We start from the raw sequence: 576,716 nt of genomic DNA on the forward strand, positions 1-576,716 counted from the left end.
CTTATTTGGGGGTCTATGCAGTTTGGGTGGTGCTGAAGAGGTTGGCAGCATTGGCAGAGTCTGTCAGGGGAAAGAACTTTTCTGGATTTGATCTCTGCCTGCTTTGATTTCTGGGTTTGATCTCTGCCTGCCTCTGGGACGTGGGGCAGGCCCGAAGCCCGGCCCGGTAGCATGGGCAAAGCATTAGGCTGGCGCTTTGCTCGGTAAAAGGCGTGGACGCTGGGCCGCTTCCTTCCCCGGCTCGGGGCGGGCCTGGGAGGCCCATCGCCCTGTGCAGGGGGCGGGGTGCTGAAGCCGCCGGTCCTGTGCTGGGGGCGGTGCCGCCGCCGGCCAGTTCCTGGTTGAGCGGCGGGGAAGGCGGGCAGCATGCTGAGGCGGCCGGGTCCGGGGCTGGGCTCAGCGCGGCTCTCGCTGCTTCTGTGCTGGCTGCGCCTCTGCCTGGCCGGCAGCGCGGCGGCCCCGCACCTGGTGGTGGTGCTGGCCGATGACCTGGGCTGGCACGACGTGGGCTGGCACGACTCCCTCATCCGCACCCCGCAGCTGGATGCGCTGGGGGCGGGCGGGGTGCGGCTGGAGCGCTACTACACGCAGCCCCTGTGCACCCCGTCCCGCAGCCAGTTGCTCACCGGCAGGTACCAGGTAGGGCAGCAAACCCGGTCCTAGCGCCGCCTGGGCGGCCCCCAAGCCTAGCGGGGCTCCGGGGGCGGACAGGGGCTCCCCGGAGTTGGGGGGGGGGGTTCCCCGCAGTTGGCGGCGTGTGGCACTGGCTTGTCCCTCCGCTACCTGGGTGGGAAGGCCTCTCCCGGCCCCTCTGAGCCCTCCCCAGTCTCAGCAGGGAGGCTGCAAGTCTGTACAAAGCTCTCGCCGAGGGCCGTGCTGCTGCCGCCCCCGGCTGGCAGTGTGAGGCGCTTCTCTCCGGCGGCGGTGCCTTCCCCCGTCCCAACCAAGGGTGACCCTTTCCTAAGCTCCATTGGTTGTAGGGCTATGTTGCTAAAGGTATTTAGGCAGCTAAAGATGCAGGGAGGCACCTCATGGGGGTTTTGAAAGGCCCAAATGATTTTTAGACCATGGGATTTAGGCTCCTGGAAAAATTTACCCCGAGTTCTCTGCATACCTTAGCTAAGTCCAACAGAATTAGTGGAAATTATTATTTTTAGAGCCAAGTACAGAGGAAGAAATAACAAACCCTCACAGGAATTTGGGCTCTTTTAATAAAGATGACAGCGTATAGTGACAGATCATATAGACTCATTTGGGTGGGAGAGCCCTCTAGTGGGTTCTTGTAGTGTCTCCCTCTGCATGGTGGCAGGATTGTATTCTAGTAGACTAGGATGGGCAATAATTTTTGCGGGGGGCCACTCCATGAATTTTAGTAAGTTGTCATGGGCCACATATTTCTACTATATTAATAGCAAGGGTGTGGGGTCTGGATGCAGGGGGGAGCTCTGGGCTGGTGCAGAGTGTTGGGGTGCAGGAGAGGGTGAGGAGTGTGGGCTCTGGGAAGGAGTTTGGTGCAGGAGGAGACTCCGGGCAGGGGATTGGGGTGTAGGAGGGGGTACAGGGTCTGGGAGGGAATTTGGGTGCAGGAGGGGGTTCTGATCTGGGGCAGGGGGTTGAGGTGTGGGAGGGGGTGCAAGGTGCAGGCTCTGGCCTGGAGGCGCTTACCACAGTCAGCGATACAGCAGGACTCAGGCAGGCTGCCTGCCTGCCTGCCACAGCCCCATGCTGCTCCTGGAAGTGGCTGCAGCCAGCTGCTGCTGGCACTTCTCTACGGTGCGCCCCTTGGGGGGATGGGAGCAGCAGGTCTCTATGAGCTGCCTGCCCCGCAAGCGCTGCCCCAGCAGCTCCCGTTGGCCAGTTTCTCACCAATGGGAGCTGTGAGGACAATGCTGGGGGTGGGGGCAGAACGTGGAGCCCTCTTCCCCCGCCCCCTACTCCAGGAGCATGCAGATTTGTGCCAGCAGTAGCTGGCCGCTTCCAGGAGCGGCATGGGGCCACAGCAGGCAGGCAGCTTGCCTGAACACCCTGCTGTACCATGGGACTTTTAGTGGCCTGGACTCGGAGACGCGAAGGGCCAGAAATGTTAGTCATGGCAGGCCAGACAGAAATGCTAGATGGGCCGGATCCAGCCCACGGGCCGTATTTTGCCCACCCGTATAGTAGACACTTGTTAGTAGCAACATATCAGTGCCTTTTGCTATCTACTCGTAAGTGGCTATTGCTATTATGGGGAGTGTCGACAATTCAAAGGGAAAAGTGTTTCATTATATGGGTTAAACTTGTCAGGTGTGTTTCTAGCCTATTGCGTATCATCAGTGGTGGTGGTGATGCCCAATCAAGAGAACTTAACTTCTTGCTTGTCAGGAAGACCATACCATAGTAGCTTCCTGTAAATTCCCCAAGCAAAAACATTCTGTAATGTAAAAGCTCTGAGCTCTTCAGATTGTATATAAACTTGAGTACATTTTCTGATACCTTCTTACACTAGGACTGAAAACTGTTTTGTCAGAATTACTTGTCCTTTCAAATATCAAATCTAGTTAACTTCTACAGTGCTCCATCACTGTATAAAAAAACCTTAAGTGCCTTTGAAACTTTAAAAGAAACACAAAGATAGTGCAAATATTTGATTTAGTGATGTGATCCCTACTGACATTTTTAGAATGGTGAAATTTGTGTGTTTGGTTTTCATTTTGTAACTCACCTTGAGAGAGGGCTATAGGTGTTTAATATACATTAGTTACCTAGCCTATAAACAATCATCTGCACACTGGCTAATTCTCTGTTGGCTTAGCTATGTTAGAAGAATGGACTAATGGTAGTGAACACACCCATTTAGCTTTGACCTTTTTTCTAATGTGGATGGTACAACACATTTTACTTCAACTGAGTAGTTCAAACTATACCCTATATACTGAATTTTGGTAAAAGATGTTGCATCATGTCTGTATAAGGAAAAAGGTCAAGACTAGCCCTGACCTATTCCTGAACTGTTAGTGTAACAAAAACCAAACTACAACAGTCGTCTTCCACCCAGATCCATCACATTGTCCTACCTGGGAATTTGAATATGTGATGGTGTGGAGCAGGCAGGGAGAAGAACAGAGAAAAGGCAGGTTGGAGAGGAGCAAAGGTGATCCCATGGTTCTTTAGCATCCCTGGCCTGGACTCTGGATTTATGTTCACCTCTACCTTCCAAAGCACTGGGATAGGTAGTGTGGTGCCATTGGCTGCCCCAGCCTATCATGCGCACAAACCTCCTTTGTAACATGGACATGCTATCCTAATGAGGGTACATGCTGCATAGAGAGGCTGATCCCTGACTGAAGTGAGCTGTAGCTCACGAAAGCTTATGCTCAAATAAATCTGTTAGTCTCTAAGGTGCCACAAGTACTCCTTTTCTTTTTCCTTCCCCCTGTCTCCCAACTAGGAGTCAAGCCACACATTGCTTTGTGCTTCATTTTCACCCCTTAATGTAAATATTTTGGAAGTGCTTGTGACTTTGTACAGACTTGCAAAGGAGGGATGCTATCTCATAGTGTTCTCTTCCTTCTGTGTGGCTCCTGGCTCACTCTTTGAGGGATTTTTTTTTATTTTTTTTTTTAATTCCTCTGCATTGTACAGTGGCATAGAGCATTTATCTTAAATGCAAGAATAACTTTAATTTTAAAATCAAGGTGTTTGTTACATCAGGTATTAAAAATAAAATAAAAATTGGACTAACACAAAAATGACTTTAGAACCAAGCCATAAATAGTGATAACATTCTCTTGTCTAGGTATCTTTGTAGAAGCCAAGTCATAGTTTGATTTACCCTTCTATAAAATGTCAGAAATCCACTTCTGTATCTGTACCCTAGACACATGACAAATTAAAAAATAAATAGGAAAGTCTTCTTTAATGCAGGACTAGACTTTATATTGAGGTCATAATAAACCTTCTTCCTCCCTCTTTCCCTGACTCTTCAGACTTAAAGGTCCTGTTCATAGCTTGACTCAAATATACAGCCACATTTTGATTACTCAGATTCACCTAAATGGGGGGAGTGTGTGTGTGTGAAAACACTTCTATGGAGCCTTGCATCATCCATCTGATTTACAGAAAAATGGGCATAGCCATGTGGGATTAGAGCAGTGGTCCATCTAGTCCAGTGGTCTCTTATCTTTTTACGCACAAGATCACTCTTTGAATTTAAGATCAACCCAGAATCTACCCCACCCCTTGCCTGAGGCCCTGCCCTGCTCACTCCATTCCCCCCTCCCCATTGCTCGCTCACTCACTTTCACAAGGCTGGGAGAGGAGATTGGGGTGCAGGAGGGAGTGCAGGCTCTGGGCTTAGGCCTAGGGGTTCGGAGTGTTGAAGGGGGCTCTGAGCTGGGGGCAGAGGGTTGGGGTGCAGGAGTAAGGGGTGCAAGCTCGGGGGGGGAGTTTGGGTGCAGGAGGGGGCTCCAGGCTGGGTCAGAGTTGGGGTGCAGGAGAGGGTGAGGTGTGTGGACTCTGGCAGGGAGTGCTTTAACGTGGCTTGTGTAGTCACAGCATAACGCTCAGAGCTCTTAAAAAAACCAAGAAACAAACGAACAACCCACCTCCACGAGGGGAATAGCTACCAGCGCTGGGAGTGCGGCTACACTGGCACTTTACAGCGCTGAAACTTGCAGTGCTCAGGGGTGTGTTTTTTCACACTCTGAGCAAGAAATTTGTAGTGCTGTAAAGTGAGTGTAGACAAGCCCCTCGGCAATGCCCACCGAGACATGCCTGGACTTGTGTTTTCCAAGCACGTGGACTGAGTATAAAACAGACGCAGTGGCCACATGCTGGGCCTTTCTCCTTCACCCAGCTATGCTGCAAGCAAAAAGGACGCTCTGAAGACCCCAGCTGAGGGGACTGACTCAGATTTCAAGGGTGAAATCTGTATATTAAGGACTGCAATATCCAGTAGGGTGAGAGAAACTGCTTAGTCATTGCCTAGTCTAATAGGGTTGAGAGTTTAGACTGCATGCTTATATTTTATTTCTTTTGATAACTAACTCTGACTTTTTGCCTATCACCTGATATCACTTAAAATCTACCTATTATAGTCAATAAATTTGTTTAACTGTTTATCTTTATCAGTGAGTTTGTATGAAGTTTGGGGAAAATCTGCTCAGGTTTTGCAAAGGCTGGTGTATATCCACTTTCCATTGATGAAGTGGTGAACCAATTAATAAATCTGCACTACCCATCTTCAGCAGTGCAAGATGATATATTCCTGAGGTACAGTGCTGGGGGGGATTTGGCTTTGGTGCCTTTCTCTTTGTGATTCACGAGTGGCTCTGGGAGCACTCATGCAATCTTGCTGGGTCTCCACATGTGGTTGTGCTGAGTGATCACAGCGCCTGGAGGGGTTTGCTTGTGGTCACTAGCATGGCATTGTGAGAGACAGCCCAGGCTGGAGAGAGTTCAGGATTCACAGTGGTCCCACAGTCCCAGGCTGCACCCTAGGGATCCCATCAGTCACCATACTGAGTTTTTGGTTGGCTAAATAAACGTGCTTTCTTTACTAATGATGGCTTGCCATCGTACAATTGTAAGCCAACAAGTAGTACAAAAATTGTATAGTCTTTCTTTGGAAGAAAGCTGGGGTTTTATCTGATTCCTGTGCAGGCAGTCTGTAAAGTACTTCTGGAGTCTTCTAGCAAATGCTTTATGTAAGATGGAATTGTGAGACTCCAGACTCCTCTTATGTGTATATTTTTAAATATTGATACAATGCTTTCATAGCATACATTGCCATCATGCTGTAACTAATACCTGCATTGGGTTTATTTTTCCAAGATCCATACAGGTTTACAACACCAAATAATTTGGCCTTGCCAGCCCAGCTGTGTCCCATTGAATGAGAAACTCCTGCCTGAACTGCTGAAGGAAGCAGGATATGTTACCCACATGGTAGGGAAGTGGCATCTAGGCATGTACAAAAAAGAGTGCCTCCCAATCCACAGAGGATTTGATACTTACTTTGGTAATGGCCAGATTTACTTTTTTTTTTTTAAGTACTTTTACTAACCATATTGAAAGGGGAAATATTTTTTAACAACAAACTCAAAATTAACATATAGCCAGTAAAACAATGTTTTAGTTATTTCAGCACATGATACAAAATACAGTTTTCTAATTTAGCAGACTACACTTGATAGATAAACGTTGATATCCAAAAGCCTATTGCTGAAAATCATCTGATTTTTTTTAAACCCACAGAAGCAAATATGTTTATTTTAAGCTCCACATTTAACTTGTCCCATTGTGCTCAGTTACTCCACATGTTGCATGAGTGTGCTCTTAGAGGAAGCTTTAAACTGAAATTTTCATATGTCTAGGTTTAGGTCAGACTTCTAACTTTATTGTAGTTTGTGTATTGCGTTTTTTTTAATAGCAGTGTCTTAACTAGAAAAGCAATAGGCATTTTACCAGACTCGGTCATTTTTCTAAATACAATATATATTTCTTGAATTCATTAGGAACTCAGATACTACCATGGTCAAGGTGTTGCAAGAACCTAGATTAAATTACATTTAAAACAAACTGTTAAAGGAACTTTAGAGTTGCAAAGTTAAGCACTCAAAACTTTGGCACTGCCAGAATTAGGATACCTGTGTAACTTTAATTTGGCCCTGTTATGAGTGTGCATTACAATACAGTCTTTAATTGCATGAGCTCATACTGTTTTTTCACAGGAGTCCTGCCTCATTAAGTTACTGGTTAGTTATTAAATGTTTCCTTTTTATCGTCCACATTTCATATGTGACTCCAGGCCTTAATGTACACCATACAAGCACTGCACTGAATACAAAACTATTTACTTTCTCCTGGGCTTTCTGTGATGCTCTCACTGAAGTATCTGAGTGCTTCATGAACATTAATGAATTTATCTTCGCAACACCTGTCGTCACCTTACGTCCCGTTACCTGTGAGGTGGGGACCTGAAGCACAGAGATTAGACACTTGCCAATTTTTGTTGTTAATAATTTTGGGTGCTCGGTATGGGAGGGAGGCAATTTATTTTTTGGAGTTCTTAGCTCTTTATATGTTCAAACCATGATTCCAGTTGAGCTGTGAATGTTCAATGCTTCTGCAAATCTGGCCCCATCTGTCTCAGGCTGGGCATTGAGAGAAACTGTCAGCTAGTGGTCCAAATCACTAATGCTCTTTTTAAAAACAAAACCTAAAAACCCCATAATTTATTTCTGGTTTTCAAGAGCATATTTTTGATCTTTCCTTTAGAAAGCTCTTCCACTTCTTTCTTTGACATTCTCTGCATCTGTGGAGTTTTGAACATACACAATATGGTATAGTTGGAAGTTGTTTTGCTAGACCTTTAGTTTTTTGTTTTGTGATGGGGTGGGTTAGCAGAATAAATGTTTCTGCTCAAAGTCCTGGATTGTGAAACTGAATCTGTCCCCCCACACTGAGCCTAAATTTGATTGCCTTTAGGGTATGCTTTGCAACGTTCCCCTATTATTCTGGAGAATTTTTGGGTGGTGAAGTTGGGGCTGATTTAGGGATGAGATTGCAAAGGGTTTTTGAGACAATTTCATTGCTTCCAGTCAATGGGAGTTAAAGCTGTGCAGTACTTAATAAGATTGGACCCTTGATGGAAGCAAAATTTGTAGGAGAGCCTTATTTTTGATTCTTAAGATCAATAATTTATTCTGTAAAGAAGGATTTGTTTCTTTCACCAGTTGGTGTCAGCAGTAGATCAGAAATCATCTCACAGATTACAGGAATGCCTTCCATGTGAACTATCTGTTACCAATCTATAAACGTAAACGGTACAATAATTCCAGTATTCATAGTATCTATTTAGATATAAGTGTTCTGTACTAACAAATACAGTTTACAAAACCATAACTAAGAGTTATTTTAGTTAGCTACAGGCTCATGACATGTGCATCATTTTAATGCTAGTATCTTTGATTTATATGCATGCCAATTTATATGTAAAGTTATTGAACTACTTTTAAAAATTTTCTGGGTTTGTATAATTGTTGCATAGAATTAGATTTTGTGCTTTATTTTCAAATAAATACAAGATGAGAAATGTTAAGGAATGTTGGACTGATTAGCCTTGTTTTTTAAAAAAAGTGAAACTGATGGTGTAATTTTTCTAAGGCACAAAGGGCAATTTGCCACTCAACTCCCTTTGTGCCCTTTGAAAGTCCTCTACTGATGTATTAGTTTATATATAGGAAATTATATATTGGGTTGCTCACTTGGTCATCTTTTTCCTGTTCTAGGTTATCTTCTGGGAAGTGAAGATTATTATTCCCATGAACGTTGTGTATTCATCAGTGCAAAGAATGCAACACGCTGTGCTCTTGATTTTCGAGATGGAGAAGAAGTTGCAGTTGGATTTGGAAACATGTATTCCACTAATGTATTTACGAAAAGAGCTGTAGATCTTATAGCCAGCCATAAAACTGAGAAGGTACAGTAACAGCAGTTGCTTTTTTGAGAACTTACTTTACAAGTTTCTTAATATTTTCATACAATTATTTATTTATAAGACTTGAGCTTGCTTTGTAAACAATAGCTGATAAATATCTAGATACAGAGCTGCATTTATGATAACTCTCACTGTCTTATCAGCGTAGCTGGCCTTGTACTGCTTTCTCACAGGAACAAAGATCTACACTAAACCTAGAGTTAAATAGGACTTACTCTCTTATGAGTGCAGGTTTTGCAAAATAGAGATTACTGATTTGGGCCTATTTTCTAGTGGATCAAAGTGCACTTAACTAAAAAGTTCAGCAAATAGAAATAGACAGTATTGCATTGACGCTTTAATGTTCAAAGCCCTTATAGAGTAGAACCTCAGTGTTGTGAACACCAAAGTTATGAACTGACCAGTCAACCTCATTTGGATCCAGAAGTATGCAATCAGGCAGCAGCAGAGACCATTTTAAAAAAAAAAGGCCAGTACAGTACTGTGTTAAGTGTAAACTGCAACAAAAAAAAAAATGACGAGGTAAGGCAACTGTTTCTGTGCTTGTTTCATTTGAATTAAGATGGTTAAAAGCAGCATTTTTCTTCTACATAGTAAAGTTTTCAAAACTGTATTAAGTCAATGTTCAGTTGTAAACTTTTGAAAGAACAACCATAATGTTTTTTGTGCAGAGTTATGAACAACTTCCATTCTCAAGGTATTTGTAACTTTGAGGTTCTACTGTATTGTATAACTTGGTGCACATAATAGTTGAAAAGACTTCTACAGGAGATACACAGTGTAGGATGGGGCTGGATGTGAATGAAGAAGATCTTAATCATTTCACAGAAAAATAATTAACAACATAGCTTTACTTCATAAAAGGGACATTCTTTATACAATGTTCAAACTCACAAGCCAGGAAAGTTTCCCTCATTAGAATCATCTTCCTTATTAAGATGAAAACAGAAAAGGAGGACTTGTGGCACCTTAGAGACTAACCAATTTATTTGAGCATAAGCTTTCGTGAGCTACAGCTCACTTCATCGGATGCTAGCTCACAAAAGCTTATGCTCAAATAAATTGGTTAGTCTCTAAGGTGCCACAAGTACTCCTTTTTCTTTTTGAAAATACAGACTAACATGGCTGCTACTCTGAAATTTATTAAGAAGCAGTGTGCTAAATGTAAAATATCTTAACCTGTATTATAAAAAGAAGCAAAGTTGAAGTTTTTAATTTAAAGATCCCAGAAAAAATCCAGAATCTCTCCTTCACTCCTCTAATATAAAGACCTTAGACCATGACATAATAAACTTTTGTATTAAACACTGCAGTTAAGTTAACCCTCCACCCCCAAACTAACTTTGTTTAGAAGGCACAACAAGATAGTACAAATAGACTACCTTGATTTGGACAAGAACACATAAATTGCTAGTACGTGGGGCTAATTGACCTATTTGTAACACAGGCATTATTTTGTTTTACTGCAATCTGACATATTACATTGTTAACTTAGTTTCCCTTTTAGTATGTGCATTTATAAGTGAAGGCATGACAATTTTCAGAACTGAAATGTGTTTAAGGCTGAAATTTTTTTGGCAAAACTTCAGCCAAAGTGGTTCAGCTGTTTTCAGAATGAGTCTAGGGGGAAAATGTTTTGTTAGTACTAAAAAAAAAATAAACAAAAATAAACCAATTTTAAAAAAAATCTGACTTTTTCTTTTGAGGAGTTCTAGTGGCCCAATGCTTGAAATTTGGCAGAAGGGGTGGACTTTGTCTGGGAAGTGCCTTTGTCATCTTTGTGAAAATCCACACAAATTTTGGCCAATTTATAAACCTTTGAAAAATCTCAGTTTACACATGCTCAGTAGAGACTTGCTGGAGCTTGTCTGACTGCACTAGGCATGCTCAAGCCTGGGTTGAGCAGGATGTTCCCTGCAATGGCACCAGAACTAAGAACAGGTAGCCTGTCTTTCCTGTGTTTATCAATGATACCCCTCCGGACCTTGTCCCTGCCTGTTTGGGCCCAGGCAGCATGGAGGAGAAAACTGCCTCATTCAAATGCGGAGGAGGGAACAAGAGCTGGGGAGTAGATTGGAACTGAAGGCTGGCAGGGTGAATGGACTAGGATGGTCTAGGTGAGCAGACTGGAGGTAGAGGAGGAACCAGGTGGGATGGGGGGACTGAGATGTGATGAGACTGGGAACCAGTGGGGTGGAACTGGAGGCAGGGAGGTAGATATGAAAAGGAGCCAGAGAGCAAAGGGAGAACTGGGACTGGTTGGGCAAAGAGACTGGGACAAGGATGAGGCGGGGAGACAGAACATTGAGCTTGGATGAGGAGCTCTGGGAGTCAGGTGGCATAGGAAATGTGGGGCGAGAAACAGATTGGATGAAGATCCTGGAAGGGGTGATTGGGACTGGATGGAGTCACAAGGTGAATCTGCCCTTTAAAGGGAGATGGGGCTGCAGCAGCTGTGCACTATTAATTAGCTGCTTCCCAGCCTGAGAGGGTGGGACTAAGAAGCATCGGGTGATAGTTCTTCTATAAGGTCCAGGTATCCATTACACTGAGCAAGATCATTCTGGGGGTTAGAATCACAGTAAGTGGGAAGGTTCTGAGCCAGGTTTTATGGGAGGCTTGGTACCACAGGGGAGCCAGCCTAGGGACCCAGGGTCCTATACTGGCATAGAGAAACCACCGGGAGAAAGCAGCCTTCTATGGAAAGCTCTGAGTCAGGATCTGAGAATGGTATTCTAGGGGAGCTAGTCTGAGGACAGAGTGCTCCATACCAGAGCAGGACTAACAGAACCAATTGCAAGAAGACGCTTAGTGAAATGAAATGATCTGTCATTGGTTTAAAAATAAAAAACCTAAAAGCCCCACTTTCCATGGTGAATTGGGCTCCTCATAAGCTCTGTAACAGGGATGTAAAAAGAAAATGCAATGGAGATTTTCATAACCAATGACACTACCCCTAACCAAGATGTTTTGCACATGAAATATGACTTTATTTTGTATAATGAATCTGGGATTCAGACTTTCTACCCAAATCCTGTTTACAACTTGCTATTTGACTTACAGATTTGTGAGACTTTGCTGTAGTAGGAGAAACAGTACTGTGTGTAATTTGGTCTTCCTTTTAGAAAAAGGATAGGAAGCCAAGTTGAGTGGCAGGAAGATCATAAAATCAACTGGCTTTGCTACCATTAAAATGAAAATATTCATTAATATTTCAGTGCCTTTCATAAGAATCTTTCCCAGAATTGTGTATATCTTATGCTTAGAGAAATCAGGAGGAAAACCAGACAACTGCTGTATGTTCATGTGACTTTTTTCTTTTTTTTTTTTTTCCATTTAATGCTTGGGTACTCTCTCATCTGGCTTGCATACTGCTCCCCCCCCCAGCCTCTCTTTCTCTATCTTGCTCTCCAATCTGTCCATGAACCCCTTCAGGTCCCTGGGGAATACGTGAAACCATATGCTTTCATCAAAGATGAGAAGAGACGTCATTATGCAGGAATGGTATCCATTATGGATGAAGCTGTAGGAAATGTCACTGCAGCCCTGAAGAGATATGGGCTTTGGGACAACACAGTTCTCATCTTCTCTACTGGTAAGACTGTTTAGTCAAGTATTCTTCTGGTGACTCATTGAATGTAATGTCCAGTAAGCTGAAGAGAGACCAATCTAACCATGAAGTAATCCATTTCAGAATAGATTTTAAATGCACAGGAGCTATAAAAATAAAAAAATTTTCCTAAAGGAGGATAAATCTGTTTTTCCCTCTTTAAACATAAACAGTTTTGAGGGAGTGTTTCTGAAAACAAAGGATTAATTGTCAAGAACCATATGCAATGAAAGGCACTGTACAAACTTACTGAGAGCCTTGTGTGAGGTTCTGGGGGACTTCAATTTCCTTTAACTTCACTTGCTTTTGAGATTACAGTAGCTCTCAAGATTGAGCCTTTATTCACACAGCTCTACCAATTCATCTCAGTCCTGATTTCTGGTACCCATTATTCTAGGCAATATTCAAACTCTCCCTTTTTGGTGTGTGATACAAACATCCAGCAGGGACTTGAGCACACTGGGTAGCGACAGATGCCCTGTGACACAACTGCCTGGACAATTTGTGTGGCCTCATGGTCAGAAACACACACCAAGCTGTTATCTTTCACCAAGGTACATATTTATTCTTTTCTTACAAAGTAACACAGGGTAATGCAGGATTAGAGCAAGGGGAGGCTTCCCTGCAGCCCTCACTCCTCAGCCCAGGTTCAGCTGCTGAACTTCCTTCTTAGTATCCCCTTTGCTTCCTGTTCCTTCCACTTATATCCTTCCAATTACATCATTAGCCCAGTAATTACCATGCAGGTGCTCATAGTCCCCACAGTGTATAACTGGCTTCAGTTAAGCCTGTACTTTCCCTAGTGCTGCAGCAAACTCAGTGACCAGGGTGCTATTAAGTCCCCTGTCACACTTCACCTGTGGCAGAGGCCTCCTTTGCTGCCTGTGCCCTACCCTCTTTATGAGGCTGGGCTTCTATGGACCACCAGTGGTGATCTCCTGCCTTCCACCCACAGAAGGTCCACTTTGAGGGTGGAGGTTTTCCCCGCAGCTCTATCTCCACCAGTTGGTCATCAGGCCAATCACATCCCATGGATCTTTCCTCCAGTTTACTGGCTTATATCTACTCACACTAATTGTCTCTGTAGATCCACCATCTCAGGATCTCCCTCTTCCCTTGACATATTTTGCCTCTGGCTTGGGACTGTCAGGGTAGGTTCACCCACCCTGATTTCTTTATCAGGACTCTTTTTTTTTTCTTCTTTTTTTCCCCCCTCTCTCTTTCTGGCTTGGTCTCCATCCTGTGCCTTGCCTAGGGCTTGCTCCTCCTAGAAGTCAGTCAAGCCTCTTCCCCCTTAAGTGTCCCTAAACTAGCACTCCCTGATTCACTGCCCCTTCTTGCTTTTTTTTTCTCCTCCTCCCCCAAGTCCTCCAGTATGTCTCATCCTTTCTGAAATGGTTACCATATGTCTAGGGTTATCACACACTGGACCTGGAGGGTCTAAACTCATGGGCTTTTTACGCAGACCTACCAGTTGGGGTCCCTTCCCCCATTGTCTACCCTTTTGACATAAGAGGAATGGGGTCCAGTCAGTTCCTATCATTACTGAGTAAGGCAGTGACTTCACTGTCCCTACTTGTTGTCCCCTGGGAAGTAGAAGGGAAGTTTTAGTTGGCAACTACCACAGGATAAGTGCTCTTTCCGAACCATGTATAGATTAAATAGTTATTGTCACCCCCTCCTGTCCCCACTGTGGCCTAACCAGGATGCTCTGTACAAGGGAACATGCTGTTGCTGAATCCACAACACCCTTTGTCATTCTTTGGCCTGCTGTGACAGGAATCATCCTTATCCCAGGTTCCCCTTTCACACCTGTCCACCGATAGAACTCTGCGATTCTGCAGGCAAAGTCTCTATGTGCCTTTGCCCTGCAATGGAAGAAAACTACTGTGTGGGTGACTGAGGCCGTCTTATTCATCCCTTGAACTCCCTTCCCAGGCTTCACTGCATGAGGTTCTTCAACCTTATTTTCCCCCATCTTTGGTCACTGGGTACAGAGCTCTTTCCATGGAAAATCCACCTCCACATACTCCTCTGTTAATATTATTGCTGCCTCTAGCAAGTCTGTCTGGTGCCTCTGAATCAGACCCTTGTCTTGGGGAGGCTCTGTGTAAACTGTTCCAGAATAGTGGAGTCCATTAGGGTCTCAATGTCCTGTCTATCCAGTTGCAACCACTGAGTGGCCCAGTCCAACAACTTCTATCCAAAGGTCCTGGGACATATCCTGCCATTCCAACTGTCTGCCCTGAATGTTTGGTAGTATTTCTCCAGTGACCGGCCCACCCTGTCTAAAATAGTGGCCTTCACTGTATTATAATCTTTGGCCTGGTACTAGCTCAGGGCAATATAGGTCTCCTGAACCTCAATGGCCAGATAGGAGGCTAGCTGGAGCGCCCATGCACCCTTGTCCCATCCAGTGTTAGTAGCCACCTGCTCAAAGGAGAGTAAAAAGGCATTGGGGCCATCCCCCAGAGCCATTTTACATAGCCCCAGGCCCACCATTCGATTTCCAGTCCCCCTCAGTGGAACTCACCAGCCCCTGCAGGAGACATTGCTGTACCTGGGCCTGCTCCTTGATAAACTCCTGTAATGTTCATTGCTCTTCCACCTAGGATGACTGCCCCTCCTGGATTGGGTGGGACAGTCCTGAAATGCAGAATTCAGGTTCCAATCTGGGCTGAATGGCTCTGGGACAGTATTTGTCCCAGATTCCCTGTAGCGCTGCCCGAGGCTCGGGGTGATGTCAACCTCTTCCAGGGGTGGGGGAGTGAGAGGTGGGCCTTAGCTGGCCCAGCCCCCTACTCCTTCTTTTCCCTCCTGAGGCCCTGCACCTTGGCCAGGCCAGAAGCTGGAGCTGGGCAGTAGTAAGAGCACCCCAGACCCTCCACCTGCTCTGGGTGGCATGCCCTGGGGGTGTGAGGACATAGGCTGTGGGCTGCTCTCAGACACCCTGGCCCTCTGCCCAGGGTAGGTAGATGGTCCCCACAGCAGCCTAGACTCCCTGGGTGATTCTTACAATGGCTCAGCTCCAGCTTCTGGCCTGGCCCTTGAGCAGGGGCAAGACTCCTGCATGTGTCCCGCCTTTTGTCTTTTGAAAAAGTGGTCACCCTAATTTCACATGCCAATGCAGAAGTGCTTGCCTCTCCACCTGCTAGGTCTCTATCTCCTTTTGTTCCACCAGCTAGTGCAGCATCTCGTTTGTTGTGCCTGGATCTCCTGCCCTCATGCAGGTCTCCCTCCAGTTTCTTCCTCTCGGCTAAAGCAACCACCTTTTCAAAAGACAAAAGTGGGACACCTGTAGGAGCCCTGTTCCCTGGGGCCCCACTCCCTGACCAGGCCAGAAGCTGCTGTAAGAATTCCTTCAAGGGTAGGAACATGGGCCAGGGGCTACTCTTGTGCACCCCAGCTCACCACCCAGGGCAGGTGGAGGGTCTGGGACTCCCCACAGCCACCCGGACTTCTTGGGTGGCTCTTACTATTGCCTGGCTTCTGGCCTGGCCAAGCAGCAGCGTCTGAGGAGGAGCATGGGGCATAGCCTTGTGCGTGGGGAATAAAATCTGCCTCCGCCCCCCTCCCCAGCCCCAGCTGGTGCCACCACTGAGCCTTGGGCAGGCGTAGAGTGGCACTGCAGGGAATCTGGGACAAATGCTGTCCTGGAGTCATTCAGCCTGGGACCAGGCCTTGAACTCTGTATTTTGGAACTACCCAATTCAGGAAAGGTGGTCATGCTACTCTCAGCTGAGAGAGCTACAGCTCGCAGACAAGCCCCCACATGTCAGGAGGGGTCTCTGTCACTACCCAGTGTACTCAACTACCTGGCCAGTTTGTGTGGCGTCCTGGTCACAAACCCACACTGAGCTGTTATCTTTTCTCAAGGTGTATATTTATTCTCTTCTTACAAAGTAATACAGTGCACTGGAGGTTTACAGCAAGGGCGGGTGGGGGACTTCCCCACAGTGTTTACTCCACTGCACAGGCTCAGCCTCTGAGCTTCCTTCTGAGCTCCCTCTTGCTTTCTGGTCCTCCCAATTACATCCATTAGCCCTGTGATTTGCACCAGGTGCTCATAGTCCCCCCAACAGAGTGTAAAATTGGCTTCAATTAAGCCTGCACTCTTCCCAATGCTGCAGCAAACTCAGTGACCAAGGTGTCACCACTAGTATCCTATCAAAAATTGGTTGAGGCAAAACATCTGTGTGTTTGTGTATACTCTTTGGCTTGACGGTAATATTACTTTGGGCCCTGAGCCTCCTGAAGCAAATTTCCACTAATAAAACCAGCTTTGATACTTCTGATGGATTTTTAATCTATCAGATTTAGACTGAAAGCTCTTCAGGGCAAGAACTGTTTCCTACTGTATGTTTAGCACACTGGGGACCCAATCTTGGTTAAAACTTCTAGGCTACTACTGTAATATTAAAAATAAATATACTTCTGCACTGAGTGGAACTGAATTTAGCTGAAATCTAGAAGCCTTCACAGGATTCAGGGGAATAATGCAATATCCTGCATCCTTCAAAATGTCTTTCCCCCTCCCACTTTGTCTGATTTGGGAGTGGGAATAGCCCTTCAAAGCTTCCAACCTCTACTATACCCAGGTTTTACTTAATAGGGTTTGCTTGAGGGTAGGGCAGGAATTCCTGAACATCTCACTTTGTATTCATTTAAATATTTTGAATTTAACAGCTTTGGTGCACAGCTTTGAGGCCAAAACCTGCCTACTCAGTGGGTTTGTATACATATTCTGATACCTGTACTATGTAAACATATTTGTTCTGGGAGGAACCCCCCATTATAAGATATATTCATATTTGGAACTTTGTATAAGCAAAGCTGTATGGAATCTGATATAATACTTACTGCATATGGTAAAATTGCAGCCTCCACTCTTGACCCCAGTACAGCTATTTTCAGTATAATTCTTTCAGTGGATTATGGACTAAAACTAAAGACATCTGAGGTGGAAACATCATAGTTACACTTAAACTAAGTTGTCAGTCAGTTAGCTTATGCTTTATAAAATCTAATTTTTCATACTGTTGCAGTATACTTTTAATGACAGCTATCTAAATCAACTACAGATACGTTTAGACAAGTGTCGGGCTGTCAGGAGAATTCTAAGTAACAGTCTTATCCAATGGGACTTGAACTGTATTGACAATTTAAACTGCCAGAAATGGAACTTCATGATTGAAACCCAAGGAAATTGAGCCTAGATCAGGCAAATCATAGGACAGTTATTCATTTTTTTCCAAGTCTTCCTACTTCACTTCACACAGCTATTCTCTACAATAAACCATTGCATGCATTAAAGGCACAGCTTCCAAAAAACACATGTTGAAACTATTAAACCTATTCAGCTTCTTTGTAAAACACTTAAAACCTTTTAAGTTAGGTCTTTGAAAAGACCATAAGAAAATATTTGAAAAGAGAAGCGCAAAGTCATGCAGCTTGGTGTCATATGGGGACTTTGTGCTGTTGTATCCTTGCAGGTTATTTACACAGCTTCAGTCTCCCAAAGGTGCTCCCCATAATTGGGAGTGTAAATACCTATTTGCAGCTATAACATCAGTAAAGGTAGATGTTTAATGGGGGAAATGGAAACCCAGAATTAAGGAGGGGATGAGCCCCACAAACAGGGTGGAGCTGACTTAAGTTTAATTATGGAGATTAAACTCCTACTGTACCCAAAATCTCAGTTCTCATCCCAACTCCCCCTTAATGCTTTCTCCAATGTAAGGCATGCTCTCCCTTACAAGTCCCAGCCTGCTCAATCTTTCACATGGTGCAGCTTACCTCCCAGTAAGAAGAGATCCCTTTCCTTCCTGATCTTTCTCACTTTGCTTATCTTCTGAATTTACACCTTCTCTTCAGCCCCCAAAGACCTGACTTCTCAGGGGAGTACATCTTATTATCCTCCTTACTGATGGACTAGGGTAGAGGTGGGCAAACTACGGCGGCCCGCAGGACCGTCCTGCCCAGCCCTTGAGCTCCTGGCCAGGGAGGCCAGCACCCACTCCCTCCTCTGCTGTTCCCCTCCCCTGCAGCCTCCGCTTGCCGCATGGGTGGCTCCGTCCAGGCAGAGGGGCTGCAAGCTCATGCTGCTCTGAGTGGTATGGTAAGGGAGCGGTAGTGGGGGGCAGGATTGGATAAGGGGTAGGGAGTCCCAAGGGGCAGTCAGGGAACAGGGAGAGGTTGGATGGGGCAGAGGTTTGGGCAGGGGATGGGGAATGGGATGGTTGGATAGGGCATGGGAGTCGGGGTGGGGGTGTGGATAGGGGTCAGGGCAGTCTGGGGATGGGGAGGGGGGTTGGATAGGAGGCAGGAGTCAAGGGGCAGGGGTGTGAATCGGGGTCAGGGGGTAGTCTTTGGAGGGTGGGGTGGATGGGTCAGGATTCTGAGGGGGCAAATAGGGGGGTGGGGCCAGGCTGTTTAGGGGGCACAGCCTTCCCTGCCTGGCCCTCCATACAGTTTCACACCCCGATGTGGCCCTCAGGCCAAAAAGTTTGCCCACCCCTGGTCTAGGAGCTTAAACCATAGACCCTTTCCCCCCCTTACTCCCCACCCCCAGTCCAGGGCAAGGGACAGATCCACCATAGCACTGGGAATTCCATCCAAGATGCCTCTTCCCGTGCTGCAGAGACTGATTTTACTAACTTGCCTCCCAGTTTTCTCTGACCCTGGCTAATCTGCTCTGGGTTCCTCACAACCTGAAGAATTTAAGTAGCGCTTGGGACAGAGAATATAATAGCAATTATTGTGTAAATTGGGCCTGTCTTGCCATAGTTGTAATGTAAAGGTGATAACCTGGGGCACTCAAATTGGTGAGGGAGTAAGGAGTCTTAAAATGGTGACTACAGCCCTGATGAACATCAATTTTGTCCATACTTCCCATTTAAACTGGAAATTCCTGAAGTCCCTTCTTCAAGGAGGTAAGTTCACTGGCTGTAATTATGTAAATATAGTAAAGCCCACATTTGGATATCTGCCCCTCATTGCTACAAATCCCAGCACAAAATTCGGTATTGATACTGTTCCCTACTGATTTGCTGTTGCTAGCTATGCTGATTGGTGTTACTGCTACAAATGTACAGTTGTTGACTCCTTTAATTATGGACTCTAATATAAAGAACACTTTCACTGGAGTCTCACTGAATTATTTCAGAAGTTGATTTGATCTTCACTCCCAAAGAGAATAGTAGAGAGTTCAATAAAAATTCTTTCTGTTTCTTCCTCTTTCTGCATGATACGGCCTAACCAGAATTCCCTTGAAAACATGCCAGTTGGCAAATGGAACTACTGCACATTTTAAAAGGGCCTTGTAAAATTTATATAGGGACTCCAAATCCTCTTTAAAGAGGTCTAATGGAAACCTCAGGCCAGAAATGAAGTAATCTGACCATTAATACAGTCTGTCTCCATAAGTGCATCACGTAAGTCCACACTTCTGCTTTTTTTTTTTTTTTTTTTTTGGTACAGATGAACTTTTTGCACAAGTAAATAGGCAAGAGTAAGCCAGGGAACTACAGTGTTACCCAACATTATTTTATAATGCAAGCATTTCCACCATTGCTTTGTTAATCTGAAACCAGAAACAAATGAGCTAACTATTAATTATTAAATGATTAAAATATCAGAAGTACAATGATATCAAGAACTACCAAGTGGTTAGAAAATTATGCTGATATATCATGCAGTAAACTTGGTTTTACAGAGCATCATACATACTCTGCTTCCTTAATGAAATGGGTAGTGTCAGTGAAACGACTGTGTACAAACAAAGCAGACATTATTATGTATGCAGCAATAACTCTTTGACAGCCTTGGGCATTAAATATATGTAGCTGAAAAGAACAGGACATTGGGGTTACTCCCTTTTGAAAAGTGCCAGGGAGTCTAACTTTCAATACCTTTGAAGGGGACCTTCCTTTAAAATCATAAATAAAGGATGTAATCTCCACCAGTTCAGCAGTCTCCTAGCTCTGTAGTCCAAGTCTTGTTTTGGAACATGGACCATGACTACAGGTGAGAATGCTACAAGTTGAAATCTGGCATCACTATGTGTAGCACATATAATACCTTGGATGGAAACTTGCCAGCATTATAGCAAGCTAGTCTCCTTGAGTTCGGCATCCATTATTTTTTCGTTAAAACAGGTAAGTTATTTAACATTTAAACTTATTCCTAAATGATAAGATGGTCATAATTGCCAAAACAAAATCATAACTTTCCCTTAGAACCCTGCATGGGAGAACTGTACAGCCCTGCAGCAGGACTGGGATCTCATGGGTACCAGAGGATCTGCTGCCATAGTAGCAGGAGAGAGATTAAAGAATAGTCCTGTATAGGGGTCTGCTTTTCCCTCCCTCCCAGCCTCTCCTTCACCTCTGTTAACTGTTTCATTTTGCAAAATGTTGCAGTATATGTTAATTACCATAAGAGTCCTGTAAGATGTAATGTACAGCTTTTCCTTTCAAAACTTAGTTTACATTGCTAAAAGAAAACTGACATGTTATAAAACCTTTCCATAACAGAACACGTGACCGACTATTATTTTCCCTCTAGAGATGCTCTTATATCATTTTACATGTGATTGATAAAGTTAAGGGCAAAATTGCATTATATATGCCTGTGTATGTGTTCCAGGAAACGTTTTTTTCCCCAAAACTTAACTATTCTTGTTTTTTTGACACTTCGAAAGACTACATTGCTTATATGAATATGAGAAATCTGTAAATGCTGTTTAAGGATTAGGATAGTTGCAGTTGTACAGAACTGATTACATATAGTAATCATATTACATATTACATATAGTCATGCTGAAGTTTCACTAAACGCTGTTTTGTGCGTATCTGATTTCAAAAGGCTTCTCACATACCAAAATTAAAAAAATCCCAGTAAAACTCCCCAATTAGTTCAGCAATATAAAAGTGTATACTGTAGAAAAGCAATCAGTCATTTAAAAACCCTGGCCATAAAACTTTTTAAAATGTGTTTTTTCCATCTTAGCACAGATTAAAGTGGATAGCAAGTTTGTGTCCATAGTACAATTTTTTTTAGCCATGTTTAAACTAAATATTTGTGCCTGCTCAGTGCTCAGATTGGGGCTTATGAGATGAGGAAGAGAAGTGAGAAGTGCTTATAGGCCCTCTGGACCCACCTTGGGTCATAAGCAGCATGAAGACACCTTCTGTAACTACCCATTCCCCAGTATCTAATTGACCTTGAAAATTCTTTTGTCCTTTCCCATTCGTTTTCCCTTCTAGCCTATCATCTCACTCTTGTTCTATGAGCTCTCCCATTGAATTCTCTTTTGCCAGGCTGACCTCCTTCCTGACATTTGCTACAGATTAGGTTGGGAACTACAGTTGTGGCTTTACATGCCACTGTGTGCTATTCTTCTGCTTCCTGGGAATAAGGTCCTAAGTATGGGCTCAAAGACCTGTAGGCCATGCTCTACCTTTTTTCCAATGACCTCTGTATAGTCCCTAAAAGTGTTTTTTTCTTTATCTTTCTGGCTGGATTGAGAAAGGTTGCCCTTCGTGGACTTCACAGGGACTACTGCTTCAAGGTAGCCTGACATACCAGAAAGGCAGAGTGGCTGTAGCAACTCAGTTTCTGATCCTGTAAGAGTTAATTTTGAATGCTGTGCTCTTGGACACAGTTTAGCATGAACCTGTTTTCTTGTGGTATGGACAAAGTCTTACAGGGTTTAGAGCAAAACTAGTCTTCCTAGAGAATTCCATAGTGCACAGCACAATGCCAGCAAAGTGTCTGAATTGCAGCTATTTCCAAATTTGGAAATTCAGTTTGGTTGAGGGAACTTTCATGGCCTTATTTGATTGGGTGAATCTCCAAGTATTACCCACCTATTTAGGGTTAATTAAACTCATAAAAATATATGTAGATGGTGTACTGGGTTATAGCACCTGCACTTAATTGGATGATTGCACATTCAGTATAAACAACTTCAGGTGCATATCTTTTGGACTTGCATATTTCAGTGCTGACTGAGTCTTTTTTGTGTGTGGGTGTGGTGGGGGGGATCTTTCCTTTAGTGAAAAACAGGCCCTCTTGTTAGGAATAAAAAAATATTGTCACCTTGCAATAACTTTGCACATTACACAGGACATGAGAATTGATTCTCTAAGGGACAGAGTGTGTTAGAGCAATGTGAGAGTTGGTCAGAAAATGCCAATTATTGTAAGTGAAATATTTTAAAGAAATATTGTGCCCTGAGGTTTGGATTTATGGTGAAAAGCAGAAAATAAGCTAGTTTCACCTAGTATTAAGGCTTAATTGTTTTGCACGCCTGTAGCATGGAGGCTCTAACATGGCTGCAAAAAGTTGCTCTTTTCCACAGTTATTCAGCAAAACCACTGTTGATATTAATAGTACTAGTTTTTGTCCTATATGATTATGTTTAATAACAAGCACTTAAGCTGAACTTGATGGCCCCTAACTGGGATTCTAACACTAAAAAGTGAGAGCTCTGAACTGGGAGTCTTCCCACCTGTCTTTAGTTGAGGCTTATGAATGTACCCCTGTTTATCTACACTATGCTTTTTATCTCTGAAATTTCCCAATAGTGCATCTGTTGATTGCAATGGTGGAAGCACTAGTATAGACCAGGCAACACAGGAATTTTAACCACCAGGTCTGTTCTGAGCAGGGTTAGATGACATTGTGCTTCTAATGCAAGCAGCCACTACACTAGGACTCCTACCATTGCTACTACTGGTAACTGCATTGAAGATAGCAATGACAGGACATTTTAGGGGCAAAAAGGTTAGTGTACACATAGCCTGGGTTTATATGCATATGGCTGAAGTGGTTCTTTTTCTTACTTGGGTTTATGTATATATCCAGCATTCCCCCTCCCCCCCCGATTAGGTTTACTTTCCATTTTCCTTTTAGAAAATACATAAAAATCTGTAGCATCAGTCATTAACCATAATAAAATTTTTATGAAGTGTATTGAATTACTTCTGGAATTAGAGGCATATTTAGTCCCTACATGATTTTTAGCATGGACTAGCAATATTTAATACAGAATCATATTAAATACAGCTTTGCCCCGTAGGAGGGGTTATGCACAGACCCACTTTACCACAACTGCTGACACTAGGTCCTGCCCTGCTCCACCAATTCTGAGGAAAGCAAGAAGGAACTGGGCATACAAATTGTAGCCCAAAATTCCCTCTCTATGCTTAGCAGTAGCTTTCTGATGTGAAACTATGTACAGGCTGATATTTGAATGTGATCCAGGATATCTTTATTTATTTAAAATTTGGTTGCTAATTTCATAGGAACATAAGAACTGCCATACTGGGTCAGACCAAAGGTCCATCTAGCCCAGTATCCTGTCTTCCGACAGTGGCCAATGCCAGGTGCCCCAGAGGGACAGAACAGAACAGGTAATCATCAAGTGATCCATCCCATCACCCATTCCCAGCTTCTTGAAAACAGGCTAGGTACACCATCCCTGCCCATCCTGGCTAATAGCCGTTGATGGACCTATCCTCCATGAACTTATTTAGTTCTTTTTTTGAACCCTGTTATAGTTTTGGCTTTCACAACATCCTCTGGCAAGGAGTTCCACAGGTTGACTGTGCAGGGGGGGAAACCTTACTTTTGTTTGTTTTAAACCTGCTGCCTATTTATTTCATTTAGTGGCCCCTAGTTCTTGTGTTATGAGAAGGAGTAAATAACATTTCCTTATTTGCTTTCTCCATACCAGTCATGATTTTATAGACCTCTATCATATCCCCCCTTAGTCGTCTCTTTTCCAAGTTGAAAAGTCCCAGTCTTATTAATCTCTCCTCATACTGCAGCCATTCCATACCCCTAATAATTTTTGTTGCCGTTTTTCTGAACCTTTTCCAATTCTCTCTTTTGAGATAGAGCGACCACATCTGGAAAAAAAAAGCGACAGTGAGCCCTGGAATTTGGGTACAATCCAATCAAACGAATACCTGTGTCACTCCTGCTCTCTAACCTGGCATGTCCTTTACCATGCTGCCTTGCTGCTGTAGCTTCTACCCTGGACTGCTCTCACACAGCCTCCAGCATGTGTGCCAGCCACACCTTGGCTCTTACCAGCCCTAGTTATACTGCACAGTGACCCCTTGTGATAAACTGAGGGTGGGGGAGCGTGGGTGGGAGCTCCCTTTGATGGACACCCACCCAGCCAGTTAGCTGTAAAATCCCTCTTGGTAGCAGTTCTTTGAATCATAGAATCATAGAATATCAGGGTTGGAAGGGACCCCAGAAGGTCATCTAGTCCAACCCCCTGCTCGAAGCAGGACCAATTCCCAGTTAAATCATCCCAGCCAGGGCTTTGTCAAGCCTGACCTTAAAAACCTCTAAGGAAGGAGATTCTACCACCTCCCTAGGTAACCTCTAAACCTCCCCCACTGCAACTTGAGACCATTACTCCTTGTTCTGTCATCTGCTACCATTGAGAACAGTCTAGAGCCATCCTCTTTGGAACCCCTTTTCAGGTAGTTGAAAGCAGCTATCAAATCCCCCCTCATTCTTCTCTTCTGCAGGCTAAACAATCCCAGCTCCCTCAGCCTCTCCTCATAACTCATGTGTTCCAGTCCCCTAATCATTTTTGTTGGCCTTCGCTGGACTCTCTCCAATTTATCCACATCCTTCTTGAAGTGTGGGGCCCAAAACTGGACACAGTACTCAGGCCTCACCAATGCCGAATAGAGGGGAACGATCACGTCCCTCGATCTGCTCGCTATGCCCCTACTTATACATCCCAAAATGCCATTGGCCTTCTTGGCAACAAGGGCACACTGCTGACTCATATCCAGCTTGTCGTCCACAGTCACCCCTAGGTCCTTTTCCGCAGAACTGCTGCCTAGCCATTCGGTCCCTAGTCTGTAGCTGTGCATTGGGTTCTTCCGTCCTAAGTGCAGGACCCTGCACTTATCCTTATTGAACCTCATCAGATTTCTTTTGGCCCAATCCTCCAATTTGTCTAGGTCCTTCTGTATCCTATCCCTCCCCTCCAGCGTATCTACCACTCCTCCCAGTTTAGTATCATCCGCAAATTTGCTGAGTGCAATCCACACCATCCTCCAGATCATTTATGAAGATATTGAACAAAACCGGCCCCAGGACCGACCCTTGGGGCACTCCGCTTGATACCAGCTGCCAACTAGACATGGAGCCATTGATCACTACCCATTGAGCCCGACAATCTAGCCAGCTTTCTACCCACCTTATAGTGCATTCATCCAGCCCATACTTCCTTAACTTGCTGACAAGAATACTGTGGGAGACCGTGTCAAAAGCTTTGCTAAAGTCCAAGAAACAATACATCCACTGCTTTCCCTTCATCCACAGAACCAGTAATCTCCTCATAAAAGGCGATTAGATTAGTCAGGCATGACCTTCCTTTGGTGAATCCATGCTGGCTGTTCCTGATCACTTTCCTTTTTTGCTTTACCTGTAAAGGATTAAAAGTCCCGCAGGTAAAGAACAGGAAGTGGGCACCTGACCAAAAGAGCCAATGGGAAGGTAGAACTTTTTTAAATTGGGAAAGAAAACTTTCCCTTTGTCTGTTGTTCTCCAGAGAAGGAGACATGGAGCAGCAATGCTATAACCAGGAATGCTGTGTAAGGCTTGAACAACGTATGAAAATTCATCTTCCATACTTACAAAAAATCACGGACAGGGAATGTTTGTTTAATGCAGTCAGGATTATTTCAGCTTGTGGATCTCCTCTGTGCTAAACCCCAGGTGCTTCAATTTGGTCTCCTGCTTTAGTTTAAAATAGTTAGATTTCATTATGGGACTTGAACCTTGTACTTCATTGCCTCATGCTCAAAAGGGCTTTTCCATTAGCTATGTGTTTGTTGCTTCACCCATCAAGTGAAAACGGCTTTTTTGGTGGCCATCACTTCTGCTAGGAGGATCGGAGAGCTGGGGACTTTAATGACATACCCCCCCCCCATTTACAATGTTCCTTAGGATGTGGTCATAATGATATCGTTTTCTTAACTTTTTATCTGTGTTTTTTGCATTTCATATTAATCAAATCATTCATCTCCCTTCTCCCCCCCCTCACCTGAAACCACATCAGACTAGGCAGGAAGCTGCCTTCTATACCCTGAATGTCTGAAGGGCATTAGCCTTCTATTTGGACAGAACTTAACATTCAGAAAGTCTATCAAACTGTTTCAATTCAGACAGATCACAGGGATCCCAATTTCCACCCAGAAATCCATCTTGAATCCTATCATATTATGACTCTGCCAACATTCCACCTCCTTTAGCAGCGTTAACCCATTCTACAAAGGTTACTTCCATGGCATTACTCAAGAATGTTCCAGTTGCTGAAATTTGCAAATCTGGAACCTGAACTTCAGTACATACTTTCTTCAATTACTGTGCTTTGGTTCAGGCCTTTAGAGCAGCTGCTGCTGTTATCAACGCAATTCTGTCTTCAGTGTTAGACTGTTCTGAAGCTTCCTTCTCCTTGTGGGTTTACTGCTCAGGAGTCACTTGAAGTGGAGCACCTATAAGGACACTACTCAAAGAAGGAGAGGTTGCTCAGCTTGTGGAGTTACTGGAGTTCTTTGAGATGTCTCTCTATGGGTGCTCCACTACCCTCCCTCCTTCCCCTTTACTTTGGAGTTTCCTCTGTGGGACTTCATAGTAGACAAGGAACTGCGGGTGGTTTGCTTGTGCAGCCCTATAGTTCATTGGTTCAGGGCATGAGGATATGCAGAGCACATGTGTGGGCCAAACAGGCCCCGCTACCAACAATCTCTGATTAAAGGCACAGGGATGCACACGTACCTGAAGTGGAGCACCCAAAGGAGGCTATATTTTGAAGAACTCTAGTTACTGCACAAAGTGCGTAACTTCCTGTTTTCCAGCTATAGACATTAGAGATGGGAAAGACCTCTTCAGTCACCTAATGCGGTGATTCTCATACTTACTTTGAGTCTGACCCAAAATATGGCTTAAACTATCCCAGAATCAATCATACCCTACAATCTTTTGCAGTCACAAATAATTGTGGTATTTAGCTCCCAGGAAGGAACACTGGGATGGCTTTGGATGATGAGACTTGGTAGATGGGATTGGTGAGGGAAGTGCTTCTTTAATCAGTGTTGCAAATTGTTATGATTTTATTGCAACTCTTGAGCTATGTTGTGCTTTTCTTAAAGCCCAGCTCTTAGACTCATTTGATTAGGTGAGAATCTCCGCTCTCTTCAAAAAATAAAAAATTTAGACCTGAAGTTTGTGATAACTTAAAAACATGAATCCCTAAGGCCTATAACATGAAAGCAAATAAAAAGACCTCCAAACTTATTTTCTACAAATCTGGTTTAAAAATCATGAATCTCATGATTTTGAGGGGCTTGGAGTATTCATACTGAGGTTTGAGGTTGGCAGTTTTCCCCATCAATTCTCTGCACAGCTCTCTGCTTCAGAGCAGCACTGCTTTGGGAGGCTACAAGGGAACTCCAAAGTCTCTAGAAGCACAATCACAAAGCTGAGCGCTCCATGAGGAGGAGTGAGGGGGTGCTCTGCTGGGATTAGGTTTGGTGGGGAGCCATGTCAGAGGCCGCACAAGGAAAGAGCAGGAACAGTTTGCTTCTTCCCTGCCTTACCGTGGCACATGGCTGGCCCTAGAAATTATGTGATTCTGCCAGTTTCCTACATGCAGCCTGTCTTAAATATCCCAAATGATGGGGCTTTCTCTCATTTCCTTGATAATGTTCTCCAGTCTAATTATGCCTCCTTGCACATGTTTAAATAGTTCCTCCCTGTTCTACAGACTAATTTACGGTTCTAGACTAGTATCATGTACTAGAACAGTGGTTCTCAACCTATGGCCCACAGGCCACTTGCGGTCCAGTCAGCACACAGCTGCAGCCCATGTGACAACCCTTAGGGCCATACACATAGTGTGTGTGTGTATGTATGTATGTATATATATTGCGTGGATGCAGCCTACATAAAACAGAGAGCTGCAAATGGGGCCCACAATGGTAAATAGGTTGAGAACCACTGTACTAGAAAAATATTATGAGATGGCTAGTTAATAGTATCTGCTACCTCCTGACATCTAATAGCTTAATAGAATAGCAGTCAAGAAAAGAGAAGGCAAGTATTAAATCTCTTGTAGACCAGCTCTACAGACCAAATCTCTTGTAGACCAGCTCTATCAGAACCTTCCTTCCTATCAGAATGCTTCCTTGCACACCCAAAACTTTGAGCTTTGGATGTGTAAGGAATGCAAGGTTAGGTCTTTAGGACACTAGGATTCACTTTCTGAAAAAGGCTGTATGTACTGTATTTTTTGCATAGGATAATAACACTTTTATGTTTTTTTTAAATGTCACTCCCGTATAAATGTTCTCAAAATAGCTCGATTTGAAATCGTGAGCTTAGATTAAGAAAAAGTTAAGTATCCTTATGGAAGAGTTTAGGCTTCTCCCATGAAACACTGAAATCAGGGAGAAATTCTAGATTATAGTTTACAGATTAATAACTTTTAAACTTTTATATATTGCAGACTTCCTTTGTAATTCATTAACTATTGACTAGCAGTTAACGTTAAGCCCTCTTATACAGGGGGAAAAATATCACTATTCCAAGAGACTCCACTTTGCCAATAAGTGGAATGTCCTTGTCCTCCTTGGTTGATACAGTAGGAGGCAAAATTCCACCACTGATTGATTTTTTTTTTTAGGAAAGAAGCCTGTAATACTGTCTGCTCTGCATCAAGAATTAGTAAGAAGTTTGAAGCTGTCACTTGGGTCACTGATGCCTGAAAAACAAATTACCAGATTCCTTACTGACTCGTGGCTTTCTTTTCCCTCTCCTTTCCCATTTTCACTTACAATTTTTTGTACCTATTTAAGTATGGAGACAATGTGGCTCTTGTTGGTACATCTATTTAAAAATTGAATAGTATATGAATGTTCCAGAATTAGAAGAAATAGCCTATGAATTTTGATCGTATGAGAGAAGAAACCATTTGGTATAGAAGAAACTTAAGCATCCTTCAAAATTCAGCAGATATCACTTCATACTCTCCTTCCCCTTGCCCATGCTATTCCTGTATGCAGTATATCATAAATGTCTATTTGCAAGTGGCTTAACTTCAACGTGTTTTTCACCTTCAGCAATAAAATTTAGAAGTCACCCTTAGTATGAGTAAGATGGAACTTATTCAGCATGTCAGAATATAGATGTGCTAGACACAATATAAAAACAGCAATACATTTTTGCAGGTTCTGATTCTAAAAAGACTTGAAGACAAGAGTGATACATTTATTCCTAATTACAATTAACTTATTACTACTGTACTCATTAAAAATTACATTTGAATCGTGTAATTTTCTCAATTCTTTTTAACTCTGATCTTGTTAGAATTCTCTAATTTAAAACAAAGTTTGGAAGGGCAAGTTATAAATCATTCTCTTAGGAAACTTCCCCTATGGATAGCTTATTGTGTGATTGTTCACTATAGGGCTTCTTCCACTTTCCTCTGAAGCATTTGGTTTTGGCTGCTGTTGGAAATAAAATGCTAGATAAAACGGGCCACAAATCTCACTGTATGGCAATTCCAATGTTCCTGAAAATTCATGTATTCTAATTAAATCACCAAAGAAGATGAAACTGTGTAGGTCTTGGTCACTGATCATTATTAATTTACAGGACCCTGAAGTGTGCTAGGTCTATCACAATACAGATTAAAAACATGATCCTAGGGCTGAAGACTCTACAACAGGGGTGAGCAAACTATGGCCCAGGGGCTGGATCCGGCCCTTCAGGGCTTTGGATCTAGCACGTGGGATTGCCACCCCTATGGCACCGTGGGCCCCGCGCCGCTCCTGAAAGCGGCCAGCACCATGTCCCTGCAGCCCCTGGGGGGTGGGGTGGGTAGAGGGCTCCATGCGCTGCCCTCACCAGTGGGTTTCACACCTAAAGCTCCCATTGGCCACGGTTCCCCATTCCTGGCCAATGGGAGCTTCGGGTGTGGAACCCCCAGCTGAGGGCAGTGTGCGGAGCCCTCTGCCCTCCCTACTCCCCCAGGGGCTGCAGGGATGTGGTGCTGACTGCTTCTAGGAGCAGTGCAGGGCCAGGGCAGGTAGGGAGCCTGCCTTTGTGGGATGTGGGGGGCACTGCCCCTCCAGGTAAGCACCGGGCTGGAGCCCAAACCCCTCCTGCCCTGAGCCCCCTGCCACACCCCTCCTGCACCCCAAACCCCTGCCCTGAACCCCCTACCACACTCTGCACCCTAACCTGAACCTCCGCCCCAACCCCTTGCCCTAAGCTCCTTCTTACACCCTGCATTCCCTGCCCCGGCCCTGCATGCAGTTTCCCCACCCAGATGTGGCCCTTGGGCCAAAAAATTTGCCCACTCCTGCTCTACAAGCTATCTTCAGACATGATAGAAATGGGTTGATAGGAATGAGTGTTAGGGAAACAGGGGGAGACTTGTGGGAGGAAGGATAAGTACAATGTAAATAATACTGCTTAGTTACTCTGTGAATCTAGTGCACAGCATGATGGAATAATGAATTGAAACACATGCACACACCCCCACACACCCCCCCCCCAAAAAAACCCACTAAAAACTAGGCAGCTATGATTGTTGTTTGTTGCTGAAGAACTGAAACTTAAGGAGATATTTCAATAAGGTGAGGATAGGGGCTTTGCAGACCAGGATTGGCATTGCATATATATGGGTAACCATGTGAAAAAATGCAGAGAGATGGTTGGGGAGAGAAAAACAAAATGTTGTAGGTGGTGTCATTGGTAGAGCTAAGGTGATAAAGGACAACACAATAAGAGACCAGGTCAAATAGGGAGGGGAAGACTTATGCCAGGACAGGATTAGAATTCAACATGACTTTGACAAACTGGAGAATGGCTCTGAAATCCACAAGATGAAATTCAGTGAATACAAGTGCAAAGTACTGCTCCTTAAAAAGGAAAAAAATCAAATGCACAAATACAAAATGGAGGAGAATTGGGGAGGTGGTAATAATACTGTAGAGGTTCTGGAGGTTATAGTGGATCATAAATTGAATATAAGCCAACAATGCGATACAATTGGAAAAAAGATAATATTCTGGGTTGTATTATCAGGTGTGTCATATGAGATATGGCAGGGTAATGAGGCTTCAGCTGGAGTACTGCGTCCAATTTTGGGAGCTACACTTTTAAGGAAGATGTGAATAAATTGGAATCCAGAGGACAGCAATAAAAATAATAAAAGGCTTAGAAAGCCTGACCTATGAGGAATGGTTTTAAAAACAAACAAACCCTGGGCATGTTTAGTCTTGGGGAAACAAGACTGAGGAGGGAACCTGATAGCTTTCAAATATGATAAGGGTAGTTTCAATGTTGACTGAAGCTAGGACAAAAAGTAATGCGCTTAATCTGCAGCAGGGGTTATTTAGGTTAGAAAGTTTTCCCTAATATCAAATAAGGATAGTTAAATACTAGAATAAGCTTCCAAGGGAGGCTGTGAAATCCCCATCATTGGAGGTTTTAAAGAACAGGTTAGACAAACACCCATCAAGGATGGTCTAAGTATACATGGTCCTGCTCAGCATGAGGGGGCTGGAGTAGATGGCCCCTCAAAGTCCCTTCTAGGCCATTTCTATTATTCTACGTTCAGGGAGTTAAAGGCAAAGACAAACTTGAACTTGATGTGGTAGAAAAAGAGGCATCTGTGGAGGTATTTAAAGAGTGCAGTGATATGATTGGATAAGTGCTGAAATGAGGGGCCAGAGAGGGGGAGGAAGATTCAGTAATGAAGATGAGATCCTGAGGGCTTGGCTTTTTACCTGTAAGGACAGAAATAAAAGGTTGGGGGTTTTTTGTTTTTGTTTTTAAATGCTATGCAACAGGAAGCTGTGCCAAGATTTAGAAATTGACTGCTCCCTTTTCTTCAGCCTACATAGACAAGGCTTAAGAAAAGGCAGATCACCACAAACTCTGTTGCAGACCAACTATATTGGACCCAAACCTTTATTCCCTGAATACCCAGAGGAAACAGATATTGTGAGTGAGCCAGAGTTTGGGCTTTCCGAAATGGATTTGTCACTAAGAGAACTGGGCAAAATATCTAGGCATAGAGGGGAAAGAGTTCATTGGAGCAATTGATCAATTGAGTTGACAGAAATGAACAGGGAAGAGGAGCCTTGGAGTGGCAGAGAAGTCTTGCACTCTGGACTCTATAGACATAAGTGTGAATTGGAAAGCTCTAACTGTTGGATTTCTAGAAGCCATTTCATGTTACTAATAATTGAAATAATATATTAATTTTTGCCCTGTCCCCCATATAGCTCCTTGTCATTACATTAAAGACTATTTTCAGCTCTGTCTCAAACTAGATCTCTGTTCTTCCTCTGTACATTTACCTAGTCCTCTCTAATTCTTTTGCAGTCTCCTCGCACTCTGGCCAGTTTTCATATGTCCTCTGTGACAGGAGCAGCTCCCTCTCTATCATCACATTTCCAGTTAAATAACAAATACTTTTTACTTGGACTTTGGACACTGTTGTCCTGTGTAATATTGTCTGTACCTATTCTTGTGCCAAAGCCTTCTGTATTCTGTGGAAGCTGACCCTACATTCTATGACAAGATTCCTGCATTCTTTGGCATGCAAACTGGAAATTCTGCAGCAGCTTCATTTAAATTTTAAAATAGATGTTTTTAACAAATTATATTACTCATGTTCATATTTAATCAGTGCAGTAGCCCCTATGTTTGGTTATTAATCTCAGTGTATTTTAGGTTTCAGAGTAACAGCCATGTTAGTCTGTATTCGCAAAAAGAAAAGGAGTACTTGTGGCACCTTAGAGACTAACCAATTTTATGTAGTTCACACAGTTTGGATGTGCCAAAGATTTTTGTATTCATATCTGCACTGTAATGAATTGTACAAGTTCGAGAAATAGTTTCCTGGGTAAGGGGTAGTGGGAGCTTTTCGGTGTCTGGTAAGAGTTGAGAAGCAGGATTTTTGTTCAAATGAGCAGCAGTAAAATAGCTCACCATGCTACCATTTAAGTTGTCACTTCTTTAGGTTTTACATTTAACAGTTTTAAGAACAAACTGTTCTTAAATAGGGAACTGTGTTGCCCCATGGTGTGGATTTGCCAACAAATTCTGCAGGTGCAGAATTATAATATCTGTTGCATGCTTTTCTATCAAGTTTTAATATTTTACAGCCAAACTTCTTAAAAACTGCCTTTGATTTTGTTCCTATAGCAAATTACAGGCACAATCAATTAGGGGTGTAAATGATGAAAATCAATGTTCAACTACCTGATTGTGTCCACAGATTACCTCTATGTCTAAATGTTATCATTTGAACCTCCAGCTGATTATAAATGCAAAATTAATGGCAGAGGTGAAGTTAGAAAGTGTTCAATACAATAAATACATTGTAGTGATTGCATTGGATTGTAGATGTTTATTAAAGGAGATTGAGCACAGGATAGTGTTGTTGAAAGTGGCAGAAAGGTCAAGAAGAATGAGAGCCTCTTGGACTTGTCTGGCAAGAAGTCATTGGTGACTTTACTGAACTGTCTCAGTGGAGTGGAGGGGTGGGGGCAAAAAGGCATAGTGCAGATCCTCAAGAAGAGAGGGAGCAGTTAAACAAGGCAGCATGAGTAGACATGTGCTTGAATATTAATTGTGATTGTATCCAGTATTCTAAAATGATTGGTACTAATAAAAAGTTGTTTTATTTAAACTTGTTTGAACCAGTAGACATGTGGTTCTTGCCACTAGCCAGGTGAGCCAGGAAATTCCTGATGTAGCTCCAAATGGTTAAAAATTCAACCACTCCAGGCAGGAAGAGAAGTGATGTGAAAAACAGATGTAAATCTCTCTGATTGCCTAAATCAAGTCATAGTTCATGCTATATAAAGCCAATACATGTGCTACACTGTCCCCCCCCTCCCTTTTTTTTTAAGGCTTTTGGCCCATCTTGTGAAGAAATGGCAATGTTAAAACCACAGCAGTTCCTCCTTGTTATCTCTTAAGGGGCAAAGAACAGCTGAAATATTCCTCACACTGAGTTATGGCTGTGACACTTCTGTGATTAACACTGAACTTTTTAATCCCTTGTTTTTATTGTTGGTGTTCCTGGGCTGGTTTGAGAGCTTAGACGCTGGCCAGTTTTCATTGGCTGCAGGAATTGTTATTGGAGTGGCTGACAGCTGTCTGCCAGGTTGTCTGCACAGCCTTCCTGTGCTCTCTGCTGTTCAGCTTCACAGCTCTATTGTTCACATTGAGCCTTTTTCTTAAAATCTTTCCCAGCTGTATCCTGATATGGTAAACCACTTAAATTAGCTCCAGATTGTTATGTTTATTTTGTGTAAGATAAGCAACAAAATACACAGTCACAGCGGTCTACCTTGAGTAAACTAGGAGAAGGGGAGTACCAGGCATTTACAACAGAAATTTTTTTGCAGACGTAACTATGAAACTAAGCACAGATGAAATCACTTGTCCCTGTCATTCACATGTGACTGTTGAGGGTTTGGCAGCCCCATATCCTTGGAACAAAGTAATATTAGTTTTAAAGAAGTATTAGACCAAAGCAGCTTTTTTTTTTTTTTAATAAAATAAGAAACTGAAGAAAATTGACACAATATTCTTGTATGGTTGGCAGCCTCATCAGAAGCTCCTTCACTTTTCTTGAGGCTCTGTGTTTTCCCCAACTTTAAAAGAAAAAAACCAAATAACCTTCTGTTATACATTACTATGATTGACAGTAGCTATAGACCTAAAGCTGGCTCAGGCTGGTTCCGAGTCTCACATGTGTTAGCATTTGGTCATGTCGTCTTACCTTGCAGCTGTGATTTAAAAGTAGAAAACAGTAGGATTGAGTCACTTATACAGGTATTTTCCATGCAGCTGGAAGTATAAATGCTTAATAGACTTGGCTCCTTGATACGCATACATAGCATCTGTAAAAGCACAGTAATAGTGGCCTCACTTCCTTTTTTTTTTTTAACCCCTTTATAACGGTGCTATAAATACATATCCTAATTAGGCCCTTAATGTATTTCACATACCAGTAAGTGCTGTTCTAAAATAATCACATTGTTCCTGTAAACATAGGAAGAGACCCAAATATAATATTCAAAATAAACTTCCAAATGCCTTAAGTGAATACAAACACTGAAAAGGTGCCCGCAAGCAACCAAGTTCTAGCAGTTAAGAGTTTTGAATCTTGAAATTCAATACTCCCAGGAACAGGCTCATGACTTGCTACTAGTTATCAATCCTACTTAGGCATCACTTTATCCTGTTCCTATCTACTGTACATATATAAAGGAATATTTTAAAAGAGGGAGGCTGCACTTGAAAACTAAACTCAATCTTAAATTTAATTCAGAATAAATATTTACAAAACCCCTTTATTTTAAAGGGGAGCAACTGTCTTCTCAATTGATTTTCCTTAAGATGGAAGTGAAAATAAAGTTGCCTCGCTTAGTTAAAAGACAAACAATCAGTTCATCAAAAGTCCTGAAACTGGAACTAGCAACATGAATGATCATTGACCATATTTTCCTCACTGAACACTGCGTGCACATATTTTGTACAGGATTACAGGCAGTTGATGGTGTTACTATGTAAGCAGCTCTCAGTTTCTGGAATAGCAGCAACAGAAATTATTTCTTTCATTATTTTGAAGACATTTTCATTTGTTTCTACATTAAATGTCCAAATACATATTATAAAATAAAGAAAAATAAACATCTTTATAATACTGCAGGGCTTTAGACAAATCCTCCGAACAGAATTTGGCATGGTCTCCGTATCAGAAAGATGCGTGCAGGATCAGTTTATCACAGGGGCCTATGAAGAGAAATTCCAAGGGTCAGCGGTGCTCTCTACTCCTGTGAACCTCAGAAAAATTCAGCAGTTTTTAAATTGTAAATTGGTTCAATGCGGTGCACAGGTGAGAAGAGAAAATTGCGTGTATTAGAATGCTGGGTATGAAAATAAGCACCATGGATATGGTAAGGAGACTAGGAAATATTTTTTTTTTGTCAGAAAGAACTCAAGTCCAGTTGTTATAACTGGAGATGAGCCTGAAACAAAAGACTGAACCTAAACCCCCTCAACAAATATTAGGACAGATCTGCTCTAGACCAACTATTTAGTTAAAATGCGTTCTTCTTAAGTGCTGAAGTATGATATACTGTTGATGAGTAGGCTTGCAATATCTGAGTGTTTATTTATATTGTCCCTGCTACCTAAGGCTACATTTTTCTCCTTACTCTGCTCTCAAATTCATTATTTGTAACCTCAGTGGTGGTGTTTTGATTGCCTATTTAGGATATTAAGATGGCTACATTTTAAAGGAACTTCTTGCATCTGTAACTTTATTCTTTTGAACAGAATAATAACTTTCTTTAAACATTGTATATGACAGGCTATGCCTTATTCTGTTTTTATACATTCTCATATATATACATTCTGTGTATATACATTCTCATATATATAAAAAATATAAATAAATGGTTGGCATACAAAGCTAGGCACCCATGTTAGGTATACAAATGGATTTGGGTGCGTAACTGTAGGTGCCCACACTTCGAAATTTTGGCAAAACTTTATTAGCCTTATTGTCTTCAGTTTTTAAAAAATCATGTAACATATGTACTCTGCTGGAAGTTAAGTTGTTTCAGTGTTTTGCCAAAAGTTTATTTTCCAGAGTGTGTTGCACCTGGGGACGCACAATAGTCATGCAGCTAGACTTATGTTGATTGGTGAATTACATCCTTTATAATAGTGAAAACTGCAGCATTTTTCTTAAGGGAGATCAACTATATTTTTCTGTATTCTTAAAATGTCTTCTTTTAAAATTGGATCACATTTATTCCACAAATGCTAAAGAATATTAGTAGGTTTATATATTTGGCCCTGGCCTGAAGATGGAATAAACAGCCAAATGAAAGGGGCTCTTATGGACGTAATTTGCCTCACCACTGTACCACTGCTAACTCTCGTCTAAATACATTAGAGGTATAAATACCAGAGAGGAAGAGGAGTTATTTATGTTAAGCACCAATACTGGCACAAGAACAAATGGATAAAAACTGTTCATCAACAAGTTTAGGCCTGAAATTAGACAAAGGTTTCTAATAATCAGAGGAGTGAAGTTCTGGAACAGCCTTCCAAGGGGAGCAATGAGGGCAAAAAACTTAACGGGCTTCAAGACTGAGCTTGATAAGTTTATGAAGGGGCTGGTATGACAAGACTACCTACAATGCCATGTGGCCCAACTGGGACTGCTAGTAGCAAATGTCCCCAACATTCAGAGATGGGACTCTAGATAGAGAGGGCTCTGAGTTACTACAGAGAATTCTTTCCCTAGTGTCTGGCTGGTGGGTCATGCGGATATGCTCAGGGTCCAATTGATTGCCATATTGGGGTTGGGAAGGAATTTTCCCCCAGGTCAGATTAGCAGAGACCCTGAGGGGGGATTCACCTTCCTCTGCAGCATGGAGCATGGGTCACTTGCTGTTTTAAACTAGAGTAAATGGTGGAATCTGTAACTGGAAGTCTTGAAATCATGATTTGAGGGCTTCAGTAACTTAGCCAGAGATTAGGGGTCTGTTACAGAAGTGGGTGGGTGAAGTTCTGTGGCCTGCAATTGCAGGAGGTCATGATGATCATGACGGTTCCTTCTGGCCTTAAAATCTGAGTTTGAGTCTATGATACAGGACTCAATTTAATAAAGGATTAGAGGAGGATAGTTAATGCAAATCAACATGCATTTATGGAAGATTACAAGTTTGGTTGATAAAAATAATAGTGTTAATGTTATATACTTCTATAAGGTGTTTGACTTGGTCCCTCATGACATTTTGATTAAAAAAATTAGAATAATATAAAATTAACAGGGCACACATTAAATGGATTTAAAAACTGGCTAACTGCTAGTTGTCAAAATGTAAATGTAAGCTGGAAATCGTCATTGAGCTGGTATGTTTCCAGTGGAGTCCTGCAGGAATTGGTTCTTGGCCCTACACTCATTAACATTTTTTATCAATGACCTGGAAGAAAACATAAAATCATCACTAATAAAGCTTGGAGATGACCCAAAAATTGGGGGAGTGGTAAATAATGAAGAGGTCAGGTCACTGATACAAAGTGATGTGGATCACGTGATAAATGGGGTGCAAGGAAACAATATACATATTAATATCTAAATGTAAATGTATATCACTAGTAACAAAGATTGTAGGCCATACTTACATCATGGGGAACTCTATCTGGGGAAGCAGAGGCTCTGGGGAAAAAAAATATGGGGGTCGTGGTGGATAATTAATAGAACATGAGCTCCCAGTGGGAGGCTCTGGCCAAAAGTACTAATGCAATCCTAGGACGCATAAACACAGGAATCCTGAGTAGGAGTAGAGAGGTTATTTTATCATTGTATTTGGCTTGGGTGTAATTGCTTCTGGCATATTGTCTAGTTTTGGTGCCCAGAGTTCAAGAAGGATGTTGATAAATTGGAGAGGGTTCATAGAGGAGCCATAAGAATGATTTAAAGGATGAAGAAAATCATGCCTTATAGTGATAGACTCAAAGAGCTCAATCTCTTTAGCATAACAAAGAGAAGGTTAAGGGGTGACTTGATTACAGTCTATAAGTATCTATGTGGGGTACAAATACTTAGTACTGGGCTCTTCTATCTAGCAGAGAAAAGATATAACATGATTCAATGGCTGGATGTTGAAGTTAGACAAATTCAGAATGAAAATAAGAGGTAAATTTTTAACTGAGGGAAATTAACCATTGGAACAATTTATCAAGGTTCATGGTGGATTCTCCATCACTGACAACTTTTAAATCAAGATTGGATGTTTTTCTAAAAATACACTCTAGGAATAATTTTGGGGACGTTCTATGGCCTGTGTTATACAGAAGGTGAGACTATATGATGATAGTAGTCCCTACAGGGCCTTGGAATCTTGGGAGCTAGCGAACAGGAGAGGCTAACGGCAGTTTTGTGAGGGAGTTCTCCAGCTGAAGGAGGAGCAATTAGGTGACCCTTGGGATAAGTTTGTTTGTCCTTTGTGTGTGTGTGTGTGTGTTTGTTTGGTGTGCTTGCTGCTTGACTGAAATATACCATGTGGTCTGTTTGTTTGGGGGACAGCTTGCTGAGCCTAACGGCCTGCTAGGCAAGGCTGAGAGCTTCTTAAGAAGGCTTAGATCCCTAAGCACTTTAGCACTCATCAACCCTTAACCAGGGAGTGGGGCTACTCAGGAAGACCTGGACTTGCCTGTCTGGTCTGAGGGTTGCAGATCTCTCGAGACATCTAGATAGACTTATGTGTAGTGCTGGGAGGAGCCGGTGGGCGTGGTTCATGTAGGTACTAATGACATAGGGAAGGATAGGAGAGAGGTCCTAGAGGCCAAATTTAGGCTGCTAGGTTAGAGATTGAAGTCCAGGATCTCCATGGTATCATTCTCTGAAATGCTTCCAGTTCCACGCATAGGGCCAGTTAGACAGGCAGAACTGCAGAGTCTCAATGCGTGGATGAGACAATGGTGTAGGGAGAAGGGGTTTAGATTTATTAGGAACTGGGGAAACTTTTGGGAAAGGGGGAGCCTAAACAGGAAGGATGGGCTCTACCTCAACCAAAATGGAACCAGATTGCTGGCACTTAAAATTTAAAAGGTCATAGAACAGTTTTTAAACTAAGAGTTGGGGAAAAGACAACCAGTGCAGAGGAGACATCCCTTGGGGAGGCTCTATTAATGGAGATTCTCTATGTCCTAGTAAGGAGGAGAGCATGGAATATGATAAAATATGGGTAGGATCTTATGAGAAACTGTCAAATGAAAAAGAGGCCAATTCAATTACATCATGTAATGGCAAACAGCTAAAAAGTGACAAGTTTGTAAAGTGATAATATACAAATGCTAGAAGTCTAAATAATAAGTTGGGTGAACTAGAGTGCATATTGATATAATAGGCATCACAGAAACTTGGTGGAATGAGGATAATCAGTGGGGCACAGTAATACCAGGGTACAAAATGTATTGGAAGGTCAAAACAAGTCATGCTGGTGGGGGAGTGGCACTATATGTGAAAGAAAGTGTAGAATCTAATGAAGTAAAAATCTTAAGTGAACCAAACTGTAGCATAGAATCTCTATGGATAGTAATTCCATGCTCTAACAGTAAGAATATAGCAGTAGGGAATTATTACTGACCAGCATGGTAATAGTAACTGTGAAATGCTCAGGGAGATTAGAGAGGCTATAAAAATAAAAACTCAGTAATAATGGGGGCTTTCAACTATCCCCATACTGACTGGGTACATGTCACCTCTGTACGGGATGTAGAGATAAAGTTTCTTGACACCTTAAATGACTGCTTCTTGGAGCAGCTAGTCCTGGAACCCACAAAAGGAGAGGCAATTCTTGATTTAGTCCTAAGTGGAGCATAGAATCTGGTCTAAGAGGTGAATATAGCTGGACTGCTTGGTAATAGTGAGCATAATATAATTAAATTTAACATCCCTGTGGTGGGGAAAACACCACAGCAGCCCAACACTGTAGCATTTAATTTCAGAAAGGGGGACTACACAAAAACGAGGAAGTTAATTAAACAGAAATTAAAAGGTACAGTGCCAAAAGTGAAATCACTGCAAGTTGCATGGAAACTTTTTAAAGACACCATAATAGAGGCTCAACTTAAATGTATAGCCCAAATTAAAAAACTTAGTAAGAGATCCAAGAGTGCCACCATGGCTAAACAACAAAGTAAAAGAAGCAGTAAGAGGCAAAAAGGCATCCTTTAAAAAGTGGAAGTTAAATCCCTTAAGAAAAAAGAAAGGAGCATAAACGTTGGCAAATTAAGTGTAAATATAATTAGGAAGGCCAAAAAAGAATTTGACGAACAGCTAGCCAAAGACTCAAAAAGTAATAGAAATTTTTTTTTAAGTACATCAGAAGCAGGGAGCCTGCTCTACAAGCCGTGGGGCCAATGGACGATTGAGATGCTAAAGGAGCACTCAAGGACTATAAGGCCATTGCGGAGAAACTAAATAAATTCTTTGCATCGGTCTTCTTGGCTGAGGATGTGAGGGAGATTCCCAAACCTGAGCCATTCTTTTTAGGTGACAAATCTGAGCCGCTGTCCCAGATTGAGGTGTTATTAGAGGAGGTTTTGGAACAAATTGATAAACTAAACAGTAATAAGTCACCAGGGCCAGATGGTATTCACCAAGAATTCTGAAGAAACTCAAATGTGAAATTGCAGAACTACTAACTGTGGGTTTGTAACCTATCATTTAAATCCGCTTCTGTCCCAAATGACTGGAGGATAGCTAATGTGATGCCAATTTTTAAAAAGGGCTCCACAGGTGATCCTGGCAATTACAGGCTGGTAAGCTTGACTTCAGTACCATGAAAACTGGTTGAAACTATAGTCAAGAACAAAATTGTCAGACACATAGATTAACGTAATTTGTTGGGGAATAGTCAACATGGTTTTTGTAAAGGGAAATTATGCCTCACCAATCTACTAGAATTCTTTGCGGGGGGGTCAACAAGCATGTGGACAGGGGGGAATCCAGTGGATATAGTGTACTTACATTTTTAGAAAGCCTTTGACAAGGTCCTTCACCAAAGGCGCTTAAGCACAGTAAGCTGTCATGGGATAAGAGGGAAGGTCCTCTCCTGGATCAGTAACTGGTTAAAAGATAGGAAACGAAGGGTAGGTATAAATAGTCAGTTTTCAAAATGGAGAGAGGTAAATAGTGGTGTCCCCCATGGGTAGTACTGGGATGAGTCCTATTCAAAATATTCATAAATGATCTGGAAAAAGGAGTAAACAGTGAGGTGGCAAAATTTGCTGCTGATACAAAACTACTCAAGATAAATAAATCCCAAGCAGACTGCGAAGAGCTACGAAAGAATCTCATAAAAGAGGGTGACTGGGCAAGAAAATGGCAGATGAAATTCAGTGTTAATAAATGCAAAGTAATGCACTTTGTAAAACATAATCCCAACTATACATATAAAATGATGGGGTCTAAATTAGCTGTTACAATTCAAGAAAGTGATCTTGGAGTCATTGTGGATAGTTCTCTGAAAACATCCACTCAATGTGCAGTGGAGTCAAAAAAGCAAACAGAATGTTGGGAATCCTTAAAGGCATAAATAATAAGACAGAAAATATCATATTGCCTCTCCATATAAATCCATGGTATGCCCACATCTTGAATACTGCGTGCAGATGTGGTCACCCCATCTCAAAAAAGATATATTGGACTTGGAAAAGGTTCAGAAAAGGGCAACAAAAATGATTGGGGTATGGAATGGTCGGCTTCCATATGAGGAGAGATTAATAAGACTGGGACTTTTCAGCTTCGAAAAGAGACGACTAAGGGGGGATATGATAGAGGTCTATAAAATCATGATTGTTGCAGAGAAAGTAAATAAGAAAGTGTTATTTACTCCTCCTCATAACACAAGAACTAGGGGTTCACAAATGAAATTAATAGGCAGCAGCTTTAAAACAAAAGGAAGTATTTTTTCACACAATGCACAATCAACCTGTGGAACTCCTTGCAGGAGGATGTTGTGAAGGTCAAGACTACAACAGGATTCAAAAAAGAACTAGATAAGTTCATGGAAGATAGGTCCATTAATGGCTATTAGCCAGGATGGGCAGGGATGGTGTCCCTAGCCTCAGTTTGCCAGAAGCTGGGTACAGACAACATGGGATGGATCACTTGGTGATTACCTGTTCTGTTCATTCCCTCTGGGGCAGCTGGCATTGGTCCCTGTCAGAAGACAGGATACTGGGCTAGATGGACCTTTGGTCTGAGCCAGTATGGCTGTTTTTGTGTTCTTAATGTCAGATTTCAGAGTAACAGCCATGTTAGTCTGTATTTGCAAAAAGAAAAGGAGTACTTGTGGCACCTTAGAGACTAACCAATTTATTTGAGCATCACGAAAGCTTATGCTCAAATAAATTGGTTAGTCTCTAAGATGCCACAAGTACTCCTTTTCTTTTTGTTCTTAATGTGTTACAGATTAATCAGTCTGATTCTATTTCATATCAAATGGGAATTATTGTTAATTGATGGATTATATAAACCTTGCATCTTTACAAAGGGTGAATCATAGAATATCTGGGTTAGAAGGGACCTAAGGAGGTCATCTAGTCCAACCCCCTGCTCAAAGCAGAACCAATCCCCAACTAAATTATCCCAGCCAGGGCTTTGTCAAGCCTGACCTTAAAAATATCTAAGGAAGGAGATTCCACCACCTCCCTAAGTAACCCATTCCAGTGCTTCACCAGCCTCTTAGTGAAAAAGTCACCTCCTCCCCATACTGTGCTGCCCAGTGCAGTAGACTGGGAGCTGACCTTGTTCGTGAAGACAGAGGCAAAAAAAGCATTGAGTACATTAGCTTTTTCCACTTCCTCTGTCACTAGGTTACCTCCCCCATTCAGTAAGGGGCCCACGCTTTCCCTGACCACCACCTTGTTGTGAACATACCTGTAGAAACGCTTCTTGTTACTCTTAACATCCCTTGCTAGTTACAACTCCAGTTGTGATTTGGCCTTTCTGATTTCACTCCTACATGTCTGAGCCATATTTTTATACTCCTCCCTGGTCATTTGTCCAAGCTTCCACTTCTTGTCAGCTTCTTTTTTGTGTTTAAGATCAGCAAGGATTTTGCTGTTAAGCCAAGCTGGTCGCCTGTCATACTCACTATTCTTTCTACACATCGAGATGGTTTGTTCCAAGCCAGCTCTCTTGGACTCCTTTCCCCCTCACGTTGTTCTCCCAGGGGATCCTGCCCATCAGTTTCCTGAGGGAGTCAAAGTCTGCTTTTCTGAAGTCCAGGGTCCGTATTCTGCTGTTCTCCTTCCTTCCTTTTGTCAGGATCCTGAACTCGACCATCTCATGGTCAGTGCCTCCCACATTCCCATCCACTTTTGCTTCGCCTACTAATTCTTCCCGGTTTGTGAGTAGCAGGTCAAAAAGAGCTCTGCCCCAGTTGGTTCCTCCAGCACTTGCACCAGAAAATTGTCCCCTACACTTTTCAAAAATTTCCTGGATTGTGTGTGCGCTGCTGTATTGCTCTCCCAGCAGATATTGAGGTGATTGAAGTCCCCCATGAGAACCAGGGCCTGTGATCTAGTAACTTCTGTTAGTTGCCTGAAGAAAGGCTCATCCACCTCATCCCCCTGGTCTGGTGGTCTATAGCAGACTCCCACCTCTAATCAAGACAATTTACATGCTGAAGCCTGGTCAGTAAGACTGGCACAAAAAGTAGAAAAGCTTGGTAGGGGCTGTTTATTTGCAGGTGAGAGGATACAAAGGTTGAACGGGAGAAGTGGAGCTGAAATTACATAGTATAGCTTTTGAATACAATCCTGGATGAATTTGAGGACTGATTCTTGGGAATGTCACTTGGAGCGTGGGTGTCTGGTATGATAACCCAGGCACATCAAAAGAACTCAAAGGTATAATAGGGCCATGAGAAGTAAAGACATGAGAAAACCCTGTAGAATTGTGAGGCTGCACAGTCAAAAGGGTCTGAGGGAAGAAAAGGGGATAGTGCTTTCTAGACATGTAAGGCTGTACCTTACATGTACTACAACTGAACCAAGGTGGGTCTGTTTGGCTTAACTCTTAACACCGGCTATGTTACGCTTACTGCTTATTTTATTTTGAATCTGATTTATTTTAATTTCTGCCTTTAAAAATCCAAACTATAATTAGCCCATTTGAGTCCTAGGTAAAATGTCCTGAAGTCAAGTGGGGATACATCACTGAAGTGCAGACAGCATTCTGACCTTTTCTGACAGGCAGTTTTGGAAAAAACAATACTTCTATCCCAGAGCATTCATTTGAGGCAGGCCCCTAGGAAGTGCTATCCAAACACCAGTTGTGATTACTTGGGGAATAAGGAAAGCCAGTGGATTATGACGAGTAGCAGGGAAAGTGATCTGAAGGTCAAATATTGTGTCACTGATACTCCACTTTAATGTAGTTTAATGTTTCTTTTGTAATAATTTGACATCTAACAGCAGGAGAAAACATAAAGATCTCTTACAGGCTTCTCAAAATTCTTGCTTATTCAGCGAGCTCCAGTCATTAGTTCTTTTACCATCCCACTGCTCTTCATAGATACACACTGATCAAACTGTTTACTAGCTATATATGTCTCCCACACTGTTAAATATATATATGCTGCACCAGCCAATAAATACAGAAGACCCCCACCACCAACCTAAACATTCCAAATAGAGAATCTTAAGGTTATGTTGCCCATCTCCCTTCCTTCTCCCCCCACCCCCACCCCACCAGTATTTCCTGCAAAGGCAATGGTACAGAAGGGGAATAAAAAACACTGCTTGTGCCCAAAATCTGTTGGGAGGAAGGTAAGCTGTGGCAACATGGATTCTTTGCCTACCCCATTCATTCCATGAAAGCTTATTCCTGTGAACAGGGTTCCATGGGCTTTGGGGCAGGAGGAATGAGTGGTAGAATGTGCAAGCGAGGTAGCTAGGAAAAATTTGTTCTTCATATTATCCTTTTTCTGGAAATACTGAAAGGCTTCCACAAGATAATGCTATCACTGTCAAGATTTATTTATACCAGCTCTCTTCTACGTACCCTTGAAAACCACCTGACAGGATTTGGGACCTGTGAGGGAGGAGGGACAGCCATGCTGACTTGGACGGTGTGGTCTCTGGAGGTAATGAAGAGAGCCTGGGCTTCTAACCAGAATCTTCAGAGAAACATGGATCTTGAGAATCTGCAGGTTATTATTACAGTTATGACTCCAGCTGGCTCCCTGGGTGGCAAACTCTGCCTCTGGACTCATGCTGTGGCAAACTTGATGGCATCAAGGCTACAGAAATTTCAATTTAACTTTGGCCCCTTCTGCAGGCTTTCTTTGGTATGTCATATTTTGGAGCCTTGCTTCTCATCCTGCCAACCTTTAATTTTGTAATCTGGGCATGCAGATGAAAGGTGACAGATGCATATGTCATGCCTTCCCTCCAATTTTCCTTTGGGATAATATTCAAATTTATTTAGTATTCAAAATTTCAGTACTCTGCTTGCTTAGTACAATTGAGGAGAGAGGAATAGAGCTGTGAGAAGATTTTCAGTGTTGGTATATCTGGTAAGTATTTCTACGTATTTGCAAAATGTATTGATTTTTGCAGTGACTTTTTCACTGAAGAGGTAGGTAGTTTTTGGAAATGTGAATTGCTTTTGCTGCAGTACTGGCAGATATTCACTCTGGATCAAATCTGCAAATCCTTGTAAAAATATTCTAGAGGAGAAGAGACTTTGTGAATACTTCTGAAGCAAAAATTGGTTAGTCTCCTACAGCTGTAGTCAGGCAGATCACAGGAACATATGTCAGGATGTAGTTATCCTGTGGTTACATGCATACTGAGAAGCCAAAATAAAATTGTTTACATCAACCTTGCTAATGTAACTTTATGTAAAATTGTGAAATGTGGCCAATTCTTCAAGATTCATTTGCAATCCAGCATCTGGATTTTTATAGAAATGTAGTATTAAAGAAAAAAGGGCATAACTGTTTCAAACCTATACACCTGGGATGTCTTCCACTCAGGTTCCTGGCCCTCAGAAAGGAATCCACCCCTTCCATAGGAGCTACTTCTTCTAGTTGCCTGGTTAACACTGATCTAACTAGTGTGGGTTCACCCTTTTGTTGAAATCTTTCACAGCATGTTTTTTCAATAAGTAATGCTTTCCGTTTTTAGGAGAGACTAGCAGCTGCAGCCTGAAGGGGGCTATTTTGTCTCCTTTTATATTATAGATACATATAATTGTAAAACTATAACAGCTGTTGGCCCCACCTCCTTTTCTTACAGCTGACTAAGTAGTCTTTGTTTCCATTATGTTTTTCCCTTTCGTATTCCATCAGGAATGGCACATTTTCCTAGGCTCCTAGTAGTATATGACCATTACACATAACATAGTCTCTAATTGATATGGACTGCCACAGTAATCCACATCTGTGCTATATAAAAGCTAGAGTACTGCAGTGCACTCTCTCTTAAAAGCACCCACAGAGCGTTAGCTTTCTAACTTTTGCCCTTGTTTTGATCTACCCTGTATCCATCTTCAGTTATTTTGTTGGTGACATTAAGCTTCCACTTCCATTGCAGTGCTGCCCTGCTAACGCTGGGTCAGCAGGGATCCTCCCTCTGTTTTTCTTTTATCTGGTTGAAAAGTTGAATTAGTGTTGACTCGTGTGTGTCAAAGTGTTTTTCTAGACTGTGTTTTGTGTAATGCCCTGGCTTTGCATCACTAATACAGAAGGCTAAATACAGTAAAAAGTTGCTCTGAAACATATGTGAACATTCAGTGTATGATTAATTTGGATCATACATTATAATCACCACCACAATCACAGTCTTCCTTTGATAACTTGGATATTTTAAGAGTACTCACATAAATGGAAAATATTTACCAAATGTTACTGTTTTATTATGTTTAGGAAGCGTCACCAATAAATAAAGCTATTGGGTAGAAAATTCCAATTGCTCACACCCAAAACCCATATTCTGGCAGTTCTCTACTCTTTTTTGGTTTTCCATAACTACCATAATTATTTTCAATAGTAACTTCAGTTACTAACAAATTATTATTCCTGTCAGCTGCGGTGCCAGTTACAGGAAAGTCCTGCATTTAAATGAGGATTTAATTACTCTCTGCACGAAAACTTGTAGGTAGGAAATATAGATGGTTTTAGGGCAGATCCATGGTCCCCAGAGTACAGAATTTCATCAGTGTTCCGATGCGGCAACATAAATGTCACAATTTCAGGTCTGGCAATGGACCCACTTCATCTGTCCCTCCGTCATCTGTACTGGTGGGAAGCAGAGAGATGCTGACCTAGTAAAGAAAACCTAATGTGACCGTTAAACGCTAACCAAACATGATCCACCTTGAAAATGTAAAAGCAGCAGTAAATGCAAAGCTGGGAGCAGTTGGAAGCCCTGTGTGAGAGTTTAAAGCTACTGCACTACACTGGGATCAAGAGAAGAATTTCTTGAGAAAAGTCTAAAGGAAACTGAAATATTACAGGTCCTTTTTCTAGGGTGACTGAGCATGTGGTGAAGAAGAATAAAAAAATTACAAGTTGAGTATGAAAAATCAAGCATGTACCTATCATACTAGGATTCTGATCCTCCCAAAGGGGAAAGGGAATGAGTTTGGGAAACCCTTCAGCTCGAAAAGAAAAATCCCACCAAAAGTAGACTACATGTGTCACTAAACATCATGACCATTCTTCTGTTTTATCCCCTTACCTGTCATGTGTCCCCCCCCCCCCCAATGCTCACTTTATTTTTACCCTTTCAAATGGTAAGCTCTTTGGGGCAAGAAATGTTGTCTTATGATTCTGGAAAGCACACAGCACATACTCTGTACTCCTCCATTATTTGCTCTATTCTCCTAAGTGGGAAGTCTGTTTGTCTCCAAGAGAGAGCTTACTGGGCTATCCTGCGGTACCTTTATTATTGAAAGTCTTGTGCAAAAATATGGGTCTTAAACTGGGCTCTAAGTGTGGCAAGGCTAAGGTTTGTCTTGATTTCTAATGGCCAAGAATTCTGTAGCTGAAGGCCTTCCATAGTGAATGCCCAGCCCCCATTGTGAATGCCCAGCCCCAAAGTGAGTGAACATGTCAGGATAAGTCGCAGTAAGAGGTGGTGACTGATAAGATCCTAAACCACTGAGTGCTTTAAGGAACAGAGCACAGACTTTGAAATTGGTCTGGAATTGGATAGGGAGACAGTGTAGAATATGAACCACCACTGAAATATACTTGTTGGTCTCTTATCGAGGAGGATGGCTAATGCGTGTGTTGACCCACTGAGAACTTTCATCCATTCTGGTATACTCAGGGTGGATAAAAATTGATTTTAAAAAAGGATTCTTTTAAATTTTAAATAGGGTTGTTGTTTTTTAGAATAAACCTATTTAAAATTAAATTTTAAATTGACAACCTATGTTAAAGCCTACGTGTGTGTGTGTGTGTATGTATGTATGTATGTATATGTATTGTTTGCCAGAAGCTGGGAATGAGCGACAGGGGATGGATCACTTGATTACCTGTTCTGTTCATTCCCTCTGGGGCACCTGGCATTGGCTACTGTCGGAAGACAGGATACTGGGCCAGATGGACCTTTGGTCTGTCCCAGTATGGCCTTTCTTATGTTCTTATATTAAAATCATTTAAATTAAATATAAAAAAATATTAAGCAGTACATGTTTTGTTGCCAAGTTTCATCCAAAGCCAAACCACTGAACTGGTGAAGTCCACTGGCTAAGCACCTGGAACCAGAGTTGGTTGAAATGCGACACCAGCTTTTGACAGCAGTAGCCTCTTCTGCAGGTGCAGAGAGAGAATTTTTTCTTCATTTCAGTGTATTCGACTAGTTCAGTTCAATGACTAGTTCATTCAAAGTTAAGAAACTAATGGGAGTTGAAAAATCAGGAAAGCTTGTTTTCTTCTTCCAGTCTGTGACTAAAAACTAGATGTGGGAGAATGAGATCTGCCACTCTAAAATCTTGAAGGACACGGTGACCAGAAACAACCAGTTAAATTCACTAATTATAGATAATACTTCCTTTGTTTAATAAATAAGTTTTAAATGCAAAACAGTTTTGATACATTTTTTTCTTGTCCAGTACATTTAGGTAGTTTTATTTAATAATAATAATAATTAATTTAAAAAGCTGTCTTCATGCATTTTTAATTGATTTGAATATCTATCCAAATAGAGAATTTGTGTCAAGATAAGTAAAAAAGAATTAATCCTCTAGTAAACAAGAAATAGCAGAAAGAATAGCAAATATGGCAAGCAACCAGCTTGGCTTAACAGTGCAATCTTCAGTGAGCTTAAACGCAAAAAGGAAGCTTACAAGAAGTGGAAATTTGGACAGATGACTAGGGAGGAATATAAAAATATTGCTAGAGCATGCAGGGGTGTAGTGAGGAAGGCCAAGGCACAATTGAAGTTGCAGCTAGCAAGGGATGTGAAAGGTAACAAGAAGGGTTTCTACGGGTATGTTAGCAATAAGAATAAGGTAAGAGAATGTGTGGGACCCTTACTGAATGGGGGAGGCAACACAGTGACAGCTGATGTGGGAAAAGCTGAAGTACTCAATGCTTTTTTTGCCTCGGTCTTCACAGACAAGGGCAGCTCCCAGACTGTTGCACTGGGCAACACAGCATGGGGAGTAGGTGAGCAGCCCTCAGTGGTGAAAGAACAGGTTAAGGACTATTTAGAAAAGCTGGATATTCACAAGTCCATGGGTCCAGATCTAATGCATCCAAGGGTGCTGAGGGAGTTGGCTGATATGATTGCAGAGCCATTGGCCATTATCTCTGAAAATTCGTGGCAATCGGGAGAGTCCCGGGCGATTGGAAAAAGGCAAATACAGTGCCCATATTTAAAAAAGAGAACCCGGGGAACTACAGACCAGTCAGCCTCACTTCAGTCCCCAGCAAAATCATGGAGCAGGTCCTCAAGGAATCCATTTTGAAGCACTTGGAGGAAAGGAAGGTGATCAGGAACAGTCAACATGGATTCACCAAGGGCAAGTCATGCCTCACCAATCTGATTGCCTTTATGATGAGATAACTGGCTCTGTGGATATGGGGAAAGTGGTGGACATGATATACCTTGACTTTAGCAAAGATTGTGATATGGTCTCCCACAGCATTCTTGCCAGCAAGTTAAAAAAGTATGGATTGGATGAATGGACTATAAGGTGGATAGAAAACTGGCTAGATTGTAGGGCTCAACGGGTAGTGATCGATGTCTAGTTGGCAGCTGGTGTCAACGGAGTGCCCCAGGGGTCTGTCCCGGGGCCAGTTTTGTTCAACATCTTTATTAATGATCTGGATGATGGGATTAATTGCAAATTAGCAGATGACACTAAACTGTGGGGAGAGGTAGATAAAATGGAGGGTAGGGATAGAGTCCAGAGTGACCTAGACAAATTGGAGGATCAGGCCAAAAGAAATCTGATGGTTCAGGTTCAACAAGGACAAGTGCAGAGTTGTGCACTTCGGAAGGAAGAATCACCGCTACAGGTTGGGGACTGACTGGCTAGGCAGCAGTTCTGCAGAAAAGGACCTGGTAATTACAATGGATGAAAAGCTGGGGAACTAGTTGCCCTTGTTGCCAAGAAGGCCAATGGCATATTGGGCTGTATTCATAGGAGCATTGCCAACAGATCGAGGGAAGTGAGTATTCCCCTCCATTTGGCACTGGTGAGGCCATACCTGGAGTATTGCGTCCAGTTTTGTTCCCCCCACTACAGAAGGGACGTGGACAAATTGGAGAGAGTCCATTGGAGGGCAACAAAAATTATTAGGGGTTAGGGCACATGACTTACGAGGAGAGGCTGAGGGAACTGGGGTTACTCTGCAGAAGAGAAGAGTCGGGGGGTGGGATTTGATAGCAGCCTTCAGTTACCTGAAGGGGGGGGTTCTAAAGAGGTTGGAGCTAGGCTGTTCTCAGTGGTGGCAGATGACAGAACAAGAAGCAATGGTCTCAAGTTGCAGTGTGGGAGGTCTAGGTTGGATATTAGGAAACACTATTTCACTAGGAGGGTGGTGAAGCACTGGAATGGGTTACCTAGGGAGATGGCGGAATCTCCATCCTTAGAGGTTTTTAAGGCTCGGCTTGACAAAGCCTTGGCTGGGATCATTTAGCTGGTGTTGGTCCTGCTTTGAGCAGGGGATTGGACTAGATGACCTCCTGAGGTCTCTTCCAACCCAAATATTCTATGATTCTAAATGCATCATTCACCATTTTCTAACATAATGAAAAAAATTGAGACTTGTAAATTAAGCTGTATATAAGCCCTCCGTGAATTGCAGGATGATCTTCAAATAATTGCAGCTGAGTTAGATACAAGATGTGGAAAATTTGCAGAAAAGTAATAATGGACCTTTATTAATACTGGTAATTTGGAAAAGCCATAGTAGATCTTTATATCATTCCAACAAATTTTTCTTAAAGAAAAATGCTCAAGTACTATGTCATGCCTGCTAATTTTTTGGATAACCAGATATTTTGCTGCAACTATATTACATTCATTTAAAAAAAAAGTGACCAGTACAATATAAAATTCAGAGGATTAAAAGTCTTAACATGAGTGCTGTAGAAATCGAGCCCAGTCATGTTAGCCTTTTATATTTTACAGGCACTGAATGTTAGTGTAGTACTAATTGCATGCTCAAAATATATGCAAAATTATGGACTGTGCAAAGTAAGCTAATTAAAATAAAAATTGCAGAGGAAGCCTAATATTGCAGGATCTGTAATTTCAGCAATATTGCAAATCAAGTAGTGCCTTAGCTACATAGTTATTTAAATGTGTATAGATATAGTATGCCCTGCTGGTTAACAAAAAGAAGCACCAAAGGCTACCTTTAGTTGCAAACCAAAATGTTTTAATGGTTATCAACTTTTCTTTAGGAAAATAACAAAAAAGTACTAGACATTAAAATCAATTATTCAAATCAAGGTTTCCTGCTTGCTGATTTAAATCATGATTAACATCAGTGATTTATATCGCTTTAATTTAAATCAATCCACCCTGTGTACAATACTTTTCAGTAATCTAGACTGGATGTGGCAAATACTGTGGATGGGTCTGTATCTTAAAGGAAAGGCGCTTGGCTCTCCTTTTGGCGTTTCTGGCTACTGCTGTCTGAACATCCATGAGCAGTTAAAGTTCAATATGGCTCCCAAGACTGCACTACTCTGATAATCCAAGGACCAATGTCCTCAGTATAGGCTGAAGTCATTGCTGTACCAGGTTTTTTTTTTTTTTTTTAAGTGCTTCCCACTAGCATTACCTCTGTTTGATTAGGAGCTAGCTGCTTTTCATCCAGTTACTTATTTCTCTCAGGCACTGGGATGGTAGGTTGTTTACCTTTGTTGTGAATGAAAGGGAGTTGGAGCTCATCTGCATATTGTTGTCACTGAAGCCTTAACGTTTTGTACTGGGGGAATACACACATTGAATAGGAGCAGGGGAAGATAAAGGCCTACAGACCTCCATGTGAGAGAGCTCCCTGGAAAGAGAAGCAGCTTTCCTACCATCGGGTTTTGGAGAGCGTGCTCTGTTGGTTTATTAGCTTGTTTGTATTTTCTAAGATATGGCAAAGTTGTCTAGAGTCCTTTTGTTGTCTATAAAGTGTATGAAATGGATGCAACTACCCATGCCAGGCTAGGAAGGTGAGTCATCTGCACTTTGTGATCAACTCTCTCAAAAACCTTGGCTATATCTAACAGAATTAGCATGACATTTGCCTACTGTCTCTGGCTTGTATGATCATCTGTCAACACATAAAAAGAGTGTAAGACATTGGTGGTGATCAGTGTTGCTTGAATAAACTAGCCACCACTACCTGCACAGGCTTCTCCTAGAAGAGGAGACAAGACAGTAACTGGTGAAATAGTTTCTGTGTACCTTTTATATGATTGTAATCTTTCACCTGACAAAACTTTACAGAAGTAATTCTCATCCCCTACTGACTACAGAATTGTCCCCCCATGTACACACTTGAATACTGTTTTCTTGGTTGCTATTTTTATTTACAATATTTAATGGCTTTAATATTTTAGCACTATGATACTATGTTCTTTCTGGAGTTTATATTAATTTGCTTTTTACATGTTGCTGCTTTCATCTCATTATTGATGTTTGAAGTGATATTTAAGATTAGAAATTACCCAGATGCTAAAAAAAACCCTAATTTTCTGTTTAGTAGTATAGGAGCTGTTACATCTATTTTTAAAATAGATGTAACACCCACCAAAGTTATTAGGTTTTCTTCTGACTAAAGCTAGTAATAAATATCTGTTGGAACACCAAAACAAAACAAAAATCAGTCTTTTCCCTTCCCCTCTCCTGCAAAAATTTCTTGGTAATTTAGTCAGGAAGTGAAACAGAAGAGGTCTCTTGAAAAAGAATTCCTAATGTGAGGAAAGGGAGGGAAAGTAACTATTACCGAGAAGAAAACGAGAGGAAGTATAAATGAGTTTCATATATTGTCTGTTTTTAATGTACATGTGAGATGAAGTGTCCAAGGAAGGAAACTCATGTTGTTTTAATTATTTTTATGTTTATGTTGACATACAGTCCAAGTGGAGACAATATTCTGAGCTCTGTACAGGTTATAAACTAGGCAGGGTTCCTGATCCAAGTAGTCCACGGTGTAATGAAACTGACATAACATGAAGGTCGTGAAAACATTTTCAGAGGGGACAGACATTGGTCTGAGGAAATTATTATTTAAATATGAGAGATTTTGATAAGGCCCATGAAATATACAACTTTTTTTTCACTATTCTATAAGATAGTGATCTATCAGAATTTGCTTAATATTTAATTGCTGTTATCTTTCAAAACAAAGTAAACCTGCAAGCTAGTAATAGGCAGATATAAAATGAATATATTTTTGTGTGACAGGCAGCAGGTTTAAAATACCTAGAGTTTGATTCTCCACTATATCCAAGCTCTGCTCGGATGTAGTGGAGATAGGTGCTGCAGGGAGGCTGGGTGACTCCCTGATCCCCCGGTCACCTGGCCCTACTATAAAGTAAAGCTGTAGGAGGGCTCGGCTCTGCTCTGCCCTCTCTCTGTACTACTCATGGTCTTCCTTTCCCCTGCAATGTCCCTAACACACCCTCTCCATCTGCTTTCACCAACGATGAAGGAGCAGCTGGGTCAAGAGGTGGCGGACATCTCTTCTGCCAGTAAGAGTTACCTAGGCACAAATTCTGACTGCAGACTTTAGAAAACTGAAGAATCTAGTCTCCCTGAAACCACAGTTCAAATCCCAAAGATTCATCTCTTGGCCCTTATAAAGGGTGATAAGTTGAGTTACATGCACTTACTGTGTGGAGATCTTTGATTCCATAAAAGCTAATATCTTGTCTGCTTTGTGTGGATGTGAGGCCAAGGCTTTCAGTTGGGTGCCCATAATCCATATTCAGGCATTTAAATAAGTGGTTTGATTTTTCAAAAGTGCTGAGCACCCAGCAGCTCCTTTTTAAGTCAGTGAGGGCCACGAAATACTTTGTACTTTTGAAATATTGGGCCATTTTTAAAGTATCTAAATATGGATTTAAGGGCCTAACTTAGGCTGCCAGTTTGCATACTAGTTTCCTGCTTGGCTGCCACCCTCCAAAAAACGAATGGCTGCTTTTCAGAAGTGTTTTCATCTGAAAATGCTTCAGATATGGAGAAATAAAAGTGCAATAAAAATGTACATTATTATTTTTAAAGTTTATTTTATTTATTGGAGGATCAGATTGAAGAATTCAATAAAATTTAGTTTTCATTCCCTTTGTATCCACCTTTGAGATGTCACATGGATAAAGTCCCTTTTATCCCCTTAGCAAAGAAAATCCTCCTTCTTGCTCAGGTTAAACTGATTATGTGTCTACAGCAGGAATTTACACTGATCCCTAGTTAATTAAATAGGAATGAGATCATTTGGTTTCATTGTGAGGATAGTAAGGCTGTCTTCTCTGGTTTATCAGATGCAGCACCTTCTTGTTCCTTTGCTCCCACAATTGTTCCCATTCCTGGTTTTTAATCGCAACATACAATTATAATTAAAACTAAAGCAGGCAGTAGATTAAAAGACTTGCGTAGGAAAAAAACAGCTTTGCTTTGTGAATCTTTAAAACTTTTGAAAATAGTTTCTGGTTCATCTAAAACAAGTGACCTGAAAACAGTGAAAAGAAACTGACATGAATATATATGTTTCCTTGTAGGTCAAGTTTAGTTACATAAACCTGTAGACCTAAAAAAATTAAAACTCACTCACCCACTTTTATAAACGTTGGTAAGCTTTTTTTTCCCCTGAAAGTAATATTCACTCTCTTCTCCTGCCACATTATGTTTTTTTTCACATTTGAATATGTAACACTATCTTTCTGCAAGATTTTGTGAGGTTTTAGCTAATATTTGTAATATGCTTTGAAGATGCAAAGCATCACATAAAATGTTGAGTAGTAGTGTATGTAACTGAAGTTGTTAGTAGAATTTAGCATTATGTAGTGATTGTGATATCCCTGTGTTATGTAAATTTATTTAAAACGAACACATTATAAAATACTTGTCTTTAAAAATAATTTATTTTGCTTACCTGTAATTTCAGATAACGGAGGACAGACTTTGGGAGGTGGAAATAACTGGCCTCTAAGAGGAAGAAAGTGGACGCTCTGGGAAGGAGGAGTGAGAGGAGTAGGATTTGTTGCAAGTCCTTTACTGAAACAGAGGGGAGTAGAAAGTCATGAACTGATCCACATCTCTGACTGGCTGCCGACTCTAGTAAATCTTGCTGGGGGACATATAAACAGCACTAAGCCTCTGGATGGCTTTGATGTGTGGAAGACTATCAGGTAACTTGCATTTCAAATAACTGTCAGAATCCTGCTAAGATAAGACTTATATCAGCAAGAGCAACAGACCTGAAATTGGGAGAAACAGAGACATATATTTGATCCTAAATAATATTGAAAAAAAGTAATTTGCTAAATAAAAGGAGAGGTTTAAATCACATACACATTTTTCCTCTAGGAGGAGATCAGGAATGAAGAAAGCACCATAAATGAAAGATGCCAATGATGTTACTTAATGCATCTCTGGAAGGTGTGCTCAGATACCATGATGACAGATGTAGCATGATAACCTGAATAGAATGGAAGAGAATAGATTAATTACACATTTTTAACAATGAGGGTGATTAACAATTAGAACAAACTACTGAGAGAAATGATGGATTCTCCACCCATTGGTGTCTTCAAATCAAGGCTGGTTGCCTTTCTGGACGTTACATTTTAGTCATAGACAAGGTATTGATCTCAGCACAGGGGTAATTGGGTGAAATTTAATGGCCTGTGATATACAGGAGGTCAGACAGGATGATAGAATTTTCCCTTCTGCTCTTAAACTCTATGAATATAGAATTAGCTCTTGATAAAAGTTTATTCAGTTCTTTGTTCTTCCAAAGATATGATTCCCTGAGGTTTATCCTACTACACATGGGTTATGGAGCCCTCAGAATCTGGGTTTCTGCATGTATTAAAGGTCCTTAGCACTTTTTGCAAGAGTAGGGGTTTTCCTGGTGACCTTGGTCTAAATTCCTTTATTCCTCCCTTCTACACTTTCATGAAGCATGCTGTGTGCTAGCTAGCTGGCTAAATTCCATTCCCTCCCTTCTAAGAAGTAGCTTCATTTCAGTGATATTTGAATATAGTTTTGAGTCACTTAAGGACCATTCAAGATGCTAGCTATGTAAGAAGGTAAAATACTGCTACAGTTAAATCAGAGGCTGGACTTCGTAATTCCTACATACCAAACATTGCAGATTTAATGCTTCGTGTATGTTGTTGTTTATAATGCTTAAAGTTTTTGGTTCAACTAGTAATTTTGGTAAAAGCCTGTCCATATTATGAGGGACTGTGTGTGGGTATTGTATTTCAATAACAGAAATTATAAAATAGAAACTATATGGATGTCTCCCCAACAAATTGAAATTGTTAAAACTAAAGCTGAGCTCCTTTTTCTTTTAACATCTCCCTGCTTCCCACATTTTGCAACTTTAACAGCCTCCACTACTGAGATACAACATAGCCAGCTAACACACATTGAAACATGTTAGTTTGCACCTTGGTGGTGCTTTTCAGTCATGTTAAGCTAACAATCTAGAGCTAACATGACTGATAAATGCATCTCTTTTGCCCATCAAGACAAGGTCCTTTAGGTAGATTTGATACTGACATCAGCACCTGGGGCACACTTGTTCATCTTCAGCATCTTTTTTGGTAAAAATCTAATTAATGCAACTGATCCTATTCTATTTCATATAGGTTCTTAAACTATAGTCATCAGTATGGTGTCTGAGTGCATTCCAGTAGCGTGTTAAGCAATATGACTACCATCTGTCACATGTGGTTCTATCTCTTTCCCTTTCCCCAGGGGAAAAATTGTGTGGGCAGCATAGGTTTTACGGTGGGGTTTTAAAACAAACATTTTAAAACCAGACATTGTATGGCTAGGTCAAAAAAATGCACCTTTGCACTTGGAGCAGAAGATGTGAAGGTTTATGATGGTCTTTAGTTTCTGTGACTTTGCCAGTCTCAGATTGCCCCCCAAGAAGCTCTGCCATCTGCACAAGTGAGCATTAGCCTTACGGTTGAAGGTTTCATTGAGTCAAGAGTTCTGTTGTCTACCACGATTTTGATTCTGGAGCTTTAGGGAATCTTTTAGATATGCTGGCCCCAGGCCATAAAGGAGTTTGAGGATAAGGCCCAAGACCTTGCAGTTGACTAGATCATAGAATCATAGAATAACAGTTGGAAAGGACCTCTGGAGGCCATTTAGTCCAACCCCCTGCCCAGAGCGGGACCAATCCCAACTAAATCATCCCAGCCAGAGCTCTGTCAAGCCTGACCTTAAAAACTTCTAAGGAAGGGGATTCCACCACCTCCCTAGGTAACGCATTCCAGTGTTTCACCACCCTCCTAGTGAAAAAGTTTTTCCTAATATCCAACCTAAATCTCCCCCACTGCAACTTGAGACCATTACTCTTTGTCCTGTCATCTGCTATCACTGAGAATAGTCTAGATCCATCCTCTTTGGATCCACCTTTCAGTTAGTTAAAAGCAGCTATCAATCCCTCCTCATTCTTCTCTTCCGTAGACTAAACAATCCCAGTTTCCTCAGCCTCTCCTCATGTGTTCCAGTCCCCTAATCATTTTTGTTGCCCTTCGCTGGACTCTCTCCAATTTCTCCACATCCTTGTAGTGTGGGGCCCAAAACTGGACACAGTACTCCAGATGAGGCCTCACCAATGTCGAATAGAGGGGAACGATCACGTCCCTCAATCTGCTGGCAATGCCCCTACTTATACACCCCAAAATGCCATTGGCCTTTTTGGCAACAAGGGCACACTGTTGACTCATATCCAGCTTCTCGTCCACTGTCACCCCTAGGTCCTTTTCTGCAGAACTGCTGCCTAGCCATTCGGTCCCTAGTCTGTAGCGGTGCATTGGATTCTTCCGTCCTAAGTGCAGGACTCTGCACTTGTCCTTGTTGGACCTCATCAGGTTTCTTTTGGCCCAATCCTCCAATTTGTCTAGGTCCCTCTGTATCCTATCCCTACCCTCCAGCATATCTACCACTCCTCCCAGTTTAGTGTCATCTGCAAACTTGCTGAGGGTGCAATCCACACCATCCTCTAGATCATTAATGAAGATATTGAACAAAACCGGTCCCAGGACCGACCCTTGGGGCACTCTGCTAGATACCGGCTGCCAACTAGACATGGAGCCATTGTATGATACTGTATGGGAAACCAGCGTAGAAAGTGCAGGACAGGTCTGATGTGCTCACAGTAGCCTGTGTTGCTGAGGAGATATGCTGCAGCATTCTGTACCCTCTGAAGTTTCCCAAGGGCTGATGGCTTCATGCCCAAGCATACTGCATTGCTGTATTCCACACAAGGTGAAAAGGTGTAATTGAGGCCAGGTCATTGTCTACTAGAACAGGATGAGTCTGCTAGTCAGCCAGAGATAGTAGAAAGTGTGTGTTATATGCAAATGCTTCTATGTGAGAGCTCAGCATCAACAAGGAATCCAGGAGCATTCCTCAACTACAGACTGGATGGCTCAGGTGTGTGTGTATCTTCAAATAAAGGAGACTGCACTGTGGTTGCAAACTCTTGAAAGTGCTTTCCTCTTCTCATCAGTACTAGTGCTTCTCCCTTACTTGGGTTCAGCTTCAATCAGCTGTTCCCATCCCTGAACTGATCTTGTCCAAATTCTGGGTTATTTTGGTGTCATCTGCATATTGCTGGCATTTGAACCCATGTCACCTTACCAGATCACATAGTCGCTACCTGTAATGTTTAAAAGGACCTAAAGAGACCTGGTGACCCCAGATTACTTTAAATTTGCCAAGTTGGAGGCCTCATTCCCAATATGACTCTTCATAGAAGAAATTAATATAGTATCTGTGAATTGGTGACCTATGATAGAAATGGTTTCAGAGTAGCAGCCGTGTTAGTCTGTATCCACAAAAAGAAAAGGAGGACTTGTGGCACTCCTTTTCTTTATGATAGAAGTGTTTAATTTCACATTTTCCTCAATGAATAGATCAAATTTCAGGATTGTAGCTCAAAAGATCAGTTGAATGTTGGATATCGGACAAAATGGACTTTAATGACATCTAATAGAAAGTTCAACTCTGTTGATTTTTAATGCTCAGTGGCCTACAATGGATGAAAATAGCTAGAATCTTTTTTTTTTAAGGTAATTTGGAAAATGGAAATTAAGTGCCAATCAGTTACTATATTACAAGTCAATGTGTGACAATACAGTATAGCAGGGGTTCTCCACCTTTTTCTTTCTGAGGCCCCCCAGCATGCTGTAAAAACTCCATGTCCCACCTGTGCCACAACAACTGTTTTTCTGAATATAAAAGCCAGGGCCAGCATTGGGGTAGCAAGCAGGGCAGTTGCCCAGGACCCCACACCACAGGGGGCCCAAAAAGCTCAGTTCCTTAGGCTTTGGCTTCATCCTCGGGTGGCGGGGCTCAGGGCCCAGGGCTTCAGCCCCATGTGGTGGGGGTTTCACTTTCTACCCTGGGCCTCAGCAAGTGGCTAATGCAAGCCCTGCTTGGTGGACCCTCTGAAACCTGCTCGCAGCCCCACAGAGGGCCCTGGGCCCCTGGTTGAGAACCACTGCAGTATAGTATGTTCTGTAGTAGCAGTTAATCTTAAAAAGTAAACATTCTTAATCTGTAGACTTTGTCTACAACTGCTTGTGACATAGGAAAGAAAAGAATTTAAAATTACATTCTTAAATACTAAAACTTATATATGATCCCACAGACTAAATATTTGTTGGGAAAAGACTATCACAACTAGTTGCACTGTGATACAAATTGAAGCTGAAGAAAATGATGTCTTAAGTCAAGCCTGTCCTAATATTTTTGCAATATACATAAAAAAAAATTAAGGAAGTGTGAGGAAATATGATCCAGGGAAATACAATATGTGCAAGACATTTAAAAACAAAAAAAAGAAAGAACAAAAACATCCTTAGTGACACCAGGTCATTACCAAAAACAAGACAAACAAAAGTTACTCTGGAAAACCTTGGACTTCTTCCCAAGGCTACTTTTTTGCCTAGTTTAAACAAAACCCTGTTCTGTTAAAGTTCCTATACAGATGTTTTGTTCAAATTCACCAATGAACAATAACCTTTCACTATGCTTTAAAAATACTCCATGGTTGAAAATACAGGGCTGTACTCCTGGCTAGCATAAATTAGTCTTTGATTTCTACAGAGGGACATCCGTTTATATCAGCAGAGAATCTGCACCATAGAATAAAGTTCTGCTGTTTTTATATAGACAGATTTCTCTTTGAAGATAATCAGAGTTTCGCCTGCATTAAGAACACAGAACTGAGGTGGAACACACTATAATAATTCCTGTGGTGGAACACACTATAATAATCCCCACAAAAAGACCCTCTTCCTATAAGTGTGTGTGAGTGACAGCGAGAGTGCATGCAACTTAATAGAATATTGTACCTTAAAAACAAATATCCTAAAGCCAGAGAATTCTAAGCTGTTTATATTTTTAAAAAACCTAATCTCTAGAAAATACCGAAATACAAAGACAAGGTGTCTCAGAGAACCTTAGTTGAGCCTTCATATCCTTGCTGTCTTGTGTACTCAGTAAGTGTCCCTGACAAAAACTACAGTATCTAGCTGCTAGCTGGATAACTTGCTGAAGCTGTCCTGTGAGGTGCTAAGCCACATAGCAGTGGAGCTCTGTAACTGGGAAGTGGGATGGGGCATCTGCCCCACACTAGTGGAAAAAGGGTTAAAAGCAGCCATGGGGAGGCTGTGCAGCAGACAGCCAATCAGGGCAGAGCAGGCCCATATATAGAGAGAGCTGCAGGGCAGAGGAGGTTGTTCCCCTTTGGGAGCTCAGTGAGAAGGACTGGGTCCCTGAAGGGCTGAGGGACTGAGCAGTGCTGGGCCGAGTTAGGGAAGCAAGAGGGAGCTCCAACCTGACTGACTGAAAGACTGAAGCTCTGATATGGGGCAAAGAAGGTGCTAGGGCTACAGGAAAGTGGCCCTGGGAAATGGACAGCGGGGGTTGAAGGAGGCGCAGCACGTGGCTGCTGCCTAGAGGGGTCCTTGGGTCAGGAGCTGGAGTAGTGGGCGGACCTGGGTCTCCCACCCCCACATGCCATGGAGGGGAATGGCCAGTGAAGGGCTGCAGGTTGTCACTGAGGCAAGTAGCTAGAACCTTGGGCTGTAGTCGGCCACAGAGGCTAGTGGCTGGACAGAGGACTGCTGTTGCCCTGGAAGTGGGGGAGAATGGAATGGGGCATGGCCAGAGGGCTGTGTCCTGAAGAGGACTCCACGATCCTTGAGGCAACGCAGGTCCAGAGAAGAAGTGATGGTGGCGAGACACCTCCACAGGAGAGTGCCCTGTGAAAAGACTGAGCTAATTCCCAGAACGACCAGCAGGAGGTGCCACGGTGGTGAGTCCCACACCATTATAGAAGGGTGACCACTTTCTAGAGGTTTTAAGCCCTACAGAAGTGGAGCTTAGGAGCCCCAACTGGCAGCCATCTCCTTGTGCTGTAGCATTTCCCCTTGCTTCTGCAGCTGGTCACATTCCAAAAAGCGCTCCTAAGTTTTCCTGGACTGCTAGATTTCTGCTACTGTGTAAGTGCATTGGTTATACACTCTCTCACTTTCTGGTGTATTTAGAATTATTTAAATAATACCAAAAGTTATTGAATGATTTCATAATCAATTAATAGTGCTGCAGAATTTAAATTAGGGACCCTTGGCACCTATTATTCTTCTTCGAATGATGGTCCCTATGTGGGGGGGAGGGATGGATAGCTCAGTGGTTTGAGCATTAGCCTGCTAAACCCAGGGTTGTGAGTTCAGTCCTTGAGGGGGCCATTTAGGGATCTGGGGCAAAAACTGGGGATTGGTCCTGCTTTGAGCAGGGGGTTGGACTGGATGACCTCCTGAGTCCCTTCCAATCCTAATATTCTATTAAAAAAAAATGTTGGTGCGCATGTGTGCCATGCACCAGAGCTAGAATCATAGAATATCAGGGTTGGAAGGGACCTCAGGAGGTCATCTAGTCCAACCCCCTGCTCAAAGCAGGACCGATCCCCAATTAAATCATCCCAGCCAGGGCTTTGTCAAGCCTGACCTTAAAAACTTCCAAGGAAGGAGATTCCACCACCTCCCTAAGTAACGCATTCCAGTGTTTCACCACCCTCCTCGTGAAAAAGTTTTTCCTAATATCTAACCTAAATCTCCCCCACTGCAACTTGAGACCATTACTCCTCGTTCTGTCATCTGCTACCACTGAGAACTGTCTAGATCCATCCTCTTTGGAGCCCCCTTTCAGGTAGTTGAAAGCAGCTATCGAATCCCCCCTCGTTCTTCTCTTCCGTAGACTAAAGATCCCCAGTTCCCTCAGCCTCTCCTCATAAGTCATGTGTTCCAGTCCCCTAATCATTTTTGTTGCCCTCCGCTGGACTCTTTCCAATTTTTCCACATCCTTCTTGTAGTGTGGGGCCCAAAACTGGACACAGTACTCCAGATGAGGCCTCACTAGTGTTGAATAGAGGGGAACGATCACGTCCCTCAATCTGCTGGCAATGCCCCTACTTATACATCCCAAAATGCCATTGGCCTTCTTGGCAACAAGGGCACACTGTTGACTCATATGCAGCTTCTCGTCCACTGTAACCCCTAGGTCCTTTTCTGCAGAACTGCTGCCGAGCCATTCAGTCCCTAGTCTGTAGCGGTGCATTGGATTCTTCCATCCTAAATGCAGGACTCTGCACTTGTCCTTGTTGAACCTCATCAGGTTTCTTTTGGCCCAATCCTCGAATTTGTCTAGGTCCCTCTGTATCCTATCCCTACCCTCCAGCGTATCTACCTCTCCTCCCAGTTTAGTGTCATCTGCAAACTTGCTGAGGGTGCAATCCACACCATCCTCCAGATCATTTATGAAGGTATTGAACAAAACCGACCCGAGGACCGACCCTTGGGGCACTCCACTTGATACAGATACACTTGAACTGTGCATAGTAGTATCTGTTGACCCACACGTGCATCAACAGCATGGCGTGTCTGAGGCTTTAAGATGCTATGTGGGTCAAGGCCGCTCCAGTTCTCTCTTACTGCTGCATGGCCAGAGTCGGAACCCCTTAGTGCTCTTAGCTCACTAAGAAAACTGCTCTTCATTTTTGCTGTGTATAGTTAGATAGATGTCCATTAGTTTTTAGTAGTTAGTTTTCCTTGGACTTCTCCCCTTCGGGGGGTTTCTTTCTCCCCGGCCTGGAGACTATGCCCCAACAAGCCAGCTTCAAGAACTGTGCCTCAGAACCTCACTCCTTTTCAGTGAGCAGTGAACACACTTGTTGCTTTTACTGTCTTGGTGAAGCCCACATCATGTCTCATTGCTCCATCTGCCACTAGTTTCCATCCCGGACTCAAGCAGCTCATGAACTTCCCCTCTGCAAATATCTGGAGGAGGAGAAGGTGCGCTCACATGCGCAACCAGACCTGGTTCCAACAGATCCACAGAATGGTGCCCATCACTGGTGGTGAGCACTTCAATGGGCCTCTCCCATGCAGCACCGGCGGCAGCACCGAAGCCCCACTGTATGCACAAGAAATATGGGCACAGGCATAAGGGCAGCTCGCGACGGGGACCACCTCTAAACTCAGTGTTACCTCTCCCCAATGTCTTCATGAAGATCTTTGCGGTCGTGACAGCTTATATGCACGACCTGGACCATTCCCTCTTCCCCTACCTGGATGACTGGCCACTTGTGGAGCCCTCTTGCTCCTTTCTCCTTGCCACCATCCAGACCCTCCACACCCTCCTTGTCAGCTTGTGGATCGGCATCAATGAGGAAAAGTCGATCCTCATCCCTATCTGCACACTCACCTTCATAGGGGCACGCCTAGACTCTGTGGCAGCCTGCACCTTTCTTCCCATGGACTGCTGGGCCGCCCTCACTTCTCTTATCGCTGTGCTCTGACGCTATCTGCAAATGTGTGTCTGTCAGTGCCTCTCCTTCCTGGGCCATATGGTGGCATGTAACACGGTCACGCCGTATGTCTGCCTCCATATGTGTTGCATTCAGCTGTGGCTCCACTCGGTCTGCAATCTGCAGTCAGACCACCTGAACAAGCAGGTCATCATCCTTCCCACTGTTTTGGCTTCCCTCACCTGGTGGTGAATCCCATCCGTGGTTCTACCAGGCATTCCATTCATGTCCCCCATGCCCAGCACCACTCTCACCATGGATGCCTCACTCGTGGGCTGGGGCGCCAACCTCGACGGCCACACAGCCCAGGATCTTTGGTCACCAGTGGTTGTGTGGATGCACATCAACATCCTGGAACTATGAGCAATTGACTGTCCTGCCAGGCCTTCCTGCCCTTCCTCCATTCCCACCATGTTCAACTGCTGTCCGACAACATGACGGCAATTATGTATATCAACAGACAGGGCGGGGCTAGGTCTCCTTCCCGCTTCACAGAGGCCATCCACCTTTTTGGTATTGGGGCTTCCAACACTGTATAACTTTTAACGCAATCACCCTGCACACTGTACAACTCCTGGGCAGCAGCAACTTCCTGCTGGACCGGCTCAGCCAGTCCTTCCACGCCAACCATGAGTGGGAACTCCACAACCCCACTCTCCGGTCCATCTTTCATTGGTGGGGCACGCCTCACTGGGACGTCTTCATGACGTCAGAGAACTGCAAGCTTCCTCTCTTCTGCTCCTGGGGAGCCCTGGGCTCAGGGTCACAGGGCGATACCATTCTCATTCCCTGGACCTTGGATATCCACTATGCCTTCCCACCCATTCTCCTCCTTCCCCAGATCCTGCGCAGAGTGTGGAAGGACCGAGTGATGCTTATCCTTGTAGCTACCTTCTGGCCTTGCCAGTATTGGTACACCAACCTTCTCCACCTCTCCGCTCACCCCCCGATTCCTCTTCTGGCCCTCCCGGACCTCCTAACGCAGGTGTGTGGCTGGCTGCAGAACCCTAACCTGAGCCCTCTCCATCTCATGGCCTGGTATTTGGATGGGGCTCGTGTGTAGACCAGGCTTGTTCCACCCCTATCCAAGACATGATCACTCATAGCAGACTCCAATCCACTGTTATCAAGCTAAGTGGCGCTGCTTTACTATGGTGGCGCACCACCATCACATCTCTCCAAACTCCATCTCCATTCCTGTCCTTCTAGACTACCTCCGTCATCTCTGCCAATCGGGCCTTGCCCACTCCTCCATCTGCATCCACCTGGCGCTCAGTGCCTTTCTTCCTCCTGTGGATGGTTTCTCCATCTTCACCCATCCAAAGACCTCCTGCTTCCTCCACAGCCTTCTCAGTGCCTTTCTCTCTGTACGGAGGCTTACCCCCTCTTGGGATCTGAATCTGGTCCTCTCGGCACTCACCAAGCCATCCTTCAGCCCCCTTGCCACCTGCTCCTTTGCCCATCCTTCCATGAAGGGTGATCTTTTTGGTGGGCATCACCTCCACACGGTGTGTAAGTGAACTGGCAGCCATGATGGCAGATCCACCATTTACCATCTTGGAGACTGTGTCTTTGTGCTTACGTCTTCACCCCAAGTTCCTGCCCAAAGTGGCTTCCTCCTTCCACCTCAACCAAAGTATACACCTTCCAGTCTTCTACCCTAAGCTGCACGCCTCCCCCAGTTGTGCAGAAGAAACAGTATGAAAGAGATTTCAGGCTGTTCTAGGCTTGATTCTGACCTTCAATGCCTTCCATTCATCAGTCTGTCTAATGAAATCTTAGGTTTTTTGCATTAAATATACAAAATTAAAAGCCACTGAATAACATACAACAGACCATGAAACTGGCCCACCACAGGAGCATTAATAATTCCAATCCCAACTACCTTGAATCTAACCTGGTGGGATGATTCGCATGATTGGAGTGTTTAAAGTCTCTGATTATAATCTGTTGAGGAAGGGTAGAGTTGGTTAAAGAGGTGGGGAGGAGGCAATCCACATTAAAGACACCCTTACTTGTTTTAGTTATGATAAATCAGAAGCACAGGGTTTTAAATGCACCTGGATACATGTGCTAACTAATAAAGCCCAAGAGGCTTCGCTGATGGGGGTCTGATACAGACCACCAAATCAAACTAGAGAACAGGAGTCACTCCTTAAACACTTGTCTGTAATGTGGGAGGTGGGGGAGGGGATCTGTGTTGTGCTGGGGATCTTCAGTTTGGGAAACATATTCTGGAAGATTTATGCAGCCAGTAGTAAAACACCATCAGTTTCTAAAAGTTACAGATAATTACCTAACACAAAAGGTATTGCAACCAACATGAGGGTAAGTCTATTTTAGCACCTTATTGTGACTGATAAAGGCTGAACTGGAAGTTGGTGGTTGCCTACAGACAAGTGATCATGATTTGATTATATTCAGTGGGGACAGAGAACTGTCCCAACTAGTAATATGTAGTTGTAGTGCTTCAAAAAGGCTAATTTCCCAAAACTAAGGAAAATTATGAGCAAAATTCAGTGGGAGAAAAAAATTAGATAGAAAAATATGAATGAAAATTGGGAGTTCTTTAAGAATAATTTATTAGATGTTCTAATAGCCACAATTCCACAGTCAAGAAGGATGCTAAAGAAAATGGCTAAAAACTCATCTTGGTTCAGTGGCAAAGTGAGGGCATCAATTAGATATTAAAAAAGCAATATATAACAATTGGGAAAAGGGGAAAATAGGTAGCAATCGATATGAATCAAAAGTTATGAAGTGTAGAAAACTGATAAAGAGAAGCTAAGGACATCAGGAAAAATCCGTGGCTGGCCTGGTTAAGAATAATGAGTTGAAGTATATTAGAAAAAAAAGAAATCCAAGCAATGGTATAGGTTAATTTCTAGATCGAGATGGTAAAATTGATAATGATACAGAAAGGGCAGAAGTGTTCAATAAATACTTCTGTATTTGGGAAGTACCAGGATGATGTATCATATGGGTATGAAGAAGTATCTTCTAGTAGTCCATTAGTAACTTAGGAGCATGTCAGACATCTACTAGGGATAAAAATTTTTAAATCAACAGGCCATGATAACTTGCCCCAAAGAGTCCTAAAATAATTGTCTTAGGAGATCTCTGACATACTGATGTTAATTTTTGATATCCCTTGAATACCAGGGAAATTCCAGAAAATGGGAAGTATACAAATGTTGTGCTAATATTTTAAAAAGGATAAACAGGATGATCCTGTAACTACAGGCCTGTTAGCCTGACATCAGTCCTGGGCAAAATCATGGAAAAGCTGACACTGAATTCAATTAATAAAGAATTAAAGGATAGGAATATATTCATTCCAATTAGCATGATTTTATGAAAAATAGGTCTTGTCAAACAAACCTGCTTTCATTCTTTGACGAGATTATTCATTTGGCTGATAAAGGTAGATGTAATATAATTAGATTTTTGTAAGGCAGTTGATTTAGGACTACAAAATATTCTAATTTTAAAAATTAGCACTATGCAAAACAATAGAGCATAGGTTAAATGGATTAAGAACTAGTTAACTGACAGATCTCAAATAAGCAGTTGTCAATGGGGAATCATCATGGAACTATGGTGTTTCTTGTGGGGTTTGGCAAGGATTGGTTCTAGCCCCAACACTATTAAACATTTTCATCAACTATCTGAAAGTAAATTTAAAGTCACTGCTACTAAAATTTGCACATGATACAAAGGTTAATAGAATCGTAGTTAATAATGAAGACAGGGCAGTCATACAACGCAATCTGGATTGCTTGGTAACCTGTGCCCCATCAAACAAAACGTGTTTTTAATACAGCTAAATGAAAAGTTTTATACATCAAGGAAGAAGAAATGCATGCCATATTTACAACATGGGGACTATATCCTGGAGAATAATGACTATGAAAATTAATTTAGGCGTCATTGTGGATAGTCAGTTCAAGAAAAGTTCTCAGTGTGATGCTATGGAATAAAGGGCTAATGCAATCCACTGATGTATAAATGGGGAGTAGTGAGTCAGAGTAGGGAGGTGATATTACCTCTGCATATAGCAGTGCTGAGAATGAGACTGGAATACTTCGTACAGTTCTGGTGTCCACATATTAAAAAGGATGTTGAAAAATGGGAGGGAGTGCAAAAGAGCCACCAAAATTATACAGTGTGTCATCAGGAGGTCAGACTGAATGATCCCCTCTGGACTTTCATCTCTAGAATCTATCAACCCACCCCCTTCCCAAATGGCCAAAAGGTAAAACAGATGGGCTTAGTAGGGTGGCTGGAAGAATAACAATTTTAAGCTTTGTTGGGCCAAAAGGTGGTGAGTGGAACCCTTTGTAGAAAATGGCCTGTAAGCAGTTGCCTGCCTTTTAAGCCAGGGGCTATCTAGCTCAAGCACTGTTATTCATTATAGCAGTGGAGCTATTGCACAGGAAGGAAGGCAGACTCACAGACAATAAGATCCTAAACCACTCAGAGCTTTATAGGTAAATCCCAACACCTTAAGCTCCACCCCATAAATTTACTGGCAGCTGGTACGTATTACAGAGCACTGGTTTAAGAGGCTCTCACTCTGTTTAACACATCATTTAACAAGTGGGCATTTAAGAGCTGCAGTCTGGCCTAATTACAGTTTCTGGATAGTCTTCAAATTGTGTCCGTATGTAGCGCATATTCAAACGAATCCAGTTTCAAGGTGAGAAAGGTGTGGATAAGTGTAATGAGGGCTGCACCTGAAAGGAGAGGTCTCTCTCTTCTTGCCAGGAACAGATGGAGAAAAGCACTGTTAGCCACAGCTGCAACCTGAGCATCCAGAATCAGTTCAGAATCAAATGAAGGACCTAAAATGCAAACCTGTTACATAAGGCTCAGTCTGGCATGCAGCTTGTGATGCTAACGAGAAATTAAAAACTCTAACATTTTTAATGCATTGTGGGGGAAACTTTCCCATATGGCAGTTTTTTCACACTGAATTTTTGGCATTGGACTCTGGTTGTATATTAGCTGAAAAGTGCTGTGTGATTTAAGTAATACAAATAAATACCCTTTACTTTCTGAATCAGTCCCACCAGTAATTTATAATTTCACTGTTACTCAGAATGTTTGGCTTCCAAAGATGATATCAAGAGGGGAAATATTAATTCTATAATTAGGTATTATTGATATTGAATTATAAAATATTTCCTCCCAAAATAAAATTTTATATGGTTTTAACATCTTCCTTTAAGATTTCCACTGAGTGTTATCTTACTTGTGTCTTGTATTCTAGAGGATAAATGTTTCAGGTCAGAGATTTTTACTTGTCTTATATGCTGTTGCTTAAAATAAAATAAAATCTAGATATTATCTGAATGGTTCTCTTTGAAGTTCACTATTATATCATTAAAATTTTTGTAGTATAATGAATGTTTTTATTTTAATTTCCATCATGAAAACAAATGACTTCTAACTGGCTTGCATGATGCTTTTTATAGACCGTGGACCTTTTAAGGAACATTGGTGTTTTTCAGTGTAACGTTTGCTTAATATGTAGAGGTCCAATCCTGCCTCCCTTATGCACATGAGTAGCCCCCACTGACTTCATTGGGACTGCTCACCTGGGTGTGGAGTTGTAGGATTGGGCTAAAATATTATAGCTACTGGATCAATAGGTGATCTTCAAATTAAATGTTCATAATAGTTAATGGACACAATTGTTTCCTATACATATAACAAAAGGAAGTATTAAAATAGCACATGCAGATTTGTAGTGGGCTCTAGAAGGAAATTAATGTTTCCCAATGAACTCTGTTCTAGTGAAGGAAGCCCTTCTCCGAGAAAGGAGCTGCTTCATAACATAGATCCTATGTTTGTGGACACTTCTCCATGTGAGTATGCGATTCGTTGCTAGTCATATTATATAGACACATAGTTTGATAACTGTCCAATGCGTGCTTTTTTTCCCTTAAAAAAAGTTTACCCTTTTGTAGGTGAAGAAAGGAGATACTTAGGATGCCTTCCACTTGCAAATAAGTCACTGCCTTAAAATGGAGTTGCAATAATCGCAACTTTAGTGTACTGTTAACTACACCCTAAATCATTGCCGGACTGTGCTCTTCATTTCCCAGTGTTCTGAAGCACTTCTATGCAAAGACTAATGTACTGCAGGCTGTGGGGTTGTTGAGAGAAAACCATGTGCCTCAGGTGCACAGTAGGACCAAAGTGCCTCCTGCACTCAAGATTAGGAGTTGTCTCCTAACATCCGCATGTCCTGTGTTCTTCTATCTATAAGAAGATTGTATTATTGACCTTGCAAGGGGAAAACTTTAGTTTGTATAGGCTGACGTTCCAAGCCTTGTGGCTGCTTTTGTGCCATATTAACATGAGTTGGAGCCATTGTTAGCAAGTCATGCTGCTCTCTAAATGCTTTCTCTTTTATAATTCAGTATTTGGTAAGGACAAGGAGCTCTTTAAAATGGGGATTGCTCATGGAGATTTTCATTGGAAAATGACTCTTCCAGAGATTTTGAAGTTTTTGTGTTAAATTAAGATATATAGTAATACATTTAAGAGCTAAACACTGACTGAAGAAAGCCAGTGCAGTGGAGACAGTGGCATGTAACCTGTGAGCCTGGCACAAGTCATCCTGTAGTAGGTGGATGGGAATGGCTGAGGATAGACTGCTACAATGTACATCTGGCTCTGTGCTGCTTCTCCTCTAAGCAGGAGCACATGATCTCATCTTGGCTGGTCACTGCTCCCTGCTGTGATGATAGCATACATACTGGTCGGATTAAGGTTTGGCCATGCCAGTTTCCCTCTATGGAATGCTCTGTAGGCTGTTACAGCCCTGCAGGCAGTCCTTGTAGGTTGTTGTGCCCTGGTATGTTGTTACAGAGGCATACTTTAGAGAGTATCTCTCTCCTTGTGTGGTACTGCAGTGGTTGAACTCAGCTGAGGTGCCCAACCTAACAGATTCCAGATATAAATCTGGAGGCAAGAAGCTTTCAGTGTAGAGTCCTAGGCTCAGGAACTCACTCTCCACATTGGTTCGACAGTGCCTGGGACGGCTGAGGTTTAATGCTAATTGCAAGGCCTGTCGTATTTATTCAGGATCTCTCTGTGGTGGTAAATTAAGGGGAGCTATTGTATTGGTTGGTGAGACGTGAATGATCATTAAAATGGCTATTGAGCCAATCTGAAATTTTGTATGTCTTGTGCTTCAGGCACATTAAAAAGAAATCTCAACACATAAATACTTACCCAGATGCCCTTATTTACTATCTGTGGCTTCTCTATTTTTTTTCCCCTCAATGCCCATCACCTTCGCAAGTCAGATTACAGCACCCATTTTGCCATCCAGCACCAATTGCACGTATGTACAGGAAAAGACAGGACTAAGCCTTAAATACTGTATGTAACCCTTCAGCTTTTTCCCTAACTTAAATTTTAATTCTCAAAAGGGTTGTTTAGAGTAAGTAGCTATACAGCTGCTAGATCTTATCAGTATTGGTAAGTATTATAAGTGTTTTCTCAGGTGCCTTATAGGTGTCAAAACCTTTCTGCTTCAGATCATCATTTCTTCAGCTAATGCATGAGAAACATTTTTGTCTGATACAACAGGGCATATTAATTTATATTACAGCCTTAAGCAGCCTTGGTGACAAGGATTGGGCCTAGTCATATTTGGTTTAATTTTTTACATGGTACTGAACGCCCACAACTTCCCTTAACTTAATTGCAAATTGAAGGAGCCGTGTGCTTTGCAAGACAAGTTCATTATCTGCTTAGTGGTTCTAGTTTTGACAGTGATAATGTAGTAACAGTCTCCCGTAATGTCATAAAATTATATATATTGAGTTTTTATAAGTCTGTGTTAATAAACATAAATATATTTAGACTGAGATGTGTACATCTCTCCTTAAGTTTCCTTTCTTTTTCATTTTCCAAAAAGGGGTGACATGGTTGGAAGGATAGGCCAGAACACTGATTTTGACAGCTATGTTTTGAATACATAATGTCAGTAAAGGATGGCGGTGCACAAGACTAAGCCGTGGTCTACACTTTTGGGGTGGGGGGGGAATCAATCTAAGTTACGCAACTTCAGCTACGTGAATAATGTAGCTGAAGTCAACATACTTAGATCGACTTACTGTGGTGTCTTCACTGCGGTGAGTCGACTGCTGCCACTCCCCCATCGACTCTGCCTGTACCTCTCCCAGCGCTGGAGTACAGGAGTTGACGGGAAAGCATTCAGGGATCGATTTATCACGTCTAGACTAGATGCGATAAATCGATCCCCACTGGACCAATCGCTCCCCCCCCGATCTGGTGGGTAGTGAAGACATACCCTTAGAATAAACCTAAACTTACCATGGCAAAAGCTGACCTTTTTATCTTCTCTCCTTTCCCCAACCCTGTTGACTACATAGAATCATAGACTTTAAGGTCAGAAGAGATCATTATAATTGTCTAGTCTGACCTCCTGCACAACACAGGCCACAGAATCTCACCCACCCACTCCTGTAACAAACCTCTAACCTATGTCTGAGCTACTGAAGTCCTCAAATCATGGTTTAAAGACTTCAAGGTGCAGAGAATCCTCCAGCAAGTGACCCGTGCCCCACACTGCAGAGGAAGGCGAAACCCCCCCAGGGTCTCTGCCAATCTGCCCTGGAGGAAAATTCCTTCCCGACCCCAAATATGGCGATCAGCTAAACCCTGAACATGTGGGCAAGACTCACCAGCCAGACACCCAGCAAAGAAGTCTGTGTAGTAACTCAGAGGATCATAGAATCATAGAATGATATTCTATGATTCTATGATCCCACCCCATCTAACATCCCATCACAGGCTATTGGGCATATCTACCACTAATAGTTGAAGATCAATTAATTGCCAAAATTAGGCTATCCCATCATCTCGTATCCCTTCCATAAACTTGTTAAGCTTAGTCTTGAAACCAGATATGTCTTTTGCCCCCACTGCTCCCCTTGGAAGACTGTTCCAGAACTTCACTTCTCTGATGGTTAGAAACCTTTGTCTAATTTCAAGTCTAAACTTCCTGACAGCCAGTTTATATCCATTTGTTCTTGTGTCTACATTGGTACTGAGCTTAAATAATTCCTCTCCCTCCGTGGTGTTTATCCCTCTGATATATTTATAGAGAGCAACCATACCTCCCCTCAGATTTCTTTTGGTTAGGCTAAACAAGCCAAGCTCTTTGAATCTCCTTTCATAAGACAGGTTTTCCATTCCTCTGATCATCCTATTAGCCCTTCTCTTTACCTGTTCCAGTTTGAATTCATCTTTCTTAAACATGGGAGACCAGAACTGCACACAGTATTCCAGATGAGGTCTCACCAGTGCCTTGTATAACGGTACTAACACCTCCTTATCTCTACTGGAAATACCTTGCCTGATGCATTCCAATACCACATTTGAAATAAAAAACCCTAGTCAAAGATCTATTTTTGTTTATCCTTCCATTTAGTTTGAACTACATGACCATCCTAGACCATAAACGGGGTGTCATTCTTGATTTCCTTTTCTTTCTCTACACACTGTACATCCATGCTGTGTTCAGAACTTGCCTTCGCTGAGACAACGCTTCTGAGATTCCTTTCCTTTCTAGCCACTTCATCCCTTTCCTTATTACTGTGGCACCTTATGTTTGGCCTTCCTGAAATTTATGTTGCTCCTCTCTAGGTCCATTCAAAACACTGCTGCTAAAATCATCTTCCTGATCCATTCTTCTTACCATGCTCCCAAGGTATAGACATTGAAATAGAAAAGCTAAGGAGAGGAAGTTGAGGGACAGATTTTTGTCTTCTGTTCTACACTGTGAATGTACAAAATATGGAATAAACTACATATTTTGGGGGTTCTGGCAGCAGAATCTGTACTTAACAGTTGAATTGGCTGGCTTTTTTTCCAGCCAGCAGAAACTATAGATCTCATGATCAACGTGTCTTCCACAGTTATGATTGTTAACCAGGAAAAGAGGCGGCATGAAGCCAAAAAAAAATGTTAATAAAACATGTAATCACTGAAGAATAGAAAATGCTTGTACAGGATGTTTAAAATACATATTGATTAAGTATGTCTTCTTATTGGCCTCAGTACTTTCCAGGAGTTCAACGAGAATTGGGAGGGCTGGTGCGAGTGTTTGTTGGTATTTCCTGATTTTTTGGGTGTTAAAGCATGTAATGTATTAATTCTTTTAGTATATGTTTTTTTTCTTTAATAGATCGTGGGGTATATAGCTCTCTATGCACACAAAAACAGATATTGCATATCTCTGAAAATGCAGCTCATGAGGTTCTCCTATTGTGCATGTTTCTGATTCTGCATTTTGTGACTTTTGGCTGAAATAGAAAAACTGTCTCTGAGCTTTGCCCTCTTGTCTCCAATTTTTTTTACACCAGCACAGTAGTTTTTTCTAGTAGAAATGCACACACCAGACATTACTGATATAGTTGTCACTCAGTTGCTTACAGCAAATTAGTTCAACAGAAAACTAGGTTAAAGATTCAAAATATTGACTACTGTCACGATTACAGGGCCTCCTCTTGTCTGGTCTCTCTGAGTGCACCCCCCACAGGTGATAGGCCTTATGCCTTTACCTCTCCTGGAGTGAAATCCTGAGATTTTCCCACATGCAGACTGGTCTTTGGGTTACAGTATGCCATGGATCCACTGTGGTTACTCCAGCAGGTCCAAACAGGTTCAGCACCTGCTGTTCTTCCCTTGGGGAGCTTATAACCAGTGGTAAACACAGTGACAAGAAAACATTAAACAATACCTTGATTTAAGAGGGTTAACTGTAGGAATAAAGCATAACATAAGAGAAAAATATTTTAAAACAATACATAGGCTTGCATACAGACTATCTTACCTAGAGGCTTGCCATCATTTGTCAGAGACTGTAGGCAGGCCTCCCTTTACTGTCTCTCCTAAATAACTGACCTGCCTTTCCTTGAGAGCGAATCACTTTTATCCAGCTGCAGACCCTTTGTCTCAGTTTCCCCTAGGCTTGCATCCTGCTGCCCAAACCAGTTCATTGAGCTCCACTGGGAAGTCAAGCCAGCATGCTCCAGGCCAGTTTTCTTGGTAACAATCCCCAAGTGTTTGTGAACGGTGTCTTATCCCGAGCCATTGTTTCATTTTCCTGTTTGTTTCCCTACAGCCCTGTTGATTTAACCCTGTGTAGTCCTACAATAAACATTCCAATAATTAGGTCACAATACTGTATTCATAAATTAGTACAGAGCAGTCCCATGTCCTTCACAAGCACATAAAAGCAGAAGATTAAAACAAAATGTCTAGTCCTTCCACATCTTTTTTTCAGTTAGAACAGTTCCATTTGAAAATTCACTTGAGATTTTTTTAAATAACGCAACAAAATTGCAAACAGCAGAAGCAATATTATATTGAATTTAAATAGTACACATTGCTCTGTAATATAAATGTTATTGAGAGACCAAATAAGATGCAGAAAATACCTTTAAAGGTTCTTTAAATTAACAGCATTTGTGTCTTGAAAGGAAATTGCAGAAAATCTATCCTACACATTATTTTTAAATTTTGCTTCATCCCTTTAAAAAATAGCTTTCCAAATTGTTGATGGTTTGGCAGCTGGGAGGGTGACGTCAGCTCGCTCTTTGTGAAAGATCTGCTTTCTTTTAAACAGCCTTATGGCATTTCATCAAGTTTTGGTGATTCAGCTGAATTAAAAACAAACTGTATTTGAGTCTAAATTCCCCTAACTGCTAAACCAAACATATTCCTTTCCACAAAGTCATCGCTAGATGGCCTGTCTTCAAGAAGCACTGAAATTCTATATCCCACAGAATCAGAATTAAATGACACAGTGGAAGAAAATGTACCCTTTAATTCAGAGTTGTCAATTGGAATCTGTCAGTACCCTCTGTATTATCTCTTAATCTGACTAGCGAATTCATTATTGAAATGCGGAGTTTTACAAAATCTTGTAGATTATTTTCAGGGAATCACTTTCTCCTCTTCTTGGATAAGCAACTTGAAATTTGTTTTCATCCAGTGAATTTAAAAGATAGGGTTTGTATCCAAAAAAAAAAAAAGAAATGTTGATGGGTGGGGTTTTTATATTGAAGAAACTTTCACCTTCGTTTAAAATTCCAGGCTTACCATAAACTAAAACTTCAAAGGCATAATAAAACTGTAGGCCTGCTTATTGTACTCAGTTTTTTTTGGAGAAAAAACATGCTTACAGGCAGAAATCCAAGACTGGGAAATTCAGAGTTATAAAACCATTTGTGACTTTTCTTCAAGCTCTTACTCGCTCTGGGCAAAATTAATCAAAATTTACATTATTCTCCTTGCCATTTGAAAAAAGGCATTACCTCATACATTACACTATTAATTGCCAAAATAAATGGTTGCATACTAAGAGGTTAGGTCTGCTCTATGGGGGTAAGGGGTGGAAGTAGAATGCTCATAAAGTCTATTATGAAGGAGAAACCACTTCATTTCTGGTAATACTGTATACATTGACATTAATTCATAATGAATTGCATTAGAATGGCTCTAGCATTATATAATATATCTATCCGAATACCAAAAAAATTCATCTTGATTAAGGGACATTGTAGACTCCTTTAGGCCCCAGTTTTTACTTACTATGGCTGGGTGACAGAAGATTCTATGAGTCATTACAGAACAGGATTGATTTCTGGATGTTCTATTCCTGATGATCACGAGTTTTGCAAATAATAAATGGGGGGTGAGGGTGGGGACACAACCCCCTATTAATGTAGTCCACTCAATAGCCACTTGTGTGTGCAGCAGGTATGTGTGTGGATGAGCAATCTGCATGCTTTGACTAGGATAAAGACACTTAATTTCTATGCCAGATTAATACTTGGCATCCACCTTTCAAAGAATCAAAATATGAACAAAAGCCATTATTTTAGTGTAATCAGCTGCTTGAGTTGACTGTTTGAAATGGGGAAATGATCCAGAATAAATAAAAAAACAAAAAACTAGTTCCATTCTCTGTGCTTCCAAGAACATAGAATATCAGGGTTGGAAGGGACCTCAGGAGGTCATCTAGTCCAACCCCCTGGTCAAAGCAGAACCAATTCCCAACTAAATCATCCCAGCCAGGGCTTTGTCAAGCCTGACCTTAAAAACCTTTAAGGAAGGAGATTCCACCATCTCCCTAGGTAACCCCTTCCAGTGCTTCACCACCCTCCTAGTGAAATTTTTTTTTCTAACATCCAACCTAAACCTCCCCCACTTCAACTTGACACCATTATTCCTGGTTCCAAATAAACATCTGTTTGTTTGGAAAAGTAAAATGCACCAAATGCTTGTCAGCTAGCCTGTGTTGCCCTATTCTTACCGAAATACCACAAAACTAAATGATCAATCATTTGTTACAAGGTATTGCCTTACCTGTCCCCAGCGTCTTAGTTTGAGCCATTGTCCGCCAGAGGTGCTGAAACTGCAGCACCCCCTGGCTGAAGTTGTTTCCGTCCTATACAGGATTTGTAGTGTGGTTCAACGGCTCTCAGCACCGCTGCTATATAAATTGTTATAGCACCTCTGTTGTCCATCGTTCCTGTGGTCACCAAGATCCCATTCTTTTTTTCCTTGTAGTTCCACTTCACCATTTGTCATTTATGGGTAGCAGCATCTTTCCTTTTAATAATACTAAGCATTTAAATAGTGTAATGCATCTTCAGAATGGTTCATAAACATTAACCCTTACAGTTCACCTGGGAGATAAATGAGTGTTATCCCTGTTTCCGAAATGAGGAAATGGAGGTAGAGAGGGTAAGTAACTTGCCCAAGACCACAATGCCCAAGCTGTGATGGGAGTTCTTAGCTTCTGGTTCTGGGCATATACCACTAGACCACACACCTCTGTATTGCCAGTATATACTGTAACATTTTATACTTTTATACATATCTCAATGTATAAAAACTGTAGGTTTTTTTTCTAGTGTTTTAAATTGTGCCAGGTAAAATGTAATACCCTGAGTGAAATCCTCGCCCCATTGAAGTCCGTGGGAGATTTTCTGTTGACATCAGCAGGGCCAGGACTTCACCATCTATGTTTATTATTCTATTTTCAAAGATCTAATCAATGGGGAAAAAAATTTGGAGAGCAGAATAATTTGAAAAAAACTGAATGTTTTTTATATGTTGACACGCCCCTTGAAGTTAAGCTTCAGAGAACTCACAGCCTGTAGTAGATCAGGCTGGTGCTGTTAATCTTCTATTCCAAATCTTTCATCTAGATTCAAAACGGCATGGTGTAACAACTACAATCACCATGAAAGAGTGATGAATAGTGGGATTTGAGTCTAAGTATCCAGAGTTGTAGTTCAAGTAAATAAGGTAAAATAGTTTGACTTCATTGTATAGCACACCGCTATGTGTTATCAACATGACAGTAAGAAATTATAGTCTGGATAATGAGCAGAGAGCCTGATCGGTTCCTTCAGAATCAGTATTCCATTAATTCTTCAAAGGTCAAGGTCATGCTGTTCCTCAAATAGTCTTATTTTAATAAAGTAACCGAAAACCTCAGAGTTCTGCAGAAAATTCATTATCACCATAAAGTAGCAAAAAGGTCAGAAAATGTCTTTCCTCAATGAAGTAGCAAAAATATCTTATTTCTTTAATAATTTATTGCCTTGGAGGAGCCAAGAAGAGCCCTTGACATTTCAGCTTCCTCCTCCTTCAGGGGAAATAATTGTTTCATATATCATGGAATAAAAAATGACTATTAATAAAAAATACACACAAACTTTGCTAGCCTGGGAGCCATACAAAAGAGTATATTATAGTGGGCTGGGGGTTCTAATGAGTTTTCAACTTTCAACTGGGATGAGAAGTCATCTGCACTCCCAATGACACGTGCAAAAATGTTTTAAAGAAATGTATCGGAAAAGAGAGAAGCAGAGAATTTTCATACAGCTGTAAATGGAATGGGAAAACCATTGTTGGCAAAGAACTATTGAAATCTTGAACGAATGAATGGAAACATTCTGGAAATAATTTTTTACCAGCATTAACAGAAAAACTGTAGGTTTTAAATGATTTAGCAGAAGAATAAAAATTATAAATATTTTTATCTGCGTTTCTGTAGAGAATAGCAGTATTGTAGATGACACAGATCTATTCTAGTCCAATGGACTTAGTACCTTAAACCTTCCAGAATATATACAACTTTTTGGACATTGTATCTTAGGTAACCAATTTTTGGGAAATGTTTGTGATACATAGGGAAGGGATTGGTGTGTTATGAAGTTTAGACTGTCCACACAGGCTCTATTGTTCTTTAAAATGTAGCTCTTTTGGAAGCAGTAACCATGAAGAACCTATTTTGCTATCATGCTGATGATTGTTTATTCTCTTACACAGAGAGAACATTAGGTAAATATTTTATAATCCAAAGTTACCATAGAACTTTTATCTTTAGTTTTATTAGGAGTTTTTCTGTAGCATCTTATAGGAAGAAAAAATCTCTTAGCTAGAAGTAATTTATTAGTCTGCTTTTTATAAATTTTAAAATATATATACATTAATATCTATGTAAAACAGATTAATCACAAACTAGCTGCTATTTTTACATTTTAAACTGTTTAAATAGTGGTACTGTATATAATATCAAAATGGCTATAATCGCAAAATGTCATTCAGTTATTAAACTCCGACACTAGAAGTTTTTAATTTAAAACTAACTTTTTCCATTGTAAAGCACTTTCTTGTGTCTCTGGATTTCCTTATAGATTTTATTTCAGAAAGGATAGGTTTTCAATGGACTCAATTGTAAATGAGTTATACAGGGCAAATGTAAAGTTTATCATAAGAAAATATTTCAAGACATGCAGTAGGGGCCAAAGGCTGATCTCACTGAAGTCAACGGGAGTCTTGATATTGACTTCAGTGGAACTAGGAATTTGTCTCAAACTGATAGCTGAAGCCGAAAGAAAGTGCAGGCTTTGTTATACAGCCAATTTTTATTTAATTCTCATTAAATATACAATTGTGTTATCTTTTTTAACAACTGTTTTTTCTACAGCTGACATTTTGATGCCTATTTTCCCTCCCTTCGCAAAAACTCCCTTAATAAAAATGTACCCTAGTTGCAGAAATAAGAGTTCCATATTCATTTCAGGCAGAAAGAAATATATTGTAGAGGTGTTACAAAGCCTATATTTCAAGGAATGACAGGTTAAACATTTATACATCACATATTTGTCTATTGTTTAGGTTGTAATTATTGCTATATATTAAAAAAAAAATCTATACTCTCTTCTTAGGATTCTGAAAGCATCCCTGTTAAAGAAGAAAGAATAATTCCCCTAGGTTAAGTCTCCTGCTCATTCATTTGTGGGAACATTTTCCAGAGCACAAATAGGAGATAAGTGCCCAACTCCTACTGACTTTCAATGGGAATTAAGCACCTAATGGCCATTTGAGTTTTTGAAAATATCCCCCTCTATTTCATCTGTTTAAAAAAGCTGTTTTTTGTTTGTTTTTTCTCCATCATGTTGTGCTTTAGCCTTTGCTTAGTTAATGTGTACTGATACTGTCTTTGTCCTTCCTTGTGTCCCATATTCTTTTCTTCCCTTTTGTTTAATTAGTTCCCTCCTTTCTTTAGGGATCTTGCTTGCGACTTTGTGCTGCTCATCTCAGAGGCACAGTGCACAACTTGCAGCCCAACGGCAAGGACACCGTGGGCTAAGGTAGCATTAAGCCAACGTTGTGTATACCCAATTCTGGGCCACCACCATAATTCTGAGAACGTGATGGGTGCTCCCTAAGTTTCAGATGCCTGTCTCCAGCTTTCTATGAATGGCAGTGTAGCCCACAATTCCTGCAGTGCTATCTGTCCCCTTGCATCGCTCACATGCTTGTTCTGCCCGCTGTGTGTCCCTATTCCCAGGCTTGTGTCAGGATCTTTGTAGGCCAGCATAAAGTTACCTTCTGCAAAGCCTGGGCCAGGGAAAATTCTTCTCTGGCCAGATCTGAGGCTTTAACAGCCGCTTTACACTGCCATAGCATAAAAGAGCTGTAGCAGAGGACAGAATCCCTCACCCTGTCCTGTATACCTTTATTGGGAGGCACCAAGCACACCCAGCAATAGTGCTGTGAAAATAATAAACAAATGAGACATGAAAAAGGAGTTCGGTTTCTCAAATTATAAGTAGAAGACACTATAATAGTCAAAAGCGCACATGGTATCAAATCTCTCAGATCTGCAAATGTTGGTTGCTCCCACTGTCCTTTAATTTTTAATTTTCTTTGGAAACTTAATCTTGCTTTTGTCTCACAGATAAGTGTTTATGTTGAGTGAGGTCATCTGAGTGGTTGAAGATTTCAGTGATGGGATAAATTGTATTACTACATAAGGGCATGTATTCCTTTGAGGAGCTTGGAAGAGATCAGATTAAGATTTGTATTCTTATAGAAATGAAAAATGTAATACTTGGCACTTCTGAAGTTTTCACAGTTTTAGTCTGGAGCTGACATTAGACAAAACTTGTGTCCATTTAATTAATATATGTTTTCTTCTGCTCACGTGGCAGGAAAAATCTCATGTTACTGTAAAGACTGTCAGTGCGTAATCCAAAAGCTAAACTACCCAAGGAAATTCAAGTAAAATGGCAGTCCAATGTTAATTCAGTTTGTTGCCTTAATGGAAGTGCTAGCTTTGGCTGTGTACAGAACTGTGATGTATGTGTACAATAAATACCTGTAAAGTTCAAATGACAGGGCTGTGTGAAACTTTTCAACTGCCAAAATGATCTTACATTCTTTAAGAGGTTTGGTAGAATCCAGGATTTTGGTTTGGGCCTGTTTCTTAGGCTATACATGTCTAAACCACCAAGAGCCTCTATGAGACTGTAACAAACACACATATATACCCACACACTCTGAGCAATGAGAAATAGCTACCATGTTAGCTGAAAAATATATGTTGTAAAGTTCCCAGTAGATTTCAGCAATTCCCCATACCATGTCATTCAGTGAAGGAGGATGAAGCCTTGGTTTTCTCAGATTGATGACTAGTAGCAACTTATAATTGTGGATGCACTGTTTGTATTTGGTCCTTTAGAAGATGCTTGCATGTGTGTGCATCAACAGGGAACCTACATTTTCCACAGTTTACTGATTCATGTGGTTGCAAAGAAAGTATTTCTGGAAATAATTGCTGTCTTTTTTTCCTTTCTGTAGTAATTTAAAAAAAAATTCACATATGGATCTAACATAAAATGGACAACAACTTCTCTGGTGCTCAGAGTGCTGTAAATTCACTGCTTAATGGGCTAGTGTCTCTAGAAAACACACACATAGTTAAGAGTTAAATTTCAGAAGACAATTAAGAAGTTCAGAGTCAACAAAGCACGGAGTCCTTAATATTAGCACACATGCACACACTCCTCTGAACATTTTCAGAAGTGACTTCAACTTCTACAGAATTGTGAGCGCGCGCACGCACACACGTGCACAAACCTATATTTACGTGTACAAATTAGGTACTTATGTCTCTAGCCACCTGATTTGTGCAAGCAAACACCTGACTTTGAGCATTTAAATTTGTAAGCACAAAATTAGAGGCTGGCTGAAAAACTGGTGTTTTTTAAAGTTTTTGTTTTATGTTTTCTCCTCCCTCAAGGTTTACATCCCTCCTGGAATCAACTAGAGGCTCTAAGGAGGAGGGAAGTGAGCCCTTAATTTTTTCTGCACACAATTGCCCAGGAATTGTTCAAAAGACAAAAAATGGGTTAACACATTTGCTCTCTTTTTGCATTTGTATATTTTGTGGGAATTTAAGTTACTTACCTAGAACAGTCCTGTTTCACACAGCTGAGCTACTCCAATCCTTGTGCCTGTGTTGTTAAATATTGCACTAGCCATCCAAAAACAATAGGCTAACTGAAGTATGTAATATACAGAAGAAGACTCCATTCTCACCATGCCATTACTCTCGAGAGCCCAGCATTTGATGTGTTTTATACCAAAAAAAAAAAAAAAAAAAAATTAATGGGGGTCAATGTAGCTGGGAGACAATGTCAGAATGTATCTTACCAGAGAGAGAAAAAGAGAAAGTGAGAGAGAGAGCTCTAATTGAGAGCATATGTAGGGCTATGGAAGAATGAGGCGATATTTGGGCTATTTATGTATATAATGATTCATGTTCTAGAAGCATGTTTAAAACAATGTAAATCAAGTGTTTTGTTAAGGGAAAGGTGAAATAGGAGGTCCAGTTCCAAACTGGGTCATTGGAGGGAACTATTCATTTGGATTGCCATCTTGCAGACAGTAGCATCACTCTAGAAAGTATGGTGAATGTGTGAGTGAGAGCAGAAAAAGCAGATGTGAGAAGAAAAAAGGAGTGAAATGTATAGGCTAGTGAGGGTGTGGGGAGAGGACTGGTCCTTCAGTTTGCCTGGGGGACTTCTCCCTTTATTGAGTAAACCAGTGGTTCTCAAACTGTGGGTCAGGACTCCAAATTGGGTCATGACCCCATTTAATTGGGTCACCAAGGGCTGGCATTTGCCTTGCTGGGGCCCAGGACTGAAGCCCGAGCCCCACTGCCCAGGACTGAAGCCCAAAGACTTGGGCCCTGAGTGTGGGGGGAGGGCTCAGTTAGCAGGCCCCCCCACTTGGGGCTGAAGCCCTTGGGATTTGGCTTCCCCTCCCACCCACACCAAGAACGATGGGGCTCTGGCTTTGAAACCCTCCCACACACACACACACACCTGGGGTGGCAGGGCTTGGGTGGGCTCAGACTTCAGTCCCCCCTCCTGAGGTCATGTAGTAATTTTTGTTGTCAGAAGGGGGTCAGGGTGCAATGAAGTTTGAGAACTCCTAGAGTAAACTGTTGGACAGTCAGAGAAGCTCAGTCCAAAGAAGGTGGAGGTTCTTCTTTTTCCTTTATGCCGTTTTTTCTCGTGAGGGTCATGGCGGCAGCAGGTTCCAGCTCTTCCTGGGGTATCCCACAGTGTTCCCAGGCCAGCTGGGAGATAAAATCCCTCCAGCATGTCCTGGGTCGGCCTCAGGGCCTCCCAGTAGGCCGTGCTCAGTAGAGTTCCAAAGGAAGCCTCCCAGGGGGTATGCTTACCAGCTTCCCAAACCATCTCAGCTGGCTCCTCTCAATCTGGAGGAATAGCGGCTCTACTCTGGGGCTCTCCCGAATAGCAGAGTTCCTCACCCTGTTTCAGAGCGTAAGCCCAGCCACCCTGCGGAGAAACCTCATTTCCACCGCTTGTATCTGTGATCTCGTCCTTTTGGTCATTACCCAAAGTTAATGACCAAAGAAGGTTCAGAGTAGAAAACAGTTTTTCTGAACCTTGCATGGAATGCAGACCCCAGCACCAGGAAGCTAAAGAGCACCAGGAAAAGTCATTGTGAGTGACTCATTTAGTCTTGTTGCAATAAAATTTGTTCTACTTCTCAAGTGAGTGTTTGTATCTATATGTTTACTGCAATCTCTTTACAGTCCAGAGCAGGGGTGAAAGTAAGTCGAGCAACTTACCGGTACACTGGGGCCAGCTCTGGCCCCCGAAAGGGGCAGGGCCTAGGGCAGAAGGGGCAGGGCTGAGGGGGTCAGAACCAGCCCCAGCCCACCCTGTAAGGTAATTGCCCCCCCCCGCTTCTCCTCCTCCTCCTGCCCCCCTCCCCCACCGGGGTAGCAGCAGCAGCCCAGGGCTCTGGGGGCTATTTAAAGGGCCCAGAGCTCCCCTGCTTCTATTGCCCCGGTCCTTTAATTAGCCGCCAGAGCCCTGGGGAAGCAGCAGGGCTCCAGCAGCTATTTAAAGGACTGGGGCGGCAGAGGCAGAGGCAGCTGGAGCCCCAGCCCTTTAAATAGCGCCTGGAGCCCCCACTACCCCAGGGCTCTGGGGGCTACTTAAAGGGCCTGCGGCTCCCCTGCTTCTACCGCCCCGGTCCTTTAAATACCCCCAGAGCCCTGGAGTAGCAGCGGCGGGGCTCCAGCGGCTATTTAAAGGGCTGGGGCAGTAGACGCAGGGGAGCAGGGGAGCCGCTACCCCAGGGCTCCAGCAGCGGGGCTCTGGAGGCAATTTAAAGGGCCTGGGGCTCCAGCCACTGTTGGCAGCCTCAAGCCCTTTAAATTGCTCCCTGTGGAAGCTGGGCTGCCCCAGTATGGTGCACTGGCTTTTGCCAGTACGCTGTACTGGGGCATACCGGCTTACTTTCACCTCTGGTCCAGAGTGAAACACATTAGAAATGGGGTTGGAGAGCACTTTAAACACTGAACTATTTCATCTTTCATGAGTTCGTACCTTGTCTCTCTCACTTAATAACCCCCTAGATCCATTACTTTGCCTTTTTCTAGCAGAGTGGACAGATCTTCCATCCCAGCTTGTCCCCTTCGTTGCCACCCACCCACACGTACATTTTTGCATGCTTTATTGTGCAGTGACTAAATGGGTGAAATATTCAGCATTGTGCTGATTATTACATTGCTTCAAAAATATTTAATTTTCCAGCCCAATCTTAGAAAAGAGCTGTTTACTTCAAAAGGAGATCTCTGAACTGAGACATAAAAAGAGCAAAATTATCTGCTTTTACAAGTCCCTTGCATAACGACAGCGTCTCCTGACAAACAAAGGACACTTGTGACAAATACTAAATGCACAACATTTCAGACACAATTATAATGATCAAAAAGATTTGAATAGGATATGCTCCATGTCAAAGTCCAAGAAACACTTCAGAAAGGTCTAATTCCTATTACAGTTGCATATGGATTAGGCAGCATCCTTTATGCATGTATAATATTCTGATTCTTAGCAGGATTAACTCCACTACAGTATGCATTAAATTGTGCAGTGAGACATAAATTAGTATTGGGTAGCCTCTTACTTGCTAAAACTTACTCAGATGAGCACTGATTTCTGGGTAGCTAATCACATAAGTAAATTTACTCTTGGTATAAGTGTTTGTGTTTCAGTACATCTGTCTCTCCATCTTTTTTTCACCTTTTTGCTTGTTAATCCATTTATAGTCCAATTGATAGTCACTGTGTTTATACAAATCTCATTTTTCCAAAGTTTTTATTAGCCAGTTACTGTCTTGGGTATTTAAGAGCATGAAATTAGCTCAACATTATATTGTAGTGCATGGAATCAGGTGCCTAATAAAATCCAAAGACCCTACTGGTGCGTGTAATTTCTGTTATGAAACTTACACATTTCATAACCGTAGAATTTTTGTCATCTTTTTTTTTTTAACCTTTTTTGCAGTTACAGTTCTTTCTGTTTTGGAATGAGTTGGAGTTTTTTATTAGTGATGTCTTTAATGGTAAAACAAAACTTTGCAATAGGCCAACCAGGTGCCAGACTAAAAGTCTATTTTCATAATTAGATAAGAAAGTATTGCTTTGTGTGTCAAGTGCTCATGTACAGTTCTCCAAAACGTTAAATAAAACAGTGTTCCTTATTTTGAATATTGCCAAATAAAATGCAACTACTTTTGTTTTCTGGGTTAGTGCCTGTTTCTTCAAGTTGCTGAGTGCCTCTGGCAAACACCCATAAATCCTACTGAAGTCACTTCAACATCATGCAAGATCAGGCACTTGTTTTTGAAGTCAAGGTGAAATAAAATAATAAAGTGCATAATAGGGGTGAGGATAATTTACCCAAACTTCAGAAACTGTTTTTAATTTGGCTCTCTGAAAAAAGAACATATTTACTGCAATGCACATGCCCTGTCATGGAAAAATAGCTTCTAACAGTACACAATGTGTTTGAATCAGAACTAAAAAAATATATATAGCCTCCCAAAACAATCTTGCTTTATTTACTTTTGTTTTTGCTAACTTTTGTCATGTAAATGAGCATATAATCAGTGATTTAATGCTCTCACAAAATTATGTGAAATGGGTATCAGATGATTAAATACTAGACTACTGTTTGCTGTATCAGATTAGTATCAAGATAAATACATCAAGCCCCTCTACATGTCATAATACACAAGTATAGTAATCTAGCATATCATGATTTAGTATGGCAGATCTAACTTGATCTGTCTTTTGCCATCTTGTGGTGTTTTAATAAAACCAGGAAGCTACTTTTATTGCACAAGAGAGTTTGGTGGACAGCCTCATGCCCATGTGCATTCCTGTAATGCAGGAGAGCTGGATTTGATTATTCGTCTCATTCTCTTACGGTTGAACATGAACCAAAAAGGCTTTCAGTCATCTGCTTGCAGATTGAGGGTAAGGCTCTCACCTTGTTGTTCATATTGCTGATCATAGGTAGAATATGAACATCCACTGTTCTAATCCCCTTACATATAAATAGTAAAAGTGAAGTTTTGGGAGAAAAGGAGGCCATGAATCTAGCCACCTGTTTGACTAGTTTGTAGCCTGTCATTTTTTCCTGCAAGTGCTTATGTAGCTCTTTCTAACAATACGTTCTTGACCGCAGTCTCCACTGCTGTCTTTGGATGTCCATTTATTGCTGTTGTTTATTTTATTAACCCAAAGAGCTTACAGAGTAAAAATTTTAAAAGCACCTATGCAATTTAGGCTTGTAAATGCCATTTTGAAAAGTGACTTAGGCATTTTAGAGCCTAAGACTTCCTTGACTTGCCATCGCAACCTACGCCCCAAACTGCCTAAACCATTTATGAAAAATTTACCCTCAGTTGAAAGATGCAACAGAGAGATGAAGGTTAGGAGAAGGAGGACAATAAACAAGTGGTCAAGGTGACCATCTAATGGATCTTGCTAATACAATTCTTGATAACACAACTGTGTTCTTTTTTTAGTCTTCATGTTAAGTATCCACTGTGTAAATCAATTCCTCGTGAACTCTTGGTGTTCTCTTAGCTACACTTCATTTCCTCTTGTTGGATATATCAGATGATAGCAGAACCTCCAGACCTTTTCCCATCCCTACTTATAACTCTTCATTATTCTTGTTGCATTCTCCTTTACCTTTTTCATTTCTTTAATATCCTGTCTGCAGTGTGGTGCCTGCAACTGTGCACAGTTTTTGATGTATGATCTCCTATTTTGGGTTGTGTTCTGGCACAGTTCTTATTCAAAATATATGATATATTAGGCGACTGGAGGAGATAGTGAAGTGATTTGGGTTGTGGTGCTGTCATTGTGTGAGTTATACACAATTCTACGTCTAAAGGTATGCAGTTCCGTCTTTCCTTCTTGCCCAGAGAATGCAATGTGTGTGGCTTTCTCAGTGACCAGCAGAGATACTGAATTGAATACATGTTCATTCAGACATATTGCAAAGAAGAACAAGGTGTTGACGGAAGGAAGCAACTTCATGGCAGGGGTTGGTCTCTGCACACCCTTTGCCAATAAAATTCACAATGTAGGGGATGCTCTTATATCCCAGGTTCTGAATACCCCAGGAGGCATTTATCTTGACATTGACTGTTTTTCTCTCATCTAGGTCTTTGTCACCTGCAGATTGAAATACTCCTGTTTGCACTACATGAGGCTACATTTGAACATATACACGCTATACTGGCTTCAGAATATAGTGGCTCATATGGGTCTAACTATAGGGATCATGTTGCATCTGTGCACCCTAGATTGCATTAGCTTCCTATTTGCTGCTGGGTACAGTTCAAGTGTTGATTATGGCTCTGTAAAATATCATGTGGTTTGGGTCCCTGCTATCTGCGAGACTGCCCCTCTTTCTCCTGGTTGCTCATTACTGCAGAGGAGAACAGCTGCTGTTTTTGAACAAACAGTTTTTAGATTTCAGCTTCTGAGGTTGGTGCAGTGCAGGAAAAAATTACTCAAATTTGTTTTCCCTATTGATTCAAGGGACTCCATATCTGTTAGCCTTCAGGGGATGGTGTGTAACTCAGCTGTCTTCTTAGGCTTTTGCCTATCAGACTCAGGACAGGATGTATTGGTGTTTAATTTTGTTTTTAATTTCAGGGGTTGAGAATCTTTTTAGTTAATGCTCATTAATTATTTTGGTTTTTAAAATAACGTGCTCCCAGAAATGAATGTAATAGATGCAATTTTATAAATCCTAAATAGAGACCTATATGGACTATAATGCCTATACATGATTGCATGAGTCAAAAGCAAACTAAATTTAATTTGTTTGTCCATTTTTAATTGGAAGCTGTCAAGGTTCCTCCCCCACTCTGAACTCTAGGGTACAGATGTGGGGACCTGCATGAAAAACCTCCTAAGCTTATCTTTACCAGCTTAGGTCAAAACTTCCCCAAGGTACAAAATATTCCACCCTTTGTCCTTGGATTGGCCGCTACCACCATCAAACTAATACTGGTTACTGGGGAAGAGCTGTTTGGACACGTCTTTCCCCAAAAAATACTTCCCAAAACCTTGCACCCCACTTCCTGGACAAGGTTTGGTAAAAAGCCTCACCAATTTGCCTAGGTGACTACAGACCCAGACCCTTGGATCTTAAGAACAATGAACAATCCTCCCAACACTTGCACCCCCCCTTTCCTGGGAAATGTTGGATAAAAAGCCTCACCAATTTGCATAGGTGACCACAGACCCAAACCCTTGGATCTGAGAACAATGAAAAAGCATTCAGTTTTCTTACAAGAAGACTTTTAATAAAAATAGAAGTAGATAGAAATAAAGAAATCCCCCCTGTAAAATCAGGATGGTAGATACCTTACAGGGTAATTAGATTCAAAACATAGAGAACCCCTCTAGGCAAAACCTTAAGTTACAAAAAAGATACACAGACAGAAATAGTTATTCTATTCAGCACAGTTCTTTTCTCAGCCATTTAAAGAAATCATAATCTAACACGTACCTAGCTAGATTACTTACTAAAAGTTCTAAGACTCCATTCCTGGTCTATACCCGGCAAAGACAGAATATAGACAGACACACAGACCCTTTGTTTCTCTCCCTCCTCCCAGCTTTTGAAAGTATCTTGTCTCCTCATTGGTCATTTTGGTCAGGTGCCAGCGAGGTTACCTTTAGCTTCTTAACCCTTTACAGGTGAGAGGAGCTTTCCCCTTGCCAGGAGGGATTTCAAAGGGGTTTACCCTTCCCTTTATATTTATGAAAGAAGCTAATGACCAAATTTTCATAATTGCAGTAATAAACCTTCCAATTTGTTGATGCAGACTGGACAGCTATGTATGCCAGTAGGGAATTAGGATGCAGTTATCTGTGTGTTGTGTGCAAAAATGTGTCTGTCTTTATGTAATTTCTTTGAGGTTTTTTTTATTTAATGTTGTAAAGCATTTGAATACATAGCTGCTTTATCTACAACATTTTATATGCTTTTAGATATTTAATTACTTCCTTTTATATCTGATGATCAAGTGATTCATAGCTGATATGGTGTAGGCTCCCTGCACATTACTGCTGATGCCTCAGCAGCCTGATCCAGAGCTCACTGAAGTCCATAGAAAGACTTCCACGGACTTCAGTGGGTTTTGGATCAAGCCCGTAAACCCTGGGCTGCATTTTTCCTACTGTTCAAGATTTAGACATTAATCAGATAGAACTGGATCTGCCAAACATTCCAGAAGTGAGAACACAGGAACGGCCACACTGGGTCTTCAGACAGTGGCCAATGCCAGGTGCCCCAGAGAGAATGAACAGGATAGGAAATCATCAAATGATCCATCCCCTGTTGTCCATTCCTAGCTTCTGGCAAAAGTATGGTATATGTGGTGACTAGACAGGGTGGTTTGTAGAGGTAAAAGGCCACCTTTACCACCTAAACTGTTTTTCTACTTAATTTTTGTCAAGCTAGTATTAATTCCGTAATATTTAAGATGTTCTGTCCTCCTTCTCCACCCACCACTTCTGATTGTAGTGCAAAAAAACAGACTCTGGTAGATTCACAGTAGTCTGCAGAGCCTGTGAATGGAAAAATATTACCTCTGATTTTGCACCATTGGGGAGCAACTCTTTCATTTAATAATGCCATATGAGTAGGTGTTTCAAACCCTGAGAAGACAGTAAAATGGTTTAAATGAGAACAGCAGTTGTGATGTGCAAAACCCTGGATCTATTTTAATGGAAGCAACAGGAGAATGATCCTGTTACCATTTTTATAAGAACCTGTGAAGCTGCTGGATACAATCGGGATTTCTTGGGCAATTACAATGGTGTGATAACTCTAACACCCACTACTGGAAATACTAGTAGATACTCCCACTCCCTTCTGATTTCATACACAAGTGATTTTTGGTTTGCCAGTCTCTGACTTTTGTTTTAATAGATCTCCTCTGTGGTTGTTATGAACTACTTATTATCTCCTGATCAGAAAGAGTATGAAGGTTATGTAAATCACTTTTAAATTACAACTATTTCTTTTGGAAAAAATCCCAGTGACTCTATAAACTCTGGTTTTATTTAAAGGTCCCTTTCAAGTATTAAATAAGAGACTGCTCTGAGATTTGGCAACCCATTCATCCCTCTCAGCAAAAATAGTGGTACAAATTCTAAAAAAAAATTGTGAATCATTGATAATGGCTTGGATCAGAGTCCCAGCATAATATAAAGAAGTTGTAATTACAAGGTGAATTTATCTTTTCTGGATTTAGTAATTGTCAGGCAATGTCCGGCCTTTTGAAAGCCTATCTTTCCATTAATTCAGGTAACTTGCTGATTTTAGTCTCTATTAAAAAACACGGAAGAAGAGAGATCACTGTTAAAATTATAACTTTAAGTAGTTTTGATTTTTGTTTTCACACTTATTAGCCCATGTCAGCTAAAGATTAAGGACTTGATTGTGTTTGGCCCTGCATGGTATGTGAAAGTTTTATCTCACTCTCTACTGGCTAAGGATCTGAATCTGTGTTGGGGGAGTGTACAGTGCATCTTAGCCAAAGGTGTGGAGGTCCCTGCGATCTCTCACTACGGCTCCTCATCTTCCTCAAAGCATGGCTGACCCTAAATAGCTCAATAGTAATGCTTTGTTGATCTATTTGCCCAAGCAAGGAGAGCTGTGGCACGCATACCTCTTATCTCTCTCTTCTATCATTAGTCCACTTTAAGTGGTTTATACTGTACTGGGGAAAGATTTTGATCTCCTGTTTGGATCTTGTTATGAATTACTTGGAAATAGGTGAAGATATTGAAAAAAGAGTAAATGGGGGAGAGAGGATCACGTAACCAGAAAACCTGACAGAAAATTTCAGCGAGCTGATGTAATTTTCTCTATTAGTCCAGGAGTCTTAATATGTAGAGATGACCTGTAGTTACTAAGGGAATCCCTGAGCATGATGCACATGGCAGACTATCCTGAGGGAGGGAAGGGAAGGAGAGAGAGAAGGGGGGGGGAAGGGAAGACGATGATGGCATCTCTAGCACTTGCTGGAATTCATTAAATGCACTTTATGTAACTGGCCTCGAACAATAGCACCTGTCTAGTATGTGTCTTAGATGTGTTTCCAGTTTTTATTGGAAAGACTGACAGTCAATTTGGAATCCCCTCTCATCCTGGATTTCAGTGGTTTTTCATAATATGCACTCTTCAGCTTTTTAAACTATGACAGGATCTATTCTGAGGTTATGCTAGAACAGGACCAGATCTAAAATAATTGCTTTATTCTCTCTTCCATCAGCTGGTTTGTGATGAAGTTTATAGCCTTTTATGATTATATTTTTCCCTGTCATATAGTTGTCTGTGGTCCTATTGTATGGGAATATTATATTACTACAAACTGTGGAAAATGGTAATGATTTGCACCTTTTCTCTGAATAAATCCAGTGCACGTTCCAAAGGTGGATAAGTGTTACCATCCCTACTTCATAGATAAGGAAATGGAGGTATAAGCTTAGTCTGCTTCTGCTTTCCACATTGGACACCAGTTGTATCTAGCTCATTACAAACAACAGAAGTTTGTTGTTCGAACACAGTGGCCTGCAGAGACATGGCTCATCTGACAGCCATTTTGGATTAACTCTTAGGACAGGGCTCCCTTTCCAAACTAAGTATTAAATTAACATTATTTCCTCCTACTCCAAAATTATTCTCGAAACTCCCAGATTTATTCCTTACACACTAGAATATGAGCCCACACTGCATAGGAATACAGTGTGCCTCAAGCAATGTTTTTTTGGACCCTCTAACTTATGTGGTTGGGATTTCACAAAATGCCATGTTAGAGAAAACTGTAGTCTTTGATCTCTTGCCATTTAAAAAAACTCTCCTCTCAGCATGGTTCATTCTCATCATCTTAATCACACACTGAAGGATAATATTTTAGGTTAGTTTTTCTTTTCTTTCATAGATGTACTGGCTATTTATATCTCAGCTCTTTAAGATTCTACCAATTACTTGAGCTAGCCTTATGTTTAGGGGGAGAAAAGGGGTGGGGAGAATAATGAGTCATATACATTCACTACATCTCTTGTAAGTGTCCTGTGTACACACTGATATGTGAGAGACTATATCATAGTACATTTTTAAAAAATGAAATCTTTCACTTTTATCTGCTGGCTAATCTTTTTATGACTGAAGATTAGAGAACAAAGTTCTAATTAATATTCTCTATAATTATTTTTATCACACTTTAATGAATCTCCATCTACAAATTTATATATTGGACTGGGTGAAAAGGAATTTGAACTTTGGTTCAAAAGAGTTGAAGTTCAGATTATCTCTCTTCTCTGTCCTGTAAATCCACTCAGAATGGGCATTGACTATTCTGAAAATTTTTATGTAAATTGTCACAGCATATTTGTCTGAGTTGTTTTGTTTGCCAATTGAAAGTCTAAAGATTGAATCAATTTGAAACAAGTCATAAGGAATATAAACAGTAAATGAGGAGAGATTTGAAATTTCCAGCCTGGATAATAAATACCATGTGTAGTGCTTTTCTTCAGCATTTTCTGATTCAGTTTGTGTCTGACATACTTTTTCTTACACTCCAATTTCACTTTGAAAAGGTCCAGAGAAGGGAAATGAAGACTTTTACAGGCACAATGAGACACAGAGAAAAAGAGGTGACACAAACTAGAATAACTGAGCCTGGAAAGAAGCATTAGAGAGGACTTGACTGAGATATTTAAAGATATAAAAGGTAGTCCCTTCATAACTGGATCAGTCCCTTCCTCTCTACATCCACTAAATAATATCAGAAGAACCAATAGGTTACTCAGTTATTTTAAATGGTCAGTGGGGTGGGAGGAGGTATTGTTTCATGATTTCTGTGCGTATATAAAGTCTGCTGCAGTTTCCACGGTAAACATCTGATGAAGTGAGCTGTAGCTCACGAAAGCTCATGCTCAAATAAATTGGTTAGTCTCTAAGGTGCCACAAGTACTCCTTTTCTTTTTGCGAATACAGACTAACACGGCTGTTCCTCTGAAACCAGTAATTTAGAATAATTAAAGGAAATTATACTTTATGGAGCATATATGATGTGTGTGTGGAATTTCTGGACATCAGAAGCGACAGTCAAATACCATGAAAAGATATTAAGAGTTGGATAAGTCTGATCAATAACTATAACTGTACATGCTAAAAGAACACAAATTACCTGTTATGTGTATGCCGATCACTACAGAGGTCAGGAAGGAATCATTCTCCCTATTCCCCATCTCGATAAAGCACTGCACACTTGGTTAGATGTACTGGGTTACCCAGAGTGCTGTAAATGTACAGAAGTACATAGAAAGATTAGTTCTCTGTCTGGAAGAGCTACCAATCTAACCTGAACAAGGCATGGGACAAGAGCACCCATGGGACAGTGCAACAGATTTGAAGTGGGGCTTCGAAGGAGGAAGGGGATGTGGAAAGTTTTTTTTCCCAAGCATAAGGGATGGCATGACAGATGATGCAAAATCAAGTGAAAGAAGATAACAGTGAGCAAGTAGGAGAGAGGGTAAGAAGGTAAAGTAAGGAGGTTTTGGAGTATTTTCACTGTCCTTTGAAGCATCAGATATTAGTCATTTCTAGAAGCAGGATGCTTGACTGGATATACCCAAGTGCTTCTTCTGTCTGGCAAATCCTATGTTCTTATAATGACAAGTATTAATTATTAGTTGATAGTCCTGGTTTTTAATGTAAAATTGTACAAATATAATTAAAATGTAATCTAGGGGTCAGTTACATTGGTATTCATCTATAGTAACTCCACTGTCTTTAATGGAGGTATTCTAGATTTATGTTGCTGTAAATGAGAATCAAGCCTCGAGTGAATACCTGATTTGTTTCCTAGATTACACTGATATAGTTTGTTGTTATCTGTGTGGATAGCCATTGCCAATGTTCCTGTGTCGGTTTACTCTATCCTTCTCTTACCCTTAACTTTTAAAGTTCTTTTTATGTTAGCAATGCTACCACATGCTTTGTGTGAGTTTTGGCTCTGATCTCTTTGGAGAAACCACTTGTACAGGAAATGGGATTGTCTTTTGAGATTTATTTTAAAGTTATGATGATGCTGTATATGTAATTTTTAAAGATACAGTAAAACCAAAATTTTAATATTGAACTATTCAGTATTCTTATCTTCTGTGCAAGGACTTACAGCTGCAATTTCCCCACACGTTAAGACCAATGTACCCAAAAGTCTTTCTGCAAATTCACTTGTGCAAATAAACATGTAGATAAACAATTTTTTTGGTTCATTCAAAATTGACTGGTTGGCTCACATGTATTTTATAGGATTGTATATTAGCAAGTTGAATTATGATGTTCCAATCAATTACACTTATAAGCTTTTATAAAAAGAAACACCTGTTCTGGTCATCATTCAGGCTTTGGTTACATAATTTACTCAATTGTGCTTTTTTTGGACTTCTAAACTCAAGTATGTGTATTTTGAAATGGTAAAGTAAAATATGAATCATGCTAGTAATTCAACACCTAAATCTTAAAGTGACTAGCATTTTTGGATGACTTGATTTTTTTATGTACAAGTTGACACATCTTAGAATAGAATATCAGGGTTGGAAGGGACCTCAGGAGGTCATCTAGGCCAACCCCCTGCTCAAAGCAGGACCAATCCCCAATTTTTTCCCCAGATCTCTAACTGGCCCCCTTAAGGATTGAATTCACAACCCTGGGTTTAGCAAGCCAATGCTCAGACCACTGAGCTATCCCTCCCCTCAAAGGGGCCTAATTTTCAGAAGTGCTGAGCACCTGCCCTCTGAAAATCAGGCCCCTTAAAGATCCAGATTAGGCTCTGAATATCATTAGTTACTTTTGAAACTTTAGGCCCAACAGTGTAAAGTGCATCTAATACAGAGACTATGCACAGTAGTAGAAAAAAGATCTAGGGTAAATTTTCAGAAGTGCATAAGTGGTTTAGAAATCTGTGTCCCATTTTCAGAACTGACATAGGCACTTGAGAACCTAAATCCCACTGAGCTCCTAAGTTCCTAAATCGGTTTTGAAAATAGGATTTAGGCTCCTAAATCAGTTCAACTAGGGATAAAATTTTCAAAAGTCTTTATCTTTCCTATATAGATACGCTATTTAAATGCTTTCTTTGGTTACCCATCAAATATCTACACCAAATATGTTATGACATTTGATACCAATATATTTGATGTAGCAGTAAATATTAAAACAGCAACTTTTGAATGAAACTTCACTTGTTTCTTATAACAGTGAAAATGCTATAGTGTCAAAAAACAGGCATTTGAGAGGAAAATAGTGCTGCTGTTGAATGCTCAGTTGGTGGGCTGTAGAGAAAGAGAGGCTCCTATTTGCAGTTATGATAATTGATGGTAGAGGGAGCATTTTGTATGGAGAAGGTGAGCTGCAGTATTTCACTCTCTCGAGACTGAATTATTGTAACTTCTACATCCTACATTTGTCAGGCAAAGCCCATCACACTCCAGTCCATCTTGTATACAAACAGTCCTCCACCACTTGAACAGGACTAGCAATGATGATACAAGAGTAAATGTCTAGACTTGGCAGAATTTGATGTTTGTTTGTTTGTTTGTTTCTAAGTGTTTGGGGGGGGGGGTTGGCAGAAGCTCACCTGCAATAACAGAAGCTGAAGAATTTTATTTTGGAGGTGGCAGAGAATATAGTGGAGTGGAAGAGAAGGAGAAAGAAAGACTAATGCAGGAAGAAAGATCCAAGTATAAGGGGACAAACTATAGGATGGCAAGGGTAGAGACCATATCAGTAATATTTATGCTTATCTTAATATTGCATCTGGTGCTTAGATACTGTAGTGCTTAGCATCTGATAAATGCACCATAGATAGATCTGTCACATAGCATATGCTGTTCTTGTATGAATACAGATCTCTCTGTAGCTGCAATTTCTGAAGAAAGTTGACCTGTACTATTTGTGAAACAACATACCTGACTGAGCAACAGATAATAAAGTTCTTGGCACAAGATAAGAGTATTACAGTAGGTAGATTATGACTGACAGAATTCTGTGTGTGTGTATAAATTATTCAAAATATTTCAAACAAGTTGTATTCAAGTTCATACTTTGTAGATGTGTTTGCTACAAGAGCCAAAAAGTTGCACTAATTGAAAGCTCATTTGGACTTGACTAGCAAAACAAAATTACTAATGAAATCCTGAACTAAACTAAAATACTTGTGTGTTCTTTAGAAATACACTTACCATAACTTGCAGTGAAAAATAATACATCATTTAATGGAACTTTGTGTTTGAGCAAAAATTGTATTTTACAAAAGGTATATGTGCTATTAATTTTTTTTATATCTCTATATCTGTGGATCTATTGATAAATATAAAATCAATTAAGAGTGCATATATCATTTTTTAAAATAAAATGCATTTTATATTGCCTCATGTGATTTACAGGATTTGTTCTCTGCTTAATCTCCAGTATTACTCTCAGCATCCAGTCTGACATAACAGTTATACCAGCTGTAACTCACATCCCACTGATTCTGTTTTGAGCTGTAGATGCAAAAACCAACCACACCAGTCCCTGTGGCTCCCTAATTTGATAGTTTCCAACTCAAATGTTATAATAAAACTACCTCCTGAAAGATGCCACAGCATCAAACTGGATTTTCTTGACATCTCTTCGCGTCATTGTTTCTGATCTTATCACAAGAATTCCCTTGTAACGGTAGATGGTGGAAAACAAACACAGGCTGATACATAGCATCAATTTTTAAAATTTGGGTTCTCTGCTCTAAAAATGCACATGAACAGGCCATTGCATATGCAAATACTATATTTGCATGCAAACTGGTATTTCCACATGCAGCGACCTGTGTGTACATATAAATATGTTGTTTGCACAAACAATTTATGTGGGCATGCAAAGCTTTTGTATGGTTGAAGATCTGAGTTTTAAAATATTAGACAGTTATGTTAGAACAAGTGTATAAATAAATATCACGAATGTTAGAAGTGGTAATCTTAACTCTGAACCTGTTTTTTTTTCTTTTAGTTTGTCAGTTCTATATTGTAGCATAGCCACTTATACTTATGTGGAATAAGTGTCTTGCAGAATACATGTTTGTATTCCAATATTACATTATATTGGTTTGTTTCCTAACAAAATCCTTAAAAAAATCTTTATAACTACAAAATATGTCTAAATCTATCTTATTGTTTCATTAAGGTCCTGGTATTGACAACAGGACATCTTCACCACAGGATAATTCTTTTCCATGGGACGATTCAATCTTCAATATATCCATACATGCTGCAATTCGACATGGAAAGTGGAAACTACTAACTGGGTATCCAGGTAATGAAATGATCTTTTTTTTTCCCCTAGAGGTTTACCTTCGCTGCCAGTTCATCTCATTTCATATGTAATAAACTTTGCATTTCCATAATTTACTCTCTTTCTCAACTTTCATGATTTACTATGTAAAAACTGGGAGGGAGGAGCCTTGTTTAAAAGTAGGCAAATATTTACAATGTATTTCCTGAAGTCATGGTTTTTGAATCTGTGTTTGTGCTCACATTGCAGTGAGAAAACCAGATTCCTGGAGGCAACTTCAGTTGAATTTCTTTGAAATTAAACAAGTCACATTAAACACCAAATCCCAAGTATGAGGCTACTCTTTCCCTGGGTGTCTGAGATCTAATCCCTTATCTGCTCCTATTTCTGTAGGCTGCAGCCACTGGTTCCCACCACCACCTTTGTTCAGTGAATCAAAGATTCTATCATCTGACCCACCAACAAAGAAACTTTGGCTTTTTGATGTTGTTAAAGATGCTGAGGAGAGAAACGACTTGTCTGAAAAATATCCTGGCATTGTGAAAAAACTGCTCTCCCGGCTGCAGTACTACTATAAACACTCTGTGCCTGTGTTCTACCCTGACGATGACCCCCGTTGTGACCCAGGAGCAACTGGAGCCTGGGGGCCTTGGATGTAGACTACTACATTTGCAACCTGAAAATTGCGGACTCAGGGTTCTAGTCATATATTTTGACCTCATTTCTTTTACCCTTTTAACTGTGATTTCATCCCTTGGGTTATTCAAATCTGCTGCTTCTTAAGCAGTATTGGGGATCTAATGTCACCCCCTGATTGTACTAGAAACACAGTTAAAATCATAAATCTCTCATTTTCGTGTTCTTTGTCCGTTATATGTCTTTAAAATGGAGGGTCAAAGCTGCTGGCCAGCTGGGAAATATTACTTCACTTAGAAAGTTCTAATGAGTCACAGAGGCAAGGTTATCCAGTTCTTTCATAGTTAAAGTCACATGTTTGATTTCATGCTTGCCAGTGGCCAGATCTTATAGGAGGCTAACACACAGGTTTTAAAAAAAAAAAAAAAAAAGGAAGAGAGAGAAGCCAGTTTCTGAGTTCAGCTGTCATTACATTTTCTCAGCTTTGCCGTACAAATCTGTCCAGTAATGGATGCATTCAGAAATCTCTTGTGTAAAAGCCTCCTCCCACTGGGCAACAAAAGATCTAGCTATACACATGTCCACTGCTGACATATGGTTAGAGCATTGGTTTGATTTTATGCCCACCTCGGCTGTGAGTACCAACTCTTTAGGGCTTTTGTGCCTTTGTTATCACAGCAGAGACTGCCTTCATCTAATAGCTTTTGGCCATCCCTTCATTTTGCATTGCCTTTTTCAATTCATTTCTTCTTTCTTGTGCTTCGCAGTGCAGCTTTGAATTCTTGTGCAGGAGATTCAAGCACTTTTCTTTGCCAGCTAAAGCACAATGTGGAGGTTGCAAGTGATGGCAGTACTGCTTCATCTATCTGGTGGCTATTGCATCAGCTTCACAAAGCTCCCAACTTCTGCTAATATCTCTTGAAGACCTTTTCTATTACATATCCCTTCTCTAAGGGCATTGCCAGTTATCTGTTTTGTACTGATGTAGTGTTTCAAACTGGTGTTTTAGAGACCACTTTTAACTTTTCCATTAAAATTAGAGTTTTAATTTTTAGGTTCTAAGGGTTTTTTTGTTGAGATTAATGATGTTTCTTGAGAAGCGTGAGTGTCTAAACAATTGATTAAGAGAGGAGAGGAGAAGTATTGCTGTACCCCATATATTTTATTTTTTAGAGGAGTTGTAGCTGTGTTGGTCCCAAGATATTAGAGAGACAAGGCAATATATTTTATTAGACCAACTTCTGTTGGTGAAAGACAAGCTTTCGAGGTCAGTGTAAGGTCGAAAGCTTGTCTCTTTCATCAACAGCAGTTGGTCTAATAAAAGACATTACCTCACCCACCTTGTCTCTCTAGTTTTTGGAGATACTATTTCCATTTGTTATAATTCATTAATTATACATCTGGGGAAAGAAATAAAATACTTCTTATTAAAGGAAGCCTCTATGTTCATAGAATATCAGGGTTAGAAGGGACCTCGGGAGGTCATCTAGTCTAACCCCCTGTGCAAGGCAGGACCAATCCCCAATTTTTCGCTGCAGATCCCTAAATGGCCCCCTCAAGGTTTGAACTCACAACCCTGGGTTAAGCAAGCCAATGCTCAAACCACGGAGCTATCCCTCCCCAGCTAGCAAAGGTTCCACCTATTTGGCTCTTATTTCCACATTTCAGTCAGGGCTTGTTGGTCAGTTTATCTTTCTGGAGATCATAACACCTCATTAACAGAACACAAGGGAAAGAATCTAAGATATTTTCATTATTATCACTTTTAAGGTTTCTTTTCCCCAAAGATATCCTTAGGACTCTGACTACAAAAGTGTGTAAGACTAAAAAAACCCACTACTTTCAGCTCTCAGACAACAGCCACTTTTGACATGTACAGATGTCATCCTGACAGCTTTAGAGCTGACTGCAGGGCTGCCATTCACACTCATGATACCATGAAAATAGATGATGAATTAATGGGGGGGAAAAACTGACTTGTCTGAACTTTCTTATCAGTTATGCTATCTATCCCCTAGTTTAAAAGGATTAAAGTCTGTATAGCCTCAGTTGCAGAATTAAATATAATTGTTGCATGTTTGTTCTCCTTCCCTCCCTATTCTACAATCTACACTGTTACATCATGCTGATATGACTCCACCTACCAGGAAGGAGGTAAGCAACTGTCAGTCACTCAGCCTTCCGCTATTGTCCTCACTGTTTTCAATCTAAGACTTCTATTTTATTTTAAAATCTTGAAATTCATCATTTACTCAGCTATTATTTCAGATAAAAATATCCTACACTATTTTTTTCTTTTGGTTGATTCCTCTTAAAGCCTTCAAGTTGACCTGACTTAGGGGGGAAGAAACTGGCTATCATATTCAAGCTGGCGGCAGCAAAGGAAAAGAATTTTAAACTCTCCATTGAGCTGTTTCATTTCTCGAAGGGCAGATTTCTTTCTACATGTTGTGGTTTCTTGAGTAACAATCAAAAATACAAGCATCATGATCCCTCAGAAGAAAACTTCATTTCATCGCCTTCCAAGCCTTCCAATCCTTGCTTGATCCAACAAAACTCTATAAATGTTTCAAAATTGAAAGGCGCTTTTTTGACACATTAAAAATAATTATAACATTTTAGAAAAGCAATTGCACTTCAGGAAATGTGGTTATGCTGGATACCCACGATTGTGCATTACTACTTACTTAAAGAGATATAAGATGAAGGATGGGCAAGGCCCAGGACGAGGAAAAGAACTTGGGAGATCTGGATCCTATTCTTGAGTCTATGGTCCCAGGCTCCTCTGGGAACAATCTGCTTAGAGTAGAGGAAACTCTGATATTTTTTTTTTAAATGGACTTTTCTAGGAATTCTTTAAATAGGGCTGGAAGGAAGCCTTCTGCTTACTTCTCAAAATTTCATCACAGAAAAAGCTAGGATTTTAGCCATCAAGATCTGCATAGATTTGGACATCCACTAGCGATCCATGTTGCCTCAATTCTGCCCCTGGGATTCTCTGCTCCCTATCTTGCTCCTTGGTAGTACAGCTCCATAGAAGTCATGCTACCATGGATGCTCCCACTCGTTACTCTCCTTAAAACCCTCCCACTCTGTTCTTTATTGGGGAACCTACCAGCCTTTGACGTTTATGAAGAGAATCCTGTTGCACCAGTGCAACTCCATTCCAGGCTTGTCTTTAAGTACCTGCAGGGTACTCTTCCCAGGACAGGGGGCATTATCACTGAAGGGGAGGAAGTGATCTCAGGGAAGGAATCTGGGTGAGCTGCAGAGTAGGGTATGTAGGCCATTTATGCAGTCGTGCCAGCCATGTTTGTAGTCCTGGGTACTGGCAAGACCACCTGGGAAATAAACGTGTGTGTATATAAACAGCAGAGACACCAGAGAGACTTGGAAGGAGCTGGGCTCCTAAGGCAAAACAACAACAACAAAAAAGGGATACATGAAAATGACACTACATGGCACATGGAGAAACTGTGTAGGACTGTGTGGATATCTATCTTCAAATGAGATATAGTCTGTAATGGAAACATACTGCCTTGTGAACTGAAAGAGTTTTACTAGAAGAAAAAGCAAGTTTAAGATGTGGCATAGTTTGGGAAGTGCTGATCAGTCCGTTTTTTTTAAACAGTTTTCAAACTGACTGTACATATCAAAACCACTGCTCTATCAACTTATTGCAAACAGTTCACATGGAATGCTGCAAACAGTCAATGGAATTTATAATAAGAGATACAGATTTGGATGTCATATGTTCAAAGTTATATTTGGAGATATTGCTTATATAGTTTAGAGAGGAAATTGGGCCCCCAAAATGCATTGCATCCCCCTGTCTGGTGCTTCTAGATGTAATCTTGCACTGCTACACAATGCATATCTGAGATCATGCAGACAGATTAGCACTGCTACAGAGCACAGCAAAAAAGATTTTGGCACAGGATAATCAAAACGATTCAGTTATCCAATCATAGACTAGTACAGTAACAGCTTCTTTGATAATTACATACTGTGGTTAGCTGAAGCCAACAAGATGATGCATTGTTTTCATTGTGCTGGTCTTCCCTGCTGCCAGTGTTCTAAAAACTGAACATCTGCTGCAATCAACAAACCAACTCCCAATTGCTGGTCCCTTTTCTTTTGGCTGAACTCAATGGCAACAAAAGCTGGTATATTTTGTCTGCAGAGCTATACTTAGAAGCAGTGCAGTCAAAAAGAATCACTGGATTTCGTTTTAGGGAACACAATGCTCGTATGGCCCTGTCTTCAAATCCATAACAAGTTACTGCAGCAAAGCCATAGTTCTGTGCTGACAAATTCTGGTATCCTGGATAGTGGTAAAAATACAGAATTGCTTTTTGTTATAGTACTTTTCATTCTCAAGATTTCGTGAAGTGCTGTGTAAAGCAATGAGTTAGAGTTCAGTGACTGTGAAAACAAACTAAGCAGGTGTAGTAGTACCTCACATACAATCTTGGGCATAGATCCTGTTTTAATGAGTGAAGGAACTTTGGCTAGGAAACCAAAAAGTATCATGGGATTTTAACTTCTTTCTGGAATGCCACTTGAAAATGAGCATTAGAGTACTGAATTAATGATTCATCGAAATGATGGTCCTTCTAAAAGTGCAGCATCCACTTCTAGTACAATATACATCTCTTACTACTGGGGGAATTCTGTGCCGAAAAATTAAAAATTCTGTGGATAATATTTTAAAATTCTGCATATTTTATTTGTCAAAATAACAATATAATTATGCCAGTTTCAATTATTTTGGTAATTTATTTCAAAATGCCTGTCAGCAAGTATGTCTGTAACAATACAGACAACAAAAAAAGATTCAGGAAATGGCAAGAAATGTTTTTTGACCAATAGATTCCTTACTAGGCATATTAATACAGACCTTTGAGAAATAATTCATTTAAGCTACAATACAGATACGTACTTCCTGCACCCCTCAGAAGCAGTACAAAGGCTTGGGGGAGTCGGGGTAATGGAGGAGCAGAGGGAGAGGGAAATAATTGCTTGGAACATATAAGCCAGTTGAAAAGACACAACCTTTGGCTGAGTAAAATACTGAAGTTTATATAATGTCCAAGTTTAATTAAAAACATCCCAACTGGATTTTCTTTGAATGAAAGTGGAGGAAACTGAATGGTAAGATATGGACAATTGTATTTTTTCATTTATGTTTGCAGTAGAAACAAGTGCCCCCTGAAGGAACATTTACAGGATTGAATGGTTGAGGGATTGTGTCTCTTTGTGGCAACCCAGGTGTACAGTGTCTCAGAAATTTCTCATTAAATAAGAGGTCTTTTCTACATTTCCTCTGTCTAAAACACATGGGGCATTGATCTCTCACTGAGCTTTTGATGCTGTTTATGCAGAATTTTTTAGAGTTTACATTTTCTTATGACAGGGAAGCTTTTCCTTCCAAATATTTATTATATTTATAATGATAAACAAAGCTGCAATAAATTGCACCATTCCTCATCTTGGAAATGACCTAGTAGGGTCACTGCTTTTATTTAAAGAGCAACAGTGAGTGAACACCCTGTTAGGAAGAAAGTATATTTAATAATCCACAAATATTCTTGAAGACATGTCTTGAGGCATATAAAGCAGAGATGAACCCAACCCAAAATCCAAACACCCCTAATCGCTACTTTGTGAAAGTTCAGAACATGTTTCAAATTTCATATTTTGAGAATGTCTCTAACTCCAAATGATTATTACCATGTGCATTAGCCACACATTAATCCACATAAACATCCATTTTTGTCTCCTTTAGCAGTGATGATGCTGATTAAACTAAGACCCTATTATAATAATTTGTATAGCAATCATTCTGTTCATGTCCTAGAGAACTACACTAGATACCATTAAAACATATTGTAACTGTGAGCAAATCTTAACCTTAAAGTCTAAACAAAAAAACAGTTTTCTCTGGCTAGCAGTAGGAATACTGCTTTGTAATCTGCCATAGATGTCACTGCAAGATGCACGCTTCAATGGAGAGGTAAAACAAAAGATTGAAGGCAGTGCAGAATTTTTATATGCTGTAGCAATTGGAAATATTGATGCAATTAGGTCCTTTTTATGTTCTACTGTAACACAATACAGAGAGGTGAAAACTCAAATCTGCATGTTCCTAGGGCCAGATTCTGCATCCTGCACAACATAGCCTATGTCCATCTCCTGCAGTACACAGAGCTGCTGTGCTCTCACTGTTCTGAGTGGATGCGTAGGATTTGAGTCCTAAAAACAGCTTTACAATATTGTTCCAAGCTTTTAAGAATGCTTCAGCATCACAGTATGGGCCAGTTGGTGTGAACTAGTGTAGTTCCACTGGAGCCAACGGAGCGATACTTATTTACACCAGCTGAGGATCTGACCCTGTGCGTTCAGGAGGGATGTAACAGTCACGTTTCCCTAGTCTGGTCTCTAGCAAATAATAATTGACATCTTGATTCTCCTGTATACCTCAAAGTAATATCTGCTATCATGATGACTCATGTAAGGAGCAAGATCTGCTCTGCCAGAAAACGGGGAGGACACAATATCGGAAAAAACTCCACAATCCTGCAAGGATCTTCTGGGATTTCTTGCTGAGAGAGAGGTGCATTATTTCCTCAGCTTTCATGATGGACTCCACTAAAGCCAGATATGCAGAGTGAGATGAATAGCAAAACTCCTTGTCTTATCTGTATACATTTTTTGTGTGTTGTGTACTTTGAGTTCTTCATCATTTCTGATGCCAGTGTCCAGAGGTTACAGACATGAGAGGGAAAACAAGAAATTGCAGTCATTTCCTGCTTGGTCCGTAAATGGCTTTGGAGAGGAGCAAAGAAGGAAAGGGAGAGTAACTGCAGACTAACTTGTGAGACAGAGAGAGGTGATGGAAGAAATCACTGGATTTCTGGGAAACTTGCAGGAGCTCCAGTGAGGTAGAGTATAATTTCTGGGCACAATTTTTAGAAATTTGAGTTCCATTTAGAAATTGAAAAATACAACTGCACCCCCAACCCACTAAAAAAAACTAGCTACTGGGAATGGAATGGACTCCTACATCCCACATAACACTGTAAATCTGCTGCATATTGAATTTAATCTCTGGATATTTATTTTATATTCTGATGCCTGACTTTGAGTTTGGGATATTCGTGTATTTATTTAAGATTAAAAAAACCAAAGAAACTAAATTCTGAATCAAGACCTTAGTTTTATTCGCAACTCTGCCATTGATTCACTGAGCGACGCTGGGGAAGTAATTCAGCCTTTCTGGAGCTCATTTTGCCTCACTATAAAATGGTGATGATACTTATCCTTTGGGGGGGTTAAGTGCGTTGGCCTCCTTGGATGTATATATTCTGTGTAATCGTAGTGTAATTCATTGGATTGAGATTCAGTGAATCCTAATACTTTCAGCATGAGTGGTCCATGTGTAAATACATGTACATAACACCTTTTGATTCGTTCAGCTCCTGTCAAAAATAGGTGGAGAATGGACAGAACTGTACATCTGGACTAGCAAACGAAAGCCTGAAATTCTTTGTCAGGGAGATACTGCAGCACCGGCATAGAACCCTGTTCACTTAAATGAGGCTGGCATAGCCAACTGTAGCATTGAGCCTTCATGTTCACAGGAAATGTATGTGGGTGTCATGCTGATCAGGGAGTGCTTTATGACAGAAATTCACAACTAAGAAAACTCGGACTGCTTACCAATAAAGCAGTTGCTATAGTGTGGAGTAAGGCAGGGAGGGAAAGGTGTTGGAGGGTTCTACACACCCATTCATAATAGCAGCCAGACACCTTAAGCTTTTTCAGCAACTCCTGACACCAGGGAACACTAACGGTAGCATGAAACCTGGTGGCATGGGGAGAAAAGACAGCACTATTGTCCATCCCCTCCCCACCCAGGCTCCAAACTGCTGTCAACGTCCCAGCTGGTGTCAGGGTCAGGTGAAAGATGATTTTGACTTTGTTTTGTGTTTTGTTGATTAGTTTCCTGCTAGTGCAAAAAATTCAGGTAAAACTGAAATACTTTGAAATAATCATCAATATTGTCTTTTTAAATTTTTTTAAAAGCCTTTCCAAGCCGACTTGTTATGACTGATCATTTGTGAGAATAAAACACAAGTCATCAAACTGCATCACCAAACCAAACAAGCATTACTGCACTTAAATTAATAACTGTAATCACTTCTTTTTTCCCCACACTGTCTTTAAAAAAAACAAACAAACTTCAAAGCCTCCAAATTCCTCTTGATTGATGCACTGATATTTTAACAGTGTCTTTGGTGTGTGTTGCAATCAGACAAGTGCTAATCCCCTTGAGGAATCTGGCAGGGCTGTGGGAATCCTTCCCCTGTAATTGCATGGCTCAAAAGCTCAGATGTGATGATATCATCAACTTCAGCTGAGTTGACTTAATGTATTATTTGTGTTCAGGGAGTGTTATGGTAACTTTCATTGCTGACCTTTATGCCTAAAGATCATTCATGTATATGTTATTCAATATCTCTGGGGTCTTGATTGTTTTAGTGTTTTTTAGGATACCCTTAACATAAAGCAAGTTATGTATACGTTTAGAAAAATCATAATCAGAAAAAACTAAAAGAAAAAGGCAAGAGGAAGTCCTGAATTATTTGTTTAAGGTAAAACTAAATACTTTGGAGAGAAATAGAGTTATAAATAACAATCTGAAATACAGCCATGGATAATTGAGGCAACCTATATTTGATCAATACAAACATTCTGAGAGCAAAGTCAAGTAATACAAAGAAATTGGATCAAATTCTTCCCATGTGACCTCTCATATTCCATTTCCTCATTGTTATCCAGGTTGTCTTAACTGAACTCTTTAATGTGGATTGTTCTACATTAGATCTTTGAAGTACTGTGTCATTTCATTATAAAAGCATTTTTGTGTAAACGAGATCACAGCTGATTCATAAACTTTACCGGTTTGTGCAATCATACACATCTGTCATGTGTTTGAATCTCTGTCTCCCTTGACTACCTGTATCTGTCCAAAATCAGGAACCCAGCATCCAACTTGTCTGCTGTTTTCTTTCTGAGACAAGGTGGGTGAGGTAATATCCTTTTTTGGATCTACTTCTGTTGATGAGAGAGACAAGCTTACACAACAAGCTCTCACCAGCAAAAGTTGATCCAATAAAAGATATTACCTCACCCACCTTGTCTGTCTAATATCCTGGAACCCGTATGGCTACAACAACAGTGCCTTTTCCTTGTGATCTTACCGCCTACCACAGGATTTATCCAAGTATGAAAAAAATCTTTAGAAATTATTTCCTGCTCCTTGACAGCCAGAATCTTACAATTTTGGCTTCTCACCACTCTCACAAGGGGTATGTCTACACTACGAAATTAGGTCGAATTTATAGACGTCGGTTTTTTTGAAATCGGTTTTATATATTCGAGTGTGTGTGTCCCCACAGAAAATGCTCTAAGTGCATTAAGTGCATTAACTCGGCGGAGCGCTTCCACAGTACCGAGGCAAGTGTCGACTTCCGGAGCGTTGCACTGTGGGTAGCTATCCCACAGTTCCCGCAGTCTCCGCTGCCCATTGGAATTCTGGGTTGATATCCCAATGCCTGATGGGGCTAAAACATTGTCGCGGGTGGTTCTGGGTACATATCGTCAGGCCCCCGTTCCCACCCTCCCTCCCCCCGTGAAAGCAAGGGCAGACAATCATTTCGCGCCTTTTTTCCTGAGTTACCTGTGCAGACGCCATACCACGGCAAGCATGGAGCCCGCTCAGGTAACCGTCACCCTATGTCTCCTGGATGCTGGCAGACGCGGTACGGCATTGCTACACAGTAGCAGCAACCCCTTGCCTTGTGGCAGCAGACGGTACAGTACGACTGGTAGCCGTCATCGTCATGTCTGAGGTGCTCCTGGTCGCCTCTGTGAGGTCGATCAGGAGCGCCTGGGCAGACATGGGCGCAGGGACTAAATTTGGAGTGACTTGACCAGGTCATTCTCTTTAGTCCTGCAGTCCTATTGAACCGTCTTATGGTGAGCGGGCAGGCGATACGGACTGCTAGCAGTCATACTGTACCATCTTCTGCCAGGCAGGCAAGAGATGAGGATTGCTAGTAGTCGTATTGTACCATCTTATGCCAGGCAGTCAAGAGATGAAGATGGCTAGCAGTCGTACTGTACCATCTTCTGCCAAGCAGCCATGAGATGTGGATGGCATGCAGTCCTTCTGCACCATCTGCTGCCAGCCAAAGATGTAAAGGATAGATGGAGTGGGTCAGAACAAGAAATAGACCAGATTTGTTTTGTACTCATTTTCCTCCTCCCCTGTCTAGATCACACTGCAGTCACTCACAGAGAAGGCGCAGCGAGGTAAATCTAGCCATGTATCAATCAGAGGCCAGGCTAACCTCCTTGTTCCAATAACAACGATAACTTTGGTGCACCATTTCTTATTGGAACCCTCCGTGCAGTCCTGCCTGAAATACTCCTTGATGTACAGGCACACCCTTTGTTGATTTTAGCTCCCTGAAGCCAACCCTGTAAGCCGTGTCGTCAGTCGCCCCTCCCTCCGTCAGAGCAACGGCAGACAATCGTTCCGCGCCTTTTTTCTGTGCGGACGCCATACCAAGGCAAGCATGGAGGCCGCTGAGCTCATTTTGGCAATTAGGAGCACATCAACCACCACACGCATTATCCAGCAGTATATGCAGCACCAGAACATGGCAACGCGATACCGGGCGAGGAGGCGACGTCAGCGCGGTCCCGTGAGTGATCAGGACATGGACACAGATTTCTCTGAAAGCATGGGCCCTGCCAATGCATGCATCATGGTGCTAATGGGGCAGGTTCATGCTGTGGGACGCCGATTCTGGGCTCGGGAAACAAGCACAGACTGGTGGGACCGCATAGTGTTGCAGGTCTGGGACGATTCCCAGTGGCTGCGAAACTTTCGCATGCGTAAGGGCACTTTCATGGAACTTTGTGACTTGCTTTCCCCTGCCCTGAAGCGCATGAATACCAGGATGAGAGCAGCCCTCACAGTTGAGAAGCGAGTGGCGATAGCCCTGTGGAAGCTTGCAACGCCAGACAGCTACCGGTCAGTTGGGAATCAATTTGGAGTGGGCAAATCTACTGTGGGGGCTGCTGTTATGCAAGTAGCTCACGCAATCAAAGATCTGCTGATATCAAGGGTAGTGACCCTGGGAAATGTGCAGGTCATAGTGGATGGCTTTGCTGCAATGGGATTCCCTAACTGTGGTGGGGCTATAGACGGAACCCATATCCCTATCTTGGCACCGGAGCACCAAGCCGCCGAGTACATAAACCGCAAGGGGTACTTTTCGATAGTGCTGCAAGCTCTGGTGGATCACAAGGGACGTTTCACCAACATCAACGTGGGATGGCCGGGAAAGGTGCATGACGCTCGCATCTTCAGGAACTCTGGTCTGTTTCAAAAGCTGCAGGAAGGGACTTTATTCCCAGACCAGAAAATAACTGTTGGGGATGTTGAAATGCCTATATGTATCCTTGGGGACCCAGCCTACCCCTTAATGCCATGGCTCATGAAGCCATACACAGGCAGCCTGGACAGTAGTCAGGAGCTGTTCAACTACAGGCTGAGCAAGTGCAGAATGGTGGTAGAATGTGCATTTGGACGTTTAAAGGCGCGCTGGCGCAGTTTACTGACTCGCTTAGACCTCAGCGAAACCAATATTCCCACTGTTATTACTGCTTGCTGTGTGCTCCACAATATCTGTGAGAGTAAGGGGGAGACGTTTATGGCGGGGTGGGAGGCTGAGGCAAATCGCCTGGCTGCTGGTTACGCGCAGCCAGACACCAGGGCGGTTAGAAGAGCACAGGAGGGCGCGGTACGCATCAGAGAAGCTTTGAAAACCAGTTTCATGACTGGCCAGGCTACGCTGTGAAAGTTCTGTTTGTTTCTCCTTGATGAAACCCCCCGCCCCTTGGTTCACTCTACTTCCCTGTAAGCTAACCACCCTCCCCTCCTCCCTTTAATCACCGCTTGCAGAGGCAATAAAGTCATTGCTGCTTCACAGTCATGCATTCGTTATTCATTCATCACACAAATAGGGAGATGACTACCAAGGTATCCCAGGAGGGGTGGTGGAGGAGGGAAGGAAAATGCCACACAGCACTTTAAGCACAGCACTTTAAAAGTTTACAACTTTAAAATTTATTGAATGACAGCCTTCTTTTTTTTGGGCAATCCTCTGTGGGGGAGTGGCTGGTTGGCCGGAGGCCCCCCCACCGCATTCTTGGGCGTCTGGGTGTGGAGGCTATGGAACTTGGGGAGGAGGGCGGTTGGTTACAGAGGGGCAGCAGTGGCAGTCTGTGCTCCAGCTGCCTTTGCTGCAGCTCAACCATACACTGTGGAGCATTCTGGTTTGGTCCTGCAGCAGCCTCAGCATTGAATCCTGCCTCCTCTCATCACGCTGCCGCCACATTTGAGCTTCAGCCCTGTCTTCAGCCCGCCACTTACTCTCTTCAGCCCGCCACTTACTCTCTTCAGCCCTCCACCTCTCCTCCCGGTCATTTTGTGCTTTCCTGCACTCTGACATTATTTGCCTCCACGCATTCGTCTGTGCTCTGTCAGTGTGGGAGGACAGCATGAGCTCGGAGAACATTTCATCGCGAGTGCGTTTTTTTTTCTTTCTAAGCTTCACTAGCCTCTGGGAAGGAGAAGATCCTGTGATCATTGAAACACATGCAGCTGGTGGAGAAAAAAAAAGGGACAGCGGTATTTAAAAAGACACATTTTATAAAACAGTCGCTACACTCTTTCAGGGTAAACCTTGCTGTTAACATTACATACATAGCACATGTGCTTTCGTTACAAGGTCGCATTTTGCCTCCTCCCACCGCGTGACTACCCCCTCAACCTTCCTCCCTCCCTGTGGCTAACAGCGGCGAACATTTCTGTTCAGCCACAGGCAAACAGCACAGCAGGAATGGGCTCCTCTGAGTGTCCCTGAAGAAAAGCACCCTATTTCAACCAGGTGACCATGAATTATATCTCACTCTCCTGAGGATAACACAGAGAGATAAAGAACGGATTTTGGTTGAATGCCAGCAAACATACACTGCAATGCTTTGTTCTACAGTGATTCCCGAGTACGTGTTACTGGCCTGGAGTGGTAAAGTGTCCTACCATGAAGGACGAAATAAGGCTGCCCTCCCCAGAAACCTTTTGCAAAGGCTTTAGGACTACATCTAGGAGAACCGCAAATGCCAGGGCAAAGTAATCCTTTCACATGCTTGCTTTTAAACCATGTATAGCATTTTAAAAGGTACACTCACCAGAGGTCCCTTCTCCACCTGCTGGGTCCCGGAGGCAGCCTTGGGTGGGTTCGGGGGGTACTGGCTCCAGGTCTAGGGTGAGAAACAGTTCCTGGCTGTCGGGAAAACCGGTTTCTCCGCTTGCTTGCTGTGAGCTATCTACAACCTCCTCCTCATCATCATCTTCTTCGTCCCCAAAACCTGCTTCCGTATTGCCTCCATCTCCATTGAAGGAGTCAAACAACACGGCTGGGGTAGTGGTGGCTGAACCCCCTAAAATGGCATGCAGCTCATCATAGAAGCGGCATGTTTGGGGCTCTGACCCAGAGCGGCTGTTCGCCTCTCTGGTTTTCTGGTAGGCTTGCCTCAGCTCCTTCAGTTTCACGCGGCACTGCTTCGGGTCCCTGTTATGGCCTCTGTCCTTCATGCCCTGGGAGATTTTCACAAAGGTTTTGGCATTTCGAAAACTGGAACGGAGTTCTGATAGCACGGATTCCTCTCCCCAAACAGCGATCAGATCCCGTACCTCCCGTTCGGTCCATGCTGGAGCTCTTTTGCGATTCTGGGACTCCATCATGGTCACCTGTGCTGATGAGCTCTGCATGGTCACCTGCAGCTTGCCACGCTGGCCAAACAGGAAATGAGATTCAAAAGTTTGCGGTTCTTTTCCTGTCTACCTGGCCAGTGCATCTGAGTTGAGAGTGCTGTCCAGAGCGGTCAGAATGGAGCACTCTGGGATAGCTCCCGGAGGCCAATACCATCGAATTGTGTCCACAGTACCCCAAATTCGAGCTGGGAACGTCGATTTAAGCGCTAATCCACTTGTCGGGGTGGAGTAAGGAAATCGATTTTAAGAGCCCTTTAAGTCGAAATAAAGGGCTTCACTGTGTGGACGGGTGCAGGTTTAAATCGATTTAACGTTGCTAAATTCGACCTAAAGTCCTAGTGTAGACCAGGGCAAGCAGAGGAAGAGAGTTCTGTCTATGGTTAGCAAATAGAGCTGGTTGAACTATATGTTGGCAAATATGTATTCACTGGAATTTAGCTCTCTTTAGCTCTACTCAGACTGTCCAGGAACTAAGCATAACTTTTAAACATTGGTTAGTTATTTGTAATTGTATAATGTTTAGTTTTTATGAATACATTTGGGCTTATCAGTTGTTCATAAACTTTTTGTATATGGGACTCCAAGTGTATTTGGATTCCACTTACTGAACTGTGTGATTGCTTACCAAATTCATGTGATATGATTTCTATAGCCTGATTGGATGACCTGAGATGTGCACTGCCAGCACAGCTATACTCATTAGGATAAATAAAGTTTTCTTACCAAATATTCATATGAACAAATGGCAGAATGTTCATAGAAGAACAAACTAAAATGATACAAAGGATTAAATTGCAATTCAGATTAAGCAAACATGTCTACATTTCCTCACAGTGAAAGCAACTTTAGCCATTGAGCACCTGGTGAGGGACTTAAATAAATAAAGAACTTAGTAGGGTATCAAAAACAATAGGCATGTGAACAGTTCAGGAGGTGAAAAGGTGACCAGTGGAGTGTTATAGGGATAATATAAACAGGAGTTTAATTTCACAAATAAATTACTGGCCAGGGGGTGTCTTTGAGACTCAATAGAAACATTGAAGGACTGTGTCACGTCTGGTTAATATGACTGTTTGGTATTATTCATAAACAGCAGGGTGCTGTTCCAGAGATGAGGCTGGCAGCTCCTCCCACCTTACTGGGTTAGGTGGAGATCAGATTTTAGGATTAGATCTTCTTCATTTCTGGGTTCCAGATCTCATGGATCTGCTATATGTAGTATTGAATGGGGGAAGGGGAGAAAACCGGCTGTATAGTACTGTTCCCCTTCCTCGCCGAACCCTATGAAAGATTCCCAGTGGGGCCAGGCTGAAGTGGGAAGGGATGGAAGGGACCTCAGCAGGTGGGGGTGTTTTTGTCTTTTTAAAATCATATTAAATGTATGTGATTTATGTTAACTATTTCTTTGTTTAAAATGTGCAGTAATAAAAACAGCATTGGATTTCTGTTCTTACTGTCACAAGATGGATGAGGATTAAATTTCAAAAATATGAAGACTATGTAAAACTTGGGATGTATGTATATGGTTCTTTAATTTGAGTTGCAGAAGGGGGCAGGAGTTGTATTTACATCACAGACTGAGCCAAATCTTGGGCCCATTGAAGTCCATGGTAGTTTTAATGGGATCATGATCTGGCTGAGAGTAGAATCTAGGTTGGACATTAAGATGAAGTCAGATAATCAAAAGCCACAGGATCGAAGTTAGTAGATATCCCAAATGACATACTCCAAAAATGCAAATAATCCAGACTAGCACATGCACAGTGAGTGGAGAACATAATACAAGGTTTCACTGTGTCTAAGGAGTAGTTTAAGGTTTTGTTACTCCTTTCTCTGTTATATCATTGGCCTACTGTCTACACAAATATAGGACTGATTTTCTGTGGTTACTCTTCCAAAGCCGGAGGCTGCATATTAGCAATAGCCTCATTTCCAGTTTTCACAATATAGTAGCGTGAAGCTGCTGTACTAAAATATATTTGACAACTGAGTATCATTTCCTTGCTTCCTGGCTTGGCCGGTGCATTGTTCTGATTCAGCGCATTGTTACTGCAGTCTGGGATTCCTATGGGTTACCTAATGGAACTTAAAGCCACCCCTGTCCAGAGGAACCAGTGAAGAAAACATATTAGGGGAAATACTGTCTTTTCTCCTATGGAGCTCATTTGTTCTTCTGGCAAGGGTGGCACTGAATTCCATTAAGGAACCCATAGGTATATCCAAGACTGCAGTAACTGTCCACTGAATCAGACACTGTTCTTGGTTACAGAAGTCCTTGCTGGCATAAGGCAAAGCTATTTAAATGAAGTCTGTCCTCCGGTGATCGTGCTATTGGCAAGTGCTTTCAGGGACAGTTACAAATACATGCTCACAAGGATGACTTTTCAGAGTTAGGTAACAATGGTTAATAAGTAGCCAGCCACAGTTAAAAATGCTATCTCAATGTTACATGTATCTGCAGATTGAAAATTCCTCTGACTTTCCAAGAACCAAATGGAAAACGGATCATCAGTGTGAGCCACAAACACTAAGTAACACTGTACCTTTGCACATTTTAAAAAATGGACACTGAAGTACTTAATAACATAACAGGGTAACCAGGAGATCTCCGTGAAGTAAGTCTAGCTTCGTAGAATGTTCTTCTCTAGGCCTACTACTCTAGTTTTCTCATTGCCCTAATCAGTGTCCTAGCAAAGATGTGTAACTGACTCTAGCTTGCATAGAATTCTCTCAGCAAAATTTAGTAATGATTAAATGGTGTGACTTTCACTTATTTGGCATTCACTGGCTATGCAAAATAAGAATAACACTCCCACCCATGAAGTGGAAGGGAGATATTTAATAGTCCCATCCACATACCACTTTATAATACAATTAAATTTACTTTTTTTTTTCTGCTGCAGTTCAATATGTCTACTCAGCTTGCACAGCTACCAAACACAAAATCAGTGGATGTTAGAGCTAGATGGAAACTTTTAAACAAAATATTTCTTGTTGAAAATGCTATTTTGTCTAAACCAAAATGTTTAGCAAAAACATAGATTTTGAAAAGAATTTGATGGGGTCATTTCTCAGGCCCAGCATAGACTGTCTGTAGAGTGAGGGATTGCAAACGTGAATCTTTCACTCTGAAAACAGACATTTCAACACAATTCCATTTCATGGGAAGGTTTTGGTTTTGTTCCAATGCAGAACAAAAAAAATTTCAAGACCTCAAAGGTTGTTACAAAACAGAATTGTTTTCCAGTCAGTTTTACTGGAAATTACATTACTTTACCAACTGTACCTGTTATATAACTTATACCCTAAAAATCTAGGTGAGCTTTTAATCAGATTTTTACTCTAAAAAACACAGCACTTCCTCGTATTATGCATCTTGTTTCATTACATTTCAGCATCTTCTTTACCTGCAGCTGTTTGTTGTGTTTTGGCAGTGAGGGAATGTGTGCACTGATAACATACACTGACCAGAAGTTGTATAGTATAAGTATCATATTTTGTTGTTACAGATTTCTTCTATTTTTTTCTCTTGGGTGTATTCTATAATTATCACCATTAATTACATTTGCTTTTAACCAGCCCTGATTTTTAATTATCTTCACGAATTTCTCTTTCATGTTCTTCTCACTGGGTTCATTCTTGTTTGCTGTTCTTCTAAGATTTTTACCAGCTGCAGCTATTTGGAAATATTTATTTTATTATTCCTGTTCAACCCATCTGTACAAATAATGAAAGCATGGGCTCTTAGTATTAACCTCTGCAGTGTTCCATTAATGTCGTCTTAACAAAGAGTTTTCATTTTTTTTAAATTTTGGATAATTCATAATATTTAAGAAGTGAATTGGTGCTTATGAAATGCAAAGCATAACAGTGCAACCTGAAGTCTTCCATTTATTCACAAAACAGGTGCAGCATAGACAGTGGTAGTGTGAGCTTTCCAGCAGTGTTTTGCCTTGACCTTCATCTAGGTGGACCATTTTTTTTTTTGTTAAAAGGGTAGTTTAGTGTCCATAACTATTCAATCTGTGCTATCTTTGACAAAACTGTCAATAACGAGTGTGGTTTGTGGAAACTTGTGATATAACCCAGAGCTGTGCATGAGGATTGGAATAAGACCACTAAATCATTTATTATGTCAGGTCATTATCCATCCAGGAGTTGGTAACGCTGCTAAGTTCAAATCTGAGGCAGTGACCTAGAGGTAAAATTAAAATCTTTTTTGTAATGGATGAGGATGCAATAGCACTCATTTTCATACTGAAGTAATGACCACTTTTTTCCATTAGAATACCTAGTCTCAGGAAAACAGAAAGTAAAATTTTGCACAGCAAAGGAAAGACCTGAGCTAAGAAGCTCTACAGTGTAACAAGCTTCCAAACTAGAGTACATAAACCAGCAAAATAAATAAGCAATGTGATTAAACTAATGGAGCAGACAGTAACCGTCATTATTGTAAAGAAAGGACCAAAAGAAAAAAATAACTTTAAGAGGGCGGGATTAATCAAAAGGCTGATGGACCTATAGCCCAGGCTCCTCTGTGTGTAGAAGGGCCAAACCTGTCAATATTATTTAGATGTTATATTTTTATAATAAGGGGCCACAACAGATGCCCCAACAGGGTCCTAGTGCCCCAGACTTCTTAGCTTTCATACTACTTGAACTTTTGGGCACAGAAAACTAACCTATAATATGTTTTTTTTTTAAATCAAAGCACTCAGTGAAGATAATTCAGGTTAATAATACCTTGTATTTATATTAAGCTACCTCCTCAGAAGTTCAGTCCTCAGAAGTTCAGTAACATGTCAAAGATTTTTTTCTTTATATGAAATGTACAGTATTATCAAGCTAGCATCTTGGAACATCACTTACTGAGCTGTACATGAAGATCAAATAAATAAAATTACAAATTAAATTAAAAATCACAAATTAAAAAATGTAAAACATGAAATGAAAATATAGTTACACTATGTCTCTTTGGCTTTGGCAGTATTACACAAAAATAATTCCAATAATTTTCTGTGATAGTTTCCAAGTCTTACAACAACAACATAGGTGCCCTAACACAAGCTCTTGGGGGGAGGGACGAGATCTCCTGTGTGAGCTCTCAAAATAACTTCTGAAGTTTTTATGTTTTTCCTCAAGCTAATGTAAAACTGACAAGTCTGTAATTTTCCTAGTTTTAGGAAATTTTTCCAAATTTCCCTTTTCCAAATTTCTTCACTTTATGCTTCTTGCAAACGAGTTTCTAATGTCCAGTCCTACTGTCTTTAGTATCGGATGATACACTATGCAATGAAGCTTTGCAATTTAAAAAGCTTTTGGCACAATTATATACCATGCACAAGCTACCTCCTATTTCTCATTTAATTTTTTTTTTCTCCTCCAAGTCCAGAACTCTTGTCTGTGGTCCCCAGAGTTCCGGAGCATTCTAATGTTCTCCATTCAGCCCACTTGCAAGGACAACAGCACATCCTGCTAACTCTTAATGATTGATTGTGATTAGTGATTGACAGAAGCTTAGCCTTCTGGTATGAATTAGAACTCCTGTCAGTGACTAGATAGCAAATGGAAAATACAGTATGTAATTTTAAGGACATATTTTTGCTTACTTTATAAATAATTTCCTTTTTAAGAGAGTTTTTTTTCTTCCTACTCATGAAACATTTATCTGATTCTCCACATTGAAAGATAATCCCCAGTTAATAGCAATGTGTGCTGTGAATATCTTGCATTCCTTGGAAGAGACATGTTGTAATGTACCACCAGACTTATTCTGGACATCTGAATCTCATGTTAATATGACATGTTCCATTATTACTCTAGAGAGTCTATAAACATGGTAAAATTAGTCATACAGAACACGAGGATGGGCCATGTCATATTCTACTTCAAGATATAGTCACTGATTTAAGAGAATATTTCATCTAGATAAATCATAACTTCTTTCCAATTAATATTTGAAGAGTGGCAAGGGTACTCATTAGCTAAAACAAATCATGACACAATTTTTGAAATTACATCTGTAATTCTACCACACAGTATTGCATACATTATGGTTCTACATGTTTAATTTATGAGGTTTATAGAGCATGTCCCCAAAAGATTAATTTCTTGATGCGTCTTGATTATATTGAACTAGCTTTTGTGGCAGCACTAGAGTCTGTGCGGCTGGAGAAAGACTTATTTGAATTCACATCAGTTTACCAGTATATATCTTAAGATTTATACACATGGAGATCCCTTGAATGTTACCACTTAGTTGGCTCATTGAGTCTGGGTCTTAGATGGAAGGATCTAGGGCCTTGTCTTTTGCAGAATTAGACAGCATTCCAAGAAAGATGAGCATAGTGATTAAGAGCGTGGAAAATTTCTCATATGAAGACAGAATGAAAAGATTGAGATTGCTTACCTAGGAAAGGAGACATGATAAAATAATACAAATTAACAAATGGTATGAAGGAAGAAGTTCAGGAGGTTCTGTTCTCACAGCCCCATAACTCAAGAAGAAAGAAAACATTCAATTAAATTTAAAGGTGGTGAACTCAAAATTATTAAAAATAAATATTTTTCATACACATGTAAGTCTGTAGAACTCATTGCTACAGGATGCCTTTTAAGTCCAGGAATTTAGTATGATTCAAAGAGGAATTAGACATTTATATGGACAACAAGAATATCCAGAATTGTTATAATGCTGTGTGTCTACACAGTGGTTTACACTGATTTAATTAAAACAGTTTTTTTTTTAATGTTTACTTAAACTTTTGAGGTTAGACCAGGCCTACAAGAGTCTAAACTGATGTAGCTTGCTAAGGGGTCAGAGGAGAGAGGATCATAGCAAGAAAAGCAATTAAGTGGTAAGAAGGTACCTGTAAAAGTTGATCATCCTGGTAAGCATATGTATGTAGATATAAAGCATTCTGAGTTAAATCACCTTACTCATCACCTCAAAATTTAGGTGAAAGACTTTTGGACAACAATAGTATTAACTAATATAGGAAATAAGATACCTCAGACCACATAGTACTAATAGAAATCCACCACTGTGTTTTAAAAAGACAGAAACTGAATAATATACTCAAGCTCATTGTGGTGATCCAAATTTATTACTGTCTCTAATCTGTATCTTTGAAACACATATTATTGTAAGCAGTCTGAAAAAAAAAAAAAGACTTGCCAAATAAATGCTGTGTGACACAACAGCAACAACAGCTGTTTTATCTTCTTTCCCATAATTTTAGGGTTCTAGGACAGAATATTTTTAAGAGCACTTCAAGAAAATAATGCACAGAAAATTAAAATGACCAAAGTTCCTTCTACTGAGCACACTGAGACATCCACTATGAATAAAATAATTAAAAAGCTTCAATTTGAAATCTGACAGAAAATTACTGAAATTCCCACATACATATTTGGCTAAGCTTCCATATTTCTCTTCTAATGTCTTGAAATATTTATGCATATTTATAAGAATAGCTCAGAGAAAACATACACATCCAAATGATTTCATGATCTATTTGTGCAAGATAATTTGCACATAATATTAGAAATTCTGCCTCATTTCATTTGCACAGTTACAAAAATCAAACTCAATATGTTTTCCAGCTACTAGCTTATTTTATTATGAATGAGTAATTTTCTAGGACTATGTCCAAAATAATCTTCAGACCTATTGGCTGTGTTACAAATTGTAAAAGGAACTAGTCCAGTACTGTTTCTAGGAGTTGTATATCTCAATATTTAACATTTATTCACTGATCAGTGTTAACATCATTAGGGGTTTGGAAAAACTCAAGGTTTAAAATTCTAATGCACTACAGAGTTTTTCAAAATAGCTTAAAACTGCAGAACACTGACAATTTTATATAACAATTGAGCGTGTGGTGGGGAGAATTGAGTAGAGCGATTTATAGAAAACTGAGAAGTCAATAAAGTGTTTTTTCCCCTAATTATATTTGTAAGGTCCCCTGATTATTTCTAACTAAATGATCACTTCTGATGGGAAAAGAGAGAAACTCTGACACCATTGGCTTGCTGTCCTCTCCTCTAATTCCACCCTAGACCTTCTCCAGTCAGGCTTCTGCCCCTTATACTCCAGTGATTCTGCTCTTGCCAAAGTCCCTAATGATCTCTTCCAAGACAAAGCTCAGAACCAGTATTCCATCCTCATCTTTCTTGACATGTTTGGAAAACATGCCTATAGTGAAAGATGTAAGAAGTTCAATGTATGTAACTTATCAAAGAGAAGATTAAGAAATGACTTGATCACAGTCTGTAAATACCTAAATAAGGAACAGAAATTTTATAATCTAGCAGATACAGGTATAAGAAGAACCAATGATTGGAAGTTGAAGCTGACAAATTCAGACTAAAAATAAGGTGCAAATTTTTAACTGGGAGTAATTAGTAATTGGGAATTTTTCCAAAGGTTGTGGTAGAGTCTCCATCACTGAAAAATTTAAAATCAAGGTTGGATATTTTTCTAAAAGACATACTATAATTCAACCACAGCTACTGGACTTGAAGCATGAATTAATACAAGGAAGTCGTATGGGCCTCTGTTGTACAGGAGGTCAGACCACATGATCACAGTGATCCTTTCTGGCCTCCAAATCTGGCAGCTCCACCATCCTGCCTGCCACTCATAACCTGAACATCATCTTCAATTTGGAGCTCTCGCTAGGTCCTCACATCCAGGCTATATCTAAATCTTGCAGATTCCTTCTGCATCACATCTCTATGTCTATACTTTCAGCTGTGTCTAACATTTTCTCTGGTCTTGACAATGTACTCTTGCCCCGTTCATATCCATTCACATTACTACTGTAGAGATGATTTTCCTAGCCCGTCACTTTGACCATCTCAGCCCTCTGCTAGCATCCCTCTACTGGTTCCCTGTTCTCTATCACATCAAATATAAGCAGCTTGTCTTAACTTTCAAGGCTTTTCACCACCCTACCTATCATCTCTCATTTGCTATTGATATGTCGTTTTCTACCTCCAGTCAGTCCACCATGCTGGCCTCCATTGCCATTTGTTACATTTTCAAACAAATACCTTCATGTTTTCTCCCATTTTGCCCCTCAAGCCTGGGAGAATCTCTTCGTAAACATCCACAAAGCTACCTCATCATCCTCCTTCAAACGCCTCATCAAAACTGTTCTTTGCGGTGATGCCTACAAAAAAATTGTCAGTGGTTGGGTCACTGGCATGATTTTACTACTGCCTGTCATGCTATCCAATATTGTCTCATTGTTGTAATCCCTGTCTGTCTCCACCTGTTGTCTCTTGTGTTAGACTTAGATTGTAAACTCTTTGGGACAGGAATTGTCCTTTTGATCTGTGTTTGTCCAGCACCTAGCACTATGGGGTCTTGGTCCATGACTATGGCTCCTAGGTGCTACAAAGATGATGATAATTAATAATAATAATTAATAATAGATGGAGCTCCCAGAGTCAGATTCTTCAACAATTCTCCCCCATCTCTCCCCCCCGCAGTCTTTAATGAGGCGCTTAGGGATAATGATAGGACGACAAATGGGAAGGAGGATATGGAGGTAGATATTACCACATCCAAAGTATAAGCCAAACTTGAACAGCTTAATGGGACTAAATCAGAGGGCCCAGATAATCTTCATCCAAGAATATTAAAGGAACTGGAACATGAAATTGCAAGCCCATTAGCAAAAAATTTTAATGAATCTGTAAACTCAGAGGTAGTACTGTATGACTGGAGAATTGCTAACATAGTTCCTATTTTTAAGAAAGGAAAAAAATGTGATCCGGGTAACTACAGGCCTGTTAGTTTGACCTCTGTAGTATACAAGGTCTTGGAAAAAATGTTGAAGGAGAAAGTAGTTAAGGACATTGAGGTCAATGGTAACTGGGACAAAATACAACATGGTTTTACAAAAGGTAGATTGTGTCAAACCAACCTGATCTCCTTCTTTGAGAAGGTAACAGATTTTTTAAACAAAGGAAATGCAGTGGATCTAATTTACCTAGATTTCAGTAAGGCATTTGATATGGTTCCATATGGGGAATTATTAAATTGGAAAAAATGGGGATCAATGTGAAAATTGAAAGGTGGATAAGGAACTGGTAAAAGGGGAGACTATAACGGGTCACACTGAAACATGAACTGTCAGGCTGGAGGGAGGTTACTAGTGGAGTTCCTCAGGGATGAGTTTTGGGACAAATCTTATTTAATCTTTTTATTACTGACCTTGGCACAAAAAGCGAGAATGTGCTAATAAAGTTTGCAGATGACACAAAGCTGGGAGGTACTGCCAATACAGAGAAAGACTGGGATATCATACTGGAAGATCTAGATGACCTTGTAAACTGGAGTAATAGTAATAGGATGAAATTTAATAGTGAAAAGTGCAAGGTCATGCATTTAGGGATTAATAACAAGAATTTTTGTTATATGCTGGGATGCATCAGTTGGAAGTAACAGAGGAGGAGAAGGACCTTGGAGTATTGGTTGATTACAGGAGGACTGTGAGCCGCCAATGTGATATGGCCGTGAAAAAAGCTAATGCAGTCTTGGGATGCATCAAGCGAAGTATTTCCAGTAGAGATAAGGAGGTTTTAGTACCATTATACAAGGCACTGGTGAGACCTCATCTGGAATATTGTGTGCAGTTCTGGTCTCCCATGTTTAAGAAGAATGAATTAAACTGGAACAGGTACAGCAAAGGGCTACTAGGATGATCTGAGGAATGGAAAACCTGTCTTATGAAAGGAGACTCAAAGAGCTTGTCTTGTTTAGCTTAATCAAAAAACGTCCGAGAGGAGATATGATTGCTCTCTATAAATATATCAGAGGGAAAAATACCACGGAGGGAGAGGAATTATTTAAGCTCAGTACCAATGTGGACACAAGAACAATTGGATATAAACTGGCCATCAGGAAGTTTAGACTTGAAATTAGATGAAGGTTTCTAACCATAAGAGGAGTGAAGTTCTGGAACAGCCTTCCAAGGGAAGCAGTGGGGGCAAAACACGTATCTGGCTTCAAGACTAAGCTTGATAAGTCTATGGAAGGGATGATATGATGGATAGCCTAACGTTGGCAATTAATTGATCTTCAACTATTAGTAGTAGATATGCCCAATAGCCTGTGATGGGATGTTAGATGGGGTGGGATCTGAGTTACTACAGAGAATTCTTTCCTGGGTGTCTGGCTGGTGAGTCTTGCCCACATGTTCAGGGTTTAGCTGATTGCCATATATGGGGTCAGGAAGGAATTTTCCTCCAGGGCAGATTGGCAGAGACCCTGGGGGGGTTTCACCTTCCTCTGCAGTGTGGAGCATGGGTCACTTGCTGGAGGATTCTCTGCACCTTGAAGTCTTTAAACCATGATTTGAGGACTTCAATAGCTCAGACATAGGTTAGAGGTTTGTTACAGGAGTGGGTGGGTGAGATTCTGTGGCCTGTGTTGTGCAGATCAGACTAGATGATCATAATGGTCCCTTCTGACTTTAAAGTCTATGATTCTATATCTGAAACCTACAAAGTTTGGATGGGTTTGCTGTTTAGTCTAATACATTCTACAAATGATACTTCCCTTGACCATTCTTAGGCTTTTGCATCTTCTCCAAAATGTCTCTAATAGTTTCCAATGACTCTTCACATACTAAATCAGTCCTTCATTTTGAGCCAAATAATTTTTCCTCTGCTTGCCAAACTATACGCTGTTTGATAATTATTTGGACACAACAGCCTCTTCGGTTACACTTTCCGCTATCCTGTTTTGTCTGCCCAGTCTACATTCTATTCTTGTAACCTTTGTATTATGTTCATGGGACACATCCAAGATTTTATTTGTTGAGATGAGCCTCAGGGAATTTTTCAGGAGGAAAAAATCCCTTGATTCTAACAATCAGTAGCAGATTCAAATATATCAATCGTAAAAATAATTGTATGTGTTACTATTTAGGATTATAGTACCCCTAACTTCATGGAGGTACTTCATTATAGTACCCCCTAACTCCACTACTAGTGGAAACTGCTAACACAAGTGAATGAAGACAAAATTAATAATGAAGAGAATTCAGAGCTTCTGTATGTTTACAAAAAAAAAAAAAAAGCATTGTGTAAGCCTTTCTCTCTAATGTACCACTCTTGTCCAAAGTATACTTGTTTATTTGATCATTGAGCTTCCTGTTTGTATTGTGCACTGCAAAGGATTAGCTTGTGTAAGTAATATTGATGAACTATTTGTGATATAATTTAAAACTGAGAAAACCAGACCCTGCAATTGGATCCATGTGAAGCCCACAGAAGTCAAAAGGACTGTGTGGGTGCAAGAGAATACCAGCCCAGATCCAACTGCAGGATTAGGGACTAATTTACCAGTTCATGTGTGGAGTCTTGTTACAGAGGAACTAATGCCCTTCTTGCATAATAGCTACATCCATAAACACTTATGATTATATATAATATCCTCTGGACCATTAATGTTGATTTTCAACATTAACTGGTGCACTGGGGAAATTCCAGAAGCCTGGAAGAAAGTTAATAGGTTGATTTTTTAAAAGGGTAAATGTGATGAACTGGGTAATTATGCTCCTGTGAGCCTGACATTAAACCTTGGCAAGATAATGGAACAACTGATATGGGACTTGATTAATATAGAATTAAAGGAAGGTAATGTAATAAATGCAAACCAACCTGAGTTTATGAAAGACAGATCTCGCCAAACTAACTTGATATCTTTTTTTTAAATGAGATTAAAAGTTTGGTTGTTAAAGGTAACATTGATGTAATGTATTTAAACATCTGTAAGGTGTTTGATTTGGTACTGCATGACATTTTGATTTAAAAACTAGAATGGTATACATTCACATGCCACACATGAACTGGATTAAAAACTGCCTAACTCCATCATTCTCCATCATTAACAATTTTTAAATCAAGGCTGGATTTTTTTTTTCTGTAACCATTCAATTAAGAATTATTTTGGGGGCAGTTCTATGGACTGTTATATAGGAGGTCAAACTAGATGATCACTATGGTCCCTTCTGGTCTTGAAATCTATGAATATTACACCAGAAAAGGCACTAAGCACTTTTTTATTTTACTTTTGAACAGTTCATGGTATTTGAGTTTTATTATTTCTTTGTCTTTGAGTAAGTTTGAAATTTTGTTATAGTTTTAAGTGCACTGCTCCAAAAAAGTAAAACAAAAGAGACTTGCCATGCAAGTACTGAGTATGGAGTCTTGAAGTTCCCTTCAGTCATTTTACATACTGCTCTTCCAAGCCAAAGAACTACTATTGTAGCTCAACATAGCCAAAAAGTTAAAGAGCACGGAACCTGACATTGCTGCGGTCTGTGGGAATTGCTATTTCTGAGTCTGGATATCATTCTCTCACAAGTGAACCAAGTCCTATTCAAGGAGCTCAAATGTCCGTTCTTGCATTTTCCTCATAAAATATGTTTGACCTTTAGCACTGTCCGGCTTTCTGTTGGCTCAGTTGACAAGTTTAGGTTATTTTTCCAAAGGCAATCATGACCCCAGACAAAAGTTGTTCCACTGCATCAAAAAGACATGTTTAACTATGATTAATATTTGCACTCTGTTTTGAAAATATCAAGCACTGTATAAATGCTGAATGTTGTTATATACATTATACTAACCTTGGGCCCAATCCTGCAACCTTTGCTTACATAAGTACCTTTTCTATTCACAGATAGCTCCATTTAAATCAATAAACCTGTCACCAAACCTAATCAAAGAGATGTTATTTACATCTCCCTCTTCCAGCTGACTTTTCTATGCCTCTACATAGAGACTTCATCTGAATCCAGTCCCCATTCATATGAATATGAGATTATTCATATGAATAGGGACTGATTGTCTGTTTAGAGGATTTGGCTCCTTATTTGTACAATATTAGGGCCTGATCCAAAGCCCATTTAACTGACTCGAATGACTCCCATTATCTGAAATGGGCTTTGGATCAGGCTCCTAGTGGGGATGTTTTCCCCTTAATAAATCCTGATATCCAGCAATGGAATAGAAGAGCCTGAGGGGTGGAGAGACGACATATAAGTAAAGTAGAAAATGTTAAAATAATGTGTTATTCTAACATAAATCTGGTATTTCTAAACTTTCTAAGTCACCAGCTTGCCTTATCTTGCATATTCCTACAATGGCATTTTTAATTTCAGAATTCACTCTTTCCCTGCTGATCCTTTTACTAGAAATATCCTTGTAGTGTGTTCTACCTCACCTGGTGGGATTTGTTTGAAATGATATTTTAGGAAAATAACACAATCCTGAGAAGTGCGGAGTGTCCTCAACTTCCATTGAAGTCAATGGGAATGGAAAGCGCTGAGTGTCTTGTAGATGGCATTCAGAATCTCATAGGATCAATCTTAGAGGGAGCTAATTTAAATTATATAAATAATAGCATATTATATCAAATATTTAATCATGGGAATCCAGAGAGGATTCCAAGATCCTCTGGAGGAGAGGGTTGAAAATGTTAACTTCCATCAGGACAGCATTGTACACTTGATGAGTAAATACTAACTGTCCCATCCTGCCTTCCATAAACATAACTGCCAGAGCTAGAGATTAGTCTCTAAAATAAAAAAGACTTAATTATTTTTTGGAAAATCTCATTGTTCAATTCTCAGTTCCATTTACTGTGAACCACTGTTCATACAATGAACATATTCTTGATACATTGTCATTTATTTATGATTATTGATTACCTTTATTAAATCAATAGTGTTACTTAATATTATTTGGGAGTTTTTAGATCATCAATAACATGTGGGGGAAAATATATCTCTTAGAAAATCCCATATAAAAATATTTGTAATGCTACCCTTTTTATCTTCCAGCTTTATGTTAGCTGCTTTACTTGCCTTTGGGGATATTACACCAAGGCTCTGACATAGTCTTATCCTCTAGAAATGGCATAATCTGTCCAGATGCCTTGTGAAAAATTATTACCAAACCCAGTAATATCCTATACTTACAGAGACTAGCTCACTGCAAATATAGAGTCTGGAATGCAAGAGAATTTAAAGCCTTTCAAGGTTAGCAATTTTTCAGTTACATTCCTTTTGTATTATCAATAAATAATATTGTGGTACTCCTTCCATTTATCTGAAGTCTCCAGGGTTAAAATGCACTTTACACAAATGTTTATTTTCGGACAGGCCTGCTGAATTGTCTTCCATTGTATGCTAAAGTAGTTACTTTTTGTGAGGTCAAAGAGAGTTCAGCTTTAGAAAGAAACTTATTTTGCAGTAATAGAATGATCTGTTTGCGTCCTTAATGGGAACAAGCAAAATCTCTTCAGTAGAAAAAATGTTTTTAGAATATTTTTATTTATAACTTGTTCAGGGTGAAAGAAAAACTTAAATAATGCATAGATGAAAGTCTGGGTAATAAATACAGACATTAAACCTTATACTTCCTCTTAGGAAGTGTGCACACCTGTATATATGTTTCTTATTTCTGTGTTCTGCTTCCTCCCTTTCTTCCCCTTCCCCCCCCCCACTTAAGAAAACATTGTGAGGGGTTGGGGTTTCTAAGCTACTAGTTACAAATAAGGCCTAGAATCTGCAATTGGATCCACACAGATGGATCGCTGTATCCATATGCAGCCCCCTGGAAGTCAGTGGAGCCCTGTTGGAAGCACAAGGTTATGTCTGCACCCATCCACTTGCAAGATCAGGGAGTAAAAGTGTAATTCAGGATTTAGTTTTTGTGGAGTGTTTTTTTTAAGTGAATTTAGTGGTTATGAAAGGTGGCAGACTTATAGCTCTGAAAACAGAACCCTCCGATTAGTCACAGAACCAGGACAGATCAGGCTAAAGCAAAGCAAACTTCTCCACATTAGCCTGACACCTCAAACTTATTCTAAAGGGTATGTCTCTGGGATGACAGGGTCTATTTACTGATTTAGGTGCTGGTCTAGCTCTTGCAACTGCCAACAGGTCTGTCAACTGATGCCAGTTTTGAGGTGAGTTGTGTGACATATACATCTTTTCACTTAGAACTGGATTGAGACCACCAATACATTTCATATACATACATTTCATATACGGAACACCTATCAAACCACGCTTGATTGGGCTAAAGTTGAACTGATAGCCTTGTATGCAGCCTTAGGGCTATATTCCTTTAAAGGTCTCCTTTTCCGAGAAGAGGAAGGTTGCACAATGAACTAAAATATGTTTTAAGGAAACATTCTTATTTGCTTTAGAAAGAGCTATTGCATGCTCGTAGCTGAAATATACATTCAGATAGTTTCTTCACTAGTAAAAAACAAAGAAAAACAAACAATATTTAACTGCATTCCTAGAGTAGCAGGAAAATAGGGCACAATGAACAAAGTGAACAGATACCTCTCAGGCCCAGATCCTTAGAGGTATTTAGCAACCTAATGCCCAGAAGTTAGGTGCCTAAACACCATCCAATATCTAGGACTCAAACTGTGGTGATAGGCCTGATTTAAGAGCTTAGATATATACATAGACAGGACTAGATTCTTGATTATTCTGCACCATGTGTTGTCATTTTCACTAGTGTAAAGTAGGTGTAAAACACTGTCAAATCAGAATGGTATTGCACGGGTGTAAATGACTACACGTGGTACAAGACAATGAAGAATTTGTCCCCAACACTTCAATCACAGAAAAATCTAAGACTAAAAGGTTAGGATACTGTAAAATTGTAATTACTTTACCTGGTTAGTGTAAATAAATGACTCGACCTCTCTTTCCCAACTTCAGGAGTATTTAAAATTATCCTCGGGTTCATAAGGCAACATAACAAAAATCAGAGCATTTGAGGTATATTGCAATATGTCCCACTGCAGGCTCATGTTGGTCAGTTTCCCCAATAGATATAGGGGAACCTAAAGGTCGCAAATATTACAACAAAAAGACATCAAAAACAGACTCCAAGGAGAGACTGCTGAATTGGAATTAATTTGCAAACTGGATACAATTAACTAAGGCTTGAATAAGAGACTGGGAGTGGATGTGTCATTACACAAAGTAAAACTATTTCCCTATGTTTATTCCCCCCCCTCCCCCGGCGTTCCTGTTAACTGCTGGCAACGGCCCACCTTGATTATCACTACAAAAGGTTTTCTCTCCCCCCTCCCCCCCCGCTGGTAATAGCTCATCTTAAGTGATCACTCTCCTTACACTGTGTATGATAACACCCATTTTTTCATGTTCTGTGTGTATATACATCTCCTCACTGTATTTTCCACTGAATGCATCCAATGAAGTGAGCTGTAGCTCACGAAAGCTTATGCTCAAATAAATTGGTTAGTCTCTAAGGTGCCACTAGTACTCCTTTTTTTTTTTGTTCACATGAAAACGTTTACAATAAAATATAATCTGGTTTACATTAATTTACATTCCATATGTTGTTGCCATTATTATGGGCACAATAGTTAATGAATAGCACAGCATATAATGATTTTAAAGTGGTATAAAGTATTAGCCTGAACGAGCGTGACTATACAGCAAGTGTGAAATATCAGGAGGGTATAGTTGCCTATATAAGACAAAGCCTTTCATATCAGGATGGTCCTGATAATATCAGGACATCTGGTCACCCTAGACTGAACCCCCACACAACTTTTTCACTACAAATATTTTCAAGAATTTTGAATATTGTCATTAGTGGTCAGACTGTACGTGCTTGGCGTTGGACAAAAAAAATCTTGGAAATTACAAAAGATTTGCAAAGTTATTGAAAAAAGTGCTGTCATCTTGACACAGTTTCTTTAAAATTAGGCTCCTCTTTACAACTGGAAAATATTCTGTTAAGATTTTAAAGGGCGAGAGAACACGGGGGGGGGGGGGAGGTGGAATTAGTGAGAGAAGAGCTCACACTGACTTTGAATGCCAGCACAAAATGTCAGCGGTAGCCTCTCTAACAATTCAGCCATCACATAGCAACATAACTATAGTAGCATAACAATCAACCATGTATTCACTGTATGGGGGGTGTAAAATTTCTTTACAAAATAGGTTTTAAGAAATAATTAGTTTTGTGCCAAACTGATCAGCAGTGAAATAGCTAATATTAGACCTGATCTTGCTACCGACTGAAGTCAATTGCAAAACTCTCAACAATGCCAATTGGAGGAGGAATGAATCTAATGTCGGTATTTAAATGGTCATCACTGTGTGTCAGGGTTAACACTATATTGAGATACATAAGGCAGCTCATAACTCTCTTTTTCTCTCAGCAGTCACTGGGGCTATACTTATAAACATTGTCTCTGTGTGCATGAATAATCAGATGCAAATGCTAGAATATATATATTTACATGCACAAATAGAACACAAATCAAGAACAAATGGGTTTTGCAGAGGTATGTTCTGTCACTTGTGCAGCAAGTCATCATTGCATAAATGGAGGTCAGGTTGAGGATCCTTTGAAAATATGATAGCCTTGCACTGGGTTACTGTTGTTTACACCCAAAAGAGCTTAGCACGTTGCTATCTTGCACACAGTCACTACTGCATATGTTTATTCTTGTACACAGTTTCATAGATATCAGTAGCGTAGTAAAGGTAATCAAGATCGCATTGTCCATTTGGGCGCGGACTGAGTCTTCTGTATCCTTTCTATTCTAGAGTCCAGAACCAACTCTTAATAATAGTAGCCAAAATGCTTTGCAACATTTAATTACAAGTTACTTTTAAAAAAAAACTGACCAACGCGTAGCAGGCTCCGCATACAGCTCTACAAACTGTTCTGGTGTTGCTGCCTCAGGGTGCTCTGCAGCCCGAGCGAGGACACGAATTCCTTCAGTGTTACTCCTAGGTAAGCACCCAGGTCTGGACCCCCAAGGATTTGTCACCCTTCTCTGAGCAGCGTTTGGCAGGGAGGCAACCCCTCCAATTGCATTAGACACTGAAAAGTAGCAGGGGTGGGAGAGAACTCTCTAGAAAGTCCCAGCTCAGAGAGAAGGTTTCCTCCCTCCAGGCTGCTCTCTAATGACTGATTCTCTTCAGCTGCAGCGCTTCGCCAGCACGCTGCCAGTGAGTGGGCGAGGCCGAGCCTGGGAGTCCTGAAACCCCGCGGCGCGCAGCCTTTTTCTCAGCTCCATCTGTCTGCCAGGCTGGCTCCGCCCCGTGCGCCGCCGTCCCGCCGAGAGCCAGGGGCTGCTGGTAGCGCTGCGCTTAAACACCTCCTGGGGCACCGCACGCCGTGCTCTCCCCTGAGCACCCTGCTGAGCCTCCCAATGAACCTGCATTTCCTCTGCAGGCCACCCCGTCCCCCTTCCCCTCAGGGGGCATTACAGCCTCCCTTTACCCTGGGATACCCCTAACCCTCCCAGCCCCCCCGCTAAACCCCCTTTACCCTCCCAGCCCCCCACTACATTCCCTTTACCCTGGGACACCCCCTGACCCTCTCACTCCCCACTACTCCCCCTTTACCCTAGGGTACCCCCATCTCTCCTTCACCCTCCATTGCACACACTACCTCAGGACACCCCCATCGCCTCACTACCCCCCCTACACCCTCTTTACCTCAGGACACCCCCTACCCCCGGTACACCCCTTTACCCTAGGGTACCCCCACTGCACCCTTCCCCCTCTACCCCTCACTAGCCCCCCTGTGCCACACTAGGACACCCCCGTCATTGCACCTTCTCTACCCAAGCTCACCCCCAGGCCCCCTTTCAGCCCTTCTAGCTCAGGGCACCCGCATCCCACCTATGCCCCCAGGACGCCCCCTACACCGTGATACGCCCCGTCGCTTCCTCTACCCCTAGGAAACCCTTGCCCTGTTACGCCTCCCTGATCCTGCCTGCGCCCCCTCCCCAGGACTCCCTCCGCCCCTTCCCCAGCCCGGGAGGCGCGCCTGTGGCTGGCCTTGGCGGGGGGAGGCGATGGCGGAGCGCGGGACGTCAGTGTAAGTGGGCCGGTCCTGGGCGAGGCAGAGCCTCCTCGCTCCCTCCCTCCCGCTGCAGGGAAGCAGCAGGGTCCGCGCTAAGCTCCCAGCCCCGTGCCTCAGTGAATGGTCCGGCGTCCGGGTGCGACTGGGGGGTGGGGGAACCCGGCCTCCGTGGGGGCAAAGGCAGCGCCTGGGGAGCCGGAGTGAGACCAGTTCCAGCGCCCCGTGCCGCCTGGCACCGGGGATTACCAGCCCGGGAGCCTGCAGAGCAGCAGCACTGAAGTTGCAAGGGGCAGGCGGTAAGTTGGGAAACAATTGGGATCGTTTCCATTCATTGCATGTGTCTGCAGCCCTGGCAGAGGGCAGCCTGGCTGCACCACTAACAAACCAGGGAAGAACTGGGGGTGGGGGCGACTTACGCGGCAAGCTTCCCTGCGTGTGGTTTTCTCTAGCCACAAAATAGACATAGCTGGTAGTTGGAGACGGGAGTTTGGGGGCTCACGAGTTCCTGTGTGTGTAGAAACTGCAATGTTGAAAGAGACCTTGAGGGCTTGGTATTGTTGTGCGTGGGTGAGAAAGAGACAGAGGGATACAGTGATCATGCTAGTTTATAGGCTTTGGTGTACTGGAAACAGCTGCAGCACAAAAAAGTGGGAATCCCACAAACAGGTTTGGTCAGGGGCGATGGAACGAGTTAAAGCCTCTTATAACCCGTGAAATTCTTTAAAACAACAACAACCGGCAAAACGGTGTAACTTCTCAACGTATTTTCCTCAAACTTCAGATCACGACTTGAGTGGAGGACCCCTTGGCATAAAACTTTGCAGCTGCACACTGCTTTGTTGTAAAGCTGTGTGAGGTTAGTGCAATGTTGCATAGGGCGCTTCTGCTTTGCTCGCTGACTAGCGACTCTAGCCTCGTTGCTGGAGCAGTTCCCCTTCCCTCTGTGATACATAAAGCAAGCAGATAAATCTGCCACTCGCTTTATTGCTCTGCTGCCTGCTGTGTCTCTCCAGGGTGGAAAATGACTGACTACATTGTTTTTCCCCGTGATTCTTTTGGATGTGTCAGTGGGAAGGAACCCTTAATCTGGCACATACACTTCTGGTTGGGAATGAAAGGGCTTTCTGCAATAATAACCCAGTCTCTCCAGTATGAGCTGTTGTGTGTTTTAAGTATATGAATGCACAAGTAACAATATGTAAGACATTATATATAGCTGAGGTTTTGGTCATTCACCCACTAACAAAACATCTGCAAGCTGCTTTTCTTTATCCTGTTTCTGTGGGTAATACTGTGTTTAAAAAAAAAAGCGCAGTTCAGATGGTTGTTTAGGTGAATTTAGTTTGTGTGAAGTATTGAATCATGTGCATTGCTATAAGTTAAATAACTGAATTTACTTAAGCACACGTTTTTGATTGTTTTGTACTGCAGTATTTATTAGTTTAGGAACAGTAAACCTTCTAACAGGATCACAGAAATATAATTATGTCAGAGAAAGTGATGAAAATGAGTGAAGTTTCAACTGGGGTGATGGAGAAATGAGGGAGTTACAAAAACAACAATAAGGCTTATCCCTCCCCACACTCCCCAGGCTTTTCTGTATTTTTCATGTGTTCTCTTGTGTTGTTACTTACACTCACCAATCACTGATTGCAACTTCACATATATGCTTTCCTGTCTCAGAGCAACATGTTGAGAACTTGATAGAGCAGCCATGAATAAAACCAGACTTTGTCTGATGTTTAATGGTGTGTTGATAACTATGCCCTGTATCAGTATTATCAGGATTCTGCTGCTGCCTTGGGCACTCGTTTGTAGTCACAATCCTTTCCCATGCTGTGTTTTAGAAAGCAGAGATTCATATTTCCTTTCAAAGTTCGCTTTCTTCCTCCTCTCCAGTATCTCCCTCCCCTTTGGCTTTCTAGGCTTTGGTTTAAACTAAACTACAGGAAATGGGGTGGGAGGGGGAGAGAAGGGGGAGAAACAGGAGGAAATGGATAAAATATAAATAGCAGTAAAAAGTTTTTGTTACTTGTCATTCAGGAAAAACTTATTAATACATCACATATATGAAGTGGTGTTATATTCAGTCTTAGTACTTTACACACTTAAAAGCAAACCATGAGGCGGTACTCTGTCTCCCTAACGTGCACATGCAGCCACATGAATTCACTCATTTCTACTGTTGTGATAAGTCTTATGTTGGGATGAGGATGAGGGGAAGAAAAAAAGGGAAATAGTAATTGCTTTGATCCTTTTTAGAGTTATGGCTTGCTGTCATGGAAATTACATCTGTTGTCCCGTAATATACCAGTGTTTAACTTGTTATGATTTATTAGATGCCTCACCATTGGTTCAGTGAAAACTCTTTGTGTTAGGTGTAGCCTGGATTGTCTGTATTTTGTATTGTTGGCGCTAAACAAAAAAAAATACTGTTAAACTAGTCTTTCATTGTTTTGCATACCTCGCACTATAGAGGTTATTACTTTTACTTACACAGGAGAATGCATTCTTTCAAAAGTCAGCTGTCTTGAGGGATATCGAGAATAAACGGTTCTCACTTATCAACCCTTGTATTTTCAGTAGTTTTATTTTTACACTATGAGACACATCAGTATAGAACAGGGTTTCTCTACTCATGGGTCGTAACCCAAAACTGGGTCACCAGAATGTGTCAAAGGGTCATGTCAGGAGGAGGGAGACGTGAGAGTTGGGTCATGCTCTTGGAGGGAGTGGGGTAGTTGCAGAACCCAGCCCACACTCATCCTGCAGTGGCAGCTGCTGCAACTCTGTTCCAGTGGGGCTGATTGGGCTGGGCTGGGCTGCTCACTAGAGGCCTGGCGACCTGATGCATGGGGATGCATGTTGCTCAGGTCTGCTGCCCCTCTGTAGAGATGACAGAAGGCCTACCAGGCCAAATTTAAGTAAGTGGCATGATGACCCGATGCACCGAGTCACAATGCCACTCCATCACTGATAATTTTAAAATCAAGATTGGATACTTTTCAAATGACATGCTCTAGGAATTATTTTGGTGAAGTTCTGTGACCTGTGATATACAGGAGGTCAGGCTAGATGACCACAATGGTCCCTTCAGGCCTTGGAATCTATGAATCATACAAATTGGGTCCAGCGGGGGGGCTGATCCAAACCTGAGTAGTGTTGTGACACCCAGAGGTTGCAACATCAGGAGGGGGAGCTGGGCCCAGGGACTGGGCAGAAGCTGCCGCTGTAGCACACATGTTACATTTATTTAGCACTTATTAAGTTAATGTATATATTGAGTAATATTTATTTAGTAAACAGATTTTTTTGCACTAACACTATCTACTGGGTCATGACAGGCCATCAAGATTTACAAATGGGTCCTGAGCCAAAAAAAGGTTGAGAATCTTTGCTATAGAACAGGGGTTCTCAAACTGTGGTCCGCGAGCTCCATTCAGGTGGTCTGCGGATAGTTCCCTCTAAGGTGCACACCTGGGCAGCCGCACATGAGAGAATGAAGGGCCAACCACCTAATTAGTGGAGCTGTGCAGGCGTGGCTCCACTGATTAGGTGCCTGGACCCTGGAGAAGACACCAGTGGTGAGGTGGTGGCCTTGGGGGGAATTGGGGGTAGGTGGGAGGGGGCAGTGAGGTGAGAAGAGGGGGTGGGGGAACTTGGGACGTGCAGTTCTGTGAGGGCCAGAGAAAGAGGCGACTTTCCCCAGTTTCAGAGCTGCGGCTGCCAGGGAGAAACGGCCCTCCTTCCCAGCCTCAGCTCTGTGGCTGATGTAGCAGGGGAGAGACCCCCACTCCTTCCCAGCCCCAGCTTGGGGGCTGCCATGGTGGGGGAGAGAGGGAGAGACCCCTCTCCTTCTGAGCCCCAGCTCGGGGGCTGCTGCGGCAGGGGAGAGAGGGCATATTTATCACATTAGAAAGGTAAGACTACTGGTACTAAAACATGAGTTGTGTGCTTTTATTTGTAGAGGAAAAGAACATTAATTATTAAGGTTTTTTTTAATATAGCGCTTTTATCCAAAGAGCATTACAATAGTTAGCAAATGGTACAAACAACTTTTGGAAAGATCATTTGCCAAGACCCTCAGCAATTTTCAAGTGGTCTGTGAAAATTTTTGAGAATCACTGCTATAGAACATCAGTGAGACCATCATATGATGTGTGAAAAGAAAGTCTATTCATCACCCTTTCAAAAAACAACCCCCAAACTAGGTGTTAAATGTTTTAACATGTTAATACACTGCTGAACTGCTTTTTGTTGAGATTGTGGAGATTTTTAATAATAGAGGCAATGCTAACATTTTAAGATTAATTTTAATTTGTGAAGAGGTGTAATAGTCTTAATACACAATCTCTCAAATGAAATGATCACAGCATTGGTGGTATTATTATTCAGCTAAGTTTGTGAGTATTTCCATTGTAAACTGATGAATATTAGCTTGGAGATTCAAGATTTGCGGGAGGGGACTCTTCCAAAACGGTTTGTTTTGGCTGTTGCTGGATGACTAAAAATTGATCATCTTAATACTGAAAAGTGGTGGGGAAAATATGTATCCAAACTTACTTACCTTCTTATCTATTTGGATTGTAAGCTCTTCGGAGCAGGGACTTTTCTCACTGTATGTATGTACAGTATCAAGCGCAACTGAGCCCTGTCTCAGTTGGAGCTTATAGGTGTATTCTAATTAATAAAAAGAGTCTGAGTATTTGGTCATCTCTAGTGGCTGATCTACAGAAGAGCAAAGCTCTACTATAACTGTCTGCTAATAGAGCAGATGAGGAGGGTGAGGTGACATCTTTTATTGGACTAACTTCTGTTGGCGATAGAGACAAGCTTTCAAGTTTACACAGAGCTCTTCTTCGGGCCTGGGAAACTCAAAGGCATCCCAGCTAAATACAAGGTGGAACTTTAGTTAGTGTTTTTTAGTTCAAACAGTATCAGTTCATGCTTTTAGCACTGAAGGTCCTGGTTTCAAACCCCACTGATGAGCAAAGTAGGAAGTAGTTGTGTGTGGTTTTTGTTGTTTCTGTGTACGAGACGGTTTCCTGTAACTTATTTCACTTTAGCAATGGATTCTTGTCAGTAAAGAGAATAGATAATCTATAAAGAATCATGTTTTATTTTTATATTGATTCAGCATATAGCAGATAATTTCTTCTAATATATGTTTATCAGTAACAGAAATATGTATATATATCTTCCTACTGTATTTTCCACTGCATGCATCTGTTGAAGTGGGTTTTAGCCCACAAAAGCTTATACCCAAATAAATTTTAGTCTCTAAGGTGCCACAAGTACGCTTCGTTCTTCTTGGAATATTGTGACATTGGCTATGGCACCTCATGAAAGGGTGGTTCTCGTCACCATTATATCTTGTGCAAGTACAGAATTATTTTAAAATTGGGCAGTCAAGTATGTCTGTTTGGTGTGGGAGTAGAGAGCCACTACTGCAAGGGGCGAGGAGTGGGTCCTGCATTGGTAGCTATGGGTCAACCACTAGCTCCATTCCCAGTACCTGGCAGATTTCTAGGCCCCCAGTCCAAGCAGTATCAAGCTTCTGGAAGTTTTCCCCTCCAGCACCCCAAAGCTGGCTCCTTACAAGGGAGGAGGAGGGGGAGTCTTGTCTCTTACAAACAAAGCTGCTAGGGCCACTGCACCGCCCCAACATCCCCTGCATAGGCGATGACTCAGTGGGTGCTCCGGCGGTGGGGCACCCATGGGGAAAAATTGAGCAGCGAAGCTCCCCGCCCTACCTCGACTCCGCCTCGTCCCCTGAGTGCACCATATCCCTGCTTCTCCGCCTACCTCCCAGTACTTACCGCCTCAAAACAGCTGTTTCATGGCTTAACAAGTTCCAGGAGGGAGCGGGGAGGAGTGGGAATGTGGTGCGCTCAGGAGAGGAGGTGCGGAAGAGGCGGGGCCGGGGCGGGGATTTGGGGAAGGGGTTGTAATAGGGGCAGGGAGGGGGTGGAGTTGGGGCAGGGACTTTGGGGAAGGGGTTGGAATGGGGGCGGGGCAGGGATAGGAGGGGGTGGAGCAGGGGTGGAGTCGGGGAGGGCCGGGGGCAGAGCGGGGTTGAGCACCCACCGGCGCCAGCAGAAGTCGGCGCCTATGATCCCCTGGATCCAGAACTATGCCGGTGAGACCCTCCCCCCATCCTCCAAGGGTCTCTTTTCCTCAGCTTCATTCCACACTAGTCCCTAATACCATCCTCCGCTCCTTCTTCTCACCCAATTTGTTCCCCTTACCTCCCTTTTCTTGTTTTTCCATTTAGCTAATCTCCTTTTTGCCTCCATCCCATCCCACAGTCACGGAGCTAATATTACGTTTGCTGCCATCACATTGATAGCTCTTAAAACCAACAAGGAGTCCGGTGGCACCTTAAAGACTAACAGATTTATTTGGGCATAAGCTTTCGTGGGCTAGAACCCACTTCATCAGATGCATGGAGTGAAAATTACAGATGCAGGTTATCTTTAAGGTGCCACCGGACTCCTTGTTGTTTTTGTGGATACAGACTAACACGGTTACCCCCTGATAATTGATAGCTCTGCTTCTATGTTGAATCCCTTTCCCCTACACTTTGTCTTGACCACCTAGATTTAAAGTTCCTTGGGGCATGGACTGACAGCTGCTCCTGTGTTTGTACAGTACCTGGCACAAAGGGACCCCAATCTTGGTTGATCCCTAGGCACTACCATAATAGACAGGATTAACAAGCTGGAGCTCTGCTTGACTCAGTTGATTTTTCTGCCACAAGGATAATTAGAGCAACCCAAGAAGCCCCTGCCTCAAACCAAGAAGCAGAGGACAGGGCTGCAATATGGGAAATTTAGCACTTTAACAACCGGCATAATGTATCTTCTTTTTAAAAGAAAGATAAAACCACCAATTATGGGTCTAATTTACAATTTTACAGAATTTCAGTAAAGTTAAAAGTAGCACTACCACCATTTTAAAGATTAGTATGAAGGCTATTTATATCCCAAAAGCAGAGTTCAGGGTTTTATGTGACATCTTCTGCAGCAGCTGATGTCATAATACTTAAAGCAGAGTAGAAAGTTGTATTCCCTGCTATTTAAGCTATTAGTAATGTCTTTAACAGTTGATGGGGAAACTGGGCATCCATGCCTCATCAAGTAAAGGAAGGAAAAAGGAGATTTGTAATTCCAGTAGAATGTCTCTAATGTGTATATTTATGATTTGCACCAGGAGGTCATAAACTGTATTGCTTCACAGATTCCAGGAGCAGAAGGGACCATAGTGATCATCTACTGTAACTATATAACTCCTGCAATAGAACTTCCCCAAAATATTGTCTATAGTGGATCTTTTAGAAAAAATCCGATCTTTCACTTCAGTGATGGAGAATCCACCACAAAGCTTGGTACATTGTTCCAATGGCTAATTGCTCATACTGTTAAAAATGTACACTTTATTTCCAGTCTGAATTTGCTTAGCTTCAACTTCCAGCTATTGGATCACATTATACCATTCTCTGCTAGATTGAAGAGCCCATTATTAAATATTTACAGGTTTCAGAGTAACAGCCGTGTTAGTCTGTATTCGCAAAAAGAAAAGGAGTTCTTGTGGCACCTTAGAGACTAACCAATTTATTTGAGCGTAAGGTTTCGTGAGCTACAGCTCACTTCATCGGATGCATACTGTGGAAAGTGTAGAAGATCTTTTTATATACACACAAAGCATGAAAAAAAACCTCCTCCCACCCCACTCTCCTGCTGGTAATAGCTTATCTAAAGTGACCACTCTCCTTACAATGTGTATGATAATCAAGATGGGCCATTTCCAGCACAAATCCAGGGTTTAACAAGAACGTCGGGGGGGGGGGGGAGGGAGGAAAAAACAAGGGGAAATAGGTTACCTTGCATAATGATTTAGCCACTCCCAGTCTCTATTCAAGCCTAAGTTAATTGTATCAAATTTGCAAATGAATTCCAATTCAACAGTTTCTCACTGGAGTCTGGATTTGAAATTTTTTTTGTTGTCATATCACAACTTTCAGGTCTGTAATTGTGTGACCAGAGAGATTGAAGTGTTCTCTGACTGGTTTATGAATGTTATAATTCTTGACATCTGATTTGTGTCCATTTATTCTTTTATGTAGAGACTGTCCAGTTTGACCAATGTACATGGAAGAGGGGCATTGCTGGCACATGATGGCATATATCACATTGGTGGATGTGCAGGTGAACGAGCCTCTGATAGTGTGGCTGATGTTATTAGGCCCTGTGATGGTGTCCCCTGAATAGATATGTGGGCACAGTTGGCAATGGGCTTTGTTGCAAGGATAGGTTCCTGGGTTAGTGGTTCTGTTGTGTGGTATGTGGTTGCTGGTGAGTATTTGCTTCAGGTTGGGGGGCTGTCTGTAGGCAAGGACTGGCCTGTCTCCCAAGATTTGTGAGAGTGTTGGGTCATCCTTCAGGATAGGTTGTAGATTCTTGATAATGCATTGGAGGGGTTTTAGTTGGGGGCTGAAGGTGACGGCTAGTGGCGTTCTGTTATTTTCTTGGTTAGGCCTGTCCTGTAGTAGGAGACTTCTGGGAACTCTTCTGGCTCTATTAATCTGTTTCTTCATTTCTGCAGGTGGGTATTGTAGTTGTAAGAATGCTTGATAGAGCTCTTGTAGGTGTTTGTCTCTGTCTGAGGGGTTGGAGCAAATGCAGTTGTATCGCAGAGTTTGGCTGTAGACGATGGATCGTGTGGTGTGATGAAAGCTGGAGGCATGTAGGTAGGAATAGCGGTCAGTAGGTTTCCGGTATAGGGTGGTGTTTATGTCACCATCGTTTATTAGCACTGTAGTGTCCAGGAAGTGGATCTCTTTTGTGTGGACTGGACCAGGCTGAGGTTGATGGTGGGATGGAAATTGTTGAAATCGTGGTGGAATTCCTCAAGGGCTTCTTTTCTATGGGTCCAGATGATGATGTCATTTTTTCCTAACCCCCCCCCCAGACGTTCTTGTTAAACCCTGGATTTGTGCTGGAAATGGCCCACCTTGATTATCATACACATTGTAAGGAGAGTGGTCACTTTAGATAAACTATTACCAGGAGGAGAGTGGGGTGGGAGGAGATATTTTTTCATGCTTTGTGTGTATATAAAAAGATCTTCTCCATTTTCCACAGTATGCATCCGATGAAGTGAGCTGTAGCTCACAAAAGCTTATGCTTAAATAAATTGGTTAGTCTCTAAGGTGCCACAAGTACTCCTTTTTTTATTAAATATTTGTTTCCCATGTAGGTACTTACAGACTGTATGAAGTTACCCCTTAACCGTCTATTTAAGCTAAATAGACTGAGATCCTTGAGTCTCACTATAAGGCATGTTTTCCAGTCCTTTAATCACTCTTGAGGCTCTTCTCTGAACCTCTCCAATTTATCAACATCCTTCTTGAATTGTGGGCATCAGAACTGGACACACAAGTTCTTTTTTAGGCTGAGCACATTGCATACACCAGGGGCTCCTTGTATGCCTCTATTCTCCCCACTGTGCACAACCCTCCCATTGCCCTTTATTTCAGGAACTCCCTGTAAACATCTGCTCCCCCCACTCATCCATCATGCCAGTGGCTCCGTGTGCCCCATTCCTCCCTTCCATGCTAAGGTCCCCAGTCATGTTCCCTATGCTGGGGGCTGTGTGTGTGTGTGTGTGTGTTTCCTTTTTGTCTCCTGTCTAAAGTACCTTTCATTCTTTCAATCTGGAAGGTCAGGTGGATGGCTGGTGTCCTCTTTTCTCTCTCCCAGTATGGAGCAGGCTTTGGGGAGGCAACGAGCTAGGAGGGAGGAACATGAAATGCCTCCTTCACTCTGCTCTCCCTCTGTCTCCCCCACTGGCTGAGGATGCATCCCACAGTTGTTAAGTGTCTCGCTGCAGGGAGAGCAAAGAGCAACTTTTAAACTGCTAATTGCTCACCGATTGTGCCAGGAGCTCTGTGTGGCTCCCTCCTCCTCCACCCCCCACTCAGTGCCAGGGGCTCTGTGGGGTCCCTCCATTTCCTTCCCACCACCATTCTTGTTTTTTTTCCTTTCTGTCTGGGAGATAACTCCTTGTGTATGACAACTTTTATAAACTCAACTGGGAAAAGGGCAGAGGTGAGATCAGGCAGAGGTGAGATCTCTGATTATAGCTGATGGGTCTGCTAACCACATTCCAGGGGTAGGATGTTCCCATTTTCCCCCTTTCGATTTTGTGATTTTCACCAAAATCAACAGGATTCTGTCTGTCTATGCCGAGAACATTCCTGAAATTTTGGAATTGATTGGATATGATGTTCAAAAGTTACCACGTTACATCCAAACAGAGGAATGTCATCGAGTTGACTATTGGACCTAGCAAATCATTAAAAAATTAGGACCCCGAAAGTGTAGTGATATCCTATTTTTTATCAAATCTTTGAGGGAGCTTTGAAGTCCAATATTAACATGTCACTATTACAAAATACACCACTGAACATTTACTTGGAAGTATGAATTATGATGATGAATAATTTAATCTAGACAGTTCACTTTCTTAGAAATGTATGTCTATTTGGTAATACCTTTGTTGGATCATATTAAAGAAGTTCTGTATTAAAATCACAAATGAGTTTGATTCCCCAGAGTTTAAATTCCAGGGTATTACTAATTAAGAGGTCTCTTGGTTTTTTGGTACTGTTTCTCTCCCTCTATGTGTGAAACTTGCAAGCTGCTAATTGTGTTAGTACATTCTAAGACAGAGTCTGTTCTCAAAGCAATTCACAGAGAGAGAGAGACTCAAAGCAATACTCTAACAACAGAAACAGCACCCAGAGACTCCCCGCCCTTTTGTTGTATTAACAATTGTGATTAAAATAGAGATAGAGGATGGATGTGGATGGATGCTTGGTGTGGATAATAACTGAATGATCAGGGAGGTGCCAGCCTAAGAATCCAGTGTCCATCGGCTGAAGAAGGCGTCAAGTGGAAATAACCAGAGGACCCCACCCGGAGGGCAGACTGGAATCCACCCAACAGCCTCAAGAATGGGAGAACCAAAGAACAAGATAACATCTTGGAGCCGTCAGGAATGTGCTATCTGCTGATTGATTCAGCAACAGCATGATGAAGCAATTCCCATAGACTGGCATAGGAAGAAATTCCTATAAAAATAGACTCTAAAAAGTGAGAACTTTGGGGTCTGATTCTGCAAACCAACTTCCAGGAGCATCAGATGAGCATCTGACAAGGCCCTGCTCCCTCCTCATGTCCAGGCCACCTGGCCAGTGGCTTGGCATGAGCAACTCTAAGGCTGGTAACTATGATAACAACCTTGCAGAACCTGTGTGTGTGGGTGTGTATGTGTGTGGGTGTGTGTTTGTATGAATGAATGTGTGAATAAATATGAGATTGAATGGAATGTTATAGCTATAACTAACTGCTTACTATGATTCTTTCTGTATTCACAATAAATGTGGTATTTTGCCCTTTTCCCTTTAATAAGATCCTGCTGGTTTTTATTTTATTGGTACAACACCTTATGCTTGCTTTTTCATTGTTTGTTCACCTACTCTCTAATTTGTAAATTACAGTAACTCCGAATGGGTGTCTCAGACATTAGTCAGTTTTACAATGTATTGTTTTAAAATACATTCATTTTTAAAGTATAGGTATTTTACTGTTGATTTGGGATCTTAAATATTTCTTACAGTTTCATTTTGATTAATTTTTAAACAAACTCCTGACTTTTTCACTTGTATTTAGACTTCAGGAGGTCAGATATAGACAATAGGCAGATGATTTTTAAGGTTTTTAGGCAGTTACTCAAATTAATCCAAGCCTCAGTCCAATGTATACAGTGCTCCCAAGGTGTTTTCATACAAGGAAGTACTTCAAGGAAGACCAAACCCACAAAGAAAAAATAAATTGTAAATTTATTGTGGATGCCAGACAATTACTACAGGTCCTAGTATTGAAAATGTGAATATTTGTTGTTTTTGTTTCATATTGAAGATACTTTAAAGGGGGATAGTGATGGTGTTTGAGACTGATCAGTCTTGACCATATGATTCTAAAAATTCTCCCCACTGGTACAAAGTGAGTTTACACTTCTCTGTGGAAAGCAAAGGCTTGGAGGATAAATTTGGGGAGAGGCTTCCCCAATTTTTCTTATCTTCTTTTGTCAGTAATCACAATGTCTTTTCCAGCTTAAAGCTTCACAGTGATCTTGTATATTAGTTTTTGGAAGAAACCAAAATGTTTGGACATGTTTGTGTGTATAGAGTTGTACAGTGAAATTTATTACTAGTTACTTTTATTTATACGGTTTTTGAATTTTTCCTCTTTTTTTGAAGAGTGAAAACTGAACAAAAAGCAACCCTGGGAGAAACATCCTGCTGTGTAGCAACCTGCTGCCAAATCAGATATAGCCCCCATGACAAATGAACACAGGAGACATCAGTTTTCCCCCTCATTTCAAATTATTTTGCTGACAGTACTATCCTGTCATCTGACAGATTGGAAGCATCATTGGAGTCTTGTCTTATCTGTAATAACTATAATTTCTTTACTGAAAAATGCCTTATTTTTATGTGAGATTGTTACAATTCATGAATTATATTTTTACTACCACCTGACACATTACATGTTTCATATTTATGTATAGTTTGATAATTCAGTCATTAAGAATACTGATGGTCTGTTCCCAATAAATAACACCAATAATTTAAAACAAAAACCAACCAAATTAATGGGTTTCCAGTCAAATAGCATGATGAATTAAATTTATTAAGTTGCATTGTATGGTCTTGGCCCCTTTCACCTTGAAAGAGTACCTCTGATTCCATGCATTTCTTGAGCCCTTCTGCTAAGGTGGTTTTTGTTATTTAAAAATAAACAAAATTTCTTGTGAGCTTAGTGGTGAAAAAATTGTCATATTGACCGCCTTAGTGATTGTAGACCTATTTTTTGTGCCAAACAGATGCAATTCAGGCCTAGTCTAAACAAAATGGTACAGTGGTTTATCTAAAGTTTTGTTTGGAAACTACTTCAGTTTCTCTATGTAGACAAGGCCTTGGACAGCTATCTTGGACAAATTTCATCACACAGCTTCCAAACCTGTTCTGTAAAGATCAGCTCTAAGGTGGGAGGATAATTCAGTCTTCATATTTGATCCTTCTGCAGAGATTGCTGATAGGGATGCCAATTAGTACCATTTGTGATAGTAGCATTTATAATGGCAGCTTTCAGAGTAGCAGCTGTGTTAGTTTGTATCTGTAAAAAGCTAAGGAGTACTTGTGGCACCTTAGAGACGAACAAATTTATTAGAGCATAAGCTTTCGTGAGCTACAGCTCACTTCATCGGATGCATATGCTCTAATAAATTTGTTTGTCTCTAAGGTGCCACAAGTACTCCTTAGCTTTTATAATTTTCTAGGCAAGTAAGTTGCTCTTAGAGCCAACTCATTTTACATGGGTCAATGAATTACTATTAGCAGGGATCACTTCTAAGAAGAACATTAGAAATATTGAGTCTTTTGAAAGACTCCCCCTCCCCAAAAAGCAAGCAATCAAACACTATCAGATTTGCTGAAGTGCATGTGCTTGGTAATACAGTTTACAATTTTTCATTCAGATCACCTGTCTTCAGATGATGGCAGTACACCAGAGCGTGCCTTTGGTTTTTATACTTCGGCCGTTAGCACGTAAAAGTCCCTTTGGTACAGTCTGTGCAAAATAACAATTTGGGGGAAGGAAGTGTGCAAGGAAAAATACACTACAAGCATAGAGGTTGAGTTTGTTATAACTACTTTTGTTGTGGGGTCTTTTCAGATGGGCAGAAGAATTTTTTCTTGTAAAATCTGTTAAGTGTCTGAGGTTTAACAAAGAGCAATACTTGCGTCAAAAGTTTCAAAGGTGGTTCTTTATATGCCATGAAATACAATACATTTGGCGCACTTCACACGTAATTAGTTAGTATGGCTTTTATGAATAATGCCTATTGAGGCTGCCTAATTTCATTCAAGCTCTGTCAGAGTGTGGCATTTGTGTAAGATGCCTCTCCCTGATAAAATTAATTTCTTTCAGACAGCAGGCAAGGCAATCAGTAATCTGAAATTAAGTCCATCTAATAACACTCGCCCTTCAATGTGCACGGAAAAGGCTTGACATAGTTTAATATTTACAAGAAAATTCTTGTCTGAAAAACTGAATGATCAAAACTGGATTTTCATTGTGTTCCCAATGTGGCAACTCATTCTCTTGGTGTTTTTAATATGTTGAGAATAACAGGGCATACTTGGATTTTGAATGCACATTTCAAGTCAGATTTGTGGGGTTTCTTCTAGAGGTATATAAATAGAACATTTAAGTTCTGTTCTCACTGTTATGATCTCAGCCTAGTCTGTAGGCCAAATTCAACATTGTAATTGAATTATAGTTTTATGCTCAATAGAAAATCATATACAGTTCTGTATGTTTTTGTGGATTGTATCTTTCAGTAACATTCTTACTGTGATATCCTCGGTGCAGTGTCTCTCTCTGGTATGGCTTACCTTACATAAGTTAATGATAGGGGTGTTGGAACAATTTTTATTGTGGGGGTGCTGAGAGCCATTGAACCAAACTGTAAACCTTATATATAATGGTAACTACTTCACCCCAGGGGGATGCAGTAGCACCCCCAGCATCCCTAGTTCCAGCACCTATAATGAAGGCATCTATTTGTTCTGTTCAGTTTAGATATTTGTGCTCACAATGGGCATAGTACACTAAGACAGCTGGAATACAAACTTTCCCAATGGTCTCCCAGCTGATCGTTCTGTGAGGTGTAAGGTAATTTAGCAGAATGTGTATGGTGGTGTATACACCTATATCTAATCATTAGTCATAACTAAGCTGCATAAAGTTAGCATAATTGCCTTCATCCAGTGCTTAACAGATAGATGACACAAACATCATTACGCAACAGCTCTGACAGCTTGAAGTAGAGCTTGCCTTTCATCTTAGCAAAATTTGGAGACCTAGAACTGAGCTCAGGGCCAGTCTAGAACATGGCTGGGTAAAGGTGGCTTAGAGCTATCCTTGTACTCTTGTGCTGTTCTGGGGCCCAACAAAACAGAGTCCAGTCACACAACGAAGCGTCCTTAGGGATGTTCTCACTTAAACTTGGTTGCTTGTGTGTCAAAAGGATTTGTTCCAGCAGCTGTGGGTTGCTAGACCAGCATTTCCCTACCTTTTCTGGTTTAGGGTACACTTACTTCAGTAAAAGATTTGTGCGTGCACCCCCACCCCACACTAAAATTATTAAAACAAAATTTATTCTTAATGAGAAATTTGAGCTTGCCTTGATATGCAGAGTCATTAAATCTTAACAGGAAATGATGACATTGCATCAGAGCTCTTGTTCCACTGATGCTCTTTTTGTTTGTTTGTTGATGTAAGACAGGCTTGAATAAAACTTAACTTCCAGTTGGACATGAGTACTGATATCTGTTGATTTGTCAAGCTGCAATGCAAATTTTCTGCTTTATTTGAGGACAAGATGGTTTACCTGTCAATGAAAATCCAAATTGCCAATAACTCTCACAGTCGCATTGCCTCACCACTTGGACTTCCTTGTGTTCATGTTCAGCTTCATCACTGAAAATAGATGTAGAGGTGCCAGAATCTGTTTTCTTCAAATATTTATCCATTTTTGAATCTTCAATTCAAAATGGTTGATACGAAAACACAACTACCGTGTGATACCACGTGAACGGCAAGGTCATATGAGTGTAGTGTGTGTAACGTCTGTCTCACACACGTATACCCGAAGAGCAACAGCACAAAGTGCAATTTGATTTTGACACTAATTAAAATTTAGTGACTTTTCCAAAATTCCGGGGCAAACCTGTTCATTCCTGATGGCACACTGGCTGGGAAACACTGCACTAGAGCACAAGGATGCCAGAATCATATTCATTTCACCCCTGGAAACACGTCCTAAGCATGGCCTGGATGGAGGAGCAGGCTTTAGTTGCTTTACTCCATGTGTGGATTTCCCTTGGCAAGGGCAATTCCCAGAGGGCCGGTTCAGCTAGCTTTGTGGTTGCTATGGAAAAACAGCCAAAACGGGGCCCAACATCCAATCTTAAAAGGGAAAGGTTGAAAAGAAAATAGGCCAAAAAAAAAAAAGGCAATGACAAGAAACGTGTGTACATCTCCTCTTCTCCCCCCACCCGTGCCTGATTAAGGACTGGAACTAACAATAATAACAGTACTTGTTCCAATCATCCTGACTACATTGCTTGTGTACTGTATTCCTTTCTCCACCATCTTTCTGTATTATTTTTTGTTTGTCTTGCTGTACTGTGATCACAATTTACAAGTATGACATGACATCCCATATTTGGCATAGTAATATTATGATATGATTATGGCATAATTATGATGCATTTTGTATAAGGCATATAAGATGTCATTGGAAAAGTTATGATTTGTTGAATATGATTATCTTTGTGCATGTATCATTTTTGTATCTCCAGTTATGAATATTGACTAAGTATCTATATTTCAAATGTAGTTACAACTGGGTACACCCACTAGGCAAGATGCTTCCAGTCCAAATAGCTGGTTGGGAAGGGCCCATTCAAGGTAATGGGCCATCAGGTGAAACAATAGGCCTTAGGAGAAGCTTATCCCCCACATGGTGAGCCTTCCTGAGAATGCTTCAGACAGCCTTGTAAGTAATGGCTGCTATGACTCAGCAAAGTATGCAAGGGCCTGTGACCAGACCACATGACACGAGTCTCCATTTTGTGTACCTGTATTTTTTCACAAACTGGGCTGAGAACCACACGTGAAACAAAGGGTACCCGCCTTATGGAAAAGCTATATAGGGTAGGGAGTGACATCATCGGTGGTTCTTCACTGCCCCACCACTCAACACCTAAGAGAAGCTCCGAAAGAAAAGGACTTGGAATGGAAATGGGGATCCCAAGCTGCAAAGCAAGTGCAGCTTGTGCCTTGAGAATCTGCAAGTCTGTTTGTATCATCAGTCAGGGTGCGAAATTGCTAATTCATATCCAATCTTTTTAGTGTATTAGGCTTAGTGTCCGGTTTTGTTTATTTACTAGGGAATCTGCTTTGATCTGTTTGCTATCACTTATAATCACTTAAAATCTAACTCTTGTAGTTAATAAACTTGTTTTATGTTTTAATCTAAAGCAGTGTGCCTTTGACTGAAATGTCTGGGGAAAATCTTAGCTTGGTTAGCACGAGTGTATTGTGCGTATTTCTCTCCACGTTGAGGTCGAGGTGAACCGAATAATCTTTTTTGAGTGCTGTCCCTGTGGGTACTCCACTCTAGGTGTCCACACGTCCCTGTGTCGTTGATCAGAGATTTTTGGTAGCAGTGCCTGGTCGGGACCAAGGCGCTCAGTTGGTATCTCCCGTCTTGCTGGAATCTTCCTGAGCACCTGCATCCCGCACCCCCCTCAGTTCCTTCTCAACCATCTCCGGCTGAAGACGGGACTCGGGGCAGTGCTGTTTCTCTTCCCTGGTCTCTGTAGGAAAAAAGTAACAAAGAATGTAGAAATAGTTATTAGTTACATCCCAGTTGTTTCTCTTCCTTTAGTGTAGTTACTTAGTTAAAAAAACAAACAAAACAAAAAATAAACAAAACTGTTCCCTTCGGGCTTGTCTCCCACTGAGATGCTCTCCCCTGCCATTTCTAATTCACAAAGCCAGGGGCTTCAGGATTCAAAGTGTGTTTCCTGTCAGGACTCCATGCCGTGGTCGGATGGGTACTCACATTGTGTGATGTGCCTCGGGGAAACCCACATCCCCACAAAGTGCCTCCACTGTATGAGCCTCAAGTCAAGGGCTCGGTGCAACAGGGACCTACCGCTTAAAATGCTTCTGAGGGGAAAAATCCCTGCAGATTTTGGAGATGGGGAAAGTTAAACCCGCTCCTAAACACTCCCCGGCCAGATCCGAACCAGTTGGAAGCGTTGCTTCACCCTCTCTGGAGCAGAGGGAAGAAGCACAGCAGTCTCATAGGAGAGACTCCGACAAGGGTAAAGGGTCTCCCGCAAGATCCTTACCCTCTGTGCTGACAGCGCCACGGGCACCAACTCTTTCTAAAGCCTCAGCTGTGGCTCTTGCAGACCACAGAGGCAGGAATCCGACCTCCCGTAGCAGGAAGGTTTCCGAGGCACTGAGTGCCTCAGTGTTAAAAATAGCCACGGTGCCAGCTGCATGCTCTGCCCCTGTGCCGACAAGGACATATACTTCCAAATGACCAGTGCTTATGGGCATTTCCCTATATGGTCTTTCTTGAAAAATCATTATGTGATAGAAGATAATTTACATACCTAATTACAAATTCTGTAGGGATGTATGTTGTAGAGAAGTATCACCAAATGATATCGTTTGTTTTTAAACAATGCTGTCTGGTAATCTGCTTTGCTTCTTAATTCCTCTAAGCAACATGGACCATCTAGCCTGAGTTTGTTAGTTAGTGTGTGTGTGTGTGCGCGTGCGTGTGTGTGTGTGCGAGATCTTGGTCTTGAGAATGAGTGATCAACTTCATTGTTTGAAGGGGGACGCATGAGCATTTATTGGATTGCCTATATAGTTTAAAAGCTCAAAGTAATCAAAGTAATCAATTCTAATCTCACTAGAGATTAAATTTTAATTTTATTTTAATTTAATTTAATACTCTTAAAAGGTGCTCATTTAATAGCCCTGGTAATTGAAGTCCTGTTTATCTAAAGAACTGGAAAAGCATTGGAGCAGTAGTGTTTTTCCATCAATGACTCTCCCTTGCTGTGAAAGGAATATCTCTAGGGTTGAAAGGATAGTTTAGTCTCCTTAGGCTCTCTTGAGTTAGCAAACAAGCATGTCACTTATGTTACTGGTTTCTGTGATGTGGATATTTGTGCATTGAAGGCTACACAGTAACAGCTATGCTCATTTCACTAACAGCTGTTTAGCTCTTAGTAATTTTCAGGGCTAGATTTGAACTAGCAACCCAGAGGTGTAAGGCTCTGTGTTTCATTAGCAGTCATCCCCTGAGGCATCCAGCCTCCATCCTTTATTGCATCCCTAATTAGAGCCTTAAATTTAAAAAGTAATCTTGACAATAGCGGGCTATAGCTTTCAAGACAGAATATTTAAATCAAAGTTGACTACAAGTAGAGAAGAGATACCTGGAACTGATGTTTTTCACCGAGATTCTGTTTACGGGGTAAGAGAGAAGGACACATTACCAAATGGGGAATCCTAGTGCAAAATACCTTTCTCAGGATGTAGATCACTTGCTTTAATCCAGCCATGAAAGTCAAAGAGCTATAATCTGGGTTTGCACAAATCTACCCGAATACTAGCAATCAAGTACATTAGGGGAAGCGGTCCCGCACAAGAGGTTTGGGGTAATGCTCTGTAGAGATGCTTACCCTTTTTCCTCTTTAGGTGCCTCCAGCGGATGACCAGTGGAAGGGTGGTAGGATTCCTAATAGGGAGCTGCTGGACTCCATCTTACTCTGTTTCAGTTGCTCAAATACCACAGTGATGAGTGTCATATTTGAAGCTGAGTAGAAAAAGATAATTTTGTATTTCAGATAAATTACGGCTTGGTTAATTAAACTTTATCTAAATCTCCCTGTAGTTTTATTTGGATAGGGTATCTTTCATTTCCTGCCCAAAACTGCTATATAGTTTTTCCATTTTAAATAGCTGGTTATATTCCACCCTAGAGAGAATTGCATTTCAGTGATGCTAAAGTGATCATATATAACTTATAGCTGTCTTGCGTGCTTGCTGTGACTTATTTAATAAATTTTTATAAAGCACTTTCAGATTTTTGTGCTATACCAGTAAATTTTATTATGTATTAAAGGGTGAAACCACTGAACTATTGAGAGGTTTCAGAGTAGCAGCTGTGTTAGTCTGTATTCACAAAAAGAAAAGGAGTACTTGTGGCACCTTAGAGACTCAAATAAATTTGTTAGTCTCTAAGGTGTCACAAGTACTCCTTTTCTTTTTGAACTATTGAGAGGTTTTTTTCACGCAATGCACTGTCAGCCTCTGGAACTGCTTGCCAGAGGGTGTTGTGAAGGCCAGTACTATAATGGGGTTCAAAAGGGAGCTAGATAGGTCCATCAATGGCTATTAGCCAGGATGGGCAGGAATGGTGTCCCTAGCCTCTGTTTGCCAGAAGCTGGGGTTGGGTGACTGGGCATGGATCAGATTGATGATAACCTGCCTGTTCATTCCCTTTGGGGCACCTGCTATTGGCCACTGTCAGAGGACAGGATACTGGGCTTGATGGACCTTTGGTCTGACCTGGTATGGCCATTCTTATGTTGGAGTGTATCCTTTTAATACTGAGACAGGGGACATCCGATATTGTTGTCAGTTTGTATTTAAATTGCTTGAGATAATTTCCTATTGATGCCAATTTATTAAATACAGATTTCAGTGAGGAAAACTGTAAATTTTTGTCTCTTTGAATTGTAAAGGTTGCAAGAATCAACCTGTTTAGAGTTAAGGATGCAGAGTAATGTCAACAAAAAGTTGTACTTTATGAGCCAAATGCCTCCTATTCATTTTCTTTATAATTTAAGACCGAAGTACTTTTAACGAACCAAAAAAACCCATGAACATTTGTCTGTCTCCTGCCAGTTGGCATCAGCTGCAAATTATGATGTTTCATTTCAGCCATACTAAACTCCAAATGAAATAATACAAGTTGTCTCATTAAGAAAATGTCATTATGCTTATAATCCTGATGTGGTTGTGTTAACTTATTTTCTTCATCCCTTGTGTGAAATCTTATTTAATATGGAAGTCTCTTCTCTTTTATTTTTCTCCCCTTCTTATATTTCAGATATTTCTTAATTCATTTTCACGTCAGTATGTATGTGGATTTCTCTGAGGTTCAATCATACCTGTGTTGTGTTGGGGATGGGGAATATGGAGAATAGCACATGGTGTCTGTACTATTACTGCAGAGGTGTATTTGCTGGATTCATTTAAGTTGTGTGCACACTTTGTTTCTCTATCACACATGAATTTACTTTGCTTGTGGCCTCTTTAGCAGCTGTGGAAATTAAACTCTAGCTCTTTAGAACAATAGGCTATTTGCAGCTTTCTTAACAGCCAAAAGCCTCTTCCACTTCCAAATTACCAAATAAACAGGTGTTTGCGGTGTATTGTAGCAGCATTGGTCTCAAGATATTGGAGAGAAAAGGTGGGTGAAGTAATATCTTTTATTGGACCAACTTCTGTTGGTGAAAGAGACAAGCTTTTGAGCTACACAGAGCTGATCTAAATCGGAATACTGAAGTATGTCACCAGGAGCAGTTCAGTTAATGCTGCTGATTCTATTTTTTAATGTTCGATTTTTTTTTTAAATGTTGTAATTACATGCAACCATAGAGGTCAAGGTGACTGAGTGATATAGTGCGGTTTCGCTGTGAATGCTTCTTCAAACTTTTTAGAAACGAGAACCTTGACGTTTTAGAACTTTCCTAATGAAAGGAGTTGCATTGCGGAGTTATATTTTACAAAACAGCTGTAATAAACTGAATCTAAACAAAGAGCTACAAACAATATTCTAAGCTCTGGACAATATTCTAAGCTCACGTGTTTGCAGGTTATTTTTTATACCTCTAAACACGTGATCTTCGACTTTGTCCCTACCTTGAGAATACAATTCTGTTATCTCTGCAGGTTTATTAAAGCTTAGCCAACCACAGGCAGTTATGACCAACAGCACTATAGCCAGTTGCTTGTGAAATGACAAGGGCAGACCAAATTTTCTGCCCACTCAGCAAAGGTGGTCCAGCTCCTCGGCTGGTCAAGAAACACATCTCCTCCATTTAGACAGTCTGTACAATGTCAGTCTGACATTAGGCTTGGTTATGCATCTAACAAGTGGATCAGTCAGAACAGAATGTACACAACCTCTGCTATTGCTGAGGGGGTTTCTAAACATATATACTGCTTTGCCTCCAGATAGAACAAGACGACTACATGATTCTTTGCCAGGCAAAAACAACAAAGGGCCGATGCTCTGGGTGGTCTTTCTCAGACCTGTCCAAAGAAACTCTACATATTTTCCCTTTATCCTCCTGATAATCAGAGCTATTTAAAAAAATCATAGGGACAAAAAGCCCTGTATTATTCAAGGTGGCTCACCATGGTTCTCAAACTGAGGCTGTGGCCACACTACAGATCTTACAGCAGTGCAGCTGCAGCACTGCTAATGCAGATGCTCTAAGCTGATGGTAGAGACTTAATTACTCAACTACCGCCGCTCATGGGGATTGATGTCAGCAGGAGAAGCTCTCCCGTCACCTAGCGCTGTCCACACTAGTGCTTAGGTCTGTGTAACTTGCATCGCTTGGGGAGGGCGCTTAGTCACACTCTGAGTGACATAACTTATACCAACGTAAGCTGTAGTGTGTACTAGTCTTAGTGTTTGTGGTGCCACACCTTTCCTTAAATCTTCCTATAGCAGGGACCAATTCTGCAGCTGAACCCCATGAGACACTCTCTACTTAACAGCCCTGAGGATGAAAAAGGGACCACTAGCAGAAAAGGGATACTTAGGTGAGGTCTTTACTACCACCTTCTCTTCATGAAAATGATTTACAAATCGAGAATGTTCTGATATATGGCTAAAATTTGAAGTATGATTTACATGGCAAATAATGCCTTATTTTCAGAGTCACAAAATACTGGGGTTTCTCCAGTAGACTGTGCCTTAGTCTAAAAGTTAGTATTCTAAATAAGGTTGTATCTGATGAAGTGAGCTGTAGCTCACGAAAGCTTATGCTCAAATAAATTTGTTACTCTCTAAGGTGCCACAGGTACTCCTTTTCTTTATTCTAAATAAGTGCATAATCGTGCAGGCCAGCATTCTAAGTGTTAATTGTCTTGCACAAAGTTCTTTTCCAGTCCATATTAAGATTTTTCTAAAGATGTCAGCAACTCTCTTGAATTCACACGAGTTTTCAGAATACTCTGGAAGCATAATTCAACCCTGGACACATTAACACATCTTCCTTTCAGAGCTCTTCAGTCTGTATCCTTACTAGGGCTGTCGATTAATCACAGTTATCTCACGCGATTAACTCAAAAAAATTAATTGCACTTTTAATCGCACTGTTAAACAATAGAATACCAATTGAAATGTATGAAATACTTTTGGATGTTTTTCTACATTTTCAAATGTATTGATTTCAATTACAACACAGAATACAAAGTGTACAGTGCTCACTTTATATTTTTATTACAAATATTTGCACTGTAAAAATGTAAAGTAATTGTATTTTTCAGTTCACCTCATACAGCTACTGAAGTGCAATCTTTTTAGCATGAAAGTGCAACTTACAAATGTAGATTTTTTTATATAACTGCACTCAAAAAAACAAAACAATGTAATACTTTAGAGCCTACAAGTCCACTCAGTCCTACTTCTTGTTTATCCAATCGCTAAAATAAACAAGTTTGTTTACATTTACGGGACATAATGCTACCCGCTTCTTATTTACAATGTCACCTGAAAGTGAGAACAGGTGTTTGCATGGCACTTTTGTAGCCGGCATTGCAAGATATTTACATGCCAGATATGCTAAGCATTTGTATGCCCCTTCATGTTTCGGCCACCATTCCAGAGGACATACTTATGATACTCATTAAAAAAATAATGCGTTAATTTAATTTAATACAGTTCTGCCCCAAGGAGTTCAATGTCTCATGTTCTGTTTTACCTGTATTCTGTCATATATTTCATGTTACAGCAGTCTCAGATGATGACCCAGTATATCTTGTTCGTTTTAAGAACACTTTCACTGCAGATTTGACAAAAGGCAAAGAAGGGCCAATGTGAGACTTCTAAAGATAGCTACAGCACTCGACCCAAGGTTTAAGAATCTGAAGTGCCTTCCAAAATCTAAGAGGGACGAGGTATGGAGCATGCTTTCAGAAGTCTTAAAAGAACAACATACTGATGCAGAAACTATAGAACCTGAACCACCACAAAAGAAAATCAGCCTTCTGCTGGTGGCATCTGACTCAGATAATGAAAATGAACATGTGTCGGTCTGCACTGCTGTGGATTGTTATCGAGCAGAACCAGTCATCAGCATGGACGCATGTCCCCTGGAATGGTGGTTGGAGCATGAAGGGACATATAAATCTTTAGCGCATGTGGCTCGTAAATATCGTGCGACGCTGGCTACACAGTGCCATGAGAATGCCTGTTATCACTTTCAGGTGACATTGTAAACAAGAAACAGACAACATTATCTCCTGGAAATGTAAACAAACTTGTTTGTCTGAGCGGTTGGCTGAACAAGAAGTAGGACTGAGTGGACTTGCAGGCTCTAAAATTTTACATTGTTTTATTTTTGAATGCAGTTTTTTTTGTACATAATTCTACATTTATAAGTTCAACTTTCATGATAAAGAGATTGCACTACAGTACTTGTATTAGGAGAATTGAAAAATATTTATTTTGTGTTTTACAGTGCAAATATTTGTAATAAAAGATAAATATAAAGTGAGCACTGTACATTTTGTATTCTATGTGGTAATTGAAATCAATATATTTGAAAATGTATAAAACATCCAAAAATATTTAAATAAATGGTATTCTATTGTTCAACAGTGCGATTAATCACGATTAATTTTTTTTAATCACGTGATTAATTGCGATTAATTTTTTTAATCGCTTGTTAGCCCTAGTATCAATTAACGTACATAACATGTAAGCATAGGGAACCAATTTAAAAAAATTCTCCAAAAACAATTGGGAAACAAATCTGGTGCTTTTTGAAAAATAGAAAACAATAAATAACTCTGTTTAGGGGGGGTCATAATGGTGGACCAAAGAAACAAGTATGAGGTAAAAAGGAAAATCTCTCTCTCAATTGTGCCCTGGTTCACCATGGATTTGTATAGCCCATGCAACAGGAATTTGATTATGAACATAATTTGTAAATGGGAGTTTAACTGTTTTTGTTTTGGAGTGCAGTTATATAACAAAAAAAATCTACATTTGTAAGTTGCACTTTCACGACAACGAGATTGCATTACAGTACTTGTGTGAGATGAATTGAAGAATACGATTTGTTTATCATTTTTACAGTGCAAATATTTGTAATAAAAATAATATACACTTTGATTTCAATTACAACACAATACAATGTGTATGAAAATGTAGAAAAACATCCAAAATATTTAATGAATTTAAATTGGTATTCTGTTGTTTGTTTAACAGTGCGATTAAAACTGCAATTAATTTTTTTGAATTAATTGTGTGACTTAACTGCAATTAATCCACAGCCCTAATTGATACTTTAAGCATGTTTCAGCTTGAAGTTTTGTTTTGCGATTGGTTTTCCTGAGAATTAAGTTAATTAGGCTAACCCAAATTCAGGGGGCTTCAGTTTTGAATGAGAGTGTCCACATAAGGGTTTAATGAAGTTGGCGTAATCCACTTTAAATTCACACAGGTAGTTAATTTGGATTAATTTTCCTGAGTGTCCCCCCCTCTGTATTTTCTGTAAGCCTTGCTATGAGGTTATAGAAGTGCTATCTTGCATGTGGATACATTTGGGCATCTCAGCTTCAGGTACGATGCTGCAAACACGGCATGTCCTACTTGCTGCCTAAGTAGCTTGTTCGCTGGGCCCCCATTGAAATGAGTGTCTCATCTTTAGAAAAGGCTTTGTATCGATTCCCCTCCAGTCTGTGTTTCACTTCTGGCAACTTCATATTATCACCTTTGTCACATCACATCCTTGCCCCGTCTGATGCAGATGCTTTGTTTGCTCGGAATCAGAATGAATTAGTTGTACAAGCTTTCAGTCACCTGGATTTAGCTTCCTGTCGGTGCTTAAATCCTATCAACCTGTTTGGAATATACACTTCAGGCCACTTTTTTTTTTTAAGTTAATTTAGTGCTTGTGCAAGACACTAGCTTGATGGCAGGATCAAGCCTTAATAATATAAAAGTTAAACTTACTTTTATATTTTAGGACCATTTCTCTCTTGTCTTTAAAATATACATTTTTATATGAAAATGCTACAGTAGGCTTCACAGTGTAGTCCTATATATGTTGTTTAATATATTCACATTTAACAGCTTGTTTTTGTGTTTTGAGCGTTAAGTGAGAGGAACTCAGAATTTGAATGTGGTACTGATGAGTGGTATATATTTCACAATGTAAGATGTCTTGTTTTTTACATTGTTTTTATAGTGTCCCTTTCTTTTCTTTGCATAGAAAAGCAGGGTTTTCAGAAGATTAACTAGGACTTGGAGTTTATACATTCTTTACATAAATACTTCATTTGAGCTTTCTGAAAGTGTACTAAAATAAATATTTAAAGAGAAATTGTTATGTATGGGTAGGTTCAGCCCAGATGTGTCTATGCCACAGAGGCTGTTCCATTTCCTGAGGGGCTCCCATACTACCACAGCGAGTTTGTTGTGAGGTCAGCTTCATTCAGTGGCCTGCCCCCCTTTTTGAAAAGACTTATAAAGGGGCAATGCAGTTGCCTTGTTACTTCGTAGGTGTCAGCCAGATAGACAAGAGTGGCCATTTGATCAAAGATTTCAGGCCCTCTTCTTCTCTGGTTAACACAGAGGAATAAACATTCCCTTTCATCATGAGTCCATCAGTTTCTCCACTCTTCTTGCACTTCAGCCTGTGTATGTCTGTTCAGGCTGTGGTGGGGCTCCCCAGGTACCAGGAGGTAGCAAGTCTGTCAACACTCACTACCCATCCATGCCATTGACTGGAATGGGGAGATCTCAGCAATCCTGAGCCATTATTTTTAAGTTCAAAGAACAAGCAATGAACAAATGACTGGACTAGGAATTGATCTCTTCTCTCCCCCCCTCCCCCCAGCTCTGTCTTGAAATACTTTGCAAGGAAGCGAGAGAACTGGCGGTAGTGCTTGGGTTAGTTGACTAGCGTATATATTCCACCCTTGAGCCACTGTGCCACTGCTTGCTGAGTGCCTGCATTTATTTTTCTGGCCTTCAGAGGCAGTCTGAGCTTTTCTCTGAACAGGCTTACTGCTTCAGAGTTGTCATATAGGACCTGGGGGCGGGGCAGGGCGGAGGGATGGTGTGGGCCCGGAGTCTGCACGTATAAATTTTCATGCATAGGACTCATAGTGGTGTTGAGATCTGTTATTTATTATGTCCTCTTAAAAACTTGGAAGCTAAACTTCTTTTTGTAATGATTTGGTCTTTTCCCTATGTTTAAACTATTTGCTCTTTCTAGTGGGACCAGTTTTAATTTTTTAAATGATAAATTTACATTTGACATCTTAAAAACTGAGATGTTACCTTGTTTTTAGTGTTTCCCTATCATTATGCTGTTGACTTAAAGTGACTTCTTATTGCATGAATGATTTGATTAGGGGTGTGGGGGGGTTGGTTTTGTTTTTTAAATCACTCTAATCTTCCATTTTTTGGCATTGGTACTATTGTGATAAATGACTTAGTAGAATGAATCCTGAAACCTAGTTGATAGATCTTGGCTTTTGACTAGTAAATATGCTCAGCAGGACTGTGTTTTTTTTTTAATATTTTTTCATTTATAACTAGTAATGCTTTTAGGGATATGACAGTCTTAAATCATTTTCATAAATTTGTAAAATGTTTGATTTGGTTTTGTTCTTGACTAAGCTCTAATAGACTGTTTTCTCATGAAAGCAGATGAGGATGCAAAGATGCCGTTCCTTTGAATTCAGTGGTAATAGGGAGCAGATTCCCCGCATATGATCTGCACTGGTTGACTGCCTGTGGGTTTTTAGGTATTGGTTTTTTACCCTAACGCCTACCAGAGAAATATTGTCTCTCTTCCCTTGTTCACTCACAGTTGAGATCAGTGAAGGTGCTTGAGGAGATTTCCTTTGGTTAAATGAGTGTATTCTTCTGGAATGCGCATCAACTCTAGTATGTACTTTCCTTTCATACCCTGCCTCACTGATCATTCAGAGCCTTGATTTGTTAATCTTCTTGTCACTTTAAAAAGTAGGGGTTTTTTCAGCTCTCTTGGGCTTTTTGGGAAAAAGTAGCTGCAGATGCAAGGAGAAATTGAGGGCTTAGTTTTTGGTTTATTTGGAGGTCTGTTGGAAAGTAACCAGATTCTGACTCTTGTGCTGCCAATGTTGTATGAGCATATGTTCTGGGCATTCTCTTCCCATATGAAGCACTTCAGATTGCTTCCCATTTCCAGAATGCATTGATATAAACACTGTTAGACAGTATGATAGGTGAAAATGCTCAAAAATAGTTGTGATGGCAGAAAATCTGTCTCTCCTCTCATTAAGGAACGAGAATTCTTGAGATTTGACTCCTCCACCGTCCTGACCTGGAGATCTGCCATTTGGAATGTGACAGGTGATTGAGACTTCATTTATTAAATCCAAGTTGCTGTTACTTGTGAACAGAGAGGACAGTGTTGTTGCCTTAATTATTCTTATCCGTTATCTAAATAGATCCACTTTCTGATGTAACCCAAACTTCCCTTTGCATGTGAAATAAAACATGAACGTTGACATACTGAATGTCAGCAGGTAGGGAGCAGGAGCTCCAATACTGGAGTCTCACTGGGTTGTTCAAAAAGAGCAGATTTAAAAACAAAACAAAAACACGTAAGGGCTGGTTACATGCTCTAGCTGGGAATGATATTCTTTGTGCAAAATTTGCTTTTTCTCTCCCAGTAGTCAAGGGAAAATTTGACTGTCATCTTTTGGACGTTTATTCAAATTAATTCCAGTGTTTCTGAGCTGCCTTCTCTTAACTTGAGCCTTGTTACAAAGAACAGTGAAGCAAAACATTTAAACGTTTCCCAGCGTTTCCCTTTATCTAGTCTTGCTCAAGGGAAGCTCAGGCCTAACCGTACCAACCTCACTGAGGATATGTCTACACTTACTGTGGATTGACGCTGCTACGATTGATCCACCGGGGGGTCAATTTAGCAGGTCTAGTGAAGACATGCTAAATTGACTGCAGATCGCTCTCCCATCGACTCCAGTACTCCACTGGAATGAGAAGCGTAAGATAAGTCAATGGGAGAGTTTCTCCTGTCAACTCAGCATGTCAACCAGTTATTTACATAACTTAGGTCAACTTAACCCTGTAGTGGAGACCTGCCCTGAGGTTAGGCTCTCTGGATCCTGGGTGAGAGGGGATCTTCCTCGATTAGACTGACCTGGCAGATAAGGAGGCTTTGGTTTCTGATCTTCTCAGCCTATTACTTGTTTTTTGTTCATTTTAGATGAAAATAGATATGTGCATGTGGCCTAAAATAGGATTAGGGTAGACAATATCTACTAAATGCATTTTCTAGGGTATGTGAATGTTTAATATACAGATTCTCTCACGAGAACCGCAGTTGTTGGAGAAGAGTGAAACGGTTCCTTAAAAAGGTGAACTACATGTGGTGTTAAGTGCAGAACCTAGAAACAATGTATGTGCTTGCATTTCTCTTTGAGGGAAGGTTACTAACCAGTATTAAATTGTCTTGATTCTTTTGTGCAAAGGAGCCATGCGGTATTGAATTGACTGAGATGAGGTTGATTTTATTTTAATTTTAAATACCAGCTGGCTATCTTTATAGGAAGGTCACAATACAGCATCAACTATATAAGTTGATGCCGGGAATTAATAAACCTAGGAATAGCTCTAGAGAGTCTTCATCTAGGGAACATTGCTTCTATTGTAAGTTTGTACTGAATATGAATCCCTTTCTGAAATAAAAGGAGACCGATTTTCCTGAGTGTTGAAAGACAGTGATTGCCCATTGGGCAGTGAGAATAGTGTTACCAGCGTCTGAGGGGATATGGGGTTGGAATAGAAAGGTAGTGTGCAGACTAATGGGAAATGAAGTGAAAAGTGGCAGTTTCCACTCCACATAATGGACACAAGTAACACAGTCCAACTCTGTGTGTACATGTACGTGATAAGAAAATAAATTCTGCAAGTTTTAAAAATTCAAAGTGTTTAACAAATATTTTCACATTATAAACAAAGTGGTGGATCCAATGTGGAAAGTGTCTCAAGTGGAATTTATAAAGATACTGTATTTAATTTTCCAGTCTGATTAAAAAGGTTTGAGGCTTATTTCGTGGGTGGATCCTTTTTATTTGGTTGGTAGGATTTGGTTAAAAAAAATATTCAAAAATAGTTATGCAAAAATCTTGATGAACTCAGTATTAAGTCCCCTCTCCATCAGCCTGGTCTCTATTCTCTCCTAGCTGCCATAAAAATATAAGATAGATCTGAACATTTCTCTTTACTATTTATACATTTCTAATGCACCCATCACTTTAATGTCTAGGTGTCCATCAGATAATTAAAAGGCATAATTTCTCTCTTGCATGAATTCCTTGTGTGAAACTCTTGGATTGTGTCTTCGTGCCACCAGCACACTCATCTTCTGCTTTCTTTTCATCTGTAAGTGGGCCAAAGTGATCGGTGGAAGTATTGCAGGGCACAGACATTTAGGTATGGATGTCAGTGATTGTGGATAATGTAGCTGTAATATAAATGAATACAAATACATGAATTCAGCATATTCACAACTGCACAACATTCTTCTCTAAATGCTCTGAAAAATCTCTGGGCCCTGTGATGGGGTGACCACCCCACCCAGAACTGACAGGGGTTAAGGTGGCCAGGCAGGCCAATTAACTCCACAGGCTGCACCTGGAGGAAGAGCCAGGGAGCTGAAAAGGTTGCAGGAAGGCAGGCAGTAGTCACTCCCTGGAAAAAGGGAGGAGGGTTTTGGAGTTCGTACACCCAGTGAGAGAAGGGGAGGTAGATAGGAAGAAGTCCAGGGAAAGAGCAGTGAGGGCTGAGAGAGGAAAAGCCAGAACTGCTGAGTTGAGCGTTCCGGAGCTGGAACCTGGAGTAGAGGGTGGGCCTGGGTTTCCCTACCAGCCTCTGAGAGCGTGGTACCATGGGGCAGTGAGCGGGAAGGCTGCTTAGGGCTTCTAGGGAGAAGGGACGTTGCTACCCTGGAAGGGGGGAACTCTGAGTAACCTACCTGGAGGGCTGAGTCATGAAAAGGACAATGCAGTTCCTGGGGCTGCAGACCAGAGGGAGAAATAGAAATAGCTTGCAAACCGCAGATGGAGCATTGACCTCAAGAGCTAATCCTCTAGAATGATCAGGAGGAGGCACAAGACCAGGGTGAGTGGTGCACACCATGACCAGTCCATAAGTTTCAGGTGGTCCATGTGTGACAAGGTTCCCAGTGTGCATCCGAAACTATGGGACTACTGAACTCTCTGTCCACCAACCTGGGGTATCACTCTCACACTGTGAAGCTGTGACAAGCTACAAACCTATGGCAGGTACTGCACTTGCACAGACATCCACAGGTAGGGATACACCCAACTGAATTACATGAATGCTTCACCCAGCCACTCATGAACCAGCAATAGAGAGGCTTCAGCCAATACCCCCCAGCTCACCAGCCTGCACCCCCAGAATATACCATCTTGCCCTGGTCAGAAGCTGACCAGTGTAAGTTTATTACCCAGTCTGCCTCTCCCTCAATGTGGAGAGGACACAGACTAGCCTTTGTAACTTGAGCTGAGATTTCCCAAGCACTTCAACCAAAACACACTGTTAGGTAAAATATAAAATAGATAGATTTTAAGTGATTATAACTAGTAAGTGTAGAGATCAAAGTTGGTTACCTAAGAAATAAAAGTAAATTTTGCAATCTGAGTTCTATAAACAGGATTTTAATCAAGCAGTGTCTCACCCTGATAGATGGTACAAACAGGTCACAGATCTTTAATAAACAGGCTGAAACTCTCCTCCAGTCCAGTACCACCCTCCCCAGTTCAGAGTCTTTGTCCTCCAGATGTTTCTTCCAGATGTTGAATTGTGTGGGGAGTGAGGCCAAGTCATGGTGTCACTTCTCCTCTTTATAGTTTCTTCCAGCTTGCTGGAGAAATCCTTTGCTTGTGACGTGGGAGTCCAAACCCATTGTCAAAGCAGTCTCCATTGTCTGTGCTCTCTCTGAGAAGTCTCCCTTGTATATAGTTCCTGGGATAGTGTATTCTCTTTAATGGGCCATCAGCACGTCTGGCTACTCCATTGTTGTACCTGAAAGGCTGATTCCCAACCTTACAACATATTTTAGTAACACGCACATAGGAAAACTTCACATACAATCCAACAGGATATTAATGTTTAACAAATCAAGACTTTTAAAATGATATCTCACAAGGCATACTTTGTACAAAACATATCAGAATTATGTCAGTAGTGAATATGGGGGTTCCAGGGTGTTGCTTTGAGGTTCAGAGTGCCACATCATGATAATTCACCATCTAGAGGAGAAGAAGATTGGAGGAGCTTATAGTTGTACCATGGTGTGCTCTGTGTCAACACATAGGCAGATGATCACATCTGACAGGCCTTTAGTGGTGTATACTGGAGGTGAGAACACCTGGACCCTAGCTTTGACATGACAGATAAGATTCTGAAGCAGTTTCCTCAAGGCAAAATACACATGGGTATTGAAGTCTCCTTGGATGAAGTATTCTGGGAACTCTAGAATCAGACTGGACATCAACTCCATTGGCACTGATAGGAAGCTGGCAGTGCTGCAGGTTGTCTGTATGCTAGTTAGGATACCCATTCGATGTGTCTCAGGATGTGTGTCATAGAGGTGAGTGCATTCAGATGAATTTGTTTTGTGGTTGTCTCTTGCTTCAAAGGTCACACACACCCACCCACGCATCCCCCTAGCTATTTTGGGGGTCTACGCAGCCTCCCTGGGGTATGTGTGTGGTGGAGCGGGGCTGGCTTGGGGGGCAGTGGGGAACCGCCCCCCAGCATTCACTGGCAGCGTGGTTGGGGCCGGGTCACTGCACTTCCTGCCGCCTGTGAGTACAGGCCCGACCCTGCTGCAGTTCTCAGGGGAGTGGGGGTGGGGCCGGGGCAGAGCAAGGCTGGGGGCTTTGGGGAAGGGGTGGAGTGGGGACGGGGCTGGGGTGGGGTGGAGCAGGGGCAGGAAGAGGCGGGACTAGGGTGAGGCGGGGGCTTTGGGGAGGGGGTGGAATGAGAGTAGGGCTGGGGCAGAGCAGGGGCTGGAGTAGCAAGCAGCTGTGCAGGGCACCAGGAAATGTGGTGCCCCAAATTTTCTGATGCCCTGTGCAGTTGCGTACTTTCCGTATGGGTAAGGACAGATGCAGTATAACTCTGTTTACCTAGTCTCTGATAAACCAGAATGCTTGGTAAACCCAAGCAATGTGCATTGTTTCCCCTGCAGACAAATTTTTTTTCACAAGGGCATGAATGTCTCTAAAAACCTTTGAAAAATTGTTTTGTAATGAACTCTCATAATGCAGGCTGCAGGACATGAAAATAGTTGAAAATGAGGCTGTGTATCCAAGTAACTTCCTGTGGATATACAACTCTATTATAATAATAAACACTAGTAAATGAGTTCTGCTTTTTTATCTATTTCTACCAAGTTTTGATCCTATTCTTTTCCACAACATGTATATCTGATTTCTTAAAACAAAAAACACCACTTCATAGACACAGCACATGAACTTTTTGTCCAGCAGAGAAGATGTATTTTCTGGAACTGTAGCCAGTGTTGTTCCATGGATTGTCTATCATGGGTGCTGCTTTGGGCATGGTCTCAAGAAAGCACATTGCAGTAATGTCATCAGCATTCTCTTTGGGCTTGAATTTTATTTTCCCTCTTACTTGTGGTTCTTAGAAAAGCAGTCAGAATTGCTGATTCACTGCTTGTCATTTTTGCCCCTTCCTGCCAAATGAGCTCTCTTTAAGTTCTGCTGTGGTAGTGTAAAATAACAAAACCTGATCTGATTTATTACTACAGAAGAAAATCCAGTGTACTGAGTTCTGCTGTTCATTAAAGATCACATAGTGTATTGATCTCAATTTAGCCTGCTTTCAGGGACCCATCTGGAGACTCAACTTAAAAAATAGGTAGTATGGTATTTTATAAATTAATCTAACACTTGTCATGTTTTTTAAAAAATCAAATAAAAACATCCTATTAAAATTGAGAATTGCAGGGGCAAAAGCCTGTTCATGCTAAGGTTGACAACGTGAACATACAGTTTCAGATGTCATCTAATGTATATTTAATTAAAGAAAATTTCTTTTTTTCTATTTTTCTTTCACAGCTCTAAAGTTTTAATATTTGGTGCTTTAGGAGTAAAATCCCAGACAATTCCCAGTAAGTTCAGTTCTGTTCGAGAGAGTACATTTTCAAAGATACCTAAGTCCCGTTAGGTACCTCAACTACTGAGGTATGCTTGAAAATGTTACCCACAATAACAATAGAAAAAATGGGATTATGCAATATTTTGTGATAGGTGTGTTTGAAGAAGTATATCATGGAGATAGAAACTTTTCGTCTTGCATGATCTTGATGCATTTCTAGGAATTCATGGCTTAATTTTCAAAAGAGCTGAATGTCTACCAAATTTTTAGTGGAAATTGATGCGGCGGAGAGTAGTCAGCATCTCTGAAAGCTTTTTACTGCATTTCAAAGGCAAGAAACCTTGATTTATTTACACTTGCTGGTGCAAAAGGTAAAATTGATCTATTGCCTGACTATACCCATCATTTTCACACTGACTGCTTAGCGCTGTTTACTTAGCTATACTGTTTACATCAGCTGAAGATTTGGCCCAAAGATTGTGATAAACAAGATAAGCAAGTTTTTGGAGTTCAGTGATCTTATCCTGAATTCATATAACATGAACTTGTGCTTTCTGGTATTTGCGGAGTTCAGACGCAAGATGCCTCACTAGTAGTAACCTTTTTAGTAATTTTTTTATTAGGTATATGCAAAAGTGACTTTTAATCAAGAAAAATGTTTGTCAGTCTCTTCATAGGATGAAGGATCAGAAGCTGCACGGGGCACCAGGCTTTTAGTTGCTAATTACAAATTTTAGGTTTTTAAAAATTATTTTGCTGGATGGGTAAATGTAGCTAGTTTTTGTGGCTAGTGTGCACATTTCCAAATCAAAAGAAATGGAGCACAAACAGTACTCTTAGTTTTGAGGCTTATACTTGTCTCAGACTGCAAATGTTAATGATTAAACATATGGGGATTTTTGGTGATCATTCAGGCTGTTTAAATATTTTACCAGTTAAGAAACAATGGAGAGACTTTATCTGGCCCTCTCTCAAGAGGAAGTTGTTAGAACATGGTCATATATAGGTTACATTTATGTAAGGGGCCAATATTTATTGACTGCATGCTTTAAGAGACCCCTTAGTGGAATCTAATTTTATTTCTCATTGCTGCTGAAATGTAGCTGCTTTTGCTTTCGTACTGGGTAGCGGAAGCAGTTTTTACTCAATCTCAAATTGCAAGGACTTTAAATTTTTGGTACAATCTACTTAAATGCTGTCAGAATTTGCTACAAAAGATGATAGGCATACAGACCTGATGGATATGTGCTAGAACAATTAATTGCACTAAATTCTGTGCTTGTTTATATTGGTGTAACACTGGAGTAACTCAGCTGAAATCAAAGGTGTTGCACTGGATTTATACTGGCTTAACTGAGAGCAGAATTTCACACAATATATTTAGTTGGAAACTATCATCCTGGTAACCAATTGTATGCATATTTCCCTGTTTGAGAGTAATAGCATTTCTGTGGGTTTCCACTGCTTTTCGCTCAAAGGTTTCTCTGTATCAGTAATTTGCCAGGGATAAGAATTTGTCTACTTATTTCAATTAACTCCTTTGGCAAACTTTTGTTAATGGATAAACATTTCACCTGGAAGACTAGAAAAACATTTTAAAAACAACAGGAGCCCTTTGTTAGATCTGTCATCTAAGAAGAAGGATTAGTCAGTCTTCTTGCTTGGGAAGGATGAGGCAAAATGGAACTATGTCTGGAGAAAAAATTATTTATATTTATCCGAATATTCTTTATTCGGGCAAGAAGAGGATGGAAAAAACTTGTCAGTTTCAGCACTGCACCACAAAATCCTGGCACTGTCCTTAGGCTAATGTTCTGGGAACTGAACTGTGAAATTCTGAATGGAATTCAATTTATAAAGACCTTAATTGGTTTGAGAACACTTATCTGAGAGAAGCCACCTCTCTTTCCTGACATCTCACAAGAATTGAGATCAGAGACTGTGGCTTAATTGGACCTCTGTTGTTTTAAAACAGAGGGAAAGGCTTTGAAATTTGCTCTCCTGACTCACCAGAGCCTGGGTTTGTTGTTTTTCAGTGCATGCTGAACATTCTCCCAGGCATTTGGGGAATGGTAGGTTTGAAGTTTGAGGAGTTTGTTTACTTTGTGTAAGGGTTTTCTTTTTCCTACTGAGGTCCACAGATCTGTTACAATGGGTACTTCAGCCTGCTTGCAGCTTGAGGGTACAGCCAGACCTATCCATCATTAGCAGCAGGCTGCCTCCTGAAGTTTGTCCCATTTTTTTCTGCACCCACAGGCACAGTGGTGGCATCAGGTCACTTAGTCAGTCCTCCCTGCTGCAGAGCTTTTCTGAGGGGAAATTCCACATATTCTTTCAAAACTTAAGACCAACAGTTCAGTTAGTTTGTCTGGCTAATTCCCAACAGAGTCCCAGAGTTACCTTTGATTTTGGGAAGATTGTCCATTCAGCTAAGCTTCCCCTTCTGGGGTGGGGTTGCCTCTCTCATTGTAGGAAAAGAGGCAGGCAGGATTAGAAAAGAACTGGCTTTGGGGCATGCAGCCCCTAGGGTTGCTAACTTTCTATTGGCACAAAACTGAACACCCTAGCCCCGCCCCCTCCAGCGAGGGGCATTTAGCACAGCAGTAGCTATTTTAGAATAACGTGCTGTGTAGACAAGCCCATAGACAGGCGTGCTTCAGTGACCCAGAGTTCATATTATATTTATCCAGTAAATCTTGGTATCCTCTCTGCATCTCACCCTGTCTTATCTGTTGGCAGAGATCTAGCTCCAATTTTATATTCTCCACTCTCACAACTGGTGAATGAAGAAAATAAGACTTTTTTGTTCTTTAGGGATATTCCCAGTTCAGGGAACAAAAAGGTACCATAAAGAGAGACATAGCATCCACCAGCTGGAACACAATAATTCAGCTCCTTCAGTGGATAACAGCTGTTCTGGTCATGACAAGCAATATGTCTGTCTTTGTGTTCTTCCCAGTTACTAAGAAACGGCTATCAGCCCTACTCCAGAGAGAGCTTTGTCTGTCCTGGGTGGAATAAAGTTTCCATCTCTACCTGCATTGCCAACGAATGGGGGGATGAACACCAAAACGTACATGGCAGAAGTCAAATTAGCAGAGCGGCTTTTATACCCAGAAATACCTTGCACATTGTAAATTAATTTGGTGGGCTGGTGATTGACCTCTTTGCATTTGGAAACAGTAAATAAAGTAGTGTGTGACCTTGCTATATGTGAGGACCTGGGATAAGAGGTGGTGAATGACATCTCACAAAGCTGTGCAAAATCCCTGCCCTATGTCTTCCCACCTTTTCCACTGCTCCCCAGGATGATACCAAAGGATCTAGAGAGCATCAGTGATGCTGTTTTTGCCTTTCTGGCTAAAGGGATTGTGGCTCTCAGGGTTGATTAACCTAGCATTAGTGTCTCTATCTCACAGAGAAAGTTTCCTATTTCAAGATCAGTCCTCCATCCAAGACTAGTGGTTTAAAATTAAAGCTTAGATGAAATTATTTTTGGTCTCATGGACCCCAAAGAGAAGGCAACAAACTGAACTTATTCTACTGGCTGGTGTAAAGTCTGTAGTTTAACTACCGTATTAAACCTTCCCTCAGAAGGGCTTTATTGTGGGACCGTAAACATGTCCAAGCAAAATAAATAAATAAAGTGTCTGTAGTATGTTCTCAGCATGCCAAGAAAAGGAAGTTTTGTAAAGTCCATCAACTTTGCTCCAACTCCATGTGATCATAAAGCATGACCTTGGAACCTCATTTTCTTCCTTTCAGAGCTACCCTGGTTGAACTCCTGCAGAAGGCATTGTTATACTATCCGTTAAAGTCGGTCTTGTAATTGGTACTATCTCCAGTCATATGAGGTTTTTTTATTTGAAATTGGGAGCTTTCATTAAGAAGAGTCCGTCAGGTAGTCCTCACAACTGTCATCCTATTCCTGAAGTAAATTCAAGAGAGAGTCCTCCTTTTGTTTGTCCAGTTTTTAGGAGCACTCACAGTCTCGGGATAGATTAATTATATCTCTTCTGCTAGATAGCCATTGGTTCACTTAATTCTCTATATTGGTCATCCAGTCTTGCTAATACTATTTACTTTATCTTTAACAGCAGTCTTCTCCACGCTTTAGTGCCCAGGGAAAGAGGGAGAAGATGTATATTGTGTACCTTATTTTGGATGTCCATATTTAAAGGATGATCTTGCTTCCCACCCTGGAGACACATTGCTATGAAAATCCAATTGTAATGGGTCTGGGCACCTTAGCATGAAGACAAATAGGTAAACATAGATAAATTTTCCTGAAAATATCCTTTGAGTATTGAGTTTCATGGATCTGGACCACCCTGGAGACAAATGGATCTTCCAAAATGGAGATAGAAATTGACATCCAAGGATTTGTATGTATGGTTCGGTAGAATTTACAATGTGTGGTATTTGGAGAAATTGCTGAGAAAACACACAGTATATTTACCACAGTCTGTAATTTAGGAAAGTCGATTTGAATGATCTTGGCTGTTGAAGTTGTCTCAGTTAGAAGGCGCTTCAGCACGTGGAGCATTCCCTTGCTGCCCATGACTGAGAAGTACACTTCTGCCCCCGCGCTGCACACAGGCTTGACATATCCCTTGTAACAGACCTGTGGACCTTATTACTATAAGGATGGAAATTTTCAGGTAATCATGGATATATTTTCTTAATCTTATTTACTGTCATGCATGTACTTCATGCCGGAAAGAGCTATTGTTCTACTAGAAATTTTATTGTGAAATTAAAGTCAGGGCACCCCGAGTTTGCTTATTTGATTTTAAAAATCCAGTAAATAAATCTGATACAATAGTCTGCTCTGTCTTTCTTCAGTTTGTCATACTCTTTGCATTGTTTGAAGGCTGAGGTAAGCACATTTTTGGCATTTTTTTGGTTGGATCACTTGAAGTGGACAAATATGAAGGGGGTTAATACAGGCCTCATAAGAAGCAGTGAAGTACAAAGAGCGTTTATCTCAGCTCCCGGACTCAGATATAGGGGCTATAAGTAAGGCTAAGATTTTGTCACGGTTATTTTTAGTAAAAGTCATGGACAAATCATGGGTAATAACTAAAAATTCATGAAAGCCCATGACCTGTCTGTGACTTTACTAAAAATAACCGTGACAAAATGGGAAGGAGGAAGGCCAGCACCCATCTCTGCTAGGGCTCCAGGGTCCCCCCTGCGGCCCACAGTGGCTGAGAGCGCAGGGTCCCCCCTGCTGCTACCGTCAGCAAGGAGCTGCAGGGGGCCTCCCCACTGGCTGGGAGCTGGGGTCCTCCCCCGCTGCCTGGCAACTGAGAGCTGCTGGGCCCCTGCTAGCTGACACCTCCAGCTACACTGCCCTGGGGCTGAAGCGGAAAATGTCACAGAGGTCTCTGGAAGTCACAGATTCCATGACTTCTGTGACCTCCATGACAAATCTTAGCCTTAGTTATAAGTGTGTTTGCTTGCATATAGCCTTCTTTGGAAGGTGACTATTTTTTTTAAATTTATTGATTCCCTATCTCGTTCTGTCACTTACGTGGTAGCGATAGCCATGTGATGAATTGGATTTATCATGAGCCTCTCTGCTACGGCTAGTTCTAGTATTCCAAGCTTCTGAACAGTTTCAAAAGCTGCCATTAAAAAACTGACTGAAAGGGCTTTCCACCTTTCCGTTTCCCCCCTCCCCCCTTCCAAATTGCACTTATCTCAGACCCAAGATTGGCAATACTTAATCTGCGGGGACAGTTTATGATTTGATAAATTTTAGGGGGTTAATTGTAGAGTTCAAGGCCAGAAGGGATCACCAGATAATCTCATCTGGCCTCCTGTGTGTCACAGGCCACTAGACACCATACAGCCACCTGAATTAGATAGAAGTATTACAGCCTTGAGGAGCGTAAACTATTGTGTGGTACAGGCAGAGAATTGGAGGGATCAAGAAGCACCAATGCCAAAGCTCCTGCAGTGGCAGGGCCCAGATAATCCTGGCAAGTGACCTGCACATCAGTCTGCAGAGGAGGGTGAAGACATCCCCCGCCCCCAAGGTCCTTGCCAATCTGATCTGGGGGAAAATTCCTTCCTGACCGTAAATATGATGATCAGTTAGACACTGAGCATGTGTGAAAGATTCACCAGCCGTGCACTGAGACAGAGAAATCTCAGTACCATATCAGAGCATCAGCCCACTGCATACTGGGTCCCATCTCCAGCTGTGGCCATCTATGATTCTTCAGAGGAAGAAGATTTTAAAAAAAACAACCCAAACCCAGAATACATTGTGGGTGAAGAAGAGGAATTTCCTTCCTGATCCCTACAGGTGGCCATATGAAGCCCTTAATCATGAGATTTAGGAATATAAGACATGAATCAGATGGGACCGTAGGACTGCTGAGTCCAACTCCTCTCACCACAGTTCTACAACTTGTCATACAATCCAACTAATACATTTATCAAGCTCTTTCTTAAAACTCATTAGGTTGTTTGCCCTTACAATTCCGATTGGGCCTCAGTCCTCTGATGGTTAGAAACCTTTTAATTACCAGCCTAAACTTATTCTCGACAAATTTATACCCATTTGTTCTTGTGCCAATATTGTCTTTTTAGCTTAAATAGCTCTTCTCCCTCCCTTGTGTTTTACCTCCCTGCCGTGTTTATAGAGAGCAATCATACTCCTCTCCCCCAGCCTCCATTCTGCTAACTGTTAATGACTCTGACTAATATGTTAGGTGGAAGTGCAACAAAATTACACTCCTACAGGATTTTAAAAAATGAATGTTTGGTAGTCTTCAAAGGGTGTTAGTTCTCAGGAGGAGACACTGCTTTTCTTTGTCCAGAGCCTGGAATAATTTCATATTTATGTATTTGAGAGAAACGGATAAATTGTTTGAATTAAATCATAAAATCAAAAGATGGTATGAAGCAAACTTTTCATTGAAAATACGTGTGTGTGTGTGTGTATATATATATACTTCCTCTATTTCTATTCTCTACCTTTCCTTCTCATTACTTGTTTTTCTACCATCATTGTTTTCTGTCTTCCTCCTTGACACCAGCCCCTTCTCCCTTGATTCCTTGGGAATGGGGATAAGAGGGGCTATAGCTTAACTCTTGACAGATCTCAGTATGCTGGTGGTGACATTGCTCGCAGAGAGAACCTTGCTGACACTTCTTAGAAGTGTTAGCATCCATTTGGAATGGATTTAAGTGATAACTGTTTTTAAAAGTTGAAAAATGAAAGCTCAGCAGTTACTCTGATAGTCACTTATGGGTCTTTCTCTTAGGTGTACAGTCAATGACCAGAGGGTTTTGGGTATTTACTGTGAGGGTTGGTAGATTGTCAGTTTTCTTACCTTTGCAGAAGGGCAGGTGACACAATCACTGTCATTTCATACTTCAAGAGGCACATATTTATAAACCTGTCTACTGGGAGCTGCGGAGTGGTTGGTGCTGAGGAACCAGACATGCAAATTACTGTGAAACTGACTGTAATCAAATCTGCACACACAGAGACTGGTTTTCCGGAAAAAATAAACCTATGTACTATAGAAATTAAGATTTTTCAAGATGGGACTATGCTGAAGGACGTTAGATTTTTAAGCCTACCTACCATGGGTGTGTCTCCTTTCTAATGTATTTTTATACTGAATCCCCCAGTTTATTAGCCAGTTGTGCTACTTTTGTCTATTTAAAGATTAAATATGGATACTTACACATTTTTGATACCAAAAATATAACTTAATTCATGAGTAGAACTTTGATTCTGAGCATCTTTTATAGATATATAAAACCGCTGAAGACAAAGCAATAGTGGGGAAAGAATTTAACATGTGATGGCTAAAAATAGTTTAACAAACATTATCAGGGGCTTTTGAGTGCAACTGTTTAAAATTTCTATAGGAATACAAGCAGTGTGATGGTCAAACTTATTGCATTTTGTAAGGGTCCCAACAACAGATTTCTCTAGCCTGAATTTCTGCCTGGAGAATAGTACACTATTATTTGTCCTTTGATGACTGAGTTCTGTAACTCCTCATTTTCTTCCACTTTCCTCAGATGTGCTTTGTAAAGAATATAGAGTAAACAGTGTTCTGGTTGCAGCAGACATCAGGAATCTGAGAATATAACAGCAAGAAAGCAGACACTGATTCTGGTGTTACACGGAACATCTGTCTGTTTTCAAAGAGCTGCCAGTTTATCAGTTACAGCAGGGTTTGGCTATATGGGGATTGTGTGAAATTGTTGTGTCTATATTGTAGCTGCTATTGTTGGACTGCTGTGAAAGTGACAGATGCAGGTGTTCACTCTGAAAGAGTACTGGTAAATTTGCAATTTTTGCCTGGCTTGTGCTTTTAGAATTCCTGCATAATAGAGCTTGTTCCAGTATTTTAAAAAAGACCAAACAAAACATATGGGGACCAGTCTGTGTCCTGAGACCATCAAATAATAGGGATTCCTTTCTCCTTTTTAAAGAAGGATGGATTATATCTCCTTGTAGGAGTAATCAGGGTTTTATTTTGAAATCTGAATTCCCTTTATATTGCTTTATCTATTTAGAATTTTTTTTTAAAAGGAAATAATGTGTCCATGTATTGTCTTTACCCTTATAACAGTTATAATTTTTGTTTATATCCATTTTCTAATTGTGATTTGGTTTTATAATACACAACTAGTATGTGTAATTTAGTGTTCACTATGCGTATATAATTAATGTGAGTAGTGTGTGCATGCATGGCATGCATATGTGCACAGGGTTTATCTGGCAAAAACATGTTAAAACTAGTAAGATTTTTACTTTTACTTAACCAAGATAAATGCTTCCCCCCCCCCACAGAATTGAATGTAGTGTAACTTCATAAAAAAATCAAAGATGAATTGCAAACTGAGTCTGATCTTGCGCTTACTCAAACAAAAATTTCACTGAAGTAGATAGAGGGTTGCCTGAGAATGCATTGCAGGATCACATCCTATCTATTTGCCTAAATCGGTGGGATTAACATTCTGAATAAAATTTAATTTATTTTACCTGGATGCTAGTGATGTTACTTATTGTGCTATTGGTAAGTTCAAAAGTTGAAGGTTTTGCTTATTGAATGCAGCTGTCATGGTACACCAGATTTTCCTCAGTAAATTTGTCACTGTTGCGCTTTATTACTGAGCTCTGTGAAGATGATCTGTTCTTTAAGTATCTAACGGTTGATATGTAACATCAGACTGGGAGCTACAAAAGTCAAGATCAAGATTTGGTATTTATTTAGTTTTAATATAGTATTTGTCTAAGTCCTAAACTCTGTACAAAATTAAGAACACAACAAAGAATTATGTATTGCTGGGGGAGAAATGAGGTTCATGAATACTTGTCCTTCTCTGTAGAGCACATTAAGATCTACTGATGAAAAGAGCTTTTTATCAACATCTACTATTTATTAAATTTTAAAATGCAAATATGATGACACTCAGCTAGTCAGTACACAGAATATAATTTGAGCCTTAATTTGTCCATATAAAATAACATCCACCCTGTGGAGTAAGAACCCACAGTCTATCTCTTCCCAATCCTCCTAGAATAGCCCAGGAAAATAGATTATGTAGTTTGCCATATACTCTGCCTCAAGGGTTATATACATATTGAACAATGAAGGGTGATAAGCTAGAGCCCTGCAGTACCCTGCACAAGAGAGCACTTTGGCACAGAGCAGCTGCCAGAGCTAAAAGAAGCAGCATGGATTCTTTGATCTTCATCCAGTGCCAAGAGACTGACTAATTCTACCAGCTCAGTTTCTGTATCATACTTAGGCATGAAGCCAGACTGAGTGGGGTTAAGGAAATTTTGAGTTTGCTATTTGACAGCCACAATAGATGAGGAAAGAAATCTAAATACTTAAAAGTTGCTAACCACCTCAATGGGAAAAAAAGCTGTGAAACATGAGGGGAATTTTGGAATGTATTCTCGTTCAGCACTTTTGAGTATAAATTCTAGTACTGCAGTGTCTCTCACTCTTGCTTTTTTTGTTGTCATATAAACCTTTTTAGGAATATAAGGGGGTGGGGAGGGATGGAAAAAACACCTACAGATCTGGTGGCTTATTTACCATTAAAATGTGTATTTATCAAACTATTTTTAAGTATACATATTTATTATAGTTGCCAGAGGCTCTGGATCCTTCAATCTGTTAATTCATAACCATGCAGATTGGCAGAGTAATGTCTTTCTCATATACCAAATCAACTGTTGCCCTTACCTCCTGAGTATCCTGCAATTTCCATTTGTCTGGAGGACGGTACTTAAAAGTTGCTTTTTCTCAGTTGCTGCTGCTTGTTCCCTCTGCTGGCACCTTATCAAACTGCCTATGTGACACCTGAGAGAGACCAGGTGGGTGAGGCAGTATCTTTTATTGGACCAGCTAATGTTGGTGAAAGAGACAAACTTTCGAGCTCTGCAGAGCTGTTCTTCAGCTCTGAGTTCAACCTGTCTTGTTGCATCTACTCGTGTTGTCTCAGAGAGCTGCTTCTGCTGCAGCCCATTTTGGAGCCTGTCTACTTATGTCTTGGGGAAAAAATTATTGGAAAGAGACTGTCCTGATTGGAGTTGAGAACCGATTAGGGCTTTCCATTCGTACAATGGTCTCCCGCTGTCACAGTCAGGAGTGTCTCAGACCAGAACTTTAAAGAGACACTAACTTCCTGCCCTTTCCCAGCAGTGCTGCCTGGAGCAACATACTAACAGGCCCCCAGGTATTTCCTGAATACCATCAAGGGAGTTTTCCAAGTAGCTCAGAAGTGCCAGTTTTAACATCTGTGTAGCCTGTTTGTCTGCTCTTGTCCCTCTCAGCTCACCTCCCAAGCTAGCCACAAAGGTTAATAGCTTTGGAAAACTAATCTGGCCTGTGGATAGGCCCTCAACTAGCTACATGGTTGGCTCCTTTTTGGCTAAGGGATGTTCTTACTGCCCATTCTCTTACAATCTCCCTTTCTGTACTCTCCAGGGACTTTCAGCAAGGGGACCCTTTCGCCCAATTCACTTAACCTGCAGTTTGGGAAAGGGACAGTGATCCCCTACTTTTAATAGCTTGCTCTGCTCAGGCGATCAGGGGGTTACTAAGCTCAGAAGTCAGCATGGTCCTGTCATGTTTTTTTGGAGATGCCAAGAACTCTCTGTTAGAACCACCTGTAAGACAGACTGCAAGCTAACTAGCTCCATTAGCAAGATCTAGAACCAGAAGAATGGGCACTCATTCAGAGGATTTAGGCCAGATAGCAGTGAGATGGTATTTTTCTCCAGTGGGCCAGTTCATGGCCAGAGCCAACAGAAAAGTATAGATAATTCTGCTCCTGTCATTAACTTCTTCAAGCAGGTATTATGGAGGCACTTTTAATTTCTTGGGCTGGTCTGTGAGGTTACATCTTTCCTCGATTCTCTTTAATAATTAAAGTAGCCAGAAGAATTCAGCTTGGTCAAAGCTATTGTCATCCTGATCACAGCTTACTCAGCTAAAAAGGAATGATTCCTGAGACTGGTTGTATATCTGTGTGCAACTCTTCGACTTACCCAATGGTCAGGGACTTCTGACTCACTCCAGTCTTCATGGGCTAAAGTTTTCTTCTTCTTGGCTTTTTAACCACAGCAGAAAGAGTCAGCGAACCAGGAGCCTTTTCCATCAAAAGACTTTATCTTCATTTATTTTCTGACAGAGTGGCCCTTCATATGAACCCAGAATTTGTTCTTACAAAGAATGCCACAATTCACTTATAAGACCATATCTTTGTTCTTTTTTCTCCTTTTACACAAGTTAGAAAAACACTTCTGTATCCTAGTGTGGTAAGAGCTATAAAATTCTATCTTCACAAAATGAAACTGTGGAGGAAATTCGATGATCTGTGTGTATTATTGGGGAGGAGAAACACAAGAAGAGTTAAAAGATATGCAAAGCATTCTTCTCCAGATGACTTCAGGTGACTAGTTCTCAGACTTTTAGATCAGCCTGTAAGGAATCCCTAATGGGAATTGTTAGAGGTATGGTAATATCTTGGGCAGAAAGGTATTACAGCTTTTTATAATGAAGTTGAGCGCTATCCTTGATTGCACTGTAAGAAACATGTACTAGCCTGGAAGAACCTTCAGAAACAGCATACACCAGCCCAGTCTCAACTCCATTAAGTAAAAATAAAAATCGAAAAGCTTGCTTTGACTTAAAACTCTTGTTTTTGCAGGGTGGGGAGGCTTAGCTAGTTATTGAGTAAGTTTTGAACCTCTGTTATTTTAGATTAGATGATGTCTTATTTCATTTGTTTACTTGTGTAACTGTTGGCTGTTCACTGTTTGTTTCCCAGCAGTAAGGGAAGTGAATCCTACATAATAGAGAGGTAAAATTAGTTTTTATTTTTGTAATTTGGTTTCTCATAGTAATTCTACATGGCTCTGTCCATATAACCCTGCATTACATTATGTCATACCATTTGTAAACATGGAATGAATTATTGTTTGTGCGTTAGGAGAATAGCTGTCATATGTCTGCATGAAATTCATGCCTGTTGCATCCATTCTGGAAGTTAAAACAAGTCAGTGTCTCCTGGCCTGTCTCAGGCAGTTGAGCAGCATCCCAACAGGAGACTCAATCTTGCAACATTGATCCTTGATACAGTGCTTAAATAGTTTGCTGGACTGGCGCCAGAGTGCTCAGCACCTTGCCGGACTGAGCCCACAGCGAGCTGGCAGCAGCAACAGAGGAATAAAAAGGGAGGATGTTTTTTAGTAATTAGCTCTGAAACAGTAGAAATAGGATATCCAGCAATAAAAGCCAGAACCAGGGATACTTCCTATCAGAAAGAGAGAGAGAGGATAGCCTTGTGGTTAAAGTGCTGAGACTCAAGATCTGGGTTCAATTCCTGGCTCTGCCACCAACTTCCTCTGTGCTCTTAGCCACTTTAAACTTTCTGTCTGTGTTCTCGCTCAGTAAAATTGGGCTAATACTTCCCTCATGGAGGCATTGTGAAGATAATTCATGTACGTTTTTAGTTACAATAATGATGAGGCACCATATACAAATCTAAACAGAAACCAAACCACAGATATGAAAACTAATTTTTATGTAACCATAGAAATTTGTGGCTAGATGGAAATTTGAGAGGTTATCAAGTCCAGCCCCCTGTACTCAGGCAGGACCCAGTGGCATTGGAACAATTTGTATAGTGGAGATTAAGCCCATTACTACCTGTCCTACCTTCAGTGGACATAGAGAACCATTGATCACCGTCCTCCTTATAACAATACTTAATATATTTGAAGATTTTTATCTGATCCCCCCTCAGGTGTCTTTTTTCTCAAGACTAAACCTGCCCAGCATTTTTTAAACTCTCCTCATAAGTCAGGTTTTCTAAATCTTTTATCAGTTTTGTTGGTCTCCTTTGGACTCTCCAGTTTATCCACATCTTTCGTGAAGTAGCACCAAGATTTGGACACAGTACTTGAGCTGAAGCCTCACAAGTGCCAAGTAGAGTGGGACAACTTACCTCCCGTGTCTTACATACAACACTCCTGTCAGTGCTTAATTTGTAATGAGAGAGGTGCCGGGGCTCAAGCAATGGGGAGGAGGGATAGCTCAGTGGTTTGAGCATTGGCCTGCTAAACCCAGGTTTGTGAGTTCAATCCTTGAGGGGGCCATTTAGGGATCTGGGGCAAAAATTGTGGATTGGTCCTGCTTTGAGCAGGGGGTTGGACTAGATGACCTCCTGAGGTCCCTTCCAACTCTGATATTCTGTGAATTTTTTTCTTTCATAACTGATGCAGCAAGCCTAGAGGTGCTGGAGCTATGAATTGCCAAGCCTAGAGCCCCGGCAAGGCCTGGCATAAATTAAGCACTGTCTCCTGTTAATGCACACCTGAGCTGTATTAGCCTTTTTCATAGTCACATTGTTGACTGTCGTTCAATCTGTGATCCACTATAATCTCCAGATCCTTTTCAGCAGTATTACCGCCTAGCCAGTTGTTCACCATTTTGTTGTTGTGCATTTGATTTTTTATTTTCTTCTTTGCACTTGTCTTTTCTGAATTTCATCTTGTTGATTTCAGTCCAGTTCTCCAATTTGTCATGGTTGTTTTGAATTCTAGTCCTGTCCATCAAAGTGCTTGCAATGCCACCCAGCTTGGTGTCATTTGCAGACTTTATAATCATACTCACCACTCCATTATCCAAGTCATTAATGAAAATATTGAATAATACTAGACACAGGGCTGACCCCTATAGGACCTCACTAGATGTGCCCTTCTAGTTTGACAGAAAACCTTTGATAACTACTCTTTGCACCCACCTGATAGTAATTTCATATAGATCACATTTCCCTAGTTTCCTGATGAGAATGTCATGTGGGTCTGTGTCAAAAGCCTTACTCAAATGAAGATCTATCACTTCTACCACTTCCTCCACCCATCCACTAGCCCAATAACCCTGTCAAAGAAGGAAATTAGGTTGGTTTGGAATAACTTGTTCTTGACAATTTTATGCTAGCTATTCCTTATAACCCTGTTATCTTGTACATGCTTACAAATTAATTGTTTAGTAATTTGTTCCAGTATTTTTTCAGGTATCTAAGTTAGGATGACTGGTCTATAATTCTCTGGGTCATCTTTTCCTTCTTTTTAAAGATAGGTACCAGTTTTGCTCTTCTCCAGTCCCCTGGGATCTCTCACTTCCTCCATGAGTTCTCGAAGATAATTGCTAACCGTTCTGAGATTGCTTAAGTACCCTTGGATGAATTTCATCAGGCTCTGCAGACTTGAATACATCTAACTAACATATCTAATTTTCCCTTTCTCCCGTAGAATAATATTACTCTAGTTCCTCCCATTGATATCCTTCATGTAGTTGTTAGTGATGGTCATCTATTTGATGGGAACTTTCTCATGTATTTTCATGGGTATTTCCATTGCTAGCATAGTGTTGTCAGATAGCTATTCTTGAATTAAAAAATCGTATTAAAGGTGAAATAGTTTAAAACATAGACAAGCCCTGTGAAAGGTATTTTGACTTTTCTTGGAAGATAAATTGAATCCTGTTGCAGAATATTAATAGATTTTAAAAGGTCTTGGTGGTCAAGAAACGTAATTAAGTTAAAACTTCAGTTTAAAAGATTTAACAGAGTCAGCTGTTTTAGAGAGCTGTGAAAGTACTTTTCATGTTTTGAGGCTGGCATTTTCAGATGCACTCCACAATGGCCTAATTTTGCTTCCATTGCAGTTAATGGGAATTGAGTTAGGTTGGCGCTGAACACTTCTGAATGTACCGTGTAATTTTGTGTTTACTAGATATCCTTTAAATCTAGATCTTTTTTTCCAAACTGAAAATTTTGCAAATGTTTTTCACAAATGCAAAGTTAATCTGTACTGTATGTTATACTTTGCTGCTGTGATGTCCCTGTCACTTTAAAAGAACAACAGTAGAATATAGGCTCTTGGTACCCTGAGTATGGCAGTTAAATATAGCCTGCAAGAGGTCAGTCATACCTGCTTATAGTTTTTTATCACAGCAGTTATTTTTAATAGACAGATACTCAATCCTTTTGTGGCAGATAAAATTTCTAAAATGGTTAATTCTTTATCGTTCCTTCAAATCTACCTTTATCATTTCAGTGACCCAGCAGGGCAGTTGTACATATTATTATTGTTGCTGAATTGTCTACAGTGAAGAACAAAGAGTTCTTTTTTGAGACGTACTCAAATTTGAGCATTTTTCTGCATATCAGAGGCTTCCAAAGAGGTTAGTGGGGCGAAGAGGGAAGTACACTATGATTAATTATAAAGAATGCACAGGTGGTTAACTGCAGTGAGGCCTAACGTAAGGTAAAGAATTTTCTCAGGATTGTTTGGATAATCCTGTGCTTTGTCTGGATTCACAGTGCCTAGGACTGAAGTTTATGGTGCGTGGTAGATACCTTTAGGCAGAGAATGAGCAACCATCTTTGCATTAATTTGTAACAAAAGACTGGTGGGACATTGTCCCATGCAGCTGAGAACTATTAGTGAATTCCTCTGACATTAAGAAAGCTAAAAATCAATGTTGTAGAAAATTCAGACTGTAGCCCAGACCCTAGTTTTTCTTAAGATTTGAGCAGAGAGACCACAATAATAGTTTTATAGAGGTAAAAAGAGCAATGTGACCTCTCCCTGCCTTTATTTTAATCTTTAAACTACTATGCCATTATTTACTTTAGGAAAGGAGATTTTAATTGTTTGTTGATATTTCTGTATTCAGTGTGCCTGTGATGATTTGAGGAATCTGTGTACAACTTATTAAATTCAGTTTGATTTTATGAACTGTCTGTATCCTTATGTCTTTTGGCTGTCTTTCACTGTATCGTTAGTTCAAACTGTTGAGCTAAGGGAAGGGGGCTGGCACTGGGACATCTGTCTATGAATAGATTGGTTGTTAAAGATTGTCAGTTCCTAATCAGAACTTTCGTTTCGTGGGAAAGAACAAAAGAGGAACTGCATCTGAGATAAACCAGTTTTTGCCAACTTCTCTACAGAGGGCAGGAGTTTGAAGGAATGCAGTTTCCCTAGCAGAGGGAATAAATAAATGAGGTGTTTGGGCAGCCCCTTGCAATGACTGGGTGGGTCAGACAGACAAAGGAAGATTGGGGCAGGAGAGAGGAGCAAAGGGACGGGAGAGGAGACTTCTTGATTGCAGGACCTGCCAAGGCTGAAGGCAGTTGGCACTGGACAGAGACACTCCTTAAATTGACAGGTTTCAGAGTAGCAGCCATGTTAGTCTGTATTCGCAAAAGGAAAAGGAGTACTTGTGGCACCTTAAATTGGAGGAGAAACTGAGAGTTGCAGGAGGGAGATCCTGGACCCCTAAGGACTCTGACCAAATCCCAAAGAATACTGAAGAGTGGTGAGGAAACTATGACAGGGAATGGTACATAGATGTTTTATTGCTTTTTACCTAGATCTGTGTATCTCTTGTGCTGTCCACAGTAAAGAAATATAGTTTTAGAAGCCCCGTGCAAGGCTTGCATCTTTTTGCTTTAACTATCACGTCTCTGAAGATATAAATTGTAAACTAGAGTGCCCACTAGGTTGGAACTCTGGGAAAGAGGGTGCTTAAGCAATTGGGGAGTCTGGGGGACCCAGCACTAGTCTGAAGGGCTGCGCAGTTGGACCGCGGGGTCTCAGCTTTTCAGATAGGTGCTAGAGAATCTGCACCGCAAGAGTGTTCCGAGAAAGCTAGAGCCTGGACTCTGCTTAGGCTCAGAAAAGCTTAAAAGCACATAAGCCCAGTGTATGGGACCCAAACAAAGTGGCCTGGGGAATGTCCAGGAGTGGGAGTTTGACTGGGGCTGTGGTGGTGGGGCACACAAGATTATCTCAGAAAAAGGATGAAATAGTCAGAAATGCTCTATTGTTACATTACTCTATTTTCTTTTGCAATCTATTGAATCATTGATGTGCTCGCATAAATTCTTAATTACAGTCATGGTACTTGAGCAGTCAGCTTTAGAAAGGGGAGGAAAGAATGAAAACAAAGCTAGAAAGAAATGATGCCAGATAATGAGTTAATCTTTTCAGGAGCCCATGGATATGACAATAATGCAAGGAATTTATGCTGATTTTCTTTTCAAAAAAGTTATTAGCATTGTCAGTTTGAGTGGATTTGAACATCTGGAGCAGAGAATTAGGCCAAAATTAAATATCTGTTGCAAAAAATGATTATAACAAAATAAACTATTGATTTTTTTAAAATAAATGCATGGAATTTGACATATTGTCAGAATCAACCTTACTACTAATACTATACTTTCAATCTGAGTATTTTAAAACTTCTTAAAAAAATTGGATAAGGATTATCCATCCGCATTTTATGGAAGAGGAAACTGAGGCACAAGGAAGCTAAGTTGCTTGCCCAAAGCTACAGACTGAATTGGTGACAAAGCGAGAAGTAGAACTTGTGTGGCATATACCCTTCCAGTGGATTATCCACATAGAGGATAGTAGCATACTACTACTACTACTGTAGCTCAAGTATTTAAAATCTGAGTTCCAACCCTGCTGATGATTCTTGTAAGAGGTCAGTCTGGTTTCATTTCTTTGTACAGTACCTAGAGCAATGAGGTCTCTGAATTTGAGACTTTGAGCTCTATTGCAGTACAAATAAATCATAATTATTACTGCCCACAACAAACCATATTGTTAACACAGTCTAATGTTATTTACAAGTCAACAATAAGAGAGCAATGAGAATACGTTTCTAAAATATAGTTCAATTCCTCATTTTTTATGTCATTGTAACTACTTCATGAAATCTTGGGCCAAATCTGAAGTCCTTGCTTTGTCCTGCCCATTGAGAATTTTCAGTTGTCTACCAAAACACCACCCAAACTAAATTTATGATCTTTCTGTGTTCCCACCTAGATTAAATGATAGACTCATCTGTTTCTAATCCATTTCTGATCCCTTACAGTTTTATTTTCCAGCTAAATACAATTATCACCTCTTTATTCCACCACTTCTGTTCATATCCTTTGATCACTTTTGAATGTCATCTGATCCTCTTTTCCCTTTCGTTACTTTGACTGCTTACACATAGCATTTGTGGTATCCTTCATTTTCTTCCTACATTTCACCTTTATGCCATGCATTTTATTTCTGCACTTCCTTTTAGCTAAAATACGTATTCCTTTTCACTATCTGAAAGCATCCCTACAATTGAACATTTTTTTACATTCAGCAAAACTAGCATTACTTTGTAACTGACCAATTTGTACAGTGTCATTAGATTTCATAGTAAATTCAGTACCTGTAAATGTTTGCAATGATTTCTGAGTTTTTGGTTTTGTGTTTTTTAAATTGTTTGTGGTTGCAGTTTTGGAAAGTGGCATTCCATACTGAAAGTCCATTTTCCTCTCCCCACCGGTATTACATTTATATTGAAACAGGTTAAATTATGTTCTTGGGATGTGAGTACAAATAATTGGTATTATGACAGTTTCATTACTATATAATCACTATTTTTAAAATTAAAACAGAGTGCCTATCAAGAGTAAAATGTAAAATCCATACCGGAGTATCAGAAATGTGGGAAATGTATAGCTATGGTTGAAGGAGAATGACCTATTGTCTAATAATTAAGCATGGGAATGCAGACGCACCTGGGATTGTGAGAGGGAATGAGACTTTAGACTGGAACACGAAGAGCTATCTGCCTATTAATAGACTACTAGCTCAAATCCAAGTTGCAACTTCAGCGAGACAATGTGGACAATAAAGAGACTGTATTGTTTGAATTGGATGGAAAGGAGATGTAGATGAGTGTCATCAATGTATCAATAGCATTGCAGCCCAAACTGCCTGACTGTTTGTCCTAGCAACCTCACACATGTAGGCTAGAAGCCTTCAGAATTTGTATTATAGCACCATCTCTAGAGACCGCCACCAAGATGGAAGGCCCCATTGTGCTAGGCATTGTTGAGAAGACTTGTAAGACAGTTTCTGGTCTAAATACCTTACAGTCTAAATAGACAAGACAGATAAGAGGTGTGAGTAAGGAACTATGATTAGTTCCCCATTTTACAGTTGAGGAAATGAGGCACAGAGAAGTTAAATGAGTTGCCCAAGGGCACACATGAAGTCTGTGGCAGAGCTGGGAGTTGAACTCAAATCTCCGGAGATATTCCAGTATGTTAGCCAGAGAATCATCTTTCCTCTCCAGTCATCTGCCTATAAAAACATGTAATACAGTCATAGTCTCCATGACCTATCCTAAAATTTACAACAAAAGGGGACAAGTTAAACTGAGGATCCTAGAAAATGCGAGGGTTGCCTCTCCACAGTCTTCTCAATAAATCTTCGCTGAAAAAGGAAGTTAGAGACTGGCAATTGGCAAGACTGTTTAAAGAGTTGGTTTCTTGAGTATGGGCCTTCACTCTTGCGCCAGCTAGGGATGCTGGCACACTGGCCTCCCAGATTGCCAGCCTGATGCAGAGCTTTCCACCTCTAGGTCACTAAAAGCTGCTGAGGTTGGCAGTAACCACAGTTCCTTAATATATGATAACTGTTTAGTGGTCTCTTTGAACTAAATTAGTTGGCTTGATCTAGTCCCTTGTGGTCATGTATCCATATAACAAAAAAACACTCGATCTCAGCAGAGAGAGGCCCAGACTTTAATGGGCATGGAGATTGAACTGTCCTCTGACCTGTTGTGGTGATGCTTCCAGAACACTGGCAAGACGCTCTGAGGAAACCTAGCATTACTGCAGCTGGTTTGAATGTAGTCAGTAGGTAGATTGAGAATTTTACTCTTCAGGTTAGTCAAGCCAGACCCTTTCACTAAATTTACTTTCAAACTTTTATGAAAGAGATGGGGGGATGGGAAGGTATGTGTAAGGATGCAAGTAACAGAAAAATGAAAGGAAAATAAACCAAAGCAAGCGTTGAAATGGCATACAAGAACGTGGAGAGGGACATTTTTATGATTTAGGGCTTTTTGGATGGTGGATGTGACAAATGTAATTTGGTGGATGTGACAAATGTATTTTGCTATTGAACTCAAAACACATCATAAACCTCAGTAGTATTTTCTTAAATCATATTTTTTCCCCTTATCTCCTATAGGAATAGATAATTGCTACCTCCTTAGGGAGCCTGCCTCTGTTCAGATCAGGAGGCAAAAGATCATGGTCACTCATTCTGAGATACAACTGGAACTCTCTCCATTGCAAGCAGTTTTTTCTCCTTTCCCCTTCAAAAGATATATTAACCCCAAACCTTCTCAAGCTCTGTTAGTAGAATCTAAGAAAACAGAAGACTGTTTAGAGATAGTTCTGAGTGGTTTTATAATTTTGTCACTTCAGACTGGACTGGCTGATCTCTGCCACTGTTGTCTTCAGGAACATTATTTTAGATATTGTGTGATGGTGGGGCTCCTCGTTTTCCCTGCATACTGCTGGTCACAGTCTCTAAGGTGGTGATCTATTTGTATCTTGTATCGGGGGTAGCCGTGTAAGTCTGTATCCACAAAAACCAAATGGAGTCCAGTGGCACCTTAAAGACTAACAGATTTATTTGAGCATAAGCTTTCGTGGGTAAAAACCTCACTTCTTCAGATGCATGGAGCTACTCCAGAGGTAAGAAGCAGGAATGAAGACAAAATCGAGATGATGCAGCTGCCTTTTATATTCTTTTGTCATGAGGTCTGTACTTCCTGTGTCTCAAACACAAGCTTCACAGCACTTGGAAAAGCCTTAGAGTTCTTTGTCCCTGGGCATGCCCCTGAAAACCTCACTTCTTCAGATGCTATGTCTGCATCTGTAACTTTCACTCCATGCATCTGAAGAAGTGAGGTTTTTACCCAGGAAAGCTTATGCTCAAATTAATCTATTTGTATCTTGACTGTGATTAGGGGGATGCGTGGAAGACAGACAGATTTTTTTCAGGCCTTGGCCTCACATAAATTTGCTGTGATTTAAGTAAAGTTATGATTTTTAAAGCACTTTGTTAAACAGATGGAAACCTCTGGGTGATACTCTTTAAACCTGTTTTTTATTGGTTGTGTTGGAAAAAGTACAGGTGCAAACTAAACAAATATAACCAGTGGTATAAGTGTCCTCCCCACAGGGGTTTACACTGCTTTAACTAACTAGCTTTTTAAACCAGTTTTACTTATATCAGTGCAGCTTCTCCATGTAGACAAGGCTTGTGTGTAGACAACTATAATCTTTTTGTTTTCCTCTTTTGGTACATGTAGCCAAATCCTTTGGGCAATGATGCCATGTCTGTATATGGATTGGTGAATGGAAGGAATATGAAAACACCATGCATTAGAGTAAGCAATTTTACCCTTAAAATAAATATTATGTATCTATCAGTAGTCCTTAAGCAACTAATTTGTACAGCAAATAAGTCCATGAATAGCACTTCTGTCATTCACTCAGAATAGGGTCTGGGAAAGAGAATTCCTTGATCTCTTCCATAATATGTGGCAATAAAAACAGCAAATGTGCATTTATCATAAAACCCTTTCTTAAAATTAAAGTAGGAAACAAATGAAAATTCTATTAACATTGTATTGAACCAGTAAAATACTTTTAATTTGCAGATATCCTTTTGACTGAATATTGTAACGTGTTTATTTTGCAAAACTGGGTAGAGTCCTTGAACCAAAGCTGTTTGGTACAGTGTAAACACATTACTTAACCAAAACACTTCAACTAAGGAAGTGTACCCTTTTAGTGTGTGTTTCTTGCTTTCCCTTAGGAATTTAGTGCTGTAGGTAAGTGGTAAGAATTTGCAAAGGCCATAAATTCACTAAGCAAGTACTAAAGAGGCTTCAAGGGATTTTTCCTTTCTTCATCATCTTTAAAGTAGTTTCCTTTATCTTGTTACAGTAGATCAGTATCACTCAGACATCAGTGGTTCAGGAACCAAATTAGCAATCCGCATTACCCAAGAGCCATTCATTATTTCATTTACTATTATATTCTCACAGCAAAATGACTGACCAAGTTGTGACACTGTATGAAATATGGAGAGTTTTCAGAGTAGCAGCTGTGTTAGTCTGAATCCGTAAAAAGAAAAGGAGTACTTGTGGCACGTTAGAGACTAACAAATTTATTAGATCATAAGCTTTCGTGAGCTACAGCTCACTTCATCAGATGCATACAGTGGAAAATATAGTGGGGAGATTTTATATACACAGAGAACATGAAACAGTGGGTGTTACCATACAGACTGGAACAAGAGTGATCAGGAAAGGTGAGCTATTACCAGCAGGAGAGCGGGGGGGACCTTTTGTAGTGATAATCAAGGTGGGCCATGCAATTATCAGAGGCTCGTTCACCTGCGCATCTACCAATGTGATATATGCCATCATGGGCCAGCAATGCCCCTCTGCCATGTATATTGGCCAAACTGGACAGTCTCTATGTAAAAGAATAAATGGACACAAATCAGACGTCAAGAATTAGAACATTCAAAAACCAGTCGGAGAACACTTCAATCTCTTTGGTCACTCGATTACAGACCTAAAAGGGGCAATTCTTCAACAAAAAAACTTCAAAACCAGACTCCAATGAGAGACTGCTGAATTGGAATTAATTTGCAAACTGGATACAATTAACTTAGGCTTGAATAAAGACTGGGAGTGGATGTGTCGTTACACAAAGTAAAACTATTTCCCCTTGTTTATTTCCCCTCCTACTGTTCTTGTCAACTGCTGGAAATGGCCCACCTTGATTATCACTACAAAAGTATTCGTCCCATCCCCCTCCTGCTGGTAATAGCTCACTTTTCCTGATCACTCTTATTACAGTCTGTGTAGTAACATTGTTTCATGTTCTCTGTGTATATAAAATCTCCCCACTATATTTTCCACACTATGCATCCGATGAAGTGAGCTGTAGCTCACGAAAGCTTATGCTCTAATAAATTTGTTAGTCTCTAAGGTGCCACAAATACTCCTTTTCTTTTTATGAAATATGGAGACACTCTATGATACTGTTAACACCAATATTATAATATTGCAAGGAATCTGACCAGATATGCCATGTAAGGTATCTATGAAAATGTTATAATTTGACAAATATGATGATCTTATTTATATGTTTGCATCACCTTTAGATTGTGAGTTATAGATATGTTTGGTATGTTTGTATTTTCAATTTTGTGCTGTTTCTCTGGGTGACCTCTCCAGACAGAATGGCATCAGCACTAAGCCGGCTTGATGGCCCATTAAGGGACATCAGCTGTACAATAAACCCATTGATAATGTCAGGGACTACACCTGATGAGTCAGCAAGAGATTTAGGGGCATGCCTAGGGACAAAGAACTCTAAGGCTTTTTCATGTGCTGTGAAGCTTGTGTTTGAGACACAGGAAATACAGACCTCATGGCAAAAGAATATAAAAGGCAGCTGCATCATCTCAATTTTGTCTTCATTCCTGCTTCTTACCTTTTGTAGCTTTTCTACAAACCGAAGCTCTGAATAAAGGACTGAATGACCCATCCAAGCTTTGGATGTGTGCCAGAGGGACTTTCAAGCCAGCAAACTCACCAGTACTGCTAAGAACTTGATATATGGACTTTGAAGTCTCTGTATGTACCTGTTTGCTTTACCATTTAACAACTCTCTTCTTCTTCTTTCTTTATAATAAACCTTTAGTTTTAGACAAGGATTGGCTAGCAGTGCGGTATTTTGGGTAAGATCCAGACCAATATTGACCTGGTACATGGCTGACCCTTTGGGGTCAAAAGAACATTTTGTATAGTGAGCAGAGTTTTTAAATAACTTCTCACTGTACTGGACCCAAGTGCTGATTGGGAGCCAGAGAACTGGAATGCAATAAAGGGGCTGTGTGATTTCTTTATTCAGCTTCTTGTTAACCCAGCTAATGGGTCAAATAGTGAACTGGCATACGTTGGTTTATTTACTTCAGCTGAAGTCAGTGGAATTATGCCAGTTTACATCAGGTAAGGATTTGGCCCCACACCTTTAAATCAGTAAACAAAATCATGCAAACAACCTTTTCGTTAAGAGTCAGTCACAATCCGACCCTTGCATGGGTAGCCATGCAAGGGCCTCCCTATTTCTTATTTTTCTAAATAGGGACTGGTGACATTGGCAACCCTTGCTCATGCTTGAATTTACACCAAGTGAGTATCTTCCACATTGTGTGCTGGCCCCCATGTAATAAAACAATTTAATCATAAATATGGAGCTTTGTTTTTCACAATGGACACACTGAATTATAATGATGATTCCTTGCTTATATATATGAAGATAATTCTTTCCACAAAGCAGCCCAAATTGTGTTCCAAACTATATACATAGAGAAAATAGTTTCCAGGTATCTACTGGATCAGTGTCCATGTCGCACTCCCCATCAGAGCCCAGCCTGGGCCGGAAAAGTTAATGATCCAACCAACAGACCAAATTCAGTGATGAATCCTGGTCATGTGCCACCTGAGGCACATTGCATATACCCTATGAAGAAGACTGTTACTAGTTGCCATAACTTGTTGGGGTGAAGGATTGCAGCCAAGTGGACAAATAGTACAGAGCCTGATGCATAATGTGAAGAGGGAAAATTTTGGCCAAGAAAATCAGTAATAAAGCCTTACTCTTAAAATAAGTGCCATGTGATTTTAAATATCTATGCACAGATGACAGGACCTAGTTTTTTATGGTCTCTGAAAGGCCACACCAGTAAAATATATGGAGTTGACATTTCCTGTTGAAAGCTGTCCCAGGTATCTCAAACAGATAGGGTTTCCACCAAGTTAACCCTAGTGTAATACACCGTACATAGACTTCGCTAATCTGTGCTTGGTTTGCCTGTCTTTGAAAGATTATAATGAAAACTAATCATGTATTCTGATTTTTCTTTAAGAAAATTGGAGCTTTCAAAGCTTATTTTGTCTTACTGTTTTGAGGGCAGTCAGTTTTCACTGTGAATTGCTGAACTGTAAGGTAACAGAACAAATATATGTTCTGTTTCTAAATAAACAAATATATGTTCTGTTTCTAAATAAAGCTGTATATTAGGATGTCATACAAAATGCTTTAAATTTATTACAGCTCTTGCATGAAGCTTTGTAAAATGTTTTGTTAAACTGGCAACATGTTCAACGAAAACAGATTTAAAAATATCAAACACATTTGGAAGCCTGAATGTTACTTTTAAACTGAAGGCACAGTTCTCTTTTAATTTGTGTGAAATGCTGCAAGCCTTGACAATTTATGCTGCATATGTATTATGGGTAGAACCTAACGTATATCCAAATGTCTAGTTTGCCAGAAAATGGACGTGGACTAAGATATAAAACTAATTGGAGAGACAAGGTGGGTGAGATAATATCTTATATTGGGCTAACTTCTGTTGGTGAGGTTTCAACAGAAGTTGGTTCAATAAAGGATATTGCCTCACCCTCCTTGTCTCTCTATCCTGGGACTGACAGGGCTACAACAACACTGCACACATTAATTGATCACTTGTGTATAAGGATTTTGGAGTAAAAATGACTTAAACTACATTTGATGCAGTGAATAAGTTTGAAGCCAAGAACTGATTCACTGTTTCAGATATTTGGCTAGTTCTGTGAAATTTGAAACAATCTGAAGGGAAAATGAATAAAAAAATGTTTTTTCTAGTTAGTAAGGAGAATCCTTGCCTCCTTGACTGAGACAAGGTGTCTGCACAGTGGCTTTAGCAGCCTGTTTTGCATTGAAGCCTGCATTTGAACAGCACCAGAAAATAACCAACAGCTAAAAAATAGATCAGCTGTAGAGATTAATTTTGGACTAAATGCAGCGATATTAAATGTGCCTTAAGATTTAGAGGGAAGACCTATCTTTATTGATTGTAGTGTTGAGATGAATAATACTATTTCTCAGTAGTACCCTGTCCATCAATCTGCATATCTAGCTTGTTGTCTGCTTAATTATCATCTGAAATATAAGTATATACTCTGGGCATACAGGGTTTTGTTTTGTTTTTTTTCATTCTTTGATAAACAGAGAAAAATAGTAGCTATGGAAGCCAAGATTTTCAAAACAGGGTGCCTAAAGCTAGGCATTTAAATAAAGGGAGAGCAAGTCTCCCTTTTATTTTAAAAGCTGAAAAATTACACATGTATTTATTTTGTGTTCGTAGTAGAAGTGTGTAAGTACTAATACAATTCAGAATTACTAAATTGCATAGATGCTGAGAACCAAGAACAACATATGGCAGCATGTCAATCAACCACATAGACTTTTTGCAGTCTTTAAACTTGGGAGCAGGCAATACAAAAATACTCCAATGAGTGAATTAATCCCCTGTATATCAAATTGTTTAAATATCCCAGAGGAACAAATACCTTCAGTGTACCCATCAGGACATAAACAATATTAAAGGTGGTTGTTCATGGTTTTTAGTGCCATTAGATTTGTTAGTCTTTCACTCATGCTGTACTTAAAAATGTCAACATTTTAAATATTTTTAAGAGAAAATATGAATTGTTTATTCACTTCACCTAAGGATGATATATATTGCAAGTTGAAATCCTAAACCACTGTATTTGCTGGGTAATGTGAACCAAGGGCTTCTTATAGCATGAGGCTGCTTTACCTTAAAATACCATACTTACAGCACAGCCACAGAGGAGCATGCCTTTCTGGGTCAGCTTGTTGTTTTCAGAGAAGTGGAAGAAGTCATAGAAGCTGCAACCTATATGTGCGTTCTTATTTACAGGATATTCACTGTGGAGAAGATCTTCTATCCTACACGTGGCCAACTACATTCAGTTAACATAATGGAAGTGGCCTCTCTTTTTTGCCATCCAAGGGACATGTTTTCAATATCCCTTCCTTAATACATTCCTCAGTAATTGTGGATCCATCAATTTACAAACATAATGGTACTCATTTTCATAATGGGTAGTTGTGTTTGTATGTATTGCATCAGAGGAACCCTATGGGAAATTTGGTCCATAATGCTGAATGTGTACCTTTGCATATCCAAGGTCACTCAGTCTGCTAGGATACGTAAAGACTAGCCTGTAAACATCTACATTTTTTCATTTTATTAGTGATCATGTGCAAACCAGTAACAGAATTTAGTTTTTACTGTACTTCTGGAATGCAAGAATGTGGCCTTTCTTGAGGGGTCATTAACATAAACATGATTTCTTAGGCCTCTGTGATAGACTCTTACAACAGAAAATACTGTTCCACTTCCATTCGAACTAGAATTTATAAGACTGGGATAAAAGACATTGATGCCTGCTGGCACTTCAGTAGACAAGCTACTATAGGTGCTGTGGGAATGCTCTGTGGTTAAAGGATTTGGGGGAGGTGGTGTGTTCTAGTGTTCCCTTTGTCCTCCAAGTGACAGTTATGAAAACTGCTCATATAGGTGGCAATTCCAAGGTTTCTGGCTTCAGACTAAAAAGAATACTGGCTTGTGTATGCCCTCTCTAATGTCTAAAAAGCTAGTGCTGGAGAAATGGAAGGCATCAACATGTCCGTTCAGAGAAAACTTAGCTTAGGAACTTTTTGTCATTTGGCAGCCTATGAAATGGTTGTAAGCACAAGTTGTAACACTCAAATATTTTGAAAGCATATGGTCTTCATTCCTTGATATGTATGATGAATGATCTGTTATAATAAACTCTAAAGGTCTGCTTCACACTTCCATTCTGCATTCCCTTCATACACCCAATATTTCCATTCCTTCCTTTCCTTTTGTTCTCTTTCCCTGATAAGTCTTTCCTCCCAGAGGCCATGAAAACCTCTAATCTTACGTAGAAGAAGTGGCAGGATGTAGCTTTCCCTAATCATTTAGCTGAAATTAAGTTACCTGTATTTTTCATCACACTAGCCAATATTTGGCTGATACTTCAATGAAGGTTGTTTAAGTCTCGGGGCTGAAGAAAATGGAAGAAATCTTGTACAAACAGGTCCCATTATCAATTCATAAATTCAGAACTAATTAGAAAAACAGTCAGAATAGTGAAGTTTGCAAATTAGCCTATTTCCAGTAAGATTGATTTAGACAGCAGATTTCAGAGTAGCAGCCGTGTTAGTCTGTATCCCCACTCTGAACTCTAGGGTACAGATGTGGGGACCTGCATGAAAATCCCCCAAGCTTACTTTTACCAGCTTAGGTTAAAACTTCCCCAAGGTACAAACTATTTTACCCTTTGCCCTTGGACTTCCACTGCCACCACCAAACGTTTATCTGGGTTTATTGGGAAAGCCTTGTTTGGAAACTTCTTTCCCCCCAAAATCCTCCCAACCCTTGCATCCCACTTCCTGGGGAAGCTTTGGTAAAAATCCTCACCAATTTGCATAGGTGACTACAGACCCAAACCCTTGGATCTTAGAACAATGAAAAAAGCATTCAGTTCTTGAAAAGAAACATTTTAATAGAAGAAACAGTAAAAAGAATCACCTCTGTAAAATCAGGATGGTAAATACCTTACAGGGTAATTTCTTTTTTAGACAGCAAAATAACCAAGATCTTACTGATTTTTATGTATTACTACAACAGGCTACTCATATAGATGAACATTTCTTGAATGAATCACTATGCCAAATACACGGAAACAGGTTTTCTTTCCATATAAGTTGCACAATTTTCTGTTCAAATTATGAAAGTAAAATTGTGGCATCTAAGCATCTCAGTAGGGCTATCCACAGAGCGAGGTGCCACTCAACATGAGTAATGTTGACCAAATCTGTTCCTTGGTTAGTTAGTGTTTTGAATGCAAGGTTTGTGATGAGGTGGGCACAATAAATATTGATTTTTTAATATGAAATGTTTTATATAACAATAATTTGCTTTATTTTTAAAACCATTTTCAGATACAGATTTTGGAAACCAGTTATTAAAGAAAGTATATCTCTGTAATTTCCACGTGCAGTCGTTCAAAATCTTTTGGATCTGACAATTAGTAGAATGGAAAAACAATGTATGTTTGTGCTTCTTTGTTTCTCTCTCGTTATTCCTGGTTATCACTGGAGTAGGATTTAGTTCAACAAGCATGTATGTTTTTTGTAGATTTTATTGATCAAGTAGTTCCTATCTGAAGCATTGCAAAATAAGGAATATTTGTTTTAAAGATACATGGCATTGGGCCATTGATTATTACAACAGCAAGAGATGTGAGGGTAGCATTGTGTGTACATGCAGTTTGTGTTCCATACACAAGTGTATGTGAATCTCACTCAGTAACAGCAATTCTCAAACATGTATGGCTGTTGAGGGGTATAGGGCATGTAACTATTGCTATCTCACTGAGAAAAAGGTGTGGTCTGGTTTTTTGTTCTTTTGTTTTTTGTTTTTTTGTTTTTTTTTACAGTAACATCTGGATACTTTTGATCTTTTTTGCCTCATCAACTTTCTTGGTCCCCCCCCTTGACCTCTTTTCATCCTTAGAATCTACTACTTTGAGTCTTATCGGTCAGCTGCCTACACTTCTTAGATCACAAGATACATTGTACCAGCTGCTACAATACTTCAAAGTAGGGGTGCACTAACTGGGGTAAATGGTTTCTGGTTTTCGTCTGTATTTCAATCTGATTAAATACATCATCTGTGGGTTGCCTGTTATACCGGTACTTTCTCTTGCTGGAAATTAGTGCAGGCTTATCCAGTCAAAGATTGCTTTAAAGAGTCCCCTTAGTCTGCCTCAGTCTGTGTGAATCTATGAATCATTTTATGAAAATATTGGATTGAGTTTCAGGTTTCTAGACTCTGCTGGTGCATTAAGTCCTTTGTGGTATTGGCAGGGGAGAAGGGGGGAATCTTTGTTTAGCCGGAAAAATGCGAAAAGCGTCAAATCCAGATGTTCTGAGAGACTCCAGACAGGCTTTTGGTACAGTTTCAGGAGGACAAAATGAAAAAGGCCAATCTGACTACTGCATACATGACTTCCATTTAGCCTTTTAGTCATGAGGGCAATCAGAAGACAAGGTGATAAGGAATTGATGGAACATATTATTTGCATGCATGCTCTCTTCCATACAGATATACACACACAAAATGTAACCTGGATTTGTGTTGGAAATGGCCCACCTTGATTATCATACACATTGTAAGGAGAGTGGTCACTTTAGATAAGCTATTACCAGCAGGAGAGTGGGGTGGGAGGAGGTATTTTTTTCATGCTTTGTGTGTATATAATAAGATCTTCTAAACTTTCCACAGTATGCATCCCATGAAGTGAGCTGTAGCTCACGAAAGCTTATGCTCAAATAAATTGGTTAGTCTCTAAGGTGCCACAAGTCCTCCTTTTCTTAATGTATGTTGGGTTTGTAGGTTATGAATAAATTGTTTGTGAGAAAATGTTACCTTGCTTTCAAAGCAGAATTATGAACTATGTTAACAAATAGTGCTTTAACTTAATCTTAGTGCAATCTTGTCTGCTTGGTTTGTAGTATAATACTTGAGTGTTTTGTCATTCAGAATTAGTACAGACTGACCTGAGACACACCTCTGTCCTCAAGGTTTTGGCTTCAGTCTGAACAAGTTTGAGCAACCTTCTTAAAAGGAAACAACTATTTGAAGAATAAGCTTTCGTGAGCTACAGCTCACTTCTTCGGATGCTGTAGCTCACAAAAGCTTATGCTCAAATAAATTTGTTAGTCTCTACGGTGCCACAAGTACTCCTTTTCTTTTTGCTAATACAGACTAACACGGCTGCTACTCTGAAACCTATTTGAAGAATGTCAGAAAAGAGTAAAAGTACAGACTGGACTGGGGAAGTGAGGCTCTTGTGTGAAGAATAAAGCATGAACCATTGGATGAGCCCATGTCTGTTTGTTTCGCTCTTTCCTTTTTATTGTGGTGTTCTGTTAATGGTTATATTTATATCCTCTGCATTTATTCAAAAGGGGCTTCATTGTAATTAGTTTGGTGCTTGGGAAACAAATGTATTAACTCTTTGAGCTCAGGAATTGAATTTTCTTAGCTCAAAGTTAATGAACATTATGTTCTCTCTGTGTGATGCTTTTGCCATGAACAGAAAAGGAACGGAGTCTTAGAACTTAGTAAGTAATCTAGCTAGATATGCGTTAGATTCTGATTCCTTTAAATGGCTGAGAAAATAATCTGTGCTGAGTGGGATGTAGATTCCTGTTTTTGTGTCTTTTTGTCACTTAAGGTTTTGCCTAGAGGGATTCTCTGTGTTTTGAATCTGATTACCCTGTAAGGTATTTCCCATCCTGATGTTACAGAGGTAATTCTTTTGCTTTTTGATTGTTCTTAAGATCCAAGGGTTTGGGTCTGTGTTCACCTATGCAAATTGGGGAGGATTTTTATCAAGCCTTCCCCAGGAAAGGGGGTGTAAGGTTTGGGAGGATTTTGGGGGGAAAGACGTTTCCAAGTGGGCTCTTTCCCTGTTATATATTTGTTAGATGCTTGGTGGCGGCAGCAATAAAGTCCAAGGGCAAAAGGTAAAAGTTTGTACCTTGGGGAAGTTTTAACCTAAGCTGGTAAAAATTAGCTTAGGGGTTTTTCATGCAGGTCCCCGCATCTGTACCCTAGAGTTCAGAGTGGGGAAGGAACCTTGACAACATATATGCATGTTCATTGGGAGCAGCCAGCCTGAAAAGATTTAACAGCTCTTTCCCCTTTTTTAAAGGAAATTGCTGTAAGGCAGCTCTACTCTCTCATCATTACTGTGCAACTTTTATTCACTGGAGCACATTTAGGGACAGAATCTCCCCTGCCCTTATCCATGCTGAGTGGCACCTTACTTTGAAGGTACTCCATGGGAAGCTGAGTACAAATTAATCATTATGGTATTTGAGCACCGCGGTAGGGCTTTCCACAGAGTGAAGTGCTACTCAACGTGAGTAAGATTGGCAGAATCTGTTCCTTAGTTTGTTAGTATTTGAATGCAAGGTCTGTGATGAGGTGGGCACCATAAATAGTGATTTTTAATATGAAATGTTTTATATAAAAATAATTTACTTTATTTTTATTTTTAAAACCTTTTTCAGATACAGATTTGGAAACCAGTTATTAAAGAAAGTATATCTCTGTAATTTCCACATGCAGTCCCATTCAAAACCTTTTGGATTTGACAATTAATAGAATGGAAATTGTCAGTATCAAAGTTTAATAAAGAAACCACTTTTTCCTTGTTTGGATTTTCATAGGCTTCTGTCACTTCTGCACAGATGTTATAGTCGACCTAACAAAATATAAAAGTTGGACTTCAACTGACTGATTACACTGCATAGACCATTAGGCAATAACTTATAGAAAGAAAAATATGTTTAGAATTTAACTCTGTCTTTCTCAAGCAATTACAGATGATCTCTATTTGAGAACAGACGTGCAGATTTTTTAAAATTGATTATTTTTGAGTATATTTAAATGAGAAAACAAAAATATTAACTTTCAGACTTATGGTCTTTTTCCTGCACATAAGGATACTGTTACAGATGTTTGTGATTATAATCTTTGCAAACAATTGTCAGAAAAATTCATCTGATTTCCAAAGACTGCAGAACAGCAGATGTAGATTTAAGTTTCAAACAGTATTCTTAATCACTTACATATGGACACAAACACAAACAGAACTTGAAGCTCAGTGGGAAGTGACTGGATGCTTTGTTAGGCTGGCTTACAGTAGAGAGATGCATTTTCATTTGTCTGCCTTTCTCTCATAGCCCTTTTAAAAGGAGAGCTAATGAAAGAACAAGAAAGAGGCCTATTTTAATTAGATATTTGACTCTTTCCGGAAATCAAAAGGCTTAGGGACCACCTAAGATGGTTGAAGGTTTAACCTGATAGATTTCTTCACCTCTCTTCCTTTTGATAGTTTATCAACACTAAAAAGAATATTGGAGAATAGAGTAGTTCCATGTCAGCAGCCCATTTTCAAGGCAACGATTAGCAATAGCCAGCTTTGCCTGTAAGAGGTTTTAAACTACAGTACAGCTACTGGACGGTAATCCTGTAGATAAGCACTGAAAATTTGCTCTGGTCCAATGTAGAAACTCGGAGCTTATTAGAAAATCCTTTAGAAAGCTAGTTTTGTGCAAGTGTTTCAGCAGTGTCCATAAATTGGGGGAGGGGAATGGAATTCAGTGGCTCTTGAGCTCACAATTGTGGGATGATTGTCAAAAAAAATTGTGGCAGAGTTGCAGACAAGCCATGGAAAATTGCAGATTATTTTTATTTTTTATTGCTTTTCCACGATTTTCTGCAGCCACTGCATTTTGGATATTTCAGATCCACATACTAATCAGATCCAATCAAGCCTATTTCTAGGTCTAGAGAGAGCAGCTCAAAGTATAGCACCGATGCAAAAAAGTATTCAAGTGCAGTCAGGGCTAGCACTGCCTTTATGCAAGAAGTTTTTGCACTGGTGCCTTTAATTCAAAGGTAAGTATCGGATACTGACGATTCCATCATTTAATGATTCCATCATTTAAAACTTGAAAAAAAGTAGCTGGGTCATAGCATAGCAGCCAATTCTGTTAGCTTTGGTGGTTTGATGGATCACTTTGATGATTACTTGTTCTGTTCATCCCCTCTGAAGAACCTGGCATTGGCCTCTTTGGAAGACAGGCTACTGGATTAGATGGACCAGTATAGCCGTTCTTATGTTTTTATGTTACAACCACAATTATGTCTGTTTTTATGTTACAGCCAGCTTATTACTGATTGATTAGCAAGTCTTGAAAAAGCTATTTGATCTGCAGAATGAGGAGACCTATACTACAAATTGCTATATAATTTAAGCTTTAATTTGAAGATTAAGTGTCTAGCTCTTACCCTTCAAAATATCTTCACAATCATATGATCCAAATAAAAACTGGTGAAGCAGTGTCTTCATGAGTCTGCAGAGAAAAACCTAGTGCCTCTGCAACTGCTTAGCTTTGACAAGCTGTGACTGAGTAAAATTGATACGCTTCTAGTCTGGTTCACTACCACTATTCAGAACCTTGTGGGAAGTACTGAAATTGTCAAAATTCATGTCAGTTCTATGTCACTTCTTGGGGGATCTGTGAGCAGCAGCAGGGTCTGCATTTCTAGTTATTTCAGGTCAGTAACAATGGAAGAGCACCCCAAAAATGGAGGCTGGGGGGATGAAAAGAGTGAAAGTGATGGACCTCTTTCCCCCTCCATCACATGCCACCTCAATACCTTTCTGGAACTTTGGGACTTTTCAGGAGAGAACAGAGACAGAAAACTCTTCTCCCTTCTAGTAGTTAGAGCACTGAACTTCAAAATTTGAACCCTGCTAGTGAGAGGCTGATATGAAATATAGAGTTACAAATCAGAGTCCAGAGAGAGCACCCTCATAGAACTGAGTACTTTCCCTTTCCTAGCAGCTTGGATGACAGGGGTGCCTGGCTTCTCACAATGATGTTGACCTGAGACCTTACTGATGGTCCGTCCTTACCCTGACTCTCTACCCTACATTTTCATTTTTTTTTTTTTTTGTATTTATTTCTAGCTATTTGGTTTAGCCTTCTGGCAAGCAGGTGTCTCGTGAACTTTTCAAACCTTGACGATGCCAATTCAAATTTACAAAGGTAAAAACATAGCAAAAACACTACTGGGGGAAAGGAACTAACCTTTTTTTTCTGAGCCTGAAAACATATTGATGAACAAGAGTAATAGACCCTGTTTATAATGTGGCCATCTGTAGAAAGAATACCTTTTCAGCTTTGTAAGAGACATTGAGAAACTGTCAGACTCAAGTTACCTTAGCGTTTGCCAGTTGAGGATAAGCCAACAGCTGTACTTTGCATTCACTCCCCGCAGGAATTACAACAAGGAGAAGATTTCAAAGAATTAAAAACAGCATTTCCATTAGGCTTTAAAAATTTGGGGTCAGACAAACATCCTTTTTTGGGTTTCAATGAAAAATGCCAGGAGACCAAGGGTGATCTCCTCATGATTTCCTACATGGCATAGTGTACCGCAGAACTTCCCTTTTTTAATTAATTTTTTTTAGGTGGTGGATTTTCCTCTTTGAAAAAAATGTTTCAACATTAGTTGCTCTAGTTCCTAGGGTTCATTGATTAATTGTTCCTGTCAAGCTGTCTGGAATAGCTCATGACTATGAGTGCCAACCTCAGGGCAGACTGTCAGGAAGCAGAGCACAAACACCAAACTGGTTGTGAGGTCTATACTTAGATTTTTCCAACCAAGTACCAAGAGTGAACTTCTCAAGCACTATAGTAGCCTAACCATGGAGTCACAGACAGTCCCCTTGTGCACTGCAGTCTGTTGCCACCTAGGCAAACTTGCCTTTGTTATAGATGGTCTCTTACGCCAAAAATCACAACTATATTCAGGTTACTTCCAGTCCCAAAGAACCAGTAACTGACCCCGGATAAATTGTACCTTAGATCTCTCACCAAAGACAATGCTTGTAGCCAAGCCTAAAAGTTTATTAACCAGGAAAAAGAAATGAGTCTTATGTACCAGGCAGGTTAAAGCAGTTAAACATACACACACAAGTGAGCTACAATCTTCAGTTTCAAAAAGTAATAGAAGCTGCTGTAATGTACAAGCTCAGTGTGTCCTTTAGGGCTAACCCAAGCTAAGCCCTTTGGGGATCCCTTGCTTACGTTGAGAAATGTTGCCCTCTCAAATTCCAAGCAGCACAGTGATACAGATCCTTCTGTTCAGGGATTTTTATTCCTTTCCCCAGAGTCCAAACTGTGATGGGCCAAGGTTGGGGTGTCCTTATTCAATGGAAACACCATTAGTCTGTCACGTTGAAATTTTGAATCTCTATGGTTGGCCTACACCATGCTAGTTCAGCTTTCCCACAGGAGAATAAGGAGAACCAACAGTATTTTTAAAGAGTTAATATTAATTCGGGAAAAGCAGAGAAAAGTCAGTCTTGGTGGTCTATTTTCCCTCTCTGTCTGGAGAATTTACATGTGCAGCTCTCCTGTATTTGTCTGTCTCTGTATGTATTTATATGGTGACTATAGTAACTGGAACAACTGTTTTGGGCAGTGGAAAAAGAGAAGTAGAAATTCAGGGAAAATAAAACTTTTTCACCAGGAATTCATTATGTTGTAAGAAATTAGTTGCCATTTTTACAGAACTTAATTAGATGAATTTAAACAAATGTATTTCCAATTATATTATTTGACATGATGAGACTTCGGCAAAGAACTGAAGCATGCTGTCACAGCTTTCAAACAGGACTCTTTATTTTTTATCTACTTTGCTACTTTATCTATTGTTTACTTTGACTATCTGCTTTACAAAGCTGATGACAAAGAGCCAATAAAACACAAAGATTTTCTTTATTGAATTACCAGAACAGACTGTGTAATTTTCTGAAAATGAAGACGATCGTCTTTAGCAGTGTTTAAACAAACTGCTCCAGAGTCAGCCTAGAATGACAAAAATTGAAAAGGCAAAAGAAAAGGGTCTTTGTGGTGCACAAAACCACCGTTGACACATTTCTTAGAGGCTGTTGAATTCCCACTGTCCCTGGGGTTGGCTATTTCACAATCTGCAAAACTGAGTACAATTTTAACTCCTACCAAACAGTGGCAAACTCATTTTACCTTCCTCTGGCTGGCATAAAAGAAGTTTGTAAGCCTCTGTTAGAAGGGCAGATTGGATGAGAGATGGGGTTGCTCATGATTTCCAGAGTTCTTTGAAAACTGTGGGAGGTTTTCTACAGATAGGGAAACTAGAGAGAGAAAACTGAATAAGGTTTTTATTTTTGATTAAATGTAACCATAATATTTTACTGATATTTTACATACCAATGAAAGGCCTTTAGTTTTTCTCAGTACCTCTATTTCTTTTTTCTTAATTTTGCATTACATTTTTTAGAAAATTATAGTTAGTGCAGCAACTCTTGTATCTTTTATTTGAAATAGATAATAAATTATCCTTTCTTTAGAATTTGAAATTAATATATATTTTAATTTGCTCCTTGTATTTTCTGTCAGTGAGAGCTGAACAGACCATTTCTCCCTTACTGATCACATCCCAGGCAGTGTTGTATATGCAGCTTCTGCAACTTTATAAGAAATTGCTATGATGATTCTAATATGCTGTAAAGCCCTTTAAAGCTTATTAATCTTTTTGTTTAATGTTCCATTTAGACTCTTTGCCCCAAAAGCTACCTCTTCTCCACCAAGACTTTGACCACAGCACCTGCAGCAGTTCCAGCCATCGGTGAACTCTTTAAAAAGTGACCTTGGCTCTAGAGTAAAGACTCCTACGGGACACTATGGAGATCCCTGCTTTAACTTTGTTACATTTTAGATGGGCTGTGGGAGGAGTGGATGAATTTTTTATGCTTTGTTCTCTTCTACATGTTCAGGAGTAGGGAGCTGGGGGAGGATTGTTTGTATGGGTTGAAATCTTGTCTCCACTGAAGTCAATGAGAGTTTTGCTGTTGATGTAAGTGGGGCAAAGATTTCACCCATAATGTGAGAATGAGTCAGGAACTGTGTGTGTCAGATTAATGATTTTGGATTCAGATTGAACTTTTTCAAAATGGTATATGGCCACTTATTAAACCAATAAAATAAAAACCAGTATCTTATTAAAGGGGAAAAGGCAAAATGCCACATTTATTGTGAATACAGAAAGAAACATAGTAAGCAGTTAGTTATAGCTATAACATTCCATTCAATTTCATATTTATTCTCTCTCTCTCTCACACACCCACCCACCCACCCTTAGAGTTGCTCATGCCAAGCCGGTGGCCTGGACATGAAGAGGGAGCAGGGCCTTGTCAGATGCTCATCTGATGCTCCTGGAAGTTGGTTTGCAGAATCAGACCCCAAAGTTCTCACTTTTTAGAGTCTATTTTTATAGGAATTTCTTCCTATGCCAGTCTATGGGAATTGCTTCATCATGCTGTTGCTGAATCAATCAGCAGAGGGCACATTCCTAATGGCTCTGTGCTGCCAGATGTTATCTTTTTCTTTGGTTCTCCCATCCTTGAGGCTGTTGGGTGGATTCCAGTCTGCCCTCGGTTATTTCCACTTGATGCCCTCTTCAGCTGATGGACACTGCATTCGTAGGCTGGCACCTCCCTGATCATTGTTATTACCCACACCAAGCATCCATCCACATCCATCCTCTATCTCTATTTTAATCACAATTGTTAACAAAGCGAGATGAATACAACAAAAGGGTGGGGAGTCTCTGGGTGCTGTTTCTGTTGTTACAGAGTATTGCTTTGAGTCTCTCTCTGTGTGAGTAGTTGTTACAAAGAATTGCTTTGAGAACAGACTCTGTCTTAGAATGTACTAACACAATTAGCAGCTTGCAAGTTTCACACAGAGAGGGAGAGAAACAGCACCAAAAACCAAGAGACCTCTTAATTAGTAATACCTTGGAATTTAAACTATGGGGAATCAAACTCATTTGTGATTTTAATACAGAACTTCTTTAATATGATCCAACACTCACCCAAGTGACTAACCAAAAAAAAAAAGTGGAGGGGGGTGACAGGAGACTACAATCCCTTATCTTCTAAATAATACAAGTGTAAATTCGTCCAATTTCAAATGTATTCTCACACAGGATTAACAAAATTATAGTAATGAATCTTTCATCTCTCTCTCTTCCTCCCGCCCCCCCACCCCCAACTCCACACTAATTGGGGCCACATCAAAAGCCAGGAGAGTCCCATGTGCTCTCATTGAAACTAAAGCAGACATTTTGACGTCAGCATGTGTTCCAGTTTTTTTAAACAGTTCTCATGGCATTTAAAGTAGGTCTGTTAATACTGTGAATAGTTTATCTAAATTGTAGCCATTTTTTTCCTGTACATAATTTGTCCATGAATAGACTTTGATTTTTATACGTCTATTTGTTCTTTGTAATGGTTTGAACAGTTTATGTGAACAAATAGCCTATAACTTGTTTAAATGGTTCACTTACATGGTTTGTGCTATTTGTGGTCACATGGTATTGTTTCTGCTCCCTGATGGGATGACTGAAACGTTAACAGCAAAATAATAAATAGTGAATATATTTTTCCACCCCTGCGCACAGATACAGGGGTGAATACAGATATTTGTATGAGCACAGTTTTCAGGGACAAAAATGTGTTCATCCAAGTAGAAAGAGGGGCATGTACCAAAGTGAGACTGAACAGCTGTTCTGAATGTGAACAAACATTATGAATAGCATTTTGCAATATTTACCCAGCTTTACTGAAGTAAACCATAATGTCTACCAGGAGAGTATAAATGATTCTAGTTGTCTCATTCTAGGAAGGGACAAATTGAAATTCAAATTCAAGTTGCAGTGGGGGAGGTTTAGATTGGATATTAGGAAAAACTTTTTCACTAAGAGGGTGGTGAAACACTGGAATGCGTTACCTAGGGAGGTGGTAGAATCTCCTTCCTTAGAGGTTTTTAAGGTCAGGCTTGACAAAGCCCTGGCTGGGATGATTTAACTGGGAATTGGTCCTGCTTTGAGCAGGGGGTTGGACTAGATGACCTTCTGGGGTCCCTTCCAACCCTGATATTCTATGATTCTATGATTCTATGAAAGGGGAATAGTTGGAATGGCAGTATGTTCTAGTGGTTACAGCACAGGCTAGGCCTTAGGAGACTTGGGTTCTATTCCTGGCTCTGTCCCTGCCCTGCTGGTGACATTAGGCAAATCATTTAATCTCCATTTCCCTATCTATAACATGGGGCTAAAGAGACTGACCTTTGTAATGTGCTTTGAGATCTACAGATGAAAAACTCTATAAGAGCTAGGTATTCTTTATTGCTAAAAATATGAAGAGAACTCTTGCAGCAGTTATTCCTTAGTAGATTTGTTTGTATCTGAAGTCCTCAGAGCCATGATGGTATGGAGACTGAGCTTGAATTAGGAAATTCTCCATTATTTCTCAGTTATACAGTATTGTTTCCAAGAAACATCCAATGTTGTAACTATAGTGTATAAATTGGAGGATAGTCACAAAGTCTTGGTCACTGTAACATGCATTCTGAGCTGTATTATTAGCTTTTGGTCCAAGTATTTGTTATGATTGTGTTAAACTAGTTAGTTGTAGTGTTTTTTTGTTGTGTTGCAGATTTGCTTTTTGGGGTCACACTTACTGCACTCTGATACCGTATTTATAATTTTGCAAAACCATTATGAAGCACTGATAGGCTAGCTTGAAGATTGAGACCTGTAACTCCTGTATCTTTAATTTGTGGTAACTTTATTTTTGCAACTTACTTTTATTTATACTTATAAAATTGGAGATTTCAAAGCTTTGAATAGGAGAAGAATAATTATATGGAAATTGAACAAGTCTGGAATTTATGCTTAAGATATTATCCTTGTTGAGTTTATGTTGTTTTCCTAGCTGCATGTAAAGCCTTGAAACTGCGCCTTCGATGACTAAAGATTTCTGAGAATCTAACAGATTGTTTATGACTTATTAACTCAGCCTCCAACAATATGATTTTGGTTATGTTTGTCATGTATTAATGCTTTCAAAGCCATGGGCATTGCCTCTGCATGGGTATTCGCTGCAGTTGTTGGATGTCTGCAAAGTGATAACGTGCACTTAGTTTTGCATTTAGCTGTTGAATAGGTAGGTATGTTCATATCTGTGGACTGGGGTTTTGGGGAAAAAAGTGCTCATAGTATCTCTGATTTTCCCTCTGCTTAATACTTTAGCATTGTCCCCCTTTTGCTTTCCACTTCTTTTTATTAATTTCTATTAAATGTATATGCTCCTAGATTTTTGTAACTGATTATAGCTTTTGTTGTCATCAACAAACTGGTGAATATTAACTAAAGGGATTAATTATGAAAATTATTTTAAAACGAGCAAACTTTTCTTCTTAAATCCTAGGTATTATAACTGCAGAATTATAGCAATATGACCTAATGTGAGTACATGTAGTTATTAGCAGTTGCAGATTGACTGCACTGAACACTTCTGGCCACAGAACATATAAACCATGGACACGGTATTCACGTTAACTTCGTCATGCTTTTTGTTAAAAAACTTAGCAGCAAAGGTTTTAATTAGTGACATCTGGGATGGAAGTTTTTGTGTGTAATATAGGTGCCTGCTTACTGAATAGGACAAGAGTTATTTCCCAGAACCATCCAGGGTCCCATGTTAACATTCTTAACAGTGAATAGATTTTCTTTGTGTTCTTTTCTGTTAATTTAGAATGTGTCTCTGTTGCAGTTTACCATTTAGTATATCCTCTGCTCTGCCAATAGGCAGCTAATAGAAAGTAAAAAGAAAAGGAGCACTTGTGGCACCTTACAGACTAACCAATTTATTTGAGCATAAGCTTTTGTGAGCTACAGCTCACTTCATCGGATGCATACTGTGGAAAGTATAGAAGATCTTTTTATACACACAAAGCATGAAAAAATGGGTGTTTACCACTACAAAAGGTTTTCTCTCCCCCCACCCCACTCTCCTGCTGGTAATAGCTTATCTAAAGTGATCACTCTCCTTACAATGTGTATGATAAATCAAGGTGGGCCATTTCCAGCACAAATCCAGGGTTAACAAGAACGTCTGGGGGGGGGGGGGGGCGGTAGGAAAAAACAAGGGGAAATAGGTTACCTTGCATAATGACTTAGCCACTCCCAATCTCTATTCAAGCCTAAGTTAATTGTATCCAATTTGCAAATGAATTCCAGTTCAACAGTCTCTCGCTGGAGTCTGGTTTTGAAGTTTTTTTTGTTGTAATCTCTGTGGATTAGTATGTTGTTCAGAGGTGTGTTGGAAATATTCCTTGAGTTGGAGACGTTGAAAATAGGATTCTAGGTCACCACAGAACTGTATCATGTTCGTGGGGGTGGAGGGGCAGAAGGAGAGGCCCCGCAGTAACCTGTTTCCCCTTGTTTTTTCCTCCCCCCTCGCCCCCCAGACGTTCTTGTTAAACCCTGGATTTGTGCTGGAAATGGCCCAACTTGATTATCATACACATTGTAAGGAGAGTGATCACTTTAGATAAGCTATTACCAGCAGGAGAGTGGGGTGGGAGGAAAGAAAGTGGTAAACACCCATTTTTTCATGCTTTGTGTGTATAAAAAGATCTTCTATACTTTCCACAGTATGCATCCGATGAAGGGAGCTGTAGCTCACAAAAACTTATGCTCAAATAAATTGGTTAGTCTGTAAGGTGCCACAAGTACTCCTTTTCTTTTTGCGAATACAGACTAACACGGCTGTTACTCTGAAACCTAATAGAAAGTAGGAGCCCTTTCTAGACTAGGGATGGGCAAACTACGGTCCGTGGGCCGCATCCGGCCTGTCAGGCCTTTTAATCTGGCCCTTGAGCTCCAGCCAGGGAGTGGGGTCGGTGGCTTGCTGCGCAGCTCCCAGAAGCAGCGGCATGTCCCCTCTCCAGCTCCTATGCATAGGGCAGCCAGGGGGCTCTCTGCACACTGCCCCTGCCCCAAGCACCACCCCCTGCAGCTCCCATTGGCTGGGAACCACGGTCAATGGGAGCTGCAGGGGCGGGAGCTACAGGGGCAGCACCTGCGGACGGGGCAGCGTGCAGAGCCGCATGGCTGGCACTGCACCCTGCGTGGGAGCTGTAGGCGAGCATGTCACTGCTTCTGGGAGCTGCGGGGGTGGCACCTGCAGATGGGGCAGTGCGCAGAGCTGCCTGGCTGCACCTCCACGTAGGAGTTGGAGGAGGGACATGCTGCTGCTTCTGGGAGCTGTTTGAGGTAAGTGCTGCCCAGAGCCTGAACCCCTGAGCCCCCCATGCCTCAGCTCTCTGCCCCAGCTCTGATCCCCCTCCTGCCCTCCAAACCCCTTGGTCCCAGCCCAGAGCACCCCCCTGCACTCCAAGCCCCTCATCCCCAGCCCCACCCCAGAGCTCACACTACCAGCCAAAGCCCTCAGTCCCACCCACATTCCAACTCCCTGCCTCCTCCCAGAGCCCCCTCCCACCCTCCGAACTCCTTGGTCCCAGCCCAGAGCACCCTCCTGCGCCCCAAACTCCTCATCCCAAATCCTACCCTAGAGCCCACACCTCCAGCTGGAGCCCTCACCCCAACCCCCAATTTCGTGAGCATTCATGGCCTACCATACAATTTTATACCCAGATGTGGCCCTCAGGTCAAAAACTTTGCCCACCCCTGTTCTAGAAGCTCAATTATTGCCAAAAAAAGTTCCAGAGGCTCTGCCTCATTTACGTCCAATGGCTGAAAAAATAATGTGCCTACAACAGATTGTGATATATCTTTTCATATCTTAGGTAGTAATTGATTATTATTAAGATGTTAGTAACTGAAAATAGTATAGGATTTCCTTCAGTTTCTTAGTCAGTTGGAGGCTCATTGCATTACATGGCTATTCTGGTTTGTTCTTTCAGAACTGCTCCAAATCCTGTTGAAGTCAGTGGGAGTTTTTCCACTGATTTATTTAACAGTTGGATTGAGCTCCTGATGCAGATGAGCTATCTGAACTAAACAGGGATATCCATTTAGTTTTATTCTTACCCCCCATTTCCTTTTATGATTTGGAAAACAAATAAAGATATAGTATTTTTAAAGGGTTTTTATTTTGGGGAAGAGCAGAGTTTGTTGTTTTTAAATCTATATGTACTAGAAAGTAATAGCATCTGGTCCTTTGGAAAATGCTGTTTTAGATACTTTTGCTTGAATATTTGTTTTGGAGAACTTTAAGAGCACTGTAGACATTAGATAATGGAATCCTCTGCAACCGCTTGACACTTACATTGCAAGTTTTTGTTTTTTCATCTCATACTGCTGCTTTCCTGAACTCTCATCCACAGAAATCAGTGTGTTTGCATGGTCTTGTTTTTCTCAGTTGCATCATTCTTCTCATTGTTTCTGACTCTTTTCTTACCCTCTCCCTCAAGACATACTTTTGATTGTGACTGCTGAGTTCTGCCACAGCATTTTGCCTTGTGAATTGGAACTCATGGAATTCCCCCCAATAAGAATGTATTTTGATGGAATTATGTTTCCTCCTTTTGGCATAGAAGATAAACCTATGTTTGTCATCTTGTGCTCCCTTATTTAACTGGAGTAGAGCACAAATGAATCCGGTTTAGTCCTAGATTTTACCTGACCAAAAGCAATTCATACCCAATATCTGTCTTACAAATAAAGATTCAAAATAGCAGATCCTTTCCCAATTTTAGATTTTTAAAGTTTAAGATGTCATTTTTAAACTACAAGGGATTTTTATGCTGTCTATAAAGAAAGTGTACAATATAAAAAGGAACAACTAGTGTACATTCAGGTTAGCAGAGTTTAAAATTAGTTTTAAGTAAATATTTACCAGACAATCTTGTATATTGTATTGTAGTCTCTTTCCTTGTGGGTTTCAAAGAGTTCAGAAATTGTTCTTAAAAAAAAAAAAAAAAGACTGAATCAGCTGGCTAGTCATACTTAATTGTTGTTTTAAAAGAATATGTTTAGACTCTTTGAGAAACTATTTGGAGAACTGAAGGTAAATGCCTCAGAGGGATGTTTCCTACAAAGGTAGAAACTGGGTATCAGTTGTGCTCCACAAGGTACAGTAACTTGTCTATTTGGAAAAAGAAAAGGAGTACTTGTGGCACCTTAGAGACTAACCAATTTATTTGAGCATGAGCATGTTCAAATAAATTGGTTAGTCTCTAAGGTGCCACAAGTACTCCTTTTCTTTTTGCGAATACAGACTAACACGGCTGTTACTCTGAAACTTGTCTATTTGGAACCATGTGCGCTCTGAAATTCTTTACTACTTCAGCTGGTTACTTTGTTAGGTGTAATTTAATTTAAATGTTTTGTTTTGTTTTATTCAGCTATGAAGTCTTAGTTTTATTACTTTTTATCTATGTATTTACCATTGGTTCTTGTGAAGAATTTTCTTCAGGTTCACGTAATAAAATGAACATATTTTCTAATTCGATTGAGACCATTTCCTATCTTAAAAATAGTCATAAAAATATAAATAGCAAGCAGGCAACAAAGTTAACAAATTCTATATGATGTATGCGGACTAAAGGACTTGGGATTCGATAAGGGAGTCCTCACCTTTTAACCTCTAGTTTACTGAGTTGGCACCATCTGGTGACTTTTTACTGTTCTGTATGAAATGGTTTAGGGTTGAAGAGTAAAACTGCAGATCAATAGCTATTCATATAGCATATACAAATTCACATTAAAACAGGATTGTAGAACAGCCATATAGTGCTGGATTACAGTCTTACAGCTACCTAGGAATTTAACAAAATTACATGTTGTTTACTAACATCTTATCAAAGATTTGCAATTAACATGTCTAAGGCCTGGTCTACACTGCGGGGGGTGAGGGGGGAATCGATCTAAGTTAAGCAACTTCAGCTATGTGAATAACGTGGCTGAAGTTGACGTATTTAGACCTACTCACCGCGGTGTCTTCACTACGGTGTCGACTGCTGCTGCTCCCCATTGACTCTGCCTGCGCCTCTCGAGGCGCTGGAATACAGGAGTCGACGGGAGAACGCTCATGGATCAATTTATTGCTTCTAGACTAGATGCGATAAATCAACCCCTGGTGGATTGGTCGCTGCCCACTGATCTGACAGGTAGTATAGACATACCCTAAGACTGCATGAAAAGGTAATTTCCTGAACTATTTTGTTCTGAGATCTCAGAGCCATTCCAATCCAATTTCGGCAGGTAGAGAACTTAATTCCTTAAGTGTTTCCTTACGGCTTCATTGAGCCAGGACATCTGGAAGTTTTGTGCAACAGTTTTGTGAAAATAGGACTCCTCTTTTTTTAAGGACCGACTGACTTGTAAAGAAGAGAGACAGAAGAATAACTCAAGGCTGTTGAGAGATTCTAGATTGTTACACAGAACATGGAGGAATATCACTGGGAAGGATAATACCGAGGTACTGGATCACCCAAGTGATTTGACAGTGGGGTACAGAGATATTCATCATTTTAAGTTGCCTCCTCCAATCTGGCCTATGTCAGTAGTAACCAAGTAGCTACCATTCAGTGGCCAGTCAGTGATCCAGCTGAGTCCTAAGATGAGTTGGTCATTGTAGTTCCACTTGGACAGATATCCACATCACTATAGTGACCTTTTTTGGCAATCAGAGAGAGGTCAGTAACAATGGGCATTTTACTGTTAGGATGTTGTGTGCGTTGAAGATATGAATGCAGCATTAATATAATTAAAGTTCTGAATTCTGATCTTTGCTCAACTCACTATGCAGCCATGGGAAATTCAATCTCTCTGCTACAGTTTCCCCACCTGTGAAAAGGGGATAATAATACTTAAGCATATTGTAAAGATTAACTGTTTGTACAGAGTCTTGAATGTATATAAGCATAGGGTCACTTTTCCACTCCCATTGATTTTAGTACATGCTGGGTTGAAGTCTTAATTAATGCTTCATATTCTAAATTTTCAAACTAATAAGCTTAATCTTAACTAAATGTAGACCTAAATCAAGTGTAGAAATTAACATTCATTTAAAAGAAAGCTGTACTGCTAAATTTGTCTTATCTTTACCCCAGATAGTTTGTTTTGGCTTCTTTGTAAAGAAAACATAGTAACTTAATGCAGTGGACAGCCAGATGTTTATTTTACTAGGTAACACACCGAGCGGGATGTTTCACATTCACAATATAGGTCTGTTAATTCCTCAGTATTTATTCTCTTCAGTTTTGTGGGAATCACAAGGATTGTAAAATTTTAATCTTTGGTTTAAACTCTTTTAACGATGCGTAAAGATATGCTATGCCTATTTTTTGGATAAGGTGTGGTGGTGGGAGAATATGGATTATGGACATTGATCAGCAATTTATTATAGTCACATCAGGGTTGCATTAGCTGCAAGTTCAGAGCATGTGTATTCAGGTGAAGGATTGCATCAATTAGTATTTTGTGTTCCTTTTAAAGAGAAGTGCAAAAGTTCTATCTATTTTTTCTCCTTACTGATGTAACTTGTAAATTATGATATTGGTGTTTTCTGTATGCTGATTTGACTTTGCATACACATTTAAATATACTTTTCTAGCTCTATATAACTTCAATTCTTGTTTTTATCTTTTCACTGTAATGTAGCTTACCTGGTTAAAAGAAAAGAAAATTAAGTGTAACTTTGAGTGGCAAAACAGAGGTGAAAAGTCCCCATAATAGATGACAGGACATTTTAAAATAGCCACTGTACGCCTGGAGCTGTTAACATTTTCTACAGTTGAACATCCAAACACCTAGTGTTTTGTTAATGTGTCAGTAGAGTCACTCCCCTAATCAAAACGTATTTTTTTTCTGTTTTGCTATTGTTTCTGAAGCTAGCCTTAATGACAGCTATTCAGTAATGAAGTCTTTTTTTCCTTTTTGTTTTGTACAGTACTAAAATGATGCCAGAAGGAGAACCCATTGAATAAGTTAGTTCTGTACAGTGTAATATAATTTTAGTGACTGGACTAGTTTTCTGATCTGTCAACAAACTTGCATGAAAGAAATACATTTTTCTTCACATTTGATTTAGATATTTCCTTTTGACATAGTACCATATGTGCTGTACTGCCATAGATTATGTATGAAGAAAAAGCTATTTGAAAGGGATGTGTTAAAATAGAGTATATATATCTGTTACTTTCTTCATTTTGCACAAAAGACTGACTGTGATAGAAAGTTGTTATAATACTGACCCCCAACTCCTATTGTATAGAAACTCAATTTGCATAGCAGTAGTACTAATCAAGATGTTTGGGTTTCCATTAATAGTAACAAGCATATGTGCTTTTTCTTGTTAAGATTGTGAATAGGGTTTTAAGTTCATATTTCTGCCTGATGTATAATTAGAAGACTATCAGTTTGTCCTTAAAGGTTAGGCCTAAATGCTGCTGCTTTACTAATGCATAAATAGTTAAATAACTGAAAATGAAGGATTAAATGTTTTCCTCGTAGTGGTGGTGGAGCAAACCGTGCAGCAAAATTAACAGCTAATTTAGTGGAAAGGGAGAAATGGTTTATTTCACACATTTTCAAACCAAATTAGGAGTCAAAAGAGCTTCCATATTTCTTTTGTGTGATTTATAAGAGGGAGCTCCTGAGAGAGAGAGAGAATTCTTCCACCCTCACCTCCCACTTCATGTGTATTCCTGATGGGTCCTCCACCTTCCTATAATATACTAATCCTTGCTTCCTGGTACTGCATCATGCCACTGTTTAGATAGTTGGAGAGATTTATGTTCAGTGGTTCAAAGCTTGCTTACCAAGAGGCCGAGCACATTGCTTCCATAGCATTGTGTCTGGATGAAGAGTAAACACCTGATCCAGGAAAGCACTTAAACACATTGCTTGGTTTTACTCATGTCAATAATCCCACTGAATTCAGACACTTAAAATAGTATATGGTTCAGTAGTTTGCTGGATTGAACCTTTTTTCAGAAGAGTAGCTGGCATGTTCCTGTCCAAACACGGTTGTTTTCTTTTTACGATAGAACTTTGCATCCTTAAACAGCTGGAATAATCTGAATTTATTTTAGTCAATGCTCTGCTGACTTTGACAAGTGAGGCACAAATCACAAAGTAGTTATTTCCACCTCCACCTGATGTATAATTAGTAGCTATTGAAAGCTTACCTGATTTATAGTGAAGCAGCAGGAGGTGGAACCGGAGCTGCCACCACTGCTACCCAGGCTGGCATGGGGACAGAGCATGGGGCAGGTCCAGGGCTCGGCGGGGGCTCCTCATGTATATGCATGGCACCCCCTCTCCCCGGAGAGAGGGCCAGGAAGGCCCCCACACAGATCCATCCCCGTCCCCTGCAAGCGCCCTGCAGCCCAGGCTCAACTGCTGCAATCCTCCTGTTGCCTCACCAAGCAGTGGTTACCGCAGCAAACCCCTTTTAAAGTGACTCTGGGTGTGGGAAATTGCCATGGTAACAAGTCAGCGTCTTGACGCACTATTAGCTATACCAAAATTTGAGCCTTACGCAGCATTACATTCTTCAAACTCTTTGGCATTGCATTTTGCGACTGGAGAGACTGAGTTGTGACATTTAAATCAAATCACGATTTCTCCTTCAATCTGTATATATTTATGAATTAAATAAAAAGGAATGTACACAATATGTTTTGTAACTTTTGGAAATTCTTGGTTAGGCTGTGCCTCACTGCTGGGGCTGATGAGCTGCCACTGAAGTGCTGCAATCACTCGTCCCTTGAGGGGGTTCCAATAGTCATTCTACTGTACCAAGTGACTTCAGCATCTCTCTCTGGTCAGAGATGCCACACAGCCAGCATCTGGGTGAGCGACTACTCCCAACTGCCATGGAACATTTCCCACCCAGCAACTTATATCTCTCCAGCAGATTCATGGCCCTGCCTTCTACTGACCTACTACTGTTCAGCAAGTTCATTACCTAATTTTCCTTCTGCAAATGAGAGAAAAGTCATAATGGGCCCAATCCTACTAAACATATCCTGGAAATTGAGGATGTTCTTGACATTCCAGGAGGTGTCCAGAAGCTTGCAGAGTTGTACCTGAAGTCACGGTCCACTGATACTTTAGATTAAGTATATATTCCCATTTTAGAAGCTTTTCCAAATTTTTCATAAATGTCACCTAAATAGAAACATTAACTTAAATGGGAATTGGGCATGCAAATCCCTTAGCCATATTTGAAAACCTCTGCATAAATTCTTAACGTGGTAGAAGGGACTTGCAAACGTATGTTCTTGAGCATACTTAATGCTTTATGCATTACTCTTTCAAACATGAGTCTTTTTCTTGGTTCATCAGTGGTTTGGAGCGGTGTCCAGAATGTTGCATTTTTTTTGTGAAGTAGAAATGTTATACTAGTGAAACATTAACTATGTGCAGCCTTTTATAAGACAAGTTTTTAAATTCCAGGGACTATTAGGAGTCCTAAATTGTGTGGTTAGTATTTTTTGGCTCTATAATAACTTTCTTACATTTCAAACTTTTCTCCAGGTGTTGCTGGTCTTCTGAAGTGGTCAACCAGATTCCCTTAAAGTGGTCCTCTGAGTTATAACACCGGTGAGTAAAAGAAATTAAGATTGCATTAGCTATTGTTTCCATGTTTTGTTAGACCTTGAAGTTGGGTAACTACTTGATAGATGGAAGATGTCTAGATTCTTCTCATTTTAAAGATCCTTTTTTTAGCACTAAATACCATTCATCTGAATATAAGCACTGATAGAGTACACCAAACTTGAAGGAAGTTACAGAATACATGAACTTGGTGACTACTTAACAAAATAAATAAAGGAATAAAAAGCCTTAGTTTTCAGTGCATTAGAAAATCTTGTATTTGAAAGATTGAACTTAAATATTTCAAATAAATGAGTTACAGCAGCACTTGGTGCAACACTAGTATAAGTTGATATGTGTTGTATTTAGTATAACTCATGACTCTTGTAATTTCATATTCAGGCATCAAAGTGTATAGGATAAATAATTTTTTTTAACATTTGTGAGAATAGTTCTGATGGAGCATATCTAGAAATACAGAGTGAATTAAGGAATTACAGCAAACTGAGTTTCCTCGTATTAGAAACCTTATATTTCAGTGGTTCTTAAACTTTTATTTTGTGTCTCTTTTTAAAGATTTATCCTCTCCTCTCTCATTGCAAATCCCTCATGTCTCTTGTGGCAACGCAGGACGAATAATCTTTTAAAAAATTCATTATTATTTGAAATTTATTGTAGATGTTTTTGTAAACATCTTAGTTTAATTGTCAGCATAGATCAATAGCAGAGCATGAGAGTAAGACTGACAGACGGACATAATATATCATCTTAACTCTCTCCAATGTGGTACTTTTAAAAAAATGATGCAGAAGAAATGTGTTGCTCCAATTGAGAATTAACTCGTGAGTAGAGGAGAATTTCCACGCACCCTTTACATCTTATACTTTTGCCTTTTTGGTAGTGTCATATACTTGAGTATCCTATTAATTATGACAGGTTTCAGCGTGGTAGCCGTGTTAGTCTGTATCAGCAAAAAAACCGAGGAGTACTTGTGGCATCAGTCTCTAAGGTATTTAACTTCAGCTCACTGCCCTAATTTATCAAGATGATGGTTAGGATTGCTGATCTTGACAAAGTGGAGAAGTGGTCTAAAATAAATAGGATGAAATTCAATAAGGAAAAATGCAAAGTACTACACTTAGGAAGGAAATGCATAATATAAAACAGGAAATGATTGCCTAGGAAGGAGTACTGTAAATGAGAGTCGTCAATGTAATACCGTTGCAAATAAAAAAACCAAACACACAACATTCTGGGATGTATTAGCAGAAGTGTTGTAGTGGAGAACTGTGTCCAGTTATGGGCACCACACTTCGGGAAAGATGGACAAATTGGAGAATTTCCAGAGGAGAGCAACAAAAATTATTAAAGGTCTAGAAAATATGACCTACGAGGAAATATTGCAAAAATTGGGTTTGATTAGTCTGGAGAAGAGAAGACTGTGGAGGAGGGGGACATGATAATAGTCTTCAAATACATAAAAGGTTGTTATAAAGAGGAGGGTGGTAAATTGTTCTCCTTAACTGCTGAGGACAGGACAAGCAGTAATGGGCTTAAATTGCAGCAAGGGAGATTTAGGTTAGACATTAGGAAAAACTTTCCTACTGTAAGGATAGTTTAAGCACTGGAACAGGTTACTTAGGCAGATTGTAGAGACTGTCACTAGAGGTTTTTAAGAGCAGGTTAGAGAAACACCTGTTGAGATGGTCTAGATAATACTTATTCCTGCCACAGTGCAAGGGACTGGACTAGATGACCTATCAAATTCCCTTCCAGTCCTACATTTCTATAATTAATCTTGACTTTCACAGTGTTTGCAATCCGTCCCATCTTTTAGCATTTAGATATTATTGCATGTACTATCCACTCTAATGACTGAGGATAAATAGAACAGATAATGGTGTTTGGTTCAAAATGTACCCACCTGTGTCACCAAGGTGCATCTTTAATTACCCTCTGTATTCTAATGTTTTGTGGCTATTGCATATATATCCTACAGATCATATTTTGTTTGTTTAGCTTTCCACTACTTATTACTATTGCTAGAGTTCCAAGGGCAACACAAATGAAAGATAATGAGCATCTCTTGCCTATTTTTCTTCATATTCCCTCTTTCTATTATGGCCTCTGGATAACTATATGCTTGGGATTTTTGTTTGGTTTTTTTATTTTCTAAAAATAGGATTAATCCCAAAATTTTTTTGGTGGGGAGGAGTATAAGTAGTTTACCAACAGGAATGTCATCTAGAACTGTATACAATTATTTCCTAAAGTAAATTATAGTGGTGAGGAAGTGTCACTGTAGTTAAGGTTGCATTGTGACATCTGTTTTAAGGTCTAACCTTTTTGTCTTCTAAAATTGACATGCTTAGTCAGATTTCTTTGTTGTGTCTTGGGAGGGTGCAGGGTAAGATTAGTAACCCAAATTAGGAGTCATTTGAGCCAGCAGTTCTGGAGATGTGTAAGCCCCACAAAATAACCATTTAAAAAAAAATTCTAGGTGGGTTTTTCCCCCCCAGAGCTAAAGATCAAACTATTGATGTGATGTGGGTCAAAATGGTCTCAATCTGTTGAGTTTTACCCAAGGTAGTAAATGGCACCCACTAAATTTTTGGGGGACCCAAACTGAAAACGGTATTTAAGAAAATGTACATTTTTTACACTATGCATGAGCCAATACAAAAAAAAACCCTGCAGGAATGGAAACCCTTTAGCTTTTCTATTTGCTTTAAACTTGACTCTTCTAAGTGCTCTAAAATCTAGATGGTTACACAGTCCTTGTCTACACTGGCAAGTTTCTGCACAGTAAAGCAGCTTTCTGCTCTGTAACTCCCGAGGGGTACACACTGCCAAGCCACTTAGTGTGCTTAAACTGCGCAGTTGTAGCGCTCTAAAAATCCCACCCCAACGAGAGGCGTGCAGCTTTCTGCACCAGGGCTACAGCTCTGCGGTGCCGGTGTAGACACCATGGCAATTACAGCGCTGCCGTTGGCCTCCGGGAGGTGTCCCACAATGCCTCTTCTGGCCTCTCTGGTCATCGGTTTGAACTCTACTGCCCTCCCCTCCGATGTCCAACTGTCATTCCCACCCCGTGAATTCCTTTGCAGATTTGAAAGTCCCCTTCCTGTTTGCTCGTTGATGCGTGCAGTGGTCTCAGCACATCATTCTGGGTGGCCATGCCTGCTCCACGCACCAGGCGATCCCCCGCTGGGAGCAATGTCGAGCTGCTGGACCTCATCAGCATTTGGGGAGAGGAGGCTGTCCAGTCCCAGCTGCGCTCCAGCCTCAGGAATTATGATACCTACGGACAGATTTCACGATGCATGGTAGAAAGGGGCCATGACCGGGACACATTGCAGTGCAGGGTAAAAGTGAAGGACCTGCCCAGAGTGCACCTCTCTGAATAGCGCTGCAAGTGTGAACATGCTATTGCGCAGGCAGCTGTCAATGTGAACACACAACAGCGGTTTTCCTTCAGCGCTTTCTGCGCAGTGCTCTAACTGCCGGCGCTGTAACTCTGCCAGTGTAGGCGTGCCCTCAGATGGCTTTGAAATTTGGTGCATCTCATGGGGGCGTGGAGTAGTGTTACGTTCCAAATGTGCAGTCATTTCACTGAGGGGTTCCCAAGTTACAGGGCCCTCCCCAAAACCAGTTTCCTTCTGAGCCTTGTACTGCTAAACTGAGAGGTACTAATGACTGAATGAATTACTCACCTCTTGATGTCAATTAACCCATCTAAGAACAGATTAATCACAAGCACCCACCTAAGACAAAAGGAGTCTTGAACTGAGTAGCTGAAAGTTACTGAAATTTGTGAAGATGTGTCTATGCTACAAGCACTACAGCAGCACAGCTGCAGCTACACCACGGTGTAGCATTCTAGTGCAGACACTTGCTATAGCGGCACAATGGATTTTTTCCATCTCTGTAGTAAATCTACCCTCTTGAGAGCTGATAGCGTAAGTTAACAGGAGAATTCCTCTGTTGATCAAGTGATGTCTATCCCAGGGCTTATGTCAGCTCAACTATGTCTCTTGGGCGTATGGTTATTTTTTTACACCCCTGAGTGATCTAGCTAAATTGACTGACTTAAGTTTTAGGTGTATATCAGGCCTGAATTTTGAGTGGCAATTTCATTTCAAGTCGTGCTAACTTCACCATGGTCTGTGGTGCTGGCGGTGGCGCCCAGTGGCGTGTGTTCGGACCTGAGGGTTTGCTGCTGTTGCCACTCTGCACCCCAAGAGGTTGATTTTGAGGTCCTGCAGCTTTCCACCCATCTCCTCCTCTGCTCCAGCTGTTGGACCAGCAGGCTGGGGGTGAGCCAAGCATGAAAGCAGTTCTGTGTTGCCATTTAGATGGTCATTTAACAACTTTGTTTGTTTGCCAAAAATGCTTGCTAACAGTCCTGAATCCAATTTCAATATATTTTTTTTAAATCAATATCTTAGCCAAAAACAGAAAATTAAGTTGTTGACAGTTATTTGTGACAAGTTTGGTTTGGGGCAGGAAGTGGGCCAGTTTTCATTACAGAAACAAAAAATGTTGACTGGCTTTCCTATAGTCCTGTTACTGCTAAATAGAGCCCTCCAACAACTGTTATGTGCTCATCTCCTTACAAGTGTACAGAGTGACCATATGTTGTACTAAGATTCTCTTGAGTCAGTATAGCTTTTGCCAGCCCAGAGTTGGGCAGCCAATGTCTTACGTTTTCACAATGTTTTGTCCATAAAGTAAATACACCGTTAGTATGAGTTAAAAAGGCCAGGGACACTTTCTTGTGAAGAATCTGTGCAGCGGAGCACGCTAGAGCTGTGAAAATGTCAGTTTTTGATGGCAGTGATTTACAGGCAGTGATTTATCATGTATTTCTGGCAGTGCTGCTATTGCTAATGTCTTTCCAAACAAATATAAGGCACAACAGGACTTTGGTAACATTTCTGTGCTACCTTAATCGAGATGAGATGATTCTGTGCTGACTTCATTTTGGTCACTTTGTGCTTTACCTAGGAATAAAACTAGTTATATTTTCCCACTGCTTGGAAACCCAGCTTATTAAACTGGATAATGTCATTGATCTATTTACACTATAAGGTTGATATAGATTTGTAACTAACATTAAGACTGATGCCCACTACACATTTAAAACCAAAAAGTGGCTTTGTAAAAATGACATGGGTTTCCAACTCTATTGTGACTCAGTCAGGGTGGAGCCCCTTGTGAGGTGTCTTCACACTAGTTCAAGATCACAGGCTCATGGCTATCCTATATTAGTTATTTTAAATAATTCTGATAATCTGACAATAATTTAAACCGTTCTTTCTTTAAAAGACACCCTTATAAGTTATGTTGTATCAAAAACAACTTTCCGGGTCACAAAAAAGAAAACTGAAAGATGAAATAGGATTAGCTAAACAAGCACAGAAGTGTTCTATACTTAAGTTTGTAAGTCATGAAAACAATGAAGTTGATGATCATCAAGTAGCTGCCGAAGAAAATTTTTATGCAGACGAAGCTCAAGAAACGCAACACCACACAGAACAATAATTTGAAACAGATGCAGACACAAAACAAGAAATTACAACAGTTGAAACTGTACTAGCATGGGATGTAGATGACATTGGCGCATAGCCACAACCTTTAAACAACGAATTACTTGCCATTATACTTGAGAGAGGCCCTGTGAGAATAAAAGGTCTTGAATATCCTAAAGACATTAGAGGTAGGAAATTCACAGAAAACAATTACTACAAAAGACTTTCTAACGGTGAAATTGTCAACAGATGGTGGCTTGTGTACTCTAAATGCAGGGATGCTGTATTTTGTTTCCCATGCAAGATTTTCAATAGTTGCAATTTTAAGATAGCAACCATGGGTATTAGTGATTGGAAAAATCTTAGTCACACATTACCGCAACATGAAAAGGCACAACACCACAGTGAAAGTATGCACAAATGGTGTTTGCTGAGTATAAGGTTTAAAAAATCAGAGAACTCTTGATGGCCAAAATCAAAGATTGCTGGAGTCAGAAGCAGCATTGGCATAGTCTTCTTGAACATCTATTATCTATTGTTGAATATCTATCAACAATCAATCTTGCTTTTAGAGGAAGTGTTGAGAAATTATTCCAGCCCAAAAATGGCAATTTTGGGGGCCTTGTACAACTGCTGGGAAAATTTGACACAGTGATGAGTGAACATCTCCGAAGAGTAACTGAAAATGAAATACATGACCACTATTTGGGACCAAGAATTCAAAATGAACAGATCATGCTAATGAGTGATAAAGTGAAAGACAAAATTGTTTCATTGGTTACTTTGGCAAAATATTTTGCCGTAATTCTAGATTGCGCTCCAGATATAAGTCATCAAGAACAGATGTTGTTAGTAGTGAGATTTGTTGACATTTAGTGATTCAGCATAGATTACAGTTAAGGAATCGTTTATCACATTTTTAGAAGTAGAGGGCACTACAGGTTTTGGACTTCTTCAAGCTTTCTTTGATGAAGTAAAACAAATGGGATTGTCTGTAATGAATATTAGAGGACAAGGCTATGATAATGGTGCCAATAATGGTGCCAATTTCTGGCGTGCAAGCTAGATTGCTGGCAGAAAATCCATGAGCCTTTTTTGTTCCATGTGCATGCCACAGCCTTAATTTGATTTTGTGTGATATGGCCAAGTCTTCTGTAGAAGCTATGTCTTTTTTTGGTTTGCTGCAACACATTTACATGCTCTTTTCAGCTTCCACTCAATGATGGCAAATATTCAAAGCACATGTCAATGGTATTACCGTTAAGCATCTGAGACACGCTGGGAAAGCAGAGTAGAAAGTGCAAAAACGTTGAGAGATCAATCTGAGGAAGTTTTACGAAGCACTGGTTGCTATTTCAGAAGAAGCCAGAGATCCAGAAGCTAAAAGTGAAGCACAGCCATTGGCTTCTGAAATATCCAGCTTCAAGTTTCTAACATCTGTCGTAATCTGGTATAACATTTTTATGTAAGCAAAATAATGCAGAGTCCAATGATGCAACTTGATTCAACACTTACCTTACTAAAGAATACACAAGACTTTTTAGTGAAATACAGAGAAAATTGATTCAGAGAAGCACAGGTTACAGCAAGAGAGCTTGCACCGGCACTCGGTGTAGAACTAAAATTTCCATGTCTGAATGTGACACGAGTTTTAAGGAAAAAACAGCAAGCGGAATATGAAGGAGCAGATGAGCTCATAGACAATCCAGAAAAGAAACTTGAGGCTGAATTTTTTTAATGTTGTGATGGATAAAGCAATATCTGCCATTGATTAAAGGTTTAATACCTTACGAGTACACCATGAACAGTTTGGACACACAGGCATACTTTGTCCCTTCCTCAGAGAACTTGCAATCTAATTTGAAACAAGACAAGAGTGACTGTCATAAACAGTAGGAGGGAAGTGTTAGGGTGAGCGGGATTAGCATAACAGTAATGATGATTTCAGAGTAGCAGCCGTGTTAGTCTGTATTCGCAAAAAGAAAAGGAGTACTTGTGGCACCTTAGAGACTAACAAATTTATTTGAGCATAAGCTTTCGTGAGCTACTCACGAAAGCTTATGCTCAAATAAATTTGTTAGTCTTTAAGGTGCCACAAGTACCCTTTTCTTTTTAGTAATGATAATATAATAAGATCAGAAGGTAAATCAGGTTAGATCTGTGCACAGCTTGGTTACTCTAAATTGGTTGAAAGGATTTTAAAAATATTTTTCTTTTATAAATATACAAATAACATCAGTTGTCTCCAACTGTTGTTTAGCCTAGCAATCAACAATTGGTGGATTTTCCTCATAGGCATTGTATCATAAGTGGCTCTCGAGGAGGGATTTGAAACTTGATAAACTCTGAGTTGTAGATAAAAGTTTATTAGCAGTTCTGTGGCAATATTTTTTATAAACTTCCAACTGGAGGGAAGAAATGAAAATATTGACAGATTCTGAATTTAAAGGATAAAGTTACTTTAGTTCACATAATAAAACTTTTATCCCTTCCTGTTTCCTTTCCCTTTCTCCTATTGCTTTTCATTGTAATTGCTATGAAGGAATTTACTTACTCCTTGTCTTTGTTTGTTGTACTTCTTGCTGCAATATGAGCAAGATTCAATCAAATGTTTTGATCTTTGAAAGAGGTTGACCTAAGCAGTGCAGGACATGGATGATCTCAGCTCTGGATGGAATCCAGTCCTTCTAGCCAATTGTTGTTGACTGTGACATTTGGAGTACCCTGCTCCTCAGAATGTATTTCAGGCAGTGTAAGATGAGATCATATCAGCTGCTTGCATCCACCAGAAAATGTCTGTTCAATTAAATAAATCAGTTCAGATTTATAGGAAATCTATTTACAGTTGTGGCAGAAACAAGGAGATTGCTTTTGTGATGGTATATTACTAAAACAGTGACTGCAGGGTGGCTATTTAACACATTTGCAATGTATGATTCAAGTATATGGTGTCAAAAGAGCTAAATGGCTGACATTTTAAGGCGTATATAAAACCAGAATAAAAATGCTTTTTGAGTTTCACAATGTGTAGCATAGAGATTTCCCCCCATTCGTTGTCTTTGTAGTCAGAACGTGCAATTGTGATGTCAGCTTGTGGTAATCATTGAAATTGAGATCCATTTTTTTCCTTCAGTTAGGATTTGGGAAAAAAAAAAACTTGATGAACAAGGCCTTGATTCAGCAAAGCACTTAAGCCCATACTTAACTTCCACCGTTTAAGTACTCCCATTGAATGGGATACTCGTGCAATGAAAGTTAAGCATTTTACCCTAGTGCAGAGCCTAAAACATATAATCAATATTTCAACCATAATTACACAACTGAATGCCCATCACTCAAATTATGGAAATGAAATAGAGGGTTTTTTTAATATAAAATAGATTTAGTGCAAGCAGACATGGATTGTTCTATATATTGTTTACATGTATGTCCTGTATATATGCAACCTCATCCTCTCTAATCCATCTCTGCTCCCACCCTCCCGATTTACAGGCCATTTTACATTGATACACGAGTCACTTCACTCTCATGATACTGCAGTACAGTTAAGCACGTGCACATGTTTGCTGGATCAGTGCCTAAGATAATAGGCTGCAGCCTGGTTGATTTGAGTCTCTGCATGTTTTCCCGGTAATGCATTTTAATGAATAGCACGAATAGCAGAGTTCTGAAGAAAAAATCGGACATTCACAAAATATCTTTATGAACATTCTTTTGGGTATAATTTTATTGAGTTTATGGTAACTCAAAACCTGGTCCTGTTTGCATTTAAGTTAATGGGAAGTTTTCAATTAACTTCAATGGAAGCTGGATCATACAGCTCTTAAGTAATACATCTCAGGACTATGATGGAGCTCAGAGGGTTTTTAAAACTAAACTTCTGACTTCTGTGAATACAAATCAAAAGTTTGATGCTGCTAATAGTTTTGATCTATCTAAAAGCTCATTTTCTTTAATTCTGCTTAGCATAAAACTTAAATATAGACTAAAACAATAGTGTTTTCCCTTTTTTTGTATGGAATAATAGTGATATGGATTTTTTCCAATATACAATAAAACGGCAAGTTGTGAATTTGTATCTTATTTTTCTATATTGGATATATTGTATAAGGCTATTAATATTCAATCTTAACTCTGAAAAATATTTTTTTTTGTAATTTGCCTGTTTCATATGACCTACTTTTATTTGTTTATTTTTTGAGAAATTTCTGTAATGTTTAGTGTAGGTCTACTACCAGCTAGTGGAGACAGAAACTACTGTATATTCTTCCTTAGTGACTTTTTTCAGCCTTTGTTATGCCTGATTAGGAGGGAGGAGTTGGAGGAGTCAGTGAGCAAAGAAAAAGGCATTAACGTGTGGAGTCCCTTTTTTGCAAACGATCAGCAACTCTCCGGGTCATAAACCTGATTGGACTGGTAATTTACCTTTAAAACAATTGGTGCAATGATTGACTAAGGTGGCTCTTTATTGAACCTGGTATATTTGTAGAGTGCCTAGTTGAGTTGTATTTTTGTACAGTGTCTGTTGAGACCTCTAGCTGCTGCTACTACTAATAAAGAGCTGTCTTCAGTCTTACAGAATTCATTGTAGGCTGTGAGATTGCACTCTAGGAGTTTAATCACAATGTGACATGGGATTTTGTTTAACTGAGGATCATTAGCAATACTGCTCAGTCAAGACCTACATTTTTACATCTAGATTTCAAACCTACCGAAACAAGGGTTTATAATGAACATGATAACCCAACTTCAACTCTGTTGATGTTAAAAGAAAAGGAGGACTTGTGGCACCTTAGAGACTAACAAATTTATTTGAGCATAAGCTTTTGTGAGCTACAGCTCACTTCATCGGATGCATTCAGTGGAAAATACAGTGGGGAGATTTATATACATAAGAGAACATGAAACAATGGGTGTTACCATACACACTGTAACAAGAGTGATCAGGTAAGGTAGCTATTACCAGCAGGAGAGTGGTAGGGTGGGGAGGGGGAGAGAAATCTTTTGTAGTGATAATCAAGGTGGGCCATTTCTAGCAGTTGACAAGAACGTCTGAGGAACAGTGTGGGAGTGGGGGAAATAGTTTTACTTTGTGTAATGACCAATCTACTTCCAGTCTCTATTCAAGCCTTAGTTAATTGTATCCAGTTTGCAAATTAATTCCAATTCAGCAGTTTCTCGTCGGAGTCTGTTTTTGAAGTGTTTTTGTTGAAGAATTGCAACTTTTAGGTCTATAATCGAGTGACCAAAGAGATTGAAGCGTTCTCCAACTGGTTTTTGAATGTTCTAATTCTTGATATCTGATTTGTGTCCATTTATTCTTTTACATAGAGACTGTCCAGTTTGACCAATGTATATGGCAGAGGGGCATTGCTGGCACATGATGGCATATATCACATTGGTAGATGCGCAGGTGAACAAGCGTCTGATAGTGTGGCTGATGTGATTAGGCCCTATGATGGTGTCCCCTGAATAGATATGTGCACACAGTTGGCAACGGGCTTTGTTGCAAGGATAGGTTCCTGGGTTAGTGGTTCTGTTGTGTGGTGTGTGGTTGCTGGTGAGTATTTGCTTCAGGGCGGCTGTCTGTAAGCAAGGACTGGCCTGTGAGAGTGATGGGGGGGGGGTGTCGTCCTTCAGGATAGGTTGTAAATCCTTGATGATGCGTTGGAGAGGTTTTAGTTGGGGGCTGAAGTTGATGGCTAGTGACGTTCTGTTGTTTTCTCTGTTGGGCCTGTCCTGTAGTAGGTGACTTCTGGATACTCTTCTGGCTCTGTCAATCTGTTTCTTCACTTCAGCAGGTGGGTATTGTAGTTGTAAGAACGCTTGATAGAGATCTTGTAGGTGTTTGTCTCTGTCTGAGGGGCTGGAGCAAATGTGGTTGTATCGTAGAGCTTGGCTGTAGACGATGGATTGTGTGGTGTGGTCTGGATGAAAGCTGGAGGCATGTAGGTAGGAATAGCTGTCAGTAGGTTTCTGGTATAGGGTGGTGATTATGTGACCATCACTTATTAGCACCATAGTGTCCAGGAAGTGGATCTCTTGTGTGGACTGGTCCAGGCTGAGGTTGATGGTGGGATGGAAATTGTTGAAATCATGGTGGAATTCCTCAAGGGCTTCTTTTCCATGAGTCCAGATGATGATGTCATCAGTGTAGTGCAAGTAGAGTAGGGGCATTAGGGGACGAGAGCTGAGGAAGCATTGTTCTAAGTCAGCCCTAAAAATGTTGGCATACTGTAGGGCCATGTGGGTACTCATAGCAGTGCTGCTGATTTGAAGGTATACATTGTCCCCAAATGTGAAATAGTTGTGGATGAGGACAAAGTTACAAAGTTCAGCCACCAGGTTTGCCATGACATTATCGGGAATACTGTTCCTGACGGCTTGTAGTCCATCTTTCTGTGGAATGTTGGTGTAGAGGGCTTCTACATCCATAGTGGCCAGGATGGTGTTTTCTGGAAGATCACTGATGGATTGTAGTTTCCTCAGGAAGTCAGTGGTGTCTCGAAGATAGCTGGGAATGCTGGCAGCGTAGGGCCTGAGGAGGAAGTCTACATAGCCAGACAATCCTGCTGTCAGGGTGCCAACGCCTGAGATGATGGGGCATCCAGGATTTCCAGGTTTATGGATTTTGGGTAGCAGATAGAATACCCCAGGTCGGGGTTCCAGGGGTGTGTGTGTGTGCGGATTTGTTCTTGTGCTTTTTCAGGGAGTTTCTTGAGCAAATGGTGTAGTTTCTTTTGGTAACCCTCAGTGGGATCAAAGGGTAATGGCTTGTAGAAAGTGGTGTTGGAGAGCTGCCGAGCAGCCTCTTGTTCATATTCTGACCTATTCATGATGATGACAGCACCTCCTTTGTCAGCCTTTTTGATTATGGTGTCAGAATTGTTTCTGAGGCTGTGGATGGCATTGTGTTCTGCATGGCTGAGGTTATGGGGCAAGTGATGCTGCTTTTCCACAATTTCAGCCCGTGCATGTCGGCGGAAGCACTCTACGTAGAAGTCCAGTCTGTTGTTTCGACCTTCAGGAGGAGTCCACCCAGAATCCTCCTTTTTGTAGTCTTGGTAGGAAGGTCTCTGTGGGTTAGTATGTTGTTCAGAGGCGTGTTGGAAATATTCCTTGAGTCGGAGACGTCGAAAATAGGATTCTAGGTCACCACAGAACTGTATCATGTCCGTGGGGGTGGAGGGGCAGGAGAGGCCCCGAGATAGGACAGATTCTTCTGCTGGGCTAAGAGTATACTTGGATAGATTAACAATATTGCTGGGTGGGTTAAGGGAACCACTGTTGTGGCCCCTTTTGGCATGTAGTAGTTTAGATAGTTCAGTGTCCTTTTTCTTTTGTAGAGAAGCAAAGTGTGTGTTGTAAATGGCTTGTCTAGTTTTAGTAAAGTCCAGCCACAAGGAAGTTTGTGTGGAAGGTTGTTTTTATTTATGAGAGTATCCAGTTTTGAGAGCTCATTCTTTATCTTTCCCTGTTTGCTGTAGAGGATGTTGATCAGGTGGCTCCTAGAGCAAACAGGGAAAGATTCAAATTGCGTCCACACTAACCTTAATTCGAAACGGCAATGTTGATTTCAGCGCTAATCCCCTCGTTCGCCTTTATGTCGAAAAAAATGGCTTAGTTGTGTGGACAGATGCAGGGTTAATTCTATTTAACGCTGCTAAATCCAACATAAACTCGTAAGCTGACACTAGCTGCCCTTTGTGTGAGATGCACTGCAGTGCTTTTATTCATAATTTCCCCCTTAAATAAACTCTGTCATGGAGGAATTATATTCTTCTGTGAAAATGATTTCTGTAATTTAAATTGACTCTTTGAAGGGCATTTGTCACCTACTTCTCCATCGTTAAAAAATGCATACACCTGATTGTTTTCTTTGATCTATTTTCTTTGTGAACCTTGTGTAAAGACATCCAGTGCAGAGGGTATCATTGTACTCAGCTCAAGTCTCTCAGGAGTGAGTGTGGAAAAGAACGATAAAGGGAGAAGTGAAAAGCTAAAATGATCTTGGAAGCTATGGCGACTAACTTCAATCAAAGATCTGTAAACACAGCCCACACATGTTTGTAAGGAAATGAATACTTCCTGTCATTACATTCACTGGGAGGTCACCGAATAAATCCAGGTAAACGAGAAATGCTAAGCTGCTTAGGCTGCAAGTAGACCTCATAGACTCAGGGAGACTAATGGGAACTCAAACTTTAAAGCTGTCTGTTGGGCTGGACTAGCCAATGATATTGTTGAAACATTACATCTGTTGTTTCTTACTTCCCACTTTTCTGGCAATAGCCTGTCTTCATTCTTTCCACTGTAGGCAGCTGCAGGAGCTCAATAGAGCTCAATTCCATCTTCAGATACACAAAATTAAGCAAAGAATAAAGAAATTAAAGATGTAGTGTGTTACGTATTTGATTACATTGATTTCTAGAGGATAGTATATAGGAGCTGAACTATTTTAACTGCACAGAGGCAGACAAATGTGTTGAGATACTCATCTGTCATGTGTTTTGAAATATGGCCATCAAAAACAAACTCCAAGATGAAGAGACAGGCCTCTCAATAGTGGATAGACATGAGAAGAATTAGAAAAGCACTATTCTTGCATTGCTGTCTTTGGTCAGGAAACTAAGGTTTCTATAGATAAAAAAATTTCATTTTTCACACACTCCTGCCTCTTACCCAGAGTGGGGGCACGGGTTACTCAGAGTGTTGTGTGAACCTCAAATATTAATTATAATACTCATTCAAAGTGACCCTCCATATCTCAGATACAAATGTGCAGTTTGAATAGCTAAAGAAAAATATGAATTCTTACATAGTTTCTTCAAGGTGTTGTGCCCTATTCCTCAGTGAGCCACCAGAGCTCTCTCTTTCCTGGCATCTCTGATCCCCAATATCCCTTCTACTTTTAACTCATTTGGTTGTAGATTGCTCTCTAAGGCCTTGTCTACACTACACATTTTATCAACAAAAGTGAGCTTTTGCTGACAAAACAGCGGAGGTGTACACACTGAAATACTCCTCCTGCTGATGTAACTCCCCTGCTATGGTGACAGAATAAAACCACCTTGACAAGCGGCATAGAGCTTTTTGTGATGTAGTTAGAGTGACACAGCATCAGTGTAGACACCTTACTGGGTCATGTTGCCCTAATAGGCCTCCAGGAGGTGTCCTACAATGCCCATCATGACCGTTCTGGTCACCAGTTTGAACTCTGTTGCCCTGAAGGTACACAGGTATGCACGCCTCCCTCGTTTAAAGGCCTGAGAGTTTTTGAAATTCCTCTTCATGTCTGCTTGGCATGCACAGTTCACACAGCATCTTCCCAGCTGACCGTGGCAGCATTACGCAGCTAGCACTCTCAGCATGGAGCACACCGGAGCTGTTTGATCTGTTGAGTATATGGGGAGAGGAGGCTGTGCAATCGCAGCTTTGCACCAGCCGTAGGAATTTTTATACCTACTGGCTGATTCCTAGTGGTATGCAGGAGAAAGAGGCACGAAAGGGACATGCAGCAGCATTGTGCTAAATTTAAGGAGCTGAGGCAGGCGTACCAGAAGGCAAGAGAGGCCAACCATCACTATGGTGCGGCGCGAAGACATTGCTTCTCTAAGGAGCTGCACGCCATCCTTGGCTGCAACCCCACCTCCCCCGCCAAGAGTCCTGTGGATACTTCAGGGGGACTGGAGGCAGCGGCCAGAGGACTCAGCCCCAATGAGGAAGTGGTGAACGAGGAGGTGGAGCTGGAGGATGATGTGTTGCCACTCATCCGGTGGCGCGGTGAGTCAGGACCTCTTTTCCACTCCAGAAGGGTCTAGCTGGCCACAGCACTCCAGCTCTGGCACGCAGGATGCATGAGAGGGGCGCACCAGTAAGTGCTCATTTTCCTTTGACACAGCATGGGGAGAGGAGATGGAGCTCTTATGTACTTTGTTATATGATAGAGGAAGAATAAGGGACAGAAATTAACAACAGAGCCTGTCCATCTATGCAGTGGCGCCACGGCGGAAAAGGTTATTAATATACATAGGGATGTCTCTGGAATTCTCCATAGTGATCTCTAGGAAACTTCCTGTAGGTATTCTGTAATCATCTGCCTAAGATTCCTTGGCAGAGTTGCCTTGTTTCTCCCTCACTGTAGGAAACTTTGCCACGCCACCCAGCAATTTATTTATGCAGAGTGGCACACAGGCAAGTGGCATATGGAGCCGGACTGCAGCCACAATGATGCAGAAGATGCACTCTTGCATCCTGGATTACCCTTAGAAGTGAGATATCGGGTTCAATTACCCTAGCCTGTGGAAAAGGGCACCAATACTCAGAATAGGCTCCCTAGCTGCTTATAGTAACCTCCTTCGCAAACCACTCTTTGTTCCTTTTTGCCCTTTCCCCCTTGCTCACCCTTTTCTCCCCGTAAACTCACCATAATAGGGACTCGTGGTGACCTGTGTGTTAGCAAAGGGACCGTGAGAAAGAGGTACCCTAACCACAAAAATGCTACTCGTTTTTATGTCCCTTGTTTGTCCAAAAGTTTGTGTTTTATCCCATCATTTAACTTGAGTCTTTTGAAATAAAATGAGTCTTTATGTGTGACATAATTCTATTGCTCAGTGCTAACATTAAGAAACAGTAGCTTTAGGTAGGAATATTTGCTCCTTGCTACTAATGCTCAAGAAGCAAACACTACAGGATTAATTCATGGCAGCAAATAAACATTGCCTGGCCAAATGCATCACATACAGACATGTTACTGGGAATCATTGTCAGAATGCTCCTTCAAAGCCTCCCTGATTCGAATAGCCTCCTTTTGTGTCCCTCTAGCAGCCAGCCAATCAGCCTGAGTGGCCTACCCCGGAGAACTTTTCCCCCTTTGATTCACAAATATAATGAAGAGTACAGCAGGCCACAATGACCATCAGAATATTTTCCTCATTGAGGTCTAACTGGCCAAAAAGACAGCACCAGCGACCTTTTAATGGGCCAAAGGCACATTCAGTAGTCATTCGGCACATGCTCAGCCTGTTGTTAAAGCGCTTTTTGTTGCTGTGTAGATTCCCAGTGTAAGGCTTCATGAGCCACAGGAGCAAAGGGAATCTTCTGGTCTGGAAAGTCCCAGTGTGCAGCTTTCTGTACAGTACAGTGTTCCAAAGGATGCATGCATCATGCACCTTCCCTGACCACCCTGCATTGATGTCAGTGAAATGGCCCCAGTAATCCACCAGTGCCTGCAATAACATGGAGAAGTAGCCCTTTTGATTGATGTACTCCATTGCAAGATGGTCAGGAGCCACAATTGGGATATGCGTGCCATCTATCACCCTGCCGCAGTTAGGAAATCCCATTGCCTCAAAGCCATCAAGTGTTTCCTGCACATTACCAAGAGTCACAGTCCTTTGTAGCAGGAGGCTATTAATGGCCCTGCACACTTACATCACCGCAGTCCCCACGGTGGACTTTCCAACTCCAAACTGATTCACACAGCACGGTAGCAGTCCGGAGTTGCCAGCTTCCACGCAGCAATCATCACTCGTTTTTTTTAAGCTCCACACACAATTTCAGTAAGGTAGTTCTGCAACCACTGCTTGTCATGCCATACATGCATCACGATGTAATCCCACCACTCAAGTCGACTTAACTCTGTATTGTTAACCTTTTCTAACTCTATTAAAAAGGAAGGAAACAATGGCCGGCCCTCCAAATGAGCACATTGGTAGCTCTATTAAATTCAATGATACTGCTTGTATGTTTAAGTACTTCTCTGTACTGGGGCCTAAGGAATCAGATTAGTTGATAAAACTAACACAGAGATATTCTGTGCAAAAAGTAAAAATGTAGTCCTGTTTCAAACAGAACTAGATTAACGTTCACTAGATAATTTTTAGTGCACACCAGCAGGGTCCACACTGGCAGGTTAGTAACATGCTGGTGCGAACCAGAATTTACACCTCCACTGGTGAAGACTAACACACCATGTAGACAGTTCCTAAAACTCTCTAATTCAATATTTTTACAGGGTATGTCTGTTTTAGTTTTATCAACTATTCTGTTGATAGACAAGCCCATGTAGACAAACCCTTAATGTCCCAGGCAGCTATGTGAACAAATGTCCTTAATACTTAGCAATTTTGTAGCTCTTTTGATCTTCAAAATCATATATATAGATTAACTAATTGATCCTCACAACATCTCTGAGGTAGGTAATTATTATAATCCTTATTTTACTGATTATAGAAAGATGAGGCACTGTGATAGACTTGTCCACAGCACATATGATCCAGTGTCAAGAATTCATGGCTCCGAGTCCTGTGCTCAGACCATGTAACCACAAATCTGCTTACCATATGGTGGCCTGTGATTACTGCAAGGGTCAGTTTGAAAGAGTGGATGGATACAAGAAAATGAGGGGTTACTTATATTGTAACAATTTGGATCTGTCCTTTTAAGAAGAATAGATTATAAAGCCAGGAATGATCATCGTGATCATCTGGTCTGACCTTCTGTGTCATTGGACTTCTGTGAATTAATTCTTGTTTGAACTGGAACATTTCTTTAAAACATCCAATCTTGATTTAAAATTTTCCAGTGATGAAGATTCCACCACAGCCTGTGGTCAGTTGTTCTGATGCTTAATTACTATTACCGTTAAAATTTTGTGCCTTATTTTGAGCTTCAGCCTCCCACCATTAGATCGTGTTGTACCTTTCTCTACTAGATTCAAGAGCCAATTGTTAAATATCTGTTCCCCATCTAGGCACTTACAGACTGTAATCAAGTCACCTCTTCACCTTCTCAGTTAAGCTTAATAGATGGAGCTCCATGAGACTTTCATTATAAGGCATGTTTTCCAATCCTTTGGCCATTCCTGTAGTTCTTCTCTGAACCCTCTCTAATTTGTCAACATCCTCTTGAATTATAGACATCAGAACTGGACACACTGTTCCAGCAGTGGTTGTGCTAGTGCCAAATACAGAGATAATATAACCTCCCTATTCCTACTTACGATTCCTCTGTTTATACCTCCAAGGATCACATTAGCCCTTTTGGCCATAGCATTGCACTGGGAGCTCATGCTCAGCTAATTATCCTCCATGAATCTCCAAGTCCTTTCCAGAGTCACTGCTTCCTTGTCAGTGTAACCTATGTTGTTTGCTCCCAGATGTATACATTTACATTTGGCCATATTGAAATGCATATTGTTTGCTAGCGGCCAGCTTACTGAATGATCCACATCACTCTGTATCAGTGACCTGTCCTTTTCATTATTTACCACTCTCCCAATCTTTGTGTTTTCTACAAAGTTAATCAGTAATGATTTTGTTTTCTTTCGGTCACTGATAAAAATGTTAAATGGTGCAGGGCTAAGAACCAGTCCCTGCAGGACTCCAATAGAAACACTACATTCCCGATTTAAAACTGCATGAGACCTGTCAGTTAGCCACTTTCTAATCTATTTAATGTATGTCATGTTAATTTTGTATCACTCTAGTTTCTTAATCAGAAGTCTAAGTATATTATATTAACACTATTACTTTCATCAACCAAATTTGTAATCTCATTTAAAAAAAATCAAGTTATTTGACAGAATCTATTTTCATTAAACCTCTGTTGTTTGGCATTAATTATATTATCTTCCTTTAGTTCTTTATTAATCAAGTTCTGTATCAGCTGTTTTATTATTTTGCCTGGGGTCAGTGTCAGGTCGATAGGCCTATAATTACCCAGGTCATCCTGTTTACCTTTTTAAAATACTGGCACAACATTAGCTTTCTTCCAGTCTTCTGGAACTTCCCCAGTGTTCCAAGACTTATTGAGAAACAACATTAACAGCCCAGATAACATCTTGGCCAGCTCTTTTAAAATTTTTGGATGCAAGTTACCTGGATCTGCTGATTTAAAAATATCTAGCTTTAGTAGCTTCTGTTTAACATTCTCATTAGTTACTGTTGGGATTTAAAGTATTTCATTATCATTATATTGTATGACCTTATCACCTATTTTTTCCCAAATGCAGAACAGAAAATATTTATTGAACACTTCTGTCTTGTCTGCATTACTGTTGACAGTTCTACCATTTGCATCTGGTAATAGACCAGTCCCATTGTTAGGATTCTTTTTCTTCATAATACCCTTAAGAAATCCTCCTTATTGTTCATAACTCTGTTGGGCATAGATTTCTCTGTGTCCCTTTGCTTCCCTTACCAATTTTCTACAGGTATTAGCTTATGATTTAGGTTCATTACAATCAACTTCTCCTTTCTTCCATTTGTTATGCATGTATATATTTATTTTTATACTTCATTTCACTTCATCTATAAGACAGACTGCTTTTGTGCCAGTGAATGTTTTTAAGAGCATCTTTCCTCCAGTAACATTTATTCATTTTTCAGTGTTAATTTTCAAAAATGCTTCTGATGTCATGCATGAGTTCCCTAGTGCTCTGCTGATAAATGACACATCAAGATTTTTTAGTTCCATCCTGAACAACTTTCTGGAAGAGGAAAATTCCTAAAGAGTGAAGTGACACTCTTGGGTGTTTTTGTATGTTATAAAAGGTAACCTGTAAAAATACCTCTGGAATTTATAATGAGCATCATTTAAAAATTAACATGTTACTTCCCTGAGAAATTAAATTTACAGTGTTATTTCTCATTCTATGTATAGAAAATACCACACATACACTCAAGTAAAATCAAATACCGCTATTTGGCAATTATTTTTACCAACCAGGCACGTATTTTTTTTTATTTTATATATCATTTTATGCATATTACGAATACAAGAATGGTCTTGTCCCAATCTGAGCTGTGTGCATTCTAATACACATTTGATTGCAAGCACAGTGTGGTTCTGGTCCATGAGCAGGGCTCCTAGAAGCTACTGCAATAGGAATAGGAAATACTAACTACCTTTGGAAGGAGATATGTTGGCTTATTTACATCTCTGGTGGTGATCACTGCGGTGTATGTAGAAAACAGGAGAAAGAATGCGTACAATAAATACTAAAATATCAGAGTATCAGACCAGAGTCTTCAGCTCAGTGTATCTTAGTTCTGAGTTGCATTTTTCCTGAATCAAATCTAGATTTAAAAATCTCTGTTCAATGCTTTGTTAGTTTCACAGACTTAAAGTTGTTTTTGTTTGGAGTATCAACTGTTCCTAGACCTCTCTTTGTCCTCTTATCTTTGTCTAGCTGGTACAATGTTGCAATTGTACTTTTCCTAGATTTTTAAATCTATCTCTTAGAGAAGTAGTACATGAAGACAAAATATTTTCATAAAGATTCTTTTGAGAGTAAAAATTAATTCACTTGAAAATTAAAGTGCACTTAAAATAGTTTCTAAAGATTTGAAATCTTTATTAAACTAGGGAAATCCTTCTCTGCAGATAATTTTTATATGTTTAATGGAAAAGTTGATGGTGAGAAGAACAAAAGGAAATTCAATATGTGGGAGCTTGAAAACATCAACTGGAATCCAACTAGTTTTCCAGATCAAGTTAAGCATATTTCTTCCTGGAGACTGGATACAGTTCAGGTCACTTCCTGAGGCTGTCAAACTCATTATAAAAATGGCAGTAAAAGGTTCTTTGGTGCACATATGCCAAGACAGCGTTTTATTTTAATGTAAACATTTACTAAGTCTGCTTCCGTAGCATTCCCACAAGTCCACCCTCTGATGACTGGTTATCAGGTTGCTTTCTGTGCGTTACTGCATTTTAATGATGACAGTTTCATCAGACTGCTTTAGGCACTCTACCCTCAGGGGTATTTGTAGTGTGACTTATAAATGTATTACTTGTGCAGTGAGATGGAGCACTTCAGTAGTCTATAAACAATATATGTAAGTGAATGCAAAAGATGATAGATCAGATGCCATGACCCGTGCTTTATGGTGGATAGAGTGTTTGGTAGCAGGAGGGAAATGAAAACATTGTTTCTAGTAATAACAAGTTGGTATGTGACCTTCCTTTTTATGAAAAGGAATCAATAATAAATATCACTAACTTAAAATGAGAAATCTGTACTGCCATGATTATATGTTATTAACTTATGCTAACCTCTTAAATTGTAAATTTATCAACAAAGGTATTCAGAATTTTCCTTGCACTCAGATCTGGAAACAAGTGTGTAATGGAATCTATGATTTAAAAAAGAAAAAAAAAGCAGTATAGACACCTTCCTAATTAGTGTTTCCACAAATGTAGGAAGTCCCGGGGAAGAAGAGAGCGCAGCAAAGCTTGCAGAATATAGAGTAACAGAAGAGGTGTAACAAAGTGGTTTGGAATGGATTTGCTACAGCTGTAACTTTTTAATATTATGGTTGAAATGTTTTCCTTATTTTCTAACACCTTTTTCTAAATTCATTTAATGACCAGCTCTGCTATGACTTGCACAGGGTGTAACTCAGGCTAGAATTTGATCCATAGTCTCCTTGCATACAGATTTTTCTTACTTTTCTCCAGAGGCTTTTGCCTTCTTTCAAGAGCATCCATTGTCAGCAGTTTTGTGAAATGTCAGTAGCTTAAGGCTCACTAATACTGAGAATATCACATCCATTAAATATAGTCCAACTGGAATGTAAAAAATATAATAAAGATAAAATTTAACATGAAATATTAAAATGTTGTTAATCCCTGCTAATACAAGTAAGCAGGAAGACAATGCCTCAGCTCTAGCATAGTTACTGTGTTGGTAATCTTAGTACTCTATGAATGAATGCATAACTCCTTTTCACTTACTAGAGTGTATGACTACAAGCTGGGGAATGTGAGATGATTAATCCTTGAGTTCTAGTGCCTTTTCTAGATTGGTGTGAATAATAATAATTCAATAGTCTGGATAGAATGAATCCCCAGGAACTTTCTCAGTAGTCCAAATGAGCAGGTCAGTCTTTTCCTCTCACTTTTTCTTTTCTCTGTTGGGGCTGGAGAACCAAAGGGATGCAATATAATCCAACAAGGCATTTTGGGAAAAGAATGAAGGCTGTGAGGAGAAACAAGTATCAAACATATGGGACCAGATATAGTGGTGCCAGCATGATGGGAGGAAGGACCCAGTTTGTAGCGCTGCTACCGGATGTACACGTGCAGCTGAGTCCATGCAAGTTCCTCTGCCCACTGTCCTAGCCCCACCCCTTCCCCAAGGCCCCACCCCAGCTCACTACATTCCCCCTCCCCTGGTGGCTCGTTCTCTCCCACCCTCCTTTCACTGGGCTAGGGCAGGGAGTTGGGGTGCAGGAGGGGGTGAGGGCTCCATCTGGGGGTGGTGGGGCTGGGGATGAGAGGTTTGGGGTACGGGAGGGGGCTCCAGGCTGGGGGGTGGGGCTGAGGGATTTGGAGTGCGGGAGGGGGCTGCGGGTTGAGGCAGGGGGTTGGGGTGCAGGAGATGAGACTCTGGGGTGGGGCCGGGGATGAGGGGTTCAGGTGTGGGAAGGGGCTCTGTGCTGGGGTGGGGTTTGGGGTGTAGGAGGGATGAGAGCTCTGTGCTGGGTGTGTGCGCTCTGGGGGGGGGTCTGGGATGAGGAGTTTGGGGTGCATGAGGGTGCTCTGGGTTTGTGGGGAGCTCAGGGCTGGGGCAGGGGTTGGGTCGTGGGCTTACCTCGGGCAACTCCCGGTCAGTGGCGCAGCGGGGGGACTAAGGCAAGCTGCCTGCCTGCCTGTCCTGGCACTGTGCTGCACGTGCCCCGGCAGCAGCCAAGTCCAGGTCCTAGGTGGGGGCGCCAGGAGTCTCCATGCACCACTGTCACCTGCAGGCACCACCTCCCCCAGCTCCCATTGGCCGGGAACCAGCCAATGGGAGTGTGGAGCCAGTGCATAGGGTGGGAGCAGCACGCGGAACCCCATGGCCCCCTGCCTAGGAGCCGGACCTACTGGCCACTTCTGGGGCGCGGTGCCAGGACAGGTAGGGACTAGCCTGCCTTAGCACCTCAGCACCGCCAACCAGACTTTTAATGGCCCGGTTGACGGTGTTGACTGGAGCCACCAGGGTCCCTTTTCAAACAGGTGTTCCGGTCAAAAAATGGACACCTGGTTCACCTTACCAGATAGGTGTACGTGAGAGGGACTAAAAATGGATCTAAAGCGCAGCTCGCATGTAATGTTGACAGCTATACAATATATTCCAATTGGCTTTGTTGCATAAATTAGTTTCCTTGTGAATAGAATATTTAATCTACTTCTTTTTTTGTTGGACGGTTTTTTAAAAATTGAATCCAGACACACCATTTCTGGTTTCCTTGTGGTGTACGTTGATGTACAAAGCTGATTCTTTTGAATGTCTTTCCATTTCAGAAGGATACAGTAAAATATGAAAGGGCTGTAGAGTCCCTTTTGTGCCGAGACTTCCACTGAGACTTTTAAAAATACAATAATCTGGATGTGATGAACTGCTAGTTTCTGTTCTAATATTTGATGTTGATTGTATTAAACATGTTATAGGCCCATATCCTACAAGCACTTATGCACATAACTTTATATATATAAGTAGTGCTGCTGAAATCAGTGGGACTCCCTGAGTGGGTAAAGTTAAGCATCTGGATAAGTGCAGAACTGGGTTATAGCCAACACAGTCTTTGCAGTGATGCATCAATTTGCTGTATGTTGTTCAAGATTTTCCATTTTATTATGTCTTGACCTGCACCTGCTAATTTAATAAACCTGATAAAATATTTTGAACAAATGGAAAAGTTACACTAAAAGCAAGTTCTTTTTAAAGCGACCTTTTTTGAAAAGTTTTAGTTTTAAAATCAATATTTTCAGCAATTCCAACTTAACTTTTTATATTAATACACAAAGCAACTCAAAAATTGCTGGTCTCTTACTGTTATGGACAACACTAGAAACCATACTTTTAATTTGAGTGAGTGATCCAATTTATATATGGAACAGTTGCAGTATTACTGCTCTTATCTTGCTTAGAATTGTTCAGTGTACTGACTAGAAGGGACTAAGCCTTCCAACCTGCTCCAAGTGACAGTTCCGAAGGAGCAGCTGATGAGCACAGGACTCATTCTTATTGCTTCTTCATTTAGGCCTTTTTCTCACAGTTTAATAACTGAATTTAATCAAGAGTCATTTGCTTCAGATATAATCCATCTGTTCTTTTAACTGCCTAGCTGTGGATATGTAAAATCCCCCTTCTTTATGTTGCTCCCTGCAATAACGGGTTTAATTGTTACAGGCTCCTAGGAAGGAATTAGATTAGCAGATGTTAAAAGGGGGCATTTTCAGCAAGCCCTTGGTTGTGAAGTGGTAAATTGAGAGGACTTGTGTATGAGCTTGCTGAGACCTGATTGATGGGTGCCCTCTGGGAGTGCTAATGCCTTGGAAATTACATCAGTTTTCTTCCCAGTCAGTTAAGGTCAGGTAGGGATGTGTATATGAACAGCAGCCAGAGTGCAATCTTTCTCCCTGCAGCTGGAAGATTACTAGCCATAGCAAATTAGAGCACACTCTGGTAGCTCCACCCTGGTTATAAGGTTCTGTTTTATAGCAATCCTACTGAATGAAATTAGAATATCAGGGTTGGAAAGGACCTCAGGAGGTCATCTAGTCCAACCCCCTGCTCAAAGCAGGACCAATCCCCAATTAAATCATCCCAGCCAGGGCTTTGTCAAGCCTGATGTTAAAAACTTCTAAGGAGGGAGATTCTACCACCTCCCTAGGTAATGCATTCCAGTGTTTCACCACCCTCCTAGTGAAAAAGTTTTTCCTAATATCCAACCTAAACCTCCCCCACTGCAACTTGAGACCATTACTCCTTGTCCTGTCGTCTTCTACCACTGAGAATAGTCTAGAACCATCCTCTCTGGAACCACCTCTCAGGTAGTTGAAAGCAGCTATCAAATCCCCCCTCATTCTTCTCTTCTGCAGACTAAACAATCCCAGTTCCCTCAGCCTCTCCTCATAAGTCATGTGTTCCAGACCCCTGTAACCCTTCTGCCCGTCAGAGTTGGCAGCAACAAGGGCCGGGTTCAATATCTAGGGGTTCCATTCCAATAACACAATGCAAACCGGCTCGAGCCCCCACCCAGTGACCTGGGACAAATATATACCACCCCCGCTGGGCGCCTCCAAGAGGCGATACTTCCCCTCTCGCAAGCACATAGTCTGAGTGTAGCAAAAGTCTTTTAATAACAGAGAAACAATGTGGCATTATGTTGGGGAAACACCACCAACAGGATTCATAACACAACCCATGAGCAAAAAAAACCCACCCCAGGCAAATTGGGGCATGCCCTTTTCCCTTTGGTTCTTGAGTCCAGCAACCCCAAATCACCCAAAGTCCCAAAAGTCCAATGCCCCAAAAGTCTCTGTCCCTGGTCAGGGCAGCCCCAGAGTTCGAAAGTTTATCTGCGGAGCTTTACCTCCCAACCTGGGTGGAAATGGGACAGGGGTAAGAGGCACCTTACGTGATCTGAAGCTGACCGCCCCATAGCTCCATAGTGGCGCTCCGCTCTGCCAGCCGCCCCACAAACTCCTTCGCTCAGCTGCGCTCCGCTCTGCCAGCCGCCCCACGAACTCCTTCACTCAGCTCCACAGCCCACAAGCAGCTCCTGCCATCCACACACTGCGCCTCATCGAACTGCTCCACAATATATCTTCAGGCTCCCCCACTACTTAACACAACACTCAGTGATTTCAGCTCTTAGGTGAATTCAGCTTATAATAGGGGAGCCCCAGTGCTGGTGCACTGTCAGCCCAAAGTGAGCTCAGCAGCCTATAACTAGACTTCTAATGAAATCAAAATTAGCTCTGATATTCCACAGTGGAGAGAGGAGGAAGTGCAATTAGCATGTAAGGCCCTCACCAAGGGGCCCATGCCACCAAGTATTAATACTTGTCCCCAGCCTCTCTCCATTCACACAGTTTTGGAACCCATGACCCTTGCCTAGCGAGTGCTACTTAGTTGATGGTGAATCCCTCCATCATAACAAAAGGCCACGTGCAGTTCCAAGCACAGTTCCCATAATCAGGGTAATAACAATTTATTCTTCCTGCCCCAATAACAGAGACACTGGGGATCCCACAGCAGCCAAAGTGACCATTTGGGCAGCTATGGTCTCATTCTAGGCGTGGTGGGTGTGCCTATGCAAATGAGATCGGCCCCTGAAGTTCTTTTCCACAACTTGCCACACCTCACCACCAGATGTCAGGGTGGAGCTCATCCTGACACTGCTTACACCCCTAATCATTTTTGTTGCCCTTCGCTGGACTCTCTCCAATTTATCCACATCCTTCTTGTAGTGTGGGGCCCAAAACTGGACACAGTACTCCAGATGAGGCCTCACCAGTGTCGAATAGAGGGGAACGATCACGTCCCTCGATCTGCTCGCTATGCCCCTACTTATACATCCCAAAATGCCATTGGCCTTCTTGGCAACAAGGGCACACTGCTGACTCATATTCAGCTTCTCATCCACTGTCACCCCGAGGTCCTTTTCCGCAGAACTGCTGCCTAGCCATTCGGTCCCTAGTCTGTAGCTGTGCATTGGGTTCTTCCGTCCTAAGTGCAGGACCCTGCACTTATCCTTATTGAACCTCATCAGATTTCTTTTGGCCCAATCCTCCAATTTGTCTAGGTCCCTCTGAGTCCTATCCCTGCCCTCCAGCATATCTACCACTCCTCCCAGTTTAGTATCATCCACAAATTTGCTGAGTGCGCAATCCACACCATCCTCCAGATCATTTATGAAGATATTGAACAAACCCGGCCCCAGGACCTACTCCTGGGGCACTCCACTTGACACCGGCTGCCAACTAGACATGGAGCCATTGATCACTACCCGTTGAGCCCGACAATCTAGCCAACTTTCTACCCACCTCATCCAGCCCATACTTCTTTAACTTGCTGACAAGAATACTGTGGGAGACCGTGTCAAAAGCTTTGCTAAAGTCAAGAAATTCTGGTAGATAAATTTTCACTACCAGCTCCTGTTACTATCTAAGGCCAGGTCTACACTATAAACTTACATTGGTATAACTATGTCGCTCAGGGATGTGAAAAACCCACACACCCCTGAGCAACACAGTTATACTTACCTAACCCCTGGTGTAGACCATGCTATGGTGACAGGAGAGGTTCTCCTGCCTACATATCTACTGCCTCTTGCCTCTCATCTTCACTGAAGTGCTACAGGGGCACTGCTGTACCATTTTAAGCGTAGGCCTGCCCTAAACATTTTGTTTAAGTGAGATGTTATAAAGAAAGTGGAATGTCATAGAAATTAAAGATGGAAGAGACCCATTGGTTCATCTGTTCTGTGTCTTGCTAAAGCAAGATTGTTCCCTACAGTATGTTTTTGAGAGCGTGGTTCAGCCTGAGAGCAAGTCTTTCCTTTTTTGGAGTGGAGGAGGGGCCCAAACGTTTTTTCCCCCTCCTGCTCTTCTACTAAATTTAACCAGATCATGTCCATCAATGTAAGATTTCTATGCATAGCCCTAGCTAGCCCTTGTGATTTTTGGGCAGTCCTGTACAAACTCTTGAAAGCAATTTTGTTTTTAGTGTTTGCTTTTCATAAACACATAAGCAATTAAGTTTCACTGGCCAAAAAAAGGTGCCAGAAAGTGGATTTTAAAGTCTCATGAATAATCATAGAAGTTAAACTTTAAATTTACATGCATATTTCTCATCAGAAGCTCTTGTGTGCTGTTCCAGTTAGGTAATAGAAATAATACCATGTGACTTATCTGACTAATCACAATTAAGCAGAGTAGCTAGAATTTATTATTCTATGGAGTCATTTCAAAACTGAGCAAAAAAGTTAATTTTTTTTAAAAATTACTCATTGTGAATTTCTTACTTTTTGTTTGATATGGCACTTTACCTACTGCCATAATAGTTATTTCTGGTTAAACATATAAGGGCCATTTTCAGAATTCTAAAATAGGAGCCTACACGTGTGCTAACATTGGGTTAAGAAATGCAGATACCAGGAATAAAACTGGCAGGAACTCTTAAAATCAAAGAGAGAGGAAGAGACGCAGAAAAGGGGAGAAAGATAGTAAAACATTGTGTTTAGTGGAGATGTTGTATATTTGTCAGCTACCAGCCCAAGCTAAGCCTGGTTTAACAAAGAGAAAATCACAGCTCCTCTATCATTTTGCAGTTGTTCTCCCCTGTGTTGTTGTGTGTGCGTGCGTGTGTGTGTGTACGCGACATGGATATAAGTCTCATACCATCACTCTGCATGCTGTGAAGGAATGAAACTCAACCTTTGTGTTTATCCAACTGAAGTTTCTTGGTGGTTTCCTTAATACTAAAAGTATAAGGTCCAATATGTTGTCCTCTTGGCTCTGTGTGCATGGTTCTTATTGAAGAATTTCTAGTGAAAATTGCTTTAACCTGTAATTGTGGTGGTTCTTGGGGAACCTAGGACTATGGGTCACCTCGTTACCCCATGAGAGTCAGCCTTGTCTTGTAGTAGCTGGGTGGCAGCTCCCTAACACCACCAAGCTTTCAGCCACTCAGTTGCTCTTTGTGAGAGATGCCAGCCCTAACTTTATCTTGCAGGTTAACAATAGGTGCACCCTAGTCCCCTATTTCCTTTGAATCATTAACTTGTGATATCCAGCCCCTGACGCTGGCTTGTCATGGAAATTCCAGATCCTCTGTACCTTCTGCACGCCAATTTACCAGTTGTACCTTGAACCACTGCTTCTGTTAGCCACACAGCGCTCGTGAGCACTTATGATAAAACTAAAGTAGGTTGATTTAAAAAAGAATAAAGATTCAACTAGGTACTCTCTTTTCCTTCTGGTGTTCAAACTTTTTAGGGTTCAGGTCTCTGCAACCATGAAGGTTACAAACTTTTATTTAAATGAATTTTGAAATTATCACAGGGTTATATGACTCCAGAAATGTGGGCTTTTAGAAGAACACCACGTTCTTATAATAAAATTGCAAGAGCTGGCAACCAGCTCCCATTGATGTCCATTGCAGTTGAAGTTGCATAGTGCTTTGCAGATCATGCTTGTAGAATCACCTGAATGTTTTTCATATGCATTTCTTTTTTTATGTTACTCATGTTAATAAAACCAAAGTACATTCACTGAAAGTCATGCAGTGGAATTTGTACAATGGGACTTTTGCTTTGTGTCAGGTGATGTTGTAACCATAGATACTTAAGTAATGGTAGCACATCTATCCCTTCAGGAGCAACATTAGTTTGACATCACAATGTTTGATTAAAAGCAAGTTACCAAATAGTAAAAACAGGAGTACTTGTGGCACCTTGGAGACTAACAAATTTATTAGAGCATATGCTTTTGTGGACTACAGCCCACTTCATCGGATGCATACAATGGAACATATAGTAAGAAGAAATATATATACACATACAGAGAAGGTGGAAGTTGCCATACAAACTGTGAGAGGCTAATTAATTAAGATGAGCTATTATCAGCAGGAGAAAAAAACTTTTGTAGTGAAAATCAAGATGGCCCATTTAGACAGTTGACAAGAAGGTGTGAGGATACTTAACATGGGGAAATAGATTCAATATGTATAATGACCCAGCCACTCCCAGTCTCTCTTCAAACCCAAGTTAATGGTATCTAGTTTGCATATTAATTCAAGCTCAGCAGTTTCTCATTGGAAAATCTGTTTTTCAAGCTTTTCTGTTGCAGAATTGCCACCCTTAAGTCTTTTACTGAGTGGCCAGAGAGGTTGAAGTGTTCTCCTCCCGGTTTTTGAATGTTATGATTCCTGATGTCAGATTTGTGTCCATTTATTCTTTTGCATAGAGACTGTCCGGTTTGGCCAATGTACATGGCAGAGGGGCATTGCTGGCACATGATGGCATATATCACATTGGTAGATGTGCAGGTGAACGAGACCCTGATGACGTGGCTAATGTGATTTGGTCCTAGGATGGTGTCACTTGAATAAATATGTGGACAGAGCTGGCATCAGGCTTGTTGCAAGGATAGGTTCCTGGGTTAGTGTTTTTGTTGTGTGGTGTGTGGTTGCAGGAGAGTATTTGCTTCAGGTTGGGGGGCTGTCTGTAAGTGAGGATTGGTCAGTCTCCCAAGATCTGTGAGAGTGAGGGATCATTTTTCAGGATAGATTGTAAATCTTCGATGATGCGCTGGAGAGGTTTTAGTTGGGGGCTGAAGGTGATAGTTAGTGGTGTTCTGTTATTTTCTTTGTTGGGCCTGTCCTGTAGTAGGTGACTTCTGGATACTCTTCTGGCTCTGTCAATCTGTTTTTTCACTTCAGCCGGTGGGTATTATAATTTTAAGAATGCTTGATAGAGATCTTCTAGGTGTTTGTCTCTGTCTGAGGGATTGGAGCAAATGCAGTTGTGCTGTAGACAATGGATCGTGTGGTGTGTCTTGGATGAAAGCTGGAGGCATGTAGGTAGGCATAGCGGTCAGTAGGTTTCTGGTATAGGGTGGTGGTTATGTCACCATCGCTTATTAGCACAGTAGTGTCCAGGAAATGGACCGCTTGTTTGGATTGAGGTTGATGGTGGGATGGAAATTGTTGAAGTCATGGTCCTCTAGGGCTTCTTTTCCATAGGTCCAGCTGATGAAGATGTCATCAGTGTAGCGCAAGTAGAGGAGGGGCGTTAGGGGACGAGACCACAGGAAGCATTGCTCTAAGTCAGCCCTAAAAATGTTTGCATACTGTGGGGCAATGCGGGTACCCATAGCAGTGCCACTGACTTGAAGCTATATATTGTCCCCAAATGTGAAATAGTTGTGGGTGAGGACAAAGTCACAAAGGTCAGCCACCAGCTTTGCCGTGACATTATCAGGGATACTGTTCCTGATAGCTTGTAGTCCATCTTTGTGTGGAATGTTGGTATAGAGGGCTTCTACATCCATAGTGGCCAGGATGGTGTTTTCTGGAAGATCACTGATGGATTGTAGTTTTCTCAGAAAGTCGGTGGTGTCTCGAAGATAGCTGGGAGTGTTGGTAGCGTAGGGCCTGAGGAGAGACTCCACATAGCCAGACAATCCTGCTGTTAGGGTGCCAATGCCTGAGATGATGGGGAGTCCAGGATTTCCAGGTTTATGGATCTTGGGAGCAAATAGTGATGCACAGAAATTTTCATCAATTAGCTTTGTAGATTTAATTTGGTGTGAAGTCTTGGAAACTAACATATTATAAAGACGTGATGTATTTAATGAGAAGGTGATCTTTTCAATGGTTTCCAAAACAACTGTCCTTAAAACTGGGCTGTCAAAAGTTTTACATCTGAGTGTTTCCATTCATGTTCATGAGAAACAAGAGTGAGTGGGAATAACAGATCAAGAGGAAATGAGTCCACTTTACACTTGGAGTTACTATGTAGATTAATTCCATATTCTGGTTGTGTGTGTGTGTGTGGGTTTTTTCACTTCAGTTGCTTAAATACTGACCCAATCCCTTATGGCATTTTCAGTATGTAGAAAACTACTAAGAGTTTTAGTGAACCAATTTTGTCTTTTGTCAGACTTTCCAGCCAGGGTGGGCTGATCTGCCTATAATTAGATACTTTTAAAATGTTGGCTATGTTTAAAATTGAAATAATCAGCAAAACTGTAGTAATTATTACATGATCCACCTGAATCTGTTGCTTAAAGTCTAGAAGAGCTTTACCTTTTTCAAAGGCTTACTCCTACAAGGCTCTGTGCAGGTGAAAGAATGAACAATAGGGGGAAATTGTTTTGGATCTTAAGTAATGTTAGTCAAATAATCCAGGAGTTGATCCAAAGCCCACTGAAGATAGGAGAGACGCTCACTGATCTCAATGGGCATTGGATCCATCCCTGAAAAAGACAAATAACATTACAACAAATTCCATCCTTAGTGACATGCATTCAACCCACTGAATTTGGCATATTATTTGACAAATCAGGAAAAGGGTTGTCAGATCATTATGAAGTAATTTTATTTCTTTCACATCACTATATTTTTGAACTATTTTCTCCCCTGCAGAGTATTTAAAGTCTACAAACCACTGGATTAAAAATAGGGCCAGAGAGAAATGTAATAAATTAGTGTCATTAATAGTGAAAAATGTTTTAGAAATGCTTAGAGAAAAATATAGCAGAGCTATAAAATAGTAGATAAAAGGTTGCAATTTAGTTGTCCTAATTATTGATTCAAAGTTCTTCTGTTACTACAGTTTTCAGAGTAGCAGCTGTGTTAGTCTGTATCTGCAAAAAGAAAAGGAGTACTCCACTCTACACAGCTAAATTCAGTGCCTTGCATAATGACAGGTTTGAGTCATTATTCAAGGCACTGAATTTAGCCGTATGGAGTGGTGTACTCCTTTTCTTATTACTTACAGTGGTTCTCAAATTGTAGTATGCAGGTTGGGTTATAGTATCACAAAAAGAAGCCATTGTAACTACACTGATTAAAATTACAAAAGGTGGTACACCAAGTAATTATGAGGTTTAGGTATGGAATTGTAGGCCTTAAACCACTGAATTACTAGTACCAGTATCTATTGTAGGATTTTTCTCTTTATTTATTTTGAAGTATGAATTGAATTGAGTTGTGCCTGCTTATGCCAATGGTAAATTCATCTCTTAGCTACAGAAGACTTGGTCCACTCCACTAGCTGATAGTTCTTCCTTTTCTGGTGTGTATAGTGGGCAAACAGCATTACAGGAGAAAACAGTGCTGACAAATTAAGTTCTTAGGTCATTTTAGCGCTTTGGAAAATTTTACACATTGTGTGTTTAACACTCCAGAATACTGAGCAAATGCAACCTCTCAGGGGCTCTGTGAATGTCCTCCTAGGCAGGTGTTCTTAGGCAACATTTAATGTTGCATGATCTGTTTTTCTTTTACATAGTAGTAAATCTGGAGTGTCGTCTCTAGAATCTGTAATATTGTTTGAAATAGAAATTCTATAGCCACTTTCAGTATGATACTCCTAGTCCATATCTTTGGAGATCCATTTATATATATACCCGAGAGTTGCTGACTTCAGAGTGCAGAATTAAGCTTTCTGCTTTCGGGACAAAATGTTGACACTTTATCGGTTGACACTTGTAAATTACAAAATAGTTAGTTTTAATCCCCACACATTAACTTTAGGTCTGAAAGGCAATATTAAACTGCTTCTGTATAAACAGAGCACTAGTTTCTGTGTGTATGAACAGACCACCAACTTTTGTTCTGTGGTGGTCTGGGACTGGAGGGGAGAGAGGTTAGAGGAAGTGGAGCTTGATATATAAGCAGTTAGTCAAGGGAGGTATTCTCTCTAACTGGAGGGTGATTTTTTTTTTTAATTTCTTCTCAGGACTAATAATGAAGTCATAGTTCTTAACAGTGTGTTGCTTCAGGTTACAAATTACCCATTATTCCACTTCATATTTTAAAAGGTGAGTGTTATCTCATAAAGGGCAGGAAAAGGCACAGAAGGTAACAAGTATTTTAGAGACTTGGAAACCTGAGTTAGTCGAAGATGGAAACGTATTTATTACAGTAACTATTCAGGTGTTGGCTAGTGGGAAGTCTGTGTGATTTGTTCAGATAGTATATCAGGCTAAAACAATTCATGAACAGATCTTCGATAAAGGTATTGTTTCCTACATGTAAGTCCAAAACAGCTGTTAAAATTTTGTAACTTGTTTCAACTTCTCATTTACCAGTTAATGCTGGTTATGTAGATTCAACCACAACACAATCCCTGAATGCTTATAACAAACACAAATGCACTGCATGCTGCTGCCAAAATTCACTGTACATTCACATACTGCCCCTCTCCCCATGTTTGCCAGGAAATTGGATCACCTTTATGCATCCTCACTGAAGTTAAGGTTAGGTATGCTCTCTAAATGCAACCAGCTTATTAGACTCAGAAAATACTCTTTTGATTAGGAGAAACAAAGGTGGTTTGTTGAATTTTCTGGTAGGAGACAGGCTATTTAAATCTTAGCTGATAGATGCTGTCTGCATTAGGCTCCTTTTAGGCTTGTGGAGCTGCAGAAAATCATGACTTAAGAACTTCAGCTTCTGTGGGCATGGACTGTCTCCAGGGTTCCTAGTGCCCTCATCAGCTGAAGCTGCTCCATGGAGGCTATAGGAGTACTTCTCTGTGGGAGTTGTCCAAAAAGTGTTTGGAGTGGCTTTAGCCCATGAACACATCAAGCCAAGCCATTTTGTGTCTCCATGCTCAGCCAACATGGATCCTGCTCAGTTTGCCCCATGCTCTCAATCCTATTTTGGGACACAGGTTATTTTGCATATTTTGGCAGTTGTTTTTGAATTGCTGAAAGCACCTCTTAGAGGAGGATATGACATGCCAGCTCCAAACCCACTGATGCTTCTTATGCCTATGGTTGCCCTAGTTGCAGATTCTCCTTGTGTAGGCTGTCCAACCTGCCAGCACTGGGACACCTACAGGAGGGAGGCCATGCTAGTCCAGAACCAAGTTGCTATGGCCATCTGGAAGCTGACTACCCCAAACAGCTACAGGTACAGTTTGGAATTGGCAAATCAACTGTGGGGGCTGTTGTGGCAGAGGTTTGTGAGGCCATCAAGACGCGATGTACCCAAAAATTGTGGGCAAAAAAAAATGTTCCTGAAATAATTGCAGGTTTCCAGAGAATGGGCTTTACAAACCATGTAGGGGCTATTGATTGGACTCATGCCTATAGCTTGCCCACCACAAGGAGCATATTGGGTACGTAAACCACAAAGGGTTACTCCATCATTATGCAGGCCCTGGTCAACTACAGAGACAGATTCGTGGACACTAAAGTGGGGTTCCCTGGCAGGGAGTATGATGGCAGGGAGTTGTGGAGATTCGAATTTTACCTTCACGGACAAGCTGGGACATTATTCCCACAGAATGACTTTGTTATAAATGGACCCACTGTCTCCACTCTTATTCTAGGGGACCCTGCTTACCCTTTGTTGCCATGGTTTATGAAACCATATTCTGATTTCAGAGTACCTGGCAACAGAAGGCTACCATTGTTGGAAACATATTGTATGTTTCTTGCCTGAACTCTGCAGAGCTCTTGTATAAAATATCATGATCACTGAAACTGAGCACCTAAGTGCAATCTATTTTTTGTTCTAATTTTTAACAAGGGCAGATTAACCGAATTTAATCTCCTTGTGATTTATTCTGAAGAATATATTTGAGCAATTTGAAAAAATAATCCAGCAGAGTTTCATTCTGTAACAAAATAAAATTTTAACTTTTGTGTGTATGTGATCTACATTTTGGTTCTTCCTTGTGACTAAAGGGTGGAGGCTTTTGTCAAAACAGAGCTTGCTTGAGGACAAGGCAGAAAGAAAATGGCAGGAAAAAGATTTAGTTAGCAAGTTTGTATAGGAGAGAATGAGGAAGAGAAAATACATTGGCTTAAAAATCACTGATGGGCAGTGATGTAAAGAGGTGTGCCTCCTTGACTTGACATTGGTGGTTGTAGTATGGAGCCTTGTGTTGTACGTCTGTGGTTGCAGAGGGGTAAAAGTACTGGGGAAAATTGTTAGGAATCAAGTAATTTAATCTGAGTAGATGCCTTACTGAAGGATGAGAAAATGCTACTTATAGTTATGTAATCAAGCAGTCCTTTTATTCTGGTATGTAGTCACAGTGCCTGTAAATGACATCCCACTAGAAAGGAATAAATGCTGAGATTTGTATAAGGGTGTAGTGATACGATAGAAGGAGACAAGCAGAAAGCTCGGTGAAAGAAAGACATCTGCTACATATAGGATTTTGTGTACAATATGTGGCCTACTGTTCGTCTCATTACAGAGCTTCTGTGCAATTTGTTGTTTACAGAAGGTCCTCCTGTACATACGCTGGATCCTAGAGCTGGTTTAAATGTTTATAATTGAACCATCTTTGTCCAAAAAAAGGCCTTTTTTCAAACTGGAAAATTTAAAATTTTTTAATATTCCATTTTTCTGTGTGTGTGTGTGTGTGTGTGTGTTTTTTTACAAAATTAGAAAATAAAAAATTTAGCTGCATTTTTTGGCTGGTTATTGCTGTTTTTGCCTTCTACCCACTTTTTCTTTTGCTCCTCCTCTTTAATAGCAAAATAGAATAAAAGAAAAACTGGGAGGGGAAGAAGGGTGGAAGATAGAGAAACGAGGGGAACAAAAATCAGAAAAATAAATTGGAAAATGAAAAATTTCATATTGGAAAATTTTGCTGCAAATTTTAATGACCAAAATATCATTCCATTATGAAACTAAGGGAACAAAAATGACAGCTTGACAGATATGTGGATGCAGAACTCTTTATGGGGTACCACAGTTATCTGTTATGCTGATGATGAGCATGATAAAGTGAAAAATGGCTTTTTCAAGCCTTAGATTTTGGGGTTTGGGCAGACATTTGTTAACATTACGCTCATCACTGGGTGATCTTTAGAGTATAATATATATTATATAGTGTGACAGGGTCAGGCCAGGTGGCTACAGGAGAGTGATAGAAGGTAGATATATTAGCCACAGACTAAGCAGCTCCCTTTTCCTTGAGTAAGATAATAGGCTGTTCCAGAACAATCAGGAAGTTGCTGGAACCAATTAAGGCAGGCTAATTAGGAAACCTGGAGCCAATTAAGAAGCTACTAGACTCAATTAGGACAGGCAGGCTAATCATGGCACCTGGTTTTAAAAAAGACCTCACTTAAGTCCTTTCCATCTCTAATTTCTATTATTTGTATTTAATAATTAACTCTCCATGTAGAAAGGGTTACATCAAAGTTCAGGTGGCAGAAATAGCCTGCAATTAAAGTTCAGCTGTAGTTAAAATGTAAGAATTAATGAAAGCAATAGTTAGATTACTAAAAAGGGGAATATAATGGGGTGTATTTAAGAAAGGGAACATTTTGGCTGAATATCAGGAAAACTTACAGAAAGTGAGATCTGTTAACATATGGAATCTCTTTGGGAGGGGGTGGAAACCCAAACTCCAGGGATTGTTAAAACTAGCCAAACATTAGTAAATGTACAGTCAGGAACAGTCCTGCAGTGGCTGGGGATCTAAATGTCTTTTCAAGCTCCAGATTCCATGATAACTACTTCACTTGGAAAGTGTCTATATGGGCTTTGATGTAGGGAGGAAGGGAAGCAGATGTAGGTATAATTCTTCTCACTGATTACTGTGTATTTCAGAAAAGCAAAGATTCAAGTGTCTTGGCAGCTGTTTCCAATTAGCTGATGACTTCTTTTGTAATCTGGTGGTGACTCTTTAATCGAGGAAAAGAGGAGTATGGGTTATACTTCTAGCATTCAAAATGTAAATATTTGGACAGAAGAAAAATTATTATGCAGAACACCAATGCAGTAAGAGGGTGTGGCATCCAAACAGAGTTAAAGTAAAGATAATTCTCTGTAGAAGACTCTCTTTTTAGTAAGGACAGGCCTCACAGAAACAACCATGAACTACAAAGTATAATCGTTTCCAGACCCTTAATACTCTAGTTTTTATTTATAAAATTCTACTCCATCCACGTCTGTCCTTTTTTCGTTGCGCTTTTGTTGTTTAGATTTAACAATAATAAAAATACCTTGCTCTTATATATCACTTTTCATTGGTAGATCTCAAAAGCACTTCAGTCTTGAGTGTATTTCTCGTCAGAACACTCTTGTGAGGCAGGGAAGTATTATTATCCCCATTTTACAGATGGGGAACTGAGGTACAGAGATGCTATGTAGCTCACCCAAGGTTACGTAGGAAGTTTGGGTCAGAGTAGTATGGAGCATAGAGCATTGTATGTATGTCTACTGGGAACTACCTGAGTTCTGAAAACATTTTTCTTTATTCTTCCAGTATCTTCAAAACTGGAGTAATTTGTTGTGTTTATACTAATAATTTGGATCTTAATGCAGTTGGTTAGACTCTTAAAAATTAGGGGAAAAGTGACTGGGGAACGATGGGTCTCATCAACACCCAGGAGAAGAAAATTCCAGCAGTTCTAAGATATTTTGTAAAAGGTCAGATTAACAACTAGTCACAGAAGTTTGACTCAGTGGAACAGGAGAACGAGCTGATTTTTCACTTAAAACAGCAAGAAAATTAAAAGATTTCACAATATGATACTAAGATGGGGCACCTTTAATATAAGTTTCTCAGAAAAGGCACTTCACAAAAAATATTTTGCATTTGGAGTACTCAGTTTCTTTGTGAAAATACCCTGTGTGTAAAAAGTCATATTAGTCGAGTATCTGAGAGGCAAAAAGATTAGACTGGCCACTGGAAAAAATTTAAATACATAAGTCTTTCTGATACCATGCAGCTCAGTTAGCTTGGCTTGCATAATGTGAAGAGTTAGGAATGGTTTCACTGTTTTGTACATTAATGACTTCACCAGTTTCAGTGTTTTTGAAAGTAGCTGCCTTTATTAGTTAGTGAATGTACAGTCTTTTTCTATTTAACATATTTATTAAACTGCCCTCGTACTGGATGTTAAATAAGGAATTTAAAGTGTTGACAGTCTTCTTGGCACACAATGCAACCTTTAACAGACCATAAAGTGAGATAAGGAAATAATTTAAATTAACTTCTCACCTTTTCTGCCTAAAAGTGAAATCTGACCTTAGAGTGCCATGTCTTTGTGTCAGGAGCTGTGTTTTCATTTGCAAAAAGATAGGGTTTTTAAGAAAGAACTTTCCCTCTCACTACTACTTATGCAATAGCAACACCATTCACATATGGAAATTTTATAGTTTGCACTTAATTTTTTAAAATCCCTGAATTTTATAATTTATAATAGGGATACAAATTTCCATGGTTTCTGTCTCTGTAGATTTATATCTATATTTTTGAGGGATGAGAGAAATTAGATTAAAAGAAAGATAATAGCTGGCAAGAAATGCATTGTAATATCAAGAGTTTAAACTGTTGTACAAATCGTCTCTAGGCATTAAATTAAATGGAAACATTTGTGTAATATCTCTTTATTTTATCTACAGTAACTAGAATAATTGCATTATTTTTTCTACTGAAGTTGTAACACTGATAGCTGTTTATTTTTATTATGAACCAGAGAGATGTGAATATTGCTGTACGCAGATTTGTATGACACCCAACTGCATCCAGTATTGTTATAATGTAACTTTCAGAAAACACCAAAAGCTATGGTTAATAGTGAGTTCAAAGGTCCATTATAACCCCTTTTCAGTTGTTCATAACATGCGCAAACAAATTCCTCTTGAGCTAAAATTTTCCATGCTCAGCTCTACAGGAGGAGAATTACTATTCAAGTTTCCATAAAATCCCTTCAAGTCATTTTTGGAGTTTTGAGATTTAAAAGAATGTTAAGCCCATTGCGGAGAAACTAAATGAAATCTTTAGTCATTCTTCATGGTTGAGGATGTGAGTGAGATTCCCAGCCTGAGCCATTCTTTTTAGGTGACAAATCTGAGGAACTGTCTCAGACTGAGGTGTCATTAGAGGATTTTTGGAACAAATTGATAAACCAAACAGTAATAAGTCAGCAGGACCAGATAGTATTCAGCCAAGAGTTCTGAAGGAACTCAAACGTGAAATTGCAGGACTACTAACTGTAGTCTGTAACCTATCATTTAAATCAGCTTCTGTACCAAATGACTGGAGGACAGCCAATTTTTAAAAAGGGCTCCAGAGGCGAACCCAGCAATTACAGGCCAGTAAGCCTGACTTCAGTAATGGGCAAACTGGTTGAAACTATAGTCAAGAAGAAAATTGTCAGACACATGGATGAACATAATTTGTTGGGGAAGAGTCATCACGCTTTTTGTAAAGGGAAATCATGCCTCACCAATCTACTAGAATTCTTTGAGGGGGTCAACAAGCATGTGGACAAGGGGGATCAAGTGAATTTAGATTTTCAGAAAGCCTTTGACAAGGTCCCTCACCAAAGGCTCTTAAGCAAAGTAAGCAGTCATGGGATAAGAAGGAAGGTTCTCTCATGGATCGGTAACTGGTTAAAAGATAGGAAACAAAGGGTAGGAATAAATGGTCAGTTCTCAGAATGGAGAGAGGTAAAGAGTGGTGTCCCCCAGGGATCTGTACTGGAAACAGTCCTATTCAACATATTCATAAATGATCTGGAAAAAGGGGTAAACACTGAGGTGGCAAAATTTGCAGATGATACAAAACTACTCAAGATAGTTAAGTCCCAGGAAGACTGTGAAGAGCTCCAAAAAGATCTCTCAAAACTGGGTGACTGGGCAACGAAATGGCAGACAAAATTCAGTGTTGACATTGGAAAACATAATCCCAACTATACGTATAAAACGATGGGGTCTAAATTAGCTGTTACCACTCAGGAAAGATCTTTGAGTCATTGTGGATAGTTCTCTGAAAACATCCACTCAATGTGCAGTGGCAGTCAAAAAAGCGAATAGAATGCTGGGAATAATTAAGAAAGGGATAGATAATAGGACAGAAAATATCTTGTTGCCTCTATATAAATCCATGATACGCCCACATCTTGAATACTGCGTGCGGATGTGGTCGCCCCATCTTAAAAAGAATATATTGGACTTGGAAAAGATTCAGAAAAGGGTAACAAAAACTATTAGGGATATGGAATGGCTGCCATATGAGGAGAGATTAATAAAACTGGGACTTTTCAGCTTCGAAAAGAGATGAATAAGGGGGGATATGATAGAGGTTTATAAAATCAAGACTGGTGTGGAGAAAATAGACAAGGATGTGTTGTTTACTCCTTCTCATAACACAAGAACTAGGGGCCACCAAATGAAATTAATAGGCAGCAGGTTTAAAACAAACAAAAGGAACTATTTTTTCACACATTGCACAGTCAACCTGTGGAACTCCTTGCCAGAGGATGCTGTGAAGGCCAAAACTATAACATGGTTCAAACAAGAACTAGATAAGTTTATGAAGGATAGGTCCATCAATCACTATTAGCCAGGATGGGCAGAGATGGTGTCCCTAGCCTCTGTTTGCCAGAAGCTGGGAATGGGCAACAGGGGTGGATCACTTGATGAATACCTGTTCTGTTCATTCCCTCTGGGGCTCCTGGCATTGACCGCTGTCGGAAGACAGGATACTGGGCTAGATGGACCTGTGGTCTGACCCAGTATGGCCATTCTTATGTTCACCTAATCAGAAATGTTGTACACAAATAACTCAACAATTCCTGGATGAATTAGGATGAAACATGGCTTGTTTTGTAGATCGTATTGAGATGTTGGGTACAAGCTCTGTTTGATATGTGGACCAGTAGTTTTTGAGATAGCAGCATTCTGTTTTTTCCACATCTGTGCTGTACAGTTAGCTTTTGGTTACGTTTCACAATATGAAACTTAGAATGTTGCAGACAGAGAATGAGTCCAATTCCAGCTTTATAATTGTTTTGCTGTTCAAAATGCAGAAAGTTTGGAAACAGTGAAGCTTAACTTGCAAGAACTTAGCAAGAAAGGCAAACTCTACAAACACTTTCAGGAAGTCCACAAAGAAAATCCTCTTTCTCCTGCTATCATCCCCAAAAGGCCTCATTGCCTAGAGCAGAGGTCCCAAAAGTGTGGGTGTTCAGGGGGGTGCACAGCATGGCCTAGGCCAGCCCCTCTGCGAGGTGGGGGGAGAGCACCACCCAGCCCCGCTTTGCCCACAGACCAGCTCCAACCCCACCTGCAACTCTATTCCACCCCCAGAGCAGCTCCACCCTCAGCTTCGCTCTTCCCGCTCCTTGGCCCCCAGACCAGGTCTGGCCCCAGCTGCTGCTCTGCTCCGCACCCAGATCAGCCCAACCACAGCCCAGCTCTGGCCCCAGTTTCAGCTCCACTCTGCCCACTGCTCTGCCCCCAGACCAGCTCTTCCTCTAGCCTAAGCTCATCCCTCATCCTCAGTTCCTTCAGTCTAAGCTCCTCTGCTGAGGAAGCTGTGGCTGTGTGGTAATGGAGGGGGCGCAGACAGATTCCATTACTGGCAAAGGGGGGGCGGGTGCAACAGGAAAAGTTTGTCCACCAGTGACCTAGAAGAATGAGGAGAGGGCTATTAAGCAGAAGATCCTAAATTATGTTCCCGCTTCTTCCACTGTTGCCCTTAACACTCAACACACTAGTCCATATACCTCATTACAGACATTAATTGTCACCATATCTGACAAGGAGGCAAATATCTGTGTCTCTCTTTTCTATGTGGGGTGATGTCATAGGGCTAGAGGCCCTTCAGAAAGCATCAGGGCCTTTCTGTTCCTTGATGACCTTGTGGGGAATACCTGGAAGCAGTCAGGTACTGTACTCCAAGTGGTCCCTCTTTAGCTAATTAGAAGTGAAGCAGCTGAGTTAGAGACTGCTAGAACAGTATAAAGAGGAAGTTACCCAGGGGAGTGGGGACACTCTCTCTAGAGAAGCTCTGCAGCTAGAAGAACCAACAGGAGATGGAATAGGTCTCTGTGGGTCAATGAGGGCTTAGAGTTGACAATAGAAGTCCCAAGAGAACTATCAGAGTTCGTGGGGAAGGGACACAGTGGGGAGCTCCTTTTACTAAGCTCCAGGAAGAGAGCTGGTGTCTGTCTGCCTCTAGACTAGATACATAGATTCTAAGGCCAAAAGGGACAATTGTGATCAGCTAGTCTGACTTCCTGCATAGCACAGGCCATAGAACTCCACCAAAATAATTCCTAGCACATATCTTAATTTAAAAATTGTCAGTGATGGAGAATCTACCATGACCCTTGGTAAATTGTTCCAGTGGTTAATTACTCTCATTGTTAAAAATGTCTGCTTTATTTCCCACCTGAATTTGTCTATCTTAAACTTCCAGCAGTTGGATCATGTTATACCGTTCTTGGCTAGATTGAAGAGCCCACTATTAAATAATTGTTTCCCAGGTAGGTACTTACAGACTGTACTCAAATACCCCCCTGAATCTTCTCTTAGTTAAGCTAAATAGATTGAGCTCCTATAAGGCATATTTTTCGTTTAGGTTTCAGAGAAGCAGCCGTGTTAGTCTGTATTCACAAAAAGAAAAGGAGTACTTTTGGCACCTTAGAGACTAACAAATTTGTTAGTCTCTAAGGTGCCACAAGTACTCCTTTTCATTTTTCTTTTAATCATTCTCGTGGCTCTTGCAGCTATTGTAGACTGGAAGAACCAACAGGAGGTGGAATATGCATTTTGGCCAGCTAGGCAGTGAGATCCATTTAGCACTCTTGGATTTAAATAAATTTGCCTCTTTGTTTCTGACTTTAAGACATTATTCTCCAGATGTTCTGTTTATTCCACAATAAAGAAAAAATTTAGAGTGAGTTAGGATTGAAAAGTAATTGCAAAATTGATTTTGGAGAATTTACCTAGAGTTTAATGGGAAACAATTTAAATGAATGTTATAAATTTCATTTTGAATAACATACAGAGGCCAATAGAAATGTTTAGTGTTAGAGATGAGTGATTAGTGTAAGATTAATCCTTTTTTCTGAGAACTGTCAGCATTGCAAACATTTGGGCATTTTAGTAATATTTAGCTGTTACCTAAATCCTTTCATCTGTCTCTTCTGAGTGGTGTCTTCCAGGTCTGTTATCTGATAACCAAAATACTTTAATCAGCATCAGCCTAGAGAAGAGGCTATTTTTAAATACCAATTACCTAATCTTCCTTCTATTTTGTTTACTGTAAATTTAGACTACATATCTTTAAGAAAGCAGTAGTTAGTAGAAAAAGGAAAATAGCTCATCTTTTCATATGATGTAAGCTTGAAGTACTTTAATTATTAAATAGTAAAAATTACAATGAAATTCTAAATTGCTGACTTCTAAATACATACTTTGCTCTGTTTTTAAACTGTAATATGTAATGTATTATAGCCTAGGATTGACACACTCAATCCAACTTGCTGTGATAAAGGCATTGTTTCTATTATATAATACTATAGACGTGCATGGTGTTTTACAAACCAGAAGAAGATGGAGTCTATGCCCTGATCTATTGAATCCTGCAGACCCTCTTGGCATCATGGAGTCAAATTTTGCTAAGTAAGGTCCACCTCGACAAAGTCCTTTTCAGGACTGGGGTCTATTGTCCTGATGCGGGGAAAGAACTCCACCCATGGGAACCTCCTTGCATGATCAGTCTCTTTGGTAGGATGAGAAAAACAGGATGAGGCAAAGTGAGTTGTTGGCAGTTGAGGGTTTAAATAAAGACTATGACTATGCGGGAGTGAGTGTTGATGCATGCTGTCACTCAAAGGTTGAGATTTTTAAACATGTTGCATGTGTTACTATAATTTATAATCCTCAAGTCCCATTGAAGAAGTTTTGAAAAGGGATTTAATGAATGATGGAGTCATGGCGGATTAGGATAGGAAGGGTTGCAGCCAAAAAGGATCTGAGTCTGGCATGAGAAAAGACCAGGTAACCTAAGAGTTTTTCACTTGTGCTTTCCTAGGTGGTCAATAGTTCCAGGCCCCTGTAGAGTCATACCTTGCACTTAAACAACATTTGTTTCATAGAATGATCTCAGAGCATGTTATGAACAACTAATATACACCCATTTGAGATGGCTAGCAGTGTATTCTATAAATGAACACATTCATGCATAGGAGGTAAGCGAGTTGACCAAGATAACACAGAACCTGATCCAAAGCCCCACTGAAGTCAGTGGGCTGTAGATCAAGTCCATAGTGAATCAGTGTCACAGTGGGGATTGAATGCCTCACTACTGCTCTAGACCAGTGGTTCTCAACCTTTCCAGACTACTGTACCCCTTTCAGGAGTCTGATTTGTCTTGCGTACCCCCAGGTTTCAGCTCACTTGAAAACTACTTGCTTACAAAATCAGACATAGAAATACAAAAGTGTCACAGCACACTATTACTGAAATGTTGCTTACTTTCTCATTTTGTCTGTATGAAATTTTAGTTTGTACTGACTTTGCTAGTGCTTTTTATGTAGCCTGTTGTAAAACTAGGCAACTATCTAGATCATTGATGTACCCCTTGGAAGACTTCTGTGTATCCCCAGGTGTACACGTACCACTGGTTGAGAACCACTGCTCTAGAAACTAGACTGCTGTCTCTCTGGCCAGCTAACCTTAGCCAAGACAGCATCCTGTCACTTAAAATAGAAGCACCTCAACACAAGGTAAGTCTGATGCTGTAGCATATTTATGGTTAAATTAACAAAATAAAAACCTCTGAGACATTTTAAACTTAGTGCAGCTTTGGGGGAATATTCCTTACTTTTTGAATGTTTTTCTTTTATTTTGAGGCATTCTTTAGAATACAGAAATTGAGGGGGAAAAAGTAAATGTAGGAAAATAACAGTAAATTTCTGAACTGTATGGTACTCTCCAGTGTCATGAATACAAATAAAAATGTAACAGTAATTGGAGAGACAAACTTGTACAGATATTGTATTTTTTCATTTTCATATATATATAAAGTGGATGTCACATTAGTAAGAGTTAATGTGACAGGGCTGCAAAACCAGAGGAACAAAAATAATTGTGAAGACTGAGTAAAACTTTACTTCATTTAAGACAAATACAAAATGGGTGTAATATACACAATAGGCTGCAGTCCATTGTAGGTAAAATTTTGCATGCAAGTCTATGTTAGAGGACACTTCAGTAATTTAGTGCTATTCAAGTGAAAAGTTAAATGATTTAAATGACACTTGAGTTCCTAATCCTGCGAGTGATATTTCACTTTTCAGTAGCCCTGTCAAAGTCTTCAGTATAAATCCTTATTTCCAGGGGTTAGAAGCAGCTGACCCTGTGATAAAGTTCAAGGGATTTTGGTTAAATACTACTTTTGTATGGAGATACTAGATTAGCTTTAGATACGCCAAAATTTTTCATTTCTAAGGTTTTGACGTGACATAAGTGTATAATATCCACCAGTTCATACTGCTGACAGTTATCTCACACTAAACCACTAAATATTGTATGTGCATATATACCACATATGTATATGTAAAATGTGTGTCTATTTTATATACATATCAAGCACAAAAAAATTAAGATTGCCAAGTCAAGCAGTCAAAAATTAGGAAGTGCCAGAAATAAGGATTAATGGTACATGGATTCACCTTTGTTTTTCATCATGTTCTTAAACTAGACATTAAGAATGTTGACTATATTGGAGGGCGTGACATTGGATGATCAGGGATAAGGTCCTTAGATTATGTAGGTGACATTGTGCAGCTGGCAGACACATTTGAATTAATTCAAATATTCTTCACTACCTTAGAAAATTTGTGTAGTCGACTTGCACTTACAATAAATGCCAAGAAGATGAAGTGATTGCATCTTGGAAAAGGGGCAATAGATAGTGTTGAAACGTAGCAGTGGTAAAGTTGAAGAATAAGTAGAATATTATGTGTACATAGGAAACTTGATCAGTGCTGACAGTTCCATCAAGGATGAAGTTAACAGGAGATATGCCTTAGCCACAAGTGCTGGATTGAAATTGATGAAATTATGGTCTGATAAAAACATTGTACAAAATGAAAATTTATCAAACCAGTGTGCTAACAGTATTTCTCTGTGGTGTGGAAGCATTGCCTTAAATCAGACGTATCAGATGACTGGAGGCAGTAAAGATGAGGGTTGTTCAAAAGATGGCAGGTGTAAAGTGGAATGATTTTAACACAAATGAAGGAGTTAAGAGAGCAGGATATGAAATCAGCGTATGGGATTGGCTGCAATTAAAATTAGGATGGTGTGGACACTGTAGCAGACAAACAGATGATAAATAACACAAGCACATCCAAACTCAGTCAACACTTGCACATCCAAACTCAGTCTAGCCTAGAGGCTAATGACCGACTGGATGGTGAGACATTGTACACAGGGACATGACCAGACTCAGTTTAATGAAGGGACAAGTTATGGACAAGAAAGAGTGGCAATGCTATACTGCTCCCTGAGTCTGGAAATATGCTCTGAGATGAAAAGAGGAAGAATTAAGGATGCCTGTGCACATTTAATTCATCCCACTTGTGCATATGCATTATGATGCAGTCTTTAATCACATGGCCAGATACTATTTTTTCTATTGGACCCCAGCCTCATTTATTGCATGGGATAGATGGTACTCAGTTAGTGAGCAGCTATTCAATATTTTGTTTTATTGTTATTGAACAGTGTGTGGCCTTAGGCCTTATTTATTGCAAACTATTGAAACCTTGTTCTGAATACAGTATTCTTAATTTCCTCCTGGGCTTTTCTGTGGTGCTTATCACAATAGTATCAGAGTGTTTCTCACACATTAATTAATTTTCACAACATCACTGTGAAGTGAGGGAGTGATATTATCCCCATTTTACAGGTGGAAAGCTGAGGCACAGAGATTAAGGTAAAAAATGTCCACTGATTTTGGTTGCCCAGTTTGAAATTCCTAGGATCTGATTTTTCAGAATACTTCGCATTACATAACACTTTATATATTCAAGCACTGCTCCCATTGACTTCAGTTGCATCTGTATGTGCTGAGCACTTCTGCAAATCAGATCCTATGGTCTCAAGTTTGGCACGCAGAAAACGAGGAGCACACAATCACTAATCACATGTGAAAAGTTTGGCTTATACGATTTGCTTAATATCATGTAGGAACTCTGTGCCAGAAGAAGGGCTAGAATTCAGTTCTCCAGGGCAAGCATTCAGCTGTCTTATCCATGAGACCATCCTATCTCTTCCTGAACCCCAGCCTTATTCACTACACGCCTTCCCATTTCTGCAACAAATGAGATAGCAATACATCAGACAACAGCTTCTGGAGAGCAGGTGCATCCTGTGTACTGAATGAGGCAGATGTCAAATAATTATATGATCATCATGTAATTAAAGACTGTATCATAATGCATACTCCTAAGGGAAATTGAATTAAGGTTGCACGTACAACCTTAATTCTGGCATTTCTTGTCTTTTGAGTGCTTGACTTTGCAACCAGTCATAGTTTCTCCCTTCCTCCTCCTCTAATTGCAGTCTCACCAGGCTCCTCATTCCTATCTACTCCTTTCTTCCCTCCCTTCCCCACTGGACTGGCTTTTGTCCCCTCTGCATTTGAATCAGACACCTTCCTCTTCCACACTGCCTGAGGTTGGGCGTGGGAGGGTAGAGGGAGAGCACCTGCTCCCTGCTACAAGTTCCAATCCCCAGCCCTACCCTATAGCAGCTGGAGGAGCAATTACAGAAAAAGTTTGCTTTGCTCCATGTCCCTCCTAGGTTGGCACATGACCACCTGCTCTGTTGAGATGGCACATGTGTTGTCTGTTCAGTATTATGAGCTGAGATGTGTTGGTGCATGTTCAGTGAGGGTGGAATTGTCAGATTTTAGCTGCTAAATTCTACGATTTTTTTTCTAGCATCTTATAACATGGGCAAATTTGGGCAGATTTTTACAGGAACATCAAAAGGCAAATCCCTGACATAAAGGCTACCCTCCTGTCAAATTTCAAGAGCTTGCTCCAAAGTATGGGTGTCCTAGAGCTTTTCTGAAAAAAGATTTCTTTTAACATTGCAAAACACTATATTTTCCTCTAGTCTTGTTCTCGGAAATAGTTCAGCTGTTTTGGCTGAACTAAAAAAAAAAGTCTGAGGCAGACACTTGGCATGGAAAATTTCAGCCCAAGTGGTTAGTTAGCAACTGAAAATATGGTCTGACATGAGAAGTTTCAGGATACATCAATAATAGGCATTGCTACCAGCCCCATCTATAATGCAGTATACTTTGAGGTGGACGTAATGCAGTACATGCTGCAGCTGAAAGCTGAATTCAAGCTTCCATTCTCTCTCCTTCCAAACTCATAATTTTCTCAAACAAATTCATATGGTGATGACAGGTCGTAACTTGGTCATAGCACAAAGTTGATTTTGATTTTTATTTTTTTTGGGGTTAATTTATGTATTGCATTGTTTGTTACTGGAGAGTGAGAAGGTGCACTGTCATCAGAAATTCTGTGCCAAGATAACTAAAAGCCTGAAACAGTACTTCTGGACCATTCTGGGAATGACTTCCTCAGCTGAGGGTAACTGGAAAAAGCCCAAGGTTTCTTGTTTGCCTTGAGGTAACCAGTTACCACTGAAGCCATGAGAGGGCACTCTGTGCAGGCACACAAGCTGCCCTGTTCATGTTATTTAAGTTTGGTTTGTTCTTTATTATTTGTTTTGTAGTTTAGAGAACGTTAGACTACATGAAGGGAATGTGGCTAGAAACTTGACTGGTTTGTTGTGTTGATTGCACCAGAGAAAAAGCTCTTCAAATAATTGTGAAGCCCCTCCTGATTTTCAGTCCAGCTACATTGACTCTAGCACAGCCACAACTTGTTTTGTAGATCTCATGAAGACTTAAAATTGAGCCAACTTTCCTACGAAGCTCTTATGTGCTCCTGGATTGCAATCTTTGCCATTTAAAGGAATCTACCATGTTAGTTAAAGACAACCTTTGTCAACAATGAGTCAATTTCCTAGTGGATATGGGGCTTGAGGGACTATTACAATATAGTACATTATTCTTCTAACTGTTCATAACTCTTCCATTTATAATTGTTTCCATCTTGAGGGAATCTGCCTAACTATCCTTTATTTTGTCTTTAGTCTATTTCTTTAATATTTTCTGTTGAGTTGTATCTTGGAGATGGTTCTAAAGAGAACTCTTAAAGACCTTTGACTGCATCATCTTTAAAGGTATATACTTTATATACCAGATTTCAGAGAGGGGATATTTAAAGGGCACAGCACACTAATTGACATTGCTCCACTAAGACAAAGCCAAAAGCTAATCTGTCACATTTAGGGAAATCATTGTCTCAGTTCAAGGTACCCAGACGTCTTGTCTGCTAGCATCATAGCCTCTGTGTACAGGTCTGGGAAAATCAGAAATCTTATGGGAACCTGTCTTGAATAATTTGAGACCGAAAAACAAAAACTATCATCCACATTTTTAGACTGTTTTAAGTCTCTGAGCTTTTTGAAATTCACCCCTCACAGGAGGTAGGTTGTTTGCATAAAAAGTCAGTCAGTTTGTTAGAAATTGTATTCCAACCTTATCTGCTTTTTTTCATGTTATGAAAAGAAGCTGTTTCCCAGCATTTTCGTTATACATATATAATGTATATAATGCACTTGTATGAATTTTTAAAAGGCCACTCATCATTTTAAGAGTTTTTTCAGATGATTGCTAATCAGAGTCTAGCTTCCTGAATACCAGACAAACGGAGTGAAAACATAGTAACTGAGTCATTTTGTTGTTTCGTTTCCAAGACACATTTGTAGAAGCATATTAATCCTCAGAAGAAGCCTGTAGTCCTGCGAAAGGAATGATTTACTCAGATCAAATAATGAAGTAATCCTTATGGGAATGATGACTTGACAAAATTTTGGCTTTGGGGTTAGAATTTTTTTCAAATTGTACTAGGCATTTCTAAAACTACTAAGAAATCTTTCTGTTCAAGAAAATAACTACACAGAATTAAAAGATGTATAGTTAAAAATACCAAATTTCTAAGTTTCCACGGTAATTTCTTATATGAGAGAACTAGTCATAGGAATTTAGACCGTGGTCCTGTAATTAGATCCATGTTGGTACAGGGTACATGTAGATCAAGTTGAAGGATCATGGTCAAAGTTTGTAGTAGTTTTGCAGCTTAAAACTCAGTTTTATTTTGCAAGAGTCTTACTGTGAGTTAAATTGTTTAACTGTCAGTGGAAGTTACAATAGAACATAACTTAGTGCTTTCTTAAAAAAGCGATTGCTGCTTGGATTTGATATTAGGATCAAACAGAGTTGAATTTCTTGTTTTTCTTTCTGAAATAATAAATGATTTCTTCTTTATTTTCTCTCTGTCTTGTTCTTTCTTGTGTTTTTGTGACTGCATGCGTAACAGCTTATCAGAATCAGAATATCTCTAGTTTCCACAGGAGCACTGTGTGTGAGTATGACTTTGTCCTAACGAGATTAAATTAAATGCATGTATAGCTGCGTTGTCTGCCATTTAAGGTTGGTGTATGTTAAAGCTTTATTTTCCTAAGTAAAACATAGAGTTGTTTGTAAATAAATGTTTCAGTGTATGTTAGTTTATACAGTGAAATAAGTAAATGGTACATTTTTAAATTAGCATAGAAACTTCTTAGGGAATAGTACAATAGTTGTTTGAGCATTATAACATTCTTTGTGTTCCAGTCCTAATGCAAATATGACTTAAGTCTTCAGAGGGAAAACCCTTCCTTGTGTTTCTTTACTAATTGCTTCCGTGCCTTATTTGTCTTACAAAGACGTTTGTTCTATTGAGTGATTAATTACAAGTTAAGTGTAGTAGAATACCTATGAATTCAGTTTGCTATTTGACTTTTTTCTTTGCTGATTCAAAGTGAGAGAAAGGACTTGAAAAAAGTCATCTTGTTTTGCAATATCCTGCTACTACAGTATGTAATTATTTTTTAGCTGTTTCAAAACAAACTTGGGATGCTCTTAACTTTTAAACAATAAATAACAACTTACGTTCATACTTTTCATCAAGCTGTGACTTTGTAGCATTACATAAATGCTGTGTGAATCATTAAATGAATATGTTGGGCCTTAAATGCTACACTCTGTGTGTATGTGAGATTATATAGTCTGTAACTTGAAATACAATACTCTTAAGAAACTGTTTTCAGAGTAACAGCCGTGTTAGTCTGTATTCGCAAAAAGAAAAGGAGTACTTGTGGCACCTTAGAGACTAACCAATTTATTTGAGCATGAGCTTTCGTGAGCTACAGCTCACTTCATCGGATGCATACCGTGGAAACTGCAGAAGACATTATATACACACAGAGACCATGAAACAATACCTCCTCCCACCCCACTGTCCTGCTGGTAATAGCTTATCTAAAGTGATCATCAAGTTGGGCCATTTCCAGCACAAATCCAGGTTTTCTCACCCTCTGCCCCCCCCCCCCCCCACACACACAAACTCACTCTCCTGCTGGTAATAGCCCATCCAAAGTGACCACTCTCTTCACAATGTGTATGATAATCAAGGTGGGCCATTTCCTGCATAAATCCAGGTTCTCTCACTCCCTTACCCCCCTCCAAAAACCACACACACAAACTCACTCTCCTGCTGGTAATAGCTTATCCAAAGTGACCACTCTCCCTACAATGTGCATGATAATCAAGGTGGGCCATTTCCAGCACAAATCCAGGTTTTCTCACCCCCCCGACCCCCATACACACACAAACTCACTCTCCTGCTGGTAATAGCTTATCTAAAGTGATCATCAAGTTGGGCCATTTCCAGCACAAATCCAGGTTTTCTCACCCTCCGCCCCCCCACAAACAAACTCACTCTCCTGCTGGTAATAGACCATCCAAAGTGACCACTCTCTTCACAATGTGTATGATAATCAAGGTGGGCCATTTCCTGCACAAATCCAGGTTCTCTCACCCCCTCACCCCCCTCCAAAAACCACATACACAAACTCACTCTCCTGCTGGTAATAGCTTATCCAAAGTGACCACTCTCCCTACAATGTGCATGGTAATCAAGGTGGGCCATTTCCAGCACAAATCCAGGCTTTCTCACCCCCCCCCCCCCCCCGGAACACACACACAAACTCACTCTCCTGCTGGCAATAGCTCATCCAAACTGACCACTCTCTCCAAGTTTAAATCCAAGTTTAACCAGAACGTCTTGGGGGGGGGGGGTAGGAAAAAACAAGGGGAAATAGGCTACCTTGCATAATGACTTAGCCACTCCCAGTCTCTATTTAAGCCTAAATTAATAGTATCCAATTTGCAAATGAATTCCAATTCAGCAGTTTCTCGCTGGAGTCTGGATTTGAAGTTCTTTTGTTGTAAGATAGCGACCTTCATGTCTGTGATTGCGTGACCAGAGAGATTGAAGTGTTCTCCGACTGGTTTATGAATGTTATAATTCTTGACAGCTGATTTATGGATAGTTCAGGTGACTGATAATGGGATATAGAAATTTTCACCACCAGGCTGCAAGTTTTAAACCAACCCAAGATAGTCTAATAGTTGCTCAGAGGCTGTAAGAAATAAATTGTCTCAGACTAGCTCCTTTTAAGTAAGTGTCTACATCACATAAACCACCACCCTACTGTTGCCACGGATATGTTACTGGCAGTCAGACTTAGAACAGCAATTGAAAGAGCATAGAGGATAAACTATCCTTTTACCCCAAGAGATGGTTATTGTGGATGTTTTTTTATATTTTAAAAAATAGTTGCAAATCTGGGGCTGCTTCTGTCATTCTAGAGCAACGCAACATGAAATTCAGGTTTGATTTCTATAGTCTCTTGCTCTCCATTGTGGTTTGCTTTTAACTATTTTACAAGAAACTTTTAGGTTGCCTTATAATTTGGTCCTGTGTTGAGGTTAGACTGACTGACTAACCTGTGTTTTCTGTAACGTTCTTTTTCACCTCTCCTGAATTTCTTTTTTAGAGGGACCTATGTCTGCTGTGCTTTTATCACATCCCATTGTGTGACCTTCTAGACATGATGTGCTTCCTAGCCCCATATCACGCCTACACAGGAGACTGAAGCAACTAACTTCGTTCCCAGAGCTTCCAATATTGAAATGAAATGTCCATTCATTGCTGTCCCTATGAGCTCATCCACAATTTAGAGAAGTTTAATCAGTTCACAGTCATTTGCAATCACTTGTAATTTGTCAACCATTTCCTCCCTATTGATGTATGTATACCCGTTCTAAAATAGTGTTTGCTTCTCCTACATCAGCTTTTTTTTTAAGTGCTTTTCTGGGCTACTTCTCTTCACAAATATTTCTGGGGATAAAGCCCCTGTATAATTATTAGTGCCTGTAGTTTTGACATTTTTTGATATTTGCTCAGGAGTAGTTTTTCTCTTATATCTTGATTCAGTACATATATGATTTCCCCATCTCTATTCCTTGCTTCTTGTATAATCAGATAAAAAACATTGTCCAGATTCAGTACCTGGTTTCCACTGATTGTGAGCTGTGTGTGTGGGAAAGCCCACATAGAATGGAGGGGCAAAGTGTGCAGAATTATCATAGGCACCTGTGAGATGGGGTAATTTGTTCTGTCCTGCGGCCAGTCTCCATCAGCAAGGCTCACTAGGAGTCCTGTCTGGAGTTTAATCCTGCCCTCCTGTGAGGGACAGTGGTGGAAGTGCTATCACCTGATTACTCCAGAGGATGAATCCATCTCCACTCATATGCAGTTGCCGCAGCAAGTGCATGGGTACAAATTGCACCCCCCTGCACCTTCTGGAGGTATCAAGCCCTTTCATTTCTGCTGGTTCTTTCTACCCTCCTTAAACTTTGTTTAAATAACATTAGGCAGCAGCTGATCTTCTCTCATATCTCCTGCTTTTGACAGGTTCTTATAACCTTCTGTGTTAGTATTCCAATTGTGTCCTTTGTTCCATAATGTCTACCTAAGAGCAGCTCATTCCTACTTCCCTTTCTTGTGAATTTTTTTATATCTACTTTTATTTAAAGATGTGGACATTTTACTGATCTTTCCTTCCTTACCACCCTCACAACTATATCAGATTTATTTTTAGTATTCTCTTATATTTTCCTTGCACTCACTAGTGGTTTAATTGCTTTTTGCTCATTGTTTCTTTTTATGGCTTCCTGTGAAAGACTCTTTAATAATTAATTTAACAAAAAAAAAGTTTGAAAACAAGAAAAACTTTTTTATTAGTATAAACCAACGTTTCTGTATAAAATTTCAAACTTGTAAATATGCTTGTCCATCTTTCTTTGTCCGGTTTTATTTTTTTTAATGGTAGAATTTGTTTTTTTAAGTACTTCTGTACCCCTCCCAACCCAGGTTCTTCAGTTGTTTTAGCCATTCAGGAAAAATCAAGTCAAACAAGAGTATACCTAAGGACAAGGATCTGGAGAAAAACTTACTCCTCTGACTCTCTGCAACTGCCAGTGACAGACCTCCTACAGCAGGTCGGCAAGTGTAATGGGACTGTTGGGAGCCACATCAGATGCAGACCAGAAGCCACCTTGCCCCATTCCATTGTATAGACCATAACATTGGACAGATAGGTGCTAGAGATCATCATCCATGGCTCCCTATCTAGTTGCACTCTTCACCCCATGTCAGCCCATCTTCCCTGTCCCTCACCAGGGCCCTTCTCAAGAGAATCCATTATAGGCAGAATGGCTTTGTCTAGGAGCCGCAGAACAAGTACAAATGGAATTCAGGGGAAGAGACTTCTATTTCCAGTATTTCCTGAAAAAGAAAGGGGGCCTTCCTCCTATCCTAGACCTGTGAAGACTCAACGATCATCTCAGGTTCAAGATGTTAATGTTTGCCTACATCGTTCCATTTCTTCAAGCTCAAGACTTGATTGATGGCTCTTGACTTGCAGGATGCTTCTTTCCATATAGCAATCTGTCTGGCTCACAGGAAGAACCTAAGATTCACAGTGGGACCCAAACATTACCAATACAGCATATTTGCCTTTGGAGTCTCCATGGCACTAAGAATGTTCACCAAATGGCATCTGTGCATTTAAGGAAGAAAGGGAATTCACATCTACTCATACATGGATAACTGGCTGATAAAGGCAGGTCCCAGGAGGAGATTGCGGCAGCCCTGGGGTGCGTCCTTTTCCTGTTCTCCCAACTAGGACTCGTTGTGAAGTATGAGAAACTGTCTCTTACACCATTGCAGGTGATAGAGTTCATAGGAGCCATGATTAACTCTTGATCAGTGAGAGCTTACCTACCACGGATCTCTCCAGTCAGCTGCAAAGGACCTAAAAATCGAATCTGTCAACAATGGTTCATACATGTCTGGGGCTACTAGGCCATATGTCGGCACTTATGTACGTGTTGCTGCCTGCCAGATGTCACCCTTACAACTTTGGCTGAGGTGATGTACTTCCCCTCTAGATAGCACATGAACGAGAGAGTCATGGTCCTGCCCTGGTCCTATGAGAACTCGCTTGGTGGCTGGACCTGGAGAATATATGAAAGGGGACCCTTCTTGGCCTGCTCCCCCACAGTGATGCTCATCATGCATCTTGGGCACCTGAACCACCTGCAGAGGCAAGTTATCTGGTCCCAGGACTATTTAATGCTACATATGAACATCCTGGAGCTCTTGGCCATCTTGCTGCCCTGCATGGTGTTCCTGCCTGTTCTTTAGAACTCCATGATACAGCTATTGATGACCACATGTTCAAAGTGCACTGGATAAACGAGCAAGAAAGTGCTTGGTTAGCTCCTCTGCCAGGATGCTGTCACGCTGTGGGCCAGGTGTAAACCCATTGGTTCTGCACCTTCCAAAAATGAGCAACAATTTGGCAAAAGTAAACAGTCAGCACTTATTGTGAAAAAGTGAATTAGAATTTAAAAATACTTTCTTTTAATAGCTTAAATTGTTTTTAAGACAGATAGTGTTTTCTCTACTCTCTTGTCAAGCTGGATTCTCCTTTTTTAAAAATTTTGTTCAGAAATAGCCCAAAAACCCTCTGATGATCTCCTGGGTGTGTTGCTAAAGCTATTTATTTGACAAGGTTTGAGGGAAAAGTTAATGGTGTGTTTCTGGGTATATGTGAAAGTAGCTTTCCTGATGCTTTGATTTATTGGCTGGCTGAATTAATTTGTTACTTGTAGAAGGGTATTTAATGTTGCAAGGTGGTCATCATTAAGTTATTGTAGGTTTAATTAACTGATGGAAAACATCACTTTTTATGTGAACATTTTTTATTGTTTAACTCTAATAATAAATTAAATGATCTGACAGTGTCCCAATCTCAGCCCTAATTAAAAATCAATAAATAAGTCAACCATTGATCCAACTTTTTTTTTTTGGAAGGATGAGTGGAAATTTTGGCCAGAAGCAAAATATTCCCATTCTTTTCATAATGGTAGTCATTTAAAAAACAAAAAAAAAAATTAAAAGGTGGAAATCATAAGTCACTCCTCTGTAGTAGTTAAATTTTCTCTATTATATAACTTCTGGATCTTAAAGAAGGGATGAACAGCAATTGTGGGAAATGTTTCAATAAGTTGTGCAATGATTTAATTTAACTGCTGTGTAAACTATTTCAACAGAAAGCTATGTCTAGTGTTAAACTTTCTTGCATAGCTAACATTGCACATTTTGTGTATTCTCCCTGAAAAAGCACTTACTTACTAATTTATGTTTGCCTCTAATTTTTGTGGGTAAATTTGAACTAGCAACAAAGGAAATTGGCTCCGTATATGATCTGCTAGATTTTTTTATTCTTTACCTGAATAACGCTGTCCCTTTCACTTTAGGAACTTTGTTTTGCCATTCTTTTTCCCTGGTATTTGAACAAAATTAATATCTGTGGCAGGTGGGGGCCAAACAAAATCATGATGAACGTAGACGAGAATAGTTGTGCTCAGTTGATTCACTTTTTTAATTTTATGAATGACAAATATCTGTCAGTGCAAACATTGGTCATAGGGAAAGCAAAACAAAAAGAAGAGTTACTTTTGATAGTGTAAAAGGAAAACCTCATCAAAACCAACTTCATACAAATCTTAATGCTATAAATACATTTCATTATTACTTATTGAACTAATTTTCTAATACATAATGGGGCAGATCCTCAACTGGCATAGATTGGTGTAGTTCCATGTATTTCAGTAAAGTTATGCTGATTTTTGCCAGCTGCGGATCTGGCCCAATATTTGTAAGTTTTACATTATTCAAATATGGTATTTTTAAGCATGATGGAAAACTAAATAGTGGAATAATAAAACCAGCTAATCTGGCTCTTACAACAGTCTTGGCACTGGAACTTTCCAAAAAATGTACTTTGCCGCAAAAAATTTTAAAAGTGCCTTTTGTAATCCATAGACTGCCTACTTTCCGCTGTGGAATGACTCCATCTGAGCTCTCAGACTCTTAGGAATCGGATATTAACACTAGTGGATTTATTAACAAAGCTCTTTGGTAAAAGTTGAAACACCATGCTTTTGTCTACTAGATTTGGGACCGAAGGGGAGAGGTGGCGTTAGCCCAGTGGGCTAAACTTTTTACTTCGGGATAGGAGTTAAAATCTTTTCATGGGTCAGAAGTAAGTGGTCTCATATGAGTCCCTAGTGGACATCTGTTTGTGTCACAAAACCCAACACAGTACTCAAATTCTCCGAGGTATTGTACTGATATATGTCTTGGTGAAATCGTTCTCTCTCTCACTCACTCACACACTCACTCACTCTCTTCTTGAGATAGAAGTTCTGTTGGGGGAAGGCCACAGATTGCAGCAACTTCCTCTCTACTGGTGGAGGCAGAAGGGGCAGTGGAGTGCTGGGAAGGATAAGGAAGTGTCTGTGCTTCCCAAAAATTGGCTGGTAGGGAGCAAGACCAGAAGATGCATTGAACCAGCCTCCCACAGCAAGCTTTCTTTGGAACCTAGACCTCAGTCTAAAACTACCCTCCCACGACAAAAGTCCCAGATGAAGGGAAGGCAGTGAGAACACTATCTAACCTAATTCAGTAAGTTTTCTCTTGCATCCAAGCAAGTGAAAAGTCCAATGTGGTGCTGCTATCTGGCTGTTTTTCTAAGACATACAATTTCAGGAGATATGGGACATGATGTAATTTATGCAACACACAGCAAGCCAATGGGAGTTGTAGAGGCTCTGTCCCCCTGAAAATCAGGATGGTTGTTTAGGTGCTTAATTTTAGGCACCGAAGTTTGAAAATTTGGACACAAGACACTTCAGACTGGTGATCTGGTTGGGATCAGTTATTCTATGGAAGGTCACGTAAACTGACAAAATGACCATACGAAGGTCTGAAATGACATGATGTTAGCCCTGTTGAAGTGTGTATTAGTTACCACATCTGCAACTCTTTGAATAACAGTGATTTTTTTAGATTCTTTACAGTTAACTCTGTCCTTATGAATTACTGTTCTGTGAAGGAAAAGCCCACATATATCTCCTGGGACTTAGTATTGTGTTGTGATCACTTTATCAAAGTCATCTGCTGTGGGTTCTTGTCATAGTCAAGTAGCCAACTGACAGTGCTGCCATGAGATATTACTATAGCAGACTTTGAGGCCAAGGTTTCAAAACTGAGTGCTTAAAGCTACCGAGGAGATGAGAGTGCTGAGCTCTTTTGAAAATCGTATCACTTATTTAGGGATTAAGGTAAGGATTTAATAGCCTAACTCTAGGCAACTATTTTTGAAAAACTTGCACTGAGAATTTTGTGAACTTTTTTTATAGTTACTCATATTTGTCATTAAAACAGCTAGTTTATAACATAAAATCACAGTTTATGGTGTGGGTGAAAGCTATGAGCAGGAAAATGTACAGAATGAAAGGACTATGAGACGTATAGATGAATACGATACGTTGGGGAACTCAACCCAGCTTTTATAAGGGAAATCATGCCTCACCAATCTTAGAATTCTTTCAGGGTGTCAACAAGAATGTGAACAAGGGTGATCTAGTTGATATAGTGTACTTGGGCTTTCAGAAGGCTTTTGACAAGGTCCCACACCAGAGGCTCTTAAGCAAAGGAAGCAGTCATGGGATAAAAGGGAAGGTCCTCTTATGGATCAGCAAATGGTTAAAAGATAGGAAACAAAGGGTAGGAATAAATGGTCAGTTTGCACAGTGAAGAGAGATCTTGAGACATACGCTGTTAGACAGATTCATATTTGATCTGGAAAAAGCAATGAACAGGTGGCAAAATTTGCAGACAATACAAAATTAATCAAGATACTTAAGTCCAAAGTGACTGACTGCAAAGAGTTACAAAGGGATCTCACAAAACTGGGTGAATGGGCCACAAAATGGCAGATGAAATTCAGTGTTGATAAATGCAAAGTTATGCACATTGAAAAACATAATCCCAACTATACATGCAAAATGATGGGGTCTAAATGAACTATTAGCACTCAAGAAAGGTCTTGGAGATAATATCTTGGAGTTATTATTATTATTGGAGTATGTTGTCTCTGAAAACATCTGCTCAGCGTGCAGTGGCAGATGACAAAGCTTAACAGAATGTTAGAAACCATTAGGAAAGGGCTACTAAGACAGAAAATATCATAATGACACATATAAACTGTGGTATGTCCACACCTTGAATACTGCATGCAGTTCTGGTCTCCTCATCTCAAAAAGATATATGACTTGGAAAAAGTACAGAACGGCAAAAAAAATTATTAGGGGTATGGAACAACTTCCATCTGAGGAGAGATTAGAAGGACTGGGACTGTTTAGCTTGGAAAAGAGGCAACTAAAGGGGAGTATGATAGAGGTAATCATAACTGGTGTGGAGAAAGTGAATAAGGAAGTGTTATTTACACTTTCACATTACACAAGAACTAGGAATCACCCAATGAAATTAATAGGCAGGAGGTTTAAAACAAAAGGAAGTACTTCTTCACACAGCCAACCTGTGGAACTTGTTGCCAGGGGATGCTGTGAAGCCCAAAAGCATAGCTGGATTTAAAAAAGAATTTGATAAATTCTTGGAGGATAGGTCCATCAATGGCTATTAGCCGAACCTCCGACTGCCAGAAGCTGGGACTGGACGACAGGAAATGGATCACTGAACAATTATCCGGTTGTTGTGTTCATTCCCTCTGAAGCATGTGGCACCAGCCACTGTTGAAAGACATGATGCTGGGTAGATGACCCATTGGTCTGAGCCATTATGGCCATTCTTACGTTTTAACATACAGTCTAAATGTCCAAAGTTGTACAAGCTACAACTTCTGCCTCAGCATAAGTCTTTTGTGGTTTACTGAGATGAGACTCCAGAACTGATTTTTTCTGTCATCCCGGATAAAGACTTGCATAAATGTTTGAGTCTTATGTTTGTATTTTTTCCTTCCATTGTTAGACTCCTTTTTTTAATGAAACCGGTTAGCTTTCTAGAAACAGACATTTTATGATGAAACAGAAGACGGATAGTAGGCATCATAATCAGTAATAAATTGTAACATAAATGTGTTTCATTTAAAATGCCAACTAGTGCTAGTATCTGCCACTTTATACTTACCATATACACTGTATTTTGGGAGAAATCATTCTGAAGTAAGAAGTTGTATGGTTGGTTGGCTGTTAAACAGCAATTAAACTTCAGTTTCAGCAATCTCTCTTCCATATTCTGTTATATACTGAAACTGCATTGCATCTTATCTTATCTTTGAACTCAAATGTTATACTCATAAACAGTTTCAAATGCAACAAAATCTAAGAACTTTCTCTGTTCATATACATTCCCGTCAGGATGTGAAGCCCTAATACAGCAAAGCATTTTAATCCATCCCTGCTCAACAAAGCAATTAAGCACATGCTCTCCTTTAAATTAAGAGGCTGGGACTGTTCACCAGCCCTTCTCAGCCTCCCCTTTTTTCAATTCTTAACAACTTAAATATATTAATAGATGTACAGATTTTAAGGCCAGAAATGACCATTGTGATCATCTGGTATAATATACCAGAATCATAACACAGGCCATAGAATTTACCAGGGATTCCTGCATCAACCCCATAACTTCGGTTTGAGCTAGAGCCTAATTTAAAGACTTCAAGTGAAGGAGCATCCAATGTATCCCTAGGTAAGTTGCTCCAATGGTTAATTACCTTCACTGTTTAAAAACAAACCCACCTCTTATTGCTTGTCTGAGTTGGTCTAACTTCAGCTTTATTGGGTCTTGTTATGCAGTTGTCTGCTAGATTAAAGAGCCTTCTATAGTTAGAAATCTTTTCCTTACATAAATACTTTGTGGTCAAGTCACCTTGTTAGTCTTTTTGATAAACTAAATAGATTGAGCTACTTTAGACTTTCACTGTAAAGCAGGTTTTCAAGACCTCAGTTTCTTCTATAATGACAGGTTTCAGAGTAACAGCCATGTTAGTCTGTATTCACAAAAAGAAAAGGAGTACTTGTGGCACCTTAGAGGCTAACCAATTTATTTGAGCATAAGCTTTCGTGAGCTACATGCATCCGATGAAGTGAGCTGTAGCTCACAAAAGCTTATGCTCAAATAAATTGGTTAGTCTCTAAGGTGCCACAAGTACTCCTTTTCAGTTTCTTCTAGCTCTTTTCTCAACCCTGTCCAGTTTGTCAAGTTCTATTCTAAAGTCTGTGATATCAGAACTGGACACAGTGTTTCAGTAATTATGCAATTGAAGCTGTATACAATATCAGTAACATGTTTCTATTTCTACTCTGTATTTCCCTGCTTATATACGCGAGGTTTCTGTTTGCTTTCTTAGCCACCACATTTTCACTTGGGGATCATGTTCAGATGGTTGTCCACAACCACTAAATCGACCTCCGCATCTGCTTTTTCTCCCTACATGTAGACACAATAAAATGATAGTCAGCAGGTGCTCAGGAAAGATGTTCCCATCATATAAACAGCTCCTACATGGTATTATGCTGAGTGACTTATCTGGCTTGACTTTTTTAAAGGGGATTTTTCATTTTCATTCAACTACCTTTCTTTTTTAAGTAGAGAGATTCCAAAATGTCTGTTTCAAACAGTATGGTAGTTCATTATACAAATGTTTAGAAACTTCATCAGTTTCTTCATCTCCCAGGGTCACAGAGTGTTTAGTGATCCCTTAGTAGGCTAGTTTACAGTACTGTCATTTTTTGTTCAGATTCAAGTAAAGAGAAAGTGCTTCCTTGTCAGTGTTCTATGGATTGTTAAAGAAAATGTTTGAGGTAATGTTAAGCATGCTGAATGGGGGAAAAATATTAGCAGGCACATGTAGTATGCCTTGATAGCTAGTGGAAGGAATAAGAGGTAATAAGTTATTTGTGTACAGATGTGTACAATAAATAATGTTTGATGAAAATATGATTGTCATGATTACAGGGCTGCCCCTTTCTGGTCTCTCAGACTGCACCTCTTCTGGTCTCAGGCTTCATGCATTTACACCTATGAGGGGTAGAATTCCATAATTCCATAATTCTTAGTTTGGGCCTGGGGCTATAGTACCCTGTGTAACAACCATGTTTTACCCAGCAGGTGGACTGAGTTCTGGCACCTGTGGTTTTTCTCTGTGGGAGTCTGTGTCCAATGGTATACAGTGACCAGACAGCCTTCTTAAAATCAAAACATCATTTAACAATATGAACTGAAGCATTTAGAGAGAGAGGATTTTAAAACAATCTACATGCATGTAACAAGAAAAGGAGTACTTGTGGCACCTTAGCGACTAACCAATTTATTTGAGCATAAGCTTTCGTGAGCTACAGTTCACTTCATCGGATGCATTCAGTGGAAAATACAGTGAGGAGATTTATATACACACAGAACATGAAAAAATGGGTGTTGTTATACACTACAGTACCCACCTGCTGAAGTGAAGAAACAAATTGACAGAGCCAGAAGAGTACCCAGAAGTCTCCTACTACAGGACAGGCCCATCAAAGAAAATAACAGAACGCCACTAGCCATCACCTTCAGCCTCTAACTAAAATCTCTCCAACACATCATCAAGGATCTACAACCTATCCTGAAGGATGACCCATCACTCTCACAAATCTTGGGAGACAGGCCAGTCCTTGCCTACAGACAGCCCCCCAACCTGAATACTCACCAGCAACCACACAACAGAACCACTAACCCAGGAACCTATCCTTGCAACAAAGCCTGTTGCCAACTGTGTCCACATATCTATTCAGGGGACACCATCATAGGGTCTAATCATATCAGCCACGCTATCAGAGGCTCGTTCACCTGCGCATCTGCCAATGTGACATATGCCATCATGTGTCAGCAATGCCCCTGTACCATGTACATTGGCCAAACTGGACAGTCTCTATGTAAAAGAATAAATGGACACAAATCATACGTCAAGAATTAGAACATTCAAAAACCAGTCGGAGAACACTTCAATCTCTCTGGTCACTCGATTACAGACCTAAAAGTCGCAATACTACAACAAAAAGTCTTCAAAAACAGGCTCCAACAAGAGACTGCTGAATTGGAATTAATTTGCAAACTGGATACAATTAACTTAGGCTTGAATAGAGACTGGGAGTGGATGGGTCATTACACAAAGTAAAACGATTTCCCCATGTTTATCCCCCCCACCCCCCCAACTGTTCCTCAGATGTTCTTGTCAACTGCTGGGAATGGTCCACCTTGATTATCACTACAAAAGGTTTTCTCCCTCCTCTCCCCCCCCTTCCCCGCCCCCGCGCTCTCCTGCTGGTATTAGCTCATCTTAAGTGATCAGTCTCCTTACAGTGTGTATGATAACACCCATTTTTTCATGTTCTGTGTGTATATAAATCTCCTCATTGTATTTTCCACTGAATGCATCCGATGAAGTGAGCTGTAGCTCACGAAAGCTTATGCTCAAATAAATTGGTTGGTCTCTAAGGTGCCACAAGTACTCCTTTTCTTTTTGCGAATACAGACTAACACGGCTGCTACTCTGAAATCTACATGCATGTGTATCTTATGTAAGGGTTTACCAATCCCTGATAGTAATCTAGATAGGCCTGACTTCTACAGATACCACAGTGGGTAGGTGTATCTCAGCCTGGTTCCCCTGAACAATGGCTCCTCTCTCTTGAGTGTGTGTTCCTTTTGATCTTCTCTATTTGTGAACCTTTTTCAGTCCTGGCACTCTCTCTTAACAGCTCTCAAGTGTTTGCTGGTAAGTGGCTTATCTTGATCTATTGTTTCTGTTCTTGCTTGTTTTTCCCCAAGACCCTTTATTAAACAAAGCCAGTATGTTCCTGCAGTAAACATCCCAATAACCAGGTCGACATACTGTATTCATTAATTATTACAGAGCATCTCCAAATCTGTCACTGATCATATGAGAGTAAATTGCTTTTTATAACAAAAAGCACAATTAAGTATTTGCCAGACTGATTCTGCAAAGCATTTAGACATAATTCATTATTTCAAATGTACTCAGTCAGATCCCTTGCCTTCTTTTCTTTAAGGTGAAGATCTTCAATCAGGAAACAGCAGGTTAATGTTTGCTAACAAATGTTAGTGTTTCAAACTGTACTTCCTCCCCAATACATTTTTTGCTGTAGAAGCCTTAATTAGAGTTGAAAGACTTTACAAGACGTTCATACTAATTACAAAGAATGAGTATTTGGATCTGTCTTGCAGATGAGGTGGTGCAGAGACAACCAGCGACTGGGCTTCAGTTGGGAATCTTGAGACTTTAGTGACTTCATACAGAATGAAAGCAAGCAAGCTCATGATTCCACTCCCAGTTGGTAAATTCCTGAACAGTTAGGCTAACTCAGTAGTTGTGGCCAAGATTGTTCCCTGCAGTGATGACTTTTTATGCGATTTGTAATTTTCTCTTGAAATACAAACAATAGAAATACTACACTGTGGCTTTTCTTTCTTCGTACATTTTAATAAATGTTGGAATTACGGAAGATCTTGAATAAGTTTTCAAAACATAATGTAATAGCTGTAGAGTTAAGGAATTCCAAAAGTCAATAAATAAGGAGTAATGGAACAAATCTCCTGATTGAAAATTTGCAACCCTGATTTGGAGATGTTGAAAATCTTGGTTAGCTTGACTAAAGCGCAAGAATATGCAACATTTGTTTTAAGTGAGGAAAGAGGGAAATGAATCCCTATCTTTTTTAAACCTACTATAGCTTGAGAATCCTTTCAGGGATTTGGGGTGAAATCCTGGCTCCATAAAGTCAATGGCAAAACTCCCATTGATTTTAATGGGGTCAGGATTCACTTTTTATGTGTAGAATAACAGAGCAGTTGAAATGGGCATCAGTTTTCTGTGCTTTTATTATAATTTGTGCTATGCTGGAAGCAAGTCCACATGTACTTTGGCCATCTTTATCAGAGCACCAGGAAATGTGAATTTGCAAGATGGAGTGAACAAGGGTTCCATCAGTAGCCTTATGGAATAACCTCAGCACAATATTATCAACTCTTTCTCTTGCCCTTTGGCACACAGGTAATTTGGGCACACAAATGGCATGCACTTTAAGGTCTCACATCTGCAAGCTGTATTTTTGACAGGAAAAAAGCTGAAATAAATAGGGTGAGATAAAAATGGAACAAAAGGAAATATGAAATCAGTTAAGGAAACTCAGCTGGGTTTTAACAATTTTGCAAAATGTGTATTAGTAATATTTCATATCTTAGCTTCATATCATGTTTTTCATGCCAAAACACTTTATGGACATTACATATTGTATTTTGGCATTGCCTCCCTTACCACTAAGATGCAGCTGCTTGGGTAGAATATGCAACTGTTTAACAGCATATCACAATGATGCAAGTTTGCAGCAATAATAAATATATAGCTGATACAAGGGGTTTTTAACTGAACGCATAAAATCCAATTTACACTTTGTTGCTTTTGGTCTCTAAGTAACAAGTGGTATTGCTCATATGCAATATTATTTTAGTGGGGAATAATGGGATTAAAGCCTACTGGGATTACTCCTTTTTTGCTGTCCTGTCTGTTTGGAGCTCTCTCCAACCAACTTACTACACCTCAGCTTAAAACCTTTCTATTTTCATTATATTATAAGTGACTGTTAAGTATTTTGTGATGCCTGCATGAAGGATGCTGTCTAAAAATTGCAGATGTGAAACTGGCCTTCCCTTTTACTCTTCCTGAGTAAGCTTCATTTTGCTGTTAAGAATGCACATCCTATTATGGATCTGTAACTGCAAGAATAGCCCTACATGAGCTTTAGTAAGACAAACATCTACAAGATTTCTATCAAGCATTCTTAAAATTATAATACCCACCGGCTGAAGTGAAAAAACAGATTGACAGAGCCAGAAGATTACCCAGAAGTCACCTACTACAGGACAGGCCCAACAAAGAAAATAACAGAACACCACTAGCCGTCACCTTCAGCCCCCAACTAAAACCTCTCCAATGCATCATCAAAGATTTACAACCTATCCTGAAAAATGATCCTTCACTCTCACAGGTCTTGGGAGACTGACCAGTCCTCACTTACAGACAGCCCCCCAACCTGAAGCAAATACTCTCCAGCAAACACACAACAAACACACTAACCCAGGAACCTATCCTTGCAACAAAGCCTGATGCCAGCTCTGTCCACATATTTATTCAAGTGACACCATCATAGGACCAAATCACATTAGCCGCACCATTAGGGGCTTGTCCACCTGTACATCTACCAATGTGATATATGCCATCATGTGCCAGCAATGCCCCTCTGCCATGTACATTGGCCAGACCGGACAGTCTCTACGCAAAAGAATAAATGGACACAAATCTGACATAGGAATCATAACATTCAAAAACCGGGAGGAGAACACTTTAACCTCTCTGGCCACTCAGTAAAAGATTTAAGGGTGGCAATTTTGCAACAGAAAAGCTTCAAAAACAGACTCCAACGAGAAACTGCTGAGCTTGAATTAATATGCAAACTAAATATCATTAACTTGGGTTTGAATAGAGACTGGGAGTGGCTGGGTCATTATACATATTGAATCTATTTCCCCATGTTAAGTATCCTCACACCTTCTTGTCAACTGTCTAAATGGGCCATCTTGATTATCACTACAAAAGTTTTTTTCTCCTGCTGATAATAGCTCATCTTAACTAATTAGCCTCTCACAGTTTGTATGGCAACTTCCACTTTCTCTGTATGTATATATATTTCTTCTTACTATATGTTCCATTGTATGCATCCAATGAAGTGGGCTGTAGTCCACGAAAGCTTATGCTCTAATTAATTTGTTAGTCTCTAAGGTGCCACAAGTACTCTTGTTCTTTTTAGAAAGAACTAGTGGCATTAACGTTTTTCTGAAAGCTCACTCTTGGATGTTTACTTGACTTTGATATTGCTCCTCATTTCAGCTTTCCTGTTGCAGCAGAATGTGGTGTATGCACCCCTTCCAACAGTACAAAGCTATAAATACAGATAGCTGCGGAGAAAAATAGGGATGCACTTTTAACATAATGAGTTGGTATCCATGGCCATCACTTCAGTGATGGTGTGCCTGATACCCTATGCAGCATGTTGCTTGACATATGAGGCGCATGAGATGGCCTTGTGCCTTTTTGGAAGATTACCTGGCATACTTTGAAGGGCCTGAAATAGGAGGAGAAAATATCACATTTTCTCCTTCCTCATGCCTCTCACTTTGTGGCTGCATGGAGAGAGATTTCTCCCTTTCTCATTCTTAGTTTCTGGGATGGTGGGGTTACTTTCCCCTGAACCCCACCGGGAAACAAAATTCTCTATCTTCCTCTTACATCACTCTTCCTGTGAGTGCTCCCCCTTCTGCCTCAGACAGCAGGGAGCACTCCTTTGATCAATGGCTCATTTACTCTGGCTAAGCCCAGCAAAAGTGAATAGCACAGTGATCAACTCACTTGCCCAGTAGACCCTATTATACTGAACATGTGTAAACTGTGATCTCACAAAGACCTGGGTGGGGCCCTGTGCAAAGTTGCTCAGTCTGAGGTGTTTTTGTTGTTGTTGGTTTAAATGGTGTGTTTGAAAGCACCAAAATATATAATGACTGGTTTCAGAGTAACAGCTGTATTCACAAAAAGAAAAGGAGTACTTGTGGCACCTTAGAGACTAACCAATTTATTTGAGCATAAGCTTTCGTGAGCTACAGCTCACTTCATCGGATGCTGTAGCTCACGAAAGCTTATGCTCAAATAAATTGGTTAGTCTCTAAGGTGCCACAAGTACTCCTTTTCTTTTTCCAAAATATATAGAAGCTACTTTCATTGTCATAGTTCAAAGGTTTCACTGAAAGTTGCAATGCCATTAATGAATAACATTTCAGGAAAACTAGAGCCAAGATGCTTAAAGGATCTGCTCATTTTAGATTGTATGATTCTCGAACTTATATTTTGTAAACAAACGGTATAGGAACTCCTCTGCATGGCTTTGTTTTGGACTGTACCAAACATAAGACGAAAAGATCTAATTGTGCCTGCAGTTGTTCCATACATTGGGACTGCTGTTTCAGCTTTCTGTGTGGCCTTCCATTAGGCTGTTTGTTTAAACTGAGCCAAAAGCCACTTTTCTAAAGATGATTTATTCTCCCTCTCAAGTTGACAGAATGGGTATGTGGGGAAGCTCAATTCTACAATTTGGTGGGAGCCTTCTATCTTCAGTTAATAGGATTCAAAAGTACAAGGAGATAATGTAGAACTGGCCATAAAATCATTCTAGAACATAGTTGCAGGGGTCTCACCTTGTTGTTCTAATGTCTTGCTTTCAGGGCTTTTTTTTTTTTTTCTTTTTTAATAAGCAACACAGTATGCAGCTGACTCAGATCTGAACTTTGCAACTCTTCTTCTCCTCTCTATGATGGGCCAAACCAAAAACCTGCAACTGAACACTTCTGAACTTAAGATCAAGCCCTGGCTTCAAATGTTATAATTTGGATCTATCTCCAACTTTAAATTATTTTGCACAAATATACAAAGTGGAGGAGAGTACACTTCTCTAATGCAGATAAGTGGAAAGAGCATTTAGTTTTATTTATCTTCTTTGCATTTAAGAACATTACGCATTAAGAATTCACTTTAAAAATGAATGTTTTTTTTCTGATTAAAAACAAAAAAGAGGAAGTAGCTGGGTTCCCCTACTTAGACATTGGAGCTCACTTTGCTCTGTGTTAATGTAACTTAGGGCTTGCCTACACAGTGGGATAATATGCACTACGGGAGTGTGATTTCTAATGTGTTGCACATTAGTCTGTGTAAACATTGCTGAAGCACACTAAAGGTTCCCTAATGTGCTTTAATGTAGTGCTGAACTACATTATAGTACTCTAGGGAATCTTTGGTGCTCTTCAGCAAGGTCTACAGCAGGGGTGGGCTGTTCCTGGAAGCAGCGGCATGTCCCCCCCACCCCCGGCTCCTATGTGTAGGGGCAGCCAGGGGGCTCCGCACGCTGCTGCCGCCCTAAGTGCCTCCCCTGCAGCTCCCAGTCTCACCCCAGAGCCTGTACCCCCAGCCCTCATCCTCTCCTCCACCCCAACCCCCAATTTTGTGAGCATTCATAGCCCGCCATACAATGTCCATACCCAGATGTGGCCCTAGAGCCAAAAAGTTTGCCCACCCCCAGTCTACAGGGACCAATTAATCAGCAACATGTTAGTGCACTTTAGAAATCACACCCCGATAGTGTATATTACACTCACACATAGACAAGCCCTGTGCATAGTGTCTGGCCATAAAAGGTGGAATGTCTTAAAAAGAAGTGAGTATGAGTGATAATTTGGGGTAATTCATTTTATGTATGATAAAATAGTAACCAAACGGTTGTTACCCTGTACATTAGTGACATTGTATAGTTACTGCCATTTCTGAATGTTGTATGGATCTCAGGGATGAGTGATTACAGAACATCTGCAGTAGACTTTGCTTAAATTGGATTTGGATTGTCCATATGGCTAAGTAACATGAATAAAAGGTCATTTTTCCAAACCAAATGAAACCTACTTTCTGTATGAGTTGTGCTAATGCTTGCTGAACAGGGAGTTCTGATCACCCTCTCTCAAAAAAGGATATAGCAGGTATAGAGGGAGTTCAGAGACTGGCATGAAAATGATTTGAGTCATGGAAAAAATTTCTCCATGAAGGGAAATTTAAGCATAGGAGTGCTTATTTTACACAGGATGCAAATAGGAGGGAACATGATAGAGGTGTACAAATAATGAATGGCATGGAGAAGGTAAACTTGGTAGTTCTATTCACTTTTTCTTCTAATATAAGAACATTCAATACAAATGAAAGGCAACAAATTTACAACTGATAAAGGGAAATGTATATTTTTTAACAGTGTATCATTTTGTTTGCGACACTCATCCCAATTTATAATTAAAGCTAAGTGGTTACTAGGTTTAAAAATGCTTAAACATTTATTTGCATAAAGAAAACATCCACAGTTCCACCAGATAGGATTTTTGTTTATAAGGGATATAAACTCACATTCTTCAGGACACAAGCCAACTACTAAATAATAAGAGTAAGGAAGAAAGTTTCCTTGTGAATGGGTTATTCCATTATTGTAGACTGCAAAGTTTCTTGCACCTTCTTCTCAAGCATCCAGAACAGGCTAATGGTAGAAACAGGATTGTGGATCACATGGGCCAAGGGTCTAATCTGCAGGGCTGAATAGAGATTTTTGAGAGTTTAGGGCAAAATCTGAAAATGAGCCTCCCCTACCCCTTTCCCAAAAAAACAAAAAACAAACAAACAAAAAAACCACTGAGAGGAAGCCAGGGGGTGGGAAGGGGTTGGAGAGCGAGCCCTCCCCACACTCACCCTGCAGCTCCCGGGAGGCTGGGCCTGGCTCCTCTCACGATGGAGGGGCAGGTAGCCAGGCCAAACCTAAATGGCGCTGAGCCCTATGCGCCAGTTGCAATGACACTCGCTCAGATTTGGCTTGACCACCCCTCCTTTGTGATGGATGAGCCACCGGGCCAGATCTGAGTGATGCTGCAACCCCATATACCAAGTCACAATGCCACTCTGTTTGGGGGCGTTCCCAAACAAGGAGCCAAGAGCAATCTGCCCCTTTTCCACCCACACCCTCTGGATGGCCTGGCTGATCTGATATGGCAATTTCTATATCCCTATTATGCTGTACATCTTCATGGGGAAAAAAAACTGTTAACATGTGAGTTTTTTCCCTGTTCTCATCTAAAGGAGATGTGGGAAAGCTGTGCTCCCATTTGGGGGCATCCCTTATACAAGAATTAATTTATGTAAAAGTACTTGCGTACAACCATGATGCTTGTTTTAGTAATACATATAATTGGAAAACAGAACATTTATTTATTTGGGGAAGATTTGAATTGTGAAGGAATAATTTAGAGGTTACTCTGCTTTCTTGAATCATAGCTCCTGGACAGCTTTTATTAACTTGTCATAAATTACATATGAAATATTACTAATTTACTTTAGGGATGCAGAAATTCTGATGAATAATCCTAAGAATTGAAAACTCGTGATCTCACCTCTGAGGGAACCACTTTTGCTAACACCATGACATCTCTGGGAAAACTGAGTCACAGAATCATTATCAAACTGTTGTATTTGATGTTTTTTGAAAACTGGGAAACTGCTTCTGACTTTATCATCACAGGCAAATTCTCTTATCTGTGTGCTACATGTGAAAAATCATACATTTTTAATGGTTTTTCCTTCCAGCATTCACATGAAATCTCCACCTAGTAAAGTAAATGTGAACCTCGTTCTCTGTCTTTTTGTAAACAGTATTTTATTGCATTAATCACTCATGTTAAGAACACAATTTCTCCATTAAACTCTTACTTAAGAGCACAGGCGACATCAGAAAAAATTTATTGTTACAGTGGACTTTCCCTGCATTCCAATAATTATTTAAAATAGAAATACTGAGAGAATTCATTTTTTTTGGCAGACTAGTGTATCATCTCTCACTGTATGTTATTACAAAGGGTGTATTCGAGTTAAAAGCACATCAGCCTGCCTGAAAACTTCACTTTGTTTTTTTTCCTCCCTTTTGAGAGTCAGGTAGTGAACTGAACTATTGTTATAATGATACTTTGTAGTTACAGTGAAGGATTTTGTAATTGCCAAGTTTTAATAAGAAAATGTATCAAGTTGCATTTTAATAATTTACCTCATACAGCAATGTATATGAGTGGCCTAATTACCAGAGGAGCAGATGCCTTTTTTGCAGTTTCAGCTGTAATGGAGAGGTTTTGGGTGGAAAAAATACAAAGTTTAGTTTTAGCTATGTTAATGTAAATTGGGAAAACATCCAGGAAATGATGTCAGCAACAGTCTGCAAAACAGAGAAACAGGCTGAGTTGTGGGACTGGAATGAGTGAGATACTGATTTGAGTCTCATCACATGACAATGATTGTTGAAACAATGTATGTGTATGAGGTTATCTGGGTACATCTACAACTGTAGAATGAGAAGAGGAGCTCACCAAGAACAGAGTGCTGTGAGACACCCACTTACATTGGAAGAGGAGAAATCCAAATTCTTGGGGTAAAATCCTGGACCCATTGAAGCAAGTGGAGTTTCCCATAGACTTCAGAAGAGCCAGGATTTCACCACTGGTCTCAAAGGACTCAAATAAAGGCCCCATTTCACTTTGCTGACGCAACATGTGGTTTGAAAGTTTTGAGACAAAGGAAATAGGAATGTCTTTGTGGCACTCTCTAATCTTCATATATCAGGTAGCAGTAGTAATATTCAGTGGCTTTCTGCTTTTAATAAATGGCAGATAGGAATTCATTTGGGTTCTAGATTCTTTTTCCTTCAAGATCAGTTGGCCATTAGTATTTTATTTTTAAAATATTTTAAAAAATCCTAGATTCTTATCTCTGAATAGCTAACTTCAGTGCATTTCCTGCTCATCTCCCCCCCCTCCACCCCCCGACATAATTCAGGGCAGGTAAAGAGGCATATGTTATGCTCCATTTCTGATTTTAAGGAAGCAATTTGAATATAAATTGGGGGGTGCCAGCAATCTCAGTTGTCACCTCTAGGTGATTATTTTGTCTGTATTAAGATCAGTATAGTTCTGGAATTTGTATTAGCTACTGTTTTTAATTTTTTTTCAGTATAGCTTTTGGACACACTATCAAAGTGGATTTAGGGCTTGTCACAGGCAAAAAGTTTGCCATAGCTATTCCACAGTAGCTCCCCAGGTGGACAATCTTATTCTGTATAAGAGTGCCTTTGTGCACTTTACCTTAAGGGCATTAAGTGGACCGGAGGATTAGGATAAATCGCATAAAGGCAGTCTTAATGCAGAACAAAAGTGTCCACATGAGGAGCTAGTGCAGAGTGATTGGTGTGTTTTAATTCCACACCCTAGCTTATTTCACAATCGCTTCCTCATGAAGACAAGCCCTTACTGTAATAGTTGCACAACAGCTTCTTAGTCCAAATGCAAGCCCTGATGCTGGACACCACAGATTTTTCTCAGATGAACAAACCAGAACTTACGAGCTATTGATGTCTGTAAATAGAGCAGTGTAACAGTGCACTGCATTTCAAATGACTGAGTTACCAAAGACTAGAAGGGGGCTTTCCGTGGCCTCTTTCACCATCAAAGTTCAGATTTGGATTGAGGTTTCTGATGCACCTTACACAATATAAGATCTTCAGGGTCCAATCTAAACTGCCTCCCACCTGCATTTGGTCCACCCAACTCCCATGAAAACAACACTTATCCCACCTCAGCTATATAGAAGTAGAAAAGCTACAAGAGTAGACAGCCGTCTGACAAGGAAGGAGCACAAATAGGCAGGGGAGGTATGGCATATCTGTGGTGCAGTACCAGACTGCGGCAGGAGATGGAAAGAACAGATTGAGCAGTGAGGGTGCTGAGAGAGTGTGCAGTCCATTGACAGCTCTATTTCTGGATCCGTAAGGTGTTTGGCAGTGAGCAGGGCTCCTGAATATGTAAGAACTTCTGCAGCAACATGGATCACCTAAGGCTGCTACTCTCAGCATTACCCAATGAGGATGAGATGCCATGTACTTGTATGTTGGATATTATGACTTGTTTTGTCATAAAGTTAAGCAAAGATTAAGAATACTGTGCAATATCAGTTCTGCAGAACTATTTCAAAATCTTGGAACTGTGATATGTTTCTATAGATCTGATGTGTTCCAGTGGGTGAGTTATTCCCAGTTGCACTTCTGTTTTGCTCTTTGTTGAGATGTAAGCTGGAACAGGAACAGTAGGCTGCAGTTTAGCTAGGAAGCTGTTTCAGGGAAATAGCATGAGATCGGGTTCATTCACTGCACGACTGTCCAATATGATCCTGACATGAAAGAGCTTGTATCCTCTCTCCTTCCCAGTGGTACCCAATGTCATTCTGCGTGTTTGAGTCCCAGCACTAAAAACAGGGCAGCACTCTAACATTGCAGTTACTAAAAACTACCTAAACAAGTGTGAGCATTTTACTGGATAACTCCCAAAAGCTAGTAGTTTCAATGAGTGGGTTGTGGGTGGCTGAGTATGTTTGGAGTTGCTGGGACCTTGCTTACAAAGTTTTTGACAAATAGCTGCAAGTAGGATGGGACAAAACAGATACTGTAAGTACAGCAGTGCAGCAGGAGATTAATCACTCCATTGAGTCTAAGCTGGGAAGTTTCCAGGAGGCTGTATTTGACAGGCCCTTGTTAGAACTTTCACATGTTGATTTAGATCTTTGCAAAACATTGGATTGTTCTCTGAAGCTGCGGGGGTAGAGTCGAGCTTTTTTTTTTTTCCCTCTCTGCTAACATTTTCATCTTCTTTCTCTCCTCTAGGTGTGTGATGTAAAAGCAGTGGGCAGTCCTTGGGCCCTCCCCCACACTACTGTAACGTCATGTGCCAGTATGAATATTAACACAGAAACACATACTTCAGTACTCAACAACCAAAGGAGAAGCTAAACACTAAGAACAAATGACTGGACTGCTTGCAAAACTTTGGGCAGCTAACTGCTTCTCCTTCCCTGCTATTGTGAAACAGCTGAAAGAGCAGAACTGAAGCAGCATTTTTTGTGGATATTTTTTCTTTTTTTAATTTAATTTTTTTCCCCTTTGTTTTGGGTTTCAGACTCTCAAACTGCATTGACCATAAGCACTGGACAGCAATATGTGTCATGTCATTGTAACTTGTCGCTCAATGCTGTGGACACTCCTGAGTATTGTCGTGGCTTTTGCAGAGCTCATAGCTTTCATGAGTGCAGATTGGCTAATTGGCAAAGCCAAGCCTGTGAGTTCCGAAGATATGGACAACAGGACAGGAGGCTCACAGGACCCTTACCATCCAACTTTGGGCATCTATGGGCGTTGTACCAGAATCTCCCACATGCAGGTTTCCAGACGAGACACACTTTGTGGGCCCTATGCAGAGAACTTTAATGAGATTGCCAGTGGGTTCTGGCAGGCTACCGCTATTTTCCTAGCTGTGGGGATCATGATTCTCTGTGCTGTGGCATTTGTGTCTGTCTTTACTATGTGTGTGCAGAGTATAATGAAAAAAAGTATTTTTAATGTCTGTGGGCTGCTACAAGGGATTGCAGGTAAGTGTGATGTGACAGCAACTGAAAACTTCCCCAACGATTTTATACATATCTCTCCCATATGCCAGTGTTTAGGAATTTGTCTTGTTTGAATAGCTAATCATCATGTAATACATTGACACTGGCAGGAGGATTAAGGATTGCGCTGTGCCAAGACCAAAGTTTCATATGTTGCTGTGCAAGTCTTTCTTCCGTTTGAAAAGTGTGTTTCAGTAACAAGGAAGCTCTCCTTAGCTTTGCTTTGTATTGTTGGCAAACGCTGGCACCAACAATAGTGTGTCTGTCTCTCGCTACCTTAATGATTTTTCCATTAGTTCTGAAGGCGGTTCTCTGTGTCTGTGTCTCTCACACTTCGGGGTCGTGGTGAGAGTAAATCCCAATCATAGGGCTATATTTGCATGCACAGTTCCCATTCCATGCACTTATCCAAGAACACAGTTTGACCCACGGTGCTCGCTAAATAAGACCCTTTCTCACTCATCAGGGAGTTCAGTTGCTTTTGAAGAGGTAATATTACCTTTTCACTGCCTAAGTGACAGTCATTTGAACTGAACAAATGAATTGGCTTCTGGTGACTTGTCATTTCTAAGTGTCCTGAGAAATTTGGTCAGATATTGTTCAGTTTTATTGCATATTTCCTGGAGCTTAACAAAAATTCTGTGCAGTGAGATCAAAAAATGAATGCTAAGTTACTCCCTTTCCAATGGATGTTAGCTAGTAGTTCTGGGAGCTTTCATTAATAAGCAGTGTAAAAAACCACTATCATGTGAAAGTTTTTGTATTATACACTCTGCTCTGATCATTTCAGGACAGAGGATTTTCTTCAGCTATAACTATAAAGATCTTCATGGATCTACTTGGGAGTCACCAGGGTGGCAGCAGGAAATAGGATATGTACAGACGTCTTTTCTTTGCCCTCTGGGCTGTGCTCTGAACCAGATATGTTCAAACCATAGAAAAAGGTTTTGTTCAAAAGCAGGTTGGCATTTCAAATTGAGTCTCATTTTAGGCAGCCCAGTTTGCCTGAAGGTAGTAAATGCTTCTGTAGCCAAACAGTGTCCTGTTGGCTGCATGGTAAGAGGAGACGCAAGAATGCAAACTTAATCGTTTCTAAAATTCATTATATTTTGTGTTCAGTTGCAGGCTACTTTGTGCCTAGTGGCAGGGTGGGTACATGGGAGTGTGTAAAGAGCCTTCCCCTGGCTGCATGCAAAGGAGCTCCAGGATTCTTTAAACCTAGCTAGGACTCATGAGTCCCCAAAACGGGGTGAGAAGAAGACCAGGCCTGGAAGCAGCCAGCAGAGATATCTGAGTACAAGTGCAGCGTTCATTGCACCCTGAAATAGGGTGGTGTAGTAGCTCAACCTGCACTCCCTGGAGATCCAAAATAAAGGCATCATGCTTGCTTCACACTACCCCCAGTGTAAGGCTGTGACCTCAAGGCACAATAGAGCCCTAAATTGGCTCTCGATTCACCTGTTTAGATGGTGGCATACAACTAGCAAAGGGATTTTTAAAAAATAAAAACTACACCTTTTTGGTCTGACTACTCTGTTTTGGAAATTCACCATCACAAATGTGAAAAATATACAGATCTGAATGTCAGAGCCATATCATCTCCTACATTTTAGCTTTTCACCTTTTTAAATTGCCACTTATTTCAGAAATTAGCAGGTCAACTGTCATGTTGCTGGACTGATATTCCCCTCTTTTTAAAATGAGGTGAATATTTATAAAGATTCTAATTTCAAAATTAGTAGGAGGCAGATTCCTGTATCTAGAAAGACTGTTCCGGACTGGAGACTGGTTCTACTTGCCTCTGAAAAGAGAATATAAGAAAAAGAATTGTATGTTTTATAATTGAACTAGCTGTGCCTTTAGGAAGAATTATGGTCTCAAGAATTGAGCTATCTGATGTGTAGAGCATTTCTCATGTGTTAGGGAAGATGTCAGTCCCTCTTTTTGAGAAGTGCTGTCAATGGAAGCACTTCCTTCTTATAGTGTAGATAAATCTATGTAGTGTGAACCAGGGTAATTGAAAGGTCACATTATTTAAACTGTTGCTATGGTAAAGGCCCATATAATTATTTGCAGCCAGCCATCTTGTGGCTAGTGACTTGTTCTGTCAAGACTAATTTTACTGAATGCATTGCTGCTTTGTGCCGACAGTGTTGCTGTATCTGGACAGCTGAAAATGTTTTCCTGATGACTTGTCTGAGGTTTAATTTTCTCAATTCCTGATTTTGGAAAACATTTAACAAAATGGTTCAAGAAGGACAGCTGTCAGCATGGTTGAACTTTAAGTAACAGAATTATAACAATTTTCCCACATCTAGAGTAATGCTGCGGCTATCAAAGCTCGTAAAGGACAGCCATGTGTGGTCCTGACTCCTTGTCTTAAGTTTTCTGATCTTTCAAATGTGATTCTGTAAATAAGCAGGGGGAATAACATTCATGAAGTGGCTTTGCTTTTCTCTGTGTGTGAGACATATTTGCAGTTATGTAGTACATCTTTTCTTCAAAGATGTGATGCTCTTACTTCAGGCTCCAACCACAGCACAAGCATTTACAGGAACTAAGGATCTAGCAGACTTAATGACATTTAAAATCTCTATATCTTTGCTACAAGGACTAAATGTAATTAAAAACATTCTGCAAGTTAATCTATTCCTGGAATTCATCATGAAAAATACCCAGTAATGGGCACCGGATGTATCATTTCTGTCTAGCGTCTTAGGTTGTGACCTGGGAGTTGTCTGAGGTGAAATTGTAGATTATAAAAATCCATCTCTTCTGTTATGGCATTGGTTCAACTTCTGCCCTTGGACAAATGTGTGGAACTCCTGTTTAGGTCAGTGGGAGCCACACACATAGCTAGTTGACAGAGAGTTTTTGTTTGTTATAGACAATTAGAAGTATAAAGCTTAATAGAAAAAAATCTGATCCTTTAAAAAGGTCCTTCCAAAATCTTGGAATTTTTTTGTAGTGGAGTAAGTCTTTCAGCACTCACTTTTAAGACTGTAATTCCTTTTATTGTGGAAGTGCAGAAATATTAATTGGCAGTCTTAATTTTGTAAACATATGCCATCAAGAAACGAATCTGTCATCTGCTCCAAAGAGTGGAACCATATCATTAGATAAATAATTATCACCTAGCATCTAGAAGACTGGACAAGCATTCATTTGATTGTCTTTGTGAAGCATGCAATCTGTTTTTAAGGCAACTGAATCACTTTGAATGCTAGGGGAAAATGATACACTATTCTAAAATACATGTAGTAATTGATAAGCAAATAATTCCCGGTAGATTGTCATAGTAACTATCAAACTGCAGGTAGTTAATTATCAACAGTCCATGAGTCATATGTGCATATTATCATCATTTATTTATTTGTAGTGCTTAGAGGCCCCAATCAGGACTTGAGACCCCAGTGTGTTAAGCAGTGTATAGGCCCTTAAAGAAAAACTAATCCCTGCCGAAAGAGTTTACAATCTAAGTAGATTGTATTAATAAATAAACTTCCGATCCTGGCATTCATGTTTAGTCCTTATTCTTGTGTCCTGATTGACACTGTAAATTAGTTTTAAAAAGCAGAGCTTCTGACAGTGACATCAGACTTCAATCTCTGGTACAATTTAGTTTCATTATGGGATTGGTCATTATAAACTTTTTTTTAAATCAGCCTTATTGGTATTTAAAAAAAAAAAAAGTGAACCGTAGGCTCTAAATAGATAGTAAATATCTGAGTTTGAATGCTAGGCAGATGCTGTCCTTCATTTATATGAATTTTGCTGAACAGTTATCTGCCCTAGTGATTTCAGACTGGCTTATGAATGTGTGGGCTGGGACTTCTCAGAAGAGACCTTCAGTGACACCCTATCCACATGTCAGAACAATGGGACCAGATTAGCAGTGTGAATAACTTGACATTATCTGAACTCTGAGACATCAGCAGGCCAGTCTGTTTCCGTATGGGGAACAGCACAATGTAACTCTGACAGAGCTTTACAAACAAAATAAAATGATGTTTCTTAATATTTTGGAAAGGCAGTTTAATTTGAATTTGAATTATTTGATTTAATTTGCCTTTCTTTGCTGAAACAATAATATATTACCAGCCAGGCCTGTTAAATGGAAGATGTAGCCCACAGGTCCTAAAACCTTTTCATAGTGTGGACTATTTTTTTTTCTTTTTTAGGGAGCCATCTTCGGGACTACCTTTCCTTGTCCTCCTCCCCTGCTGCCAAACTGGGACCCCCATTCTTCAAAATCTGTTCTCCACACTATTACATTCAAAACCAATTTCACCCCATATTTATTATTTAACACATTGCGTTAGCTGCTAAAGCCCACAATCAGGTGGGGACTACGATTGTGTTTGGCATTGTACAAACATATAATAAATGATAGTCCCTGTCTCAAAGAGCTTAGCGCCTAGAAGACAAGATGTCAAGGTTCCTTCCCCACTCTGAACTCTAGGGTACACATGTGGGGACCTGCATGAAAACCTCTTAAGCTTACTTTTACCAGCTTAGGTTAAAATTTCCCCAGGGTACAAACTATTTTGCCTTTTGCCCTTGGACTTTATCGCTACCACCATCAAACTTTTAACCGGTATATTACTGGGAAAGAGTCCATTTGGAAACGTCTTTCCCCCCAAAATCCTCCCTTACCTTACACCCCCTTTCCTGGGGAAGTTTTGATAAAAATCCTCACCAATTTGCATAGGTGAACACAGACCCAAACCCTTGGATCTTAAGAACAATGAAAAAACTTTCAGATTCTTAAAAAAAAGAATTTTAATAGAAGAAAAAGTAAAAAGAATCACCTCTGTAAAATCAGGATGGTAAATACCTTACAGGGTGATCAGATTCAAAACATAGAGAATCCCTCTAGGCAAAACCTTAAGTGACAAAAAGACACAAAAATAGGAATCTACATCCCATTCAGCACAGCTTATTTTCTCAGCCATTTAAAGGAACCACAATCTAACACATATCTAGCTAGATTATTTACTAAGTTCTAAGACCCCGTTCCTGTTCTGTTCCTAGCAAAAGCATCACACAGACAGAGGGAGCCTTTGTTTCTTCCACCCTCCAGCTTTTGAAAGTATCTTGTCTCCTCATTGGTCATTTTGGTCAGGTGCCAGGGGGTTTATCCTAGCTTCTTAACCCTTTACAGGTGAAAGGGTTTTTCCTCTGGCCAGGAGGGATTTTAAAAGTGTTTACCCTTCCCTTTATATTTATGACACAAGACAATAACAGGTGCTGAACTAAACAAGCAGGCCCAGGTGGCATGGGGCAGATGGGGTAACATAAATATAAGAGGATGTGCACATTCTCAGCCTGTCAGTAGTAGTGATCACAGTTCTCCATTTACCAAGCCGTTAACAGGTTTGCAGTTTATCATCAGTTCCTCACCATCCTCACAGTTTCCCTCACCGCAGGACAAATCAAAAAGATCTCCACTTCCAGAGGATTGATTTCCCCTCCACAATGAACATCAGTTTTCCCCAGTGATATTCAGTACACACTTGGAATCAATTCTAAAAAAAAGCTAAATCTCAGTTTGCTTCAAACAATTGTTCATCAGGTGACCTGGCCTCCTCCCACCTGAAGCCCTTTCCAGGATCCCACTCCTCCATCACAAGGCCCCACCATGTTCCATCCCCCTTGTCCCCTTCAGTGTCCCTCCTAATCCTATCCTCTTTTCCAGCAGTTTCTCCATGGTGCTCCTCCTGTTCCCTCCACATGGGGCTGCCCTGTCTTCCACAGACCATGATTGAAAGGCTCTCCAGAGCCAAGTTTGGGAACTTCTGATCTAATCTTTTGTTAATAACAGTGATTTAGGGCAAATTTGTGCCTCTCTGGATTTCTCTTAAGAGGAAAAACTCTGTTTTTTCAATTGTTCGTATTTGCTGCATCTTGGTACAATAATCCCATCTCTGATTATTTTAGTAGCAGCTCTCTATCATCCATTTTAATATGTCATGACAGCACAGTTGGGTGCCCTCCACCCACAAGCTTTGCTATATCAGTTCCAGTTTCCTTAGCAAGCATCTGTCAAGGCTCCATTTTTTCCAAAGCATGGCTGTTTTTAGCTGATGTAGTCAGGATGTAAACTAGTTGTTTGTTGTAGCTATACAAATTCTGTCTCACAGATTGCTGCTGTGGACTTCAAGAATGCAGGCGTACATCTGTCAAGTCCAACATGTTACCCAGCTTTTAAACTATCGAACAAGAAAATCCAGTAAACTAGTGACACAGGCAATTAAGAGCAATCAAATAAGATCATCCCTTCAAAAACTCTCTAACCCACATTTGAATCCAGCTGTGCATTACAGCATAATCACTGCTGCCGAAAAGGATAGTATTAAAATAACTTTTAGTGTAGGTGATGTAATATGTTGGTTTTTGTTGAAAGCTTATAGACCTCATTTATTTTTGTTCTGTGTATCTCTTATAGAAAAAGAGACAATCTTTTAGCATCTCTTCTTGTTACCTCAGGAAAGTTTCAGACTTAAATATGTTCCCTCTTTCAAAATATTTAATATAATATTAATATTGAAGTTAATTTAAATTCTTACCAAACTGGCTTATTAAATAAATACAATATAATAAACATTTCAAAAAAACATAAGTACTAAATGTGCTTGAATTTTAGTGCCAGGTTAACAACAGTGGAAACTGATCCGGTGTTGTTAATCTGGCACTAAAATTCATAGTGTGTGTGAGATACATATGTATGTTTATATATATATGTATAATGCGCACACACACACAGAGTTCAGGGTGGACTTGAGGTGGTATGGGGAATGCCACAAGGGTCACTATTACATTCTCATGACAGATCCGCGGTTTGGAGGAATAAATGTGCAGCCAGTTGATGAAATGTGCTTGATGACAGAAAACAGGTTGGGAAGGAGGAAGGAAGGTGCAGTCAGGATAAAGAGAGGAGATCAAAGTTCAGAATTAAACAGATTAGAGAGAAGCTGCTAACGCTATTTATGATACTGAAACATAAAATAATCTGGCCAAGGACAATCAATATGTCATATGTATGGATGAATGCATAAAAAGCTGTGACACTCCCCTAACCACCTCAGTCCACACTGAACAGTTTATGGGCACCAAAGTACTGTCTTCTATCTTTGATATCCAAGCTATTTTTATTGTTTATATAGTGCCATAAATGTATATGATGTGTTATGGATAATTAACATTGGCGTTTCCTGTAACAAAGAGCTTAATTATTTCTCCATTTACATGGACAACTTGAAATTTTATAGGCCCCAAAATGTAGCCACTCTCCAAAATTTTTTCTCACTGCCTGTCATTTTCTAGCACTCTTTAATGTGACAAACCCACCTGCGACTTGCCTGAGCAAGCAGAACCCTACAGTGCTGGAGGAGTTTGTGTGAGCATGTTTGAGTGACTGACTTGAAGTGGGACTTAAGCCCTACAGTTTCTGCCCTCATTCCCGTTAGGAAGATCATTCCCAGGGGAAGAGGAAGCAAGCTGAACTCCATGCATTTGTGTGTGTGAGATGTGGACTATTTGTGGCTGGGAGCTAAGGATGAATCTGGAATTGCATGTAGTGAGTGACAGAATCCAGACGTAGGAGGAGCAGAACTGGCTAGTTCTTTGGGAATTGTGGTGTGGTGGGGAGGTGTGATTGAGAACTGCTGGGATACAGGGTGGGAACTGGGAATTGCTGAGAAAGTTGAGAAGAAAGCAGGGGGTCAGTCAGAACTTGCTGCTGAGACGGGGATAAACAGAGGGGGTGGAAATATACTGGAGTGTCCTTTGGGGTTGGGAGGTAAACTGGAGGAAATAGGGTCTTGTAATAGAGTGGGACTATTAGAACTTGCTGTGGAGCTGTGCAATGCATGATGGAAATTGCTAAAGAGAATCTAAGGGAAGGAGGATTTTGGAATTATAGTGCTGGGTAGCCCAGAGTGATCAGAAGTTGTAAGTGGAGGTGGAAAATAAGGAGGCAGACTCTGCTGGGGAAAATAGGGACATGCTAGGGAGCAGGGAGGTAAGATATGGCATGGATTTGCCTGGAGTCTTGCTGCTTGTGGACTAATGGAGGCAGATGCTAGACAAATGGGGTGGAGAAAAAGATGCAGTGTGTTGAAACAGAAGCAGCAATTCAGTGGATGCAGTATGGTAACCAAACCCAGTAAACCTCTATTTGTTTTTACGGACAAGTGTGTTTCCTTCTAGTATTCAACCTACAATGTTTTGTCTAATGCCAGTGTTCTAAATTCTTCAAAAAACAAACAAACAAAATGTGTGTGTGTGGTGGGGAGGTGTTATAGTGGAAATCCTGACAGAGCCTTACCTTCTACAGCATTCTGAATAGTGGGGTATAAGACTTCCTCTAACTTACATGGCCAAATGCCAGTGTGACAGCTAATACGTACTTGGCTGCTGAAAGTTCAGACTCAGGGGACCACTGTGTAGAGGAAGGAGAGGGGGAATATGCCAAAGAAGGAAAGCTGTGCTAACGTTAAGTATATAACATGCTGAACAGCCAGTGAAGTAAAGGTACAGTATGACTGACTTTAAAAGAAACATTGTATAAATATATCCCTATAAGAAACAGTTATGCAGAGTTTGTTTGGACCATGTTGTACATGATCTGGTGTAATATAATGAACGTTTCTCATATTAGGGATGTGTGTTGCTTGTTCATATTATATTTTTATATGAATTCAAATTTTTACAAAAGTAGAATTTGTGGTCATTGTGCATCTTTCCATTTAAGTGATAAATGATGACAAATTGAAATAACAGGGAGGTATCCAAACCAAAATATGAGTTTGGGCAAATGGCATGGTGGTGTAGAGGGGAGGCGGGGGTTGACAACTGAATTTGTGGGGCAGGAGGAGAGAGAAAGAAAAGGGTGCCCAACACTCCCCTCGCTTCCTTTTTAAGAATAAAACTAGGACATGGTGCAATACAGGACTGGCTGGGGAAAAAAAATAATATACCGTTCTGCATCCTTCTGGCTTTTTCTCTGTCGCAGCCTTTTTACAGTATTTTTACACTCTATTTGCAGACCCATCATCTTTATTTGTGATTGTGTATCATATATATAAAATATGTAAACCCCCTGCTCTAAGTACTGCCTCTTTTTCCTTGCTCTTGTCTCTTCTTCTATCACTCCTCTCTGCTCCTTTTCTTATTTCTTCTCTTTCTTATGACACTCACCCTCTCCTCTGCTCTCCCCATCTGCCTCCCCACCACTCTCTCTGCCACACTCATTCACTCCCCACTCCATCTGCTGTAGCAGTTCTTTCTGAGTCTGCTTCCTTTCCCCCACCCCCATTAGTCAGGAACAAAGGCTCTTTAGTCCATCTGTACCCAGCCACAATCTGGTATTTTCCAGGGAGGTGAGAAGCCTTGCTGCTGGGCCAGTAGCCACTTGGCTTTTGATGCGGCTGAGCTCCTTGAATGTTGTTCTCATCACAGCATAGCATGGAGTCAGAGTGAGCTCTAATGGCAAATGGATCTGAATGTGGGAGAGAGCTGGCTTGATGTCTCATGTGATGGGGCCCAATGCTGAGGTGTATTCTGGAGTGCAGGAGGAAATGTGGCAACATGTGCAAGGCTGAGGGTCCGATAAGTACCTGTTGTGAGTGTCACAAGCTCAGCTGGCTGACAGGTCCTTCAGGTGGCCAGAATCTAAAGGGGTTCAAAATAACTTGGATAAAAGAAACAGTAAAACCACCCAGGGTACCAGGACATTCCTAGACATACTAGAACTGGTGCTATTACAGCTCATGAGTTTTTATTTCAAAGACATCACTTCTGTTAGGCTAGATTTCACGGTCAGTTCATTTCAGATGTTGCCAAGATATGCCTGTATGAACACACTAATCCTTTATTGGGGTCATAGTGACTCTTGCTGTGTCACTGGAGACCCAGCAGATTATACACTTTCAGTCTTCACTGATTAGGTTTGGCAGTGATATTATTTTGTTTTCACTCCTAGGAAATGTAGCTTATAAATTATAGAATAGCTCTAGGCTCTTTAATAGGGTTGCATTGAGTGATTTTTTTTCTCCATTGAATAACATTTTATCTTGCCGCGCATGAATACCAGAATCCAATAGCCAAGCTAAAGGGGTAATGGGGCACTTTTTAAAACCCTTGTTTTTTCTTCTAAGATTTTTGGTAATACAGTTCTGACTGCCCTGTTTTAAACATTAGGACAAGGATAATAGAATAGTGAATTTCACTTCCAGATCTCATAGGGTTACGTCTACGTTGGAATAAAAGATCCATGGCATGGCCGCGGTTGGCCTCGGTCAACTGACTCAGGCTCATGGGAATTGGGCGGTAGGGCTAACATTGCAGTGTAGACATTCAGTCTCCAGGCTGAGCCCAAATGTCTACACAGCAATTTTACAGCACCAGAGACTGAGTCCTGCAAGCCTGAGACAGCTGACCTGGGCCAGCCGCAGATGTTTAGTTGCTGCGTAGACGTAACCATAGTCTAACCTATTGTAACATGTAGGGTGCAAACACTGCAGGGGACTATTTAAACTATAAATATAGTATATATATTTATAAAAAACTATAAATGTAGTTTATAACCACTGAAGATATTTCATTGAAATTAAAAACAAGAAATAGTTTAAAGCATCTCTGTTAACTCTGAGGGCCTGACTGTCAGTTAGTTGCTTTGTTCTTGCTCTTGGTATAGGAAATGCAAGTGGCAGTGGGAGGAAACAATGGGGCTTTGAGCCACCCCTTTATTCTTCTCATAGTCTGGGCCATCACTCTTTGATGTCTGGTAAAGCAGCCTTAGCTGGTATAGCTTACACTCTGCTTCCCCTAACCGTACTCCCTCCTTCTGTCTGTCTGTCCTCCCACCCCGCTCTGCGGCTGGAAGGTGGTCTGAAGAAGAGCTACTCCAGGAGTTGTGGACCAGTGAAGGAACCTTATAGCGGAGGAATAGAATACTCCTGGGGTTCTGTTTGGACCCACTTTACAATACTGGTGCTGTGTCACAGGGCCATTTCACAATAGAGAACCAACCCATAGGCCTTCTAGATTTTTTAAGAAAATCTACATATTGATTTAGCCATCCCTAACTAGCATGACGGGCATGTGCTTTTCACTTTTCAAATGAGCAGGATACAACTTGTATATACTAGTAAGGGGGCTGGCATGCACCAGGGTTGCAGTGGTGGGAAGGGTTATATCTAGTGTTGTGAAACATCCGTTGTTGCTTTCCTTTGCTTCTATGGACAGAATAATTCAGGTTGACTTGTGGTCAGAGAGCCATAGGTCCTGTATTTCCACTCATAACTAAAGAACATCCTGAATCTATCATCCACAGTAGAAACTGAATGTTTAGTTACTAATTTATCACAGATTTTATGGCAAAATAGTACTTAATGGCAGCAGACAGCACTCTACTTATTCTCAAGGCTTCTTAATCTTCAAAAATATTGAATGCTCCATTTTGCCCCAGTAGGCCAGAGTGAAAACTAATCTAAAATTGAGACTGGTGGCTAGATTAGTGGTTGTGTCTGTTGTGCAGGAGATGTGGATCACAATCCTCTCCTTGTATTCCTTCCTGTGTTGCCATGGGCTGGAAAGATTGGGGGTGTGGGGGCAGCATAGTCAGCTTATGAAAGAGGAAAGCTGGAATGCTTTGAGTTGTTCAATAGCAACAACTCCTATTAATTAAGGAGCTAAGTTGATAGCTTCAAAGGCATCCCAGCAGGTTCTCCATGGGAAAGAGGGTAAGATACCTATGTTGTCAGGATCTCAAGAGGAACTTGTGAAGCAAGAGAAAGTTTAAATCCTTAGGGTTCCACTCCCATGAGAAGGGTTGGAATGAATGAGGGGAAATTAGTAGTAGTGGTGGGAGTACTTAATCATTATTTATACAGCGCCCAAGTCGTACTTAATACATTTTTTTTTGTATTGCTGAAATCTTGTAAACTCTTCAGTTTTCATGGATGTGACGTTTAATCTTGACTCTACCAGGAGGGCTACTACTCTCACTGAACCATTCTGAAGCGCAGCAAGGCTGGTCCATGCACCCATTTACTTCTGCAACCCGTGAGAGGGGTTGGGTCTTTTTTTAAATCATCAGTTTGCTTCCAATTTTCTTCTCCTCAACTAACAGGGAGTCTAACCACAGTGTTAAAAGGCGATGGAGAGTGGGTGCTTACACACACCTTTTATTGTTAAAAGAATGGGTTGCAGGCCACGAAACAAGTGTGACAGAGAAGAGAGTTACATTGTACAGTAACTCCTCACTTAACGTTGTAGTTATGTTCCTGAAAAATGCAACTTTAAGTGAAATAATGTTAAATGAATCCAATTTTCCCATAAGATTTAATGTAAATGTGGGGGGTTAAGTTCCAAGGAAATTTTTGGGAGGCAGACAAAAGGCATTATATACTGTACTGTGGTTGGGAGGTGCCCCTGGCTCACCCCACACATGCACAGCCTGCTGCAGGCAAGGATGCTAGGAAGCACCTTGCGCAGCAGCAGCTCCCCCCCCCAGAAGAACAGGCACCAACTTTGCCGGGGGATGCTCCAGGCCTGCCTCTTCCCATCCCCGCTCCATTCCAGGCCCACCTCTTCCCACCCCCACTCCACCTCCTCTGCGGAGCATGCCGCATCCCTGCCTCTTCCCCTCCTCCCAGAAAGTCCTAAGTGCTGCCAAACAGCTGTTTGGTGGTGGGGGAAGCGCTGGGAGGGAGGGGGAGGAGGCGGAGAAGAGGAACTTGTGCAGGCAGCCAAATGACGTTGTAAGGGAGCATTGCACAACTTTACACGAGCATGTTCCCTAATGGAGCAGCGATGTAACTTTGAAACAACGTTAAGTGGGAGGACGTTAAATGAGGAGTTATTGTACCAGTAGCCAAAGCCATGCAAGCAGCACCTGCCTTGCTGTCATTCTGACAAAACAACCCCCATGGAGGATTACAAGCACTCTGATTTACTTTAGTTTAATTTAGTAGTGGCAGTGCATATTTCACTCTCATTGTAGCACACTGTATCCTGATTATTAGCCTTCTCTTCCATCTCTCAGACACACACCCCTGCAGTCTCAACACCATTTCCACATCTGTCCCCCCTCCTCCCATCCTAGCTCTGTTTTGAATGATTAGTGAGCTTACACAGATTTGGATCTAAATAAAGAAAAACTTGCCGTATTCATAATCAAGGGGTAGCCTTCATGAACAAAAGGATTAGCTTAGTTAGGCCTGAAAGTTAAGAGAGTTTATTCTCTTGGTCAGTCTGTTTTGAAGAAGGGAACTGTGAAGGTATTTCTTTTTCTTCTGATAGTCACATGGGGTAAGGACTTTATAAAGGTAAACAGTCTAAGCAGTTTCGAGAATTTGCCTGGCCACCATTTTAAACATGTCAGTCTCTTGTCTCAGGTGGAAGCTGTTCCAGATGTATTTGTATCTGCATGTGACTCCACTAGTCTGGAATTAATTAGTGGGTCTCTCCTTCCCACTAATCTGCTGAGTAGCATTTTGCATAGCAGCTGAGTAGCATTTTGTATAGCAGCTTCCCCTTCAACAGTCCTCTAAGTCTCCACTCTGCCTTTGTAAGCCTGAGCTCAGTTTTATGAGTTAAATGGACACTGTCAATGTGGGGTTTTTTTTACATTGACTGATTCTTTGAAATTGTTATGGGCTTTTTCTTTCCCTATTTTATGTTTAGAAGGGTCTTTTGGTGATTAACATCACCAAAGGTGTTCAGGACTGCTGCGCCTCATACTCTCCCCTTTCTTGCTGTCCAGTGTCCACACACCTGCCTGCTTCTTGCTGTCTGTCCTCTGCTGTTACCAGTGAACACCTTCTTGCAGACCTGGAGAAGGTATGCACCAGGAACAAAAGTGTGACACTGACTATACGCACAGTGGCGTCGGGGGGTGGGAGAGTGGGAATAATTTTCCCCCTCTAATCTCTGTCAGTTACAATAAATATAGGGGCTGTGGGTTACAGTAACAGTTACAGCATTTTCAGAAAGAAATACCATTTTTCAAGTCCCTTTAATTTGCTGATGGAACATGGTGGACCCCTTCAGGGAAATGCTGTAATGGTCTATCTACACAAAAGTCTTTAGTCTGGATTTGGAACAGAATTAAAATACAAACAATAGCAGGATCCTTCTTAGTTTTATCTCTAGATTCAGAGAGATCTGCTGTGCACAAAAGTCTGAGGGACTGGTCATTTCACAGTGCTCCAGATAATTTAGCTTGTTTCTTCTCGTTAAGAATCTTCATTCAGGGCTTGGAATACTGTAAGGTTTTGTCCAGTAATTCCCCTACCTTTTTCCTCTCAGATTTGGATTTCTGTGACTGGGTTCACCAGTCTCAAAGCCCCACACAGTTTTGATATAATCAGCTTTAAATATAAGTAGATCATTTATAAATTATAATTGAAGTATTGTCTAGAGCCAGAGCTGCTGAGCAGGAGGCTATACTGCAGATTCTTTGTCAGTTGACTGCTCAGTACCTGAGTGATTAGCAGGAGCAGAAGAACTTGTTAATTGCAGGTTGGTGGAGTCCTTCACAGACATTGTTTATGTGGGAAAACCCAATGTGTCTGAAAAAAAGTCCTGATGCGTGGTCTCTTGGGGCTAAATTGAGATTGCTGATTTGTGCATGTATTCTAGACAGAAAAACCTCCAGATGTGTGCCATTTATGTTTTGACAGAGTGCAAGTGTGACATTGAGTAATGGAGGCAAGTTTACTTTTTCTAGTTGGTTAAATACCTTTGGGGCTAGAGATCTAATCTCCCATCGGTATGCAGGGGATGAATGCAGTCAATACCATTAGTGCTGATGGAACCTCCCCAAGCTTTTATGGGCGAATGATCCCTTCACACATTCTTACCCTTTTTTCTTTCTCCTCTTTTAAAATAATGCAGTAGTGTAGCTCTGTTCCTTGGGAACTTGCTACATTGCCACCTCACTGATCACATCTGGTTAATTTCCTGTTTCCTCAAGTTCAGAGATTTTTCACAATTTCTTTAGGGAATGAGAAGATAGTTTCAGGATTTGCAATGGAAATTGGCTTTGTTAATATACACTGTGTTTAATATAGCACAACAGCAGCTGCATGGGAGACTCTGTCAGAATTAAATAGTGCGCCTCCACTTATCCAAATAAACAGCAGGGTAACTACATTCCTAAGGGGTTGTTTTCCGAGGTCAGGCCAGGGGATCTGCTTTACGTCACCAAAAAACGGCTGTTCTGCTGCAGTTCAGATCTTACCCCAAATGCTGACTAGCACACACTGTGACAAATTAGTGCTGAAGTTTGTTAATCAAATTGCTGTTTTTCCACAATGGTAGCCTGCGTCAACTGAACTGTATCAAAATCCTGAGTAACAAGTTTATCACAGTTTCTGTGTCTTCAGGAAAAAAAAAATTCTTAACCAAAGGAGAAGGGGGAAGATTGCAACACTAATGTGCAAAACATTGCTATGTCTTTTTCAAGAGATTCAGTTTCACAAAAATACATTATGCTCTGTGGGTACTGATAATTTTATGCAGCAACCTAGAGTTTTTTGTTTTTGTGTTCGGAGGTGGGGTGGAGTGTTTGCTTTTAGATCATCCAAATATAGAATGGATGATGTTAAACTACAGTATATTTTCTGAGTAGAAGCAATCTAAATAATGAAGTGGCCTTTTCCACTTCTTAAGGCTTCTTTTGGAAGCCAGAGATTTTGAGTTTGATAAGCAAGTGTTATTCAGGCAGAGATTTCAGGCAGATTTCAGGGTAAAATCCCCCAATTAACTATGAGGCAGTACTCTTGGTTGAAATAGACTTATATCAAAGAGTCTTAAATCAGAGCACTCATTGTATGTGCACAGGTTTCCTGGCTGTGGTGCGGAGAGTATTGTAGCTTTGAGCTTTCTAGTTTTGTTTGTAGTCCTCTCCCTGAATGGACTGTAGTACATAAGTTTCCCTCATAACCCTCATCTCTGGTTTGTGACATCCCAATGGGAGGGTGACACGAAGTTGGCAAATGATAACGAAAAAGAAATTTGACGAAGAAAAATTTGTATAAACAAATTTTTTAACAAGGAGATTAAAAATATTGTATGAAATGGTAACGGAGACAGACACATTAAGATAAGTTTTCAACTAGCCTGTACATTTCTTCTTGCAAATCTACATGTGCAGAGGCAATTTGGATGTTAACTTGAAGCTGTAAATTATCACAAGAACACAAAAGACTTTTTCAGAGGAAACTCAGCTTCAGAATGGGAATCAGTTTTTACTTTCCAGAATTACATGCTGTACTGTGTATCTTGGAGACTGGCAGCTAGACAAATACACTAGGATAAGGGTGTAAATAGCTGATTTTTTTTAAAAAAAATCATCATTAATATTTACTTAATCTTGTAGCCAGGTTAGTCTTGGAGTGAAGATCATTGTTGCTTGATTTGATTATGCTGACAAAATTATAGAACTCAAATTTGAGCTTTGTTCTTCTATGACTAACAAATATTTAAATGCTTTAATCTTATTTATTGAGTTTGCTCATAAATCTGTATAGTGCAGACTTAATATTTAATTGAAGCCAGATTCCAAAATGTCAGGGTTAGAACAGTTTTTAGTCTATGGAGAGGGCAGATTTAGACAAGAAACCAAGAGCCTGTGCTCTTTTGTTGCTATTCTCTGTGGATGTAAATGTATGCTCGAGTCACCCTAGACATCTTTTTAAAAATTTGCTTTACAGTTCAATTTAAATACTTTACTAAAAAAGTTTCACTCATATAGTTTTTTAAAACAGGGCTGCTGTTAGGGGGTTTGAAAGCTAATGCTGTTTTTACTGATACTCCCTATTATAGGTTTCAGAGTAACAGCCGTGTTAGTCTGTATTCGCAAAAAGAAAAGGAGTACTTGTGGCACCTTAGAGACTAACCAATTTATTAGAGCATAAGCTTTCGTGAGCTACAGCTCACTTCATCAGATGCATATCGTGGAAACTGCAGCAGACTTTATATATACAGAGAGAATATGAACCAATACCTCCTCCCACCCCACTTCTCAAGCTGCTAAAAAATTTCAAGCTGATAGATACGTTTTAAGTGCAACCTGTGTACTTATGAATCTGTGGTTTGAAAACAGTACTGTGCACTTTGAAAGTAGTATTAGATACCAACAACCAGGAGTCCTGGATTGAAATCCTGTGCCTGGTACTACAGTGCAAGGCTCCGTTAGCTATATGTATAGAGCTGGAGAGCACTCTCAGGGTGATATGCTGATCTTGGGAAGGAAAGAAAGGTGTTGTTTATGACTTTACATAGAAATAGCTACATTTTCTGGCTGGCTGTGCTCTTGGGTGGAAGAGTCATGGCAACAGCAGATAGGTTTTGGCACAGGTACTAAGGAAGGCAGAGGTTTGACTTGTGACCTAAGCCAGGCTTAGTAGGCTTGGAGCTCTGGCTGCTTCTGCTCTCACATTGTAGAGTATTTTTGGTGGAGAGCCTGTGACCAGACTGACTTCCTCCAGTACAAATTTATTCTTTCCTCCTTCAGTTTTGCCATCTCCTTAGCTAAGCCACTCTACATCTCCAACTTTATTAAATCCCATGTCCTCAATCTCAGCCACCTTTTCACAATCTGTGACTCACTCCTCAGCCTCAGCCATGCCCCTATCTCCATTTCTTTCTCCACACAGTCTCTCGCCAATTTCTTCCAAGAGAAAACTGACAAAATATGATGTGACCTTCCCTCTCCCCTGAGCTTGCCTTCCCTTCCCATCCTACAATTTTCTGGGCATCATCTTTGACTCAGACGTCTTTCTAGGTCCTCATATTCATGCTGTATCTAAATCTTGCTGATTCTTTCTGTGTAACATCCTAGATATTTTCCTATCCATTCACACAGCTAAAACTCTCAACAAAGTACCCCATCTCAGTCACTGCAATGTCCTTCTCTTGGGCCTTGACAAATGCAATCTTTCCTTATTCATATCCATTCAGAATTCTGCTGCAAACATCATTTTCCTAACCCGTCATTTTGACAATCTCATCCCTCCAGTGGCTACTTATATAAGCTATTTATGTTTGATTTCAAGAGCTGTCACAGCCTATCCCCACTCTACCTACCATCTCACATTCACTATCAGTATGTCATCTCCTGCTTCTGATCAGCCCATGATGGCAGCCTTCATCTGAAACTTGTTAAAGTTTCTGACACCTTTGTGCTTTCTCCCATATTGCCCCTCACACTCGGGAGGAGCTCCTCAGAAACCTCCATACATCTCTCTCATTATCCTCCTGCAAATTCCGCCTTAAAATTCTTCTTTTGCATCATGTCTATTAAAAAACCTGGGATGCTGATACCACTGCCTGTGACACTGGCCAATACTGTCTCATTGTTTCCTTGTACTTCCCTAACTGTCTGTATCCATCTGTTTTTCTCTTGTCTTACACTTAGATTGTAAGCTCTTGAGGCAGGGACCTTCTTTTTGTTCTGTGATTGTACAGAACCTAGAACAGTGGGGTTCTGGTCCTAGGTGCTACCGGGCTGCTGGGTACCCACAGCTCCCATTGAGCTTTATCCCTTCTCAGCATCATGGCATTGGATAATATTTTAATGGTTGTTTTCAAACTAATTGCAGTAAATGGGTGTTTGGCATTAGCATGAAAAAGAAACTTCACCATCAAACAGGTTGCTTATTAAGAAATATCAGGGCCCTCATGCTGCAGTGTGGAGGCTGGTGTGGGAAATTAATGTTTAATGAGAATTTACCGTTTTCTGAGTAATTTTTCTGGTTGACGATCTGGCCGCAGACTAGTCTGCAATTGCTTTTTGTTCACGTGTGACTGCCTCTGTTTGTCTGAGATACAAATCAATAAACCAAGACCACAAATTTAACCATGGAAACCACTGAATTTACATGATGCAGAGGCCAGTAGTGTGCTGTGCTGCACGAATAGAAGTACATTGTGTCAGGTGAGGGGAACGTACACAAACCTCTGGAAATGCTGTGATAAGAAGGCTCCTACCTCTCAACCATCCAGTTCAGAATACTGCTAATGGCCCCAATGTTGTTTCTCCTGTCTCCCTCCATTGAATCCCTCCCCGCCTTCTCTGCCCATTCGTACTTCCTTTCTTCCATATCCTTGATGCTCACAGTGCAGGAGCACCATGTGTGTCCCAGGGCCTATCCCTCAGAATGCAAATCAAGGAAGCAGAGCAAATGCAATGGTGTGGGAGCTGCGAGCTATGCAACTACATTGCAGAGTTGAGTGGCAATGGAAGATAACCAAAGAAAAGGCCGTTTTTCTCCTCCTCCAAATGTAGAAACATTTAAATTAACTTGCAAAAAGGGCATACCAGGCATGGACACTGTGGGGCTTAATTAACAGGCAGCTGCCTTCCCCCCCTCCTGGTTGCTAGAAGCTGCTGTCCAGGCTGCATCTAGATGGGATGGGCAGCTGAGTGTGTGTCTCTAGTTGTAGGGTTTAGTTTTGGTATCAAAGGGTTGGATGAGCATCTGAACTGATCCTGCACTGACCCTATGTTCATTTCATGGAGGAGGGGGAGACGTTAATACGTATTTTTGCTTTTCTCAGCATGGCCATACACATATTTTCGTAATGCTGAGGCTGGTTTTGTGCATGCTCTCATGTGGTTTTGTAACAATACATGGGGTCAGGACTTCTAGTGTGAAAGTTTTTATCTGAAATACCCTTTGTATTGAATTGCATGCCATTCAACTTAACTTGGAAGGACAAGGTTCTCTGTTGACCCTGCCAGGATTTTATTTCTAGAGACACCAAATATTTGAACCCTGATGCTAGACTACTAAGCCACCCTGTCTACTAAGGAATAAGTGGGATATTGGCTCTTCCTGGTTCATCTATGTTTCTTTTACTTGTTCTTTTGTATTTTTGTCACAATTTTCCTGGATTCTTAACCAGCAGGAGCAGTCAAGGCAGTAGGTCTGTAGAATAGTTAACCACTACTGCTTCAGATAAGCAAAAGGAAACAACATGAGAGACTCTTCCGACTCTCTACCCACCTGAACCTGCTACCCCTACAGCCGCCTTAGCTGGGAGAGATCAGAGATGGATCTCTTTGGCTGGCCAATAGCTTTTTATGCTGTAATATATGGCATGAAGTGCCTCTATGTGACATTAAAGAGCTCTATTTTGTCATAGCTATACATTTAAAATAAATAAACATTTATTAAGCTTTCCTACAATTGGGACACAGACATTAATATTAAAGTCGTTAAGGATGGTAAACATTGATATGTCTTAAAAATAAGGAAGCGGTGGAACTCTTGAGGAAATGTCTTATATGTTACATGTTTACTGAAATTGAATGAAAGGTGATTTGGCAGGGGAAAACACCTTAAGAATTTTTACTTGCTTGAGTGTTGGTAATACCAGTCTGGGACATGACAGCTTACCTGTTTTTAGCAAGCAGAGAAAACTGACCCTTCACGGTTTTTTCCAAGACAGTCCCAGTTCAGTTAATTGTTATAGTCAACTTTATCTTTCTTTTTCAGAAATCTGCTCTCCCCTTAAAGCAAGGTGACTGGTAGTGCTATGGGAGTTGAGGGTGCTCAGCACCTTTCAGGATTAGGCCATTTATTTGAGATCAGCTAAAGCAAACTATTGTAGCATTGTGTATTAAACCAGATTTTGGTTGAGGTGTTCAAAGTGGCAGAGACATTAAGGCTAAAACCTCAGAGGAAGAGACCAAATTGGTATTTGGTTTTCCATAAAATCCAGGCAGAGTACACACAAGAACAGTACAACAGCTTCAGCAGCATGAGCTTCGGGTAGGAATTCCTCAGATCTGAGAAATGTATGCCAAGAAACAATTTTATCATTTTCAGGGGCTCTTCTTCCAGTAGGTGGAGATAGATGTAAATTAAATATTGGTGCAGAATGGTCTAGACATCAAATGTGTAGTTAAAAGTTCTTGCTAGGGCATATAAACAAAGTATTGATGCAGTTTTAGAAACTCACATGGTGTTGGCTGCTTAGACACTATTTGAAAATCATGATTAGTGAACCTTTTGCTGTTGATCACTAAAAGATATAGCAACTGCGACACATTAGTTGTACAATAAGAAGAAATACTGTTTAGTCATCTGGTTACACATTGAACAGGAAAGTGCAGGTGACTAAAGGAGGGGAATTGTTGGTGTTTAGTCTGAAATGGTTGGTGGGCTCAGCATGATGAAAGCACAGCTTATCCAGATCTGCCTAAGATTAAGCACTACTTTATACTCGATGTACCAAGGGCACCAGACAGGAAGCACTACATAAAATTTGTCATTGTTTCTTATTGCGTATACAATGGGGAAGAAATCCCTTCACTAAGAATGGCCATCATTCACTGGGAGATTTCACTACCCCGAGGAATAATAAGTTTACAGTTCATTCATGCAATAGCTCTCACATCATTATTTAACAAATGCTTCATGAAGGACTTTCTTTTGTGATGCAACTGACATTTATAGACATTTTATTGTCATATATTCAATGGTTTAAAAACCTGGGAACTGTAGTTTATTTTCACTGAGGGAGAGTTTTCACAGCTGGTTGAATTTCTTTCAACAATAATTAAGAAAATCTAATGTAAACTAAAGCATGTAAAATATTAACTGAATTGAATGTGAGAGGGACTAGTCCTTACATCTGTTCTTGCACTGAAGATTTACTGAGGAATAAACAAAGACTGGCTGTGATTTATAACTTAGTGGAAATTTCAGGGTTGGAAGAAATATAGGAATGAATTAATGCTGGAGGTAGGTGGAAAACTAAACTTTCTCTGGATTCACTTTTACAGTGATAGCACTGTTTACAACTTGTCTTTCCCAAAAGGCACACAGTAAGTCCTCGCTTAATGTTGTAGTTATGTTTCTGAAAAATGCAACTTTAAGCAAAATGATGTCAGAATCCAATTTCCCCATGAGAATTAATGTAAAGGGGGGGGAAGAGGGTTTAGGTTCTGGGGAAATTTTTTCACCAGACAAAAGACTACGCGCGCACACACTGTAAGTTTTAAACAAGCTATTTAATACTGGTACACAGCGATGATGATTGTGAAGCTTGGTCGAGGTGGTGAAGTCAGAGGGTGGGGTATTTCCCAGGGAATGCCTTGCTGCTAAATGATTAACTAGCAATCAGCTGAGCCCTCAAGGGTTAACACACTGTTGTTAATGTAGCCTCACACTCTACAAGGCAGCATGGAGGGAGGGGAGACAGCATGGCAGATGGAGACACACACCGTGTGTGTGAGAGAGATGTGCATTGCCCCTTTAAGTACGCTGACATCACACTAAGTACACTGCCTTTTTAAGTAGATCAGCAAGTTGAGACAGCAGCTGCTGCCAGCAAACTCCCTCCATCCTGAGCCCTGTCATTGCCCCTCCCCCCGCTCTATGGAAATGGAGTAAGCAGGGGAGGGGGACACCCTGAAATTAGCGCGCCCTTCCCTCCTCTCCCCACACAGCAAGCAGGAGGCTCTGGGGAGCAGCACATGGCAGTGGGGGTAGGGACAGCTGAACTGCTGACAGTTGCTAGCCTGCTAGACGGCTGCCGGCGTAGGGAATGGGGAGCTGATAGCGGGGCTGCCGGTCCATGCTGGTTCCAAGCCCCCACCAGCTAGCTCCAATGGGCTGCTCTTTCGTCAAGCAGTGGACAAAGCAGGCGGCTGCCAAAGGACATTATAAGGGAGCATTGCACAACTTTACACGAGCATGTTCCCTAATGGAGCAGCAACGTGACAAGATTAACCGGGATGACTTTAAATGAGTTAGTTACTGTACAGAAAAAATCAGGTAATATTTAAAATCTCATTATTGATATTTGCAGTTTAATAAATTTGCTACACATAATTGAACAAAAACATCCTGCATGTTCATAGTGCCATGCCAAGCAAAATTAAAAAAATAATTTGAAAGAAAATACCCTTTCTTAGTAGGACTGTTGATTAATTGCAGTTAATTCATGTGATTAACTCGAAAAAATTAATCGCGATTAACGGCAGTTTTAATCGCACTGTTAAACAGACTACCAATTGAAATTTATTCAGTATTTTGGATGTTTTTGTACATTTTCAAATATACTGATTTCAGTTACAACACAGAATACAAAGTGTATACTGCTCATGTTGTTACAAATATTTGCACTGTGAAAATGATATAGTATTTTTCAGTTCACCTCATACACGTACTGTCGTGCAATCTCTTTATCGTGAAAATACAACTTACAAATGTAGATTTTTTTTGTTATATAACTGCACTCAAAAACAAAAAATTGCCAAACTTTAGAGCCAACAAGTCCACTCAGTCCTACTTCTTGTTCAGCCAATCCCTAAGACAAACAAGTTTGTTTACATTTGCAGGGATAATGTTGCCCACTTCCTATTTACAATATCACCAGAAAGTGAGAACAGGCATTTGCATGGGACTTTTGTAGCCGGCATTGCAAAGTGTATTTAAGTGCCAGATATGCTAAACATATGGTTGGGGAGCAACCCCATGTTCCAAGTGTCCTTCAGCTGCCAGGAACTGGGACCGGACAAGAGGATGGATCACTTGAAATTGCCTTGGTCTGTTCATTCCCTCTGAAGCTTCTAGCACTAGCCACTGTCAGAGACTAGGCTAGATGGACCACTGGTTGGACTGAGTATGGCCATGCTTATTAAGTTCAAGGATCAAATGGGAGAATTTGGAGAAAAACAACAAAAATGTTTAAGTACTAGAGAAACTGTTTTATGAAGAAAGATTAAATGTGCCTTGGCTAAGTGAGGACTCTGAGCAGAATACAAGAACTGTTCACAAGTATTTGAAGGGTATAAGAGTAGACAGAAATACTCTGGAGTTTTACAGTAGGTGTGTAACTAGAGCTAACCTGTTTGCTAGGGCTAAAAAAAAAAAAAAGACTAAATAAGAGGAGAAAAACTGACAGTGAGATCTATTAGACTGTGAAATAGCCTCTCTCCGGCAAAGTGGTGGAAGGACTAGAAATTTAAACAAAGCACCATGCAGTGTACTGCAGGGAACGGTGGGCCAACAGGGTTTTTCGTCTCTCATTTCTATTATTTGTAGGGGAACAGGTGTGACCGAACATTGTACATTACAATAATGGCAAAATGTTATATTGTCTAATATATAGAGGTTGTTAAATTTTATTCTTTTTTTTTTTAAGGCCTCTTCCTTATCTTAGGCTTGATGCTGTACCCTGCAGGCTGGGGCTGCCAGAAGGCAATAAGCTATTGTGGACATTATGCTTCTGCTTATAAACTAGGAGACTGCTCACTGGGCTGGGCCTTCTACACAGCTATTGGTGGCACTGGTCTGACATTCATCTGTGCCGTCTTCTCAGCACAGGCAGAAATTGCCACATCTAGTGACAAAGTGCAAGAAGAAATTGAAGAGGGGAAAAACCTTATCTGCCTCCTTTAAATACAATGGAAAAAAGATCGATCAGTGCCTGGGAAACACTGACTTCAGACTGTTTTGCTTTTAAATGACTTGATAAAAGGATCCACTTACCTGTTTTCACAATTTGTGTGATTAAGCCTTGAACTACTGAACATTCTATCACTTGCTGGGCGATGAGGACCAGAGAAAGGAGGATCTCAAGCAAAGAGAGTGTAGATATGTGGGAATTCTTGGTATGACTACATTGTCAGGACTCAGCAGAATATACAACTTGAGAGCGAGGCGGGGGAGTGTATATAGTGAACAAACATTGTAATATACCTGACAATTTCTGATTTTATCAGATTGCATTCTCCACCTTGGTCACTTTGAAGGATCTGAATTAAAATAATAAAAGCCAGCACATTTCTACTATGTACAGGACTAGCCTATTTAATCAGGTTTTGTTTTCAAGGGCTTCAATCACTTGTGAAGGTTTTATTGCCATCTGGTTTGGTACTATAGTTAATATGGTGGTGCTTTTTGATGAGTTTTAAAATTACTTAAAGCACAACTGGGTTCTTTTGGATAATTAAATGCATGACAAAGAGAACAGGGTTGACATTAAGACCTTGCTAAAAGTCATATAAACTGTAAAGAAAGTGAGGTGGGGCTCAAATTATTTAGTTTGTTCTGGCATGAAGTATCCGTTACAAGTGGTAGGTACATTATATTTTAGCAGCTAGATTTGAAGTTAAATTATTTTTGTTTCATAGCAGAGCCAGGGGAACGGTCGTTACCCTGGAGTTTACCTATATAAAATAAAAATGGTAGAAATAATGTTTTAGGATCTAATGAGTGAAACACTGAACTTTGGATACACAAATGGTGCCTTTACTAGAAATCCCAGGAATCCTCAATATTTAGGAAAAACACTATATTCTCTCAGCAGCACAACTGACAGGGTTATTTTGTGAATGCCAACAAGTGTTGACACTCTTCAGTAAAAATATGAACTGTATGTTGGGTTTACAATTACAATAGTTCTCTGTTTGCCAAAAGAAACCTCATTCCCAGTCCACAGACCAGTGTCTTAGAGCCAGTTTAGTCTGTAACAGACGTTCACTCTGCAGGAGACAATGCCAAATTCTAAATGTTTGTGGGAAAACCTTTTCCCACTCTTTTTAACCACATTTGGTATGGACCCATTTCCAGCACAATCAGCAGAAGCAGAAATATGGCTTGCCACGAGTGACATTCCTTTCCAAAATGCGTTCAGTTCAGTCATAATACTTGTGGTGTTTCTCCAGTTACTAGAATTATTCTGAGAGCATATTAGAAGAAAGAATACTGTACTGCCTTGGGGATACATGAGCACAAAATAGATAAACTGTTTTAAAATTTCCAATCAAATATCAAGTGAATAGTTATTTCATGGTGGTGGTAAAATACTATTAGGCACTGAAGGCTGCTGAGCCTATTGTTAAAAAGGTGTCTGCAAGTTTATCCATTTTTCTGTAATGTTAAAAATCAAATAACTTCTGCAGACAGAATGATTAGCCTCCGGATTACAAGACTGATTTGTTGTCGAGAACACCAAATTTGTATAGAAACGTGAAGGTTTTGTGTTCTTATTTTTGCGGCATCTTTCCTGACCTAGAGCTGAGGGAAATGCAGCTTGCATTAACCATGCACAGTCTTACCATTGTTATACCATTAAATGTAAAAGGTTTCTTTGGAGCACATATGGTCCCTATGCTTTTTGAACTCTTTATCCGCTCCTGTGGAAGTCTCCTTCCCAGGAACAGTTCTTTAGAAATTATTGATCTGTGTGAGATTCTAGTGAGTGCCCAGGCTTCAACTATAAAGGTTTAAAAAGACAATGTTGTCATCTTTTTAATAAATGGATAGTTTGTAAACTCCAGCTGCTAATGATGCTGCCTCTAATAAGTTAAATCAATTAATTTACTTTTTGAAGTGGAATAATTTTGTTCTGGTCTGTTCCTGATAAACCAGACATGTTACTTTGGACCCATTAAATTGATAGGTTGTAGTAGTGATCCATAATCAATGTGCTGGAGTGCCAGAGTCCCTGCTTCTCTGTAAATACAAATCCAAGACCCCTATTTAGCAGTGCTGCTGACACCTCTGTTCTCCTGTGCACATTCCCGATGTCGGGGCAGAATGATGTGGAAAGCGTTATGCTAGCCACAGGGCAAAACTTCCCCTTGGTAATATTTAATTTTCTTTTTCACCACTGAATTGTGAGAACCCAGCCTTTCCTCTTGTTAATCCAGAATTCACACTTGAGAAACCTGTGTTTTCCCCCCCTCCCAATCCCACTGCACTCTTAGACAAGATTTTAAAACGGGTAACTCACTTTTCTTTTAAATATTTAACATAATAAAATAAAGTTATGGGCTGGAACCATTTATGCCAAGTGTCTGCATAGAGCAAGATTTCCTTTTAAACCACTTGCAAAAATTGGTGAGTTAGAGCAAAACTGTAGCCACGGCATCATAATGTCTTATTTGAAACTGTGCGCCTTTGAAATATGTTTCCTTGTACATGCGAAGTATACCTTATGAAGCACACCTCCAAATTTTCAACCATATTATTTGTATGTGGATGAATCCTATTAAAAAAAACCTTGTAAGAACCTTCTACCAAGGTTATTGCTTGTTCACAGCTGCTACTACTTTAGAGCCCCCCCACCCATTGGAATGTGCACAATACAAGCTGGGGCACTAAAACAGCTGTGATACAGAACTTTTAACTAAAGGGAGTCTTAAGTGCTGTGAACAACACATGGAATTGGGGTGAAGATAAATTATATATATATTTTTAATGTTGTAATTTGTTTTTCTTTAGGAAGATAGTATGCTGTTAAAAATAATCAATGCCACCAAATCATGACACTCTTAATAATATAGTGTCACAAATACGTTAAAAATCCAAGTACTATATTAATCAATGACAGATTACGGTTTTCAAAGGTGTCATGCAATGCTTAACTGAACTGGTTTGGACCATGCATGCCCCATGTATTGTGTGAATTAAAAAAAAGCAGTGAACAATGTATTATTAGGCCATAACTATGTTAAGTCTTTACAGTACTGAAAATATTAATGTTGGGTTTTATAGTACTGTGCATAAAATATTTATTTTGCATGTGTTTTTCTGAATTTGTAAGGGAAGTGGACCAGCTTCTATTATTGTACTAGTATAACATCAAACTGATCTAATCAACTCAACAGGTCATACTCATTGACTGGCATAGATGGAAGACATGGTAGGATAATAAGTGATAAGATGGCTTTATTATTACATACAGATTTTCTTAATGAGTGGGTCACATTTTAAAACTCATTAAGTTTGATGGCTGCTGTTCCTGAATTTTAGTTCCACCAGAACAGTGGCCTTCCCAAGACATTCTATGAAAATCATTTTTCTTTTGTCAGCTTCAGGCATGTTTAATTAGTTTCATGATGGGCCATATAGCATAACTGCTTCTTAATGTACATGTAGTGCTTAGGTGCAAGGAATGGTTGATGTGGCATCTTTAAAAAAAAAAAAAAAAAAAAAAAAAAAGCTGTCTAACTCCCTCAAAATTGTAACATACTAACTTTGTAAATTTTTTTAAAGATAGAAATATTCTTTAAACATCTGTGGTTTGATCACCTTTGTAAACATATATTCTGTAAAGTGCCATAGTTATTTTTGGAGTATAGCGTATTTAAATATATATATACACAAATTTGTGTGAGATGTGCAATAATATAAGTGGGTTTTTTTTTAAAATGTGATATGCTTTAAAAAGGGACTGCCAAGTGAAGAGTGGTTGGAATTTTGTTTTTGGACAAACTTATTGCTACTTGAGAGTAATGCTAGAGGAAATAGGATACCATTGATTGTAGTTTAAAGGTTTATCTAAAATTTCTTTTCTAGATTCATTTGAAATACTCACATCTGGGTAATCCAGGCCTGATTTATTTATAGCCTTAAATTCCAACTGTGAAGCTGCACACCTGCACTGTAATTAACACCTAGGAGTTGAAAAGCTCAGCACTGCTTGATAATGTCTCTCCGTGTGCTCTCTAGACTACTAGGCACTGCATCAACATTGCTAATAGCTACAGTCTGGTTCTCTAGTACCATCTTTTTGCCTAACGAACACTTACTTAGGCACCTCTTGGTCTGGGGAATTTCAAATAGATCATTTAAATTTTGTATTAGTATTCAATGCCAGAATTTCCCAGTTTTAAAGAAAATTTGACTTCTGCATTTAAAGCCAATGGTGGGGGAAGCCTGCTACAGCAGGAGTCATCACTGGCTCTGTGGTGAAGGCAGTGCCCCACCAAACAACTGGGCAGTAACTGTATATGCTGCAAAAACTGAATAGGAATGTAGGCTGTGGTTAATCACCTATCCATTGTTCGTTTGTGGTACTGCTGTTGAGTGACCAGTGCTTTGTGTAATGTTTTTCAGCACTGTATCATAGAATATCTGGGTTGGAAGGGACCTCAGGAGGTCATCTAGTCCAACCCCCTGCTCAAAGCAGGACCAATCCCCAATTTTTGCCCCAGGTCCCTAAATGGCCCCCTCAAAGATTGAACTCACAATCCTGGGTTTAGCAGGCCAATGCTCAAACCACTGAGCTATCTCACTGACTAGGTACCCAGTAATATCTGTTTTTATTATCTAAAGCTGACTTATAGTGGAGTTTGTAAACTAAATTCTTATTACCACAGCTCTGGCCTATCTTAGTTTGAACATGCTTCACTATTTTAAGGCTGATCAAGGTGCATACATTAAGGGATTTATACTTAGAAAATTTACAGTAGAGATTTTGCAGTGATTGTGACACTGTATTTTACCACTTACATATTGATCACTAAGCAGCTGATCTTAAATTGTAGCAATCTTTTATACAAGTTGAATTAAAAGTGATTTTATAATTAAACATAGCTTGAACAACTAATGTATCTGCAAGGTAAAACTACCATGGTTTCTCTTTTGGGGTGGGAAGAGTAAGAAAAGTAGGTTTCAAGGCATGTGAAACACTGACCAATTGTGTGTGTAGTGGCTTTTAAATACTATGATACTAAAGCACTTATTTCTTATCCATAGACTTCAAAGCACTTTATAAAAAGAGGGTAAGTAGCATGTGCATTTTAGAAGTAGGGAAATGGTTAGAACTGGCAACAGAACCCAGGCTTACTCACTCCACCTGTTAAGAGTTTTCTGACACAAACACTTAGCACAAGGTAGGTGACAGTGTAAAGGTTTTTAATTGCACTATTTTAAAGCAGTGGGGTCCAGTTATTTTACTTGAAAAGCCAGAACTGGCTGAAAAGGTAAACATTTCTAATTCTGTTACAGGACAGGACTCAAGCATGGGGTTTAGCTCTTTAGAACCCCATGCTATTTCCAAATGAAGAACCCAGAACTGATAGCAAGGTAGTTCCCAACTCAGCAGAAGCCCCTTTGAGCTACTACTTCACCACTGTAGAGAAGTTAAGGGATATCAGTAACCAGACCTACGGCTTCTTCCTTTTTATGTTAATTTGAGAAACAAAACAACAACCTGTGTCTCTAAAGTATTTCATCTGCTGACTGTACTAAAACTGTACAAGGGCTTGATGTATGTAAATAAAACTAATACGTTTTTCAAAAGAGGTGGTATATAACTTTAACGTAAGGTTAGAGCCCAAAACTCCCTAAAAAGGTTGGTACTAATATAAGATTTCATTATATATTTGAGTGCACAATTGAGGCTCCACAGGTAAGAAGAGTTAAACACACACTCGTGGCTGTCTCATTCCACCTATTGGACAAGCTGAACTTCATTATATACCTTTAAAGAGGCTCATCTATCTGCACCTAAGAGCAACTGCAAACCCCTTGCTTTTTAAAAATATTAAAAACCTGCATGAGACTTTACAGGGGGAGAAGGGTTTTGAAGATGATGGTATCTACATGGCAAAGTAAGTTTAAAAAAACCTTTCATACTGCATGTGGAAGCTCTTCCTTGAATACTTGTGCCTTCAGAGTGATGGTCCCAGAGTGAACTTCACCTAACAGAAAAGTGACAAAATCCATGCTATAAATGCATGGCCATTAGCCACCTTTGAGTATTGCTAAAGACAGTAATGAGATGGAAATTCAGTTGGCCTGGCTGGGAAGGGTAGCAGAGAAGAGAGAAAGCCATATCAACCCAGCCAATTCCAGAACATGTAATTGAAATGAAAAGATGTAACACCTCTTCCTTCTATTTTGAACAAAGAATCATACATACCCCCATTGTCTAATTCTTCCCTGAGAAACATCAAAAAGACATGCCATGGAGCTAACAGCCCTTCACCAATACTATAAAAAGTTCCCAATTGCACTGCCAGCACCCAAGGGATGGGCCAAGAACCACAACTGCAGGTAAAGTGTGTCTGACAAGCTGGCCAATGCACAGGTACTTCATATTCACTTCACTAGGCTGGTGTCAATTTTATTTATATACCTTCTTAGCAGCTTCTGCAGCAAGGCTCAAAATTCACACTTTGCAACTACCAGACTCTGAGGATTCCAAGAGCAACCGTGGCAAATTCACAGATGCCTAAAGTGTTCAGAGCCAGCTGATCACCATAACTGATACATCTCTATCCACCCAGCTCTGGCAGTAAAACCCTCTAATCCAGAGAAGTGCTCCCTGCAGCCTAGAGACAGACACCACCAATGTGTTGGCCTTGTGCCCTTAAGCTAAGACAGTACAGAAGCTATAGTCCAACTCTGTTCTAGCAGTGGGCTCAATGGTCAGTCGCTCCAGCACCTTTTTCCTAGCACAATATCCAACTTCAATATCAAAAATTTGCATCTTATTTCCCAATTCAGGATGTGAAAGTTTCCTTAACTGAAACATTATTATGCACAGACAGCCCAGAGGCAGAAGCCAGCACAAACATACAGAAACCTCTCTTGCCCTGTCATGTACATGAATTCCTTGCTTTTGCTTCAAGAGGTGGTGTTATAATATACAATAACAAGGTTAAGGTAGTACAATAAACACTTTACCATACCCGGTCATTACCTGAGGACATACTGTATGACTAATGAAAATGTGAAAAAGTTTTAGCTAGTAACTGTCTATGCTTCTGTTAAGAACTGGCCTTAGAAACAGTTTTATTTTGGAACAAAATTGAATGCTTGCAGAGCTATTCTTCCCTAGACTTCAAATATTTCTCAGAAATGTGTCGTGATTTCCATTTTAGTGCCAATACATAGCTAAGCTATTATCCCACTCCTGAAGTAAATGTACTGTTTCCTTTGTAAATCCATCTAATTTTTCTCCAAAGCAGAAACCCTCACAAAAGCTAATTATGTTTTATTTATTTAATTTTCTTCTTTACTTGTTGGAGGGAAACTTTCGACAGATGTATCTCAATTATATCTGTTCCATTCTGCCCGGTGCTTGATTTGTGAGTGGAATGTTTTCTGTTCACCTTACGAAGCCAGCTAGGACTGGTACACTGAAGAGTAAAACACATATTAGGCTCCCATAAGACAGACTCCCCAGCCCCAATAAATGTTTTGAGAATTGACTACTATTTTTTTTAAAGCAGACAGTTAAACATTTCCAACAAGAATACATGTCCACATGATTGCCAGCAATAAACAAATAGTATGGAATTATTTTGACCTTATTCTTCTGAACAGCATTTATAATAATGAAAACTGAATGAAGGCTTAACTTTTTTTAAAAAATCACCCTTTAACTGCTACAAAGATGAGCAAAATCCTAGGAAGAATTAGATCTAACAATAGGAAAACAAACCTGATTGATAACTGAAACCATGTTTTATTTCACCACCATAGTGCTCAACCACAGCAATCACTGAGCTGACAGATGTACTAAGAAAATTTTCAAACAAAAAATAAAAATGGAGGCAAATACAGCGCCATTTGCAAATCTAGCCTACACGCATAGATAATGTGCAGTTAAAAATCTGGTGGTTTCTGCCTCTCTCCAGAAAAAAATGTTACAGCTAATGCCTCTTTACTGACAGACAGACACAGGCAGAGAGAATGTGTGTTTTTACATGGTTTCCTAGGAAAAGACGACACTGAATATAGCCATAAAATTCTTTCCCAAGGAGGATATAGCTTTAAAGGGAAACTGTCCATCTGTATTTATTTCTGAAACTCTAGGTTTCCTGACAAAACATCCCTTACAATTTTTTAAAAAGTCAAACCATGTAAACCATGCATCTGAAGAAGTGGGTTTTTACCCATGAAAGCTTATGCCCAAAAAATTCAGTTAGCCTTTAAAGGTGCCACCAGACTCCTCGTTTTTGTGGATACAAACTAACACAGCTACCCCTCTGATACTTGACACCATGTAAAGTTTTGTAAGTGTTTTTCTGCCTCCCTGCTGATATTTGTTTCTAAGGGTCTTAGAGAGTGCTCACCTTTCTTTCCCCTCCCCAATTCTCTGCCTTTCTGCTGCCATTTTTTTCCTGGTAAGCCTCCATGGGCAGAGCCTGGGGAGCATACAGTCTCCTCAGGAGCAATGCATGACAGTTCCGTAATCATTCTAATGATGAGCAAGGAAGTGCAGCTATATCATAACTGACTATACACAAAAGTGGGTTTTTTTGCTTTTTATTTTAGCCATTTTAAATATTACTTGTTGTATAGTATACCCAAAACTTTTTAGAGTTGAATGTGCCCCTTTCAAGAAGTTAATCTGCTGCCAAAACGTCTAAATACAGAGTAACAAAGGAAGAGGAAAACAGGGAAAATTGGTGATAGATAATTTCACTACTGTTAGATGTGCAACTGTCTTGAACAAGTCACTTCTGATTGGAAAACTGCCTAGAAAAAATACTGGCTACATATCAGAACAAGAGAATCACTGTACTGTGCATTTGCAAAACACTATTACAGTACAATGGTCTACATCAACTGTCAAGTTAGCTGTTTACAAACCCTTAATATAAGAGGGTAATAAATCCAGTAACATACTCGACATACTAATTATATGAAACTGCAGTAGACAGCAATGTTATACCGTAACACTAGAACAGAAATAGCAGAACAAAATATTGATACAGAAGCATCAATCAGAAAACAGAAAAATAAACAGTAGCAAAACCAATATTATTTTCAGAAGTTTCATTTTACTTCCAGTAAAATCCTAGGTAAGGTTTAATACTTGTAGTTTCATTACGCACTGACAAAACACCTTTTTTTGAGAGAGAGATTTGGTTTGTTTTTAAACTTTCAATGTATAGCACATGTACAAAGTGCTGCAAGCGCTGCTGAAGTTTTCCTTCATACTATTTTAGTAGCCCAAGTCTAGTCAGACTAATTTGTTATTCTGATAGTGGACAGCTTACTTTCCCATTTCAGCAGATTACAGAATTTATATACAGATTGTAAAAACCAAGTGACATTTTTATACAGAGCAGCCTTCCTGCATGTTTACCTGACCTTTAAAAAAAATCCCTATGTTTAAAACTATTCTGAGCAAACAGTATTTTTATTCTATAACCTTGTGTTAATACAATAAATATACAAAACTTGTGAACTACTCAGACATGCAACAGCAGTGGGACAGAATGAGTGTGTTTCTACAGAACCATGACATTCACTAGGATGGCAGAGCATTGTTAGTAATTTACAAAATATACAAACATCCCTCGGATAAATAAATCCAAATCCTAAATTACAGATCACTGACTATTGATATTCCAGTGTTTAAACTTCATACTTTCAACCAAATTTGCCACAATACAACAAAATGACAAATTAAGTGGGGTGCATATTGTGTTAACTGATAGACCAATACCTGTTAAGTAAAAATATTTTAACGAACATCAGCCTTCAGTTCTCAAATCTAAAATGAGAATATTTTTCCTTTGGATCAAATATTCATATATATTAATTTTGTACCATCATGCATTTTTGAGTGCAGAGGTAAACATGGTAAAAATGAAACAACCATATGTATTATATTCTGTAAGAATGTAACTAGGCACATGCCTGTCAGTTTCAAGTTGCATTTTAATAATATCATATGCTGGTAATCTACTATTCTACAGTATGACAATAAATTTAACTGTGAGGATGGTGTCCCTCATACCCCATGAGGGAAAGAAAAAAGCTTAATTCAGGCTAAAGATCCACCCTTAAAGGAAGTCCTTGGTACAATTTTTATATTTGGTTAAGACAACTCACTAAAGTAGGACTTGGATCTAGAGAGGCCTGAAACGTGTTAGCAGATCACAACGCAAACTGTAAAATAAAAGTTCAAATGGAACATTAAAGATCAAACAAATTTTTAAAAAAATTAAACCTCCTCTACTGACTTTCAAAAAGTGCTGGGGAAAAGCTTTAGAATGTCCCTGTTACTGTTATTTCAATTGCATTGTTTACTTCATAGTGAAGAGAATTCTATCTGGAGACAATATAATTATGAACAACAACTTCAGTATAGATCATCATATAATACATTTTTACCATATTTATCTTTACTACTAAAATGGGATTTCGAGAAGTTAAATTACAAATTTAAGTTGTACTTGTAATTTATTTACAGGGACTTACGTATGCAAGTGCTACGCTGCTCAAGGTATTAAGTTGACAACAGGTATTTTTAAAAATGGTCTTATTTTACAATATCCATAAATTGAAGTGAGAAGAATTCCTCTATCAAACCCAAGCCACATTCAGGACATGAGGCCCTCTCTGGGCTTGTCTACACTCAAAATGCTGCAGCTGCACTGCTTCAGGAGAGGTTCTCCTGTCAGCATAGGCACTCCATCTCTCCAAAAGGCAGTAGCTAGGTTGACAGGAGAATTCACCCATTGACCTAGCACTGTCTATACTAGGAAATTAGGTCCGTTTCACTGCATCACTCAAGGATGTGGATTTTTCACACACGAGCAACAGTTATACCAACCAAATGTCCTAGTATACACTAGGCCTTTATAATTTTAAGGTTCAATCTTGCAAACCCTTATTCATATGAGCAGTCACACTGATTTCAGTGAAAGCATTTAGGTAAGATTTGGGGATCAGGTCCTTAGTGATCTCACTTTCTGAAACTGGCATTTTACGATTTTAAACTTAGTCCAAAGTGCTACATATATTATCATTCAATCAACCAACCTACCTAGGAATTTCAAATGGCCTTAAATAGACAGCAACATGATTTTGAAGCAAGAGCTGATTAGGATTTGGAAAATTACTATGCTAAGTTCCAGCATGAATCACGGTGCATCACAGCATCAGTTTAATCTATTAGAAAGACATTCATTTCAACAATGTGAATGTATTTAATTGTATTCTCTCTTAATGGAAATAAAAAATATTTCACTTTTCCAACTCAAAATAGTTAAGTATCTTTCATTATTCAGCTTGAATCAAATCACACATGAAGGCTGAGGTGCGTTAAAAAGAATTCAAGTATGTGTGCCACAGTTTAAAAAGTTTGATTAGAGAAAATATTCCTGTAAAAAAATTCAGATTTTTGGACAAGCAGTAAATAGAGTGACTGACCAAGCTATAGATTTAGTACCACTGGTAAACACTAACTGACACTGGAAAAAAAAGAAAAATCCAACAATCCCTCCCACACAAAAATTTCACTGCATTTAAAAGGGGGCAAACAGCTGGTTATGGAACTATTCTAAAGGTTGATAATTTTTCCGATAACAGAATGTGTTTTTCAGATTGAAATTAAAAATAACAAATATAATCATTTAGCTCTTTGATCAAAACCATCAGTTAACTTCTCTTAACTGTACATGGCATTACACATTCTGGCAGCGAGAATGTCTATGCAATAGCCATTTCTGATTTAGAAGAAAGTATGCCATGAAAACGGATACAAACCAACACTATAATCATAAGTGGTACAGATAAATCCTGGACCAAAACACTAATTCAGCATGGCCAAATATCTCAACAATATTCATGCAAACTTGTAGATTTATATAAAAAAAACCTACTGCCCTAAAAAAAAATTTACATTATCTACCATACTTGTATCTGTCCATCAGCTGCTTAAACTGCCACAGCAGTAGCCAAATCTAAGTCTCAAACTATCAGTCTACTTCTTACAGTAGAAACAGGGAAACAGGCTCTCAGGAACAAAAATAACTGCTCCAAAGTGCTTTCCTTAAGTTAAAACAAAAAAAGATTCCAGAGTGAAATACTAAAAAAAACCCTGTAAATACATTTAACTGATCACAGAAAGTACCATATCAATTTCAGATCCATTGCTGAAGTTTCCACCAAAATATTGCTCCTCCAGAAAATATGGAGAATTATATATCTAGAGTGTACTTAACTTTTTAAAGAGGGCAAAGAAGGTTGGCTGTGGGTTTTTTTGTTTTGATAAATAAACGTATAAAAGGAATAAAACAAGAATTTTTTTCCTGTTTTAGCCCATGCACAGCTGAAGGAGAGACATACATGCTGTGTGTATTTTGAACACAAGTCTTTAGGAATAAAATTAATAAGATGGAAAATAAAGTATAGTCAAAGAGAACTGAAGTGATCTTTGTATTTCACTAAATTTGGTTACCCTTGAAAGCATTTTGAGCTGCACTAGTTGCTGCTGTAGATGCTGCATTTGCTGCAGCTGTTTGTACAGTTTTGTTGGACATCACACCAGTTGCAAACTCTTGCTGAGCTTTCTCAAAACTAGCACCGGTTGTGCGGTATAAGCCGTGCACCTAAGACAGGAAGGGAGAGGAGAGAAACAAAAGTTAATGGAACGATCATAACACTTTTTATCTATATTTGTAGGTGCCACATCAAAAGTCATTAGACAAATTAAATGAATAGAGTGATGGTGAAATTTGATTCTGTTGCCTGCTTGCAGCTGTATGGAGGATAATCAAACAGGTGAACTTTAGTCCCCAGCATCAACAGCAAACATTTGTTGATGTTTTACACCTATGTGCCTTTTAATTGGCATTAAAATAGTAAAATCCTAAACAATTAAAAAATGGAAATATATCAATACAGAAAACCACCTAGTGCAACATTCGACATTAAGTGACAATCAAAATTAAACACTTTAAAAGAAAAGAAGAAGAAATGCTCTTTATGGAAAGTATACTTTAGTCTGCTGTGGTAGCAGGTTTGGCAGCATGAGGCAAATTGCTTAGTTGGGTTAAGATGACTTCATACTGACTGTTTGAAGGAAAGGAGCTTTTGACATGGAAGAGGAGTGCTTCCCAAGAGATGCAGTGAGAGCAATGGGGAAAAATTTATCCCCTGAGCTTCCCCAGGTAATACTGGCAAAACGTTTTTTTCTACTGCTCAGAAACCAGCTATCTATATAAAAAAAATAGGACCTGGCTCTAGCCCATGTTTCTAGCCTGGAGTTGCTTAAGGAATCAGTCTCATCCATGCTCTGACCTTGTCAACACCTTCCCTCTTCCTTCCAATCCACATTTGCAGCCGCTCACCCTAAATCAGTTAAGTATTCCTCCAGTTACTATAAAACACCATCCCTCCTCCTGTTGATTCCCTATTAGATATGAAGACAGAGGGAACATCATCTTTCCTTCAGTGAAGCTTATGAAGGTTTAAGTTCCATCTAATTTGGCTTCTCTCATAAATGTTATTCCATATCAATAAAGATGTAAATAGCTCATGTCCAGATAATCATGTATTCCTGAGGAACCCAACTGTGTGTGGGAGAGAACTGAGTGTGACAGATCAGTGCCATGAGGAACAGCAGGATAGGAGAAAGGGAAACTCATTTTAAAAAGTTATAGCACAGAAATGGGTTATGCTCTTGGAAGGGAAGAAGATAACCACTCGATCTCTCTCTCTGCCATGCCACCTCTGAACTTCTTCCCAAATACCAGCAGGACAGAATCCTTTAAGGATGGCTGAAATCCCCAAAAGATGACCGTCCCTTAAAGATAAGGTAGGAAAACTAGAATGATAACAGAGAGGTCGCCCCTGTATGCATCTGAACACCACATATCTTATTTGGGTATTTTGTGTGTCTAAGTTTATGCCTTCTGTATAGAAGGCAAACAAGAAGGAACTGGGTTCTGCGAACTATATCCTGATCTAGGAAATATTTCTACAGTGCATCTTTCTTAGGAATTTTTATAGCACTTATCACTAGAGTATCTGAGAATGCAATTTTTCAAATGTGGGTGCCTAAAGCTAGGATGCTAAATAAAGGTGGCCTGATTTTCAAGGGTGCAGAGCACCTGCAGCTCCTACTGACTTCCAAAGGGATACGGCTTCAAGAACAGATGAAAATTGCTCAGCACATCTGAAAATCAGGCCACTTATTTAATAGTCTGATTAGTCACCCCATGTTGCAAAATTACAACCAGAGTGCCTGGCACCTCAGTGCAGTGTGTCCTGTCCTTCCACTGGGGCAGGTTTTGTCACAGTCTCTTCTCTCTCCACCACTTCCTGTCTTTACTATCCCCACACTCAAATCCCTCCCTGATAATTTCAGTTTGCACAGACTAAATAGTGTCTTTGTTTTACACAATACACACACACAATGGCAGTATCTTTTGTCTCTGTGGAAACACAAGCAAAAAGATATTACAGAAATGCAGTGAGTACAGGTAAAGCAAAGCACGAAGAGATCTATAGGAATATCACCTAAATCAATCAACTGTGAAGATGCAGGAGAGGACTTCCCTAAAGCAGAAAATTAAAATCTAGATCAGGGAACAGTGGAGTAAGTGGAAGTGTGAAATAGTAAAAACAAAGCAACTTACCTTTTTAAACATAACTAGTGAGATGACAGCAGATGCTGTGAAAAGTGCTGTTATGATTATCATCATAATGCCAACAGGAATACTCTCGTTAAGCCCAGTCAGAGATGAAATCCATCCACTAAAGAAAACAATGACAAACTTTATTACAGTGGTGCACTATATATATTTCCTTTTAAAGAAACCTTTGTAACCTTCTGGTTCTGTTCTGACTTGAGAAAAGTAATGAAAATTATAAAATATAAACGTGGTCAGCTTTATAAAGTAATTTAGAAGTTCAGTTCCTAAATTATGTAGTCTTAAAGCTAGGGCATGTCTACACTACAAACTTTTGCCAATGTAAGTTACATCTGCATAAAGCTGCCGCAGTTAGTATATCGTTTGTGCGCATCCATACTCACCAGGAGTGCTTGTGTCGATACACAGTGCGGAGCAGCAAGGGTAGGTCTTCCAGTGTGCAACTCACCACTGTCCAGCACAATGTCTTTTGGGAACTTTTGGCAATGGATGTGGGGGGGCAAACAGAAGAGTGTCATGCAGGAGTGACTGGAACTCTGGGGCCAAGTTCCCATCATGCACTTTTCTCCACTCCATAATGCCATGTCTATCCCATAATTTTCATGCCTACTTTGAAAAATCCCACAAACCCACGTGGAACTTGTCACTGTCCGCCATCACCGACAGTAGCATGGAGCCTACACTGCTCTACACTACTGTCACAAGCACTACAAGAACAGGCTGCATGATCCTCTGGCATTTACAGAGCCACAAGAAGAGCTATGGGGAACATGACGATTTCCCGGAAGACAGACTGCTATGGGACATAGAGCAAACCAATTCAAAGATTGTTCATGGCATTCATGGAACAGATGCAAACGGTGGAGTGCCACTTCCGGGCCTGAGAAATGGGCACTGACTGGTGGACTGCATCATAACACAGGCTTGGGATGATGAGCAGCCGCTGCAGAATGTCTGGATGCGCAAAGCCACACTCCTGGATCTGTGTACTGAGCTCACGCAAGCAGTCCAGCGTGGGGACACCAGAACGAGAGCTGCATTGATAGTGGAGAAGCAGGTGGTGATCACGCTGTGGAAACTTGCAATGCTGGATGACTGGAAAAAGTCTAATGTAGTGCCCATCTTTAAAAAAGGGAAGGAGGAGGATCCTGGGAACTACAGGCCAGTCAGCCTCACCTCAGTCCCTGGAAAAATCATGGAGCAGGCCCTCAAGGAATCAATTCTGAGGCACTTAGAGGAGAGGAAAGTGATCAGGAACAGTCAGCATAGATTCACCAAGGGCAAGTCATGCCTGACTAATCTAATTGCCTTCTATGACGAGATAACTGGCTCTGTGGATGAGGGGAAAGCAGTGGACGTTTTGTTCCTTGACTTTAGCAAAGCTTTTGACATGGTCTCCCACAGTATTCTTGCCAGCGAGTTAAAGAAGTATGGGCTGGATGAATGGACTATAAGGTGGATAGAAAGTTGGCTAGACTGTCAGGCTCAACGGGTAGTGATCAATGGCTCCATGTCTAGTTGGCAGCCGGTATCAAGTGGAATGCCCAAAGGGTTGGTCCTCGGGCCGGTTTTGTTCAATATCTTCATAAATGATCTGGAGGATGGTGTGGATTGCACCCTCAGCAAGTTTGCAGATGACACTAAACTGGGAGGAGAGGTAGATAGCTGGAGGGTAGGGATAGGATACAGAGGGACCTAGACAAATTCGAGGATTGGGCCAAAAGAAATCTGATGAGGTTCAACAAGGACAAGCGCAGAGTCCTGCACTTAGGATGGAAGAATCCAATGCACCACTACAGACTAGAGACCAAATGGCTAGGCAGCAGTTCTGCAGAAAAGGACCTAGGGGTTATAGTGGACGAGAAGCTGGAGATGAGTCAACAGTGTGCCCTTGTTGCCAAGAAGGCCAATGGCATTTTGGGATGTATAAGTAGGGGCACTGCCAGCAGATCGAGGGACGTGATCGTTCCCCTCTATTCGACATTGGTGAGGCCTCATCTGGAGTACTGTGTCCAGTTTTGGGCCCCACACCACAAGAAGGATGTGGAAAAATTGGAAAACGTCCAGTGGAGGGCAACAAAAATGATTAGGGGACCGGAACACATGACTTATGAGGAGAGGCTGAGGGAACTGGGATTGTTTAGTCTGCAGAAGAGAAGAATGAGGGGGATTTGATAGCTGCTTTCAACTACCTGAAAGAGGATGGATCTAGACCGTTCTCAGTGGTAGCAGATGACAGAACAAGGAGTAAAGGTCTCAAGTTGCAGTGGGGGAGGTTTAGGTTGGATATTAGGAAAAACTTTTTCACTAGGAGGGTGGTGAAACACTGGAATGCGTTACCTAGGGAGGTGGTAGAATCTCCTTCCTTAGAAGTTTTTAAGGTCAGGCTTGAAAAAACCCTGGCTGGGATGATTTAGTTGGGGATTGGTCCTGCTTTGAGCAGGGGGTTGGACTAGATGACCTCCTGAGGTCCCTACCAACCCTGATATTCTATGATTCTATGATTGCTACCTGTCCGTGGTAAATCATTTTGGAGTTGGAAAATCCACTGTGGGGGCCACAGTCATGCAAGTGTGCAGGGCCATTAATCATCTCCTGCTGCACAGGACTGTAACTATCACCAACATGCAGGACATAAAAGATGGATTTGTAACAATGAGATTTCCAAACTGCAGTGGCATGATAGCAACGCACATATCCCTATTTTGACACCAGACCCCCTTGCCACAAAGTACATCAACAGAAAGGGCTATTTTTCTGTGGTTATACAAGCGCTGGTGGATAACCTTGGACACTTCACTGACATCAGTGTTGGCTGGTCAGAGAAGGTGCATGATGTTTGCATCTTTAAGAACACAGGACTGTTCAGAGAGCTACAAGCAAGGACTTTCTTTCCCAACTGGCGGACTACCACTGGCGATATAGAAATGCCAACAGTGATCCCAAGGACCCCACCTACCCTTTACTCTTCTGGCTCATGAAGTAATACACCAGCCATCTGGACAGCACCAAAGAAAGATTCGAGTACCATCTCAGCAGGTACAAAATTACAGTTGAATGTGCTTTTGGTAGATTGAAGGGGAAATGGTGTTGTTTACTCCTAAGACGATCTCAGTGAGAAAAATATCCCAATGGGTACAGCTGCCTGGAGTTCACAATTGTTACCAGAGCAGTCAGTGTTGAGCATTGTGGGAGAACTGCTAGAGGACTGGTGGAGTCGACACAAGTAATGTGTTGTCTACATCTCTGCTGCATCAACCTCAGTACATTGATCATGACTCAACACTGCACGTGGAGGTAGTGTTACTATATCAGCATAATGGAGAACTTACATCGGTGGGAGAAAAATTTAAGTGTAGAAACATGCACAACTAGGTCAGTGCAAGGCAGCTTATGTTGACATAATTTTGTAGTGTAGATGAGGTCTTAAGACTAAAAAAAAACTTTTCAGATTTTTAGACAGGATGTTACTTTTTTTTAAACTCTTAATGAAGAATGGTGAAATATAAATTCACATAAAGAACTGTTTATCTATTCTCTGATCAATAAAATGTTTAAAAAAAACACACCAGATTATTTTACTGAATAGCATTAAACTAGTTTGCAGCAGTATAACTAAAGAAACAAAGGATTGATGAAAATGCTGGTAATGTCAACAAGTCCCTGTCTGACAGTTTCCTGCCTTTCTTCTTAACTACTGAGCCCTTAGGGTGGTCATCCTCATTGAGGGCAGCATGGCTTTAATTCCATTGCATTCACTGAAAGAGAGTATCTTTTCCAAGAGCAGCCTCCCTTCCACTTGCTAAGGTTTTGAGGAAATGGCAGCCACCGTAACTCATGGCAGTCTGTGGCTTCACTCCTACTGAAAAACATGGAACACAGGGGAGAGCTTTTCAAGGCGCTGTCTCATTCACATGCAACCACTACATTAGAGATAGCATCACTGAAGTGAAAAAGAATTTCTCACCAAAATAAACTGGATAATCTTATGGTAAAACAAAGTAATTTGAAACTAAAGTTAACATCGATCTCTGCAATCTCAATTGTAGACTTTTTTTTATGAACAGCGAAAACCAGGTAATGGACAATATAATGCAAAACTCAAAATCACAAAAGTCAGGAAATAAAGAGTGCACCTACATACCTACATGTCACCTTATCATAAATATACACCCCACAGACATTCACAAGCACATGCTGTCCATTCCCCTATCAACCACAGTCACTAAGGTCATATCCATACAACATTAATTCTGCCTTCTGTATACTATAGTATTATCAACCTCAAGAGACCAAAAATAATGATTCAGACTTAAACAAAAACCCCACCACAATATAGTTTGGGCCAAAAAAATCATATGAATTAAAAAAAAAAACAACATTTTTTGTTTTGTTTTTTTTTTGGAAAGGAGGGCGTCTGCCTTGATTTTTTAACTCCCCCTTCCTATATCCTCTGTGTATGTGACAATTAGTGTTGCCCAGTTCCCCAAATTTATTGGGCAAGCTAACTTTGTTCCTACTGAAGAAACCTCTTCAGTGGAGCACCCTAGCCCCATCCTCATCAGTTCTGCATCCCCAGCCTCCTCTCTGCGCCTCTTGGTTCTCTTCACTCTTCTCAACCTTTTCCAGGCTTAGGAGGTGGGGCAGCTCTAGAAGCTCTTTGCCCCTTCCTAGGTAAGGTGCTTCACGGAGACAGAGGGGAGGAGCAGAGAAACCATTCCACAGGATGCTCACAGGAAGGAAAGAAGGAGTGGTGCCACTCTGAGATGCTGGGCTCTTTAGCCGCCTCCCCCCCCCCCCCCCCGCCCAGTGAAAATGGCTTGGGGGGGAGGGAGGGGGAGAGAACTCGGTAGCAGTTGATTGATTATTCTGCCCCAGGAGGTGGGAAAGTGGGGCAGACAGCCAATCAGAGGACTTAAATTCACTAGCGGGTTGGAGCTTCTTACTTCATTGCAAGATTGGCTCCAGCCCCAGCCAAAATTATCTTGAAAAAAAATCTCAACACTGTGAAAAAACTTGCAGGTCTCCTGGTTAAGAATATATATAATGAGATGATCAAATCCATACCGTTAGTGACACACTGCTAAAAGAACTTCAATGGCAAACAAAAAAAGTAACATATTATATATACAAGTTGTTATAAATGCTTACACTTCCAAAGAGGAAAAAAACTCAGCCTCAAATACAGAAACAGTATGAAATGGATTAATCTCACACGAACACTGGCAAACAGAGAAGAATTAACCATTGTCACACCCAAACAACCTTGAATAGCACTGATCTGCTAAAAATATATGCATTTGAGTGTGTCTGCGGACATATGTGTATGTAGGTATGTGTCTTTGCTCTGTGCCTTTTTTCAGTGCTGAGTTTGGCATTATTGTCTCAACTGGTTTTCACAATGTTGATTTTCATCTATATGAAAAGTGGTGCAGGTACTGACTATTTTTTGGGAACTTCAGCAAACTATCTTCAACCTTAATTTCAGCATTTCCTAACTCTGAAATGGTTGACTCTGCAACGTTAACATTCTTTCAGAGTAGTTTTTAAATTGAAACAATATATATATACACACAGAGCCCAGCATGTTTTGGGTGATGTATACAGTCAATGATAAACAACAACAAACATTTTTAAACAAAAAATGAAAATTTCCCACAATAGAGCATGCCAGCTAAATATAGTACCACCCAAACTTTATTTCCCCTTTTCTAACTATCCTGTTTTTACAGGAATCTCACACTTAGGAATCTCTTATAACAACAATGCTAAAACACTGCAACACTGTACAAAAGTAGACCAATGCCCAGAACATGGAAAGGTGAAAGTGGAGGGTTAAACTATGTGGGGAGGGGAAGGTAAGAGATATAAAATACATCCACAGAAAAAGAGGAAAAAACTACATCCACCAACAGAACCTCAAGAATGTTTCCTCCAAAAAACAAAACAAAAACAATTTAAAAAGAGATGTCTTAAAAGAAAACAAACCTCAGATTCTGTAGCACAAAGAATGAATAAGGATTTCTCCCTATAATCTAAATTTAAGCAAATCATGTTTTGTCTGCCTTGAAATTTGCATCAAAAACTGCTTTGTTTGAACGAGTAGGAGCAGTGACATGAACTAACTGAAGATCTGCCAGATCACAGCTATATGAAATGCAATCAGACAGCCATTTAAATATGGCCCTTTTCATAAATGCAGTGTCAAAAGAATTGAACATTTGTACTTAGGTTACAATTAAATAACCAATTTAATGCCCGTTTAATGTTGAGTTTGTGGCGGTATGCAGGTATAGGAAGAATATTAATATGACAATAAATGAAATTAGGTCAAAATGTTTTAGTATCTGTGCAAAGGAATCAATGCTAATTCCGAAAACCACCTAACCCCTTTAAAAACTTGTCTCAGGTGCAACAATTACTAGAACCTGAAGCTCAAAAACAACAAAACCCACATGAGTTGCAAGTGAAGTCAGGGCCACGGGGAAAATAGCTTTCCGTTAAAGAAAACTAAGCTTACAGATGGCTCAAAAGGAGCTTTTATTGGCTTTGTCAGAACCACATTATCCCATGCCAGAGGGTGGCTTTTTAAGTAGGGGTCTCAAAAGTATCATGCTTCTCATGAACATGCCAACAGGTGGCTGCAGAGGTCCCCCGGTCTACCTTCAGCTAGCTCATGGTGAATTACAACACATGGACTTGATCTTTAATCCTGATTCAAAAGGTAGAAGGACAGTCAAGTAGTTTGAGGAAGGCATTTAAAGGATCCATGTAGACCTGATTGTACCAAATCACAAATAGACACGGCAATTCTCCAAAAAGGGACATCTTTAAGGAGTTTAATGTACCCATCCTACACACACCCACATTATACATCATTTGCAAGCTTTTTTAATGTACATTTAGATGAGGTATGATGAGGAGTTGTCTCATGCTGCCGTAAGCCTGCAAACAAGGTGAAACAATGCTACTAAAAAATGAGTGTCATTTTTTGCAGTTCCAGAAACACTGCAACACGATGACTAGTTTTTACTGTTTAAGTTAATTTCAACACCTTATTGAAGGTGTGGCATTTATTGATGAAAGCTATCAAACGACAATGTATTTTTATCAGTTTTGCATGGGCAATATTTTTTCTAGACATGATTAAGCTGTTTAGCATGTGACAAAAATCAACATTTTGCAATACACTAACATGAAATATTTTCACCTCCCATATATAATTGTTAAAGTGTTGTTAACTTTCTATACTTTCAATTGAAATTTGCCGAGTAGATCAATCACATCTCACACTGAAGGTTATGCAGGAGTAGGTTAAGTGCCCACAGTTTGTAATGCATCATGAGTAGATATAAATTCATGTGAATCCCTAACCTAACGCTTCTCCATTTGTAAGCTTTGAACATAGAATGCAGTGTCTCATATGCCTGTTAGAATGTTTTCATTTGTAATTCCCTATCCATATAGTACACTTTGAAATACTCTAGAAACTAGCTTTTTAATTCAGTGAGACTTATACATAGGTAGGTATGAACATTAGAGATGACAAACATTCATATTATGAACATTACTCCTGGGGGAATTCTGCACCAAAAAAATAAAAATTCTGCAAAATTCTGTCAAAACAACACTACATAATCATGGAAGTTTCAATTATTTTGGTACTTTATATCAAATTAACTGTCAGCAAGTATGTCTTTAACAATACAGACACAAAAATTCCCCCCCAGGAATAGAGAGTTAAGGAAATCCCTATGACAACCCACTTCCTGTTTCTCTGCCCCATCACTACCCCAGAGCCCAGCCGGGGTGGCCAGACACCAGCTCCTCTCCCTCCCTGAACCCAGCCATGGCCCCCTCCCAGCCCAGACACTGGCCCCCTCCCCAGCCCAGACACCGGCTCCCTCTCTCCCAGAACCCAGCTGTTCCCCCCGCAACTCAAGAAATCCTTCCCCTCCCTCCCAGCTGTGCCACACACCCCCAGGCCCCGGATACCCCTCCCCCTACCGCCCAGGGATCCAGAAAGAGAAACAGCCTGATACTGGGTCCCAGGCTTGGACACAGTTTCTTGTGCGCCACTGTCTCCTTCCCTCAGGGTGTGCGGTGAACTACAGCTGCTAGGAACTCCACTCTCTCCCGCTCCTCCTCCCCCCCCGCAGTGTCTTCTACATGCGAGCTGGGCTGTACTGGGTCTGGCGACCCCTAGTGGCAGCCAGCAGCACTGCAGCCCATTTCTGTGAGGGAAAGGAAAAATTATGCACAAAAAACATTAATCTCTGCAAAATTCTGCATTGCACAGTAGCGCAGAATACCCCAGGAGCAGAATATGCAAAAGCTGAGAGAGAAAGAAGTGGCCTAAAAAAAAACAGAAGCGAAGCCAAAATGCACAAACAAGTCTTTGCCTCTACACTGAAGAGGGATGAAAAGCATATTACAGTTCTTACCAACCATGCCATCAACAATATAACAAATCCATCTGACCTTGAATCTCATTCAGAGGTGCTTATCAACATATCTACTGGACTTCATGTAACATCAGATGTACAAGAGTCTCTACTAAATTAGTAGATGTGGCTGAAGAACAAATAGAGGAATTTGTGAGAGGTGTACTTGATTCTGATGGGGGACACATAGCTTCCTCAGCACAGTCAAGAAACCTGGCATCAAAACATTTGCTAACATGTCCAAGGAGGACCAAATTTATGTCAGCAAGGGAGAGACAATAACAGAAGCTACCAGCCTAGAAACTGGTTTCCGCTGAGCCGTCCTTAGCAAGGTGATGAGTTGATGTTTCAATGTCAACTGTTCTTAGAACCTGTGCTTAAGCCCCTCTTCCATCCTGACGGAACAATGAGAAGAACAGACAAAGCTGAACTAAAGCATCAACTGGGAGCTCAAGATGAAATATTCCATAAGGTAAGAGCAAAGAAACCACAGTGTACATTAGACAGATGGCTGGAATCAAATTCCACACATTCAATAAATTGGCTACTGAGTACTTGAGGCAGGTCCTAAAAGGATTTGACAAAGCTAATTCTGTCATCGAAGTCTGACCGATATCACAACAGTAACACTGTGAAAACTGAAGAAAGAAAGCACCGGACAGGACCTAAGGTTGGATGCAAGAAATACCAGGTGATCGGTGGACACCCTGTGCATCCATGGAAAAATTCCTCTGTGACTGTATGGTTCAAAATAAACCTGAGATTGTAGCAGCACACCCCAAACACTCCTCCTTGCTGGAGGCTTCTTCACAGGTGAAGTAGCAAAGTTCATCATCAGTATAGGTGTTGAAGAAGCTCAAGACAAGTACAGTACTCAAGAGGAAGTGGACACAAGGATGCTGCTGTATGTGCCAATACGGCTTTTGCGTCTCTTGGCGTCAAAGGAACCATAAGAATTAGGTCACCTAATGCAGATGTTTTGGTCCTTAATGGAACACACAGATAACATGTGGATTGAAAAAGACATCATTACCAGTGCAACTGAATAGCATCATATCATACCTGTGCAAGCTCTTTGTGATACACACACTCCTCACTTCTGCAACATACTTCTTGTTATACACACATTAACAGGCTGTGACTGTGACTATTTGGTATTGGGGAAAAAATGTGTATAATGCTGTCAAAACAAAGGGAGCTTACCACTTCAGAGATCTTGCCAAACTGGGAGAGTGGCAGACAACCCGCAATTTCTGCGGCAAGGAAGTTGGTAGCAGTGCTGTATGACCAGAGCAAGAAAGAAAAGGACACCCGCGGAGATCTGAACTGCTTGCACCTCAATCTAGCTATCACAAAGGGCAAGTCACTGGCCAAACTCCCACCATGTGAGGACAGTTTTGAAGAGCACGTCAAAAAAGCATCTTGGCAAAAAAAGATATTGGATCACCATTGCAACATGAATGGAAAAATGTGGATGATGAACTGGTTCTTGTACTCCTCAAGGGCCCAAAGGCACCTGACCTTCTACAAGTCCTTATTTGTGCCTGTACCAATAGGGGTTGCTACTTAATCAACCGTGGTTTTTGTCAGAACAATCTTCCCTGCACAGAATTGCACATATACCAAGGCAACGAACACTGTAGTAACCCACACACTCTCAGAGATTATAACAACAAACAAGATGATGATGATGATGACTAGAAACATCACTAGCCGTATTACATTTCAATGATACCCGTACAAATTTATGATTAGATTTTGTTTTACCCTTTACATTGTTGTTGTGAAGTCCAACTTTAGGTCTTGAAATAATACATGAAGTCACTAAACTAACAAATGAATACAAATATTTCAAAGTGGTCATTTTAACATGTCACTGCTGATCCCTGTTTCTATGGTAACAGCACCACTTGACAGCTCCACATCACACCTCATCTTAAAGTAAACATAATAAGCTTTCAAATCATGTGCGCGATTAGAGAGGTTTCATTATGTCTACTAAATTGGTCACGGTCTGCTACTTGCCTAAAATCTTTTCCACTTGTGGATATGTACTTTGGATACTTTTGGGGATCCTACTAATTGGAGACTGCCTCTGGACTACCTCCAGGCTAGCAAAGCTCTATGGTTCTGTTACACTGATGTAAAGTGATGGTTCTTGTGATGTTTGTCTTCACTGGGGATCTCAGGGTCCACTGAGGTTGATTTACATGCAGACTTGCCATGGCTATTATGAATACGGCCAAAGCCCTGCCTGCCAGCATTTGTAGCCTGATCCAGGTTGTCACACACCAGTTCCAACATTTGCTCCATCAGACTTTAATGTCCTCGTTCCTGCCAAAGCAGGAAGATCTCAAGTTGAGCTCTGTCTAGCAAAGTTCCTATGTATTCCAACTGTCTATGAGAGACAAGTAAGGGGCTGCTTTATGTCATTTATCATGACTTCTAATCACTCTAGTGCTTTGGTGGGGACATGTAGTGATTCTTAGACAACTTATTCAGCGGTGTCCTTGGTCAGCCAAACCATTCCAACAGGAGAAAATATGTAATCCCAATCCGGTACATATAGTCCTTACTATAGTCATAAGCATTTCATGAAAACGTGGTGCTGAAGCCAGCCCATAAATCAATACACAGAAATAATCCTATTCCTCTATGAAGATGACCTCACTCAAATATCTGGGACTCTCAGGATGCTTCTGTGGGGGCAGAGATTTCAGGTAACCCCCACTAAACCTGATGGGTGTCTGGGTGACCCTCTCCAAACAAGTCTTGTAAATCATGCTGGTCATATTTGACGCCAAGATTTAAAATCCATCTACCTTGGTCTTCTACGAGAGAAACCTTCCTGGTAAAGTCACATTTCTTGAAGCCACTGAGCTGCCTGTCTTCCTCCTTTGCAGGTGAGGAGGACATCATACCAAAATAGATAAAACTAAAACCTGTGCTGACTGCTCAAAATATGCTGATGCACTCGTGAGTGCGCTGATGGCTCACAAGCTGAGTACTGATTAACCAAAACTCCAAAAGAATTCATCCAAAAGCTGCTCAATTTAAAACTTTGATGCAGGCCTCAAAGCATCAAGTATTAACGGATGATTCAGTGAGCACCTGGTTCTATGAGCAAAGCCTCAACATATCAGAGCCTCAATGCAAATGCACCGAGACAATGATTCTGCATAATGAAAAAACTTTCCAAAAGAAAAAACAAACAAACAAAACCAGTGAGATAGGGGGTACTGACCCTAAGAGAGACAGCAGATTAGACAGTATGATTCAAAGGCCTGGACAACATTCAGTGCTCTGGGATCATGCAGCCTGAAGCATCAACAAACTGGCAGGAAGTTACATATCAGAAAAGGATACTATATTGATTAAAAAACAGAATATACAATTCCCTTGTCTGCTGGCTTTCCAAATTGGACCTACTAGAACTTTTAAACAATGGCAACTGGTGGTGCACAACAGACCAGTAAAAGGGAGGAATCTTGCATCCAGTACTGCAGATAGCCAAAATGTTTACAATTGGTGAGGTCAACCCTGCCTTCTGTTGCAAGCACAAGACCCAAAAGCAAGACCTCACCAGTCTGGTCTAAAAATGGATACTGACCGTCAAAAGGCAAGTCCTCAATAGACTGCTAAATGTCCAGAGCTATCCCAAAATCACAAAACCAGGATGCCCTTCTCATTATAACTGTGTAGGCCACAGTCCTCAAGGAAGCATATGCAGCTTCTAGAGCAGACTGGAATGAAGTCTTTGCCACAACCTATTTCTCAGTTAATGAGGCCCTGAATGATTCCTTCATATCATCCAGCAATTTGTCTGACAACTTTGACATCAGCTCCCCATTAAGAAAATCATATTTTGCAAGAAGGGCTTGCTGTCCTCATCTGGAGCAAAGTAGTAGAATAAATCTTTCTCCTTAATGCATCCAGTCTCTTAGCCACTTTTTCTTTTGGGGTAGACTTGAATTTCCCCTGCCACGATCTCTCATTAGCAGCTGTGACAACTAGGGAGTTTGGTGCTTGGTGGAAGTAAAAAACCCACAAACCCCTGAGATGGGACATGGTACTGTTTATCAGTATGTTTGGCTATTGGAGTGGTGTGAGCCAGGTTTTCTCCGGTTGCAGAAGGGCATCATTAATCAGGAAGGCTACACCCTTCCTGGCATAGATTCTTGGAAGATATTCAGTAACTTTGGGTATTTTCCTGTACCAGTTCAGGTTCAATACCTAGGGCGGTAGCCATTTTCCTAAGTCTTGATAGGATTTAAAATCCTCCAGGACTGGAGAAGACAAAGTCAGCAGTGTTGAACTGTCCGGAGAGGATGAAGACAGAATGGTTCTTCTCGAGACAAAAGTTGATTGTCTGTCAAGGGCTCCCCATCAAGAAGGAGGACAGATATTGTGCCTTTTCTTAATGTGCTCCTCACCAAGACACAATAAGCAGCATGTATGCAGGTCACTAGTAGGAATAGACACCTCACACCACAAGCAGCGCTTAAAATCCAGAAAACATTACATAACCCACTAAAACTAACACTACACTATACTTACAAGTACTAACCATTTACACTACAAAGATTCAGCAAATAGCTATGATGCAGAAAATAAACGATGAGGAGAGAACTGCACAGAGAGCTCTAACATAGGCCAGTGGCAAGAAGAAGGAACTGAGAGGGTTCAGGGTGGTGCCTTTATATAGCCTTTGGAGGGACCATGAGGCAGCACAGGGCACATGTGCCTCCCCAACAGCTACTGCTGCAGGGAAAAAGGTTTTGGGCTCCGAGTGTCCTCCAGATCTTCTGCAAGACTACGGTTAACTCCTCACTTAAAGTCGTCCCAGTTAATGCTGTTTCACTGCTGATCAATTAGAGAACATGCTCGTTTAAAGTTGCGCAATGCTCCCTTATAACGTTATTTGGCAGCTGCTTGCTTTGTCCACTGCTTGCAGAAAGAGCAGCCCACTGGAGCAAGCTATTGGGGGCTTGGAACCCGCTCCCCTAAGTTCCCTGTGCAGCAGCTGCCCAGCAGGCTATCAATTGCCAGGCAGTTCAACTGTCCCTCTGCCCACTGCCCTCTGCCTTGGAGCTGCTCCTGGGAGCCTCCTGCTTGCTGTGCAAGGGCGGGGAGGGAAAGGGAGGGAAGAGGGGTGCTAATGTCAGGATGTCCCCCTCTGATCCTTTATCCCATCTCCACAGAAACCCAGGGGGGAGGGGGGGCAGTACAGGGCTCAGGATGAAGGGAGCTTGCTGGCAGCAGCAGCTGTCTCAACTTGCTGATCTACTTAAAAAGGCAGTGTACTTAGAGTGGGGTCAGTGTACTTAAAGAGGCAATGCGCATGCCTCTCTCTCACTCACACACACACACACACACACACACACACACACACAGTGTCTCTCTGCCAGGCTGTCTCCCCTCCCGCCATTCGCTGCCTTGTAAAGTGTGAGGCTACATTAACAGCAATGTGTTAACCTTTGAGGGCTCAGCTGAGCGCTAGTTCATTTAGCAGTAAAGCATTATCTGGGAAATATCCCACCCTTTTCCACCCTCTGACTCCACCACCTCAACCAAGCTTCACAATCATCATTGCTGTGTATGGTATTAAATTGTTTGTTTAAAACTTATAGTGTGCCTTTTATAGCCTTTTGTCTGGCGAAAAAAATTTCTCTGGAACCTAATCTCCGCCCCTCCCCCCATTTACATTAATTCTTATGGGGAAATTGGTTTTGCTTAAAGCAGCATTTTTCAGAAACATAACTACAACATTAAGCAAGGAGTTACTGTACTTAAATTTACCGTCAAATGTGAACCAAGGCTGGAATAAGCACACATACTCTCACCAATTCAGAACACTTACAACTTCCTTGTATCATTTGTTTCTAAATCCTTTAAAAGTGAGGAGCCAGGACGCATGCCATTAGTTAGCAAGGTATCCCAATGTAATATTTTTGTTTTCACATTCCAATATGTTAATATAAACTGAAGTTGTTACAGACGTCTGCTTGATTGAAATGTAGTTATTGCAAGTGAAGCACAACTGAAAATTACATTAGTGAATACATTAAATCTTGTTCTGTACGTTATTACCACCCAAGTTATTTTTAAGATTTCTTTTCTTAGTTTTATTCCAAACGTAGGGCAAATCAGATCCATAAACACCGTCAATGTGATGTCTGAGCAGAGTTGATATGAAACTGGGACAGTTAAGGACTTAGGGTGAAAGATAACATTCTGGTCACCCTAATATCAGGAGTACCTGCCTCTCCAGATATCCTTGGGATAGATTTTTACGACAATAAGGGGCACTCTACAATGATATCTGGCCCCCTCATCACCAAAACGCCAAATGAAAAATATTAGCTACTAAATTATTTCTCTGCATACACCTATTGCCGTTTACACTGAGATTTTATTGTAACTTAAAACACCAGTTTTATTCTTGGATATGGAACACAAAATTGAATAAAGCTAATCACTCACCAGTTACCCCATCCTTGAAATCCCGCAGCCTGGAGTACATGTACAGCAAATTGACAGATATACACAAAGAAGAACACAAAGAATCTGAAAGAACTGTCACTCCTGAAAGAGAAAACATTAAAGAAGCTGGTCAGGAAGTTAAAATCCTATTCAAATACACAACTACATTACCGAAGTAACTTTTTCAACCATACAAATGATTGGAGAACAGATTTTATAGACTGATTTAGACCATCTTTAAACACCAAATGGTAATTCTTTATATCTACATGAGGTTCTACTCTGAAAAGTGATTATGTAAAAATGTCATCTTCTTAATTCTGCTTATCTGTATTTAGAATCATAGAAGTGGTAGGGCTGGAAGGGACTTCATAAAGTTCTCAAGTCCAGCCCCCTGCACTGAAGTAGGACCAAGCATTTCTAGGCCATCCCTGAGAGGTGTCTGTGTAACCGGTTCTTAAAAACTTCCTACAATGGTGATTCCACAACCTTCCTTGGAAGCCTATTCCTGTGCTTAACTATCCTTATAGCTAGTTTTCCCCAATATCTACCCTAAATCTCTCTTGCTACAGTTGAAGCTGATTACTTCTAGTCCTACCTTCAGTGGACATGGAGAACAACTGATCACCATCCTTTTATAACAGTCGTTAACATATTTGATTATTGTTATCAGGCCCCCCGCCTCAGTCTTCTTTTCTATAACCATACATGGCCAGGTTTTTTTAACCTTTCCTCACAGTTCAGGTTTTCTAAGCCTTTTATCATTTTTGTTGCTCTCCTCCTGACCCTCTCCAGCTTGTCCACATCTTTCCTAAAGTGTGGAGTCCAGAACTGCACACAGTACTCCAGCTAAGGCCTCGCAAGTGCCAAGTAAAGCAGGACAATTACTGCCTTTGTCTTACATACAACACTCCCGTTAATACATACCAGAATAAGAGCCTTTTGTAATTGCATCACATTCAATTTGTAATCCACTATAACCCCCAGATCCTTTTTAGCAGTATTAACAACTAGCCAATTATTCCCCATTTGGTAGTTGTGAATTTGATTTTTCCTTCATAAAAGTAGTACTTTTTGCACTGGTCTTTACTCAATTTCATCTTGTTGATTTCAGACCAATCTCCAATTTAACAAGGTTGTTTTTATTCTAATCCTATCCTCCAAAGTGCTAGCAACCTCTCCCAGCGTGGTGTCATTAGCAAATTTTACAAGCATACTGTCCACCCCATTATCCAAGTCACTAATGAAGATATTGAATAGTACCAGACCCAGGTCAGAGACTGCTCTAGGACCCCACTAGATACATCCCCCCAGTGTGATAGAGAACCACTCTTTGTGTAAAGTCTTTCAACCAGTTGTGCGCCCACCTTATTGTAATTTCATCTAGCTAGACCACATTTCCATAGTTTGCTTATGAGAATGTCATATGGGGCTGTGTTAAAGGCCTTACTAAAATCAAGACATATCACACCTACACAGCTTCCCCCAATCTACTAGGTCAGTAACCCTCTCAAAGAAGAAAATCAGGTTAATTTGGCATGATTTGTTCTTGACAAATCCATGTTGGCTGTTCCTTATAATCCTATCATCCTCTAGGTGCTTTCAAACAGATTGTTTAATAATTTGCTCCAGTATCTTTCCAGGTATCAAAGTCAGGCTGACTAGTCCACAGTTCTTCTTTGCTCCCCCTTTTAAAGATAAGTATTATGTTTGCCCCTCTCCAGTCCTCCGGGACCTCATGCATCCTCCATGAATTCTCAAAGATAATAGTTAATGGTCCTGGGATTGCTTCAGCTAGTTCCAAAAGTACCCCAGGATGAATTTCATCTCGCCCTGCCAACTTGAATATTTCAAATTTATTTAAATGTTAATTAACTGTTCTTTCCCTATTTTGGATTGCATTTCTTCACCCTTGTTGTTAATATTGTGTTGAGTATCAGGTCACCTAAAGTATTTACAGAACCTTTTTTATTGCCTTTTATGTCCCTTCCTAGGTTTAAGTCATTTGTGCCTCAGCCTTTCTGATTTTGTTTCTATATGCTTGTGCTACTCTTTTGTACTCATCCTTGGTAACTTGTTATGTTGCCACTTTTTGTAGGATCCCTTTTAGATTTTTACATCATTGAAAAGCTCTGATGGAGTTATATTAGCCTTTTACTATTCTTCCTATCTTTCCTTTGTACTGGGATAATTTGTCTTTAATATTGTCTACTTTAGAAACTGCCAGCTCTCCTGAACTCCTGTGTCCCTTAGATCTTCTTCCCATAGGACCATACCTACCAGTTCTCCGTATTTGTTAAAGTCTGTTTTTTTGAAATTCATTGTCCTTATTCTGCTGGTCTCACTCCTTCCTTTCCTTAGAATCATGAAATCTATCATTTCATGATCATTTTCACCCAAATTTCCTTTAACCTTCAGATTGCCTTCCACCTTTAGGCCTTGTTTACACTTGTGGCAGTGTCTCGGGTACGTATAACTACGTTCCACAGTAAAAAGCAGGCTGTGTCCAGACTGTGTTTTTACCTACACATGGCAGTGAAAAGCTCTGGCAGGAGGGAGAAAGAGGAGAAAGGTTCCAGCAACAGGGAGGCAGCAGGACACTACACTACTAAAAAGAGCAGTGTAGTCATAGGAAACTCTGCTTGGCGTCTAGAGAGCCATGAATGGTATATATACCATAGGTTTCTGGCATGTCTGTATTCTACTTGCCTAAGCAGTGCCTCATCATCTACACTGCTAATATATACCCATCCTAGCTGGGTGTGCAGTGTCTGTACTCTGCACGCTGCCATAAGCATAAACCTACCCTTAGATTAATTTTGTATCTGCTTACAGTGACAAAAACAAGCCTTTACTGGTTTTGCCTCCATAGTTATTGAACAGCCAACAAAGCTCTGAGAGGGGAAACTAGACTCTATTCCTATCTGTGCGTCTTCAACAGAATTGTGTACCAAGTTCCTTTCAATTACACCTGTACAAACTCACAGAATATAGTGGGGCTGCATAGGTGTCTCTGAGGGAATAATTTTGGGGATAACGCATAAGAAAGAGAACTCTGGTTAACTCTCTGATTGGAGTTTGCAAGGCTGGTAGGTGAAAAAATCCATACCTTTAATTTTCAAGCTGAGAACAGCTGATATAGAGTCAGAGACATAATATACACAGAACCACAATATGTCATTTCTACAGTTACATTTTCAACCACACTACTAGAACCATTTAGCAGCAAAAAATTCTCATATACCTCATACTACCAGTTTATATACTCACTATCTGGAAAGGGGGACTAAAAACAGGACCAAAAGAAGCAGATCTGGTTCTGAAAGACTGCATAAGTGATGTTCTTCTGTCAAAACAGTATACATGTTTAGCTTTTTTAATCTTTCCTCATAAGTCAATTTCTTCAGCCTCCTGATCATTTCTATTGCTTCCTTATGAATTCCTTTCAGGTTCTTTTGTGCTCCATATGTCAACATCACTCCAATGCATCTTATTTACCTCTTCTTTTCCTACTTCTTTCCTTGTATGTTAAAGAAGAAAAGATGCATGCCAACCCTGGCAACCTCTTCTGACTTCTTCACACTGCATAACACAAAACATTCACTTGCATAGAGTATAAGGCAGAGAAGGAAGGAGACTGAATGCAGAAGAATCAGCAGGGGATGCTCAGCAGCACAACTGTAACTTCCTTGCCTCACCTCTGCTGTTTTGAGGAAAACACGAATGTCTATTCTTGGTCCGCATGCAGCCCTCCTGCTTAAGCAGGAAAAAGACAGACACTAATGTCAGTACTAGAAACACTACAATGGCATAGCTGTAGATGAGCTGCTGTAATGCTGCAGTGTAGACACTACAGTGGCAGAAAGGGTTCTTCCATCACTGTACTGGCCTTAGCCTGGCTTAACTACATCACACGAGCATGAAATTTTTCACAGCCCTGAACAATGTAGTTAAGCCAACCTAACTCTGTAGCGCAGACTAGCCCTAAGTAAAAAATGGAAGCCCAATGCAATCACATGTATTCCATGGCCTTAAGCCAAACTATGCATCTTAGAAGGATATTGTGTGTGTGTGTCTCTCTCTCTCTCTCTATATATATATACACACATACACACACACACACACACAGCACCTTTACATTTCATATGTGATTGGGTATTAGCCCTATGAGTGGACCTTGAACCCGAAATAATATCCTTCTTATAAGGATGCATGCTATCAAATGAGTCAATTGCATTACAGAGAAGTGACCATGACTCCAAAATTAAAGTTGCAATAGGGTTTCTGTTTAAAGTCCAATTTCCAAATTTCTCTAAAATCCAAATATGGAGAATCTGATTATCTTGAAAACTGGTATGCCAGTTCAGGACTCAGGGTAAAGCAAAGTTAAGAGCTGTGAGGACAAGAGATGCCTCTATACAAGCTGAAAAAAAAAAAAAAAAAAAACATTTAAAAAAAAAATTCAACTTTTTTTTGCGCTGAGGTAGGGGAAAAAGTGGAGAGGAATGTGAAACACATCACTGGGTGCTCACAGTGAGATCTCCTGTCTAGAGCCAAGAATTTTAAAACCTAAAAGAAAGAAGTTTTTTCTTGGCTCTGCTGGGTAGGAAGCAGAGCCGTAGCTATGAAGCCCAGAGTAGCGTACACATTTGAGAGAAAGCTGGGATGCCTGATACCACCCACCACTCTCTCCATGTCTTCCTCCTGTACAGCCCAGATCAACCTCCATAAGCCTTATCCTGGAAAGTGTGGGCAGACTGGCTCAGAAGCAGGAAGTTCCAGCCCCCAGCTCCAAATCATACTGGTTTTCCAATCACCAGGTGGTCCTCAAGCCCTTGGGATCCTCAACCTTATGTATGTAGGCTCCCCAGCACGCCCTATCCTCTACAGCTGATTATATACCTATAATGGGTTCACTGTTAATCAATCAAGCTAAGTTTCCAGCTAAGTTTGCTTTTTAGTTAACCACATCATCCCTTGAACAACATCTATGGAAAGCTATGCTGTTGGTTAAAAGGAAAATATACAGAACACAGCAGCTGCCTAAGTTATCGAAATATAGGACTGAAAGAAGAGAATTTTAAAGTTTAAGTCAGTAAAAATATAATGCTTCATTATGATATGAATAGGGTAAGCAATCAAGAATTTCGGAATAAGTGCTCACTCATAAATTTGCACAAAACAAACTGTGAATTAAAACCTATTTAGTTATGTCAGTGTAAGTGTGTGTGCAGACCAGACCTTAAATCAAGATGTATTTGCTGAGAAAAAGGCAGTTCAGTGCTTGCTGGAAAGGGACCGCTGAAAAATATGTAATCATGAACATTCAGAGTTAGAATGCAACTGTGATAGAAACTGCTCCTTAATTCATGTACATGAGAGGGGGAAAAAAATGAATTATGAGAGCTATGAAGGATATTTAAACTTTATATTTTTCCTTTGGCCACTTCACTGTTTTTTAGAAAAAGAAAATCCCACAGACCATTTGAGCCCCCAAGAGAACCTTGTATATATTATCAAGATATCAAAACCTTTACCCAATTTGCAATTATTTGTTAAATCCTAATACAAAAAGAAATGTTATAACACAGTATTGATCGAAGTTCAAATTAAATCCACTGATAAGCTCTGAAGAGTAATCAAAACTCAAAAAAAGTATATTTCACATACACAGTTTAGTTGTATCCAGAGCTCTAAAATATTTAACTGTGACACTACTTTTTGAAAGAAATGACTCAGTTTGATTGTTGATTAATTTACTGTCTCACATTAGAGTTCTGGATTTCTTAAAATAAAAGATGAAATCTTACTCCCCATTTTAATTTGATTAATGTACATCAATCATGAATATGGATTTGCAGACTGATGCATTCTTTTTGTCAATTAACCACAACAGATAAGAGTTACCAGTGTAACTATAGTACCATCAAAAGATATTCACTGAATGTGCTTACTGAGCAGATAGCTCAACTGCTTTTTATAATCAATATATTAGGATGAAAATAAAAAATGAAAATAAGCTGCACTTAATATTTGTAGTAACGTCTCATGTTGTTGCAGACATACAGTGGCAGTTAACTTGTCAATGTATGATTACTTAAATCTATTTTATGAAGCTTATTTAGAAACTTTATATTTAGGCAGCACTTTACATTTTTAAATTTTAAATATTATACTTATTCAGAATTGGTGGTGACTTTAGAAGTGATAGGATAGAAGCTTGGTGAGAATTTTCCTGATATTTGAAGTCCAGCTACCACAACACCAGGTCATCCATTCCCTACCAATATCAGTTCTGTATCAGTAGTTACATACATTTTAAAAAATGCCATTCCTAATTATTAGCTTCCTAAGCTAGCCTTTCATCATCAGTTTACGCTTTGGATGCAGCAAGTGAGTTAATATGACTCGCCACTTCCAATAATTAATAATAATAATTCAGGTTAATATGGCAACTAAGTTGAGTAAAATTCTACTTAAAGATGAATACATTTCAAAATGCATAATATGCATAAAAATATTCAAAACCAGATTGGCGTTACCTGAAGGCTCCATAAAGTGGTCTGTACCAGCAGACAAATGAACAAGGAGTAAAAAGCAAGAACCAGAGGATACTCAATCCAAAATCAACCCCTCGTGCAGGATCAACACAAAACCAGGCCAAACATCCAAAGATATTTAGAAACAGTGTCACTGCATGGACTGTAGAACAAAAAAATAGTTTGCATTAACCTGAGTTTATGCAACAAATATTTCAATTGTTGACGTATTACCTAAATAAATGTAAAAGCTTTAAACAAAATACATCACATCACTCTTATATCAACATCCTATCTCTGTAATAGACTAGTCTGCTAGTGTCATACAACTGTCTGAAGTAATGATGAAGCTCCCAGTGTAGTTAAGCTTTGAACAAGTACATTCAAGATTTTTAGAAAAAATAATATGTAGTATAGAGTTGGGGGTGGGGGGATTTCAAGTTTTCACAAAAATGAGGCACTGTATATCAGGATTTCCAGCAAGTACTGATTTATAGCATCAAAGAGTTAAATAGATAAAGTTCTCTCAGCTGCAGTTGCTGACACATCTGCTACAGTAATTACTGGATACAAATCTTTGCAAATACCTTCTTATATACCGTTTAATTATTTTCTCTGAAAGTCAGACCAGTAAATATGTACAAGAACATGATGCTACCCTATTATTAGATATACAGAAGGTCTGCACTGTTCATGTCTTTTTAAAAAGCTTCTTAAAGTATACAAAGTAGTCTGTATTTAGCAAGTGAAATTCTCATTTGAAAAGAAAATTACAAATCATAAATCCTTTTAACGCAAATGTTATGCTATCTCTCAAATGAAATATAGCAAATTAGTATCCTAACACAAAAAGTATTTCACACTGAAACAAAAACTGAGAACTAATTCTATAAAAGCATAAATTCATATTGTATGTTCTAATATTTCTTATAACAACAAGAAATCTGTCACCTTATTAATACTCAGAACTATAGCTCCCAGTCTCCTGTTTTAGTTAGTACATGCCAGTGGCCTAACAAGTAAGAGATATCAAAACAGATATTAGAGGTTAGCTTTTTTCTAAGGTTTGTTAAAGAATTTAAACCAACATTATAACCCAAGAATTAATTAAAATGTATTTAGATTTTTCAGGTCAGAGAAGGCACAGCAGAAGCAAGACACACTGGAACTCTTACTCTCCAGGTGGTCTGAGGATAAGAACATTAGAGTCCGTGTTATCAGCCTCCAGAGGGTAGATGAAGACACGTCCATGCCTCTCTTTTCAGCACTCCCCAGTGGCCAAATCAGGAACAATTTTGCCAACACAAGGGAGACACTGGCCTTGGGGACACAGGGCAAAGTGCAGTAATTATGACTGTGTGAGATGGGAGAGACATCAAGCAATCTATCTCTAACTGAGAGCTAATTTGGGGTGACTACTAAATTTAAGCTCTGGATAGTAGTTTTAAGCACCTTTCACCCTATTTACTCCTTCAAATCCAGACCTGGTAAGCAGTTACCGAAAGATCACCACCACCTTCCAAAGCAACATAATCTAACCCCTCCACCTCCACCCCGAAAAAAGCCACTCTTATCCCCAAATAAGAGCGTCTACACTGGGAGTTATATCGGTATAACTACTGCAGTTAAAATTCAGAGTTTAGTTTAGAGTTAGAGTCTACTGGTATAACTTTTCCATGTAGATATGCTCTTACTGATCTTAGTCTAGTTCTGAGCAGACATGCATCCTCATTGTAATTAATATCTTACAGCCTTGTTAACCCTGAGCTCCCTCTCAAACACTGAAGCCCGTTGGAAGGAAAACTTGCACTGCTGCTGCCTGTGCTACACCTACTTTGTGGATAAACAGATGGTTTCATTTTGCAGAACTACCCATCTGGTATCTCTGATGAAAAGAAATTCATCTACAGCAGTTTTTGTAATAACCTCTGCTTGAACAGTCTAAAATTTACCATTATTATTCTGGAGAAAGAAGGGCCGTTGCCAGAGTACACTATACAAAGAATAAGATTTTCCTTTCTCCCTCAACCCAGTAGGACAGTCTACATCTGTTATTATTAGTACATAAAGAACAGTGCTCAATGCCACTCACTCCTGAAATCACTCTTTAAAATGAGGACTCCTCACTTATACCAAAATCCTAATCTATTTTGTTTTTTAAATGCATTTAAATTTGCCTTGTAATTTTAACAGAGTACCCAAAACCTACTGGTTCAAGGCAAAGCCATAAAACATCCTTAAAAGTAAAGATGGAATGACTGCCTGCTACTTAATTCAGCAAGTGGCAGGGTCCATGAGGGCTGTCAGAGGAGAAGAAAAATGCGTGGAAGGAATTTTCAGATCTTAGAGAGGGGAGTTTTCTTTCCAGGAATTGTTGGTCTTGGTGTCCTCTTTTCTTATTCTACAATAGTGGATTAGGGAAGAGACAGTGAATGCAGCAAACAATATCCTGCATGAGGAGAAGCTACTTTACTGTGCCACTAGCAGGAAATTGGGAAGTAGATAACCCCAGATGATAGTGATATGTAGAAAAAGCAGAGAGCCTACCAGGTTGCCACCCTGGAAATGAATGCTTAAGTATTCACTGCCCATGGACAAGCTTAGGAAGCCTGTTCACACACTGAGAACACAGCCTTGGACTCACATAGCAGCTTCAGCTGTTGCCCCGAGTTATTTTGACCTTCAAAATTCTTCAGAACAAGACTGAGAAACTTAACATCCAACAGATGAAGCCTCTTGTCATGAGGCAGAATAGATTCATTCTGAGAAAAGAATGGATTACTTCAGGTAGAATTCAGTATTCACCTTGTAAATTAATCCTGGAAAATGCTGAAAAACCATCTTTCCACAAAGATGTGCAGGTATGGCAGACAGATTACAAATGTTTACGCTCACCCACTCTCCTGACTGAGCCCACTACAAGAAGGAAGACCCTCTTAATAAAGGGAGCAAACCAGAAAGGCTGTTCTTAGGGCAGAATCTGAATCTACAGGATGAAGTTCTGGTCTTCTTGAATCCTGTCAGAAAGAAGTTTGAAACATCCTGGAGCCAGCAAGACAGGGTAACAACATCCCTGATGTGACACCAGGCCATGAAAATCATCCAGAACATACAATGCTCTCCAGACACGTAACCTCAGCAAAGAAACCATGCTTGAAGAAATGGTGCTGCTCAATTCACATGCGGCCAGCCTCAGATTAAGGTAGTTGGAAGTGCACAAGCCCTTGAGATGGTAGGTGCTGGGTCTCAGCAAGTGTCCACAGAGATGGGGGGGAGGAGAGAAGGGGTTATTAAGTAAGATCATCAGGTCTGAAAACCAGCAGCACTGGGGCCACCATGGAGCAGGCAAAAATAAGATGTTTGTCCAACCTGCCATTCCTTAAGCTCCTAGTCAGAAGAGGGAAATGGCATCCCAAATCCCCTCTCCAACTTTATATAAAGCATCATAAAAGGAGGATACAGGAGTTGAACATCCAAGAACACAAACAGGGAAGTCTGGCAAACACCATCAAGATAATCAACACAACAGAGTGTGCCTCAGACTCTGGTAAACATCCTTGAAAACTAAGATCAAGACTCCCTTCTCCCAACACAGTTTGTGACTGAGCCAATCTGCAAGGATGTTATTGTGGCCCACCAGATACAGGCCCTCAGGAAGCCAAGATAGGCTTCCACCCAAATTCTCAGGAAGTATGGCTCTGAAAAATGGGGGTGTGCTAAGAAAATTCCCCTGGTTGTTGACAGAAGCCACCACTGTTCTATTATTTTAGCTTGTAAAAACATGGGAGTTCAGGGAAAGAAAAGCCCTCTAGTTTAGCGAGGCACAACCCAACAGATGAACATAACAGAGACCACTAAATGGAAAGGGAGGATAACAAAGGCCAGAGATACATTCATGCCCATAGAACTAAATCCACACAGGCTGTTAAGTGTACTAGCATCTTTGGAGACTGCTCCTTACAGGGAATGGCCAGAGGTTCTGTACTAACAGACAGGGACTGAAACTAACGAAGCATCTGCAAACAGATATTCAGGACCACATGCAAACAGGGAAGTTTCTTGTAAGGAGTAGAGTAGGACTAGGTCCAGTTTAATCAGGAAACCAAGTTGAGACAGACACCAGAGCACCATGTCCTGTATATTAGCAGTTGGGAGGACTGAGGGTCCCTGAATGAAAATGCCATTGAGTTACAGATAAAGATGGAGGTTGGCAACCAAGTCAATTAAGATCTTCAGAAAACAGCCTGTCACTAAGGAAAGAGCAAGGGTCAAGGTGTTAAACTGAAAGCATCTGTTACTCAGGGCAACATGCAGACAATGACAATAATGCAAAAAGGTGTGCCTCTAAAATCTACCAAACAGAAACAGACACCTGAAAACAGACTGGAGGACTTTTCTGGCCTTAGAAGAGGCTGGGCAGCTACCAAGGAGCTGAACTTATCAGAACTGGGGCTGGCTGCCATTATGTCCAGGGGCCCCTGGACCTTGTGGAGGCAGAGAAGTTCCTGAAGAGCTGGGTAAGCTGTGAAAAAGCACTGCAAGCTGAGGAAGGATGATAAATATCAGAAAACCAGGCAGGCAGATTGCTAAGGCAATGAGTACCCTAAGAGGGGGAGCCCTGTCACTCTCGTGAAGTGTAGACCAAACCACTTAGGCATCCTCCTAAGTAGTATGTGTCACAGAGTCTAATCAAATGGCCAGCCTCAGTTGAAACCCACTACATGGGGTGGGGAGCACTGAGAGCTTGGGCTTCCACCCATTTCCCCTGTCCTTAAGTGGATTACTCAGGTTCCCAGCTTTTGGCCTTACTCTTTTCTCTCCTTTCTTTTTCTCATCCCCTCTTTCTTCCATAGTGTGCCTACAAGACAAAGAAAAGGAATGAGAGGCCAAACTAAGGAAAACACAAGAAAGCCAAGTTAAAGCTTCCATCTTCCAAGGTGAAGAGAAAGCAGGTCTGGTTGAAATTAATATAATCGGAGCAGGCCTTTAGAACGCTGTCTCTTTGCTTCTAGTTATTGACATTATAATGCTGTCTGTTCCTTAATCCACTGTTGTAGGATGGGGGAGAGAAATACAGTGTTGTTATAATTCCCATTTTGTTTTCCCTCCCAGGCTTGAAGTTTGACATTTTTAGAAGTCAACCCCATACATGGCTGGAGTTAGAAACTAATGCTGATACCATTTGAAATACTGAATTCCAAGCTTTCAGACTGGATATGGATCTTAAGCCTATATCATACTTATTAGAGTGACTAGTTTTGCATTTCACATTTTTTTATTTTTTTTAAAGAGTGGTGATCCAGTAATGAATATAACAAGTTGTGGACTTCAAACTAGAGTAATTGTCATGGTTAAGTACTGAAAGCTGACTACTTTTGATTCATACACGGAGTTAACATTAAAAAAGTAAAAAAAGATTACCAAGTACACTGGTGTCCAGATTTGTTCAACCTGGAACCTAGTGGAAAAGTAAGGGGTGCCTGAAATCCACATCTGTGTCTAATAAGGAAAATGCCAGGACACAAACACTACAATTGTGGTGTAAACATACCGTATCCAAACAGCCACAAGCAACTGGAGAAGATGACACTGATCACAGCATAATGTACATTAAGATCTTGTATTACATTTTCCCACTGGTTGCCAGCAAGCTGCTGTGATCAAGACAGAGCAGTATATTTTGAAATAGTGCAGACCAAACACAAAGCCTGCAGAGACTGTGCTCTGAGTACCTCTGGTGTAGACAGGACAGTTTAATGTAGACAATATTCTTTTGTTTATTTACACTATACTAATCATCTTTTTAAGAAGACTATACCAACATTTAATTGTAGGCAAATTATTGTACAAGTATAATGTGAACAATCACAAGGCTATAAACTCTAAATGTGGCTGAGTGAGCACTAAACTGGGAGACCTGAATTCTATTCCTGGCTCTGCCACTGGCCTGCTGGTTGACCAGGGGCAAGCCACTTCACCTCCCTACAGTTTCCCCATCTGTAAAATGGGAATAATGACATTTAGATCCCAATAGATAAAAGGAGGTATTGACGAAAATCACAGCAAAAGAGCTAGGTATTATTACTATATTTAATTTGAAATTTTAGGGGGAAAAAATTTTTTTTTGGTTCAACTTCCACTTATGTATAAAAAACAACAATTAGAATTAAGGCAAACAACAATTAGAGATTAGTTTGAAGATGGCAGTCATGTTTAAAAGGGAAAAATAAAATATACTAGAGCAGGTCTACGCACTAGTTATTTGTATGGTAATCTTTTCATAAATAATATCTAATATTTTAAATTTTTAATGAATTTTAGAAAGATTTCTATTTTACAGTTTTCTATCGCACTTTTCTCCATAATATCTATTTTCATGGAACAATTTTTTTTAAAATGAGGAATCCTGTTAAAAATGTGTATTTAATTTCTAAGAAATAAATCTGTATTCTCTTAACACTGACATTATCCTTAGCCACAAAAAAGATTATTTCATTTCAACATCTGACTTTACACCGGCGATAAATTTTTTTTTTGTGAAATGTAGATGTTGACTAGGTCAAAATAATAAAATGTACAGACTGTTAGGGTTCAGTACTTTTTTACTTACACATCCACAAGTAGTACATAATCTTTACTGTCTTCTGGAATTCTACAGGAATGTCTACAGAAAAATCCTGGTAGAAACAAGGACCCACTGGAAAATTCCCAGGCAGAGGCGGCCAATTATTTTTCCTGCCTGCAAGTCAAAAAAAAAACAATAGTTTATAATACAATTTTATTATTTTCTTCTCTCTGCATATTAGAAAGAGATTTGCCTATTAAATTTGAACTGCTTTGTTCTCAAATTGTCTTACATATAGGATTCCTGCAGACCTATTAATAACTTGAACTAAAAAAAAGAGACTAACAATCTGCACTATGAAGATGTCAAACAGCAGAGCTAACTGAAAATGGAATGCAGCTGAACCAAGGAAAGAACAGGGTCTTCACTGGTCTGTGCAAAAGACTGTACGGGTGACAGAAGGATCTCATGAAACAACAAGAAAAAAGAAAAGTTCCCCAACTACTTCACATAAAAGAAGCAGGTACAAGCAGAACAGAAGCCCTCAAAATTCCCTGGATCTACAACTTAAGTGTACATGCCCCCTTCTGTGGTCCATGCTCAGCAGGGTCCTGTAGAAGGTTGGCAAATGAAAAGCATCCTCCGTACTCATAGCATCAGATTGATTGAGATGGTTGTGGTACCTGGATTTGGTAAACAAGTCCCTGGGTCTTTCTCTCAGACTCCCATTAATTCTAGATCTGTGAACAAAAGGTCCAGTACTTCATGTGGATCTAGCACAGTTTGTGGTCTTACCTTTGCTGAATAAAGCAGGGTGGATGAAAATCAATAATTTGTTGTTTTTCTTTTAAAAGATTTTTTAAATGTAAAACATTTTTTATTTCAATTATATACATTTTTCTTTTTAAAAATAAATTTAAAATTAAATTGAAATTATGACAGCCTATCCAATTTACTATAATCTATTAAAACATTTAAATTAAATAAAAAATAATATTCAAGGAATACATGTCTGCTGTCAAGGTTTTAGTGACAGTAAAACCACTGAACTGGTAGAAGTCACTGATTGGCTAAGTACATGAACCAAATTTCTGCTGATGTGCTAAACCAGCTTTTGACAGCAACAATCCCTTCCATAGGTTCAGAGATAATATTTTCTTCTTTTCAGCAAACTCAACTAGTTCCATCCAATGTCTAGTTCATTAAAATTGGGAGTTGAAAAAGTAGAAAAGCTTGTTTTCCCTTTTCAATCTATGAATAAAAATGGAGGTATGAGAGGCTGAGATCTATTAATTTTAAAAACATGAATGACATGGAGACCAGAAACAATCAAGTCAATCCTTCCTTTTTTGCTTTTGTATCTGGAATATTTAAGGTAGTCTTATTTAACCATTAAAAACTATTTTAAAATACTGTTTTTGTGGATTTTTAATTGAATTCCAATTTCCATCCAAATGCAGCTTGACAAAAACATCACATGTAAAACATTAATCATGTAGTAAATAGGACATGCATCATTCACCATTTTTTAACACAATAAAATGTAAAAATTAAGAATCTGAATAAGTATGTTAAGCTACATAACTGCTTAAATAAATAGGTTTAGAATAGATATAGTGTATCTTCCTGATTATGAAAAAAAGTACCACCAAATTTAGTGTAGAAGCTACAGTTAGTTGCAAATTAACATATTTTAATAGTTATACCAACCAATAACAATCCATCTTTCTTTAGGGAAATAACTAAAAAATGCAAAACAAGATTCAAATCAATGCTTCAGATTAAAGATTCACGTTAGCTGATTTAAATCATGATTCAAATCAATCCACTCGCTAAGTGCACAAGCCTGAAGAAGAGGGGCTTATCAAGTAAAGCAATCTCTCTTGTGGTGCAGTCAAGAAAGCAATACACATCAAAGGCCGACCACTCTAAGGTTTGGAGAACCTTTATGAACTTGTGTGATGAAATGAGGATACTTCTCATCAAAGACATGGCACAGTCATCCTGGATTTCCTGCAAACTGGTCTAGTCATGGGCTAGAGCAACGTTTCTCGCATGCGACCACCAGTGGCTTTGTGTGTGGCCTTGACAGCCTCCCAAGCATAGGTGGAGATTTGAGGGTGAGGGGAGAAGAGGAAGCAATGGCCCCTCCCTGTAGCTCCCAGCTGTTGCTCCTGAATAGCTGTTACCAAGAGCAGTGGGATGCACCACCTCGATGTTTGCTCTGGCACTGGCAGCAGGGATGGGCACCCTGCACCACACAGCCCTCTCGGCGGCTCCAGGCACCACCCCTCGAGACATGAGGCCAGTGAGCACAGTGCTGGAGATGACTCTTATCACTGGAGGCGGCTGTGGTGTTCAGTCGCTGGACTGCTCCCCTGGCAGTTCCCCTCCACCCATACGGTCAGGGCACAGGGAGCCCGGGACTCCGCAGGTGGATTTTTTTTTTTAAATGGTTTTTTCCTCAAAAAGCATTCTATCTAAAGTTAGTTTTAATTAAGATACATTATAACTCAAAGATCTCTCATCATGGGATAGGGATTATAAATTCTAGAAGATACCACCAGAGATGCTTAGCTTTGAAGTTCTCAAACTGTGGATTTGTGTCTCCAGAGACAACATGCTTGTTAACAGCAACAATGTTTTTAAACAAAACACACAACACAACATAATATAATATGAGAAGAGAAACAGACCTCAACCCAACTGTCCCTCTGCAAATGTGTGTATGCAGAGTGAATCCCTTACCTCTCTCTAAAAGTGCAAAGTTTCAAAAAGCTCAATGAATAGAAGATTGTTGGGGGCAGAATAGATCTGGATATGGAGAAGTCTGGAGATAAATGTGAGAAGGGAGGGACAGGTAGTAGAAACAAAAGTGAAACTGTTCGAGCAGCATATTCCAGAAATCTTGAGATCTTTCTGAGTGTAGCCTTCATTGATTTGAGATCTACCATACCATTCTCTCACTAGAAGGGAAAACCTATAATGGCAGCAGGCTGTAAAAGAGACCCAGTTTGGGAATATTTGAATGAAAGTTCCTCTACCTGTGGGTCAGACAGGCACGCGTGCAAAATGCAAACAGTGCAACAAAGAAATGCAAGGCCTGGTTGCCCGAATGAAACAACATCATGAGAAGTGTTCCTTCTCAGGAGGAAACTGAGTTGAAGATGATGAAAGGAACATGCAGGATCTTCAGGTTGGTAAACTTTTTTATTTCATAATTCTTTCTTAAGGACTGCCTCTCTTCCTTCTGGACTATTCTTGAATTCTTAAGTTTGAGCAAAAAATATAGTTGTTACTCTATGGTACTGTCATTTTAGATGCAGTTGTGATAAAAAATAAATAGCTGAAATAGGCAGATCTCCCTTTTACCATTTCACCTTTAAAGTAGTACCGAGCGTCAGTGAATGCAATGAGTAATACTAAATGAGCAGTATGATAATTAAATAACTGCATTGACTTATTTTGTTTATGAGAATCCATCCTCAACATACAGGATTCTGAAGACTATCCACCTTCAAGATCACCATCATTTTCTATAGTTTCAGAGTTATCTGCCAATGATAGTGTTTCAGTCACATGATGTATGTCACACAGCCACAGTATATCACCTGTAGCAAAAAGAGAAACAACCAGAGATAAGTTTGTGATAAGAACCAGCAGATTACAAAAAGGTAATGGATGAAAAAATTGTCCGGTTTGTTTATGCAACAAACTCTCCTTTCCATATGATTGAGAAACCACACTTCATTAACACAGTCATTAAGACCAGGATACGATCCACCCAATAGAGCAGATGTTGCAGGCAAATTACTGGGTAAAGCGTATGAAAGAGAAATTGAGCAGCGTGCAAAAGGTCTAGAGGGTAAAATTGTTAACTCGAGTCTTGATGGGTGGAGCGATGTCCACAATGATCCTGTTGTATGTGCTTGTGTGACAACAGAAGAAGGGAATGTCTTCCTTACAGAAACAATTGATACATCAGGAAATGCACACGCACAGAATACTTAAAAGAAGTAGCAGTGAAAGCTATAACAAACTATGGAGAAAAAAATCAAATGTCTAGTATGCAGCTTGGTCACAGACAATGCTGAAAATGTATCCAAGATGAGAAGAAATTACTTAGAAGAGAGTCCCAAGCTAATATCATACGGTTGCCGTGCTCGTTTGATGCACCTCTTAGCCAAAGACTTCAGAATTAAAGGCTAATGTTGTTGAAATTGCAAAATACTTCTGTAACCACCACTTTGCAGCAGTTGCTCTGAAAAAAGTGGGAGGAACCAAGCTAACTCTCCCACAAGATGTGCAATGGAACTCAGTAGTGGACTGTTTTGAGCACTATATCAAGAACTGGTCTAATCTGATAACAGTTTGTGAACAAAATCATGAAAAAATAGATGGTACTGGCACAGCCAAAGTTCTCAACATTGGGCTTAAGAGAAGTGTTGAACACATGCTGAGTACCCTGAAGCCTATTTCTGTAGCCTTGAACAATTTGCAGGTTTTGTTTTATTGCTGACGCTGCTGAAATTTGGAAGAAACTGAGTGAGATCTTAAAAAGAGAAATATGCAATGACAGAGATAAATTACAAACATTAAAAAAAACGAATGGGACAAGTACTATCTCCAGCTCATTTTCTTGCAAATATTTTCAATACTCGACACCAGGCTCAAACCTTAACTGCTGAAGAAGAGGAGCTGGCTATGACATGGACATCCAGCAATCATCCCTCCATCATGGCAACTATAATAAACTTCAGCGTTAAGGGTGAACCATTCAAGAAATATATGTTTGCTGATGATGTTTAAAAGAAAGTCACACCAGTGAACTGGTGGAAATCACTTAAGCACTGGGATTCAGAGACTGTTGAAGTGATAATCTCACTTTTAACAGCAATAGCTTCTTCTGCCGGTGTAGAAAGAATATTTTCTTCCTTTGGACTAATTCATTCCAAACTGAGAAATCATTTGGGACCTGAAAAAGCAGGAAAGCTTGTTTTTCTTTTCCAGATTATGAACAAATCAGAAAATGAAGGTGAAGATGACCGAGGTAGCTGCAGAAGCCAATAATTTAAAGTTTCTCATATTCACCTGGCTCACATAGTTGATTTAATTTTGGGGCTTTTTTTAAATATTTCATTTAACTATTTTAGTTAAACAATTTTAACTAAAACAAACCTGATTTTAAAAAACTTGAATGTTTAACTAAATTCAGCAGAGTCCTGTGGCACCTATAGACTAGCAGACGTATTGGAGAATAAGCTTTCGTGGCATCCAACGAAGTTGGTATTCACCCATGAAAGCTTATGCTCCAATGTGTCTGTTAGTCTATAAGCTGCCACAGGACTTGCTGCTGCTTTTACAGATCCAGACTAACACGGCTACCCCTCTGATACTTAACTAAATTCAAAAATTCATATGCTTGTTTTGTTAAAATATTATATGTTTGCTGTTGAAGAAAAAAATCCTGAATACATAAAGTTGTTGTTTTAGTTAAATAAAACAATTTAAATGTCTGTCTGGTGATGTTCTCCTCCTAATACAGCATGGCAAGAAAATCCTCCAAATATTAATGATTAACCTGTTGAACTGGAGATAGTTCACCTCCCAATGACTTCATAAATATCTGCTTTGATTACCTTTGGTAAAAGAAATAACCAATCATTCATTTTCTGATATAGCTGTAAAATTAATCTGAAAAGTTTTCAAAATAAATCACTTAAAAATGTATAGTGTGTACCTTCTAAAATTGAAACCTACATCTATCTGAGCTGTGAAGAATATGTATTGAGGTTATAACAACCAAAAAGAATGCACATTTATGTAGAGATCCATGATTAAATAGTCTTCCTGCTTTCAGAAGACAGAAAGGAGCAACACTTGGATACAGAAACTACAGAACCCAAACCACCAAAAAAGAAAATCAGCTGTCTGCTGGTGGCTTCCGACTCAGATGATGAAAATGAACATGAGTCGGTCCGCTCTCCTTTGGATCATTATCAAGCAGAACCCATCATCAGCATGGACACATGTTCCCTGGAATGGTGGTTGAAGCATGAAGGTACATATGAATCTTTAGCGCATCTGGCACGTAAATATCTTACAGCGCCAGCTACAACAGTGCCATGTGAACGCCTGTTCTCACTTTTGGGTAACACTGTAAACAAGAAGCGAGCAGCATTATCTCCTGCAAATTGTAACCAAACTTGTTTGTCTGAGCAATTGGCTGAAGTAGGACTGAGTGGACTTACAGGCTCTAAAATTTTACATTGATTTATTTTTGAACATAGGGTCTGTTTTTTGTTTTTTTTTTTTTACATAATTTCACATTTGTAAGTTCAACTTTCATGACAAAGAGATTGCACTAGTGTTGGATCATATTAAAGAAATCACAAATTATTATTATTAAATCATTATTAAAATGTATGTGTATTAAAATCACAAATGAGTTTGATTCCCCATAGTTTAAATTCCAGGGTATTACTAATTAAGAGGTCTCTTGGTTTTTGGTACTGTTTCTCTCCCTCTATGTGTGAAACTTGCAAGCTGCTAATTGTGTTAGTACATTCTAAGACAGAGTCTGTTCTCAAAGCAATTCACAGAGAGAGAGACTCAAAGCAATACTCTAACAACAGAAACAGCACCCAGAGACTCCCCGCCCTTTTGTTGTATTAAAAATTGTGATTAAAATAGAGATAGAGGATGTATGTGGATGGATGCTTGGTGTGGATAATAACTGAATGATCAGGGAGGTGCCAGCCTAAGAATCCAGTGTCCATCGGCTGAAGAAGGCATAAAGTGGAAATAACCAGAGGACCCCCCGGAGGGCAGACTGGAATCCACCCAACAGCCTCAAGTATGGGAGAACCAAAGAACAAGGTAACATCTTGGAGCCGTCAGGAATGTGCTATCTGCTGATTGATTCAGCAACAGCATGATGAAGCAATTCCCATAGACTGGCATAGGAAGAAATTCCTATAAAAATAGACTCTAAAAAGTGAGAACTTTGGGGTCTGATTCTGCAAACCAACTTCCAGGAGCATCAGATGAGCATCTGACAAGGCCCTGCTCCCTCCTCATGTCCAGGCCACCTGGCCAGTGGCTTGGCACGATAACAACCTTGCAGAACGTGTGTGTGTGTGTGTGTGTGTGTGTGTGTGTGTGTGTGTGTGTGTGTTCACAATAAATGTGGTATTTTGCCTTTTTCCCTTTAATAAGATCCTGCTGGTTTTTATTTTATTGGTACAACACTAGAATACTTGTATTTGGTGAACTGAAAAATACAATGTCTTTTGTTTTTTACAGTGCAAGTACTTGTAATCAAAAATAAATATAAAGTGAGCACTGTATACTTTGTATTGTGTTGTAACTGAAATCAATATATTTGAAAATGCAGAAAACATCCAAAAATATTTAAATAAATGGTATTCTATTATTGTTTAATTGCACGATTCATTTTTTTAATCGCTGGACAGCTTTATAAATTACAATGATTTGCATGTGCATATATGTAATACGTATGTTTTTCCTAAAGTTAATTAAGTATTTTAGGAAAAATTCTCAAAGTAGCGGCACCAGCAAGAGCTGGTGGCCACACATTGAGGCCACCAAAAAATTTATTGAGAGAACCCCTGGGCTAGAGTCTCAGTTCCATTAGAGTTCAGGCTGCAGCAGCTCTGGTGCTCAGAGGTTCAAACAAACAGTTTCAATAGCATGTTACCCTAATCAGAGGTGCCAACTTTCTAATGTGCCAGGGGGAGGAGGGGCTGCTTCTCCTGGTTCTGCCCCCACTCCAGCCCTTCCCCTAAGGCTCCAACCCCACCCTGCATCTTTCTGCCCCCTCTCCCGAGCATGCCCTACTCTTGCTCCCCCCCAGCGCCTCCTACACACCACAGAAAAGCTGACTGTGGCAGACAGGAGACACTGGTGGGTAGGTGCTCATCAGTGGGGCCGTCAGTAGGTGGGCAGCACTGGGGGGATGGGGAGGACCTAATCGAGCATGGGGCTGCCAGTGGGTGCTCAGCACCTGCCACTTTTTTCCCCATGCATGCTCCAGCCCCAGAGCACCCACAGAATCAGTGCCTATGACCCTAATGTTTCCAGATTCCTGAAGGCTATAGATAAGCTGAGATTGGCAAATAGTTTACCCGATTTCCACAGGGACTTGAAACTTTATCATTAGTTATAATCTGTATTACTAGAACACCTAGTCATGGACCAGGACCCAACTGTGCTTGGTGCTGTACAAAATGGGGAAAAAGACAGTCCCTGCCCCAAGGAGCTTACAATCTAAGTATGCGTCAAAAGAAAAACAGATTGATACAGACAAATAGATGGAGTACAAGGAAACAATGAGACTATTGAGGTGAGCATAACCGGCATGCCAGCAGCCTAACCATTTTCAAGTTTTTTGTAGGAGTCACAGCACAAGGAGAGTTTTGAGGAGGGATATGAAGTAGGATAATGAGGTAGCTCAGGGAGTGCCTCCTAAGTACCTGAGGAAGCACGAGAGAAAACAAAAAGGTGCTTGTTTGAAAATGTAATAACTGGGCAACAGAGTCTGACCTCATGGTATGCGTCGACCCCTCAGTACAAATTAGAGATGATGGGCAGAGCGGAGATTGACCATGTGTGCACTCTGTACCTCAAAGCACCATCCTAAATCACCCATATTCACCACTGTCATATAATTATGGTATGTTCTGTACAAAGTATGCCTTATGAGGTATCATTTTAAAGTCTTGATCTGTTGAACATTAATATCCTGTTGGATTGTCTGTGCTATCATCATATCTGCAGTTATTGAGTTTTGCTATGTGCGTGTTACTGAAATATGTTGAGAGTTTGGGAACACCCACAACCAGCAGGGATTAGCCAGACATGCTGATGGCCCATTAAAGGGGAATCCACTTGCCTAGCAGCCATCCCAGAAGACTTCTCAGAGAGACGGAGCACATAGACAATGGAGACTGCTTGATCAATGGGGTTGGATTCCCACATCACAAGCAAGACATCTTTCCAGCAAACTGAAAGAAATTATAAAGAGGGAAAGTGACATCATGACTTGGCCTTACTCCCCCCACAACTCAGCCCCAGGCAGAAACGTCTGGAGGACAAAGACTTTGAACTGAGGAGGGTGGTCCCGTGCTGAAAGGGGGTCCTGGGCTGTGTATTGAGGAACTATACCATCTGTTAGGATGAGACAGATTCAAACCCTGCTTGATTCAAATCCTGTTCCGTTTATAGAATTTAGACTGCAAATTTGTTTTATTTCTTAGGTAACCAACTTTGTTCTCTATGCCTGCTACTTACAATCACTTAAAATTTATCTTTCTGCAGTTAATAAATCTGTTTTATATTTTACTTTACTGTGTGTTTTGGTTGAGGTGCTTGGGAAATCTCAGTTTACAAAGGCTAGTGTGTGTCCCCTCTGCATTGAGGGAGGCACGGATTGGATAATAAACTTACACTGGTCAGGCTTCTGATCAGGGCAAGATAGTACAGTTCCGGGGTGCAAGGTTTGTTAGCTGCGGGGGAATTGGCTGGAGCCTCTCTATTGTTGGTCCATGAGTGGCTGGCAAAGCATTCATGTAATCAGTTGGGTATTACTCCTGAGAAAATTCTACACCCGGGTTGGGGTGGGGAGAGATATGGACTACAGAATTCATACCTTCCACAGATTTCTTGGCTCCCCCACAGAAAAATGGGGGAGCCAAGAAATCTGTCAGGAACACGCCCCCCTTGCATGGCAGCCTGGGCACAACTGCTGGGAGCAGCGGGGGGGGGGGAGGGGGGGGAAGGGATAGGCTGGCTGGCTGTCCATCTGTGGAAGATGTTAAGGGGGTGGGGCTGGGCGCCTGCCTGTGTGCAAATGAGTGAGAGAGACTCATTCTGTCCCTCTTGTAGCTGTTGCTGCATCCTGGGTTTGGAAGCATAGAGCTGTGTGAAACAAACTCTGTCCCTGAGGCAGAGCAGAAATATAACAACTGAACAGGCAAGCTGCTAATGTTCCCATTGTTAGTTAACTGTTCCCATTCTTAGTCAATTAAGGCTCCTTTACCTTGCCAAAATGGTGTAAAGGAGCCTGATTGTAAATGACAGCAACAGAATCCTCAGATAGCAAGGTCAATGTGATTTCTCGCTTTTTTTCCCTGTGCCAGAGAGGCACAATGCAGTTAGAATACAGCTCAGGATCTATTTTACTTATCCATTTAAAAAAATGCAGGGCAATGATGAGCAAAACTGTATGACTTTCATGTGTGAAAGTCTGAGCAATTTAAAGCGACAGTCTACATTACAGAACACCAAACACCAAAATAAAAGTAATATGATTTAAATGAAAATCCAGGATTATGACTGGAATGCAGGGTCTTGATTACCAAGTATTTGTAACTTAACTTTCATGCGTTTAGGACAAGGGTCGGCAGCCAGTGGCACACGAGCTGATTTTTAGTGGCACTCTGCTGCCAGCCAGGGTCCCGGCCGCCAGCCCAGCTCAGCCCGCTGCTGGTCTGGGGTTCTGTCTGCCAGCCCCTGCCAGCCAGGGTCCCAGCCACCAGCCTCGCTCAGCCCGCTGCCGACCCAGGATTCCATCCGTCCAGGCTGGCAACGGGATGAGTGGGGCTGGTGGCTGGAACCCCAGATTGGCAGCGCGGGCGGCAGATGGAACCCCAGACCAGTAGCAGGCTGAGTGGGGCTGGCGGCTGGGACCCCGGCTGGCAGTAGCCGGTGAACAGAACCCCAGACCGGCAGCCGGCTGAGCGGCTCAGTGCGCTGCTGGTATGGAGTTCCGTTGGGGGGGCCCTGTAAATGTAAAATTTATTACTGGCATGCAAAACCTTAAATTAATGAAGACTTGGCACGCCACTTCTCAAAGGCTGCTGACCCCTGGTTTAGGAAATGCTGAACATTTATTGTGATTTTTTTTTTCCTGAATGGTAGTTTAAATAAATTACCAAAATAAGTGAAACTGGTGTGATTACACTGCATTATTTTGACAAATAAAATATGCAACATTTTGCAAAATTTTGGATTTTTTGCGGCAAAATTCCCCCCAGGATTACGGTGTATCCCTGCCTGTGGAGGTCTGTGTAATTCAGTATCTGCCAAAGGTTTGTGGCTTAGCCACAGCATCACAGTGTAAGAGGCGTTCTGCAGTCCCACAGTCCAGGTTGCACCCCGGGAACCCCATCAGACTGTGTAGGGCCTTGAAAGTGAATCTAAACAGCTTATGGTTGATACACTAGGAATGGGGAGCTAGTGAGGGATTCAAAGAGAGATGAGATAAGTCAAAGCTACAGGTTAGGAAAATGATCTTTGCATCAACATTCTGGACTGATATGAGTGGGGAAAAAAGCATTTGTCAAGGCCAAAGAGGATCTTAGTAACTGAGGGTGCAAGACGCTGAGAGCTTAGATGAGAGTTTTACCCATATGCATTGATAAGAAAAGCTGTATCTTAGAGATATTATGCAGAAAAAATCAGCAAGGTTTTGATATAGCCTAAATGCGAGGAGCTAAAGAGACATCCAAGTCAAAGATGACGCCCAGACTGCAGGTCTGAGTAACAGGTAGAATGATAGCGTTGTCCACAGCGATCAAAAAAGGAGATAGTGGTGAGGGCTTGGGTATATGAGAGAAGATTGGAAGCTCTGTTTTAGCCAAGTTTAGCTTAAGCTGACAACTCGACATCCCCAAAGAGTTGTCAAAAAAGACAGACCAAGACTTGAGTTTGGATAGAAAGAGAGCTACATAGATATAGATATTCAGGCCTGTCTGTAAAGGCCTATACTCTAAGAATTTAGGTGTATTCCTATCACTTGGCTAGTTATAGAGGTATAAAAGAAAGAATCAAAATCACTGTCTGCCAGTGTAAGAGCCTTCTCTTACTGTGACAGTCTGAGGCCCTGTTCTTAGGCTGAGATCTCTGGCTAAGCAACAGAGGCAGCCATAAGCTGGGAAGTGTACGGTCACATCCTCACATTCCAACCTAGTCACATTGGGCTATTGGGCTGTTAGTGCTATTGGGCTGTTAGGAATACAATCCTGTCCTGATAATGCCTATCACCTCCAGAGAAAGGGAAGTGCCTAGAAGATTTCAGAGTAACAGCCGTGTTAGTCTGTATTTGCAAAAAGAAAAGGAGTACTTGTGGCACCTTAGAGACTAAGGAATTTAATTAATTAAATTAATTAATAGAATTGGTCCGTCTCTAAGGTGCCACAAGTATTCCTTTTCTTTTTGCCTAGAAGATGTAAAAGGAAACTTAGTTTGATAGCATCCTGTCTGGCAAGAACTCACTTATCAATAGCTGGGATGTGAAATCCTCATTTCTGTGTTTGTTCTAACACTGTAGTCCCCATTTCCCCATTGTTTGTCTGTATAATCTCTGTCTGGTTCTGTGATTGTTTCTTTCTGCTGTGCAATTAATTTTGCTGGGTGTCAACTAATTAAGGTGGTGGGATGTAATTGGTTAAATAATCATATTACAATATGTTAGGATTGGTTAGTTAAATTTCAGTAAAATGATTGGTTAAGGTATAGCTAAGCAGAACTCAAGTTTTACTATATAGTCTGCAGTCAATCAGGAAGTGGGTGGGTGGGTGGGTGGGGGAAATGGGATCAGGGAATGGGGGTGGGGAAATTGGAATCATGTTTGGCTAAGGGCAGGAATGGGAACAGGGACACAAGTGTAAGGCTCTGTGGTGTCAGAGCTGGGAAGGGGGACACTAAGGAAGGAAACTGGAATCATGCTTGCTGGAAGTTCACCCCAATAAACATCGAATTATTTGCACCTTTGGACTTTGGGTATTGTTGCTCTCTGTTCATGCGAGAAGGACCAGGGAAGTAAGTGGGTGAAGGAATAAGCCTGCTAACACGAGACCTGAGAGTAGTTAGCACAGACATCGTAGTTAAATTTGTGTTTGTGCGCTTTCTGAAGCTGCCCAGAGATCAGGCACAGAGGAAAAAGTGAAGGGGACAAGGACAGAGTCCTATGGAACCCTTACAGAAAGTTGGTGGGAAGACAAGGAGAACCCTCCGAAGGATAATTAGAGAGGTAAGGAAGAAAACCAAGAAAGGAAAGAATCACAGAAACCAAGGGAGGACAAGATTTCAAGAAGAGCATGGTTGACTGTGGTGAAGGCAACTGACAAGTCAAGGAGGATGGAGATGAGTACTGCTTCTGAATGTTAGCTAAGAGAAGGCCATTAGAGACTTTGGTGAGAGTGGTTTCAGAGCAATGCAAGGGGAAGAGGCTGGATTGGAAAGGGTCTAGAATGGAACTGGAGAAGAGAAACTCCAGGCAGTGACTGTAGAGTGCGCATTCAACATGCTTAGAGACGAAAGCAAGCAGGGAGAGGGGTGTTAGTTGGAAAGGCAAAGGGGGTCAAGGAGTTGAATGGCTCCTCCTCCTTTTAAACTCCAAGGTTTTACCTGTGATTTCTATCCGTAAATTCTGTTTTTACTAGCAGTATGTTTAGTGAGAAGAGGAAAGTTGCAAAGTTTTCCTGGAAACCCACTTCTGTATAATTTTTCACCATTATAAGATCACACTGTTGGCTCTGCTAGAATCCTGGCCCAAGACACCGACTGCCTTTCACCTGAACCTAGAAATCATCCTACCCACGTTTGGCCCCACCTCCAAGACTCTGACAGAGAAGGCTACATTATCTAGAAGTACACAGAGCCCTACAGATTTACACAGGAAGGAAGGCATAGTTCGGGTAGTCTCAGAGACTCCAATCCCGCACCAGAATTTAAAAGTCAAGTTGTCTCTGAATTCACCACCTCTAGAGGGATTAGAGAACTGATTAATTTCCTGTTGCAACATAAATCTCTAATCAACAGAATCTTTTAAATCTCACCTTTCCTGTTCAGTAACATCATTATGTGCAGAAAGAAGGAGAAACTTTTTGAACACAGATATACAAGCCTAGCTAATAGGCTTCTGCCGACACTTTTGGCAAGCATTACAGAATAGGACTGCTATTGTGACCTTTTGCAGAAGGTGATGCAAATTATAATCACCCATAGTTAAAAAAGCAAAACAAACACACACATATCACACAACCTACTTTGGAAAGTCCCAAGCATCGGTACAAACGACCTAAGACCAGGGGAAATATTTTCTAATTAATTTTCTTACTTTGAAATAATCTATACCAATTCAGACCCTTATTCTGTAAAATTAGGTGCCTGCCTCTCGTTACTGAGAGTTTTAATGCAGAGTCACTGACATGTTCAGATTTCTCATAATTACTCAAATTTTAATGACTACTAAATAATAATGTCTGAATTTTTTTTTTTATTTGGTATAGCTTTCAAAATAGTCAAGCTGAGGACTGCAAGATGACTAGAGGGCATATAAGAGAGTCTGACATCCCACAAGAGGTTTCAGTCTCCGTCTTCTGGTTGGAAAGACCTATTATCCAAGATCCTGTCTTGACGGGTAAGATTGCATTTTTCAATTAAGTTACCTTAGCTAATACATGTTCGCTTCCCCAAGGCTAAAACAAGGCCAGCTAACAGAGCTTCAAATGTGTTCACCTGCATCTTAATTGCGCTTTTCAGTATCGTTAAGCTAAATCCAGTGATCTTTACACACTGACAAACACATACCCAATATGTTCATCAAAATATACTCCAAGCATTTGGACTAGTACAGAAGAGATTAGGAAAGAAAATTAACAGGTAAGGAAAATTTCTCCTTCACTTGTGTCACATAATTCCCAATCTGCCATGCTTCTCATACCCAAATGATAAAACCTAACCTTTCCCCTTTTGATCCTTAGGGACTAATCTTTTTTCTTTCCAGTGATCCAAAAGAAGCCTTCAGATTCCGCATATTTCTCAGAACCCTTGGTGCTCACTGCTGCAACATAAGAGAGGCATAGTAAGAAACAACAGGTTCCAGGCATCCTGAAGCATGTCTGGGATCTCAAAGTTCCCTGTTCCTTAAGATGCAGTAGAAAGGAATAAGACTGTTCCTAAGGACTAGAAAAGACAAGTGGAGGGAATAGGGCATGTCAGATCATCAATAAAATTTATCTGTGAAGAGGATGAAAGGTAATAGGTGGAGGGGAAATTCTGAAAAACTGCATACAAACTAATGAATAAAGAAAACAATCGCGAGGTGGAGCGGGGGAGGGGATAGACGATGACAAGCAGAAAAAAGAGACTAGATTATCCAAAAAAGTAAAGACGACTATAAAAGGAAAATTTATTTGCAATTATTTTTCTTTATTAACAAAATAGCAGATCCCCAACTCCTGGGTCCTTGATTCCAACAAATGACTAACAGGAAATTCCCCAAATATTTGAATTCTCAAGTCATTAAGCCAGCTGAGCCAACTGAGTTTGTACAGTGGCCTGTTGTGCTCCCAAATGACAGTTTATTTTCTGAGCACTTGGAAAATCCTGCCAGACAAATGCTAAGGGCCCAGAACAGGTGCAAGAATCATACCTTATGCAGAAAAAATAAACTCACACAAATTCAAGATTGTGTATTTGTTGTTTTTCTCTTGTTTTGGCCTGAACTTTTTCTTTTAAAGCAGACCATCCCCACATCTCAACTTTCCAGCACAATGTCCAGTTTACACCTTGCCATTTTTATACCATACTCCTCAGTAGCAGGTTTCTGCAATTAAAAATTTGCAGTAGAAACACTAATTTTGCTGCACTTCACACTTACTAAAAAGCAAAAACGAAATACAAGTGAACTGATAGTGAAATTTAGCAACGAGGGATATAGCGCAGGACTCAGTCACCTTAACCAAAAAAAAACAACAAGCTTTTGTCTGATTTTTTTAACCCATTATTGTTACAATTAACACTCAAGATTATTATAAATTAAAAAAAAAAATCAGTGCAAAAAGTTAAAAAAAAAGTTCCTTTTTTTTCAGTTTGCATACTCTTCACATTGATAACATATCATCAGTTTTACTGTGTCAGCTCTTCATGGAAGGAAACACAACTACCTCTGTGTTTGTACAGTAACTAGCATAATGAGATCCTCATCAGGGACTATGGGCACTACCAGTAATTGATAATGATCAGAACATTTCCTTTATTTGTGTGGATCTCCCAACCCAGCAAAATAGGATAGGAAAAATATCAAAGATAGGAAAGTTATTGTACCATGACAAATATTGGCAGAAAAGGAATCAGGCAAGTGTAGTACATGAGACTACTTTTAATTACAGTTTTTAAAATTTGAACTGTTTCAAGTAGTTAATGTTACTTTAATTTAAACCAAGAATAAAAACCAATAGTTAATACAGTAAAGTACTGATTCAACAAAACCTTGTTACACGTTTACACTACAGAAGTTCACACACTACCTCAAAAACTAAGTGTGAGATTTTTTTTTTATGCAGTCTTCTGAAAGGCATAGATTCCTTTTCCTGAATGAGACCCTAAAAACAAATACTTCAGACCTTTGTTTTAAGCAGGCAAGCAGAAAACAGAAGTTCAGAGTTTTAAAACTTAAATCTCTATTAAAAAGAATTAAGATCATGATGCATACCACCCTGTCGATTGAGATTCTGCATTTCCCTTTCTCTGCGATCTAGTTCTGCTGCTTTTCTTTCTAGTTCTTCTTGGCGCTTAAGTAGCTCAGCCTGGGCCAATGCATGCTCCTGAGGAAAAACAAGCACCGTTAGATATCAACAAATGCACAAACTTGGAATTTTTGTTCTTTTGTGTATGTTCTTCAATTATGTTGCATTCTCAGTCATGAATCAAGATAAACCTCCTATTTTAATTAATTAATGCAACAACTTATATCTAATTACAGCACTTGTTTCTGTAAAGCATAGCGCTGATTACAGAAAGTAATGCTGCTTTATAAAATTAACATTGGCCTAAAAAAAGTACTTTTATATGCAATTAGAATTTCTTTTGCGATTAGCCCATTCTCAAAATGTTATACACAAACCTTTGCTACTTGTGTGTAAGCAGGAGGTTCCTCTGTTGGTTTCATTATAGCTGGCTGTGTACTGGGCACAGGTGTATTAGGCATTTTCACATTTCCTGGTGGAGGCTAAGAAAAAGTGAAAATTATAAGAAGACACTTTCACAAACAGATACTTTATACTCTGGAAGACTAAGATTATCTACTGTACTTTTTTTTTTTTTATAGAGACATAATAGATAAACAAAAATTCTGTGGTAAGCTGCCTGCAGTAACGCTGATCTTTAGGAAAAAATAATTCCTTCTTCTATGATAAAATATTATTTATACAGTACACTGCTTGCCAGAGATGCAACACAGCATTTTATAAATAATTGTAAGTAGCACAACGCAGGAGTTTAAACTGATTCAGATATGAACTGGGGTAAGTGAAATGTAAGTTATGGGAAGCCCAGGAATTAGAAATGACCTATTTATATCATAAACAGAAATCTCTAGGACTTTTCCTAGCACAGACTTATGTCACCTATTGAATAATTAGTAAGGTAATATACCCTCCTATTCAATTTTTCAAATCTGAAGATAATTGTTCAGTGTTCATAGTCTATTGTTTAATATCTCCATTAATACTTGCTTTCACAACTTACGAATTTCAGGCATTATAAGCACTTTTCAATTATCTGCATGAAGGACTGGTTACAGTTTATTTCTAATGGTTACAAAATAAGCTTTTTTGGTTGTGTTATTTCTCTCCTACTAATTTCAATATCCCTCCCTCTTCCTCTTTATCCTCTATGCACCACAGAAACGATGCCTTCATATTCTCCCAGATTTCTGACGAAGATAGGACTTGAACTGACACTAGCTGGATAGGTTAAGGTCAAAGGACTACAGTTTATCCTTTGGAGCTATCCAACAGCAGTGAAACTTTTAATGCTGGAAAACTTTTGGCTCCTCTTTCTACATATGTGCAGTGTAATCCTTTTTACAACAGAACCTCTGAGTTGAACACCAGAATTACGAACTGACCAGTCAATCATACACATTATTTGGAACTGGAAGTACAAAATCAGGCAGTAGCAGAGACAAAAAGAAAAAACAAATACAGTACAGTACTATGTTAAATTACTAAAAAAATAAAGGGAAAGCAGCATTTTTCTTCTACATCGTAAAATTTCAAAGCTGTGTTAAGTCAACGTTCAGTTGTAAACTTTTAAAAGAACCACCAAAATGTTTTGTTCAGAGTTACAAACAACGTCCATTCCGGAGGTGTTCATAACTCTGAGGTTCTACTGTAGTTCATGAGCCTTAGGAACATTAGGCTTGAGCCTACCTAGAGACACAAATTATCTTGAACACCATTTTCAATTGTGCTCCCCAAAAGAGCTAGTGGGTGCCATGTACTCTCTGGGAGTAACCCTCAAGCAAGTGAGCCTCCTGTCCCAAGATCAGAGTCATGGTTTGACCCCAGGTCTGGGAAAAGCAACATTAAGAAATATAAGACAGCCATACTGGGTCAGATCAAGTTTAGATGGTCCATCTAGCCTAGTATCCTGTCCAACAGTAGCAAACACCAGATTATTCAGGGGAATGAACCGGGCAATTATCAGGTGTTCCATCCTCTGTCCTCCAGTCCCAGCATCTGGCAGTCAGTGGCTTAGGGACACCCAAAGAATGGGGTTGCATCCCTAACCATCTTGTATAATAGCTATTGATGAACCTATCCTCCATTAACTTATCTAAACCTTTTTTGAACACAGTTTATACTTTTGGCCTTCACAACATCCCCTGGCAATGAGTTCCACAAGTTGACTGTGTGTTGTGTGAAGAAGTACAACTTAGAATCATAGAATCATAGAATATCAGGGTTGGAAGGGACCCCAGAAGGTCATCTAGTCCAACCCCCTGCTCAAAGCAGGACCAATTCCCAGTTAAATCATCCCAGCCAGGGCTTTGTCAAGCCTGACCTTAAAAACCTCTAAGGAAGGAGATTCTACCACCTCCCTAGGTAACGCATTCCAGTGTTTCACCACCCTCTTAGTGAAAAAGTTTTTCCTAATATCCAATCTAAACCTCCCCCACTGCAACTTGAGACCATTACTCCTCGTTCTGTCATCTGCTACCATTGAGAACAGTCTAGAGCCATCCTCTTTGGAACCCCCTTTCAGGTAGTTGAAAGCAGCTATCAAATCCCCCCTCATTCTTCTCTTCTGCAGGCTAAACAATCCCAGCTCCCTCAGCCTCTCCTCATAACTCATGTGTTCCAGTCCCCTAATCATTTTTGTTGCCCTTCGCTGGACTCTCTCCAATTTATCCACATCCTTCTTGAAGTGTGGGGCCCAAAACTGGACACAGTACTCCAGATGAGGCCTCACCAATGTCGAATAGAGGGGAACAATCACGTCCCTCGATCTGCTCGCTATGCCCCTACTTATACATCCCAAAATGCCATTGGCCTTCTTGGCAACAAGGGCACACTGCTGACTCATATCCAGCTTCTCGTCCACTGTCACCCCTAGGTCCTTTTCTGCAGAACTGCTGCCTAGCCATTCGGTCCCTAGTCTGTAGCTGTGCATTGGGTTCTTCCGTCCCAAGTGCAGGACCCTGCACTTATCCTTATTGAACCTCATCAGATTCCTTTTGGCCCAATCTTCCAATTGGTCTAGGTCCTTCTGTATCCTATCCCTCCCCTCCAGCGTATCTACCACTCCTCCCAGTTTAGTATCATCCGCAAATTTGCTGAGAGTGCAATCCACACCATCCTCCAGATCATTTATGAAGATATTGAATAAAACCGGCCCCAGGACCGACCCCTGGGGCACTCCACTTGATACCGGCTGCCAACTAGACATGGAGCCATTGATCACTACCCGTTGAGCCCGACAATTTAGCCAGCTTTCTACCCACCTTATGGTGCATTCATCCAGCCCATACTTCCTTAACTTGCTGACAAGAATACTATGGGAGACCGTGTCAAAAGCTTTGCTAAAGTCAAGAAACAATACATCCACTGCTTTCCCTTCATCCACAGAACCAGTAATCTCATCATAAAAGGCGATTAGATTAGTCAGGCATGACCTTCCCTTGGTGAAGTTGGTGAACTTGGTGAACTTCCTTTTGTTTGTTTTATACCTGCTGCCTATTAATTTCATTGGGTTATCTGTTTTTTGTATTATCTGAAAGGGTGAATATGGAAGTGTTATTTACACTCTCCACACCATTCATGATCTTATAGACCTTTAACATAGCCCCCTCCATACCCCCAGTCACCCTTTTTCCCCCAAGATGAACAGTCCCAGTTTTACTAATCTATCCTCATATGGAAGCTGTTCCATACCTCTAATCATTTTTGCTGACCTTCTCTCTACCTTTTTCAATTCTAATATATCTTTTTTGAGATGAGGCAACCAGAACTCCATGCAGTATTCAAGATATGGGCATACAATGGTTTTATATAGTAGCATTAGGATATTTTCTGTTTAATCTATCCCTTTCCTACTGGTTCCTCATATTGTTAGCTTTTTTGACTGCTGTCACACATTGAGCAGATGTTTTCGGAGAACTAGCCACTAGGACCCCAACATCTGTTTCTTGAGTGGAAAGAGCTAATTTAGACCCCATCATTTGTAGGAATAGTTGGGATTATGGTTTCCAATATACATTACTTTGCATTTATCAACACTTCTAAACTGTCAACTTTCAGAAAAAGCTAATACCCAACTCTTTTCATCAGTATCTCAAAGAACTATAGAAAGGGAGGTCAGTATTATTATCCCTATTTTGCATATGGGGAAGCTGATGCACAAAAAAGTGAAATGACTTGCCCAAGATCACCCAGCAGGCTAACAGAAGAAATGGGTTTAGAACCCAGGTCTCCCACATCCCAATCCATGCTCGATGCACTAGACGAAACTGCCTTTCCTTAGACTCCACAATAGTGCCCTTTTGAGTCCAAACCCTAATTCTGAATCCTAACTCATATCCATTCTGGTGCCCAAAATTCAAGAAGGCTGTTAATAAATTGGAGGGGGTTCAGAGAAGAACATGCCTTCTAGTGATAGAGAGCTCAATCCTTTTAGCTTAACAGAGAAGGCTAAGGGTGACTCGATTACAGTCTGCAAGAATCTGCATGGAGAACAAATAATGGGCTATTCAAACTAGCAGAGAAAGGTATAACACAATCCAAATCGCTGGAAGTTGAAGCTAGACAAATTCAGACAGGAAATAAGGTGTACATTTTTGTCAGGGAGCATACTTAACCATTGGAACAATTTACCAAGGGTTGTGGGAAATACTCCATCCATGACAATTCCTAAATCAAGACTGAATGTTTTTCTGAAAAATATGGTCTAGGAATTATCCTGGGGAAGTTCTATGGCCTGTGTTATACCAGAGGTCAGATTAGACGATCACAATGGTTCCTTCTGGCCTTGGTATCTATGAACCTTCTATGGATCATATCTGAGTACAGTAACACAGAGAACTAGAAAAAACTCAGATATTTCTCTTTGATCTCTCCTCACTGAGTTCACTCCCTTACTATAGGAAGTTTGAGATTATGTGTAGTAAAATATTAAAAATAAAACTAAACAGTCAATATCTTAATCTGATAATTGAACGTTACAAAGGACTCAACTCATGGGATCCATGAGGTATATTAAGTATTAAAGCTTGTTTGCAAGCACTGATTAAAAATAACCTTGTGTAAACACTCCAAGAACAACTGACATCTTTTCTTGCCACTTCCTGTATAAATTAGCACATAAGAAATCAATTCTCCCTCTAGTTTACCAGAACTCCTGAACATATCTCTAAATAGACTTTACACTTACATTCAAATTAAACTACTCTGAACACATTCCTATTCTTTAACTGAAGCAGGTCACCTGGCCTAAGAGAGTGGCAAGAGTGTCTACTTTAATAATACTCTGTTGGCATGACAAATTATACAAATGTTATCAAAATATACAGAAGGGAAGCCTCAAGAATATGTGATTGGAAGGCACAGTCTGACCAAGATTGTTATTATTTGTATTACATTAACACCTGAAAGCCAAACAAAGATCAAAGCATCCCTGTGTGCATAGTACCCATTCATAAAACAACTCCTGCCACAGTTTATAATTGAAATATCTAGTCTAGACGGGGCTTCTGTTTGCATGGTACTTTATGGACTCTAGTCAACAGCTCTAGTTTAAGGTCACTAATTCTAGTCTTGGCAAGGCTGCAATAATTGTGCACATTTTGTTATGAGGTAATATGCTAGTACAATATGGCTGAGCAGGTATCTTTAAGAATACAGCTTGTGGCTTTTAATTTGTTCTTCTCTTATCTTGTATATTTGGTGTTCAAACATCTACTATCTTGATCATTGTTCAGTTTAGGAAGAGGATATCGGCTTTACTGGACAGTAGGTTATTGTCAACATGAGCTATTTATTTAACATCATTTGCAGAAGAAACCGATAATCTTTACTTGTTAGGGAAGGGATGTTCAAGGAGACAACGTAGAGGGAAAGGATTAGGAAGGGCTAGATCTGTTCTAGAGTCATTGTTGCTGAAGTGTGTGTATGTGTGTGCGTGCACAAAGTATTTGTTTGCAGAACTGTACATTTATCTCCTCTCGGGTTTTCATACCAGTTAATAAGAGAAACAGTTCATAACTGAACAAAACCAAGAAAAACTGGCTTTTTCCGCCCAAGACCATCTAGAATGCTCCAACAGCATTTGTCCAAAGACACAGTAAGACACACAACCACTCATTCAAACAATGAAAACCCACAGGAGCAACATACACAGGCTCCAGATGGCAAACTCAGGCAACAGCAAAGGCATCAGTTTTGAAAATAAAAAGTGGGCATATGAACACAAAACCACTGAGGTTCATTGAGTAAAGTGGCAGAGTATTCCCTATCTGTCAGACTGTGTACCTGAACCTCCATCCTAGACATCTATTAGTTTTGTTAACTAAGTTTTCATTTATATTTTATTTGGATTGGAGTTTTTAAAAAAGAAATTTACTAGCCGCTTCTAGATTCATTGACTATCATGTAATCTCTATGATTAACGTCATATGACAGGGCCAAAAGTCTTACCAAAAAATATATCACATTTTTATCACAGGCATCTATTAAGCATTTAATTTTACAGTTATTTAGTGGAAGTCCTGAAGCTGGGAAAGATTTAAGCTTGCTTGTTAGGCATAGCTTGAAAAGGGTAGGGCTAAAAAAAATGCCTGTTTTATTCTTTTATGCCAAGCAGATCGAAGTAATTTACTAGAGCTAACTGAACTTTTAATTTTTTTAAAAAAAAAGTGGCCCTTTTTTTCCTAAATGAAAGTTTTCATGAGAAAGTCTTTGGTTAAGAACTCACAGCTTATTTTGTTTAAAAAATGCTGAAACTAGAAAGTGTCTGCCAAAAATGTACAATTTCTTTTTCCAAAAATCTTTACAATCTAAACTGGTCTAATTGATGTAGGGCTTAAGGGAAAACCTGAATGTAAAACTGGCTCTTTTATTCCCCCACCTCCTTTCTTAAATCTAAAGTGAAATCCTGATCCTAATTAAGTCAATCAGCTTATCCCAACTGAAAGTGCCACTGTGGCATCTTTCACCACTAACCAGAAATTAAGAAATCTTTCTAAACAGAAAACAGTCAGATTTTTAATTGAAATTTCCTGGGACTTGATTAAGTAAGTACATCTGTGGTTATATACCGTCATAATAGCCATACAAGAGACATTTCTTCATAGCTTCCTATTATAATGAAGCTGAGCATGTTGGTTACTTGCCTTTAGCAAGAAAGCCTGTCAAAGAAAACGTCCCTCCAAATAAATGCTGCTTTTGCACTTTAGGTATAATGTCCGTATAAGAATTCGTTTTAAATAAAGTATTCATAAACATCGACATTTCATTGACCCTAAAATGAACAACTGTGCTAACATCGGTGACTAAACTCATACTTTCCCTCTCCCTTAGCACCACCACCCACCACAAAAAAAAGGACACTACTCTAATTTTGTTATGTGACTGGCATCTAGGATGAGGCCTATTTGGATTCTTTGGATATAAGCTCTCACGTGCCCAATTAAGGGCTATTATGTTTAGCTCCTCCCTTCAATAGAACAGATTCAGAAATTAAAGTGCATTTTATAATCATACAAGTTAACAACAACAGCACAGCTATAGCTCCAGAATTCTCAAAGAGGAATAATATGAGGAAACTACAGATAGCTAGATTCATTTTGCATATTTCCTGTACTAATCTATGTGGACCTGCAGTAAGACTGCTATTCCAGTTCTCGAACACACACTACCAAAACTGTCTGATAGAAAGACAAGATAGATGAATATTAACGACAGAATAAGATGTCAAATTTATTTTATTTACAATTTAAGTCAGATTTTAACCTAGGACTGAAAGATTAGTGCACAAAGTCATTATACCACAGAATTTTTCCTTTAAATAGTATTTTAAACTTGCTGTTTTTTGTCATGACAATTTGTATAATATTGCTTTTAAATTTCAGCAATATCGAGCAGTTTTGTGCAGCCACACTGACATACATGCGCACGCACTGATTCTTTCCAGGTAATTTTTGAATAGCCATGGTAAGACAAACTAGCAACAAGTCACATGCTTAAGTCCCACTGAAGTCCACCCACATGACAAATCCACATGTTGTTTAGGGCCTAACTTTATTTATATATCTTCCCTTTTCCCTCATTAGTCCTTCACATTCCTAAGAGTGAAACTTCCAAACTTTCTGTAAAACAGTTTTCCAAAGAACTCTAAAAAAAAAATATAAGAGCATATTAAAGAAATAAACTAATGTGCTTACTGTTCTGGAATCTGAGAAAGGATTGTACTCGTCTAATCCCGGTGGAACATTTCTTGTCACTTGTGTAACCGAAGGATCCTAGAAAAGAAAAGTTATGTAAAAGGTGTACATACATACTAAAACTAGTGACAATGCCTAAACAAAGAGTCGAGACTTTCATCATGTTAAGTTTTGTTCACAGCAGACAACCACTTTCCAGGTCATATACTTTTTGAGCCACAACCATGCCCTCACATCAGCTTTCATATAAATTGCTCTGCTATACATTTCATGAGCTGACAATATTAAAGAAATTACTTTGAAAAAAAAGATAAGGAGAGCCTGACTCTCAGTTCGGTTTTACTTAGGATCTTTCCCCAACATATATCTTGTGGTCCAAGTGTTCCATTCATTTCAGTAGAAAGATAATCAGACTTACAGAATACCACAAAAAGGTACTGATGTATATTTCTTCTCTAGATAAATATCCATTTTATATAGGTAATAAAACCTATGCATACCATATCCAGGATAAGACAACTGCATTGATGTATTAGTAAGAGCTAACTGAATGGACACACACACTGCAAATTTAGCCTGAAATTTACAATTTTGTAACGATATACTTTATCAAATTTAACCAACAGAGGTGTTTCTACACTTTTTTTAGTTCATTGCTCAATCTGAGAGAAATGAATAATGTAAACAAGAAAAGTGAATTTGTATTTCTAACATGTTCATGTATTATTAACCAGTAAAAAATTATTTACCAATATGATTTAAATCAATGTCTCTTTAAAAAAAGATTCAGGACAGGACAATGATCATGAGTGCACAGAAAGTACCTGAAGCTTCCTTTGCAAAAATACAGTCTCTGATAGTTCCACAGTAAAGCTGGCTTTCATTTTTGAAAAACAAACAAACAAGAAAAGCCCTAAAAACCATCAGCTGTTCCTAAGTCTAAACCACATCATTCCATCCTGATCTTCTTATAACACTCAATTAACATGAGCTAAAAGCTGCTCTATCAGATAGCTGATTTATAATAGGAAAGCCCTTTAGAGAAAAGCTGTCGAAAGCCTGCGGTGAGGGGGAAAACTGCATCCTATCCACAGATCCATATGAGCTCCCCAACAAGACATTCAAAAGGAGATGAGATGGGGGAGAAAAGACCTTTCATTTTGCCTCCAGGCTTTTCTCAGCCAAGCTTTCTTCCTGAAGCCTGCTAAGAAAGGAAGCAGAGAGGAGGAGACCTTTTCCCCAAAAGGCAAATGCTAGGACATGGCTGGGACTTACATGGCTAAATGCTCAGCTGTAACTACCTGTCAGAAATTTGAAATAAAAGGTTGAAGTTTTCCTCAGCAAAGCTCTGCAGCAGGAAGGTCTGGTTCCCCACTGGCTGTGGAGGCTGTCAGTGACCAATAGGTTTAGTTCTGCCCCCAAGCTGCACGCAGGCTGAAGTAACCCTTGTAATGGATCTGTGGACCGCAGCACGATGAAGAACTGTATATATACTATCGGAGATCTCCTCTTTCCAAAATGCAGTTTTGGTTTTTTGGAGGTTTTTTAGCCAAAAAAATATAAAAATAAATAAATAAATCTAGTTTTTACAAGCATCTATTTTCTGTAATCTCTCTGTAAAGAGGGACCTCTACCATCTCCAGTATATATTTTATATATCCAGTTGTCTCCAGTATATATTTTAATTATGGAACCAGACTTGAATATATTGTTCCAAGTGAAACATTACCAGTCCCTAGAAATGGCTAGTGTAACGTCTTACAGTCTCTCTCCACTTCTCAGGATTGCACTGATTGCTGCTCAAGTTAAAGCATTGTAACTTTTTTTCCTGATGTTGCACTGCAGCACACCTCTCAAATTTCAACTGGAGATCACACAAAAGCAGGCTTCATGCTAACTCTCTGAATGCAGAGACAAACACGACAATGAAGGATTAAAAATGCAGTCAATGAAGTAAATATTGACTTTCATGCACTAGCCTGAAAAGAGGATACAGAATAATTTTTAACAAAATATGAAACTTCTATAATTCAACAGCATCACAAAATATTTAATATTTCATAGAAGCCTTTCAGATTGCAAAAAGGGTTGCGTAATAGAACCTTATCTAAAAATGGAGAAATGTACACCAATCAATTAAAACAAACTTACAGAACACAAGTGCATGTACAGATTGCTGGGAAGAGTAGGAAGAGAAACAACTGATACAATTGATCCCTGAAGTTTTAGGGGTAAGCCCCAAATCTCAATTATGTGCTGGTGTAGACTCCAACAGTGTCAATTTTCGGTCACCAACAGTTCCCTCTGTACCCTCCTCATGCACCCTATTATCCATCCTTCATACGTCCACAGCTACGTTTTCTCACATACATACATGGGCCACGCATGCACCGCCTATATTATCCCCGTCTACTTGGGCAGTCCTCATCCTGTGACCTAATTCTGGATCACTACCTAAAAATGCCCTCTGTCACATACCCACTCTGTCCAACAGTATTCACACACACACTGGTAATTTTCTGATCACTGGTTCTGAAACTTCTCCATCTGCAAACCACTCATGTTTCAACAACTGAGAGTAGTTTGCCAAAGTAACATCATCACCAGCCAGGGCTGCAAGCAGGAGGAACAGAACTGACAGTAAGCACTCAAAAACAACAAGGAGTCCTTGTGGCACCTTAGAGACTAACAAATTTATTTGGGCATAAGCTTTCATGGATTAAAACCCACTTCATCAGATGCATGGAGTGGAAAATATAGTAGTGAGGTATAAATACACAGCATATGACAAGATGGAAGTTGCCTTACCAAGTGGGGGTCAATTCAAATAAGGTGGAAGCGTCCAGGGAGATTGAAGTGTTCTACTGGTTTTTGAACGTTATAATTCTTAATGTCAAATTTGCATCCATTTATTCTTTTGCATAGAGACTGTCCAGTTTGGCCAATGTACACTTCAATCTCCCTGGACACTCAACAACAGAGTTAAAAGTGGCAATTATTCAACAACAAAAACTTCAAAAACAGACTCCAATGAGAAATTGCAGAACTGGAATTAATTTTCAAACTGGACACCAGCAAATTAGGCCTGAATAAAGACTAGGAGTAGATGGGTCACTACAAAAACTAATTTCCCCCTGCTGATATTCACACCTTCTTGTCAACAGTTTGAAATAGGCCACCTTGATTACACTGGCCTCATTAGCACTACAAAAGTGATTTCCACCCCTTCTTGTCACCTGTTGAGAATAGCCCTCTTCCACCTTAACTGAATTGGCTCATTAGCACTGACTCCCCCCCCCCCCCAACCCGGTAAGGCAACTCCCATCTTTTCATATGCTGTGTAGTTATACTTCCCTATTGTATTTTCCACTCCATACATCTGATGAAGTGGGCTTTAGCCCACAAAGGCTTATGCCCAAAAAAATTTGTTAGTCTCTAAAGTGCCACAAAGACTCCTCGTTGTTTTTGCTAATACAGACTAACAGAGCTACCACTCTGAAACTAGTAAGCACTCAGTCCCTCAGCTACCAACTTCTCCCCTCTCCTGGTCTCTCCCAATCTAATAGGGCCTGGAGAAAGCAGGGGATAATAATGGAAGGTATGGCAAAAAGGAGAAAAAGGGAACTCCCAACCAATGAACTAAGCATGTTCACCAGCTGAGGGAGCTGTCAAACAAGAATCACCCTGCCTAAATAGGTATAAGAAAGCACTAGCGTGGGCACAAGGGCAAGCCTGTGGCTACATCTACACTATGGAGCCTATGTTGGTATCGCCCCCTAGTATAGACGCTGCCTACACCAACAGAAGGAGTTTTTCTACTGGCAGAGGACCACCACTTCCCTGAACAACATTAGCTACATTGAAAGATGCACTCAGGGTTTTAGCAACTTAGCTGTGTCTGTCAAGGGTGTGTGTGGGTTTTTGGTTTTTTTTTTCCCACACCCTTGATGGACGTAGATATGCAGGTATAACTTAACTGAAGTTCAAGTCTTACACTGACTGATGTTAGCTAGCTGTGGATAGTTTCAATTGTTTGTACTTCAGTCAATTGTTTTGCATTATTTGAAGTACAAACAATTGCGCTCTTTAGTGTAGACATGACCAAAAGGTCTTCCACGCATGAAGATTTAAGATATTGAAGTGTGCTATTTTCTTCCATGATGTTATACTTCTACACTAAAGATTCTGATGTGTTGGACCATAGGCGCCAACTCTGTGGGTGCTCCAGAGCTGGAGGACCGACAGAAAAAAATTAGGGGGTGTGTCACACCCACTGGCAGCCAAGCTCCCCTCCCTCCCAGCACCTCCCACCCACCTGCGGCCCCCCCCAATCAACTCCCTCGGCCTTCCTCCCATGCCTCCTTCCCACCACAGATCTGCTGTTCTGTGGCATGCAGGAGGTGCTGGGAGGAGACGAGGGCACGGGGCACGCTCGGGGGAGGGAATGGAACTGGGTGGGAAGAGGTATGAAATAGGCGGGGTGGGGCAGAGTGGAGGTGGGGGTTTGGGAGAAGGGGTGGAGTCAGGTGTGGCCTGGGGCAGAATGGGGAGGGAGGGGGGCTGGGACAGAGCTGGGGTTGGGCACCCCTGGGGCAAGGAAGAAGCCAGCACCTGTGTGTTGGACCTCAGACAGAGTTTTGAAGAACACTTACATCTAGTATCAGAGGGGTAACCGTGTTAGTCTGTATCCACAAAACAACAAGGAGTCCGGTGGCACCTTAAAGGCTAACGAATTTATTTGGGCATAAGCTTTCATGGGTAAAAATCCCAAGTGGGTTAGTTATAGTCTTCCTCATCTTCCCCCTCACCAATGGCTGCCATCCTGGCATCTCCAAAGGGATACATCTCTCCTTCCCAAAGCACATAGGCTGGAATGTGTGGAATCTCTCCCTCCCAAAGCACATAGCTGGAACACTATTTTATAATGTGTTATGCTGACAAGACTGTGTCTAATGCACATTCAAGTAGGGGTTTCAGCCTCTTTTCCTTATTTGTATTTCCTCACCCTACTAATGTTGGGGTGCTCTTCTTCCAAAGTTATTAATCCTTTTACCTCAAGTTTATAAGCCTATGCCTCAATTATTTACCATACATCCCTGTGGTCAGACATCTGCTGATGTCCCTAACTAAATATATCACAAGCTGGCATAAACTAGCATCTTGTGATTGCCTATCAGCAATTTAGTCATTTACAGCATTCTATCTTGTGATCTAGGGTTACTCTTGGCTAGCTATTTATGCTAAGGCTTTTTGGCATTTATGCCTTAGACAATAGCTTAGCCAAACTTACAGGCCTTGAGAGTTGTAGGCTCATTGCATTATTGCCTTAACGTATACCACCTATGCCTCACCTAGCAAACTCTTATACATAAAGGCTACAGTTGTTGCAAATTTTTAAGGTTATACACACACAAACAAAACATATTCTGATGAAGGTAGCAAATTATAAAAAAGCAGCCCATTCAGTTGTAACACAATGTGAAGTGCAATCCCAACAGCTCAAGCAAAATAACTTGGATTGTGTCCTCCTTGAATTCTAGCTACAGTGACAGAAATTATTTTAATATCTCCATGTACTATTTACATGTGCAGAACAAAATTAAATCGGTTTGGAGAATCAAAGACCTCTACTACTGGGAAGCTGGTGACCATGTAAACAGCTCGCGAGCCACATGCAGCTCCTTTACAGTTAAAGTGCGGCTCATGGAGCCCCCCAACCCCTCATATTCTCCACCTGCCAGATTTGGGGGGAGGGGCACGGAGGGGGAGAACTTGAGGCTTCTGCCCTGCAGTGGGGTGGTGAGACTAGGGGCTTCTGCTCAGCGAGGAGGGGGTGCTTGGGGCTTCAGCCCGACTACCCCTTTCCCCTATGGGGCTGAAGCCCCAAGCCTCAGCAGGTCACCTCCCGCAGGGCTAAAGCCCCAAGCCCTGGCATGCACTTCCCACAGGGCTGAAGCCCCAAGACCCCCCTCCTACACTGCTGAAGCCTTGAGCCCTGGCAGGCCCCTCCCACAGGGAAGAAGCCTTGAGGCCCCCCAATACCCGCAGGGAAAAAGCCCCTAGCCTCACTACTCTACGGCAGGGCACATGCCCCGAGCTTCAGCAGGCATGGCTCTCAAACTTCTGAAGATTGCTGTATGCGGCTCCAAGTGTCAATAATTTTGGCCACCCCTGTATTAAAATTTCAGACCAGAGAAAATGACAAATGAATTGTATCAATATTCATTAGATAAGGAAGGATATGCTGATCAATTTAAAGATGATAAAGATCTAGCTGAAGCTGATAAAGATGATGAAAAGCAAGATGCTTGAAGAGTTAGCCTGCTGCCTACCTACCATAAATGCATTCTAAAGTGACTCTTTATAGCCACTGTGTGTTTAATCTTTTTTGTAAATGTCTTCTTGAATAATATTCAAGTTCAAATGCTAACCTTTGCTAAAATTATCCTCTCATTTTGTAGAATTTCATTTCATTGTGTTTGGCATTTTTCTTAGTAAAAATAACTCCATTAAGTAACTTTTTTTTAAAATTAATTACTATATGTACACACAATTAATCTACAATTAATTAAGATTCTAATTAATGCACCAATCACTACAGTATTTAGGTGACAAATAAAAAGATTAGTGCCTCCACAACATCCTGAATTCTGTGCTCCACCACTGGTGAAATCGAGAATTCACAAGCCAAAAAGTTGCTATTGACTGAAAAAGACTGACACAAACAGATGAATATTGCATTGTGAAGATCAAGGAGGTTTGTTTCTTTCCATACTAAGAGAGCAAGAACAGCCAGAGCCCCAGAGTTCCTGGCCACCGCTGCCACTACTGCTACTCTGGGGCTCCACCGGTGATTTAAACGGCTCGGGGCTACCAGCAGCCGCTACCACAGCTGGAGCCCTGGGCCCTTTAAATCACCGGTGGAGCCCCAGGGTAGCAGTGGCCGGAGCCCCGCGGCTTGTTAAAGGGCCCAGGGCTCCGGCTCTTTAAATCACTACCAGAGCCCTGGGGTAGCGCGAGCAGCAGCCGGCAGCCCTGGGCCCTTTAAATTGCCGCCGGGCTGCGCTGAAGGGCTGGCTGCAGGAGTCTGGCCCCCGCCCTGCCCATTCCAGTTGAGCCGCTCCCCGACCTTGCTCAGGACCCCGGCCACCCCGCGTGCTGTTAAGTCCCTTAAGTTACTTTCACCGCTGAGTATACTCTTAAAACTCTAAACCCTATTTAGGAAAAGTTAAAAGAAAACCTGCAGAATTAAAATCTCCAATACAGAACTTTGCGAGGATTTGAAGAGATGAGAATATTTTAAAATCAAAGTATGGCAGTATAGTAAAACCACATACATATATGCGTTCAACTATAGTAAAGAAGTATATACAGAGAAATTCACTGGGTATATTTTGTGTGCGCGCAGGACGACCGTTAAGAGTAGTGCACGTATACATAATAAGGCAGCAGAGATAATTCTGGGATTTAAAAAAGGCTATGGAAATGCCACATAGAAACATTTTAACAAACTACGGCAAACAGGCAGGGCTTGCCTTCACTGCAGTGTTAGCGCAAGTAATGTACACTCAAGTTAATCCTGAGTTAGCTGAGCTTGTGCAAGAGGAATAACACTTTGAAAAACTAAATCTGCACACGTCTGTATCGGCAGCACAGAGTAGCAGAGTCTCACTGCATTACTAGCACCATCAGCGCTCTACTTTAAAGCCTCACGTAACTGGAGCTGGAGACTTGTACGTGCAGGGGAGTCAGGTGAAAGATAAACACTTGAGTTTACCTTGAGCTAACACTGAATACAAGTCCTTAGACATGCGCTTGGCTCTACTCACCGTAAGTAATCATACTGAGTTCAATACATTCAGTTAAGCATGTGCTGAAGTATTTGCAGGATCAGGGCCCATGTTATAATTTAGCAAGATCTAATTGTATTCTGTTCATGTTCTCTTACCACACCCTCTACTTAGCAGTATGCCTTTACTGTAAGAGCATTAACTTTCACAATTCTGAATTAAGCCTACCTTATGCTCCAAATCCACACTGAGCTCTGAACTCGCAGACCTTGTGTGTCTGCTCAGAGCCACAACGAAGTAAACAGGAAACTGACAGTGCAGAACTCAGTGAAAGATCCAGGATATAGAGCCCAATCCTGCAGTTGCTGTAGAAGCAAAACCTTTTGATAGCAACAGGTGTATGCAGCTACTGAAAAGAAGTTTTCTATCTCAAATTATTGCCATTCACTGAAATAATGTCAATATATATTTACTGTAGAGTGTGAGGGGTGTGTACTCCACAGATGGTGATAGGGTTAGTGTGGGCCTGAGGCCAATTGAGTAGCAGCCTGCACCTGGAGGGTGGGCCAGGCTGAATTGATGAGGAAGCCTAGCTTTTGGTGAGGGGGGGAGGAAGAAACACTGGTACAGGACTATAAACAGAGGAAGTTTAGAGCAGAAAGAAAGGAACTTTGCCGTTACTCTCTGGGATTAGAGAGTAGGGAGGGTCAGGGAGAGAGACCAGGAGAGTAACCTCTGGGATCCTTGTCTGAGTAGAGTAGGCTGGCAAGAGACCAGAATAGAGACAGGTGGCATGTCCTAAAAGAACAGCAGGAACTGGACTTCCTGGCAGAGAGCGCTGCAAGGAAGTTAAACAAGGAATAGGGCACAGGAAACTAGTGAGACTAGGTCAAACCCAATGAGGGCAGAAGTGGATTTAAGTTTATACTTGCTGGTTTGGGATTTTGTTGGGGATTCCAGCAGGGGGCCCTGAGAGTCCAGACTCTAAAAATATGGTGGACCTAGAGAGGTTGGGGGGAGAAAGCCTGGAAAAGGCTACAGTAGGAAGGAGTCTAGAGAGGCAGCAAAAAGGAGTTAAAGCAGAACTTTGGCTGCTGGCTATAGGGTCTCTGGACAGGAACCAGTGTAGTGGGAGGGCCCAGGTACCCCTACCAGCAACTGGTAAGGTAGCATGAGACCCTGAGGAGGGGACAAGGACAACGGAGAGCCCTGAGAAAAGGGCACTAGGACCACAAGGACCAGATTTAGGGCTAAAGACCTTCTTGTAAGGACACTATTTTATTTGAATTTAGTTACTCCGGCACAGTGTGAGACTAAACCATGACCTGGCTGGCATGCTGAGTCTCCGGAAGAAGCATACCACCATGAAACTCAGTGACCATCGGCAAAGGGTGCTAGACAAGAGAGAGCTGCCATGCCACACCCAGCCACAAGGGGGTGTACCAGAAGTAAATCCACTCTTCCACATGGAATTACTCTAGAATTATATGTAAGAGTAAAAAAAATTGAAACTGGCCTGAGTGTTATTGTAGCCTCCTAGCCTTTGGAACTTTATAAAATTATCTGAAACATTTCTGAGGTTAGCAGACTGTTGATTTATTGGCAACTACAACAGTTGTTATTTCCACTCTATATTTCCAATACTGTATAAAGAAACAGGACGGGAAAAGGCAGGACACTAAAGGTCAAGAGGTTTGAAATTCATTTCAGAAAGAACTTTTGGTTTTATTGCCATGACTTATACAAAAATAAATCAATCAAGATATATATTCCACATTGACAAAATCCATTCAAGGATATACAAGTTTACTGTATAAAGTTCATTGAAAAACAAAACATAAATAAATGAAAAAAATATGTGTAATACAAAATAGTCTGTGATAGTACTAGCACTATAAAAATATTAAGTATAATTTCCACTTCACTTAAATAGTAGATTGGATAGATTTTTTCCAGTACAGTTTTCACTGGAAAATGAATCTCCTGAAAAGTTTTGAAAAAGCTGTTTCCTATTACCATTCCTTTAACTGTTACCTGTTTTGTTCTTTCATTTTTTCTTGACCCTCAAAACATTTGAACTTGGATTATAGACTCCTGTTTTAAAGAGGGATACTTTCAATCTGAAAGCTTATCAATTATTTAAAAAAATTCAACAGCATTTTCAGGTATGCCATTTAGAGTTATTTTAGTAATCCCAAAATTAACACCATTCTGTGCAGTATTGTTTACATGTGCCAAAAATATAATACCACAAAGAGAGAATAAAACTTGAAAACTAACAAGTGTTATACTATAAAATAAGTTCATTTAATTCCAGCAGATGCCACCTGGAAAGGCATAGTTTAAGGCCCGTCTATACTTCAAACCTCTTGTGTGTTAACTTCAGTTATTTCACATTAAAATGTCTTCAATCCAAAAACATTTTTTGTTGTTGCCAATCGTGTGGTGTTTTAACGCACATTAAAGCCACTTTGCAAGTGGGTTTACAGATATGCATGATGAGGTTACCCATAGCACAGTAGGTGTGAAACAACTGTTGAACATCTGCCGGGTCCTCCTACTCTTAACCCATACTACCTTACTAGCTACCTAGGATCCTGTTTACCTGTGCGTTATCTAGTACTTTGGGACCATCCTGACTGGAGGTCAACTCCCTATTCAAATGCTGGAGTGTGGCAAGATTTTGTCTTTTGCTATTCCAGCTTGTGTGAAGTTCACAAGCCTAATTATTGATCAACATGACTCATGCTTCACTGTGGTCTTGTGCTGAGATCCAGCACTTCATTGCCTTCTGAGGAGAGAAGCTTGATCAGTCACATCTGAATGGCAGTTGCTTACCAGCTGAACAAGCAGCTATAACAACAAATGCAAGACAGAAAGCACAGCTGGGACATCCCAGAGCCACAGTAAGGCAACGGCTCTCCAGCTGGCAAAAAGGACTAGTAAGTACTGTGGGACCACTAAGAGACCTATCAACCTCTGCTGGTACTATGAGAAGCTGGACCATACGTTTGCTGGAGATCATCCCACTCAACAACAGCATATTGTGGATTCCCCAACAAATCCTCCAAACCAGGATCTTGTTGACTTGGTGAACCTGGAGCCAAACCGTTTCAGAGATCTAGGGGCACCCTCAATCAAAAAAGGATCAACCTGAACTACAGGCAAGAGACCCAAACTGTGGAGGGGATCAATTCCAGTAAGTATGCAACAATACTACAGTAGAATTGGACAGCTGGGTTTGAACAACTTAGTTTAGGCACCATAAAGTTTACCTTCACTCTGCTTCCTGAGGTTTTAAACACCACACCTAACCTAATGAAAATGACAGATGTGCTGGAGACTGTACAAACCCTTCATGCCTTTATTTCTTTAAATATGCCAACACACAATCACCACTTTAGCTTGCAGCGTACCACCACACACAATCCCACAGCAGCATTTACTGGTCTCTCACCCATCCATTGATTTCTCTCCCCCACACCAGAGACTGTTCTAAAAAGACACTTATTTTAGCAGCAAATACAGAAAAGAAAATGGAAAAAAAAAACATGTTTCTAACTCAGGGTTTCATTAAGAATCAAAGCTTTGAGCTAACATGAATTAGGAATCAAATTGTCCAAATTATGGCAGACATTTCCAAGAAAGATATATTTTAAGACGCTTAACAATTCACACACGTCTTTACGTACCGCAGAATTCTATTAATTTTGAAGTACACCTTATGCTGATCCACAGGTGTTAAATATGAAAACTTAAAAGCACAGATAGTGCTCTAATTTGGCACAAAGATTGACTGGCAATGCAGCTCTCTTGGCACTGCCCATATTGCTTGTGGTTCCCTTTCACTCCTGCAGATCTGGGGCAGCCATACCTTTCTGGACAGGAGGATTCTGTCTTTTGGGGACACAACACAGGATAACATCCTCCAACATAAGGACAGTCTACAGAAGTACACATGCATTTACTTGGTCTCACTGACGCAGCCTCTAATTTGCCACCCTATCACTCACAACCCATCTGGAATTTAGTTCCCCTATCCCACACTGGCAGAAAAAAACCCCTTCTCCACTTCTCCTGTCACCCACCTCTCAGACCTGGGGGCTCCTACACAGAGGAAAAAGATTGTGTAAATATCTTACCATGTCCAATCTCACCCAAGACTGGGAAGAGCCTATGGGAAAGGAAATCTCAAAGTGAGGGGAGAAAGCAACATTTTAATCAGTATTGGCATACAGGCTACAATTTCAACAGCTTGGGTTCCCCCCAACACACACACATTTTCCCTATAGCACCAGCATCAAGAAAAGGAAAGAGAAAGGACTAGCACATCACAGACAGCAGCTAGGAATAGAGAGACAAACAATCCTCTCAGATCATATGACCTTGAAACTTTCTATCTTTTCAGAATTCATAAAGCTGTGCGATGAGTTTTTATGCTCACAACATTCAAACTGGTATTCATTGGTACTGAAGTATTGGAAGTGTTTACAGCCACAGTTCTAAGTGTGCAGCATCATGTCACAACAGTAACATGTGCATAATATACACTATATTCACACTGAGTGCCTTAAAAACCTCAAACAAAAAGGATAATACACTTATCTATGGATTAAATTCTTGTACTATGACACCCACATAAAAAAAACACGCTAATAAATGGCTTCCACAAAAACCACATATACACTTTACAATGGCACCTGGACTCAAAGTATGAGCTGCGTGCACAACTTACTCAGTGCCTCTGAGTAGATGCATCATTTGGTAGATGAAGGGTTCATGTTTAGCTATTCCACCTGGAAGCAGGCAGGGCACACCCTGACTGTTTTGTAGAAGCAATGCACACATTGCTCTATCCAAGGACAAGGGCTAGATATGAACCATGAGAACTTGATTGTTGGGACAGCAACTGTGGGAAGCTTTCTTAGCCTGGGCTCAAGGCCTGAGAACCAGGATTGTAGTAGATAAAGGATGGTAAATAAGTATATTAATCAACGTAATACATTCCTTTGTGTATCTTTTTGCGGTAGCAGTGTGTAATGCTTAGGGGGGAGAAATATAATAAAAGGAGAAGGTGGAAGGCGGGGGGGCAGAACAGCCCATCTCAGCTGACCAGCCTGCTCGCTTGCATAAAGCTGTGTTCTGTCTCATCATTGAACCGCCACAACTGGCGCCCAAACGTGGGGCCCTCAGCACTCACCTCGCCCGGCAAGGGTTTCAGACGCGTCACTCATCCGCTTTGTGGATCCCGGTGAGTATTTTTCATTGTGGTAAGTATGGGAAGCTTCCTCTCTGCTTTGCAAGTGCAACACCGCAATGAGCTGCAGTATTTGCTGCGTAAGGCTCAGCATGACTGCCCGGCTCGAGCACTTACTCTCCTGCTACAGGAGGTGCGTGCCCAGTGCCCATGGTATCCTGAAGCCGGAAGCCTTAAGCTAGCGGACTGGGAGCGATTGGGCCAGACATTGCACGAAGAGCCTCAGGCGCCCGTGCAGGCTTTACATGCCTGGCACCTCTGTCGCGACGCGATACTGCGTGTCACCTCGGATAGGCCCTCTTTCACGAGGCTGGTGATCTCGCCACGCCCGTCGGCTCCTGTAGCCATCCCCATTGCAGCTCTCCCCCCTTCTACTGATGCAACCCAGCGTGTCGCTTCGGAAAGACCCTCTCCCGTACCCACAGCCCCCCCTCTCCCTGCTTTGCCCCCAGTGTCTTCATTACCACCGCCTCCCTTGCCTTCCCCACCGGAGCCAGTGTGTGATCACCCTCCGTCCGTGGGGCCCCATGCTCCGGGGCCCCCCGGAGGGTCATCTGTATCTGCTCAGAAGCTTTCGCTGGTGCAACAAATGGTTCACGCAGCGAAAGCTCGATCAGATCTTACAGCGGAGGAGCTGGCTGATCTGGTCTCAGTTTGCCCGGTGACCTGGCAGAATGATGACCAGGGCAACCCCGTGGGCACCTGGACCACTTTGCCATACTTGGTGGTTAGAGAGGTAAAGAAAGCAATTCATGAGTTTGGCCTGACTAGCACCTTTGTGCGTGGTCTCATTGAAGGGATAGGTACTGGGTACTCCCTAATCCCTGAGGATTGGAAAACGCTGCTGCGCATGATGTTATCACCCAGTCAGTATGTTATTTGTATTAGTGAGTATCGGCAGATGGCAGAACGCCAAGCTCAGGTACATAGAGAGCACGGTATCATTTATGAGCATTTGGCAGGGGAGGGCCCGTTTGCTACTATTGAGATGCAGTCTCAACTCCCTCAGGCCGTCTTCCCCATTATTTCCACCTGTGCCCAGCATGCTTTCAAGAAGGTCCCAGATTCAGGCAAGCCTACCAAAAGCTTTGTCAGTATCCGTCAGGGTGCCTCAGAGTCCTTTTTGGATTTTACCAACAGATTGCATGAGGCTATCCTCCGACAGGTGGATAACACTGAGGCAGCTCACGAGCTCCTGTTAAAATTGGCAGTTGAAAATGCAAACGAGGATTGCTGCCATGCTCTCCAGGCAGCGCAAGCCTCTGGTATTTTAGAGCTCTCAGACATGCTGCGGGCGTGCCAGAACATTGGCACACAAGCCCACAAGGCTGGAGTTCTGGCTGCCGCCCTGAGAAAAACTGGGAAGGAGGGGAAGCGTTGTTACCGCTGTGGTAAGGAGGGTCATTTTCAGCGGGAGTGCCGCTCATCTAAGGCACCAGCCCGACCCTCAAAGAAGTGCCCCAAGTGTGGAAAAGGTTATCACTGGGCTAATCAGTGTCTTAGCGGGTCGGGAAACCGCGCGACGGGTCCCCCCCGAACCCAGGGCCAAACTGGAGTGTTTCCCACTCAGACAACCGCTCCTCTGCCTTAAAATCCGCAGACTCTATGAGGGCGGCGACTGCTGGAAGTGCAGGGCTTGATTTGTTCATGCAGGAGGACACTGACTTTTGGCTGCCAGGGGAGGTCTGTGCCATACCTACACAGGTGACGGGACCTCTCCCTGCCGGCTTTGTGGGTCTTGTTCTCCCTCGCTCACATGCTGGGAAACAGGGCTTTTTTGTCATTCCAGGGGTCATTGATGCTGATTACACTGGCATTATTAAGGTTCAGGTGTGGACTCATCTTCCACAGTCGCTCCCGCGTGGACGGTCAATTGCACAATTGATTTTAGTCCCCTATCAGGTGCCAGCTGCCAAGGATCGAACTCGGGGCAGAGGCGGCTTTGGATCGACGTTGTCTCACTCGCCGTCTCACAGCGCGTCTTCTCCACTTGTTGCTCTGACAATGTCAGTCCGCCCCTCGAAACCTTAGTTAACACTTCTCTTAAATGATGTTCCTTTTACAGGGCTGGTGGACACTGGAGCTGACGTTACAGTGATTCGTGATCTGGAGAGGCCGGTTAGTTGGCCTACGGTTCCTTCTAAAGAATTGTGGGGGATCGGGGGTAGTAAACCCGGGCGCCACAGTTTGTCTTGGGTCACAGTCTCTAAACCGGGAGGCCGTACCCTTGCTACTATCCGCCCTTTTGTACTCCCTGTCCACCTCAATATTTGGGGCCGTGATTTACTTACAAAGTTAGACACCACCCTCGATATTAACATCTGATGGCCTAAAACCCTCCCTCACCCACCGTGCCCTCCGCATTACCCTTGGTATGGCAATCCTTAGAGCCCGTATGGATTGACCAGTGGCCCCTCCCTCCAGAAAAGCTAAAAGCACTTCATTCGCTTGTGCAGCAGCATTTGCAAGCACAGCGACTGGAGAGCTCCACTAGTCCCTGGAACACCCCGGTGTTCGTTATTAAGAAAAAATCGGGTGCTTGGCGGCTGTTACATGATTTAAGGGAAATAAATAAACACATCCAACCTATGGGCCCCTTGCAATTTGGCTTACCAAATCCAAATTTAATTCCTCAAACCGATCAACTTTGTGTGTTAGATTTAAAAGATTGTTTTTTCACCATCCCCCTTTGCCCTCAAGATCGCGAAAAATTTGCATTTACGGTGCCACAATATAATAATCAGCAACCCTCTCAAAGGTATCAGTGGAAGGTCTTGCCCCAGGGAATGCAAAATAGTCGAACCTTGTGTCAGCTTTTTGTGGATCGGGCCCTTGCCCCTTTCCGTGCTTGGTACCCTTCGCTAAAGGTCTACCATTACATGGATGACATTTTGCTAAGTGGTCCCCGGGTCACGGCACAACAGCTTGAATCTTTACCTCAGATTCTCGGCCAAAATGGCCTGTTAGTGGCACCAGAAAAAATCCAACGCTCTTATCCCTACCACTACCTCGGATATAAGGTTTTATAAACCTATGCTGCTCCGGTTCGTCCGGAATTAATTCTACCTCAACCCCTAACCCTTGTTAAATTACAACAGATTTTGGGTCATTTAAATTGGATTCGGCCCTACTTTCGTCTCCCCACTTCAATGCTGCAGCCGTTGTTTGAGCTCCTGCGTGGAGCCCGGGCACCGGGTGCAGTTATTGCCATCACTGAAAAGCATACTGCCTGCATTCAACAAATCAATGCAGCATTGAGTCAGCAGTTTGTGGACAGACTCCCAGAGGTCCGTCCCTTACGATTAGTTCTTCTTGCCACCCCTCATACGCCAACTGCAGCTCTGTTTGTACCCTGTACAGACACAGCCGTCTTTATTATAGAATGGCTATACCTTTCATCCACTCCTCCTCGAAATATTTATCCATATTTAGATGCCCTATCTGATCTTGTTCGTAAAGCCCGCCACCGTGCAGTGCAACTCACTGGCACTGATTTAGTTGCCATTGTGCTCCCCTTGTCCCGTACTGAATTTGACTCTTTGTGCCACACCTCCTTGGCCTGGCAGGTTGCTCTTTGTGATTATGTGGGAGAGATTTCTTATAATCCTCCAAAAGATCCTCGGTTGGTCATTACCCAAAAGGTGCCCCTAGTTGTTCATCGTCTTAGCCGCTCTCAACCCATTGTTTCCGCTGTCACTCTTTTTACTGATGGCTCTCCCCACCGAGGTGTAGTCACTTATCAGTTGGGTGACCCCCCTCGTTGGCATTCTCGTTTTACACTGCCTCAGCGTTCTGCACAGCGTTCAGAATTGGCTGCTGTTATTTTGGCCTTTCAACTTTTTGCTGATTGTCCCTTCAATTACCTGATAAACATAATGGGTATCCACAATTAAATTAATCATTTACCCCTTGCCCTCATTACCCCTCAGGTTGATACAGACCTCCTTCGCCTGTTTTTGTCTTTGCAGCATCTTCTTGCCATTCGTCATTTCCCTTACTTTGTTGCTCATCTTCGCAGTCATACCCCTCTGCCTGGGCTACTCACTGAGGGCAATGCACGCGCCGATCGCGCGTTGCGTGGTCAGGTAAATTCCCTTTTTTCTGACCCCATTGAAAGCCATGCCTTTTTTCATCAGTCTGCCTCTGTTTTGGCCCGGCAGTTTCACATTCCTGCTGATCATGCACGTTCCATCCCCCACTGTGCTGCTGCTGCTCCTACTTTTTCTTATGCCGTTAACCCCCGAGGTACCGCAGCAAATCAGCTGTGGCAAATGGATGTTACTCATGTGCCACAATTCCGCCCCTATTCGTTTTTACATGTTTCCATTGATACTTATTCGGGCTTCCTTTGGGCAACCACTAACAAAGTTATTCACCATTTGCTGGCCTGCTTTTCTGTTATGGGTCGCCCCTGCCAAATTAAAACAGATAATGCCCCAGCCTACTGCTCTGCAGCCCTCTCCACCTTTTGTGCCCGCTGGGACGTCCGTCTTAAACACGGAATCCCTTATAATTCCACGGGCCAAGCCATTGTTGAATGTGCCAATCGCACACTCAAAACCTTGCTAGATAAACAATTAAAACAAGGGGAGCTGCGTCTCCGAACCTTAGGAGACATTCAACAACAAATGCATATCCTCTTGTTTACTTTAAATAATTTAACACTGAATGCAGATCAGCAGACCCCTGCGGATCGGCATTTTCACAAATCTGAGGTACTGGAAAGACCGCATGTCCGATCCACAGTGGCTGGGCCCAGTACCTCTAATCACTTGGGGTCGGGGATATGCTGCTGTATCTCTCCCTGCAGGACCGTTGTGGGTTCCAGCTCGGTGTGTGCGACCGGCACTTAAACAACATGGCATGGCACCAGGGGCTGTTGTATCCCATACCAGAGTTTCAGCTGACTTTGGAAGAGACCGCGTTGCCCCCCGAGTCGACAACGACGGGACGGAAACGGAGGAGGCGTAGTGTCCCAAACCGGCCTGTGACATGGGGAGCAGTAAAAGCATTGGTCGCCGCGGCCCAACGAAGACTGGCAGCAGATCAACAGCCAGAGACTCCTGAGACTTTGTTTGTGGCAATTCTCGCCCAAATCACTGCTAATTCTGTGATGATTGTGTGCCTTTTGTGCCTGCTATTTCCTGTAGGGGTTGGCTCGGAAGCGCTTCCCCCATTACAAGCCCAAATGACATATAACATATGGGAAAGATTGGCTTCAATAGCAAATGTTACCCACTTTTGTCTATCTAATTCTGCAGCAGCCGGAGATTTGTTAGGTACATGCCTTATTCCAGTATGTCATCACCCTGAGGAGATGGAGAATAAGACACTGTTCTCTGCTTATGCGAATCTTTCTTCCCAGTACTCTAGCATGGCTATTTGGGGCCCGGCCAACTATACTCTGCCTCGCACAGCTATATCCCTCCACACACCGTACCCGGCCGGGGCTCACAATGTCACCTATGCGCGTGTAGTTAACTGCACTAGTACAAAGGTGTCCTTGGGCTGTCGAAAAATTTCTCAACCCCTTTTAAATTGTTCCCATGCTGTTAATGTTTCATATAATTATGGCCATATCATCCTACCATCAGGATGGATTTTTACTTGCGGTTCACGCACCTTTAATTATATTCCTGCAAATTTAAGTGATGGCACCCTTTGCTGTCTTAGTAGAATGACACTTATATTGCCTTTTGCTGGTCAAAACCGTAGTAAAAGAAGTGTACCCCTTTCAGATGATTGTATTGCAGATGTTGAGCTTTTTAGTCGTGCTGAGTATACTGCCTTTGCGGCCTCTATTGTTGGGGTCCCCGCGCTTGCTATGTATTCAGCCAGAACTTTAAATAACCTGGCATGCTTTGCAGCAAAGGCAATTAATACAACATCCCAGGCTATTGCCTTACTTAACACAGAACAACACGAATTAAGGGATGCAATTTTGGATAACAGAGCAGCCATTGATTTTCTGCTCCTGAAACACCATCTAGGCTGCTCCACATTTCAGCACATGTGTTGCTTTAATTTAACTGATAATAGTCGCTCCATAGAAACTAGACTGGCTGAATTGGCCAGTCTTACAACACACATACGCCAAGATCTGGGGTTTGAGGGTTTTTGGAATTGGCTTACAGGTTGGCTGCCCTCTCTAGAATGGCTGCGACAGCTTTTTGGTTATTCTGTGTTTGTAATCATTGGGCTTATTTTTTGCTGCTGCCGTGTACAATGTATTCCTTCCTTGTTAAGACTTTGTAAAATTTCGCCCTGGAAAGCTCCCCAGGTTATGTCCTTGTCTGTCTGGGAGTTAAATAGCATGACAAAACAAATTGACGGCTACCATGAGATGGCCAAATATCATTAAATAAAAAACGGATGAAGGGTTCATGTTTAGCTATTCCACCTGGAAGCAGGCAGGGCACACCCTGACTGTTTTGTAGAAGCAATGCACACATTGCTCTATCCAAGGACAAGGGCTAGATATGAACCATGAGAACTTGATTGTTGGGACAGCAACTGTGGGAAGCTTTCTTAGCCTGGGCTCAAGGCCTGAGAACCAGGATTGTAGTAGATAAAGGATGGTAGATAAGTATATTAATCAACGTCATACATTCCTTTGTGTATCTTTTTGCGGTAGCAGTGTGTAATGCTTAGGGGGGAGAAATATAATAAAAGGAGAAGGTGGAAGGCGGGGGGCAGAACAGCCCATCTCAGCTGACCAGCCTGCTTGCTTGCATAAAGCTGTGTTCTGTCTCATCATTGAACCGCCACAGGTAGATGTCTCCATTTGGCTTTTCAAAATCATCATACACTGTGCCTAGCACTTGCTCCCATCCATTTGAAAAGCTCTCTCCCTTCTTCTCTCAAATGTTGTGCAAAACACAGCAAACAGCTATCATAACAGAAAGATGTTTCTCATCAGCCTCGGGTTCTTCCATCTATTCTCCATCTTCCAAATGTACATTCCACAGCCATTTCTGCAACTACTCAGTGTATAGATACATAGTTCCTTTCATGTATCGAAGTGTTCAGTAAAAGGTTTCACCCAGAATGAGTGGTGGAATGACAGAACCATTGATGCAAAAGTTCCACTTGTCATTGCAGGAAGTCCAGACTTTCTGGTGGCATGGCCCTTACTGAATATCCCACACATATACTGTGGAACTTTCCATGGTTATCAACCAAGCCTTGCATTACCATGGAGAAGTACCCTTTTCCATTTATGGACTTCAAGGCCAGGTACAAGAAGCAAAGAATAGGCACATGACCCATCACTGACCCCAGTACAAGTTGGCAAACCCAACTGTGAAAACCTATTAATAATTTCCTGTATATTTCCCAATCTTTTGACCCAGGGGGACAGAACTCTCTAGACCAGTGGTTCTCCAACATTTTTTTCCCCCACAGACCACTTGAAAATTGCTGAGGGTCTCAGCAGACCACTTACTGATCTTTCCAAATGTTGTTTGTACCTTTAGCTAACTATTGTAAAGCGCTTTGGATTAAAGAGCTATATAAAAAAAACCCGTAACCAACTTTTTTTGTTCTACAAATAAAAGCACACATCTTATTTTAAATATCAGTAGTCTTACCTTTCTAATGAGATGAATGTGCTTGTTTTTGTGAGCAAAGTTCAAGGAAGTCAGGTGGAATGTTTGTCAGCTTTAGCCTTAGGTGAGGTTCAGCATTCATCCTGCTTCTGTATTTAGACTTGAGGGCAGTAAGTGATGAAAATCCTGTCTCACACAGGTACGTAGTAGCAAATGGCATCAGAAAACACACCGCTTTGTCTGCAAGTTCTGGGTACTCTTCAGTTCTTTGAATCCAAAACTCAATTATGGAATGTCTTAAATTCTGACCGTAATGTTTTGTTGCAAGAAGGCGCCAACAAGCACTCTTGTGCCTTATTGGACAAACCAGAAGGCAGCTCACTGATTTCAATTCCAAAAGGATTACGTATCCAGTTGTTCGGTTCAGCTTCTACTGGAAAGCAATCTTTAAACTGTTGCTTAAGAGCAACAAGATGTTCTTCGATGTCATTTTTTTGGGGTCAAGAACCAATTCATTTTCAGACAGAAAACCTTCCAATGTTGGGAATGCGCTGAAATCATCCTTTTTTACATGACTAGCAAACAAGACAAGTTATCATTGCATTGATTTTGTCTCGCACATGCAATATAGTCAAACTCCCTGCAGCCCAGTGTTCAACTCATTTAGGCATGTGAATACATCCGAGAGGTAAGCCAAACTTGAGAGCCAGGATAAATCTTCAAAACAATTGGAATGGATGATCTATTAGAAATAGCTGTACTTCTGAATGTAGCTCAAACAAATTAAGTACTTTGCCTCTTGACAATCACCAATCAAGTTGTACACGAGCACTACCCATTTTATTGCACTAAAAATCTGAGAATTCATAGATCTAGCTTTTATTAAATTAACAGTTTTCACAGCAGAGTCCAAAACACCCTTCATTTCCACTGGCATTTTCTTGGCAGCTAGTGCCTCTCAATGAATGATATAGTGCACCCATGTGGCATTAGGTGCCAATTCACAGATACAAGCCATCATCACACTGTGTCTTCCCATCATTGCTCGTACATACTCCAACGCAATGTTGCCAATCAATACAGTGTTCCTTCCAAAACTCATCTAGTAACTGGAAAAGCTGTTCAGCAGTTGTTGTTCTTGGACACTGAACGACAAAACAAAATATCTTCCAGTACTTGCCCTTCCCACTCATACCCGATGTATGCAAGAAGATTTGGAACGACAGCAATATCAGTCGTCTCATCCAATTGTAATGCAGAATACCTACTGTTGTTCATACGTTTCACAAGAATGTCTTTAACATTAGCTGCCATATGTTGAATTCTGCGTGACACAGTGTCATTTGAAAGAGGCACACAATCTAACTGCTTTGCTGTCTTCTCTCCACATATTATAAATGCAAATTCTTTAGCTGCAGGCAGAATAAGTTCTTCCCCAATTGTGTGAGGCTTCCCCACTTTGGCAATTTGAAGGCTTGCATGATATGAAACTTCCAGGGCCTTTACATTTACTGTTGCATGAGCAAACATTGTTCTTTTCCCTTCAGTTTGCACTGAAAAAATTCAGGAGGTTTATCTTTGAAAGCAGCATGATTTGTCATCAAATAGCGCCGGAGGTTTTCAGGCTTCAAGCTTTCATTAACCAGCACTGCGTAGCATAACACACATTGTGGCCTTGGTTCATCTTGTTCACCAGTCCCTGTAAAGCCTAAATTAATATAGCTTGAGTGGTATTGTTTTACCGTTTTTCAGAGTTTCAGTGTATTTTCATTATTGGTACTCATACTGGTTCCTAGTAAACAGGGGTCTGCACTCAAAATTTCCTTTGCAGATGAATGTTCGCTTGCTGTACTCGCATGTTTGATTTTGAACTTTTTGCTGATCTCACCGTCGCTGGTTTAATTATTTTTTGTTTTCTTTTTAAAATATCCCATTTTCAACCACAAATCCATTTCTGGGACTTGACTACTATCATAGTTACTGGACTGACAACTGTTACATTTTTTGAAAAAGCACTAGATTCTGGTACAGTCAGTACATCTCTCCACATGACAATGACCACCAATAAATACAATATAGGTAGGTTAGCTGAATTGCATCCAATGAAAATCATGCATACACATCTGAAAAATGCAACCAATTAAAACTACGTATGTAGTGTAGTAGGGTACCAATTTAAAGAAACACGTTTCACTTCTGGATTAAATGTGAATAAAAACAAAAACACCAAAGGCCCAATTAAATAATCTACTCCTACCATAGACCACTAAATCTTCAGGGAAAGCTGCTCTCAAAAAATGAAACTTCTGCCAAAACACTAACATGCTACAGGCTTTTGCAGTTCACAAAACTATCCCTCTTCCATGCATATCATCTGCACACATAGCTCAGCTTTAAGATGCTAAACAAATCTATGAGTCAACTAGAAATAGTTATGCTCTCACTGTAAATATTAATACAATATTTTCTGATACTGGAAAGGAGAGTAAAAGGCATTCACTCAGACTTATGCAATTTCTCTCAGATCTCCACTCTAAAATTACTACTTCACACACAGAGAGAACAGTAAAAATAAGTAACAAAGCGAAACAAACAGCAAAACAGAACCACAAATGACAACACTGAAAATACGAAGGGAAGTAAAACATCCAGTGGTTGGTTATGGGTATTTAAAATTAATGTTTAGGATCCACGCTGTGCAAATGCAACAGAGCCCTGTAGAAACAGGCAAAGTTCTCCTGGTTTCACATTGTGTGTGTCACCAATGCAAAACACCACCCTATACCGGAAACCTACTGATCGTTATACTTACCTACATGCCTCCACCTTTCATCCAGACCACATCACACAATCCATTGTCTACAGCCAAGCTTTAAGATACAACCTCATTTGCTCCAATCCCTCAGACAGAGAAAAACATCTACAGAATCTCTATCAAGCGTTCTTAAAACTACAATACCTGCCTGCTAAAGGGAAGAAACACATCGATAGAGCCAGAAGGGTACCCAGAAGTCACATACTACAGGACAGGCCCAGCAAAGAAAATAACAGAACACCACTAGCCATCACCTTCAGCCACCAACTAAAACCTCTCCAGCGAATCAAGGAACTATAACCTATCCTGAAAGACGCTCTCTCACAGACCCTGGGAGACAGGCCAGTCCTCGCTTACAGACAGCCCCCCAACCTGAAGCAAATACTCACCAGCAACTACATACCACACAACAAAAAAACTAACCCAGGAACTTATCCCTGCAACAAACCCTGTTGCCAACTGTGTCCACATATCTATTCAAGTGACACCATCGGGGACCTAACCACTTCAGCCACACCATCAGGGGCTCGTTCACCTGCACATCTACCAAGAGAAGTTACTAGATCGCAGGCCCTGGTTCTTATGGGAGACATCAATCACCCTAATATCTGCTGGGAGAGCAACACAGTGGTGCACAGTCAATCCAAGAAGTTTTTGGAAAGTGTAGGGGACAATTTCCTGGTGCAAGTGCCGAAGGAACAAAGTAGGGGGCAGAGCTCTTCTTGACCTGCTGCTCAAAAACCAGGAATAATTAGTAGGGAATTAGAAGCAAAAGTGGATGGGAACGTGCGAGGCAGTGACCATAAGATGGTCGAGTTCAGGATCCTGACAAAAGGAAAAAAGGAGAGCAGCAGAATACGGACCCTGGACTTCAGAAAAGCATACTTTGACTCCCTCAGGAAACTGATGGGCAGGATCCCCTGGGAGAATAACATGAGGGGGAAAGGAATCCAGGAGATCTGACTGTATTTTAAAGAATCCTTATTGAGATTACAGGAACAAGCCATCCCGATGTGTAGAAAGAATAGTAAACACGGAAGGTGACCAGCTTGGCTTAACAGCGAAATCCTTGCTGATCTTAAGCACAAAAAAGAAGCTTACAAGAAGTGGAAGCTTGGACAAATGACCAGGGAGGAGTATAAAAATATTGCTCAGGCATGCAGGAGTAAAATCAGGAAGGCCAAATCACACCTGGAGTTGCAGCTAGCAAGAGATGTTAAGAGTAACAAGAAGGGTTTCTTCAGGAATGTTAGTAACAAGAAGAAAGTCAAGGAAAGTGTGGGCCCCTTACTGAATGATGGAGGCAACCTAGTGACAGGGGATGTGGAAAAAGCTAATGTACTCATTGCTTTTTTTGCCACTGTCTTCATGGACAAGGTCAGCTCCCAGACTACTGCACTGGGCAGCACAGCATGGGGAGGAGGTGACCAGCCCTCTGTGGAGAAAGAAGTGGTTTGGTACTATTTAGAAAAGCTGGACGAGCACAAGTCCATGGGATCGGATGTGCTGCGTCCGAGAGTGCTAAAGGAGTTGGCGGATGTGATTGCAGAGCCATTGGCCATTATCTCTGAAAACTCATGGCGATCGGGGGAGGTCCCAGACAACTGGAAAAAGGCTAATGTAGTGCTCATCTTTAGAAAAGGAGGATCAGGGGAACTACAGGCCAGTAAGCCTCACCTCAGCCCCTAGAAAAATCATGGAGCAGGTCCTCAAGGAATCAATTCTGAAGCACTTAGAGGAGAGGAAAGTGATCAGGAACAGTCAGCATGGATTCACCAAGGGCAAGTCATGCCTGACTAATCTAATTGCCTTCTATGATGAGATAACTGGCTCTGTGAATGAAGGGAAAGCAGTGGCATTTATTAATTGCCTGTTATTCCTTGACTTTAGCAAAGCTTTTAATATGGTGTCCCACAGTATTCTTGCCAGCAAGTATGGGCTGGATGAATGGAATATAAGGTGGACAGAAAGCTGGCTAGATCGTCTGGCTCAACGGGTAGTGATCAATGGCCCCATGTCTAGTTGGCAGCTTGTATCAAGCGGAGTGCCCCAAGGGTCGGTCCTGGGGCCAGTTTTGTTCAATATCTTCATTAATGATCTGGAGGATGGCATGGCACAAATTTGCAAATTTGCAAGATGACACTAAACTGGGAGGAGTGGTAGATACGCTGGAGGGTAGGAATAGGATACAGAGGGCGCTCGACAAATTAGAGGATTGGGCCAAAAGAAATCTGATGAGGTTCAACAAGGACAAGTGTAGAGTCCTACACTTAGGATGGAAGAATCCAATGCACCGCTACAGACTAGGGACCGAATGGCTAGGCAGCAGTCCTGCAGAAAAGGACCTAGGAGTTACAGTGGACGAGAAGCTGGATATGAGTCAACAGTGTGCCCTTTTTGCCAAAAAGGCCAATGGCATTTTGGGATGTATAAGTAGGGGCATTGCCAGCAGATTGAGGGACGTGATCGTTCCCCTCTATTCGACATTGGTGAACCCTCATCTGGAGTACTGTGTCCAGTTTTGGGCCCCACGCTACGAGAAAGATGTGGAAAAATTGGAAAGCGTCCAGCGGAGGGCAACACAAATGATAAGGGGACTGGAACACATGACTTACGAGGCTGAGGGAACTGGGATTGTTTAGTCTGCAGAAGAGAAGAATGAGGGGGGATTTGATAGCTGCTTTCAACTACCTGAAAGGGGGTTCCAAAGAGGACGGAGCTAGACCGTTCTCAGTGGTAGCAGATGATAGAAAAAGGAGTAATGGTCTCAAGTTGCAGTGGGGGAGGTTTAGGTAGGATATTAGGAAAAAATTTTTCATTAGGAAGGTCACCTAGGGAGGTGGTGGAATCTCCTTCCTTTGAGGTTTTTAAGGTCAGATTTGAGAAAGCCCTGATGGGATGATTTAGTTGGGGATTGGTCCTGCTTTGAGCAGGGGGTTGGACTAGATGACCTCCTGAGGTCCCTTCCAACCCTGATATTCGAAGAGTCTATGTGATATGTGCCAGCAATGCCCCTTTGCCATTTACATTGGCCAAACTGGACAGTCTCTACACAAAAGAATAAATGGACACAAATCAGACATCAAGAATTACAATATTCAAAAACCAATCGGAGAACATTTCAATGTCTCTGGAGAAACTGCAGAACTGGAAGTAATTTGCAAACTGGACACCATCAAATTAGGCCTGAATAAAGACTGGGAGTGGATGGATCACTACAAAAACTAAAAACTAATTTCCCCATGCTAATTTCCCCCTACTGTTACTCACACCTTCTTGTCAACTGTTTGAAATGGGTCACCCTGATTACCGCTACAAAAGGAATTTTTCCTCCTGTTGATAATAGCCCACTTCCAGTTTAACTGAACTGTCTCGTTCGAACTGACCCCCCACTTGGTAAGGCAACGTGTGTGTGTGCGTGCGTGCGCGCCTACTGTATTTTCCACTCCATGCATCTGATGAAGTGGGTTTTAGCCCACGAAAGCTTATGCCCCAAAAAATTTGTTAGTCTAAGGTGCCACGAGTACTCCTCATTGTTTTTGCTGATACAAACTAATAGGGCTACCACTCTGAAACGAGTGGACTCACGGAGTTTTTATAAGCCCTGGATCACATTAACACATGGCTTGGAGTTTGCAGACAGATCAAAGAGCTTGCAAATAAGGTCTTTATCCTACAAAACACCTAGCAGCATCCAGACCAAACCTAGTGCTGCTTGCCACTTAAGAGTCAATGGGAGTACTCTGAAGAGCCAAAACTATACCAGATAAAGATCTGGCCTTAATGGTTTCCATACCTCTCCCCAAACATAATGGAAATCACTTGTCTGGACAAGTTGATTTCCATTAAGTTTTAGCAGTAGTTTGGGGAGAGCAGTCTCTCCCACTCAGCAGCAGCAACTGAACTGGGCTAGGAAGGAGAGGGGAGTGTTTCTCCCCCACCATGGCAGCCACCGAGCTGGGGCTGGGAAGGCGGGCCGTCTCTCCCTGGCAGCCACAGTTCCGGTGCTGGGGAAAGTTGCCTCTTTCTCTGGCCACTGCAGCCCTGCAGGTCCCAAATTTCCCCCACCTCCTCTTCTGACCCCACTGCCCCCCCCCAACTATCTCTTATTTCCCCCACCTCACCCTACTGCTCCCTTCCACCAATTCCCTCCAATAGGAATACCCCCTATTCCCTCTAAGGCCACCACCTCACCTTACATGTGCATCTTCTCCAGAATCCAGGCACTTACGCCTGCACAGCTCCACTAATTAGGTGGGCGGCCGCCCAGGTGCGCACCTTAGAGGGAACTATCCGCAGACCACCTGAACAGAGCGTGTGTCCACAGACCGCAGTTTGAGAACCTCTGCTCTAGACAGCAGCGCACATCTTCATGACAACAGTCCTAATTGTCCAACTATCAACTCTGATGGGTTAGCAAATGACCAGTAGCAATCAGGGGGCAAGCTCTCACATGGCTATGGCCACATGCTTCTCAATATTGAGGGTAACTTTCATATGGGTGTTCCACTGCACCAGCTTGAGCTCTGCACAGACTTCTAGGAAAGTGGATTTTCGCATTCTGAAGTTCTGCAGCCACTGTTTATCATCCCAGATTAACAACCCTATTTTATTCCACCAGTCAGCAGAGCCCAAAAGCACTGTTCCACAAAAAAATGTAGGTGAAGTCTCTGCTTAATTTCAAACTTCCTTTTTGCAGGTGGCCTTAGTGCCCTGGTTTTGAAATCATAGCATGAATACAGATGTGCTGTTTACATTCATCACTATGAGGACTGAGAGATCGCAAGCATTTCTCCTCCACGCAGCCTGACAGTGGTTTGACCATGGTGCACCTAGCCAAGCAGTCTCCCCTCATTAGTTTGTGATTACACTTACAAAAAACTCTCCCCCCCCAACAGCCACCTTGATGTGAAAGAGACATACAAAACAGGTGAAAGAGGCTCCATTGTTAAATTTATTGTACATAAAGTTATCAAATGTACATAATAAAACTGCGGGGGGGGATTCTGTTATCACTTTAATCTATAATTTTTGGCATTACTACTACTAACAACTAGCTCTTATATAGCATTTTTCATCCATAGATCTCAAAGCACTTTACTAGTAGTAGGTAAAATAGTAGATAAAAGACTTCCGAACACAACTGTGATTTAAGCTGTCAGTGTTGTGGGATTGTATGCAACTTCTTTTACAGGATATGCAAATGCACCTACTTGGGGTATGCAGGAACTCAGCCTTTTGAAGCTTCACCCTGAGAAGGAAATGCATTACCTATTCACAGTCTTGTCAAAGACCAAACCTGGATAAAGGAGGGACTCACCTCTTCATGACTTTATGTGCTTGTTCTGAGCTGAAGCTGTGACGAACTTGTGACCACAGGGAAAATTCTTCTGTGGGGTTCAAAGGACTAATCACCAACCAGAGCCCTTGCTGGAGTGAGGGAGTGATCTCTGGCAAGCTTACTAGCATAACTGTTGGTTCTTTTATTATTTTTAATATGTTTTTCTTGTAATGCATATACCTTAAGAGTAACTGTACTTGATTAGAAAGAGCTGAGGGTAACTTAACCATGACAACAACACTGTTTGCTACCTTTGAAGAGAAAAGCAAAGCAGGGGAAGGCAGGAAAACTAAAAGGAAGGATTTAGTGGCTTGTTTAATTTTTGAACTTTAACTCCAGTCCAAGAAAACCACGATGTGCACTTATTGCACCAGTTATAAATCCTTGCATTATAACAAAATACCAGTGGAGACCAGAAAAATGGAATCTTTGCTAACAGAAGGCGGTGAAGACTGAATATGAAGGAAACAACCTTAAAAGTTAAAAAAAACCAAACATGTATTTCCTTTGATGTGGAAGTTTTTATGGGTGGTGACTGTGAAATGACGCTTTTTAGAAGACTTACACCAGTTCTAGGATTTGTTTTAGATCGTCATGTTACCTTTGCCTTTTTGTTATTACACATCAGCCCGACCGTCCAGCACTTATTGCTTGGAAGGGGTGCTATCACTCGTGCACACAGACCCGCTGCGTAGCATCTACTGCCTGGTCCCTATGGGACAAGCCTGCAGAGTTACTTACTACAGCGATCATCAACCCTTCTCCGGGACGCAGAGCTACAGACTCCTCCAGCGGTCTCCAGAGCCCCCTCCCAATAACCGCAGCAGGGCGCCGCCGCCGGGCGAAGGGAGACGCTACATTGTCACAGGGCAAAGCAACTCTCAGGTGTCCAGGCCCCGACCCAACCTGGAGAAGGGGAGTGGAAGGAAGGCAGGGCCTGCGGGCGCCTCACAGCGCGGGGGTGTTGGGCAGGCCTGGAGATGCGGACCTGAGGGCGCCTCTGCCCTGTTTTCCGGGGCACAAAGGCAGACTCCCAGGGCTGCTTTCGCCCCCAGCGACTAGAAGACGACCCAGCCCCAAGCTAGAAGGAGAAGGAATCCTCCGCCCCGGGAGTCGCCCGAAGTCCCCGGGGGCCGGCCTCGCCCTCACCTTGAAGGGGTTGTTGAGGTCCGGGTCCGCGAAGGGGTTACTGTCAAAGTCCGACATGGCGAGGGCGGGCGCTACGATCACCGGACGGCGGCGGCGGCGGCTTCACTCCAGCGCCCCGCAAGCTACCCCTAAACCGATGTCACAAGCAGATCCGGTCTTGATCCCGCCCCCTGCCCGAGCAGCCAGTCAGCGACCGAGATCCAAAATGGCCGCTCCGGAAGTGAGGTGTTCGGCGCGGCAATACCATCTTTACGCCTGGGAAAGGAACCCTACCCGTTCGGGGGACGGAGAGGAACGGTATCGTCTCATGGAACCCAAGCCAGGATAACCCTGTCCCCTCTCAAAATGCCCGTCTTGAAACCTCGCCGCTACCCCTTTGGAAGGGGTCTCCGACCCTGCTGCCTGAACCACGAGGGGCTGGCTTCCGCTTCTCCTCCGCCTTGGATGGGGGAGGGGGGGGTTGGCCTGTCCCATTGCCAACACAAAAACGGGGGGTGGAGGGGAGAGAAGAATAAGGAAAGTTATGAGGCAGAGTCCCACTAATTGCCTGGTTTAAGAGTCATGGGATTTTTCTCTCACTCTCCTTTTGCAAAAAGAAAAGGAGTACTTATGGCACCTTAGAGACTATACAATTTATTTGAGCATGAGCATCCGATGAAGTGAGCTGTAGCTCACGAAAGCTTATGCTCAAATAAATTGGTTAGTCTCTAAGTTGCCACAAGTACTCCTTTTCTTTTTGCGAATACAGACTAACACGGCTGTTACTCTGAAAACTCTCCTTTTGGGCTGTAGAGTCCACTTAAGTCACGTTTTCAGGCTTTTCTCTGGAAGTCAGAGCTAGAACTTTATTACTGAAGGAGAAAGCTGAGCTGCTGTGTTAAGTACATCCTGGGCTGTTTCAGGAGTGGGAGCTTTCAGAAAAACACCAAATAGCACACAACTGGCCCTGAAATCACAAAAGTTGGCAACACTGCATAAGGGTCTTCGACCAAACATTTTCCACCCTGCAAATAGAGGAAGGGGAAGAGAAGGAGCCTCTGCCCATCTCCAAGAGATTCTCACTTTTAACCACCTCTCCCAAAAGTAACTAAGTAATTAATTACCGAGTCTTGAGGAATTAAAAGATTAATCTTTAATTAAAGACAATGTCATGATGAAATCTGGAATTCATCCAACCAAAGTTGGGAATCCTACAATAGGGTAAGAGTAGCAGATCTGGTCCAAAGAGTAAAATAAGCTGTTAGTTATCTGAACAGGAGTTCTTCAAAATAGGTTGTCCTTATGCACACACTCATGTGCCCCAAACTTTTCAGACAGCAGTAGCCACGTGGCCTGCCTGCACCCTGATACTCCTCGTCAGAAAGGACATATAGGTAGGGCACACTACTGCCATCAGTTTCCTCTGAATTGTGGAGTCCAAGGTTGAGGGTTGGTAAGACAGATGGTAGAATATGCATATTGACAACACCTCTCAAAGAATTCCAGTTACCATATATGTAAATAACATCTGTTCAAGTCTTAGGCTATCTTCTAGATTCCCACATCCCACTGACATGCTTAGGGTAGGCTCAGATGAATACCTCTCCTAAAGGGGGATTATATTGGATCATATTAAAGAAGTTCTGTATTAAAATCACAAATGAGTTTGATTCCCCATAGTTTAAATTCCAGGGTATTACTAACTAAGAGGTCTCTTGGTTTTTGGTACTGTTTCTCTCCCTCTTTGTGTGAAACTTGCAAGCTGCTAATTGTGTTAGTACATTCTAAGACAGAGTCTGTTCTCAAAGCAATTCACAGAGAGAGAGACTCAAAGCAATACTCTAACAACAGAAACAGCACCCAGAAACTCCCCGCCCTTTTGTTGTATTAACAATTGTGATTAAAATAGAGATGGAGGATGTATGTGGATGGATGCTTGGTGTGGATAGGTTTCAGAGTAACAGCCGTGTTAGTCTGTATTCGCAAAAAGAAAAGGAGTACTTGTGGCACCTTAGAGACTAACCAATTTATTAGAGCATAAGCTTTCGTGAGCTACAGCTCACTTCATCAGATGCATATCGTGGAAACTGCACGTTTCCACGATATGCATCTGATGAAGTGAGCTGTAGCTCACGAAAGCTTATGCTCTAATAAATTGGTTAGTCTCTAAGGTGCCACAAGTACTCCTTTTCTTTTTGGTGTGGATAATAACTGAATGATCAGGGAGGTGCCAGCCTAAGAATCCAGTGTCCATCGGCTAAAGAAGGCGTTAAGTGGAAATAACCAGAGGACCCCTCCCCGGAGGGCAGACTGGAATCCACTCAACAGCCTCAAGAATGGGAGAACCAAAGAACAAGATAACATCTAGCAGCAGGGAGCCCTCAGGAATGTGCTATCTGCTGTTGATTCAGCAACAGCATGATGAAGCAATTCCCATAGACTGGCATAGGAAGAAATTCCTATAAAAATAGACTCTAAAAAGTGAGAACTTTGGGGTCTGATTCTGCAAACCAACTTCCAGGAGCATCAGATGAGCATCTGACAAGGCCCTGCTCCCTCCTCATGTCCACACCACCTGGCCAGTGGCTTGGCATGAGCAACTCTAAGGCTGGTAACTATGATAACAACTTTGCAGAACCTGTGTGTGTGTGTTTGTATGAATGAATGTGTGAATAAATATGAGATTGAATGGAATGTTATAGCTATAACTAACTGCTTACTATGATTCTTTCTGTATTCACAATAAATGTGGTATTTTGCCTTTTTTCCTTTAATAAGATCCTGCTGGTTTTTATTTTATTAGTATAACACCTCTCCCCCTTTTTCCTGAGTTCTACTTTTATGCTATCCACTCCAGGGGCTTTTCAACGTCTGCAACCCTTCATCAACTTCTTCGACCATGCAAGGAGATTCATCAGGATAAGTCGAGCTTCTCGCATAGATGTCCTTTGCCTCTTTCACTTCCAGCTCTCAATTTGTTTTGTTCATTTTATACAGGCCCTGATGGTTCCTATTTATAAAAAGGGGAACCTTGCCGTTTGTGGAAGTTACCTTACATTTTCACTGTCACCTCCTAGCAAAATACTACTGTGAATCATCCTGAAGAGAATTGAGCCCAAGGTAGAACCTCTTTCTGGCTGATAAATAAGCTAGGTTTAGACTCAGAAGAGTTACAGTAAGTGGAGCAAATATTCCATATCCAGTCTGCATATGCAATATCAGAAAGTGGTGGAGAATGATGGGAAGGTGGTCCATCTCTTCAAGGATTTTGCTAGGGTGTTTGACAGCATATAGCACGCACTACTTTAGGCAATCCTGTGGCTGACTGAAGTTGGTGAAAATGTAATAAGGCAGATACAAAATCTCTACAGAGTCAATGACTGACGGCTTCAGTGTTCGTGAGATGTGAACAAGTAATTAATTTGACTTAAGGCTAGATAGCATGCTGCGCAGCAAGCTATCACTCACTTCAATTGTTATCTTGAATGAAGTTTAAGAAAAGCTACTAATAAAAACCTACAGCAGGGTATAACTAGCAATGGATGAAAAATTAGTGACCTGTGCTTCGCTGATGATATTGACTTACAATGATCTAATTAAGAGGAGATGCAAAAATTGCTAGAAAGAGGAGTGGTTGAAGGAGAGAAGTTAGGTCTAAAGATCGCCTGAAAAGACAACTGTGGCAGATGAGGCTGGCAATATGGCAAGGATAATCATACCCAAATCTGGAGGCGGTACGATGAGCTCTCCAAATATTTGGGTAGTATGACTACAAAGGACAGTGAACATTACTTAGGGATCTGTGACACTGTACCTCAAAGCAGCACCCTAGAACTCCCATCTTTACCACTGTCATAGCATTCAAACCTCTATATTGAGGATCTATGATCTGTTTGTACCATCTGTCAGGGTGGGACATTACTTGATTCAAATCCTGTTTACTTTGTAGAACTCAGACTGCAAATTTATTTTTATTTCTTAAGTAACCAACTGTGATCTCTACACTTGCTGTTTATAATCACTTAAGAAAAAAAATCTGTTTTATATTTTACCTAAACCAGCATGTTTTCATTCTCAGCTCAGTTTACAAAGGCTAGCTTGTGTCCTCTCCCCTTCAAGGGAGGGGCAGACTGGGTAATGAACTTGCACTGGCCAGGCTTCTGACGAGTGCAAAATGATACAGGCTGGGGAGGAATTGGGCTGGAGCTTCTCTACTGATGGTTCATGAGTGACTGGGAGATCATTCATGTAACACAGTTGGGTGTGTCCCTGCCTGTGGATGGTTCTATAAGTGCAGTACCTGCCAGATGTTTGTGGCTTAACACATCACAATGTGAGAGATGGCCCCAGGTGGTGAGATAGAGGGCTCAGCAGTCCCTCAGTTCGGGTTGCATGTTGGTGACTGAGTCACAAGACTCAACTTAGAACTGGACTTACAGTTGCTGCTCTACTACCTCACAGAGCAGCAAAAGATATTCCTATGAAGTGTAAGATGAAATTGCTGTGATATCATCTGCATCTTGCTATATGCACGTAAGATATGGATGCTCATGAAATAGGACATGAAGAGGCTTTGAAGTAAAGTGTGATTGGTGTGCATTAGCTATACCTTACACACAACTAGCAAAGAGGTAATCACCCCAATTTACAGCATAACCAGAGTCATTCCTGTTATCACAATAATCCGATGTCCTATAAACTTAAGTTTCTTCATGAGAGTTGAATAAGCAGAGTAAACTTGCAAATGCAAGTTTTGCCAGGACTGATACTGAGATAGAGGGACCTGCAGCAAACATTCAGTGATGTGGCTGACTGGACAGGATGTAGTCTAGTGTACTCCTCAAGGCTCTGTGAAGACTGAAATTTAGAGGCACATAGGAGACATTGCTGACCACTGTGTTGTGTTTATTGTTCATTATGATGTGACTTTATGGTGCTTTACATTATGAGAAAAAAAACAAGACACTTTCTCCTTCTGATTATTCAGATGCATAATCACCTACTGGTGACTCCCAAGCAGTGGACCATGATACTGGAGGTGGGAGCTCTGAATCTAGGAAAGAAGAGACTGGAGAACAGAATTACCAATAATGTCACCCGACGTACAGCCTTCTATAAGTGCATAGTGTTGGGTAAATGTGTGCATAGAGGCACAGATAGCTGCCTTACATGTATTATTCCAGGGAGAATTCTGCACCAAAAAAAATTAAAACTCTGCGAACACTATTTTAAAATTCTGCATCGTTTGGTCAAATATCATGCCAGTTTCAGTTATTTTGGTAATTTCAAAATATCTGTCAGCAAGTGTGTCAACACTACAAACAAATATTCAGGAAATGTTTGACAAATAGATTAATACAGAACTTTGAGTAATACTTCATTTAAGCTACAATACAGAAACATTTCCTGCACCCTTCAGGAGCAGTGCAAAGGCTTGGTGAAGTCAGGGATAATGGAGGACTGGAAGGAGGGGAAAGTGATTTTTGGGAAGGAGCTTGGGAGTGAAAGTGGAGGGTTGTTGAATGTGGGTGGGAGAAGTATGGAACTTTTTTTTTTTTTTTGAGGGCAAGGAATGGTTAGGGAAGTGCAGAGCTGCCCCCATACAGACCCAGACTGACCTCTAGTTTCTCTCAGGCACATCTGCCCTTGTCCTCATTTCCCATTCAGCCATGCGTATCGGCACATCCCCATGTGGTCCTGTACCCCCGCTCCTATTCAACCACTGGCTCAATGTTGTTACTCCACTAGCTCCTGTGCCCCTACCCCGAACTGACCCCCTACCTGCCACCCCCCACTAGCCCTTCTGAACCTATCTGTGTGACCCCTCCCCCCCAGCAGCCCCCTTTTCCCTGCTAGGTCCATCCCCCCACCCGTATCCTGTGCCTCCTCACTTGGCCCCATGGACAGAGTGCTATGAGGAAGGTAGCCTCCCTCTGCCCCTCCTTCTCTACAGCTGGCTGCTTTGGCCCATGAGCCAGCTGCACTCTTCTGGTGCCACACCAGCCTCCAGTGGGCAAAAGGTGTAATTGTAGTTTCTCTTCACGTCCCTCTCAGAATCAATTATTGTGCTAGGGGGTGGGGGGAAGAAGATGACAAACACCTGCAGGAGACAATAATTCTCTGGTTGCACAGTAGCACAGCATCCCCCTAGGAGTAATAGGTCCATGACTGTGAGAATCTCCAGGGACAATAAAGCTTCTTGGGCTCTAGTGGAATGAACCTTCAACCTTGCAGGCAAATCTTTTTGCCAAGCTGAAATCCATTTTGAGAGGTGTTGGGAAGACTGTGGGTTTGCCTGTCATTCTTTCAGCTACAACCCCAAAGGCTCAGGGAAGACTGAAATTGTTTTGTTCATTGTAGATAAATGCTAGGACCAGACAGTTGAAAGTGTGAAGGGCCACTTCCATTCTAGACATATGAGGCTTGGGAAAGAAGAGGTGGATTTCTGGGACCACCTTAAAGTAAAAATTTTGAACAGTCCTGAGGCTCACTTTATCAGGGAAAAAAGAAGACTGAAATGGGGGCCTGCCCTTAGGGCTTGAATTTCTCCTACTCATCTTGAGAAAGTGATGGCCACTAGGAAGTATAACAGGGAGCATGATGCCATAGGTTTAATTGGAGGCCCCATAAAGTACTAGGTTAAGGTCCTACAGAGGAATGGGGTCCTTGATGGTTGGAAAGACTGTCACCTTCTTATGAAGGTCAGCACTGTCTGGTAAAACAATAGATTATCTATTGACAGGCAGACGTGCAGAGATTAATCTTGGGGAGAGTTCACCTGCTGTCAGAGATTAAATAGCTTCAATTCTAGCAGTGACTTCAAAAATCATTGCTATAGGCACGTCATGAGATAGAAGTGACTTTGACTAGCCCAGTGGGAAAATGTCATCTATTTCACCAGGTAAGTCAGTGTCTGGTAGAGTCTTTCCTGCTATTCATGAAAATATCCCTGACAAGAGAAGCCTGTCTGTGGGACGCAGATGTGGTCTGTGTACAAAATTTTCCCTTTGGACTGTAACACATCTGGTATTGGGGCAGGTCTTTGGGACTTGGAAAGGCTCAGGATGTCTGCAAACCAGACCTGCCCCAGCAAGGCTGAGCTATCAATATCTTCTGGCAGAGTCCTGCCTGACCCTGGGAATTAGTGGAATGGGAGGGAAGGCATAACAGAGATCCCTTATCTCTGGGATCAAAAAAGCATCAGAAACGTAATCTGGACTCAAACCTCCCTGGTGCCAAAAAAAAAAAATAAAAAAATCTTATGCTGCATTGTAAAAGAGATCAATATAGGGATAGCCCCATTGCATGAAGATGTGCTAAATAATGGGGTTCCTGATCTCCCATTCATGATTCAATGAGAAGTGTCTACTCAGACTATCTTCTAGGGAGATCTATAGAGCAGGGAGATGGACAGCTGAGTGAACTAGCTGGTTTAATAAAACAGTTCCACAATCTGTTTCTTGCCACAGCAGGAAGGTTCTTGTTGATCTAGAACATAGTGCTCATATTGTCCATTGTTATTGGCATATGCTGACCCGATATCACCGAAAGAGCCTCAGAGGCTCTCCTGCCAGCCCTGAACTCTAGGTGGTGGATGTGCATCCTAGATGTATCCACCAGCCTTGTACTCTGAGATTGCCCATATGTTGTCCCCCTTCCATGAGAGTGCCATCTATCAATATTGTGACAGTGCAAAGGGAACACCCCTGCAAGCTTTCTTTGGGTCTTTCCTCCATAACAGAGGAGAGGACTAAACAGAAATGGTAAGATTCATTTCCAAGGATGCTTGCCAAGAGCATATAGTGACCTCAAGCAGGCCTGCATGCACTGATTTTTCTCCTGCATGCCAGACTGAAGAGGTGGAAGCTACCATATGCCTGGGCAAGGCAAGTCCTTGCTGTGGTGGTAGTTTAAGACTGTATTTGGGAGATGAATGATGAAAGATGCTTAAACCTGTCCCTTGGTATGCATGCCAGAGAGACTGTGAAGTCTAAGAGTCCCAATGAATTTTAGTCTCTGTACGAACAGTAGCATGGACTTCTGGGTGTTGTCTTTCAGGCCCAAGCTCACCTATATGTTACTATTGTTCAAGACAGGTGAGGACTATTAAAATAAGTGAGCCTGTGTAGGGCAAAGGCTTTGTTGATTGCCCCATCCACCTATGAAGTATGGATGGCCTTGTCCCATCAGTTGGGCTGCTGGAAGAGGGAAATAAAGATAGCAGACAAAGATTTTTCATCTTTGCTCTTTGAACTCTTACAGGACCTGGAACTAAAACAAAAAGCAGAGATTGCTGGGGTCAACCTAGTTTCAGCCCTGAAAAGACATTCAATGTTGACAGATTATGGTTCCAAAAGGTGATAAATGTAGTAGACTGAACTCCGTGCATGTGGGGCACCTGCTTTAACCTGTAAAATAACTAATTTCTTTTACCCGGTTAATAAATTCTCAATTAGTTTACTATAGGACTGGCTATGAGCATTGTCTTTGGTGTGAGATCCAAGGTACAAATTGAGCTGGGTAAGTGACTTGTCTCTTGGGACTGGGCACCACCTGAATATTTGTGATTTTTGGTGTAAGTCACAATCACTAAGTCCAGCTTGCCTAGTTGGCAAGCTAGACTGGAGAGGCTAAGGGGACTGTGTGTGACTCCATTGTAAGACTGTTACTGGGCTGCAGAAAAGCCCCCATCCCTTCCGATGCCAAATACTGCAGGAAGAGGGGAACCATCCTCGCCCTGTTGCTCACATGAGGCAAGGAGGGAATGGAGTCCCCCTGAGCTGCTGGGCTCTTCAGCTCCTTCATCCTCACCTGAGGATGGCTTTTGGTTGCTGTGGGGAAGGGGAGGGGGGAAGTTCTGCCTGCAGCAGCTGTGATTGGTTATTCTGCCCCAGGAGGTGGCCAAGTAGGACAGACAAGAGGGCTCAACTTTGTAGCAGGCTTGAGCTTCTCACATGACCAGACTGGTTGCAGACCCAGCCAAAATCCTGTCATAATTCGCACCAAACCCCCCCCCCCCCCCCACTAGATCTAGTGACAATGAGGAGGACGAGTTTGTCCAAGTTTCCAAAATAGATTTCAATTCTTAGTAGGGCTATCAAGCAAGATATTAACTGTGATCACACTGTTAAATGGTATTCCATTTAACTATTTTTAGATATTTTCTACATTTTCAAAAATTGATTTCAGTTACAACTAGGGCTGTCAATTAACTGCCATTAATGCATGCAATTAATACACAGCACAACATATTAAAAAATTAACATGCATTAATTGCAGATCCTCTGGGTGGGAGGGGAGCATGAGCAGCCCTGGAGAACCTGTCAGGCGCAGTAACGCAAGCCGCCACTGGAGGGTGGGAAGAGGAGAGGCTAGAGCAGAGGTGGGCAAACTACAGCCTGCAGGCCACATCCAGCCCATAGGACTGTCCTGCCCAGCCTCTGAGCTCCCGTCCCGTCCCCTGCTGTTCCCCTCCTGCACAGCCTCAGCTCGCCGTGCCACCAGCGCTCTGGGCAACGTAGCTGGCTCCGGCCAGGCGGCTGCAAGCTCCTGCCACTCTGATGGGCATGGCAAGGGTGTTAGAAGATTGGATAAGGGGGAAGAGGGTCCTGGGGGGCAGTCAGGGGACAAGGAGCACTTGGATGGGGTGGAGGTTCTGGGAGGCAGTCAGGGGATGGGGAGGGGGTTGGATAGGCATGGGAGTCCTGGGGGGACGGATAGGGGTTGGGGGTAGTTGGAAGTGGGAGGGGGCAGAGGCCAGGCTGTTTGGGGAGGTACAGCCTTTCCTACCCAGCCCTCCATACAGTTTTGCAACCCCAATGTGGCCCCAAAAAAAAGTTTTCGCACCCCTGGGCTGGAGAAAGATGTGGTTCTCATCCTAGCTCCAGCTGAGAAGTAGAGATCTTCACCCAAGGTGTTCTGTTTTTACTTAAAAAAATATGGACTACCAGAAGCTTGCCAGACCTCTGCTTTCCACCCTGAGGGCTTACCAAAGCCACCCTCCAAATGCCTCCCTGGGAAGGGGCTGACCCTCCACCTGATTTGCTGCTTGGTTTGTACTGAGCAGGCTCACAGACTGAGCATGCTCAGTAACACCGCTGAAACCAGTTGCCCTCACTCCACCCCATCCACCACTATCAGTCAGGCCCCAAGTCCTGTGCCACCAAAAGCTGGGGCTGATCCCTCCCCTGCCCCCCAAAGTGCTGTGTCTCCCCTGGCTGAGGCTGATTCCACCCACCCACCCCCAGCTCTGCACTGCCCAGGGGTCAGCTCTGAAGCCAGCACTGCCCACCAACAGCAAATTTCTCCACTTTCCTGCTGGTGGATGGGGCAGTGCTGCCTTCAGGGGACCCCTGGGCAGCAGCCACCTCTCTCTGCTCTGCCTTACAGCTGGAACAAATGCCCAGTTTTGGCAAAGTAGGGATGGCCGGGACAGAGCTGAAGAAAGGGACTGTCCTGGTCAAAATGGGAAGTATTACCCCAGCCAGCCCAGGCCCTATTTTTCCCAGCTGGCTCCTCAATCAGGGGACCAACTCCCGTGTTGTGCCCCATTGCTCCTAGCCGGCTGCTTGCTCTGGTGGTACCCCATCGAGAACATGTGTGAGGTGAATTGAAAAATATTTGTATTTTCACTGTAAAATTAAGAGTAATAAATAGAGTGAGTACTGTACACTGTATTCTTTGTTGTAATTGGAATATATTTGAAAACATAGAAAACATCCAAAAATATTTTAACAAATTTCAGTTATTCTGTTGTAACAGTGCAATTAAAACTGATTTTTAGATCATTGCATGAGTTAACTGCAATTAAATCGACAGCCTTAATTCTTATGCTCCAATCCTGCAAACACTTATGCATATGACTAACTTTACTGGGACTACTCACAGTAGTAAAATTAAACACATAGGTAAAATACCAAACCACTAGCCTTGGAGTGTAAAGTCAGGTAAAGTGGTAGTGTAATGTTTCCCCCAGTATTGGCCCAACAGTGTGCCTCAGCTGTCACTTGGGAAGGACCATATCTAGAAGTAAACAGTTCCTTTTACATGCTCATTGGGCTCCCTGATAAGATGGCCAAAAAGGATGTCAGTTGTGTGTGTCAGGGAGGAGTGGTCAGGGACATTAAAAGCTGTCTGGTTGGGGAGGGGAGTGACAGGACCAGCATGGGGCTGGATTTAAATGACTACCTGAAATTTGAGCTCTGAGGTGGAGAGCAAAAGCAAGTTACCTCCATTATGCCCCAACCCTCCCAGGAAAGCAGAGCACAGGGTTGCAGAGATTCATCCTCCCTGACCCACAGCAAAAAAGGAAACTCACTAAGAAGAAAGAAAAGGAGTACTTGTGGCACCTTAGAGACTAACCAATTTATTTGAGCATGAGCTTTCGTGAGCTACAGCTCACTTCATCAGATGCATACCGTGGAAACAGTTATTTGAGTTTATTTGAGCTCATGCTCAAATAAATTGGTTAGTCTCTAAGGTGCCACAAGTACTCCTTTTCTTTTTGCGAATACAGACTAACACGGCTGTTACTCTGAAACCTGTCACTAAGAAGAGTTGCAGGCTCACAACATGGAGAGGCTTCTGACTCCAAGTGAAGACATGGCAGCCAAAATAGGAATGCCTGGGCTGGCAGAACAAAAAACCAACTGTCCAACAACGCAGACATCTGGGAATTGATTGGAGTTTAACGCCATGAGAAGTTACCTGATGTCCAAGACTCTAGCAGTAAAGGATTTAACTTGTGTGGAAGATTGAGTCACTGCACTAGAAATGACCTAGGAGAAACAAATGAAAGAGCTGCAGAGCCACTTAGGACTGCTGCTGGAGCAGAGAGAGATGCAGCTGAAATTAGATGGTATAGAAAATAGAGCAAGGAGAAATGGTAGAATTAAGAATTTGTTGAAAAAATGCTGATGGGGGAAGCCTTGTGGTATATATAAAAAAACCTTTATATGGAGAATTGTTCATCTGAGAAGACAAACCTGGGGGTGGTGCGGAAAGCAGCACTCAGAGCGGCAGAGAACAGATGGGATTCCCATTTAATTTCTCATTAAGGTTCCAAATTATACAGTAACACTTTAAACAGAAAGATACACTCCAGTCACTTGAAATAGAAATACAAGTTTGACATACAAGATGATTCTTCAGAGGTAAATAAATAAGTTGAGTCTTGGTGGATAATGAAACCAAGTAAAGGATGGTATGACAGTCTTGCAAATGCAACTTTGAGAACCATAATGTATTTAGTTTATGTATCACTGTGGGCAAGGGATTGTATGTAATTACAGTGGGAGGGTTATCACAGCTCCTCCAGGAGCCAAGAACAGTGAGGGAATGATTAAAACAAATCACTCAGGTCCTAAACATCTCCAGAGATACCACTTCCTGGGGAGACTTGTGTATGCTGGTTTTCCAGAAACCAAACAGAGAAACAAAGGGCATTCAATATAAGAAGGCTGGATTTAAACAGACTTGGAGCTCTTTTGGATCCAGCAAATAGACAGGACCTTCTGTCCGGGGGTGTGCAACCCTTGCAGAGACTTTGGCCTATTGGGATCTCAAAACTATGTTTGTCCTGGTAACCTTTTCAATTAAAAACAAATCAGTTTCTATATGCATGCTAATGTTTTCTCTAATGCTTTTAGCTTAAGGAAGAAGGTGGTAGTGCTTGCTTTGGAAGAATAAAGGTGCTGTGTGGTAACGTGTAATTGCTGCCAATACACTGTTGAAAGCAAAGGACAGGCACTGGCTTGATGGGAATATCACAATGTAAGGCAGGGATCTGGGCAGCCTTAAAATCCCCTGGTCAGAAGGGAGTACGACAAAGGTCACCTATCTCTGGGCAGGGACAACTGGAGACCTGAGACCTGACTGGGAACTCCTGGAGTGGAGCACAGAGGGGTATTGAGGGAGATTTTCAGGGCAACTGCACCTGAACTCTAGCATGGGGTAGGAAAACTAGAGAAGCAACTGGCAGTGGCAGAAGTTAAGCTAAACAGAAGTCTGATATCTGAAGAGTAACCTGAAGATTAACCAGAAGGGATTTCTTGGGAGTCAAGAATGATGAGTCACTAGATCCGTGTTGTAGAGAAAACAGTATGAAGTTCAGTTTAACTGGGATAGGTTTAACTCTGATCGCTGTGGGTTTAGGGTGTTTTTTTTATAAAAAAAAACAAATTAGAAAGAGAGGGGCTTTTAGGGATTCTATGTAAGTCATCCCATGTAACTCAAAATGATCTATCCCTAAGGGTGAGGTCCTATAGATGGAGAGTGTACCTCCCTTGAAATCTAAGTGTTCATAGAAGAATTACAAGGGTTTAAGGTTCAGCAAAGCAGAGAGTTATTTGGGGACTGATTTAGATGTTATTTAAAATCAAGGGATATGCAGGACAGGGGAGAATCTAGGGAATTGGTTCAGGAAATAACTCTGAAAGCTTACAAACAAACAAACTCAGGACATATTCAGGCACACAAGTGAGACATTTGCCACAGAATGGTTCATGCCAAACAGCCAAAGAACCACATTACTTTCAAGTGTTTCAATAGGCTAATGTAAATAGTTATCAATAATGCTTCCCTTTAAAGTAACGTTTGAACCTCAAGCCGTCTGTAAAGGTTTGGACTCACTCCTGCTGGTAGTAGTCGGGAATTAGCTCATCTAGCCACCAGAGCTCCCTTTGCAGGCCAGTGATCCACCTTACCGCTGGCCCCTGTGTCCCTCCCAGGACCCAGAGGCCCTTTCTCTGGGGTGCTGCCCCATTGGTAATACCCCCACACACACACTCAGGTTCTGGGTCTCGCCACCCAAGGAACCCCCATTCTCTAACCCACCTCACCTCAGTCTGGGCTATTGCTAGTCCCCACTTAGCCCCTTGTATCACCACTTATCACAGGCAAAGGGTTTTGGACCTGCTGCCTCTGCCTACCCGTGGGCTGCCCCTCTGCAACGCTACACCTATTTGGCCTGTAGTCAAGCCTGCAGCCTTAGGCTTTCCAGGCCAGAGCATCCTGCTCCAATCTAGGTGTCCTGCTTGGCACCTTACAGCCAGGCCCTTCTCCCTCTACAGGAGAAGTGAGACTGAGTGGGCTCCTGGCTCACAGCTTCTTATGGGGCCAGCTGGGCCTGATTGAGCTGGCCAGAGCTGCGGCTGCTCCCTTAATCAGCCTGGGCTTTTTCCCACAGCCCCAACCCTTTCCCAGGGCTAGCCTCAGCCCTGTCAGGGCCAGCACGAGTAACCACCCTGCTACAGGGTTAAATGTCATTAAAAGAAAAGCCCTGGCAGAACTAGATAACCCACTTCTATTTTACAATTAAGAAGGGCAAATTGCGGGCATGAATTGGAATTGGTTCCAGCAGTCAATTTGTTTCAGCCAAAGAGGAGTTGGCATACATTTGCTAAACATGTACCTTTTCACATTAAAGATCAATTTAAGGATAAAGATACAGTTTAAAGGGTACAGTTGCTAAGTTTAATACCGAGCTTAGTGTATGCTACCAATCAAAAGCAAAACATTTAAGGATGTTTTTTAATATTGCAACATCATGGGGAAGGGCAAAATTGATACTTGGAAGGCAACTGATTGTACACGCCTTCCTCCCACCCCCAGGGAATGATCTGATAGACAAGGTAGATAAGTAAACAGCGCAGCATTAAACTTTCTATACCAGCAGTTCAGTTTCTAGAACACTAGAGAAAATTGCACCCAGGGGACAAGTGAATACAGTGTAGTCACACATTTATAGGTTACAAGATATTTAGTGTTTGTTTTTAAAGCCTTAACAAAGTAGGCAAGATTTACCTAAATTGGTCCCATCACATCGTGCCCCATTGAAAGTAATATTTGGTATTGAGATGGGTCCTAAAGATCACTTTTTTGAAAGATTTCAGAACAGCCGTGTTAGTCTGTATTTGCAAAAAGAAAAGGAGTACTTGTGGCACCTTAGAGACTAACCAATTTATTTGAGCATAAGCTTTCGTGAGCTACACCTCACTTCATTGGATGCATACTGTGGAAAATACAGAAGACGTTTTTATACACACAAACCATGAAAAAATGGGTGATTATCACTACAAAAGGTTCTCTCCCCCCACTCCACCCTCCTGCTGGTAATAGCTTATGTAAAGTGATCACTCTCCTTACAATGTGTATGATAATCAAGGTGGGCCATTTCCAGCACAAATCCAGGGTTTAACAAGAACGTCGGGGGGGGGGGGGGGGGTTAGGAAAAAACAAGGGGAAATAGGTTACCTTGCATAATGACTTAGCCACTCCCAATCTCTATTCAAGCCTAAGTTAATTGTATCCAATTTGCAAATGAATTCCAATTCAGTAGTCTCTCGCTGGAGTCTGGATTTGAAGTTTTTCTGTTGTAATATCGCAACTTCCATGTCTGTAATCGTGTGACCAGAGAGATTGAAGTGTTCTCTGACTGGTTTATGAACGTTCTAATTCTTAACATCTGATTTGTGTCCATTTATTCTTTTACGTAGAGACTGTCCAGTTTGACCAATGTACATGGCAGAGGGGCATTGCTGGCACATGATGGCATAGATCACATTGGTGGATGTGCAGGTGAACGAGCCTCTGATAGTGTGGCTGATGTTATTAGGCCCCGTGATGGTGTCCCCTGAATAGATATGTGGGCACAGTTGGCAACGGGCTTTGTTGCAAGGATAGGTTCCTGGGTTAGTGGTTCTGTTGTGTGGTATGTGGTTGTTGGTGAGTATTTGCTTCAGGTTGCGGGGCTGTCTGTAGGCAAGGACTGGCCTGTCTCCCAAGATTTGTGAGAGTGTTGGGTCATCCTTTAGGATAGGTTGTAGATCCTTAATAATGCGTTGGAGGGGTTTTAGTTGGGGGCTGAAGGTGACGGCTAGTGGCCTTCTGTTATTTTCTTTGTTAGGCCTGTCCTGTAGTAGGTGACTTCTGGGAACTCTTCTGGCTCTATCAATCTGTTTCTTCACTTCCGCAGGTGGATATTGTAGTTTTAAGAACGCTTGATAGAGATCTTGTAGGTGTTTGTCTCTGTCTGAGGGGTTGGAGCAAATGCGGTTGTATCGCAGAGCTTGGCTGTAGACGATGGATCGTGTGGTGTGGTCAGGGTGAAAGCTGGAGGCATGTAGGTAGGAATAGCGGTCAGTAGGTTTCCGGTATAGGGTGGTGTTTATGTGACCATCGCTTATGAGCACTGTAGTGTCCAGGAAGTGGATCTCTTGTGTGGACTGGACCAGGCTGAGGTTGATAGTGGGATGGAAATTGTTGAAATCATGGTGGAATTCCTCAAGGTCTTCTTTTCCATGGTCCAGATGATGAAGCTGTCATCAATATAACAACACAAGTAGAGTAGGGGCGTTAGAACAACGCTTCCTCAGCTCTCGTCCCCTAAGTCAGCTATAAAAATGTTGGCATACTGTGGGGCCATGCGGGTACCCATAGCAGTGCCGCTGATTTGAAGGTATACATTGTCCCCAAATGTGTAAGTTATTTAGATAAGCTATAACCAACAGGAAAGTGGGTTTGTGGGGGTGGAGGGGGGAGAAAACCTGGATTTGTGCTGGAAATGGCCCACCTTGATCATCATACACATTGTAAGGAGAGTGATCACTTTACATAAGCTATTACCAGCAGGAGAGTGGGGAGGGGGGGAGAGAAAACCTTTTGTAGTGATAATCACCCATTTTTTCATGGTTTGTGTGTATAAAAACGCCTTCTGTATTTTCCACAGTATGCATCCGATGAAGTGAGCTGTAGCTCACGAAAGCTCATGCTCAAATAAATTGGTTAGTCTCTAAGGTGCCACAAGTACTCCTTTTCTTTTTGAAAGAGGAATTGTTTGCTTTTCTAGGAAAACTATCAGGCTATGCCTATACTGGCACTTTCGTCACTAAAACTTCTGTCGCTCAGGGGTGTGAAAAAAACAAAACACACACCCTGAACAGAAGTGCTGGTGTGACCTGCACTCCTGGCAATAAAGTTACTACCCCTTGTTGGAGGTGGTTTTATTTTGTCACCAGGAAAGAGCAGCAATACAGTGCCCCTTACACCAGCACAGCTGTGCTGCGGTAAGGTGTGGCAGTGTAGACATAGCCTGAGTTATAGCAAGTTAACAAGGAACTGTTAAATACTCTGAGACAAAATAAAGATAACTGCCGCTGATAGAAGACCTAAAGCGGGGTCAATTAATAATCAGAGCTTCATTTAAGAATAATAGCTCAAATTGAAACTTGAAAAGGCAATAAGTTTAGATGCATGAACAGCTTCAAAAAAGTATAGCCACCAATATTAGGAGGAAAAATGGAATTTGACAGATACAACTGAAAAAGCCCTTAAGTATACAAAGCTGATGTTTTATGAAAAAGGAAATAAGTGATAAGTTATTGGCTCAAAAGGATTCAAAAGCAGTATATTCCACCAATTAAAAATCAGCAAGATAGCATTGTGGTGTGTAACTACTTATTATAAAAAAGTCTCTGTACTTCAAATACTCCAAGATCTGATGCTATTCAAAAATATCAGAATAGCAGGCTTATTAAAGATACATGAAATCAACTACATTAATAGAAGAAATATTAGACAGTAACAAGTATGGAGAATGACTTTCCAGATGAACTTTGAGGTATTTAAGAATATATTAGTAGGGCCCTTGAGAGATACCACTAATCATACGCCATTCTGTTAGTTCCTGGGAGACCCTCCCCTACGAAAAAAAAAAAAACAAAACACAAAAAAACCACAAAAAAACCCAAACTTTTGTTCTCACTAAATTTGAGACCCCTTATCCTTAGGCTGTTCCTACTGGCCCATGCCACTGCATAATCATGATATAGAGTTTTTCACAAGAACACCAGCTAACACACTCAGTTTATATAAACTCAGATAGAATGGGATTAATTAAGCATAGACAATTGTCATAATTTGTCCAGTTCTTTGAATCATTCATAGTGCTGGAGGAAAGTCCATTTCTTTTGGTATCACTTGATGCAGAGAAGGCTTCTGAGAGAATGGAGTGGAACTTTCTGTTGAAAGTCCTGTCCCATATGGATGTTGGTGCTTAAATGGATAACTGATCTTTTACCAGCCCAAAAGCAGCTGCATAAGTCAGTGGGGTTGTCTCTCCTGTTTGAATTATGCTGGGGGACTAGGCAGAATTGTCCATTCTCTTTTTGCCCACAATGGCCATGGGATCTCTTGCACAGAAAAGAGGTTGAGTTATTCCTTATCACAGGAATTAGACTGCAGAAACATATCAAAATACCTTTATATGCGGATGACATGTTTATCTAACCCAAATGTTTCCCTAGAATATCTAAGGAAATCTAGAACTTCAAAAAGCATCTGACCTTAATAAATGTATTGTTTACTTTAGAGTCTCAGAAATCATCCCTCCAGAACACATTTGGGTAAAAGTTAGAGTGACCAGATACCTTGATATTAGAGACTCATATGCAACTAACCCCCCAAACCCCTTAAAAAAAAGTGTTCTAACTTTTCACACTTGCCATCTGGTCACCCTAGTAAAAGGGAACAATACATTCTGTAAAATTCCTAAAAATTCAAATCCCCAAATAAGATAGAAGGGCTGTAGATTTAAAATGTCAAACCACTACTTCAGCAAATGAAAAGTGATTTGGAGCGCTGGGGGGAACATGCAATTTTTCCCCAATAGGAAGAACCATAGTAAAAATTAATATTTTTGCCAGCGAGACCTCTCGTTTCAGAGTCATCCTGTAATCATCCCAGATTAAATTCTTGCAGAAAGAGAGAACGTTAGAATTTATATGGAATAAGAGAAGACCAAGAGTGAGTGCAGATACTTTGTACAGTACCATTTAAAATGAAGGGACAGGCTATTCCCAATATTATACAATACTTTGAGCTGGCTACCTTGATAGCAGTAGTGGATTGAGTCTGCTCTAATCCAGCCAAACACTAGGCTTTTTTTTTTTATTTTAAAGACTGTAGTGATATAACTATTGCTAGGTTACCATTGATTATAAATTTCTGGGGGTTTTATTTCACATTCTTTAGCAAAGGCTGCTCCACAGGTTTGGGATAGATAACTTTTGCCTTGCCAATGACTGTTAAGGAAAAGTTAGTATATGTGACTCCATTTTGGTTTGGGGCCCACCATTGTATAAAAGCAAGCACATCATGCACCAGGAGGAATGTTTCTTAGATACTGCATTCCTGTGAAAATCCTCCCCCCGCTTGTTTCCAGCCTGTTTCCAGGCCTCCCATCCTGATAAGAAAAGTTACTGATGCATTGCTTTAGGACTATGTAATGTAGTTGAAGTAATGGTTTAGCACGGGGAATGTACCTAGCAGGGATAGGTGGTAGATAAGGAAAGGGTTTGTCTATTGGCGAAGGTTTCCGATGCACGAGGGCAACATGCTTTGCTAAAAAGGTATATAATCTTTGTATAACCTGCATGCGGGGTCCCCTCCTGATTAGCAGGGGGGCACCATGCTCAAGTGTAATAAACTTAGTATCTTTGGGAACTCTGCAGTTGTGGACTTTGTTCATGTGCCTCAGCCTAGACTTGAACTCTGCGTGACCTATCGGGTATAATTCGCAGCAGTTCCTGTGTGTGACCTATTGGGTATAATTCGTAACATGACACCCATTGCAAATAATCTAAGTTTTAATATAAGTCATAAACCAGAAAGTTTTAAAGATTGAGTCCCAGAATACATATGGCTAGGCCACTGTCCATCAAAAAAAATCCCCACACCACTAGCTAAATTAGAAATTAAAACCAACCCTAACTGGCCCACTATCCCTTGGTGGCAGTGCTGTCAAGTAGGCATTATGGCACTTTGGAATTTTTGCTAAGTGCCTAAATCCCTTTTGAAAAAGGAATTTAGGCTTCCAAATTAGATTAGATATTGCTCTGATCAACATTGCAATGTCTAATACTTTTAAAAATCTGGGCCTACATTTTATTAGCTTTTCTAAAAAGTTGTTTTATACAGAAATCTTACTTTAACAGAAGCAATGGCTTCTGGTTGATTAGGAAACAAAGTTAACTAATTTATAATCAATCTTTACCCTAATAAAGAAATGTCCATATGTGACAAGACGGAAAAGGTTTTGACTCGACGAAGTTAACCCAGAAGAATGAGGTTTGATCTGGAAAAGACGACTTGCTACCTCATTCTGTTATACGATGAAACATTATCTTGAAGAAACTTCAATTTTACCTCACCACTCAGGTGGTTTTTTTTTTAGAAAAAACTGAACGAGGATAAATGTTGGAGCAATTATTTTGAAAGGAGATTTTATGCATACAGAGTGGACATGTCCAGTCATTAAAATGACTTGGGATGCAATCCGTAACCAAATATTACAAGTCACTGGATTTATTATTGAGTTACCTTTTTGTAATCCTCCTAAGGATTCTGAGCAGAAACCATCACACTCAAAGAAAAGAATTAATCTCCTCTGCTAGATAGCCTCGCATGGAAAAAATATTGTCCAATACTAGAGGAATGATAAAAATAAAAATGGGAGGTTATTATGGGGGCAGGGTATAACAAGGTCAAGACTCACCAGTGCAACGCCTCCTGCTGGTTGTCCTGGGAATTAGCTTGATTCCAGCTTGGAGCACCCTCTGCTGGCCAGCAGCTCACCTGCCTCAGGCCCCTGTGTCCCTCCTGGACCCCAGTGCCCCTTACCCTGGGGTTCTGCCCCAATAGGACCCCCACTCTCTGGGTCTCCCCTGCCAGGGGAACCCCCAACCTTTTAAGCCCACCTCACCTCAGTGGCTACTGCCAGTCATCATCTAGCCCCTGTTCACTGGGGCAGACAGCAGCATAATGGTCACTCATCATTGGCAAGCGGCGTTTGGACCTGCTGCCTTTCCCTGCAACCCAGTACCTCTCTAGGCCTTCCTGTCAGGCCACAGCCTGGAAGGTCACCAGGCCTGACCTCTCAGCTCAGCCTGCCCCATCTACAGTAACTTTGCTTCTTCAGGCAGCTAGGTCCATCTCTCTCCAATGCTAGAGAGACTGACCCATCCCCTGGCTCACAACCCTTTTATAGGTCCAGCTCTCTCCTAATTGGGCATGGCCCCAGTTGTGGCTGCCTTCCCAATCAGCCTACCTTTTCTCCTTGTTTTTCAGGAGGGGGTAACTGCCCCACTACACAGGGAAACAAATTTTGTAGCAACAACGCAGACACAGACAAAAAAGAGGTACTTAACTATTTGGTTACCATTCATTCAATACTCAGATGAGGTATGTTAACCTGCAAAAAAGTCAGCACACCTGATTATTTTTTTTAATGCCAACATTTGATACACACTAGGTTTGATAAATGAATAGTCAGTTTAACTCAATTTAATAAATTTTTAAAAAGCCACCAGAAACACCACATCCTGGATAGTATAAAGAGGCTCCCTGTAATATGGCAACAACCTGTTAAATAGATCACTATATCATTTCCTCTAAAGAAAAAACGATCACTATAACTATTTTCTTCCATAAGTTTACATGTGAATGATTTGTAAACTTGTTGCAACTTACTAAACAAAGAGTTGTTTTAAAAAGAAGCCCGTCTCATGAGAACTAGAGGGAAAGTGTCAACTAGTTAAATTAAGTTTTACCATACATTTTAAAAACATGAAAATTCCATGTGGGGAAAACAAATTGCTGTTGGGAATTTAAACTAACAAGAGTCCAGAAATTCCAACTTAACCACACAGTTTTTCCTGGTTTCCAGCTGAAGTTCTGTGAAACAGTCACATGGTTTCCATTCAAAATGATAGACCAACTTAAGCTTGCAACTTTGTCCCAAGTTTTAGCAATAAAGCCTGAAAGCAGGCCAGTTTGTCATTTTGATTTCAGCAATTGAAACCTCATGCTTCTACGCCAAGGTTCTTTGAAGTCCCCTAACAAGCACATCTGCTCAACAAGACACTCAGTGCTCCAGTTTTCATGCTGGGAATAACTACCAAAATGCAACAGGAGAACAGATTTAGGCCAGAGTTGGATCAACATATCTACTGCTACTGTCAGGGAAAGCTATGAGATTAAAAACTAGCTATCCAAACCTCAGATCCTGCTTGGATCCATCAGACATCTGAAAAGTATTCCTAAAAAAATAGGAAGACAAAGCATCTCCTAAAAAGCTAAAATAGTAAAGCAGCTGACTTATTTGCTGAACCTTCAGTCAGCGGAATAGGTTAGCTTCTTTACCTAATCAGGAGAGGGATGGCTCTCTCTTCCTGGAAAAGAAAGAGCCCTTGATGGGTCAGACAGCTCTTGCATAAGTTGTGTTATTTAGAGAAGGAGCTACTTAACAAGCAGTGTGACACAATTCTGCCACTGCGTAGCAATTTAGTTCAATTTTTGCCCCAAGCATTTACTCCTACACTCCTACCAAACCATTCTGTACTCTGGGAGTCTGAAAGAGATGGGTTGGAACAGACTGCACCCACCTCTTTTCCAAATTCCCCAGCCACACATAGCATTAAAAAAGTTCAAAATTTTAGTTTGTAAAGTTCCGGTCACACTGCAGTTGAAGTGTATACACCTAATACCCACTTTCCCCTAGAAATACAATCCCATCCCCCATACAAATTTACACACAGCCACTTCACATAGGTTTGAACTCCCCATAGGAGAGTTGTCTACTCCAAAAAGTGACTGTACAAATAGCATTATGCAATTCCATATTTATGACTTCTGACTTCCAAATTCAGCCTGCTCTGTTCGCAAGAAAAAAATTAACCTGAAAAAGGTTTTGTTTTTGTGGCACACAACAGTAGGTATTCTGCAGTTCAAAAACTGTTAGTACACAGCAAATGTATTAAGTCAGAAGATGCCATTACTACATCATCTCTTTCCAAAGTATAATTGCATCTTAAAAACTTCTTATCCTATCTGCAAACTAAATAAAGAAAAAATAAAACAGCCATGCACTTTCTGCAGCTCCCTGAAATTCCACTCCGATGTCCCTTCCTGTGAAGTACACACAGCATTTGAGAAATGTTTAGTAGTTGATCAGGAACTGTTTAGACTTTTTTTTAAAAAGGGACATTTACTAAAGCAGTGTAGAAATGCTTGGAAAATGCATTTATCAAATTCATATTTTTAGACAAAACTTAAGCTGTCTTTCCAACATACATGTTTAAGAAGTGCTAATAAGCACTTCACCCGCTTAATAATTACATGAGAAATGTTAAACGGTCTACATTGACATAGGTATTCAATCCAAGGCTAGGATGACTAAGCAGTTCAAGGCAATGCCAGCCATGTGAGTTTTGTATTCAGTTGTGGTTCAACTCAAATTAAAATCAATGGGCATTGCACTGGTGCCAGACAGATGTGAAAATCTACAGCCCTGAGTGATGTAGTTAAACTGACCTAACTCACGCTACAGACAGCATTAGTGCAGTCCTTGGCCCAATTGTAATCCCATCATATCTAGCTCCGACCTCCACTCCCACTTCAGGGGAGAGAGCGCCTGACAGTAATGCCCCGAAGTCACAACACTGTCGTAAAAAAATCATTTCGGGGACAAGTGGGGATCTTTTAATCTGCCTTCTAGTTTTTGAGCTTTAAAGTTACAATTCCATCATGTTTTCAAGCCTTTTTTTGCAACCATGAGAGATAGAATTTTTTTTTTTTTTCAAATGGAAGCTGACAATCTCACTTAATCACAACCCTCCAGGGTCTAAGGCTTTAAGAAAAGCCTTAATCACCACAAGACTCATGATAAAACCTCAGGTGATGCCTATTCTGTTTTGGTCCACATTCAATCTCAAGTTCTGATGCTTCAGATTTCATATAACTATACTCTTAACCATTATGGTCGCTGATGTAACTAGATTTCTGTTTTAATGTTTTTCAAGATATTGTTACTTTATATTGTTCATGTCTTTTTAAAAGAGCAACAAAGCACAACTCACATGCCTCCAAAAATAAAATGACAAATGAAGCAATGAAAGATATGACAGTCATAACTACAGTACATGGCTAAATTGAAAATTAAAAAAAAAAAATGCCTCATCACTCACATTGACTTGCCTGTCTTAATTGGATGAAGATGTCTCATGGCTTTGCCATAATTTTCCTTTAGCAACATCTACATTATGTAGATACCTGTTGAACACCTAGGCATTATTTAAATAATGACACTTCAGCTAGAGAATTAGCTGTCTCCTAAGCAATTAAATAGCTGTCCTTCACATTCTTCAGCTTTCTAAATTGTCATTCAATATCTTCATAATTACATATTGGCCACCCACATTAATTGCTCAGGCAAGTTGTACAATGACACCTTTCCAGGGTTACAGCTAAGCGCATCATGTAAAGTACATGATGATTTTGGTCAAGAGGGAAAAAATATTAAGTACTTATTCTCAAAGCAGCCTAGATGGGTTATTGCTGGTGTTATTAGAAATAGCTACATATCTGATCTGGAAAGCAAATAAAAGATATTAAACATACATGTCATTGTAACAGAGTGTGCTACTCACTGCTCAGCAGTGCCTCCTCATGGCTCATCTGGGGAATTCACTCCCCACTGTCCACACCCCATTGTGCAATTGTTCAGCCCATTGGCTCAGTCACTCTCTCTGCAGCCCCCTCTTCTCTTGTTGGGGGAAGAGCTGCTATGTCTCTCCTTTGTGGCTTAGCTCTCCAGACAGGTCAGAATCATCCTCCCTTTCCTGAGGGTCTTACCAGAGTCTCTCTCCACAAAGTCTCAGGCAGTTTCCACATCTACTGTGCTGAATGCACCACTCCTACAGTGGCTTACAGGGGAACCTGGGCCCACCCCCTATCCAATTCCAATCCAACCCAAACCAGCAGTTCAGTTCTATATGCTCCTAGACTTCACTACTCCTTCCATAGACTACTTCCTACACTCCAATTTTAGTCTCATATTCTCCCACCTTATACCAGAGTATATGACTACAGACTTTCTTACTGCAGTTTTCTGTTGCCAGCTGCCTGGCTTTCTAGAAGCCCTGCCTGTTTCTGCCCAGGTGAACTTCATCCCCAATTAAACCTCATTGTATCCTATCTCCCCTTCAGGTGCTGTCTATGGCTAATTGGTCCCTCTTGCCTAGATTAACCCCTCCAGAGCTTGGGGGGGGGGGTGACTGCCCAATCACAGTTGTCTAAAAATATTTGCTTAACAAGAAATACATGTCAAAATGCCTGGGAAGATGAAAAGTTTATAAGATTCTGTAATATCTCCCTAATATCCTGAATTAATCACTGGTCTGAAACTTAGACTCACTGGGTTTCATTCAGATTTCAGTAGGTGCAGAGCAGATTCATAACATTTTGCAATCTTCATTTTGGGAGGGAAGACAGATAATTACACTGGAACCCTAAGCTGATGTGTTTCTTTAAATATTTTGAAGGAGCATTGCCAGGTTTAAAAATCATGGGTCAAATCTCAACTGGTGTAAACTGTGTAGCTCCATTGACTTCAATATGGCTAAAATGATCTATGCCAATGGAAGAGCTGACCCTATATATTGTGTAGGTGTTGTATGCTCTATTTTAAGTAAGATTACGTTTGTAAAATTTATCACTTTTTGTTGCCTTTTTACATAGCTCAAATAAAGACATAAAGGAAAATAACAGACAAATAAACGTAAAAATCATTGAGAAAAAGTATACGTTTCCCATCTAATGCCATTACTTTGCCATTTACATCAAGTATGGGTTTTCAAAAAACTGAGATAGACTTCAAGGTCAGAAAGGACCATTAGATCAACTAATCTGATCTCCTGTATTACACAAGCATTAGAATTTCACCCAGTTACCCCTTTATTGAGCCCAATAAAGTTTGTTTAACTAAAGTATATTTTCCAGAGAGGCATCCAGTCTTGATCTGAAAACAATAGGAGATAGAGAATCCACCACCTCTTTTGGAAGTTTGTTTCAAAGGTTAATTACCTGCACTATTAACAATTTGTGCCTTATTTCTAATTTCAATTTGTCTGGCTTTAACTTCAAGCCATTAGTCATTGTTAAGCTTTTCATTGCTAGAATAAAGAGCCCTTTATTACTCTATATATTCTCACAGTGAAGGAATTTATGCACCATAATCAAGTTACTTCTCAGTCTTCTTTTTGATAAGCTAAGTGGATTGAACTTTTATGTCCCACACGGTATGTAATTTTCTCCTTGTATAATTTTTGTGGCTCTTTTCTGTACCCTCTCCAATTTTTCAATGTACTTGTGGACATCAGAAAGGGACACAGTATTTCAATACTGTGATTGGTGTTGGTATTGGAATAACAATCTTAACAATGCTATATACAGAGATAAAATCACTTCCCTACTCCTGTTTACTACTCTCCTATTTACACATCCAAGGATCACATTAACCCTTTTTTGCTACAGTATCACATAGGGAGCTCATGTTCAATTGCTTGTTCACTATGACCCCTAAAATCCTTTTCAGAGTCAGTACTTTCCAGGACACAGTCCCCCATTCTGTAGGTATGGCCTGCATTCCTTGTTCCTAGATGTACTACTTTTGTATTTGGCTGTGTTAAAATACATTTTGTTTGAATGCACCCAGGTTACCAAGTGAACGAGATCGCTTTGTATGACTACCTGGTCCTCATTATCATCTACCACTCTGTCAATCTTTGTGTCATCCACAAACTTTTTCAGCAATGATTTTATATTCCAGTTTATTGATGAAAATGTTGAATAAGCCTAATACCAGTGGAACCCCACTAGAAACGTCCCTGTTCAGTGATAAATCCCCATTGACAACCACTTTCTGAGATGTCAGTTAGCCAGTTCTTAATCCATTTAACGTGTGCTTTGCTGATAATGTATAGTGCTAAATTTTTAATCAGAATGTTATGTAGTACTTAGTCAAATTCTCTACTAAATGGTAAGTGTATTATATCTATACAGTTACAATTATCACCCAAATTTGTAATCTCATCAAAATAAAATCAGGTTTTTTCTACAACATCTATTTTCCATAAAACCTTCATGACTGTCATTAATTATATTCTCATACTTTAATTCTTTATTGATTGAATCTCATAATCAACTTTTCCATTATTTTGTCTGGGATTGATGTCAGGCTAACTAACTTATAATTTCTCAGGTCATACTGTTTACTTTATTTGAATATTGGCACAATATTAGCAATCTTCCAGTCTTCTGGAATTTCCTCAATATTCCAAGATTTATTAAACATGAACATCAGTGAACCAGAGATCTCCTCAGACAACTCTTTTAGGACTCTTGCATGCAAGTTATCTGTACTTACTGATTTAAAAATATTTAGTCAGCTGGTAGCCAGTGCAGAAAGCGGGGGTTCATCTCATTCAAAAGATGGGTAGCTCTATTCTGGAATAGTCAAAGCTTCTGAATGGCTTTCATGACTGTCCCAGGTACATACTGTTACAATAGTCCTGCCAAGATTTGCTGAAATTTCATAATCTTGGATAGCTTGGAGGCTTGATAAAGACTGGAATATGGAACTTTCACTTCCAGGCCATTGGTTCTAATCTGTACCTACTTACCATTGTTTTAATCCTACTGATCACCAAAGGTGGCTGTTCAGTGGCCTATATGAAGTAGCCAGTTAGCTTCTACAACACAGAAACCACCAATTTAATATCTGTGCTGACAATCTCAACAGACAAACTATGGATTATAGACCTTATCCTGCTCTTGCTGAAGTCAAGAGGAGTTTTGCTGTTGACTCAAATGAGAGCAAGACTGGGTTTATTATTAACATGGAAAACGAGTTACCCTAAAAATGGTCTGTTCAGGTCAATGGCACAAATTGGCAGGGTCAAGAAAAGATTGCATTGCTTTGCATCTACATACTGTGGGAATTGTCTTTCAATAAATTTAACTGTATAAGGAAGAATAGACACAGGAGAATAGTTAACCAGGTTGGCTTATCACATAAAAAAATATATATATTCAAACAGTGTAAACTAATCAAGCAGGTAGAAGTCTTCCTCAGTCTGCTAATATATGGAGAGAATGAAGAAAAATTACCTGTAGGGATTTCAACACTCATGATGTGGACACTGGGTATCAGTTTGGCACTCTCCATTTAGAAAGCTAAAAACATCATTCCATAGTGCTTTGTAATTTTATTTGTAATTAGTTCCATAATGCACTTTAGTTTTGGAAATATAGGTGTACTGTATGGCAGCAGCATGGACATATAGGGTCTGATTCAACAGAGTTACTCCTGATTATCATTGTTGTAAATGAGAGTACAATCAGGCCAAGATCATTTAATATGGGCATGATTGGTATAGAAATTCAATACCATTCTCCAATGCGATTTATAGAGTTGTGAATGATAGAAATTAATAATTTCTGTGGATACTTGAAAATGGGATCAGTGTGATAGTTTATATAATTAACTACCAAGCCTTGAGTCCTTTTTTCTTGAGCCTTCTTCTAAGCCCTGGAATGGGGATAGGGGACAGTGTATAAGGGCATCTTTTTGATTGCCAGGAACTGACAGTTATGTGAGCCACTAACACAGTAGAAAAAAAATGAATAGACAAGGATCCAGCATAGATTATGCAATATGGAGTGCAAACCAGTAATTTAGAGACAGGATCATATGGTGTGTGTTTTTTTTTTAAGCCTAGGATTTGATGGGTAGACATTTAATTTTATCACTTATTTTTCTTTAGAAACTTTTATCTAAAATATTCATTTGACTGCCAGTTGGAGCCATCAATTATTAGAATAACTTCACACTGGATCAGGCTGGGGGTTGAAATGATAAATTCATTTGATGTTCAAATTGGGGGAATGAGGAAGCACCAATGCAATTATAGGTAAACCTTTATTCTTCCCTGCTTACATTTTAGGGTAAAAACAGACTAGGTCAGGGTGCTGTTTGATTAAAGGCCATTCATGCATGTTAAATGCATCTTTGGCATTAAACATGTGTATTGTTCCCCAAGAGTGTTACAAAAGGACCTCCCATGACCATGTTTGAACTCAACATTAAAGTGCACCATTAAACAAACCTTAGCCAGAGGTCAGCACAAAGTAATATATTTTGGATGCCCTCTGGATGGAAAACTCTGTAGCCAATGCATCTGCCCTGCTTGTTGGTTTGTGTAGAGGGCATATAAGGGGGTATTGGCCAGAACATGCTGAGATCAAGCACTTCCTGGAGGGCAGAATAGCTGTTAGGGGACCATTACAAACAAACATAAATTAGTACATTCATAATATACAACAAAATGATATTTTTAATGAAGAGTCTCTTTTTGCTCCATTTAGAGCAGCTTTTCAGCGCATTTGCACTGCCAGAGTATATTCATTTTGTGGCCCAGTAGATATACTGTATTTTTAGGAATAAAATACAAAGATTTTTGCAAGTGAAGCAAGTACCAGTTTGTTTAGCAGGTGGTATTGTCCTTTATGCAACTGTGTAGAATCTAATTTCAATAATCCAAGGAATATTCTATAATTGTGCCCTTGTATGCAGCACTATCAGAGCAGGCATGACAAGTAATTGACATGGTAATGGATAGAACAAACCCTAGATCTGACAGCTTTGTAATGTTACATGATTTTAAAGATATAATGAATCAGTCTCACCCAACCAAGAAATATATTGCTTTAGCAAAACAATCCATAAAGAGAAGTCTGCTATATCAATGGCAAACTCCACAGAGTCTATAGTTAAGGATAAGTTACTGTGTACACAGGAGAGGGCATCTTCTTATGATAATATATATACTTTTTCAGTTACATACATTAATTGTTCCTTCTTTCCTTACCTTGCGTTCCATCCCATTCTTTCCCCTTCCTCTCTTTCTGTCTTAGTGTTAGCTTCCTACCTTCACCCATGTTCTTTTGATTCTGCTTGAAGCCCTTCCCTTCCAGTCTCTTTTCATATATCCCTTCTTCCTCTCTCTTCCATACCCCCAATCTTTTCCCCACTTCCTCAGTTTAGAACTTGTTTTCTCCATCACAGAATCCATCAGTCACACTCACTGCTTCCCATGCACACACACAAATCACATTATGTCCCTGTCACACACAAAGACTCAATGCCCTAATACTCACATCCTCTCTCTCCTCTGATCCCTAGAGCTATGACTCCATCTCTCCTGCCCATCCCAAACCCAGTGGAGCAGGGACAAGGAAAACAATCTTGGCGATGTTTGGAGGCAGAGACATTTGGAATCTCTTAAAGGCCCAAGAGATTATTTTTCTCCTTGGCTCCTACAAGGGATTTTCTCCACATAACACCTTACCCACCCCAGGGAGGTAACTGCTTCTGAAGGGATTATATCCCCCTCAGATGACAGCATAAATGGCACTGATCTGACAGTTATACATGCACTGTCCCAGACCAGATAGAGCTGAGGTGAATCCTAAATAACTGCTCTGTGCTGGCATTAAGGGGGAACTGATACTGGCAGTGGGATATACAAGGACTGGGGACTGCAACTGGCAATGGGTAGGGAATGGAATTGGACAGTGGTGTCAGGGAAATGAAGAAGAAGTGAGGGTATGGAGAAATGGGAGAAGGAAAGAGCTACAGCTCGGAAGGAGGAGAGGATAGGATGGCAGCAGTTGTTGTAGGGTAGGGTAGAGGGATATGTAGGGAGAGGAGGGCAAGAGAACCCAGATTATTTATTTTACTGGGCTTGTTTGTTCTGCCCCATAATCATTCAGCATTAGGAAGAGGCATGGACTGCTTGTTCTGGAGACTGGTCCTGTATCTAGGACAACTTGCTGGAAATTCAAAAGACAAGGTGGATGAGGTAATATCTTTTATTGGACCAACTTCTGTTGGTGAGAGAGACAAGCTCTTGAGCTACATAGAGCTCTTCTTCAGGTCTGAGAAAGGTAATCCCAGCATGACAGTAAAATGCAAAGTGGAACAGATTGTTTAGCATAAGTAGTTAGCACATATTATAACAGTTTCAGAGTAACATATTATAAGGCACCACTCAAGGTTTAGCGTAAGTATTTAACACATATTGTAAGGCATCACTCAAAGTGAAAGTCAGCAACCTTGACAATTAAGTCTCCACTGGAAATTCCTTGTCACATGCAGTACATAGCTTTTGTATGGTTCTATTTTTAATCAGTTTAATGTCATTTGTGATGTGAAATTATTTTGTTTTTAATGTTCTCAGTGAAAATATAAGATACCATTTGTTTATCATTCAGTTCTCTCAATTATAACAATTACCTGTCAGTCTGGGATATTTCTCAGGGGAGAAAAGAGAGGAATAGGTAACGAGCAGGGATCCGCAACCTTTGGCATATGGCCTGTCAGCGAAATACGCTGGTAGGCTGGGATGATTTGTTTACCTGCAGCGTTTGCAGGTTCGGCCATTTGCAGCTCCCACGGCCGCGGTTCGCTGTTCCATGCCAACGGGGGTTGCGGTAAGTGGTGCGGGCCGAGGGATGAGCTGGCCACCACCTCCCAAAAAGAGCATTATAACTTACACTATAACTTGCTGTATATTGTTTTGATCAAAGGCACTAATGCCTTACACATTAGGGGTCAGTGATGTATAAGCAGTCAGGATGAAACTCCCCAAAGAAAGAGCTCTAAAGATGCCATGTAGTAACCCCACCTAAAGAGTTGTAAGGGCATTGTGGGGGCTTAAAGCACTCATTTGTCTGGCCCTTGAAGCTCCTTTGTGTTACAGAGCAGCTGTACAAAAGTACAGATGCCCAGGTCACCTGTCTAGGCCATATGGGCTAAGTGAACAGCCTTGAACCAGAGGTTTGCCAGGTAAAAAAATGAAGGGATTGAGGAAAGAAAAGGACCACAGAATTTAAGAAGTTAGACTTGTGTGAGGCCTGGAGAGGGATGAGGTGTATGACAACTGCTTCTGGAAACAGGGCAGGAGTGCAAGGGGGAGCTGGCTGTGTGCTATTTGTTACCACCTCTGTTCCAGGAAACAGGATTTCTGTACGTTTTCTAAATAAACATAATACACTAAAAAAATGGACGACTCCAAGTCACTGACTTCTGGCCTAAAATAGAAACTGAACTGCAAGGCCCCTAAAACCTACATGGCTCAGCAAAAGAACAACAATATTTTCATCCCTGTTCTAGAATTTATAAAATTGTACTTGGATTAGGCTTCCCTTTTCATAAGGCTATTACATTTCTGTTGTATTAATTACATGGGTTCATTAATTATTGCCATAAAATGCAGATTGTGTTTGTTGTAGTAGTAGAACTGTATCCTTCAATTCTCACACACATTTTCATACTGAAATCAGGGGTGTGATTGCAGCTTGTGTAGGTGTACCCACCCTAGCTTTAATTTAGCTAGCACAGCTAAAAATAGCAGTGAAGACCGAGTGGCATGGCCCCTGGGGCAGGCTAATCACATGACTATGTACCCAGGATTCCGGGTGGGTTTGTATAGCCTGCGCTGAAACCTGCATCACTGTGTCTCCAGTGCTATTTGTAGCGGGGCAAGATAGATTAAACCTAGGGTGGGACTGCAGATATTCTTACATGAGCTGCACCTCCAATTGCTGAAGCAAGAGGCACACTCCCACTCCAACACCCACCTAGCATCAGGTTTGATGGATGCTTCTTGTGGAGGGGGGACACTTCCCACTCATGACCTGTTTTCTTCCCTACTTCTGCAGCTCCTAGCCCTCACACCCACCTGTAACTTCCTACATGATGGCAAAGGGACAAAGGAAAAGGAACAGAGACCCCCCTCTCTCAGCTAAATTAAAAAAAAAATTAAAGCAGGAATTGAACTCCCATAACAGGGCCTTCTAAATACTGCTACCCAGCCCTGATCCAACTTCTGGGGCTTTAGTCACTAGTAACCATTTTCTATTAGCAACTCAGGCAGTGACTGCAGCAAAGAAGCTTCTATCATGGTAGTTCTGTGCTTGCAGCAGGGTAAGTGCTTAGTAAAAAACTACTGTGACTGTCATCCCTTTCTGCAAAGTCAGTTTTCTGGACATTACACTGCTGCTTAAACAGGAACACACAGGAATTTATTTAACAAAATGACTACATCATTGCTTTCAAGCTGAAAATTTCTGTATACATTGCTTTGTTTTTAGTGCTGATTCTGGTAAGCAGATAACGTGAACTGCTAGCTAGTTACCTGACTTCAAGGTAGTGAGAGGCAGCAGCTGGATAATCCTATTGGTGGCCAATACCTCTAGAGATTTCAATGCGGTGTAATGGAGAGTGATGATCAAAAAAGAGAATATTTGTTGGATGTTTTCTGGGAAAACATCTACCTCTGGTGCTCAAAGTTGGAATTACCACTGAGAAAAGAAAGCTGTTTGTCATTAACCATTCCAGAAAAAACCCTAGGTACATATTCCCCTTCTGATACACACCTTAATGGTAGCTCTGCACATATCAGGAGAACATAAGCCTTGGGACATCAAGTTCTGATGTGTGTATTCATAAATACAAATATAGCATGGTAGGTTGACTGTAGACAATAAATTCTGCTTGCTGACTCACAGACCAGAACTAGGCACTTTATGAATAGTGCTCATGATACTCCCATGCCATTGGATCAGTTTCTTTCTTTGTGATCAGAGAGCACTACTTCTCTCTCTGCCTCTAATATGGGGAGTCAAATGCCATTCTGAATGAGTCGAAATGACCTAATGATGTATAGAAGGAAATCAGTGATGCATGAAAGTAGGGGGAAGGGAAATGCAGGTAATCAAACAGTGTAAAGGGTTGTCTTGTAGATCATTAGATGAAACTTGAAAGATATGCACAGTGTGGTAAATAGGGAAACTTTAGCAAGGAATTCATGCCTTGCTCCATGTTTAAAGAATTACTGAATGCATCCAATGAATTGAGCTATAGCTCAAGAAAGCTTATGCTCTAATAAATTTGTCAGTCTCTAAGATGCCGCAAGTACTCCTTTTCTTTTTGCGAATACAGACTAACACGCTGCTACTCTGTAACCTAAAAGAACAGGAGTACTTGTGGCACCTTAGAGACTAACAAATTGATTAGAGCATAAGCTTTTGTGGGCTACAGCCCACTTCATCGGATGCAGAGAATGGAACATATAGTAAGATATATATATATATATATACACAGTTACAGAGAAGGTGGAAGTTGCCATACAAAGTATAAGAAGCTAATTAATTAAGATGAGCTATTATCAGCAGAAGAAAAAAACTTTTGTGGTGATAATCAAGATGGCCTATTTAGACAGTTGACAAGAAGGTGTGAGGATACTTAAAATGGGGAAATAGATTCAATATGTGTAATGACCCAGCCACTCCCAGTCTCTATTCAAACCCAAGTTAATGGTATCTAGTTTGCATATTAATTCAAGCTCAGCAGTTTCTCGATGAAGTGGGCTGTAGCCCACAAAAGCTTATGCTCTAAAACATTTGTTAGTCTCTAAGGTGCCACAAGTACTCCTATTCTTTTTGTGGATACAGACTAACACGGCTGCTACTTTGAAACCTAAAGAATCACTGTTACTTCCCAAAAGACTTTGAGAAAACATTCTATTGACAGATAATTTTGTTGCTACACTGTAGCATATGTTGAGGGTTTTTCTTCCCAAAATTTCCAAACCTGAGTGCCAAAAGTTAGGCACCTAAAGCCATATTTAGGTACTTGAATAAAGTTGTCTAGTTTGTACAGGTACTAATTTCTGCAATTTAAACAGGTATTGTAAGTCCTCAGCTTCTTTAAAAATCAGGTCATAAAGGCATCTAGGATGGGATTTTCAAAGGGGGCATATGATAGTTTGACACCCAACTCCCAACTGAAATGGGCACCTAATTCCCTTTATCCCCCTTTAAAAATTCCAGTCCTAAACTTTAGGCACTCAAGTTTGAAACACTGTGTTCAAGATCTTTGTTCCCTGAGAATTCAACTGCTTCTGCTGCTATTTCTTGAAGGAAGCATAATTAGGGTGACCAGATGTCCCAATTTTATAGGGACATTCCCAATATTCAGGGCTTTGTCTTATATAGGCACCTATTACCCCCCACCCTTTTCCCCAATTTTTCACACTTGCTATCTCGTCACCCTAAGCATAATCTTCATTTGTGACATAAAATTATTTGCACAGAAAGTAATTATTTGCACAGAAAGATTAGCTCATGCAACAAAAACATTGAGATTGATTTGCTCGCAGGCAGCTGGCCCCCAGCAGTGAAAGTCTGTCTGGAGAATTGGTCACAGCAGTGCAAAGTAGTGACAAGATCAAGTCTGAAATTCCTGGTGCTGCTGAGAGAAAGGATCTGAGGCTTGGCCAGGGCACCCATGAAATGTATTGACTTAGCACATCTCCCAGGAGCTTCTTTAACCCATATTTTACAGCTGTGTTGCCTGGAAGCTGTTAATGGCTTCCATCAATCACAGACCTGGTTAAAGATGAGGGGTGTGCTAGTAACCACCCTTCATTCAAGCTAAACAATTGGGCCCCTTTTATGTAACGGTGACAAGTTTCAGAGGGGTAGCCGTGTTAGTCTGTTTCAGCAAAAACAACGAGGAGTCTTGTGGAAGCTTATGCTCTAATAAATACGTTAGTCTTGTCTTTAAGGTGCCACAAGACTCCTCGTTGTTTTTCTGTAATGATAGCTGATACAATAGAACTTACCCCCGAAGGCACCGGGCCACATGGCAACTGTTTCACAGGGACAGATTGCAAATGCATGGGCCTAGGGCTTGTTTGGCAAGCTCTGTGTGTGTAAGAACCACACAGCCCATAGATAAATACAATGAGGAGTCCGGAGCCCATAGATAGCGAGAGAAGCAGTTGTCAGCATGGCCCCGAAAAAAGGCAGAGAGAGAGAGAGAGAGAGTGCTCCTTAGGGCACAGGACTCACTAGAAAGGCAGGCTTGGAAATTGTGAGCAAGGAAACTTTCTGCTGTTGTTTGTGTCTAGTGTGTTCAGGATGTTAGGAGGGGATCCCCCAGGGGCTGTGGAGGAATATTCCAGGTCCCCAGTATCTGACTGCACACCAACCCCTCTTTTGGGAATGCAAGGGTTAACCCTAGGGCCAGACACCACACTTAGCAGTAGGGTAATACTTTATCTGAAGGGAGCAAGCCCCAGTCACTACCAGGGTAATCACCCCACCTAATGTGAGTTACAGCAAACACCAGTCAATACTAGGGGCAGACCCCAATAATACAATGCACCAAATATTCCATGCCTAGATAGACAAATCAATGCTCTCTACCTTGAACTGACTTGCCACCTTCCACCCCCCTCTGTGCCCCGGGCATAGATGCTAACTGCATGGGTGCTCAGGGGCTCAAGCATCCAGAGAAAAAAAATAGGGGATGTTCAGCACTCACAGACCATGGCCCTGCCCCCACTCGATCTCTTTCCCCATAGCTCTGCCCATGCTGCACCTCTTCCTGCCCTGGCTCTCCCCCAAGGCCCCCAGTGCTTTCTCCTCTCTAGCCCTCCCCCAGTCACTCACCCTTAAGGCAAGAGAGGCAGAAAGGAGCAAGAGGTAGGTGGGAGGCACTCGGGGAGGGGGCGAAGAGGAGTGAGCAGGAGGCAGAGGTGAAAGTAAGCTGGTCCAGTCTGGTACACCATGCCAGACCGGACTGGCTTCCCCGGTGGTGATTTAAAGGGCCCGGTACTCCTGCCACTGCTAGGAGCCCCGGGGCCTTTAAATCAACTCTGGAGCTCCAGCAGCGGGGCTTGGGCCGCATTTTAAAGGGCCCGGGGCTCCCTGCAGTGGCAGGACCCCCAGGCCCTTTAAAGCACCGCTGGAGCCGGGCTCTGGCGGAGATTTAAAGGGCCCGGTGCTCCTGCCATTGGAGGGAGCCCTGGGCCCTTTAAAGCACCGCCAGAGTCCTGCCGCCGCTACGGGTAGAGGCAGCAGGGCTCCAGCAGGGATTTACAATGCCCGGAGCTCTGTGGCGGCCAGAGCCCCGTGCCCTTTAAAGCGCCACTGGAGGGAGCCCTGGGCCCTTTAAAGCACCGACAGAGTCCTGCCGCCGCCACGGGTAGAGGCGGCAGGGCTCCGGCAGGGATTTAAAGGGCCCAGGGCTCCAGCCACTGCGGGGAGCCCAAAGCCCTTTAAAGCGCCGCCAGAGCTCTGGCAGCAGGGCTCGGGCGGGGGCTCCCCGCAGTGGCCGGAGCACCGGGCCCTTTAAATCCCCACCTGAGCCCGGCTGCCACAGCCCCGGGGCTCTGGCAGCTGGGCTCCAGAAGGGATTTAAAATGCCTGGAGTGCTGCGGTGGCCAGAGCCCCAAGCCCTTTAATTCACCCCGAGCCCCGGGGCTCCCAGCCGCCTCTGCCGCTGGTAGCTCCAGGGTGATTTAAAGGCCCCAGGGCTCCCAGCCAGAGCTCCGGGGCCTTTAAATCACCTCTTCCAGCTGAGGCCACACCCCCACGCAGGGCTCCGGCATACGATAAGTCCTTTAAATTACTTTCACCCCTGGTGGGAGGCACTCTGGCAGGGGGGGCCTCAGGGAAAGAGGCTGAGTGGGAGCGGGGCCTCAGGGCAGAGTGGGCATGGAGCACCCACCAGCAAAACCAAAAGTCAGTGCCTGTGGCCAGTTCTGAAGTCAGAGTGTTCTGTGAACTCAGGTGCTGTTCCTAGCTTCTGCTGCATGGATCAGGGCTGATTCAGGCTGCTGTGGGTGCTGAGTCCCCATGTCTGTCCTCTCTGTGCTCAGTTGAGCTCCCTCCTCTTCTCTAGCCTGCTGGAGCAAGTGCTGCTCCAACTGAAAATCCTCCCACTCCCCAGCATCTGCTCCTCTGTTCAGTGTCCATCTAGTGGATCACACCTAATACCTTGTCTTTGTTTTGGAGTGGTACTCCCATGTGCCAGTGGGGCTCAGTCCTCCCATGACCACTTATCAGGTTCTCTTCTGGAGTGAGGCCTATCTGCTCCAATGGGAACCAGACATTTCATAGTCAATCCCTTGCAGCCATCCCAGGTATTTGAAGCAATTCCCACCCCCATAATAGGAGTTGATGAAATCCAGGGCGTGCTGCCCTCTTCTCCCCCCTGCCAATCAGGTTTTTTTGGGGGGGGCAGGGAGGAGAGAAAGCTGTGCACCACTCCCAAAGGGAAATAAGATTTTGTGTAATTCTTTGTAAATAAACAGGATTGCACCAAAGATATGCCTGTCTTGTACCATCAATTTTTGCTTCCTAATGGAAACAACTTTGGAAGGCTGTGAATACTGGCTAACCACGTGGGCTCAAAAGGGGCAACAACTGTTCTTCCCTGAGGGTACCCAGGGGAAGGAGGTAGTATAAATACAGCCTGTTCGCCATTAGTGGTGAATGACCCCATCGGTGCAGGTCGGCGTGCTCTTCATTCCCTGTACCAGCAGGGGTGAATCAAGCTCCCTGATTTTATATAACAGTCATTGCTGATAAAAAGAGAGAAAGAGAAGCATGGACATTATAGATCACATAAGCAAAATCGTCTCTAAAGAGTATGTTTTTCAGAGGTTTTCATGAGTTGTCAGGGAAACATTTTATCAAAGTTTGAAAGGAAATCCATTGCCACTTTCAGCTTGGTTAGCAGCTGCGAGATTGATCTCCTTTTTGGTACTAGTTATACATATAGCAGAAAGCTTTTTCCTAGAGAGCTTCTGTAAGAAAGCATATCTGATCTGTTGTGCAAGACAGAGTTCAGACTAGCACAGGTTCTGAAACAGAACTGTACAAAAGTATGAAGTGATATTTTTCTCTCCGGTTTTCTCTTTTCTATATTTCTTTCATATGAGAACAAATCATTGAAATTAGTTTAAGAATGAAAAAAGTTGAATTTTTAGTTAACTGCCTCAGGTATAGTCTACACTTAAAAATTAGATTGACCTAGCTTCTTTGCCCAAGGCTGTGAAAAATGTCATGCTTGAGTGATGTGGTTAGGTCGACCTAACCTGCAGTGTAGAAGCAGTTAGGTTGACAGAAGAATTATTCTGTTGACCTAGCTACTGCCTCTTGGAGAGGTAGATTAACTATATCAATGGAAAACCCCCTTTCAGCAATGAAGAAAGTCTCTACTCTGCTGCACTACCACAGCACAGCTGCACACTGTAGCTGTGCTGCTGTACTACATACATACCCTCAGAGAGAAAAGGATTTCTGTCTGACTCATAGGAACTGTTTGGACTGAAGTACTGAGTAGTAGAGTTAAACTCTATTGTGGAGCACTGAATGTGAGAACTCTACAGCACAAAACTGTGGAAATTAAAGGACTGGAATCCACAGTAAGCCGGGACTTTCGCCTCTCTGAACACAGAGTAGAAGGGCAGTTAGTGCTATAACTTCCCAAGTACTTTTAAAAATCATCTATAATAGTATTGTAATATTTTTGAGAGAACCCAATGAAATGGCTTGGCTTAACAGATTTCCTTTCATTCCTTTAGAGAGGGAATTGGGAATGGGATCTGATAAGATAAATAAGGCTGAGAATGCTAAGGGTCATTCATTTATTCTCAAAGATATTTACAGGAAGCCATACACACCTTCCAACTTGTGCAAAGCACAGTGAGATGTCCAGGCTCAATAATCATAGTACTTGGCTTTTATACAATGTTCTTCCTCTAGAGATCTCCAAACTTTTTACAGAGACAGATAAGTATCATTATTCCCATTTTACAGGTGCGGAAACCGACAAACAGAGAGTTGGAATGACTTGCTCAGGGCCACACAGCCTGTTGGTAGCACAGCCAAAAATAGACCCAGATCTGCTGACTCCTAGCCCACTGGACCATACCGCCTTGGTAGAAGTCAGTTCATAACATCTAAGAGTGATTTATGCAAGTTAAAGTATTTGTGCTTTCTCCATAGCAAAACTTTCCATTAGCAGGGACAAACATACTAGATCTGAGGTTCCCAGCTGCGATCCATGGACAACTACTGGTGGACAGTCTGTGGAGAGCTGGCTTATCACATGGTGCTGACTCCTCCTTATTTTCAAATGCTAAATTGCATTAAAAGACAGCTAAAATTACATTAAATACTTTTCTAATGTTACCTTTTCATGTCCTTGCTGTAGTTGCCATAGGGATTGTGATAAATGAAGGGGAGGGTAGCTCCCTTTTATGGACACTCAGCCAGCCAGTTAGCTACAAAATCCCTGTTAGTAGCTGTTCTCTACTTGCTTTACCTGTAAAGGATTAAAAAAGCCCATAGGTGAAAGGAAGGGAGTGGGTTCCTGATCAAAAGAGCCAATGGGAAAGGTAGAACTTTTTAAAATTGGGAAAAAACTTTCCCTTTGTCTGTCTGTTGTGGTTCTCCAGAGAGAGGACACACAGAGCAGCTATGCTGTAAGAAGCTTTAAACCACGTATGAAAAATCATCAGATCATACCTTGAAACTATTTATCTGAAACCCCAGATATGGAAGATCAGGGAATGTTTAGGAAGACGTGATTAGGTTTATCCCTTTTATTTCTTTATGGCTTGCGGACTCCTCTGTGCTAACCCCAGGTGCTTTTGTTTTGCTTGTAGCCTTTAAGCTGGACCTCAAAAAATCCATTCTTGATGCTTAATTATTATATTTGCTCTTTTTAAAATCTAGCCATAGCCTACATTCCAGATGTATTTTCTTTTTTTTTTGTTTTTGATAAAATTTACCTTTTTTAAGAACAGGATTGGGTTTTTTGTGTCCTAAGAGGTTTGTGCATATGTGGTTTAATTAGCTGGTGGCAACAGCTGATCTCCTTTGTTTTCTTTCTCAGCTCTTCCCTGGGGGCGGGGCGGTACTCCACAGGGAGGAATTCCCAACTGTGCCTTCCTGGGTCCAAAGGGTTTTTTTTGCACTTGGGTGGTGGCAGCATCTATGGGCCCCCACCTTCTGCACTCAAAGTGCCAGAGTGGGGAATCAGCCTTAATAGGGATTTTAAACGGAAGGTGATCCACCAATCTGTGTATTAAAATGTGGCCCACACTATGAAAAAGGTTGGGAATGTCTGTGCAAGATAATTTTTAGTAACGTGATTTCCACATATTGCATTTTTATTTCAATTTTCTTTGCTGTATAATCTTGTACATAATGTGAGTAAATATTAGAATTACAATTTCCTTTGTATCATTTTTAAGGATGTGTCTTCTAAGAGGCTTGTTAATCAGTATCATGGATAATGTGATATCAGAGTCACTTTCTTCTAGTACTGAAAAAGGAGCTTAATTAAATAAGAAAACAGAGTTATTGTTAAAGTTTTTCTCTCTCTCTCTCTGTTTCACGGTAGAGCTCATGCATAAAACTTTCCCCTGCCTGGATTTCTGAAGCAGATTTAAAGAAACAGTACACATATAGTCATGTCCTAGAGCAGAAGTTCTCAAACTGTGGTCCATGGAGCACCAGTGGTCCGCAAGCTCCATTCATATGGTCCGTGGATAGTTCCCTCTAAGGTGCGCACCTGGACAGTCGCACATGAGAGAATGAAGAGCCACCCACCTAATTAGTGGAGCTGCACAGGCATGGAGAAGACGCCCATGTAAGGTGAGGTGGTGGCTTTGGGGGGAATAAGGAGTATGTGGAAGGGGGCAGTGGGGTGAGAAGAGAGGGCGGGGGGAATTTGGGACGTGCAGGGATGCGGTGGCCAGAGAACGAGACGACTTTTCCCAGCGCCAGGGCTGCAGCTGCTGGAGAGAGATGGCCCTCCTACCCAGCTTCAGCTCTGTGGTTGCTGTGGGGGGTGGGGGTGGGGAAAAGATGCCCCTCCTTCCCAGCCCCAGCTCGGGGGCTGCTGCATTGGGGGAGAGAGGGAGAGACCCCCCTCCTTCCCAACCCCAGCTCAGGGGGCTGCCGCAGCAGGGGAGAGAGAGCACATCCATCACATTAGAAAGGTAAGACTACTGATATTAAATAATGAGTTGTGTGCTTTTATTTGTAGAACAAAAAATGTTAATTATTTTTTTTATATAGTGCTTTTACCCAAACCGCTTTATGGTAGTTAGCTAATTGTACACACAACATTTGGAAAGATCATTAAGTGGCCTGCCGAGACCCTCAGCAATTTTCAAGTGGTCCACGAAAAAAAAGTTTGAGAACTACTTTTCTAGGTCAGGGGTGGCCAACTTGAGCACCCTGGCACATTGGAATGTTGGCGCCTGTAGCTCCAGCCCCGGAGTCGGTGCCTGTACAAGGAGCTGCATATTAACCTCTGAAGAGCCGCGTGTGGCTCTGGAGCCACAGGTTGGCCACCGCTGGTCTAGGTATTATTCTGGGGAAGGTCTATTGCCTGTGTTATATAGGAGGACAGACTAAATGATCATAGTGGTCCCTTCTAGCTTTGGAATCTATGAATCCATTAATAGAGTTTGTATAGATCAGGGTAAAGGTAATTTTTTCCAGAAATGTGTTAAGTAACATTTTAACTAACACTTTTTAAAATACTATGGTAGACAAGGCAAATTATATTATAACATGTTTAGGTGGACAAGATTATTTGCTTGAGGCAAACCTTAGACTCCCCTCTAGGGTTCGCCTCAACTAACACATTATAGTATAGATGTGCCCTGTCTGCATTAATGTTTTAAAATGTATTAGTTTAAATGTGTTAGCGAACATATTTTTAAAAAACAACACCTTTTATCCTCATTTAGAAAGAACCATTATAACCAATGAGGGTTTCAGGTGCATGGTTGCTTATCTGTCTATCTTCTTTGTGTTGTTCCCCAACCATGGCTCTATAAGGTCCAGTGATTTGGCCTCCCTCTGCATCACACATCTAGAGGAGCATGAGAAGGAAAGCATCACTCTTGAATTTCTGGAACAAAATCACTCTCCACTTACTCATGATTTCAGCCTTTGCATTCTCTGAACCTTATGTACAAACATCTCCCAATGAGTTCCTTACTTAGGCAGACACCAATAGTGGCTTTACTTTCAGACTGCTGCACTAAAACAATTAACCCTCTACATTACAGTCTTGAGGTTTCATCTGCACTACCTCTCTGTGTTTACTTGCCACTAATATTTGCAAATATTTGTCTGGTAGGAATATTCATAGACTCATTAGAAAATTGACATAAAAAGAGAATTTCAAATTTATAATAATGAGAACTACTCACACTTGAAACCTTGTTATATGAATGACATGAAGAAGAGCTCTGTGTAAGTTTGAAAGCTTGTCTCTCTCACCAACATAAGTTGGTTCAATAAAAGATATTACCTCACCCACCTTGTCTAATATCCTGGGATCAACAGAGCCACAAGAATACTCCATTTAAGAGTAATACTCATTCAAGTAAGGAACAGAAACATACCATGTGACCTGTAAGTCCAGTCAAAGGAGCTTTAATTTTGACTACAGAAAACTCAGTCAACTGCTTGTAAAGAAGCTTACACAGCAATAGTTTGAGAAATTATTCACTGAATAATTTTGAATAATTGGTGCAGCTGTAGGAAGGGGGACTGTAAGGGAGTAAGTTTCACCTTTGTTATCCTGGGGTCAGTTCTACACCAGACTTAGCACAGACTAGTACAATTTAGGGACTGTTCTTATCTACACTGACTGGATATAGTGCTAAAGGGCTTTCCACCTTTGTGGATTACTGGAGCGCGTTGTCCTCCAGATACACCAATTTCTTGCCCGTCCCTGAACTCAACATATCCCTTGTTCTATGGAGTCCCAATGGGTGGCATATCACAGAGCTCTTCTCACTGGAGACTCCCTTGTGCCAGGAGAATCTCCAGCTGAGGAGAGCCACCTGCTTTTCAGCCCCTTTGCACAATTTGAGAGATGCAAAGGGCCCAGATTGTAGGCGAGGATCTTCTGCCCCATAAAGTTAAAATGGAACATGAAAGCTGCGGGAGACTGAAATTAAGTGGTATAGGCAAGGGAGAAAGTTATGTTTAGAGAAAAGCTTTGAAAAGAGATGGAGAATTAATGAAGCCCAGAAATATAGAATAGCTCCTTCAGAGAGCAATAGCTGCAGAAGAGAAGACTCCACACCACTTGTATTGTGCTTTTGAGGAGAAAAACTGAGGAGGCTACTGCTGGATGAATAATGGAATGGGAAAAGGAGTGCAGACAGCCAGGGAACAGTTATTTCTGACATTCTCCTAAGGGTGAAACACTTCAGTTATTTGCCCTACTGAAAAATCTTCTCTAATATTTGATAATTTATAAATGGTTTCTGGGAGGAATGTAACAAATTGGCTGAGAATCAGGTCTGTAAGCAGTTGCTACACTCAACTGCACTTGTATATGAAAGGGGTGAAAAGGCCAATAAATTATTTTCTTGGCAGATCAAGAATGAGGAAGTTGAAAGATTTATCTTGGAAACAACACTGGATACACAGATGATAATTTCAGAAATTTAATCAAGCTTTTTTGTCACAGACTCCACTTGCAGCCATCTCAGTGCAGTGTCTGTTCAAGACTGGAGCATGTGATGTAGCCTGAAACTGAAAGGAACATTCAAAATTGTGCCCCTGTGGTACAGTCTCTTTGGTTTGTCTTTGAATAAGACAAATGATTTTTCTATGCTTAGGGGGTTGTAATTCAAAAGCCATTCCACTTGCCCAGTTAATTTGATCAAAATAATTTTGCTGGTAATGCACTAATTATCTCTAGGGCAGTGGTTCTCAAACTTTTTTTTCCATGGACCACTTGAAAATTGCTGAGGGTCTCGGTGGACCACTTAATGATCTTTCCAAATGTTGTTTGTACCATTAGCTAACTATTGTAAAGTGGTTTGGATAAAAGCGCTATATAAAAAAAAATGTTTTTTTGTTCTACAAATAAAAGCACACAACTCATATTTTAATACCAGTAGTCTTACCTTTCTCATGTGATGGATGTGCCCTCTCTCCCCTGCTGTGGCAGCCCCTGAGGTGGGGCTGGGAAAGTGGGGGTCTCCTGCATTGCAGCAGCCCACATGCTGGGGCTGAGAAGGAGGGGGATCCCTCCCTCTCTCCTCTGCTGCGGCAGCCCCTGAGTTGGGGCTGGGAAGGAGGGGGGTCTCTCCCTCTCTCCCCCACCACAGCAGCCACAGAGCTGAGGCTGGGAAGGAGAACCATCTCTCCCCGACAGCTGCAGCTCTGGAGCTGGGGAAAGTCATCTCTTTCTCTGGCCACAGCAGCCCTGCACATCCCAAATTCCTCTCACCCCCTCTTCTTACCCCACTGCCCCCTCCCACCTACTCCTTATTCCCCCCAAAGCCACCACCTCACCTTACATGTGCATCTTCTCCAGGATCCAGACACCTAATTAGTGGAGCCAGCCTGTGCGGCGCCACTAATTAGGTGGGTGGCCCTTCATTCTCTCGTGTCCAACCGCCCAGGCACGCACCTTAGAGGGAACTATCCATGGACCATCTGAGTGGAGCAGTGGTCTACGGATCACAGTTTGAGAACCTCTGACCTAGACCATATCTTTTTAAAAAAAATCCAATCTTGATTTAAAAATTGTCAGTGACAGAGAATCCGCCATGACCCCGGTAAATTGTTTCAATGGTTAATTACCCTTACTGTTAAAAATGTAGGCCTTATTTCCAGTCTGAATTTCTGTAGCTTCAATTTCCACCCATTGCATCATGTTATATCTTTCTCTGTTAGATTGAAGAGCTCATTATTAAATATTTGTTCCCCATGTAGACACTTATAGGTTGTCATCAAGTCACTCCTTAACCTTCTCTTTGTTAAGCTAAATAAATTGAGCTCTTTGAGTCTATTACTATGACATATTTTCTAATTCTTTAATCATTCTTGTGGCTTTCCTCTGAACCATCTGCAATTTATCATCCATCTTGAATTGTGGACAACAGAATTGGACACAATATTCTAGCAGTAGTTGTACCAGTGCCAAATATAGACATAAAATAACCTCTCTACTCTGATTTGAGATTCCTCTGTTTATGAACCTCAGGATTGCCTTAGCTGTTTTGGCCACAGCATCACATCATCATATGATGAGACGGTATCATGTGTTGTTTCCCCAAATAGGGAGCAGAAATATTTATTAAATACTTCTGCCTTTTCTGTATTATTATTGATAATTCTACCATTTCCATATAGTAATGGACCAATACTATTATCGTGATTCTTTTTTTGTATGTTTGTCTAGATTAGGACAAGAAGTAGAGGTTAAATTGGAGATAGCTAACTCATATTAGCTAAACCAGGCCTCAATATAACCACAACCAGTTCCTGTATTGTAGACACAAGTTAATACATTTTACTTCAATATAGCTGGTTGAGGTCAACCTTCAAGGGAAAGCTAAGGTTCCTAGGGCTGACTTTAACCGGCACAATCAAGGTGAAAAGTGGTAACTTGCCTCAATGATAGGGAAAAAGTCATGGATAGTTAATATATGTTAGCCCTAAGCCCCAATGTCTAGACAAAAACCTTGGACATAACAAGATTGTTTGCTGTCCTGTCTTCTTTTTTTTTTTTTCCTTTTTAATGGTCTATTTTTATGTAAATGGATTAGGCTACGCTTTATTGATTCAAGGAAATCTTGTACAAAATTTCCATCCCAGGAATAGTTCCACAAGAGACAATTCATATTCTAATGGCACTGTATGATAAACAAAGAAAGACAGTTATGCAGTTGTGTTAATATCTGATGCTTAATATTTTTCCCTTTGTACCTTGTCATTTACTTGAAGATAAAGTATACTAGACCTCATACAGCAGGTTTGAAAGTTGATCCAAACATTTTAAAATCATTATACAGTACCTGAGCCATTATCTGTGACAACTGTTGCTGGGATTATGTTACTAGTGAATATAGATTTCCTATTTGATATGGTGCTTGATAGGATTCTCAATATCTGGAAAGATGAAATAATAATCATTAATGAACAGACATTCCTTTCTATTACAGTGAAATGAATCAAAGCCCAGCAGATATGCAGGCTTTATTCCAAATACCATTAGCACCCTGCAAGTGCTACATTCAGGGGTGAAAGTAAAATGGAGCTCTTACTGGTACAGGGCTGCTCTGGCCTCCTTGGAAGGCATGGGGCCTCAGGTGGAAGGGGCGGGGCTGGGGTCAGCATCCCCCAGCTAGTCCATCTGAGCTCCCTGGCCCATGCTGCCCGGGGCTCCACCGCCGATTTAAAGGGCCTAACCCTAACTCTTTTAAATTGCAGCCCTGGGGCAGCTACTTCTTTTGCCCCCCTCCACCCCTTCGGCGGCCGGGGTGTGGGGGGTGGGGGGCAAAAGGGGCAGTGACATTAAAGCGCTGCAGCAGCGCTTTAACACTGCTGTCCCTTTTGCACCCCCCCATTGGCGGCCCTGCTGGTAGGGACACGGCAGCGCTTTAAAGTCAGTGGTACAGGCTGGTACTGGCAGCTATCTTTTATCGGTACGCCGTACTGGCCCGTATCGCCTTACTTTCACCGCTGGCTACACAGTAAATAATACCATTGGTTCTTTTGCTTTCAATAATATTTAAAACCTGCACTTAGTACTCGTTTAATATTTTAGTATTGGGCCAGTAAATAGTGTTATGAGTCTATCCTTTAAATTTCTCTGTTCCTAGATGTTTCTTACTAGCATTTTCTAGGTCTTTGTTTCACGTAGACATGGGCATTATCATTCTGTTCATTTTCAGTAATACTTGTTTTACATCTTCTAGTTTATCCTTGAACAGAGGCATTACTTCCGTGAACCACTAAGCAATGTGTAATTTGAAGATCACTTTCTTTGACTTATGGGTCTTCATTATTTTCTGTTTCCTGTTTTCCCCGTCTTTGTTAACTTTTTTTCTTTTTGACATTTTTTTGCATTCTGTTTTTTTTTTAAGTCTCCCCTTCCTATTCCCCACTTAGCCAAAAGCACCATGCTGCATGAGGTGGGGTGGTGCTGTAAGATCAGACGTAAATTTTTCTGGCTTAGCTGAGTGCCATTGGAGCAAAGCAGAGAAGCTTCGGGCTGTAGCACTGTACCTGTGAACCGCTCCTGTGTTTGGATATTGTATTGCTTCCTTGGGAGCCAGTACTAGCCCAGGCTGTTCCCTTCCGCCCGGCACCGGACGTTGCCTCAGGAAGGAGACACCGCCCTTGTCCCCCATCACAAAGATGCCGATTCTCCCCTCAGTGGAGAGGGAGGAGGGTGACGGAACCACACCACGCGCTCACAGGCCGCCGGGTCACGCCAACAGCTTGGGCGGAGCCTCACGCGCCTTCTCTCTTCCCCTCCGGGCCGGCGGCCACTGAGTTGCCATAGTAACATTAGAACTCTGAGACTGGGAAAGTTCCGCTTCTGCAGCTCCGCCCCATCATGTGACACCCCCACCCCCTCCAGCCCCAGCCGCTGCCGTTAGCTTCCGGGAAGAGTCTGGGCCGGTGTGCGGGCGCTCGCGAGTAAGTTCCGTTCGGCGACAGGGCAACCGCCAGGAGAATCGCCGCCGCCGCCGCAGCATGTCCGCGAGCAGCCTTGGCTACAATGAGCAGGGCGGGGAGGCGGCGCCGGAGCAGGGGCAGGAGGCGACGCCCACCACAGCCCCCTCCGTCCCCGCGGCCTTCGGGCTCTTCAGCAGCGACACCAAGAAGTAAGGGTGGGGGGGGGGGACTGTGGCGGTTGGCAGAGGGCGGGGATAGCGGGTGCGGAGGAGCAGGGCGGGGCAGGAGGGCGTACGGGAGAGCCTGGCATTGCGGCGGAGTGGGCAGGGCGGGCAGCGCGGGGGGTACCCTAGCATACGCTGACCGTTATCGCGCTCCTGTGCGCAGCTGCGTACGTTGAATGAGGCTCCGCTGGTTGATGGCCACAGACCCACTTGCTTAGTACACAACTTACTTGGAGAGCTGGTTGCACGAACTTACAGCCCCAGGAAAACAAAACGATGCAAAATCAGTGCACCCTGGGGGCAGGGACTGTTTTTAGAACCAGTGGTACCTGGTGGTACAGGCGTTTCCATGCAGGTTCTGAGTGTGATCGGTGCCTTTGTAGCAAATCGGTGACTACCATTTTTCTGATTGCTTTATAGAACATTTAGTTACAGCATCTATTTAAGCAGTTGGTGTCTTTGTTAATAGATAACAGAACAAAAATACACTTTAAAATTGTTCTAGTCTTAAACTGTTTTAGGTTGTAGTTCATCAGCAGTTTTGATGCTTAATACTTAGCGAAAGATCATTTTATTTTTACAGGTAAATAAGCGTTCTAAAAGATGCTGGTATTCTTATGGGACAGTTGTAGTTATGATGTTTAAAGAAGACACCTCCATGGGTTGGTGTTAAACATAATGTGGAAGATGTTTAGTTTTGCACAGTGGTCTCAGGACAAAACTGAGGAAATAGAATATCCTTGGATTTAGCATGGAGACTGCATAAGCATACTGGTACAGAGTGGTTGGATCCTCTTAAATCTGAAAGACAAGAAACACAACTAGTACTAAATAGCAAAGTTCAAGAAAGACAAGATGGGACAGGTAATATCTTTTCTTGGGTCAACCTCTCTTGTACTCCTGATGGAATTCTGTGCACAATATTATAGAATTCTGCAAATTTTATTTGTCAATAAATAAATGTGGAAGTCCAGCATGGCAGTGGGTAGCACAGGCGACTGACTGCCCTATAGCTCCCCGAGGGCACAGACTCGGCAGGCAGTGAGGCTGCACCTGACCCTGACACAGCGCAAGGGTCAGGCATGCCCTAGAGATCCGTGTCCTGGGTGATCTCCCACCTCCGTGCAGCCAGTGGCCTGTGCGCCCCACTGCTACCCTGGAGCTTCCACATTTATTTTTCACAAATAAAATTAGCAGGATTTTAAAATACTGTGCATAGAGTTTTTAATTTTTCAGTGCTGAATTCCCTCAGGAGTAGTGGGTAAAGCAACTCACCAAGGTTAGCAGCCCAATGCCAGGTCCACCAAGTGTGGGCAGGCAGGCTTAGGCCAGCAGGGTCCAAATGTGAAGGAGCTTAGTGTGGGGTGAGAGAGTTGTGTGTGGGGCAATATGGGTGCGGACAACCAATGGACGGTCCGGATGCAGGGGGGATCTGGAGGCACGGGCTAGTTGAGGGAGGATTCTGGGTGCAGGGGCAATGGGACTCTGCAGGGGGGTCCGGGTGAAGGTGATTGTGGCTCAGTGGAGGAGTCCGGGTGCTGGGGAGTGGGGCTTGGAGGTGTGGGGATCTGGGTGCAGCTGGCTGGGGCTCAGTGGGTAAGTGGTCCAGGTGCGGGGGGCTCATGGGGTGGTCAAGGTGCATATGGGGTGGGGCTCATCCGCGTGGGGGTTCAAGTGCAGGGGGTTCAGTGGGGGCTGGTCTGGTTGCAGGGGTGGGGTCTGGATGCAGGGAGGAGATGCTTGGTGGGGGTCCAGATACAGAGGAGGTGGGGCTGGACGGGAGGGGTCTGGGTATGGGGGGGTCCGGATGTAAGGGGGTTGGGCAGATGGGGGATTAGCTCCCCATACAGTGACCTCCCTCCCCTATGGCTGAGGAGTGATGGGGGCAGGAAGCGGGGTGGGGGTGTGGAGCTGCGGGAGGTTTCTGGGGTTGCATCTGGATTGGCCCTGCTTTGAGCAGGGGGTTGGACTAGATGACTTCCTGAGGTCCCTTCCAACCCTGATATTCTATGATTCCATGATCTGACGGGGTCCTGGCTGCTCTGTGCAGGGAAAGCGTGCTCCTTCCCCAGCCCAGCTGGGACTAGCAGCTGAGCCCGGCACAGGGTAGGAGCCATTAGCTGGGGTGGGGCTGGGGAGCACCAGGTGTGTGTGGGGTGTCTGGATGCAGGGGAGAGACTTGGCAGCGTGGGGGTTTGGGTGCGGTGGGCTCAGTGCCGGGGGTTCTCATTGTGGGGGTGTGAATCTTGACGGGGATCTGGACGCATGGGGGTTGGGCAAGGGTGGGGGTCTGACCTGCCCATCCCCGCAATGATTTACCTCTCTGATGGCTGCTCTGGGTGCTGGAAATAATGCACCCGCCCTGTTGGGGAGGGGTGCCTGACCGCTCTTGGGGCTTCCCTTTGCTTCCCCATCAGAAAATCATTTTTCTGTGTGGAAGCAAAGAAATCTGCATTTGACATGAATTCTGTGCAGAGTGGATAAAAATCAATGATTTAAAAAAAAAAACAGATTTTTTTATTTAAATGGATTTTTCCTCAAAAAGCATTTTATCAAAAAATCCGATTTAAATAAAAAAAAAATCTGATCTAAAGATATTTTTAATTACGATACATTATAGCGCAAAGATATCTCATCATGAAATAGGGATTATAAATTCTAATTCTATAGTATGAGACAATATATTCATGTAATGTTTAAGAAAAGTTTTGTAAATGAGTTCCAATAGTTCATGGATTAGGGACCCAATCTTATGGGGTTCCAGGGGCTTCTGTCTAGTTTATTTAGGTAAATCTTTCTATCTACCCAGTGGGACTCGGTATCTTCTAGACTGAGCACTATCAGAGATGCTTAGTTTTTCAGTTCTCAAAAAGTGGATTTTTGTCTCCAGAGACAACATGCTTGTTAACAGCAACAATGTTTATAAATAAATAATATATAGAGGTGAGAAACGAGACCTCAACCCTATTGTCCCTTTGCAAATTTGTGTACACCGTCAATCCCTCACCTCTCTCTAAAAGTGCAAAGTTTCAAAAAGTTCAGTGAATAGAAGATTGTTGGGGGCAGAATCTTGGCGAGAAGAAGAAGTCTGGAGATAAATGTGAGAAGGGAGGGACAGGCACTAGAAACAAAAATGAAACTGTTCGAGCAGCATAGTCCAGAAGTCTTTCGGAGTGTAGCCTTCATTGATTTGAGATCTACCATACCATTCTCTCACTAGAAGGGAAAACCTATAATGGCAGCAGGCCGTAAAAGAGACCCAGTTTGGGAATATTTGAATGAAGTTCCTCTACCTGTGGGTCAGACAGGCATGCATGCAAAATGCAAACAGTGCAACAAAGAAATGCAAGGCCTGGTTGCCCGAATGAAACAACATCATGAGAAGTGTTCCTCCTCAGGAGGAAGCTACGTTGAAGATGAAGAAAGGAATATGTCTGAACATGCAGGATCTTCAGGTTGGTAAACTTTATTTCATGCTTCCTTTCTTAAGGACTGCCTCTCTTCCTTCTGGACTATTCTTGAATTCTCATGTTTGAGCAAAAAATATAGTAGTTACTCTGTGGTACTGTCATTTTAGATGCAGTTGTGATAAAAAATAAATAGCTGAAATAGGCAAATCTTCCTTTTACAATTTTACCTTTAAAGTAGTACTGAGTGTCAGTGAATGCAATGAGTAATACTAAATGAGCAGTATGATAATTAAATAACTGCATTGACTTATTTTGTTTAGGAGAATCCATCCTCAACATACAAGATTCTGAAGACTATTCACCTTCAAGATCACAATTATTTTCTATAGTTTCAGTTATCTGACAATGATAGTGTTTCAGTCACATCATGTATGTCATATAGCCACAGTATATCACCTGTAGCGCAAAAAAAAAAAAAAATCTCCATCATCCAGAAACAACCATAGATAAGTTTGTGATAAGAACCAGCAGGTTACAAAAAGAGGTAATTGATGAAAAAATTGCCTGGTTTGTATATCCAACAAACTCTCCTTTCTGTATGATTGAGAACCCACACTTCATTAGCATGGTTCAGTCATTAAGACCAGGATACAGTCCACCCAACAGAGCAGATGTCGCAGGCAAATTGCTGGATAAAGTGTATGAAAGAGAAATTGAGCAGTGTGCAAAAAGTCTAGAGCAGGCATCGGCAACCTTTGGCACGTGGCCTGTCAGGGAAATCCATTGGGCCAGGATGGTTTGTTTACCTGCAGTGTGCACATGTTCGGCCGATCGCAGCTCCCGCTGGCCGTGGTCCGCCGTGCCAGGCCAAGGGGGGCTGCCGGAAGCAGCGGCCAGCACATCCCTCGGCCCATGCCACTTCTCACAGCTCTGATTGGTCTGGAATGGCGAACTGCAGCCAGTGGGAGTGCAATTGGCCAAACTGCAGAAGTTGCTGGTAAACAAACTGTCCTGGCCCACCAGCAGATTTCCCTGATGGGCCGCATACCAAAGGTTGCCGATCCCTGGTCTTGAGGGTGAAATTGTTAACCTGAGTCTTGATGGGTGGAGCAGTGTTCACAATGATCCTGTTGTATGTGCTTGTGTGACAACAGAAGACAGGAATGTCTTCCTTACAGAAACAATTGATACATGAAGAAATGCACACACACACAGAATACTTAAAAGAAGTAGCAGTGAAAGCTATAACAAACTATGGAGAAAAAAATCAAATGTCTAGTATGCAACTTAGTCACAGACAATGCTGAAAATGTATCCAAGATGAGAAGAAATTATTTAGAAGAGAGTCCCAAGCTAATACCATACGGTTGCCATGCTCGTTTGATGCACCTCTTAGCCAAAGACTTCAGTGTTTCAGAAATAAAGGCTAATATTGTTGAAATTGCAAAATACTTCTGTAACAACTACTTTGCAGCAGTTGCTCTGAAAAAAGTGGGAGGAACCAAGCTAACTCTCCCACAAGACGTGCAATGGAACTTAGTAGTGGACTGTTTTGAGCACTATATCAAGAACTGGTCTAATCTGATGACAGTTTGTGAACAAAATCATGAAAAAATAGATGGCACTGTCACAGCCAAAGTTCTCAACATTGGGCTTAAGAGAAGTGCTGAGTACCCTGAAGCCTATTTCTGTAGCTGTTTTATTGCTGACGATATCTAAATTTGGAAGGAACTGAGTGAGATCTTAAAAAGAGAAATATGCAATGACAGAGTTAAATTACAAGCATTAAAAAAAATGAATGAGACAGTTACTATATCCAGCTCATTTTCTTGCAAATATTCTCAGTACTCACTACCAGGGTCAGGCCATAACTACTGAAGAAGAGGAGTTGGCTATGACATAGACATCCAGCAATCATCCCTCCATCATGGCAATTATAATAAACTTCAGCGCTAAGGGTGAACCATTCAATAAATATATGTTTGTTGATCTTTTAAAGAAAGTCACACCAGTGAACTGGTGGAAGTCACTTAAGCACTTGGATTCAGAGACTGTTGAAGTGATAATCTCACTTTTAAGAGCAGTAGCTTCTTCTGCCGGTGTAGAAAGAAAAAAGCAGGAAAGCTTGTTTTTCTTTTCCAGATTTTGAACAAACAGGAAAATGAAGATGACTGAGTTAGCTGCAGAAGCCAATATTTTAAGTGTCTCATGTTGACCTGGTTGACATAGTCGATTTAATTTTTGTTTTAATTTCATTTAATTATTTTAGTTAAAAACAATTTTAACAAAAACAAACCTGATTTTAAAAAACTTGAATATTTTACTAAATTCAAAAATTCATATCTTGTTTTGTTAAAATATTATGTTTGCTGTTGAAGAAAAAATGTTGTTTTAGTTAAATAAAACAATTTAAATGTCTGTCTGGTGGTCTCCTCCTAATACAGCATGGCAAGAAAATCCTCCAAATATTAATGATTAGCCTGTTGAATTGGAGATAGTTCACCTCCCAATGACTTCATAAATATCTGCTTCAGTTACCTTTGATAAATGAAATAACCAAACAAGCATTCATTTTCTGATATAGCTGTAAAACTAATCTGAAAAGTTTTCAAACTAAATCACTTAAAAATGTATAGTGTGTACCTTCTAAAAATTAAACCTACATCTATCTCTGAGTTGTGAAGAATATGTATTAAGGTTATAACAACAAGAATGCACTTTTATGTAGAAATCCATGATTAAATAGAGTCTTCCTGACTAGTGATTTAAATCAAATCCACCCTGATTCTGTGCTTGTGCTGTGGCTCAGAATTCCCCCAGGGATACTGTTGGTGAGAGAGACAAGCTTTTGAACCATAGAGAGCTCTTCTTCAACAAGCTATTCAAACCAAAAGGGTATCCTTCAGGAAAATGGAAATCCAGTCATATCAAAAACAATGGAAATGAATGCAAATTATGGTCTTGTTTACGCGAGAAATTTCAGACCTGAGAGAAGACCTCTGTGGAGCTCAGAAGCTTGTCTCTTTCGCCAGTTGAAGTTTGTCTAATGAAAGATACTACCTCACCCACCTTGCTTCTAGAAAATTGTTATTTGTGTGTGCTTCAGTTGATTGTTTTGCACAAGTAATGAGTGCACCCGTGCTACCAAACCTAAACTGATACCAACTATACAATTCAGTTGGGGTTTCTGTCATTTTTGAGAATTGTTATCTTTGAGATAATTTCCTTAGCTAGAAGACCTTCTTAGTTTGCCAAATGAGCCATTTTTCTGTCCCCCTGCTTTTCCCCCTCCCCCCATTTCTTTTAGCCTTGATTCCTGCTGAACTGACCTTCCTCCGTACACACACATTAACTGCACCTTTACCCCACTTCCTCACCACAGATTCTCTTAACTCTGGTTCTGTAACTCCTCAGCTGGTGTGCCACAGGTGGATCAGTGGCTGGGGCTATAATAATAATAATTAATAGCTAGCTCTTTGACAGTGGTTTTTACTTGTAGCTCTCAAAAGCACTTTACAAAAGAGGTAAGTATCAATTTTTCTCCCTAAAACATATGTTCCAGTAGTTACTGGCCATCAACCAGTTTTTAGGCTTGAAGTTAGATGAAGGTTTCTAACTATCAGAGGAATGAAGTTCTGGAACAGCCTTCCAGTTTTCCCCTAGGTCAGATTGACAGAGACCCCCTCACCCCTTTTTTTTTTTTTTGCCTTCCTCTGCAGTTTGTGGCATGGATTGCTTGCAGGTTTAAACTAATGTAAATGGTGGATTCTCTGTAACTTGAAGTCTTTAAATCTTGATTTGAGGACTTCAGTAACTCAGCTAGAGGTTATGGGTGTATTACCAAAATGGGTGGGTGAGGTTCTGTGGGTTTCAACATGTAGGAGGTCAGACTAGATGATCATGATGGTCCCGTCTGGCCTTAAAGTCTGAGTGCATACAAGAATTAATTCTAAGAAGTCCTATTGTCTATATTATACTGGGGATCAGACACGATGATCACAGTGGTACTTCCTAGTCTAAAAAACTGTGAATCTCTGAATTCTCATTCTGCAGGTGGGAAAACAGACAGTGAAATAACTTGCCCAAGGTCATGCGGTAGGCTAGTGGCAGAGCAGGAAAAGAAACCAGATTTACTGAGCTCTGTATACATATGTGATGTGTATAATTATAAATAAACATGGGTGTGTGTAATTATGAATAAACATGGAAAAGTTAGGATAGTTGAAGAGCTCCTAGAGTGTGTGTGTATGTGTCTGATCTCTTACCCCTTAGATTCCCTCTGAAATCTCTAAACTTTGCAGAGGGAGGGGAAGATGTGGTAACTGAAGGGCTTGAAGAGCAAGCAACCTATGACTTTTCTTCAGAGCAGGATTTGCAACCAGCAAACTTAGGGCTAGTTTATGTATGAAGTTATCCTGCATAAGTAACTCCACATTTGTACACAGTAAGGGACAACTTCATGTTTAGACAAGCCATTAGTGGCTAGCCTGAGGAGTTCCAGTACTCCTCAGTAAACGGGTTGTGCTTAAACAGGTCTGTACTGTACCAACGGGGGTTGGACTAGATGACCTTCTGGGGTCCCTTCCAACCCTGATATTCTATGATACTGGTGATGTGGGAAAGTACCTGGGGGGAATGGCTTATGGGGTTTTGGGGGAGGAGGGCGGGCAGCAGGTACAGTCTGAGCTGGTGGTCTGCAGCTGGCTTGAGGGACTATTGGGGACTTTAGTAAATTAAACACAAACAAGCAAAATTAGTTCCTTGAGTATGGCTAGAAGATATGAGCATTTAATTGTCAAGAACAATTTTGGTGGTGGTGGTGCTTAAGAGGTTAGTTATAGGATGTTTTCATGCATCCCTTGGCAAATCATCCAGAAGAGTGATACCAAAAGCTTTTTCTTATTTGCCCCAGGTTTTGGAGGGGGGGGGGTGGCTGTATCATCCACCCCTCATGCAGAGCTCCAGTAAGAGTAGTTGGGAAGAGAGTCTGGTGTTTGAGTTTAGTTCTGTACACGTTGCCTGGTCAGACCATTTGAAACTGTTTTGCTAGAGGTGTTAGAGATAATTCCCAGTCCCTGACCCAGGTCCAAGTTGATTCTCGTTGCAGTGAATAGATGGAAGTAATATGTGTACCCTCGGTATTCAACTCTGGTGGTGGCACAAGGGTTTTATATTGAGAATTGAATTGGAATTCCTCTCAGAATGGATTGATTTAAATCGCTGACTTCAATCTGGTTATGCATTTGTAGTTTCTAGGTATTTTTGTGTTTAGAAAAAAAGTTGATTCTCATGGGCAACCACTAAACCATGTTGATGTGCACTAAAATATAGCCTTTACACTCAATTTGGTGCTTCTTTTTATTAACCAGGAACTAAATCTATAGACATTTGTTCAAGCAATTATATAGCTTAATTTACACTTACTCAGATTCTTAATTATGTTAGAAAATGGTGAGTGATGCATTTCTTATTTACTAGATTTATTTTCTTTTCTTCGGGACTTGTATCAAGGTCGACATGGATGGAAATTCAAATCTAATTCAAAATGCACAAAAACTAGCATTTAAATTTTTTATTAAACAAAGCTACCTTTAATTTAATATGTATACAAGGAAAAAAGATTATCAAAACATGTTTTGCATTTTAAAGGCAGTACAGTAGACCACCATTTTATCCGGCCCTCCCTTAACTGGCACTCCGCTCTCTGTATTTACAGAGACCCTGGAGTCCTGGGTGTTGAAGTAGGTGATCTCTCCTGTGGCCTGTAGATGGCACTGCAGCATCACATTTTCCCATTCTCTGGGGTGTCCGGAGTTTTGATTATCTGATCTGGCCTCAGTCCCAATTAGACCAGGTAAATAGGGTTCTACTGAATCTGTATTTAGTGAATTAAAATTATTGTTGCTGGTTGCTACAGATATGTCTACACTTAAAAAGCTACAGCTGTGCCCCTGTAGTGCTTCAGTGTAGACACTCACTGCAGTGGTGGGAGGAGTTCTCCCATCAGTGTAGTTAATCCACCTCCCTGTAAAGTGGTACAGTACAGACCTGTTTAAGCACAACCCGTTTACGCGTGAATCCGCTTAACGCATGGTAACGCTGTGCCTCCCAGTGCTACCTATTTAACACACGAGACTCGTTAACATGCGGTACAGAAACTTGCTATGTAGCGTTACAGATTTGCTCACTAACTTCCTGACCTAGAAATTGACAGGAAGTGCAGAGCAGAAACATGTTGTACGTCTTTACCGATATTGGTAAAGATGTATCACGCACGCTTAGTCATTGTCACACTAGAGAGATATATAATATATAGTAGTTATATAGTAATATATATACTACATTAGAAAATTTTAACCGTAGGCCTAATACTGTATAATGGCAGAGGGCAAGTGTCAGCGTTCCTCCACTGTAGAAGAAAAGCTAGCTGCAATAGATAGAGTAAGTAGCGGAGAAACCCAGGCCAAAGTTTCAAAAGATGTTGAGATTGCCGAATCTACTCTCCGAGGATGGCTAAAAAACTAATCTAAACTGAATGGCTTTGTACAAAATATCGATTCTGCTGCGAGGCTTAAGCGAAAACGTGTGCGCTATTCAGCAAAATCCACAATAGACAAAGCCATGTGCATGTGGTTTGCTCAGGAAAGGCTGAAAGGAATGCCGCTAAGTCGGCCAATTCTTCAATTTTTTAACGGGGCATAAATCATTCCAAGCCAGCAAGAGGTTTATAAGTAGTTTTAAAAAACGTCATGGCATAGTGCAAGTATCGACTTCTGGAGAAAGCTGATCAGCCAATAAATCGGCCGCGAATGCGTTTCCTGCCGAGTTAAAATCTATTTATTTGGTGAGGATGTCGTTGAAAAGGTCAAAATTTCGCCCACAGAAGCCCTTAGTGCTGTAGAAACTGTTGTAAGATTTATGGAGGAGCAAAATGGGGAAAATATCAAAATCATTCATCTGTGGCAAATGACAGACTTCATAAGAAAGAAGAAAAAAAATGCGAGCCAGAAAGAGCAGAAAATAATGGCTTTTTTTTCTCAGTGAATCATAGACACTTTTTTCAGCATGGCCCTCTTAACCCACAGTCCGTTAACATGTGGTCGTGACGGCTTGACTTCCGACAGCCGCAAGTAAATGGGTCTGTACTGTAGCTAGGTAAACAGAAGAATTCTTTTGTTGACCTAGTACTGTCAACACTGTGGGTTAGGTCGGCATAGCTATGTCTATCGCGTGTAGATTTTTCACTACACCAATGTATGTTTTCAATGTAGACCAGCTCTGTGTCCTTCAAGATTTTAGAACTAGTAGATTTCATCCTCATATATTATTTTTATTCATAGATTGGAAAAGGAAAACAAACTTTCCCGCTTTAACTCTCAGTTGGGTTTTTATCTTTGAATGAACTAGTCATTGAACTCAACTAGCTGAATAAACTGAAATGAAGAAAATATTCTCTCTGTATTTGCAGTAGAGGCCACTGCTGTCAAAAGGTGGTTAGCCAGTGACATCCACCAGCTCAGTTGCTTGACCTTTTCTAAAACTTCAGCAGCAAACATGTATTGCTTAATATTATTGTTTTTAATTTAAATTATTTTAGTAGATTATAGTAATTTAGGCTTTAAGACAGGTAGTCATACTTTCAAATTTAATTTTAAATACTTTTTTAAAAATAAACCTGTATTTGATTTAAATAAAAAAATACAATTTAAATAAAATCTTGACTTTTTAAAAATCTGTGTATCCACTCTGATTTCTCTCCATGGAGTCCTACTTGTAATCCAGATGGAGGATGGCAAACTTTTTTTTTTTTTTTTTTTTTTTTTTAAAACACTGTAGGTATAGTCATTGGGTTAGTGGTATAGGAGTGAGCATAGGTCTTCTGCTTGCTTTTTTAAAATATGGAGAATTTTTTACTGGAGACTATAAAGTGACTGTCATTTGTTTTTGGGATACAATCGGCTGATCTTCCCTTGACTTTTTGAGATGCTATAAGTATCAAGGGCATCCACAGAAACAACAAGGAGTCCGGTGGCACCTTAAAGACTAACAGATTTATTTGAGCATAAGCTTTCATGGGTAAAAACCCCACTTCTTCAGATGCATGGAGAGAAAATTACAGATGCAGATATAAATATACTGACACATAAAGAGAAGGGAGTTACCTCACAAGTGGAGAACCAGTGTTGACAGGGCCAATTCGATCAGGGTGGATGTAGTCCGTTCCCAAAAATAGATGAGGAGGTGTCAATTCCAGACAGGGCAAAGCTGCTTTTGTGATGTGCCAGACACTCCCAGTCCCTATTCAAGCCCAGTTAATGCTGTTAAATTTGCAAATGAATTTTAGTTCTGCTGTTACTCTTTGAAGCCTGTTTCTGAAGTTTTTTTTGTTCAAGTATAGCTACTTTCAAATCTGTTATAGAATGTCCAGTGTTACCAATTACACCTGGTAGGACACGCACACAAATGCTGCGAATTACACCTGGTAGGACACGCACAGTTCGAATCTAGGCTGAGGCACATAAACAAAGTCCACAACTGCAGAGTTCCCAAAAGACACGAAGTTTATTACTCTCGAGCATGGTGCCCCCCTGCTAGTCAGGAGGGGACCCTAAATACAGATTATACAAAGGTTATATACTTTTTAGCAAAGCATGTTGCCCTCATGCATTGGAAACCTTAGCCAATAAACAAACCCTTTTCTTATCTACCACCTATCCCTGCTTGGTGCATTCCTCGTGCTAAACCAGTATGTTAATTACACAGCATGGTCCTAAAGCCATGCATCAGTAACTTTTTTATTATCAGGATGGGAGGCCTCACATCAAAGGCCAAGAGATAGGGAGTTAGAGACTGACAAAAAACAGATACTGGGAGTCAAGGCAGGCTGGAGACAAGGAAGAGGATTTTCACAGGGATTCAGTATCTAAGGATCACTCCTCCTGGTGTGTGATGTGCTTGCTTTTAGACAATGGTGGGCCCCAAACCAAAATGGAGTCACATGTGCTAACTTTTCCTTAACACCAGGCAGATTGAAGTGTTCTCTTACTGGCTTTTGTATGTTACCATTGCTGATGTCCGGACTTGTGTCCATTTATTCTTTTACATAGGGACTGTCTGATTTGGCCAGTGTACATGGCAGAGGTGCATTGCTGCACATGATGGCATATATAACATTAGTAGACGTGCAGGTGAATGAGCCTCTGATGGTGTGGCTGATGTGGTTGCGTCTTCTGATGGTGTCGCTAGGGTAGATATGGGGACAGAGTAGGCAACGAGCTTTGCTACAGGGATTGGTTCCTGGGTTAGTGTTTCTGTGTTGTGGTGTGTAGTTGTTGGTGATTATTTGCTTCAGGTTGGGGGGCTGTCTGTAAGCGAGGACTGGCCTGCCTCCCAAGGTCTGGGAGAGTGAGGGATTGTTTTCCAGGATAGGTTGTAGATCGTTGATAATGTGTTGGAGAGGTTTTAGCTGGGGGCTGTACGTGATGGCCAGTGGTGTTCTGTTATTTTCCTTGTTGGGCCTGTCCTGTAGTAGGTGACTTCTGGATACTCTTCTGGCTCTCAGTCTGTGTCCTCACTTCCCTGGGTGGGTATTGTAGTTTTAAGAATGCTTGATAAAGATCTTGTAGGTGTTTGTCTCTGTCTGAGGGATTAGAGCAAATTTGGTTGTATCTTAGGGCTTGGCTGTAGACAATGGATCGTGTGATGTGGTCTGGATGGAAGCTGGAGGCATGTAGGTAAGTATAGCGGTCAGTAGGTTTCTGGTATAGGGTGGTGTTTATGTGACCATCACTTATTTGCACTGTAGTGTCCAGGAAGTGGATCTCTTTTGTGGACTGGTCCAGGCTGAGGTTGATGGTAGGGTGGAAATTGTTGAAATCCACATGGAATTCTTCAAGGGCCTCCTTACCGTGGGTCCATATGATAAAGATATCATCAATGTAGTGCAAGTAGAGGAGGTGAACTAGGGGACGAGAGCTGAGGAAGCGTTGTTCTAAGTCAGCCATAAAAATGTTGGCATATTGGACATTTGTACTTAACACTGGGATTTCCAGAAGTGCTTAGTGTTGTCCTTTGTCCTAACTGCGCCTATTTGTAAAGCTCCACCAGACTTCAGTGGAAGTGTAGTTAAGACAGTCCTGTGCACTCTTGAAAATCCTATCTTCAGTCTTCGTCTGTTTAGATTATCGTGGTGTAAACTTGGAGACTTTCTTCTTGGACTACAGAGACAGCCTGAAACAACCTCACAGATAGGCATTACTTGTCCTCCCTCATCTCAATGGATTGTTAAATCTGAAGCCTAAAGCTGGCTGTTTTAAACATCAGTTTCTTAATTAGTTGGATGTTTCTGCTAAAATGATCACCAGCGAAACAGTTAATGTGTTTATCCTATAAACTGCCTCTCAAATATCCCTTGGTGCCAAAAGTCCCAGATATCCGAGGCCCATTTGTTCAAACTTCCAGTTTTCCTTCTAGCAACTTTTTAATGATGGACTTAAAAATTGTCAGTACAGAAATCTGGTACAAACATTGTGTGGTCTCACAGTTAATGATATTGGCTTCCATAAATATATATATTAGCATATTAATTAGTATGGCTTATTAGCTGTGAACTGGAAAAAATACACTCTTTACTGCTAGTACTTGGCATGTTAGAATTTGGGAATGTGGTGTGAATGGAGAGACTAATACATCAAATTTTAAACTAAGTTCTAACTGATGACGTCTATAATAGAATATTGGGGATTGTCTATTAGTGTAATTTTTACAATGCATAGAGGGCTGGATGAATGGCTTCTTAAGCATCTATATGCAGTTATCACAAAGGACTTCTTTCTGGGAGGTGTATGCTAGAGTTCTCATGCAGCTAGTAGTAAAAGATTGTTGGGGTTTTTAGAAGATCTATACATTTTTTAACACGGTCTTACACCCAATTCAGGGTAATTCTATTGCAGACCTCTTTCTGACAGATATATTAATCATTGAACTAAAAATTAGTTACCTTGGTACAAGAGATCACAAACTGAGAATGTTCATCATGTACAAGTGGTCAGTAGTAATATACTCAAAATTACATTAAAAAGTTAAGGTTGTAAAGTTAAGCATTCGAAAGGTAGGAAATGCCAGTATTTAGGTTGCCTATGTTCGGCTCTCCAATGTATGTTGTAATAGTCTTTTAATTACGTTATTGCATACTATTTTATTTTTCACAGAACACCAGCTTCATTCAGTGGACAACAGTGATGGTGCTTATCAAATGACAAGCTATTCAATATTTTGTTTTCTCCTTGTTGTTCAATGTGTGGCCTCGTGTCTTATTTACTATACTGTTTTCAACCCCTGTTCTGAATACAGAATTATTAATTTCTTCAAGGGTTTTTCTGTGGCATTCATCAGCATAGTATCTGAGTGGTTTACAAACACTAAAATTCATTTTCACAACACACCGAGACATGGGGATCTTATCCTTTTTTTACACATTGGGGTCTGAGGCATAGAGAAAGATTAAGGTTGGAAGTATTCACTAATTCTGAGTGCCCAATCTGAGATGCCCAAGACTTGGCTTTCAGAGTGCTTAGTATTATAAAGCATTTCTAAGTGCAATACACATCCCGCACTGATTTCAGTTGCAGCTGTGAGTATTCATCCCCTTTGCAAGTTGGGCACCCAGAAAACACAATTAGTGAACAGCTTTGAAAAACTTGGCTTAAGTGCCTAGCATCACAGAGGAACGCTATGGCAGAAATGGGAAGAGAATCCAGTTCTCCAGGGCAGCATTGAGAGCAGCCTTAACAATCCTTTCTCTTCCAATTCCCAGCCTTATTCACTACGCACCTTTCAACATTGGCAACAAATGAGGCAGGGATTCTATAGACAACAGCTTCCACTACACAATCGTGATTCATCTCCAGAACATGCTCCATCCTGTGCACTGAATGATTCAGGGGTCCAGTGGGGAAAAAAGTATGTGATCATGTAATCTGTGCATGTGTGGTGCATACACACAAAAGGGCCAAATTAAGGTTGCCTTCCCTCCCCAAATTCCTGGGGAAGGGATCGTTTCAGTCCAGGATTAGAAAGGGGGATTCCTCAGAAGTTCTCATCTTTTAGTGTTTCTGCCTGCAGAGCTAGAAAATACTTCAGAGATGGCCAGCAGGGATCAGAGGAGAGCAGAGTGATATGCATTGCCTTCATGGGTGAACATGTCACTTGAACAATACTGCCAGCCCTTTCACTTCAAGAGTTTGTGTGAGTTTGGATTTCTGGTTCCTATTTCAGTGATATGGTGTTCATGTCTTAAGGCTGCTGTGCTTGCCTCTTAAGTGGTGGAGTTTAGTAGGGAGAATCAAAAAAGTTCTGTATCAAAGATCCATGTAATTGCATGAATATTCACACAAAAGATAAGAAAAGAATGAGATTTTTTAAACATTGCTGTTATTAATTATTAAAGTTGTGTGATTAGTTATGTTAGGAAAGCAGTTATTTTATACATCTTTGTTTGGCTCGGCTAAAGATAATTTTGAGCCAGAGCTTTTGCAGTAAATGTTTGTGATTAGAGAGGTGAAGGGAAAGTCTTAGAATGAGAGAGATCATTCTGACTAAAATTGGAATGTGCAGTGCCCCTTTCTCACCTTTCTTTTGTATTGATTGAACCTAAACCAAAGAGGAGAGAAATATAATCAATCTATTCAGTATGCATTGCTTCTAACAAATCTTCTGATTACTTGACTCAACCCAACCATATCAAGAACACAGAGGTGAATGGCAGGGCTTGTTCATCTCAGGGTAGAAACACAGGATCAGAAAGAAATGGCTCTGATTCCCTTAGAATGGAAAATTGGCTTAATATGTGAGTAGTAGTAGTGATAGAGATCCTCATGACTGAAGTGAGTTGGCCTAGAAAGCTTTGGCTTGATTAGGTCAGTTAAATAAAATGCCGTATTGGAAAGGACATGGAAATAATTTCTACAGTATAGTGTTATGTTATTTTGCTGCAAACTTAGCAAAAAAATTCATAACTAAGCATAATGAACCTGTAGTATGCTGTGCTTCAGTACTATACTTCTATGGTGAGGGTACAAGAGCGTAACCAATCCTTGTTTCCTCCTTTAGCATTAGGAGGAAATATGGCCAATATAGCACTGTAGAATGAACGTGTACGCATGTCCTAAAATACAGGTCCTGCCTCATGAAGCTGTTTGCAGCTCAGTAGATGAAACCTTCACTATCAACAAATCTATTCTCATCATATTGCTAAAATACTTTTACATGTATGCAATAAACATAACATTTAATATGATTTGGTTCCTGGAAATTTCACGTTTGTAGCAATAAAACTTGAACTGAAATATTTAACCAAATGTCAAATTTTACAGGCAAACCACATGAAGAACATAAGTATTTACTGGTAGATAGGTGTGGTATTTAGGCATTTCAACAGAGGGCAAAATTTATAACAAGCATTTTCAACGTTAGTGATTTTGCATCTTTAAACTAGAATTGCCAGACAAACTGCATTTGTAATTTATTAGGGTCCTTTTCCTGCAGATCTCGCTTATGTATGCTGCTGAGCTATTCATCAGGAAAGGTGGCTGGACTGCAAAACTGTTCCCCCTGCCTCTGAAATTTGCCATAGCCTTCGGCAGAGAGCTGATCTAACGTGGGGATTTCATTAAGATTATTTCTCTGTGCAGAAGATTAATCCAAATTCATCAGATCTAAAAACTTTCTTTCAACAGCCGCCAAAGGTATTTTTGGAGATTTAAAATTAGAGATTTGATTTGACATCTGTTAACCAGACATGGAAAGCTTGTAGAGATTGCCATTTATGAAATTCTTTAAGGGGGAATCCACCCCTAATATTCAAACTTGATGCTTATACTGGTTCACGAGCAAATCTAAATTCATGCCCATCTGTTAGAGTGGCATGGTACCCACTGGTATGGTGGTATGCCAGTTTCTGTTGGGTCTGTGAGCCAGCAAAGATGAATGGTTTGGCTGGAATGTATCATATAATACTAAGATGAATCTACAGCAGTGGTCTCCAAACTTTTTATGCCCAAGATCACTTTTTGAATTTAAGGGCAATCTAGGATCTACCCTTCCCTGAAGCCCCGCCCTGCTCATTCCATCACCCCCCTCTCCATCGCTCACTCTCCCCGACCCTCACTCACTTTCGGAGGCTGGGGCAGGGGGTTGGGGTTCGGGAGGGGGTGTGGGCTCTGGGCTGGGACCAAGGGGCTGCAGTGTGGGAGGGGGCTTCGGGCTGAGCCTGGGATGGGGGTTGGGATGTAGGAGAGGGTGAGGGGTGCAAGCTCCAGGAGGGAGTTTGGGTGCAGGAGGGGGCTCCGGGCTGGGCAGAGTATTGGGATACAGGGAGGGTATGGGGTGCTGGCTCTAGGGGGGCTCAGGGCTGGGGCAGGGGTTCGGGGTGCAGGAGGGAGCATGGGGTACTGGCTCCTGGAGGGGGATTGGGGTGCGGGCTCCCGTTGGCACTTTACTTCTGGCGGCTCCCGGTCGGCAGCTCAGCGGAGCTAAGGCAGACTCCCTGCCTTTCCCAGCTCCACGCCGTTTCCAGAAGGGGCCAACGTGCCTCTGTGGCCCTCGGGTGGGGGAGGGGGCACATGGCTCCATGTGCTGCCTGTCTCTGCAGGCATTGCCCCCACCGCTCCCATTGGCCACAGTTTCCCATTACAGGCCAATGGGAACTGGAGAGGCGGTGCTTGCAGACAGGAGCAGCACATGGAGACTCATGCCCCTCCTGTCCCCTAGGGCTGTGGGGGCATGCTGGCCGCTTCCAGGAGTGGCGTAGGACCGGGGCAGGCAGGGAGCCTGTTTTTGTAGGAGCCCCCACTATACCACCAGAGATCGTGATCAACTGAGAGAGTCTCCAGGATCGACCAGTTTATCGCGATCGACTGGTTGGTGACCACTGGTCTACAGTCAGTACTCTGAACCACATACTAGGTACCTCAATATTAACTAAAAGTAATACAAAAATGAGTGGCAATTGTTGCAAGATTTGATCTATCACAACTGAACATAATAACTTGATATCAAGAAAGCTACAGTGGATGCATCATCTTTCTTTTCTTTCATAACTGGCATGTGTCAGTGTGAAGGCCATCATCTACTGGTATATGATCCTCTCTAATGCAACCTGTTCTGTGGTTTCTCCAAAAAGGCCCTTTGATTTAGTTTAAAATATATTTCTGGCTGTTTATTACCTGTTGCCACAGTTGTTGGTGTTGTCAGTTGTTGGCTGCGTGTGTGTTGTACCAGCTCTGCACAGGTGGCTGATGCAGCAGACCTGGATTGAACTGCCCAAGAAGACTACACATTTGGTTCATCAGCAGAGGCGCTCAGCCAGGTTTATTGTCAACAAAGCATGATGATAGCACTCCATAGACTAGTATCTAGGGATACTAGCACCCTGTAGACTTAGTATCTACGGATACTAAGACATGTATGCCCATTACAATGGACCAACTCAATGAACGGTGGGACTTCCTGTTCCTCCCCTCTCAGCCCGACTAAGGTTAAGGTTAACATTTATAGATTTATCTCAAATTCTTTGTCTCAACAACTTACGTATCACCTTAAGTGTTTCATGACATGTTTGTTACCTCCCCTTGTACCTTTCTCCTGATGTTTCAGACAAAATATCACTATTCATCACTTCAGTCAAACCATCTTACTTTGTGCTAGCTTAGGGTATTCTTGTGCTAGTCTAGTCTGCTGGAATGTGTTTACATGTTTAGTGTGTTTTAGCAATGCTAGCAATACTGGTGCAGAGTTCATGTACTGGACAGTAAACTTGCCGGCAAGCATCTGCTTTTTAGCAGGGCCTGACTTTTGCTTATAGACTTACTTTTACTAACTGCTTTATATCAGCAAGGCCTTTTTAGTTCAGTCCTGAGGCCTAATACCAGGCCTCATATCTCAGGCTCTTTCTACTACAGTTGACAGTGAGAACTCAGTCTTATGGACATTTGGGTCATAGGTGGCACTAAAATGTCTTTCCATAACATGCTGTTGCAACAAAGTTTGCAGAGGTGAAGGAATAAGTACTTGTAATTGTGCTTCTCTGAAGACATCCTTTGAGTGTGTTTCTGTTTTAGGGTCTCATCTCCTTAGTGTGAGACATGGCAGAACTCCCTTGGTATTCAAAGATTTTTGGCTCTTTGAGGCACCAGTAATTCATCTCCATTCTGAAATGAACTGCCAGTACCTCAGTGTGCTCTAGAACATGCCATTTGTTGCTTGGGCAAGCCAGAAATGGAGAACTCCTCCAAATGTGAAGTGTAATAGTAATAATAGATATATACAGATAATGTTTGGACAAGTCCTAACTTTAAAATGCTAACTTCTCTAAATCCAGTTCTCAGGGGAGGTGAGTGGATGAGTAAGAATCCAGTCATATGTTATCTTCAAGAGGAAACTATTTACTTAATGTGGTATCTTCAGAAGAGAGAGGATCGAGTGGACGTTTACTTTTGGAGGCTAAAAGCTTAAGGGTAGTGTCTTCAGACTCACAGATTAGATTGTAGAGGAACAGAGAAGCTATACAAGGCAAGGTATTTTTTGTAAACCTAGAAAAATATGGAGATCTCCATCCACAATAGGAAATGGGGAAAGCTAAGAGAAGTACTGAACGAGTGGCAAATATACAGAGGTAGACCCATATGTTGTCCTCAATTTGAGGAACATAATATACAGCAAGCATAATATTTTATCTGAAAGGCAGATACACAGAAAAAATTAATTCTTTGCATTGTCACAAATTCAGGTGTTTGAACCAGGTAGATGCAAGGTAGTTTGGAAAAGGGCTAGCTTTATGGTCTTCAAAAACCTCCTCCTCAGACTGGTTCAGAGGAAGGACTTCCTCACACAGGATAATCAACCTCCATTTAGCGCATAGATCAAGGCCTTAAAACAATTAGACAAATGGTTCCAGTGTGAAAACAGTTTTGTTGCTTTTGGGGAATTATGTGGTGAGAGGAAAAGATATAGACTGCTTTTGTTCACCAGAAGCCAAATTCTAAAGTGGATGAATGTGGATTTAAATTGAGTTCCATTACTTAATACATCAGAGACAGTCAAACATGTACCAAGTAAGTACACCTGGCCTCTTCTTTGGTACTGGTGGTGTCTGTTCCTCTTAATATGGAAAATCTTGCTATGCAAAACTGGAATCAAGATCTTGAGTCTTTTGATACCTAATGAGCAGAATGCCCTGAGGACTTGCACGGGGTAGCTATGTTAACTTTAAAACTTCACAGCTGTGTGGAGGGTCTGTTACACTATTGTGAACCTTTTCTGGCTGCAGTAGAGGACCATTTAGCTGACCTGTTTCAGCTTGTTAGGCATATAGCAGCACCGTAGCAGACATCATGTTCCATCTGGGAAAAAAGATTCTCTCCGAGGTTTCAGTATGGCCCTAGAGATGCTGCCATGACAAGTCTACAGCTCTAACCAGTTAAGGATAAACCCCAGGGTGTTGCTATGTAGCTGAATACTGTGATGGGTGCATATGATCAATTTACATGCCTAGTATATTCATAAGCAGAATGGGATGGCTTGTAATGACAACTGTTTGGCCCCAGGTGGGCTCCACAAGAAGTCTTAAGTGTTGAGTGAGCTAGGAAAGGGGAAGTTCACCTGATTTTATCATAAGTTTCTGAATGATTAACCTCCCAGTGGATTTGAGGAAGGCTTCAAATGCTCCCATCACTTTGTTTCATATTTCTAGGAATTTAAAAATAGATATTTGATGATATGAGGGACAGATCCTCTTAAGCAAAGGTGTGTTTGCGGCTACTAGACAGCAGTTGAACAAATGGGAATTCTTCAGTGTTCACAGAATACAAGAAATGAGTTCACATTACCAAGGTATAAGCAGGCTGTGATTCTTCTCAGTGTGTTATACCAGTAAAGTAATGGCATGAGCAGCATTTTTCAAAAGCACCTGGGGAATACACTGTTCGCCTGAGGAATACACTGGAGCCAAGTTGGCAAGATGAAAAAGGATATAGAACCTCAGTGACCATGTTACACTGAAATCCTAGTAAGAGAAACATGAGAATGAAAAGAGTCCCATTCATGATGGTTTATCCACATGCCATCTAACTGTATAGTTCCTACACTGTATGCAAGTGTACATGGGAACTATATAATCCACTAAAGCTAGATATCTGTTTGGCAAAAGTGAGAAGTGTATTGCTGAAGTGGAGACTATTAGGATATTTCTCACTGTGACGAAGACTCTATACAATACCAGCATCAATCGCCTGCTACAAGACTAATGTGTTAGACAACCTCAAAATGCCCACATTTGCCCAACTGATAAAATGTACCCTTCAAAGGAAAAAGGGTAGTATTTTAATGCAGCTGATCAGCTTCATCATAACTAGACAGTCCTTGTACCTCCTGGAGAAATGAGTTAATGTAGCTTGTCAAAGCAAGCTAGTTGTGAAGACTGAATATTTTATATTATGAATTATATTACATACTGTAAAACATGAACTTAAGCACACAGGGAGTTTTAGGTTTATTAAAGTATGATTTTGTATAATTTTCAGAGGTAAGTTGAGTGGGAAACATGAAGCTGAGATCTAGGCATCATCCCCTAAATGTCTGCTTACAATACTTAAGTGTGCAAAACTTTTTTTTTTTTTTTTTTAAAGCTTTGCATGTTCAAGCCTTAAAGATAAGGAGCCACTGGTCTATTCTTCCATTCTTGAAATATTTTGTTGGTGTTGAGGAACTTTAAATATTTATACTTGCACTTCAAGTGCAGTTTAGCAGCAGAGAGGTTATAAAAAATGAGTCTACTAGGAGTGGGGTGGCATACCTTCATGCATCTAGTCCTGCAGGGAGATCAGTGATGCCTCAGCTTTGATTCCTCAGCAAATTGTGAAGGTACCAAACAGTGAAGATTTAAAAGTGCAAGTATTCAAATGCAGTGTAATGGAACAAGTTATGTATCTTATGGGATGACTGAAATTGTTATCTCTATAACGTCTTTGGATAGAGTCCCTGAGCCTCTGCGTTGCCATCCTGCGAACATATTCCAGACCTGAAGACCTTCCAGACTCAAAGCCTATTTGCACCAGGCAGAGATGAAATATCGCATTTAGGATGCTGAGTCAATCCAGTGTAAGACAGACAGATCTGCCTTTGTAAGTACACTAGGCCAACAGAGATTCAGGAATCTCATTTGAAGGTGTCTGAAGACCTGAGGTGCTGTGCTCTCTGTGGAACTTGCACTAATGTCTCCAGGTCAGAGAGAGATCCCTAATAATTAGTGTTTGAAAGCCACTGAAATGGAAACTGACGTTTAGTCTTTTTACTCTCCATATACTGAATGAATGCACTAAAGCAAGTAACTTAAATGGGAAACTCAGCACTAGACATCAGTATTGAAGTATCTAAGCCATAGAATCACTGTTTGTTGGGGGACTATCAACAGTTAAGTAAACAAAGTCAGTAACTCTCAACACAGAAATTGTCAACATGTGTGACTAAGTTGGCCATATGCTTTGTTCTCAAACTACTGAAGTTGTAAGGACTTCATTTCTACTGCTAAAAGTCCTGAAGGAGACATCTGTGTTCTGAGGAATTGTTCTAGGCAATAATAAACTAAAGATGAAAAGAGTAAATTGCTGTAAAGATACAGAAATGATGTCCAAGTCAAAGCTGAAGGTCTGTAGGGCCCGTGGAGACCTAGAACCAGTTATGTCGTCGTCAGTTGAATTGGGAATTCTTCTGATCACAGTTGAACTGCAGTGGATAATTCTAGGTGGGGGCTTTGGGGCATTGGCAGTTGGTCTCAGAATTAAGTCTGGTCTGTCTGTGCCACAAAGGGCAAAATTCTTCAAAGTCTCGAACTCGTCTAAGTCTTCTTATATTAAGGATCTGAGATGCAAGGGTGGGAATCTCATCAATATGGTGCTTCAGACTTCAAGATGAAGCTAATGCCTAGTTTGGGGGTATTTTTTTAATTTACAAATTGTGTCTAAAATATTAAAAGCTCAAATGTACTTTTAGTCAGGAAGCACCACGAGTATATGGATAGGTTCTTCAATGTGTATAAATTCGAATAAATTCTTACCAAGACAACTGTTATTTAGGAGCCTTGTTCAGAGACCAGGACTCTCGTCCTATGTGCTGCACAAATAGAACAAAAACAAAAGATGTAGTGCTTCAATCAGATTCTTAAAGGTTTCACTAACCTTACCTTTGAACCATTTGCTGCAGGGCTCAACTTGAGCTGTCTGTTGTACAATGGGCAGGTCTGACCCAGTAAGAGATGTCCAGACCAATGGATTATAAAAAATAAAAACTACAGCTAAACTGATTCTCCTTCCTGTAGCACTTAAATGTGCTATGTGTAGGTAAGGCAGAGGGGGTGGGATGTGTAATGTGGTAGGAGCAACAAATGCAATACTGTGGTGACAAACTGATGGAAGAGTAGACAAAGGTGGGGATTAAAGAGAGGCAATTTCAAGAAACAAACTGTCAATGGGAGCCGAGATTGAGCTGCTGCCTCTTGGCAGAGTTCATATGGTGGCTAAAGAGGCCCAGCAACAACTAAGTATATCTAGAGAACATTTGTATGGTGGAACCATGGTATTGATATTTGGTGAAGTTGGGGGAGATGCAGTTAACATTGAACAGTGGTTTTCAAACTTTTTTTTTGGCGACCCAGTTGAAGAAAATTGTTGATGCCTGTGACCCAACGGAGCTGGGGATGAGGGGTTTGGGGTGAGGGAGGAGCTCAGGGCTGGGGCAGAGGGTTGGGGTGGGAGGGGGTCTGGGCTGGGGGTGCAGGCTCTGGGAATAGGTGGGGTCAGGGATGCAGGAAGGGGCTCTGGGTTTGGGGGGGCTCAGGGCAGGGGATTGGGGCTCTGAGTTGGGTTTACCATAGGCATGCTACAGCAGGCTTCCTGCTTGTTCTGGCACCGCAGACTGCACTGCGCTCTGGAAGCAGCCAACAGCAGATCCGGCTCCTAGGCGGAGGCACACAAGCGGCTCTGCATGGCTCTCGCCCGCAGACACCACCACCCAAGCCGGCCAGTGGGAGTACAGAGGTGGTGCTCGGGGTAGGGGCAGCACGCAGAGCCCCGTGGCCTCCCCTGGCCTAGGAGCCAGACCTGTTGCTGGCTATTCCTGGGGCGCAGCGTGGTGTCAGAGCAGGTAGGAACTAGCCTGCCTTAGCTGGGCAGCACTGATGACGGGACTTTTAAGAGCCCGGTTGGCAGCGCTGACCAGAGGTGTCGCGACCTGCAGTTTGAAAACCACCAACCTAGAAGATCACAGCTCAGTATGTCTCCTTGCATCAGATTTGATGAGCTTTTCGTAGTTTCCTTAAAAGTTCCTATCCCTGAACTAGTGAATGTTAGTATAGTTTAAAATATGGCTAAGGGGATACATATAATGGACACTTGCACGACAAATGGATCAGCTGTAATCATCATAGATTCACTAAGAAAAACTTGCTGGATAACCAAGATAGCTTCCTTGATAGAATTACATGCTGACAGGAAAAAATGTAAAGCAGAGGTGAGACTGCATCTGTATTTTAATGGTGTTTTTGATATGGAATCTCATGAGAATTTGAGATCAGGACACAGTGTTTGCGTAGAAATCTGTAGTGTGGACGCACATCAGACTAGTGGGACTACGAATTGAAATAAACAGGAATAACGGGTAAGTGGGAATAGGGATAACATCAGATTGGAAGTCTCAGCTGGGGCTCCACAAATGTCACTATTAGGACAGTACCATGTACTAAAGTTATCTAGAGGAAGTAAATTGTACATTTAATCCACTTCATAGATGGTAATAAACTAGGAGGGAATAAGATGCAGTCAGTGGTAGATAGTCTGAAAAGATTAGAAAAACTGAGTCTCCAATCATGCACGGTCCAAAGATAAAAACATAAAGGAGTAAAATTGTATGTTTGCATACATGAAGTGAGAAACAACGATTGTTTTATTAATTTAAATACCTTGTTCACTTTGTGTGCTTTTTGTATTTTCTTAGGGAGGGAAAAAACTAAAACTCCATTGTGTGGCTTTTTAAAAGATTGTGTTGGGAATTATGTGGTGTGGCTCTACTCTACCTTTGCCTCATTTCATTTGTATAAAGCAATACATAAATAAGTTGTTTTTGGTGTATTTACTAGCATGTAGTACTGTAATTGAACATACTTGCTTTTATCATGCAGTAAAAAATATTGTTCCGGGGGGGAATGTAAATGGATCAAAAATAATTCATGTTGTCTTAATGGAAATGCCAAGTTGAAGCATCTTGGCACACAGATCAAAATTTAAGATAACTTTTTCAATTGCGTTTATAAAAAAAATCTAGTATTTATATCTTAGTCAATAGGAGTCTTCCTTCTGAAGTCTTCCCTGCCACATCCTCTTCCTTCCAGGAACAGTATCCAGTTGGTCACCTGGATACCTGGTCACAAATACCAAAATATACTTTACAGAATGATTTGGGCCCCTAATCAGCAAGGTATGTGCCAACATTTAAACATGGGAGTAGTCCCTTTGAGCTTGACCTTTTATTTAAAAGTGATGTGAACTGAATTAGTGTGTGGGAGTTTGAAGTATGTATGTCTTACCCTGTTTCTCAGCAAATAAAAAAATGCATGCCTCGTAACTATAAAGTTACATGTTCAGGCTGAAAGATTTTGACTAGCTTTAAATCCTTTCTATGTGTATTTTTCTTTCTCAAAGGGATGGAATTTCATTTTTCATCAGACTTGAAACTGAGAAACAACAAGTGGGGAATGCTTTGAGAAGTGTTGCTGTGAAGCTGAATTTTGAGTTCTGAAAGGTAGTGGTGGGAGGTATCTGCTGTCCTGGTAATCAGTAGATAATCTGTCCCCATTTTCGCCCCCTCTATCCCTTCTTATTTAGGAAAATGAATTTTTTTTTGCACTTTTGTTTATACTGTAGATAAAGTATATTTCCCCCTTCATTTCTTTTCCCCAGTCCAGAAAATATCTGCTTTTGGATGCTACATCATGGTTTTTTCAAACCGCAAGGAAATTTGGGTCTTGCTGAGAGCAACCGGCTGTTTTCTCCTCTGATTGTAATAAGTAGGAGGAAGTGTTTAGATCACACCCAAAGTGCACTGCTTTAAATGCATATGTTTAAGATATTTTTGTTGAATTTTCAGCCTCGCAAACCGATAATGAATATTAGTATACCTTTAATGGAAGGGGAAAGTAATACTGAATAGCACCACAAGATGTCACTCAAATAGTTGTGTAATACAATGAAGTGGACAAAACACAATTTGTAATTTCTTATGAGAACTCAAATTAACAGTAAAATGAACAGATTCCTAAAATACACTGTATCAGATGTTTCATAGCAGATGACACTAAAATGAGTTTACAATTTTTCTTTGAGAATTATAAAATTAAACCTTGTTTTCAGATACACTGCTGGCTAAATTAGTCTGAAATAATATACACGTTGAAACATGAGCAAGTTTTTTTTGGGAGCAAGTTATGACTTCAGTACTGTGTATATGTAGTACATAACTGAACTGCATTATCAGTACTGATGCAGATCTCCACTTCAGAACAAAGGGTTTTTGCCCTTAAATATTGTGGTGATTCACTAAGTGTCAACATAATTCCCTAAAACAAAACAAACGAAAAACCCCCTCCGAAACTTGGCATGCTTGGTCAAAAGTGAACAATCCAGAGAGAAGTCTCCTGAAGCTATGGAAGTAGATAAATCCTTACTTCAGTACAAGATTGCAATGTATTGTGCAACTGAGAATGCTGAGAAGGAAAAATGAGTAATACTGTGCTTTAAATTCAAACATGACTTTCAGCTTTTGATCTAAAGGATTGTGTAAATAGTAATGCGAATATAATATATTGTAGTAATTAAAGAACTCTTGAGTTACATACGTTTGCTATCAATAAGTTTTTTTCAAATTGCAGTTTTGAGGTGGTTCACAGAAGTTAACTTCTAATTCTGGCTGCATGCAAGAAAGCATTAGGAGTAACTAGGCTTTTAGGAGTTTGACAGTCAACTTTTCTGCAATATTCTTCACTTGTACCTGTTAACTTCTGGCTTAAAATTTCAGAGAGAGCAGTAGTTTTGTCTGGCAATGTGTTAATACTGAGTTCTAAGTAGATCTGTTTTTGGGACACCAAACCAGAAGTCAGACTTCTGGAGCATAACTAAAAGGCCATGTTGTTAGGTATTTAGTTATCCTTGGAATTTGATTTCAGATGGCCTCTACGTAAACCTTTGGTAACTTGGATTACATTTCTTTTGAAATATATGGTATCTATAAGTTTCATTAAGAAGGAAAACCATCAATTTGTGATTATCAAGACTGATTCTAGATCAGTCTCACTCCTCATTTCGGTATCAAGCTGTAGGTTCCATTTCTGTTGGGCACTGATGGGGAATAAGATTAAAGAGATTGCCTTCATGAACTGGGTCGTGAAAAAGTTTAGATGGTAGTTCTTATTCTTGTTTATATTACAGTAGCACCCAGAGAAACAGTTGGGGTCTTGGCCTCATTGTATTATACATGGTACAAACACATAAGTCAGTTTCTGAAGGAGACAAATCTTAAAAAGCATGTGCTTAAAAGTTGCAGCTCACAAAGATAGACAATTGTACAAGAAAGTGAGGCGGAATCATGGCCCCTCCACTTTGAGAAATTTTTGAACTTCAGATCAAATGTCCTATGACTACGTTTTAGTCATGGGTATTTTTAGTAAAAGTCATGGACGGGTCATGGGCAGTAAACAAAAATTCACGGCCTGTGACTTGTCCATGACTTTTACTATATTATATACCCCGAACAAAAACTTGGGCCGGGGGCTGCGGGAGGACCACAGGTGTTGGGGCAGGGTGGCCTGGGACCCCCGCTAGTGGGTATGTGGGTGCGGGGGGAACGGCATACAACCTGGGACCCCTGCTGGTGCTGGGAAGGGGTGAAGGGAGGTGAGGGGCAGCCCGGGGACTCCTGCTGGTGCTGGAAGGGGTGGGGGGCTGCGTAGGGCCCAGGACCCCTACTTGGGATAGCGGTGGGGGGTGGCGGCGGCACAGGGCCTGGGACTCCTGCTGGTGCTGGGGAGCAGGGCAGGGTTGGTGGGGCTCGCAAGCTCCCTACCTCTGCACAGCGCCCCGGAAGAGGCCGGCATGTCTGTGCAGCTCCTAGGGGAAGGGAAGGCCAGGGGGCCCCTGCCACAAACTCCAGCTCCGCAGCCCCAATTGGCCAGGAACCACAGCCAGTTGGAGCTGTGGGGGTGGTGCCTGCAGGTAGGGGCAGCGCGCAGAGCCCACTTGCCCCTCTGCCTAGGAGTAGCAGGGATATGCTGGCTGCTTCTGGTGAGCCCCCTGAGGTAAGCACTGCCTGGCATTCCTGCCCCAGTCCTGAGCCTCCCACCCAAACTGCTGCTGGGGCATAACGGTGCGGTGGCCAGAGACTGCCCCAGCATTGGCTGGTGCAACTGGGCCAGGGGCTGCCTGATCTGCTCAGGCAGCCCTGGGGCCAGCCGCACCAGCTGCTGCAGAAGTCAGAGGTCACGGAAAATTACCGGATCTGTGACTTCCATGACCTCTGAGAGGCGTGCTGCCTTACCTGTAAGTATGCTAAAAGAGGGTGTGCCGAAGCATGTTTCTACTGAAGTAATAAGTGAGTCATGAAAGGGAGTGAAAACAGAGGTACCTCAGGGTGAACTAGTTTCTTTCAATTTAACCTAAGCCACCCTTACTCCTCTCTTAACCACCTAGCTATAAAACCAAACCTCTAAGCCCATAAGCAATAAAGATTTGGGAAGGTCTCAGGGCCCTATTTTCCATATTATGATGATATAAAGTAAATGCTTAGTTTAGCACTTAAATGCCATTTTGATAGGAGACACAGCAACACCAGTGGGAAGGGTCCATATTCTGAGTTATGGTCGGTCTATACAAACATTCCAAAAATCATTCAGTGTAAGTCAAAAAGCAATTTCGTAGTGATAGGGACAGGAGACTGTCAATCTAAAGCAGGGGTCGGCAACCTTTCAGAAGTGGTGTGCCGAGTCTTCATTTATTCATTTTAATTTAAGGTTTCGTGTGCCAATAATACATTTTAACGTTTTTTAGAAGGTCTCTCTCTATAAGTCTATATATTATATAACTAAACTATTGTTGTATGTAAAGTAAACAAGGTTTTCAAACTATTTAAAAAGCTTCATTTAAAATTAAATTAAAATGCTGATCTTACACTGCTGGTCCGCTCAGCTCGCTGCCAGCCTAGGGTTCCGTTCACCTAGGCCGGCAGCGGGCTGAGTGGGGCCTGTGGCCAGGACCCTGGCTGGCAAGGGGCTGGCACCCAGAACCCCAGACTGGCAGCGGGCTGAGCGGGGCCAGTGGCTGGGACCCCAGACCCGCGGTGGGCTGAGCAGCTCAACCCGCTGCTGCTCAGCCCGCTGCCGGTCTGGGGTTCCATCCGCCGGCCCCACTCAGCCCGCTGCCGGTCTGGGATCCTGGCCCTGCCCATATAGAGTGGGTACCTACCTTCTCCCTGGTTCTAGCCCATTCTCTTCCTCTCTGCACTGAGCTGAAGGTGGGAATGCACTGAGCACAGGGCTGGAGGTGAAGGAGCAGGCTGGGGGTTGGGGTGTAGGGTCTGGCCAGGAGCTAGAATAAGGGCGGGGACTCAGGGTTGGGGCAGGAGGTTTGGGGGTGGAGTGCTTACCTGGGCAGCTCCCATTTGGTGCAAGGGGTGCAGGTGGGAATGTCAGGGAGTGGGGGGTGGGTGCAGGAACTCCCATTTGGTGCAAGGGGTGGGGGTGGGAATGTGGGGGATGCAAGAGTCAGGACATAGGGTGTGGGCAGGTGTGAGGGGGTGCAGGAGTCAGGGCAGAGGGCATGTGAGGGGGGTGCAGGAGTCAGGGCAGAGGGCTGGGGGCATGTGAGGGGGCACAGGAGTCAGGGCAAGGGGTATGGGGGGCTGGGTATGTGTGAGGGGTGCTGGAGTCAGGGCTGGGGTCGTAGGGGGTGCAGGGGTCAGGGCAGGAGGCAGAGGGGTGTGCAGGAATCAGGGCAGAGGGTTTGGGGTGTTGGCTGGGGTTGTGGGGGTGCTCCCAGCCCCTTGCCCTGAGCAGCTCACAGCAGGGGGCTGGAGGGGATATGCCCTGATTCCACCCCCCCTTCCCCAAGGCCCCATCCCCACCTCTTCTCTGCCTCCTCCAGGGAGCCGAGCCTCGCTGCTCCGGCTCCACTTCTCCCCCTCCTCTGAAAGGGCCATCAGCTGGTCGGTGGCAGGGAGGGAGAGGAGGAGGGGCAGGAACCCAGCATGCTGAGGGAAGAGGCGGGGGAGGGAGGAGCTTGCCTGCTCTGCAGCAGCAGCCAGCAGGACCAAGCTTCTTTTCCATGCCCCCGCAGGGGGGGAGAAGAGTGGGCCGGCGTGGGCAGGATTTTTAATGGCACGCTGCCGCCTGCCAGGGTCCCAGCCTAGGTTCTGCAGCGGGCTGAGCGGGGCAGGCAGCAGTGTGCCATTAAAAATCGGCTCGCGTGCCGTCTTTGGCATGCATGCCATAGGTTGCCGACCCCTGATCTAAAGTAAATTTAGGAGTACTACCATCTTGCTTAAGTTAATCCTTTTCATCCATGAAACCAGCAGGCCTGACCATCTTTAAAGCCTAGTTTAACTGAACCAGCTGGAGAATAACTTCCCCTAGATAACTAGAGCATAGTGTGGTATTCTGGGTATTAAACTTTCCGCGACTAGAGACAATGTTGAGGAAAGAACATGGGCAAATGTGAGGGGTAGATGTATCAGGAACAGCGTTTAGATTTTTCTGAAATATACTTACAGATTGATTACCATAAGCCTTAAAAGTCAGCATAGTCTGTGCAATGGGTAGTAGGGCATGCTGTGGGATCAACATAGGGAGGCTGTATCCTTCAGAGAAGGGACTTTGTGCTTTTGATTAAAAAAAAAAAAAAAATTCTGGTAACATCTAGCTGCCCCAATCAGCATCTGCATCCTATTATGCTAGGAATGCCAAGAACCAAAAAGCATAAAGGGGATGAGGGGGGTAGCAAAGGACCGACGCTTGGTCAAAAAAAAAGAAGAGTATTTAGAGTTTTAAAGCTCTTAAGATACAACGGCATTTGCTCCAATCCCTCAGACAGAGACAAACACCTATGAGATCTCTATCAAGCATTCTTAAAACTACAGTACTCACCTGCTGAAGTGAAAAAACAGATTGACAGAGCCAGAAGATTACCCAGAAGTCGCCTACTACAGGACAGGCCCAACAAAGAAAATAACAGAACGCCGCTAGCTGTCACCTTCAGTCCCCAACTAAAACCTCTCCAGCGCATCATGAAAGATCTACAACCTATCCTGAAAAATGATCCCTCACTCTCACAGATCTTGGGAGACTGACCAGTCCTCACTTAGAGACAGCCCCCCAACCTGAAGCAAATACTCTCCAGCAACCACACACCAAAAACACTAACCCAGGAACCTATCCTTGCAACAAAGCCTGATGCCAGCTCTGTCCACATATTTATTCAAGTGACATCATCCTAGGACCTAATCACATTAGCCATGCCATCAGGGGATCGTTCACCTGCACATCTACCAATGTGATATATGCCATCATGTGCCAGCAATGCCCCTCTGCCATGTACATTGGCCAAACCGGACAGTCTCTACGCAAAAGAATAAATGGACACAAATCTGACATCAGGAATCATAACATTCAAAAAGTGGGAGGAGAACACTTCAACCTTTCTGGCCACTCAGTAAAAGACTTATGGGTGGCAATTCTACAACAGAAAAGCTTCAAAAACAGACTCCAATGAGAAACTGCTGAGCTTGAATTAATATGCAAACGAGATACCATTAACTTGGGTTTGATTAGAGACTGGGAGTGGCTGGGTCATTAATACATATTGAATCTATTTCCCTAAAGTTAAGTATCCTCACACCTTCTTGTCAACTGTCTAAATGGGCCATCTTGATTTTCACTACAAAAGTTTTTTTCTCCTGCTGATAATAGCTCATCTTAATTAATTAGCCTCTTATAGTTTGGCAACTTCCACCTTCTCTGTATGTGTATCTATATTTCTTCTTACTATATGTTCCATTCTATGCATCCGATGAAATGGGCTGTAGCCCAAGAAAGCTTATGCTCTAATAAATTTGTTAGTCTCTAAGGTGCCACAAGTACTCCTGTTCTTTTTTGCAGAAACAGACTAACACGGCTGCTACTCTGAATAAAAAGGTAACTTAGCCCTTCTGGTACATAGATGGTAGGAAATCACTGGAAATGCGAAGGTATACTTGTGTGTTGAATTAAAGCAGTGTCAAAAAAGTTTTATATTGTAGTTCTAGAATATTTTCGTGTGTAGTTTCTTATGGGGATTTTAAAACTTTTGAATTTCTCTTTTCTTAGAGAAAAGTCAAATCAGTTTGTGTTCCATATTCTTTCTACTTGTAGTGTAACAGAAAGCCGGCACTAGGCATAAGCAGACTAAGCAATTGCTTAGGGCCCCGAGCAGCTCCAGAGTGCCCCCTATTAATTATTAGTAAGACGTAGGTGTGTGTTAGGGGCCAAGGGGGAGAGCAAAAATATTCCTGTTTGGGACCTCCAATGAGGTAGCACTGGCACTGGTATAACAGCAAGTTGACTGAAGTAAAGTTTTAGTGTGGTTCACAGGGAGTTATTAATGCAGCTGATTTTCCAGTAGTGAGGAATGTGTCTCTCTAACGTTTTTGGATACTAGGCCAAAAGATACCTTGGATTGGCACAGTGTGCAGTCATCTGTACTTTCTTTTGGTGCTGGGAAGTGGACATGAATCATATGAATGTTATTTTTCAAACTTCATGAACTGAAGAAAGTATTGCTTCAAAATAATTAATGAACACAAAAATGTAAACTGCATTTTTGAGGCTTGTGTTAAGCTTTTTTAGGGGGTTTGATTAAGGAACTGAAGTATTTCTTTGAATTTTAAAATTTCTGAGGTGGTGCAAATACCATTGCATTGCACAGCAACCGATAAAATGAAAGGCTGTAAAGTAATTGCCATGTATCATTGTTTGTTGAAGTCAGCTGATAAGACACATTCTTAGAGGAAAATGACCTTTGAGATTTATATAGAATTTTTTTAAAATTAAAACAGTGAAGGGAGTGGGTATCTTGTTATGTCACAAGAATTTTTTTTTAATTAGACTTCAGTATTGGTTGGTGTATGTAGGCTAAGTTAGCTGAGTACTGAACTTCAAGTTTTCTAAACTTGAAAGAATGGAACAAGGCTCATTATTGGCTAAAATTAGTGAAGCATCCTGCAATATTAGATCTGTTCTTGAAATGGCAGAGAGCCTCCAAGTTACCCTGAAACCAGAACCTAGTGTAGAGGAAAGAGAGCTTACCAATGCAGTTGCTGATCAATATGAGCAAAATCTCACTGTGTAAGTATCTAATGCTTGCTAATCTTTTCCTCCCACTCTCAATTTCAATGCAAATGTAAAATGCAGTCTAACTAGATAAGGAATTTCGAACTTAAATTGGCTTACTTGGTTTTTTCTTAATTTTAACAGTTAATACAAAAACACCATTTCCAAATAAATTAATCAAATACCATATATGTTTTGAAGTTTCTGAAGAATGAAGCAGCACCACATTGAAAAAAGAAACTTGGGGAGTAGGAAGTCTTCATCATTTAGTTTTTATGGAATTTATGAACTGGCTTGTATCTTTTCTGTGTTGCATGTTAGAATATTTTCATTTGGTTTGTGTCCAGAGGACTTCTATTTCTAGAGATATTATTATGTTGCACAGCAATACAGAAGTTTGCAGTGGAGGCAGCAGTGCATGAGAATACTACCAGACTCTGCTCAGCTAAATTGTGAATGATTTAGCCCCCCTACAAATACTGTTCATGTCATCCTCCGTAGCTTTGATCCAGCCATTCCTATTTACTATATCTGGACTCTCCAAGCCCAGATCTCACATTCGTGTCCCCAGAACTTGCAGTCCTACTTCCTTTGCTTGCTGCATAATGATTTTGATGCATCCTAAAAAGAATTCTGGGGCTTATTGGTGTATCAAGTACACAAGTATGAAGATAGCCACTTAATTTGGGGGACATTTAATGGTGCTGTAGTGAGTCAGACAACTGGAAAATACAGCTAAATAGCAGAAAACCTTTTTTTACAGTATGTTTTCTTTTTCATTAGAATAAGCATGTTGGTATATGAGAGACTCCAGTTTGTTCAAAGTTATGGTGTGAGGGGTTAAATCTGTTTTAGGCCCGTTAATTTTTCATAGTAAATCATTTTTCATAAAACACTTAAATTCTCTGAAAAGTGACGACTTCATGTGGAAGCTGACAAAAAATAATCTCCTGCTAGTACAGTTTTTGTCTACTGGCTACCAGGCTCTTATTTCAGTGGAGTTTTTCTGACTAGTATACTGTTTTTGGTTTTAAGAACAACTTGCAACAGGCATTTCTCTGTTGACTAAGTGAGTGAAGTTTGTATGATTCTGCTGCTTTAGGGAGGAGGGGCAGGTTCTTTAAACTGCTGTTGTCTTGTAAAGTAATAACTACTGTTGTTGAGTTAAAGCGTTAAAGTGAATCTCCCTTGCCAAAAGTGGGTAAAATGATATCTAAGGCCTTGTTTACACTACCAGGTTTTGTCGCCAAAAACTGCCTTTTGTTGACCAATGCATGAATATACGCTGTGATGTGACTTTTATCAGGAAAAATGCCTGTTTTTGGTGACGAATACATCCACCCCAATGAGAGACTTACATCTTTTCCTCTACATTTTTCGTAACAAAGTGCCAGTGTAGACACCACACTTGATTTCATTGCTTTAATTGGCTTCCAAGAGGTGTCCCACAATGCCCATCGTGACTGCCCTGGTCAGCGGTTTGAACTCCACTGTCCTGCATGTAAATGACGATCCACCCCATCTCTCCCCCAGAAGCCCCGGGAATTTTTGAAATTCCGTTTCCTGCTGGCTCGGCGTGGAGAGGTCTCATTGCATCTTCCAAGGTGACCATGGCAGATGCTCTACTGCTTGGAGCACTGCAGAGCTGTTGGATCTGATCAGTATATGGGGAGAGAAGGCTGTGCAGTCCCAGCTGCTCTTGAGCTATAGGAATTAAGATACCTACAGGCACATTTCTCAAGGCTTTTGCGAAAAGTGCTGTGATTGGGACATGCTACAGTGCAGAGCAAAGATAAAGGTCCTGAGGCAGGTGTACCATAAGGTGAGGGAGGCAAACCATCGCTCCGGTGCTTCACCTAAGACCTGCCAGTTCTATAAGGAGCTGGATGCTATGCTCTGTGACGACCCCACCTCCATCCCCAAGAGCCCCATGGATGCTTCAGAGGGAATGTAGGCAGCAGAAAGAGGAACTAACCTGGAGAATGAGGTTATTGATAAAGAGGTGGAGTTAGATGAGGGTGTGCAACTCCTGGCAGGGTCGCCCAGTGGGACAAGCAGCCACGAACTGTTCTCCACTCTGGAGGGGTTTAGCCAGTCTCAGCAGTTGCTCTCCGGGGAGCAAGAAGCAGGAGGTGAGACGCCTGGTAAGTGCCTGTGGTTTGTGTAGTGCAGAGGTGGGTTCCTGGTATAGCAATGTGGGAGGCTGGCTGTGTTTCTGTGAGGTGGACATTTCCCTGTGTAGTTAATCAGTACAGTGGAACAGGGTGCTGATGCATGCCGTGATCTCATGGGAATCCTCCAGAGAGATCTCCAGGAAGTTTTCCTGGAGGTACTCAGTAATCCTCTGCCAAAGGTTCCATGGCAGAGTAGATTTGTTCCTTCCCCCGTTGTAGGAAACTTTCCTGTGCTGTTTGGCAATCACTTGTGCAGGGACCAAAGTGGAAGATAGACAAGCAGCATAGGGAGCTGGGCAGAAGCCACAAGATGTACCCTCATTGCCCTGCTTTCCCTTAGCAGTGAGATGTCTGCTAGAATGACCACCGCCTGTTGAAAAATGTGGAGAATTTTAGAATTTTTTCCATAGAATGCTGCACCACAACCCTTGCAGAGAGCATATGCTCTTTTCCCTATGTGGAGCGCCCCCCTCCCCCAACATTCACCAGGCTTTGACTCTTCGCGCCGATATGTGCCTGGCTAGGGTCAGTGAGAAAGTGATTGCAATGTTGCAAAAGGTGTATTTAACTGAAATGTTACAAGGCTCTGTGTGAATTTAACTATTGTGTTTCGGCTTGTCCCCTGTGCTTCACCAGATGTGGCTTTTAGGAACATGCCATGCACCACTGCCAAGCGTCTCTGCCAGATAAGAAAGCGCCCAAGATGCAGCAAAGAAGACATGTTCTTCTTTAAGTACTTGTTCATGTCAATTGCAATCAGGTGTGCTCATGTCGCATGCATGAGAGTCAGAAGATTTTCCCCTAGCAGTATTCATAGGGTTGGCCTGGGCACCCCCTGGAGTTTCCTTTGGGGGGCTTGTAAAATCTGAAGAGGTTTCCACCCTAGGAGCTTAAAGGACCGAGATCAGCACCTCCGGATTTTGCTCATGGAGGCAGTGCTCCAGCTGCAGTTAGAACCCAGTGCCGGGGAGCCAGCCCAAGCACCGCTTCCTTGGTGCGCAGTGTGCTGGCAATCTCAGCGCGTGAGCCGGTGTCAAGGAAGAGACCCTCGGCACTGCCATGGCTCTGCCACACAGAATCCAGACCTCTGCGAGGCACCGCTCTCAATCCCTGGGGCCCCAGAAAAAGAAGAATTCGGACAGAGGGTGTTCCCCAACCAGGCCTAAGGATCAGGCGGTTGGTAAGCCTCCTTCTGGTGCCCAGCCACCACGGGTCATGTCAACTCCTGACCCAGTGGGGGTCCAGTCGATTCTGGACCTTCATCGCTCACTGGCCCAGCACCAAGAAGACCTGCAGCACCCCCACCCCTCCCCCCCCATGCTGGAGGCATTTGAGGCTGCATGGGACCTTCTGGCACTTACGGCACCAGCCTCTCCTCCAAGATGGGAGAGGTTGCTGGCACCCATTTGGGCCCTAGTGCAATCGATGGGCAAGCCGGTGATGGTGGCAATATGCATACATCCCTGATGCATCGCCCTCCACACCAGCCACTCATGTGGTGGAGCTGTTTGGTCCACCAGTTTGCAGCACCCATCACTGGCACAGAGGGACTCCGTTCCTCCATGGTCGTCCCAATTGGAGACCTCAGAGTCAGAAACAGAGTCATCGAACTCCAGTAGGAGCAGGAGGTCCCGCTCCCACCAAGAACGCCAACTCTACCCAGCACTGTTGCCGGGCCACTGGCAAGCTCCTCCGTGGCCATTCTGGACGCTTTGGGCCTATCATCAAAGCATGGGCATTGGTGGTCTCAGTGTCCTTCGGGCCACTGCTCACACATTTGGCTTTGGGGATTTCACTGTTGACTCAGCTGACCTGCGTACCGGCATTGGTGCCAATGCCTATGGTGCTGACTGCGGCGCTGGAGGTCTTTACTCCTTGGAACCCCAGAAGGGCCAAGGGCATAGAGCAGGCTCCTGTACCACTCCGCCTCTCATCTTCCTCCTCCCTGGATGAGGTGGTGGCTGGCATATCAACAGCTCCAGCCCTGGAGGACACCAGGGTCTTACAGCAGCTGCTGAGATGGGTGGCCCAGAGTCCCAATATTAAAACAGAAGAGGTGGTGGAGGAGACCGACCCGATGGTCGCTGTCCTTTCCCCTTCTGGGCCATCCCGTATCGCGCTGCTGCTGATCAAAACCATCAGCGAAGCCACTAAGACTCTGTGGCAGACCCTGTCCTCGTTGCCACCCACCGTGAAAAGGTCTGAGCAGAGATACTTTGCCCCTCTCAAGGGGGTATGAACACCTATATATGCACCCCCTGCCAGACTCCCTGGTAGTGGATGCGTCCAACCAGCACGAGTGCCAGGGATACCAGGGGCCCTCTCTGAAAAGTCGAGAGGCCAAAAAGTTGGACCTTTTCAGGAGACAGGTTTACTCGAAAGGGGGGTTGCAACTCCGTGTACATGTGGAGCCTTGGCAAAGCTTACCGAACTCCTTCCCCCGGACTCTTGCGCAGTTTTCCGCGCTAGTAGAGGAGGGTAAACTAATTTCCTGGGCATCTCTGCAAGCAGCTTTGGATACAGCAGACGCGGCTTCCCGCACCATGGTGACCGGAGTGACCATGAGGAGGAGTTCCTGACTGCAGGTCTCTGGCCTTCCGTATGAGGTCCAGCAGACCAGCCAAGACCTCCCCTTTGAGGGTCAGACTTTATTTTCGGAAAAGACTGACTCTTACCTCCACAGCCTCGAGGACTCTAGGGCCACTCTAAAGTCCCTTGGCCTTCACACCCCTGCCAACCAGCGGAGGCATTTTTAACCACAGCCCCCACCGAGGAGTTAGCAGCCTCAGAATAGGCAGGAGGGTTCATGCAGGAGACTCTAGAAAGAAACCTCATCCTTCGTCTGGCCTGGGCTATGGCCAGTCTAAACTGGTCTCAGGCCAAAAACAGGCCTTTTGAAGGTGCGCACAAGGATGGCGCACCAATGCAAAGACTGGATCCATCCCACCTTCCCTTTTCATCCCGTCTGTCCCCTTTCTTCATCCCTCTTCTTTTATTCCCGGTGTTTCCTAATACTGAAAGCCAAAGGCGGGCTCAGGCCCATCCTAGACCTGCGAGAGTTCAACAAGTTCATGAAGAAACTCAAGTTCCGCATGGTCTCTTTGGCCTCCATCGTCACTTCCTTGGATCCAGGGGACTGGTACACCACCCTTGATTTGAAGGGGGGATACTTTCATATAGTAATCACACAGTCCCACAGAAGGTACCTCAGGTTGGTGGTCAGTTGCAGGCATTACCAGTTCCTAGTCCTCCCGTTTGGCCTTTCAGCAGTGCCGTGTGTGTTTACCAAGCATATGGCAGTTGTGGCCGCATTTCTGCACAGGTGGCAGGCACAGTTGTTTCCGTACCTCGACAACTGTCTGATCCAGGGCTGCTCCAGGGTTCAAGTGGAAGAACAAGTTGACTTCATAAGAACAACCTTTGATGAACTGGACCTTCTCCTGAACGTGGGGAAATCGACGCTGTCCCTGGTTCAGTGGATAGAATTTATTAGGGGTGGCACTGGTCTCGATGCAGGCCAGGGCATACCTCCTGGAATCAAAGTTCTGGGCCCTGGGCAACATCATTCAAGGTCTCAGGCAGTTCCCCACCACCACAGCAAGGAATTTCCTCCTTGTACCTATGCAGTGCAACATGCGAGACTCAGACTCAGGCCACTCCGATCATGGTTAGCCTCAGTGTATCGGCCAGGTTGGGACAGTTTGGACAAGGTCATGACTCTGCCTTCTCCGGTCCTCGACTTCCTCCTGTGGTGGCTTGACCCACAGGTAGCATGTGTGGGAGTCCCCTTTGCCAGTCCTCAGCCATCCCTCTCGCTGGAAGTGGTGTTAGGCATTCAGTAGGTTGACACTCATTCCCCCATACAGAACCAGTTTTGTAGCATGGTCTTATGGCATGTTTTATTGCTGTTGAACAGTAGAATAGTTGACAGCAGTGGAGATCAAGGAACTGTAACTACATATATTGAAGAGAAGACCAAGGATGACCTTAATAAGAATAATGTTGGTTATCACCCAGGTTAATTCTTTCTAGTCCATACTTATTTTTCTCTCCACAAAATAAATAGTCATTATTCTAAGACCCACAATATCCAACTGGATCTCTTCTTGATGTGCTTTCACCACTGTTGTCACAGTCCATATCCATCACTTTCACTGGTGTCATAACCATACAGCTAAGGGTAGCCTAGAATTCCTCCTTACCTGTAAGGGGTTAAGAAGCTCAAATAATCTGGTTGGCACCTGACCAGAAGGACCAATGGGGAAAGAAGATACTTTCAAATCTTGTGGGGAGGAGGAGGAAAGGCCTTTTTGTGTGTATGTTCTCTTGGGAAGCAGAGAAGCATCAGGTCAGAAAACGCTTTCTCCTATAAACCATCCTAAAAGTCTCTCATATTACAAAAATTTAAGTAAAAGCCAGGCAGGGCATGTTAGATTATCTTTTGTTCTGCTTGTGAATTTTTCCTTTGCTGGGGGGAGGTTTATTCCTGTTTTTTGTAACTTTGAAACTAAGCCTAGGGGAAGTTCTGTTGTGTTTTTTGAATCTTTTGTTACCCTGTAAAGTTATTTTCCATCCTGATTTTATAGAGGTGATTTTTACCTTTTTAAAATAAAATCCTTCTTTTAAGAACCTGACTGATTTCTCTATTGTCCTAAGACCAAGGGGTTTGGGTCTGTGATCACTCTGTAGCCAATTGGTTAGGATAGTATTCTCAAGCCTCCCCAGGAAAGGGGGTGTAAGGGTTTGGGGGGTATTTTGGGAGAATAGGAACTCCAAGTGGTCCTTTCCCTGATTCTTTGTTAAATCACTTGGTGCTGGCAGTGTACCGTCCAAGGGCAAAGAATTTGTGCCTTGGGGAAGTTTTAACCTAAGCTGGTACAAATAAGCTTAGGGGGTCTTTCATGCTGGTCCCCACATCTGTACCCTAGAGTTCAGAGTGGGGAGGGAACCCTGACAGCTGTGTGCATAGCATTGCAAAAAAGTGTGTGATTGACAAAAGTAAGCAGTAGGAAAATAACTTTCATGGCTGAAAGGTTTTTCAGCTTCTGGGGCCTTTAGAGTCTATGCACATGGATTTTTATAGTTGGACAACTCCTATAGTACTTCCGTTACAGCCCTGGTAGAGCTCACCAGGCTTCTCTTTTTGGATCTCAACACTGGATCAGTGTGCTTTTAAGTTTCCTTTCAGTCTGGTCTGGGTAGGTTCAAAGCACAGTTCTTCCCTTTGTGTCAGGCTCACTACAAAAGTTACATAGTCTGTGCCCTTCTCTGAAGTGGGACTCCACGGTTCAATTACACAAGACAAGTGCTGAGCCTCAGTAATTTTAAGAACACCCTTTCCCAGAGCTGCATCTTTGTGAGCACTCTGGTGTACAGTTTATCCCTGCAGGGGGAAGCATATTTGAAACAAATACAGACTTCGTAGAAAGATTTCTGAAACAATCAGTTTACTTGAGACTGCACAAAAGAGAGATGTAAGCAAAATAAGGAACACCTGCACATAATTCCCTGCCTCAGTTTCCTCAACACTCTTCAGTGTTTTTTGGGATTTGGGTCAATTTTTTTTCAGTGTTCCAAGTCCCCTTTTCTGGTCTGCAATCCACCAGCTCCTTCAAATCATGGAGTCTCCTCCCTGATCCCTGTAGCTAGCTTTCTTCAGCTATGTCTGGTCCAACAATCAAAAAGCTCCCTCTCCTTCTGAAATGTGCCACTTTGTGTTCCCCTTTGTCGAACCTCTCAGTTTACGTGGTTTTAAAGGACTGTACCTATACTTCTGTTCCTTTGTTCCTCTTCTGTGAAATTTTACACTCCAGGTCTCTAGAAGAGAAAGGCGAGAGCTGCTTTCACGTAGGTTGTAGCTACCTCTTAGTTCCTCCAGGGCCTGAATTATTCACTTCTTGATAATCCTTAGTAACTGTCTCATTCAGAGGCATGCAGTGTAATTGTAGCCATGTTGGTGCCAGGATATTAACGAGACAAGATGGGTGAGATAATAATTTTTATTAGACCAACATCTGTTGGTGAGAGAGACCAGCCTTTGAGCCACAGGGAGATCTTCTTTGGGAGAGGTACTCCCTGCCTCACAACAAAAAGCATGCTGGAACAGATAATTTTGCATAAGTAGTTAGCACATATCCTAAGGGATCATTCAAGGTAGGGTGGCCTGTTAACACCTCTGCAGTCAGGACAAAAAAAGTGGGTCAGTGGGTTACAGATTGTTGTAATAAGTCGTAAATCCGGTGTCTCTGTTCAGTCCATAAATAATGAATTTAAGTGCCCAGGCTTGTCTTTTGAAAGCTTTGTGCAGGTTTCCTTTGTGAAAAATGTTCACTTACAGGTGATAGGATGTTTTTGTGTTTTATCATTTTCCTGTGCGATTTCATTCAAACCATCCATAGAGATTGTCTGGTTTCATCCCATAGTTGTTGTTGAGGGGGCATTTAGTGCACTGGATGAGGTGTACCACATGTTGTGATAGGCATGTGTAAAATCCATGGATCTTGAAAGGTGTTCTGTTGGGGAATGTTGATCATTGTAGCAGTGGACATATGTCTGCAGGTTTTGCACCTGTTGTTTTGGCAGGGTGTTGTGCTACTTTGAGTTGGTGTGTCCTGGTCTGTGGGGAGCTTGTTTGAAGGCCAGAAGTGGGTGTTCAGGAAAGATTTCTTTCAGGATGTGGTCCCCATCAAGTATGGGTTGTAGTTGTTTGATGATGCCCTGTATAGGTTCTATTATGGGATGCTATGTGTGGTCAAAGGGGGTTTTGTTTGTGTATTGAAGATGATTCTGTCTGGGTATTTGAGTGGCCCGTTGGTTCAGAAGTTGATGCTTGGGCACCTCTGTGTGTCTTCTTAGCACAAGGAGTTTCTCTGGAAAGAGGTTTACTCACTCGATGCTACCTACTTGATTTCAAGGAGTTAATTTTCATAAAAACTTCTCATGTTTCTCATATTTTCTGAAGGGGGTGTGTGTGTGTGTGGTGATGGAGGGGGACTGCAAATCAGTGGAGTCTGGAAGGGTGCCGGATACTTGGTAATGGAGAAGGGAGCTTGTCTCCAGTTGAAATCCAGACCAGAGGGAAAATTAGTCTGGCATTTCTACGGTATTTTAAATTAGGTGGTGGTCATTATAGATCCTAGAAGAGGAGGTGTCAACATCAGACAATCAGATGTGGTGCTAATTAACATCCTTATTGGCAACTTTTGCAAAGAGGCTGGTGACTAATTAATTTGAACTATTGTATCATCTTGAGCTGGGCCTATTTAGTGATGAGGAATCTTGTGCTTTTGCTAGAGTTCAACAAATACTTTGGGTATAGAAGGTTTAATTCTTCATAGCTATCAATCTGTCATTTTTCAGAGCAATGGTTGGTACAATTTAAAAGGGATGGGGAACACTTCGCATTCGTTATTACTAAAATGCAGTAATAATATGTAACTAAAGACTGTTTCCCAAATTGGATGTAATGGTAACATACTAATCATCTTTCAGAGCTTGATTTTGATTGTTACTTCTAGCATTATCTTGTATAAGTGGCAGCTCATCACAGAATTAATAGTTTGAGCAACAAATTTGTCCCATATACTGACTTAACTGTTGCTTCTTGAAAACCAGTTTTATAAGACCATAAAATGATGCTTTTGATTTACAGTATTGAATTTTCTAATCCTTTTTTTTCTTAACTTCCACTGTAGGAATGAAGACCTAAAGCAAATGTTGGAAAGTAATAAAGATTATGCTAAGTTGGATGCTATGAAAAGGATTGTTGGGGTATGTGAAATACAAAGATTTTTTTTTTATTTTTTTATTTTTATTTTTTTTGCCAATACATGTTAATGCTGGTTTCTCTCTTTGACTCCTTCACTACAGTATTTTAATATGTAAATAGTTTGAAAAGCTAGGGTGAAATGCTATTTTCTTTAAATATCAAGATGGAAAATTTAAAATGGATACAAGTACACAAATATTTCAATGACAGATGTGTGAAATGTTTCTATAAATATGTAGAGCTGTGATATAAAAATGTAGGTATTGACTGTATTCTCCTTATTGTTAATGTCGCACAACTCCTATTTATGTCAAAGAAACACTCCAGTTATTTTTCTCAGATGAGTAGTCTGAAAAGCTGAAGGTGTTTCTTACTTGGAGTAAACTGAGAAATATATTTGAAATGTTTTTAACTTTATTTTTTGCAAATGATTATCAATCCACTATGTAATTTTCCCCCTAAAATATAAATAACTTTTTAAATTGACATTTGAGTCTACTGCATCAGGTTTCAATTTAAGTTTAAAAAGTGGAACTGGCATCCAGTTTATTAGCAATTTATGCTTAATATTAAACAAGCAATATAGGTTTTTTGAGTGTTTAAACCTGAATTACAAAAGTTTAAAAACTCATCTGTATACCTGTACATGAGATTCCCAAAACCGCTGAGTGTAAAGAGGTTAGACGTTTTACTATGCTTGCTAAAGGTCTGCATTGGTATTTACAGTTGAGGTTAAGATTGCTCATTTAGGGGACAGAGGGAAATGACTTTTTCCTAGCCTAGACAAGGGCCAGGACTTCTGGATTTCAGAGTAACAGCCGTGTTAGTCTGTATTCGCAAAAAGAAAAGGAGTACTTGTGGCACCTTAGAGACTAACCAGTTTATTTGAGCATAAGCTTTCGTGAGCTACAGCTCACTTCATCGGATGCATACTGTGGAAACGCCTGATGGAGTGTTTGATCAAACGCTGTATTGTGGAAATGCTGACGTACTCTCACCTTGATAAGGTGACGAATTATAACATATGATCTGAATCATGGAACTAGATAACCCACTCTAGCGTTTGATCAAACACTCCACCAGGAGTTTCCACAGTATGCATCCGATGAAGTGAGCTGTAGCTCACGAAAGCTTATGCTCAAATAAACTGGTTAGTCTCTAAGGTGCCACAAGTCCTCCTTTTCTTTTTACAAATATTCAGAGGCAGTATATTATACAAAACTGTTTCTTTTGTTTTACTACCACTTGCTCATTTTGAAAGAGGACTACTGTTTCTATCAGTAACTTCCTACAATCCACCTCAAAAGAGTGAATCCCTATTTCCCCCAAAAATGGTGATTAAAGGTGCTAGAGTTCTTGAAGCCTCAACCGTCAGAGGCTCAGAATATCTGTCCTTTTCCATTGAGGCATGTTGCAAAGAGCTTTATGTAGGTGAACATAAGCTTAAGGTCTAAACTGGAGGCAAGAGTTGGCTGAGGTGTAGGTGACAGATGATGTTAAAATTATATTGTCAAAGGCACTCTGAGCACAGGAACAGTCTTGTTCTGACTTTGTTGGCACTTCAGAAAGAGAGCAATAAAACTAAGTTTACTTTCAATTAGTAAAAAAAAAAATAATAGAAATTTGATTAAATAGGGTGTTCATATCACAAGTGATGGTTTTTTAATCTTCCAAATACACGTTAATGCAGTAAAAATAACTTTGAGAATCATAGAGGTTTACAAGATTACAAAGAATTGCTATTTAGGAAAATTTAGATGTATATGACAACTAATATTTATAAATGCATTCTGTAAAATAACATCTTAATATTTCTTTTAAAAATCTGGCTGAACCCCATGACTACCAATGTAATCTCCCTTGCAGCTTCAATAATAATCTTCCTGCTATCCTTATACTTGTCACCCCAAGGAAAAACTTGTGGAGAATATTTGAAGCTTGCAGTGTCCTGAAAGCGGCCTGAGCCTAGATTTGGAAAGATTTGGAGCTAGCAAACAAGTTCAAGTGTTTAGTACCCCTCTTGGAGAAACTTCTACTACCTGCCCCCTTACTACCAATTATTTTATACAGAAAATAAAAAAAAAAATTAAAAAAACCAGAAACCTAATGTGTTGCATCACATGTACAGCGTCTGTGTTGAACAGAAATGTGCACAGGACAGCATACAGGCATGGAGCTCCATCCTGCGTTCCTTGCAACATACTCAACTCCTGGTGCCTTCAGTAGGAGCTTTGGGTATACAAGACATACAGGTTTTGAGCTCCTAATAGCTATGCATAGCAGCTAAATTGGTATGATTAGACCTTAGTCCTGGAAACCCCTATTATATTCTTTTGAGCTAATGATCCATGAACTAAAGAGACTTTACACTCATCATTATTAATGAGTCAAAATACATACTTTTAAAAGATATTAAATGCATATCTACATGGTACACTGGAGCTATTATGGTTGGTCTGTTAAATAATGCAAGTTACATATATATTTTCTTGATAGGCTGTAACTATGTGGTAACAGTTCAAAACTAGATGATCAACCATATCTTTTTGCAAACTCTTTTCATAGCAAGTTGTTTGATGTCTTAGTAGTAATAATACTTAGCTCTTATATAGTGCTTTTCATCAGTAGATCTTGCCTCTTTAATGACCAGATGGGAACAGAATTTATTTCTTGTCTGGTCATTTGTCATTAAAACCACAGCCCTGACAACCCACTCACCTTGTGAGAAGGACCCCTTTACATGGGCTCTTCTAGCTAAGATACTGGACAGAGGAGGTTCCAGAAATCCACCCTTCACTGTCTCTCAGAAATGGAACATGATTTAACCTCTCCGGGATGTTCTGTTTTAAATTCCCAGTGTTAAACAACAGGGTTGTAGTAAAATAAAATTTAAGATGAGAGAATTGGATTAAAATAAAATGGTATGCATGGCATCTAGTCTTCAACTCTGCAAAAGTTGGCTATATCTAGGGCCCGACCAAATTCACGGCCATGAAAAACACGTCACGGACTGTGCAATCTGGTCTTTTGTGTGCTTTTACCCTATACTGTACCAATTTTATGGGGGAGACCGGAGTTTCTCAAATCGGAGGTCCTGACCCAAAAGGGAGTTGCAGGGGGAGCCACAAGGTTATTTTAGGGGGATCATGGTATTGCCACCCTTACTTCTGTGCTGCCTTCTGAACTGGGTGGCCAGAAAGCAGAGTCTGTTGGCTGGGCATCCAGCTCTGAAGGCAGTGCCCAGGCAGCAGCAGCGCAGAAGTAAGGGTGGCAATGCCATACCATACCATCTTACTTCTGCACTGCTGCCTTCAGAGCTGGGCGGCTGCTGACTGAGGGCCCAGCTCTGCAGGCAGCAGTGCAGAAGTAAGGATGGCAATACCATAGCATGCCATCCTTACTTCTGCGCTGCTGCTGGCGGTGGCTCTGCCGTCAGAGCCGGGCTCTTCTGGCCACCTAGTTCTGAAGGCAGTGCTGCCACTTGCAGCAGCGCAGAAGTAAGGGTAACAGTATCACAACCCCCCTTACAATAACTTTGCAAAACTCTTCACCCCTCTCCCCACAAGTCCTTTTTGGGTCAGGACCTCTACAACTACAAACCGTGAAATTTCAGACTAAAATAACTGAAATCATGAAATGTACAATTTTTAAAATACTGTGACCGTGAAATTGACTGAAATGGACCGTAAATTTGGTAGGGCCCTAACTATGTATTGTATTTTCTCTAACATTATCCTTTCCTCTCCAGCTTCTTTTTCCCTGACCCCTTTGTAATACGCTGCATATTTGAGACATTGCTCTTGTCCTCCTCCCTTTATAGTCTGACAGTTCCCCCCCCCCCCCGCTTTTATTTTTACGCATTCTAGTCATCTTATAAAGCATGTGGGTCTAAGTTACATAAGCATTTCAACAATGTGTAATGTTTGCTCTCAGATAAGAACATAAGAATGGGCATACTGGGTCAGACCAATGGCCCATCTAGCCCAGTATCCTGTCTTCTAACAGTGGCCGGTGCCACATGCTTCAGAGGGAATGAACAGAACAGGACGGTTATCAAGTGATTTGTACTGGTGTCCAGTCCCAGCATCTGGCAGTCAGAGGCTTGGGGACTCCCAGAGTATTGGGTTGCATCCCTGACTATCTTGGGTAATAATCATTGGTGGATCTATCCTCCATGAACTTATCTAATTCTTTTTTTTAACCCAATTATATTTTTGGCCTTCACAACATTCCCTAGCAATGGGTTCCACAGGTTGACTGTACATTGTGTGAAGAAGTACTTCCTTATGTTTGTGTTAAACCTGCTGCCTATTAAATTCGTTGGGTGACCCATAGTTCTTGTGTTGTGTGAGGGGGTAAATAAAACTTCTTTCCCCCGCGCCATTCATGATTTTACAGACTTCTTGATTTTTTTTGTACCATCTAGAGTCAGGGTGAGCAGGGGGTATTTGATAGCTGTTGCCTGTCATCTGCCAATATTCCACTATATAGCTTCGGATTTCCTGTCTGCAGAATCTGACATTTTTGAGTGTCCCTTTGATATTTTGTCCACCTTTAGTCAACCAGTCAGGGTGACTGGATCCTGGTTTAAATGTCTCTTGTCGCTGGCTGAAGGTATTTAACCTTGGTCCATCTCCCTGTCTACCTTGCATCGGAACTTAAAAACAGAGCTCAAATGTTTTTAACTTTCACATTATTTCTACTTGACTATGAATTACTGAAAGCTTAATACCTATCTATTACAATGTTAAAAATGATTCTCCCTGAATTTGCTGATCCAGTGGAGATGGGAATTTTACAACTTCTTCACATATGAAAATATTTAGCTTCATGAATAGCTCCTTAAAAAAGAAGAGTAACAGAAGTGAGGGATTAAAACTAAACTGTACTTAAGTGTCACAATTAATTTAATCTGTAATTACAGTATCAAGTGAGAAGGCAAACTAAAATAAATGTAGAAAGTAAATTTGAATAATTGTTAATTCTTTACTGGAAAGATATTTGAGTTTCATGAGCTGCGCACACACCCCCTTCACACATTGGCTGTGGTGCTGTGCATCAAAACCTGTATGCTCTTACCCAACAAAATAACACAACCATTTTTCTGGTATTGTACTTCAGTACTCATAAGTCAGACTTTTTTCCTTTTGTGCAAACCCTTGCTTGAGGATTTTTTTCATTTAGGTGCAGTGTGCCAGGCAGTCTTACTTATTCTTGTGTAAACTCTGAATGTAACATCTACTTCACAGTATTTTTACTCTTTTTTGTGCACTAAAATCTAACTCTTATGGGAAACCTTCATAAAACTTGTTCATAATATACTCTGGTTTAGTTTTGGCTTTTTATTTTTGAAAATATATCTTGAAATTGCCAGCCTGAAAAAGCTGTCAATGCCTAAGTGACTTAAAAAAAATTGCAACTTTTGAATGTCAAAATCCAGTTTCTGTATTTCTTAATACAGTGCAAGGTACTGAAATTCCTGCCCTGCTCAAGGTGATGGTGTTCCCTTTACTGGCGCAAAGCAACTGGCTGGCAATCAAGTAAAGGAGACTGTTTGTTTATTTTTTACATTTTATTCAAAGACAGGTTGGAAAAACAGGGCCAAAATGTTTTTTAACTATTAATGATATGATCCTTCTCTTTCAGATGATTGCTAAGGGGAAGAATGCATCTGAGTTGTTTCCAGCTGTTGTGAAGAATGTGGCCAGTAAAAATATTGAGGTACTCTTAAAAAGAACACACAAAAATGTACTATTACGGAAGATATTTTTGTTATAAAAGTACCACTTAGTTTTCACTTTAGTGTAAATCACAAAATACCTTTAAGTTGTATTTTACTAGAATTCACCAAAGCTTAATCTTAGTGGGAGCCTTGTAGAAATAGTATAATCTGGGTATCTGAGATAAGGAAATGTACAGTATTGAGCCTAGTTTTCTTGTAGTGGTTTGGTGGGGGAGTGAATTTTTATAACTGTGAAAATAATCCTTAAAGAACAAATTCAAGAAGTTTTGTAGTTTGTGGTATATGTTTCTAAGAGTGCTTTGTAAATAACCTAACTAGCCTTTGGTAACTGTCTCTGCAAAAAGGCCCAGGATAGAGTGGACATAGACTGATCTATTTTCTCACCACAAAAAGTGTTTGTTGTAGAGCAGGGGTGAGACACTGGAGAGAAGCTTGCCCTTTGCCAGTGGTGTACTACATGTGTTCTGTAAACAGAGAGGTTCAGTGTGCACGATTATCAAAAAAGTATCTTCAATAACCTTTACATTTACTTCACAAAAGCTATTTTTAACTTCATTAAATAAGTTTCTCTGAAATTGCTGACCAATGCAAATTTGGTGTTGAAATGCCTTGTTAGAATAATAATTTCTGGTCTGCAAACAGTTTTTGTTGTTAATTATTAAAAAGCTAGATCTAATCATTCTTCTTTGAGCATTAGTGCAGACTCTCATACTTGGGCATGTAAATTTGTAGTCTACGCCTGGCCAGGAATCCCTTGGAAGGATATAACTGTTGAGGGGCCACGTAGGTATCTTCTTGAGGCAACAAATGTTGTAGTCATGGTTCCTCCTAGGTAACCCTCTCTTCCTTTTAATATCTGAAAAGTAAATTGGAACTAGTGGAAGTTCTTAAGATCAACTTTTATCTACTGTTTCTTTATCTCCTCTAGCTACAACTTATAGAATTCTACATAGTTAAAATTTTGAAAATTTATTTCAGGAGAGCTCTATTTATATTGCCAAGAACTGGCGTCCTTCCCAGGATGGCAGGTTAGGCAAAAAGACTATTTATAGAAGGCTTATCTTGCATCTTCCATGTTCTAATTTCTGGTCCTCATAATGATACTTGGGTGAAGGTCCGTTAACCTGTTTGTACCATATCTACTTGTTGGCCTGTGGTGATCCAAAGTCTCAGGTCTGGTCAATACTGTGAGTTGGAAGCATTTCCAGGTTCCTTTGAAATACCAGCCTCAGAATTCAGAGTTGTAGCCATGTTAGTCTGTAACAGCAAAAACAACGAGGAGTACTTGTGGCACCTTAGAGACTAACAAATTTATTTGGTATAAGCTTTGTGGGCTAAGACCCACTTCATCAGGTGCATGGAGTGGAAAATACAGCAGGAAGATACATATACATAGTACATGAAAAGATGGGAGTTGCCTTACCAATTCTAATGAGACAATTCATTTAAATTAACTACATGCCTCCAGCTTTCATCCAGACCACATCATACAATCCATTGTCTACAGCCAAGCTCTAAGATACAACTGCATTTGCTCCAATCCCTGAGACAGCGACAAACGCCTACAGGATCTCTATCAAGCGTTCTGAAAGCTACAATACCCACTTGCTGAAGTGAAGAAACAGATTGACAGAGCCAGAAGAGTACTCAGAAGTCGCCTACTACAGGATAAGCCCAACAAAGAAAGTAACAGAATGCCTCTAGCCATCACCTTCAGCCCCCAATTAAAACCTCTCCACCGCATCAAGGATCTACAACCTATACTGAAGGACGATCCCTCACTCTCACAGATCTTGGGAGGCAGGCCAGTCCTCGCTTACAGACAGCTCCCCAACCTGAAGCAACTACACACCATACAACAAAACACTAACCCAGGAACCTATCCCTGCAGCAAACCCCGTTGCTAACTCTGCCCACATATCTATTCAAGGGAGACCATCAGAGGACCTAACCACATCAGCCATGCCATCAGGGGCTCCTTTATCTGCACATCTACCAATGTGATATTTGTCATCATGTGCCAGCAATGCCCCTCTGCCATGTACATTGGCCAAACCGGACAGTCTCTACGCAAAAGAATAAATGGACACAAATCAGATGTCAAGACTTGTAATATTCAAAAACCAGTCAGAGAACACTTCAGCCCTCCTGGACACTCAATAACAGACTTAAAACTGGCAATTCTTCAAGGAAAAAAAAACTTCAAAAACAGACTCCAATCAGAAACTGCAGAACTGGAATTAATTTGCAAACTGGACACCATCAGATTAGACCTGAATAAAGACTGGGAGTGGATGGGTCACTACAAGAACTAAAAACTAATTTCCCCATGCTAATTTCCCCCCTACTGTTACTCACACCTTCTTGTCAACTGTTTGAAATGGGCCACCCTGGTTACCACTACAAAAGTGATTTTTTCCTCCTGCTGCTAACAGCCCACTTTAATTGAATTGTCTCGTTAGAATTGGTAAGGCAACTCCCATCTTTTCATGTACTATGTGTATATATATCTTCCTACTGTATTTTCCACTCCATGCATCTGATGAAGTGGGTCTTAGCCCACGAAAGTTTATGCCCAAATAAATTTGTTAGGGCATGACTGCACTTGCAGATGTAGAGTGCTGAGAGTTAAACCAGCCCTCGGAGAGTGCAGTAAGGAAAGCGCTGCAGTGTGTTCAAACTGTCAGCTGCAAGCGCACTGGTGTTGCCACATTTCTGGCACTTGCAGTGGCATTGGGAGAGGTGCATTATGGGCAGCTATCCCACAGAACACTTCTTCCCATTCTGGTGCTGTGGCTTGTGGAAAGGGGTGTGCGCGCGGAGTATTCTGGATCCTGTCGCAAAGCCCTGTGATGCATCACTTTGCATCCCAACAATCCCTGTTCTTCTGTCCACATTTGGTGCCATCTTTCAACGTTTTTTTTACTGCACGCTCTGTCTTCCCTTTCAGTCGCAGGGATGGAGCCCGAAGTGCTGAGGAATATGCTGTATGAGTCTCGTCAGCACATCACGTTTGGCAGTCGAGTTACTCCTTAAGTTACAAACTGACAGTGAGAAGTCCAACGATGATGTTAACTTGCATGACGCATATGACACAAGATTGCTTGTGGCATTCACGGACATGCTCACCACTGTGGAACGCCTTTTTTGGGCTCGGGAAACAAGCACTGAGTGGTGGGATCACATCGTCATGCAAGTCTGGGATGATGAGCAATGGCTGCAGAACTTTCGGATGAGAAAAGCCACTTTCATGGGACTGTGCGCTGAGCTCGCCCACACCCTGTGGTGCAAGGACTGAGAGCTGCGCTGCCGGTGGAGAAGTGGGTGGCTATTGGAGTCTGAAAGCTGGCAACTCCAGACAGCTACTGATCGGTCGCTAACCAGTTGGGAGTGGGAAAGTCCCAGCCGAACTAACCCACAGCACAAGTCCCACTCGCCAGCTACCCGCAAAGGGCTCAAATGTCAGTGTTTCCAGAGCAAATCTGTTGGGCGTATGGCACCACGGCAGGAAAACGGGACGGATGGACAGCAGGGTGCGGGGGACAGGACGCAGGGAGACCCATGGTGGGGGTGGGGAGAAGCAATAGCCACTGTAGTGGGAGTGCCCATCCTGTGGCACCAGCAGGTGAGGCTTCAGAGGGGCTCCAGTGGTGCCAGGCGAGTTGGGCTGCAGCCCCGGGGCAGGGACTCGGGGCTCCCCAAGCACTGGCCCTGCCCGGCAAGTGCCTTCCTCGAGGCCGCAGAGCGTTGTCCTGGGTCAGCCGGGCTCCCGCTCAGCGCGCGCCCACCACCCCACTCGCTCTGGGGAGTGGGGCATCGCGGGCTCTAGGCAGGCTCTGTTGGAATCATGTTGATGCAAGTTTGCAGGGCCACTAATCACATCCTGCTCAAAAGAACTGTGACTCTGGGTAACGTGCATGACATTGTGGCTGGCTTTGCACAAATGGGTTTCCCTACCTCTGGAGGGGCGATAGATGGGATGCATATGCCAATTCTGGCACCAGCCCACCTAGCCTCTGAGTACGATAATTGGAAGGGGTATTTCTCTGTAGTTCTCCAGGATCACTGTGGGTGTTGCACTGACATTAACGCAGGCTGGCCTGGAAAGGTGCATGATGCATACATCTTTGGGAACGCTGGCCTGTTCAGGAAGCTGCAAGCTGGGACTTGCTTCCCAGACCAGAAGATCACTGTACGGGAAGTCGAAATGGCCATTGTCATCTTTGGAGACTCCGCTTACTTTAATGCTGTGGCTCATGAAACCCTACACAGGGAGCCTTGACAGCCGCAAGGAGCGGTTCAACAACAGGCTGAGTCGGTGCAGAACGACTGTGGAGTGTGCTTTTGGCCATTTAAAGGGCCACCGGCGCTGTCTGTATGGGAAGCTGGACCTGGCCGACGACAACATCCCCGCGGTTATATCCGTGTGCTGTACCCTCAATAACATTTGTGAAGGGAAGGGTGAAAGATTCACTCAGGCATGGAACTTGGAGGTTCAACACCTGGAGTGCTGAATTTGAGCAACCAGAGAGCAGGGCTATTAGAGGGGCCCAGTGCGTGGCTGCAACAATTAGGGATGCCTTGAGGGAGCAATTTGAGGCTGAAAGCCACCAGTAATGTTTGGTGCCCTGCACGGGAGTGAAGAGTGGTGGTTCCAATGTTAGTATGAATCTGTTTTTGCTACGCTGACTTGCACTGCCTGTTGCTTTCCTGGGTTAAGGTATCTTTTACTTAATGCAATAATAAAGAATGGTTTCAAAGCCAAAAAATCCATTTATTGAAAAGAAACAACTGCTTGGGAAACAGAAAGGGAAAGGGGGTGGGGAGCAGTTCAATCACAGATTTGCGTATATCCTGTTCTTGTACTCTGCCTTCCTGTCTGGAGTACTGTGCAATGAGTGCTGCACTTCAGGCTGGCTAAAATGCATGGTGATGGGGTTGAGTGCAGTGGGTAAGGGTCATAGTTTGCAGGGCTGGGTGGTGAAGCTACAGGTGTTGGAGGCAGCTGGTGGCAATAGGAACCCAGATGTTGGGAAAAGTGGGTTGGAGGTGATGTGGGCACAAGGGAAAGAGTTTTGGGACAAGGGCTGCAGTGGGGGGCGGGCACGGTAGTGCTCTGCCTGCATGGCTACGAGTGCCTGTATCAAGTCTGCTTGTGCTCCATAATGCTTAGCAGCTGGTGTTCTGCATTCTGCTGGCAGACCCTCCTTTCACTCTCCCGCCACTCCTGTGCCTTTTGATTTTCATTAAGGGACTTCTGCATTACTTCATGCAGCATATCCTCTTTGCTTCTATGTGGCTTCTTCCTAATTCTTTGGAGTCTTTCGGCCGGTGATAACACGGGTGGCTGAGATCTCAAGATTGCATCTGTAAAGGCAAAATGCAACATTTAACAGTGGCAGCATTGTTCACACCAGACCATTGATTCACCCATACTTAAAGACCAGCACAGTCTACACGATAGCAGAATTTACCCATCCCAAAGTGAGTGCACATAACCCACGGGAACCCCAAAATGGTGAGTAAGCACAGGGGCAAGGGTGACTGATTATTTCATGGCTGTACTGTCGTCTGGGTTTCTGTGCCTTGGGGAGAGCTAACGGCTGCAGGGGCCCCTATATTGAACACTGTCCCCTCGTTTTCCACAGGAGTTCGTCCTGGAAGATATCTCGCTGCTGAGGGTGACCTGGGAAGCAAGGGCGGGTCTTTTACCACAATGTGGCTTCCGCCCTGGCCCATATGCAGCAATGGTCCTCCGCCCCTCAGGGCACAGTGACGCGGACATGTTAGCTTTATTGGGACAAGGAGTACAGTAGCTCTGCTAAGGAACCTGCGCAAGCGCATTGCCCAGCTTCTGTATGAGACCTTTGAAGAGATCCCTGAGGCCGATTACTGTGATGTGAGAGAGCACATCAATGCCCTATTCTGCATTTAGGCATGCATGCAGCCCTAACCCTCCTCGCCCCAAGAACAACTTCCTTCCCAAAATAAAAACCACTTACCGGACACCTCCTCTGGTGTTTGTTCTCCCCCAAGCACCGGCTGCTGCGACTGGCTACCTTAGAATCATAGAATATCAGGGTTGGAAGGGACCTCAGGAGGTCATCTAGTCCAACCCTCTGCTCAAAGCAGGACCCGATCCCCAATTAAATCATTAAACCTTCCTCCTGGTTTGAGATCAGCTCCTGGCTGCATGCATCTAGGGATGCTGGGGTCTCTCCCTCCTCCTCAACACTCTCGCTCCCGCTTTCCTCCTCCTCCTGTCTTGTTGAACTGGGCTTGGAAGTGTTCATGGTGGTCCTTGGGGTGGAGGTGGGGTCACCCCCAAGTATTGCGTTCAACTCTTTGTACAAACGGCAGGTTGCGGGGGCAGCGGTGGTTTGGCTAGCAGGCTTTGTGGTAGGCATTCTGCAGCTCCTTCAATTTAACCCTGCACTGCAGTGCATCGCGGTCATGGCCCTTTTCCATCATGCCCCTGGATATCTGCCCAAAGGTATCATAATTCCTATGGCTGGAGTGCAGCTGGTACTGGACAGCTTCCTCCCCCCAGACACTGATGTGGTCCAGCGCCTCACCATTGCTCCACCACGATTGCCTGGTGCGTGGAGGCATGGTCACCTGGAAAGATTTGTTGAGAGCACTCCATGCCTGGCTGAGCAAACAGGAAGGGGATTTTCAAAATTTCCAGAGAATTTAAAGGGCGGGTCTGACAGTTGGTCACCTGAGGGCAAGGCAGTAGAGTGCAAAGTGATGACCAGAGTGGCTGGAACAGGCATTGTGGGACACTTCTTGAGGCTGCTCAGAGCGCATTAACAGACCAGGGCGTCCACAGTGGTGCCGCGGCACTCCAGCTGGGGCGCAGCAAGCATTATGCCTCTTGTCGAGGTGGATTACCAGGAGCACTCCAGCCGCGGAGTCGGGGCGCTCTACGTGCCTTGTCAGTGTGGACGCATCGTGAGTTAGCGTGCTCAGGGCAGCTTTAGTGCGCTCTAATTCGCAAGTGTAGCCATGCCCTTAGTCTCTAAGGTGCCATAAGTACTCCTTGTTGTTTCAGCCTCAGAATGTATATGTTCGGTGTGGAGAGGGTCTGTATGATCTAGGTGTAAAAGGAGCTCTGACTTTATTCTGCGCTATTACTTCCTGGGATTAAATGACTGTGAGAAGAAAAAAGAGAAGACAGCACAAAAACTTCCTTGGATGAATTTTTAGAAGTAGTGACTCTAATAAGGAACCAGTGCCAAACCTTTGTGCCAGAGCAAGTACTTTATGCTCCTGGACTCTTAAGTGTAGAGGGGAAAATCCATGTTCTTGGTGCCAAAGATTAAGCTCCTGGCTCTGGTGCTTGTTCCTGGTGCTGAGACCAACACTTCAGTGCTACCGCTGATCTTCTACAGTGTTCTGTGCCCAATATTGATGAAATTGAAAGGCAGAAATTGGTACATTCTTTCTTATCATGGGTATCTTTCTCAATTCAGCAAGGCAGAAATCTCTTGCCAGTCACCCCAACATCTGTGTTGGGGCATAGGATTCCTCTGAAGTCAAATATTTAGATCCAGGGAGCCGTATAGACTTTAAGGTCAGAAGGGACCATTATGATTGTCTAGTCCTGTGGTCTCTGAACTGGGGTGCACAAGATGCACCAAGGGGGTGCGTGGCAGCAGGATTGCTGGCGGACGACACTCCGCCGTTTTTGTTTTTCAGCGGCAGCTCTGCACGTCCACGGCTGGTGTCTCCCTCTAGCGGCCCACCTGCGGCAGGTCTTCTGGTCCTCTTCTGTTGGCGGTGTGCCTGCGGCAGGTCTTCCGGTCTTCACCCTGGGGGTGCACGAGCGAAAAAGTTTGGAGACCACTGGTCTAGTCTGACCTCCTGCACAATGCAGGCCTCAGAATCTCACCCACCCACTTCTGTAACACACCTCTAACCTATGTCTGAGCTATTGCAGTCCTCAAATTGTGGTTTAAAGACTAAGAGGTGCAGAGAATCCTCCAGCAAGCGACCCATGCTCCATGCTGCAGGGGATGGTGGAAAAACTGCCAGGGCCTCTGCCAATCTGCCCTGGAGGAAAATTCCTTCCCGACCCCAAATATGGCAATCGGCTAAATCCTGAACATGTGGGCAGGACTCACCAGCCAGACATCCAGGAAAGAATTCTCTATAGTAACTCAGATCCCACCCCATCTAACATCCCATCACAGGCCATTGGGCATATCTACCACTAATAGTCGAAGATCAATTAAATGCCAAAATTAGGCTATCCCATCATATCATCCCTTCCATAAACTTATCAAGCTTAGTCTTGAAACCAGATATGTCTTTTGCCCCCACTGCTTCCATTGGAGGGCTGTACCAGAACTTCACTCCTCTGATGGTTAGAAACCTTTGTCTAACTCTAAACTTCCTGATGGTATAGTCAGCCTTGGTGTCATTTGAGATGGAGTTGGAGGCTCACTTTGTGGGGTTGTCTGTTTTCTAGGCTTCATTGGTTCCACTGTCAATGCTGGGTACTATGTAACCACCCGCTCTGGAGTTTGTTATATTTGTCCTAGGTCTGTTCCTGGGGATAACTAGTTCCACCTGATGCTTATGGAAACTGTCTGAGAGTCTCATGGCTATTTTGGGCATTTCAGCTGTAGATTTTTTCCATATAGGAGGCAAGTAGAGCTGAAATACCTGCTATAGTTTCTCAGCACTGTGTGATTCTGACACCTGTAAAGTCTGTGATCTAAATCATCAAACTGCTAGTACCATCCACTTCTAGGGATAAATTAGAGTCTGTGATTGAGGAGGAAAATTTCCATATGGAACAGGAGGTATATCAACGTAGGTGGATCTAAATAGTTTCTCATCTTTGCCAAAGGATGTCATGACTTACACCAGAAATGACTTTCTGGAAAACTTTCAGATCCTTTCAAAATCAACTTTTCAAAATTGGATGTACTGAACCTTGAGCTCTCTATTGTCCAGAGGAAGTTTGAGGCTGTTTGACTTCTTGAAGCTACATCCGACCTGGGTGGCAGTGGCTACTAATGAAGGCCTCATGGCCTCTGCCAAGGATTCATGGATTACATTTGTGACATTTGAGGGCCAGGTGCCACATGCGCAGGGGAGTTGGTGGCTGCTGCAGCAGTGTGGTATGGGGAGCAGGATGTGCAGGGAACCTGCTGAAACTGCCAGTTGCCACAGTGACTGGCTGGGGGACTGGACGTGGTACCCCATGAGTACTGGTCCCCTCTCCCCAGGAGTGCTGGGCAACCCCTGCCCCACCTTCTTCCTTCCCCCTGCCCCAGTGATAATCCCTGTGAGTAGTGACATGTCACTTCCAGGAGAGGAGCCCCAAGGCCCAGAGCCCTATCTGCTTCACCTACCAGACAGAGTCCCCTCTTGCCCCGGTCCAGGAACAGGTCTCTCCAATCCCCTTGTGACCCTTGGAATATGAGCTGAGGTGCACATAATGCAGGGAGTAGGGTAGTGGCAGCTCCCTGCTGCTGGAGGATGTCAACGTAACTAGGATCTGCTCTTTCCTGGGTCCGAGCATCTGTGTTCCACCTCTGATGGGAAAGATAATTTTGGGATCTGTGAGTATTGGATCCCCCATCCCTGTCAAGTACCATCTCTCCTGCCCTGCTTCCACCCCATGGTATCTCCTCTATGGGGACATGTCCAAAACTGCAGGACTTAAAGGGGTTTCAGTGTGTAGTCTATCAAGTGTAATTACATAAGTCACTAACAGTAAATGGTTTTTGTTTTAAAAAGTTTGGTTTTTATAATGGGGATTAGAGAGAATAGTTTCATAAACAAATTTTCTGTTTTGTTTTTCCTGTCCTCCCTTCCCCCAATATTAATCCTTGTATTTACCCAGAAAACCAGGAAGTTTCTTTTGTGCTCTGATTTTTTTTCACCCATTTTTAAAATTTTTGAAATAAACACTGATATATTCCTGGGAAGTTAAAAATATAAAATGTAAACAAAGGGCTTCATTCATAATACAGCCATTTGCAAAGTAACATATTAACCAGAATTCATTAGTTGACTCCCCAAACCATCATCATCCCCAAAATATATCCCTTTTTTGAGATATTCCTTCATTCTTCCTCTTTAGTGGCATGAATTGGAAGCTCCTCTCATAAGTGGATTCTAGATATAACTGCACTCTGTGCCACAGAAATATACCCTTCTCAGGGATCCATCTCACATGGAACTACCTGGGGTGAAGTCTTTTACGGCTTGAGGCAGTAAATGTTTTGTCAGCAAAACAAGGCAAGAGGATTCTGTTCCTGTTACTTTTCTTTCCCAAAAAAGAAAGCGGGACACTCTCTCTATGAACTTGAGTCCTCAAGTTTTACTGACAATTTCAAGTTCTCCTTCAAGTAATTGTCCATATTTACATTTTGCTAAAATATATATAAGGGCAGAGTGCACCAACTGCCATTCGTTCTCAAAGCCAGTCTCTTTGCTTTGAGATAAGCAGCTCACTGTGCCTGTTGACTGGCTGGCTGGCTGGCAGCCCCTTTCTAATCCTTAAACTACACTAGATTAAAGATAAAATACTTTTATTAGTAAATTAACTAGTTTTTATTGCTCAGTGACCATCCTTTATTTCTTACTTTTCTGAATTTGGTGTTGGTCATGGGGATAGTGTCTAAATCTCCTGGAATTAAATATTGCCTCTCATGTCAGGGAGCAATGTCTGTGAAAGATGGATACTAAGATGTCTGTTGCTTCAGGAAATCGCATATTTCTGGAAAATATGCAATCTTCAAATCTTTCAGTTCAAAAACCAAGAAGGACAGGGAAGCAAATATTCCTCATGAGCAAGGCTGTGAGACCAGTTTCTTACTCAGGATCTGTAGGATTTCTCTCACCCATTTCCCCACCGTTTGTGGCCCCTTGGAACTAGAGAGTGAGCATGGGGCACTAACCCACAGGGCCGCATTGTCATCAGTCCAGTCACTGGCTCAGACAAAAACTGCCGAAAAACTCTGTAGAAAAGCTCAGGGAGTGAGAAGCCCGAGAGAGAGCCCCACCAGGGTCTCCCCTAGGTGTAAGTATTCCACTTGACACTGATCATCCCCTGAGGCTTTGTGACCCTCACTGGTTCCCACTGATGATTAGTTTCATGCTGGCACTGAAGCGCTGGTTACCAGGAATATCTAGGTTGGCATCTCCTTTTAAGAGCATGGGACCAAAAATGGTTGATTTCCGCTCTGGCACCCTAAAGACTCCTCTGGGACCATAGCTTGTGGTACCACGATCTCTAAGGCACTGTTCTTAACTCTCCAGGCTACGTCAGCTCCAGCAAGAGAAGTCTCTGCACCATTTTGAGAAGCCATGCCACTGCACTAATTGACACCCTTGAGGTTCACAGTACTGGTGTACTTAGTGATATCCAGGGTTTCTAGTTTTCCATGATTTAAACAAAACCCAAATTCTCTGATAAACATAAAAATAAGCGTTTTTCTGATATATAGACATCAGTTGAACACACTGTTTTGATATATTTACCATTTTTAAGCAAGTTCAAAGCCTACCAGTGCCATCAATCATTATAATAAAATTAATAGAATGATCCAGTCATGGTGCATTGTTTCTTTGCTGTTGTTGATGGCTCTGCTGTTTCAGCCTTTTATTTTCGTTTCTTTTGATGCAGTTTAGTGTTTTCCACATGTCTATAATTGTCTGCCTTCAAATGTAATCTACACTCATGCTGCATACAGTACAGAACAGCACATTACCATAAATGTGACATATGTCCTTGCCAAACTGCGACATGGTCTTTAGAGGTGATTTTTAAAGTTCTCAGCATTTTTTCATAACTTTAATTACTCTTGTCTGGTGGCTGCAGTGAAATCTGAGATGCATTAAACCATGAACCCTTATGCAGCTACATACTCTGTGAAAATGCAAATTCCTGTTTTTCCATGGCATATTGATATCTAGGATACGTGGTGATATCACGCAAGCCAGAATCTCCCGTTATCTACTTCTGCCAAGTTACCAGTGCCAAGGCTTCCTCCAGTACAGACATCCAGCTCTGATTTCCACACCTCCAACTGTTACTCCTCCCTCTGGAGATACAGTGTGCCTCATCAGCCTTGTCCATGGCATTAAAGGGTTGTAGAGACTCTGACTATCAACATCTCTGCATGTCTCACCAGCCAATGAGGGAATTGTGGATCCAGTCATGGCAAACAGCAGCTCCAACCTTCTCTATGGTGGATAAGAAATGCCAGATTAAACCTAAAACAATTTTACTCACTTATGCCCATCTTATATTCTCCTCATTGATGGTTACAGCAGCCAGTGAGAAATCTAAGCAATACAGATTCCCTCACGCCCCCCGCAAGAGTAAGGTAAAAAAAGATGGATTTGACAGAAAAGCTTGTTCGTCTCAAGTTAACAGTTCAGTTTGGCCAGTTACCAGGCCTTATTGGATAGGTTTGATTCTGTCGGATCCATGAATGGCTTTTTTCCTTCACGGACAAAGTTCCGCCTGATATAAGGGAGGGGTTTCCTTCCCTAGTTTCTGAAGGACAACTGGTGGCCAAAACAGCTTGTAAGTGGCCCTAGATGTAGTGGATACTGCCTCAGGTGCAATGGTAATGGCAATTGTTGAAGCATTCTGTTCCTCCTTGATGTCCACTAGGCAGTGGAGCACTTGCCCTTTGAGGGGTCGGTGCTGTTTAGCTCAAGCTGACAAAGTCCTTCATATGTTGAAGGACTCACAAGCTTCCTTCTCATCCCTACACGTCTAAACTCAAGCTCCCAAGCATATAAAAGTGTTATGTCATACAAATGTCAGTCCCTTTGTCCTTTTCCCCCCACTTGAGGCCCACCAAACCTTCCAAGGTGGGGACATCCTCTTACTTTAATGAGCTGTAATATATGCTCCTTGTCCCAGAAGCACCCATGTTGATAGGACTGTCAGGAGATGTGAGCTGACTCTTGTGAACTTTGTACTATTTCTCTGGGAATCACTAGCTACTTTCAGGCACCTCTGGACCTTCATCGCCACAAATGTAGCAAAATCAAAATATTCCATTCAGTGCTCACTGTCCCAGCCTCATTTCAGGAACTCTTCTGATGATCTGCTATTTCACGAGGTTCTCTTTTTTTTTTTTTTTTTTTTTTTTTTTCTTTTTTCTTTTTTCTTTTCTTTCTCTGAGCGATAGAGAAGTTCCATCCTCAATACCGGGGGAAAGATTCTACACTAAATGCTTTCTTATCCCAAAGACAAAGGGAAGTTAGTGACCCATCCTAGCCCTGAGGAAAATTAAACATGTTCATGTGCAAGTTGAAATTCATGATGGTCATCCTTGCCCCCAAAATTTCCTCTTGGGAGTCAGGGACTGGTTTGCATCTCAACTTTCAAGATGTGTATCTCCAAAAATTGATGATCCTATTTAACAGGAAACACCTAATGGTTGTGGCCTGCCATGGATGGAATGTGATATTGGTAAGTTTCATGGTGGCCCAAAACCATTAGGTATTTCCTGTGCAGAAGGATTATTGATAATTTGAAGTATGAATCGTGAAACCATCCTTAATGCTTGCAGAATTGGTAGCATACCTGACTAGAAGAAACATCGTGGTATATCCATACCTAGATGACTGGCTGATATGGGAGAGACCTCACCAGGTCTTAGCATCCGCCTGCCTTATTCTTAGTCTGTTACAGAGGCTGGGACTTAAATATGGGCATACAGAAGTTCAATTTGACTATGGTCCAAAGACTGATTTGTCAGTTTCACCAGGTCCATGGGTTATCTTCTTGAGGACAGATCTCAGAACCTGTTGATCCTAACTTGGCAGCTGGAATCCAATCCAAATACCACTATAAGGATGTGCCTCACGCTTCTGGAACGTATAGCCTCCTATACCTTTGTGATGCTTTGTGCCAGTCTTCACCCTTAAAACATTTGAGGTGATTTGAGATTGGCTTTGCCCCTTCCAGTCATGCCCTTGTGTGTATGCCTTCTAATACCGTTTTCCTTGCAATGGTGGAAGAATCCTGCAAGTGCTGCAGAGGTGTCCCAATTATACCTCCTCCTGTCCAGGACTATAGAGATGGATGCTTCAGTGAGATAGGAAGCAAACATGGAGGACCTTCAAGTACAAAGCCTCTGGACTGAAAAGAAGCAAGAACGTACATCAGCCTCTTGGACTTGAGAGCTTCCTGAAAGACCCAGAAAACTGAAGGTTCTACAGGTCTGACTTTGTGATTTATTCTTCCCTTCCTCCTCCCCCCTGAAGTTTGATTCAGGTATTTTATCCCAAATTTGAAGCTGTGTGCTTGCTTATGTAGATTTTAATGCTAAAATCAAACACAACTCTTGCCAATTTAATAAATTTTAATATAGTAAACATTTTGAATGTTTTTGGTTTGGTTCCCTTTTATCAGCAATTTGTAAGGTTGTGATTATTGAAGAAAAAGTGAAGTACTTATTTAGGGTATCTGAGGATGGCCAAGTTCTGATTCCTTCATAGATGACTTTTTATGAGCTGGAGTATACATTATCTGTGTACCGGTTTCTTCTTTCCCTGATAGCAGTGATTGTCAGGATAATCAAGAAAAAGTAAATTAGTCTGATCAGTAGAATTTGAGTTTTGTCTGAACTGAGCTATATGCTTTTAATACTTAGTGCAGCAGAATAACCTTTGTGTAAGAACCTGCGGGACAAGAACCTCAGACCCATCAGGGTTCTGGGCTGCTATTGCTTCTGCATCACCATTGGAAACTTAGACCAAGTTTCTGCTGCAGGAAGTACTGCCTGGCGGGGCCTGAGGGACAGTCCCTCACAGCGCACTGATTGGCTCTTACTCATCTATAAAGCAGGAAGCCATCATGAAGAGCTGACTGAGCAACGATGCAGACCATATGCTTGCTTTCATTCCAGACCTTGAATTGCTGTGGACCCTAAACTCTGGCTTCTCGCCCTGATTTGTTCCTGACTCTGTTACTTGCCTGCTGTCTGTAACCTGGTGTTTGAGCCTGACTTCCTGGTATCATGACCTGGCTTGACTCCAGCCCTACTACTTGTCTTCTAACCACAGTTTGGTAACTGACACCCAGCATATTGTTTTCACAGTACTTATCCAAAGAAGATCAAGTGAGGTACCTAATAAACGCTTACATCATGTTGATCTTCATAATCCTTCAGAGATGTATATGTATGTATGATGTTTAAGGAGTGTGTGTTTGTGTGTGTAAAATGTTTTAAAGTCTAAATTAAGCAAGTTTTGACCAGACATGGGATGCATATTCACCTTTTTGCCTTGGCTCACATGTAAAATAAACAATGTAAACCAATGCAGTGGAAACCTGTTGGCATATGTGGTAAGTATGAGGACGTGAAGGCAACATTCAGCTAGCACACGAGGGAATAAAACACGAGGGTTGTCCTGACTCTGGGGACAAAACAATGACATTGTACTTTTTGCTTCCCATTATATTCCCCAATGCTTTTTGCATTCATGAAAGGGGGTGTGACGTTCCCCTCTGGTGTTACCTGGACCAGTGATCTGCTAGGTCACTCCAATCCTTGACTCTGGGAGCCAGCCTTACCCTGCTCTGCTGCGAGAACCCCCATTCCTGGGCTGTTCACGCACAGCCTCTAGCAGGTAAGCTGCTCCTTGGATTGTGCAACTGAATGACACAAGGCAATATCTCCAGTTCCAGGCGCAACCCTAGGAACCTCCGTCTTGCAGTGTCTAGTTATACCAGGTGGACACTGCAAGCTTTGTCATTTTAACAAAGAAATTGATATGTACCAGGCTTGTTATCCCAAGGGGAGTCTCTTGACACTATTCAAACTAAACGCACTGCTTCAGGTAGAATAAACAAACAGATTTATTAACTACAAAGATAAATTTTAAGTGATTATAAGACAAAGCGTAACAAGTCAGATTTGGTCAAATGAAGTAAAAGCAAAACACATTCTAAGCTGATCTTAACATTTTCAATGCCCTTACAAACTTAGATGCTTCTCACCACAGGCTGGCTGATTTGCTCTTCAGCCAGTCTCTCCCCTTTGATCAGCGCTTCAGTCTCTTGGTGTGGTATCTGTAGATTAGGTGGAAGAGAGAGGAAGAGCATGGCAAACGTCTCTCCCTTTTATCATGTCCTTTCTTCCCTCTTGGCTTTGCCCCCCACCCTCTTCACAGTCAGGTGAGGATTACCTCATTGCAGTCCCAAACTGACCAAAGGAAGTGCGGGGTGACTCACTTGAGAGTCCAACAGATTCTTTTGTTGCTGCCTAGGCCGGCATCCTTTGTTCCTGTGAGACTGGGCTGGGTTTGTCCCATACATGCCTTGATGAGGTGTGAACTGCCCCTCTGCTGTTAGAGAGTTTTTGCCTGGGCTTGCTTTAAGCCATGAGGATACATTTTCAGCCTCATAACTACATACATGAAATTATAACATTACTGCAGCAACAATTACTATACCATCATTATAACAACAATGCTCAGTGCATCATGAGCCTTCCAAAGACACCCGACATGACAAACTTTGCATTAGATACCACAGAATCATTTTATAAGGATGAACATGTGGGTGTACGGCATTCACACGAGTATGGAACGTCACGGGGGATCCCAGCCATGTTGGTTGGAGACACTGGGAGATTGCTTTAGGTGAGAGAAACTACTTTAAACAAGGGTTTTAATATGTTTAAAATTAAGTTTAGACTCTCTAGAAAGCATGTTGTACCTTTTGTTTTATATGTAACACTTCTGTTTCCATTGTTGTCTTTATTCACTGTCTCTTAAATCTTATGATTGTTTTCAGTATAAATATATCTCAGTGCTCTGATGGTATATTGGAGCTGATACTCAGTTGTGTCAAACAGGCTGGTTTGTGCACTGTTCTTTTGGGGACAGCTTACCTGGCAATTTCTGAGAGTGTCCATGGTTAAGGGCTGGATACCGCAAAGAAACACTTCAAGGGGGCTTCGGGCTTGGGGTCCACCTACTTTTAACCTGCAAGGCAAAGTAAGGGCTGGCATAGCCCTGAGGAAGTTGTTTGGGTAGCTAACGGACTGGTGGTGTCAAGAAGCTGACACCTAGTTAAGCACAAGTAAATTGTTCTTTTGCTGGAAGCAGTGGGGTTAACAAGGTGATTCAGTCTTGGGCACCCCAATTTAAATTATTACAGTCTCCAGCCAAAAGTTTCTGCTTCTCAAATTTGGCCTATTGTTTTGTTCCTTTTAATCTGTCAGTTACAGCTGCATATCATGTTCCAGTGTAAGAGGGTTGAATGTTTTCATTTGTGTGTGAACAAGCACCTCTATCCTCATTCTACAACCAAATTGAATGGACCCTCAGTCTTGAATCCCTGGGACCAGGAGGGGCTCTTATTGCTTCTGAAGACTGCATTTCTTTTGGTGATAACATTATCCAGAATTAAGAACAACATAAGAACATAAGAATGGCCATACTGGGTCAGACCAAAGGTCCATCCAACCCAGTATCCTGTCTCCCGGCAGTGGTCAATGCCAGGTGCTCCAGAGGGAGTCAAACTAGCAGGTAATGATCAAGTGATCTCTCTCTTGCCATCCATCTGCACCTTCTGACAAACAGAGGCTAGGGACACCATTCCTTACCTATCCTGGCTAATAGCCATTAATGGACTTAACCTCCATGAATTTATCCAGTTCTCTTTTAAACCCTGTTATAGTCCTAGCCTTCACAACCCCCTGAGGCAAGGAGTTCCACAGGTTCACTGTGCGCTGTGTGAAGAACTTCCTTTTATTTGTTTTAAACCTGCTGCCCATTAATTTCATTTGGTGGCCTCTAGTTCTTATATTATGGGAACAAGTAAATAACTTTTCCATATTCACTTTCTCCACACCACTCATGATTTTATTGTCAGCTGGCTAAAAGCTTTAATGACCAACTGTACTTAAGTTCTTCATTTTTGAGGATAAGGTGGAACTGCATCCTCTCTGCCACCTCCCTCCCAATTTTCATATAAGTCAGGCTACCGGTAAGGCAATTTGCGGAAGAAAATAGACATAACTTCTTGGAATGCTCTGGTTGCACACACTAACAACTCTCACATACTATCTTAATAGGAAAAAAAACTTAATAAATTCATCAGACTTTTTGTGGTTTATGTTGCTAGAACTAGGGACCAGGCCATTTCCTCCTAATACTTGTCAACATGGATTAAACGTAGCATTAAAACTTGCTATGAATTAGCAGGTATTATAGTCCCTAAAAGTATAAGTGCATTTGACTAGACAAGGCATTTCTTTGCAATATCCTAATTGTGAAAATACAATGAGGAGTTCAGTCTGCATGTATGCGCGCCATTAATCTGTTGACCTGGCTTTGAGATCTTATGTCCACTTTGGGAGAGCAGTTTTACATAAGAAAGGCCATACTGGGTCAGACTAAAGGTCCATCTAGACTAGTATCCTGTCTTCTGACAGTGGCCAATGCTAAGTGCCCCAGAGGAAATGAATAGAACAGGTAATCGTCAAGTAATCCATTCCCTGTCGATGATTCCCAGCTTCTAAACAGAGGCTAGTGAACAGAGGCTAGTGACACCATCCCTGCCCATTCTGGCTAATAGCCATTGATGGACCTATCCTCCATGAATTTATCTAGTTCTTTTTTGAACTCTGTTATAGTCTTCAGAGTAGCAGCCGTCTTAGTCTGTATTCACAAAAAGAAAAGGAGTACTTGTGGCACCTTAGAGACTAACCAATTTAACTCCTTTTCTGTTAGTCTTGGCCTTCAAAACGTCCTCTGGCAAAGAGTTCCCCAGGTTGACTGCATTGTGTGAAGAAATACTTTCCTTTTGTTTGTTTTAAACCTGCTGCCTATTAATTTCATTTGGTGACCCCTAGTTCTTGTGTTATGAGAAGGAATAAATAACACTTCCTTATTTACTTTCTCCACACCAGTCAAGATTTTATAGACCTCAATCATATCCACCCTTCGTCTCTTTTCCAAACTGAAAAGTGCCAGTTTTATTAATCTCTCCTCATATGGAAGCTGTTCCATACCCCTAATCATTTTTGTTGCCCTTTTCTGAACCTTTTCCAGGTCCAATGTGTTTTTTAAAATAGGGTGACCATATCTGCACATAGTATTAAAGATGTGAGCGTACAGACCATGGGTTTATATTCATCATCTATCCCTTTTCAAATGATTCCCAGCTTTTTGTTCGCTTTTTTGATTGCCGCTGCACATTGAGTGGATGTTTTCAGAGAACTATCTACAATGACTCCAAGATCTCTTTCTTGAGTGGTAACAGCTAATTTAGATCCCATCGTTTTATATGTATAGTTGGGATTATGTTTTCCAATGTGCGTTACTTTGTATTTATCAGCATTGAATTTCATCTGCCATTTTGTTGCCAAATCACCCAGTTTTGAGAGATCCTTTTGTAGCTCTTCACAGTCTGCCTGGGACTTAACTATCTTGAGTAGTTTTGTATCCTCTGCAAATTTTGCCACCACAGTGTTTACCCCTTTTTCCAGATCATTTATGAATATGTTGAATAGGACTGTTCCCAGTACAGACTCCTGGGGGACACCACTCTTTACCTCTCTCCATTCTGACAACTGACCATTTATTCCTGCCTTTTGTTTCCTATCTTTTAACCAGTTACAAATCCATGAGAGGACCTTCCCTCTTATCCCATGATAGCTTACTTTGCTTAAGAGCCTTTGGTGAGGGACCTTGTCAATGACTTTCTGAAAATCTAAATACGCTATATACACTGGATCCCCCTTGTCCACATGCTTGTTGACCCCCCTCAAAGAATTCTAGTAGAGTGGTGATTTCTCTTTACAAAAACCCATGTTGACTCTTTCCCAACAAACCGTGTTCATCTATGTGTTTGACAATTTTGTTCTTTATTATAGTTTCAACCAGTTTGCCCAGTACTGAAGTCAGTATTCTAACTTCTAATGTATTACCAGCCTGTAATTGCCGGGATCACCTGTGGCGCCCTTTTTAAAAATTGGCGTCACTTTAGTTATCCTCCAGTCATTTGGTACAGAAGCTGATTTAAATGATAGGTTACAGACTACAGTTAGTAGTTCTGCAACTACACATTTGAGTTCCTTCAGAACTCTTGGGTAACTACCATCTGGTCTTAGTGATCTATTACTGTTTAGTTCTGTGGTTCTCAAACTTTTGTACTAGTGACCCCTTTCACATAGCAAGCCTTTGAGTGCGACCCCCCGCCTTCTAAATTAAAACCACATTTTTTATATTTAACACCATTATAAATGCTGGAGGGAAAACTGGTATTGGGGTGGAGATTGACAGCTTGTGACCCCCCATGTAATAACCTTGTGACCCCCTTAGAGGTCCCGATCCTCAGTTTGAGAACCCCTAGTTTAGTTTATCAATTTGTTCCAAAATCTCCTCTAATGACACCGCAATCTGGGACAATTCCTCAGATTTGTCACCTAAAAAGAATGGCTCACGTTTGGGAATCTCCCTCACATCCTCAGCCATGAAGACAGATGCAAAGAATTCGTTTAGTTTCTGCGCAGTGGTGTTTATCATCCTGGAGTGCTCCTTTAGCATCTTGATCGTCCAGTGGTCCCACTGGTTGTTTAGCAGGCTTCCTGCTTCTAATGTATTTAAAAAATTTTTTGCTATTACTTTCTGAGTCTTTGATTAGCTGTTCTTTACATTCTTTTTTGTCCTTCCTAATTATATTTTACACTTCATTTTCCAGAATTTATGCTCCTTTCTATTTTCCTCATTAGGATTTAACTTGCACTTTTTGCCTCTCACTGGTTCTTTTACCATGGTGGCACTTTTTTTGGTTCTCTTACTATGTTCTTTAATTTGGGTTATACATTTAAGTTGAAATTTTAATTTAAATTAAATTATTATGGTGTATTTAAAAAATTTCCATGCAACTTGCAGAGATTTCACTTTTGGCGCTGTACCTTTTAATTTCTGTTTAACTAACTTCCTCATTTTTGTGTAATTCCCCTTTCTGAAATTAAATGCTACAGTGTTGGGCCTCTGTGCCATTTTCCCTGCCACAGGGATGTTAAATTTAATTGTAGTATGGTCACTATTACCAAACGGTCCAGCTATATTCACCCCTTGGACCAGATCCTGTGCTCCACTTAGGACTAAATCAAGATTTGGCTCTCCTTTTGTGGGTTCCGGGACTAGCTGCTCCAAGAAGCAGTCATTTAAGGTGTCAAGAAACTATATCTCTGCATCCCGTCCTGAGGTGACATGTACCCAGTCAATATGGGAATAGTTGAAATCTTTCATTATTGAGTTTTACAGTCCTCATTCCATTGAAGTTTTCTCAAATATACTTCCTTGTGCGTTTGGTGCTGTTTGTTGACTTTGAGACAGGTAGAGATCTGTATTACCAGTACTTAAAGTAGCAAGATTATATGTAACTGGAGTTCTGTTAAACTAATTAAAAAAAAATCTAATAATTACACTAATGCCAAAGAGAAGTCATTTCAAACTGTATTACTCCTCTCTTTCACATGCTTTCCTCCACACCATTAGCCTCTATTTCCTTATTGGAACACTGATGCTTCCTCACGTGTGTGTGTCCATTTTACACTCACATTACAGGTACCGTTGATGCCTTTGTAGTGTTCAGGTCGGGAAGATACCTGAAAAAGAATGAAAAATTCCTTGCATATTTTAAAATCATTAATGTGGTAAGTACTTTCTTCTTTTCCTGACAGGATTCACTGTAGTGAAAAACACACAAGATATTGAGTCAATAAAATAATCACTAATTAGGTTTCTTGCTATTAATATGGTAGCTGACTTTTGGGTACAGACTGATGAACCAGAACAGAAATTTTGAAACTTGTGTAATGTATATAGTCTTTATTAGTAATATTACTAGTAAGTTCAGACTAATGTGAGCACAACACTTAAGATCTATATTTAAAAAAAATAAAAGGCATAAATGAACTATTAGTCATAGACATAGACACTGACTCTTCCCCGTACCTGAAAGGAACTTCTGTGGATAGTGTGAATTAAAATACTAGAAACGCTACAAATTAAGCCTTTGTCTGTCAAAGATTAAAAGTGAAAAGCATAGAACAAATCAGAACAGGGAAAAGTCCCATACAGTACAAAAAAGGATTACTCTGTCCTCTGTGTGAAGATCTCAAATTAAATAGGTATATGGAATACTCCCTCCCTGCCCCTTTCATATGTGGGATTATTTTCTCTCTTCTGGTTAAGATGTTTTGAACTGAGGAGCAATAATGAGTGTTTATTGCATGGGTGAGGGGACTTTGAATCTTGTTTGAAACTTCTACACTCTGAGATTATAGTCTCTTCTCATGAAAGTAAGTGTTGTGGTGAAGAGGGGCGGTCCAGCCACTCCCATTTTGTCCAGTGGAAGGGCAAATTTGGAAGCAATGCTGTAACATTGGGGAATTTAATTACCAGGCATCAATGTAATAATGAATGCTACAGGTTTGACTGCTGGCTAGTTTTTTCACATCTTTAGGGAGCAGATGTTTTCATGTGTCTAGGAGTTGAAGTATAAAGGGAAGTGACAGTAGGTGGCATGAAGGGGGGTGACTTTTCAACACTAAACTCCCTCGTCCACTGTCAACTTGACTAGCCATGTGTCTTACTTTCCCTGCCCCCTCCAGCTGAAGAATATTTGATGGCTGTGATAGCAGTTGCAGCTGTGCTGTTTTGGTCACTCAGTGTGTGTGTGTGAAGGGGAATTCTCTTCTAGCAGCAGGCAGGGCTGCCAGTTCAAAACAACTGAGAGCAGATGTATGATTAGAGGCAAAATCAAACTGTCAGTCAGCTGGTGGTGGTGAAGAGAAGTTATGTATCTGTGTGAGCCAGGAATTATGGTGAAAAACTGTGAGCTATTTTTAACTGTTTGCCTGCAGCCAGCACACTATTTACCAAATAAATCAGCTTTGCTGACCTAATTATAGTATGATTTAGGCAAGATATTTACTTGCGTGCCAAAACTTTAAATATGCAAGTAGTCCCATTGACCTGGGTCTCTTTGTGGAAAAAGAGGATCAACGGCCTTGAGATTTTAAAATCAAATTAATTAAATATTTAGAGTGTTTTGCCTTGTCTTCCAGATCATCAAAGCACAATGTGATTAGAGATATCAAAAACATAAAATCCAAGAGATGAACTACACAATTGTATATTCAGGTTGAGTGATTTGGCTAGTGTTAAAACTTTCCTGTGTATTTTTCTCAACCAGTGGGATGAGAATGCATTGTAAATCTGGCTTCAAATTGAGACCCAGCTGTCTAGGTGGGAAGTGTTACTGATGAGGGTGGCTATAAAATTGATAATTTTGAGTTCTGTTAACTGTTGCACTCCTGCTACTTATTACATACTCAGTCCAGGGCTGGCTTTAAAACTAAGGTTTCATAAAACTTCATATAAAAAAGTTAAATGTATCCTGCATAAGCCCCACAACAACGCGGTCTCACTGAGCGCAGCCACCACCAACCTCCTGGGCTGACACTTTTCTTCACTACTGTATTCCTTTTTTACTCTTCAGCAGTGCTATAACCCTTAAAGGCACAGGGCACAGGTAAATTAATCCCTGCCATTCCCTTATGTGTACTACACTTCCCCCTCATAAATGTAATGTTGTTCTGACATTTCTATTAACCATATATATAACGTTCAGTCCATCAACTTGACTTATTAGTAATAGCCCGTGAGTTCCACATACTCATAAAGTTGTTGCCTAACACCAATTATGTGGCAAGTGTAGTTCTAGTATCCAACAAAATAGTCATTTCTGATTATTTAAATTCCCAAAGATGCTTATACTTACGAAATACATGTTTCCCCATATGACCAAAGGTTTAACAGTGTAACTGTCATGTGGCATGACAAAATACCTACTAAATAAGTGGTTCTCAAACTTTTGTATTGGTGACCCCTTTCACACAGCAAACCTATGAGTGTGGACCCCCCCCCCCCAATAAATTAAAAGCACTTTTAAAATATTTAACGCTATTATAAATGCTGGAGGCAAAGCGAGGTTCGGGGCTAGAGGCTGACAGCTTGCGACCCCCTCCCCCATGTAATAACCTTGTGACCCCCTGAGGGGTCATAACCCCCAGTTTGAGATCCCCTGTACTAAATGAACATAAATTGTCCAGAACTATAGAACACTTGATGTAGATCAACATCCATACTTATATCAGTCTTGGATAGAATGCAGGATAAGGTACAAAAGTCAGTACTGGGTATGGCATGAGACAAATGTAAGAATAACTGTGGTGCATTCACCAGTTCAGTAGCTGGATTTAAACACTGATAAGTCTGGTGCCCCTAACTGTTCATACATCATTGTCTGTACGGACTCTTCTCTCTAGTTGGATAACCTTGCATGTCGGTGGGTTATTCTGGTGATCTCTCCTGTTGTGCAGTACTGGTTTCAGGAGCCGTGATCTTAGTTTGATAGTCATGTCTTTCAGTGGCTGGTGTGATTGTCACATCAGTCTGAACTGTTCCCTGTTCACATCCTCTGTATTTCCCAGTTGTGGATCAAATGATTCAGCATCTGGAATCAGAGTCTCTGTGCCATGTCCCATCACATAATGAGGTTCATCTTCACTCTCACTATCAGTATCACTGGAGTCTGAATTCCTGGCCTCATTTTGATTTCCTGTTGTGCTAGTTTGCCTTGTTCTCATGTATTCTGTTGTGGGGTTGGGAGGGCAGTGGTATATCCAAAGGTAAGAAGTCACAGAGAATGAGAAGATTTCACTGAAGAACTCCAGTTACGTCCTTTTCCATCTTCTGCTTTTATTTCATAGATAGGACTATTCTCCTTTCCTTTGAAGTACTACATGAATTCTGTCTTCTCAATAGGATCTTAATTTGCCTAATCCCCTTCTCTCTGAAAGATTCCAGATAGGTACTCTGTCACCTGGCAGGAGGGCAGCATTGTGCACTCTGATTATGATGATTCTTTCTAGGGGTGGCTGATGTTTTGAGAACGTAAGCTACTTTCATCTGCTGATTCCATTCTCAATGTAATCTTTATGGTTCCCAGGTGCAGATTCAGAGTTTATAGGTAGGCCACAGGCAATGTCAACAGGCAAATGTGCTGATCCTTAATATAATAAATAGAAGGGTGAGATCCCTGGTGCTTCAATCTAAGTACATTATAAGCATAAATTACCTTTCTGAGGGAGTCCTTTCAATTTACTTTTGTTCTTCTGGCAAGGTTCTCAACATAGCCAGCAGAATTTGGCTTAGGATTTTTTACTTGTCCATTGCTCTGATTGTGTGAGATGGCACAGTTTTACAGTAGTGCTGTAACCTTCTGAATAGATTATTTTCAAACTCTGTCCTTTGATCATGATGAATCCTTTTGGGGAAACCAAATTAACTGAAGATCTTGTCTGCTACAGTCTTTTCTGATATGGTGGTAGGGAGGGTTGGACAAACCTAGTGAAATGATCCATTATGACTAAGAGACCTTTCAGTGGAGCAGCTGTCTTTTTCCACAAAAAAAAAAAAAAAAAAAAAAAGAATACTTGTGGCACCTTAGAGACTAACAAATTTATTTGAGCATAAGCTTTCGTGAGCTACAGCTCACTTCATCGGATGCATGCAGTGGAAAATACAGTGGGGAGATTTATATACACAGAGAACATGAAACAATGGGTGTTACCATACACACTGTAACGAGAGTGATCAGGTAAGGTGAGCTATTACCAACAGGAGAGGGGAAAAAAAACCTTTTGTAGTGATAATCAAGGTGGGCCATTTCCAGCAGTTGACGAGAACGTATGAGGAACAGTGTGTGTGTGTGTGTGTGTGGGGGGAAATAAACATGGGGAAATAGTTTTACTTTGTGTAATGACACATCCACTCCCAGTCTTTATTCAAGCCTAATTAAATGGTGTTCAGTTTGCAAATTAATTCTAATTCAGAAGTCTCTCTTTGGAGTCTGTTTTTGAAGTTTGTTGTCATCATGAATAGGTCGGAATATGAACAAGAGGCTGCTAGGCAGCTTTCCAACACCACATTCTACAAACCATGACCCTCTGATCCCACTGAGAGTTACCAAAAGAAACTACACCATTTGCTCAAGAAACTCCCTGAAAAAGCACAAGAGCAAATCTGCACGGACACACCCTTAGAACTCCGAGCAGGGGTATTCTATCTGCTACCCAAGATCCATAAACCTGGAAATCCTGCATTCATCATCTCAGGCACTGGCACCCTGACAGCAGGATTGTCTGGCTGTGCAGACTCCCTCCTCAGGCCCTATGCTACCAACACTCCCAGCTATGTTCGAGACACTACTGACTTCTTGAGGAAACTACAATCCATCAGTGATCTTCCTGATAACACCATCCTGGCCACTATGGATGTAGAAGCCCTCTTTACCAATATTCCACACAAAGATGGACTACAAGCTGTCAGGAACAGTATCTCCGATAATGTCACGGCAAACCTGATGGCTGAACTTTGTAACTTTGTCCTCATCTATAACTATTTCACATTTGGGGACAATGTATACCTTCAAATCAGCGGCATTGCTATGGGTAGCCGCATGGTCCCACAGTATGCCAACATTTTTAGGGCTGACTTAGAACAATGCTTCCTCAGCTCTCGTCCCCTAATGCTCCTACTCTACTTGTGCTACACTGATGACATCTTCATCATCTGGACCCATGGAAAAGAAGCCCTTGAGGAATTCTACCATGATATCAACAATTTCCATCCCACCATCAACCTCAGCCTGGACCAGTCCACACAAGAGATCCACTTCCTGGACACTACAGTGCTAATAAGCGATGGTCACATAAACATCACCCTATACTGGAAACCTACTGACCGCTATTCCTACCTGCATGCCTCTAGCTTTCATCCAGACCACACCACACAATCCATTGTCTACAGCCAAGCTGTACAATACAACTGCATTTGCTCCAACCCCTCAGACAGAGACAAACACCTACGAGATCTCTATCAAGCATTCTTATAACTACAATACTCACCTGCTGAAGAGAAGAAACAGTTTGACAGAGCCAGAAGAGTACCCAGAAGTTACCTACTACAGGACAGGCCCAACAAAGAAAATAACAGAATGCCACTAGCCATCACCTTCAGTCCCCAACTAAAACTTCTCCCGCGCATCATCAAGTATCTACAACCTATCCTGAAGGACGACCCATCACTCTTACAGATCTCAGGAGACAGGCCAGTCCTTGCTTACAGACAGCCCCCAACCTGAAGCAAATACTTACCAGCAACCACACAAAACACAACAAAAACACTAACCCAGGAACCTATCCTTGCAACAAAGCCCATTGCCAACTGTGTCCACATATCTATTCAGGGGTCACCATCATAGGGCCTATCTGTTCATAGGGACACATCAGCCACGCTATCAGAGGCTCATTCACCTGCACATCTACCAATGTGATATATGCCATCATGTGCTAGCAATGCCCCTCTGCCATGTACATTGGCCAAACCGGGCAGTCTCTATGTAAAAGAATAAATGGGCACAAATCAGACGTTAGGAATTATAGCATTCAAAAACCAGTCAGAGAACACTTAAATCTCTCAGGTCACTCGATTACAGACCAGAAAGTCTAAAAGTCGCAATATTACAACAGAAAAGCTTCAAAAACAGATGCCAACGAGAGACTGCTGAATTGGAATTAATTTGCAAACTGGACACCATTAAATTAGGCTTGAATAAAGACTGGGAGTGGATGTGTCATTACACAAAGTAAAATTATTTCCCCATGTTTATTTCCCCCCCTTACTGTTCCTCAGACGTTCTTGTCAACTGCTGGAAATGGCCCACCTTGGTTATCACTACAAAAGGTTTTTTTCCCCCTCTCCTGTTGGTAATAGCTCACCTTACCTGATCAGTCTTGTTACAGTGTGTATGGTAACACCCATTGTTTCATGTTCTCCATGTATATAAAATCTCCCCACTGTATTTTCCACTGCATGCATCCGATGAAGTGAGCTGTAGCTCACGAAAGCTTATGTTCAAATAAATTTGTTAGTCTCTAAGGTGCCACAAGTATTCCTTTTCTTTTTATGACTAAGATGTATTCATATCCTCCTTTACTTCTGACTATGTGCACAAAATCTATTGACTGTGTTATTATGTTCAGTTAGATGGAGCTCTGGTAGGTTGGTGAGGTTTGTTTTGCTTGGCACATGTACCAGACTCTAGTTATGTAATGTTCAGTGTTCTCCTTCATCGCTGGCCAATAAAACCAATACCTTTTGCATGACTGATTACTCACTCTGCTGCTAAGAGTTCCATCTTTTCCTGTGGTCCTTGATTGTCAAGGTTCCTTCCCCACTCTGAACTCTAGGGTACAGATGTGGGGACCTGCATGAAAAGCCCCTAAGCTTATTTTTACCAGCTTAGGTTAAAACTTCCCCAAGGTACAAACTATTTTACCTTTTGCCCTTGGACTTTATTGCTGCCACCACCAAGTGTCTAACAAATATATAACCAGGAAAGAGCCCGCTTGGAAACATCTTTCCTGCCAAAATCTTCCCAAACCCTACACCACCTTTCCTGGGGAAGGCTTGATAAAAATCCTCACCAATTTGTGTAGGTGAACACAGACCCAAATCCTTGGATTTTAAGAAGAATGAAAAAGCAATCAGGTTCTTAAAAGAAGAATTTTAGTTTGAAGAAAAAAAAGTAAAAGAATCACCTCTGTAACATCAGGATGGTAAATACCTTACAGGGTAATCAGATTCAAAACATAAAGAATCCCTCTAGGCAAAACCTTAAGTTACAAAAAGACACAAAAACAGGAATATACATTCCATTCAGCACAGATTATTTTATCAGCCATTTAAACAAAACAGAATCTAACGCATATCTAGCTTGATTACTTACTAAATTCTAAGACTCCATTTCTTTTCTGTTCCTGGCAAAAGCATCACACAGACAGAGAGATCCTTTGTTTCTCGCCCCTCTTCCCCTCCCCCCCCCAGCTTTTAAAGTATCTTGTCTCCTCATTGGTCATTTTGGTCAGGTGCCAGCGAGGTTATCCTAGCTTCTTAACGCTTTACAGGTGAAAGGGTTTTTCCTCTGGCCAGGAGGGATTTTAAAGGTGTATTTTTCAGGTAGTACCAGTTGATTTCATAACTTGGTTTTCTAATAAAGTATTCCATTTGTAGCCAAATGCAACCAATACCATTCATGCATCAGGGAAGTGGACCTTACCACATGCTCTTGTGTTCTTGGTTATTCAGTTTGTGTCCCAAGGACTTATAATGAAGAATTTTAGCAACTGCTAAATCTTCCTTCTGAGTTGCCAAAACGTCTTCTAATGGAATAGACTTTTGGGGGGATATAACCCGTGGTGAAGTCTTCTACTACTAAAGAATTAGCAGTAACAGCTGGTAACCAAAATACTTTGCTGTCTCTTTGTATATACAAGGACTGTCAGACAGCCTAAACATCATCTTTATTTGCGTCTTCTGAATATTTTGGCAATTTGTTTTTCCATATCAGGAGGCATTCTGGATCGAGTATCTACCTCCACATTAGGTTTCCGTGGATGATAGCTAACTTTGAAGTTAGGTAATTCTTCAATCTACCAGTGTGCTGTGATATTCAGCCTGGTAAAGGTGAATATGTAAGTTAACTGGTTACTATCTCTGTAAACCGTGAAGGATTGTGCATAGTACCAGGTAGTCATAGTTTGTTAATTACAGCCCATTTAAAAAGCAGAAATTCCAATTTTCCAGAGTGAAGGTCATTTTTCTCAGCTACAGTTCGTGTTCTTGACCCATAACTGATGTCATTTAGTTTAGCCTCCTGACATGGGTTTAAGATCCCCTTATTGGAAGCATCTAAATGTACTTCTACTACAGATCTCCAATTACAAGCACAGGAGCGCTCAAACACCTAAAGTGGAGCACCCACAGGGGGACACATCTTGAAGAACCTCAGTTATTGCACAAGGTGAATAACCCTGCCCTTTGGTTGTCTTCTATCTTTCTATTAACTGAATTCTCAAAATTATTTCTGACTCTGTTGGTATCTATTTGAAATAGATTAGGTCAAACTTTTAGAATATTGATCTTGATGATTCCCTAAAGCAATAACCAAATTTTGTTCATCTGTAACCATTGTATATAGGGGGAAAAATATATGTACTTGTCCTCGTCATGTAATCTTAAATGTTTTAGTTGGTTTTATAAAATGGTTTCTTATTCCATAGATGTCTTTCCTGTCTAAACATGCTCCTAAATTTTTGATCCATACTTCATACTCTAATATGAAGTAAAAGCATTAGAGCATGTTTATTTCTCTTAAGAGAATTGAAGGGCACTTTATTGTTACAAAAGTATCTTGTAAATTTCATTTTTACAAGTACGTGCTGCCCTGTTACATGCGTCATGGCATTAGATGTCAAAAGATGCAAAAAATGACCTAACTGGCAGTATAGAACAAAAATAATCAAAGTCTTATTCAATAACTCATGGAGTTTGCTGTACTTTTATGGATAAACTAATTAAAGAGATCTGTCTGTGTTCCTCAAGCCTAATGGGGCCTTGTTATTAGTTTTACAGAAAGGATTGTTGTAACATTGAATGAAGGTAAATGATGAAAGAATAGTGTAGACAAGAAGCACTAAGAACTCCTATTTCTAATCACAGAGTGGTTTCAAAGAAAGGAGGTTTTCTCTGCACACCTGCAGTCATTCATTGCATAGGCCTCTTGTGGTCAATGTTGATTGCCACTTGTCTGTAGCAGAACAACAAATAACATAGTGTTTTGTACCTTCTGTGATTTAATATTATGCTTTTTGCCAGAACTGGCACAAATCTTTTTTCCAGTAGTGACAGTAATTATAGCACAGCTGTAGTAAAGTGTCTTTCAGAGTTTCCATTATAAACCCCTATAGTCATTTTATAACACAAACATAAAAAAATGTATTCTGTGCTTACGTGACATACAGAGGCTTTGCCGTGGGGCAAGTTGTAGTGTAACTTATATAAACTGAAAGTGGGACAATTGTCTGTCTGAATTAAATTGAGTACTAAGGAAATTATTCATTCTAAGGCAGTGGTCCCCAAACTTTTTATTTTGTGTTCCTCCTTACAAGTAATGGAATCTGTCTGCCCCAATCCCCCCGGGAGTGGGGCTGGGAGCCAGGTCCAGGGGTGGGGCTGGAGTAGAGCATGGCTAGGTGGTGCTCTCGCCCCCTGTGGGCGCTGGCCTGTGGGGGCCCCCCCATACCTCTCATGAACCTTCCTCCATGCCCCCCATGGGGGGCACTTAGCAGTTTGGGGTCCACTGTTCTAAGCTTTTAAAATGCTTTTAATTTTGCATCCCTTGTGGTAGATCAACAGTTAGGAGTACTTTTCAAATACCTGTAGTGTAGGACAAAGGTAGATCTGATTTTTCTTGCTATCTTATTGCATGACATCAGGAATTCTTGATTTATTGTAATTTAGGAAGTTTTGAATGACCCTTCTTCCTGAGGCACTGAGCATGTGATTATTCAGGAATGCTTTTAATCATAAATACAAAATTTGGATTGCCAATTCCTCCCCTTGGCAACTCTGTTTTGCCTTTCAAGTAAGAAATGTAGTTTAGATTTCTATGTGGTCATGTAGAATTCTTAAATTCTCTGATGCTATATTCTGTTTTTTTAGATAAAAAAACTGGTGTACGTTTATCTGATGCGCTATGCAGAGGAGCAGCAGGACCTGGCGTTGTTGTCCATCAGCACTTTTCAGCGAGCTCTGAAGGTGAGTAAATATAGTTAATTGCCCTGATGTGCTGTCAAAAATATAGGTATCTTCAATTGTTCTCCAGATATAGAAAACACTGTATGCTGCAGTTAATAAATATCTGAGTTTAAATTGATTCCGTGTGACTTGCACCTGACTTTTATGCTTTTTTTTTTTTTAAAGGTGTTAAATACAGTAACTAGCAACTAAATTGCATGGTTGGAAGTAACAAAAACAATATTTAAAAAACTTTAAGTAGTGGTTAGAAACAGGAAGAAAAATACTTCACTTAAAAATGTAAACTTTTTTTTTGAAACCTACGTACTTAAAATACATATCTTTGCCTGCTCTTCCTCTGTTCCAGCAGTGTCACAGGGTCTGTACTGACACCTGATACCCTGAAAAATGAGGAGAGCCAGAGTTTCCCTTAAGTAAACTTCTGCTAACCGGTTTTACATGGAAGGTGTTTGGATTGCTTTTGGGGGTAGCAGCATAAAATCCTAAAATAGATTAAATAAAGTAAATCCCCTAAAGAAAATTCTGGGCTGTCACCCATATTAGTCCTAGTAGTAAGAGCCAGTGGGACTAATATTGTTATACTTCCTCAACTCTAAGTTAAAATCATGGGGTAGGAGGGAATGGGAAAATGGGATCAGATAACTAAAACTTAGAACCACCTCTGAAATAGGGTGGCAAAGATTTAGAAAGATATTTTAGTGCAGAGGTCTTGGCATGTGGCATACACGTTAAAGAGAATTACTTTTCTTCCTTCACAGAAGCCTATTTTGGGGGCCTGATGATTTTTTGCCCCCTTACTGACAGATTTGACATTCTGTTTACCTGTGCATCTGGCCAAGAAGAGCAGCATATGACTCCTTATGGATCCAGTCTATATTGTTATTGAGTTAATCAGAAAGTTTATTACAGGCAAAGTGTCATTCATCGGGGCTAAAAGTTGCTTTCCCAATGTTCTCAAACCAGGAGTGAAGGTACAAATTAATATTGGTGCTCCCAAATGCAAATAGTCTATGCTACTGCTGGACAATCAAGCTAGCCCCCCACCCCGGTTCAGTCCTCCTCCCCCTCAAAAAAGCAAAACAAAACCAACCTCAAAAAACTTAGTTTTAAAATGTCACGTACATTCTTATCAAATTCCATTGATCAGGGGACACAGGCAACTGATCAACAAACATTGAGGATGGATTTTAAACAGCAGGTTGCAACCTTAATGCTGGGAGGGGTATTATGTTCCCTGTATTTAATTAGCATTTAACTGGGTCCATTGCAGTGTTCAGAACTCCCATCATGCAGCAAATTACTCAGGGTTGACTCCTAGAACTCAGCTCACTTATGAGTCCTTCCACCTCCCACTGTGTACTGGCACGAAGGAAGGATTTTTCAGGTCTCTCCTTTTTCCCATAGGCAAAAGGACTGCCAGCAAAATCCCAGGTCTAATTTACCTCTGGGAGCTGGTCACTTTTTAGTCTTATCCACACTGTACAGTGGCTACTGGGAGTGCCACATTTAGTATGTTTGCACCCCCCACCCATGCTGCCCTGTAGCTATTTCCTGCCTGATCCATTCCCGAAGGTCGTGGAGCCAAATGTTGGGCCCTGCATCCAACAGATGGATTCAGTTGTCCCTAAAAAAAAAAAAAAAAAAAAAAACACCACACAACACATCGGGCCTAGAGAATTGGCTGTCCCTTTGTGTGATTACTGAACCACTAACCCCAAAAATTACCCTGGTCACTTCATGTTCAAATTTTTTTGGAGCCCTGTTGACGTGGGCTGGCTCAATGGCTCCCTGCCAAACTTGCCTTGTGAGCATCTCTGACCAAACCATAGTGTGTGTGGCCACAACTGCCTAATCAACTCCACGTCCCTCTGGATCCGAATATTTAAATTCAGTTTGTTACAAGCCCAGAAGTAATTTTCTTTAATGTGCCCTGACTTTTTTCAATGGTTAATAATTGTATTGGCTTCCAATTAATACTAATGTAATAAGCCGGGGGAGTGGGGCGGCAGGTTAGAGGGTTCTAGTACCAGAATCAGATACAACAGAATTAAAATTAAGAAATTCAGTGTCCCATGGGGAACCCAGTTGTGTATAGCAAAGACACTCGCACTGCGGGCAAAGCAAAGCCTTAGCCAATTTTGGTAACATAATCTGTAAAGACAAGCAAGCTCCAAACCACCCAAACAAATAGCAATAATATAATATTAGGGTTATTTTTGGTGTCATTCTTTGCATATACTCATATACACTTATACTCTCGCTTTTCCTTGGGGACCTTGGTGGTAAGAGACAAAGGACCAGCCCTGTTCCTTGCATGCCAAATGAGTCTGATGGTGCAGACACCAATGCCTGAAGGTCGGTGAAGGAGAATGACAGCGAAGAGCTTAAGGGTCATTGATGAAAAGCTTGCCCTCTCCTACCTGGTAGCCTGACTTGTTATAGGGAGTGTCATGAATAATAATTCAGATGCCCAGCCTCCTGTGTCCATATCTAACTTTCTCACCCTACTAATATTTGGTGCCTGCATTCTATAGAGTAACATATGAATGCCTCTTATGAATCCTATAGGTTAACATATGAATGCCTCTTAACTCATCATATATGTTAACTATTGCAAAAGCAAGTTTTTGGTTAAACATCTACCAATGACTTTATTGAAAGCCTAGTATCAATTCAGTATTCCTATGGTTATGTACCAAATCCCCTCTCAAGGAAGCTATTTCTGGTTCCCCAAAATCTACATTAACTGTTGGGCCATTTTGTCTGTGCTAAAGGTCATAGACCTATGCTTCACTTATGCTAACCTGCTTAAGCCAGTGTCTCAGAGAATACAGGTCTGTAGGTTCCTTATTTTACTGCTAAGTAAAATAAAATGCTAAGCTAGCTCTGTGGGCTACACCAAGGTGAGTAATCACAGCATTTGATGGCTGCCTTTCAAGCATCAGTGAGTGCAGAAGGGGCATGATCTGATCCCATAACATGACCCTTTCGCTGTATCCTTGAAGGCATATGGCTTCAGCCTTGGAAAATAAACTGCTGATCTGGCAGCCTTCTTGTTGGTCTAATGCACGATAGTGTGCCCACAGATCCAGATATTGACTCTTTTTTCAATGTCTCCTGCAAGCGCAAATGTTAGACGGGGTTGGTGTGGTCTCCCAGCATCTCCCAGCAACCCAACATTAGGATGAACATAGGTCCTGTAGCATTCTGATTGCCAGTGCCCAATTGCCTGGACCTGCTGAAAGTCAGACCTGGTGCTGCAGACACTACTACTCCAAACCTAAAGGAACGTGTACCAAAATTTTTAGGATTGAGGCCTATGACAGCTTTCTTATGACTGCTGTGAATTTATACTGGGTGAGGCAGCTCCATTCCTATGTAAGAATAGTGGTCCTGGCTCCAAGTCCCCTATTCCTAAAAATCCTTTGACTACCTTCACAAGACATAACTGTTAATCTGTGAATTCCCTTAATTCAACCATAATCCCTTTTCCTACTTATTCACTTTTTGAATACCTGTATTTTAAAGACACTGATCCTTTCTTAAATTGTACATTCAGTGCACACCTAGAGCAGTTCTTTGCTGCCTGTGGCACCACCTTGCTACTCCTGAAAGCTAGAGAAGCCACAACAAATGCTGTTTTGAATGAAGCTGCCTGCCCCCCCCCCCCGAACTGCATATTCTGAAATATTTGAACAGTAAACCCAGTACAGTTATTGGGTGCCTGTCTCCCCTACATCTACTGTGTTTGTGTCTGAACCAACCCTCCAAGAGCTTCCTTAATAAGAACCTCAGCAAGTCCTGTTATCCTGCAACATAAAGTCAGGCACATGAGGTACCCTGGGATTGTGGATGAAGCCAATCCAGGGTGTACCAGAGATATACTACATGTCTTATCATTTGATACTCAAGGATGGGCTGGACACGCTGGAATCTTTCCTTAACTCTAAATTTTGCAATTTCCACTGAACTGGCCTCTTAAATCCTGAAAGGTCTGGGGGTCAATGGAGTTTTTTTTGCTTTGGATTGTACCTGAAGCTTTGTTCCCAGTGTCCAGTTGGATCATCCAGATACCCTGTTAAATTGAGTGAGCAATGTTTCCCACACTTCCCAGTCGTTCATTTGTACCTGGCAGCTTCAGGTGGGGCAGCAGAAGCCTCCACTGCCCTGTGGTGCCCCCAGCATGGCTTTCAGAGCTTGCCACTGGCAGGAGGGCCACATGGACAGGAGTGCGGAGAAACAGGATGTGTAGTCCTCACTGCAGCAGCCTGACTCCTGTGCAGCTCCCAAGGGGGATGGGGTCTTGATACTTGAGTGCCTCCCAGAGAAGTGAGAGGTGGGAATGATGTACTACGTACACCCCTGTAGTCTGTTCAAGATTCATCCCCACTGACTGTAGGAGAAGGGCATGTCATTTTTTTGGAAAAAAACGAAAAAATGATTAAACAGGATTTATTGGTGAAAAGGCGAAGATGTTAGAAAAGGCATCTTTTTTGTTGCAGCATTCATGTTTAATTTATTTTTCTATTTTACAGTCTTGATGTATGGGGAAGCTGTATGTAATATTAAGATTGATCTGGGTTGTACAACTTTCAAAATGCCTGAATTTGTGGAAGACTTTAAAATTATAAATAGAAAAATTTATTATTTTTTTATAACAGTTCTCTCTCCCTCTTCTTCCTTCTCCTTCATTTTTCCTGTTTTCATTTGCATAAATAAAACTTGTTAATGTGGTGTTATGTTTGGCAGCTCCTCATAATATATGCAGTATTTTTCAGATTGTTGAAACTTTCTCTGGTGTCAAGTTCCACATAAATTTGCACAATAGCAAAGTGAACCTGAAATTAAAGCCAGACTAATAACAGTAAAATAAAAAAATGGCATTCACGTGGCTTAATATGTCCTCAGTCATTGCAGTATTCATTGCGTGTTTTAATAATGATAAATTTCTGCAGTATTACTTATATTGTTTTGTTTCTGTTCTTTTTAGGATCCTAATCAGTTAATCCGTGCAAGTGCTTTGAGAGTTTTATCTAGTATCCGTGTGCCAATTATTGTTCCTATTATGATGCTTGCTATTAAAGAAGCTTCTGCTGATTTATCTCCTTATGTTAGAAAAAATGCAGCCCATGCAATCCAAAAACTGTATAGGTAAGTAGTCTTTTACCATAAATGTTGAAAAGCTATCCTAGGGAAATTCTGCGCCACTGTGGCTCAACATAAAAATGCTCCCACCCCCCTTGCAGAAAATGGTTTTTGTGGGGAAGCGAAGACAAGTCGCATCCATACTTATCACCCCTGCTCCGCAGCTCAGTCATGTCTGTTTGGGCATCTGATGGGAGAGGTAAATCACTGGGGGGAGGGGCGGTCTGGGAATGCCCCGGCTGCACAGGGATGTTAGTCTCCATCCTCCCTCTTCCCTGCATGGAGCAGCTGGGGCTGGGTCAGATGAATCCCCAGAAATGTCCCAAAAAGAAAAGGAGTACTTGTGACACCTTAGAGACAACGAATTTATTTGAGCATAAGAATTCATAGGAATGCATCTGATGAAGTGAGCTGTAGCTCACGAAAGCTTATGCTCAAATAAATTGGTTAGTCTCTAAGATGCCACAAGTACTCCTTTTCTTTTTGCGAATACAGACTAACACGGCTGCTACTCTGAAACCAGAAACTTCCCCTGGCTACAGGAAGTTCAGCACCATGGGGGAGGTGGGAGGTGAGGGGGGTTTGGATACAGGGGAGTTGGGTGGACAAGGGGAGAAGCTCCCAGTACAGGGATCCCTCCACCACGCCCCCTCCACATCTGGAGCCCCCTGGAAATTCTTCAAAGCTGTGTTCATTGACCCGCACATGTTCAGTAGCTCTCCTTGTGCTCCTGACCAAGGGTATAAGGGGTGGTGCAGGTCTTTACTGCTGCGTGGTCTGAGTTGAAATTGTGTCCACCTTCAGTGCGTAACCTGCATAGTAAACTCGTTCTAAATAGTTCTTATATCTAGTTTAGTAGTTTTAGTTCGCATAAGGTTACCGTTAGTGTAGGATAAGTCTTCCCCCATAGTCCCCCATTCCAGGGGCAATCCTTCCTGAGACAGTGCCCAAAGTCTCGAGATTCAGAAGTGCATCTCCTGTCCTCACTCTTCTCTGTAGTGATGAGCATCAACAGTGCCTGTACTGCCTAAGAGAAGCACATATATCCGCACGGTGCAATAATTAGAAAGGTACAAGAGCTCTGTCTTAGCAAGTTTCTGATGGAGGAGGCTATGAGGCCTTGCTCTCACCTGGGCTCTGGAGACCACCATATACATCAGCCTCAATCAACGAGCAGCACCCCTGTAAGCTCGAGCCTTGAGCAAAGCCTTTACCACCAAAGTGGAAAGAGTCCTTCTGCAGGACTCCCCATGAGAGTAAGGGGAACTCTCATGGGTGTGAGGATGGATCCCTGTAGAGGACTGTCCATAAGAAACACGTTTCCTTCCTGAGCTGGTCCAGACTGGGTAAGATGTCACAGATGGAACCCACAGAATCAGCTCTGCTGAAGGCCCCTAGATTGTATGAAAAGTATGAAAAAAAAGGGATCCTCTGGTTCTGGTGTGACAGTGGAATCGAAGCGAAAAGACAGACACTTGCCAGTCCCATCTACAAGTAAAGGTCTACTGCCTCAATTATCTGAAGACCGACTAGTGAAGATAGGTGAGCCAGGTCCTTCAGATGTCCCAGCTGGAACTCCCTGGGCTCCGGGAGGTATTGAGACCTTCGTAACCCCCAGAAGATGTATTCCTCCTTTACCCGCAGTCTCCACTTCTCTTGCACCCTGTCCTCCTGAGGGATGTCCTTACCCCTGAGTAGGAATTGTTACAGCTGTCTTAGGAGCAGTTACGTTCCCTGGGAAGAAGGACCATAGTTCAGACTGTGCTACCGCTACCAACAGAATCTTCATTAGAATCAGAGGAGTTGGAGGCATCATTATCTCTGAGAAAGCACAGAAGTCCCGACAGGCGCTTGAGAGGCTATACCTACCACTGCTCCAGATACGAACCCCTTGGGGACCACTGAGTCCAATGACCCCTTCTTCTGGCTTCATTGGGGCCTTTGGAACTGCTGCAGGAGACACCTGGACTGCTCCTAGGAGTCATACCGCTGCTCCCCCTCTCACCAGCCAGCTTCATTGGTGTATGAGGAGGAAGCGCCGGAACCAGTTCCAACGGTACCGATAGTACTAATCGGAGGCTTCCTCATCATCCCCAGATGATGCCATCGCTGCCAGATGACCACTGGCAATACCAGGAGCTATTGCAAAGGGTTGCTAATGATCTACAGATCCCACTGGAAGAGGTCCAGGTCCCTCAATACCTTGAACATTTTCCAGCCACAAGGACTGACCAGAGTAGCCTTTCTAATCAACAAGGCCATATTAGATTCGGACAGAGTGGTTTGGCACACACTTGCACCTTGTGCACCTGCACCAAAAAGGGCCATAAGATGCTACTTTATTCCTGCCAAGGGAGCTGACTTTGTTTTCCCATCGTGCTCCTAACTCGCTGTTGGTACAGGCATCGACGGAAAGAACTAGGTTGCACTTTCAAAAACCTACTCCTGAACAGAAGAGCTCAAAGAGACTGGATCTCCTAGGTAGGAAAGTCTCCTCCTCCACAGGTCTGCGGTTTTACATAGCTAATTACTAAGCTTTGTTAGGTATTGAAATAGTATTTTGCTATGTCAGACATGCGGACTTCAGAGCCAAACTACTATGGAAGACAGAGCCCAATTCCAATCTTTTCTGGACAAAGGAAAATAGTGACAAAGGTGGAGCTGTAAACAGCGGTAGATGCCACAGATACTGCATCCAGAAGTTTGTCCACAGGGCTGGGCACGCGAAGGGACTGGTGGTTCCAGTCATCAGGCTTTCCTAGAGACGTCCAAGACACTATCCCAAATCTTCCTTTCGATGAGACCAACCTTTTTAATGAAAAAATGGACAAGTCCCTTCACTTGCTAAAGGACTCAATAGTCACTCTGTGATTCTTGGGGATTTACACTCTAGCACCCAGGAGGAGACACCAGAGACAGCCTTTTAAGCCGCGACTGCCCCCTGCACACACTCCATATTACCAACATCCACCTGAGCCTCTATGCAAATGGCAGAGGATCCGGAGATCCTGTTTCTAGACTCCTACTTCCACAGCTTCTGCTTATTTCCAACTGCAGGCCAAAGGCCATTTTTCACATGCAAGTTGAGCCTCGCTTACCACCATTGTTGCAATCTTTGCCTCCCGTAGACAAGTCAAGAGGTCATCTTATCCTTTTCGCCCACACCTAGGACAAGATCACCACAGAGTTGGGTCCTGGAGGTTATCCATCTAGGATACTCTACAGAGTTTCTTTCTTTCCCATCTCCCCAGTCCTTCTCAGGGACCACTCTGATCAGATGATTCTTCAACAAGAGGTGGAATCCCTCTTAAATTGTAGAGCAGTAAAATGTGTCCTGCCTCACTACCATGGAATAAGGTTCTACTCCCCATATTTCCTAATCCCCAAAAAAGACAGCAGGTAGAGAGCCATCCTTGACCTTTGACAACTCAACATCTTTATTCAAAAACTGAAGTTCAGGATGATTATGCTGGCATTGATTATCCCCTCCCTTCAGGAGGGAATGTGGTTTGTGGCTCTCGACATGAAGGATGCATATTTCCACATAAATATTCACGTATCTCACAGGAAACTCCTATGCTTTATGGTCATCCAAGATCATTACCAGTTTCATGTCCTCCCTTTCGTGTATGGCACCCAAGGTATTCACGAAAATGCTCACTGTAGTAGTAGTTGCCGAGATATGATGTCAGGGCTACACGGTGTTTCCATACCTAGATGACTAGCTCCAGGTGGGCCAATCTCATTGGGAAGTCATGTCACTCACAGAATTTATTGGACACCTTCTTGTTATGGTAGGGGTTGAAGAAAAGTCCATTTGATCACCTAAAGGATGTTAAATTTTTATAGGAGCACAGCTGAACTCTTTCTCCTTCCCAACCCCCCCAAGCATTTTTCTCCACAGGCAAGTTTCACATAATGAGCAGCTTGATCTCTCACATGACACACAGACTGCAAACTATAGTACAAAGCTGCCTTTATTTGCTAGGCCACATGGCTGCATACACCTCCGTGACACCATTTGCCAAACTCCACTTGCCCTGCCTATAAGCTTGGTTTCATTCGATTTATCTACCAAGCAAGATCATAGTGACTCTGATGTCACTGTTCCTATCAGAGCTCTCATCTCCCTCAGTTGGTGGTCCAATCCACACAGGATCATGGTAGGGATTCCTTTCAACCCTACCACACTGTAGGCCACCATCCTGACTGCCTCGCTTACAGGGTGAGGTACTCACCTGGATCACAATACTGCTCAGGGTACCTGGACCACAAGAAAGGCCAAACTACGCACCAACTTACAGGAGCTAAGAGCAGTCCGCTTAGTGTGTAAGGCCTTCCTTCCCCTTATATGCTCACTCCATGTACAGATAACGTCAAACAATATCACCATAGTGGTCTATATAAACAATTGGAGGAGCAAAATCTTGTCCCCTCCTCTTGGAAGCTGTCACACTTTGGAACTGGTGTCTTTGAAACCACATTATGATATAAGCTGCCTACCTTTTGGGCATTCACAACTCCTTGGCATGTTGGATTGCCCTCAAAGTTATATAAGTATGATAGAATTATAATTATGTAGTAGTAGAAATAAAGATAGACAAAAGAGTATATAGGTATTGTAAAAAGGTATGAACATCAGTTCCATGCTGTTGAATTTCACTCTGTAACAAATGCAAGGTCAAAGTGCTAATTATTTCAGGCCGGTACAGGACAAAGAGTCTGTGCTGGAAAGGGATAAGAACTTTGAGGAAATAATGCTGTTCTTTAAAACAACACCCTGATGCTCTTCCCCAGTGGGCGCCCCTTGTCATGCCTATGTAAATCTTGGTATCCAAAGAGGGAAAAATAGATAGTGGGATAAAACTTGTTAAATGAATCAAGAGTCATAGATTGTGTTGTTAAGTAAAAGAATGAATGATGAGCGCATGGAATTGAGAGCCTGAAGCAGGGAAATAATTGGTTAGTAGATGGTGCCAGCCTAATCCTAAGAATTTCAACCTTGATATTGATGGGCCGAAGAATATGCAAAGTGGAGATAACTGGATGACCCCCAGAGGGCAAACTGGAATCCACCCAAAATGCATCAAGGAAGAACAAGAAGATAACATCTAGCCATCATGGAGCTGTCATGGATGTACCATCTGCTGATTGAGCTGATTGATGGTCATCTCAATTGTAAATTCAGCATGATGAAGCAACTTCCATAGACTTGTATTGAACCAGAGACCTATGAAAATTGGGTCCAGGGACTGTGTTCTTTGAGTCTGGTTCTACGACCACCCTCCAGGAGCATCAGATGCGCATCTGACAACGACTTGGCTCCACTCTCGTGTCCAGGCCACCTGGCCAGTGACTTGGCATGAGCAACATGTAGGCTGGTAACTATAACAACCTTTATGTAGAACCTGTGTATGAATGTCTGTGTGTGTGAATGGATCTATATAAAAAGTGCATATAGGAATATTTTGTTGTATTTACAATAAATGTGACAATTTGCCTTGTCCCTCTTGCCCCAAGATCCTGTTGGTATCATTTTTATTAGTGTAACAGGCAGACAAGCTAAGCAGAAGTTTTTTCACAGACATGAATGGGAGATGTACGACACAGTTCTAACCAACATATTTGTGCAGTGGGGTACTCTCCTTTTCATCTCAGACCAACAGGAAGCTCCCCATGTATTACTCCAGAAGAGCTATAGGCCACAATTCCCAGGATGTTGTTCTCCTACTCCTCTGAACAGATGGCCTCAAAATATACCTTTCCTCCCTTTCTCTGCTGCCACAATTTCTACTGAAGATGTCACAAAAGGGCCACCATCATCCTCCTGGCGCAGACAGTTCTGGTTCTCAGAACTCCTAATGATGTTCATGTGCCCACCTATCTGAATCCGCTCATGCTGGGGAAATCAAGTACCACAACCTGGGCTCACTCCATCTCACAACCTGAATTTTGGGTGGGCATTGGAAATAGAACACTCATACTCTATCTCTGTCCAGGAAATGCTTAGCCGAAGTAGAATGGATTCTACTAGAGCCTGCTACCGGACTGAATCTCAGTGTTTTTTGATCCGGATACATCACCCCCACCACCACCACCATATGCCTGATACTGTGGACATTCAGATCATCTCCTCTGCTTAGATTTCAGTCCTTGCTAGGGTACACATAGCCGCTATCAGTGCCTTTCTCCTTCCGGTGGAGAGACATTCTGTCTTATACGCTTGACTACCGTGCCATTTATGAAAGGCGTATTAGGACCTTTTTACTGGTTATTAAACCTACGCCTCAATGGAACCTTGTCCTGTCGATATTCACAGGTCTGTCCTTCAAACCTTCGGCAACATTGCCGTGACCTACTTCTCTATGAAGATGGTATTCTTACTGGTCCCTATCTGTATTCCACTACCTGCCCTCCTTCCCCTCTGCTTTGGATCCTGTAAGATTGTGATAAGAGGGAACTGGAGAAATGTCAACCTCCCCCTTATGCCCTCGATTGGGAGCACAAGGAGAGCTATGTGCACATATGGGTCAATGGACACTGCTTTGAAGAATTAGACTTGAGCGCATGGCATGCCTGCATACCCATGTGTGGAATACACACAGGGACCACACATCTTGAAGAACCTCCAATTACAGTAAGTAATCTCCCCTTATCACTGCTCCCTATTTGTCAGTGTATCCATAACTTAAAAATAAAATATTGTCCATTAGGAATTGGGGCCTCATCCACTTGGCAAACATTAGATTTATCTGCCTTCCATTTTTTCCCATTATCTTACTGTTACATTTATCTTGTATGCTAAAGGTGTTCAAATTAATAAATCATCTTGATTTAGCCAAGATAAACTGAGCACATATTAAGTTCCCAAAAGAGGTCTCACAGAAAATGATAAATTCCGTACTTGAAATTCAGATCTACCAGAACTTGGAGTAAATTTTTAAAAAGGGATGTGGGAAATGGCTGTAGGGAGTTCTGACCAAAAATTACGTGTCTTACTGTAGCATCTAGAGGCTCCAGCCACGTTCTGGGACCCATTTTGCTGGATGCTGTACAAACATAGTTAATACAATTTCTCTGCACCTTGAAGTCTTTAAACCACAATTTGAGGACTTCAATAGCTGAGGCATAAGTTAGGGGTTTGTTACAGGAGTTTGTGGGTGAGATTCCATGGCCTGCGTTGTGCAGGAGGTCAGACTAGACAATCCTAATGGTCCCTTCTGACCTTAAAGTCTATGATTCTATAATTTAATAAAGTTAAGTTGCTTGCTTCTGCTACTGGGGGAAAAAAAAAGCAGCGAATCCCTTTACCACTAGTAAACATTCAAAATTAAGCTAAGACCAACAGACTGTTGTACTTAAATTAGTATAGCTCAGAGTTGTCAATAATCTGTTAGTAACTGTGGCGGGGTGGGGTTCCCTATCCAATGTGGGGTGAGTTCACACCGTCCCTCAGACTGTCCTTTACCTCAAGGCAGTGAGACCTAAGGACTAGAGTTGATGGGGTTACCCTGGTCTGCAGGGCAGTAAGGCCTAGCTGCCAGAGTCAATAGACTGGCCCTGGTTCACAGGTCAATAGGAATTAAAAAAAAGTATAAACATTTTAAACTAAACAAGGTCTGTGAATGTTCTGAAGCAGTCCCCAGGCCTGGCAGTGCTCACCAAAGTATGTGCCTAGTCAGCAGGCAGTAGGATGAGGTAGCTACTGTGGTAATATGGCATTACGTAAGGATCTTGCCTCTGTATGTATGTGGGGTAGAACCAATCGGTGTAATAAACTATTGAGTAGTGGCTCTTCGGACACCTCTAATGGTTATACCAAAGAGGTTTGAGTCTGTTTATTGCCTCATAGCTGATGGACTTGGTCCTTTAGCTCCAATTAGTAGAGGGGTCATCTTTGAGATTCCGAGATGCTGGTTTCAGTACTTGAAAGCGACCTGATTAGAGGTGTCATTACACTCATCTAGTTACTGTGCCATTAAAGCACCTGCTGATTCCGTGGCACAGTGGCCTATGCAGCCTCTCAGTATAGCAGTTTTCAATGCTATAGTGCATGCTACTGAGGCTCCCTGTACCAGGTTATGTGACTGCCTACCGCATCAACATACGCTAATGGCTGCTGCGCACCTAAAACCTGCCAGTGCTAAACTGTCCAGTAAAAAGGAATGAGGAAGACTCAGTGGTATCCTCTGTGCTTCTCCCAACCTCTCCTGCTTCCTCTTCCTCAGAGCAAATAGGTACGGCATTGCTACTTGTGCTTGAGACCACCCACTGGACCACTTCAGAAATGGGGAGGGAGGAGGGTCAAGCACCCTGCCCCCTCCCCCAGCCTGCAGCTGGGAGCTGTAAGATCCGCTTTGCCCTGGAGCTGGGGAGAGTCCCTCTGCCAGCAACTGGAGAGCTGGTGGGAGGTCCCTTACAGCAGCTGCTGAGTAGTGCTAGAAGTCCCTCTGCTGCTGTCAGAGGCGGCTGGGAGCTGCAGAGGAAGGGGGGCCTGCGAGCGGTGGCAGCTGTTTGGGGAGCTGTGGGAGGCCCCACAGCTGCTGAGCAGCTCTGGGGTGCTTCTGCTGCCATTGCTGGTGGCTGGGCAGCTGAGGGGTCCCCACTGGCAGTGGCAGCTGGTTAGTGTGGGGGTCCTCACGCTGCTGGCACTGGGGAGCTCTGGGGATGGCCCTTCCAGCAGCTGCTGAGAAGCTCCAGGGTCCCTCTGCCACCGCCAGAGGCAGCTGCGGGGTGAGGGTACTGGCTGCTCACAGAAGCTGAGCAGCTGCAAGTGGTGGGGGGAGGAGGGTCCCTGTTGATGCCGGCCTGCCAGTTGCAGGGGGATCCCCCACGGACAGTGGTGGCTGAGCTCTTGCAATGGTCCCCCGCTGTTGGCTTCAGCAGATGTTAATGAGTATGCTCAGTACACCCTAAGTAGCAAATACAATCAGCAGTTTTTCACACTGCAAGGTGGTTGGTCAGCTGCGGGGGTTCCCAATGTCACAGAGTTCACTGGAAGTCACGGATTTCGTGACTTCCACATTCTCCGTGACATTGTAACCTTACTGATGAGTCACAAATCCATTAGCCCTGATCCCTCTTAAAGGGCTAGGGCCACCCTGTGACAGATATACTTCTCACAATGACACCAGGCAGACTAGTGTTGCCTATGAACAAGGGCCTTCTCAAGTCACAAAAGTTATCTGGCACATCTCAGTGTCTATCCCAGCCACCTCCAGCAGGGCAGATAGGAGGTCCCAGCCAAGAAGTTGGAATATTTCTATCAGTACCTGACCACAAGGTCCTTAGTTGTATAGGCAGCTCAAGAAGTTGTAACAGGGAGCTCCCAGAACCACTCCTTGTGAGGAGAGTCCTAAGAAACTGAATCTCTTAGGCCATAAAGGTCCTTTCTTCTGTGAGCCTCCAATTAGAATGGCCAACTATCAAGCCTTGTTCTGTATATAGGGCTTCCTCTTCTGGGATAGGTTCTCAAAGCTACTTGATAAGCTGCCAAAAGTCCATCAGGATGAGCTTAAAGACCTTTATGTCAGAAAGTAAACATAGTGCAAGAAGTTCAGTACAGGCTGCACTTGTAGATTCCAATGCAGTGGCAGGGATTATGGTGTCAGCTGCCGCCATAGGGTGTTCTTCATAGGTACAAGCATCTAGGATCCCTCAGATGATAAAGATAATAATAGAAGATCTCCCTTTTCGAAGGTACCGAATTATTTAGCAGGAGTGCAGTTGAAACTCTTTATAGTTTCAAGGATAGAAGTGACTTTACATTTCTAAGACTCTGCGTCCCCACCTTGCAGAGAAAAGAGGTAGCAGCTCTACTAAAGGCACACATCTCTGCCCCAGTACTAGTCTTAATAAATACCATTAGAATCTCTGAGGAAGAAGCAGAAATTCCTCTGTGACCACCCTGTAACTTGGACAGGCTGGTTTTAAAAACAAACAAACCCTCTCCTCCCAAAACACCCTTCAGTTTCTACATGAGTATAGAGCGACTGATCAGACCACCTACAGATCCCTTTTTCCTTTGTTGCCTCCCCCACTTCCCCCCAAGAGGAGTCTTGAATGGGATAATCTCGGACCAAAGTATCCCATCCGGTTGCAGACTGTTCCAACCCTGCTCCCTTCTGTCTTCTTTCAGGGACCCCTCTCATGAGAGTTGGTTGAAACAATAGGTAGACTCCCTGCTACAACTGGGAGCAGTGGAAAAAGTGCACTTTAGTATTCAAAGGAAAGGGTTTCACTTCTTTCTTCTTTGGAATTAAGGAAATTGAACACCCGTCCTTGACCTTTGATGTCTCAACATATTTGTTCATTGTGTTAAATTCTGTATTGTCCCCCTAATTTCCATGATACCTTCCCTGGATCCTGTGGAATGGCTCACAACTCTCAACGGTCAAAATGCATCCTTTCACATCTCCATCCATCTGGTACACAGGAAGTACTCATGGTTTCTGGTATGAGCACTAAGGAGTCCTGCCTTCCAGTCTCTCAGCAGCTCCTCGAGTCTTCACCAAATTCCTGATCAAACTGGCTGTACATCTTTGGAGGTGAGACAAACAAGTTTATCCTATCTAAGAACTGGCTGGCTTTGGGAAAATCCCCACAGCAGATAACTGACTGAATTCATTTGATATTCCACCTATTGGCTTCGCTAGGCCTAAAAGTCAACAAAGTCCACTCTGACCTCCAACTGGAACTATAGAATTCACCAGGACAGTGTCAGATTTCACATTGGCTGTAACATACTTACGTCAGCAATGATTCTAAATGATAATCGATTAGACGGCTCCAGATGCATCGCAAAACACTAGTGAGGATGTACTTGAACTCCTAGGATACATTTAAGCATGCATCTATGTCTCACAGCAAGCCAGACTTGACCTTGAGACTCTGCAAAGATGGTTGAGATCAGTATATCTACCAAACAGATCCAGCATAGTCCCCCTTGGTCATTATTCCTTCAGAATTCCTATCCTCACTAAATTGCTAGGCAGAACCACAGCATTTCCTTTCCTCTGTCTCTCCCTACCAAGACCTTAGTGATGGATGCCTCCACTCAAGGAAGGGGAGCCCATTTTGATCATCAAGATTCAAGGACTACGGTTGGCACAGGAGGCCATCCTGTATATAGATGTCCTGGTGTTCAGGGCCATACAGTTAGCATGCAAGGCTTTCTTACTCCTTCTATGAGTCCTCATTGTTCAAGTTCTGACAGACAACACTACTGTGATTCACTCCAACAGGCAGGTAGTGGGGAGAGATCCTCCCTACTCCCTCAAAAGTGACACATTTTCTAAACTGCTTCATCATATTAGATCAGGAACTCTCCGCCTACTTGATCTACAAAACACCCTACTGGATCAACTTAGCAGGGACATTTCAGAGAACTATGAAAGGTCCTTCATGATTCAGTCCTCCCATGACATCTTGCTCAGGTGGTGATTCCTGATAGCGGGCCTCCTTTCTACCCTACTTAGCAACAAATGCTGGACATCTTGCTCCAAAGGCGTGTCAAGCCTGGGTTTGCTGATGTCCTCTTTTCTACTTGCTGTGGGCACAGAGACTGTTCTACGCTTTCCCACCGATTTCTTTTGATACCCAGTATCCTCAGGAAACTAAAATGGGATGAAGGCACTGTGGTCATGATAGCCCCTACATGGCCAGGCATTTTTTGTTTTTCTCCCAGGTGAATCTGTCAGCCTGTCCACCAATCACCTTAATCACTTTTCACTGACATAATTTCCAAGAAGCAAGGCTGGATTTTGCACCTGTACTCTGCATTTGTTATACTTGACAGCCTGGATGCTGGTTAGATGACTTATTAATTCTAAATTCTAAAACATTGTCAAAAATCAGAAAACTGTCCACCAAAATGACTTAAAGAACTGAATGGAAGAGGTTTTCTGACTTGGTGGCTCAGCAGCAGCTCTTGCATTGACAACCTCAGTCTTGGTTATTCTGAACTACTTACTTAACCTGAAGCAATCTGGACTTCGTCAGTTCAATCATGGTACATTTAGCAGCGCTCTCTGCAAATTACCCTCCAGTTTGGGGTTAAATTTCAAATCTCATGGCTTCAAGGTTTTCGAAGAGCCTCACTCATATCTTCCGCCTGTTAGAGGTCCTCTTCCCACACCCCCCTATTCCCCTCACCTTTCTGGAACATCAACATAGTTCTCACTGGCTTAATGGGACTCTTGCTCTCCTTTTGAGCCTATGGCAACCTGCTTTCTTTCTCAGCTATCAATGAAAACAGCCTTTTTGATGGTTGTTACTTCCACCAGGAGAGTGAAAAGAATTCAGGCCTTTCCTGCTGATCCCCTTTATGCCCTATTTCAAAAAGACCAAGGTCACTCTTAAGCCTCACACCAAGTTACTTCCTAAGGTAGGACAGGATTTCCACCTTAATCAATCCATCCACCTTCCAGTTTTTTTGAAACCTCATTCCATCCAACATGAAATAAAACTTCATACCCTAGACATGATGCTTTTATTTAGATTGTGTCTATCTGACTGTGGCTTCTGCAGAAAGGATTTAGTGGGTTTTTTATTGTATTGAGACTGGGTATCAGATAGCTAAGAAGGAGCCTTTGGCTCTCCTTAGAACTCATTCCACTAGGGGCTTAGGTAGCCACCACTGCTTGCTTAGGTAATATACCCGTATCTGAAATATGTAGAGATGTTGCCTGGAGCATGGTTCATTTACTTACTACTTATTCCTCCGTATAGGCTTTCATATTTGATGCCAACTTTTGTTAAGGCTGTCCTGCAGTCACTCTTCAAGTAGGACCTCTCTTTCCACCTCCAGGCTTGAAACAACTTCTTCAGTGACAGAGAGTAGAATCTGTAAGGACAATCACTCAGAGAGCATGGTGTCTTACCTTGAAGAATCCAGTTGCTGTATAGTGTCTTGTCCACACAGATTCTACTTACCTGATGATTAGCAGTCCTATCCATGTGGGATTCTTATTGGTAAAGGAAGTGAGTGGTAATTGGGGATCTCCTGCCCCTTATGCCCTTGGCTAAGATGATTGGAAGGGTAGGTGGAGTGCAGACACAGCCCTGGAGATGGACACTCTTATTAAAAAATAAAAATCTGATGATGTGTGCATGGGATGCATGCACACCTAGAATAGGATCTTTGTGGACAATACTGTAGGGTAAATAACAATACTTTTCAAAATAAAGGAATGGTACTGAGAACAGACAAAAATCTAATTTGTCAGCATTTAATTCCTGTGCTCTAGTTAATTTCTACTGTAAACCGCTGCTTATTTCTGCCATGTAATGTCAGCTTTAAAGAACCTGAAATTGTTTTCAGTCTTCGTAGCAAAACCTTTTATTTATCTGATAAGAATCAGTTTTTGTTTAGTTCATAAGTGTTATCTTGTTCTTATTCCATTATGTCAACTCAGTCCATGAGAGTTTTGCCCCTAAGTCTTTGAAGATGAAAGATATGGATCACTTTGAAAGGGTTTTCAGATATTTAAGTAATTACTTTCCAAAATGTATGACAGTGCCTTCTTTCAATGTCTTTTCCCTTGGGAAGTGGACAGTTGAAGCTGACATGCTTGCTTGTGTTCTCCTATCTTAACAATTTAAGGCTGCAGTAAATCTCAGATGTGTGCGTATACATGGCATCGTAACTCATGTTCATATTTTCCTTCTCTGAAATATAACACTTATCTTCCCTATGCCTATTCATATAGAACTTTGAACTTGAGGTCTGTATTTCCTAGTAATCCCCATAACAACTCAGAGTAATGCTCTGTTGAATATAGCTTTTTTAAAAACTAGATTCCAGGACTCTAACCTGTTACTGGTCAGACTAATGGAACAAGCAGTTTTCAAAATTCTGATCTTTACTGATGAAGGGGGTTAGAAAATTTTTTTTTATTAAACAGAAAACTAACCCTCCAAATCCTCCAACCCTGTTCTGAATGTTCGTGTGTTTCGTGTTTTTTGTGAGTTGGGGTGCCTGCTTAGTTCCAGAATAGTGAACTGTCTGAATGCTGTAACAGAAATTAATGTGAACTATTCTTTGCCATTTTATGTTTCACACACTCCTCTGCATCTTTCTCCTTCCCCACAATACCATGTGTTTGGTTTGAAAATAATTTCACTTTCCCCTTGTTTGTTTCCTTCCCCTCCTTGCTAAGCCTAGCTTATCTTTGTTTCAAGTGTAAACCTGACCATAAAATGTTAAAGGAATATATTTTAAAAATGAAAAAAACCTATCCTTTGCCTTGTTTCTGTTTTTTAGTCTTGATCCAGAGCAAAAAGAAATGTTAATTGAAGTGATAGAAAAACTTCTGAAAGATAAAAGTACGGTAAGTAACACAAATTAGTGTAATTTTTAAGAGTATAATTGTACTGGTCACACTCTTTCAGCAGTGACCTACTTAATGGTTGCCATTACATACCATTAAATTTGAACTATGCAACATAGCTGACTGTCTTAATTTTAGCATTTCCTAGCTTACAGATGCTTGAATTTGCAACCTTACTGTTGTTTTATGTGAAATTACATTGTATTTAAGAAATGTTATTATATTCTTAAAGTCTGCATTGTTATGCTTCCACACAAGGTGGCAGAAAGGAGTTTGACATGAAGTTTTAACTTTGGCATTTTCTGGCTTTTGCGTGCTTCATCATACCACCTTAGTGTTCACAAGAGCTTTGGTTTAATATTGCCACAGGGTTTCTTCCTTTTTTAAAAGAATACTATTGAGAAGGTAATAAAATAAAATACGGAAATTCACTCTTTAGGACTCCAAAGCGCTGTTGTCATGTGGGACGTCAGGGAAGAGAGGTGGGAGAAGCACAGACAGTGTAAATACAATAGTCTGGAACTATTTGGCTAGACACCACCAGAATGCCTTGATCCATGCATTTTAAAAACCCCATTGAAGGGAGTTGTTATCTTGCAAATTGTGGCCCTAATTTGGGATATCATTTAAGTCCTTGCTGAAAGTTTAGCCACTTAGGTATTGCCCTGATTTAGAGCAGTCTGTTGCACCACGTATCTAAGGCCCTGATTCAGGAAAACATGTAAGTGTGTACTTGAAGATACATGTGAGTATAGCCATTGACTTTTGCAGGACTACTTGCCTGCTTAAAGTTAAGCATGTGCAAAAATACTTTCCTGGATTGGGACCTCAGTTAGCCATGAAAGCATTCTCAAGAAAACGAACTTAGCATATGAGCTTTCTACCACTTTATTTTCAAAAGTGCACTCTCTCAAATCAAAACAAATTTTCACAGCGAGGACTTTTATTTATATGCTAAAATGAATGTTTAGACCCCTTCCAGTTGTTTTGCTTGTACAAATGTTCTAAAAAAAATAGTAGTCTCCTTGAAAAATTGTTAAACTGTTCTTCATCAAACATTTTTTAAAAAATTCCCCTTTAAGGACAGACAGTTGTGTGTGTGTCTAGTCTTTATGTTGGCAATTCCTGACTTGTGGATATTTAATTTTGCAGGCTTCATGATTTTGTAATGTAGCTTTTGTAGGGATTTTCTTGTTGTGTGGGGTTTTTTGTTCTTCGTATTTTTAAAGAAGGAAAAAATCCAAAAAAGTACCTTTATTTATCTAGACAACATGGCTAAATGCCACTAGAAAGACAAAAATTATTTCGGTTTGTCTCCCAGAACACTACAGATGTTGTGTGGCCTGCTCATAAAGAGGTCAGTGACACAAGATTTCTACTGCTTTGTATAGAAAACTTTTCTCTGGAGATCATGCCATCCTTTGAGTATATATTTATGATAACACTGAAGGACACCAAGACTCCTTAGACAGTATTGTAATTAGACACCTGCGGTGTGCCAACTCATGTGGGTTCGTGGGCTTCGGTGCTGTTTAATTGCTGTGTAGATGTTCCGGTGTGAGCTGTAGTTTGAGTTCTGGGACCCTCCCACTTCGCACAGTCTTAGAGCCAAGGCTCCAGCCTAAGCCTGAACGTCTACACTGCAATTAAAAAGCCCCTTGGCCCAAGTCAGCTGGCATGGGCCGGCTGCAAGTTTTAATGAGTCAGGGCTAATTACATCCTAATTTGACTAGATACAGAAGTGCTGTTTAGCTGTCCAATACCTAGAATACTGAGCGAGAACAGTCAAAATACTATTTTTAAAAATATTTTGGTATAGTTTAAAATATTGTGATCCTCTGTGCACTTGTTACAATTCTTAAATGTTCATAACTGCAAATTGAAACAGTATTTTGATCAGAACACTGAAGCTTATCCACTTCCATTGCTACAGAAAACTGGGTGCTCACCAACTAGACATGCACCCATTGTCTGCAGGCAGGGCTCTCCTGTTGTTTCTATCTTCCCTGCTGGTGTAGCCCTCTGAAATAATACAAGCCACAGATCTTCTCCCTGCCCTGCTTCACCTATCCCAGTTGCCAGCATGTTTGACTAGTCTCCATACTCACTTGAAGGAGCTGAGTGTTCAGTTTGCAGCAACAGTAAAACAGGACTTACTTCCTATTCTTTAATCTTCCCCTACACCTCTTCAGCAGCTGAGGCACTTCCGGGTCTGGCCCCCAGTTGCTTTATCTTAGGGGCAGTAGAAATAGGACTTTTTGTTCACCTGACACATGAGAAAGTTCCGTTGTTTCTCTTCTATGCCCTACCCATATTAATCCAGGACTGTTTGTGCATGTGACATTGGGGACAAACAAATCCTTGCCTGCCTCCCTCACCATGGCTGGTATTTGCTCTGATCCTTGTCCTGCCCTCCTTTCTCTGTCAATCAAGGATTTCAGGGGTAAGGTGGTTTGGTCCTCCACCTCCCCAGCATTAAGGGCCCATGCTGCTGTTCTCCTCTTCCTGTAGCTACGAAAAAGCAGCTTCACTGCTGCCTCCTGCCTTTCTTGGAGCTATGACCCTCTGCTAGGAAGTTGGAAAGGGAGATGTCTAGGTTTCTCTCATGGCATCTACAGGGATATCAGGAGCATGTTCTGGACTATTTTCCAACTTAATTTTAAAATCTGGTCTATCCTTAATTCAGCAAGTTGCTCTTGATCCATTAGTGTAAGATTCTTAGCATTTTCCATTTCAGGGGAACTCCAGGGCTCTTAGACCCCGTCAAAATGTTCTATATGGGTTGAAGGAAAATATGAGCTGAATTTTTGTTCCAGACTTTTCAAATGCTCAAATGACATTGACCAAAATTCTGCCAGCAGGATCTGCGATGTTTGCCAGGTGTAACATTTCTGTGGTGCCTCTTGTTACTTTTCATGCCAGAGGGTTAACTTATATCTAAATCTATGCGGTGTATCCTTGCAGGAGAGAAGATTCTTGTTTCTACTTTGCATTTTCCTGTTCAATTTATTGAGGTGGTGGAATATATCAGCCAGGTAGGCAAGTTTTGCATACCATTCCACATCAGAGATCAAGTTCACGTATATGGATTCCTCTGAAGTTGAGAACGTTTTTAACTCCTCCCTCAGCTCATACAAACATGAGTGAACTTTCGCACAGGAATGCCACTGTATTTGTGAGCAAAAGTAAACTCTGATGTTTTGCTCCCATTTCCTCAAACAGCGAGAAAAGAAGACATTTTAAGGACCGTGATTTTATTAAGTTCAATATCTTTACTGCTAACACTAAAGCTCTACTGGCAGTGTTTTGGCCATGAGAGCTTCACATTGCAGGAAACAGTGGGTCTCCAGCACATCTGGTCTTTGTTCTTTGACCTTACTTAAAACCCCTTCACTTTGCCAATCTAGGAGGCAGCCCCATCTGTGCAAACCCTAAGACAGTTTTTCCAGTGCAATTCTCCCTCCTCAAGGAAGGCCATTGTCACCCTGAAGATTTCCTCTCCAGTCGTATGACTTGGCGGCAGTTTGCAAAATAAAACCTTTTTCTTTTCTGCTGTCTCCATCAACTTACCTGATTTTTAGCCGAGAGTTGAGCCTGACCACTGATACCTGTTGATTCATCAAGCTGTGGTGCAAATTTTCCTCTAGGCTTGATTTTTTTTTCTCAGAGCAGAGTTTCAGTGTCAGCTGATGTCATCAATGTGGTGTCTTATTGTATTATCTGAAACGGGAACTTTTGCAACTTCATTGACTGCATTTGCGCCTAACATTACTCTCACCATTTCTTTGTGTGCTGGTAAAATTAACATCTCTGCAATTGTATGCAGCTTTTTTTGCCTTCACTACAAGGTCAGCAACCAAGTAGCTTGCTTCCAGTGCTTTATCAGAAGCACAGTGACAGTCTTTCATCATTTGTGCTTCTTTTTCATTCTGATCCTTCAAACGCTTGAAACAATATTTATCCTTCTTGGCAAGGGACTTGTGTTTACTTATAAAGTGTCGGTTTAACTTACTTGGCACCATTGCATGATTTGAGAGTTTCTACTACACTTGATACATTGTGGAAGAAAGCAAGATGGTTCACCTGTAAACAAAAATCCTCATCGCAAGTAACTCTCAGTAGCATTGGCTCACTACCTCAACTTTCTTATGTTCATGTTAAGCTTCCTCACTGAAAATAAATGTGGAAGCGCCAGAATCTTTTCTTCAAATATTTATTTGTCCCTTTTTTGAGTCTTCAGTTCAAAATTCACCACTAACTTAATGGCTGATAAGAAAATATGGCTACCACATGAACAGCAAGGTCATTTGAGTGTAGCATGATGTAAAGTCGGTCTCATGCATGTTCACGCAAAGAGCAACAGCACAAAGTGCCGTCTTCCAACAATCTAAGATTTGTATGGGTAGTCCTTCAATTCTTATTCAAGCTGATTCAAATTCAACGTCAAGATCAAACGGCTTGTGAGTCACCTGAAGTGGAATGGACATGCAATCACTTGAAGAAGAAGAAATGGTTACTAACCTGTTCCCTAACTACTACTGTTTGAGAGAGGTCCCTATGGGTGCACCACTCCAGGTGATGGTGCGTCTCTGTGCCTTTGCTTGGAGAGTTTTAGCAGCAGTGCCTGTACGGTCATGCATGCATTGTGCCTGCTTTGCACGCTGTTGGCACTTCATCAAGCGTATGTGCAACTGAGACCCCTCAGTTCCTTCGCAACTGTCCCTGGCCTGAGATGGAGTTCAGCAGTCCCTTTGAAAACCTTTGTTTCTATTGTCTCTTGATAAATTTAGATCAATTAGTGAGTGATGATAGTTTAGATAGGTTAAGTTTCAGTTATTAGTGTTACTTCCCATACAAAAAATATAATTTATTTATCCTTCCTTTTGTACAGCTAGTGTTAAGTTAGAGAAACGCCTGGTTCACCAGGATTTAAAAGATGCACAACATACAGAGAGACGATGCCTGTGTCAGATGGACGCACTCAATGTGTTCGTTGCCTTGGGGAAGTTCATATTCCTCAGAAATGTGCCCATTGTGACAAACTGAAAGGTAGGGCATGCAGAGATAGAGACCTGAGGCTGAAACTCATTTCAATGGAAAAGTCATTAAGACCAGCCTCTGACCCAGGGCAGGAAACCTCTTCCTGGCATAGGTCATTGGTCTCTTCACCACGAAGGTTCCCGAAGACCAGAAAATGTGCAAAAAAAAAACCCCCCAAAACAAAAAAACTTCACTACATAAAGAGCAGACCAGCAGAAAACAGTTGCTGACCAAATTGATCTCATTTGGTGCTGGCCACACCATGACTCAAGACGTGTGACACTCTGGGCATCTCTGGGACTGCCCATGTGGAGGCTGCTACTTGAACCCAGCGCTCTGGTGAGGAGTCTAAGGCTTCTAGGCTGCCCATCTCCATCATGGCACTGTCAACAGCGCTAAAGGAGACAGTACCTACAACTGCTCCTATTACGGTGCTGCAGCCTAATGCTGCTAGTGCAACAGTGCCGACACAAACTGCCCTGTCACCAGCTCAGCACACCACACTCCCAAAGCAATCGGCACCTCACTCTTCGGCACTGAGACTCTTGGCACTACACCACTTTCTGTATCAGAAGGATCTGTTTTCATAGACAATAAGGGTTGGAAGAGACCTCAGGAGGTCATCTAGTCCAACCCCCTGCTCAAAGCAGGACCAACACCAACTAAATCATCCCAGGCAGGGCTTTGTCAAGCTGGGCCTTCAAAACCTCGTAGGATGGAGATTCCACCACCTCCCTAGGTAACCCATTCCAGTGCTTCACCGCTCTCCTAGTGAAATAGTTTTTCGTACTATCCAACCCACTGCAGCTTGAGACCATTGCTCCTTGTTCTTTCATCTGCCACCACTTTGAACAGCCTTGCTCTCCATCCTCTTTGGACCCCCCCTTCAGGTAGTTGAAGGCTGCTATCAAATCCCCCCTCACTCTTCTCATCTGCAGACTAAATAAGCGCAGTTCCCTCAGCCTCTCCTCGTAAGTCATATGCCCCGGCCCCCCCTAATCATTTCTGTTGCCCTCCCCTGGACTCTCTCCAATTTGTCCACATCCTTTCTGTAGTGGGGGGCCAAAAACTGGACACACTACTCCCAGATGTGGCCTCACCAGTGCTGAGAGGAATAGAGGGGAATAATCACTTCCCTCAATCTGCTGGCAGTTCTCCTACTAATGCAGCCCAACATGCCATAAGCCTTCTTGGCAACAAGGGCACACTGTTGACTCGTATCCAGCTTCTCGTCCCCTGTAATCCCCAGGTGCTTTTCTGCAGAACTGCCACTTAGCTAGTCGGTCCCCAGCCTGTAGCAGTGCATGGGATTCTTCCGTCTTAAATGGATGGACTCTGCACTCCTCCTTGTTGAACCTCATCCAATTTCTTTTGGCCCAATCCTCCAATTTGTGTAGGGACACTATCCCTACCCTTCAGCTTATCTACCTCTCCCCCCAGGTTAAAGTCATCCATGAACTTGCTGAGAATGCAATCCATCCCATCGTCCAGATCATGAATGAAGATGTGGAACAAAACTCGCCCTAGGACCGACCCCTGGGGCACTCTGCTTGATACCAGCTGCCAATTAGACATCGAGCTGTTGATCACTACCTGTTGAGCCAGCTTTCTATCCACCTTACAGTCCATTCACCCAATCCATACTTTTTTAACTTGGTCTCCTCAATTCTGGGGTCCCTCTTTTGGGCACCAATGTCTCTCTGGGGCCAGTGGTACCGGAGCAACAGCTATCTTTGATAGCACCACAGGTGTTGAGTGATGAAGATGAGGAGGCTGAAGGAGTATTCTCCCCTAACTATTCCTCTCTGATCAGAACACCTTTGGCAGCTGGGCCACTACGATCACAGTCCACATATGGGCACACAGCATGCCACCATGGTATGGTTACCCCATGGTATGGTTACCAGGCCCTTCCTTGGTCACTGGCCATACCGGGATCCCTCATGGTCTTACCGAAGGCACTACAGCAGGCACTCCAGCCCACGTAGGGAAGACACCGGAGCTACACCTCCACCCTTGGAGACCATCGTTACAGAGACCAGGGATGAACCCATGGCAGAGCAGGAAGAGGACACTGCTCCTGACATCTCGCCAACCAACAATGATTCATCCTCCTCACCGGATGTGGCAATTACGCCTCCGCTCTAAATCATCACAGATAACTTTACCCACTTCCAAAATTTATTCAAAAGAGTGGCCAGTGAGTTCAAGATGGCTCTGGAGGAAGTGCCGGAAACTCAGGATGAACTAACGGATATCTCACAGACATCTTCCCTATCAAAGATAACCCCATTGATTGGCAATGCTATCACGGAATCTGCCAACATGGTATGGCAAACTCTGGCTACCATACCTCCAACCTGTAAAAGGGCTGACAAAGTATTATGTTCCCTCGAAGGGATCAGAATTTTTATTCACACACCCAGCACCCAACTCGCTGGTAGTGGAAGTGGCCAACCAGAGAGGCAAACACCACCCCTTTTGGTCCATGCCCTGCGATAAGGATAGTAAAAGGTTGGACCTATTCGACCTCAAAGTATATTCTTCCTCCACGCTTCAATTCAGAGTGGTAAATTAGTTGTCAAATACGGCCTCAAACTGTGGAAAGTTTATGGAATTTATTAACAAGATTCCAGAGGAAAAGAGAGAACAATTTAGATTGTTGGTCTTAAAAGGCCAAATGACTGCACGCACAGCTCTACAGGCTTCACTTGACATTGCTGACATGGCTGCTAGGTCCACCACTACAGCTGTGGTCATGCGACGAGCCTTGTGGTTTACGTCCTTAGCATTCCCACAGGAAATAAAGAATACAATCAAAGACCTCCCCTTCAATGTTATACCAATAAAATAAAAACCAGCAGGATCTTATTAAAGGGGAAAAGGCAAAATAACACATTTATTGTGAATACAGAAAGAATCATAGTAAGCAGTTAGTTAGAGCTATAACATTCCATTCAATTTCATATTTATTCACACATTCATTCATACACACACACACACAGAGGTTCTGCAAGGTTGTTATCATAGTTACCAGCCTTAGAGTTGCTCATGCCAAGCCACTGGCCAGTTGGCCTGGACATGAGGAGGGAGCAGGGCCTTCCTTGTCAGATGCTCATCTGATGTTCCTGGAAGTTGGTTTGCAGAATCAGACCTCAAAGTTCTCACTTTCTAGAGTCCATTTTTATAGGAATTTCTTCCTATGCCAATCTATGGGAATTGCTTCATCATGCTGTTGCTGAATCAATCAGTAGATGGCACATTCCTGACGGCTCCATGCTGCTAGATGTTATCTTGTTCTTTGGTTCTCCCATTCTTGAGGCTGTTGGGTGGATTCCAGTCTGCCCTCGGGGGGGGGGGGGGGGGGGGTTCCTCTGGTTATTTCCACTTGACGCCTTTTTCAGCCGATGGACACTAGATTCTTAGGCTGGCACCTCCCTGATCATTCAGTTGTTATCCACAACAAGCATCCATCCACATACATCCTCTTATCTCTATTTTAATCACAATTGTTAACAAAGCAAGATGAATACAACAAAAGGGCGGGGAGTCTCTGGGTGCTGTTTCTGTTGTTACGGAGTATTGCTTTGAGTCTCTCTCTGTGTGAGTAGTTGTTATTACAAAGAATTTGCTTTGAGGACAGACTGTCTTAGAATGTACTAACACAATTAGCAGCTTGCAAGTTTCACACATAAAGGGAGAGAAACAGTACCAAAAACCAAGAGACCTCTTAATTAGTAATACCCTGGGATTTAAACTATGGGGAATCAAACTCATTTGTGATTTTAATACAGAACTTATTTAATATGATCCAACATCAACAAAGAGAAATTGTTTGCAGCCAGAACCAATGAGGTACTGCACGCTATGAAGGATTCGTGGGCAACTCTCCGGTCCCTTGGCATTCATACACCTGACACAAAAAGGAAACAATTTAGGTATCAACCATACCACAGAAATAGATACTCAACATATACACAGCAACACTGGAGGCCTTACGAACAACAACGACGACAAAGACAGAGACCACAATGATACCGACTCCACCAGCAGCGGCATCTCATGCGCCTTCCTCTAAACAAAAAATTTGAAGACTTGGTTGAGGGTCTCAAAGACCTTTCCCAGATTCCAGTGTTTATGCCATCCATCTATTTGAAGACTGTTTGCTCCTATTCTATCTGAAATGGGCTGCCATTAGCATGGACAAATGGGCCCTTGAAGTCATCTGTACTGGCTATACCATTTTTTTCCTGTTTATATGCCCCATCCCAGCCTCCCTATCCCTCTTCGGGGACCCCTCTCATGAACATTTGCTTCACCAAGAGATCGATAATCTCCTCCAATTAGGGGTAGTGGAAACTGTTCCGATGCAACACGGGGAAGGGTTTTTTTCCTACTACTTTTTAACACACAAGAAAAATGTAGGGTGGTGACCTATCCTGGATCTTAGGCGACTGAACAAGTTTGTGAGAAAGCAATGGCTCAAGATGGTCACCTTAACAACAATACCAGTGCTGGAGCAGGGGAATTGTTTTTCATCCCTTGACTTGCAGGATGCTTATTTTCGTGTTATGATACACCCTGCCTTTTAGGCAGGGTGTATCATAACATGAATGATTGATTGCTTCCAGAGTCTGGGTCTACAAATAAACTAAAAGAAATCAACAATAGAACCAGTTCAACCATTAGAATTCATCGGCGCTTACCTCCGCTCAGTGGCAGTGAAAGTGTCACTTCCACAAGACCAGTTCCACATGATAAAGACACTCACATCTGCAGTGCGGAACAGCCCACATATTACAGATCATGCATGCCTACAACTTCTGGGCCGGATGGCAGCATGCAGGTTTGTGGTTAAATATGTGCACTTACACATGCGCTGTCTGCAAGGATGGCTAGGAACTGTCTACAGACCAAACAAGCACAAGTTAAACATACTATTAATGATGTCCCTCCCAAGGTAAATGATTTGCAAACTTCTTGGATTCAACCACACAACTTATGCTTGGGGATCCCATTTACACAAGATCCTCCAACACAGATGATCACAATGGATGCCTCCCTCATGGGGTGGGGAGCACACATGCAATGTCGCACTATTCAGGGGTTTTGGTCCACAGCCGAGACAAAGCTACACATAAACCTGCTAGAACTCCATGCTGTCTGCAGTGCCTGCCTCCACTTCCTACCGTTCATAA

General features: G+C 41.4%; 4 protein-coding genes and 3 long non-coding RNA genes across 18 annotated transcripts in view; 5 read left to right on the plus strand and 2 right to left on the minus strand.

Annotated features, from left to right (window-relative positions):
- The first annotated feature begins 324 nt into the window (after positions 1-324).
- ARSB (arylsulfatase B) lies at positions 325-100,763 on the plus strand. 2 transcript variants are annotated; one of them, XM_073344132.1, is made up of 8 exons: positions 325-639; positions 5,815-6,001; positions 8,274-8,464; positions 11,918-12,077; positions 56,330-56,573; positions 71,087-71,157; positions 99,805-99,933; positions 100,306-100,763. In XM_073344132.1, the coding sequence occupies exons 1-8, from the start codon at positions 367-369 to the stop codon at positions 100,569-100,571; spliced, it is 1,521 nt and encodes a 506-aa protein (XP_073200233.1). In that variant the 5' UTR covers positions 325-366; the 3' UTR covers positions 100,572-100,763. The 2 variants fall into 2 exon arrangements, with proteins under 2 accessions (XP_073200233.1, XP_073200232.1); XM_073344131.1 differs by having other exon boundaries at positions 326-639; positions 11,870-12,077.
- Positions 21,418-29,747, plus strand: LOC140911329 (uncharacterized). The gene is made up of 3 exons (XR_012158905.1): positions 21,418-21,718; positions 23,402-23,509; positions 28,816-29,747. It is a non-coding gene; the product is annotated as an uncharacterized LOC140911329 (long non-coding RNA).
- A 33,760-nt stretch (positions 100,764-134,523) lies between the features above and the next one.
- On the plus strand, positions 134,524-323,420 carry LHFPL2 (LHFPL tetraspan subfamily member 2). 2 transcript variants are annotated; one of them, XM_073344155.2, is made up of 4 exons: positions 134,524-134,661; positions 218,952-219,017; positions 294,676-295,436; positions 319,626-323,420. In XM_073344155.2, the coding sequence occupies exons 3-4, from the start codon at positions 295,007-295,009 to the stop codon at positions 319,880-319,882; spliced, it is 687 nt and encodes a 228-aa protein (XP_073200256.1). In that variant the 5' UTR covers positions 134,524-134,661; positions 218,952-219,017; positions 294,676-295,006; the 3' UTR covers positions 319,883-323,420. The 2 variants fall into 2 exon arrangements, with proteins under 2 accessions (XP_073200256.1, XP_078708910.1); XM_078852784.1 differs by lacking the exon at positions 134,524-134,661 and adding an exon at positions 218,159-218,264.
- Positions 185,049-192,634, plus strand: LOC144930586 (uncharacterized). Its single transcript, XR_013635880.1, has 3 exons — positions 185,049-185,481; positions 190,306-190,383; positions 192,518-192,634. It is a non-coding gene; the product is annotated as an uncharacterized LOC144930586 (long non-coding RNA).
- Positions 316,041-417,484, minus strand: SCAMP1 (secretory carrier membrane protein 1). 3 transcript variants are annotated; one of them, XM_073344152.2, is made up of 10 exons: positions 417,299-417,483; positions 387,400-387,477; positions 379,585-379,689; positions 379,174-379,285; positions 362,697-362,825; positions 356,090-356,249; positions 349,548-349,649; positions 334,606-334,723; positions 332,424-332,574; positions 316,041-327,360 (listed from the first exon to the last, which is right to left on the minus strand). In XM_073344152.2, exons 1-10 carry the CDS (start codon positions 417,353-417,355, stop codon positions 327,347-327,349), a joined length of 1,026 nt encoding a protein of 341 aa, XP_073200253.1. In that variant the 5' UTR covers positions 417,356-417,483; the 3' UTR covers positions 316,041-327,346. The 3 variants fall into 3 exon arrangements, with proteins under 3 accessions (XP_073200253.1, XP_073200252.1, XP_073200254.1); XM_073344151.2 differs by having other exon boundaries at positions 316,041-332,574; XM_073344153.2 differs by lacking the exons at positions 316,041-327,360; positions 332,424-332,574; positions 334,606-334,723 and adding an exon at positions 338,188-338,482 and having other exon boundaries at positions 417,299-417,484.
- A 38,302-nt stretch (positions 417,485-455,786) lies between these two features.
- On the minus strand, positions 455,787-465,449 carry LOC140911339 (uncharacterized). The gene is made up of 3 exons (XR_012158906.2): positions 465,095-465,449; positions 463,882-463,975; positions 455,787-457,355 (listed from the first exon to the last, which is right to left on the minus strand). It is a non-coding gene; the product is annotated as an uncharacterized LOC140911339 (long non-coding RNA).
- The window catches only part of AP3B1 (adaptor related protein complex 3 subunit beta 1), a 346,467-nt gene continuing 235,184 nt past the window's right edge, over positions 465,434-576,716 (plus strand). For 3 of the 8 annotated variants that reach the window (XM_073344162.2, XM_073344164.2, XM_073344167.2), the window contains exons 1-6: positions 465,434-465,699; positions 509,447-509,522; positions 515,167-515,241; positions 546,908-547,003; positions 551,994-552,154; positions 566,412-566,478. In XM_073344162.2, the coding sequence (XP_073200263.1) occupies positions 465,569-465,699; positions 509,447-509,522; positions 515,167-515,241; positions 546,908-547,003; positions 551,994-552,154; positions 566,412-566,478 (606 nt within the window). In that variant the 5' untranslated portion in view covers positions 465,434-465,568. Of the gene's footprint in view, positions 465,700-482,669; positions 482,870-509,446; positions 509,523-514,937; positions 515,061-515,166; positions 515,242-536,839; positions 536,929-546,907; positions 547,004-551,993; positions 552,155-566,411; positions 566,479-576,716 lie in introns of those variants that run through there. The other 5 variants (XM_073344161.1, XM_073344165.2, XM_073344163.2 and 2 more) reach the window with 5 other exon arrangements.

The sequence above is a fragment of the Lepidochelys kempii genome, chromosome 5 (genome assembly GCF_965140285.1).
Source record: "Lepidochelys kempii isolate rLepKem1 chromosome 5, rLepKem1.hap1, whole genome shotgun sequence".
Taxonomy (NCBI): domain Eukaryota; kingdom Metazoa; phylum Chordata; order Testudines; family Cheloniidae; genus Lepidochelys; species Lepidochelys kempii.

Excerpts from the sequence above, each read along its gene's own strand:
- LHFPL2 (XM_073344155.2), top strand. The coding sequence starts at position 295,007 with ATGTGTCATGTCATTGTAACTTGTCGCTCAATGCTGTGGACACTCCTG. Across the intron at positions 295,437-319,625 it reads GCTGCTACAAGGGATTGCAG|GCCTCTTCCTTATCTTAGGC; the intron begins GTAAGTGTGATG and ends TTTTTTTTTAAG.
- ARSB (XM_073344131.1), top strand. The coding sequence starts at position 367 with ATGCTGAGGCGGCCGGGTCCGGGGCTGGGCTCAGCGCGGCTCTCGCTG. Across the intron at positions 12,078-56,329 it reads AGTTCTCATCTTCTCTACTG|ATAACGGAGGACAGACTTTG; the intron begins GTAAGACTGTTT and ends CTGTAATTTCAG. Across the intron at positions 56,574-71,086 it reads GATGTGTGGAAGACTATCAG|TGAAGGAAGCCCTTCTCCGA; the intron begins GTAACTTGCATT and ends ACTCTGTTCTAG.
- SCAMP1 (XM_073344152.2), bottom strand. The coding sequence starts at position 417,355 with ATGTCGGACTTTGACAGTAACCCCTTCGCGGACCCGGACCTCAACAAC. Across the intron at positions 379,286-379,584 it reads CTTACACACAAGTAGCAAAG|GAGCATGCATTGGCCCAGGC; the intron begins GTTTGTGTATAA and ends GTTTTTCCTCAG. Across the intron at positions 332,575-334,605 it reads CACTAGTTATGTTTAAAAAG|GTGCACGGCTTATACCGCAC; the intron begins GTAAGTTGCTTT and ends TTCCTGTCTTAG.